Source organism: Delphinapterus leucas, chromosome 14, assembly GCF_059928025.1.
Source record: "Delphinapterus leucas isolate spDelLeu-1000000601 "Yukka" chromosome 14, BTC_Dleu_Yukka2, whole genome shotgun sequence".
Taxonomy (NCBI): Eukaryota; Metazoa; Chordata; class Mammalia; order Artiodactyla; family Monodontidae; genus Delphinapterus; species Delphinapterus leucas.
The window spans coordinates 48423968-49000683 of NC_143142.1; the positions used below are offsets into that span (position 1 = coordinate 48423968).

Sequence of the window (576716 nt, forward strand, 5' to 3'; positions counted from 1 at the left end):
CAGAGTGAAAATATTTTTCCTTCCCCAAAGTGAGAATAGCAGAAATGTCGGTGACCTGAGCACCGTAGTTATATGGACTATTTCCCTGCTAAGGTCTAGTTTGAAGAAAAAACTTGAAAACAAACCTTTGAGGTTGAGCCTGGTTGCTATAAAGACTTTGTGGTGGTATGTGTTTCTGGGATGAGCTATGGAAGGTTTAGCTGACTTCTAGAGCTTGGATATTCTTATTCATCCAAAATAAACAGATACAAACAAGCTGGTGTGTACAGTGCTTCATAAAGAAGCCAAGAGTAAGAATACATGATGCTACAGCCCCATGCCCTTTACAAACACTCGCACAGTTTCAAAAGGGGAAGTTACTGTGGCCTTGGTTTCCCAGTTCCTCCTGGGTCTGGTCCAGGTGACAGAAGCTGAAGCGCCGTTAAGGGTTGCATCCTCTCAGTGGTGTGGAAGTCAGCACCGCGCTAGCCGCCTGGAGAGAGTGAGCCCGCTGAACACGCAAAGCCCAGAGTCACTGTCCATGTTTCTAGAGAACAATGTGAAGAGTCCTAGGAAAGGAACTCATCAGACTGTCAGGGGCCTATGTAGCCAAAATATCACTGAATATAAAAATCTTGTCTTCAGTCCTCATGCTTTGTCACTGTAAAGCAAACAAAAAGCGTTTTTACTATAATTTAAAGGAGCTGCTTTTTTATAGCACATACTATTTCGCTTTGTACCCTATTTGATAGTTGCAGAATAATTTAGACTGTAGAAAAACTTTGTTGTATTTGTACTGTTCATGAATGTTTCAAAAAAAAAAAAGTGCTTTACTTGCTTGCCATAATTTTTCTTGTACTGCTGTATTTTTCCCCCTGGCTTCATGGAAACCTAATCTGATTCCTCTTTTCAGTACAGTTTTTTGTTTGTTGTTGTTGTTTTTTAATGTGTGTTTGTGAGTATTTTTTTCCTTTGGTCAGTATTCTGAATGTTTACATCTGTTTAACATTAGCCATTTAATGCCTTTTTTAAAAGGCGGTATTACTCTTACAGTGTAACAGCAAAATGTGAATCAACCCAAACATAACATGCATGACAAACACAGATGGGGGGGCAAAGGCCCTGAACGTACAAAGACATTTTATATCAGCATACAGAAAAGTCAAACCCTTCTTCAGTCCTCTACCAAAGAATATATTATTCCCACAGGAAAAACTCAGAAAAGGTGTGTAAAATCCTCAGAAGGGGAGCAGTTGAATCAGTAAGACTGCTACAATTTAATACTGTTATGCTTGCTTTGATACCTGACTAAATGTGACGGAGTGCAACAAGCATTGAAACGATTTTTAGACAGTGTTTTGTTTAGAATTCAGGGATCATGCATTCTTTAATGGTGCTGTTTGTTTTTTATTTCTTTTCTACAAAGAAAAAAAAAAAGTGTTGCCTACAAAAGTGACTGCTCACGATACCATAAGTTAAATGAAATGAAATGTTTGTCTCTTCATGTTTCTCTGTTTTTCCCTTTCTCTAAAGTAACAATTTGGGTTTCAATATTAAAATATTCTGGGAGAAAATAAAGAAATTAAACCTTCAATTATTGTCATCTTTAATTTTTTATGAAATGAGGTAGTTATATACACATAAAAGATACTACTAAATACATTCAAACTTTTACTTAACAAAAAGTTTATAAGGAGAACAAACCATATGCCCTTAAACTTTCTACCCTTCTTGGTATGGTGAATTGTCAACATACAATTATAACTATTTGTTGAGACCTCTTTGAAATTAACCATGTCTATTGTACTGTGCTTATTTAAAATTATATTTGAACCTTTTTGTTTTGTAAAGATGTTGTTAATTCTTTATACCAAAAGACAGGTAAGTCAAGCAAATTGTTACTACCATATTTAATTTTAACTTTAAAATGAATTACCTCGCAAATTTCTTTTTTAAAAGAATTGCTCTGGTTAGTTTTTCTTATCTTGCATTAAATATTACAGCTAGAGTGATTTGAATAAAATGCTGTGAACCATTAGAACAAAGTTGCCTCAGTTATATTTACATTGGTTAAGAAAATATTCATATCTTTACAGTGAGATGAATCTGAAAGCATTAAACATAACTGGCTGTTAAATCTGAGTTCAGCTATTTGTATCTACATAGAAAATGCTATCTTTAGCCACCAGATGGCAAAAGAGGGTGCTTACTTTGCAGGAAAAAAAGAACTAAAAACATGCTTCTTCCTCCTCATAAATTATTATAATGATGAAAGTACAGCTTATTCAGGTAAGACAATGGAAGATAGATACTTCTAAGTTTCATTAAGTTATTTTCACTATAATACTGGCATTCCTTTTTTTGTCCTATTTTTTCTATTAAAATATTTACAGAATGCATTCTTAATTTTATTTAGCATTGTGGAAATTTTTTATTGTTTTCATTGCATTACTCCCCAGGCATCATCTATTCCAAAATTCATTACAGAAAATTGTACAGTCAAGCATTCTTTAAGCTGACACTTCTTGAAATTTATCTGAGTACTTTATATGTTTAAATTCATTTAGTCTCATAATAGGTACAACATTAAACAATTTTTATATAAATATTTCATTATTCTTAATACATGAATGTGACATAATTTGAATAACAATTGCTCTTAGGATCTAAAGTATGTATTTGTATCTATCATAGACTTTATCTGAGAACAGGTGATTTACCCGGTGATTCAACAAACTTACGTACGTTATTTAGAAAGAGCCTAGCCGGGAGAGTAGTTGGACTTCTTTCTGCAGAAGACAGTTGAACATAAATCCTAGAAAGTGTGTCTCCTTAAAATTGCTTGAAGACTTTGGTTGTAGCTTGCCTAGACTTAATATTTCAAGTTCAGAACATACACAGTTATCCACAGTGATACGCAGAAATCAGAAGTTGGAGTCCTCCAATGTCACAGCTAATCTGGAAGTCTAAATTGGGCAATGAACCCAGTATTTTTACCTGCAGAAACTTTCCTCCAGTTGCCAGTGCAATAAATTACATACCTTCTCACTAACTGGAGGAAGGTCCCCTGATTTACAAAGCAAAGGCTGGGGTTTTTTTTGCCATTTTATTTAAAATAGTTTTATCGTTTTTCAGCTCTATTAAGTAATATCCCATTGTGATACCCGACTGCCAGTAAAGGTGCTATCGAATATAGTTAGCAATCCTGCAAAGCATAGACCAATCCATACGGATGCAGACAGATCAAAAGAGACGGCCCTATTACAACAAATCAGTGAAGAGTGGCTGAATATCTGCTTTTATCAATAGTTAGGATTTATACTCAGTGTATCCACTGCACTTAGGGGAAGCTAGTTAGGATTTATACTTAGTATATCCACTGCACTTAGGGGAAGTTTGTTTCTGAGCTTTCTTAAGCTAAAATTTCCATCTACAATCTCTCTCTCTTTTTTTAAGGAAATCATTTAGAGGTGGTTCAAAGGTGAGCTTTAACCCAAACACAACGAAATGTCCAGGCATTTCCCCCTTTTGCTGTTTCCAAACACCTTGTTCGGTGGACACGCCCCATAAATAGCAACTTGGCTAAAGGGTGGGAACATCCAGCTGCTTCAACAGAAGGTCCTGGACGCTTGAGATCAAGTAAGATTCATCTTGTTTTCTGGGTACTCATCACGTCTTTGTTTATCATAAGCTGGTAAGTGGAAAATAGGTTTCACTTTTGATCCAAACTTGTATCTATAGTTTCAAATTATGGTTTTATTTCAGGAAAACGCTGTGTTCCAAATCCTCATTCATTTAATGACGAGGGAACGTGGAGGGATTTCAGAGGAGTGCAGAACTATGGTTCTATTTTCCTTGATTCATTTGGCTTTCAGTGTCCAATTCTGGGATGCTGGAACATCTTCCAGACACAGGGATGAGAGAGTGTGGTTTGCCTCAATGACTGTATGAGCCACAAGAGTTTCTCCGGGATGTTCTTTTCCTATATATAAGTGGCAACATTTATGCATGTCCATTTGTATAGAAATTTTAAAAACATGATTTCTTACTGTAATATAAAATTCATTTGCCAATAACTTTAAATTTCATAATGTGGAATTGAAAGGCTTAAGTGGGAACAGTTCTCCTTGATGGCTTCTAAGTGGAAGCCACTGACACATCTTATACCTCTTCTTCCTTTAACATGTGAGCTCAGTGTAGACTTTTTTTGTACCATATTGGTTTGTTTGGTTTTATTTTTATTTTTTTGGTAAAATAATTTATATTTTCAGGGGAATAAGCTGTGGGAAATGAGTTGGCATCTTAAAAAATTCAATAATTCAAAAAAAACATTTTAAAAACTACATTTAGAGTAGGAATCTATGGATAATTCCTTATCTCTAATCTTTAAATATGTAATTTCCTTACTGTTAGCAGGCCAGTCCAGAGCATACCAGACATCTTTTTACCAAGAGAAGGACAACATGAGATTGGTAGCAGACAGTTTCTTTTTTTCTTATTTTTTTTTTCATATTTTGACCTTGAAATGGTTCTCTGTTTTTGCTTTTGAGGTATATAACTGGCATAAAAATTATATTAGTTTCAGGTATACAACACAATGATTTGATATTTGAATATATTTTAAAATGATCGTCACAGTAAGTGTAGTTAACATTCATCGTAATACACAGTTAACAAAAATTTTTTTTTCTTGTGAGGATTTTGAAGATCTACTCTCTTAGCAACTTGCAACTATGCAATTCAGTGTTATTAACTATGGTCACACGTTATACGTTATATCCCCAAGACTTACTCATTTTATAACTGGAAGTTTGTGCCTTTTGTCTCCCTCCCTTCACCCATTTCACCCACCTCACTCCCCCGACTTCTGACAACCACCTGACGATCTGTTCTCTGTATCTGTGAGCTTGGAAATGTTCTTCTGTGGAATCTTTTTTGTCCAAAATGCTTTCCTTGGCAAAACCTGGGAGTAATCAAAGACACCACACTCTGCAATCTCAGTTTTCTAACTGTGATTCTCTTAGTAATAAATAAATCCCTTCCAAGTCTTTAGCCTTCCTGATCTGAATATGAAGGAGATTTTATAAATTCTCTTCATATAAATAAACTTTTAAGATTTAGCTATGTACTACCCCGAATATGGCAATTTCCCAGAGTTCCCAAAATGCAGACTTTCTTTATGAAAAAATAATAATAGATAATACTTGTAAACTGCTGTGTACCAAGTGCTGCAAAGCATTTCACAGGTGTTAATGATCACATTTATCCTGAGAAAAATCCCATAAGGGAGGCACTGCTATTATATCCGTGGAACACACAAAGAACCTGAGGCTTAGAAAGTTTAAAGAAAAGAATACACAGATCTGGAGTATGAAAGAAGGTTTTTCAGAGACCAAAGCCCATCCTCTTATTTGCTATAAGACACATGGCTGCTACATATACTGCTAAGTACTGGGGATGCTGAGAAAAATCAGAGGGTCCCAAAATCTTAAAAAATTATAGGCCAATGGGAAAGATGATCAATAATTTTATTATGACAAGAGTGTAACCAAGACAGGTACAAAGTGCAGTGGGAAAAGTAACTGAGTGGATGAAGCCATTTAAGATTGCAGCTGGACGAGAATGAAACCTCCAGGGGGGCATCCGTTGCCACATCTGACATAGATTCAGGGCAGTCCCACCGGGAGGGAGGACACACTCTTCCCTGTCAGCATCCCAATCGTTTCCCTTAAACAGTGCTCATCAGTATCAGTCCTCCTGCTAATGATCTCTGCAGGCTGTACAATCCTTTACACATTTCAGAAGCCCTGTCACCAAGCCCTTCTTACGTGACTCTAGGAATTTGTTTGGATGTTGGCAATATTGACAATTGATTTTGTAAAAGTTAACAGCATATTAAAACAATGTTTGTGGTACCCAGAGTTGATGATACTCTTTAATACTTTTTAAAAATCAATGTAATACATATTCCAATATTAAAAAGTCAAATCATATTACAGAGACTATAGCAAAAAATAGCAGTGCCCTGATATACATTGCAAAGTGGGCTACTTTTTTTTTTTAAGGAGTTGACATTTCTTCTGAGTATTCATGTTATTCAATAGGGTTCTGATAAGAAAACAAAGAGCAAGTCCTGCACCTGCAAGTTGCGGGTTTTGATTGAAGTCAGGGAACTCACCGTGTGTTGTTCAGTACTTCTGAGAAATAAAAGCTCCCCGATTTGCTGGGAATCACAAGAGGGAAACATTTTGACCACTGGGGGCAATGAAAAAGCACAGAAGAGGCAGTCGACAGGTAACCCCGGGACATAGAGTACCAGAGATAAACATCACCAGTATCAATATTTTTCCAAGCAAATCTTGACTGGTTAAGTGAGTCCTACTGATCCATTTATTCCCACCCGGGGAACTGGGAACATGAGTGATAAGCTGCCACCATACAGAGAAAAATATTTGGGAGCCCCAGTAGCGTCTGCCCCCCTGTCTGTTATGCCACTGCTGTAAGAACATGACTTGGAATTATTCACACTCCTATTCAGTGTCTGACTCACCATCTTACCCCCAGGCTAATATTTTAAGGATTTAATAAGCAAATATTTGAAGACATGTCAAAGTAAAAATTTATTTGTAAGGTTAGATTGTGTGAAAAATTTCATTTAGGTATTTCCAAAAATAGATGCTTTAACTTCCCTTTCTACTTGAGAGTGTGTCGTCTCACTGACGGTAAGCAGAGCTTACTCCTTGACCCATAATGCTTGTAAAGGGATTCTAACAATTGGGGCACTTCTGGTGCCAAGATTCATCCAACACTCAATGAGCAAACATTTTACTGATCCATATTGCTATGCTGGGTGCTGAATTATATAAGACAAAAGTTCTTATTGATGACTTGATTCTTCAAGAAATATGAAAGTTACCAAACATGTTTTTAGTGTTTTGTGATTCAGCATTGTGCCACGAAGCATTATCATAAGATAGAAGGAATTTTCTTAGAAAATGTCATTCAGATGTACCTTTCCAGGAAGCATCCTATTTCCCAGAACAGGGTGGGTGTGGATGGGAGGAATAGTGAGAGAATAATTGAAGTTTCAGAGAGAGAAATCTCCTTTGAAGTCATAATTTAATTTATTGCCTACTTTAGGTTCAGAGTCAAAATATTTAGGCAATATAGTATGAGAGGCAAAATACTTTTCTGCAACTTCTACTGGAGGAATTACACTTTCTCACTTAAAATAGAAAAATGAAAAGAAAGAACTCCTTTGTGTGGAGAATGATTTGTCACCAAATTCGACTCATCTAGAGAAAACAGCACAGATGGTCTGGTTTGCTTCAGAATTGTGGTTTCATGCCCTGCATGACTCACCAGAGGAGGTAAATCAGCATCTCATTTCACTTTGGGTTCACTGCTGTACTAATAGATAGCAATGTCAATAACATTCTTTAGACTTTAGCAGGAAAATGAAATGAGATTATTTTTCCTATAGTTAACATTCAAGTGAATGAGGCAATGCTTTAAAAATACCTTTGCAAGCTTAATAAAATTCAGGATGACTTGACTTACAAAGCCCTCTGGCTGAGGTCGAGCAAATCATTCCTCTTTTTTTTAGTGAATATCATGCTAATTTATCAGAAAGGAAAACCTGGGCTGGAAATTGGCTATTCTTACACATGGTCATTTCTTAAAATATTGTCACAGGGGCTATTTCTGTGTATAATTTGCCTGTGAGAATGGATATTTAAAACATACTTCAGCATATAGATTTGATATAAATATTACCGAGAACGAATGATAACATTTAATAACGGGAAATCTGATTTCCTAACCCCTAGTTCAGCAAATAGATTTATGCAACTCTGAAGAGGTTAGCTCCTGTGTGAGAAGCAGATGTCTCCCAGGACTGTGCACAGCACAGATTTCTACTTTCCTTCTGGTCATTTCCTGCATTACAGTTTATAGTTAGGAAACTTCATTCATTTACAGCAAACCCCATATATGTCACTGGACTGAAGCTTACTGAAGAGCAGGTTGTAGCATCTCCTCTGTTTTGGTATCTCTAAAAGGTTCCATTGTGCATCTGAGAGAATAGTCCATCCGTGGGCACAGCAAGCATTGTTTACATTGTTGGCTTCCTCTGTGCCACGCTCCGTCATGGCTGCTACTAGTACCAAAATGAACAAACACCCCCAAATCCCTGAGTTTTATTTTCGTGGGGGGAAACAGGTAGCAGAGAATTGAACATATAATATACACAGTATGTTTGAAAATGGAAAGTGCTATGAAGGAAAATAAAGTCTAGTAAGGGCATAAGGAGGATTATGGTGTACAGGTCGTAAATGTAGATAGGTTTCCAGGGAAGGCCTCACTGAGAAAGTGCTATGGACTGAATTGTGTCCCCCCAAGTTCATATGTTGAAGCCCTAATCCTGATTGTGATTATATTTGGAGGAGGTCCTATAAAGAGATAATTAGGATTTAATGAGGCCCTAAAGGTAGGACCCAATACTATAGGATTAGTGTTCTTGTAAGAAAAGATTACAGAGTTTCTCTCTCTCTCTCTCTCTCTCTATCTCTCTCTCTCTCTCTCTCTCTCTCTCTCTCTCTCTGCCATGTAAGGACAAGCAAGAAGGAAGTCTCTCCAGAAACCAAGTCAGCCAACACCTTGATTTTGGACTTCCCAGCCTCCTGAACTGTAAGAAATTAATTTTTGTTGTTTAAGCCACCCAGTCCATGGTCTATTGTTGTGATTTCCTGAGCTAATATAAAGGCCATATTTGAGTAGGGAACTGAAGAAGGTATGAGGGTGCAGAGGTATGCCAAGTGGGCATCTATTTGATGGAGAGCCTTCAGGGTGTAGGCAAAAGCAAATGTAACATCCTAGGTCTCTATGCTGTGGTAGATAATTTACATATAATTATCCTAATTCTCAGAATAGCCCTTAAAGAAGAGGAAGTTCTCACACAAGGCAAAATAATGAACTTCTAGGCCTTCCGTTTACCAAGACTCTTGCGTGACTGATGGGATCAGCTATTTCCAAAGGCCCAACTTGAGAATAAAGTGTAACTTTCCCAGGAAATAATTAAAATCAATTATTTTTCCTTTGCCCATGTTATTAGCTTCTAATAAAAAGTTGGATTATTTATTTATTCACCAAGCAAGATATTAAAAGGGTATCATATATCATATCATCTACTGCCTTGCAAGTTCTAAAGCCACCTCTAAGTGCTAAGAAAGTGTATGATCCACATTTTCAGATAAGGAATGTAAGAGTCAAACACATGAAGTCAACTGAAAAGGACCCTGTGTCTCCAAAGGCCATGCCCATTGTAAAGCATGCAGTCCTGTGTACATGTCAACATGCGTGAACTACTCCAGAATTAGCTTCTCTGTCATAGCCCCCTTCTGGTTACGAATAGCTGTAAATTTTAAAGAAACTGTCAGCCGGGATATGTTTTTGTCTCATAGAGCATTTTATTACATCTTTTATTCAAAACCTCTGAACAATATATATACCACGTTTTGACCTGTTATTGATAATTGCACCATCTGAAATGCAGAAGCTTTCAAAAAATCAAAAGTACAATTTTCCCTTTCAGTCATCAGCTCTGAAGTATTCCCTTGCCGTTTGTAAACAGCATGGGGGAGGAGACAAAGCAATAACCATGCAATAACCCTTTATTGAACCAGGAAGAAACTTCATCTGCCTACCTATATGTGCACCTTTCTGCGTATAGCCTTACAGAGTCCTAGACATGAATGAATATAGGTCATAGCACCAGAAAGACTTCATTGAATTCAGATTTTGATGTTGACAAACAATGTAATCTAGGTTAATTTACTTAATCAGTCTGAACCTCTGAGCTTATCCATGTAACCTGGAAAGTTTGTTATGAGAAATAACGATACATGTAAACAGCTTAGCATAATGTTTGTTGCACTCAAGATACATGACCTCTTGTATTCAAAGAGACATATTCTTCCCCACAGTGTCTCCAATGCCTGCATTTTAGTTGGAAATGAACTCTTTATAAATATCAGTATTCCAGTGACCTTACCCTAACCTTAGGATTTATCATCATTTCCATTTTGTATAGGAAGAAATGGAAACAATTGAAATGTAAATGTTTTTCCAAGTTTGTGTGCTTCCTGTTAACAGTATTACTGAGGCCTCTGACCGTATCATTTAATTTAGAGTGTGAGTGGTTCTGAAACTTCAGTATGCATTTAAATAGCTCAGGTAGCTTGTTAAAAACTGCAGAAGTCTGGGCCTCAAACCTGGAGTTCTGATTTAGAACCAATCCAAGTAATTCTGATCGAAAGTTCTGGTCAGAAAGCTAAAAAACACATTGCACCAGGATCTCTCACTATATGAAATACTAATTTACCACCTCACGTTGGAAGGCTGAAAACCATCAGCTATCTAGCCTTCAAAATTAGCAACAGTTGTCTATAAGAGTAAATACTAGAAACATTGGTAAATAATTGACAAATGCTTAACAGGAAGGAACTGGTTATAAATTGTTCTAGCCATATGAGGGAATATTATTGAATAACAATATAATATTGCAAAAGAATATTGAATGACATGGAGAAATAATTCACATTATGTTAATAGAAAAAAAGAGCAGTTTAAAGTGTTATGTAAAAATAGACATTATTATTGTTGAAAAAGACAAGATAAATAATAACAAGTGACTATCAATGGTTAATTTAGGTTTGGAGATTTTGAGTAATTTTGTTCTTTCTCCTTTCTGAATTCTTCAACATTTTTTCTTTGAATATATAAAACTTCTGTTAGTAGATTTTTAAAGCTACTAAAAGTAATGACAACCTTTAATTATTAGGAAAACAATGTATGTCCACCTACAAAGTTATCCTGAGTAATGTTAAAATTTCATATTATGTTCATAGACTAATGGGTCATAAGGTTTAATGTTTTGAAGTTTTCTCATAGTCGAATATCCTAGTTTATGTTAGAGAGAAAAGTTAGATGAGTATAATCTATTAAAAGATATTTTGTTGAAAAAATGTTGTCTTTTAGTATGCTAAACTGTAAGAGATGAGATAAAACAATAAGAAAGTATATTCACGCAGTATATTTATCAAATTTCTGCTGCCACCCAGTGGCTGCCCAATCTGTTTTACATATTTTGTTCACCTAGCTAATTGACCAGTAAAGTTACTCTACATCTGTAGGTAAAATCAGCCTTCCTGCAAGAAGCCAGCTCTGAGAATGACCAATTAAACCTTATCAAGTAATAAAAAATATTTTCAATAGGTCAGCGCTAAGATGTTTTGGATCCACATAAGTAACATTCCAACAACCCTGCTTGTTCCACAAATTCTAGAATCTCTCTCTTGCTATAACAGAGTCCTTCTTAAGCTAATATTCCGTGAGTCCCATGCAAGGGACAATTGCCACACAGTCACAATTAACACCTGCTCGCTGAATTGGATCCAGTCACTTTTAACTCTCAGAGAAGAGAAAAGCTGAGGATGAGGCCAAATTACACTTGGACATCTCCAGAGGGCAGCCACCTGCAGTTCAGTAAGGGCATAGCTAGACAAAACGGGACTGGCAGTTCTGCTAAGAGCTGAAGCAAGGTCCCCAGAGTATGATATAAATGAAAATATGTAAAAAATCATGAAGGAAGAATAAGAAAATAATACCTGAACCAGTTCCAGTTCCAGTGCAAAGAAGTTTTAGAAAAAAAGCCACATCTAGAGAACCAAATGAAAAATGTAAAGGTCAGATATGTAAATCAGTGTTTACATAGGTTTGCAAAAGCCTTGGGAGAAGAATGGAGAGATAAACACCAAAATATTATCATTGGTTACATGATGTCGGTGGAATAAAAGGAGAAAACTACCTTTCTCCTCTCTTTCCTTGTTTTGATTGTTACAGTGAACGTACATAACAGTAAATGTAATTTTTTGAAAAACTCTATGAAATATTTATTGTGAAATGAAAGAGAATATGATAAGTATTGGTCTAGTGACTCCTTCTTGTATTTCTTTGAGTAGGAAGAGAAAAAAGCAAACTGAAATTGTCTTCAGGGCTGTAAAAGGGTCATTTTGCCCAGAAAAGACATGAATGTAAGAAAGGGGAAAGGTAGAGATGCTCCCACACGAAGCCGGGCAACTTGGCGCCCAAATAGAACCAGGTTAACAAACGTAAGACAGATATCATCTGACTGAAAGGTATCTCACGAAACTGAAGCTAATACTAAATCGAGCTTATGAACGGGCAATGTCAAAAGTAATTTAGGAGCTAAAGGAAAATGAGTAAAAAAGTGTTTGTATGGAATAATGGCACGTTTCAAATTCTAATTGAACCACAATGTCCAACAATCGTTGCTCTGAACAGGGGCAGACTGGAAAACCCTTCAGTAATTGTGAAAATCATACTCATGACTGATGCCTATGTGTCATTAATTCTAAATCAGGGATGTGGCTTTGGAGGTTTTGAAGGGTAGAACAGGGATTGGTCAGTTGTAAATATTTGCATCTCAAAGTCTTTCATTCATGAATAGATCTTTTTTGGCCCAGGCTGCCATTTTAAACTCAGAGGGATAGGCATGTTTTTACTTGATTGTGTGTGTGTGTGTGTGTGTGTGTGTGTGTGTGTGTTGTGTAGTGTGTGTGTGTCCCAGGACTCTTGTCTTTAAAGCACCCTTTTGGTTTGGCTTGTTCCTGACAGATTTTTGACTTTGGATGGCTGTGACATCAAAGACATATGGAGATCTGTTGTTTATTTCTGTCTTCTTGGAGAATTAGCTTCTTACAAACCTAAAAAAGGTAGGATTTTGATTGCCTTCTTTTGACCAATTTAAACACATAAGTGATTTTTATTATTAAATTAAGAATATGTAAAATGACCGCATTTTTGTTTAAATTATGTTTCTGAACTGTTCGAAAATCAATTATACAAAATTTATCTTCTTAGTTTCAGGACAGTAACAGTTGGTATACATTTATATTACTGATGAAACTACCAATGTTGAGTAAACAATACAGGAAATACATTAAGACCAATTAAAGTGTTAGTTTCTATGTCTTTATAAAATTGAATACTTGCTGACCACCTGTATACAGTAGCCTTCCCCAGCCACCTCTCTCTCTTCCCCTTACCTGCTCTATTCTCCTCTGTACAATTATCATTACCAAAGAAAAAGCTTGAAGAATGGGGGACAAGAATAAAAGCTCAGCAGTTATATAACATAGATATGATGCTTTTATCTTTTTCTGATCTCAAAGTTAGCTCAATGTGAGATTGGTTCACTTAAGCAAGAAAAGAAAGAAAGAAGGAAAAAAGGACTCTTTTTCAACCACAAACTGTCTTCAACCAGTACTGAAATCCATCTGGGATTTGATCGATATTACTACTACTTAATTTATATTGTGATATTCTTAGACATATTCTCATTTAACTTTGTAAACAAACAAATCCAGTTTGTTAAACCTTTATATCTTATTTGTTTCCACTTTTAGTTCCTATTTGGTAGTTATATATCTTACACTGTAATCAATTATATTAGCTTGAAGCGAAGTTCTTAAGTATTAGTGTGGCAACCATCAACTTGGATGCTTGTTGAAAAGGTAGATTCTGGGTCTCAGCCATCAGAATTGGTATATCAGCAATAGAACCCAGGAATCTGTATATGCAGTAGGCAACTCAGGTAATTACACACATAGTCTAGAGATTTAGAGTATGTGATTGTCATCTGCTTTTATTATATCCAGACATGTAGTGTAACTCTAACAATCCCTTTAGAAGTCAGTAATTCCTGGAGGAAAGTGGACAATGCAAGCCGTAATATCAATACCTCTGACAGGTAAGCTTACCATTGAGGAGGATGGTTTGTTGGATTTTTGGGAAAAAACATATGAGACTTTCCAAACATATGAAATGAGGTCATTTCACAGTTTTACACATTGGCAAATGATTTGTTTTTCCTTTCCTTTGCTTTTTCAATTTAGTTCCAGCTCCAGGGTTCTGTCTTTTCCATTTTACCTTTTTAATTTATTTGACTGTTCACCCCATAGGCTATTTGAGTACAGGGATAAAAGTAAGTTTTTGACAAGTTTTCATGTACTTAATATTATTTTCTATTAACCTTTTCATTCAAGAACATTTCACTTGAAAAGCAAATGTGTCCTGCTGGTTAAAAGTGAAGTCTCTTAGCTTTAATTTATTTTCCAACTTGTAATCAGCACTTATGTTGAATCAACTAGAGTTATGTCATTTATCTCCTTGTGTAGAAACCAGAAGTACATATTTTTTTGAAAGGAAATTTATATAATTGAATAAGTGTGTTATTCTAAGTATCTTGTATCATCTTTGTTTACATATACATGGACTCATATATTACAAAATTAATATGGAGTTAACTTTACTGCACTTAATTCATAGAATTGATATTATTATATTTATAATATCCTCCAGCTAACTTTTGAATTTGCTCACAAAATCACTAAACAAGATTTTGGCAAACACTTGCCTTTATAAATACTAATACACAATTTAACAATTTAAAGTTTTGTCTTCTGAACTTTTCTAAATCATGCTGTGGAAATAAGTACAGATAGACATTTCTCCAAAGAAGATATACAGATTGCCAACAAACACATGAAAGGATGCTCAACATCACTAATCATTAGAGAAATGCAAATCAAAACTACAATGAGGTATCACCTCACACCAGTCAGAATGGCCATCAAGAAAAAATCTACAAACAATAAATGTTGGAGAGGGTGTGGAGAAAGGGGAACCCTCTTGCACTGTTGGTGGGAATGTAAATTGATACAGCCACTATGGAGAACAGTATGGAGGTTCCTTAAAAAACTAAAAATGGAACTACCATATGACCCAGCAATCCCACTATTGGGCATATACCCTGAGAAAACCATAATTCAAAAAGAGTCATGTATCACAATGTTCATTGCAGCACTATTTACAATAGCCAGGACATGGAAGCAACCTAAGTGTCCATCGACAGATGAATGGATAAAGAAGATGTGGCACATATATACAAGGGAATATTACTCAGCTATAAAAAGAAATGAAATTGAGTTATTTGTAGTGAGGTGGATGGACCTAGAGTCCGTCATACAGAGTGAAGTAAGTCAGAAAGAGAAAAACAAATACCATATGATAACATATATATGGAATCTAAAAAAAAAAAAAAAAAGTTCTGAAGAACCTAGGTGCAGGACAGGAATAAAGATGCAGACATAGAGAATGGACTTGAGGACACAGGGAGGGGGAAGGGTAAGCTGGGACGAAGTGAGAGAGTGGCATGGACATATATACACTACCAAATGTAAAATAGATAGCTAGTGGGAAGCAGCCGCATAGCACAGGGAAATCAGCTCTGCTTTTGACCACCTAGAGGGGTGGGATAGGGAGGGTGGGAGGGAGATGCAAGTGGAAGGGGATATGGGGATATATGTATATGTATAGCTGATTCACTTTGTTATACAGCAGCAACTAACACAACAATGTAAAGCAATTATACTCCAATAAAGATATTAAAAAAACAAAAAGTAATGGTGATCAGAATTTGAAAAGAAGAGGATATTTCAGATATTGGAAAATTAACTGCTGCGATGTTAAAAAATTGAATGTTGTAAAGTGAACTAATTGCATTTTTCTCATCCTTTAGATAATAAAATAGTAACAAACCATAACAAATTAGATTACAGGTGAAGCCTTTAAGCTTTTGATCCATAGAAACCAGAAGACCCCAGAAAAAGCTCATAAAAAACACAGAAAGAAAGATTCTTTTGATGTGAATGATTGAATTCATTTTGTTCTCATTCCATTCCTAAGTATGGTTCTTTGAACCATACAGATATGAATTTGACTTATTATCTTCAATATGCATCTTACATGATCTGTGTCCACACTGTGGCTCTCTTTGTACTATCCCCCTGAAATATATTTCCTGGCTTTCTCAGACTGTCTGAATTTTACTATTTCTCACCTTCAAGTGTGTTTTTCATAAGCATGATGTAGCTTGTTTGAAATAAAAGAGTGTTTTTATTTTTGGTTAACTTCCCAGAGCGCTTTTTTACATGTAAAGTGGAAAGAACTTGGAGTCTAGAGCCTGAAATCAGGGGTTTGAGCCACAGCTCTGCCATTAGGAGCTACGTGATTTTTAATTCTCTGACTCTTAATTTCTTTGCCTAATTTACACACGTTACATTCAGGAGTGCAAAGAAAATTTATCATCTTTACATTCCAGCTGAAGACAGCATGAGGGAACTTTAGAAATTAAATTTAGTCAAATCTGGTAACCTCTGTCTGATCCAATTATTATAAATTATTTATTTAAGTAATGCCCTCTTTTAGAAAAGTACTTGATTTTATTTTTTAGAACAGATTTACGTCAAAATAGAGGAGACAGTAGAAAGAGTTCGCATATACCCTGTGTTCAGTTTTGCCTATTATTAACATCCTACATTGCTATGGTATATTTCTTGTAATTAATAAAACAATATTGATACATGATTACTAACTAAAGTCCCTAGTTTATTCATATTTCTTTAGTTTTAACTAATGTCTTTTTCTGTTCCAGGATCCCATCTAGTATATCACATTACATTTAGTCAATAGGTCTTCGTAGGCTCCTATTGGCTGTGACAGTTTCCTGGCTTTTTGCAGTTTGAGGAGTACTGGTAAGGTATTTTATAGAATCCCCCCTGTAGGAATTTCTCTTATGTATCTGTTCAGATCATTTGTCCATTTTTTAATTGAGTTGTTTGTTTATTGTTTAGGTTTAAGAGTTGTTTGTATATTTTTAATACAGGTACATTATCAAATTTGTTTTGAAGATATTTTCTCTGAAACGATGGCTGTCTTAATTTTCTTACAATGTTTTCTGTGGAGTAGAAATTTTTAATTTTGATAAATCTAACTTTTTTCCTTTCATTAATCATTGCTTTAGTGTTATACATGAAAAGTCATCTGCAAACTAAAGGTCATATAGATATTCTTCTATGTTTCTCCTAGATCTTTCGTAGTTTTGCTTTTTGCATTTAAGTATTTGATTGATTTTGAGGTGTTTTCTTTTTTCTGAAAGGTATAAGGTCTACGTCTAGTTTTCCTTTCTGAACATGAACATACAGTTCCAGCATAATTTGTTGAAAAGAGTATCCTTTCTCTACTTTCCCTTGCTCCTTTGCCAAAGATCAGTTGACTATATTTGTGTGGGTCTGTTTCTGGGCTCTTTATTCTGTTGCACTGATCAATGTGCCTATTCCTTCATGAACCCCATGTTGACTTGATTACTGTAGTTTTAGTATTGGTCTATGACTATGCTCTTCTTCCTCAGTGATGTGTTGGTGCTTCTGGATCTTTTGCCTTTCGGTATAAACCTTAGAATTAGTTTATAAATATAGACAAAATACCATTTTGGGATAATGATTGAGCTTGCTTTGAATCTATAAATCAGGTTGAGAAGAATTGGCAATAATATTAAACCTTCCAGTACATGAACATGGAACATCTCTCCATTTATTCAAATGTTGCTTTTTTTCCATTTACTCTTTTTTTTTCTTTAACATCTTTATTGGAGTATAATTGCTTTACAATGTTGTGCTAGTTGCTGCTGTATAACAAAGTGAATCAGCTATAAGCATACATATTTCCCCATATCCCCTTCTTCTTGAATCTCCCTCCCGCCCTCCCTATCCCACCAATCTAGGTGGGAACAAAGCATCGACCCATTCTCCCTGTGCTATGCAGCTGCCTCCCAGTAGCTATCTAGTTTACATTTGGTATTGTGTATATGTCAATGCTACTCTCTCACTTCATCCCAGCTTACCCTTCCCCCTCCCTAGGTCTTCAAGTCCACTCTTTATGTTTGCATCTTTATTCCTGTCCTGACCCTAGGTTCATCAAAACCATTTTTTTTATATTCCATATATATATGTTAGCATACGGTATTTGTGTTTCTCTTTCTGACTTACTTCATTCTGTATGACAGACTCTAGGTCCATCCACCTCACTACAAATAACTCAATTTCATCTCTTTTTATGGCTGAGTAATATTCCATTATATATGTGTGCCACATCTTCTTTATCCATTCATCTGCTGTTGGACACTTAGGTTGCTTCCATGTCATGGCTATTGTAAATAGTGCTGCAGTGAACATTGTAGTACATGACTCTTTTTGAATTATGGTTTTTCCAGGGTGTATTCCCAGTAGGGGGGTTGCTGGGTCATATGGTAGTTCTATTTTTCTTTTTTTAAGGGACTCCATTACTCATCTCCATAGTGGCTGTATCAATTTACATTCCCACCAACAGTGCGAGAGGCTTACCTCTTCTCCACACCCTCTCCAGCATTTGTTTATAGATATTTTGATGACGGCCATGCTGACCAGTGTGAGGTGTTATCTCATTACAGTTTTCATTTGCATTACTCTAGTGATTAGTGATGTTGAGCATCCTTTCATCTGTTTGTTGGCAATCTGTATATCTTCTTTGGAGAAATGTCTGTTTAGGTCGTCTGCCCATTTTTGGATTGGGTTGTTTGTTTTTCTGATATTGAGCTGCATGAGCTGACTGTATATTTTGGAGATTAATCCTTTGTCAGTTGCTTCATTTGCAAATATTTTCTCCTATTCTGAAGGTTGTCTTTTTGTCTTCTTTATGGTTTCCTTTGCTGTGCAAAAGCTTTTAAGTTTCATTAGGTCCCATTTCTTTATTTTTCTTTTTATTTCCATTTCTCTAGGAAGTGGGTCAAAAAGGATCTTGCTGTGATTTATGTCATAGAGTGTTCTGCCTATGTTTTCCTCTTAGAGTTTTATAGTGTCTGGTCTTAGATTTAGGTCTTTAATCCATTTTGAGTTTATTTTTGTGTATAGTGTTAGGGAGTGTTCTAATTTCATTCTTTTAAATGTAGCTGTCCAGTTTTCCCAGCACTACTTATTGAAGAGGCTGTCTTTTCTCCATTGTATACTCTTGCCTCCTTTATCAAAAATAAGGTGACCATATGTGCATGGGTTTATTCTGGGCTGTCTATCCTGTTCCATTGATCTGTATTTCTGTTTATGAGCCAGTAACATACTATCTTGATTATTGTAGCTTTGTTGTATAGTCTGAAGTCAGGGAGTCTGATTCCTCCAGCTCCATTTTTTTTCTCGACATTGCTTTTGGCAATAATACTGTATAGATTTGGAAGATGTGTAACGTCTAGAAAAAACAGGATTCTGGAACCCCCTTAACCTGTGTGTAGTGGAGAGGGAATGAATAAGTGGATGAGGGATGGGATGAGACTGAGATAACCTTTAGTTTTCAGGGTTAAGTACAAAACACACTGATATCTGTGTTATCCCACAAAGGAGGAGAGTCCATTTAGGGGAATGGTGTAAAATTCAATTTGATACATATTGACTTGGATGCGTTTGTGAGGCATCAAAATTGTAGTAGGCAATTGACTAAATGATTCTGAAGCTTTGGAAAAAGATGTGAGCCAAAGCTAAATATTAGCATGTCCTCAGCTTATAAATAATTATTCATATCATTAGAATTAAAGAGAATATTCCAGGATAGTGTGTAGAGAGAGGAAACCATTGGCCTGAGGATGTAACTCTGGGAAACCCCTGTATAAATGGGGCAGGATGCACAAGCACTCCCAAACGTGACCAAGAAGTAATGGTTTGAGTAAAAAAGAACAAGAAGAAACGTCACAGAAGGCAAGTGTCAGCAATATCACATGCCGCTGAAAATGCCAGCAAAAGTCAGGATGTAAAGATGTCCTGTGTATTTGGAATCACGGATTTAAGATTTTCCAAATCATTTTAGGATATATATATATTAAATGACTGAATGAGTACAAAATAAAATCCTCCAATTATTCAAAGTATTTTTGGAAGAGCCAGAGGTCACAACATAGCAGTTGAGGAATGAATAAAAAGTGAGAAACTAACACATATATATGGAATCTAAAAAAAAAAAAAAAGTTTCTGAAGAACCTAGGGACAGGACAGAAATAAAGACACAGACATAGAGAATGGACCTGAGGACACAGGGAGGGGGAAGGGTAAGCTGGGACGAAGTGAGAGAGTGACATGGATATATGTATACTACCAAATGTAAAATAGATAGCTAGTGGGAAGCAGCTGCATTGCACGGGGAGATCAGCTCAGTGCTTTTTGACCACCTAGAGTGGTGGGATAGGGAGGGTGGGAGGGAGACGCAAGAGGGAGGAGATATGGGGATATATGTATACGTATAGCTGATTCACTTTGTTATACAGCAGAAACTAACACATCATTGTAAAGCAATTATACTCGAATAGAGATGTTTAAATAAATAAATAAATAAAATAAAAGTGAGAAACTGAATACAGCAAATACAGACAAAAACTTGCCAGAAAACTGAGGAAAATGGGAAGACAGGACCAATAGAAAAAGCGTGATGCAAAGTTAAGAGGGTTTTGTTTTGTTTCTGTTTGCTTTATTTCTTACTTTTAAATAGAAGAGACTTTAGCATGTTTATGGGTTGAATTTCCTTCAGTCAGGGGAGAGAGACTTTGAACCTACAGGAGGGAGAAAGTGCTGGAATACAAAGAACCAGAGAAAGGGGTGTGGAAGCAAGATGAAGATATTGGACTTTGAAGGGACAGGATCAGAGAGAAAGAAGTTAGGATGGCTGCAAATATAGACAGAATTCTGGGCTGGGGAAAAGTCCGGTCCATTTACTCTTGGAGGAAATGTGATAGGCTGAGCATAATGGGGGCTGGGTATGGAATGCATATGTAAATTTTTCATGAATCTAACTAAGTAAGGATTGACTATTAAACCATTTAATTAGAAGTGCTTATTGACGCAATGCTTCAGAGCTCCGAGGCTTTGTGTTCTCAAAGATACTCAGAATTAAAACCTTTTATCTGGACTGTCAGGCAGAAATATAAAAACAAGCAGTCATAATATTGACTTTCCTTCTGATTAACCTGCCCATACCATTTTAGAGAGAGGAAGAAAAAAACCACATGATGCTTGAGAGTTCTTTATGTCCATCACCCTCTGTGTTGTGTTGGGCCGCGTTTGCTTTCCTGTCTTTCCCACTAGAGGTAGTGTGGTAGAGTGGGAAGAACCCGAGGTTTGGAGCCACAGAGACTGGGTTGCATCTTACTCTTTCTGTTTAGAAGCTGAAATGTCCTGGGGTAAATTACTTCACGTCTCTGAGCCTCATTTATTAAATACATACATCTCATAAACCTACTGTGTGTGTTTGGCACAAGACACAAACTTTGAATGTTGCCCAGTGCTTGGGACTCACTAGGGCTACCAGTCTCAGTTTCTTTCCTAGGCTGTGAACCCCTAAAGGGCAGGGAGTGTCTTAGTCCTGGATTCCCAGTTCTTAGCACAGTACTGGATACACATATGTGCACACACACACACATACACACTCTTAGAAAATATTGGTTGATTGGTTGAATGAACAAATAAATCAACTAAGGAAGTTCTACAGCTGTTAACATTTTATAATTAAAAATAAAAACTTAATGAGAACAATATACACTGATTTGTTTGAATGTCTTTAAGCAGAGGCTTGGGAGGATCCTGACCTCCCCCCCGTGCCTAGCACAATGATATATAGTAATTTTTTTCTTTTTTTTTAATGTGGTAACTTTTTGCTAAGGTTGCCTTTGACACCTAATGAAAAATAACTCTTCCCCTTTCATTCTTTTTTTAATTTTGGTATAGACAAGTGGGCAAGTGTATCCCACAATGACAAAGACTTATTGACTGTGCATGTCTCTCTTTTTTCTATGTAATTGTTCTCATTATGGGGTTTCCTCCCCAGACTACTTGTTAGACATAAAAACTTAACATATATAAAGGTAATGTGCAGTTCTCTGCTTTGTTTTAAAAGTTTCCCAGATGCTGTAAGACAGGGATCCCAAAGAAATCTCCTTAAAGTCCAGCTTGGTTAAAAGCTCCTGTTCCTGGGTTATCAAAAACTTGGGGCAAAAGGGTACAAAATAAAGAGGGAATATTAAAACTAAATCTTGCAGAAAGCAAATTTTAAAAAAAGTATTGGCCCATATTTCCATGGTCACAGCTGATTTACTTATTCTTTATGTACAGAGAAATTTGGTAATGACATCATTAGTCACTGAGCGGTGGTTACTGAGTCTTCCAGACACAGAATAAGGCCGAGTGGGAGGCATTATGACATTTGCTCGTTAGTGGATCCTTTCATTCGCTGTTCTCTGTTTCTCTCTGGACATGCAAGGGGAAATCTGAAACTCAAACTCTTGATTCTGACACCCATCTTCTGCTCCCACTAAGGGCAGCTGAGTGGAATTGCCACCCATATCTTTTTTTCTCTCCACAGCTCAGTTTGTTGGCTCAGTGTACAATTAATTAGCCTGTTCATGAAATGCAATCATAGCTGACACTTTGTGTGCAACACAGAGGATAGTGGAAGGGGCCTGTCAGTCTTTGCTCAGGACTCAATGGATTTCTGTCCCTCGAGGCTTGGCAGGGACATTTGAGGAGCACAGGCTCCAAGGGGCAGGAGTGGAGAGCTGAAAGTCTAAGGAGATGTTTTACCTGCAATGGGTTATTTAGGCCTCCTCCTGTCTGTCTGTCCTTGTCATATGGTATCCAGGGGAGTGTTACCACATGGCCTTATTTTAGGAATCTGTATGTCTCTAGTCATTATAACTCTGCTCTGTTCAGGAAAATAGTTGCAGTGCAATCAGTGAGCAGTAATGATTTTGGCAGAAAATTTCTTTGAATGGATTTAAGGATGGATTCATACTATGTCATCAAAAGGGGAAAATGCAATTCGTTTGCTTGGTTTTGTTTTCTGTGGCTTAATTGACCAGTAGAATATGAAACTGAGATCTTCCTTTTTTTTTTTTTGGCATTTAGAGAACAAAATTATCCCTGTATATAAGGACATCATCATTTATTTTAAAATGGCCTACTATTTTTCCAGTCATCAGCTTTTTCTACCTATGAGACAAAAAGCTTTTCTTTCCTCTTTTGAACATTCTCCCCTACCCTCCCCGCCCCGCAAACTTACATTTCAGGTTCTAGAAATCCTTTTTATAGGAATGTTTAAAAGATATAATTTTAAGAATAGTAAAGGTAGTGAAAATGGAAAGGACATGAACGGCTATCAATAGAGGGCTGTTAATATAAGTTGTGGTTTGTGCAATGTTGTTCCCTGTAGCAGTTAAATAAAACAAAAACCTATATATTTTGATCTGGAAGGGTGACAGAAGCAAGTTATAGGGTAATACATGTTGTATAATCAATTTTTATAAAAATATAGATGTGATTATATGTACATGTGGCAATGTCTGTATAAGGCTGGCAAAAAAAAAAAAAAAGAATTCCCAGTGGGAAAATATCTTAAACTATATTTACCAAAACGTTAATAATGATTGCCTTTGAGGTCTGAAATCAGTGAAAATTTCACTTCATTGTAGAAATACTTAAAAAGAAGTGGATGATTTTAAGGGTGACTTTTGTAGCTTTTGGTTTTAAAAATTAATTTTTATTATTGTTAGTATCTGACCTTTACCTTATAAAGGTATTTTTCTGTGCTTCGGCATGGACACGCTATATATCTATAGGCCATATATAATCTTCAGATGGAATCTTTACTCCCACTGAAACTAAAAGAAATCACCAGACAACAACAAAAATCATACATTTCTTTAAAGTTAATGAAGATCTATAGATACAAAAATATCTAAAAAACAAGCAAACAAACAAAAAAATAGTAAACTCCAGAGGGATGAGCCCTCTGAGACCAATTGCTGGAGGTGGTGGCAGGGCTTGTAGTGGTTCAAGCCTGCAGAATTTTGTTTAGACAAGGAGAAGCCAGCTACCTTTGAACAAGCCCATGCACTGGCATGCTGGATGCTGGATTTGAAACTGTAGGAGCCTCAAAAGCAGAAAACAAATGTTTTCAACCAATAAATTGTCTTACATAGGAATTTTAATAAGTAAGGAGAAACTGGGGGTGGGACTGGAGAACAGAAAGAGATCTCTGCAGGTGTCTGTTCTGCAATCCTAAGTCCTGAAGTCTTATGGTCACACAATCTCATGGTTTCACAGATGTGCATTCTTGAAGTTCTCCTGTTTTGTGATTTGGTTCCAGGGCCCTACTGTAGGGAGACAGTTAACTCAAAGTCAAAGCAGTTGAAGCCAAAGATGAATTGAGTCTAATCAAAGTCATAACTAAACTCCTAGTCAATTCAACTTGTGATGAGATCATGTATATCAGTGCTGCATCCATATAAGAAGTGGGGTTGAAGAGCAAAGAGGGATTTAGTAAACTCCTGGTGTTCTAATTCCAGTGATCTGTTAGAGGAATTAAAGCCACGACCCGACCTCGCTCCAAACCAGCTCAACCTTTGATCGAATCAAACTGAAGTCAGGTCTAGAAACTGAACTCAGCAGAATAGTAAATCAAGTCAGATTTCTGCCTGCCTTACCTAAAGTGTCTTTCTGAAGACAATTATCTATCAATCAAGGTTCAAGCAGAAGACAGAAACCACAGAGAAATTTGAACAGGGAAAGTTTAATATACAGATTTATCACCTTTAACAGGGGATTGGAGTAATGAGGGATGGACCAGGGAGAAGTAAGAAGAACTCTTTTGACTTATTTCACTGGAGTACATACCTTGGAAATGTAAACCCTAGTTCATCCACAAAAAAACAAACAGGCACACAAACCAACGAAAGTATAGCTAATGAGCTGAGAGAGAGAGAGAGAGAGAGGGAGAGAGAGAGAGAGAAAATGAAATCATAATAGTGCTTCATTAAAACAAAGAAGAAAAACAGAAAATAGGGACTATTATGAATATTATAAATAACTTTATACTAATAAACTTAGTGCCTTAAATGAAAATACGGTCCACAGATATCTGTATTTAAATATTTATAGCATGCTATTCATTGTAGCCAAAAATTGGGAGCAATCCAAATATCTGTTAACAGGTGAATAAATAAACAATTTATGGCATAGTAATACAATGGGATGCTAGGCAGCAATGACAGTGAATGAACTTGTGATACACACAATCACATGGATGAATATCACAACCATGTTGGGCAAAGCAGCCTGATAAAAGAATATACACTGTCTGCTTCCATTTACATGAACTTCTATAACAGGTGAAATTAAGTGTAGTTGCAGAATTTAGGTGTACAGTGAGGGGGAAACAGGAATTATTGACATGAGAGAACTTTTTTGGGTGATTGATAGAAATATTCTATATCTTGTTTATAAGGAGCTGCTTAGAGAAGTATATACATTTGTTAAAACTCACATAACTGTATATTTAAAACTTGTGCATTTTGTAGATAAATTATAATTCATTAAAACTGATAAAATAGTTAATGGAATAATTATTTAGTTCCTACTGTGTGTAAGGCAAAATTCTGGGTATGAAATCTTAGCATACAATTTCACATTACTTACAAAAGATGGTCTTTCTCTTCTATGTAGATGTTAGTCTCCCTTAAAACTATGTTTATTGATCCCTCCTTCCTGCCCTCCGCCGTTCTCACCCACATGCAGCATCAGGTATCTCGTTTTTTTATTCTTGAGACTGATTTGATTAAAGTAAGAATAATGATCTTAAGATGTTTTATTTGCTTGTTTTGTTAGTTTTGAGAAGACGTAGTCACATCTATGTTTTTAAAAATCGACACAATAGAGAGATGAACAGATAAGCATCCAACTTTCATTGTCATCCCTATCAGTTATTTCATACAAGAAATCATTGAATATCAGTTTGTTATTGCCTTTGTACAGATGAAGACTCTGGTGGTCAGGCCAAATAGTGTTCTCAGATTCATATGTCAAGACCTCAAAACTCTGGGATTCAGATGTCATCATGCCCCACTTTCATATCTATGAAAAATTTGTTTTCACTGTATAATTCCATTTATATATCTCAAAATACTCCTCTATAATTTGGGGGAATAAATAGTGCTCCTTCTGTCCTACTATAATCCAGATCACAAAACTTGCCCCTTTGCATCTAAATATCTGTTTTCCTTTTGATGTTGCTACAGATGTTAAAAGAAAGGATAGAATAAGAGAAAAAGCTGGAGTGATTTTTTTTTCACTATTTCTTTATACTCCACTTATATAACATATAGATCTTGGCTAAAATTCTCTACTTGAAGTTCTTTGGAACTTCAGCAAACTGGATTCAACAAACCCTAGAGATTTCTTCATAAATTTCTGATTGTATTTCTCTCCATTTGTACACTGCTACTCTTTTAGTGGTTAGTATGACCCAAGAGACAGTCCCAAAGTGAAAATTTACATTCTTATATGCTTCATTTATTAGGTATGAGGCACGTAACTTATACATTATTTTATTTAAAATATATATGAATACATGTGTTTGATATAGCACATTAACCAACTGCTTCATGTTACAGAAATTGTTATTTGCTTTAATAACAACTTTGGGGAGTTATTATATAATTCTTAGAAATATTAAAGTAGAAAAAGGAATATACCTTGATTTTGCAGAAATGTTCTCCCAAACCAATGGTAATAAATAATTAACTTACCTCATTGGAACTATTCTTTAACCTCGGGCTAGTCCACAATTACATTATTCTTTTTGATCAAAATAGTATAAACAAGTCATAGGCAAAATACTCTGTTGGCTTTAGGATCTGAAACAGAGTTTTGATCATTTGCCTTCAGGCCTATCCAATCTTTGTTCTTTTGGTTGAATTTTCAGTGTTTGTGATGAAAATGAAAGAACCTAAAACATTGCATGTTCTAGTATATTTCCACCCATGATTCACAATACTCTTTTTTTTTTCTCTCTCCTTATCAAGGCTCAGCTTATATTGTTGTGTGTTCTTCTTGTTGAAAATGTGCCAGCTCTGATAAACCAAAGCCCTTTCCTTTACCATTTTTAGAAACAGTCAAATCTCAAGGAGCCTTGTTCCGAGGATTAAACGGTGTACAAATAAATACATACTGAAGCCCAATTCATGATCATTTGCTAACTTTGAGAGTATCGACTAATTTTCTCTATGAATTAGCCTTGTGTAGTTTGACTTTTCCCACCTAGAAGTAGTGATGTGCATGTGTGTTTCAGTCAGATCCAGTGCTGAGAGATTTCTACAGCTTGTAGTAGATGTGAACAAGGAGGGGGGACATTCTCACGAACACTTTGGGGTTGTATTTCAACCTTGTCCCTTTGTGTTCCATTTCTCTGGCCTTTGCTCCCTGAAGCCTGAACTGGGTTTCTTATTGAGGCTTGGGATAGATCTTGCCACAAATCGCAGAATCATGTATGTGTGTATGGGGGGTTGGTGCTCGTTTTTCTGGTCATGGAGACTGAAAGCTTGGATCTTTGAGTGACCATTGGTAGCATGTTCATTTGCCCACCCCCATCTTCCATTGTGGATCTCTGATAGGTATTGTTGATCATGTAGAAAATGGAAAATTAGAGCTAAGTCATCTTTTCTTGTTATCATCCTCAAAAGGAGTCAGAGGAGGGAAGGAGGAAGAGCAAAAAGGAACTGTCTATAGGACAAATTTAATTATCCAGATTTTCATATGGAGGGGCTTGAATCAAATGCCCTCCAGAGGCAACCAGGGAGCAAATATTACACATCTGAGGGAAAGACTCAATCCTGATGTACAGCTACTAATCTCCTAGGCCACTCGTATTAGGATAGGCTGCCTGAGTTACCTGGGTGTCCCATGATTGGCCAATAGTAAGGGCAGAATTTTGCTCCAGCAGGTGTAAAACCTGTTGTTTACTTAACAGTGTTGGCACTGGCGGCTGCTGCTTGTGCTGTTTCAAAGCAATTAAAGAGGGTGCTGTTTATAAGGTTGCCAGGTGCTGGCCTCCCTATGTGCTGTGACAGGTGGGGCAAAATTTTATGAAAACACCTGCCAGCCTCCAAGACAGACCTGTGCTAACTGGCTATTATGTACACAACATTTAATCTTTTATGGGTTTAGCTGACAAAGCAGGAAACGGCTACGATGCCCTCCACCAAGGGCTGAAGAGATATATGTAAGCACTTTCTTGTTCACCACTGCAGACAAGCATATTTTGGATATTATGAAGATTTTATGACTTTACATTTATCAGTTGTATTTGGAGAGCATAGAAAACACCCCAAATAGGAAAAAAAAGTGTTATCTAGAGACATCATATGTTAATAATTAATTATCATGACCAAACTGATTTATGAAACCATAAATACTATAAGACTATTTTCTCCCAGTGCCGAAAAGCTTCTCATTGTCTTTGCTTTTAGTCACAGTTTGTTTCTTCTTAGAATAGTTGACATAAGAAAGGTACCTAACATTCATCCTGGAAATAAATAAATGAAAAGAATTACTACAGCTTTTGGATTTGTTTTTTGGAACACAAATGTGACTTAGGTCTTTAGTTTTCATTACACAAACAATGGAAAACTTATTGTGGAAGAAATAGAAATCTAGAGATATTCCAAAGGTTAGATCACAACTATTTTCTCTTTGGTATTAAAAACCCCCTCAGATGAACTCAGGAGACATATTTAGACTTCTTTTTAAAACATGCTTGACAAGTCTTAGCCATCTACCAATAAAAAATTCTTCCATCAGTCTTAGAGCTGTGGAAACTCAATAAACTCAATAAAGAAGTCTAATGGTGTTATCTTAGAACTATATTTCTTGTGTTTTTAATTTTCCATTAAAAGTGCCTGATATTCTGCCCCCAGACAAGGAAGCTAAACAGAGCTAACAGCTTGTGGTATTTGAAGTGTATCTTCAACCTACTCCTCATGCACCCCTTTTTTCCACTTCCTTTCTTCTATTAAAAGTTGCCTTTCTATTAGGTTATTACAACTATATTGAATATAGTTCCCTGTGCTATACAGTAAATCCTTGTTGTTTATCTAATTATATATAGTAGTGTGTATCTGTTAGTCCCAACTAATTTATCCCTTCCACCTTGGAAACAAACTGTAAGTTTGTTTCCTATGTCTATGAGTCTATTTCTGTTTTGTAAATAAGTTCACTTGTATCATTTTTTTAGATTCCACATGTAAATGATATCATATGATAGTTGTCTTTCTCTGTCTGACTTAGTACCACAATCTCTAGGTGTAACTGAATCGCTTTGCTGTACACCTGAAACATTGTAAATCAAATTTACTTCAATAAAAAGTTGTTTGCTTTAAAAAAATTAAAATAAAATAAAATAGGGCTTCCCTGGTGGCTCAGTGGTTAAGAATCCGCCTGCCAATGCAGGGGACACGGGTTCGAGCCCTGGTCCGGGAAGATCCCACATGCCGCGGAGCAACTAAACGCGTACGCCATAACTACTGAGCCTGCGCTCTAGAGCCCGCAAGCCGCAATTACTGAGCCTGTGTGCTGCAACTACTGAAGCCCACGCGCCTAGAGCTTATGCTCTGCAACAAGAGAAGCCACCGCAATGAGAAGCCCGCGCACCACAATGAAGAGTAGCCCCCACTCGCCACAACTAGAGAAAGCCCGCACGCAGCAACGAAGACCCAACACAGCCAATCAATCAATCAATAAAATAAGCCAAAAAAATTTGCCTTTCCAAAAAGAAGCTTAAGAACTTACTCATACTATTCATTCATCAATGACTGGTAATAGAATGTTCTGTTACTTGTTCCTAGAACATTTGCATTTTAGGAGCAAGTAATAAATATTAGGTCAAGGGAAACAAACAAACAAAACCCTAATTCTGAAATGTGAAGGATCAGCAAAGAGAGAGGGGTGTATTTGGGAAGCAAAGACATTTCTGGTTTGCATGCACATGCTTCATGACAGGCTCTTTCATGTCAATCCTTAATGAAGCTCACATGTGTTTCCTTAAGAGAGGCAGAAGGTTGGCTGGAGCAGTGATTTGAATCCCAGTTTGGCCATCTGCCAACTTGGTCTAGCATTTTAAGCTCTGTTCCTTCATCTGTGAAAATGGAGAGAATATCAACACCTTCAGCTAAAAACTATTGAGGGAATTTCAATTAAATGGCAATATATAAAAATACCTAGGATAATACTAAATGCAAGTGAAGCACTGGAGAAATGTGATTTTTCTCATTTTGTGATTTTTCTTCCTTTTCTTTAATTCAAATCTGTTTAAATTTCTTCAGGAGATAAAGTTCATTCTAAGAGCACCCTTGCTGGTTCATATTCGGCGAGGTGGAAACTGACCACATCTTGGCATTTATCATTGTAGAGAACCACTCAGTAATGATTTATTACTTTTCTGTGAGAAAGGCTTTTGGATGAAGTGTGAATCTTTGATACTCTCCTCCCCATCTTTGAAGGAAGTATTTCATAACCATCTGATTTAATTGTGAAATGCAAAGTTAGTTTTATTACATATATTGAGTTTCATATGACCTTCAACTTCCCATTTCATCTGGCATGAACCTTCATTAATGTTCACCACTGTGATTAAGGTAACATTTTAAAACTGTCACAGAATAATCGAGAGGCTATTATACCTGAGAAAAAATATGCCTCCGTTTCCAAGTTTCTGCTAAGCATCTATGTTGCCCCCATTACAAATTCTTTTAAACCATGTGGAGAAACTAATTTTTTAAATCAGGAAAAGCATCAGGTGGCAAATATACATTTTCTATAATATAGATGTGACATTTTGCCATTGTGAAACATAGGAAGAGAAGACTAAAAAGATGTGAAGGAGAAGCAGATAGAATTCACCTACTGGAAGGAAAATTGTCTCTTGCGTCAATCCAAAGATATGCCCTATCATGGATACTATAAGAAGTTAACTTTATCAAATAGAGATATGGAGAAGTGGGTCTTATGGGAAAGCAGGACCATGTTTTTATAGGAAACAATGTAAAAGAGTAAAAGTCATTTTCTTGGTAGGGAGACAGGAAGAACAATAATAATGAACGATGTGGGGGACAAAAAGATTGTAAAGAAAATATAGAACATATATGTCAAAAATATATAAAAATATATTTATAAAATGCCTTAAGGTTATATTTACACATACTAGAAATAAAGGGGAAATGGTTCTTTGTTCACTTTAGGCTTTAGAAAAGACTCAGTACTGTAGGTTTGACATGTGTTTTTTTGTTTTGTTTCGTTGTGTTTTTGTTTTCGTTTTTTTAAATTTTTTGGCCATGCCACGCGGCATGCGGGATCCTAGTTCCCCGATCAGGGATGGAACCTGTGGCCCCTGCAGTGGAAGTGCAGAGTCCTAACCACTGGACCACCAGGGAAGTCCCTGCACGTGTTTGTTTTTGATGTACATATTTACAATTTTAGTTTGTTTCATTGTTGTTTTACTGGCCGCAACTACAGATAAATAAGGATACTGGGTGTGGACTGGATACTATACAATAGCACGCTTGATGTGAGTAGGATGTTGGAAGCAATGATGATAAGATTGCAAGGTCAACCTTGAGCCAAACTGACTGGCTCTGATTTCTTGCAATTCCAGCTGTGTGTTTTGGGCGAGTTGGGTTCCCTGTTGATCAGTTTCATCTTTAGTAAAATGAAATGAAATTTTATATCTCATAAGGTTACTGAAAGGCTTCAATAGACAATGCAGATGTTTAAAATAGAGCCTGGCTCTCAGTAAATAATTGCTAACTCTTGTTATTAACTATTAAAATTAGATTTTAACTCATTTTCTTTTCATAGGTAATTTTTTTTGAACAAATGATTTCTACAAAACCCACAACACAGAGTCCTTTTCTTTCTTGTTTAACTTCTGACCTCCAGAAAGTAAATTTTATCTCCTTCCCAGGTAAAAAAGTGAAAACTTCATATTGCAAATATAAAATCTCATAATTGGGTTTTCCTAATGTAATAATCAATGAATATGAAATCTGAATTTATATTAGGATGTTAATGTCTTAATATTTATGGACTTTCCATGTCAGATAGTCAATAAAAAAAGGAAACGGATGCTAAGAAAAGTGATTATTATAGTTAAAAGAATGATATTAATGATTAAGGACCTGTGGGCATGGTAGAAAAGAATAGCCAATTAGAATAGACATTTCCTCATCATAAAGAAATTACCACCCTGGTTAGTTAAATAGTTTTGATTTACAGAAGAAAGAAATAATTAAAATTATGCCAATACACGCAGAGAGTGATTTTGTGTATGATGATCAGAGAAGTTTTCACTGAAATATAATTGTGATCTGCTAGAGGCACTCTTGTATTTTATTTGTAATCTATAGGAGAAAATTAGACCCAGAGATCTTAGTGTTTTTCTAACAAAGTATCTCATATAATTTATTTCTTGGTATACGAGGCTGGTCAGTTCATTTTCAATTTTGATGAAAATACTCCACTTTCTGTAACAAATGTATTCTATAGACTAAATTAAAAATACAGTGTTTCGCATGCCTCCTGAATGTTGAATGTTCTGTTTTGGGAGGTGAAACAAGAGCTATTTAGTGCCCCAGCAGAACAAACACCAAACTAACTTGCAATTCCCACTGAGTATCTCCTGAAGATATTGCTGCTTTTGTAGTATTATAACTAAGACTTAGCAAGAGACAGAGCCTTCACAAATGTAAATAGAAACTTTTCCCCCTTCTGACATGTCTCTTGCCCTGCACTTAGTTTGCTTTGAGTCTATGATCACCGAATATAAATATTCCAACCTTATCATTATAACTTTGAAATGTTATTGACCAATAATATTCTTCCACAGTTTATGAAATATTTTTGTGACCTATAGTTTATTTCAATTTTAACAACACTGGATCAAAATTTTACAGCTATGTTTTCTATCTCCAAAATGTGAATGTTAAACTGTTGTAAAACTTTAAATGTTAAGCAACCATTCAAGAACATAACCAGCTCTCCTAGACAATCTCTGCCCTTTACCTAGACAAATCCAAAATATGGAGTAAATGCCTCTTTGAGATTTATTATCCAACTACAAAGGAAGCAAACATTTTTCAGATGGCAGATCTCCTCCTTCGGGAGTCTCCTTGAATGAGTTGTTCATTGGGTCATATTCATGACTATACCCTATGAACAAACAGAAAACAAAACCACTAGGCTTTTCATAAAAGTGTTATAATACTATTCTAGGAATTTCTTTTCCAAGGAATTCAGGTCCCTGGGTTGCTGAACCATCGTTTCATCCATTACTCTATTTACTGCCCACAGATTCTTGAGTCCTCTCTACCTTGATAATTCATTACCTCTCTACTGTAATGAATTTGAAAGGAGAGGGGATTCCTCATTTCAAAACCTCAGTGTTTCAGTTTGGAACTTAAAGTCTTTTTGTTACCCTGTTGACTCTCACATTCTCTTTTTATCATTCCTCCTCATTAGTTTCTTCCTCTTGCTTATATTATTAACATATACAGAGTTTAAACATTTTAGGAGAGAGAAAGAATACCATTTTGTTCTATTATGTACGTAGTATATACATTTTATGGTAAAGTACCCAAACAATACACAAATAGGCAAAGTCTAACATGAATTTTTTTCTTTGTTTCTTTTCCTCCAAATTGAAGTTGTCCCCTCTGAGGTAACCATCACTAAAAGTTTGATATGTAAACTTTCATGTGTGTTATATCCACATATACTCACATTCAAACATGCTCATTTCATTAATATGGTTGTATGATTTGCTTTCTTAAAAAGATGTTTTGGGGATCTTTCCAATTCTGTATACATAATTCTACTTCATTCATTTTAATAGCTATATAGTATTACAAAGTATGGATGTTCATTTATTTTGTAATATCTAAGATAAAAGGTATAAGGATTACTTCTGATAAAATCTTTGTCCAGTTTAAGAAATGACATGTTACCAATATCATGGAAGCTCTCTATGTAACCCTCCATGACCCTATCCCAAACCCTCCCTGTCCCTACCCTCCTCCAGTAACTCCAAACTTGAATTTGGAATTTACTATTCCTTCACATTTCTTTGTACTCGCTACTTTTTATTACATTATTTATGTATGCTTAAACACTATATCATATTTTTCTGCATGTTTCTAAACTTTATATAAATAGTATCAAAATAAATTTGATATTTTCCCTCAGCAAAATGTTTATGATATTCATCGGTGTTGAGATAGAAATTTCTAGTTCATTAGTTGTTAATTTTTATTGATGTAAGATAATTTATTATATAACTATAACACAGTATATTTATTCACTCTCCAGGTAATGGACATTTATGTGTTTTCAATTTTTCAGAACTAAAAATAACATGTTGAGAACTTCTGGTTTCTGGTCCAGCATGTAAGAAGCTTGGAAGTCGTCACTCCCATCCTCACAGAGGCTGAACATATAGAAAGTCAGTAACTCTTCTTAGATTTATCAGAGAATTGAAGTCACGAGACAAACTGCTGACACTAAAACTGAAGAGACAGACAGGTGGATACAGAGTATCACAGGTACTAGAGCAAAAGCCCAGGAACAGAAACATCCTCAGAAATAAGTACCAGGGTAGAAAAACCTAACTTGCAATTAACAAATTGCTAGAGGTCAGGAGAGGCAAATCGAGGGGGCCCAGCCTCAGGGGGGCCTGATACTTTTGTGAGTCTTACCTCCAGAAGCCCTACCAGGTTCTCACAGTAAACATCAGAAAAAAAATTCCCTTTGTTTATGGCAGGGAGAGGGGGAAAGTATCCATACTGAAATATGTCCAGGGCCTTCTGTTCTTTGTTCTTAACAAAGCCTATCATCAAGGGAAATTATTTTACCAGAGCCTAACCAACTGGTGTCTTACCAGAGACTAATGGACCTGAGACAAGGGAAACATCTAACTCGAGACCCCTCTGGCCTTTCTGTCTCACCTAAGGGGGAAACAACTGAAATGCTGGTAAAGGTCACAGACCAGGGGTACAGCTCATTAAGAGACTGAGACCTAATTCTAAGACGGTGCTATCCTCTCCCCACATCTTACATTACGTCAACAGGACTCCTGTGTAATAACAGGAAAATACAGCAGAAAGAACCACATGAATTAGACTTATTTTAAAAGTCTCTAGGAAAAACCAAAGACAGCAGCAGAGATGAAAACAAGGACACCTGAGGAAATTTTAGCCTCTGACACTCACAGTTACAGCAAACCATAAACACAGACTAACTCCTGGCCAAATGAATGTAAGACCTTACACTAAAAACTATTTCACTCATCCTTTAACTAAGCACATCATATCTGGCTTTCAGCAAAAAGAGGCAAAAAGCACAGTCTGAAGAGGTAGAGCAAGGATCAGAACCAGACTCAGATAGTGTAGAGATGTTGGAATTATCAGACCAGAAATTTAAAACTGTCATTAACGTTATGAGGACTCTAGTAGAGGAGTGGACAAAATGCAAGAATATATGGGTGATGGAAGCAGAGAAATGAAGACTCTAAGAAAGAATCAGAAGGAAATGCTAGAAATTAAAGCAACCACACTGTAACAGAAATGAAGAATGCCTTCGATGGACTCATTAATAGACTTAATATGGCCAAGAAAAATTTCTCTGTGTTTGAAGAAATGTCAATAGAAACTTCCAAAACTGAAAGGCAGAGGAAAAAATAAAAAAACAGAACAGAATATTCAAGAATATGGAACAATTACAAAAGTTGGAAGTTACACACAGTGGAACTATCGGGAGAAGAAAGAGTAAAAGGAAGATAAATATTTAAAGCAGTAATGTCTGAACATGTTCAAAACTTAATGATATACACTAAATCACAGATCCAGGAAGCTCAAAGAACAACAAGCAGGATAAATACCAAAAACTACATGTAGGCATGAATGTCATATTCAAACTGCAGAAAATCAAAGACAAAGAAAAATCTTGAAAGAAACTGTGAAGGGGAGACACCTTACATACAGAGGAGCAGGGAAAAGAATTACATCATACTTCTCTTCAGAAACCATGCTAGCAAGAAGAGTGTGGAGTAAGATATTTAAAAGTGTTGAAAGAAAAAAAAAAAACACCAACCTAGAATTTATCTTTCGAAAGCGAAGAAGACATAAAGACTTTCTCAGACAAAAATTGAGGGAATTTGTTGCTGGTAGACCAATCTTGCAAGAAATGTTAAAAGAAATTCTTAAGAAAGAAAGAAAATGACCTACGTCAAAAATTCAGATCTACATAAAGAAAGAATTAGAAGATAAATGAAAATGAAATCTCTTATTTTTCTTAATCTTAATTTATCTAACAGACAAAAGTTTGTTCAAAATAATAATGGCAACAGTGAATAGCTTGTATAATGATTGAAAAAATGACAGCAATGCCATAAGGAATGGGAGAGGGTTATCAGGAAGGTACTCACACTACATGTGAAGTGGTCTAGTGTTATCTGAAAGAGGATTTGGATTAGTTGCAAATGTATTTGCAAATTCAATGGTAACCACTGATGAAAGGAAAAAAATAGTATAATTGATATGCTAAGAGAGGAGAAAAAATGGAATTATTTAGAAGGACAAATTTAACACCAGAGAAGAAAAATATTTAGTGTGAAAGACAACAAAAGAAAAAAAGAAACAAAGAACAAGGGCAATAAATATAAAACAGTAATAAGTATGGTAGCTATTAATCCAACTATATCAATAATCACTTTAAATGTCAATGGTTTAAATAAACCAATTAAAAGACAGAGACAGAGGGGATAAATAAACAAGAACTAACTCTACTTTATCTACAAGAAACCCACTTTAAATATAAAGACACAGATTAAAAGTAAAGAGGTAGAAAAATATATACCTTGCTAACATTAATCAAAAGAAAGCTGGAGTAACTCAATTTCAGGCAAAGCAGATTTCAGAGCAAGTGAAATTATCAGGAATAAAGAAGAGCATCACATGATGATAAAGCAGCCAGTTCTCCAAAAAGACATAGCAGTCCTTGACATCTATAAACTACTTCGTCCAACAGCAGAATACAGATTCTTCTGAAGCTCACACAGAGCATTCACCAAGACAGACCACATTCAGGGCCATAAAACACATCTTAGCAAATTTACAATAGGTAAATCATTCAAAGTGTGCTCTCATACCACCTTACAATCAAACTAGATTGGTAAAAGAAAGATAGCTGAGAAACCCTCAAATATTTGGAGATTAAACAATATACTTCTAAATAATGCATGAGTCAAAAAGAAGTCTTAAGAGAAATTTTAAAATATTTTAAACTAAATGAAGATGAAAACACAGATTATCAAAATTCATGGTATGTAGCAAAAGCACAGTACATCGAGGGAAATTTATAACTTTAAATACATATATTAGAACAGAACAAAAATCTAAAATCAAATATCTAAACTTCCATCATAGGAAACCAGAAAAAGAGCAAATTAAATCCAAAGTAAGCATAAGAAAATAAGTAATAACAATAAAAGCAGAAATCAATGATTTGAAAATAGACTATCAATAGAGAAAATCAATGAAGTCAAGAACTGGTTATTTGAAAAGATTGATAAAAGTGATAAACTTTTACTCAGGTTTACTAAGAAAGAAAAGAGAGAAGACATAAATTCTCAATATTGATAATGAAAGAGGGGCCATCATTACTGATTCCATAGACATTAAAATACCATGAACCACTCTATGCCCACAAATTTGATAACCTAGATGAAATGAACCAATTCCTTGAAAGAGATAATCTACCAAAACTCATACAAGGAGAAATAGATAATATGAGTAGATCTATGCCAGTTTAAAATTTTAACCTGTAATTAATAGCCTACAAAAACAGAAAGCACCAGGCCCATATGGTTACCCTCATGAATTTTACCACATCTAAGGAAGAAATTATAACAATTGTCTGAACTCTCTTCCAGAAGATAGAAACAAATGGAACATCCTACTCATTCTATGAGGACAGAATTACTGTAATACCCTAAACAGATAAAGAAGTTGCTAGAAAGGAAAATTACAGGCCAGTATCTCTCATGCACTTGGTTACAAAATTCCTCAGCAGAATATTAGCAAATCAACTGGCAGTGTATAAAAAGGTTTATACACCACTACCAAGTTGGATTTAGTCCAGGTATACAAGGTTGGTTTAACATCTGAAAATCAATTAGTGTAATCTACCACATCAATAGGCTAAAGAAGAAAAATCATATGATCATATCAACAGATATAGGGGAAAAAAAGACAAAATTCAACACCCATTATGTTGAGAATTCTGAGCAAACTAGGACTAGACAGGAACTTCCTCAGCTTAATAAAGAACATCTCCCCAAATCCCCCAAACCCTAGCTGCTTCTGGATGATGGGGTCCATTGTAAGACAAGTAAAATTCAGGGCGATTATACTTTTAAACCTCTTTTGCCATAAAATGTCCCAAGGTCAAGGATGATGTCGTGTGGGATACTATGGCAGTAAATAATACATTCAGCCATTCCAAGTATTATGGTTTCGCAGTAGCATATTAGGAAGGGAAGGCAAATCCATGTCTAGAATACTGGGAATGCAATCGCTGTCAGAAGTGTTGCAAAGCAGCTAGAAAGACAAGGCGAAATACTGTGACCTATCTCTTCCCACCTCTTGATTGCTTTCTGTGACCCTCATTAGTCACACCCACATGAGAGCCAGAAAGTAGGGACCTCCAGTCTGCACAAAATAAGGCAGAAAAGGGGAAACTGGTTCAAGAAGGGTGGAAAACTGAGAATAATAAAACACATTGACATTCTTATATTCTTCTACTTGCACCAAATGTATGATGTGCTCGGGATCTCTGATTCAGTCTCTAGTACTGCATTGGGACCAGAAGACACATTAGTTCAAACAGGAGAAGGGGTGGGACTGCCTAGGTACAAATTGCACACCAGGCAAACCAAGGAAGAGAAACACATCTTGACTGACTGTTCTAGTAAACTGTAGGAAAGCACGTGGCCAACGTGAACTAGCAATAATAAACATAAATAGATCCTTCATGTGAAAAAACAGCTGTCATGGACCAAATATGGTTATTGACAGTTGTTGCCTCTCTAAGAATAGCCAAGTACTAGAAGGCAAGTGATTATTGAGAAAGGAAATGTATTCTATTCACAATCAAATGAAATGAGGTGGGCCCAAAGCCAGAGAATATTCTTGATTGGACTCATTTTATTGCCCTAAATTTAGCGAGCTGAATTTTGGTAAGTATCATGCTATTCAATGTTTGAAGTGGAGGCTTTGGCACTTATAAAATCTCATTTCCATTGCAGAGATATCATGAAGCTCTATAATTAACCCACAGAAAACAGTCTTTTTTTGGACACAACATACATAGCATACAGTGAAGTCTCAGATTATATTATTGTTAACAGGTTGCCCTGGAGGAATCCAGACATGAGGATTTGGAACCTTGATGAGAAGACATGGGGAAAAACTGTCATTTTCAAGTTGCCAGCTGTTCCTCTCTTTTCTAGAAATAGTGATTTCAACACACACTTGGGGCAGATTTTCCTTTCATGTTAAGGAAACTCCAGGAATTAGCCTTCAGTTACACAAATATAAAACACATATCTACATGCTGTGAGGCAGAATGTCATTTCCTGCACAACTTTAATACATTTGTAACATGTTTATTTTGGTAATGTTATATTAGTATGTCTTTGAGCTTGAGCTGGGGGGTAAAATGTTTTTGGAGTTTATTAACTGAGCCCTTATTTTCCCTGAATACTCATGTTTCTAAAAAGATTTTAAAATTTTATATTTTGAAATGATTCTAGACTTAGAGAAAAGTTACAAAATAATACAGAGTTCCTGTTTACTCTTCAATCAGTTTCCCCAATGTTAATATCTTGTATAACCATAGTACAGTTATCAAAACTAAGAAATGAACATTGGCATAATACTGTTAACTAAAGTCTTAATTTTGGATTTACCAGTTTCTTCAGTAACATTGCTTTTCTTTCCCAGTATCCAATCCCACATTGCATATTGTTGTTATGACTACTTAGTTGTCTCCAATCAGTGACTGTTTATCAGTCTTTCCCGGATATCTTTGAAGAATATTGGTCAGTTTTTATTTTATTTTATTTTATTTTGGCCTCACCACGCGGCATGCAGGCTCTTAGTTTCCTGACCAGGGATTGAACCTGTGCCCCCTGCAGTGGAAGTGCGGAGTCGTAACAACTGGACCGCCAGGAAAGTCTCTATTGGTCAGTTTTTAATAGACTGTGTCTCAATTTGGATTTGTCTGATCATTTCTAATGATTAGGTTGAGGTTATGAATTTTTGGCAAGAATATCACACAAGTGATGTGACTTTCTTAGTGCTTCATCACATCACAGGGCATATGAGTTTGATACTTTTTTTTTTGCGGTACTCGGGCCTCTCACTGTTGTGGCCTCTCCCATTGCGGAGCACAGGCTCCGGACGCGCAGGCTCAGCGGCCATGGCTCACGGGCCCAGCCGCTCCGCGGCATGTGGGATCTTCCCGGACTGGGGCACGAACCCGTGTCCCCTGCATCGGCAGGCGGACTCTCAACCACTGCGCCACCAGGGAAGCCCTGATACATCTTATCAGTAGTGATGTTAACCTTGATCACTAGACCAAGGTTGTGTCAAGTTTCACACTTCCCAGTCTGACACTATCCAAATATTCTTTCTTTTCAAACTTTTGCCCCACTGGTGGATCTTGCCTGTAATAATTATTACTGGGGCATTCTAATGGTGATTTTCTCTTATTTCTTCAACACTTATTAATTGAAAGTTTGGAAGGAAGAATCCTCCATACATTCATAATTTATTCACTAATTTACATTTGTCAGTATGGATTTTTGAGTATTTATTTTATTCTATGTGTTATAATCCAATATTATAGTTATTTATTATTTGCTTAAATCACTCCAGCTTTGGCCACTGGGAGCTCCTTCGGGGTGGCTCCTGTGCTTGTTCATCATGTCTACATCCTGTTTGAGAAGTTATTTACTTTCAGGCACTACACAATGCCCCAGCCTCATCTCATTTTCCCTGGCCCATTCCTGGAATCCACTTCTTCTCCAGAGAGCCCTGGTTCTAATTTTTTTTTTGGAGAACAGTATTTATAAACCAAGGCCTGGGCTCCTAGGTGTGCTCATTGCTAGTAGATAGAGTGTCACTGTTTCTAAACCTGTCATCAAACAGAGGTTGGAATATATGTATGTATACAAACCTATGCATGCAAACACATGTATATTTTCATATATATATGTATGTATACTAACCTATGCTTGCAAACGCATATATATTGATACCTTTGATTCCGGTCTTAATGCCACAAAGTTCATTCCAGGCTTTCCCTTTTTCTTTTCTTTCCTTTTTCTTATTTGTAACTTCCTTCTATAAGAGTGAGAAGCCTGGCTCTCATTATCTAACAATGTATTGACTTGTTTGTCCAACTCTAGTACATACATAAAGTACCTTCAGAATTTCTAACCCATATTGCTGTGAGAAACACACTTGCTAACTGCAATAGCTGTATACAAATCTTTTTGTCTTTAGCCTTTCTGCATCTGGTCAAACTATTGTTTTCCTACATTAGTAGGTTAGTTCTTTTCTTCACCATCCCCTTCGTGCAGTCATGTTATTAATAAGTATTAGTTTAATTTCTTTAATAGATATAGAACTATTCAGATTGGTTATTTCTTCTTGTGTAACTATTGGCAGCTTGTGTATTCCAAGAAGTTGATTTGTTTCATCTGGGTTTTCAAATTTATGGTTGTAGAGTTGATCATAGTATTCCTTCATTATTCTTTGAATTTTTATGGGATCAGAAGTGATATCCCCTCTTTCTGGTATTAGTATTTCTGATATTAGTAGTTTGTGTCCTCTCTTTTTTCTTAAACTTTCTAGAGGCTCATTAATTTTACTGATCTTTACAAAGAACCAGCTTTTGATATTGCTTATTTTCTCTATTGATTTCCTATTTTCAATTTCATTAATTTTACATTAATTCTTTTTTTTTTAGTCATTGTTCCCTTTGCTTTTCTGTTTTTTTCTGTTTTTGAAAATTCTGTTATTTTGAAAATTCTCTAGCTCAGCAATTCTTTCCTCAGCTGTGTCTGGTCTACTAATAAGCTTATCAAAGGCATTCTTTATTTCTATTACAGCTTTTTTTTAATCTCTAGGCTTTCTTTTTGTTTTTGTTTTTTTCCTTAGGATTTCTATCACTCTGCTTCCGTTGCCCGTCTGTTTTTGCCTGCTATTTTATCCATTAGGGTCCTTAGGATATTAATCATAGTTTAAAAAAAGATTCCCAGTCTGATAATTCCAACATCCCTGCCATGTCTGATTCTGATGTTTCTGTCTCTCCAAATTGTGTTTTTGATATTTTGGTATGCCTTGTAATATTTCTTAGCGGCCGGACTCAATGTACTTACTATGTATAAGGAACTGTTGTAAATAGGCCTTTAATGATGTGGTTTTGAGGTGTGTAGTGGGGGAGGGGAAGCCTTCCGTAGTCCTATGATTCGTTCTCAGTCTTTTGTGAGCCTGTGCCTCTGGACGGGAAGCTTCACACGTGTTTCTCAGTTCTTTCCTCCCCCTTAGGTGGGATGGGGGACAGGTTGTCTTGAGTGGGCTGGAATTGGGTATTTTCGTTTCCCAGGTCAGTTAGGCTGTGATAAAATCCCAGCAGGTTAGGCTCTGGTTAATTAGTTTCTCCTGATAGGAGGCTATTTAAGAAGAACTGCATGCTCTGGCTTATTTCAAAATGGCTCCCTTACCTCTCCCTTCTCCGATGCCCAAGGAGATTTTTCTCTGATATTTACTGTAGGAATCTGGTTCAGCTCCAGGAGGTAAACCTCACAGATTGCAGGGGGACCCTCTGACTGGGTCCCCCTGGATTTTGTAGCTCTCAGACTTGTCCACACCGAGCCTCCAACGATTCATCAGTTTCAGTTCCAGCACTTGTTCCTGCAGCGGATCCTGCTTATTGGTCTCTGCCCTGGTAAGTTGTTATTCTCTGTATCCCACTGTCAGTCTCTCCAATCTTGAGTCCAGAAGTTTGCTCTGTATGCTCCCCTCTCTTAGGAATCCAAGAAGAGTTGTTGATTTTTCAGTCTGTTCAGATTTTCACTTGTTGTTAGAACAGAGTGGCAATTTTCTAAGCTTCTTACATGAGGAATTAAAGTCTGATTTCTAAAAAAGAAAAAAATGTATATACAGTTAAAGACACTCTTTGTGGAGCACAGTTCTATGGGTTTGACAAATGTATAATATAGAACAGTTCCATCACCCACCCCCAAATTCTATGTGCTGCCTCTTTGTAGAGTCACCATGAACCCCCATCTCTTAGAGCCAGTGATTTGTCTTCATCCTTAAAGTTCTCCAAGTCATATAAAGGGAATCATGCAGGCTTTTGGACCTGGCTTCTTTTTCTTAGCAAAATGCATTTAGAAGTCACCCTTTTTGTTGTGGGAACTAATAATTTGCTCCTTTTTATTGCTGAGTAGTATTCTGTTGATATGACATATCGCTGGTAGTTTATCCATTCTTGGATTTAAGGGCGTCTGGATTATTTCCAGATTTTGGCAATTATGAGTAAAGCTGTAATAAATATTCACATGTGGATTTGTGAGTGAACGTAAGTTTTTATTCCCTTTGGTCAAATACCCGGGAATGCAGTTGCTGAGTCATATGGTAAATGTCTGTTTAACATTGTCCAAAACCGCCAAACTGTTTCCAGAGTAGCTGTACCATTTTGTTTTCCCACCAGCAGTGTATGAGAGTTCTGAATGCTTTGCACTCTCACCGGAACTTGGTATTTTAGCTTTTTTCCCCTATATTTTTAGCCATTTTGAAGTTAGAATTGGCGTGTATCCCGCTGTGGTTTTAATTTGCATTGCCCTAATGACTAATGATACTGAGCTGTGTGAATTTTTCTTAAATCATTTTTAGCTGGTTGGTAGGTGCAGGGAAAGATTGACAGTTCTCGGCAAGAGCTGGGGCATGGAGGGGAGAAGCTGAGGGATTTTTTGCTTGTGTGTGGTGGGAAGAGGTGAAATACTAGTTGTAACCTATGATAGTTTGCTGCCCAGATTACTGGGTAGATTTTTTTCCCAATCCCCACATAGAACCTGACACAATTCTGATGTCATGCAGTAGGTGGAAATACTGAGATCATTGGAAAGCTGCACCCAAGACAAGAAATAACTCTATTGTGAGGGGTCCATTATAAGAGGTTACGGCACAAGTCCTCCACTGGTTGCTGGAGCCCTGGGAGAATAACCCTGGGTGACTGTCACTCTTTATTTTTTTCTGATAGTGAAATTGGGAAAGTTAAATTTATTTTTTTCCAGTTTTATTGATATATAATTGACATACAGGACTGTGTACGTTTATGGCGTACAGTATAATGATTTGACTTCCATCATGAAATGCTTATCACTATAAGTTTAGTGAACATCCATCATCTCACGTATAAATGAAATCACACAAGTATTTGTCTTTCTCTTATTTCACTTAGCATAATACCCTCTAGGTCCATTCATATTATCACAAATGGCAAGATTTCATTCTTTTTTATGGCTGAGCAATATTTCATTATATATATGTATATATATATATATACATATATATATATATATATATATATATATATATACAGGTATTGGTCGTGGTGGTTGATTGGTTTGTTGATTTTAATAGCCTTTCCTTCTCTAGGGCTCAGGCCTAGTCCCTGTGGGCTCAGTTAGGAGACAGAAATTGTAAATAATGTGGCAATGAGCATAGGGATGCATAAATCTTTTCAAATTTTTGTTTTCATTTTCTTTGGATAAATACTCAGGAGCAGAATTGCTGGATCATATGGTAGTTTTATTTTTAAGTTTTTGAGGAACCTCCATATTGTTTTTCATAGTGACTGCACCAATTTATATTCCCACCAACAATGAACAAGGGTTCCCTTTTCTTCACATCCTTGCCAACATCTGTTATTGGGTGTCTTTTCAATAATAGCCATGCTGTCACGTGTGAGGTGATATCTCATTGTGGTTTTGATTTGCATTTCCCTGATGATTTTAGTGATGTTGTGCATCTGTTCATGTGCCTGTTGACCATCTGTATGTCTTTTTAAAAAAATGTCTATTCAGATCCTCTGCCCATTTTTAAAATTTGGTTGTTTTTTTTTTTTTTTGATGTTGAGTTTTATAATCTACTGTGGATATTAACCCCATATTGGATATATCGTTTCCCTCATTTCAAATTATACTACAAAGCAACAGTAATCAAAACAGTATAGTACTGGCACAAAAACAGACATGTAGATCAATGGAACAGAATAGAGAGCCTAGAAATGGACCCACACTTATACAGGCAATTAAGCTACAACAAAAGAAACAACAATATACAATGAAACTACATCAAACTACAAAGATTTTGCACAGTGAAGGAAACGATCAACAAAGTGAAAAGGCCACTTACTGAATGGGAGAAGATTTGCAAATGGTAAGTTTATTTTTAACTACTGAGAAAGGCATTACATTTTTAAAATACTTCTTTTCTAAGACTATGAGTGCTTTTGGAAATACTGGATTAATTAGTTTGCGAAGTGTGATCTGCACTGACCCTAAATTGCAGCTCCTCAGCCCCTGCCAGTAAGTATGGGCACACTGGATCTAATGACAGTTATACTCAGTGCCTGGAGTCAGAAGTGGGAAAGCTGGGGGACCAGAGACCTCTATGATTTCTGACTCCTAACTGAGCCCACAGGGACTAGGCCTGAGCCCTAGAGAGGGAAAGGCTATAAAAATCAAGAAACCAATCAACCACCACCACCAATACCAAAAATCTTAGACTATTTTTTTAATTAATTAATGAATTTATTTATTTATTTTGGCTGCATTGGGTCTTCGTTGCTGCGCACAGGCTTTCTTTAGTTGCGGCGAGCGGGGGGCTACTCTTTGTTGTGGCACGCAGACTTCTCATGTGGTGGCTTCCCTTGCTGTGGAGCATGGGCTCTAGGCGCATGGGCTTCAGTAGTTGTGGCATGCGGGCTTCAGTAGTTGTGGCTCGCGGGCTCTAGAGCACAGGCTCAGTAGTTGTAGCGCACGGGCTTAGTTGCTCCGTGGCATGTGGGATATTCCCGGACCAGGGATCGAACCCGTGCCCCCTGCAGATTCTTAACCACTGCACCACCAGGGAAGTCCCTTAGACTATTTTTAACAAGGACATTTTGGTGTAAATAGTGTTGCTTCAGATTCTATTAAACATTAGTGCAACAGGAATTGGGAGAAGCCCAGACTCCTAACTGTATGTGGAACATAGCGTGGATCTAGGCCAATGAAGAGTGAAAGCAAAGCAATGCACACCCCAAGTTCTGCTTGTTTGGGCCGGCAGGACTTGCCACGGAGCATGAAAGTGCTATTGCTCCAGAAAATGAGCACCAGCCAGCATATGACTTGAGATGTACAGTGGGAACTGTCCACTCCACGAGCACATGGGAGGCGTCCTGGGGCTCCCAGAAACAAATGAGGAGCCTGGGGATTGTCAGCGAGGTCCTGTGGTGAGGCAGCTATTGGTTCAGCGTCATCCTTATATGACCTCTTACACCCACAGGCTGATGCAGCCTAGTGAAAGATGGGTTACACCTGGGTCACTCTACTGGTAGAGAATTACCTTCTCATCAGGGAGCTTGATTAGAAATGTGTATGTCTTTAAATGAATTTAAAAAGCCAGGTTCAGGGGCTTCCCTGGTGGCGCAGTGGTTGAGAGTCCTCCTGCCGATGCAGGGGACACGGATTTGTGCCCCAGTCTGGGAGGATCCCACATGCTGCGGAGCGGCTGGGCCCGTGAGCCATGGCTGCTGAGCCTGCGCATCCGGAGCCTGTGCTCCGCAACAGGAGAGGCCACAACAGTGAGAGGCCTGCGTACTGCAAAAAAAAAAAAAAATTTAAAAAGCCAGGTTCAGGACTTCATTGAAGAAAACTGAAAATTTCCACCTTATATAAATAATAAAATGAAAAAAATCCAACTTCCTCATTGATGGACCTCTTTTACATGATGCACATCTCAGTGGCCTTCCATTTTCCATGATGGATATGTCTCTGTACCTCTGTTCCTTATAAACAAAGCTTTTTACTGTTCTTTTAACAGCATCATCTTTCTCTCTAGGATAACATAGTAAGGTTATTCTGGAGGTCAGGTGACCTCACACCACTCCCATAGATCAGGGAAAAATATGGTCAAATGTCTTCATTGCAGAATGAGTCAGAAAGTAAAGCTGGCATTAGTCGTGTTTTGTGTAATTACAGGGAGTGGAAAAAATGGCAACATAAATATCAGAGGCATGAATGTTTTGTTTTCACTTTTCCAATTTGAGCTCATCCCAGTGAGAGAGTTACAACAAAAACCCTGGATCCAAACTTGCGTGCATCAGAAAGACAAGCCCCTTCTCTGCTGCTTTCCTAATAACACATGTCAGTAGTCAGTGATTGCAGTTTAACCCGAGCCCTTGCTCAGATGGCTGCTTCACAAGCTGATCTTCTAGGTTGACACGAAGCTGTTGATATTTTCTTACCCTCTGCCCCCACCCCATTCCACTCTCTCCTGCTAGCAATACCCAGAAAAAAGGGGGCATGTTCCTCCTCTGGTTGGAGAAGGTGAAGGCTCTGGGGTCTGAATGGACGTGGGAAAATCAGTGACTCTAAAAAGTTGGTTCGTCATAAGAGCACATTTCAAATTTGTTACACAGGTTCTCATTGGTGCCTGTGCATCTGAGGAATGTAATTTCAACCGGAGAGGGTGAGCCAGGGCGATGATAACTGTTCCTATTCTGTGACTTCCTTTCTGTTATAAAGTAACAATGATGATTCGTAGTGCCAGACCTGGGACATTAGCAAAGCCAAAATCTCCACTGTCTGCAAGATTTAACATCTAAAGTACTGGTTACAGGTTTCCAGATTTAATGGAAGAATTATTTTTTAAAAAGGAACAATTTTACTAGCTAAACAGGAATAAAAATAACAGCAATGGTTAAAGTTTTCAATGTTAATGCCATACATGTCTCAGTCTGTCATTCACAGTTCTCAGTATCCTAAACTCAATCTACCTTTGCATCCTTATATTTCTGTCACTTTCTATTCCCCCTGCTACAGACCCCACCTCCAGGATTCTGGCCACTCTGGACTACTCATCCCTCCCCTCACTACTCAATAATTTTTTGGATTTCACACCTTGATTTTCCCCCTCCTTACCCTTCTCTTTTTTATTTGTTTGTTTAAATCTTTATCATATATCAGAAACTATTTCTCATGATGGTGAAATCCACTCCAAGTCAGTAAGAATTGCTGTCTCTCTATGTTCACTCATTACATTTGTTTATACGTCTAGTTTATTATTGATCATACTTTTCTTTAGAGTTTCTGACTGTGTAAAGAATGCTTCCCAGTATCCATTCCCACCTTCTTCCTCAGTCTTTGAACTTGCAATTTTTTAGTGGCCCATTTCCCAACCACAACTGCAGCCAGGAGCAGCTTTGTGGCTAAGTTTTATCAAAGGAAAACAAGTGGAATTGGTGTGTCAAAGATCCATATAATGTCATAAAAGGAGGGAAGTGTGCCCTTTTCCTTCCCTTTCTTGTTGCTGTTCAGAATGTAGATGCAGTGGCTGGAACAGTAGCCACCACACTGGGCTATGAGGAGAAAGGAGCCTCTGATCTTAATAATCATGTAACTCCCATAGTTATATTGCACTATAATGCATTTCTGTCTTATTTGAGCCTCTGTTATTTTGGTTTTATGTCTTTTGAATGGGAAGCCAAGCCTAACAATTAGACCTTTGTAAAAGTAGAACTCTCCCATGAGGTTGTGATACCTGGGTGGTAGGTTTTCTGTGTTATTTTGCATCCACCTCATCACTTCCCAGCCATTAGCAAAGTGCATAACGTATATCAATTGCCAAAAGTTTTAAAATCATATGTTTGTAGAATTTAGTCAAGGTGAAAAAATGTACTTTTTGATATTTTCTCAATACAAGGCAAGAAATGGAAAAATAATTGACAGTTAAAAAGTACATGGGGCTTCCCTGGTGGCGCAGTGGTTGAGAGTCCGCCTGCCGATGCAGGGGACACGGGTTCGTGCCCCGGTCTGGGAAGATGCCGTGGAGCGGCTGGGCCCGTGAGCCATGGCCACTGAGACTGCGTGTCCAGAGCCTGTACTGCACAACGGGAGAGGCCACAACGGTGAGAGGCCCGCATACCGAAAAAGAGAAAAAAAAAGTATATGAAAGCAGTGACTATTCAGAACAGAATTCACTTAAAGAATGTGCTAAAGAAGGGGAGTCACAGTCCACACATATTATACTAGACATATACGGAAGATGGTTCAGTATGAGCACAATTCTTGTCATGGCATACCGAGTATTTAAAGCTATTTTTAAAGTGACTTAATGTGTTTACTGAAGTGTATGTGTTTGTTTATTCTATCAATATAAATTTTTGGAGTATCTACTATTGTCAGGTGCTTCAACAGTCGGTAGAGATAGAATGGTAAACAATCAGGTGTGGCCTTGCCCTCACGAGCAATCTAATGAGTAGATTTTTATTATAAAAATTCTCACAGAATTATAAATTATTCATATAATTCATAGCATATAATTTATAATAATGCATATAATTATTTTTATTGAAGTATAGTTGATTTACAATGTTATTTTAGTTTCAGGTGTACAGTATAGTGATTCAATATTTTTAGATTATACTGACTTTAAAGTTATTACAAAATAATTGCTATATTTCCCTGTGCTGAACAATATATCCTTCTTGCTTATTTACTAGATAAATGGTTGTTTGTATATATCTTGCCTCTCCCCTCCTTCCCTCTTCCCACTGGTAACTACTCGTTTGTTCTCTATACTGGTGAATCTGTTTCTGTTTTGTTATATACATTCATTTGCTTTATTTTTTAGATTCGTATGTAAGTGATAACAGTGTATTTGTCTTTCTCTGACTTATTTCACTAAGCGTACTCTCTAGGTCAATCCATGTTGTTGCAAATGGCAGAATTTCATTCTTTTTTATAGCTGAGTAGTATTCTCTTATATATATATCACAACTCTTTATACATTCATCTGTTGATGCACACTCATCTTGCTTCCTTATCTTGGCTATTATAAATAATGTTGCTATGAACATAGGGGCACATATTTCTTTTAGAATTAGTGTTTTCATTTTCTTTGGATATATACACAGGAGCGGAATTGTTGGATCATATGTTGGTCCTATTTTTAGTTTTTGGAGGAACCTCCATACTGTTCTCCATAGTGGCTGCACACATTTACATTCCCACCAACAGTGCAGGAGGGTTCCTTTTTCTCCACATCACCCACATCTGTTACTGGTGGTCTTTTTGATGATAGCCATTCTGACAGGTGTGAGGTGATTTCTCATTGTGGTTTTGATTTGCATTTCTCTGGTGATTAACAATTTGAGCATCTTTTCAGGTGCCTTTTGTTGGTTTGTTTTTGATATTGAGTTTTAGAGCTGTTTATGTATTTGGGGTATTTACACCTTATTGGTCATATCATTTCCAAATATTTTCCCCCATTTCTTAGACTGTCTTTTCATTTTGTCAGGGCTTTCTTTGCTTTGCAAAGTTTAATTAGGTCCTAGTTGTTTTAGGTTTTCATTCACTTTTATTTTCTTTTGCCTTAGGATACAGATTCAAAAAAATATTGCTACGATTTATGAAAAGAGTGTTCTGCCTATATTCTCTTCCAGGAGTTTTATGGTCTCAGGTCTTACGTTTAGATCTTTAATCCTTTTTGAGTTTATTTTTGTATATGGTGTGAGGAACTGTTCTGAACCTATTCTTTTACATGTAGCTGACTAGTTTTCCCAGCATCACTTATTAAGAAACTCTATTTGTCCATTATATATTCTCGTCTCCTTTGTTGTAGATTGATTGACCATAAGTGCATGGATTCTGGGCTCTCTATTCTGTTGCATTGATCTATGTGTCTGTTTTTATGCCAGTACCATGCTGTTTTGATTACTGTAGCTTTGTGGTATAGTCTGCAGTCAGGGAACATGATACCTCCAGCTTTGTTCTTTTTTTTCAAGATTGCTTTGGAAATTTAGGGTCTTTTGTGGCGCCATATAAATTTTAGGATTTTTTTCCTGTGAAAAATGTCATGGGTATTTTGATAGATATTGCATGAAATCTGTAGATTGCTTTGGATAATATAGACATTTTAACAATTTAAATTCTTCAATTCAAGAATGTGGGATATCTTTACATTTCCTTGTATCATTTTCAAATTCCTTCATCAGGATTTTATAGTTTTCAGAGTATAGGTGTTTCATCTCCTTGGTTAATTTATTCCTAGGTATTTATTCTTTTTGATGCATTTAAAAAAGGGATTGTTTTCTTGCTTTCTCTTTCTGATAGTTCATTATTAGTGTATAAAGAGTAACAGATTTCTGTATATTAATCTTGTATCCTGCAACTTTACTGAATTCATTTATTAGTTCTAATAGTTTTCTGGTGGAGACTATGGTTTTTATATATAGTATCATGTCATTTTCAAATAGTGACAGTATTACTTTTCCATTCTAATTTGGATGACTTTTATTTATATTTCTTATCTGATTGCTGTGGCTAGGACTTACAAACTACATTAAATAGAAATGGCAAGAGTGGGAATCCTTGTTTTGTTCCTGATTTTAGAGGAAAGGCTTTCAGCTTTTCACATTTGAGTATAATGTTAGCTGTGGGTTTGTCATAAATGGCTTCTATTATGTTGGGATATGTTTCTCTATACCAAGTTTGATGAGAGGTTTTATCATGAATGGATGTTGAATATTGTCATGTGCTTTTTCTGTGTATATTGAGATGATCATGCAATGTTTTATCCTTCCTTTTGTTAATGTGGTGTATCACATTGATTTTGTGAATATTGAATCAACTTTTCATCCCTGGAATAAATCCCACTTGATCATGGTGTATGATCCTTTTTATAAATTATTGAACTTGGTTTGCTAGTGTTTTGTGGAGGATTTTTGCATCTATATACAGCAGAGATATTGGCCTGTAATTTTCCTTTTTTTTCTGGTGTCTGTCTGGTTTTGATATCAGGGTAATGGCCTGAATTTGGGGAGTGTTCCATCCTCTTCAATATTCTGGAACTGTTTGAGAAGGATAGGTATTAGCTCTTCTTTATACATTTGGTAGAATTCCCTGTGACACCATCCAATCCTGGACTTTGTTTGGCTGGGAGATTTTAATTACAAATTCAATTTCAGTTCTGGAGATTGGTATGTTCAAATGGTCTATTTCTTCCTGATTCAATTGTGGCAGGTTGTATGTTTCTAGATATTTGAGTATTTCTTCTAGTTTGTCCAATCTGTTAGTACATAACTGTTCGTAGTATTCTCTCAGGATTTTTTTGTATCTTTGTGGTATCTGTGATAATTTCTACTCTTTCGTTTCTTATTTTGTTTATTTGCGTCCTCTCTTTTCTTCTTGATGAAACTGGCTAAAGGTTTATCATATATTTTTTTAACTTTTTAGAAAACCAGCTCTTTGTTTCATTGATCCTCCTATTGTTTTTTATCTATTTTATGTATTTCCTCTCTGTTGTTTATTATTTCTTTCCTTCTGCTGACTTGGGCATTGTTCTTCTTTTTATGATTCCTTTAGATGGTAAGTTCAGTTGTTTATATGAGATTTTTCTTGTTTCTTGTGGTAGACCTATATTGCTATAAACTTCCCTCTCAGAACTGCTTTTGCTGTGTCCTGTATTTCCATTTTCATTTATCTTTAGGTGTTTTCTGATTTCCTCTTTGATTTCATTTTTGGCCCATTGGTTTTTTAGTAGCATGTTGTTTATTCTCCAGGTATTTTGTGCTTTTCCCATTTTTCTTCCTGTAACTAACCGATTTCTAGTTTCATACTGCTGTGGTTGGAAAAAAATGCTTTGAATTGTTTTTTGGCAAATTATTTCTGTTTCATTAGTGTTTTTTTTTTTTTCAGGGGTTTTTCTTGTTCTTTCAAATGAGACAAATTCTTCAGTCTTCTCATTTTTGAATGAGAGTTGAATGAGAGGTGAAAGAGTTACCTATTGCAGTCTTGAAGGGGTGTCCTTATGTAGGAGCATGATATACAGCCTGCGTGTGCCCAGTGGCTTTGGTGAGAGAGCTGAATTTGACGTAAACACAAGTCACATCTTTCCTCAGGGTGCTGGCAGCTATCACCTTGGTAGGATGTGGGGCTGGAGACAGAGGGGTTAGGGCCAAAGCCAGGTGTGAGCTAAGGATTCCCCTCTGCTCAGTGGCTGTACTGCCCTATCTGGGGTGGGGTCAGGTCCCAAGCTGCTGGAGCAGAAGCCCTGAGAGTAGGGTCTGAGCTGGCTCTTTTCCCTTTTAGTTTGTGTTCTCTCCCCTCCTAGCACTGGCACCCTCGCACTGGTGTGGAGCTGCAGCACAGAGCAGGTGGGGCCTGTGTGGTCTCTTGGCATGGGTTGGGTTGCAGCCTATGGCAGTGTGGCCAGGGTCCAGACCTGAACTGCTTCTGATGCTCTACCTCCATAAGCACCAATAACGGTTGCCCCAGCCCTGCTCAGATGCCACTTTGGGTTTGAGCTGCCTCTGTGTCTCACAGCTGAGGTCTCTCCTTGGCCTTGGCAGCCCTAGCCCCAGTGTGGAGCTGCATCATGAAGCCAGCAGGGCTGGAGCGTTCACTGGGCTCAGGCTGGGCCACACGCCGGGACAGTGATGGGAAACCAGCAGCCACATGTGAAGTTTTCAATCTCCCTTCTCTGCCCTGCTTTGGAAGCGAGCAAGCATCCGTGCACTCCTCACAAGAAGAATCTAGGCTTCTCACAGCTCTCCTGTTAGTCTTACTGGCCCCCTAACCAGCTAAGGGTGCTTGTCTTCCCTCTGTCGAACCCCAGGGCTGGGGCACCCAAAATGTGGCTTGAACTGCTCACTCCCCAGAGGAGATCTCCAACAGTGTAATTTCCCTTTTCCTCTGAGTCCCCTCCCAGGGTACAGGTCCTGACCTAATCACTTCTCTTTTCTTCCTACCCAGTGCTGTGTGTGGATCTCTCTTACAGCCTTGGTTGTACAGGAGTCTTTCTGCTAGTCTAGAGTTTTCAGTGAGAATTGTCCCACATTTAGATGTATTTTTGGTATGTTCATGGGGGGAGTTGTGTTCCACATTCCCCTACTCTGCTATCTTGACCTCTTCTCATAATTCATATAATTTATAATAAATATTCATTTATGTTAATATAATTTATGTTTCTATAATTTATAACTATAACAAATGCAATAAAAAAGTATGTGCTTTCCATTAGAGCATTAGAGATAGAATTGAAAGACTGAAGAGCGAGAGATGGGGATAAGTATAGAGAGAATATGAGAATGAATATATAAATGTGGGGAGCTGGATTTTTTAATTATGTAAAGTCATTGTGGAGAAGAAGAGAGTGAGGTCATAATATAAATGTTCTTCTTTGTAGTTTTGAGCGCCATTTGAAGCCGGCATTCCTGAATTTGTTGTGGAGCTACTCTTCCATTAAATGTGACTTTCTCCACCAGCTCCTGGCCTCGTTGATGCAGCCACAAATAAATTATATATATATAATAATAACCTAGGGTTGGAGTTTTACCCAATGGCTATGATGAAAAAGATGATGGACCAGTGAATTAAGTTATTAAGCTAGTTGCAAAATTTATTCAAATAATCACTGAAGAGATCTCAGCTACATAATGTAAAAGGGAAAGTATGAAGGTTTGGAAAAAAGGAAAGAGGTCAAGGACCTGGAAGTCCTAATGAGTTCAAGTCATGGCTGCAGTTTGGGATAGAAATGTTGGGTGGGGTGGATAGAGTGAGTGGTGACTTGTTGGAAAGACAGAAGATTGGGTGAGGGAGTGGGATACTTGAATTTGTGATTTTAGAGGTAGTACACTGTCACATGATAAGAGCCAGCCTGTGACCACGACCTTGGAGGCTTAGGTGGAGGGGAAAGAATCACTGGGCACAAGGAGGTCAAGAACCAGAGTGACCTGAGCATCCAGGGCATTGAGTGGGTGGTCCATGTTGATGTTAATATCACCAAGGATGACAGAATGTGAGGGTGTAGAGAAAGACATAAAACCAGGCGTCTTAGGCTAAAATAAATGAAGGAGACTGACCAGAAGACTGGTAAATCATCACAACAGGGGTGAGGGAGGGACAAAAGATCAGAGTGGAAACTTGTGTGTGTTTGCCTGTTTCTTTAACTCTAACTCTAAAATTCTATCTGTTCTAAAATGAACTGTTAGAAACTTGATGTCACCAAATCCTCTTTTACTTCTAAATAAGTTTATGTAAAATAACTCATAAATAACAACAAGGAGCAAATGTATCCCTTAAAAATGATTGCCTTTAAATTACAATTATGATTGTAGTTAGAAGCACCGATTGTAATTCTCCTCAGGATCAGGAGTTGAAAATGAAATAAACAACTGAAGCTTTTTCAATTTCTGTTTTTTTCAAACAGCCCTTTTTAGTCTAAGCTGGTTTGTAAATATAAGCACTGTAGTTCTGCTAATTAAAACTTCTGTGGCAGACAAGGTAAGACTTTTGGACAGGGAAAACAATAGGCTGGCTGAGGAGAGGAAGATCTGGAGATATTAACCCCTGTTTTATCAGCTAAATCATATTACTCCTTTCTAGTAATATGAAAGAGAAACTCAGAATTTTTGCAGGTCATTTGCAGGAAATTGAGCTGATAGTTACGTTGCATATGGAGGAAGTCCACTGAAATGAACCGGGATTAGAGATACAAGGAAAGGTCTAGAAAGAGAGAAAAACAACAGATACAGGAGCGGAGCACCAGGGTAAAAACTTGTGTTACCCTTAGAAGAAGAGAAACAAGTCACAGGATCTGATATTTTGTTTCCAGTGATTTCCCCTCTGAGGACCAGCTATATCTCATTTCCTGTTCATGGATCTCTATGCAGATTTCTATAGTATACCAGACCATAAAGCTGCTTTTTTTACATAGGCTGATTGGATTCTTCATTTGTGTGAGAGTCTTAAGTAGAAAAGTACCCACCCCAGCAACAGACATGTTCTTCTAAAATTTGTTTACTTCTTTTTTAAAATACTTTCCTTAAACTCTGGAATTTGTTTTGTTGCATCATGTGAGGAAAAATCTCTACTTGATTGTTCCATGTATTTAGTCAATTCTTTCAACATCATCTGTTGAATACTGATATTTCCCCATTTATTTCTGATGATTCCTTTGTTATTTATGAAGTTGTATGAATTACTATTTCAGAGCCTCATACATTTTATCACATTAATCTACCTGTTTCCTTTTTTGTCAGTACCACGTTGTAATTAGTGAAGGATTGTGCTCTGTATTCATATTTGATAGTGGAAGGTATATTATTTTTTCCAAAAATTTAATTTCTTACTTGTTTGATCAGCTGCCGAAACTTTAAAACAATTTCATCCAGTTACCAAAAAATTCCCTGTACAATTTTATCTTAATTGCATTAAACCTATACATTAATTGGGAAAGATTTAACATTTTATCGTATTACCATTCTATGCAGTAACGTGGAGTATTTTTAATTTTGTTTCAAACACTTAAAAAATCTCTTAGCAAGACTGCACAGCCTTCTTTATAAGGGATCTTTACATTTCTCTTTGAGATATTCTAAGTTATTTTTTATATTTTTCTATCGTTGTTAAATATTTTCTCTGTAGTCTTTAATTCTTTATTGCTTGTATGTAAAAAGTTATTAATAGTTGAGCATTTTTCTTGTACCTTAGAGTTTATTTTGCTTCTTAATTCTAAGAGTCTTGTAATTTATCATCATGAATTCTCTAGCTATATGATCACATCATCTGCAGATAATTTGATCTCCTTTCCAATAATTATGCTTTTTAATTTTGGTTTCATTGGTCTTATTTCATTGATTAAAATGTAAAACTATTAAATAGTAACGGTGAGCTGTGGATGGACATTCTTCTCCTATGACTGATTTTAATAAGTTAAATTAATAAGCCACACTTCCCTATATGTTCCTCATGTAACAATAGTCCCACAAGACCATCTCTGAAAATGAAATCCAAGGATTTCATAATTGGGGAAACACTCTTCACTATATCACCCCTCCTTGAGATTAGCAATTTGTCCTCTTCTGTCTTCTCAAAAATCTTCTATAAATCATATATTTACTAGTAAATGATTTGTATTGATTTCATGCAGTTTTTAACTTTCTTGGTGGTGGAAGCAGGATAAAAAATGAGCTGGCGTTGTTCTCAAGGCAAGCTAGGATGAGCTCACCAGGGCAAATCAGGAGTCCCTGTCACTTGTAGATGACACAGTTGATGATTCCTTAAGCATACTTCCAAGTAGGGAATGAGATTTCATCCTCCCCTTCTTGCAGGCATCCTCAGTCTTCATGAAGTATTATTTCAAACAGCACCTCTCCCATGGTTTGTGGGAGGGGGTGCGTGCAAGGCATGCAGGCAACATGACACTTTGCCACAGGCCAATGATTCAGGACCAAAGATTTGTCTCTTTCTGGGCAAGCCCTATTTTTCCTCTTATAGAGCCCAGAGGAAGGTGAGGGGGACCTGGGACGATGCTACAGTGGTACCATAGCCTTCTGAGGTTGTTTCTTAATAAACCCAGGGGGCCAAGAGTAGTCTGACCTCAATTTTCATATATTTCTTTAAAATTTGAGTACTTTTTTTCTCTTTGCCTTCAACTAAGAGTTCTAATAGCCATTTCCAAGAAATAGGAAATGTTTATTAATCATGTTTTCGAGGAACACTAAAATATGTACTGTAGATAAGGAAAGTTTTTTTAATTAAAATGTTTGATATTCAGTCTGAGTTTATTGGCAGAAGAAAGTGTAAAGATCTTTCAAAAGTTCTAGGAGAACCTACAGGGTTTCTGTAACTGGGAGCTTTGCAAATAATCATCAACTCACAGCGAAGACTAGAACAAATAATCCTTTGAAATAGATTCCAGCTCTAGGATTATATGTTTCTGTGAAATGACGAGTGTAAACCACATCACAGTAATAATCCTTGTTATTTTGCTGGCAGATAATTAATGCTTTTCGAAGTGACAAGTACTATAATGACTATGTGACATAAGAAAAGTATAGCAAAAGATGACGAAGCCATTGTGACATTATTGCTCCCTCAGTATGGTTCAAAGACCGTGAGGCAACTATGAAACTAAATAACTTCATCATCTAAATAACAACATCTAAATAACTTCATCATCTAAATAACTTCGATCATCAGTGATCAAAAGGATAAACGCCATTTGGTTTACTCTGTGGCAGCTATAATTTGTTCTAGTATTCCTCAGGATTATACTTTGAACAGTACTGATTCATTTGTTTGTTTTACTTTATCTTATTTTAAAAGGTTTTAAGGTAGCTTACAAAGATTTACAGATTATAGCATGGTAAAAATAAATGGAAAAAGAAAACAAAGAAAGAATGAGGCAAAAGGAGTTTATGTAAGATGATTTCAGCATAGTGTGGTTTAGTGGCCAAAAGACATGCCATGAAGGCCTTTCCGGGGATGATGTAAACAGAGAAACACCAAAAAGTGCATGATTTAGAGGATCCAAAATTTATATCAATCAGTTCCTATGGGAAGCAAAATTATATCCGATGCTGAGAGCTGTCACCCATTGGTTGTCACAGAGAGGGCACTTCTTATTGTAAAGAACAAGGTCCTAGATGATATCATTAGAGTAAACGCAGTAAAGAATTTCATAGGACTATGCCAGACTGTGACATTTTAAATTACTCTAAGACCACATTCAAAGAACACTCTATCATTTTTTGTGCAGTGAAGGAACCGTATAATAGGTAGAACCTCCAGACCTCATAACATTGTTGTCATTCATTTCACTTATCCATATGCTGTGATGACTTGATGCATTATTATTATTTTAAACTGTTATCTTTTAAATTAAGAAAAAATTACTTTCAAGTTTTCCTTCTCTAGTACCCTTCCTTTCTTGATCTAGATCAAAATTTCTGACCTATGTAATTTTCCTTTCCTTGAAGAACTTCTTTTAACAATTCTTAACTGGTCAGCTGGTGATGATTTGCAACCGTTTCTGGTTTTGTTTTTGATTTTTTCCTGAGAAAGTCTTTATTTCTTCTTCATTGTTGAAGAAAAAAATTCCTGGATATAAAATTATAGGTTGGGTTTGTTTTCTTTCAAAACTTTGAAGATTTCACTCATTATTGTCTTGTTTGCTTAGCTTCTGACGAGAGGTCTGCTTTATTTCTTTTTGCTGCTCCTCTATAGATAAGGTACTTCTGCACCTCCCTGGCTCATTTCAAGAATTACTCTTTATCTTTGGTTTTCTTTCGTATTTAAAATGCATGCCTACCTGTAGTTTTGTTTGTTTTTATTAGAGTTTACATTTTACAGTAGTTTTAGGGCTATAGCAATTTTGAGCAGAAGATACCGAGATTTCCCATTTATCCCCAGTCCACAAACATGCATAGCCTCTCTCATATCAACATCCCCCATGTAGTGATGCATTTGTTATGACTGATGAGGCTACACTGACACATCTTATCACCCACAGTCCATAATTTACATTACAGTTCACACACGGTGTTGTACATTTTATGGGTTTGTATAAATTTATAATATGTATCCACCATTACAGTATCACACAGAGTAATTTCCCTACTAAAAATCCCTGAAAATCCTCTGTGCTCCACCTTTTAATCCCTCTCCTTCCTCTAATAATCTGGCAACCACTGATTTTTTTACTGTCTTGATAATGTTGCCTTTTCCAGAATGTCATATAGTTGGAATCATACAGTATGGAGCCTTTTCAGATTGGCTTCTTTCACTTAGTAATATGCATTTACATTTCTTCATGGCTTGAAGGCTCATTTCCTTTTCGTGCTGAATAATATGCCTTTGTCTGGATGTACCACCATTTATCCATTTGCCTACTGAAGAACATCTTGGTTGCTTCCAAGTTTTGGCAGTTATGTATAGTGCTCCTATATACATCTGTGTGCAGGTTTTGCATGGTCTTAAGTTTTCAACTCATTTGGGTAAATACCAATGAGCTCGATTGCTGAATTGTATGGTAAGATGTGTTTAGTTTTGTAACAGACTCCCGCACTGTCTTGCAAAGTGGCTGTACTATTTTGCATTCCCACCAGCAATGAATGAGAGTTCCTGTTGCTCCTCATCCTGGTCAGCATTTGGTGTTGTCAATGTTCAAGATTTTGGCCATTCTAAAAGTGTGTAGTGGTATATCATTGTTTTAATGTGCATTTTTCTAATGACATATGCCATGGAGCATCTTTTCCTGTGCTTATATGCCATCTGCATTATCTTCTTTGGTGATATGTCTCTTAAGGTCTTTGGCTCATTATTAAAATTGGGTTCCTTTTGTTCTTATTGTTGAGTTTTGAGTTCTTTGTATATTTTGACTAACAATCCTTTATCAGATTTGTCATTTGCAAATATTTTCTTCCAGTTTATGGCTTACCTTTTCAGTCTCTTGACAATGTCTTTCACATTGCAGAAGGTTTTAACTTTTAATGAAGTCCAGTTAATCAATTATTTCTTTCACGTATTATGTCTTTGTCTTGTATCTAAAGAGTCATTGCCTTGCCAAGGTCATCTAGATTTTCTCTTATGTTATCTTCTAGGAGCTGTGTTTTTTCACATTTTACATTTAGGTTTGTGATCCCTTTTAAGTTAATGTTTGTGAAAGTTATAAGATCTGTGTCTAGATTCATTTTTTTTTACACGCAGATGTCCAGTTGCTCCAGCACCACATGTTGAAAAGACAATCTTTTCACTCAATCTTTCACTGTCACTGCTTTTACTTCTTTGTCACAGATCAGTTGACTGAGTCATCTATTTCTGGGCTATTTTGTTCCATTTGTTTGCTTATTCTTTTGACAATACCACACTGTCTTGAATACTGTAGATTTATAAGTCTTAAAGTCAAGTAGTATCAGTCTAATAACATTGTTCTTCCTCAATATTGTGTTGGCTATTCTGGGTCTTTTGACTTTCCATAAACAACTTTAGAATCAGTTTGCTGATATCCATAAAAGAACTTGATGGGATTTCGATTGAGATGGTGATCAACCTGGGAAGAACTGACTTATTGACACTACTGAGTCATCTTTTCCTTGAACATGGAATGTCTCTCCATTTATTTAGTTCTTCTTTAATTTCTTCCATCAGAGATTTCCTCATATTGAACTTGAACATATTTTGTTAGATTTATGCCTAAATATTTATTTTGAAGAAAATTTTGAAAATTTTTTCATTTTGAATTTCATTTTGAAGGTATTGTTTTAATTTTCAAACTCTACTTATTCATTGATTTTGTATATTAATTAACCTTATATTCTGAAACCTTGCTGTAATTATTTAATAGTTCCAGTAGTAATTTTGTTGCTTCTTTTAGATTGTCTATAGACGATCCTGTCATCTGCAAATAGTTTTCTCTTCCTTCCCAATTTGTATACCTTTTATTTCCTTTTTTTGCCTTATTGCATTAGCAAATAATTCTAATATAATGTTGAAAAGGAGTGGTGAGAGGGGACTTGAACCTTATCTTATGGGAAGGCTTCAAGTTTTTGACCACTAAGTATGATGTTAGCTGTAGGTTTCTTATGGATACTCTTTATCAAGTTGAGAAAGTTTCCCTCTATTCTCAGTTTACTCAGAGTATTATAAATGGGCTTTGAATTTTGTCAGATGCTTTTTCTGCATCTATTTATATGATCGTGTAATTTTTAGTCTGTTGATGTGATAAATTACATTAATTGACTTTTGAATGCTGAAACTGTCTTGCATACCTGGACTAAATCACTCTTAATGGTGGTGAGTAATTCTTTATATACATTGTGGATTTAATTTGCTAATATTTTGTTGATTTTTGCATCTATACTCATGAGAGATACTGGTTCATAGTTTTTCTGGCTTTAGTATTAGGAAAATGCTGGCCTCACAGAATGAGTTGGGAAGTATTCCCTTTGCTTCTATCTTCTGTAAAAGATTGTAAAGAATTCTTATAATTCCTTCCTTAAATGTGGTAAAATTCACCAAGGTACCCATATGTGCCTTACGCTTTCTGTTATGGAAGGTTTTAAATTATCAATTCAGTTTCCTTAATAGATACAGGCCTGTTCAGATCATCTGTTTCTTCTTGTGTGAATCTTGGCAGATATTGTCTTTCAGAGAATTGGTCTATATCATTGGTTATCAAAATCTGTTGGCATAGAGTCTTTAATAGTATTTCTTTTGTATCCTTTTGATGTCTATGAGATCTGTAGTGGTGTCTCTTGTTTTATTTGTGACATTAGTAATTTGCATCTTCTCTTTATTTTTCTTAGTTACCTTGGTTAAAGTCTTGTCAGTTTTACTGATCTTTCCAAGCAGCATCTTTTTTTTGTTGATTTTTATCTATTGATTTTTTAATTTTTAATCTCACTGTTTTCTGTTCTAATTTTTAATTTCTGCTGCTTGCTTTGGATCTAATTTGGTTGTTTTCTAGTTTCCTGAGATGCAATCCTAGATTTTTGATTTGGGGTCAATCTCCTTTTCTAATATATATATTTAATGCTATAAATCTCACTATAAACACTGCTTTCACTGCATCTCACAAATTTTGATAAATTTGATAAATTTTTGAAATTTTCGTTGAGTTCAAAGTATTTTTTAATAGCTTGATTTCTTATTTGACCTATGCATTATTTAGAACTGTGTTGTTTACTCTCCAGGTATTTGGGGATTTTCTAGCAATCTTACTGTTTTTGGTTTCTAGTTTAATTCCACTGTGGTCTGACAGCATGTATATTCTGATTTCTATTTTTTAAAATTTGTTGTATGTTTTATGGCCTAGAATGTGGTCTACTGTGGTGAATGTTTCATGTGAGGTTGAGAAAATGTGTATTCTACTGTTGTTGGATGAAGTAGTCTATAGATGTCAATTATATCAATGCAGGTGATTGATGGTACTATAAGAGTTCAACTTGTCCTACTGATTTTCTGCCTGCTGAATCTGTCCATTTCTGAGACAGAGTTATTGAGATCTCCAACTATAATAGTAGATTCATCTATTTCTCCTTGTAGTTCTATCAGTTTTTGCCTCACATGGTTTGACGGTCTGTTGTTAGGCAACATACGCATTAAGAATTGTTCTGCCTTCTTGGAAAATGGACCACTTTGTCATTCTGTAACATCCCTCTGTAGGTCTGATAAATTTCCTTGCTCTGAATCGGCTCTGCCTGAAATTAACATAGCCACTCCTTCTTTCTTTTGATTAGTGTTAGCATGATATATTGTTCCCCATCCCTTTACTTTTAATTAACATATGCCTTTATATTTAGAGGAGGCTCTTGTAGACAACAAATAGTTGGGTTGTGTTTTTTGATCCACTCTGGCAATCTCTGTTTTTGAATTGGTGCATTTAGACCATTGGAGTGTGATTTTTGATAGAGTGGAATTAATATCTACCACATTTTTTTTACTGTTTTCTATTTGTTTCTCATGATCTGTTTCTGTTTTAATCTTCCACTCTGCTTCTGGCTTTTGTGGTTTTAACAGCATCTTATAATTCCATTTTCTCTCCTTTCTTAGCATACCATTTATACTACTTTGTATTAAAAATATTTTAAGTGTTTGTATTACAGTTTGCAATATATGTGTATATCTGATCCAAGTCCATTTTCATATAACACTGCACCACTTAATCTGAGAACCTCATAATAACAAAATAACCCTAATTCCTCCCTATCCTCCTTTGTATCATTGCCTTCATTCATTTCACTTATACATAAGCATACAGAATCAAATACATTGTTGTTATAATATTTAGAGCAAACTGTTGTCAGATCAAATAGGAATAAGAAAAGTGAACGATTTTAATTTTTCTTTCACTTCTTCTCCAGTGCTCTTCCTTTCTTGATGTAGATCTGAGTTTCCACCTATATCATTTTCCTTCTCTAAACAATTTCTTTTAATAATTCTTGCAAGGCATGTCTATTGGCAACAAATTCTTTCAATTTTTCTCAAGAAAGTCTTTATTTCTCTTTTGCTTTTGAAGAATAATTTTGTTGTGTACAGAATTATAGGTTGGTGAGATTTTTTTCTGTAAGTACATTAAATATTTCAATCCATTCTCTTCTTCCTTGCATGATTTCTGTGGAGTAGTTGGATGTAATTCTTATATTTGTTCCTCTGGCTTCTCTTAGGATTTTTAAAATAATCTTTGATTTTTTTCTGTAGTCCAAAGATAATATGCCTAAGGTATAGCTTTTTTAGGCATTTATTCTACTTGAGCTCTGAGCTTCCTGAATCTGTGGTTTGGTATCTGACTTCAATTGGGGGAGATTCTCAATCATTCTTGTTTCAAATATTCCTTCTGGTCCTCTTTCTCTTTCTTCTTCTCTGGTATGAGTATGTTACAACTTTGTAGTTTGTCTCACAACCCTTGGATATTCTATTCTTCAGTCTGTTCTCTTTGCTTTTTGGTTTTCAAGTATTCTATTGATATATCCTGTAGCTCAGAGAGTCTTTCCTCAGTCATGTCCAGTCTACTAATAAACCTATGAAAATTATTCTTCATTTCTGTTACAATATTTTCTTTTTATTTCTAGCATTTCTTTTTGGTGTTTTCTTAGGATTTTTTTCTCTCTGTTTACATTGCCCATCTGTTCTTATATTCTGTCTACTTTATCAGTAAAAATCCTAAGCATATTAATCAGAGTTGTTTTAAATTCCCAGTCTGATAATTCCAAAGTCTGTGCCATGTCTGGTATGATGCTTGCTCTGCCTTTTCAAACTGTGTTTTTTTGCCTTTCAGTATGTATTGTTAATTTTTTTCTTAATAGCTAGAACTGATTTACTGGGTAAAAGGAACTGTTGTTAAGTAGACCCTAGGTGATGTGGTGTGAGGTGGGGGGAGGGGAAGCCTTCCATAGTCCTATGATTAAGTCTCAGTCTTGTCTTTTTTTTTTTTTTTTGAGACACAGATGTAGAGGACAAACGTATGGACACCAAGGGGGGGAAGTGTGGTGTGGTGGTAGTGGTGGGATGATGGGAGATTGGGATTGACATATATACACTAATATGTATGAAATGGATAACTAATAAGAACCTGCTATACAATAAAAATAAAATTCAAAACATAAAACATTTATATATTAACAAAAAAATAAGTCTCAGTCTTTTAACGAGCCTGTGCCTCTGGATTGGGAACTTCACATTTGCTTCTCAGATCTCTCCCCTCTTAGATGGGACAAGATTGCTGGAGTGGGCAGGAGTTGTTTAGGCTGTGATAAAACCCCAGCAAGCTAGGATTTGGTGAAATAGTTCCTCCTGAAGGCAGATCTAATTACGAAGAAAAGAATGCTCTGGTATATCTCAAAATGGTTCCTTTTCCCTCCCCACTGCTGGAAGCACATGGCGGATTTTCTCGGAAATTCATGGTGAGGACCTGGTAAATCTCCTGGAGATATAACTCACCTAAGTGTGAGGTGTCTCCTTGGAGTTCCCAACTCTCAGACTTGTCCACAGTGAGCCTCTAGCAACTTGTTAATTGGAGGTCAGGTTTTCTTACCCTGGCACTGGTTCCTGCCAGGTTTTCTGCTTGTGAGGTTCTGCTGCAGTTGGTTGTGATTCTCTGTATTCACTGTCGGTCTGCAAATTTGGAGGCAGTGGTTTGCCCTATGACCTCACTTCTCTTAAGGATCTAACTAAGACTTGTTGATTTTTTAGTTTGTTCAGCTTTTTACTTATTGTTAGCATGAAATGGCAACTTCTAAGCTTCTTATATAATGAACCAGGAGTCCCTTGGAGGTTTTTTTCCCATGTTTTTCTGCTTGATAATCTGCAGTTTCTATATTCCTATATGTGAACTGCCTGTATTTGTAGTATTGTTTCTGTCATTAGTTTTTTAAAGTTCTGAGTCATTATTAATACAAATATTTCTTCTACTTTATCTCTTTTCTTTTCCTTCTGATATGCTAATTATGCATATGTTATACCTTTTAAAATTGTCCCACATTTCTTAGATATTTTGTGTTTCAAAAATTCTGTTTTTCTCTTTGCATTTCAGTTTGAGAAGTTACTGTTGTCCTATCTTTGAGCTCAGTGTATTTTTTTCTCATCTGTATCCAGTCTACAAATGAGCCCAGCAAAACCTGTTCCATTTCTGTTACCGTTTTTTTGATTTCTAGCATTAATTTTTATTCTATCTTAACATTACCATCTCTCTGTCGACATTACCTATCTGTTCTCTCTTGTTTTCTTTTTTATCCATTAGAGACCTTGACGTATTGATTATTATTTATTTAAAATTCCCTATCTGAGTGTTTTAACATCTGTACTGTATGAGTCTGGTTCTTATGCTTGCTTTGTCTCTTCCAATTGTGTTTTTTTCTTGATGTTTTGCATGTCTTGTAATTATTTGTTGAAAGCCAGACATATTTTATTGGGTCATGGGAACTGAAGTAAATAGGCTTTTATTGTGAGGATTTATTTTCATGCGTCTAGGCATTGGGCTGTGTTTAACATTTGCTGTAGCTGTGGGTGTCAGAGGCTTCAAATTCCTCTAGTGCTTTTGTTTTTGTTGTTTTGTTTTCCTCTTGATTTTGACTTTAAATTGTTCTTCTCAGGGAGAGTATGCATCCTGTAGTTTGCTTAGCTGTAGTCCACTGTTGTTATACTGGAACCCTGTTAGTGGTGTGGTAAGGTATGTGGGAGGGGGAGCATTCTATCATGTTATGATTAAGTCTCAGTCTTTCAGTGGGCCTTTGTCTCTGGATCTGAGCCTTCACAAGGATTTATTTCTCCGTAGTAGAGCTTCCCACCGCCCTTAGTTGAGACAGGAAGAAATGGGGGCACAGAGTAAGAGGAATGCTTGTTCCCCAGTTCAGGTATGGCTCTGGTTAAGTCTTTTCCCATGAAGAGGAAACAGTTGCTATGGAGAATTCTCCTTGCTTCACAGTGATGACTCTTTTCCTCTTCCTAAGCCACAAAGGACTCTTGCTTGGACCTTTTACCATGACATCCAGATGGGGTTCCTCGAGATAGATTCCTGATTGTGGCCACTCTCCTAAGAATGCAATCCTCTAAGTTTCCCATTGTCATGCTAGTCCATGCTCAGCCTTCAGAAATTTGTCAAAGTGATCATTTAAGTGCTTCTGCTACTTTATGACAGTGGCTGTTCCAGGAAAGCAGATCTCAGCTGTGGCTCTCGATTTTTGGCTGTCTTTCCACATTACTAGGTAGTTCTTTGCTCTTGAGTCTTCAGTTCTCTGATGGGTCCAGGAAAAGTCACTGATGTTCAATTTTTTCTTGTTATTAGTACAGGAGAGACAATTTCCAAGCTTTTTGCATGTAAGAGGTAAAACTGGAAGTCCCTGTTCTCGATTTTTTGGTTCTGTAAGATTCACTTTTTAAAGCAATTGTGTCTTCATGGCACTTTCCTGAAGGGGGCACTCTTCCGTGGGGCCTAGGTGTGGAAATAAGACTATTTGTATCTTTCCATAATAGAGACTGCTGGAACTTTGAAACGAGACTTTCAAAAGACTTGAGGCTCACACAGATAAATCATCACCTAAACATTATCTAGTTTACAGGCTACAGATTACTTCATTTAAATTTAGGGTTACCTACAGGTGACCTCTTTGCAAATTTTCCAGTCTGCTTCTCTGTGACAAAGGTCATATTATCTCTAACCTCCCAGAGCCTTCTCAAATATTTCTAAATTCGTCAAAGATCAAAGACATTGAGAGAAAGAGAGAGAGGAGAGAAATATTGCCAAGCATGTTCTAGCTGAAGATCTGATCTTTTCACATGACAGCTCCCTTCAGTGGGCAATTTGCTGTCCTACCTTGTATTATAAACTTGTCTCAAGGTCTCAACAGGTCAACACTCCACAAAAGGTAGCAATCTATCTTAAAGCAGAGGAAAATTAGGAAGGAATAGATTTATATGCCTACTGGGTAGTAGATACCCAGAAAGTGTTTATTTTTTTTTAATTTATTTTATTGAAGTATAGTTGATTCACCATGTTGGGTTAATTTCTGCTGTACAGCAAAGTGATTCAGTTATACATATGTGTGTGTATTCTTTTCCATTACTGTTTATTACAGGATATTTAATATAGTTCCCTGTGCTATACAATAGGACCTTGTTGTTTATCCATCCTATATATACTAGTTTGCACCTGCTAGTCCCAAACTCCCAATCCATCCCTCCCTTCCCCTCCCTCCCCCTTGGCAAACACAAGTCTGTTCTCTACGTCTGTGAGTCTGTGTCTGTTTCATAGATAAGTTAATTTATGACATATTTTAGATTCCACATATAAGTGATATCATATGGTATTTGTCTTTCTCTTTCTGACTTCACTTAATGTGATAATCCATGTTGCTGCAAATGACATTATTTCATTCTTTTTTATGACTATATACTATTCCATTGTGTGTGTGTATATATACATATATATACACACACACATATACACCTCATCTTCTTTATCCATTCATCTGTCGATGGACATTTATGTTGTTTCCATGTCTTGGCTGTTGTAAATAGTGCTGCTGTGAACATTAGGGTGTATGTATCTTTTCGAATTATGGTTTTCTCCAGATATATGCCCAGGAGTGGGATTGCTGGATCATATGGCAACTGTATTTTTACTTTTTTAAGGAACTTCCATACTGTTCTCCATAGTGGCTGTATCAATTTACATTCCCACCAACAGTGCAAGAGGGTTCCCTTTTCTCCACACCCTCTGCAGAATTTATTGTTTGTAGATTTTTTGATGATGGTCATTCTGAGTGGTGTGAAGTGATACCTCATTATAGTTCTGATTTGCCTTTCTCTAATAATTAGCAATGATGAGCATCTTTTCATGTGCCTATTGGCCATCTGTATGCCTTCTTTGGAGAAATGCCTATTTAGGTCTTCTGCCCATTTTTTGGTTGGGTTGTTTGGGTTTTTTTGTTATTGAGTTGTATGAGCCATTTGTATAATTTGTGAATTAAGCCCTTTTCAGTCACATCATTTGCAAATATTTTCTCCCAGTCTGTAGGTTGTCTTTTCGTTTTGCTTATGGCTTCCTTTGCTGTGCAAAAGCTTATAAGTTTGATTAGGTCCCATTTGTTTATCTTTGCTTTCACTTGTATTGCCTTGGGAGACTGACAGCAAGTTTTTATTCAATCGATGAATGAATGAAACTAAGTCTAGGAATTTGAAGCAGAAGAAAATAGATTTGAAGTAAGGTAATAAAATGGTTTTGAATGCTTTCTGATGATCTTTATCTTCCAGAACACAAGAGGGAAATGTGGATTAAAAGGAAAAAGTCTAAGGAAAGGAAGGCGATGATGATGAGATGCAGAATTGTAGCAATCACTTGCCTTTACCAAAAAAAAAAAAAAAAGAAAGAAAGAAGGGGAAAAAATGATTGGAGATATTTTGGGGCATTTGGAACTGACAATGAAACTAAGTCTGTTGCTTTAACGAGCAGAGTAGCCTAACTTGGTTCTTTTTGACTCCCTTCCAATTTGTCCTTCATTGTGCACTCAGAGTTTTCCAGAATATAGATTTGATTATATAATTCACCTGCTAAAAATCTCTGAATTCCTACCACCTAAAATTAATAACTTAATTTTGGTGTTCAAAGCCAAGTTATTATCTTGCCTTAAATCTTTTTTTTTCCCCTAGCTTCATCTCTAGTCCCTCAAATGTGTCCTCCAGTCAAAAATCTCATCAATTCCAACATCAACCACCAACATTTCCTATAGCTACAACACCATATTTTGCTTGTTGAACTTCTATGCATCTCTTAAAACTCAACTCACTTACTGTGTCAAGACATTACTGAAGAGTCCCTCCTTTTGGTAGGTTCAGTTGCTCTTTGCACCATTTTATTATTTAACATTTTGTAGTGGGAAAGTGAATTTATAGATTTTTATTGCTTCCTGTGGGCAGCTGTTTCCTGTTAAGACCCTTTGTCTGCTGAGTACTATGGAAGATGTGGCGTGAGAAGCAGTGTCCATGGCAAAGAGCACAGGCTACAGTTTTCAGTTGCCTACATCTGAAAGCCCTGCTCCATCTCAAACTATACAATCTATGTAATTTTTGTCAAGTTACCTCACCTCTATTCCTTAGTTTCCTCAACTATAAAAATGTAAATGATAAAAATAAAACCTAACCCATTGGATTCTTGTGAGGATTAAATGAGTCAATCCTTAGAAGAGTGTTGGACACAAAAGTGCATATAACGTTTGTTCTGTTCATGACCATGAGGATCATGATGGTGAAGATCATGAGATGCAGAATTGAGGGTACTGAATTGCATTATCTAGTAAGTGGTGGAGACATTTGAGTTTCGTGAGTGGAGGAGTGGGGAGAATTCAGTAGGGAAAAGACAAAGGTTAATGAGGCTGGGCAAATAAGGGACACATTGTTGGTACCATAGGAAGAATGAATTTTAGAAAACAGACCCATCTGGTTAAAATTTTAAATATTTTTTTCTGTGATGTAACCTTCTCCTGTCCCCATCTTCCATATGAGATCACGAAATGTACTTTACAAATAACACTTTTGGTGTTACAAGATTCCTTCTCAGTTCCTCTTCTCACAACCCAGATCTGTTTCAGTGTAGCATGGGGCACAACTACCATTTTGTGTGGGGAAAGCTGACTTCAGATTGCAAGTCTGTGTCTTTTAACAATGAATCCTGGAGGTCAGTACCCATGTCTTATACTGTAAATAACATTTACTCTCCAGCTTTCACTGCCTAAGAGAGAAAAATATTAGTATTTTTCTAATACTAATACAGCGAGGATATTAGTATTTGTTTATGAACTCCCAAAAGTAGAACTACTGGAATCCCTACACTTTCTCTTTCTTTCCACTCCTAAAAATATTTCTCAATCATCACCTGTGAGTACTCCTAAATGGTTCCCTTAGCCACACTCAGCTGGCTGATGGTCAACAATGAAAACACATGTTTCTTGCTGTTTTCTTCTTTTATTAGTAGTAACCCTTTGCCATTACAACTCCCAGTGTCTTTCAGTAGGATAGCCTTGTTCCATCCGTTTCTGATAATACCTCTTGTGTTTCAACTCTTTTTCAACTTTTTCATTTTCAGGCACTTTCCTTCTGAAACTTAAAATACTTCCTTAGGGCTGGTTAGAGAACAATAAAACTGATGCTTCTTGTTATGCTGCCCCAAAATTCCATCGCCAGCAATTACATACCCAGAGTACAGCCCTTGAGGAATGACCCCCATTTATCCGGAGTGACACTCTCCAGGATGTAAAGACAGCTTTGTTCCTCATTTGGTTTGAGAGCTTAAGTCCCAAGGACACCTATTCATTTTGACAAGTTTTATCCACATTTCTCTCAGGAGGACTCTAAGAGTCTCATGCAAACCATATCAGTCTGTTCTGATAAACTTGCACTCTATACTGGGTCCCCTCTCACACTCTTTACTGGACTTGGACTCTGCTGGAAGCTTGGCTTCATTTTATTCCAAGCTCAGGGCTGGTGGACTATAGCTGCTCTGCACTCCATTCCTTATCCATGTGAGTGTCAATGGGCATGGAAACCCATCAGCACATTTAACATTTTAAGAGGTATCTCTTTATATGGATTTATTAAACCATTAACAGGACTGTGAGCCATCAAATTATCCTCATATGAAAATAAGATTTTTAAATTCTGGACTTTCCTACAAATGGAAGATAATCATATTCTAAAATGTGCTCTCCGAAATTTATGTGACCTAATTTAAGAGTATTTTACAAGGCAGATTAAGTAACCTGGTCTGAAATAATTGGCCAAAGAAACCAAGTTCAATTTAGTCTACCTTATTTATAATTTGAATTTTGTTCATTTCCTTAAAATATTTAAAGTCAGTTTATGTTAATAAAACTGACACGAAATAGAGAAATTATAATAAGTCTAAGAAAAGGGAGAGACAGAAAAAGCAGGTGTCTGGGATGAGTCAGCTATACCAAAAGAGTGGATACACTTAGCTCTGAGCCTCCTGTCAACAGGGTCAGATGCAGAAACAAATATGTTGTCACTGTCATCTCTTGAATGCTTACTATGTGTCAGGCCCAGTTCTAAGGGTCTTTTTATGTGTGAGTTTCTTTTACTTCCACAGCTACCCTATGAGGCAGGTATTATCAACACCCACATTTTACAGATGAGTAAACTGAGGCAAAGGAAGATTAAAATAACTTGCCCAAGTTAACATATTGGACTGGCCAACAGGTTCATTCAGTTTTTTCCATAAGATGGCTCTAGTAGCACTTAGTTGTCTTTAATTTCATTCAAAACAATTTTGTTAGATTGTATGTGATAGCTGTCATAACAGTGTGCATTTAAAAAAAGATGTATCAAAATTGGTGAATTTTGGGGGCTTCCCTGGTGGCGCAGTGGTTGAGAATCTGCCTGCCAATGCAGTGGACACGGGTTCAAGCCCTGGTCTGGGAAGATCCCACATGCCACAGAGCAACTGGGCCTGTGAGCCACAATTACTGAGCCTGCGCATTTGGAGCCTGTGCTCCGCAAAGGGAGGCCGCGACAGTGAGAGGCCCGCTCACAGCAATGAAGAGTGGCCTGCGCTCTCCACCACTAGAGAAAGCCGTCGCACAGAAACGAAGACTCAACACAGCGAAATAAATAAATTTATTTTTAAAAAAATAATAAATAAAAAATTGGTGAATTTTTGTGTAGCCATTTTAATATTGAAGATGGAAGAAAAAAGCAACATTTTCGGCATATTATGCTTTATTATTTCAAGAAAGGTAAAAACGCAACTGAAATGCAAAAATGATTTGTGCAGTGTATGGAGAAGGTGCTGTGACTAATTGAACATGTCAGAAGTGGTTTGAGAAGTTTCGTGCTGGAGATTTCTCGGTGGACGATGCTCCATGGTTGGGTAGACCAGGTGAAGTTGATAGCGATCAAATCGAGACATTAATTGAGAACGATCAATGTTATACACAGGGGAATAGCCAACATACTCAAAAATATGCAAATCAGGTATTAAAAATCATTTGCACCAGCTTGGTTATGTGAATCGCTTTGATGCTTAGGTTCCACATAAGTTAAGCGAAAAAACCTTCTTAACCGTATTTCTGCATGAGATTCTCTACTTAAACGTAAGGAAAATGTTCTGTTTAAAACAAATTGTGACAGGCAATGAGAAACAGACACCGTACAATAATGTGGAATGGAAGAGATTGTGGGGCAAGTGAAATGAACCACCACCAATCACACCAAAGTCTGGTCTTCACAAAGGAAACTACAAACAAGATGAAAAGACAACCCTCAGAATGGGAGAAAATATTTGCAAATGAATCAACAGACAAAGGACTAATCTCCAAAATATATAAACAGATCATGCAGCTCAATATGAAAAAAACCCCAACCCAATAAAAAATGGGCAGAAGACCTAAATAGACATTTCTCCAAAGAATACATACAAATGGCCAAGAAGCACATGAAAAGCTGCTCAACATCACTAATTATCAGAGAAATACAAATCAAAACTACAATGAGGTATCACCTCACAGCAGTTAGAATGGGCTTCATCAGAAAATCTACAAACAACAAATGCTGGAGAGGGTGTGGAGAAAAGGGAACCCTCTTGAACTGTTGGTGGGAATGTAAATAGATACAGCCACTATGGAGAACAGTATGGAGGTTCCTTAAAAAACTAAAAATAGAATTACCATATGACCCAGCAATCCCACTACTGGGCATATACCCAGAGAAAACCATAATTCAAAAAGACACATGCACCCCAATATTCATTACAGCACTATTTACAATAGCCAGGTCATGGAAGGAACCTAAATGCCCATTGACAGACGAATGGATGAAGAAGATGTGGTACATATATACAATGGAATATTACTCAGCCATAAAAAGGAACGAAATTGGGTCATTTGTAGAGATGTGGATGGACCTAGAGACTGACATACAGAGCGAAGTAAGTCAGAAAGAGAAAAACAAATATCGTATATTAACCCATATATGTGGAATCTAGAAAAATGGTAGAGATTAACCAGTTTGCAGGGCAGAAATGGAGACACAGATGTAGAGAACAAACGTATGGACACCAAGGGGAGAAAGTGGCGGGGGTGGTGGTGGTGATGGGGTGAATTGGGAGATTGGGATTGACATATATACACTAATATGTATAATATAGTTAACTAATAAGAACCTGCTGTATAAAAAATAAATAAAATTCAAAAAAAAAATTCTGGTCTTCATCCAAAGAAGGTGATGTTGTGTATATGGTGGGCTTAGAAAGGAGTCCTCTATTATGAGCTCCTTCCAGAAAACCAAATGATTGATTTCAACAAGTACTGCTCTCAGTTAGACCAACTGAAAGCAGCACTCAACGAAGAGCATCCAGAATTAGTCAACAGAAAACACATAATCTTCCATCAGGATAACACAAGACCACGTGTTTCTTTGATGAGCAGGAAAAGCTGTTACAGCTTGGCTGGGAAGTTCTGATTCATCCGCCATATTCACCAGACATTGCACCTTTGGATTTCCATTTATTTAGGTCTTTACAAAATTCTTTTAATGGAAATATTTCAATTCCATGGAAGACTGTAAAAGGCACCTGGAACATTTCTTTGCTCAAAAGGATAAAACGTTTTGGCAAGATGGAATTATGAAGTTGCTTGAAAAATGGCAGAAGGTAGTGGAACCAAACGGTGAATATGTTGTTCAACAAAGTTCTTGGTGAAAATGAAAAATGTGTCTTTTATTTTTACTTAAAAACCAAAGGCACTTTTTGGCCAACCCAATAGCTAGTATATGAGAGTTGAAATCTGAACTCAGGCAATATGACTCCAGAGTTTATGCTCTTAACCACATTGGTTCTTACACTCCAATAAGAGTCCACCAAGAGGTAAAAGCTTCTTCTTCCCCAGATTTTAAGAAAAATGCATTTACTGTAGCCTTAGTCTGGGTAATGTAATCAAAAAATGAAAATTAAAAACTTGGTTCCATTTTTGCAAAAGAAAGAATATATTCTCCATGAGGCAACTTCTTGTGTCACTGTCTTAAAGTTAGGGGAACAACATCCACCTAGAACTTAGAGGCATACGCACTTAGCTTTATAACGTCGCAACCAAGCACAGATCAGGTTTTAAATGTACTCGGAGATACCTGGGTGAACTTGTCTCTTAGACTGTCTTGCTCACATAGTAGATGTTTTAAGTAAGATTTTGGAAGTATCTGCTTGAAATCAATGCAGAGTTGGCTTATTTAGCTAATGCTTAAAAATATATAATGCAGTTTATTGATAGAAGTCTTCTGTAGGGCTCGGAATGCTGTTTTGTAGGATGGTGGTGTCATCTGGATGAGCACAGGATTATGCGTTCGGGATGGTTACTTTATCTCCACATGGATGAGGGGTTTGGTAGTGTGACCTATGGAACTGGAAGGCACAAATCTGATGAAGAAAAAAAAGTCAGGTGTAATTAATCAGTCTTGTCTATAAAATAAACTTAATATTTTATAAGATACATTTTTTAAATCCAGGGCCTATATTTATATGTTATCATAACATTATATTTATAATATTATACATGAAATTTACTCCATTAAGAGTTAAAGAGAAACTGAAATAAATATGTGTTAATATAAGGAAATATGTATATGTGCTGCCTCTAATATTCAGAAAATTTTTTTAGAAGTTTAACTTAGATAGCCCTTACAATTACGTTCCTCAAGAGAATGCCAGCTGATGAGAGTTTATATAGAGATAATTATTAAACAGCTCACATTTTAAGAATAGTTCTACAGGGAAAAAAGTAATTTGTTTTTAAAGCATGTCCTATGTATAGGCTTTCTTTTTCTATTTCACTGGTAGCCACCTCATATTCCCCTTGCTTCACTGTTTATTTTGGAAGTAGAAAGTAATACTGGGGATTGGGAAAGCAATTGAGCACATCATTTATTCTAGCAAAAAGAAAATTTTTGTTTCCAAATAGAAAAGCTTTAAGTGCTTTCTCGCTGGTTACTGTTTGTTGTTACTCTCTCTTCCAGTAGGGGGCAGGATGTCGCAATTTGTGAACTCAAAAGTTTTAAGGGGTTAAATGGAGAGGAGTATCACATTCATATGGAGTTACTGTTTACCTAATAAAACAGCTCTTATTTTTTTCCTGATATATACAATCTGTTAAGTCCCCCAGAGAGAGATTGTGATCATTTGAAAAATATTGTAACAAATCAATAGCTGTCCCAGTTCTGCTCCAGAGTTACCTATATGCTTTCACAGATTTCAAGAAAGTATTTTCCATTGTTTGGTAAACAAAGCAAATAGAAATTCACTATATACTCCAGTCTGTACCCAGATGTTGTATTTTAGGACAAGAAGACAGTGTAGACATTTGTTATTAACTAAGAGGGAGCCACATATCAAATACTTTGCAGCAATACTTGTGCCTGGCCCTCTTCCAGGCATGCATTACAGAAATAAATGGAACAAAACTCCACCTGCAAGGAGCTTACCTTCTACTGAGAGGAGACAGAAGATCTAACAGAAGTTACCAGCTAAATCAAATGACTGTGGGCACTTATAATTGTTGGAAAGAAAATGAAATAGGTTAGAGAGTAGAAGGGTAGCCTGGTGGTCAGGAAGACCTCTCTGGGAACTGAGAAGTAGTCCCCAAATTCTATATGGGCTGCTTTCTAATAGTGCATTTTTAGGTCCGTGGTTTGCCACTGAGAACTGCGTTTCCCACTAAATATAAAACATAGTGATTGTATCCTTAAAACAGCTCATAAAAAACTTGGAGTCAGAAAAAAAAAACACAGCAAAGCAGTGTTTGAGTTCTGGCTGTGATACCAGCAGTCTGCTTTAGACACATCTGACCTCTTTAAGACTCTTTTCCTCAGCTGCAATGTCATGATCATAATATAACTAGCAAGGTTATTAAGAGCATTAAAGATCATTTATAAAAGGGGCCTAGTAGAGTGCCTGGCATACAGTAGGAGTAGTAGGTAGCTATAATCTATAATATAGTCTTCTAGACCAGGAGTTGACATTTTCTATAAAGGGCCAGATAGTAAATATTTTTGGCTTTGTGGGCCATAGAGTCTCCATTGCAACTACTTTGCTATTATAGTGTGAAAATAGCCACACACAACTTGGAAGTGAATGAACGTGGTTGTGGTCCAATAAAACTTTATTTACAAAAGCAATGAGTAGGCTGGATTTGGCCCACTGGCCGTGATTTTATGACCCCTGTCCTGGAAAACGTATATGGCTTCAACTGTATTTATAAAAGTATCAGTAATTGGAATATATTATAACTGAACTCAGTTGCCAGATGTAGCACTAATTCTGTGATAAAAAGCATTCAGTGATCTTTCTCAGTGTGCCAGAAACTTGTCTCCCTGCTGGAGAGACGGAAAAGACTGGGTGGTTAGCAGTGTCCCTAACTGTTATAACTCAGAAGTCCATGGCCTGAGGCCGTCCTTCTAGAGCAGAGCTGCTAATAGATAGAGTGGAGTCTCTTGAATGAGAAAGCATTTTGGCACCTTATTTGGTGGGAAAGTAGAAGCCATGGAGTTCAGAGATTCTCAATAGCGTAATTTTCTAGGAACATTTCGCAACCTTGGGCTCAGGGTGTCACTTTATTTTCCTTCAAACATGGCCACTTACTGCCCCATCTCTTCCCTTTCTCTGCTCTAGGCCAGAAGTTCTGAAATTTTCAAGTGCCATCCAAATGATCTAGGAGAGCTTACAACAATGGCAGATTGCTGTACCCCAGCTGCTCTGTAACCCCACCCTCCGGGGCCCCATTGTGCTTCAGATACAGCTATGGTGATGCTCTGGCGTCTAGATTTTTAACACATGCAAACTGGTAAAAAGATAAACTGAGGCATATTAAACATTTTAAGACTTTATTTGAGCAAAGATTGATTTCGTAGGGCAGCACCAAACCAGAAATGATTAAAATCGCACTGCCAGCAGGAGCCAGCGAAAAGACTTTTACAGAGAAACTGCGGAAGCAAAGAAAGGAAATTATTGGTTGGCTATAGCTTAAAGCCTAGTTGGCTGTTTGTGATTGGTTGTCCTTGGAGTTTGGCTTTTGCGGTAGCAAGGCATTTACAGGCTTAGATTTGGGTTTGCTTAAGAAGTAGGCAGTCATGGCTTTAGATCCTCCTCTGTCTACTGGTCTCCTTGTGTATTAATGTGACACCGCCTAGCTCATTCAGCTGACACTTTGTGAGAAAGACTGCCCTAGGGGAAGGACTTGCTTGGCGTCTGAGAGAGATGGACTGGCATAAAAATGGGCTCTTGTTCCTGAAGGAGAAAAGAAGGGCTCTTCCTTTTGTCTTCTTTCTCTCTTTTTCTCTCCTCATCTGCCACCATAGAGCACCTCTATTTGCCCTACCTAGTAAATTTGGTGTCCATGGGAGCAAGCTGGGGAGCTGAGGGCAATGAGAGGGAGTTGAGAGGAGAGAGCAAGCATGCATAAAACATATGAGGCCTGGTGGGCTGCCTTCCCTTAACTTGGCCTTGAGGCTTGGCCCAATCCGCAGAGACAGGCCAGCAGTAGGTGCTACCTATTCTTTGCGGCTGAATAAGCCGTGGCTGTCAAATACCAATTTTGAGAGAAAGCTCAAACATTTTCACAATTAGAACACATAGCTTGCACATGTTCCCTCTGTCCTCTCCCCACAAAAAGGCCATTTAAAGACTAGTCAAAATGAATTCAGCTGTCGTTTTCTGAGAACTACCTCTCTTAGGTAAAGAAGTGTTTGGGGTCAGAGATCTAGGATGGCATAAAGATGGCATTTGGGGCATAAAAAATGCCATGATTTTTGGAATTAGAAGTATCAGGGGACTAGGATTTTGGCATGTGCATGTATGTTCATAGTGAGCTCATTTTATTTTCTCATCATAAGTCAAGGCTTTATGTGAATCTTAAGATTTTTCACTGATATGAAATAAATGGCTAGAGAGGCAGGGGAATGTGGTACTTAAGATTCAGCCCCTTTTTAGCTAAATGGCATTGGAAAAGTTAATTTTACCCTTCTATGCTTTTGGTGTCTCATCTGTAAAATGAGATAATAATACCTCCCTCCTATATACGCTAAAGGGGTAAGAAGTCATACCTGCTAGAACAGCATGTCACATACTGCTGTTCAAGGCATGCTGGCTGTTATGCACCAGGGAATCATAGTCTTGACCTGGTCCTGCAGAAAATGGAATCCATCCTGCCCTGACTCTACTTTTTCGGTTAAAAAATTAGCAAGAGCAAAGTTTTTATTGTCTTTAGTGGGAGCTTCTTAGGGAAATATGGAGTGCATGGCTCAGGTATTTCAGCAGAGTGACCAAAATCGTGGGCATTAGAAATAATGCATGCATCATTCAATTCATAGTAAGACTGAGAAGTAATATATGGAAAGTTCCTGGCTCCTATTAAGAGCTCAGAAAATATTAGTCATTGGCATTATTCCAACATAAGCAGGGAGGTGGGACGTGTAGAGAATGGTATGGCACCGCAGGGAGAGGGAGGGGGCTCCTCCAGACAATTTTGGTGCCTTTTATGGATAAATGATGTGGGTTTGGGTCTGGATCATAGTTTTAAAGAATTAGAAAAAATAGTCCACATGGCGTTTCAATGTGAATTGAAACTTGATGTATGATGCTGTTTTTTTCAAGTGTCCAGTTGCCAAATAACTGTGTCCAAAACAGAGTGAGCAAACAGAAAATTCGTTGTGGCCCAAATGTACCTTATTTTCTAAGTCCGTGTGCTTTCCCTGTACATGGACGCCCAACACGGGCCTGGTGCAAGCAGCATGTCTGTGGCTATTACTTTGCTGCCTAAGTGTGCAGAGCAGGGCTGAGAAGCATGTTTCCTATCAAATACTGAGACAAGGTCTTATGTTTTTAGCTTTCATTTGGTTATGTTGGTCCGGCAAGAATTTTCTTATTTTCTAAAATTAAACAACACTGCTGAGCTTTGAATAGAAATGCAAAAGAGAGTAGTGCTCTTTAATTCTAAATTTTATTTGGTGTGTACCTTAAAACCTGTTCCATTTTCATATGTACTCCCATGCTTATATTTGTGAAAGAGCTTATTCTCATTTTATGCGTGGACAGACGGATCTAGCCCAGTGGTTGTCAGCACAGGGCCTCGTGCCAAAATCCTCGCTGGTGACCTGCACGCCCTCTGCGGACATGTATTTCTTTTCTGTCTAAATCCCTTACCTCTGATGCCAGAGCAGCACGGGGTTCTGCAGGTTAGAGGCATTTCATACATTCTGGTTGAATGACTTTCCTAATGAATTTTTATTAGGAAAAAACCAAACCTACAGGCAAGGGAGGAGAGAAAATCAAAAGATATTCTGGTTTGAACGTCTCTGAGGTTATAAATGTGTCAAAGGATGGGTAATTGAGTGGAAAAACACAGATATAAGGTATGTTTGTAACACATCAAAGAAACAACTCTTTGAAATGCAATGTGATATAATGGGGAGGGGATGGAGACAAGAAAAACACAGGATTCAGAATGAGAAGACCTGGCTTCTTGTCTTGGCGGTAACAATTAGACCGTAACTCTGAGCTTCAGTTTCAGAAAATGATTATAAAACCTTCTGTCTTCCCTGGGATATGGATCAAAGAAAGCAATGCATTATGACAGTGCTTTCTAAGCTATAAAGCTCTCAAAATGGTCCACTAATAATTATATTTTTAAAGATAAGTATCATGTGCTAGTACTTTTGTTATGTATTAAGAATACCTGCACAGTTTCTTATATTCTGCTTAATATTCAGTGAGTTATCAGAAGGAGTTTGATGAGGTGTGAAGAGGGAAGTAAAAGTTTGTGTAACGTGAGTTTGCCAAGTTCAGCTGGGCTTTCCTTTCTGAGCATCCATAACTGTCTGTATATTTAGGATTCATTTCCAGTGTCAGCAGGGGTGGCCTTTCCTGTCACAACACCAGCAGCAATGTTTCGATTAATGAGGCGATGTTGTCCCGAAGGACCGATGCCCCTGTACACAAGTTTTGCTTTATATGCGGGCAGATCCCCAATACAGATAGTTTTTTTTCATTTTCCAGCTGTTTCTCCTTACTCTCCAGCCTCACCCAGTTTGAACATGGAGTCGCTGGAGCTGAAAACTCTGCTGCCACTTCCCTGGGGCCCAAGAGCAGGGGAGGGTTGGGCTGCTGAGAGCCCTCACCCTGGGGACTCAGCAAAAGCGCACCCAACCCACCCTGCCCATAAGTGTAGAATGAGAGGGAAGATGCCCAGATGATAAGCGGCTCTGGGGAGAAGGACACACCTACTAAGTCCTGCGGGGGGGAGAATTCAGTGAGAAAGAAGTCCTCTCCAAACATGACATCGAAGTCACCAGTGAGGAGTATGGCTTCCTATTTAATTCTAAGATCTTACGTAGAAATCTGAATTTGACCTTTGGCTTCGGCAGTCTCCGAAGCCAAACTGCATAATAATGAAGAGAAGAGGAATAATTGATTTAGAGATGGAGCAGGCACGTCATCGGAGTCCTGCTGGTCTAAGATCAGCACTACTCTGCACTGCATGGCATGTGTAGAGCACAAATGACATGTCAGATGGTCACATCTTCCAAAAGAGACACACAATTCATGAGGAATTTTTGAAACAAAACAAAACAAAAACCCAAAATGTATACCATGTTATGAGGTTGTGGTTTTTGTGCCAAACAAGTCCCCATCCAGTGCCAGGCCCTCTAGGGAACCTCTGATGTTCTTGTCTCCAATCGTCAAAGGTGTTCCATGCTCTCCTTGCTCGGGCACGATGTATAAGGCATCCCTCCTATCTGTTTCAATAGTGGATAGAAAATATATGCAATAATAGATTTTTCTGTTTTTTTTTTTTTTTTGTGCTCTTGGAGAAAGATTGCTTATAATGAAAGGTTTGTCATAGGTGACATTGTTATAATTTAGGGTTGTCAAATGAAGTGAGAGATTGTTTCTCTGGTTTATAGTTTATTGTTGCAAGCCAAGCATTTATTGTAGATAAAAATGTTTTATTGGGAGATACTTTGTTTCAAATGTATTTTTTTAACTGAAAAATACTTTATTTTTATTTTTTTCAACATCTTTATTGGAGTATAATTGCTTTACAATGGTGTGTTATTTTCTGCTGTATAACAAAGTGAATCAGCTATATGTACACATATATCCCCATATCCCCTCCCTCTTGCATGTCCCTCCCATCATCCCTATCCCACCCGTCTAGGTGGTCACAAAGCACCGAGCTTCTCTCCCTGGGCTATGCGGCGGCTTCCACTAGCATTTTACATTTGAGAGTGTATATATATCTATGCCACTCTCTCACTTTGTCTCACCTTACCCTTCCCTCTCTCTGTGTCCTCAAGTCCATGCTCTACATCTGCATCTTTATTCCTGTCCTGCCCCTAGGTTCTTCAGAACCATTTTTTTTCTTTTTTTAAGATTCCATATATATGTGTTCGCATACACTATTTGTTTTTCTCTTTCTGACTTATTTCACTCTGTATGACAGACTCTAGGCCCATCCACTTCACTACAAATAACTCAATTTCATTTCTTTTTATAGCTTAGTAATATTCCATTGTATATATGTGCCACATCTTTATCCATTCACCTGTTGATGGACACTTAGGTTGCTTCCATGTTCTACTATTGTAAATAGTGCTGCAGTGAACATTGTGGTACATGACTCTTTGAATTATGGTTTTCTCAGGGTATATGGCCAGTAGTGAGATTGCTGGGTCATATGGTAGTTCCATTTTTAGTTTTTTAAGGAACCTCCATACTGTTCTCCATAGTGGCTGTATCAATTTACATTCCCACCAACAGTGCAAGAGGGTTCCTTTTTCTCAACACCCTCTCCAGCATTTACTGTTTGTAGATTTTTTGATGATGGCCATTCTGACTGGAGTGAGGTGATACCTCATTGTAGTTTTGATTTGCATTTCTCTAATGATTAGTGAAGTTGAGCATCCTTTCATGTGTTTGTTGGCAATCTTATATCTTCTTTGGAGAAATGTCTATTTAGGTCTTCTGCTCAGTTTTGGATTGGGTTGTTTTTTACATTGAGGGGCATGAGCTGCTTGTAAATTTTGAAGAGTAATCCTTTGTCAGTTACTTCATTTGCAAATATTTTCTCCCATTCTGAGGGTTGTCTTTTCATCTTGTTTATGGTTTCCTTTGCTGTGCACAAGCTTTTAAGTTTCATTAGGTCCCATGTGTTTATTTTTGTTTTTATTTCCATTTCTCTAGGAGGTGGGTCAAAAGGGATCTTGCTGTTATTTATGTCATGGAGTGTTCTGCCTATATTTTCCTGTAAGAGTTTAATAGTATCTGGCTTTACATTTAGGTCTTTAATCCTTTTTGAGGTTATTTTTGTGTATGGTGTTAGGGAGTGTTCTAATTTCATGTCCAGTTTTCCCAGCACCACTTATTGAAGATGCTGTCGTTTCCCCAGTGCATATTCTTTCCTCCTTATCAAAGACAAGGTGACCATATGTGTGTGGGTTTATCTCTGGGCTTTCTATCCTGTTCCATTGATCTATATTTCTGTTTTTCTGCCAGTACCATACTGTGTGACTACTGTAGCTTTGTAGTATAGTCTGAAGTTGGGAGCCTGATTCATCCAGCTCCGTTTTTCTCAAGATTGCTTTGGCTACTCAGGGTCTTTTGTGTTTCCATACAAATTGTGAAATTTTTTATTCTAGTTCTGTGAAAAAAGCCATTGGTAGTTTGATAGGAATTGCATTCAATCTGTAGATTGCTTTCAGTAGTATAGCCATTTTCACATTGTTGATTCTTCCAATCCAAGAACATGGTATATCTCTCCATCTGTTAGTATCATCTTTAATTCCTTTCATCAGTGTCTTATAGTTTTTTACATACAGGTCTTTTGTTTCCTTAGGCAGGTTTATTCCTAGGTATTTTATCCTTTTTGTTGCAATGGTAAATGGCAGTGTTTCCTTAATTTCTCTTTTATATTTTTCATCATTAGTGTATAGGAATGCAAGAGATTTGTGTGCATTAATTTTGTGTCCTGCTACTTTACCAAATTCATTGATTAGCTCTAGTAGTTTTCTGGTAGCATCTTTAGGATTCTCTATGTATAGTATCATGTCACCTGCGAAAAGTGATAGCTTTACTTCTTCTTTTCTGATTTGGATTCCTTTTTTTTCTTTTTCTTCCCTGATTGCTGTGGCTAAAATTTCCAAAACTATGTTGAATAATAGTGGTGAGCGTGCACAACCCTGTCTGGTTGTTCCTGGTCTTAGACAAAATGGTTTCAGTTTTTCACCATTGAGAACGATGTTGGCTCTGGGTTTGTCATATATGGCCTTTATTATGTTGAAGAAAGTTCCCTCTGTGCCTACTTTCTGCAGGGTTTTTCTCATAAATGGGTGTTGAATTTTGTCGAAAGCTTTTCCTGCATCTATTGAGATGATCATATGGTTTTTCTCCTTCAATTTGTTAATATGGTGTATCACATTGATTGATTTGCATATATTAAAGAAACCTTGCTTTCCTGGGATAAACCCCACTTGATCATGGTGTATGATCCTTTTAATGTGCTGTTGGATTCTGTTTGCTAGTATTTTGTTGAGGACATTTCATCTATGTTCATCAGTGATATTGGCATGTAGTTTTCATTCTTTGTGACACCTTTGGTTTTGGTATAAGGGTGATGGTGGCTTTGTAGAACGAGTTTTGGGGTGTTCCTTCCTCTGCTATATTTTGGAAGAGTTTGAGAAGGATAGGTGTTAGCTCTTCTCTAAATGTTTGATAGAATTTGCCTGTGAGGCCATTTGGTCCTGGGCTTTTGTTTGTTGGAAGATTTTTAAGTACAGTTTCAATTTCAGTGCTTGTGATTGGTCTGTTTATATTTTCTATTTCTTCCTGGTTCAGTTTTGGAAGGTTATGCTTTTCTAAGAATTTTTCTTCCAAGTTGTCCATTTTAGTGGCATATAGTGGCTTTTAGTAATCTCTTATGATCCTTTGTATTCCTGCTGTGTCAGTTGTTGCTTCTCCTTTTTCATTTCTAATTTCTATTGATTGAGTCTTCTCCCTTTTTTACTTAATGAGTCTGGCTAATGGTTTATCAATTTTATTTACTTCTCTAAGAATCAGCTTTTACTCTTATTGATCTTTGCTATTGTTTTCTTCATTTCTTTTTCATTTATTTCTGATCTGATCTTTATGATTTGTTTCCTTCTGCTAACTTTGAGGTTTCTTGTTCTTCTTTCTCTAATTGCTTCAGGTGTGAGGTTAGGTTGTTTATTTGAGATGTTTCTTGAGGTAGGATTGTATTGCTATAAACTTCCCTCTTAGAACTGCTTTTGCTGCAACCCATAGGTATTGAGTCATTGTGTTTTCATTGTCATTTGTTTCTAGGTATATTTTGATTTCACCTTTGATTTCTTCAGTGATCTCTTGGTTATTTAGTAGTGTATTGTTTAGCCTCCATGTGTTTGTATATTTTACAGATATTTTTCCTGAAATTGATATGTATTGTCATAGCTTTGTTGTCAGAAAACGCTTGATATGATTTCAGTTTTCTTAAATTTACCAAGGCTTGATTTGTGACCCACGATATGATCTATCCTGGAAAATGTTTCATGAGCACTTTAGAAGAAAGTGTATTCTGATGTTTTTAGAGGGAATGTCCTATAAATATCAATTAAGTCCATCTTGATTTATGTATCATTTAAAGCTTCTGTTTCCTTATTTATTTTCATTCTGGCTGACTTGTCCATTGGTGAAAGTGGGGTCTTAAATTCCCCTACTATGATTGTGTTACTGTCGATTCTCCCTTTTATGGCTGTTAGCGTTTGCCTTATGTATTGAAGTGCTCCTATGTTAGGTCCATAAATATTTACAATTGTTATATCTTCTTCTTGGATTGATCGCTTGATCAATATGTAGTGTACTTCTTTGTCTCTTCTTTTTTTTTTTTTTCAGCTTTTCTTTTCTTTTTTTTTTTCTTTTTTTAACATCTTTTTTGGGGTATAATTGCTTTACAATGGTGTGTTAGTTTCTGCTTTATAACAAGGTGAATCAGTTATACATATACATATGTTCCCATATCTCTTCCCTCTTGCATCTCCCTCCCTCCCACCCTCCCTATCCCACCCCTCCAGGCGGTCACAAAGCACCGAGCCGATATCCCTGTGCCATGCGGCTGCTTCCCACTAGCTATCTACCTTAAGTTTGGTAGTGTATATATGTCCATGCCTCTCTCTCGCCCTGTCACAGCTCACCCTTCCTCCTCCCCATATCCTCAAGTCCGTTCTCCAGTAGGTCTGTGTCTTTATTCCTGTCTTAGCCTTAGGTTCATGACATTTTTTTTTCTTAAATTCCATATATATGTGTTAGCATACGGTATTTGTCTTTTTCTTTGTGACTTGCTTCACTCTGTATGACAGACTCTAGGTCTATCCACCTCATTACAAATACCTCAATTTCGTTTCTTTTTATGGCTGAGTAATATTCCATTGTATATATGTGCCACATCTTCTTTATCCATTCATCCAATGATGGGCACTTAGGTTGTTTCCATCTCCAGGCTATTGTAAATAGAGCTGCAATGAACATTTTGGTACATGACTCTTTTTGAATTTTGGTTTTCTCAGGGTATATTCCCAGTAGTGGGAGTGCTGGGTCATATGGTAGTTCTATTTGTAATTTTTTAAGGAACATCCATACTGTTCTCCATAGTGGCTGAACCAATTCACATTCCCACCAGCAGTGCAAGAGTGTTCCCTTTTCTCCACACCCTCTCCAGCATTTGTTGTTTCTAGATTTTTTGATGATGGCCATTCTGACTGGTGTGAGATGATATCTCATTGTAGTTTTGATTTGCATTTCTCTAATGATTAATGATGTTGAGCATTCTTTCATGTGTTTGTTGGCAGTCTATATATCTTCTTTGGAGAAATGTCTATTTAGGTCTTCTGCCCATTTTTGGATTGGGTTGCTTGATTTTTTGTTATTGAGCTGCATGAGATGCTTGTAAATTTTGGAGATTAATCCTTTGTCAGTTGCTTCATTTGCAAATATTTTCTCCCATTCTGAGGGTTGTCTTTTGGTCTTGTTTATGGTTTCCTTTGCTGTGCAAAAGCTTTGAAGTTTCATTAGGTCCCATTTGTTTAGTTTTGTTTTTATTTCCATTTCTCTAGGAGGTGGGTCAAAAAGGATCTTGCTGTGATTTATGTCATAGAGTGTTCTGCCTATGTTTTCCTCTAAGAGTTTGATAGTTTCTGGCCTTAGGTTTAGGTCTTTAATCCATTTTGAGCTTATTTTTGTGTATGGTGTTAGGGAGTGATCTAATCTCATACTTTTACATGTACCTGTCCAGTTTTCCCAGCACCACTTATTGAAGAGGCTCTCCTTTCTCCACTGTATATTCCTGCAACCTTTATCAAAGATAAGGTGTCATATGTGTGTGGGTTTATCTCTGGGCTTTCTATCCTGTTCCATTGATCTATCTTTCTGTTTTTGTACCAGTACCATACTGTCTTTATTACTGTGGCTTTGTAGTATAGTGTGAAGTCAGGGAGCCTGATTCCTCCAGCTCCGTTTTTCGTTCTCAAGATTGCTTTGGCTATTCGGGGTCTTTTGTGTTTCCATACAAATTGTGAAATTTTTGGTTCTAGTTCTGTGAAAAATGCCAGTGGTAGTTTGATAGGGATTGCACTGAATGTGTAGATTGCTTTGAGTAGTATAGTCATTTTCACAGTGTTGATTCTTTGAATCCAAGAACATGGTATATCTCTCCATCTATTTGTATCATCTTTAATTTCTTTCATCAGTGTCTTATAATTTTCTTCATAAAGGTCTTTTGTCTACTTAGGTAGGTTTATTCCTAGATATTTTATTCTTTTTGTTGCAATGGTAAATGGGAGTTTTTTCTTGATTTCGCTTTCAGATTTTTCATCATTAGTATATAGGAATGCCAGAGATTTCTGTGCATTAATTTTTTATCATGATACTTTACCAAATTCATTGATTAGCTCTAGTAGTTTTCTGGTAGCATCTTTAGGATTCTCTATGTATAGTATCATGTCATCTGCAAACAGTGACAGCTTTACTTCTTCTTTTCCATTTAGATTCCTTTTATTTCATTTTCTTCCCTGATTGCTGTGGCTAAAACTTTCAAAACTATGTTGAATAAGAGTGGTGAGAGTAGGCAATCTTGACTTGTTCCTGATCTTAGTGGAAATGCTTTCAGTTTTTCACCATTGAGGATGATGTTGGCTGTGGGCTTGTCATATATGGCCTTTATTATGTTGAGGAAAGTTCCCTCTATGCCTATTTTCTGCAGGGTTTTTATCATAAATGGGTGTTGAATTTTGTCAAAAGCTTTCTCTGCATCTACTGAGGTGATCATATGGTTTTTCTTCTTCAATTTGTTAATATGGTTTATCATATTGATAGATTTGTGTATATTGAAGAATCCTTGCATTCCTGGAATAAACCCCACTTGATCATGGTGTATGATCCTTTTAATGTGCTGTTGGATTCTGTTTGCTAGTATTTTGTTGAGAGTTTTTGCATCTATGTTCATCAGTGATATTGGCCTGTAGTATTCTTTCTTTGTGGCATCCTTGTCTGCTTTTGCTATCAAAGGTGATGGTGGCCTTGTAGAAGGAATTTGGAAGTGTTCCTTCCTCTGCTATATTTTGGAAGAGTTTGAGAAGGATAGGTGTTAGCTCTTCTCTAAATGTTTGATAGAATTCGCCTGTGAAGCCATCTGGTTCTGGGCTTTTGTTTGTTGGAAGATTTTTAAGTACAGTTTCAATTTCAGTGCTTGTGATTGGTCTGTTCATATTTTCTATTTCTTCCTAATTCAGTCTTGGCAGGTTGTGCATTTCTAAGAATTTGTCCATTTCTTCCAGATTGTCCATTTTTTTTGGCATAGAGTTGCTTGTAGTAATCTCTCATGATCTGTTGTATTTCTGCAGTGTCAGTTGTTACTTCTCCTTTGTCATTTCTAATTCTATTGATTTGAGTCTTCTCCCTTTTTTTCTTGATGAGTCTGGCTAATGGTTTATCAATTTTATTTACTTCTCAAAGAACCAGCTTTTAGTTTTATTGATCTTTGCTATTGTTTCCTTCATTTCTTTTTCATTTATTTCTGATCTGATTTTTATGATTTCTTTCCTTCTGCTAACTTTGGGGTATTTTTGTTCTTCTTTCTCTAATTGCTTGATATGCAAGGGTAGGTTGTTTATTCGAGATGTTTCCTGCTTCTTAAGATGGGCTTGTATTGCCAGAAACTTCCCCCTTAGAACTGCTTTTGCTGCATCCCATAGGTTTTGGGTCGTTGTGTCTCCATTGTCATTTGTTTCTAGGTATTTTTTGATTTCCTCTCTGATTTCTTCAGTGATCACTTCGTTATTAAGTAGTGTATTGTTTAGCCTCCATGTGTTGGTATATTTTACAGATCTTTTCCTGTAATTGATATCTAGGCTCATGGCGTTGTTGTCGGAAAAGATACTTGATACAATTTCAAGTTTCTTATATTTACCAAGGCTTGATTTGTGACCCAAGATATGATCTAACCTGGAGAATGTTCCATGAGCACTTGAGAAAAATGTGTATTCTGTTGTTTTTGGATGGAGTGTCCTATAAATATCAATTAAGTCCATCTTGTTTAATGTATCATTTAAAGCTTGTGTGTTCTTATTTATTTTCATTTTGGATGATCTGTCCATTGGTGAAAGTGGGGTGTTAAAGTCCCCTACTATGACTGTGTTACTGTTGATTTCCCCTTTTATGGCTGTTAGTATTTGCCTTATGTATTGAGGTGCTCCTATGTTGGGTGCATGAATATTCACAATTGTTATATCTTCTTCTTTGATCGATCGCTTGATCATTATGTAGTGTCCTTCTTTGTCTCTTCTAATAGTCTTTATTTTAAAGTCTATTTTGCTGATATGAGAATTGCTACTCTAGCTTTCTTTTGGTTTCCATTTGCATGGAATATCTTTTTCCATCCCCTTACTTTCAGTCTGTATGTGTCTCTAGGTCTGAAGTGGGTCTCTTGTAGAAAACATATATAAGGGTCTTCTTTTTGTATCCATTCAGCCAATCTGTTTCTTTTGGTGGGAGCATTTAGTCGATTTACATTTAAGGTAATTATTGATATGTATGTTCCTATTCCCATTTTCTACATTGTTTTGGGTTTGTTATTATAGATCTTTTCCTTCTCTGTGTTTCTTGTCTAGAGAAGTTCCTTTAGCATTTGTTGTAAAGCTGGTTTGTTGGTGCTGAACTCTCTCAGCTTTTGCTTGTCTGTAAAAGTTTTAATTTCTCCATCAAATCTGAATGAGATCCTTGCTGGGTAGAGTAACCTTGGTTGCAGGTTTTTCTCCTTCATCACTTTCAGTATGTCCTGCCACTCCCTTCGGCTTGCAGGGTTTCTGCTGAGAGATCAGCTGTTAACCTTATGGGGATTCCCTTGTGTGTTATTTGTTGTTCTTCCCTTGCTGATTTTAATATGCTTTCTTTGTATTTAATTTTTGACAGTTTGATTAATATGTGTCTTGGTGTATTTCTCCTTGGATTTATCCTGTATGCGACTCTCTGTGCTTCTTGGACTTGATTAACTATTTCCTTTCCCATATTAGGGAAGTTTTCAACTATAATCTCTTCAAATATTTTCTCAGTCCTTTTTTTTTTCTCTTCTTCTTCTGGAACCCCTATAATTCGAATGTTGGTGCATTTATTGTTGTCCCAGAGGTCTCTGAGACTGTCCTCAGTTCTTTTCATACTTTTTTCTTTATTCTGCTCTGCAATAGTTATATCCACTATTTTATCTTCCAGGTCACTTATCCGTTCTTCTGCCTCAGTTATTCTGCTATGGATCCCATCTAGAGTATTTTTAATTTCATTTATTGTGTTGTTCATCGTTGCTTGTTCCATCTTTATTTCTTCTAGGTCCTTGTTAAATGTTTCTTGCATTTTGTCCATTCTATTTCCAAGATTTTGGATCATCTTTACTATCATTATTCTGAATTCTTTTTCAGGTAGACTGCCTATTTCCTCTTCATTTGTTAGGTCTGGTGGGTTTTTATCTCGCTCCTTCATCTGCTGTGTGCTTTTCTGTCTTCTCATTTTGCTTATCTTACTGTGTTTGGGGTCTCCTTTTTGCAGGCTGCAGGTTCGTAGTTCCCATTGTTTTTGATGTCTGTCTCCAGTGGCTAAGGTTGGTTCAGTGGGTTGTGTAGGCTTCCTGGTGGAGGGGACTAGTGCCTGTGTTGTGGTGGATGAGGCTGGATCTTGTCTCTCTAGTGGGCAGGTCCACGTCTGGTGGTGTGTTTTGAGGTGTCTGTGGACTTATTATGATTTTAGGCAGCCTCTCTGCTAATGGGTGGGGTTGTGTTCCTGTTTTGCTAGTTGTTTGGCATAGTTTGTCCAGCACTGTAGCTTGCTGGTCGTTGAGTGAAGCTGGGTGCTGGTGTTAAGATGGAGGTCTCTGGGAGATTTTCACTGTTTGATATTATGTGGAGCTGGGAGGTCTCTTGTTGACCAGTGTCCTGAAGTTGGCTCCCCCACCTCAGAGGCAGAGCCCTGAATCCTGGCTGGAGCACCAAGAGCCTTTCATCCACATGGCTCAGAATAAAAGTGAGAAAAAGTAGAGAGAATTAGTAGAAGTAGGAAGAAAGAAAGAAAGGAGGGAAGGAAGGAAGAAAGAAAGAAAGAGAAAGAAAGAAGAAAAGAAGGAAAGAAGGCAAGAAGGAATGAAAGGAGGGAGTGAGGAAGGAAGGAAAGAGGGAAGGAAGGAAAAAAGACAAAGAAAGAAGATACAGTAAAATAAAATAAAGTTTAATAAAGTTATTGAATTAGAAAATAATTATTTAGAAAAAAAAAGGGATGGATAGAACCTTAGGACAAATGGTGGTAGCAAAGCTATACAGACAAAATCTTACACAGAAGCATACACATACACCCTCACAAAAAGAGGTAAAGGGGAAGAAATCATAGATCTTGCTCTCAAAGTCCACCTCCTCCATTTGGGATGATTCGTTGTCTAAAGGAGGGAAGGAAGGAAAGAAAGAAGGTAAAGTATAATAAAGTTATTAAAATTAATTATTAAGAAAAAAATTTTTTAAAAGAAACAATGGACGGATAGAACCCTAGGACAAATGGTGGAAGCAAAGCTATACTGACAAGATCTCACACAGAAGCATACACATACACATTCACAAAAAGAGGAAAAGGGGAAAAAATCATAGATCTTGCTCTCAAAGTCCACCTCCTCAATTTGGGAGGATTCATTGTCTATTCATGTATTCCACAGATGCAGGGTACATCAAGTTGATTGTGGAGCTTTAATCCGCTGCTCCTGAGACTGCTGGGAGACATTTCCCTTTCTCTTCTTTGTTCTCACAGCTCCCGGGACTCAGCTTTGGATTCGGCCCTGCCTCTGTGTGTAGGTCACTGGAGGGCGTCTGTTCTTCGCTCAGACAGGACGGGGTTAAAGAAGCCGCTGATTCGAGGGCTTTGGCACACTCAGGCTGGGGGGAGGGAGGGGCATGGCATGCGGGGCGGGCCTGCGGCGGCAGAGGCCGGCGTGACGTTGCACCAGCCTGAGGCCCGCCGTGCATTCTCCCGGGGAAGTTGTCCCTGGATCCCGGGAACCTGGCAGTGGCGGGCTGCACAGGTTCCCCGGAAGAGGGGTGTCGATAGTGACCTGTGCTCGCACACAGGCCCCTTGGTGGCAGCAGCAACAGCCTTAACGTCTCCCGCCCCTCTGGGGTTCGTGCTTTTAGCCGCGGCTTGCTCCGTCTCTGGAGTTCCTTTAAGCAGCGCTCTTAAACCCCTCTCCTCACGAACCAGGAAACAAAGAGGGAAGAAAAAGTCTCTTGCCTTTTCGGCAGGTGCAGACTTTTTCCCGGACTCTCTCCCCGCTAGCCGTGGTGCACTAACCCCTTAAGGCTATGTTCAAGCCGCCAACCCCAGTTCTCTCCCTGTGCTCTGACCGAAACCCAAGCCTCAGCTCGCAGCCCCGCCTCTCGGGCTGGTGAGTGCCGGTCGGCACCAATCCTCTGTGCGGGAATCTCCTCGCTTTGCCCTCCGCACCCCTGTTGCTGTGCTCTCCTCCGCGGCTCCGAAGCTCCCCCGTCCGCCTCCCACATTCTCCGCCTGCGAAGGGGCTTTCTAGTGTGTGGAAACCTTTCCTCCTTCACAGCTCCCTCCCACTGGTGCAGGTGCCATCCCTGTTCTTTTGTCTCTGTTTTTTCTTTTTCCCTACCCATGTACATAGGGACTTTCTTGCCTTTTGGGAGGTCTGAGGTCTTCTGCCAGCATTCAGTAGGTGTTCTGTAGGAGCTGTTCCACGTGTAGATGTATTTCTGGTGTATCTGTGGGAAGGAAGGTGATTTCCGCGTCTTACTCTTCAGCCATCCACCCAGCACCCCCTCCTGTCTCTTCTAATAGTCTTTATTTTAAAGTCTATTTTGTCTGATATGAGAATTGCTACTCCAGCTTTCTTTTGATTTCCATTTGTATGGAATATCTTTTTTCCATCTCCTCCCTTTCAGTGTGTATGTGACCCTATTTCTGAAGTGGGTCTCCTGTAGACAGCATATGTACAGGTCTTGTTTTTGTATCCACTCAGCCAGTCTATGTCTTTTGGTTGGAACATTTAATCCATTTACATTTAAGGTAGTTATTGAAATATATGTTCCTACTACCATTTTCTTAATGTTTTGGGTTTGTTTTTGTAGGTCTTTTCCTTCTCTTGTATTTCGTGAGTAGAGAGGTTCCTTTAGCATTGTTGTAAAGCTGGTTTGGTGGTGCTGAACTCTCTCATCTTTTGCTTGTCTGTAAAGGTTTTAATTTCTCCATCAAATCTGAATGAGATCCTTGCTGGGTAGAGTAATCTTGGTTGCAGGTTTTTCTCCTTCACCACTTTAAATATGTCCTGCCAGTCCCTTCTGGCTTGCAGAGTTTCTGCTGAGAGATCAGCTGTTAACCTTATGGGGATTCCCTTGTGTGTTATTTGTTGTTTTTCCCTTGCTGCTTTTAATATTTTTCTCTTTGTATTTAATTTTAGATAGTTTGAATAATATGTGTCTTGCATGTTTCTCCTTGGATTTATCCTGTATCGGAATCTCTGTGCTTCCTGGACTTGATTGACTATTTCCTTTCCCATATTAGGGAAGTTTTCAACTATAATCTCTTCACATATTTTCTCTGTGCCTTTTTTTTTTTCTCTTCTTCTTTTGGGACCCCTGTAATTCGAATGTTGGTGTGTTTAATGTTGTCCCAGAGGTCTCTGAGACTGTCCTCAATTCTATTCACTGTTTTTTCGTTATTCTGCTCTGTGGTAGCTATTTCCACTATTTTATCTTCCAGGTCACTTATCCGTTCTGCCTCAGTTATTCTGCTATTGATTCCTCCTGGAGAATTTTTAATATCATTTATTGTGTTGCTCATCATTGTTTGTTGGTTCTTTAGTTCTTCTAGGTCCTTGTTAACTTTTATTTTCTCCATTCGGTTTCCAAGGTTTTGGATATTCTTTTCTTTACTTTCATTACTCTGAATTCTTTTTCAGGCAGACTGCATATTTCCTCTTCATTTGTTTGGTCTGGTGGGTTTTTATCTTGCTCCTTCATCTGCTGTGTGTTTCTCTGTCTTCTCATTTTGCTTAACTTACTGTGTTTGGGCATTATCCTTTTGTAGGCTGCAGGTTCATAGTTTCCATTGTTTTTGGTGTCTGTCCCCAGTGGCTAAGGTTGGTTCAGTGGGTTGTGTAGGCTTCGTGGTGGATGGGACTAGTGCCTGTGTTGTGGTGGATGAGGCTGGATCTTGTCTTTCTAGTGGGCAGGTCCACGTCTGGTGGTGTGTTTTGGGGTGTCTGTGACCTTATTATGGTTTTAGGCAGCCTGTCTGCTAATGGGTGGGGTTGTGTTCCTGTCTTGCTAGTTGTTTGGCATATGGTGTCCAGCACTGTAGCTTGCTGGTTTTTTGGTGGAGCTGGGTCTTAGCATTGAGATAGAGATCTCTGGGAGAGCTTTTGCCATTTGGTATTATGTGGAGCTGGGAGGTCCCTGGTGGACCATTGTCCTGAACTCAGCTCTTGCACCTCAGAGGCACAGGACTTACACTTGGCTGGAGCACAAAGACCCTGTCAGCCACACGGATTCAAAGAAAAGGGAGAAAAAACGAAAGAAAAATTAACAATAAAATAAAGTTATTAAAATAAAAATTTAAAAAGTTATTAAAAATAGAAAAATTAAAAAGTAATGAAAAAAGAAATAAAGAAAGAGGAGAGCAACCAAACCAAAAAACAAATCCACCAATGATAACAAGCACTAAAAACTATACTAAAAACAAACAAATAGAGAAACAAAAAAACCCAGACAGACAAAACCCTAGGGGATTGTAAAAGCAAAGCTATACAGACAAAATCACACAGAGAAGCATACACATTCATGCTCACCAAAAGAGAAAAAGGAAAAAAAAATGTATATATAAATAAAAGAAAAAGGAAGAGAGCAACCAAATCAATAAACAAATCTACCAATGAAAATAAACTCTAAATACTAAACTAAGATAAATATAAAATCAGAAACAAATTAGATGCAGAAAGCCAACCCCAAGTCTACAGTTGCTCCCAAAGTCCACTGCCTCAATTTTGGGATGATTCATTGTCTATTCAGGTATTCCACAGATGCAGGGTACATCAAGTTGATTGTGGAGATTTAATCTGCTGCTCCTGAGGCTGCTGGGAGAGATTTCCCTTTCTCTTCTTTGTTCACACAGCTCCTGGGGTTCAGCTTTGGATTTGGCCCTGCCTCTGCGTATAGGTTGCCTGAGGGCGTCTCTTCCCTGCCCAGACAGGATGGGGTTAAAAGAGCAGGTGATTTGGGGGCTCTGGCTCACTCAGTCCAGGGGGAGGGAGGGGTACGGATGTGGGGCAAGCCTGCGGGGCAGAGGCCGGTGTGATGTTGCACCAGCCTGAGGTGCGCCGTGTGTTCTCCCAGGGAAGTTGTCCCTGGATCATGGGACCCTGGAAGTGGTGGGCTGTACAGGTCCCTGGAAGGGGTGGTGTGGATAGTGACTTGTGCTTGCACACAGGGTTCTTGGTGGCTGCAGCAGCAGCCTTAGTGTCTCATCCCCATCACTGGGGTACATGCTGATAGCTGAGGCTTGTGCCTGTCTCTGGAGTTCTTTTAGGCAGTGCTCTGAATCCCCTCTCTTTGTGCACTGCAAAACAATGCTTTCTTGCCTCTTAGGCAGTTGCAGACTTTTTCCCGGACTCTCTCCTGGCTAGTGGTGGCACACTAGCCCCCTTCAGGCTGCGTTCACGCAGCCAACCCCAGTCCTCTCCCTGGGATCTGACCTCAGAAGCCCGAGTCTCAGCTCCCAGCATGCAAGCCTCTCAGGCTGGTGAGTGCTGGTCGGCACCGATCCTCTGTGCAGGAATCTCTCTGCTTTGCCCTCTGCACCCCTGTTGCTGTGCTCTCCTCCGTGCCTCTGAAGCTTCCCCCCACCACCTACCCCTGTCTCTGCCAGTGAAGGGGCTTCCCAGCATGTGGAAACTTTTCTTCCTTCCCAGCTCCCTCCCAGAGGTGCAGGTCCCATCCCTATTCTTTTTTCTTTTGCCCTACCCAGGTATGTTGGGAGTTTCTTGCCTTTTGGGAAGTCTGAGGTCTTCTGCCAGCGTTCAGTAGGTGTTATGTAGGAGTTATTCCACATGTTAGATGTGTTTTTGATGTTTTGTGGGGAGGAAGGTGATCTCCACGTCTTACTCCTCCGCCATCTTGAAGGTCTCTCTCAAATGCATTTTAAAAAAACTTGTAGAAACTATTCTTGCATGTCTGCCTGCCTGCCTTCCATTCTTTGATGTTGGTTGGATATACAGGTGCCATACTGTTTGTTTACATTTTATTCATATTTATGGGCTGTGTTCATTGTTATACTTACTGTTTCTCCAAATACAGTGTGATTAGATTCTCCCTGACATCACTTTCCCCCTTTTTCTTTTTCTGTCTAAACTCACACTTCTCTTTGACCTGCAGCCTGAGGGTGTGGTATTTTGAGTTCTATCTGCTTTTGTTTTGCTGAAAGTTTGGAGAGCAGGGTTCTGGGAGGTGATGCTAGCTGTTGAGATTGGGGCGACCAGTCTGTGATCATTGTCTTCTGCAATGTCATTTGTAGTCCAGTTTCATAACTTACTCCACTTAGGCAGGACTGTGTGCTACCCATATTGGGGGATAGGAAATTTAAGCTTCCTAAATTCCCCAGTTTTGCGGTGGACACTCTGGAACTTCACTTTTGACAGAGGCAATGAGACCCAATAACTCATTTCTCCTAATGCCTTCCCTTTCCTCCAGCACCTTTGCCTGTTTCCCTCTCAGAAGAGAAAATCAAATAAGACAAGTGGACCTCATAAGTTTTGGCCACTGACTTATTAGTCAGGGGTGAGGAAGAGGTAAATGAGCGGAGAAAAAGGACAGGACAGGAAGGGGGCAAGGGAAATGCCGATTGAATCTCCATTTCTTTTTGTAGAAAGCATACCCTTGTATCACTGTACTCCTCTTTACTCTTCAGCTTGTCTTTTCCACCAGAGAACACATGAAATGGCAAGTCCTGATGGTGTTTCTACTTCTGGAAACTCGTTGGGAGGGCAGCAAGGGTCTTGCGTTCCTGAAGGTTGTGTACATACTTTTCCACAAGCTGGTCCACTCACCCCTCATTCTCCTTTCTTCCAATTGGAACTTTAATAGTGGGGTTTTCAACATTCCTTTCCATTCAGTCTCTTTCCTCAGATCTGTTTCCTAAGGACGAAGTCACATTAATTTGTGACATTTACTGAATCTTCATGGCTCCCACCTTTCAGTGGCTATAGGACAAAGCCTATTCCTTTATTGCTCATATGCTACTTATGTAATACTTTTTCTTTTTCACTATTAGTTTTATTTAATTTACTTTTGGGGATGGAGGGAGGTCCTGTGATCTAGCATTATGTCATCTTCTTCCACTGAAGTTCCAGCAAATAGTCAACAGAGGTGCCAATGCACACTTACCACTGTGCGAACCTGCCAGGGTCTCTCCATCCTCGGCCGGACACAGCCAGGCTCCTTTGCGTGGCAGGTCTGGCCCTGCATGATCTGGCTCCTTGATTCCTCTCCAGGAGTCAATCTCTTTTCATCTCAAACTCTGCCTTCCGGCAACACTAAACTGCTCAAGTGACTGCCCACCACGCTATTCCATGCGTCCTCCATCCTCAACTTGTGGCGTACTCTGTAGTTGAAAAATGTCTTTAACTCACGCATCTTTCATTTGTCCATCCTCCCTAAACAGACTCAACACTTTTGCCAAGTATTCCCCACAGCTCCATCTCTGTGACCAACTAGCTCCCTGCACCTACCCTCCCCCACTCCTATAGAGGTCTGTGCCCTCCTTTGACCTGTTTGGCATGTTTCTATCATTACATGTTACACTGTTTCTCTTTATCCTTTTGTATTATAACCATCTGTACCTCTGTCTCTCTCCTCCACTAGATGTGACCCCTTGAAGCAGGAATAGTTCTTCTGTATCAGAGCCTGATGCCCTGCACATAGTAGGTCAAAGAATACGCTATTCAAGTGAATGAAAAATAAAACGAGCGAAGAGGCTTACTACACTCTATGGGTTTAGTTCAAGGTAGACCTCGGAATCCTTCCACCAGCAAAGGAACTAAGATTAAATAATCTGTTGTGGAATCTCTGGCCGCTTGTTCCGTCACTGCAATGGAGTGCTTTACATGAGTAGAGGCATTTCTCATGGGGGGCCTGGGCTAATCCATTCCCCAATAAACAAAGAAAATGAGAAGTCAACAGTTTAGAGGGAAAAAAACTGGTGCTAATTCCACACTTTGAGTAATAGTATTTGCTCTCTGTGGCCTATGCTTTACTGTTTGTTTGTTTTTTCTCTCACAGCATTAAAAATGGTCTTGAATATCTTTGATCTTCTTTCAGTGGATAGCAATTGAAAAGGAAAAAAAAAAGCACAGTAGATGAGGGGAAATAAAATTTTTAATATCAATAAAATAGTTTTCTCACAAAGAAATGGAGGTAAAGAGGTTTAATTTTTAAACTCATTTGATTATCCTAAATTCAATAGGTATGTTACTGCCAAACCCTTCCTTTTAAAAGATATGTCATCTAATAACATCTAATATTAATATATCTTTTATTTGTTCAGAGTAAATAAAACACCACCGGTAATTACCACTAGAAGTTGTATGAATGTGGTTGCATTGCTTACAGAATTTGATTAAGCTTTGGATCCTCGTGTACCTATTCTGGTCTAATGAGATGGCCTTAAACATATCTCAGAGAATTTCTTGGGCAGAAGCACTTACTAAGAAATCAAAGTAAGGAAAGAATTCAGAGGTATTTTTGTTTCATTTCCCTTGAAAGATTTAGCTGCACATTTACCATATGTATTTGTTTATTACATTTGATTTGAATGTGAGAAATTAAAGAAAAATGTCATTAAAATAATTTCCAAAAAACTATACCTTTTATAAGAAGAAAAAGTACAGATACGGCAGCTAACAATTACTTGTAAAATATTTGTGCTGCTGACTTAGGATCTTTACTACAGGTGATGGATGAAATACAGTTGGGTACAGAGGCATATAAAAGGGGAAAAAAAGGGAAATTAAGATAACTAGAGTAGGCAGACTAATGCCCCCCAGAGAGAGGTGTCCACACCTTAATCATCAGAACCTGTCAATATGTTTTGTTATGTGTCAAGTTAAGGAATTAAACTTATAGATGAAATTAAGTTTGCTAATCTGACTTTAAAAGAGGCTGTCCTGTTTTATCCATATGGGCCCAGTGTACTCACAAGGGTCCTTAAAGGTGGAAGAGGGGGCAGAAAAGGAGGTCAGAGTTACAGAGAGATTTGAAGACGCTAAGCTCTGGCTTAGATGATGGAGGAAGGGACCCCAAGTCAAGGAATGCAGGCAGCTTTCAAGCTAGAGCAGGCCAGGAAATGGATTCTCCCCTTGAGTCACAAGAGAGGAACATATTCCTGCTGACACCTAGTTTTTAGCCCAGTGAGACTACCAACTTAGCAGACTGAAATAAATTTATAGTGTTTGTGGTAATTTGTTACAGCTGCAATAGAAAATTAATACAAGTACATTCATACAATATAATACTATAGTCATCAGAAATAATACTTTAGAAGAATACCTAATGATGTGGGAAGTATTCATGGTATATTGTTAGGACAGAAAATCAGATAAGGAAACACCATATACAGTAAAATCAAACAGAAGAATGTTTATATACCTGTTTAGATAAGCTCTGAAAGATATACTATAAAATGTTATTCATGGTTCTCTATGGCTGCTGGGATTATCTTCCCTTCTTTTCCTGTATTTCTCAAGTTTCTTTTGCAATCTGAAAACAAAATTAAATGTTGAAAATGATTGACCTTAAAACTGGAGATAGGTTAATCTACTAGTCGCATTTTTATCTCCTTTCAAAATATTTTTAAGAAAGGAGATTTTAATTATATTTAAATGGCAAACTCCTGTAGGTTAGCTTGTGCTCAATCTTTACCAAATTTCTGCATCTCAAACACAATTTAAAAGATAAACAGTATGTTAATGTATTGTCTACCTGCTTTAGTTTTGGAACTTTTTCTTTACAAACTAAACTTTTGAAATCTGGGCTGTACGAAATTAGAAAATAATTTTGACATAGAAAGATAAGTCTTTGAATGGTATTTGTGTTAATGGTACCAGGATTAATCAAAAGAACCAAATAGCACCTGCAAATAGCACCTGCCTAAGACTGAAATCTCAGGTGAACAAACTTACCTTTACGGGTTCAGCTGGATAATCCCTTTTCTCTTTCCTTACAGGATTCACTACTGGCACCCATCATTGTCTTTTTTTTAAAATGAATTTATTATTTATTTATGTCTGCATTGGGTCTTCGTTGCTGCACGCAGGCTTTCTCTGGTTGCGGCGAGCGGGGGGCTACTCTTCGTTGCAGTGCGCGGGCTTCTCATTGTGGTGGCTTCTCGTTGCGGAGCACAGGCTCTAGGCACACGGGCTTCAGTAGTTGTGGCTCATGGCCTCTAGAGTGCAGGCTCAGTAGTCGTAGCGCACAGGCTTAGTTGCTCCGCGGCATGTGGGATCTTCCCGGACCAGGGCTTGAACCCGTGTCCACTGCATTGGCAGGCGGATTTTTAACCACTGCGCCACCAGGGAAGTCCCTATTTTATTTATTTATTTATTTTTTAAAAAGTCACTGCGTTTTCTTCCTGCTTTATGTATTTGATTTTCATTAGTGGTGGGTTTTATTGTAGTTCTTTATATTTGTAGAGAACATAACTTAAAGGAAATTAAACTTCTATAAGTGGGATAAAACTCTCCGTGTTTAGTCAGATTGTTTATTTGATGTCATAACTATTATTTAACTACACAAATAAAACTGCTAAACTTTAGCATAAACAGGCCTGGTTCCAAGTCAGTGCAGAATGTTAAGGATTTAGTACCTGGGAGGCAACAGATTGTAGCGACCAATAGGGGGTGCTCCAGCGCTAGGCCTACCTGGGTCAAATAATGGCTTCAAGTTCTCTCTAGCTCGGTGCTCCTGGCGGCAAGTTACTTCATTTTCTTGAGGTTTCTTGTAAAATGTAAAGTGACTATCCCGATCTCCTAGTGTTATTGTGAGAATTAAAGGAAATAAAATGCCTTTTCCATGTGTAAATAATCAGTAAACAGTGGCTATCATTCCTGGAATGCCCTTTTTACCAAGTGCTGTTACTTAACACAATTTAAGAAAATTCAGTAACTGCTTGTGTTTGCATTCTCTATGGTTACTTCAAGGAATGTTTTCTTATTAAATGTGATAAAGTAATACATATATGACAAGAAACTGCTGCTGTATGAAAAGCTGTCAGAAGCGGCAGAAAATTCTATTTGACCTCCGTGTTTATGAGAGTTTTATATCACCTCATTTGAATGAGAATATGAACCTGCACCCAATTTCTCCAGAATGCTTTATAAAGGAGATGTGATCTCTATTCTCTTGTGACAGAGGGTTAAAAAGGACCAGAGTGTTTTCAGGTACAAGTTACAAAGGAAAAGGAAAGCAACATGGTACTTCGTTTTGGCCTTTGAGCTCTCCCAGGGAAATGATGGGAATCCTGGTACCCTCATTCTTTTAGATAAATGTGCAAAAAGCAGAAGATGTGGGGGGACTTTACTCCTTGGTGGATGGATGTGGGAGTATAAGTGAAGACGAAAATGAAATGAAAACAAGAGCACCTTGCTGGAACTCCCTTTCTCTAATCCATTTGCTTTACTATCGCTATTAAGGATTTTTTATGTATAGGCTGATCTCAAACCGGGGTGTTACTTTGTTAAATAGTAACCACGCCAAAGCTTCTAATACTCTTATGACAAAACCCAAAGCATAAAAAGGCACTTAAAACAGGTATGTTTCTCCCAAAATGTTAAATTAGGAGTGACTAAAAGAGCCAGATTACTCATGAAAAATGGGGAATAAAAGATAAATTCTTAAATCAGATTTAAACAACCAGATGAAATACCCATGCTTTGCTAATCTGCTTTATCCCTTCTTGGAATAAATTATTTATTAGACTGAATGTGGAAGCTCTGGGGGACCTTGGGATGTTCTTGAAATGTTTGAACTGTCAATTTTGTGCTAAATGTAGGTATAAAATAACATTTCATATCATTCAGAAAGTTTATAAGGTTTCACAATCAGTGTTTTAACACAGAAATCTGTTTATTAAACCCAACAAAACAGAGAAAATTATACCAGCCCTCAGTTTTTGAATTTTCATTTAAATAAGCAAACTCTAAATCCACACCTTAAAAGATGTTTGTGCATCTATGTATTTCCAAAATACTCATATTTCAATAAGATTTTCACATTATATTCACCAACAGTATCACAAAAGTTCTTTTTTGTTTTTTTGTTTTTTGTTTACGTAACTGTAAGGAACAGTAATTCTAGAAACACTAGAAGAAAAGAGCATAGCAATGTCCACAGTTACAAGAAAAAGTGCACATTACTTGGTCACAATCACAGTCATTACTTGAAAAACTATATGTAACAAGTAGTTAAGAAATATCACTGATGTCTTCAACTTATTATCAAAAACCAAATGACATAAATTTTACATGAAATAAGGCAAATTCAGGACTGCACAAAGAACCTGTAATCCAACCGAAGCCAAACAACAGAAAAAAATTGTACAAGAAGCGTAAACTGATGTACTCCTCCCTAAATATTTAAAAAATAGGCTTGCCTCAGTGCACAAAGAAAACACCATTCATGTGTATTCAACACTATAAAATAAGGAAGAAGGGCAAAATATGGGGAAGAGGAGGGGGCAGTTCATTGTAGATTGCAGCTGCATCCACTGAGAGTTCTTTACATCATTTTTACCTACAACTGTAAATTATACAAATTATATCAGGAGAGGTAATGGTCTTTTTGGGAACTATTTCTGAAAGAGAGAAAAGAAAACTACACACAAGAGTGCAAATTTTCAGATTGTCACTTGCAACCTCTTTAACATTCAGTCATCGACATCCAATGGCTGCTAGAGGGATGCCCATAAGACAGCAGCGGCAATCTGGGGAGAGCAGCTGTAAGAAATCAAGGTGTCATTTTTTTTTTCAATGATATGTCTTTTTCAATATTAAAAAATTCTGTGGTGAAAACCGCTATGGTAAAGCTGCAATGGTGAGTGGGATGCTTGAGACCAGCATGAGTGCAGAAACGCAGGCTTCTCTTGGAAGTAGTTCCTGATGCGACGATTTAAAGAACGTAGGCAAGGGTATTTTTTTCCCCCAGCATCAAGTGTTATTTTTGTAGAAAGAATTTGGAAAGAGGAGAAGGCAAAGGGAGGTGGAAAAGGTACTTACAGTAGTTTCTCAAAACAGTTTTCTTTTAGGACCTATGAAAAAGTTACCAAAGTAAAAATGACAATTCTGAATGAAAAACAAGTTTTCTTTTTATAAAAATTACATATTTTTTTAAAATACAAGATCCTTTTCATTGTTATATCCTGTAGCAATGAGAAATTTTGGCTTTTTTTTTTTTTTTTTTTGCCATATACTGCAGCTTTCAGTCCAGTAAGTCAGTAGCAAATTCCACTAATATTTCAGTTGGATCTTGAACTACTTTTTATACCACAAGCTTCTTCTGTTTTATCCTTGAATTAGGAATATACAGCCTTTTTTTTTTTTGCCCCAGGTATTTATGCTGGCACACTGAAACAAAAAACAGTAGGCTGGACATATTAAAGTATCTCAAGTACTTCAGAGGCCAGAGTTCCTTTGAAGCACCTAAACACATCACTTTATGGATCAAGGACAATGTGGCATAATGGAAATATTTCTCTTAAGACTGTGCAGTAAGACCAGACGCATCTCTGCTGGGAAATCAAAACGTCATTAGTGGAAACTGCAAATTTAAACCTCAGTGAAGAGGATCGTCGCTGGACTCAGTTCTGTTGTAAAATAAGATTTTCCAGTTCATCTGCGGAACGCAATAAAAATGCAGCGGATTCCCGATATCCTGCAACCAGCTGTCTCACTGCATTGATTTCAGTTGGACTCAGCTGGGGTCTGGAGCTCGAACTGCTGGAGGATCCTGAGCTGGTTGCCAACTGCCTCTTCATGCTGAGATCAGTGGGTCCTAGAAAAAATCAGCACAAATTAGACATGGACAGTTTTTCTTCTAGTATCTTGAACATGAGCACTAAATAAATTAGTGTTGATTTAATTCACCTATTCTTTCGTGAGAAGCTACTGATACCCTTAATCAAATACATCTGCTCTCAGAAAGATGGAAGAGCAGCACGATGGGAAAAGAGTGGCTGGATTTTCTTAGACTCCTGGCCCAGACTCTGGCGGTCACTTCTGATTATAGAAAGACAGTGAAGAAATTCTCTTAACATGTGCTTCTTGGAAAATTCAATGTTAAGTCCACCTTCGACAAGTAGAAGCTTCTCTGGAGTAGTAGAAAATGATGGAATCCCATTTTTTGTTTGCTACATTCGATAACAAATAATTTGGACCCCACCAATTCAGAAATGAAAAGAGCCTACATGGTGAGGCTAATGACCCTAGATTACAAACTTTTCAATTTAGAACAGAGAAAACTGAGGACTGCGGGGGTTCGATGACACGGTTAGAGGTCAATAACTTTTAAGTGGCACAATAGGGACGTGAATTGCATATTTTTTTCATTTCAGGCCACTGCTTTTTCCACCAGGTTGATTAGTATTTAAAAATGTGAATATATTAGACTGAAGTTTGCTTTCAAAGTGTACTGTAAGTATATGATTAGTACAAACCATACCACAAAGAAACTAGACTTGGAATACTGCTTTAGGTTTTTTTTTTTTTCTTTTAAACATCTTTATTGGGGTATAATTGCTTTACAATGGTGTGTTAGTTTCTGCTTTATAACAAGGTGAATCAGTTATACGTATACATATGTTCCCATATCTCTTCCCTCTTGTGTCTCCCTCCCTCCCACCCTCCCTATCCCACCCCTCCAGGCGGTCACAAAGCACCGAGCCGATATCCCTGTGCCATGCGGCTGCTTCCCACTAGCTATCTACCTTAAGTTTGGTAGTGTATATATGTCCATGCCTCTCTCTCGCCCTGTCACAGCTCACCCTTCCCCCTCCCCATATCCTCAAGTCCATTCTCCAGTAGGTCTGTGTCTTTATTCCTGTCTTAGCCTTAGGTTCATGACATTTTTTTTTCTTAAATTCCATATATATGTGTTAGCATACGGTATTTGTCTTTTTCTTTCTGACTTACTTCACTCTGTATGACAGACTCTAGGTCTATCCACCTCATTACAAATAGCTCAATTTCGTTTCTTTTTATGGCTGAGTAATATTCCATTGTATATATGTGCCACATCTTCTTTATCCATTCATCCAATGATGGGCACTTAGGTTGTTTCCATCTCCTGGCTATTGTAAATAGAGCTGCAATGAACATTTTGGTACACGACTCTTTTTGAATTTTGGTTTTCTCAGGGTATATGTCCAGTAGTGGGATTGCTGGGTCATATGGTAGTTCTATTTGTAGTTTTTTAAGGAACCTCCATACTGTTCTCCATAGTGGTTGAACCAATTCACATTCCCACCAGCAGTGCAAGAGTGTCCCCTTTTCTCCACACGTCTCCAGCATTTATTGTTTCTAGATTTTTTGATGATGGCCATTCTGACTGGTGTGAGATGATATCTCATTGTAGTTTTGATTTGCATTTCTCTAATGATTAATGATGTTGAGCATCCCTTCATGTGCTTGTTGACAGTCTGTATATCTTCTTTGGAGAAATGTCTATTTAGGTCTTCTGCCCATTTTTGGATTGGGTTGTTTGTTTTTTTGTTATTGAGCTGCATGATCTGCTTGTAAATTTTGGAGATTAATCCTTTGTCAGTTGCTTCATTTGCAAATATTTTCTCCCATTCTGAGGGTTGTCTTTTGGTCTTGTTTATGGTTTCCTTTGCTGTGCAAAAGCTTTGAAGTTTCATTAGGTCCCATTTGTTTAGTTTTGTTTTTATTTCCATTTCTCTAGGAGGTGGGTCAAAAAGGATCTTGCTGTGATTTATGTCATAGAGTGTTCTACCTATGTTTTCCTCTAAGAGTTTGATAGTTTCTGGCCTTACATTTAGGTCTTTAATCCATTTTGAGCTTATTTTTGTGTATGGTGTTAGGGAGTGATCTAATCTCATACTTTTACATGTACCTGTCCAGTTTTCCCAGCACCACTTATTGAAGAGGCTCTCCTTTCTCCACTGTACATTCCTGCCACCTTTATCAAAGATAAGGTGTCCATATGTGCATGGGTTTATCTCTGGGCTTTCTATCCTGTTCCATTGATCTTTCTGTTTTTGTGCCAGTACCATACTGTCTTGATTACTGTAGCTTTGTAGTATAGTCTGAAGTCAGGGAGCCTGATTCCTCCAGCTCCGTTTTTCGTTCTCAAGATTGCTTTGGCTATTCGGGGTCTTTTGTGTTTCCATACAAATTGTGAAATTTTTAATTCTAGTTCTGTGAAAAATGCCAGTGGTAGTTTGATAGGGATTGCATTGAATCTATAGATTGCTTTGGGTAGTAGAGTCATTTTCACAATGTTGATTCTTCCAATCCATGAACATGGTATATCTCTCCATCTATTTGTATCACCTTTAATTTCTTTCATCAGTGTCTTATAATTTTCTGCATACAGGTCTTTTGTCTACTTAGGTAGGTTTATTCCTAGATATTTTATTCTTTTAGTTGCAATGGTAAATGGGAGTGTTTTCTTGATTTCACTTTCAGATTTTTCATCATTAGTATGTAGGAATGCCAGAGACTTCTGTGCATTAATTTTTTATCCTGCTACTTTACTAAATTCATTGATTAGCTCTAGTAGTTTTCTGGTAGCATCTTTAGGATTCTCTATGTATAGTATCATGTCATCTGCAAACAGTGACAGCTTTACTTCTTCTTTTCCAATTTCGATTCCTTTTATTTCCTTTTCTTCTCCGATTGCTGTGGTTAAAACTTCGAAAACTATATTGAATAAGAGTGGTGAGAGTGGGCAGCCTTGTCTTGTTCCTGATCTTAGTGGAAATGCTTTCAGTTTTTCACCATTGAGGATGATGTTGGCTGTGGGCTTGTCATATATGGCCTTTATTATGTTGAGGAAAGTTCCCTCTATGCCTACTTTCAGGAGGGTTTTTATCATAAATGGGTGTTGAATGTTGCCGAAAGCTTTCTCTGCATCTATTGAAATGATCATATGGTTTCTCTCCTTCAATTTGTTAATATGGTTTATCATATTGATAGATTTGTGTATAGATAGAAGAATCTATCTTTGTATAGATTTGAAGAATCCTTGCATTCCTGGAATAAACCCCACTTGATCATGGTGTATGATCCTTTTAATGTGCTGTTGGATTCTGTTTGCTAGTATTTTGTTGAGGATTTTTGCATCTATGTTCATCTGTGATATTGGCCTGTAGTTTTCTTTCTTTGTGACATCCTTGTCTGGTTTTGGTATCAAGGTGATGGTGGCCTCGTAGAAGGAATTTGGGAGGGCCCCTCCCTCTGCTATATTTTGGAAGTGTTTGAGAAGGATAGGTGTTAGCTCTTCTCTAAATGTTTGATAGAATTCGCCTGTGAAGCCATCTGGTCCTGGGCTTTTGTTTGTTGGAAGATTTTAAATCACAGTTTCAATTTCAGTGCTTGTGATTGGTCTGTTCATATTTTCCATTTCTTCCTGATTCAGTCTTGGCAGGTTGTGCATTTCTAATAATTTGTCCATTTCTTCCAGATTGTCCATTTTATTGGCATAGAGTTGCTTGTAGTAATCTCTCGTGATCTTTTTTATTTCTGTAGTGTCAGTTGTTACTTTTCCTTTTTCATTTCTAATTCTATTGATCTGAGTCTTCTCCCTTTTTTTCTTGATGAGTCTGGCTAATGGTTTATCTATTTGTTTATCTTCTCAAAGAACCAGCTTTTAGTTTTATTGATCTTTGCTATCGTTTCCTTCATTTCTTTTTCATTTATTTCTGATCTGCTTTGGGGTTTTTTTGTTCTTCTTTCTCTAATTGCTTGAGGTGCAAGGTTAGGTTGTTTATTCGAGATGTTTCCTGCTTCTTAAGGTGGGCTTGTATTGCTATAAACTTCCCCCTTAGAACTGCTTTTGCTGCATCCCATAGGTTTTGGGTGGTTGTGTCTCCACTGTCATTTGTTTCTAGGTATTTTTTTATTTCCTCTTTGATTTCTTCAGTGATCCCTTCGTTATTAAGTAGTGTATTGTTTAGCCTCCATGTGTTTGTATTTTTTACAGATCTTTTCCTGTAATTGATATCTAGTGTCATGGCGTTGTGGTCGGAAAAGATACTTGATGCAATTTCAATTTTCTTATATTTACCAAGGCTTGATTTGTGACCCAAGATATGATCTATCCTGGAGAATGTTCCATGAGTACTTGAGAAAAATGTGTATTCCGTTGTTTTTGGATGGAGTGTCCTATAGATATCAATTAAGTCCCTCTTGTTTAATGTATCATTTAAAGCTTGTGTTTCCTTATTTATTTTCATTTTGGATGATCTGTCCATTGGTGAAAGTGGGGTGTTAAAGTCCCCTAGTATGAATGTGTTACTGTTGATTTTCCCTTTTATGGCTGTTAGTATTTTCCTTATGTATTGAGGTGCTCCTATGTTGGGTGCATAAATATTCACAATTGTTATATCTTCTTCTTGGATCGATCTCTTGATCATTATGTAGTGTCCTTCTTTGTCTCTTCTAATAGTCTTTATTTTAAAGTCTATTTTGTCTGATATGAGAATTGCTACTCCAGCTTTCTTTTGGTTTCCATTTGCATGGAATATCTTTTTCCATCCCCTTACTTTCAGTCTGTATGTGTCTCTAGGTCTGAAGTGGGTCTCTTGTAGACAGCATATATAAGGGTCTTATTTTTGTATCCATTCAGCCAATCTGTGTCTTTTGGTGGGAGCATTTAGTCGATTTACATTTAAGGTAATTATCGATATGTATGTTCTTATTCCCATTTTCTAAATTGTTTTGGGTTCGTTATTATAGGTCTTTTCCTTCTCTTGTGTTTCTTGTCTAGAGATGTTCCTTTAGCATTTGTTGTAAAGCTGGTTTGGTGGTGCTGAACTCTCTCAGTTTTTGCTTGTCTGTAAAGTTTTTAATTTCTCCATCAAATCTGAATGAGATCCTTGCTGGGTTGAGTAATCTTGGTTGCAGGCTTTTCTCCTTCATCACTTTCAGTATGTCCTGCCACTCCCTTCTGGCTTGCAGGGTTTCAGCTGAGAGATCAGCTGTTAACCTTATGGGGATTCCCTTGTGTGTTATTTGTTGTTTTTCCCTTGCTGCTTTTAATATGCTTTCTTTGTATTTAATTTTTGACAGTTTGATTAATATGTGTCTTGGCGTATTTCTCCTTGGATTTATTCTGTATGGGACTCTCTGTGCCTCCTGGACTTGATTAACTATTTCCTTTCCCATATTAGGGAAGTTTTCAACTATAATCTTTTCAAATATTTTCTCAGTCCCTTTCTTTTTCTCTTCTTCTTCTGGAACCCCTATAATTCGAATGTTGGTGCGTTTAATGTTGTCCCAGAGGTCTCTGAGACTGTCCTCAGTTCTTTTCATTCTTTTTTCTTTATTCTGCTCTGCAGTAGTTATTTCCACTATTTTATCTTCAAGGTCACTTATCCATTCTTCTGCCTCAGTTATTCTGCTATTGATCCCATCTAGAGTACTTTTAATTTCATTTATTGTGTTTTTCATTGTTGCTTGTTTCATCTTTATGTCTTGTAGGTCCTTGTTAAATGTTTCTTGCATTTTGTCCATTCTATTTCCAAGATTTTGGATCATCCTTACTATCATTATTCTGAATTCTTTTTCAGGTAGACTGCCTATTTCCTCTTCATTTGTTAGGTCTGGTGGGTTTTTTTTTTTTTTTTTTTTTTTTAAACATCTTTATTGGGGTATAATTGCTTTACAATTGTGTGTTAGTTTCTGCTTTATAATAAAGTGAATCAGTTATACATATACATATGTTCCCATATGTCTTCCCTCTTGCGTCTCCCTCCCTCCCACTCTCCCTATCCCACCCCTCCAGGCTGTCACAAAGCACCGAGCTAATATCCCTGTGCCTTGCGGCTGCTTCCCCCTAGCTATCTACCTTACTACGTTTGTTAGTGTGTATATGTCCATGACTCTCTCTCGCCCTGTCAAAGCTCACCCTTCCCCCTCCCCATATCCTCAAGTCCGTTCTCCAGTAGGTCTGCGTCTTTATTCCTGTCTTACCCCTAGGTTCTTCATGACATTTTTTTTCCCCTTAAATTCCATATATATGCGTTAGCATACGGTATTTGTCTTTTTCTTTCTGACTTACTTCACTCTGTATGACAGACTCTAGGTCTATCCATCTCATTACAAATAGCTCAATTTCATTTCTTTTTAAGGCTGAGTAATATTCCATTGTATATATGTGCCACATCTTCTTTATCCATTCATCCGATGATGGGCGCTTAGGTTGTTTCCATCTCCGGGCTATTGTAAATAGAGCTGCAATGAACATTTTGGTACATGACTCTTTTTGAATTATGGTTTTCTCAGGGTATATGCCCAGTAGTGGGATTGCTGGGTCATATGGTAATTCTATTTGTAGTTTTTTAAGGAACCTCCATACTGTTCTCCATAGTGGCTGAACCAATTGGTCTGGTGGGTTTTTATCTCGCTCCTTCATCTGCTGTGTGTTTTTCTGTCTTCTCATTTTGCTTATCTTACTGTGTTTGGGGTCTCCTTTTTGCAGGCTGCAGGTTCATAGTTCCCGTTGTTTTTGATGTCTGTCTCCAGTGGCTAAGGATGGTTCAGTGGGTTGTGTAGGCTTCCTGGTGGAGGGGACTAGTGCCTGTGTTCTGGTGGATGAGGCTGGATCTTGTCTCTCTAGTGGGCAGGTCCACGTCTGGTGGTGTGTTTTGGGGTGTCTGTGGACTTACTATGATTTTAGGCAGCCTCTCTGCTAATGGGTGGGGTTGTATTCCTGTTTTGCTAGTTGTTTGGCATAGGTTGTCCAGCCCTGTAGTTTGCTGGTCATTGAGTGAAGCTGGGTGCTGGTGTTAAGATGGAGGTCTCTGGGAGATTTTCACTGTTTGATATTATGTGGAGCTGGGAGGTCTCTTGTTGACCAGTGTCCTGAAGTTGGCTCTCCCACCTCAGAGGCAGAGCCCTGACTCCTGCCTGGACACCAAGAGCCTTTCATCCACACGGCTGTTCTTATCCTCACCCACCAGCTCCAGCCTTGATGGCCTCCTCCTCAGTGAGAATAGCAGCTTCACCACTTACTAGCTGTGTGATCTTAGGCAGCTTACTTAACCTCTCTATGCCCTAGTTTCCCATTCTGGAATACCTCAGATTCTGACTATCCCTGCAGGCTGCTGCTGGCTGCGTCCCTGTCCCTGGGTCGTGGCCCTGGTGAGATCCAGTGAAAGAAGTCCCGCGACTTCACAGCCAGCTGCGTCCACTCGTCCGCTCCTGCTTTAGGTATTGTTAAATACTTATTTAACAATATTTATTTGCACAAAACACTCATGTGTCAACACGTTTTCCTCACATATATTTAACTAAATCATATAGGTCTGCTTTTTGATGACATTTTTGTAAATTTTTACTGAAAAATAATTTATTAAGTGATTTAAAACTCTTGAAGCATTTGCGTTAAGATTCTTTGTATGATTACTCTTAGATTATTATATTAGGTATTTATTATATACCTAAGCATTTATTTTTATATTTCTTACCTTTCGTTAAGCAATTGCTATAATTATTAAATTTGCAGTAATAAATTTAAAATCCTTGAAAAAATATTACTAAGTACATAACTAAAGGCATGCTCCAAAACTGTAGTGATTCTATAACTTAGAAGTATTTTAACAGATTTTTTCCTAAACATGTTATAAATTTTCAGATAGTAGTATTCATTTCATGAACTAAAATGAAGGTTGTTATTTTATCCTTCTAGTTCTTCTTGAGGCATAATGGAGACAGGTCAAGATCCATCCCCTTACACCCTCTCTCCCAAAGGGAGAGAAGGACTTCTGTCAGCTAGGAGGCAGATGTCCCATAAGAGGGAAGTAGCTTCACTTGGAATTTAATTAGGAGAGAGACAGGAGTAGCACTCAAACTCTGACATCTGAGAGAAACTTATCTCCACTTCTGCCACGGCCTTTTCAAAGCTTTGGTTTTCTAGCAGGAGTCGGCTGCCATTCGATCTCCTGTTCACAAAATCATGACACAGATATAACAAGCCAAAAGGGAGAGATGCAGGGATGTTATACTTGCAAATAGGAATACCGTACAAGCAAACCATTAACAGCAACTGTTTGGGAAATTCTGAGTGGATTAAGAAACCATCATGACATAATAGGAGTTTGGGTCTCTGAATGAACCAACTTTAAATTTTACTTCTTTCCTTTACATTCAAGAATCCTAGTACAAACCTTATTTATCTATATATTTATTTATTTGAAGTATAGGTGATCTACAATGTGTTAACTTCTGCTGTACAGAAAAGTGATTCATTTATATATATGTGTGTATATATATATATATACACATATACATATATTCTTTTTCATATTCTTTTCCATTATGGTTTATCACAGGATATTGAATACAGTTCTCTGTGCTATACAGTAGGACCTTGTCGTTTATTCTATATATAACAGTTTGCATCTGCTAATCCCAAACTTCCAACCCATCCCTCCCCCACCTCCCTCCCCCATTGGCAACTGCAAGTCTGTTCTCTACCTAGTACAAATCTTTATGAAAGAATTTTCCTCTCAGTTATGTAGATACCTAGTGTCTGGCTGATTGTCATTATTTCATTAGAAGGTGTAACATTTTGTGATGGTTTTGCTGTCCTGCCAAGTTGCTGACTAGCATCTTGAACTGGAATTGAGAAAGGGTGGGGTGAGGGCTCCGGTTCTTTTTGGGGTGAGAGAGGTTGTGCTTTTATTCTAATATTGCAGTTTATGGATTATTCTCCACCTCTGGCTCAAAGGTCTACACCTCCAAACTGAGACATGGCTTTCGCTTTCTTTCAGATTTTTATTAACATAGGCAAACTCTAGATAGCTCAGTAATTGAGAAGCCATTCACAGCTCTGCTAGTTTTTGTTCTGGAAGAAAGTTAACTTCATTATCTTGGTTTCTTTTAGACCTACAGGATCAGGGTTGAGAATATAAATCAAAAGTACAAGAAATTCTTTTTGCTGAATGTTGATTATTCAGATCATCAAAGTTATGAGGTTGGATAGTGAAGCAAAAAAAAATTAAAATATTCACAAATGAATAAATTATTTAACTAGTGACTGCTTAAACAGTCCTGCCCTGTTTGTCACTAATTTTCATTTCTGCCTCATTGAGTCAATGTCATACTTGACTGGTTTGGCCTAACTCAAACAATACAATGTAATTAAAATGCATGTCAACTATAAAGCAAAATTTCAAATTTTATGAAGTTGCTGAATTTAAAGAAGTCGAGAAAAGTATTCTTGCAGACCTGATCAAATCACAGACAAGGCCACTGAAAAGTATGGTTCTGGAAGAGCAGGACCAGTTAATAAGAAAATGAGCAAGGAAAATGACCCACTAGATGCTTCAAGAGAAAATGATTTGAATATCTAGTATTAAGGCACATATTCAGGAAAATTGACAAGGCCAATTTTATATAAGTACAGCTGACCCTTCAACAGGTGAGGGTTAGAGGCGTCCACCCTCTGCCATGGTTGAAAATCTGCCCTCTTTATCTCTGGTTCCTCCACCTGTGTGGATTCAGTCGACTGCAAATAGTGTAGGACTGTAGTATTTGCTATTGAAAAAAAAAATCTGTGTAAGAGGATCCACATAGTTGAAACCCACATTGTTCAAGGGTCAACTGTACTTACTTTTAACCCAAATGATGCAGACCTTCTTAATGTTCATTCTGAAAAGCTGAACAAGAAATAAAAGATATTTCATGCCAACATACAATGTTGTTAGAAAAATTAAGACCCACTAAAATCAACCCTTGATTTATTTTTTAAGGTTTGGGGGGACAATTAAATTATAAGCAAATTCCAATTAAATGAAAATATAGATCCATAATTCTTTATTTTTTAAATTAAATATCAATTGAATACTTTCCCCCTATTTATGGTGCATTTTTGGCCCCTGTTTTAATTAGATTTACCTTTCTGGGCCTATTTTGGTGTCAATTATCCACAGATAATAGAAAGCCCTGGACAAAGTTTTGTTGTGTTTTTTAAAAACTTTGATAACCATTTTTATTATATGTACTGAGGAAGAATGCAAGACCCATGAAGGCAGGCACCCTTTGTGTCTTACCACATTGTTCTAGGTAGCTGTGGTGGTGCATGGCATAAAATAAGGCTCAATAAATATTTGTGTAACAAATGAATGATAAATGCCAGGTACTTTCTACAGCTAACACTCAAGAAACGGAGAATGAGTGATGTCATTGATAATACCCAATTATGGTTAAATGAAAACTAGTTAGACATGGAAAATAGTAGATTTGGTGTAACTTATTCAAGTAAAGTTACCTCTAATATATGGGAATATTAGTATTGCTCTGAAAGTTATCATCTGAAATTATGGAAAAATAAGTAGAATTGCTTATAACAGTACTTTCCATGTGAATTGTTGCTGAAAAAGAGAATAATAGTTACTGTCCATTGCCTAAATAATGTTTTCCCACTAAATGTTACAATGAGTATTGAGTTGGACATAAAAACGTCCTAACTGCATGCAACCTTCTCCTACTTCCCCTCCTTTACCTACAACCTCTACTCCCAAGTCTTGCACTCTGAAATGTTTGGATAACTGGCAATTCATTTAACAATTTTAAATAAGTTTTCAGATTCATGCTTTTCAGCATGATGGGCCAGATAGTAAATATTTTAATCATTACAGGTCAAGAGGCATTTAGGTACTCATAGTTAAAAAGTTTTGTGAGAATTTACTTTCTTTATTGAGATATAATTGACATATAACATTATTTCAGGTGTACAATATAATGATTCAATTTTGTATATAATGCTAAATGATCACCACAATAAGTCTAGTTAACATCCATTATCACACATTGTTACAAACTTTTTTTTCTTCAGATGAGAACTTTTAAGATCTACTCTCTTAGCAACTTTCAAATATATCAATACAACACAGTGTTAGTAACTGTCGTCACCATGCTGTACACGACATCCTCATGACTAACTTGTAACTGGAAGTTTGTCCCTTTTGATGATCTTCACCCATTTCACTCACCCGCCCAGCCACCAATATGTTCTCTATATCTATGAGCTTGTTTTCATGTTTGTTTTTTTTTTTCCAATTCTGCATGAATTGAGATCAAACAGTATTTGTCTTTCTCTGAGTTATTTCACTTAGCATAATGCCCTCAGGGTCCATCCATGTTGTCACAAATGGCAAGACTTCCTTTTCTTTTTATGGCTAAATCAAATTCCATTGTGTGTGTGTGTGTGTGTGTATTTATAATTATATATTTATAATTTTATATATTATAAAATTATATGTATAATTATATATGTAAGTATGGTTATATAATTATATGTATTCATAAATATATATATATAATTTTATATATATATAAAATTACATTTTCTTGATCCACCCATCTATCAATGGACAATTGCTTCCATGTCTTGGCTATTGTAAATAATGCTGTGATGAACATGGCGCTGCAGCTATCTTTTCAGGTTAGTGTTTTCATTTCCTTTGGATAAATACCCAGAAGTGGAATTGTTGGATCATATGGTAGGGGGGTATTCAAATGTGTCTGATTCAGGATAAAATATAAACACACCTTATTAGAAATTTCTTTTAGATTTTACTGTTATGCCTTCAAATAAAGTCTTTTGTTAAAGACCAAAAAAAATCTGGTCTTATGCCATATGTAAATGACTTGTTTGGTTTAGGTTTGCAGTAGAGAGGCCTTACAATTTAGGGAGGTGAGAGAGAAAAGCCAAAGTCCCTTGGATCCCAATGTGGCCCTTCTCAGAGCTCCTGCTCAGTGCTCTGGGAAGATGGTGAGGGAGGCTTTATATATATATAATGTACACACATATATGTATATAGGTATATAAAAATTTTTAATTTTGTTGAAGTATAGTTGATTGACAATGTTGTGTTAATCTCTTCTGTAAAGCAAAGTGACTCAGTTTATATATATATATTCTCTTCCATATTCTTTTCCATCATAGTTCGTCACAGAATATTGAATATAGTTCCCTGTGCTATACAGTGGACCTTGTTGTTTATCCATCCTATATATAATAGTTTGCCTCTGCTAACCCCAAGCTCCCATCTCTTCCCTCCCTTATTCCCCCCTTCCCCTTGGCAAACACTAGTCTGTTTTTGTTTCATAGGTATGTTGATTTGTATCATATTTTAGATTCCACATACAAGTGATATATGGTATTTGTCTTTTTCTGACTTCACTTAGTATGATAACCTCTAGGTCCATCCATGTCGCTGCAAATGGCATTATTTTGTTATTTCTGGCTAATATTCCATTGTATACCTATATATACATCTTTATCCATTCATTTGTAGATGGACATTTAGGTTGTTTGGCCATTGTAAATAGTGCTTCTATGAACACTGGGAGGTGCATGTATCTTTTTGAGTTAGAGTTTTCTGCAGGTATATGCCCAAGAGTGGGACTGCTAGGTCGTATGGTATGGTAGCTCCATATTTAGTTTTTTTAAGGAAACTCCATACTGTTCTCCATAGTGGCTGTACCATTTACATTCCCACCAACAGTGTAGGAAGGTTCCCTTTTCTCCACACCCTCTCCAGCATTTGGTTATTTGTAGACTTTTTAATGATGGCCATTCTGACTAGTATGAGGTGGTATCTCACTGTAGTTTTGATTTGCATTTCTCTAATACTTAGCAATGTTGAGCATCTTTTCATGTGCCTATTGGCCATCTGTATGTCTTCTTTGGAGAAATGTCTACTTAGGTCTTCTGCCCATTTTTCGATTGGGTTGTTTTTTTGCTGTTGAGTTGTATGAGCTGTTTGTATATTTTGGAAATTAAGCCCTTGTCAGTCATATCATTTGCAAATATTTTCTCCCATTCCATAGTTTGTCTCTTCATTTTGTTTATGGTTTCCTTTCTGTGCAAAAGCTTGTAAGTTTGATTAGGTCCTATTTGTTTATTTTTGTTCTTATTTCTATTGCCTTGGGAGACTGACCTAAGAAAACATCGGTACAATTTATGTAAGAGAATGTTTTGCCTATGATCTCTTCTAGGAGTTTTATAGTGTCATATTTTATGTTTAAGTCTTTAAGCCATTTTGAGTTTATTTTTGTGCATGGTGTGACGGTGTGTTCTAACTTCACTGATTTACATGCAGCTGTCCAACTTTCCCAGCACCACTTGCTGAAGAGATTGTCTTTTTTCCCATTTTATATTCTTGCCTCCTTTGTCATGGATTAATTGACCACAGGTGTGAGGGTTTTTTCTGTGCTCTTTATTCTGTTCCATTGATCTGTATGTCTGTTTTTGTGCCAATACCACAGTGTTTTGATTACTGTAGCTTTGTAGTATTGTCTGAAGTCTGGGAGGGTTATGCCTCCTGCTTTGTTCTTTTTCCTCAGGATTGCTTTGGCAATTCTGGGTCTTTTATGGTTCCATATAAATTTTAGGATTATTTGTTCTAGTTCTGTGAAAAATGTCATGGGTAATTTGATTAGGATCGCATTAAATCTGTAGATTGCTTTGGGTAGTACTGCCCTTTTAACAATGTTCTTCCAATCCAGGAGCACAGAATATCTTTCCATTTCTTTGAATCATCTTTAATTTCCTTTATTGTTTTGTAGTTCTCAGCATATAAGTCTTTCACCTCCTTGATGAGGTTTATTCCTAAGTATTTTGTTTTTTTTAATGTGACTTTAAAAGGGATTGTTTGATTACATTCCCTTTCTGATATTTCATTGTTAGTGTAAAGAAATTTAAAATTTTTGTAAAACGGATAGGGGGTGGGAACCTGCTGTATAGTGCAGGGAGCTCAGCTCGGTGCTCTGTGATGACCTAGATGGGTGGGATGGTGGTGCGGTGGGAGGGAGGTCCAAGAGGGAGGGGATATATGTATACATATAGCTGATTCACTTTGTCGTACAACAGAAACTAACACAACATTGTAAAGCAACTATACCCCGATTAAATATATATTATATATATATATATATATATATATAATGTTTAATGGGGACCTTGTTTAATGACGAACAAAGTTGGTAGTACAGGTGAGAGCTGTGGGGGCTCAGAAGAAGGGGGGCAGAGAGGACTGCAGTGGTGGGAGAGTGAGCAGGACACTGCCTCCCAGCACCTGTCTCCTTGCTAGAAAGTCACACTGTCCCTTCTTGGAGTCTCTCTGCAGTCTGGTGGGACAGCAGAGCAGGATAACTTGCCCCATTTTATAATTGGAAAAACTGAGTTACAGACAGGTTCACTGGCTTTCCCAAAGCCACACAGGGTTACTGGTTTTTCTTCCTGTACCACTGTGGCCTAGCTCAGGAGAAATATTAGTAGTTGGATAGGGGAAGACAAATGTGCCCTTTAGGAACAGCAAACAAAGATGTGGAGACAAGCAGAAGTGAGCTGCATAGAGTGCTGGCTGGAGTCAAGTGGGGATACAGTTCAGGGGTACTTTTCTTTAAAGCCAGAATTTATTTCTATTTAAAACTATCCAAGAGACTTGAAAAAGGCCCAATGTCCCAAAGATGTCTGGGTTTAATACAAGATTATACTGAAGTGGCATCGCTTGGTTCCTCCTTTGCTAAAGCTTCAATTTGATCCTGGTTAATCGCATGCACTGATAATTCTTCTAGTTGGGTAGTGGTGATTTCCTCAGACTCCTGGCATTTTTCATAAGTGGCCATCAGTCTATGAACCAAACAAAAACAATACCAGAAACACTGGAGAAATGCTTGCAGTTTCTACTTGACATACTTCTTGCATTATTCTTTGAAACCAGGTCCTCTAATTATCAGCTTGGGCAGCTGAGATCATGATGAGTCCTACGTGGTATTGGGGTAAAGCTGGCCTCATAAAAATGAGTTTGGAAGTGTTCCCATCTCTTCTGTTTTTTGGAAGAGTTTGAGGAGGATTGGTATTAGTTCTTCACTGACCGTTTGATAGAATTCATCAGTGAAAATGTCTGCTCCTAGACTTTTGTTTCATTGGAAGATTTTTGATTGCCTTACCAGTAATTGGTCTACTCAGATTTTCTAGATCTTGATGATTCAGTCTTAGTAGGTTGTGTTTATAAGAAGTTTATCCATTTGTTCTCAGTTGTCCTATTTGTTGGCATGTAATTGTTCATAGTATGTTATCATCCTTTGTAGTTCTGTGATATCCTCTTTCATTTCTGACTCCATTTATTTGAGTCCACTCTTTTTTCCTAATGAGCCTAGATAAAAGTTTGCCAGTTTTATCTTTTCAAAAGAATAGCTCTTATTTTTATCTTTCTATTGTCTTTTTCACTTATTTCCACTCTGATCTTTGTTATTTCCTTCCTTCTGCTAACTTTGAGCTTAGTTTGTTCTTTTTCTAGTTCCTTGAGGTGTAAAGTAGAGTTGTTTATTTGAGATCTTTCTTGTTTCTTGATGTAGGCATATATCACTATGGACTTCCCTATTAGAATTGCTTTTGCTGTATCCCACAAGCTTTGGTATGTTGTATTTTCATTTTCACTAGTCTTGAGGGTATTTTCTGATATCCCTTTTGATTTACTCTTTGACCCATTGGTTGTTAAGTAGCATGTGGCTTAATCTCCACATATTTGCCAATTTTCTAGTGTTTTTCTTGTAATTGATTTCTAATTTCATAACATTGTGGTCAAAAAAGATCCTTAATATGATTTCAATCTTAAATTTATTAAGACTTGTTTTGTGGCCTAATATATGATCTATTCTAAAGAATGTTCCATGTGCACTTGAGCTATTCCATATATATCCATTAAGTCAATGATCTAACATGTCATGTAAGGCTGATGTTTCCTTACTGATTTTGTCTGGATGCTTTATCCACTGATGTAAGTGGGATATTAAAGTCTCCTACTATTGTACTGCTGTCTATTTCTCCCTTTAGGTATGTTAATGCTTGCTTTATATATTAAGGTGTTCTTATGTTGGGTGCATACATATTTACAAATGTTATATCATCTTGTTGTACTGACTCTTGTATCATTATGTAAAGACCTTCTTTGTCTTAAAGTCTATTTTGTCTGATGTAATTATAAATATCCCAGCTTTATTTGGTTTCCATTTGCATGGAGTATCTTTTTCACTTCCTTCACTTTCAGTCTGTGTGTGTCCTTACATCTGAAGTGAGTCTCTTGTAGGCAGTATCTAGATGGGTCTTGTTTTTTTTAATCCATTCAGCCACTCTACGTCATTTGATGAGAGAATTTAGTCCATTTGTATTTGAAGGAATTATTGATAGGTATGTACTTATGGCCATTTTGTTAATTGTTTTTTGGATGTTTTGTAATTCCTCTGTCCTTTCTTCTTCTCTTTCTCTCTTCATTTGTGATTTGATGATTTTTCTGTAATAGTATGCTTAGATACCAAAACCAGACAAAGACACCACAAGCAAAGAAAATTACAGGCCAAAATTCCTGATGAACTTAGATGAAAATATCCTCGACAAAACATTAGCAAGCTGAAGTCAATGATACATTAAGAGGATAACACATTATGATCAAGTATGAGTTACTCTAGCAATGCAAGGATGTTTCAACATCTGCAAATGAATCAATGTGATATACCATATTAACAAAGGATAAAAATCATATGGTCATACTAATGAAAAAGCATTTGACAAAATTCAACATCGATTTATGAAAAAAACTGTCATGGGTATGGAGGGAATGTGCCTCAACATAATAAAGGCCATATATAACAAACCTCAACTAACTTCAATGGTGAAAAGCTGAAAATTTTCCTCTTTTCAGGAATAAGACAAGGATGCATACTCTCACCACTTTTATTCAACGTGGTATTGGAGTTCCTAACCAGAGCAATTAGGCAATAAAAAGGATCATTCAAATTGGAAAGGAAAAATTAACTGTCACTATATGAAGATGACATATTATGTATAGAAAATTCTAAAGACTCACCAAAACCTGTTAGAACTAAAAAACAAATTCAGTAAAGTTGCAGGATAAAAAATGAATATACAATAATCTATTGTGGAAAAAAATCTGTTGTGTTTTTATATACTAATAATGAACTATGAGAAAGAGAAATCAAGAAAGCAACCACATTTACAATTGTAGCAAAGAAAATAAAATATATTTTGTAGTACAAGTCTACTATTGAGTATTAGTGTTCTTTGTCATCAAAATCAATTGTAAGTGTTCTTTGGTTAAATTGGATCTGTACAGAGATTTTTCTCTGTTTCACCTATGAAAATGGCTTAGTGGAAGATAGATTTTTCCAAATACTGATATCAGTCCACAAGAATACGATTTTAATGGAGCATATTCATCACTTGGAAATAATTTATAGTATTCTCTTAGATTCTTCTCTCGATATGTGCCTTTTAGCACGTCAATGCATGCAGATTACTTCCAATTGAAGATGAAGATGGAAGCTCTTCAATTGAACAAGGAAAAGGATTTTGAAATATGGCAAGTTACTTTGTACTTGCATCAAGGTCCATAAAAACATTGCTGAGCCTGTAGTATGTGTTCAGTAAATATATCCACTACAAAATTGTGTGGGAATGGAGTTTTAATTTCTTTTTAAAAATTCTGACAGTATGGCATGTTTATCAAGCAGCTAACCATTAATTGTGATTCAAACAATATTGGTAATCAGCAAAATGGCTTTACCACAGCTTAAGCTTCACATATAAGCACTGTTTTGCCTTGTATTTAGATTGAATTCATCAAGAAACATTGTCAATTCTGTGGCAAATGCTAATTTCTAAAGACATTTAATAATAAAGCTTGAGGACAGTTCTTCTTGCTCAGAAAAATTTCAATCTTAGCCCTGAGCTGAAAAAGAAAATGCAATAAAACTTTACCACTAACTATCAAACTGTTGTGTGGTAGAGAAATTAGGATATTCAGATTCTGTTTCTGACAAAATTTCACAGAACTGGTAATACTTGATGAGGACCAATGAAGTTTAAAGCTGATATTACTGCTTCAATAACACTTGATTCAAACATTTTCCACATTGTATCTGCCAATGAATAGTTCAAGGAATAACCATATGCCTTATGTAAAAGGAAATTTTGTAATTTTATACAAATAAGCCTCATTTTGCTTCATACATCTTAGAAGATGCCACTTCAGATTGTACTGAATTAGTTTTTTCCTTAATTTTGAAAACACACTTAGCTAAAGTTGCTCTACTCATACTATTCATAGATGCTAATTCTTCTGTCACTTCAAACTCATCATTGATTCCTCAAATAAACAACAGAACAGTAGCAGAAACATCTCAATTTATTAAAAGAAAGACAGGGGAAACAACTTAAAATCAGTTGCCTTGTTTTTAACTGACTAATGATATTGCCAATATCTCAATTTCTTCAACCCCCAAAGCACTGTTTTTGTTATACTACTAATAGTCAAAGAAGTTTATTTTCTCTGGACATATGTCTTCAGCTGCTACAGTCCAACACAACTTAATAAATTCACCATCAGTAAGTGAAGTGATTTTTCTGGCTTGCCTAATATATGAGCCACTTGGAAACTTACTTTGGTTGCAGGTTCATTTTCATTTTATATTTTGATCAGGTGTTTAAGAGGTATTTTATTGATAGTATTTTTGTACTTTTCTGCCAAACAGTGAAAAAAATAGGCATTATTCTTCAGCATCTCAGCTAAATTAGCTAATGTATATAAAGCATCAAGCATAGGGCCTGGGTTATAGCAGATATACATAACTAGACTCAATGTGCTAATGAATTACTTTTATATTCACAAGTGATTGCAATATAATTTGCTTTTCTAATACTATTCTTGATGGTAGGATTACAGTAGCATCCTGTCCTTGGGTGTTTTCCATTTCTTTTTCTTTCCTCTCTTTTAGATCTGTTTGTCTAAATGAAGATTTTCTAGTCATTGAAGTTCTGGTAAAACTATGTGAATATGATTTTTTAATAATGGGTAGATTTTTATAATACTGATTCAATTTAATCAATTGGAATATCTATTCCTTTTTGAGTCAATATTGGTCAATTATATTTTTGTAAAAGAGTCATATCTCTAAATTTTCAAATATACTTGCATAAAGTCATAAATATTTTATTATTTTTTATGCATCCTTTCTCTTAGTTCATCTTGCCCGATATTTTTAAAGTCTTTTCAAAGATTCTGCTTTTGATTTTATTGATCTTCTCTATTGTGTCTTTGTTTTCTATTTAATTTCTCCATTTATTTTCTTCTATATGCCACATTTTCTCTGATCTGTTTCTAACTTCTTGAGTTAAATGAGTGCCTCATTAATTTTATTTTTTTGTAATGTGCGTGTCAAAATACCATCTAATTCCATCATTCAAACTTAATGTGTAGCGTTTTCATTCTCATTAATTATAAATATTCCTGAACAAAATGCTACCAGTATATTAACAATTCTTTGATTGTCACTACTTGTTTAGATGGTCAATATGTCTGAGAGAATGTGTATTATCAGATACCTGGGGCAGGCTTTAGATATAGCCAGATTAAATTCTAATTACTTTTTCAAATCCAAAGGATTTTTCTTTTCTATCCATCAGTTTCTGAGAGAAGTGCGTTAAAGGTCTAAGGCTATGATTGCGCATATGTCAGTTTCCTGTTGTAATTTTGCTATTTTATTTATTAATTTTGAGGTTATGATATTGGGGTTCATAGTTTCTAGACAGTAGTGACTTTCTGATGAAACGTTCCCTTCATCATTAGGTTGTAAATTGTTTATGTTCCAAAGCCTTTGTCTTAGAGCCAGATTTTGACTTATTAGTGTATACACACACACACACACACAAACTCATATATATTATAAAAATTTCCTTTAAATACTTCTCCAAGAGAGACCCTCAAGATGGCGGAAGAGTAAGATGTGGAGATCACCTTCCTCCCCACAAATACATCAGAAATACATCTACATGTGGAACAACTCTTACAGACCACCTACTGAATGCTGGCAGAAGACCTCAGACTTCCCAAAAGGCAAGAAACTCCCCATGTACCTGGGTAGGGCAAAAGAAAAAAAAGAGACAAAAGGATAGGGATGGGACCTGCACCTCTGGGAGGGACCTGTGAAGGAGAAAAAGTTTCCACACACTAGGAAGCCCCTTCACTGATGGATACAGGGGGTGACGGCGGGGAAGCTTTGGAGCATGGAGGAGAGCACAGCAACGGGTGCAGAGGGCAAAGCAGAGAGATTCCCGCACAGAGGATCACTGCTGACCAGCACTGACCATCCCAAGAGGCTTGTCTGCTCACACGCCAGGGTGGGCAGGGGCTGGGAGCTGAGGTTTGGGCTTCTGAGGTCAGATCCCAGGGAAAGGACTGGGGTTGGCTGTGTGAAGACAGCCTGAAGGGGGCTAGTGCACCAGAGCTAGCCAGGATGAAATCCGGGAAAAATCTGGACCTGCCTAAGAGACAAGAGACCATTGTTTTGGGGTGCGCGAGGAGAGGGGGATACAGAACACCACCTAAACAATCTCGAGAGACAGGTGCAGGCCACAGCTATAAGCGCGGACACCAGAGATGGGCATGAAATGCTAAGGCGCTGCTGCAGCCACCAAGAACCCTGTGTGCAAGCACAGGTCACTATCCACACCTCCCCTCCTGGGAGTCTGTGCAGCCTGCCACTGCCACGATCCCATGATCCAGGGACAACTTCCCCGGCAGAACACACGGTGCGCCTCAGGCTGGTACAATGTCACATTGGCCTCTGCTGCCACAGGCTTGACCCGCATTCTGTACCCTCCTTCCCCCTGGCCTGAGTGAGCCAGAGTGTCCTAATCAGCTGCTCCTTTAACCCCGTCCTGTCTGAGTGAAGAATAGATGCCCTCAGGCAACCTACACGCAAGCAGGGCCAAATCCAAAGCTGAACCCCAGGAGCTGTGCAAACAAAGAGAAAGGGAAATTTCTCCCAGCAGCCTCAGGAACAGCAGATTAAATCTCCACAATCAATCAACTTGATGTACCCTGCATCTGTGGAATATCTGAACAGACAACGAATCATCCCAAAATTGAGGCAGTAGACTTTGGGAGCAATGAAGACAGAGAAACACTCAGCATATGAAGGAGCAAGGTAAAAATCCACCAAACCAAACAAATGAAGAGGAAATAGGCAGTCCACCTGAAAAAGAATTCAGAGTAATGATAGTAAAGATGATCCAAAATCTTGGAAACCAAATGAAGAAAATACAAGAAACCTTTAACAAGGACCTAGAAGAACTAAAGAGCAAACAAACAATGATGAACAACACAATAAATGAAATCGAAAATTCTCTAGAAGGAATCAATAGCAGAATAACTGAGGCAGAAGAACGGACAAGCAACCTGGAGATAAAATAGTGGAAATAACTACTGCAGAGCAGAATAAAGAAAAAAGAATGAAAAGAATTGAGGACAGTCTTAGAGACCTCTGGGACATTAAACACACCAACATTAGAATTATAGGGGTCCCAGAAGAAGTAAAGAAAAAGAAAGAGACTGAGAAAACCTTTGAAGTGATTATAGTTGAAAACCTCCCTAATATGGGAAAGAAAACTGTCAATCAAGTCCAGGAAGTGCAGAGTCCCATATAGGATAAATACAATGGAAATCAAAAGAAAGCTGGAGTAGCAATTCTCATATCAGACAAAATAGACTTTAAAATAAAGACTATTACAAGAGACAAAGACAGACACTACATAATGATCAAGGGATCAATCCAAGAAGATATATCAATTGTAACTATTTATGCACCCAACATAGGAGCACCTCAATACATAAGGCAAATGCTAACAGCCATAAAAGGGGAAATCGACAGTAACACAATCATAGTAGGGGATTTTAACACCCCACTTTCACCAATGGATAGATCACCCAAAGAGAAAATAAATAAGGAAACACAAGCTTTACTGACACAATAGACTAGATAGATTTAATTGATATTTATAGAACATTATACCCAAAAGTGGCAGAATACACTTTCTTCTCAAGAGCACACAGAACATTCTCCAGGATAGATCACATCTTGGGTCACAAATCAAGCCTCATAAAATTTAAGAAAATTGAAATTGTATCGAGCATCTTTTCTGAGCATGATGCTACGAGACTGGAAATCAACTGAAGGAAAAAAAACTGTAAAAAACACAAATACATGGAGGCTAAACAGTGCACTACGAAATAACCAAGAGATCACTGAAGAAATCAAAGAAGAAATCAAAAAAACTACATAGAAACAAATGACAATGAAAACATGATGACCCAAAACCTATGGCATGCAGCAAAAGCAGTTCTAAGAGGGAAGTTTATAGCAATTCAATCTGGCACTTCAAGAAACAAGAATAGTCTCAAATAGACAATCTAACCATACACTTAAAACAACTAAAGAAAGAAGAACAAAGAAAACCCAAAGTCAGTAGAAGGGAAGAAATCATAAAGGTCAGAGCTAAAAAAATGAAATAGAAATGAAGAAAACAATAGCAAAGATTATTAAAACTAAAAGCTGGTTCTTTGAGAAGGTAAACAAAATTGATAAATCCTCAGCCAGCCTCATCAAGAAAAAAAGGGAGATGATGAAAATCAATAAAATGAGAAATGAAAAAGAAGAAATCACAACTGACACTGAAGAAATACAAAGGATTATGAGACTACTACAAACGACTATATGACAATAAAATGGACAACCACAAAGAAATGGACAAATTCTTGGAAAGGTACAATTTTCCAAGACTGAACCAGGAAGAATTAGAAAATATAAACAGACCTATCCCAAGTAATGAAATTGAAACTGTAATTAAAAATCTTCCAACAAACAAAAGTCCAGGACCAGATGGCTTCACAGGTGAATTCTATCAAACATTTAGAGAACAGCTAACACCTATCCTTCTCAAACTCTTCCAAAATATAGCAGAGGGAGAAACACTCCCAAATTCATTCTATGAAGCCATCATCACCCTGATACCAAAACCAAAAGAAGACATCACAAAAAAAGAAAATTATAGACCAATATCACTGATGAACATAGATGCAAAAATCCTGAATAAAATACTAGCAAACAGAATCTAGCAAACAACACATGAAAAGGATCATACACCATGAAAAAGTGGGATTTACTCCAGGGATACAAGGATTCTTCAATATACACAAATCAATCAATGTGGTACACCACATGAACAAATTAAGGAATAAAAGCCATATGATAATCTCAATAGATGCAGAAAAAGCTTTTGACAAAATTAAACACCCATTTATGATAAAAACTCTCCAGAAAATGGGCATAGAGGGAAACTACCTCAACATAATAAAGGCCATGTATGACAAACCCACAGCTAGCATCATACTCAATGGTGAAAAACTGAAAGCATTTCCACTAAGATCAGGAACAAGACAAGGATGTTCACTCTCAAACCTTTTATTCAACATAGTACTGGAACTCCTAGCCACAGCAATCAGAGAAGGAAAAGAAATAAAAGGAATACAAATTGGAAAAGAAGTAAAGCTGTCACTGTTTGCAGATGACATGATACTATACATAGAAAATCTTAAAGATGCCACCAGAAAACTACTAGAACTGATCAATGAATTTGGTAAGGTTACAGGATACAAAATTAATTCACAGAAATTTCCGGCATTCCTATACACCAACAATGAAAAATCAGAAAGAGAAATTAAGGGAACACTCCCCTTTACCATTGCAACAAAAAGAATAAAATACCTAGGAATAAACCTGCCTAAGGAGGCAAAAGACTTGTACTCAGAAAACTATAAAACATTGATGACAGAAATCAAAGATGACATAATCAGATGGAGAAATATACCATGTTTTTGGATTCAAAGAAGCAATATTGTGATAATGACTATACTACTGAAAGCAATCTACAGATTCAATGCAATCCCTATCAAACTACCAATGGCATTCTTCACAGAATTAGAACAAAAACTTTTACAATTTGTATGGAAACACAAAAGACCCCGAATAGCCAAAGCAATCTTGAGAAAGAAAAACAGAGTTGGAGGAATCAGGCTCCCCTATTTCAAACTATACCACAAAGCTACAGTAATCAAGACAGTATGGTACTGGCATAAAAACAGAAATATATTCAATGATACAAGAGAGAATGCCCATTACAACAAAGGAGGCAAGAACATACAATGGAGAAAAGATATCTTCTTCAGTAAGTGGTGCTGGGAAAACTGGTCAGCTACATGTAAAAGAATGAAATTAGAATACTCCCTAACACCGTACACAAACATAAACTCAAAATGGATTAAAGACTTAAATGTAAGGCTAGATACTATAAAACTCTTGGAGGAAAACATATGAAAAACACTTTTTGACATATACCACAGCAAGATTTTTTTGACCCACCTACTAGAGTAAAGGAAATAAAAACAAAAATAAACAAATGGGACCTAACTAAACTTAAAAACTTTTGCACAACAAAGGAACCATCCACTAGACAACAAGACAACCTTTAGGATGGGAGAAAATATTTGCAAATGAAACAACAAAGGATGAATCTCCAAAATATACAAACATTTCATGGAGCTCAACATCAAAAAAACAAACAGTCCATTTAAAAAATGGGTGGAGACCTAAATAGAAATTTCACCAAAGAAGACATGCAGATGGCCAAGAGGCACATGAAAAGATGCTCAACGTCAGTAATTATTAGAGAAATGCAAATGAAAACTACAATGAGGTATTACCTCACACCAGCCAGAATGGCCATTGTGAAAGAAATCTAGAAAAAGTAAATGCTGGAAAGGGTGTGGTAAAAAGGGAACCCTCCTGCACTTTTGGTGGGAATGTAAATGGATACAACCACTATGGAAAATAGTATGGAGGTTCCATAAAAAACTAAAAATAGAACTACCATATGACCCAACAATCCCAATACTGAGCATATACCCTGAGAAAACCATAATTCAAAATGACATGTACCAGAATGTTCATTGCAGCACTATTTATAATAGGCAGGACATGGAACCAACCTAAATGTCCATAATCAGATGAATGCATAAAGAAGATGTGCCATATATATACAATGGAATATTACTCAGCCATAAAAAGAAACGAAATTGAGTTATTTGTAGTGAGGTGGATGTACCTAGGGTCTGTCATACAGAGTGAAGTAAGTCAGAAAGAGAAAAACAAATACTGTATGCTAATGCATATATATGGAATCTAAAAATAAAATAGTATTGATGAACCTAGTTGCAGGGCAGGAATAAAGATGTAGACACAGAGAATGGACTTGAGGACACGGGGTGGGAGGGGGAGGCTGTGGTGAAGTGAGAGTAGCACTGACATATATACACTACCGAATGTAAAATAGTTAGCTAGTGGGAAGCAGCCACATAGCACAGGGAGATCAGCTCAGTGCTTTGCAATGACCTAGAGGGGTGGCTAGGGAGGATGGGAGGGAGGCCCAAGAGGGAGGGGATATTGGGACATATGTATACATATGGCTGATTAACTTAGGTGTACAACAGAAACTAACAGTATTGTGAAGCAATTATTCTCTAATTAAAAAAAAATGGCTATACTACCCAAGGTAGTCTATAGATTCAATGCGATCCCTATCAAATTACCAATTGGATTTTTCACAGAAAATCTTAAAATTTGTATGGAAACATAAAAGACCCCGAATAGCCAAAGCAATCTTGAGAAAGAAAAACGGAACTGGAGGCATCAGGTTCCCTGCCTTCAGACTATACTACAAAGCTACAGTAATCAAGGCAGTATGGTACTGGCACAAAAACAGAAATACAGATCAATGGAACAGAATAGAAAGCCCAGAGGTAAACCCATGCACCTATGGTCAACTAATCTATGACAAAGCAGGCAAGGATATACAATGGAGAAAAGATAGTCTCTTCGATAAGTGGTGCTTGGAAACTGGACAGCCACATGTAAAAGAAGGAAATTAGAACACTCCCTAACACTATACACAAACATAAACTCAAAATAGATTAAAGATATAAATGTAAGACCGGACACTATAAAACTCTTAGAGGAAAACATAGGAAATGAAAGATTAGTAGTTACAAACAACACCACAGAAATACAAAGGATTGTAAGAGATTACTACAAACAACTATATGCCAACAAATGGACAACCTAGAAGAAATGAATAAATTCCTAGAAATGTACAATATTCCAAGAAATGTACAATATTCCAAGACTGAATCATGAAGAAACAGAAAATCTGAATAGACCAATTACTAGTAATGAAATTAAATAAACAATCAAAAAAATCCCAACTAATAAAAGTCCAGGACCATTCTGCCTCACAGCTGAGTTCTACCAAATATTTAAAGAACAGTTAACATCTATCCTTCTCAAACTATTATAAAAAATTAAAGAGAAAGGAAATCTCCCAATCTCATTCTATAAGGTCACCATCATCCTATTCCAAAGAAAGACAAAGACACCACAAAAAAAGAAAATTACAGGCCAATATCACTGATGAATATAGATGTAAAAATCCTCAACAAAATATTAGCAAAGCAAATGCAACAACATATAAAAAGGACCATACATCATGATCAAGTGGGATTTATTCCAGGGATACAAGGATGATTCAGTTTCCCAAATCAATCAACGTGATACATCATATTATGTAAAGAAAGAATAAAAATCACATGATCATCTCACTAAATACAGAAATTGCATTTGACAAAATTCAACATCTATTCATGAGAGACACTCTCATCAAAGCTGGTAAAGAGGGAACATATCTCAACATAATAAAAGCCATTTATGACAAACTCACAGCTAATATCATACTCAACAGTCAAGAGTTGAAAGCCTTTCCCCTAAAATCAGGAACAAGACAAGGATGCCCCCTTTTGCCACTTATATTTAGTATTGGAAGTCCAAGCCACAGCAAATAAGACAAGAAAAAGAAATAAAAGACATCTAAACTGGAAGGCAAAAGTGCAATTGTCACTATTTGAAGATGACATAATACTATATATAGAGAACTCTGTTTCCACCAAAAAACTATTAGAACTAATAAAATGAATTCAGTAAAGTTGCAGGATACAAGATTAATATACAGAAATCTGTTGCTTTTCTATACAGTATAGTGAACAATCAAAAAGAAAAAGCAAGAAAACAATCCCATTTAAAACAGCATCAAAAAAAATAAAATACCTAGGAATAAACTAAACCAAGAAGGCGAACAACCTATACTCTGAAAACTATGAGACAGTGATGAAGGAAATTAAAGATTATGCAAATAAATAGATATCCCATTTTCATGGATTGGAAGAATTAATATTGTTAAACTGTCCATACCACCCAAAGCAATCTACAGATTTCATGCAATCTCTATAGAAACACACATGACATTTTTCACAGAACTAGAACAAATAATCCTAAAATTTATATGGAACCACAAAAGACCCTGAATAGCCAAAGGAATCTTGAGACAAAAAGAACAAAGCTGGAGGCCTCACATTCACTGACTTCAGACTATACCTCAAGGCTACAGCAATCAAAACAGTATGGTAGAGACGAGGGGAAGATGGCGGAAGAGTAAGACGCAGAGATCACCTTCCTCCCCACAGATACACCAGAAGTACATCTACACATGGAACAACACCTACAGTACACCTGGTGAACGCTGGCAGAAGACCTCAGACATCCCAAAAGGCAAGAAAGTCCCCACATATCTGGGTAGGGCAAAAGAATAAACACAGACAAAAGGATAGGGACGGGGCCTGCACCAGTGGGAGGGAGCTGTGAAGGAGGAAAGGTTTTCACACACTAGGAAGCCCCTTGGTGGGTGGAGACTGTGGGTGGCAGAGGGGGAAAGGTTCAGAGCTGCGGAGGAGTGCACAGCAACAGGGGTGCGGAGGGCAAAGCAGAGAGATTCCCGCACAGAGGATCAGTGCCTACCAGCACTCACCAGCCTGAGAGGCTTGTCTGCTCACCCGCCGGGGCAGATGGGGCTGGGAGCTGAGGCTCGGGCTTCGGTCGGAGCACAGGGAGAGGGCTGGGGTTGGCGGCATGAACACAGCCTGCAGGGGGTTAGTGCACCATGGCTAGCTGGGAGTGAGTCCGGGGAAAAGTCTGGACCAGCCAAAGAGGCAAGAGACGTTTTCTTCCCTCTTTATTTCCTGGTACGTGAGGAGAGGTGGTTGGGAGCGCTCCTTAGAGGAGCTCCAGACACGGGCGCGAGCCACGGCTAAAAGCACGAACCCCAGAGACGGGCATGAGATGCTAAGGCTGCTGCTGCCACAACCAAGAAGCCTGTGTGCGAGCACAGGTCACTATCCACACCCCCCTTCCGGGGAGCCTGTGCAGCCCGCCACTGCCAGGGTCTCGGGATCCAGGGACAACTTCCCTGGGAGAACGCACAGCGCGCCTAGAGCTGGTACAATGTCACGCTGGCCTCTGCCACTGCAGGCTGGCCCCGCACTCCGTACCCCTCCCTCCCCCCAGCCTGAGTGAGCCAGAGTCCCCGAAGCAGCTGCTCCTTTAACCTCGTCCTGTCTGAGCCAAGAACAGAAGCCCTCCAGCGACCTACAAGGAGAGGTGGGGCCAAATCCAAAGCTGAGCCCTGGGAGCTGTGAGAACAAAGAAGAGAAAGGGAAATCTCTCCCAGCAGCCTCAGAAGCAGCGGATTAAAGCTCCACAATCAACTTGATGTACCCTGCATCTGTGGAATACATGAATAGACAACAAATCATCTCAAATTGAGGAGGTGGACTTTGAGAGCAAGATTTATGATTTTTTCCCCTTTTCTTCTTTTTGTGAGTGTGTATGTGTATGCTTTTGTGTGAGATTTTGTCTGTATAGCTTTGCTTCCACTATTTTTCCTAGTGTTCTATCTGCCCATTTCTTTTGTTATTTTTTTTCTTAATTTTTTTGTTCTTAATAATTATTTATTTTAATAGCTTTATTTTACTTTATCTTTATTTATTTTATCATTTCTTTCTTTCCTTCCTTCCCTCCCTCCTTCTGTCCTCCCTCCCTCCATCCCTCCCTCCTTTTTCTTTCTTTTTTCTTTCTTTCTTTCTTTCTTTCTTTCTTTCTTTCTTTCTTTCTTTCTTTCTTTGTCTTTCTTTCTGTCTTTCTTTCCCTCTTTCTACTTTTTCTCCCTTTCATTTTGAGCCTTGTGGATGAAAGGCTATTGGTGATGCAGCCAGCAGTCAGTGCTGGGCCTCTGAGGTGGGAGAGCCAAATTCAGGACATGGGTCCACAAGAGACCTCCCAGCTCCACATAATATTAAATGGCAAAAATCTCCCAGAGATCTCCATCTCAACATCAACACCCAGCTTCATTCAACGACCAGCAAGCTACAGTGCTGGACAACCTATGCCAAAGAATTAGCAAGAGAGGAACACAACCCCACCCATTAGCAGAGAGGCTGCCTAAAATCATAATAAGTCCAAAGACACCCCAAAACACACCACCAGACATGGAACTGCCCACCAGAAAGATAAGATCCAGCCTCAATCCACCAGAACACAGGCACTAGTCCCCTCCACCAGGAAGCCTACACAACCCACTGAACCAACTTTAGCCACTAGGGACAGACACCAAAAACAACGGGAAATATGAACCTGCAGCCTGCAAAAAGGAGACCCCAAACACAGTAAAATAAGCAAAACGAGAAGACAGAAAAACACACAGCAGATGAAGGAGCAAGATAAAAACCCACCAGACCTAACAAATAAAGAGGAAATAGGCAGTCTACCTGAAAAAGAATTCAGAATAATGATAGTAAAGATGATCCAAAATCTTGGAAATAGAATAGACAAAATGCAAGAAACATTTAACAAGGACCTAGAAGAACTAAAGATGAAACAAGCAATGATGAACAACACAATAAATGAAATTAAAAATACTCTAGATGGGATCAATAGCAGAATAACTGAGGCAGAAGAACGGATAAGTGAACTGGAAGATAAAATAGTGGAAATAACTACTGCAGAGCAGAATAAGGAAAAAAGAATGAAAAGAATTGAGGACAGTCTCAGAGACCTCTGGGACAACATTAAATGCACCAACATTCGAATTATAGGAATCCCAGAAGAAGAAGAAAAAAAGAAAGGGACTGAGAAAATATTTGAAGAGATTATAGTTGAAAACTTCCCTAATATGGGAAAGGAAATAGTTAATCAAGTGCAGGAAGCACAGAGAGTCCCATAAAGGATAAATCCAAGGAGAAATACACCAAGACACATATTAATCAAATGGTCAAAAATTAAATACAAAGAAAACATATTAAAAGCAGCAAGGGAAAAACAACAAATAACACACAAGGGAATCCCCATAAGGTTAACAGCTGATGTTTCAGCAGAAACTCTGCAAGCCAGAAGGGACTGGCAGGACATATTTAAAGTGGTGAAGGAGAAAAACCTGCAACCAAGATTACTCTACCCAGCAAGGATCTCATTCAGATTTGATGGAGAAATTAAAACCTTTACAGACAAGCAAAAGCTGAGAGAGTTCAGCACCACCAAACCAGCTTTACAACAAATGCTAAAGGAATTTCTCTAGGCAAGAAACACAAGAGAAGGAAAAGACCTACAATAACAAACCCAAATAATTAAGAAAATGGGAATAGGAACATACATATCAATAATTACCTTAAATGTAAATGGACTAAATGCTCCCACCAAAAGACACAGATTGGCTGAATGGATACAGAAACAAGACCCATATATATGCTGTCTACAAGAGACCCACTTCAGACCTAGAGACACATACAGACTGAAAGTAAGGGGATGGAAAAAGATATTCCATGCAAATGGAAACCAAAAGAAAGCTGGAGTAGCAATTCTCATATCAGACAAAATAGACTTTAAAATAAAGACTATTAGAAGAAACAAAGAAGGACATTATATAATGATCAAGGGATTGATCCAAGAAGAAGATATAACAATTGTAAATATTTATGCCCAATATAGGAGCACCTCAATACATAAGGCAAATACTGAGAGCCATAAAAAAGGGAAATCGACAGTAACACATTCATAGTAGGGGACTTTAACAGCCCACTTTCACCAATGGCCAGATCATCCAAACTGAAAATAAGTAAGGAAAAACAAGCTTTAAATGATACATTAAACAAGAGGGACTTAATTGATATTTATAGGACATTCCATCCAAAAACAACAGAATACACATTTTTCTCAAGTGCTCATGGAACATTCTCCAGGATAGATCATATCATGGGTCAGAAATCAAGCCTTGTTAAATTTAAGTATTTTAAAATTGTATCAATTATCTTTTCCGACCACAATGTTATGAGACTAGGTATCATGTAAAAATAGATATGTAAAAAATACAAACACATGGAGGCTAAACAATACATGACTTAATCACGAAGTGATCACTGAAGAAATCAAAGAGGAAATTAAAAAATAGCTAGAAACAAATGACAATGGAGACACGACGACCCAAAACCTATGGGATGCAGCAAAAGCACTTCTAAGAGGGAATTTTATAGCAATACAATCCTACCTTAAGAAACAGGAAACATCTCGAAGAAACATCCTAACCTTGCACATAAAGCAATTAGAGAAAGAAGAACAAAAATCCTCCAAAGTTAGCAGAAGGAAAGAAATCATAAAGATCAGATCAGAAATAAATGAAAAAGCAATGAAGGAAATGATAGCAAAGATCAATAAAACTAAAAGCTGGTTCTTGGAGAAGATAAACAAAATTGATAAACCAGTAGCCAGACTCATCAAGAAAAAAAGGGAGAAGACTCAAACCAATAGAATTAGAAATGAAAAAGGAGAAGTAACAACTGACACTGCAGAAAAAAAAAGATCATGAGAGATTACTACAAGCAACTCTATGCCAATAAAATGGACAACCTGGAAGAAATGGACAAATTCTTAGAAATGCACAACCTGCCAACACTGAATCAGGAGGAAATAGAAAATATGAACAGACCAATCACAAGCACTGAAATTGAAACTGTGATTAAAAATTTTCCAACAAACAAAAGCCCAGGACCAGATGGCTTCACAGGCGAATTCTACCAAACATTTAGAGAAGGGCTAACACCTATCCTTCTCAAACTCTTCCAAAATGTAGCAGAGGGAGGAACACTCCCAAACTCATTCTATGAGGCCACCATCACCCTGATACCAAAACCAGAACAAGGATGTCACAAAGAGCAAAAATTACAGGCCAATATCACTGACGAACATAGATGCAAAAACTCTCAACAAAATACTAGCAAACAGAATCCAACAGCACATTAAAAGGATCATACACCATGATCAAGTGGGGTTTATTCCAGGAATGCAAGTATTCTTCAATATACGCAAATCTATCAATATGATAAACCATATTAACAAACTGAAGGAGAAAAACCATATGATCATCGCAATAGATGCAGAGAAGGCTTTTGACAAAATTCAACACCCATTTATGATAAAAACCCTGTAGAAAGTAGGCATAGAGGGAACTATCCTCAACATAATAAAAGCCCTATATGACAAACCCACAGCCAACATCGTCCTCAATGGTGAAAAACTTAAAGCATTTCCACTAAGGTCAGGAGCAAGACAAGGTTGCCCACTCTCACCACTCTTATTCAACATAGTTTTCAATTTTTAGCCACAGCAATCAGAGAAGAAAAGGAAATAAAAGGAATCCAAAGAAGAAAAGAAGAAGTAAAGCTGTCACTGTTTGCAGATGACATGATACTATACATAGAGAATCCTAAAGATGCTAACAGAAAACTACTAGAGCTAATCAATGAATTTGGTTAAGTAGCAGGATACAAAATTAATGCACAGAAATCTCTGGCATTCCTGTACACTAATGATGAAAAATCTGAAAGTGAAATCAAGAAAACACTCCCATTTACCATTGCAACAAAAAGAATAAAATATCTAGGAATAAACTGACCTAAGGAGACAAAAGACCTGTATGCAGAAAATTATAAGATGCTGATTAAAGAAATTAAACATGATACAAATAGATGGAGAGATATACCATGTTCTTGGATTGGAAGAATCAACATTGTGAAAATGACTCTACTACCCAAAGCAATCTACAGATTCAATGCAATCCCTATCAAACTACCACTGGCATTTTTCATATAACTAGAACAAAAAATTTCACAATTTGTATGGAAATACGAAAGACCCCGAATAGCAAAAGCAATCTTGAGAACGAAAAACGGAGCTGGAGGATTCAGGCTCCCTGACTTCAGACTATACTACAAAGCTACAGTAATCAAGACAGTATGGTACTGGCCCAAAAACAGAAAGATCAATGGAACAGGATAGAAAGCCCAGAGATAAACACACGCACATATGGTCACCTTATCTTTGATAAAGGAGGCAGGAATGTACAATGGAGAAAGGACAGCCTCTTCAATAAGTGGTGCTGGGAAAACTGGACAGGTACATGTAGAAGTATGAGATTAGATCACTCCCTAACACCATACACAAAAATAAGCTCAAAATGGATTAAAGACCTAAATGTAAGGCCAGAAACTATCAAACTCTTAGAGGAAAACATAGGCAGGACATTCTATGACATAAATTACAGCAAGATCCTTTTTGACCCACCTCCTAGCGAAATATAATAAAAACAAAAATAAACAAATGGGATCTAATGAAACTTAAAAGCTTTTGCACAGCAAAGGAAACCATAAACAAGATGAAATACAACCCTCAGAATGGGAGAAAATATTTGCAAATGAAGCAACTGACAATGGATTAATCTCCAAAATTTACAAGCAGCTCATGCAGTTCAATAACAAAAAAACAAACAACCCAATCCAAAAATGGGCAGAAGGCCTAAATAGACATTTCTGCAAAGAACATATACAGACTGTCAACAAACACATGAAAGAATGCTCAACATCATTAATCATTAGAGAAATGCAAATCAAATCTACAATGAGATATCATCTCACACTGGTCAGAATGGCCATCATCAAAAAATCTAGAAACAATAAATGATGGAGAGGATGTGGAGAAAAGGGAACACTCTTGCACTGCTGGTGGGAATGTGAATTGGTACAGCCACTATGGAGAACAGTATGGAGGTAAAAAACTACAAATAGAACTACCACATGACCCAGTAATCCCACTACTGGGCATATACCCTGAGAAAACGATAATTCAAAAAGAGTCATGTACCACAATGTGCATTGCAGCTCTATTTACAATAGCCCAGAGATGGAAACAATGTCCATCATCGGATGAATGGATGAAGAAAATGTGGCACATATATACAATGGAATATTACTCAGCCATAAAAAGAAACAAAATTGAGCTATTTTTAATGAGGTGGATGGACCTAGAGTCTGTCATACAGAGTGAAGTAAGTCAGAAAGATATAGACAAATACCGTATGCTAACACATATATATGGAATTTAAGGAAAAATGTTATGAAGAACCTAGGGGTAAGACAGGAATAAAGACACAGACCTACTAGAGAATGGACTTGAGGATATGTGGATGGGGAAGGGTAAGCTGTGACAAAGCGAGAGAGTGGCATGGACATATATACACTACCAAATGTAAAATAAATAGCTAGTGGGAAGCAGCCGCATAGCACAGGGAGATCAGCTCGGTGCTTTATGACCACCTAGAGGGGTTGGATAGGGAGGGTGGGAGGGAGGCAGATGCAAGAGGGAAGACATATGGGAACATATGTATATGTATAACTGATTCACTTTGTTATAAAGCAGAAACTAACACACCATTGTAAAGCAATTATACTCCAATAAAGATGTAATAAAACAAAAACAAAACAGTATGGTAGACTTGATAGGTGGATTCTACCACACACTTAAAGAAAAATGAATGCCAATCCATCTTAAACCCTTCCAAAAATTTGAATAGGTGGGGACACTTCAAACTCATTTCATGGTGGAAGAACTTTCTGGATACCAAAGCCAGAGAAGGATACTACAAGAAAAGAAAACTATAGATCTATATCTCTGATGAATATAGATGCAAAAATTCACAAGAAAATATTAGTAAACTTAATTCAGCAACACATTAACAGAATTATACACCATGACCAAGTGGGACTTATCCCTGGGATGCAAGGGTGGTTCAATATATGCAAATCAATAAATGTGATACCTCATATTAATAGCATGGCAGAAAAAATATCATATGATCATCTCAATAGATGCAGAAGCATTTGACAAAATATGTCTTTCCATGGTAATTAAAAAAAAAAAACCCTCAACAAATTGTGTATAGAAAGAACATACCTCAACATAGTAAAGGCCATATAGGATAAAACCAGAGCTAACATTTTACTCAATGGCAAAAAACTGAAAGCTTTTCATCTAAGATCAGGCACATGACAAGGGTGTCCACTCTAACCAATCTTCTTAAACATGGCACTGGAAGTCCTAACTGGAGCTATTAGGCAAGAGAAAGAAATAAAAAGCATCTAATCAGAAAGTGGTAAAACTGTCATTATTTGGAGATATTATTAGTTTATATATAGAAATTTCTAAAGACTCAACCAAAAATAACTGTTGGGAATAATCAACAAATTCAGTAATGTTGCAGAATATAGAATCAACATCCAGAAATCAGTTATGTGTATTTTTTATGGTAATACATTTGCATTTTATTCTATAAGAAATGTGAAACCACTGATTTTTTCTTTTTTTTTTCTTTTTTTTTTTTTTGCGGTACGCGGGCCTCTCACTGTTGTGGCCTCTCCCATTGCGGAGCACAGGCTCCTGATGCGCAGGCTCAGCGGCCATGGCTCTCGGGCCCAGCTGCTCCGCGGCATGTGGGATCTTCCCGGACCGGGGCACGAACCCATGTCTCCTGCATCGGCAGGCGGACTCTCAACCACTGCCCCACCAGGGAAGCCATGACTTTTTCTTTTTTTTAATTCAATTTATTTAACCTAAAACCGTGTTTATGTAACTAACAATGAAACATGTGAAAAAGAAATAAAGAAAATAATCCCATTTGCAATAGAATAAAAAAATGTAATACTTATAAATTTAACCAAGTGAAAATCTATATAATGAAAACCACAAGACCTTGATGAAACAAAAATTGAAGACACAAATGGAAATATATTCCATGTTCACGGATTAGAAGAATTAATATTACTGAAATGTGCATACTACCCAAAGCCATCTATAGATCCAACACAATCCTGATCAAAATTTCAATACTTTTTTTTTACAGAAATAGAAAAATAACCCTAATAGCCAAAGCCATCATGAAAAAGAAGAATAAAGCTGGAAGCATCAAACTTCCTTATTTCAAACTACACAATAAAGTTAGAGTAAATAAAACAGTATGGAACTGGCATAAAAATAGACACATAGACAAATGGAAGAGAAACAAGAGCCTAGAAGTAAACCTCTGTATATACAGTCAACTAATATTTGACAAGGGAGCCAAGACCACTCACTGGGGAGAGTGTTGGGAAAATTGAAAAAAATGATGCTGGGAAAATTGAAATTGGAACCATATCTTACACTGCTCACAAAAATTAGCTTGAAATGTATTAAAGACATACAAGAATACTTGCTACCATAAAATTCCTACAAGAAAATAGGAAAATCTACTTAACATTGGTTTGGGCAATTATTTTTTTGGATATGACACCAAAAGCACAAGCAATAAAGGCAAAAATCAACAAGTGGGACAACATCAAATTAAAAAGCTTCTGCACAGCAAAGGAAATCGTCAACAAAATGAAAAGGTAAACTACAGAATGAGACAACATATGTGCAAACCACATATCCGATAAGAGGTTAATATCCAGAATACAAAAATTCTTACTCAATAACAACAAAAAAAATACAATCCAATTAAAAAATGGCTCCCTGACTTAAGACTATACTACAAAGATATATCCATCAAGACAGTATGGTACTGGCACAAAAATAGAAATATAGATCAATGGAACAGGATGGAAAGCCCAGAATAAACCCACACACCCATGGTCAATTAATCTGTGACAAAGGAGGCAAGACTTTACAATGGAGGAAAGACAGTCTCTTCAATAAATGGTGCTGGGAAAACTGGACAGCTACATGTAAAAGAATGAAATTAGAACATTCTCTAACACCATACACAAAAATAAACTCCAACTGGATTAAAGACCTAAATGTAAGACCAGATACTACAAAACTCTTAATGGAAAACATAGGCAGAACACTCTCTGACATAAATCGCAGCAATATCTTTTTCAATCCATCTCCCATAGTAATGAAAATAAAAACAAAAATTAAAAAATGAGACCTAATTAAATTATAAAGCTTTTGCATAGCAAAGGAAACCATAAACAAAATGAGAAGACAACCCACGGAATGGCAGAAAATAGTTACAAACGATGAGACTGACAAGGGATAAGTCTCCAAAATTTACAAACAGCTAATGTGGCTTAATACCATAAAAACAAACAACCCAATCAAAAAATGGGCAGAAGACCTAAGTAGACATTTCTCCAAAGAAGACATACAGATGACCAAGAGCCACATGAAAAGATGCTCAACATTGCCAGTTATTAGAGAAATGTAAATCAAAACTACACTGAGATATCTCACACCAGTCAAAATGGCCATTATCAAAAAGTCTACAAACAATAAATGCTGGAGAGTGTGTGGAGAAAAGGAAACCCTCCTACATTGTTGGTGGGCATGTAAATTGGTACAGCCACTATGGAGGACAGGATGGAGGTTCCTCAAGAAACTAAAAATATAGCTACCATATTATCCAGCAATCCCACTCCTGGGCATATATGCAGAGAAAAACATGGTTCGAAAGGAAACATGCACCCCAATGTTCATTGCAGTGATGTTTACAATAGCCAAGACATGGTAGCAACCTAAATGTCCATTCACAGGTGAATAGATAAAGAAGATGTGGTACCTATATACAATGGTACTAAGCCATTAAAAACAATGAAATAGTGTCATTTTCAGCAACATGGATGGACCTGGAGATTATCATATTAAGTGAAGTAAGTCAGACAGAGAAAGACAAATATTATATGATATCGCTTATATGCAGAACCCAAAAAAGTGATACCAATGAACTTATTTACAAAACAGAAACAGACTCACATATTTAGAGAATGAACTTAAGGTTACCAGGGGGTAAAGTTGGGGGGGGGAGGGATAGACTGGGAGTTTGGGATTGATATGTACACACTGCTATATTTAAAATAGATAACCAACAAGGATCTACTGTATAGCACAGGGAACACTGCTCAGTATTATGTAACCAACTAAATGGGAAAAGAATTTGAAAAAGAATAGATACATATATATGTAAAACTAAATCACTTTGCTGTACACTTGAAACCAGCACAATATTGCTAATCACCTATACTCCTATAAAATAAAATGTTAAATAAAAGGGCAGAGGAACAAAATAGACATTTTTCCAAAGAAGACATCAAAATGGCTAACAGGCACTTTCAGATGCTGAATGTCACTTATCAACAGGGAAAGGCAAATCAAAACCACCTCACATGTGTCAGAATGGCTGTCAAGAAAACAAGAGAAAACAAGCATTGGTAAGGATGTAGAGATAAGGGAAGCCTTGTACATTGCTGGTGGTAATGTAAATTGGTTCAGTCACTGTGCAAAACAGCATGGAGGTTCCTCAAAAAATTAGAACTATCATATCATCCAGCAATTCTACTTCTGGAAATCAAAACAGGATATTGAAGAGATATAACCACTTCCATGTTTATTGCAGCGATATTCACACTAGCCAGATGTGGAAACAACCTAAGTGGTGTCTGTTAATGGATGAATGGATAAACAAGTAGTGGTATATACATATAAACTACTTGTTTATATACCATTACTTGTGTATCCATATATACACACACACACACACACACACACACACACACACACACATATATATACACACACAATAGAAAATTATTCAGCCATGAGAAAGAAGGAAATCCTGCCATTTGCAACAACACTGATGGACCTTGAGGGCATTATACTAAGTGAGATGTCAGACAGAGAAAGACAAATACTGTATGATATCACTTATATGTAAAACCTAAAAAAATCCAAATTCATAAAAACATATTGCAGAATGGTGGTTACCAGGGTCTGGAGGGTGGTGGAACTGGGGATATGCTGTTTATGGTTACAAACTTGCAACAAGTAGTAAATAAGGTCTAGAGATCTAGTGCACAGCACAGGATGGTAGACAACAATACTGTATTTTAAACTTCAAAGATGCTAAGAGACTAGAGCTTAATTGTTTCCACCCCCAAAAAGAGATAATTATTTGACATGCTAGAGGTGTTAGCTAACACTATGGTGGAAATCATATTGCAATATATAAATGTATTAAATCAACAAATTGTACACCTTACACTTACCCAATGTTAAATGTCAGTTATATCTCAATAAAAATAAATGTCCACATTTAATTTACAATTATCCAAAACTATGAAGAAAACAACAACTCATGTGAAATACAAAGTATTTACACTGAAAGATTATCCTTATCTTTTAGTCAATAAAACTTGGAGGTAAAAATATAGATTCAAGGAATGTAGAATTTTAAGAAGCAGTGTTTGGAGACAGAGTGCACATGCCTGCATTCCCTCAATAATTTCTTATCAAATATTTGCTTTGTCAGCAGTCAAGAGATATAAATGTTAAACAGGACCATTCTTATGAATCTAGACAAAATATTTTTGTGTGCATGTGAAGGGAGATGGGATTGACGAAATCAATCCATGGAGGTCAATGTCCTCCTCCAATTTCTCATCTTTGTTTTTAAGTTGCAATGAAAGCAAATTAATATTTTACAGGAAACAAAAAAATCATGGGAACAGGCCATCGTTGGACAGAGTGGTGGGAGAATAGCCCATGGAAGATGAGGATATGAATGAGGTGATTATTATAAACACAGAAGAATATGTCTGCTTGGAAAGATCACACCAAAAATAAACATAGTATGACTTTTCTCCTAATTATAGACACACTGCGTTTATAAATATGTTTCCAGGAACTGTGTTAAGAAAACATGATTGCTCCTACCATACTTCTTCAAAGAACAATGAAGAGAAATTTATATTGCCAGAAATAGGAACTAGAAAAAAAATCCCTAAATATAGAGTAGTGTACAAACTACCTATAGATACATTCAGAGTACTGAAGAGGATTATATTCCCTAATGGGCTTAAATTACCAGAAATAATTTGTTTCTCCCTGTGACCATAGCGATACTGGTCAGAATGTTAATCATGACACATTTAATTTTGTAATCTTTTGTTAATTCTGGGTCTGAGTGAGTGAACCAAATAGCAGCTCAGGAGGCAAAGTTGCACTGTGTGAATGCACATTCAAGCACATCTACTTCCACAAGTTCTAGCACTTGTACCTGGATGGGAGAAAGGGTTTCAGAAAAAGCCTTTGTATATTAGTCAAGAGCCAAATGTCATTTTAAATGACTGTGTGCCTTGAAATCACAAAAGGAAATATTAGCATTCTAATTGTAATCATACTTGGAATTTGAATTTTTTAACATGCAAGAGAAAAAAATAAGGCAACTCTAGCTTTCCTACGCTCTTAGGCAGACTCAAGATCTCTAAGGAGGCTAAGGGAGCAGCTCGGTGCCTGTTTCAGAAAGATGCATCAATACCTGAACCCAGGAAGGAGGAATATAGAAAGTAGCTAATTCAATTTCCATATAGAGAGTGGTATTTCTGACTTCCTAGAAAAGTAGAACATTCTGAACTCCCCAAGAGACCTCCTTCCTGGAGCTGAGGGCTGGCAAGGCCAGGAAATTTTAACTGGTTTGTTAGAGAGATTACCAGAGGACATGTCAAAGTTCAAAGGAGGTTGTTAAGAAAAGCAACCCAAGCCAACCATAATGAACTCATGCCACCTGGAAAGCCCCTGAATGGTATACCAGCAGGCTCAAGAAGAAAGGTCTGAGAATACTAACAAAGTCTTTTCTTTCCATCTCTTCAGTGAGTAGGCACAAACACAAAATTCTCAAGAGGATCTTAAGAGTACATAAGATCCATTTTACTGTAGAGAACAGGCTTTTGGAAAGCTTCTGCCAGAAAGGCCTGATCAATATTGAGCTATAAAATCAATTACATGTGCTGGGCAGTCCATGGAAAACACAAGGTCACTCACCTCTCTTTTCAGAGCCCTTTCTCTGAGGCTCCCTGATCTACAGAAACCTGCTGGAAGATATGAGGGCTCAGTCAGATAAACTGAAAGATGCTTCATTTTATTTTGCAGATAATTCATATCATTTTCCAGCAAATGGTTAACATAATTTCCAATCATTAAAATTTACAAATAAGCATCATCTCGCTGAAACTCTATGTATCTCAATATACATGTGTGCAAAAAATTCAGTCTCAGTTGAATTCTAGGTTATTATTTTAGTATGTAGAAGAGCTGGAAAAACAGAATGAGCTCAGTGTCAAAATTGTGGTCACATTTCAAATATGTGGAGTTTAGGCTTGCTTTCTCTAAATGCATAATTACAAATTCTGTTACAATGAAATTCTCTAAAAATTTGCTTCTGGTTTTAAAGTAATCCCAGCCTATGCCAAAAGGTTTTCAACACCTATGTTACAAGTTATTATTAGCTCTTCTCAGACTGCTAAGATAACTGAAAGTTATGTAAAAGCTGAGTAGTTTGAATTAAAAGCATTATTATTTAAGAATCACCAATTAAGTTTTCATAAGGTTATTCACTGACCTCATTTATTTCATTGAGGAGTGAATGATACATAATTAAATGCAAGGAGCCAATGAAATAAATGTAGAAAAGGTTTTCTACAATAATAAAGCCAACCAAGGGTCAATACAATGGTGTAGGTGAGACAATTAGAGCCTAGAGTCAGTGCTATTCAATGGAAATTTCTGTGGTGATTGAAACGTTCTGTGCTGTTCAATACAGTAGCCAATCACCACTTTGGCAGTTGAACACTTGAACTGTGTCCCAGTGTGACTGAGGAACTGAATTTTAACTTTTATTTAATTTTAATTAATGTAAACGTCAATAGCCACATGTGGCTAGTGGCTATCGTACTGGATAGCACAGATGTTCATAAACTTGTATTTGAAAGAAATGCAGGATAATCAAAATAAGGACAATCAGTAGTAGTTAAAGTATGAAAATACTCTGATTCAAAGTCAGGTCATCAAAGGAACACACATGGGAGAAATGGACTTACTAAGAATAGTTACAATAATTTGGGCACAGGGATGGAAAAATCTCTAGATACAAATGAAGTTCCCACTATGTGCTGTAGAATATGCTTTGACAACTCAGTGAGGTTTACTGGAACTCTACTGAGATATAATAACTGCATAATCCCAATCATGTTGACTTCAATTAGATCACACAATTGCCTTTCTTCACATACTGTGTTATCATCATGTGGATCTTCCCCATTGTGTAAAGGACATATGAATTACCCAGAGGGCATTGCTTAACTTCTGGGAACTACTTTAGGCTCTACTCTATAAAATCATGATCTACACAGTTTTACATAACAGACCTTATGTATTTTTCACACCCGAAACACCCAGCTGGTCTCCTGGAGCAAGATGGTTTTCTCTCCATGCACTTGCACTCCTTGTTTCCACATGGCTAGTGAGCCAGAACAAGTTATTAAGAAGGTAAGGTCAAAGTAAAAAGTATACCTTCCCAGTTCCCTACATAACTATGTTAAACATTTCTTTCCTGAATCAGAGGACTTAAACTGAATACATTTTAAAACAGAACATACATGGGTATTTCAAAATATTTGTCGCAAATATTTGACATGAAATACTTTTCTTCCAGTATTGTGCTCTTTGGAGTATTAAGAGGAGAAGACAACAAACACTAAGAAGATATCCTCAACTTCAACTGATTTTTCCCCATGCTCAATTAGATTTAATTAAATTCTCTAAAGAGGCACAATATTTTATTGAAATCATTTCTTTCACTGAGTCATTCATTTATCCATTTACTATTCATTGAGCCATAATATAAGATGGTTACCTACTGACACTGATGATATGATGGTCAGAAAAAGTTACCTTGCTTGCCCTCAGACTGTACAATCTAGTATAAAAAAAGCACATAATAGGTTAAAAAAAAAGAGGCATGCCTACAGTATCATGGGGACATAAAGGAAGTAAAGTTAATGGATGAAGCAACCAGAAAATAATCATAGAGAAGGTAATAGCTGATACAGATCAGGTGCAGGGGAGGGCATTTCTGTGTGAGATAACCTCAGAAACAGACAATAATGTCTGTGGGGTTGAAGAATTCACTCTTAAATAATTAAATATGAGGTTTCTTGGGATACCTGGATCAAGCTATGTGGCAGACAACTGGATATAAAATCTGAAGCTCAAGGCAAAGCATGGGGGAGATTATGCAGCTTCTGGCACATTCTGAAGTTGAAACCATGAGAGCTAGTGGGCTCTCCTTTGAGCAGTGTGCAGAACAAGAGGATTAAATTGACGAGGGAAGGATGCTAGGAGAAACCCAGCAGGGAAGGGCGTAGGTCGAGGGAAAGGACTCAAGGCAGCAGGAGAAGAATTATCTGGTGATCAGGTGACATGGAAGCCAAGAGAGTGGATGCTTCAAGGCTCTAGTTATCGACAGATTCAAATATACCCAAGACATCTGGTAAGGTCAAGGGCAAAAAGCATTTTTAGTTTGGCCATAGATGGAATCACTGATAGACTTAACCTGACCAGTTTCAGCCAAATGTTGGCATAAGCAAGTTACAGTGGATTGAAGAGTAAACGGTAGATGAGGAGCGAAGACAGTAAATGAACAGAAGCACTCCTTTGAAAAGTTCAGATGAGAAGTGATGTTTCAGAATGTGGATGCTGAGGGACAGCAATAGCCACATACCAAGCCAGTCACACTATTGTGAGCCAGCTCTGGTGTGGTGGTGAATCTTACGGCCAAGCTCCTTTAGGCTCATAATTAGAGGCTGTGATCCAAAGCATCTTAACAGCTGACAATCCTCAATATTAGTGAGGAGCGAAGAAGATCACAGATATAAAGATTTGGGCAAACTAGAAATTGCTATACAAATGTTAGTTATTATGGTCATTACTACAATTTGGTCTTGTTAGATTGCGATCTGTATATCAGCCCAGTTTACATGAGGGTTGAAAAACAAATCGAAAAGTCTGCCCGATGGGGTTTGTGGAGAGGAAACATCAGTAGTTAACTTATGCATTTTGCATATAATTTAGACTCAATAGATCCAGTGGATGACTGCAGCGAACAATTGCCCTCTTTAGACGGTTCAATGTGAACTTCCTGATAGAAAGAAAGCATTCCAAAGTCCTATGTAATTGGATGTGATAATAATGGCAGGATTGGCTGCTTGCTTGCTTCTCATTTCAGTGGGATGATTTGAATAAGTTCTTTATAAAAACTGTAACTGCTGTCATTTTGATAACACTCCAACTTGAAAATTTGGATTGTTGGGTGCAGACCCTTGCCAGCTCTAAACAAATGGAGGTTGGCTAACAAAGGATTTGAAGCGCACCCTTTCCACGCTATGAAGTCTCCAACATGGGCAAGCTTTTACTATTGCTACCATATTCAAACTTAAGCAGGAGTTTATAGAACTCTTTGGAGCCTTCCTCTTTCACCCACAGAATTGTCAACTTCAACCACTGAGCCCTTTGCTTTATCTAAGATAAACCCTTCACCCTGCCATCCAATATATATCAGTAATTCTCTTTGTATTTTTTTTTGACTTTGGCACTAGGTGTTCTATTTTTAAAAATCTATTCACTCATTAAGCCAATATGATTGAGCACTTACTATATTTCTGGCCTCATTCAAGGGATGAATAAGACAGAGTTCCTGCTTCCAAGGAGTGCACATCTATTTAGGGAAAAATATTTGCAAACACATGTCATAATACAGTGAGATAAGTGCTAGAATAAAGGTACATGCAGGAGAGTGATTAATCTTCCAAAGAGTGCAAGAGTGAGAGGCAAGGTAGAGTAAGGTTTCACAGAGGAAGTACGATTTAAATCAGTCTTAAAGAGTTTTGATGTTTAGACAAGAGGAGGAGGAATGTTTTATCTTTTTGATCTGTTAGTTTCTTAATGTCAGTGATTCTGCCTTATTCAACTTGTTTCCTCTTAATGCACCAGCTATAGACGGAATGTTTGCATCCCCCTCCCCCCACCAAATTCATTTGCTGAAATCTAATCTTCAGTGTGATGGTATTAGGTGGTAGGGCCTTTGGGAGGTGATTAGGTCATGAGGGTAGAGCCCTCATGAATGAGATTAGTGCCCTTATAAGAAAGAGACCTCAGAGAGCTCCCTGATTCCTCCACTATGTGAAAGGGGCACAGTGAAAAGATGGTCCTCTATGGAACAGGAAGCAGACTCTCACCAGACAGCAAATCTGCCAGCACCTTAATCTTGGACTTCCCAGCCTCCAGAGCTGTGAAAAAATGAATGTCTGTTGTTTAAGCCACCCAGTCTATGCTATTTTTGTTATAGCAGCCCGAACAGACTAAGTAGTTATTACAGTGAATTGAACATGAGAACCCCCAAATATTTGTTAAATTAAATCCAAATGTTTTTAAGGTATCCTTTTCCATTCTTCTGCCTTCACATTCTTCTTGAACATAGTATAACCTGCAGAGTTCATGCTCTTATTACATGAGTTTCAAAGGTTCTGCAAACACTATATCTCTTTCAATCTTTGCCCTCCTGTTTACGCTACCAACTCAAATTACCTCCCAGTTTCTCCATTAATGGTCTGAATTCTGATTGTCTTCATCTGCTTTGTAAATTAAGTCAGATGTGTAACTAGTTCAACTTGGTCTCTTGAAAGTTGCTGCTCCCTTCCACACTTTTCAGAATATCTCTACAAATTCTAAAATTAAGTATTCTCAGACTTAGATTAACTGTAGTTGTCAGCCATCAGATATGATGTTGGCATCTCATATCGTGCTAATCTTCTGCTATGCCTTTTTAGCTCTCAAGATTTATGTATATGTATATAGTTTTTTTCCCCACAGCTCCAAATCTGTTATAGGGAATGACTATTCTGATGTTTTACAAATGAAAAACTAAGCTAAAGATAATACCATGTTTAAAAGTCAGAATGTCTGGGGTTCCCAGAATTTATGAAGAAAGTCCCCAAATAAAGGGATTTGCAGGTCTGATCAATCTAGGTGCCCTCCTGTGGTTAAAAAAGCAAAAACTAAACAAAATCAAAACAGCAGGAGCCAATACCAGTGTTACAGGTAGAATGTGTTTTTGAGAAGAAATGTTATTTAAAGCTCCTTCACAACATGAAATTAACCATTTGCCTTGCTACCAGTACTCTAGCTAGAGTCCTTTCTCAAACGTGAGCTAGAGAAACTCTTGGGTTTAAGCCTAAAGTTGCTATTTGCTTAGACTAGTCTTTGCCTTTCTTTTTCTTTTTTCTTTTTTCACTCAGTTACACTCAGTCCAAGGCCATTGCTCAAAGAAAGCCGCCTCATTTTAAATTTGCTGCATGCCATTCTGGTTATTCTCTTACTCCGGTTTCTTCTCAGCAATACACGATCTGAATTGCTCAGAGTTGTTCTTTGTTGTGTCTTTAAGAGATCTTTATCTCACCATACAAAAAGTCAGAAGATGCATTAACTAAACACCCAAAAAGTCAACCTGTGTGAGCAAGTCATCTAATTTTCCTGGCCTGTTTCTTTCTTAATAGCCTTTAAAAAATAAAGACATTGCTATTAAATTATTTTTCAAGTCCATTTAGATTCTATCATTCTATGGTGCTGAGGTTTTTTTTGGGGGGGAGAATTATATACAAGGCAGACCTCATCACAGCACCATAGTACCTACATTCAAACGACAAATTTATAAAAAGTGTTTTCTAATAAAACTTTCTGTAAAAACTGCTCACTTATATGGCTGCATACCTGGAACCTATGCCAGATTTCCTATGTGGCTTTTGACCATCACTGAACAATACAACTGGGGACTGAATACCAGTGTGTTGTGATTACATGTGTGTGGGTATATGTATGTGCACTGTGGTACATGCTTCAAGGGACAAATTCGGGATGCTATTAGAGTTATGGCTAGACGTGGAGTTCAAGATTTAGAAATGAGCAATAAATGAGGGATGTAGGGGTAAAAAATGATCAAAGAAAACTTCAGGAGGGAGGACCCTGAGGCATGAAGAGCTGGGTAATGCCATTTTTCTAAGAACAATGAGAGCCCATAGAAGGGCTTTAGATAATGAAGTAATATGATCAGGTTTTCCTTTTCTTAAAGATTACCTTGGTTTCTCTGTGGAGAATGGGTAGAAGGGCAAGCAAACTTTTGGAGCCCTACTCATTAATAATTCATAGCAACATTTTCTCTTTAATTTCCCTCTCAATTTTTACTCTTGATCGGAAGTTGCTCCAAAGTTCTCTCCTCTCTTCTCAAAAAAACTCTCTAAAAATATTCTCACTTCTGTGTTCAATCTTTTCCCTCATTGTATATATTTTCTTTTTCCTCACCAGTAGCTCCCTGCCTTTTTCATCAAAACACAACGCTTCCTCCAACTTGCTGAATAAATCAAAGGAGCAAAGTGGGCCATGAAATGTGCAGTCCCACAGGATTCTGCTCAGAAATGTCTCACGATTTGTTTAATGCTCTGTTGTCACCATCCTGAAATTCTTAACTCTTAAATAAGAGGCCCCACATTTTTCATTTGGCATTGGGCTCCCACAGTTACTTAGCCATTTATGGAGTAGAGATAAATTATTTTGGTTGTGTTTGAGTAAACATTTTTTCTATACTTTTTTTTTTTTTTTTTGCGGTACGCGGGCCTCTCACCGCTGTGGCCTCTCCCGTTTTGGACCACAGGCTCCGGACGCGCAGGCTCAGAGGCCATGGCTCACGGGCCCAGCCGCTCCGCGGCATGTGGGATCTTCCCAGACTGGGTCACGCACCCGCGTCCCCTGCAACGGCAGGCAGACTCTCAACCACTGCGCCACCAGGGAAGCCCCTGTTCTATACTCTTTTACATGTCATTTCCATGTCCAAAGCTTTGTCCAGTTCTCTTCACTTTTAGTATCAACATGATAACCTAAGTTTTCCTGATCCTGATATTACATAAATAATTAATATTAGGCAAAATAGACTTTAAAACAGTTTCTAGATATAAATAGGGATATTTTACAATGATAAAAGCATCAATCCTCTGTCAGGAGGATATAACAATATAAACAATATCTGTACCTAATGACAGAGTGCCAAAATAAATGAAACAGAGCTGTCAGAATTAAAGGCAAAAATAATTCAACAACAGTAGTTGGAGATCCCATTACCCTTCTTACAACAATGAATATAAAAAACTAGGCAGATGATCAACAAGAATACAGAAGACTTGAACAACACTGTAAACCAACTAGGCCTAATACCATTTACAAAATACCCTACTACCAATGGCAGAATATACATACTTCTCAGGTACACGTGGGACATTCTCCAGGATAGACCATAATCCGGGTCATTAAACCAGCTTCAATAAACATGAAAGGATTGAAATTATACAAAGTCATTGACAGAAGAAATTTGGGAAATTCACAAATACATGGCAATTAAACAACATACTACTAAATAACCAATTGGCCAAAGAAGAAATGATACAGGAAATTAGAAAATACTTTGAGGTGAATGAAAGCAAAAATATAACATACCAAAAATGTAATGCAGATAAGGCAGTGCTTAGAAGGAAATTTATAGCTGTAAATGCCTGTACACAAAGAGAAAAAAAGACTTGGAATAAATGTCTTAACTTTTCAGGTTAAGACACTGGAAAATAAGAGAAAACTAAACTTAATGTAAGCAAAATGAAGGATATAATAAATATGGGAGTAGAAATCAGTGAAATAGAGAATAAAAAAGCCATAAAGAAAATCAATGAAACCAAATGCTTGCTCTTTGAAGAGATCAAGAAAACTGAAAACCTTTACCTAGAATCACCAAAGAAAGGGGAGGACACTCAAATGACTAGAATCAGAAATGACAATAGAAGCATCACTACTGACCTTACAAAAATAAAAAAAGATTATGAAGGAGAATTATGAACACTTGTATCAATAAATTAAATAACTCAGCTGAATGGACAAATGCCTGGAAATACACAAACTACCTACCTGACTTAAGAAGAAAGAGACACTATAAGTAGACCTCTAACAAGTAAGTAGAGATTGATTTAGGAATCAAAAACCTCCCAGAAAAGCCCAGGCACAGATAATATCAGTCCTGAATTCTACCAAACACATAAAGAATATCACTAATTCACAAACTATTCCAAAAAATAGAAAAAATATAGAATAATGTTTTAAGGAAAACATTCCATCTACAATAGCATCACAAAGGGAAATATTTAGCAATAAAATTAACAAAAGAAGTGAAAAACTCATACTGTAAATACTGTAAGACTTGTTGAGAGAAATTTTAAAAGGTTGAAAGACAGCCCATGTTCAGTCTGTTATTTCCTCAAAATGTTAAACATAGAGCTACAACATATATGAACCAGCAATTCCACTCTCAGGTATATACCCCAAAGAATTGATAACACATGTACGGGAACTTTTACATAAACGTTTATAGCAGCATTATTCATAGCAACCCCAAAGTGGAAAAAACCAAGTGCCCATCAGTTGAGCTAAACAATTGATGAATTGCTAAACGAAGTATGACATATCCATAGAATGGAATATCATTTGGCAATAAAAAAAATGAAGCATTGATACATGCTATAAGATAGATGAACCTTGAAAACATCATCTAAGTGAAAGAAGCCAGACACAAAATACCACATATTGAATGATTCATTCATTTATATGAAATGTCCAGAATGGGAGAATTTCTGGAGACAGTAGATTAGTGCTTACCAGGGGCTATCACTTACTTCAGTACTCGCTTCCATTATATTCTGTTACACAGATGGTCAGCTCATTGGTTTACAATGTGACCTCTCATGTCAGAATGCTTGTGTTCAAATCCTGGCCCCTCTTATTATTAAGGTGGGATTTTTGGCAAGTCACTCAACCCTCTGAGCCTCACAAAGTAGGTTTCAATCATGTTAGAAAAAAAGAAAGTGGTAGCTAGGCATGAGTTTTTCAAGTGGGGGCAAGTTCAGTTTTATAAAAAATTTCCCCCAAATTGCAGAATATATCTCACAGGACTGTATAAGGATTGAATGGAGGCTACACTGAAACACCATAATGACACAATAAGTGGTAGTTATTGTTATTAATATTCAATAACTTAATTTCCTAAATGAACAATTTTTCAAATCTAAAAAATTTATGTCAATAAAATCTTTAGTGACGAAACTTTTTTTCCCCCAATTTTTTGATTTGGTGGTTAAGTTCTGAACTACCTACCAGTTCTTACTTATACAAAATATTTAAAAAGAAGTGTTAGCATTTCCAGCTTTACGGGCTAAAAGAAGGCTTAGCTTTTGTTTATGTTTATGTTTTTTCTGGTCTTGGACTTGCTCTTTCTTGCTGATTTGCTGTTAAAATAAAAGTAAGAGTTGAAAACAGCTGAGAAGGCTCACTAGCTGGCTCTTGAAAAACTGAATATACACTTGAAACTTAATTTTTTTTTCTGAAATAAGTTGCTTTCTTTTTCTCTTCCACTTCAGGCACCCGTCTTTTGAGCTGGAGGGCAACTGATATAGACTAAATCTCAGTAATCCTGTCCTTACAGGACCTTTAATTTTAAGGCGGACCAAAGAGCCCCAGCCTTGCAGCAGAATCACTCCTGAATACACTCGGAGCATGTTTCTAGTATTGTAAAGGTAAGTAATCTTCTAGAGTATATACTCATTTGATACTAATAATGGAATTTTCTCCCAAATATATTAGAAGCTCATTAAGCCTAATTCAAATTTTCAAATTGGTCTTTGTTTCCAAGGCATTTTCAGTGGAAAAAGATAGGAAGTATGTTTTTCTTTTAAAACAAAACTACACTGAGCTCTCAATGATACTACCTATTCAAATACAAGATTATGGAGTTTTTGCTTAAACGTATTGATTTCACACCTGTATCTACTTTGCCCTCTGCTGAAAATCCCAGCTTTCGCTCATACCAACATAACTACAAATTTGCTTTAAACTATAATACACAGACAACAGTTCCAAAAGAATAATATCATTACTGAAAATAGTTTAAGGTTTTGTCATAAGCTTTCACGCTGTGGTGTCAAATTATGACTTTCGAGATCACTTAGAAAAGTTCCTATCTATGGGGCTGTGCCAACCACTCATTAAACAGATAAAGTCCATTTGCATAATTTTTCTTTCAATATTAGGGATTCTTAAAATCAGATTGTTTAATAATTATGTAAATACTCAAATTGTTTCAAAGTTAAGTTTACAAAACAAAGTATGAAAACCAAGTATACTCAGAGAATTCTGGCTTGTATTCCTTTCTTCATACTGTTCCTCCCCCATTCCTGTCTCTATGTAAATTAAAAAAAATTATACATATCCTTCTTTAATGAATGTTAGCATACTATAAGTACTTTTCACTATCTGGAGTATATAAAGATACCTTACTTTTTATAGCTTCATGTTATTCTCTTATTTGGATGCACTATAATTTAATCAACTAGCCATCTCTTGATGGACATTTTTATTGGTAACCCTTTTTTTGTGCATTTATAAATAACACTGTAACAAATAGCCTTCTGCATATGTCTTCTTGTATTTTTGCCAGTGTATCTTTGAGATAAACTGCTAACAAGAGATTCCTAAAGAGACTGCTAGGTCAAATGGTAAATGCATATTTAATTTTCCTAGATATTGTCAAGTTTACTTTAAATTTCTGTATTTCTGCAAGCAATGCATGAGAGTACTCATTTCCTCCATAGCATTGTCAAAGGAATATTCTGTAAATATTCAGACTTTTGTTAATCTGACAGAAGCTGCATTTCTCTTATTAGGAGTGGGTTTGAGTAGCTGTATTTAGGGGACATTTGCATTGCTTTCTATGAGAATTGTGTGTTCATATTTCTAGACTTATTTTTTAAATATGCAGTTTTTAGTATTTCTTTCTTTTTAGAAGACCTTCACATATTGGCCTACTAACTCTTTGTAGTATAGGAAGCTAATAACTTTTTAGTTTATCACTTAATTTTTACTTTATTTTTTTTTTGTCATGCAAAAGTTGTGTGTGTGTGCATGTGTCTAATTAAACTTATTTTTCCCTGGATTTTAAGTATAGTTTAGGAAAGCTTTTCCTACAGCCCAGTTGTAAAAAGTTCACCCATATACTGTATTCCTAATATATGTATGGCTGTATATTACACATTTGGAATTTATTCTGGTATATAAGCTCAAGAAATTCCTAAAAGTTTACCAAGCAGGAGCCCATACAAGCTGGTTCCAGTATACCACTCACTGCTGGTGGGACATGCCATTGTCACTGACAAGCTGTTGGCTGGAGATCCATGGATTGTTTCTGTGTGTTGTTTCAGTTTGTATCTTCTTAGGTATAATGACTGTGTATATTTCATGAAGTCAATAAAGTTTCTGGTGCCTCAAATTTTCCAAATTAAAAACCTCTTCGAACATTGAGAAAAGGTGTCATTATTTTTGACGAACAGTATATTACAACTTCAAGGAAAGAATGTATAACTATTTGGTAAAAAATGTTCTACTCTCTAGTTGAGATTTTTTGAATATAAAACAGCAATCATTCAGTTGCATAATAGCTGCTACTTTTAGAAACAGCAACTGAATAGGGAGATGTCCTTGTAGGGAGATGGACATTATGTGTTAAATGGTCTTGTTTTTCACAGATTGGCACTGACTACTGCTTATAACACTTCATTCAATTTTTTTTCCTCAGGTTTAGGGAATTTAATAACCCCAAATGGACACAGAAACATAATATGTAATAAAGACTCACCACTACTAGAAGCATCGTTCAGATTTAGCAGTCCCCCTCCGAGCCCTCTGTAACTATGGTAACTGTAGGTCCCATTTCCGTTGATGTACAACACCTCCTGGGAGCCTGAAACAGCTGAGGTTGAGTAAGTGCCCTGGGCCGCCTCTGGTTTACACTGTTTGTCAGCTGGAGCAGATTCATCCTGCAATGACAATAGCATTTCATTATTTATCAAATCACTGTGCTATTTCACCTTGAACAGGACTATCTTATTGTTATCTACATGTCTGCATTGAACAAGAAGAAAAATATAGTCAACGTTAAGTCAGTACATATGCACATTTTCAATAACTTTGCTAAAAACTAAAAAAAGGAAAGCAAAGTAACAATGTGAGACAGATTGGAGATGGAGCAATTTGCAATTTCCAACTGAATTTAAAATTACGTGAAGAGAATTGTTCACAGTAGCCAAGAGAAGGAAGTAACCTAAATGTCCATTGACAAATGAATAGATAAAGAAAATATGGTATATAAATACAATGCAATATTATTCAGCCTCAAGAAAAGAAGAAAATCCTGTCATCTCCTACAACATGGATGAACCTCGAGGACAATGCTAAGTGAAATTAGCCATCACAAAAAGATAAATATTGCATAATTCCACTTATTTTCGATAAATTAGTCAAGCACATAGAATCAGGAAGTAGAATGGTGGTTGCAATGGTCTGGGGGAGGGGGAAGTGGGGAATTGTTCACTGTGTGATTCAGTCATGCAGGATTGGGGGAGTGGTTCTGGGGAAGAGGGATCCGTTGCACAAAAATGTGCATGTGGTTGACAATACTGGAAATTGTTGGGAGGGTGAACTTTATATTAAAATTTTTTTTTAAATTTTATAAAGAACTAGTTAGGTTTAAAAAAATTACATGAAGAGAAATAACAATTTGCAAAAAAAATTTGCAAAAACTGGCTCTCTTGAAATTCCTTTTTTTTTTTTTGTAGTCTGCTCTCTCATATGCTCTCTCTCTCTCTCTTTTATTTTATGGCTATAGGAAAATTTATTGTGTGCTGATTCCACACTAGGCCCATTACATGCATCACAACAGCCTGACAAAGACTTGAGTAAACCCAGGCTTTTCAGCTTGTTTTTCTTTTCTTAAGTTGCGCTGGTGTCTACAAACCATGTTTCAAAACTTCTAACCAATGAAAGTTGTATGAACACAAATTATAATTGGCAATAAACTGTATATATGTTCATAGCAAAACAGATTGAATGAATTTCCCTTCAGCTGTGAGTTTATTAAGTCTAAAATATATACAACATATATGACTTGTCTACTGCATTCTTCATCATTTCTTCTTTTTTAAATTTCTTTTCTTTTTTAAGAAGGAATTAGAAACAGATTTCTAAGAAATTCTTAAGAATGTTTTTCATAATCAGAAGTATTTTTCAGCTTATATATTTAGAGTGCATGTTTAGGGAAACAAACTTTTAAATACATTTTTTTTGTGTGTGTGGCATCAAGTACTGGAAAAAGAGGAAAAGTGGAATAAGTTTGCTCTATGGACCCAGTAGTATTGCTACAGCCAGAGATATTCTAATCTTTCATGTAGTGAAAGCATTGCCATGACTATTAGAACTATGCAGTTATGACTTTGCTCTTGCTCTTCTGATCTTTTCAACTCTAACTGATCTATTCAACTCTATTACACTCAGCTGTAGATCTTAGACATGTGATTTAGAAGCTTTTCATCTTTTCATTTCTAGGTAAGATTATGAAATATACAGCAAATTTCCTCAATGTAAATTAAACTGAAAATAAGAATTTTCCTAGCATTGCCTTTAAAAAATAACATGAGCGGACGTAAATTGGTATATGAACTAGAAAGTCTAATTGTAATTCCTTGCATTTAAACCTTAGAAATCCCTGTGAAGGTAAATTACTTTAGAATAACACTCTTTCCTGGGAGAAACTGCATTAAAGAAGGGACCCATATACAATCAGATTTTATTGGTATCACTGGCTTTACTATTTAGTCTGGGAAGACAGCAAGTTCCAGATTTTTTTTTCCTTAAAACTGAAAGTTGGTCTTTGCTAAATACCCAATGGTGGTGGGTTTTAGACTGTGGTTCTCTACCAAAGAAGATAGGGGGCCTTCACCAAATTTACTATTTGTAATATGGTCTTTTTCTAAAGACATAACAGTATATATGTTTTGGGGGTTTTTTTGTACGATGATGAAATTTTATATTACAAATGGCAAGGGAGCTTAAATACTCTAAGATATTGAAGATAACATTTCCAGGAATCTTTGGTTGCTGGAAGCATGTGCCATAATAAGTAGGTCTAAGGTAAATAATTGTAATAATTACAGTGTTACTGTGAAAAATAACTATTAATAAAGCAACATTAGTGGTACAGAAACATAGCAATGATTCGAATTTTAGAATCTGTAACCAGCTGTCTTTTAAATGGCATGTTACAATGACTGGGTGAGTGGAAAATGGTCTAACCAATGATGATTACCCCTCATGCAGTATCCAAGTCTTTCATAAAGGTACAGTGAAATGGTCTCCCATCTATGAGTGCTCATCTCCTCCCTGCCTGGGGACAGATTAATATGTGTATTATTATCTATCTATCTATCTATATATTCTTCCATACAAGAATACAGACATATTTTATATATTTATTGCTTGTGAAATTAGCAAAGCTCATCAGAAGATAGATGAATCTGTGATATTTACATGGGTGAACTTTTTTCACATGTATAACTTCTATTTCCTGTAAAGTAGTACATCTCAAACTACTCTCCATGGCTTCTAGGGAAATGCCTCAGAGTCTTCCCGAGACTATGGGACAAGGGCATAGAGATGTGCTTTCATATTATGTCTTTCCTCTTTACCCAGACGAGCAGCTCTGTCTGCTGTCTTCTACACTCATAAAATCACTGCACCTAAAGCATTATGAAAAACCACTGGGCTGTGCAGTATTCTTTCTGTAGAGGCATGTAGCCATTGCAAATCTGAAAGAAGGCAAATTATTCAATACTTCAAAGCAATTTTGAGGTTCTTGAGAAGGGGCTAGCCTCAAACCCTCAAACAATTCTACCACTAGTGTAACTTCCCAGTTTCCTGATAGAAAACAACTTGGGGAGCATGATAAAATTTGAGTCTCTTGTTTGAGAAAATTCATGGCTATTATGATACATACCCAGTTTATTTTTCTGTGTTTGGAAAATGAAAACAGAATATACCCGCAGGAGAAGAGTTTCTTAATGATGAAGAAAAAGGGAGAAGGCATTGTCTCCACAATGTTTTCTCTCTGATTCTTTGTATGATAGAATTAATTTGTATTATTAAACGTGCTATTTTTTAAATGTGCCTCAGTCTTTTCATTATTAACTGTTATTACAAACCACAGTAACTGCACTGAGGAGGCAAATCATTAATCCTATTAATAATCAAAATAGGCCTTGTAGGGAGTCATTTGTAGTCAAACACAGATTTGCACTATTAATGTTTTGGCAGTCCACTATATGTTGAGAAATACAATGTATGAAAATCCCAGTAATATCTGTGCTGTAGTGTATTTTGGGGAGAGGTTTAATATGAAGTTAATTCATGTTTTTCTTGTGAATGATTACTATTGTTGGTTTCAAAGAAAGCATAAAAAAATAAGTAAATGACATAAAAAATAGATATCCCCTGGAGTCACATTTCATCTCTGTAAGCAACATTTAATAAACATTAGTTCCTAAAGTCCTCAAATTTGACAGTTTGCTCCCGAGGTTGCTATGAAGATTATTTTCAAAAGAGAATAATATTAATATGCTACAAGACTGCATATCTAGGCAATGAAATATATTTTATTCATCAAAAACTAGAAAAAATTCTATCCCAGATTTTACTAGACATATTTCAAATTTTCTTTTAAAATTTCCATTAAAAAAGATAGCACCGATATGATGGAATGGCCATCAGCATGGCACTAGATAATACAGAGTTGTTTTGATTCAGATTTCTTTCATTAAAAATATACAACAGATGAAAGAAACAGTTATGGTGACTTTTATAATTAGGCTTTGGACTTATCAATAGATATTTCCTTTATGTATATAAGTATGCATCTCAAATTTAGGAAAAAATTGGGCTTAGAATAGGAAGGGGGATTACTTACAGATGGATGGCAAGATTGGAATGATTTAGAAGAGTAGGCATTGTCTACTCATTACCCTCTCATCCACACACTATTTGGGAAGAGTGGTTTGTACTCCTTTGTACTCCATCCGTAGAAACTGGAAAGGACAAACTTGAGTTTGCTGAACCTGATCTGGTACTTGGACCATACAGATTGAATTCCTAACTTACTTCAGCTACCTAAGGAATCCTTTACTCAGGTACCTTACATAGACATGTTTTTCAAAATTAAATCTGACTGGTTCCACTCAACTTTTTGACAATAGGCTTCCAAAAAAACACTGCTTTTATATCTCCCAAGAATTCCACTTTTTCTTAGCTTTTATATTCTCTACCATCTGTTAAATATGCTGTATATTTTCATTAACTTTTCTCTGCCTATAAAGATTATCAGAAAATTATAGTAAAATTTTCTCCTTGATTCAATAATCCAGATACCTTTCTTCTGTTTGCCTCTTACCTTATATTGTTATAGCAATTGGAGTTTGCAAGGCATTTTTGCATCAATATGGAATTACATTTTTAGTTCATCACTGAGATGGTCAGGGTACCAGTGATGCACCTTTTTAAGGTAAAAAGAAAAACTTGCATAGACCTCAAACAAGCTTATCCCTGCAAAATATTAAACACGTGGATAATTCAGGCATCAATTTGCCTGAACTTTCTATTGTTACTAGACTTCTCCTAACTTTACATATTCTTTGTAGTCTGTCTATAGAAGCATTTTTACTTTAAATTACTGCTCTAAATGTCCTCTTTGCTCTTTAAGTATGGATGAAGGGAGGGAGTGCAATTTATTTCACATATAAACTGCTGGAAAACATCTCTACCTTCTTCTTCCACTTGATAGCAAGTGTTCCAGAACTAAGCACATGTGGCTAAGAGTTTCCAGGGAAATTCATAAAAGATCTGAGAGAACCAGAGCTCTAATTTAAACTGCTTTCCTGCTAAGAAAAAAAAAAACCAGTCTGCACTAGAAGTAAATGTGATTATTACTTGGGATGAGGAGAAGTGATTTATGACGCCATCAAAACACACACACACAAACACTCACACATATAACACTCAGGGAGTAACTTCTTTCATATGGTGAAGAGCATCCATACAGTCTCCACTTGTTGGCCACACAAATGATTAAGATGCCAACACAGAAGACTGTTCTTTGCAAAGACGCTCCCAAACTCACTGAGAAAGATAATAAGGGAAGACATGTTTTGACTAAATCTAAGTAGCCTAATAATAAGATCTGAAATAACAGAGAAAACAGATTTGGTTACCGACTTAAGAAACCGAGATAACAGCAGGATAGCTTTCACCTAGAGTTTTATCAAAGTGTTCCCAGAATAGGTTATGTTAACAAACTCTCTTTGTAGCAATATTCACACACACACACACACACACTGACATGATTTTATAAACAATAAATGCTTCGGAGCTATTGACTTAAAGAAAAATACAAAATAAATACAGTCCTCAACCTGATATGTAAGGATACATGGCTGGCAAGAAGTAACCCAGTAGCTGGCAAAGCCATCTACTCTAAAATTCTTCCTGATGGCCATAAAGTTTTGTTAGTAAAAACAAAAGTAGAGACTTAGCACTCTTAAATTACAATCTTAAATGTAACACTACGCTATTTAGTTATTGACCAAAAAAAATCAAATTTAAAAAACAGATCTTTTTTTCTATAGGTTTCTAACACTTAATTTTTAGTTCCGTTGTTAATATGACCAAAATGAAAATTTAAATATAATGTTCCTTTGAGGTCCTAAAATCTGATTGCAGATATAATTTTTTTGGTCATTGGTTTCATATGTGTAGCATAATATTTTTCACCTCAGAAAAATCAGTTTTAACAAAGCAGTACCAAATCAGTATTTTTCACATTAAATTGTAATAAATTTTATGAATAAGAAAGATTTTCCTCTAATCATAGTATCTTTGTTTCTCCTGAGTTCTCATCTTTTCGTTATTTTTTTTAATCTACATTTAAAACAACTCAAAACATCTTTTACAAAAATCCCTTTATTTGCAGTTGGGCTCTTTTGATTAAAAAAAAACAACTTCCTTAAATCATTTTTTTCTTAATCCCCTTTAATACAATATTCCCTTTTGGTAAAATAGTTGCAATACTCTATCTGGTGATTCTATGGCAGACATGGTTTCTGATATTACCTATATAACTGTTACTCTCAAATTCTCATTTCCAGTTTCTGCTTTCCCTCTGAGGTTCATGCCTGCATTTCCTATTATTCAGTTATGTCCATTTAACACTTTGAAATTAAATTTCTCTTTCCTCCAGACACCCCTTGCAAAAAATTTTAATTAAAAATAAAAACAACACCTGTTCTATTACCAATGTTTCTAGTTCTAGTTACTGCATCATGCCAAGATTTTTTTCTTCTCTTATACAGGCTTCCCTCAGTCAAACAATAACAAAGCCCTCTCAGCTCCATCTTGGAAATGACACTCATTGGCATGCATCTGAGAAACACTCTTTGCTAATACATAATCCAGAGCACCATAATCCCTCATTTGGGCTATCGTGATAACCCCTTGACCAGTGTTTGCCCCTACACATCTTGTCCACATCTTCTCAAATGTATCTTTTAAAAATCACTTATGTTGATTTCTCTTTAAAAGTTCCCGAGATTTCTTGTTTCCTAGAGAACAAAACCCAAAGCTCCTGGCATCCAAACCCCTTCAGAGTTTGAGAACAGTCTTTCCAGCCACACCTTCTGTCACTTCCTCTCTTGCACTCTATACTCTGGTCATAGCTTAAACTGAAAAAATAAATCTTACCAGTGTAATACTCTGAGTCACCTAAATTGCCACATATGTGCACTGACATACAGAAAGTTTCTCACCTATAATTATTTTATGTGTCATAGCCTCTGATGATGGTTTGTCATCTAAATTTTAATCTTCTTTTTCCAAAATTTTCACATATGTATCTAACGATGAATAACAAACTCAAATTTGCTTAAAAGTTTTTTAGTACTTTTAAAAAAACTTTTGTGTGAAATCAAAAAGTGTTATGTAGGTACAGCAGACTTATGTATGCCCTTCATCAAAAGTAAGGAGGCAAAAGGATGGTATTTTCCTTATAATATAAATTCCAGATTAACAACTATTCTCCCTAAATCTCTAATCTATCCCCCAGACACCCTCAAACAAAAGAAGTAGGACCTATTTATTTGAAATTATTGTATCTCTTCTGCTGTATACAATTATCTTTATGAAATAAATGCAAGGAAAGAAAATAGAAAGTAAAAGATGTCATAGAAAGAGAACGAAGACTTCAATTGTATATATAAATTAGTTCTTTAGTTCTCAGATTGCTAGAGATCAAAGACCTTGAACCAAACATCCTACTGAAGATGAGGTCTAAAAAAACACCAACACAATTATTCTAACAATTAGAAATTTCTCCAAAGCAAGATTCTAAACACTATAGCTATGTTAGAATCTTTAGCTATAAAAATATTACAGCTGAAATCAAATCCAGAACAAATAAGTATTACAGTTGTAATAAAAATTCAGAACAAATATTTTTAGCAATTAAACTTTGAGAAGCAGAACAGAGATCAATAAGATTTTTTTTTTTAGAGCAGTTAACCGTTAGTAACTACATAAGAATCCTATTAACATGGTGATGTCAGAAGATTAAGGCTAATACCTACATAATGGCTAACTAGCGTATGATGTTGGGCAGCCTGGAGAGGTGCATTATTTTATCAACAATGTGATCAAATTTGATACATAAAGCTGAGTTTTAAAGGGATTTAATAAGTTTCTTCTAGTTAATTTTAGTCTGATAATAAGATTATATTTTTTATTTTATTTTGTCCACATATAACATGTATATATATTATTGTTTAATGCTAAAATAATCTCATAAATTTTAGCGCTGTTTTTGACTGTAACATTGTTGCTCAGATCAAATAAAAATAACACATGCCACTTCAGAAGATAAATTAAGAGAAACAAACTGACTTTCTTTTCATTTCTGTGAATATCAGTTTTTCCAAAGTACAAGATCAGGCTACAATTTATGTTAAAAATATGGTTGAATACGTTGTCACAAATGGCTACATAAACCGACAAAACTCAGGCCAAGTACTTTAAAAGTGACCTCTCAGATACGATTTATTTATCCCCAATGTCAGTTATTCAAAATCTTCTAGGTATGATTCTGGAAGTCTTTACTACCGGCTTAAGAAAATTAGGCTCAACTGGGAAAAAGAGCTTTGAAAAATACAATGAAAGTTTTTTTAAAAAAACTTGGCCATGGCAGACAATTTTCATCTTTTCCTATTTCTTTTTGAGTAAGCAGAAAAACTTGACTAATGATGCTATTTCAACAGGATGTTGGGAGGTAATCATAGGTGGTTTCAAAATTAGAAACAGGTGTGCCAGCATGGTTGCATGAGCAGAACAAAGAACAATCCCTTCCGAATGTCACTCTACATAATAGATTCCTTCACAGCTACTTTTAATGAACATTATGTGCAGTCACATAATAAACATAATTCCATCTGAATTATATATCTTGAAGGAGCCATATAATTGAGATCTTAATTCCTACACACATTGAAATAAAAGCTTACAGGTTATTATAATTAAATTTAAACTGGGTGTAAAAATTACCCATCCATTTTGATACTTCAAGTATATGCATTATGAAATAGTCAAACTAAGGTAATTAGAAAAGCCCTCAAAATGGTGATGCCTGGGGCTTCCCTGGTGGCGCAGTGGTTGAGAGTCCGCCTGCTGATGCAGCGGACACGAGTTCGTGCCCTGGTCCGGGAAGATTCCACATGCCGCGGAGCGGCTGGGCCCGTGAGCCATGGCCGCTGAGCCTGCGCGGACACAACAGTGAGAGGCCCGCGTACAGAAAAAAAAAAAAGGAAAAAAAAGGGTGATGCCTTAATCACTGAGTGATAATGCTTTTATGTTAATGTGAAAATAAATTTTAAAGGGAACGTGTATAAAACAACATGAAATGATCTAAAGATAATCTACTGATGAATTTAAAATGCATCACTTAAGTCTGACTACATGTTGGTGTTATATGTACACATAAGTAAATATGTTTTTTGTTAACTTTCCTCTCCTTAATAATACTGCTTCTGATTTACCATGGATAGTGTTACACGTATATAATGTTGATTTACCATGTTGACTGTGGGTGGAGGGTATCTAGTAAGAAGAGAAATATCATTGTTGACATATTTCTTCAAATATCATATATAAAGTTTATAATTTTATTTCCATATACAATGAAAAATGAATTATTCAAGAAGTCAGTAATTTTTAGGAGTTCTGTACTCTAACTTCGCAAACATACACACAAGTAAACCCATTAGTGTTTTTGAAAATACTTGTATTTGAAGAGTAGTGGTAATATCTTCCTTAAGATATTGGATTACTTTACCCTACTCCATAATAAATTTTGGTAGAAACAGTATAACTCAGCTTCTTTTTCCCTTCCATTTTTATTCTCCTGGAGTCTGCTAATTTCCCTGTAAGATTTCTTCCTGTTTATGACTTCATCTACTTCTTTACACAAAAGACCTCTAAATCTAAATCTGTAATTAAGACCTTTACCCAGGTCCGCATTTTCAAATACCTACCACACATAACTAACTGCATGCCCCACAAGTGCATCCCACTGAGTATGTATGTCAAAATTATACACTTTATCTTCTCCCACTCTTAATTTTCCAGCCATAATTTGCTCTGCCTTCTGAATTCTTGATTTCAATGAACGACACCTTCATCTATCTCTGTAGTCTCCTGAGACAGAGACTTGTGCCATATTCAACAGGCCCCTTTTTTATTATCTCATATGTACAATCCAGGACAAAATCTTATACAGCCATTTTATTTCTTAGTGAATTATTTAAACAGTGTTCTATTGAATCCCTTCTATTTACTGGGCTACACATTCAGCAAAGTAGCGGAGATAGATCCTCAGATCCCTGCCCTCAAGGGACCTATAGAGGTATGAGGCAGGGGAGAGACTAGACAAGAAGAAGAAATAAAAAATATAAGTTATAATACTAAGTTCAATAGTGATAACCATTAAAAATGAAATAAAATAGAGTTATGTAAAAGAATGATTGGAGATGGGTGTTCCAGAGGGTGTCTTTCTGAGAAAAATACGTATGCCAATCAGCCAAGAAATGGAATGATAAAGAAGAGGCAGTCATGTGAAGATACAGGGGAAGAGGGTGTGTGTGTGTGTGTGTGAACATTGCACTGAAATCCACTCTACACTTGATATGAAACATTCCTCATATCCAAAGATCTCTATGATCCCTGGGGTTTGGTTAAATTAGGTAATGTAAACATCATATAGCTTACACTAGAATTTGCCTTACAACAAGAAATTGTAACAACACATGCTTTTGCTGGTACACTGAATATTCTCAATTTTCCCCTCTAGATGCACTTTCTAACACTGCTTCCTGGGTGTATAACCACCGTGAACTTAAACAGCTGGGCTCACCTGCTCTCTGGCTGCTAGGGTTTCATCAACAGGAAGCCTGACAGGAATTTAGAGAGGAGAGCAGGGGGCATTTATCCCCCAGTATGCTTTCCTGCCGTGCCATGGTCTGGGAGCTTGCTGTGCTCCTGGATCCTATAAGACAGTCCCTCTTCCATGGCTTTGGTTCCCATCAGGTTCTGCTAATAGTTCCCTTCCATTGCTCCTCCAGGCTTGCTAGTCCTAGAGTACTTCACCATCTCTTCTTGATTTCCTTGGCCCATCTCACACCTATGTAAATAGTCCCTTTATTAAACAGTCTCCAGTTACTCTTTTGAACAGGTTACCTGCTGGGACTCAGAATGACACAGTTCTGTTCACTATTGAGCCAACCAGTGAACAACGAGTACACTTTCTTTATTCCCTCAGTATTAAAATTTTTTTGTGTGGTGTATGTATTCCAAAACACTATTTTTAATTGGCTAGTATTCTAAGACACTATTACTAATTTCCCCCAAATTTTCTATCACAAATATAAAACCTCTTGGAATATTTTCCATATCATCAAATCCATCAGGGGTTCCATCAGTTCCCCCTCTCCTGGAACTCTTTATCCTTATTCCAATCTAGAAAGAGGATTCTCTAGGTCTGCGACACAGAGTCATTCTCCATATCTTTTTCTCTCTCTCCCATTTTGTATTTTCCCTTCTTGGACTCATTAACTTCTTCCTTGGGTTATGTTATTGTTCCAGTGGACAATATTCTCCAGTAACCTTCTGAGAAAGGCTATACATAAGATAGACTCCAGGAAATTGTTTTAAATTATTTTTACCCTCATGTTTGATTTGGCTGGATATAAAATTTTCTTCATAATTTTGCAGGTTTTGCTCCCATATTTTTTAGTGTTGAGAATGGTTTTGCTGGTTAACATCCTCTGGCTTTATGATTCTTTATATGTGACTTTTTTTTTTTTTCCCTCCTTGGAGCTTGGAGTTCAAATTTGCCTCTCTATCTCATGTGCTCTGGAACTTACATGATGATGTGATTGATGTAGGTGTTTTGCATTTACTGTCCTGATAACTTTATGGGCTCTTTCATCCTGCTAAAGCAGGTTCTTCAGTTTTAGAAAAAAAATTATTTTTGATAATTCCTTCCTATTTTCTCTATAACTCGAATTATCCAGATGTTGGTTCTCTTAAATTGATCCTTCAAAAAAAACCCTTTGTATTTCATTTTCCATTATTTGTCTATTTTTTTAAATTTCTGGGTAATTTCCCAAATGGCCTTCCAATTCTTAAAACGCTTTTTGACTATCATGTATATTTTTTATATTCCAAGAGTTTCATTTTGTTTATTGTTCCTTTTCATGCATTAATTTCTCATTTCAAGAAAATACCTTTTATTTTTTTAAATCTTTCTGAGGATATGAACTGTTTTGCTTCACAATTTTCTTCTGTTCTTTGCTTTGCTTCTGATATTTGAGTGCCAGGATCTATAGTTCTTTCTCTCTCTGGCTCCTCAATTTTTGAGAGAAGAATTCTAGTCTCCTTAGTGGAGGGAATAACTAGGCTGTCTATTTTTGGAGCTCAAAAGTGAAAAAGACCTGTAGCAGAGATATGTAATCTTTAGGTTGAAGAATTTATTTTGCCCATTTTCAGTATATTTTTCTTGCTGCTATAACTGGTATCCCTGGGTTTTGAGCTTTTTGCCTCTATTTCTCTACAGAATAAACCTCTTATCTCCTCCTTGGGTGGGAAGAAAAAGAGGTCTCCTGGTAATACAGAATTGAGGAGGGCATCTAGGGGGTCTAATAACTTCTTGGATACACTGAATCAATTCTCTTATTTTCATATTCATGTAACTCCACTTTCTGAAATACCTGGTGCCCTCAGTTCTTAGACGTTCCAGGGTCTACAGGGATTGAATGGCTCCTTATCAGGATCTCCCTATAGTCACTTGGAGGTCAGATTTCCATTTTCCAAAAATGAGGTGAATCTCTCATCCTTTCCTGAGTCCTCCCTCATTCTCTACCTCCGTGTAGATCTAAACTTTTTATTTTCACTTTCAATCACTTTAGTAGGGTTTTAGTGGGGTAGAGATAAAGGCAAGGATTCAATTTTCCAGGTCAGAAGACATGTACACATTAAAACTTTAATGTATGTATTAGATTACTGGTAGGAAAAGTTTGTGAAGCAATGCAATATGTTTGGCATTTGGAGAGTTATGTTAAGTGTATCTTTTTATTTCAGATTCTTGCCCTTTGAAATGGTTTTAATATATGAGATGGCAAACTCTATCTGAAGTTCTCTTTGACAGAAAAAGAAAATTTAAGATACGTAAGCAGAAAAATCACAGTTTCTATTATAATGGCAGCGTAAGTCATTAAAGTTTATAAATTAAACATTTTAAAACTCTGTTAATAGTGGTAAGAGACAACACCTAGTAAACTTATCTCATTTTCTTTGTGAAAGAACTATTAATAGAAAAGCAGATCATGGTGACTTTCCATACATAAAACAAGGCATGTGGCAAAATAAGGCAGAGTTGCTAAAAGACAGCACCATGAGGATGATTCACATCTAATAGAATGACCACATCCAAAGACTAGTGAACAAATTGGTGCAACAAGAAGAAAGATCTTTAGAAGGCATGCCACAGGGTTTTGCCCTAAACCCTTTGCTATTCAATATTTAAATTGAGACACATAAGTACAATGACGAAATACTGAACATTCAGAAACAGGATGTGAAGAAGGAGGGAAAACACTAAACAATGGGCAGTCAACAGCAACAGGATATGAACAACTTCATTATAGGCTAATACTTTATAAGACAAATTTAACAGGGCTAAAAGTATAGCCTTACACTTAAATCTAAAACATGACCTATACACACAAAGTGAGGAAGAAATATAACGTTAGCACCTCTGCAAAAATGTACAGTTATAATTAACTAAAACATTTATTAAAATATTTATTGAGCACATACAATGTGCAAGACACTGCAGTTATAGTGAACGATACAGACAGGAAGTTTGCTTCCAGTGAACTTACAGGTTAGCATGGGAAACAGGTAACACTTCAGATTTAATTATAATTGATTTAAGTCAAGCAATAGAGAACGTTTAATATTAGGAATGCATAATAGGAGACTTAACATACAGATGAATTAGATAAAAATATCTAATGTCATCTTAGGCTGCATTAATAAAAGTATATAATGCCTAGAATGTGGACCTGCTGGCAATTAATTATTCCTTGAATAAAGAATGATGCTAACTCAAAAAGAGAGAGAAATATTATATTATCAGGTAATATTTATTGGGCATTTACTATATGCCAGGAACTGTGCTAATTGACTGTCATATTATCTTGATCCTCCCATCCCAATGAATTAGATATTGTTAAACTCTCATTTTATAGATTGAAAAGACAGAGGCACAAAGGTTGCCAAGGGACTTATCCAAGTTCACACAGTGCTAAGTATAGTAACTGCGATCTAAATGTGGGAACTCTGTGTAGTGTGCAGTCTTAACTGATGTGCTTGGCTGAGCAGCTCAAGGCTTCCTGGGAGCTGCACTCTAAGCCATCATAAGCCAAACACCATCCAGGTGGGAAAAACCAGGTTGCTGGAAGATCTCAACACTTTATAATGAAGTTAAAGGAACTGAAGGTATTTAACTAAAGAAGACAAAAAGTAGTATTTGTTTTTTCATCAGGGAATTATCATTATCAGGCTTACTCTGTCAAACACTGCTGGGAACTCTTTTACAGGTGTCTAGAACAGATAGAGGGAAATTGTTAGCCAAAGCAGATCTTACCCAATCGGTGTTCCACAGTATAAGTTAATTTTGTTAGGCACTTAAGACACAAAAGGCAGAAAAGAAAGATGGCTAGCTACATCGTTTTAATATCCAATGCTTATGTATTTTAATGGGAAAGAATGTGACAATAGAATTGAGAAATTTTTCACATAAAAACTATTCTATTTTCTATCTGTTTACCTAATAAATAATACTATAATGGATGCTAAACATTAAGTTTTTTGGCATGCCTAGTACTAAATATATCTATTGTTAGGTATATCTTCAGATGTTTATAGGTAAAAATTAAAGCTTGTTTTTTAATCTTTTAAAATTTGCCAATTGCCCTAAATTATAGCTTCAAATAAAAACATCATTCAATTATTAAGGAAGGATTGTTTTTATTCTAAAATAGCCTTTAAAAATAAAATTACACAAAGTGAAAAATAATGGAACTGCACAGGATGTTTCTCCATGAATTCAGCCTTATCTTCACTTCAAAACTTCTCTTTGTTGGGATTTACTCCATTTGTTTTAACACAGGCACTCTGCAGGAGGCTGGATTTGCTGATAAGCAGTTTTTTTTTTTTTAATATCAGTACGAAATCACCAAGGTAATGAATAGTTTTTAATTTCCAGGAGCCTAAGTTATGCAAATGAACTACAACTTTCTTTCCTCCTCCTTTACTTTTCATGTGCCCTTGCAAAGGGAACGATGGGATACAGTTCTGTGTATAAACCAGTGAACAGCATGTAAGAACATTCCAGTGCTCATCAGAGGCTCATCCAGAGTTTCAGTAAAATGCTGGACCCTGCCCTCCACCCTTTTGGTCCTGGTGTCTTTGGGTGAACTGTTCTATCTGCCCTGCAGAGTCCATCTAAGTAAGGTTATATTCATCTTTGTAAAGCTCTTTGAGTACTACAGAGTAAAATGCTGTATAAGTTGGGTATTTAGCAATATCCACCAGAAAAAACAAAATAATCATCTTCAATTCCACAGAAGGCTAATTTAAAAATGAGGACCTCGTTCTAAGATGTGTGCCTTTTCGGGGTTGCTCACTGAAGGCTGCCTTTTCCTAATTGGGCCCACTCATTCCTTCCACTACTTTTTTTTTTTTTTAACACGTTTATTGGAGTATAATTGCTTTACAATGGTGTGTTAGTTTCTGCTTTATAACAAAGTGAATCAGCTATATATATACACATATATCCCCATATCCCCTCCCTCTTGTGTCTCCCTCCCACTCTCCCTATCCCACCCCTCCAGGTGGTCACAAAGCACCGAGCTCCCTGTGATATGCAGCTAATACCACTAGCTATCTATTTACATTTGGTAGTGTATATATGTCCATGCCACTCTCTCACTTTGTCCCAGCTTACCCTTTCCCCTCTCCTTGTCCTCAATTCCATTCTCTATGTCTGCATCTTTATTCCCGTCCTGCCCCTAGGCTCTTCACAACCATTTTTTTTTTTTAAGATTCCATATACATGTGTTAGCATACGGTATTTGTTTTTCTCTTTCTGACTTACTTAACTCTGTATGACAGACTCTAAGTCCATCCATCTCACTACAAGTAATTCAATTTTGTTTCTTTTTATGGCTGAGTAATATTCCATTGTATATATGTGCCACATCTTCTATATCCATTCATCTATCAATGGACACTTAGGTTGCTTCCATGTCCTGGCTATTGTAAATAGAGCTGTAATGAACATTGTGGCACAAGACTCTTTCTGAATTATGGTTTTCTCAAGGTATATGCCCAGTAGTGGGACTGCTGGGTCATATGGTAGTTCTATTTTCAGTTTTTTAAGAAACCTCCATACTGTTCTCCATAGTGGCTGTATCAATTTACATTCCCACCAACAGTGCAAGAAGGTTCCCTTTTCTCCACACCCTCTCCAGCATTAATTGTTTGTAGATTTTTTTGATGATGACCATTCTGACGGGTGTGAAGTGATACCACACTGAAGTTTCGATTTGCAGTTCTCTAATGATTAGTGATGTTGAGCATCCTTTCATGTGTTTGTTGGCAATCTGTATATCTTCTTTGGAGAAATGTCTATTAAGGTCTCCTGCCCATTTTTGGATTGGGTTGTTTGTTCTCTGGAAATTGAGCTCATGAACTGCTTGTAAATTTTGGAGATTAATCTTTTGTCAGTTGCTTCATTTGCAAATATTTTCTCCCATTCTGAGGGTTATCTTTTCGTCTTGTTTATGTTTCCTTATGCTGTGCAAAAGCTTTTAAGTTTCATTAGGTCCCATTTGTTTATTTTTGTTTTTATTTCCATTTCTCTAGGAGGTGGGTCAAAAAGGATATTGCTGTGATGTATGTCATAGAGTGTTCTGCCTATGTTTTCCTCTAAGAGTTTTATAGTGTCTGGCCTTACATTTTGGTCTTGAATCCATTTTGAGTTTATTTTTGTGTATGGTGTTAGGGAGTGTTCTAATTTCATTCTTTTACATGTAGCTGTCCAGTTTTCACAGCACCACTTATTGAAGAGGCTGTCCTTTCTCCACTGTACATTCCTGCCTCCTTTATCAAAAATAAGGTGGCCATATATGTGTGGGTATATTTCTGGGTTTTCTATCATGTTCCATTGATCTATATTTCTGCTTTTGTGCCTGTACCATACTGTCTTGATTACTGTAGCTTTGTAGTATAGTCTGAAGTCAGGGAGCCTGATGCCTCCAGCTCTGTTTTTCTTTCTCAAGATTGCTTTGGCTATTCAGGGTCTTTGTCATTTCCACAGAAACTGTGAAATTTTTAGTTCTAGCTCTGTGAAAAATGCCATTGGTAGTTTGATAGGAATTGCACTGAATCTGTAGATGGCTTTGGGGAGTATAGTTATTTTCACAATGTTGATTCTTCCAATCCAAGAACATGGTATATCTCTCCATTTGATTATATCATCTTTAATTACTTTCATCAGAGTCTTATAGTTTTCTGCATCCAGATCTTTTGTCTCCTTAGGTAGGTTTATTCCTAGGTATTTTATTCTTTTTGTTGCAATGGTAAATGGGAGTGTTTTCTTAATGTCTCTTGCAGATTTTTCATCATTAGTATATAGGAATGCAAGAGATTTCTGTGCATTAATTTTGTATCCTGCTACCTTACCAAATTCATTGATTAGTTGTAGTGGTTTTCTGGTAGGGTCTTTAGGATTCTCTATGTATAGTATCATGTCATCTGCAAACAGTGACAGCTTTACTTCTTCTTTTCCGATTTGGATTCCTTTTATTTCTTTTTCTTCTCTGATTTCTGTGGCTAAAACTTCCAAAACTATGTTGAATAAGAGTGGTGAGAGTGGGCAACCTTGTCTTGTTCCTGATCTTAGAGGAATGGTTTCAGTTTTTCACCATTGAGAATGATGTTGGCTGTGGGTTTGTCATATATGGCCTTTATTATGTTGAGGTAAGTTCCCTCTATGCCTACTTTCTGGAGGGTTTTTATCGTAAATCGGTGTTGAATTTTGTTGAAAGCTTTTTCTACATCTATTGAGGTGATCAAATGGTTTTTCTCCTTCAATTTGTTAATATGGTGTATCACATTGATTGATTTGTGTATATTGAAGAATCTTTGCATTTCTGGGATAAATCTCTCTTGATCATGGTGTATGATCCTTTTAACGTGCTGTTGGATTTTGTTTGCTAGTATTATGTTGAGGATTTTTGCATCTATGTTCATCAGTGATATTGGCCTATAGTTTTCTTTCTTTGTGACAACTTTTTCTAGTTTTGGTATCAGGGTGATGATGACCTTGTAGAATGAGTTTGGGAGTGTTCTTCCCTTTGCTATATTTTGGAAGAGTTTGAGAAGGATAAGTGTTAACTCTTCTCTAAATGTTTGATAGAATTCGCCTATGAAGCTTTCTGGTCCTGGGCTTTTGTTTGTTAGAAGACTTTAAATCACAGTCTCAATTTCAGTGCTTGTGATTGGTCTGTTTATATTTTCTATTTCTTTCTGGTTCATTCTCAGAAGGTTGTGCTTTTCTAAGAATTTGTCCATTTCTTCCAGGTTGTCCATTTTATTGGATTAGTTGCTTGTAGTAATCTCTCATGATCCTTTGTATTTCTGCAGTGTCAGTTGTTATTTCTCCTTTTTCATTTTTAATTCTACTGATTTGAGTCTTCTCCCTTTTTTTATTGATGAGTCTGGCTAATGGTTTATCAATTTTGTTTATTTCTCAAAGAACCAGCTTTTAGTTTTATTGATCTTTGCTATTGTTTCCTTCATTTCTTTTTCATTTATTTCCGATCTGATCTTTATGATTTCTTTCCTTCTGCCAACTTTGGGGATATTTTGTTCTTCTTTCTCTAATTGCTTTAGGTGTAAGGTTAGGTTCTTTATTTGAGATGTTTCTTGTTTCTTGAGGTAAGATTGTATTGCTATAAACTTCCCTTTTAGAACTGCTTTTGCTGCATCCCATAGGTTTTGGGCTATCGTGTTTTCATTGTCATTTGTTTCTAGGTATTTTTTGATTTCCTCTTTGATTTCTTCAGTGATCTCTTGGTTATTTAGTAATGTATTGTTTAGCCTCCATGTGTTTGTATTTTTTACAGATTTATTCCCTGTAATTGATAACTAGTCTCATAGTGTTGTGGTCAGAAAAAAACTTGATATGATTTCAATTTTCTTGAATTTACCAATGCTTGATTTGTGACCCAAGATATGATCTGTCCTGGAGAATGTTCCATGAGCATTTGACAAGAAATTGTATTCTGCTGTTTTTGGATGGAATGTCCTATAAATATCAATTAAGTCCGTCTTGTTTAATGTATCATTTAAAGTTTGTGTTTCCTTATTTATTTTCATTTTGGATGATCTGTAGATTGGATGTCTCTGGTGGACCAATGTCCTGAACTAGGCTCTCCTACCTCAGAGGCACAGGCCTGATACTTGGCAAGAGCACCAAGACCCTGTCAGCCACACGGCTCAGAAGAAAATGGAGAAGAAAAGAAAGAAAAGAAAGAAAAGAAAGAAAGAAAGAAAGAAAGATAAAAAAGGTATTTAAATTAAAAAAAATTTAATTATTAAAAATAAAAAAAATTATATAGTTATAATAAAAGGAAAAAAAGAAAATAAAAGAAAGAAAGAAGAGAGTAACCAAATCAAAAACCAAATCCACCCATGATAACAAGCGCTAAAAACTATACCAAAAAAAAAAAAAAGGACAGACAGAACCTTGGACAAATGGTAAAAGCAAAGCTATACAGACAAAATCACACAAAGAATCATGCACATACCCACTCATAAAAAGAGAAAAAGGAAAAATATATGTATATCTATATATAAAAAAATGGGAGAGCAACCAAATCAATGAAGAAATCTACCAATGATAATAAACTCTAAATACTAAAGTAAGATAAACATAAAACTAGAAACAAATTAGATGCAGAAAGCAAACACCAAGGCTACAGTTGCTCCCAAAGTCCATTGCCTCAATTTTGGGATGATTCGTTGTCTATTCAGGTATTCCAGAGATGCAGGGTACATCAAGTTGATTGTGGAGATTTAATCCACTGCTCCTGAGGCTCCTGGGAGAGATTTCCCTTTCTCTTCTTTGTTTGCACAGCTCCTGGGGTTCAGGTTCGGGTTTGGCCCTGCCTCTGTGTGTAGGTCACCTGAGGGCATCTGTTTTTTTCTCAGACAGGAGGGGGTTAAAGGGGGCTCTGGCTCACTCAGGGTGGTGGGGAGGGAGGAGCACAGAATACAGGGCAAGCCTGTGGCAGCAGAGGCTGGCATGACGTTGCAACAGCCTAAGTTGCGCCATGTGTTCTCCAGGGGAAGCTGTCCGTGGATCACAGGACCGTGGCAGTGGTGGGCTGCACAGGCTCCCGGGAGGGGAGGTGTGGATAGTGACCTGTGCTTGCACACAGGCTTCTTGGTGGCTGCAGCAGCAGCCTTAGCGTTTCAGGCCCATCTCTGGGGTCCACCTTGATAGCCACGGCTCACTCCCATCTCTGGAACTCTTTTAGGCAGTGCTCTGAATCCCCTCTCCTCCCACACCCCGAAACAATGGTCTCTTGCCTCTTAGGCAGCTCCAGACTTTTTCCCGGACTAGCCATGGTGCATTAGCTCCCTTCAGGCTCTCTTCACGCAGCCAACCCCAGTCTGCTCCCTGGGATCTGACCTCCGGAGCCCGAGCCTCAGCTCCCAGCCCCCACGCATCCCAGCGGGTGAGCAGACAAGCCTCTCAGGCTGGTGAGTGCTGGTTGGCACGGATCCTCTGTGCGGGAATCTCTCCGCTTTTCCCTCCGCACCCCTGTTGCTGCGCTCTCCTCCGTGGCTCCTAAGCTTCCCCCTCACCACGCCCTGTCTCCACCAGTGAAGGGGCTTCCTAGTGTGTGGAAACCTTTCCTCCTTCACAGCTCCCTCCCAGAGGTGCAGGTCCCGTCCCTATTCTTTTGTCTCTGTTTTTTCTTTCTTCTTTTGCCCTACCCAAGTATGTGGGCAGTTTCTTGCCTTTTGGGAAGTCTGAGGTCTTCTGCCAGCGTTCAGTAGGTGTTCTGTAGGAGTTGTTCCATATGTAGATGTATTTTTGATGTATCTGTGGGGAGGAAGGTGATCTCCACGTCTTACTCCTCTGCCATCTTGAAGGTCTCCTCCCCTTCCGCTACTTTAAAGTATTTTATGAGCTGTGGGCTTTCAGGATGCTAAATGCCAGGCATCCTTCATTTTAAATGACTTAAAAAATTTTTTTTTGGTTTGCTTTATAAATGTGTTATAATCCTAGCTTAGAGACTGTGGTCCCCTTCTTAAAGTAAACATATCTTTGCTATGACCAAACATAAATAATACATTTACTTATTTGGGGACCCAGAGGCTTATCTTCCCTCTGAACTTGCCAGGAATAACAGACAACTCAGTTTAAAACCAAAATTGATAGATTCATGTCAAGGTGGTAAAAAATATCTGCCCAGTTGTTTCCCTTTCATATTTTGTGCCAAGCAAGGCTGCTGGTTTCAAGTAGCTAATGGAAATCAAGCAAAAAAAGTTAGGATTTTAAGAAAGTAAACCTTAACTCAGTGGTTGGTTAAGGACAAAATTTGTAAGTCAGCTTGAGTTTGATTTATATTCGTATATTCTGACTGTATATTCATATACTCATAAAACCTGACTGATATATGTATTACTTCTAAAATAGCAAGCATCCTCTCAAGGGCAAAACCATATATTCATCCATGCTAAAATATAGAGAAGAGTCAAATTTAAATAGCTTTCTTGTTCCCATTTCTTATTCTTTTTTTTTTTTTTGTGGTACGTGGGCCTCTCACTACTGTGGCCTCTCCCGTTGCAGAGCACAGGCTCCGGACGCGCAGGCCCAGCGGCCATGGCTCACGGGCCCAGCTGCTCCACGGCATGCGGGATCCTCCCGGACCGGGGCACGAACCTGTGTCCCCTGCATCGGCAGGCGGACTCTCAACCACTGTGCCACCAGGGAAGCCCCTATTTCTTATTCTTTAAACATAAGTTTCTATACTGCCATAGAAATGTGTGGAGGAGATAGTATCTTTGCATTCATATAAGCTGGAGTGGATAAGCACCTCAAGACGATCTTATTTCTCAACCTAATTATTTTTTTCAAAGGATTAGTAAAGCTTTATTTTTTAAAGCAAAAATATTGGCACATATGTTTGGATGATAAAAGACGCAGCTGATACTAGGTATTTCAAAAGTCTTGATCTATTACAAAGCGTCAAATTCAACTGTCTCTAGGGACCGGGCAAGGTATATATGTGGTGAAGAGGTCTGGCTATGGGACAATGGGAAGATGTGGGGACAGTGGAAAATTCAAGAGCACATGCCTCATTGAAAAGCCTTCAAATGCAAACATTTTACAGCGATGTTCAGGCCAAATAAAACACGTCTGCCTTCTGCCACCCCTCCTATATACTTTTGAAATGTATAGGTTTAATGTACTGAGAAATGAATGATTCAATTCAGTTTTATTTATTTATTTATCTTCAAAATACTGGAGCAGTACTTTTCTGACTTGTTGAAGCAAGTCACATGTTACAATGCAGGGGAACTGAATTATTCCTGGAAATACTCATAAGACCTAATGAGTGTGATCGATCTTCGCATTGGACCCTGTGGCCACAGCTATAGCCCAGCCCCAGGTTCCTCATCTGTGTCTCATGAACAGGGGCTCCCGAGTTACTTAATGCAAAAGCATCCATTATATTGACTTCACATCTGAGGTTCGAAGAACACAGGGCCCTGACATGTTACAAAGGCGGAAATGCAGGCCCTTTCTTCCTCCTGATTGGGTTGTTTGGGAAGGGATTAAGGGAAGGAATTTGCAGCCAAGCAGCCCTGATGTTGATCCCCTCAGCCTTGCACAGGGGTGCATCCGGGCTGTTAATGTGTTTGCCTTTGTGCTAAGATACACACAGTTTTTCAGACCTGCCTTGAGTGGCACCTCCATAATTAATAAATCACTGTCAAATTTTCCACAGTGCTTTCATATTCACAGAAAAGCAAAAGGTAAACAAAGAAACAAAAGACAGCAATATATACAGAGAGGTTCATTTTAGTTGGATTTTAGAACAGAATATACACATTTAAACCTTGGTCAGCACTGTAGAGCTAATGAATGGCCAGTATTATTCAAGAAGCAGCTCATTAATAATTGGTTTCCTCCTCATCATTAAGAAGCACTTATTATTAGTCTAATTACAAATGGCCTTGATCAGGGATATATATATATATATATATATATATACAGGGTTTGCATGCATGAATCACTGGGTTCTGTAAGAGCTTTGTCTCTAAGGCAGAAAACAAACCATTTAAAATCTATGTAATATTCCTATTTTATATGTAATATTTATTAAAAAATTTTTTTAACATCTTTATTGGAGTAAAATTGCTTTACAATGGTGTGTTAGTTTCTGCTTTATAACAAAGTGAATCAGTTATACATATACATATGTTCCCATAATCTCTTCCCTCTTGCGTCTCCCTCCCTCCCACCCCTCTAGGTGGTCACAAAGCACCGAGCTGATCTCCCTGTGCTATGCAGCTGCTTCCCACTAGCTATCTATTTTACATTTGGTAGTGTATACATGTCCATGCCACTTATATGTAATATTTATTAAGGAAACATAAAATATTAAGATGTTTTAAAAAAAGAACAGATTTTGTGGGTGTGAGGGTGTGGAGGTGTGTAAAGTACTTACTATGTTTGACAGTAACAACATAATGGAGTATATATATGTGTTACATTTGTCAATAGGCAATAGGGCTAATATTTACCTTCTTTTTTAAAAATTGTATTTCTAATATTTGTACTCTCCATACCTATCATTGATTTCAGATGACTAGCATTTCTTCACATTTTGCTGTGAAATTTCATTTTGTATAAGAGTTTATCTACACTATGCACGAGAGAAAGAGAAAGATTATATATAACTGTCTCCTCATGATAAAACTCATGTAATTTTTAAAAACAAATGAATACAGATATTAGCTCTACCTCAAATATTTAAGTAAATAAAACTCAGTTTATAAATTTTTTCCATTTAAATAGCATTGGAAGTAGTTATATATTTTGCATTTATAGACACACTTTAAATTCTATGCCTTCACTAGTTCTGTTGGTAAACTCTCATTAGGTGTAACACATGGGCATAAAGCCATACACACATCCTTTAAAAAATGGAATGCAAAAATTGGAATTAGCCTATGTTATGGGTTGAATTTACTAACACAAAGGAACCGGCACCTGATGATTCGGAATATTTTCCAGATAGCATGCTTTAGAAACAGGGTGTGGCTGGACAGCTCTGTGCCAAAGAGATTAGGTGTGTGACTTATGGGTCCAGTCAACAATCTCAGCAAAGGCTAGGGATAGAGACAAAGTTATCCAGGAAGGATGTGTCAGCTAGTGTGGATCACCTTGACATCCATGGAAGACTGATAAAGGTTTTGAGAATTTTATACCAGCAGAAAAACTGCAAGCCTGAACTGAAAGGGACAGAAGTAGGATGGAATGAAAGAAGAATGACTCCTAGGGCAAAGCCAAAGATGCAGAGATCAGAGAAGGCACAGCTGACTGAGGCCAGCCAACTAGATGTCTCAGGCTGAGAGGGCAGGGCCACCATCCAGATCGGCCAGGAGGATGGGGCTGCTGCCCAGGTGTGGTGGGAGAACAGAGCATGGAGACATAAACAATTATTCTCACGCCTTGAAATCTAATAGAATTTACTCTGTTGAGTTTTAGATTTGCTTGGGATCTGTGACCCTTTTTTCCTTCCTTGTTTTCTAGGTTTCAAGGTCCACAGATAGATAGGAATTCTGAATTGTGTCATCAAAAACATATGTTGAAGTCCTAACCACTAATACCTACAAATGTGACCTTGTTTAGAAATAGGGTCTTTGCAGATGTGATCTAGTTAAGAGGAGACCATAGTGAATTAGGGTGGGTACTAATCCAATATGACTGGTATCCTTATAAGAATAGAAGATATGTAGACACAGATGGTCATGTGAAGATGGAGGCAGTGATGGCTGCTACAAGCCAAGGGATGCCTAAGGGTACCAGAAGCTGGAAGAGGTAAGGAAGGATCGTTTCCAAGATGCTTTGGAGGCAGCATGGCCCTTCCAATGCCTTGATTTTGGACTTCTAGACTCTAGAATTTGGAAATAATAAATTTCTGTTGTTTTAAGCCACTAAGTTAGTAGTACTTTGTCATGGGATCCCTAGGAAACTAATAGAGCCCACTAGAGCAAACATTGTTTTCCTTTGATCTTTCAGCATTCATCTCCTCCCCTCCCTCTTTTAATAACTGTATCTGATTTTCCTTTCCCACTCTTATTCCATGTGTTGTGTATAGCTGACTACATACATGAATTCAAAACTTGAGCATGCAACCTATTCTGTTCTCCTGGCCCCAGCAGTTGCTTCAGGGTTGAATGTGTAACCCAATCATAGTCAGTCAATAGGGAAGATGGAAAACTGGAGCTTCTGTAGCCATATTGCTACCACGAGGGAGAACCTGTCAGAGAATAGAAACAACAAAGATGGTGTAGAGCCAAGAGACCTCTGAGAGAGATCCTATTTATCTATAAGACAATCAACCACGTGCATATAAAGCTGGACTACTGCTAGAATTTTTAGTTACCTGAGCTTATAATTTCCCTTTTGCTTAAACCATTTTTGACTAACTTTTCTAACACTTTCAAGTAAGAGATTTCCATGTGTTAGATCTCCTAATTCTTGGCACTGCTCTCCTGACGTTGCTTTCAATAGTCACTGAATGCCAGATCATGCTCTCCTGGGTCACTTCTAAGTTTAAAATAAAAATAAGGTTAAGATTTTGGTATGGTATTTCACTGATTAGTTAATGAATGAAATGATTTGAAAATTCCTAATTCAAGTTATCTCTGAGAAGAAAAGTAAGCCAGGTTTCCTCATCTCTAAATGTGTACTCATTGGATACTTTCCTATCTAGCCCTCATTCTTGCGGGCTGCAGATTGCAATATAGAGACGGTTAGTCAGCTCTATTTCAATGGCCTGAGACAGCAGACAAATGTTGCTTAACGTTTTCCCAGTGGAATAATACAGGAGAGTATCTCTTTTCATATATAATATATGGATTTAGATTAGATTGGATATACCCTCAATTTTTGTGCCATTGAGGTGAATATATTTTATGTTTTTAAATGCATTCTTAAAAGTAAGTTCATTATAATACACTACATTTTGATATTTACATATTCTCGTGTCCAAACAAATTGTGCTTCCAGGCTTTTTGGAAAACTCCCCTAATTTTTAACCTGAGTCATAACGGAGACAAAGTTCAATTTTAATTTGATATCTTAAATTTAGGTTATCATGTATTCAGATTATTCTATATGCGTCCTTTTGTAATTTCTGAAATGCTGGTTTGAAATTACTATAGCGTCAATATGTCATATTAATTTTCCTCAAGCTTTAAGCAAAAGTAAATTATTACTATTCAGATTATATTTAATATTTAGAAATTCTTTTTTTTAAAAACTTTTTATTTTATATTGGGGTATAGCCGATTAACAACATTGTGATAGTTTCAGGTGCACAGCAAAGCGACTCAGCCATACATATACATGTATCCATTAGAAATTCTTTAAGGTCATGATTTAGAATATACAGGTTCTCTGCTGATCATATAGACTATTAGGATTTTGTTTGTTTGTTTTAGGCAGAAGATTTTCATATATTTTATTTATCACTGGAATAGAAATAATATTTTAATTAAAAAGTTATGCAGTTAACAGTTTATCTGAGTGTTTAGAGATTATACATGCATTAATAATTATAACTATTTATAAAATATGACTATATATAATGATATATAATTTAACATTGCTATTAAGGCTTTAGTTTTGGGAGAACATGTCCACGTTAACACCAAATTTAGCCTAGTAAACTAAAGCAATATTTTAAAAATTCAAATGAGTACCCCAGTAATGATCCCAAAGCCTTTTTTTAACATATTGACAGATACCCTCTCCTTTTTGTGGACATACTGTGTTTACCTAGATACACATCTTTTTATAGATAACTTTAAATAGCTATCTTTTGATTATAAGACACAGATCTAGAGGTGCATGCATATATTTGGGAATAAGCAAAGAGTAAATAAGGACAAAAATTATTTATTTGATGAGAATAGACAGCATACATAGCTTTAAAAAAAAGTGCTACATCCAGTTTACAGCATCTGAAACTTTCTTTTGTTAGCAACACTGTTTAAAATAACTTTTCCCCAAGGAACTATACCCCAGATACATCACTGCAAATCCTCCAAAGGCATGTAGCTGTTGTTGCCTTTAAACATAGACTTCTTATGAAATGAGTACTTAAAATTAGATGAGTGCTGAGTAAAGGAGAGAGACGGCCACCACTAAGGAAGAATTAATATACATACTTGTATATTAACGTTCAAATGTGCTGCATTTAGGGCGCAACTTCTGTCCGGAGCCTGCCGTAGTAATTGTATCAAGCTGCGCTATTCAGCCTGCTGCTATGACAACTACCCAAGGGCAAAGGTCAGGTCAGCTCCCAGTGTCTGGGTCTCTCTATAATTGCTTTGTCAGGAACCTAAAAGCTGCCTTCTTTTTCTCACTGAACTGTGGAAAGCAATAGTGTTCAAAGAACTAAATGTTGAGACTTCCTTTCCGCAGCCTACACCCTTCCTCCTATCATATTGTATTTGTGACTTTCCCCATTTGGTGTTAAAACTGTGTTTACCAAGTTGTCAGACAACATTTTAAATTGCAGTATTAATTCCAATGATTCCTGCTCTACTTGGCCACATAACACCATTCTTGGGCTTGAACATTTCCTATTGTGTTGGCGGGCATCTCATTAAAAGGCTCGTTCCTTCCTTAAAACTGAACTTTTTGTCATGCTACATCAAGCCACAAATAGATGTTTATTTAATGCTTACCCTTTTCCCAGTACATAACTAGGTATCTTTGGGGCTCAAAGTGATGCAGGCCAAAGCTGTTTTAATCCCACAGAGTGATAAAAATTTATAGAGTCAATATTCCAAAAGACACCTGGAGGCCATTACAATGTTACCTGGGAATATAATCAAGTCCTCAAATATGCTGTGCTGATAGTCATTGCTACACAGAGAAGGAGGAAAGGGACTTAGCTTTGTGGGCTGTGAGTTGACCCAAGGGGTGCTTCTTAAAGCAGGTGCGCTTTGAGATGGGCGTACAAATAAACACAGGAGTGGAACTGGAGCTGCCAGACTGCCTGTGCAAAGGCGTACTGCTGGAAGGAGGGTGTGCTTGGAGCATTAAAGATTCTGCTCCACATTCACATATCTCTAAATCCCCCAAATGTCCTTTCTATAGAAAGAAAATAGGAGCAACAATGAGGCACTGCATTTCCTCTTTGTGTAATTTTTAGTCATGAACAAGAGCAGTAATGATGTAGACCTCTCCGAGTTTTGGGAAACAAATTAAATGAGAAAATGTATGTGCATTCAAATTAAGGTGTAAGAGGACACACAAACATTAGTATAATTATGTATGATGTGTTCCCCATACATGTCCTGATTCATTTCTCCAATACAGCTGAGATGAATGGTGAAGAACTTGGCATTTAAACCTGAATCTGGGTATTTGAAACGATTTCAACAAATTTTGTTCTTAGAATATGAAAGATCAAATACATGGTAGTTCATTTAATGTAAAAAACTGCAGAAAGGATTCTGTATTTTTAGAATGACCTCAAATGAAGGATCTTAAATAAAGAATTAAAGAAGATACATGGATAGCTGAGCAGTTCCCTGGAAAGGAAATTTTGCTCACACTTATGGAGACATTTGAAGCTTGACAGCTTCATTGGACTTCTCAAACTTGCTTCACAGGCAATAATAAATGATAGAAAAATGCAATTGAATAAAATAATGTGGCCTTCTGAGTTCTGCATCTAAAATAGTATTCAAATTCTTGCATGCTATGAATGTATTATGGCCTTAAGATTTGAAATTTATGAAGCATTCTGATTTTAATTACTCAGAACATTACTCTGAAATCTAAAGGGAGCTAAATTCTTTGTATGTATTGGTCTGTTTTCCTTCTTTTTAAAGAGAAATTCTGTTTCTAGTGAACTATGAAAAAAATCACTGAAGAAAGAAAGAAAGAAAGAGAGAGAGAGAGGGAGGGAGGGAGGAAGAAAGGAAGAAAGGAAGGAGGGAAGGAAGGAAGGATGAAGGGAAGGAGGGAAGGAAGGAAAGGAAATCTAAACTGAAATTGAAATTTTCCAGGCCTGTCTCTTTTATAAAATAAACCCATTGAACTAAGTGGTCTGTGAGGTTCTTGGAAGCTCTAATGTTTTTTGAGTCCAGTATGTCCTATAGTAAACATGATAATTTAAAAATCTGAAAAAGAGGCTTTTTTGAAAAGTTATGTATGTATTAGCAATCCCCAAGTATAGCTACTCTGTACATACGCCCGCATATGCAGTTCAAACATGCCACTGCTTCTGAGTTTCCAGACTCTATTTTCCAAACGCCCGAATTGAAGGCTATGATCTTTCTCTAAACTTCTCAGGTGCCCCCACCAGAAAGAAATCATGTAGCAAAAAAAGGATGAATAGGAGAGATTGGCATATAGTAGAAAGCTTTACTTTAATTGCCATTTATTGATGGAAATTATAATGCCTATGAGATTCAGATAAACTTTCACTTACATCTACCTATTTTATAACTTAAGTTCACAGTTGCAAGTATGACCTCTTTTTGTACTTTTGCTCTTTGCCCTCTTTCAAGAACTCAGAACCCTGACTTCTGTTAAATCTCACTTATATTTTCATAGAGGATTTGGGAATAGGAGGCTAGTCTCAAACCTCAGAGATGAAAAAAAGTGAAGGTTACTACTGGGCTCTGGGAATTCCCTGAGGGTCCTTGAATATCAGACCCAGAATGCATTATTATGTTTCCTTAAATAACAGAACTAGCACCAAAACCAAGAAAAATAAGAACACAGAATGTTACCAGAGAAGTGATTTAATGAGAAGTTTGATCTTAATGTAGGAATCTCACTGGACTTTCATCTTAATTGTTTCATTGAAAAGGCTATTTTGATCTTGCTTGTGTTCAAGGCAAAACATTAAAGGGAGCTTAAAAATAAATGTGACTTGGTTTTTGACCTATGTAAGTATCACTTTGCTCTTGATGAATGAGTGCAGGTAAGAGCTCTTAGAAAACAGCTTTGTATAAACTCCTAAAACAGTGAGAGGTAGTTTTCCTTATATTCTTTTAACAGGGTGTAAATAAGGACAAATACAGACTGTCCAGTAGACATTGAGAAGGCATTGGATTGTTGAAGCAAGAAAGAAGTAACAGTGTTGACCAGGCAAAGAACACTGATAGCACGGGAAAAATGGGGCTTCTTCCTGAGGATGAGAGATAATATGAGAGATTGATCCATTTCAGCAAAGTTAATAGGTAAAGATCAATTTTGCTGCCAAGCCTGTCAGAAAGTCAGGCTCCCCTCACCATTATGAGAAAGAGGTAAATTACCAATAAAGTGAGTTGACCTGCCTCAGGGAGTTTTCTCTAGGACAGACTTTACAAGATCACTTATTCCATCACCTGCTCTGCGGTATCTGCGTCTGTAGCTAAAGCTGATGTCAGCACCACACAATTCTTAGTAAAGATTAATATTAATAACTAAATCCATCTTTAAAGGTTATGATCCAAAGAGTTATGGCATGAAATGAAGATGCATTGAGATTTTAGGAATATTTCCACTACAAATGAAAGTAAAATCATTTGTAAGGCTAACCCACAGCTATCTAGAAAACCTAGCTCTGCAGAAACCATGCTTTCCCAAAGTGCTGAGTAACTGAAGAACAACGTGTATTACTTGAGGCCACTGGGCTTGTGGTGTTTACCACCTGAGTCATGTTAAACATCATAAATCTCTTTAGGAAGCATAGCCCCATTTGTCAAGCTATCATATTATCTAATTTCATAATAAACTAGTGACTGTGGCTAAATTTCCCCAATACACATAAAATTATTGTTTCAGAGTAACTAGTGGGTTTAAAACTGGCTAGATTAAAAAGACAGGATGAGGAATGGACAGATCATGAGAAACAAATTATAAAAATTAATATATTTGGCATAAAACAAATAAGTCAGACTCTTCGTCTGCTAAGCCTAAAATAACTGGTTTTAAAAGAAATTAACAATAATGCAGTCTTCATGGAGAACCCAGTAAACCATATGTTCCCTTGACTTTGGCACTAAAAAGTGTATTAACATATTATGATGAATTTCTCTCTCTGAATTCAAACCACCTACTCATATCCTGACGTTGATCCACTTGAAATTAATAACATCCTAAGCCAAAGATTCACCTAAAATTAAAGAAAGAATCATTTCTATACAAATGTGGGAGAATTCTCAATGAAGTGAGAAAACCAAATAGTAAAGCAAAATGAGTAACAGAAAGACAAAAAATAAAATCAGAAATTGAGGCTGTTCCCAGTTTCCCTCCCTTCAAAACCCCATAGATGTATCCAAAAGAAAGTTTCTTAGATTCAGATTCCCCATCCATAGAAAAGGGAAACCATTTGATCTACATGCTTCATAGTACTATTGAGAGACCAAGAGAATCATGCACTGTACATCACTACTCAGATATACATTGACATATCATTACATAAGGAAAATACATACACTAAGGAAAAATTTTATACAGAAGTAACCTTACTCTCAAATTAAGAAAAAAAAGTCACTTTTTGAGGAAAACCATAATGTCAGTTTTTTGAGAGATCATAAAAAGAGAAAAAGATGAAAAATATTTACAATAGAAAGAATAATAATCTATATATACAGTTATATAAGTTGAAACTATAGGAGAAAATTAAACTTTGATTCCTCATTAGCTGAGCTAACACTGCAGCATGGAAGAGTAGGTATTCCGAAATCACTCATTTGTAACTTCAAAATACCTTATAGCAGATTAATCTTCATAATTACTTTTTGGCATTAGCTCAAATTTAACTACTGTTACAATTAAATAGCAAATCTGAAATGTAGGTGGTAGAGAAAGGAATTCTTGCTGAATTGGGACCTCACCTTTGCCCCACTACATCTACGTTTTGTTGTCCCTAGGGTTCTGAAGCTTCCTAAAAATTGGAGATGTCACTCTCCTTCCCACTTATCTCTGGCATGTACTTAAAGTCCAAATAACTTAACAGAGCATATAAAATGCCCACAATCTAATTTAAACCCTCACGTCCAATCCCCTCTCCTTTTATTTCTTCTCAAGATTCTCAAGTTTCACTCACAGAGATGACTGTTTTTGATACTCAGGAAACTTTCATGTTTCAAAAGGCTCCATGTGTCTGGACTATCATCTGCTAGCTCTCATAATCTCCTTCATTTCTCATGGTCTGGCTCAAATAGTGCCTCCTCTGGGAAGCCCTCCTGGGTTTCCCAGGCAGAATTAGAAGAACTCTCCTCTGGCTTTCACAACAATCTGATCACACCCTTATAATTTCATTTACCATACTAATTTCACTTGTCTTTAACAGAATGTGAGTTTCTAGAGGAAAGATGTTATGTTTCATCCCTCTGCAAAGGAAGAATAAAAACACCTGCTCAGTAGCAAGTGATTTTAGGTAAATCTAGTATCTGGTAAATCCTCAGTAAAGATTCTCAATCCTTGTTTTGTAGCCTCTGTACCAAGCAAAATATCTTCCATATAATGATTATTTGCTAAATAAACTACTTTAGGACTACTTAGAGCTAATTTTCTCCTATTAACCATATCCCTTGCTGATACAGATACATGAAATATTTAAGGAACTCCCTGGAGCAGTTCAAACACATTGGAAAAATAAGAATTTTAAACTTTTGCCATTAAAAAGTTATCTTGTAAGACCTCAAGTTGGAAATAATACATATTTGAAGTCCAGCCACATTATTAAGTTAATGCTGAAAGAATACAGATTTGTAAAGCAATTATCTTGCTCACAAAATACCAACAGAATACAGGTCAAATATTCTTCCCTACAGAGCAAATAAATATTCCAGTAAAACTTTGGGACGCGGACCTCTCACCGTTGTGGCCTCTCCCATTGCGGAGCACAGGCTCCGGACGCGCAGGCTCAGCGGCCATGGCTCACGGGCCCAGCCGCTCCGCGGCATGTGGGATCTTCCCGGACAGGGGCACGAACCCGTGTTCCCTGCATCGGCAGGCGGACTCTCAACCACTGCGCCACCAGAGAAGCCCTCCATTAAAACTATTTAACTGTGTTTCTCAAATATTATATAATGAACTAAAAATTTTAAATTAGAATAGTAAATATTTATTGTAGTTATCCATAAGTGATATTTTATGTATCTGTAAAACATTTTAATTTGATATATATATTTACTTTTCCTTAGTTTTTATGTTTATAAAGTTTCTATGTTTACAAAAATATAATGGAAATATATAATATTTCCCTATTTTTATTATTTAAAAATGTGATTATAACCATTCTGAGAGTCTGTTCTGGTATTATATAGGTATGATGGTTGGTTTGCAGTAGTGAGAATGTATTCACGTCTCTCTGGATTGCTTTACTAATTTGTCCACCCCTCGGTGCTCATGAATTTAAGGTCATGGTTCAATATCCACTCGTTAGCTATTTCCCAGATGGAAAAAACCTCTCTTCCTGTGGAATATGATTACTTACTAACACTGCCAGGCATTTTAGAGACCAAGTGAGTGAATAGATGGTTCAGTGTACACCTGTTCACACCCTTCCAATGGTGAGTGTGCAAACAGCATATTTATGAATGATTGAAACTGATGAAAACATGCATTTTTGAAGAGTATTGAGCCTTGTCTTTTTGTGGCATTATATTTGTAGCAAACTGTTGGATGTTGTGGTGTCCCTATTGTAAATGTTAAACATGGTAATTTAATTGATGGTGACTTCCAAATTGGAAAAGGATGTAACTGTAATCTCAGGAGATATTGAAAATAGCTGAACGATGAATACAAAATGGAATTATACTTTAGAAATACAACTGGAATTAGTAATCATATGTGGCTTAGTTTTTTGACTGGGGGCAGAATTGCTATAGCCATTACACTTAATTGCTTCCTTCTTGCAAAGAAATAAAATTAAACCAAAGGGCCTGGTTAAGTTATTTTTATCTTATAGCATCCAATTTTTACTTTTAGGCTCTGGCGAATTTAAAAACAAAAAAGTAAACAGAAGGTAGAAAAAAGGATGGAGAATTCATTTGACATAATGGGTGCAAATCTATGGAAAACTGTGGGTTTCGAACCTCAAGGCCAGTCTCTTCAAAATGGGAGGAGCTGAGTTATGAATTCATTATCAAGGAATAGATCTGAGAATGTATTATTCTCATTCCTGTATTCAAATCCTAGACTAGTTGTCCATAGCAGTGCTTCTCAGAAACAGCATTACCACTTCTAGGGGACATCTGGAAAATATATAGCAGGTGAAATAGGCATGAAGTGGGAGGACCAGCTTACGGAAAGCTCAGACATTCTCCAGGCAGTACCAATCAACTAAGAACTGTCCCTGTTCCCATGTGAATTTTAAAAAGTCATGCTGGATATTTTTGTAGGTGAAAGCCTGAATAGGGTTTCCTGAGCCTAAAGTTTAATTTCATTTTAGGTATAAAAACAAAGTTTTTGTGCATGTTTTAAAATATATGTCGAACTGTCTCAGGAATACACTACCTTGTAAATCGAGGGACTGCTGTGCTGTTTTGTTTGGAACTGTACCACTAGTTTTTCACCGTTTGTAAAGTTCGTGTCACTGAATTCTGTGAGCTGCCGCAATACACCAGTATCCGAGGACAGTTGTAGCTGCGGCTTCTTCATTGATTTGAGGGACATGCAGAAGTAGCTGATGACTTTATTGTATCTTCTAGTGATGTGGAATCCCCATATTTCCACACCAAAATACATGGTATTTGATTATATATTACTTTTAAAATAAATAATGTATTATTTATATTAAAATCAAGACATTATCCATACATATTTAAATTGTGAGCATAATTTATATTAACTATAAATTGCATTTCAGGATCTAAAAGTGGGGCATTTCGAGGTGTTTACTGTAAAAAAGACATGCTATGTTTGAAAGGTTTAGGAACCACTGGTTAAGAATCAAAGATTCTTAGAAGTTAAAAAAAGCTTTTAATAGGCATATGTTTATAAAACAAGCAGAAACGCTTATTTTTATAGGAATAAGTTAGAAATTAAGAGCATGGACCTTATATATATCAAGAGCTTAAAAAGCCTTGCTGGTTTTTGACCCAGGTCTCATAATTTATCCTAAAAATATAACTGGCAAGGTATCCTTTTCACAGGCAAATTATGGTAGGAAAAACAAAATCAACATTTAATAATTTAGAAAATACTACATGATGGAGTATTAAGGGGCTTCTAAAAATAATTGATAAACTTACATAGTGATACCATAAATATTCACAACATTAAGCTAAATGGAAGGATACAATGTGATACTATTTTGCTTTTTAAAACAGGAAGTTTTGCATAGATAGAGTAGTAGAAAGAATTATATTATAAAACTGAATAGTGGAATTACTAGTCAATTATATTTCTTCTCTATACATTACTCTATTTCCTAAATTATCAAAAATAAGCCTGCATGTCTGAAAGTATTTTTTTTAAATGTTACTATAAGCATGATTTTAAAAAGCACAAGGATTGGATCCAAGTGGGGATCCATCCTGAGCAGCTCTGCACTAAGAGCTCTGAGCCTCAATGTCTCCACTTCATGAAAAGCGATGACAGTTACATAAAATAGGCTTGCAACCTACCTCAAACAGTGCTTCATCCATACACGTTCCTGCTGTTCTGTTGTTATTAATATTATTACTAATGAAGAAAATAAGGCCTATTACAGTTAGATGACTTGTGAAGTATATTCTATTTCAATTGTTTAAAATTACATGTGTTACAGAGAAAATACAATATATTCAAGGAACTACTCTAGGTGGTACTTTGTTTCTCTTATATTTTTTCTCCTTTGGATGAGAGGGCCGTGCTGAAACACATGTTGGAACACTCAAAGATAGAGTTTTCTTTCTCCAAAATATTGTATATAAGAAAGACAAATGTTAGAAGTAGAATGAAAGCCGAGGATGACTGAGAGTAGGGGTATGGGAGTGTGGGCTGGAAGGCCACAGATATAGGTTTCAAACCCTATCTCAGTTACTATCACAATGTTTACATTTAAGCATAAAATCCTACTGAAAAATATTTCTTTCAATTATGCATTTGTGAAATTTTATAAACGTTACCAAAAGTACATGAAAATACAGAAGGAAACATGAAAGGAGAGCTGCCTGACTCAAAAACAGCTTGACCATGGTGTTTTCGGTAGTCTTCAAATACATCCACGACAAAATGAAATGCCTGTATTAAAACTGCCATCGGGCTTATGTGGCTATATTTTCAACCTTGATACCTACCATTATGTTTCTTTTAACAACATGCCCACTCATTAGCACCCTAACAGAACAAAGGAAAAATCAGGAAGAGGTACACGTCACAGTGAATTCACCAGTACTACAGAAAACAGAGTAGCAGGAACTGTGGGCTTACTAAATATTTTTTGGTCTCGGGCCGATGGTTTTCTGTTGGTTTACTAATAGCGATTTTCTTCTTTAACTCAGCGATGCATCAGTTTTCAGTATTTTTTCCCCTGCTTTCTCACCTTTTATTATGTCACAAGAAACTAACATGCCAGTTCCCCTATGGTGTTCTTTACAGTAGAGTCAAAGGTGTCATATCACAGCCTACCATTGATTTTCCATCTGTCCCAGTCACCGCAAAAACTGTCACCCAGCACACTCGTGCTGCATTGTTCTTCATGAGGGCTGAATCTGCCGAGGAAGCCCTTGACCATTGGTTTTACGTGATCCCTTCTATAAAACTAAAAGCTAATTTAACGGAAAGAACTTAAATAGAGAAAAGAAGCCAAAGGAACCCTCACATTAATCAGAAATTTCAACAAGCCTTGGAATAGAATATACGTCATTCCTCAAAAAGAGCAAGTACAAAGTGATGGGGGATAAATGACCAGCAAGTTGATGTTTCTAATCTTTCTCACTTTCTGCCTCTGTCTCTCTGGTGAGATGAACTGTAGCCAAAATCATTGAGATAGATTTGTTTTTAAGTAAATAGTAGTGAAATAATATCTAAATAACAAAGATAAAGACAATTTGAGCTATGTCATAGAAATATAAATGTGAAGTCTGACTCTGCCTATCTTTTTGAATTGCCAAAGTGAAAAAGGATTTCCTGGGTAACATAAAAATTCTAGATTTTCATGTTAAAAGAAAAGAAATGCTGGGACTTCCCTGGTGGTACAGTGGTTGAGAATCCTCCAATGCAGGGGACACGGGTTCGAGCCCTGGTCCTGGAAGATCCCACATGCCATGGAGCAACTCAGCCCATGCGCCACAACTAATGAGCCTGCACTCTAGAGCCCGCGAGCCACAACTACTGAAGCCCACAAGCCACAACTACGGAAGCCCGCATATCTAGAGCCCATGCTCCCCAATAATGAGAAGCCCATGCACCCCAACAAAGAGTAGCCCCTGTTCTCCAGAACTAGAGAAAGCCCACAAGCAGCAACAAAGACCCAAAGCAGCCAAAAATAAATAAATAAATAAATGTATTTTTTTAAAAAAGAAAAGAAATGCTGAGTATATTCTATAATTCATTGGGGATTGACCTCAGCCCTGAGTCATCTGATTCCTAATGAGACAGTAGGCTCCTGCCCTTGCCTACTTGCTTCAGGGCTGAGGCTGCCTCCTCTAGACCCTGGGGCAAGGTGGACATATGAAATAAAGTATTTAATACATCCATAGTACCTTTTATGTTCATAGCTTTATAAAGCCCAATTAATTTATCAAGTTTCATAAACTCTGAAGGACACATATAATTACAGCCCTACATATGGCTAACCAGGGGCAGCAAATAGTCATGTGTGCAGCTGAACAGAATTTAGATTTTAACTGTCTCATTTCTGAACTTTCATGCACCAACAGAAAGGCAGGGACACAATGAAGAATCTTTGAGTCACTGGAAAATTCTAAGAATTGTGAGTTGGGTTAAGAAGGTGCCTAGAAAAGGATGATACCATTGCCAACACCAAAAAGAACTCTGGTTGTCTCTACTTAGGCAAAGAGTGTTTAGATCCAGTTAGGGGAGTTCCTGCTCCCACATCTCCATGCTTTGATGAAAGTGTAAAATCCACTTGGTAGAAGCCTTTGTGCTGCGTGCCAAGTGAAGTCTATATAATTCACAGTAAGAAGAAATAACTATACATTTGTATCCTCCATTTTACAGGTTAGGTCAACAGTGGTTAAGTGATTAGACCAAATATTGTGGACGACCAGCTTTGGGGAACTTGTAGAAGGAGACTGTAGGCAGTACATAACATGAATCAGTCATTTAATTTTCATGACAACTGCACATATGATTGAGTCTATGATTCAGGGATATTCTAGAGTGTAGATTGGACGAGGTATGTAGCGAACTGACAACCAGGAGATCCCTTTCAATCCCAGAATTCTACTACTCTGATTTCTAGAATAATGATATTTTCTCAAATGGACTTAGTCTGAATTCAAAACTCCTATATCTGAGATAGTACTATTAATGCTTCTTTATAGTCTTACTGATACCAATGCAATGACAGAAAAGCTAGAACATCAATTAAAATAACTTTTTCTAGGCTGAATTTTCTTGATGCTTACCACATGCCAGGCAAATTGCTAAGTACCTAACATAAATCTATCATTCAGGGTTCTCACACCCCCCTATAAGATTAGTACTGTTATTGTTATTTTACATATGAGAAAACTAGGCACAGAGAATTGGAATAATTTCCTGAAGGTCACACAGTTAGTTAGGGTAGAGCTGAGAATCAAAATCAGTTGTATTTAACTCCAGAATATGCAGTCTTAATCACTATGCTAAATATGGTATTATATATTGGCCTGTAACTTATTTTAAGCAAGATAAATTTTAGAGATATAATAATGACAAAAGTCTCGGGCTTCCCTGGTGGCACAGTGGTTAAGAACCCTCCTGCCAATGCAGGGGACACGGGTTCGATCCCTGGTCCGGGAAGATCCCACATGCTGCAGAGCAACTAAGCCCGTGCCACAACTCTGAAGCCCGGGCGCCTAGAGCCCATGCTCCACAACAAGAGAAGCCACCGCAATGAGAAGTCCGCACACCGCAAGAGTACATCTATATCACATGGATATACAGCCTTAGAAAAGAGATGTAGAAAGATGATACTTAATGGTTATACAGTAAATGATTTGTTAACGTGAAGGTAAGCCCAGGACGTAGATGTTCCTTCTTTTATACCCCCATTTTACGGCTTTCTGGTCTTCAAGATTATGTTGTGTTTTCCCCATACCTGGCATAATCTATTGATATTTGGCAATGGACCAGAGGAAATTAAAGAGAGGTTCATTTTCATTCAAAAAGACCATAATCAGTTCACTATTATAAACGATCAGGTAAACTTACAAAACTACTGTAAATGATCATTTAGAGCCTCTTATTTAAATAAGTCATTAGCCTTCATACTGGATACTAAACAGAATTTTAACTCATTAATTTTACAATTGTCCATTTTTCATCACAGGAAATTTTTGTCATTGCATCTCTACTGATCTCATGGACACGCCTTTTTCAAGTTTAAATTCATATCACAAAGACAGAAAAACGATATCTCTGTGGACTTTAAATCCATTCCAGAGATTCTGCTCTTCTCCATAAATCAGATTAACTTAACCATATTTGCTATAGCTGGTGGTCACCAGACCCCAAGACTCCTCAGTACCTGTTGTCTATCCAGACGCATCCTCTTGGCGGCATTTCTACTCTCACTCTCACAGGCTGAAGCCAAGATACTCTCTGCAACTGCTGAAGTAAGGTGGGAAGGAATAGGTCGAGACTAAAAAAAAAGAGAGAAAAAAACATGAAAAAATTATTAACAGTATCATTAACAGTCCAATGCTCTACTCAGATCTCATAGGATGTGCAGGAGTATCCATGTATTTCAACTCAACTGATTTCAATAGAAAGAGGAAATGGAAATTGCAAAGATGAATAATGAAAGCTAGTTAGAGGTTAAAGCTAGAGTTCCTACAGATCCATCATCCATTCCCACAGCTCCTTTGTCACAAGTGTTTAGTCTGGGCCATTAAGCTGGAGTTTGAACAGGCAGTGGTAAAATTGCTGACTGGGTTTTGCAAGTAAAACAAGTCCTTTAATTCTCTTATAACATATGACAATGCACAACAAAACAAAACAAAAACAAGTGACAGGGCCGAAACAGTTGGAAAAACTGACAGACACTCAGACCATGTCAAACAATCTTAATATGAAATATTATGACTATTTACAGTCTGAGTCATGACACAATTGATGTGATTAAAATTCTTATAAAAAACACCTTACTTTAGCTTAAAAACAAACTAAAACTTCAGTCCTAGAACAATTTTGCTATAACAAAAATTCAGTGTTCTAGATGTGAGATGTGCATGTGTGCCTACATGCTTTGTTTTATTTATAAAATATGTGTCAATATTATTAGTGTAAGAGGTACATGTTGGATATCCATCTTCTGTGTAGCCCATGTAGAAACTCATTAACCCCCTGACTAAGCTCCTAATTAACTACAGATTGTTTGTGATTCTCCATATCACTTGTGATAATCAGAAAAGTTTTCCATTTTTTCCCATAATTACATGAAAAATTATCTAACTGAAAGATGAAGTACTTAATGATACCAGACGGTTTTTTTAAAAAATTATGATAAGCAAATGATAGATAAGTGACGTAAAAATTAAACGAGATGAGATAGCAAAATATGAAATGACAAAATAAGCATCTTTTAGCAATCTAGCATATTATAATGGTATGCCATCTTAGGGTTTTCAAAGCCTGAGTCCAAAATATGTATGGCTGCCATACATATTTCTTAGAGGCCTCCCAACTATTAGAGATCTTTTAATTAATTTTTGTAAATGAATGTGAGCATGCCTTTATTGTACTTGATTCATTTTGCTAACTCTGGCATGTACGATGTGCATTAGCACACTGAACCATAGCATTTCTATCTCAAACAATATTCTAGAACAACTAAATTCAGACCACAGTGTTTTAATAGCTACTCTTCAGTAGAATTTGTTCAGTGCAGAAAGAGACCAAGCTTTGACTTTATTTGAACTAGGAAGCAATTTCTGCTGCTACCTCACCTGACTCCCCCATGTTTCCACCTCCAAAGTAGCCTCTGTAGGCAAAAGGTAGGAAGGGTATAGGGTGCAGTCTCCACCTGCTAACCCTGTGAGATGATGGAAATGATAGGTAGACAACTTTGACAATAAAGCATTACGATATTTGGAATGTCGTTTTCGCAAAAGGAAGAAAAGAAAGAGGCCCCCTGAGGTAGCAGGAAGAATAGTTTTGAGAAGGAAATTACAAAGTCAGGACTGTGTGTTGGGAACAGAGAGGGTCAAATGAAGTAAACATTAAAAAATATTTAAATTGTCATAAAGGTGTATATATCATTTCAAAATGCATATTGCTTCATTCCATTCTGTACTTCATTGAATATGGATAAGGTAGTCTAGCTCAGAACTGAAACTATACTAAGCTACAAAAATCAGTGTTTCATTAAAAGATGGCCATAACATGGCTCAAAATTATACGCTAAACCCCAAGGGAATTGGCTAAACGATGTTGTTCATCTCAACTGAATTATGTTTTGTGGCAACAGTGTTATAGGAAAAATGGGAATAAGAACATTCCATTATAAAAAAATCATTTATTTCATTGTAGCTAGCATTGTTCAAATAGAAGTGAGAGTTCACACCTTTATAAACTACATCTTTAGACACTTCATTTAGTTCTAGGGATTGAATTAACAGAAGCTAACTAACATATCAGCAGTCTCTATTTTCCTGATCCAATCATTGACAGGCACATGAAATTCAGAGACCTGTTTCTGTTCTTCATTCCTTTTATTTTTTTCTCTTTACCTGGTACCTCTATTCAAAATTAGGAATATGTAAGGCTATGGAGCTTCATTAAGCTGACTAAATTGTAGTAATAAACACATACATTCCTTAAACACCTAATAGTTTGTTGAACAGAGAGAATACAAGGTAAAATACCTCTTTAATTAAAATGATTTGGTAGCATTTCCTTTCAAATTCTTTTTTAATATTTAAAAACAAAGTGGGAAATGACTTTTACTAGAACAGTATAAGTTACTGTGTGTAATAATTTATATACTTTCCTTTTTGGAGAAAATGACACAGTTGGGTTTTTCCCAAATATATTTAATTGGTCTTCTCAGAAAATAATTTCCCAGCTGAGTGGAACTAGATATTTTTTAAGGTCACTGGATAACCTCATTATTTCAAGATTTTGGGAAAAAAGTCAACTTCAAGATAAAGCAATCATGTACCCTTTCCTATTAAGTGAAAAAAATCAGTAGAAGCAAAGATATGTGATTAAACATAGCCAGAAGTTAAACAATATAATTTTGAAAATAGAGTTGTTCTGAGTTTACTGTAGAATCATAATTCGATAACTGTAAATGGTCATATAAATCATTCAGTACAGTTTTTTCCTTAAAGTTTGAAGAAACTTTTTTGCCTAAGGACGAATTGAGCTAGAAATAGAAGCCAGGTTTCATGTCTCCCAATTCTCAACTCTTCCACTCTCCTAAATTCTGTTGTATACTTAGTACTTTTACAAAATTTATTATTAATAACATAAAATATTTTAGGAAAAATCCTTATATATAAAATGTTGGCTCAACCAAAAATAAGCAGACCAAAGTTATTCCTTTACATGTCTGTATTACAATTATACCTGACTCAAGCTCATTGGAGAGAAGGGCAGAATGAATGAAAATCTATATTACAGTTTAATAGGTACATATGTGTTTTTCAAGGAATTTACAATATCCTAAATACATGATAAAATACGTACCTCCAAGGAGAAAACCAGTACTATTCATTCTAAATTAATCTTAAGATAAATATTAATAATACCTAACTCATACTGAGTGCTTAGATGTGGAAGCATTAATACAAAAATCTGTGATTCATTATCTAATTTCTTCCAAACAACCCTTGAGAAAAAGTACTTATATCATCCATTTTAAAGAAACCCAAATTAAAGCCCTATAGAACCTGCAATTATGATGTGGAAACACCTGAATTCATCTTTAAGTCTGATGATAAACTGGGACTAATAATCCCTAGTAAAGTTTATTGTCATTTTACAATGAAGGCCTCAGTGAGTTTAAAGAAAGCTGGAGCTCTTAAACACTACACATTCCTCCAGAGGAGTCCATGTACAGCTAACTCCATTATGCATTGAAATGAGGAATATGTTAGGGTCTTCCTAAAATTCTTCTCTTAAAGTCATCAAAATCCTCCTAAAACAGCTTCCTATTAATTCTTTAAAACTCTTCTTCATTAATGGCATGATAAAATGGAACTTATCTAACTTCCATCACATGTTCTAAACTGATGCAATCTAAGTTCACAAGATTTTCACGTTGGAGCAACCAGAAGTGCCAAGAAATTACTGTACATGACACATAATAAAGCTTAGTTTCATGCCCAGAACGAGAATCAGGAGCCAGGCAGAGAAGTTCTTTCTCTCCTGTGAGGCAATCCCGGTAAAAATCCCCTTGGTTCTAATATTGATGAGCCAGTAATAAATGCCGATGCTCGTCAATACACACAGAGCTCAATTATGCTATGCCCGGTTATATGATACTAAATATGAAAGTCTTTTGCTTATTTTTCCTCCATGGTGTGGCTATTATCTATTTCACAACTCAAAAGTACTTAGACCAAGAGAGTGAGAAGGAAATTCATCAGTTTTTCTCCTTATAAAAGCAGTGTTATCATAGAGAAATTTAAAACTATTATTTATGAGTTCTCAGAACGATATTCACCAGGACTCCCCTTTCCTTCGTGACATTTACTAGTGGAAAGCCTATTCTAAAATCATCTCTTTAGTGTTTTCCTGTCAGGGTGTTAAGGGCTGTAGTCATGGGTTCCACCAGGGATAAATGCTGAAGATTCCTTGTTACAGCAGTAAGAGTGGCCATAAAACACAAAAGCTTCCACTGTAATAACCTGAAATAATATTTCACCAAAATGCAAAGAGTTCAATAGATAATTTATGGAAAACAACACTGCTCCTTCCAGTTGAATATAGCTCAGTAAATCTACTATTTAGTATATATCTTAGATATTTAAAAATAATTATTCAAAGATGTATACAATCACATATTCTACATGATCTATACCTAGACTGAGATTTGTTACCTATTTCTTTCCTGGATATGAGATAATGCTAACTAGCCTTCACTAATTATCTCTTCATAATTAACTGTCATACTCAACTGGGACAAGTTGATCTTTCCCCAGCACTGTTCTTATTGTAATAATTATCTATGCCCAAATCAATGGTGGTTGTTTCATTAAACAGATGGCTAAACAGTCACATGGGGTTTTGGAGTTTAAAAAGTCACATTTTAATTGGGGACTTAAGATACCATTGCTGTTGGCACAGTGTAAATGTGTCTTTCCTTATATAGGCATGTAAAACCTACTGCCACACTAACAAACTATTCCATTTTTTGGTCTTAAAACTAAACAGTGTTAGAGTCCTCTGAACTTCTGCTGTACGCTTAGGATGCTGTACGTTTTTTTTTTTTTTTTTTTGCAATTATAAAAAGTAAAAAGAAATCAAGAATATAAGCTCTGTTCATGGGTTACTGTGGCGATGCGAAATCAAGAATATAAGCTCTGTTCATGGGTTACTGTGGCGATGCTCTCGACTCCAGTGTTCAAGCACAGCTTAATCAAGTATTAGACAAGCCAGATTGGGAGCAACAGTGACATCAACCTGAGCTTTTAAGTAGAATGAGCTCTTTTAAAATAATTAAAGCAAATAATTTGGTAGTCAGAATTTAGGTAGAGTTTTAAATTAAGATGATTTCTGCTAAACTTATTACTTTATAAAATACATAATTTGAAAATTCTGCAGCTTGGATGATATCCTGTCACCCCAAAATGGTATACCCATGCCTGAACACATAACTGTTACAGTGTAAAAAGATGCAGCTCTTAAGGGATCCCTTCTTCTGACCAGGTAGCTTCATTTGCCAACATCAGTGGACTAAAGTAACAGTTTAGCAACTAAGTCAGACAGAGCTGGATATTATTATGCGATCAGTTCCTTGCAATCTGCCTGACTACTTTTGCTATATAATCTCTCTGAGCCTCACTCATTCTGCCGAGTATCATTATTTATATTTTTATACATGACAAAACTGAGGTTCAGTCAATAAGCTATGAATAGGAAAAATAATCTCTATCTCTATATCAGGGGGCAGTTGTTAGAATTCCATGAATTAAGGTACATAAAGTCACTGATATTTTTACTAGTTTATTCAACAAATATACTTAATGAGCACTTTCTATATGTCAGGAACTGTGCCAAGTCCAAAGGTACGGAGATAAACAAAATCAATACTGTCTCTGTTATCATAGAGTTTACTTTGCAAGTTAGTACAATGCCTAGTACATAGGGTATAATATACCCGGAACAAAGAGTGTTTATTATAGACTCAACCTTTTATCAGCAATTCTAAGATCCTAATATTGTATGAGCTGAAATATTTCAAAAACTTAGGGTAAACTCAGTTGGCAGAAGAAACTGATATGAGAATATTTAGAAACTTTCTTTTTTCTTCTTTCTGTGAATATTCCTAGGTTTTGTGGTAGAAAGACTAATATATTTGTGCATGGGATGTTTTTCCAGACCCCAATGTGAGTGTTATGCAGGAAACAGAATATGTACTTTATCAGGTCCCCCAAATCAGAAAAGTTCTGAATTCTGGACCATTGATGATCCAAGATCTTAGATAAGCATGGTGGATGCAGACTAAAATAGCAGCTCAACTGCCTTGACCCCATCCTAAAAGTGGATGTGATAAGCAAAGTCCCTTACTGACCTAACTGGCCACGTGACTTAGTCCTGGCCAATCACGGGAGCCCATCCCTTTGTTCCCAGTGACTGATCCAAGAAACGGACATATGATCCAAATAGGGCCAATCCAAGTCCTTTCATGGAAATGGGGACCTGGAGCTGGAAGACTGCTCTTGGATTGGGAGTTTTAAGAAAAGAAGCTTAGAGCTGCTGACGGCAACACTTCCCAACAGGAAGCCAGACTGAGAGCTAAACCTATACACAGAGAAGCATTGGGAGAGTGGCAACTCCCTGACATGTGAGCCCAGCTATGTGAGAATCCTTGGACTTTCCAGTTTTCTTGAGAAAAATATCTTGACTAATTTAAAAGGAGTTTAAAAACAAAGATGATAATTAACCCCTATCTAGGCTGTGATTATAAGTATTTCATTATGAATTAATAGTCTATGCTTTGGCCTTAATTTTAGAACATTATTGACCTTTAATAATGATCTTTCACAAACACATGGGGAATTGTTAAGTTTTATAGTTGATGCTAAAGCCCAATTTAGCTAATGTCATCTGACATATACATCTGATCAAGATGAGATAAACTAAATTTTCAACTAAAATGACATGTTTTCATTTTAACCAACAACTTATTCAAGTCTCCACTAGGAAACATCTTTTAATTCTGAAAATAAGTGATTACATTTACTTATGATTATTTTGGACCATGACATCTTTTCTTCTAATAGTTTACTTATGAAACGTAAAACTATATACAAATTCTATTCATACAATTAATATTCACACTAATTACCAAATAGATAAAAATATTTTAAAAATAGTGTTTCAAGAGAGTTAAAATTAAACGTTATATGACGCCTTCTTTAGGAAAAAAAACTCCCTAAGATTTAAAATACATTAGGCTAGATTTTCAGTTATCAGTAGCTTTGAAAATTGAAATGCCAATTGCAGGATACTGTGAAAGAGCACACAATAAACACTAGCTTACCTCCCCACTAATTTTACTACAAAGTAACACATTAGTATGAATGTCCACTCATTCACTCATCCTTCATTCAACAATTTTAATTCCATTGAATTGAACACGGACTGAGCAGATTTCACGAGCAACTAATTGTACTGTATAAGACACAGTGGATGATACAGAAATGAACAAGTTAAGAAGCAGAGTAGTCAAGGAACGCAACTTCTTATTAGGGAGCTAAGGCCCATATATAAATAACAGTAATATAAGACAGGATAAAATAAAACTACAGAAGTACCACAAAGTACAATTTGCACATGGAAGAAAGACAGATTTAAGGCTGCTGTTAGCTAGAAGTGATGATTAAATAGATAAAGGCGTATTGGATTTAGTCCTCCAAGGAGTTCAACAGATTGAGACAGCAAGGGTTTCCCAGTAAAGGGAGCAGTGGAATGCAATTTCAGATTCGACTGCATTTTATCCTGTTCCTCAGAGACCAGGTACCATGCTATGCAGAAGTTTTTATATTTGTTATTTCAAGTGTTGTTGGTTTTCATGTAGAAGTGCTATTTGTTTCCATTTTTCCCATGAGGAATCTGAACTACGAGAGATACAAGGTCCACAAGTAACAGCTGATAAAACATGGCTAAGAACCAAGATCCACTGACTAAAATCAGGGAGCTTTTCTTCGGATTTGCTCACCAATGCTGCTAATTTTCCAGTGTCTCCTTCTGGGTTGTTTCCTTTTTCTTAGAGTACATTTTAGTTCTTCCCAGAAACAGCTTGTCAGTGGTAATTTCTGTAGTTGTCTGAAGTATTTTTCTTCCTCACTCTGGAGGTAGAGTTTAGCTAGGCATTGATTTGTAGACTAAAAGTAGTTTCTCTAAAAAATTTTGAAGACTTTTTTCTCAGTATTTTGAAGATTGTCTTCCGACATCTATTTTGAGGACAAGTATTATGTTCAGTCTTTCCTGTTTTAGATAATTTCTTGTTTCTTTCTGGTGACATTTAAGAATTTCTTGGGTCTGCTGCAGTTTTGCCTTGATGTACATAGGTGTGACTTTGTTTTTATTTGTGCTGCTCAGGGATGGTCTGTTTCTCTGTTCTTAGTATTCATGGTCTAGTCAATTCTGAAAAATTCTTCCTCCTTTTTTGCTTGAATATTGTCCTCATTCTCTCTAATTCCTCCTTTGGAATGCCTATTAGATCTATATCACTCTAGTCCCCAAGTTAACTTCTTTATCAAATTCCACTTCTCTTTTTTCTGTCTGTGAGTAATTTCCACAGTTCCAGTGTATCAATTTTCTCTTTGGTTGAATCATCTTATCTGCTATTTAACCCATCTAGTAAGGTTTTAGTTTCAATGTTTATAATGCCTGTCATTTCATTTTTTGAAGTTGTAATTTGATGCTTCCAATTCCCCTTTAATGGAAGAGTAGTCCTTTCCAGGGTCCCAGCTTTTTATACAGTTCTCAGTTCATGTTCCTGCCTAGTCACAAACCCAAATCCCCATCTCCTGAACTTGAATTGGCATTCAAATCCCAGCCCTGATCTGTTTGGGCTTAAATTCACTTTTTCTATCTTCCTACTCTGTAACCCTATCAAATTAAGGGCTTACAATTCTGGCTATGAGTTTGCTATTAATTTCAAGGCCTGGGAATTTCCTTTTCTTTCTTTTGAGCTTATATAGGTATTTAAAAATTGTTATATTTTACTCAGGGTTTGTATGTATTTGTAGAGGGAAGGTGAGTGGGGTGTGTGAGGGGGTATTCCATGAGACTCAGGTCAACATTTTGCTTAAACTAAAAGATCCACTGATGAGTAACTCTGAAAGCAATGATGGTTGTATTCTTTACACTTTAGTTACTCTTCAATTTTAGTAAATAAAATAATTTAGTAAATAAAGAGAGAATAGTACCCATGAACCCTGAGTCAGGAAAAATCAGTGAACCAAGAGAGCACACACTGAGAGAAAGAGTAGCAGTTCCCTGTGATAACTGAGACATTAAAGGAAATAATTGAGCGTATTAGAAGAAAGGGTAGAAAGGGGCCAGATTATATGCTAAACATTTTATTTACATTATCACATGTAATACCTCGAGAGCCCTCTCCTTTAGAAAAATGGAGACTCAGAAACATCACATAAAATTGTACAGGAATTGAACCTAGGTGTCTCAGTTTCAAAAGGGCATACTGTAACACACTATAGTAAGAAATTTAGAATTTGTCCTGAGATGACAAAAGTTTGACAGTATCAAAGCCAGAATTGAGGAAGACTACTCCAGGAGCAAAGGCAGATTTATAATAAAGCCAATGAAGTCCAGGCACCAGGGTTCTTCAACTGGATGGGACTACTGGAGTTACTGGATGTTGTAAGTATTCTAGTATTTCTTCTTTTTCTGAAGAAAAAGATTTGAATCTTCAAGATTTCTCTTTTTTAAAAAAAATATTATGTGTGGCTTTTTTCTAACTGCAGATATTCGTCCTTCTACCTAACTTTGTGCTCATAATTTTATATTACTTTTCTTTTGAAAAAAAGGTCCCAAATTTCATAATTTTCAGGTGCAAATCCTAGTTCTTCCTCTGCTTATGAATTAGAGGGTAGTATAAGATGGACGTACGTAGTTGAGTTAGAAGGATTATGCAAGGGTATAGGTATGAGATTTGAAAGGTTAGAACTAAAATGATACCTGATAAAGTTCAAACTTATGGGACTGATTTGGGAAAGACAGCAAAGGAAAAATAAACAGAATTTAGCCAGTGGTAGAATGCAAGTCAGGAGTATAAGGAGAGTCAAATCTCTTTCCAAGTTTATGAACACTGGTGTACATGACAACAGTGGTGCGATTGCTGGAAATAGATAAGTCAAGAGGAATTTACTGTTGATTTGGTAGATGAGGTGGAAGATCAGTGGAGAGAATGGGTGATAGAGAATGCAGAGAATTCAGTGAGGATATAACAACACATTTGCCTAGCATCTGACTAGAATGTGGAATGAAATACCAAGGCTTTGTATATGACTGGGATCTAAGAGTACTGTATACAGGAGTAGACCTCTGCAGCTGTGGAGAGGGTAATATGCGGTACATGGCCAAGCAAAGAATCTTAAGAAAAGCCCCAAATCAAGAAAAAGGTACATGAATAGAAATAGAAAATAGAATCTTAAGAAAATGGGGTGATTTATAGTTGAGGATGCAATTTTTGGATTTGGTGCAAAGGTAGTCATGTGATCTTCATAAGAACTAATTCAATATAGTGGTAAGAACCAGAGTCTGAATTTAAGGGATTTGGTGGGCGTTGGTGGTAACAGGTGTAATCTGTGAGTATAAAATATTTCAGTAAACATGGCAAAGAAAGATGGATGCATTGAGTCCTCAAAGAAAGATTACAGAAGTTATGAGGTTAATTTTTTTTTTGAATTTGGACACTTTTTATAAGGCAGAAGAGAAGAAAAGGGAAAACTCAGTGAAAAGGGAAAACTGAAAATATGACCATTGGGATGGTCGAAGAAGCCATGTTCTGAAGGAGGTGAAATGACAGGGGAGCAGAAGTGAAGCGTTATCCAGAGCAGTAAGACCAGGACACTTCCTCTGTAAAGGCAGCAGGGGATACTTGAAAAATTGTAGGTGATTGTGAAAAATTTTAATATAGCTTGTGCAAGCTCTTTGAGTGAAAGTAAAGACTAAGAAATATCTATGCTAATAATGGCTAGAGTGATACAGACCACTGAAACTGAGAAAGCTAAAGAAATGTGAGTGCAGATTAGCTATCAAAATTATTAAGAAAGGTATTATAGGATGTAATTAAAAAGAAATACTATGAATAAAGAACTTAGAGGATGGTATGAACGTATCCTGGGGGATGGTAGATGACATTTATAAAAGAGAGGGCAAAAATTCGTACAAATGGCAGGTGGGGAATTCAAACTAATTAGCATCAATTAAGTTAACTGGTCACAAAGAGAGAAACCTGTACAGTTGTGCTCACGATGCATGAAGAATATTGTGAATAATAATGGTTGCGCAGGTATAAAGTTTTAAACCAAGATCTTGTATGAAGGGCTCAGTATATTTCCGCTCACATTTTTAGTTTAAAGAAGCACTTTAATTCATTTTTTATAATAGCTCTATTTGCTAAAGAATGAATAGTGTCACTGTAGCTTTTGCAATGCCTATGATATCTATGAAAGCTGTGAATTGAAGACGAATTCTGATCTCTCTACTTTAGTCTGCATCAGACAAGTAGAGGCAAAGGATGTTAAGTAGTCAAATTCCCTCAAAAATGTACCATTTCCTAAACATTAACCATTTATTTTCTAATGAAAGAACTGTGAAATAAGAAGGTCAGATATCAAAATTACTGAGGAGGGTATTATAGGATGTAATTAAAAAGAAATACTACGAATAAAGATCTTAGGGGCTTCCCTGGTGGCGCAGTGGTTGAGAGTCCGCCTGCTGATGCAGGGGACATGGGTTCGTGCCCCGGTCCGGGAAGATCCCACATGCCGCGGAGCGGCTGGGCCCGTGAGCCATGGCCGCTGAGCCTGTGCGTCTGGAGCCTGTGCTCCGCAAAGGGAGAGGCCCCAACAGTGAGAGGCCCGCGTACCGCAAAAAAAAAAAACCCAAAACTTAGAAGGTGGTATGAAAGTATGGTGTTTCCATAATTAGATTATTTACACATTTGTTTTTAAATTTATATCTCTTTTCCCCCCAAATAGATATCAGAGCTACCAAGGAAATATGTAAGCTAAAACAAATTAAAAAAACAGATAATTGGGACCTTAGAAAGTTTTTTGGCTCTAAACTTCCTGACAGCCACAAAAGTGAACGTAGTAAGTTAATGATGAGAAAACATAAAAGCACTCTATTTCTGAAGAAGAAACACATTTTTTTTCATTACATGCTAAAAGAGGGTTCCGAAATGAGATCATTTATAGTGGACATTAAGAAGCCTAGTGGACAATGTCCCTGGCAAATTTTACAAAAAATAGCATGAGGGGGCTTCCCTGGTGGCGCAGTGGTTGAGAGTTGCCTGCCAATGCAGGGGACACGGGTTCGTGCCCCGGTCCGGGAAGATCCCACATGCCGCGCGGCTGGGCCCGTGAGCCATGGCCGCTGAGCCTGCGCGTCCGGAGCCTGTGCTCCGCCACGGGAGAGGCCACAACAGCGAGAGGCCCGCATACCGCAAAAAAAAAAAAAAAAAGCATGAGATTTAATTCTTCAAACAAATATAGTCAAATAAATAATATTAAAAAGCAAATTAATAGGTAATTTTTCAAGTGGCTGAGTTTATTGAATTCAAATATCTAGGCCACTTGATCTAACTTGATATAGTGTCAAGATATGAGATACAGGAGGAAGGATGGACAGAAAGTCTCTTAGACTATCTCCCCCAAATATTTTCATTTGAGTTCTATAAAAATACATCTAAATATATGCAGCATGGTGAAAGAATCTCTAAACAATGCAAACTCAGAAAATAAAAAGAGAATCACATCACATAACACAAATAATACTTAGGTATGGGGTAACCTCACCTTGTTTATAAAGCTTTCTTTTTATGGCTTTATCTATTATAGGTGTTCTTGAATTTAAGATCAGGGCACCTTGGAGAAATACATTTCTTTTCTGAAACAATCAACAAATATTCTTCAGAAAATTAGCTGAAGTAATTTGAGAGTCAAAGCTGCATAATAGAATCAATAATGATTTGATATATTTGTCTAAGGATTAATACAAGGGCTGCTTAACTCATTGGTTCTTAAAATCTAATGAAAACTAAGACAGTACTCTGTATCAAACTTACTGGATTTATTTTTCATAAAACATATCCTTTTATGGTCAACACTGAAGAATTTATGATTTGAGATGATTGGGAACACTGAATTAGTGAAAGTGTGTAGCAAAGTATCATAATATGGTTATTTAACTTCATGCATTATAGAGACTGGAGCAATGACATAAACATTTCGGCTACTTCAGCAATTAAGACCTTTGGGGTCTTAATAATTTCAGTGAAATAAGAATGCATAAATATATACTCTAATATTTGTATGCATTCAGTGAAGTCAATGAAAAGTACTTGTGTTGTAAATTCTTAAGGGATAGTGTAGACTAATTAAACATGAATAGACTTTGTATTAGCAGCAGAAAATTAGAGTGAATGTCAACACTGTCAAGTATAATACTAATATAAGTTGTGATAAACCACTTCTATGGGAATATCCCTTTGAATTTCTTAATCAAAGTCAGTAGGGAACACATAATTCAATATTTTGCGTTTTGCTTTACTTAAAGAGTCTGCTGGATTAGAGATCCTAAGTAACTGGATGAGCTAAACTTGCTGAATGCCACTTTCATTTTATAATACGGAGTCCCCTATCAAATACTCCTACAGTTCTACTTTACAAATATATTAAAAACTTCTCTAGGTTGCTTTGTTGACTTACTAAGTGCTACAAAATAATTGGCATGTAAAGATAATCATATATTAAAAATGATACATTTTCTTCATGTCTACCTACAGCAAAAACAATATAAGAAAATATTTTTTAATGTTTCAATTTTTTAAAACCATGGATATTATCTTATTTTAAGGTTTTAAATTATAAAGGCAAAAAAATATTAATGTACAATATTTAGTTAATTACTATCTGCCCTAGTCATGCCTTTTCCTATTTGTTCAAGGTAAGGATGAGTGTTCAAAATGATGACATGCTGCATGACAATGAAGTGATACATAAAGCCAATCAAAATTCCAAGTGTTAACTAGATGGCAGATTTAATTTTTATTCCAATAGTGCATTACTGAGCAATGTATTTTTTAAAAATGGGCTAAACTACAATATCAATTTTCATCTGTGTTGTTCATTTAACATTTCTTTATATTAGGCCTTATATTATTACTTAAGCACTTCACTTCCCACAACTTGTAATCTCAAAGAATCATGATGATCAGGGAACATGTTAACTTTTCTTAATTAACAAGTCAGGCATCTTTTGTATTTCTCATTACTTTGCATGATGTTATGCACATTATACATATATTGAATAAGTGAATAAAAAATGAACAAATGAAAATTATTAAATATGAAATACAATAGCATTTCTTTACAGCATTATTTCCTTCAAGATTAGTTTGTAAACCTAACTAATCTTGATTTTATATTAACTTTTTGTCTTTCTCTATGCATAGCACAAAGTTTACATCAAATAGATGTTCATATTTGGTAAATAAATATAACTAATAAAAAACCTGTGATTATCTCAAATACATCTTTGAGAAATTAAGAATTCTACATGACAATGATTTTTTTCTTTTAAAGAATTATTAATAAATGGAAAATAAGATAAATTTTGCCAAAGAAAAGAAACTCTAAATAACATTAAAAGATTTAGAAGAAATAGTAGTGCCAGATGCTAGTAAAATAAAATCATGGTATATAACATTATTATCTTTATTGTTACTGAAAGAGGAAAGTATATATTGTGCATTGTGCACTGAATGAGACATACTTAGTTTCTACTGGAATTTTACAACAACTGCCAATTTGATGATGAACCGATGTCAAAGTCAGGATTCTGGGCTTTTATTCCTGGTTAGATATCCTTTTTGTCTGTCATCTTTCTCCTATTGGGTGACAATAACTTTTAAAGAATTCAATAATGGGGGAAGTAGCTGTATTTTCTTCAAGCAATCTCTCCTCTCTCATACCATACCACCTCAACTGTCATAATTTAATTTCATCAGGCACAGCTATGCTATTTTATTTTAAAGTAATTTAGGTACAACAAACTCCAACTTCAATATAGTTATTCTAAGAAGTAAGCAAATTCTTAAATGTAGTGCTCTGTGATTTTATAATACAAATATTTTGGGTAGCTTTTTTCAGACGATGGATTAAATAATATTTGGTTGATTATATTTTCAGAGTTCAGATTTACTGAGTGGTTACTATGTGTCAAAAATGACTTGTCGAGCTTTACATGACAATTTATATAATCCTGTCAGCACTATAAATTAGGAATTACTCTCATTTCCAGAGGAGGGACCTGAGCTCAGAAAGTTGAAGCACCTTGCCTGGGTCACATAGCTACAAACCGGTGGACCCAGAACTCCAGACCAAGCTCTCCAGGGACCGAGCCTTGTGTTAGTGACCATCTTGGCAGACTGCCTCTCTATAAGAAACAGTCGTTTTTCTTTTAAAAATATCAAAGATATTTTTAGAAGCCATTGTAGAAAAATAGATAATATAGGAGGTATTACTTGTTATTCATTTCATTTATATCTGGAAAACTATTTCTCCTATTGGCATACTCTGAAACCTCTCCTATATCTATACCAACTCCTGTTCCATCACACCTAATAAATTGGAGGCACTGATCATAAGCACGAAGAGTCTTGGTTTTTATGGAGCCTTCTCAAAAGTACAATGAAAACAGTTTCAGAAAATTTCTAATACATGTCCACTCAAATACATAAAAATATAAAGAAAGTTTTAAAATACATTGTAAAAACGACTTCTAGTATAACAATTCCATCAAGGTAAGATAGAATAAAGGTCAAATAACACTGTCTAATTTCCACCCATAAATATCTAACACTGGCATAATATCATCCATCTATAAAAAGCCCAGCTGAATCTAAACGCTCATGTTAACCATCCACAAGACAAGTACACAAATATACCGAGTACACAAAAGCCTTATTTTTCACACAAGGATTTTCATTCCCTGACCTTTATTTTCAAGGCCTGCTATTTGTTAACTGTTGGTATGAAAATAGTATTACTTAGATGGATCCATCCATTTCCTTTTGTCCCAGAGAAAGCCATTCTCACAGGCCGTCTAAAGCAACCACTGGTGCTTCAGTTCAAGACTTGAATAACCTTAGATCTGCTTTAGCAGTAACAGAAAGGAAACACACAAGAATGAGATGCTGGCTCTCACTGCTGTTCACTCACATGACCCTCATTTCCTAGGACATGGTACCTAGGCTTGTGAGCACTGGTCTCACAAGGTATGTCTTATTGAATCAACAAAGGGGATAAATACTTCAGGAAGATGAAAAGGAGAAAAAACAAACAGGCAAACAAAAACCCCTTGGACCTGACGTTATGGAAAAAATTAAAAAGACACTAAGATGAAAAAAAAAATTGTGTCATGGTTACATGTGGGATTTGGATGGAATCTAGGGCTGTGTTTTAATTCAAAACTCACCATCTCAAAACCACTTCTTTTCATCCGCCTGCAGGACTTGAGGTAAGTACGTATGCGTTTTCGGGCACGCTCTTGATACTCAGGGAATTGTCGCCTGCATGAGTCAATGATAGCCTGGATCTTTTCTTTGGGCTGCTTAGAGATTGGGACCATTCGGTCCAAGTTTTCATCTACAAACAGCCTGACAAACATCTGTTGGCAAGAGGGAGACAGAGGAGAAGGGTTTGGAGGGCTGCTCTCTGCTGTTCCTAGCTTCCTGTCTTGATTACTGATAGGAAAATAGTCTTGTCTGGTTTATGCACTGGAGAACTTTGCAATGGAAAGCCAGAAATTTTAAGCAAACACCCTTTACAGACTTTCTAAATGGTTGGGTTAAAAAACAGAGAGAGAAAGAGAGAGAGAAAGGCAGACAGACAGACAGACAGAAAAGTATAGACTATTGCGTAGAAAAAAATCAAGAAATAACAGTAGACTGTGACGATTGAGCACCCCATAAAATTCTCTATTAATAATGTGACTGTTTACATTGCTACACTGCACAGTATACTAATCTCGGAAAACAAACAATTGACTCTTTTTTCATGCATAATTAGATAAGCTGGGAAAGCAAAGAAAATAACGGATGACGGGCAGACGCTTCCGAGGGATAAGCTGAGGCTCCCTTCATCCACTAGGTAAACATGCATACTCACACAGCACAAGTGCAGTTTTCAGCTCACGTTTGGCTTTAAAATTCTAAACAAAACACAGCCATTCTGGTGTCTGGTTGGCTAAGAGTGTTTCATGTACTTTTTAAATCCTTCTGTAAATTAAACAAACATGTCTCTAAAGTAGCCACAGTTACCAACAAGCAACAACATGAAAGTGAAGTGGTAAAAATTCAGCCATAATGGTAGGGTGGCAGGACTCACATTAAAAGCTTTCAGCCGCTCGGCCTCAACGCCATCTGTCTCGTTAACTTTCTCAGAATCTTCGTGGTCATCGTGGTCATCTTCATCCTCATCTCCCCTGTTTAGGGACAGGTCCTCAGCACCTCGGTCTACACTCTCATTTTTGCCCGAGTCGTAGCTTGAATAGCTATGTGCAGGGGACTGAAAAGAAAATGGGAAATTGCTGCTTTGAAATTCCTTGCACAAGCTTATAAATTTTGTTTTATTTTTAATGTCAATCATTTCTCAAAAATCTGGTTTAAATAAGTTGATAATTCTAGAGCTGTGGCTATTTTAATTTAAATCAAAATTAGCTTAAATGAAATCAAATTAAAAATTCATTTTCTCAGTCACATCAGTCACATTTCAAGTGCTTAATAGCCACAGAGTACATTTCTATGACTGCAGATTTATTGAATTTAGCTTTTTGAGAGCAATTACTGTTTCCATTCAATATACATATTCCAAAAAAAAAACCAACCTGTACTCAGTTTTGTAAAAGAATCACTAAATCACATATTCTTTGAACTAGAAATGACCTCAGAGCTTAGTCAGTCTAACTGCATTAGTATTCTTGAAACAGATAAGGAAACTGAGGGGTAGGTATATTTAATTGATTTGCCCAACAAGGACTATAGAAAATACTGATACTAGGACTGCTAGGAAAACATGCTTTAAAATCAGTTTATAATTTGTCTATGAGTTGAAAGATGGCATCTGATTTTGGTTTAGAAAAAAGCAACTAGGTTTCCTCCTAGCCATTTGTTAAGCTTAGTGCTTTGTAATGTACAAGAGAAGATGAATGCCAACCAAGACAGTTTTCACAAACTTTGGTAATTGTGTCCAAGACCAACCATTGGTCCTGCTGTGGTAGCTTTTACTTGTTTGTTAGCCCAGCACCTGTTCCTTTCAGAATCAGCCCCTGCTTTGCCAGGTCAAAGTGCCAATCCTGTGGGCAGCAGAGCTAAGCAGAATAGAAATAGACCTGATAACATCATTTGAGCATCTAGATTCAACTGTGCCTGAAATTAAATTAACCCATGGACCTTTCAGCTGTGTGATACTATATCCTCTCCATCTCCCCACTTTATATTTTTGCTTAAATCTGAATTTAGATCATTTGCAATGGAGCCTGGACTAGTACAGAAATCAATCATTACAAGGTCAAATTAATAACCCAAATTTCACATATGATGACTTAGATACCCAGGTGGCCCCAGCTAAATAGAAAACAATTCTGTAAACAAGAGCAGCTATCTTCAAATCTATCAACATAGTCTAATGCTTTTGAAAGCATTTAAAATGGGAAATTTTAAATCATCAGCGTTCAAAAATGCCTCCATACAATGATAACATATGTGTTGCATGCTTTGAGGATTGCACTAATATATTATTACTACATAGTCAGAGGAGGGATAACAAAACTAGAATAGGTCACTGACATTAAAAGTGAAAAAAAGGCATATTTTTATAGTTCAGATCATTAACAAGGTGGAATTACCTAATCAAATATAGGGAAAATATTCCCTAAGTTTGAAAAATATACTATATATGCTTTTTAAATGGCATGTGCAATATTTTAAAGTGTTATAATACACTTATCTGGATGCAAATATGCTGGGCTAATCTATTCTTTTTAGATATGATGTGAGACACAGGAGCAAGCCATCTGCTACTAAAAGTACCACTATGGAACCACAAAGGATTTATGGTCCTAGTCACTCAAGGTAAAGAAAACCCATCACAGATCTGAGAATATTCAGGATCTAAATCTAGAGCATAATCAAAGTCTTTTTCTTCTATGATATAAACTGAAAGTTTTGTAACACTGAATTATGTTTCTCAGATGGAGTGTCATTTCTCACCTATCTCACTGTTGAAGAACTAACTAGCTTTCAAGGTCAATCAGATTAAGTTCAATTTCCACAAAGATTCCCACTTCTACCTCAGTCAACTTCAATCTTTCCCTCCACTGTGAGCCCTTAATAGCCAACGGCACTGGACACAGAATTAAACACCACAATTGCTCTCTACTTTTCTTTTCATGTTAATATGCATTTTCCTTCAAGCTAGACTGAGATAGGAATCAACATATAGCCTTCCACCTTTTCCTTCACAGCATCTAAGAAAGGTTCTCTACAGAGTTGGCACTTCAGACTGTAGTTTTCCTTTTACTACAAAGGCTTTGGTCTTAAAATACTGGGGAGTGAAGATAAGCCACAGACTGAAAGAAAATCTTTGCAAAAGACACATCTGTAAAAGGACAGTTATCCAAAACCTACAAAGAACACTGAAGCTCAACAATAAGAAAACAACCTGATTAAAATATGGGCCAGAGACCTTAAGAGACACCTCACCTAAGGAGATATACAGATGGCAAACAGGCATATGAAAAGATGCTCCACATCGTATATCATTGGGGAAATGCAAATTAAAGCAATAGTATCACTACACACCTATTAAAATGGTCAAAATCTGGAACACTGACAACACTAAATGCTGGAGAGGATGTGAAGCAACAGAAACCTTCATGCATTGCTGGTAGGATGCAAAACAGTACTGCCACTTTGGAAGGTAGTTTTGCTTTTTCTTCCGAAACTAAACATATTCATCGTATGATCCAGCAATTGTGCTCCTTGGTATTTACCCAAGGAATTAAAATTTTATCTCTACACAAAACCTGCACATTAATGTTTCTAGCAGCTTTATTCATAATTGCCAAAACCTGGAACCAAGACGTGCTTCAGTAGGTGAGTGGGTAAATAAACTGTGGTTGACCAGATAATGGAATAATATTAAATACTAAAAGAAACGAGCTGTCAAGCCATGAAAAGACACAGAAGAACCTGAAATACAAGTTGCTAAGTGAAAGAAGCCAATGGAAAAGACTATATATTGTATGTTTTCAACTATATGACATTCTAGAAAAGGCAAAACTAGGCGCAGTAAAAAGATCAGTGGTTGCCAGAGTTTAGGGGGTGGGGAGAGATGAATAGATGGAGCACAGAAGATTTTTAGGGCAATGAAAATACTATGTATGATACTATAGTGGTGCATACATGTCATTATACATTTGTACAAATCCGTAAATGTACAATACCATGAGTGAAACTTAATATAAACTATGGACTTTGGGTAATTATAATTCATCAGTTTAGGTTCATCAATTGTAACATATGTACCACTCTGGTCAGTGATGCTGATAACAGAGAAACTATGCATGTGTAAAGGGAAGTGGGAATATGGGAAATCTCTGTACCTTCCTCTCAATTTTGCTGTGAATCTATAACTGCTGTAAAAATAGTCCTTTTTAGGGCTTCCCTGGTGGACCAGTGGTTGAGAATCTGCCTGCTAATGCAGGGGACACAGGTTCGAGCCCTGGTCTGGGAGGATCCCATATGCCGTGGAGCAACTAGGCCCATGAGCCACACCTACTGAGCCTGCGTGTCTGGAGGCTGTGCTCCGCAACAAGAGAGGCCGCGACAGTGAAAGGCCCGCGCGCCGCGATGAAGAGTGGCCCCCGCTTGCCACAACTAGAGAAAGCCCTCGCACAGAAACGAAGACCCAACACAGCAAAAATAAATAAATAAATTAGTAAAACAAAAGACTAGTCTTTGCCAAAGAATGATGGAAGTTTAAAAAAAACATAGTCCTTTTTAACAAATGGGGGAATATGGGTATTGGGGTGATAATATAGAATCAGACAATAATAATTACTAGAGGCCTCCTAATAACCCACATAACACATGGCAGTCATTGCCTCATAAACCTGTGCCACCTCAATAAAACTTGGGATGATCACACCCTAAACAAGCCTCCCCTTCAGGAACAATTATTTTCATACTCCACGTGTAAATCCAAAATATCCGAATTAGATCTTAAAAAATACAAAGATAAAGAATCACAACTTATGCCCTATGGAAAATATATACCTGCTTATCCTCAAAACACAGGTGTTGGTTTATGGGGACAAGATTAGATTCTTGTCTTAGTTATATATTCCACTCATTCCTCTTGAGATAACATGCGACCGTCCTTAGCAAAGACCTTCTTGGAAATATATTGGCATTTTCCTTTTCCCACATTTCACACCTGAACAGAACTGCCGACTCCAGACCTAGAAAAATTCTCGCAGATAGGAAGCTTAACTTTACTTTTAAAGAAAGTTTGCTTACTCTGTGGTCAGAGAATTTCACCTCTTTGGTTAAATCTATTCATAATTGTTTTATTCTTTTCGATGCAATTGTAAATGGGATTGTTTTCTTAATTTCTCTTTCTGATAGTTCATTATTAATGCGTAGAAATGCAACAGATTTCTATATATTGATTTTGTATCCTGCAACTTCACTGAATTCAGCAAGTTATTTTTTAAAATATCAGTTATTCATTACTGAAGCTACTGGGCATTCTTAGCATCATTAAAAGTGTGATTACCAGACACTGTGTGCCATCTGATGTGATACAAAATGATGCAAAGTGAGGCATACAGCATAACTTAAGAAGCAAGCTCATGAAAAAAAGAAAAAAGAATTTGAATTGAATCAAACCTAAGTCTAGAAACAGTGGTTCTCAAAGTGTGCCTGTTAGATCAGAAGTAACTGCATCTCCTGGGAACTTATTAGAAATGCAAATTATTGGCCTCCATCCCAGATCACCTGAATCAGACACTTTGGAGCTGGACCCAAAATCTGTGTTTTAACACAGCAGTCCCCAACCTTTTTGGCACCAGGGACCGGTTTCGTGGAAGACAATTTTTCCACGGACACTGGGGTCGGGGAGGGGATGGTTCAGGCAGTAATTCGAATGATGGGGAGCAATGGGGAGCGGCAGATGAAGCTTCACTTGCTTGCCCGCTGCTCACCTCCTGCTGTGTGGCCAGTTCCTAACAGGCTGTGGACTGGTACTGGTATGTGGCCCGGGTGTTGGGGACCCCTGTTTTAACTTACCTTCCAGGGGGATTCTGATGCAGCTCAAGTTTGAGAACCACTATTCTGAAGCTAACTTCCATTTATAGGAAATAAGGCAGATAAAATAACAAGTTAAAAGACACAAGAGAAAGACAGACAAATCCAAAATATGAGACATTGTGCAGGACAATTGACTTTGGTTCAGCAATATGTTAATGACACAGAAAAAATACGTGATATATTAGAAGAGATTTAAAAGGTTTAATAAAATGAAATGTGTTGACTTTGTATCGTGATCCAAATAAACCCAATGCAAAAGATAATTTTGAGAAAATTGGGAAGATTTGACTATGGATGAGGTTATTAGGTAATAACATTGAATACTTTTTTAACGTATTAGATTAGATGTAATAACCTAACATTTGGTTAAGTAAATGTTTATGTAAGAAAATGTCCACATTTGTTAGAGGCAGAAATTGAGGAATGAAGGGATGAAATGATGTGGATATCTGGGATTTACTTTTAAATACTGCAGGAAAGAAAAGGAAAAAAGTGGAAAAAAATGTAGAAAATAAAAAAAATGTGGAAAGTCTTAACCACTGTTGAATTTGGGTGATGGGTATTAGTAGTTCTATGTATTATATTCTCTATTTTTAAATGATTTTAAACTCTCAAAATGAATTTTAAGATGTATAAATTTTGTAATTAGTTGGGGTTTTTTTTTTGTTTTTTTTTTTTGCAGTACGCGGGCCTCTCACTGTTGTGGCCTCTCCCGTTGTGGAGCACAGGCTCCGGACGCGCAGGCTCAGCAGCCATGGCTCACGGGCCCAGCTGCTCCGCGGCATGTGGGATCTTCCTGGACCGGGGCATGAACCCGTGTCCCCTGTATCGGCAGGCAGACTCTCAACCACTATGCCACCAGAGAAGCCCTGTAATTAGTTTTTTATCTCCTCCATTTTGAATATTTTTACATGACAGTCATTTATTCAAAAACATTTAAAGAAGCACTACTTAATACTTAGAGCATTGTTCTAGGCTCATAGGATTGAATGGATCCAAATTTTCTGAGGTCTGAAAGTTATAAAGTTTGGAGAGGCAGTGCATTTGAAAAATTAGTTAGAAAAGTGAATATTTAATTAAAATGAGAAAAACCACAATAAATTACAAGATTCTAAAAAGCTTATAAATGCTACAACCATCACAAAATGTAGAAAAATAATATTTTAAAAATTAAATAACGCCCTGGCCCATCTCTATAATACTGTTTCCTTTCCACATTTCTTGGCTGCATGCTCTTTGATTGCTTCTTCATATGACAATGATTTTGTATTATCATATTCTATAAAGAGAATAGAAAAATAATTCAGTCTTTACTTCAGCATATCTGATGGAAATGTGTCTTTTATTGTTGATAGTTCTGAAACTTTCCTTTGCTCTTCAAATTAAATATCGCTAATATCATGCAAATTGTTACATTGTTTTCAGTTGGGGAAACCTTAATCAAGTTCCTTTAATATTTAGGGCATCTGAAGTTTTCTTGGGAAGTGACTGATGGCTTCATTGAAGTGACATTTATGAGTTTTATGTTTTCTTCATTGATATCAGTATCTTTTGTCAAATCCAATGTGAAATTTAAATCTTCTTCCAACTTGTTAATATAATTCATTTCTCTTCATTAAGTGTATTTTTCTTCCTCCCAAGGAAATACTGTCTTTAGTAAGACCTGGACATTTTCATTACAAGTCACTTACTACTCAGTGTCAAAATGTAGATCAATTTCACTTCTTATTTTTGTTGATTTTTTTACACTCCATTACTATTTTTTTAAATGTCTTTATTGGAGCATAATTGCTTACAATGGTGTGTTAGTTTCTGCTTTATAGCAAAGTGAATCAATATAAAGACAACAAAGCCTTTATATATTTCAAATTAAGGGTCTGTAATTTCTCTCGTATTTTATTCAAAAGGTCCAAAAGATCTTTCCACATGGCAATTGAAATGTCATAATTCCACTGTGTGAAGTGTACACAACATATCTCTGTATTATTACTTATGCATGTGAATTTGCAATTACACATTTGTATAACCAAGGATTGGTATTTGTTATTTTGTTTACTGGTTTACCATTATGTATATGATTTCCCAAGATTGAGATTAATTCTTCGTAAGCAGTTTTGGATAAAGAAGTCACATTTGATACTTCATTTTGACATTTTCCAAGTGTTTGTCCAAAAATTAATAATTACTTTGGAGATTCTCATGAAATTTTAGTTATATAAAAGTCACTCCATTTCATAACATCTGAAAGGAAATCCCTCTAACTTAATAATTTAAAAAACCATAGCTACCTTTTTGGTGCTTCAAAATGATATTAAACCTTTTTTTCAAGCTTGTTCTTCAAAGTATTAGTTGGCTAGCAGGTGGTTCTATCATTTGGCATGTATCAGAATCACCCAAAGGATCTTTTCAAATATAGAGCACTGGACCCCATTCAGTAGGTCTGGAGTGGGGCCCAAGAATTTTGATTTCTAACAACTGCCCAGGTGATGCAGATGCGCTAGTCTTCATTCATTTGAGCTGCTATAACAAAAATACTACAGATTGGGTGGCTTAAACAAAAAACACTTATTTCTCACAGTTCTGGAGGCTGGGAAGTCCAAGATCAAGCAGCCATCAGATCTGATGACTGATGAGAACCTGATTCCTGGTTCACAGGTTACAAAATTTGTCAACAAGAAAAATAAGATTATGGTTAACTGTTTAATGTCTAATCAAAGCATAATTATTAAAAAATTTTAAATAAGATCAAAGATTATACTATTAAACTAAATAATGGATATTCATTAAATATCTAAATCATTTCCAATTAAGATAATATACTGAAACATTATATGCTAAATTTGGTTTTTAAATTTTTACAGAGAGATAAAAAATACTTGGGTTTATTAACAAAATGGCCTGTCACATTAAAAATTGTACTATAAAAACATATCTCTAAAAACTATAAGTTTTTATAATTATGTATTAATAAATTTGGTAACCCACAATGTAATGCTAATATATAATAGTTCACAATTGCCTACTACCTAGTTTTCACTGGAAAATAAAGATTACTAATAGTAAAAAGTTTATTGTGCACACACCAAAAAGACAGTTCTTGAACTGGGAACACTCAAACTAAAACATGGAATGAGGCTCAGGGGGATATTGTTACAAGGCATCTTATATAGTAGGGAGGCAGTGATTATTTATTCTTCACAGTGGTTATAATATTAGAATTTTCCTTTTAAAAAAAATTTTTTTTGGCCACGCCACACGACATGTGGGATCTTAGTTGCCCAACCAGGGATCAAACATGTGCCCCCTGTGGTGCAAGCATGGAGTTCTAACCACTGGATTGCCAGGGAAGTCCCTAGAATTTTCTTACATGATAATGGTAGGGAATCAGATAATTGTTACCTCATTTCAATTTTGGGTAACAGTTTAAGTTTTGCTTATGGTTTTTCAGAGACACAAGTAAGAAATGACCCAGGTCAAGTTAGTCTCGCAAAATAAGCTAAATTAAGTTTTGCTTGTATGACTAAACTGGTCTTGTCTGCTCAGGAAATTTTCAAGGTTGGTTCCATTTTATTTTATTTTTTTATATTAATGAGATAGTGTGCATTCTCTTTTTATAATTTATCTTTGAAATCTAGCATGTTTTACACTTACAGCCCATCTCAGACTAGTCATATTTCAAGTGTTCAATAGCCACATATTCTACATTTGTATATATTGTAAAATGATCACCAAACACTACCAACTACAGAGGAACTATTTTCATAAGACACAGAATCTTTGTTTCCTAGGCAGATTACATTAAGGGTAAAGATAAACCTTTTATAATCTTTTATTAAAAGCAGACCAATAATCTAAGAATTTTTGTGCTTTTTAACAGACAGAAAATTAAATCCTAGTTTTGAACTCTTTTTAAAAACACTTATAAATAAACCTATTCAATTTTAGCCAGCTTTGAACTCACACATAAAACTTCTTTTCTACAAATTTCTGTACCTTTCTATATCCATTCAGCTTTTGTCCTTTTTTTTTTTTTTTTTTTTGCTTTCTTATTCTGGAACAATCATTTTAGTTAGGAAAAAATTACCTTTTCTCCCTTACCAAAACAAAAAAGCAAAAAAATCCCAAAACCCAATAAACAACAACAAAAACACCAAAAACCCAAAACCAAGCAAAAGAATGGCCTTCATACCTTTCCTTATCCAAAAAACACATTCTATCTTCCTTACTTCCTTTTCATATACAGTTGTTTTCTTTTACCCTTATTATTATTATTAGTTTTATTTTACATACTGATTATAAATTTTAATTACTAGTACCACTGTTACATGGTGAGTCAGAAGTAGAAAAGGCAGTGATCTCTCTTGCTATTCTAAACATAAAACTTTTTATTCTGATGAATATAATTTATTCATGATAGGAAGTCGTCTATAAGAAGCAATTTTTCTGAGGATGGAGGGTCTTAGAAACATGCATTGAAATCATACTGAGAGATTCAACACTAAACAGATAACAAATTATCTTAGGTATTAACACACATTTCCAAGCAAAAAAAGAAGAGAAATATTGGTCAGACTACACAAAATCTGAAGGGGTGAGGGTAGGGAAGAGAGTATAAGCCATCATTCTAAAACGGGTTTGGAACAAATGATTCTCATATTTTCTTCCTGGAACATGTGCCTAGGGTGCCAATGGTTACTGAAGTTTCTCTAATTGAAAAAATAATTGCACCATCACTCTGCTTATTCCACTTAGAAAGAGAAGCTGTAAGTCAAAAGTAGCACATTTTATTTGAAGTTACTATATACTTCAATGTGAAGGAATTGCTCCTGAGAGAATCTGATATGTATTTTAACCAATTTGTCAAGGTTTTTATTTTTATTTACAAATGATGACAGAAATATGTGCTAGGAATGACATTTCAGGTTTCTTTCAACCTGAAGCTTAAATGATTATACCACTTTTAAGAGGAAGAATCCAACAAACTGTATGTTCTTGAAGCTTCTAGAGATAGATGTCAGGGATACTGCTTTTATCTTTCATTACAAGGTGAGAATATAATCACATTACAGAAGTCTTTTGACCTGATAAGTAAAGATGTGAATCCCTGGTTTAACTCTTCTTTTAAAGGTTCAAACACAACTACTTAAATTATTAACCTATCACCCTAAAGGAGAAATCCCCAAAGGGCAAAATTTATCTTCCAATATCCCACTTCAGTCCTACAATTAAAATAACAAAAGGTAAATGTAGGTATCATATCTCAGAACATCTAATGTAAATAATAATTAGATTTTGTTAGGTACTTTTAAAAAAATGAACAATGTTATATATGCTATTAATGTATTTTCCCCCAAACCCTAAATTTACTGTAATACTATCTCATATGTCTTTAGAAGAACATATTTTTCTTCTCAGAGTTCAAATTTAGGTGAAAGTGAGCCTTGGAAGTGAACTGAACTCCCAATCATTAATTCTATCACCTACAATTCAAATGATTATAATACTGTAGTGGTTTTAAGGCACCATTACTGTTTTTATTTACAAGGGAGTGGGGTTATATAAATATTTTCACAATATTTGGTAATAATTTCACCATCTTAGGCTTTAGACAATAAAAAAACAATTGATATGACAAAACTGCCAAGCCTGATATCTATTTTAAAATCCTTTTAACTTGCATATTAAATATTTAATCTTGTTTCATTTGTCTTACTTTAAAAATAAGTATTAGTAGTAAGTGACAGCAATATCATCATCAATAATAGCAATGATAATAACAACCACATGTGGTTAGTGGCTGCTATATTAGATAGCACAGACCTTTACTGATGACCTTAAGAGAAACGTGAGTCTTTGTCCAGGGGAGAAACTCTAAATAAGATATGATTCTGTCAGAGCATCCCAGAAATCTTAGCACTGAGGACAAAATTCATTAGAATTCTTGGAATTATATGTCAGCTTTAGATCTGTTCATAGCAGTAGACTTCACTGAATGTTATCCAAATCCATATATATATGTACGTATATATAACATATATAAACATATATATTTCAATTATATCTATATATTTCAATTATTTATATAATTTTCAGATCTTACAGGAATATGAGACTGTTTTCCTTTGATATTTACTTCTGAAGGGAGGTGTCTGGGAAATGGCCAACTACAGTACAACAATATGTAATGCACATGAACTTTTACATTACAAATGTAAAATCTGAAAAGTGAGACTCAAATGGACATCATAGCATGTTTGTTCTTAGGTCGCTGGGACAAAATTAAAAACAAAATCAACCCTGCATTCCCTGTTGCATGTAAAATCATTAGAAGAAGAGGGCAAGAAGACCATGATAACTAGTAAATGAGAGTATTATTTATCAGTTATCTTATCAACATCTCAGGTTTATTCATGCTTAAACAACATACCAGACACAATCTTATCCTTTAAAATTGTAAATGAAATTATCTGTACACCTATTTAACCCATCCATTAAATGCCCTAACCATATTATCTGACTCCATGTCTACTTAATTATACAATAATATACTACCTATTAAAAAAGTCTTGAATTATGAGATTAAAAATTATTATTTACGTGTTTGTAATCTTTTATTTAAAAGCCTTGGTCCTAGATATGTTTGGAACTTAGAATTTGTTTGGATTTAAATAGAGCATGCAGAGCATAAACTATATAGTTTGAAATATCTCAGAAGCACCCTATAACATATATTAATGTTTCTCCACAAAATCATATGAATATGTATACTAAATTAGATAAACAAAGACCATAAATAGCTTCATGTCAATTCACATCAGATTTTGCCAAAAATGAGTGTGCCACAAATTTATGTTAAAAAACTTTATTTCTGAGAGCCCTTTGGTTTTTGAATTGTGGAAAAGGAACTGTGGGTTCATAATATAATGAAATCTTACGTGTTTAAACTAGATACTGTTTCTAAGCTGCCTGTTCATGAAACAGCTTTAATAAATTATAATTATTTAAATACCTCAAAAACCAGACCCAAACATGGCAGGGATGTTGGCATTATAAGACTATTAATTTAAAACAACTATGAGTAATATGCAAAGGACTCTAATGGAAAAAGTAGATAACATGCAAGAAGAGATCAATAACATAAGCAAAGAGGTGATTTCCAAGAAAGAATATAAAACAGAAGTGATAGACCAGAGGACCTTCAAGACGGCGGAGGAGTAAGACGTAACGATCACCTGCCTCCCCACAAATATATCAAAACTACACCTATGTGTGGAACAGCTCCTAGAAAACACCTACTGAATGCTGGCAGAAGACCTCAGACTTCCCAAAAGGCAAGAAACTCTCCACGTACCTGGGTATAACAAAAGAAAAAAGAAAAAACAGACAAAAGAATAGGGACGGAACCTGCACCTCTGGGAGGGAGCTGTGAAGGAGGAAAAGTTTCAATACGCTAGGAAGCCCCTTCACTGGATGAGATGGGGCAGGGGGAAGCTTCAGAGCCATGGAGGACAGCACAGCAACAGGCGTGCAGAGGGCAAAGTGGAGAGATTCCCGCACAGAGGATCCCTGTTGACCATCACTCACCGGCCTGAGAGGCTTGTCTGCTCACCAGCTGGGGGGTGGGGTTGGGGGCTGGGAGCTGAGGCTGGGGGCTTCAAACGTCAGATCCCAGGGAGAGAACTGGGGTTGGCTGCGTGAACACAGCCTGAAGGGGCTAGTGCACCACAGCTAGCCGGGAGGGAATCCAGGAAAAGGTCTGGAACTGCCTAAGATCAAGAGACCATTGTTTCAGGGTGCACAAGGAGAGGAGATTCACAGCACTCCCTAAACGAGCTTCAGAGATGGGTGCGAGCCGCAGCTATCAGCACAGACACCAGAGTCTGACATGAAATGCTAACACTGCTGCTGCAGCCATCAAAAATCCTGTGCATAAGCACAGGTCACTATCCACACCTCTGCTCCTGGGAGCCTGTGCAGCACACCACTGCCAGGATCCCGTGATCCAGGGACAACTTCCCCGGGAGAACACATGGTGTGCCTCAGGCTGTTGCAACGTCACTCAAGCCTCTGCCACCGCAGGCTCACCCTGCATTCCGTACCCCTCCCTCCCCCCCCGGCCTGAGTGAGCCAGAGCCCCCTAATCAGCCACTCCATTAACCACCTCCTGTCAGAGCGATGAACAGATGTCAGAGGGAGACCTACATGCAGAGGCAGGACCAAATCCAAAGCTGAACCCCAGGAGCTGTGAGAACAAAGAAGAGAAAGGGAAACTTCTCCCAGCAGCCTCAGGAGCAGCCGATTGAATCTCCACAATCAACCTGATGTATGCTGCATCTGTGGAATACCTGAATAGACGACGTATCATCCCAAAATTGAGGCAGTGGACTTTGGGAGCAAATGTAGACTTTGGGTTTGATGTATGCAACTGACTAGTTTCTGATTTATATGTTTATCTTAGTTTAGTTTTTAATGCTTGTTATCACTGGTGGATTTGTTTATTGGTTTGGTTGCTCTCTTCTTTTTTTTTACTTTTTTTATTTTAATATTTTTTTAAAAAAATTATTTTAATAACTTTCTTTTCTTTTCTTTCTTCCTTTCCTTTTTTATCCACCCTTTTCTTCTGAGCCGTGTGGCTGACAGGGTCTTGGTACTCCGGCTGGGTGTCAGGCCGGAGCCTCTGAGGTGGGAGAGTTGAGTTCAGGACATTGGATCACCAGAGACCTCCTGGCTTCACATAATACCAATCAGTTAGAAGTCCTCCAGAGATCTCTAACTCAATGCTAAGACCCAGATCCACTCAACAACCAGCAAGCTCCAGTACTGTACACCCTACACCAATCAACTAGCAAGACAGGAACACAACACCATCCATTAGCAGAGAGGCTACCTAAAATCAAACTAAGCTCACAGATACCCCAAAACACACCACTGGACACAGTCCTGCCCAGCAGAAAGACAAGATCCAGCCTCATCCACCAGAACAGAGGCATCAGTCCCCTCCACCAGGAAGCCTACAAAACCCACTAAACCAACCTTACCCACTGGCGGCAGCCACCAAAAACAATGGGACCTATGAACCTGCAGCCTGTGAAAAGGAGACCCCAAACACAGTAAGTCAAGAAAATAAGAAGACAGAGAAATACACAGCAGATGAAGGAGCAAGGTAAAAACCACCAGGCCAAACATATGAAGAGGAAATAGGCAGTCTACCTGAAAAAGAATTCAGAATAATGATAGTAAAGATGATCCAAAATATTGGAGACAGAATGGAGAAAATAAAAGAAACATTTAACAAGGACCTAGAAGAACTAAAGAGCAAACAAACAATGATAAACAACACAATAAATGAAATTAAAATTCTCTAGAAGGAATCAATAGCAGAATAACTGAGGCAGAAAAAAGATAAGTGACCTGGAAGATAAAATAGTGGAAATAACTACCTCAGTGCAGAATAAAGAAAAAAGAATGAAAAGAATTGAGGACAGTCTCAGAGACATCTGGAACAACATTAAACACACCAATATTCGAATTATAGGGGTCTCAGAAGAAGAAGAGAAAAAGAAAGGGACTGAGAAAATATTTGAAGAGATTATAGTTGAAAACTTCCCACTATTCATCTCTTATAAAAATAAAATACAGTATGTGTGTGTGAGGAAAAAAAAAAAGAAAACTTCCCTAATATGGGGAAGGAAATAGTCAATGAAGTCCACAAAGTGCAGAGAGTTCCACACAGGATAAATCCAAGGAGAAGCAAGCCAAGACACATAAATCAAACTATCAAAAATTAAATACAAAGAAAAAGTATTAAAAGCAGCAAGGGAAAAGCAACAAGTAACATACAAGGGAATCCCCATAAGGTTAATAGCTGATCTTTCAGCAGAAACTCTGCAAGCCAGAAGGGTGTGGCAGAACATATTTAAGGTGATGAAAGGGAAAAACCTACAACCAAGATTACTCTAACCAGCCAGAATCTCATTCAGATTCGACAGAGAAATTAAAACCATTACAGACAAGCAGAGGCTAAGAGGATTCAGCAGCACCAAATCAGCTTTACAACAAATGCTAAAGGAACTTCTCTAGGCAGGAAACACAACAGAAGGAAAAGACCTACAAAAACAAATCCAAAACAATTAAGAAAATGGGAATAGGAACATACATATCGATAATTACCTTAAAGGTAAATGGATTAAATGCTCCAACCAAAAGACATAGACTGGCTGAATGGATACAAAAAAAAGACCCATCTATATGCTGTCCACAGGAGACCCACTTCAGACCTAGGGACACATACAGACTTGAAAGTGAGGGGCTGGAAAAAGATATTCCATGCAAATGGAAATCAAAAGAAAGCTGGAGTAGCAATTCTCATATCAGACAAAATAGACTTTAAAATAAAGACTATTATAAGAGACAAAGAAGGACACTACATAATGATCAAGGGATCAGTCCAAGAAGAAGATATAAGAAGTGTAAATATTTATGCACCCAACATAGGAGCACCTCAACACATAAGGCAAATGCTAACAGCCATAAAAAGGGAAATCGACAGTAACACAATCATAGTAGGGGACTTCAACACCCCACTTTCACCAATGGACAGATCATCCAAACTGAAAATAAATAAGGAAACACAAGCTTTAAATGATACATTAAACAAGATAGACTTGATATTTATAGGACATTCCATGCAAAAACAACAGAATACATTTTCTTCTCAAGCACTCATGGAACATTCTCCAGGATAGGTCATATTTTGGGTCACAAATCAAGTCTTGGTAAAGTTAAGAAAATTGAAATCATATAAAGTATCTTTTCTAACCACAATGCTATGAGACTAGATATCAAATACAGGAAAAAAAAACTGTAAAAAATACAAACACATGGAAGCTAAAAAATGCACTACTAAATAGCCAAGAGATCCCTGAAAAAATCAAAGAGGAAATAAAAAAATACCTAGTAACAAATGACAATGAAAACACAATGGCCCAAAATCTATGTGATACAGCAAAAGCAGTTCTAAGACGGAAATTTATAGCAGTACAAGCCTACCCCAAGAAACAAGAAAAATCTCAAATCAACAACCTAACCTTACACCTAAAGCAATTAGAGAAAGAAGAACAAAAAAATCCCCAAAGTTATCAGAAGGAAAGATATCATAAAGACCAGATCACAAATAAATGAAAAAGAAATGAAGGAAATGATAGCAAAGATCAATAAAACTACAAGCTGGTTCTTTGAGAAGATAAACAAAATTGATAAACCATTAGCCAAACTCATCAAGGAAAAAAAAAGGGGAGAAGATTCAAATCAACAGAATTAGAAATGAAAAAGGAGACGTAACAACTGACACTGCTGAAACACAAAGGATCATGAGAGATTACTACAAACAACTATATGCCACTAAAATGGACAACTGGAAGTAATGAATGAATTATTTGAAAAGCAAAGTGTTCTAAGACCAAACCAGGAAGAAATAGAAAATATAAACAGACCAATCACAAACACTAAAATTGAAACTGTGATTAAAAATCTTCTGAGAAACAAAAGCACAGGACCAGATGGTTTCACAGTCAAATGCTATCAATCATTTAGAGAAGAGCTAAAACCTATCCTTCTCAAACTCTTCCAATATATAACAGAGGAAGGAACACTCTCAAATTCTTTCTATGAGGCCACCATCACCCCGATACCAAAACCAGACAAAGGTGTCACAGAACAAGAAAACTACAGGTCAATATCACTGAGGAACACAGATGCAAAAATCCGCAACAAAATACTAGCAAACAGAATCCAGCAGCACATTAAAAGGATCATACACCATGATCAAGTTGGGTTTATCCCAGGAATGAGAGGATTCTTCAATATGTACAAATAAATCAATGTGATAAACCATATTAACAAATTGAGAATAAAAACCATATGATAGGGCTTCCCTGGTGGCGCAGTGGTTGAGGGTCCGCCTGCCGATGTAGGGGACACGGGTTCGTGCCCCGGTCCGGGAAGATCCCACATGCCGGAGCAGCTGGGCCCGTGAGCCATGGCCACTGAGCCTACGCGTCTGGAGCCTGTGCTCTGCAACGGGAGAGGCCACAACAGTGAGAGGCCCATGTACCGCAAAAAAAAAAAAATATATATATATATATATGATAATGTGAATAGATGAGGAAAAAGCTTTTGACAAAATTCAACACCCACTTATGATAAAAACTCTCCAGAAAGTAGGCACAGAGGGAACTTACCTCAATATAAGAAAGGCCATATATCACAAACCCACAGCAAACATCATTCTCAGTGGTGAAAAACTGAAACCTTTTCCACCAAGTTCAGCAACAAGACAAGGTTGCCCACTCTTACCACAATTTTTCAACATAGTTTTGGAAGTTTTACCCATGGCAAACAGAGAAGAAAAAGAAATAAAAGGAATCCAAATTGGAAAAGAAGAAGTAAAACTGTCACTGTTTGCAGATGACATGATACTATACACAGAGAATCCTAAAGATGCTACCAGAAAAATACTAGAACTAATCAACGAATTAGGTAAAGTAGCAGGATACAAAATTAAGGCACAGAAATATCTTGCAATCCTATATACTAATGATGAAAAATCTGAAAGAGAAACTAAGGAAACACTTCCATTTACCACTGAAACAAAAAGAATATAATGCCTAGGAATAAACCTACCTCAGGAAACAAAAGACCTATATGCAGAAACCTATAAGACACTGATGAAAGAAATTAAAGATGATACAAACAGATGGAGAGATATACCATGTTCTTGGATTCAAAGAATCAACATTGTGAAAATGACTATACTACTCAAAGCAATCTACACATTCAATGCAATCCCTATCACACTACCAATGGCATTTTTCACAGAACTAGAACAAAAAATTTCACAAGTTTTATGGAAACACAAAAGACCCCAAATAGTCAAAGCAATTTTGAGAAAGAAAAACGGAGCTGAAGGAATCAGGCTCCCTGAGTTCAGACTACACTACAAAGCTACAGTAATCAAGACAATATGGTACTGACACAAAAATAGAAATATAGATCAATGGAACAGGATGGAAAGCCCGGAGATAAACCCACACACATATGGTCACCTTATCTTTGATAAAGGTGGCAAGAATATACAATGGAGAAAAGACAGCCTCTTCCATACGTGGTGCTGGGAAAACGGGACAGCTACATGTAGAAGAATGTGATTAGAACACTCCCTAACACCATAGACAAAAATAAACTAAAAATGGATTAAAGACCTAAATGTAAGGCCGGACACTATAAAACTCTTAGAGGAAAACATAGGCAGAACACTCTATGACATAAATCACAGCAAGATCCTTTTTGACCCACCACCTAGCGAAACGCTAATAAAAACAAAAATAAACAAATGGGACCCAATGAAACTTAAGAGCTTTTGCACAGCAAGGGAAACTATAAACAAGACCAAAAGACAACCCTCAGAATGGGAGAAAATATTTGCAAATGAAACAACTGACAAAGGATTAATCTCCAAAATTTACAAGCAGCTCATGCCCCTCAATATCAAACAAACAAACAACCCAATCCAAAAATGGGCAGAAGACCTAAATAGACATTTCTCCAAAGATTTACAGACTGACAACAAACACATGAAAGGATGCTCAACATCACTAATCATTAGAGAAATGCAAATCAAAGCTACAATGAGGTACCACCTCACACTGGTTAGAATGGCCATCATCAAAAAATCTACAAGCAAGAAATGCTGGAGAGGGTGTGGCGAAAAGGGAACACTCTTGCACTGTTTGTGGGAATGTGAATTGGTACAGCCACTATGGAGAACAGTATGGAGGTTCCTTAAAGAACTAAAAATAGAACTACCATATGACCCAGGAATCCCACTACTGGGCATATACCCTGAGAAAACCATAATTCAAAAAGAGTCATGTACCACAATGTTCATTACAGCACTATTTACAATAGCCAGGGCATGGAAGCAACCTAAGTGTCCATCGACAGATGAATGGATAAAGGGGATGTGGCATATATATACAACGGAATATTACTTGGCCATAAAAAGAAACAAAATTGAGCTATCTGTTGTGAGGTGGATGGATCTATAGTCTGTCATACAGAGTGAAGTAAGTTAAAAAGAGAAAAACAAATACCTTATGCTAACACATATATATGGAATCTAGAAAAAGAATGGTTCTGAAGAACCTAGGGGCAGGACAGGAATAAAGATGCAGATGTAGAGAATGGACTTGAAGACACAGAGAGGGAGAAGGGTAAGCTGAGATGAAGTGAGAGAGTGGCATTGACATATATTCACTACCAAATGTAAAATAGATAGCTAGTGGGAAGCAGCTGCATAGGACAGGGAGATCAGCTCGGTGCTTTGTGACCACCTAGAGAGGTGTGATAGGGAGTGTGGGAGGGAGACATAAGAGGGAAGGGATATGGGAATATATGTATACGTATAGCTGATTCACTTTGTTATACAGCAGAAACTAACACAACAATATAAAGCAATTATACTCCAATAAAGATGTTAAAAAAAATAAAGTAAAATAAAATGGATAACCAAAAGAAACTGAAAACAGTGATAGACTACATTCTAGACTGTAAGATGTACCTTAGCATTCAGACCACAAAGTAATAAAACTAGAAATTGATAACAAAGATACCTGGAGAATACCAAATAATTGGAGGTTAAACAACATGCTTCTAAATAATACATGGGTCAAAGAAGAAATCTCAGAAGAAATTTAAAAATACATTGAACTTACAATGAAAATGAAAATACAACTTATAAAAATTGTGGTATGCCACTAAAGCAGTGTTTAGAGGGGAATTTTATTGCATAGAATGTATGTATTAGAAAAGAACAAAGTTCTAAAATCAATTATCTAAGTTTTCATCTGAGGAAACTTGAAATACAAGGCAAATTATATCCAAAGTAACCAGAGAAAAGAAATAATAAAAATTAGAGCAGAAATCAATGAAATTGAAAACATGTAAATAATACAGAAAAATCAATGAAAGCAAAAGCTGGTTCCTTGAAAACATCAGTAAAATGTATAAGCTTCCAGTCAGGCTAATAAAGAAAATAGGAGAAAGAAAGACAGAAATTACTAATTTCACAAATAAGACAAGGGACATCCCTATAGGTCCCTTAGATATCAAATGGATAGTAAGGAAATACTATAGTAAGGAAATACAAAATCAAGCCCATATTTTTGGTAAGCTCTATGAAATGAACTAATACCTTGAAAGACACAATCTTCAAAAACTCAAATGAGAAGAAATAGACAATCTGAATCAGCTTACATCTATAAAAAATTGAATTAACAATTAACTTTCTAAAACAGAAAGCATGATGCCAAGATGGGTTCACTGGTGAATTCTACCAAACATTTAAGGAAGAAATCATACCAATTTTCTACAATCACTTCGAGAAGATAGAAGCAGAGGGAATATTTTCTAACTCACTCAATGAGACGAGCATTTCCCTAAAACCAAGACTAGGTAAACAAATGACAAGGAAACTACAAACCAATGTCTCTTATGAACTTAGATGCAAAATCCTCAACAAAATATTAGCAAATTGAATCCAACAATGTATAAAAAGAATTATACACCTGATTAAGTTGTATTTATCTCAGATATGCAAGGTGGGTTCAACATTTGCAAACCAGTTAAGGTAATCCATCACATGAACAGATCAATTACATGAAAAGAAAAATTAAATGATCATATAAATAGACGTAGAAAAAGCACTGGAGAAGATCTAATATCAATTCATGATATAAACTTTCAGCAAGCAAGGAGTAGAGAAAAACTTCCTCAACTTGATAAAAAAAAATATCTACAAAAATCCTACAGTTAACATCATCACACTTAACGGTGAGAAACTAGAAGCTTTCCTGATAAGATCATGAATAAGGCAAAGATACTCCCTCCTACCACTCCTTTTCAAAATTAACATACAAAAGTCAATTATTTCTTACATACTAGCGTTGAACAAATGGAATTCAAAATGAAAAACACAATACCATCTACATTAGCACCCAAATAAATGAAATACTCAGTTATAAGTGTAACATTATGTATAAGACCTATATGAGGAAAACTACTGATGAAAGAAATGAAAGAAAAACTAAATAAAATTGAGAGATATTACACCTTTATTGATAAGATTCAATATGGTCAGAGTCAATTCTTTCCAACTTGATCTAGAGATTCAATGCAATCCCAATCAAAATCCTAACAAGTTATTTTTTGATTATCAACAAATTGCTTCTAAAGTTTACATTGAAGGACAAATGACTCAGTGAAGACAATTCAGTAGTTTAGAAGAAGAATAAAGTTAGAGGACTGACACTTCCTGACTTCAATATTTACTCTAAAGCTACAGTAGTCAAGACAGCGTGGTACTGGTAAAAGAATAAATAGATCAATGAACAGATAGAAGGTCCAGCAATAGACTCACATAAATATAGTCAACTGATTTTTGACAAAGAAGTAAAGACAATACAATGAAGAAAAGATAGTCTTTTCAACAAATGGTGCTGAAACAACTAGACATTCACATGTAAAAATATTTAGACACAGGTCTTACACACTTCACAAACTTTAACTCAAAGTAGATCACAGACCTAAAGATAAAATGCAAAACTATGAAACTCCTAGGATATAAAATAGGAAGAAATCTAGATGGCCTTGTGCATGGCCATGACTTTTTAGATACAAGAACAAAGATACAATCTATTAAAAATTTTTTTAAAGTAGGACTTCACTAAAATTTAAAATGTGTGCTCTGTGAAAGACATTGCCAAGGAAGTGAGAAGACAAACCACAGACTCTGAAGAAATATTTGCAAAGACACACCTGATAAAGACTGTTATCCAAAGCAGACAAAGAGCTCTTAAAACTCAACCTAGCAACGCAACTAAAAAAGTGGGCAAAAGTTCTGAACAGGCACCTCACCTAAGAAGATATGTGGAGAGCAAATAAGCATATGAAAAGATGTTCAACATCATATGTCATTAAAGAATTACAAATTAAAACAAAAATTAAACACCACTACACACCTATTAGGATGGTGAAAATCCAAAACATTAATAACACCAAATGCTGGCAAGGATATGGAGCAAGAGGAACTCTTATTCATTGTTGGTGGGAATGAAAAATGGTACAGCCAGTATAAGTTCTTCTTTGAATCTTTGGTAGAATTTGCCTGTGAAGCTGAAGCCATCTAGTCTTGGACTTCTGTTTGTAGGGAGCTTTTTTTTTTTTTTAATTTTAAATTACAGATTCTATTTCACTTCTAGTGGTTGGTCTGTTCAAATTATCTATTTCTCGAGGTCCTACTGTATAGCACAGGGAACTATATTCAATATCCTGTGATAAACCATAATGGAAAAGAATATAAAAAAGAATGTCTATATACATATAACTGAATCACTTTGCTTCACAGCAGAATTTAACACAACATTGTAAATCAACTATACTTGAATAAAATAAATTTTAAAAAATGGTACAGCCACTTTGGAAAACAGTTTGCAGTTTCTTACAAAACTAAACAAACCCTTATTATATGATTCAGCAATCACACTCCTTGGTATTTACTGAAATGAGTTAAAAACTTATGCCCACAAAAAAACTGAACACCAATTATTATAGCAGAATTATTTATAACTGTCAAAACTTGGAAGCAACCATCATGTCCTTCAGTAGGTGAACAGATAAATTGTGGTGCAATGAGACAATGGAATATTATTTACTGCTAAAACAAATGAGCTATCAAGCCACAAAAAGATATGGAGGAAACTTTAATACATATTACCAAGTGAAAGAAGACAGTATGAAAAAGTTATACTGTATGATTCCAACTGTAGAACATTCTGGAAAAAGCAAAACTACAAAGAAAGTGAAAAGAATAGTGGTTGCCAGGGGTCAAGGGGAGGGAGGGACAAATAGAGCACAGAGGAATTTTAGGAAATAAAACTATTCTCTATGATACTATAATGGCGGATACGTGTCATACATTTGTCCAAACCCATAGAATGTACAACACTAAGATTTAACCCTAATGTGAACTATGGATTTTGGGTTGATAAAGATGTGTCAATGTAGGTTCATCAATTGTCTAACAAATGCACCATTCTGCTGAGTGATACTGATAGTGGGAGAGGTTGTGAGCTTGTGGAGACAGGAAGTGGTGGGGGGTATATGGAAATTTTCTGTACTTTCCACTCAATTCTGCTGTGAACCTAAAGCTGTTATAAAGTATATTAAAAACACACACAAAATCCCCCAAAGACCTTTTTATTTTAAAAATATAAAACCATTGTTGCTTTCAAACTACTCACCAGATCCTTGGCTTTATTTTTCACTTCCTTTCTTTAAGTGCCCTTTAGCACTCAACTGATCTGTTCATTACCCACTCTATTTATATTAGAGTGAATCATATGAACTTGCCATTTCTTACAGTCAAAAAATGTCAAATATTGGCAATTTCAACTAGCTCAAGTTAATAGTTAACAATAGAAGGAAATAAAGTGCACTAAAAAGCTAGTGCCTAACTTGTAAAAAATAAGTTTTTTAAAGATTATTTCTTTATTGCCTGTACATGATTTGAGTTAGAATAAAGAAATTATCTGGCATTAACCAAGATACAGCCTATGAAAAAATATGTTCTAGGGTCATAGGAAACTGGGTCCTCATACCTTACATATGAGATGGATTAAAATTTTTTTTTCTTGCCATAGGGCCATATCTGTTCAACAACAGGAAACAAAGGATATATTATCTTTTAACCAACAAATTAAATCACAATAAATTCATAATAAACAAGAAATTATGAATAAATGTAATGTAAAGCTCAATTTTAATCCAATTTTCACTCTTACCCTACCCTAGGCTGAAATATACAGGAAAATAGACACCTTCAGATAGACACCTCAGACTTATATAGAAATATTCTTCTGGGTTGACATTATGTGAATTTGCAAGGTTCCCAATGTTACTTAATTTTGTCATTAAAAAGCAAAAACAGAATAAAACAACACAAAACCTAGTGATTTCTATTTCTTTATCAACTCTGCAGAAATGTAATGTGGCCTCAAGTTTTCACAAATAGTTGGCATTTATTCAAGGGCTATCTTGAACACAAGCAATTTAATTCTCCCTCCCAATTTTGCTATCTGTGTGACCTTAGTCTAAGTCTCAGGCTCCTCATTAAATACTGAGGATAATAATAATACCTACTTCACAGGACTGCAGTGAGGAATACATGAGATGATGTTTAAAAACAAAAATGGATTGAAAATTATTTCAATAATTTGAAACGCTATAGTACATCAAACTAGTGAACTAAAGTATAGGCTACAATATGATTAAATATTTAAAGACTAGTTTAAAATTATTTTTAAAAGAATCAACCCTAACTGGTTACACCTGTTATAAAACTTCACATGAGAATTTTTGAGAGTGATGTTTTTAACAGTTGGGGAATTCATGCATCTTAAAGTGTTTACTGTACCAATATATACCCTCTGATGGATGGGGAAAATAAAACCCTCAAGGCACTTAATTGTGAGTGCCTAAATACTGTAATATTCAATTTTTTGATTACTTGAGTTTTAGTATTTTGTGTATTTTAAAATGCTATAAAATTTATTTTATGTCTCTTATTGAGAAAAAAAGGTTTTATGGCCACCACTATAGTTTACCAATGGTTTATTACTCACAGCTATTCCTGATCCTCAAAAATATTTTAGACACTCTAATTTCTTTTTCTCTAGACCAATATTTAAAAACCTTCATGTCTCAGTATTCCTTACTATTTTTATTATAGAGAAACACACTAAGTGAAACAATATTGGAGGGAATAAAATGCAATCAACTATTTTAGCTTTGCAGTATAGACTGTATGTTCAATAAATTCTAGGTCAAATTCTAACCATTATCTGTCTTTGATGCATGTTGGAAAGGCATGAAATATACAGAAAGATATTTTAAATGAAGACAAAGTTCTGACTTCCTTAATCTCTCTAAACTGATTGCCACATCATCATGGATTTGATCAATCAGCCCATGGTTACTACCCATATTTATTTTATAGATAAAGAATTTGGAATATAAAGAAATTGGAATATAGATGTGTAGATGAATAAGTAATAACTGGAATTGGTTATAAGTCTTTGAACAAGTCAACCACATTTTACTTCTTTATTCTTAAGGCAAAATAAAATAAAATACTAAAGAAAAACAAGTGTGCTTGATATGAAATATCTTTCTACTTATGTTGGACCACAAGTACTTTATAGCACAAACTAGGCTATATTCCTTTATATTTATCAGTTTGAAAGGTATATGTGTTAAAAAATAGTAATTTTAGATATTTGACATATTGCTTTAAACTCTATCGATACTCTTTTAATAAGTTTGGGACAAGACTAAACAATATTATTTCATTTTACAACTGGCAGGAGATGTAAACCAATGTATAATATAATGGTGTCAATTTACATGAAACAGGTTAGTCCAAACAGCATTGTGCTAAATAAAGAACCAAATCACATACTTAATTTTTTATGAGAACTAAAATAGTTAAAGAAAAATTGAGTTGGAAACTCAGAATTGACCACCAAGTTTATTTCCATTGCATAGGGTCTTTATAGATTTAAATAAAGATAGAATCTTCCTGCAACAGAATTAACACTGGACCCAATTTCTCCTGGACTCTTCCTATTATAAGAAAAGTTTAAAAGGAAAGTCTTGGTATAATTGTTGTCTTGTGGCAGTTAGTGATTAAAATACACCTTACTGGTCTGAAATAGTTATTGTTTTTCCCCCAAAGTTTCAAGTCTACAGATAATATGTTTCATGATAAAGACACTGACCATTTTTGTTTAGAAAGTAAAAGCTAAGCTGTTTTTTTAGGCTGATGTGGAATATTCTGTTGTACAGCAAAAGAGTATTGATCTTTACAATGAGTTTAATAAGGATTACAGTATCTATAACTTGTTGTCTGTTACTTAACATTCTACAGAATAGTCAATCCTTAAGTCGTAAAAACCTAGTATAACTCTTCAAATCATTCCTTGGCTGTATTACACATAACTTGATGAAAAATATTCTAGCCCACTTAAAGGATTTTAGACCAGATTTCACATTCAATCTACTAAATGTCTTAAAGAAGTGAGGAATAGTCACATAATTTTATTGGGGTTGGCCAAAAAGTTCGTTTGTTTTTTTCCGTAAGATGGCTCTAGGAGCACTCAGTTGTCTTAAACTTCATTCCAAACAATTTAGTTAGATTGTATTGTGACAGCTCTCATATCAGCATGCATTTAAAAGAAAAAACTTATCAAATTAGTGAATTTTTGTGTAGCCATTTTAATATTGAAGATGGAAGAAAAATACATTTTTGGCATATTATGCTTTATTATTTCAAGAAAGGCAAAAATGCAACTGAAAAGCAAAAAAATGATTTGTGCAGTGTGTGGAGAAGCTGCTATGACTGATTGAACATGTCAAAAAGTGGTTTGAGAAGTTTCGTGCTGGAGATTTCTCGCTGGATGATGCTCCATGGTCGGGTAGACCAGTTGAAGTTGACAGCAATCAAATCGAGACATGAACTGAGAAGTCAACATTATACCACTTGGGAGATAGCCAACATACTTAAAATATCCAAATCAAGTGCTGAAAATCGTTTGTACCAGCTTGGTTATGTTAATCATTTTGATGTTTGGATGCCACATAAGTTAAGCGAAAAAAACCTTCTTGACCATATTTCCACATGTGATTCTCTACTTAGACATAACGAAAATGTTCCATTTTTAAAACAAATTGTGACGGGTGATGAAAAGTGGATACTGTACAATAATGTGGAACTGAAGAGATCATGAGGCAATGAACCACCACCAACCACACCAAAGGCCAGTCTTCATCCAAAGGAGGTGATGTTGTGTATATGGTGGGATTGGAAGGCAGTCCTCTATTATGAGCTCCTTCCGGAAAACCAAATGATTAATTCCAACAAGTACTGCTCCCAGTTAGACCAACTGAAAGTGGCACTAGACGAAAAGCATCCAGAATTAGTCAACAGAAAATGCATAATCTTCCATTAGGATAACACAAAACCTCATGTTTCTTTGATGACCAGCAAAAACTGTTAGTTTGGCTGGGAAGTTCTGATTCATCCACCGTATTCACCAGACACTGCACCTTTGGATTTCCATTTATTTTGGTCTTCACAAAATTCTCTTAATGGAAAAAATTTCAATTCCCTGGAAGACTGTAAAAGGCACCTGGAACAGTTCCTTGCTCACAAAGATAAAAAGTTTTGGGAAGACAGAATTACGAACTTGCCTGAAAAATGGCAGAAGGTAGTGGAACAAAAGGTTGAATACGTTGTTCAATAAAGTTCTTGGTGAAAATGAAAAATGTGTCTTTTATTTTCACTGAAAAATCAAAGGAACTTTTTGGCCAACCTAATACTTTTGTTTTTTGACTAGGGAAACCAAACAAAAAAGCATAATGTGGGATTAGGTGATTTTTTTTGGAGGAAGGAAATATGTTTTATATTTTAGGAAATCATGATGATGGACTCATTAGCTATAAGACCATATATTTTATTTATATATCAACAACTCTTCTTGATTCCATAAGAGAGGGTAGGACACAGAACAAATGTTGCCCCTAAGACTGGAGAGACGGACAGGTGAACACATGGACTCATAGCTTAAGAGAGCACACTCTCACAAGCAAAAACCCCTGAGGGAATCAGTGCCAGAAAAACCTGAACTGTAACTGATGAATTACTGGAATCTCAGTGTTGGTAACTCTAAAAGTTAAAAATGCTATGGGGACTCAGTTATAGCTCACTTTCCCCCATCCCCCTACCCCCCATATTATAAAAATTACCTTCAGGAGCTCAATCAAGATTCCTACACTAAATACTGGAGAAAAATCCCCTCTTGCTTCTGGCAAAGGGAGGGGGAAAGGAATAATTTTGAAATAAACCAGAGCACTCTGTTCTTCTTAAATAGCCTGCCATCAGGAGAAACTAATTAATCACAGCCTAACCTGCTAGGGTTTTATCACAGCCTAACTGACTTGGGAAAGGAAATAGCCAACTCCAGTCCACACAAGCTAGTTTGTTCCCTTGTCCCACCTAAGGGGGGGTGGAACAGAGAAACACTTATGAAGTTCCCAATCCAGAGGCACAGGCTCACTAAAAGACTGAGACCAAATCATAGGACTATGGAATGTTTCCCTTCCCTCCATACTTAAAAACCACACCACCAGGGCTTCCCTGGTGGCGCAGTGGTTGAGAGTCCGCCTGCCGATGCAGGGGACATGGGTTCGTGCCCTGGTCCAGGAAGATCCCATATGCCACGGAGCGGCTAGGCCCGTGAGCCACGGCCACTGAGCCTGAGCGTCCGGAACCTGTGCTCCACAGCGGGAGAGGCCACAGCAGTGAGAGGCCCGCGTACCACAAAAACAAAAAAAACCCAAAAAAACCCCACATCACCAAAGGCCCATTTACACCAGTTCCTTATACATAGTACACTGAGTCCAGCTATTAAGAAAAAATTATAAGGCATACTAAAGAGCCAAAAACATAGTTTGAAGAGACAGAGCAGCATCAGAATCAGACATGGCAGATATGTTGGATATAGACAGAAAATTTTAAAACATATATGATTAATACGTTAAGGGTGTATTAATCCCTCTAAGGGATAAAATAGACAGTGTTGGAATAAAAAATAAAGAGATCAGCTTTGAAAATTCTCTGAGCATACAAAACCAGTTTAGCCATACAAATAAAGTTTAATTTAGCTTATTTTGCAAGGCTAACTTGACCTGGATCATTTCTTGCTTATGCCTCTGGAAATCATAAGAAAAACTTAAACTGTTTCCCACAATTAAAATGAAGTAACCACTAACCAATTTCTTATCATTATCATTTAAGAAAATTCTAATATTATAATCAAACACTCTGAAGAATAGACAGTATCTGCCTTCTCAATGTATAAGCTGCTTTATAATGATGTGTCCCTGAATCTCATTTCGTGTTTGGTATGAATGCTCCCAGTTCATGAACTGTCTTTTTGGTGTGTGCACAATACTCCCTAATTATGTACTTTGGTGATTAATTAGTTTTGCTTCTTCTATTTCTGAACTTTTGACAACTGCATGCGAGAAGAGATGAGCAATGAAGCAGAGAGATAGAAATCCTAAAGGAAAAAAGCGCTAGAGATAAAAAATTTGTAACAGAAATAAATAATGTCCTTGATAGGCTTATTAGTAGACTGGACATAGCTGAGGAAAAAAATCTCTGACCTAGAAAATATATCAATAGAATCCTCAAAAACAGAAAAGCAAAAAAGAACAACAACTTAAAAGAAACAGAATATCCAAACACCATGAGAAAAATACTAAAATGTGTAAAATACACATAATAAGAATAACAACAAGGGAAAGGAACAGAAAAAATACTTGAAACAGCAATTACTGAGAATTTCCCCAAATAAATATCAGACACCGAACCACAGATTCAGGAAACTCATAGAACACCAAGCAGGGTAAAAGCCCTCCCCTCACCAAAAATACACCCAGGGATATTATTTTCAAATTACAGAAGATCAAAGATAAAGAAAAAAATTCTGAAAGAAGTCAAAGGAAAAAAACACCATACCTATCCAGGAAAAAAGATAAGAATTACATCCAACTTCTCAGAAACCATGCAAGCAAGAAGAGAACAGAGTGAAATATTAAAAGTGTTGAGAGAAAAACACCCACCAATCTAAATTCTGTACCTTGCAAAATTACCCCTTAAAAGTGGAGAAGAAATAAAGATTTTCTCAGACAAACAAAAATTGAGGGAATTTCTTGTCAGTAGAATTGCTTCACAACAAATGTTAAAAGAAGTTCTTTAGAGAAAAGGAAAATGATATAAGTCAGAAACTTGGCTCTGCATAAAGAAACAAAGAACGCCAAGGAAGGAATAAGTAAAGGCAAAATAAAATCTTTTCTTTTTCTTATTCTAATGATCTTAAACCAGTTTGTTCAAAATAATAATAGCAACAATGTTTTCAATTATGTATGCTTATATATATCATATATATATACACACATATGTTTATGTATGCTTATATGTAGATGAAATGAATGACAGCAATAATATAAGGGACAGGAAGAAGAAGTTAGGATATATTGTTATTATAAGGTACTCACACTACTTGTGAAGTGGTACAGTGTTATTTAAAAATGGATTTGGATTAGTTGTAAATGTATATTGCAAACTCTAGGGTAAGCACTAGAAAAAGTTTTAAAAAGTATAATTGATATACTAAGAAAGGAGAGAAAAATGAATCATAAAATGATCAATTAAAACCATTAAAGGCTGGGATTCTCTGGTGACACAGTGGTTAGGGATCCACCTGCCAATGCAGGAGACACGGGTTCAAGCCCTGGTCTGGGAAGATCCCACACGCCGCAGAGCAACTGGGCCTGTGTGCCACAACTACTGAGCCTGTGCTCTAGAGCCCATGAGCCACAACTACTGAAGCCCATGCACCTAGAGCCCATGCTCAACAAGAGAAGCCACTGCAATGAGAAGCCTGTGCACCACAACCAAGAGTAGCCCCCGCTCGCCACAACTAGAGAAAGCCCGTGGCAGCAGTGAAGACCCAACGCAGCCAAAAATAAATAAATAAAATTTTTAAAAAAACAATAAAGGCAAGGGGACTTCCCTGACAGCCCAGTGGTTAAGGCTCTGTACTTCCAATGCAGGGGGTGGGGTTCGATCCCTGGTCGGGGAACTAAGATCCCACATGTCGCTCATGCAGCCAAAAAAAGAAAAATAAGCCATAAAAGGCAAAAACGAATGGAAGGAGGACTTCCCTGGTGGCACAGTGGTTAAAAATCCACCTGTCAACACAGGGGACCCAGGCTCGATCCCTGGTCCAGGAAGATCCCACATGCCGCGGAGCAACTAAGCCCGTGCACCACAGCTACTGAGCCTGCACTCTAGAGCCTGCGAGCCACAACTACTGAGCCCACGTGTCACAACTACTGAAGCCCATGCGCCTAGAGCCCGTGCTCCACAACAAGAGAAGCCACCACAATGAGAAGTCCACGCACTGCATGGAAGAGTAGCGCACACCACTCGCCACAACTAGAGAAAGCCCACACGCAGCAACAAAGACCCAGTGAAGCCAAAAAAGAAAAAAAAAAGAACGGAAGGCAGAAACAGGGACAAAGAACAAGGGCAACAAATAGAAAACAGCAACAAATATGGCAGACGTTAATCCAACTCTATCCATAATCATGTTGAAGGTCAGTGGTCTAAATATACCAATTGAAAGATGGAGATTGTTAGACTGGATTGAAAAACATAACCCAACAATGTCTTGTTTACAAGAAATTCATTTTAAATATAAAGAAATATAGAACTTAAAAGTAAATGGATGGTGAAAAATATAACATGCTAGCAATTATCAAAAGAAAGCAGGAGTAGATATATTAATTTCAGACAAAGCAGAGTTCAAAGTAAGGAAACTAATCAGGAATAAAGAAGGGCATTACTAATGATAAGAGGTCAGTTCTCCAAGAAGATGTAACAATTCTTAATGTGTATGCACCTAACAACAGACTGTCAAACTACACGAGGCAACAACTGATAGAATTGCAGGAGAAACAGATCAATCCATTATCATAGTTTAAGATTTCAACACTGCTCCCTCAGTAAAACACAGATCCAGCAGTCAGGAAATCAGTAACTACATAATTGAACTCAACAACATTCTCAATCAATTTGATATAATTGAAATCTATAGACTACTTCATGCAACAAAAGCAAAATACACATTTTTCTCCAGCTCACATGGAATATTCACCAATATAGAGCACATTCTGAGCCACAAAACACACCTTAACACACTTAACAGAACAGAAATCATACAACATCTGCTCTCAGATGACAATGAAACTAAACTGGAAATCTAACAGAAAGATAACTAGAAAATTCCAAAATACGTGGATATTAAACCATGCACTTCCAAATAACATATGGTCAAAGAAGATACCTCAAGAAAAGTTGAAAATATTTTAAAAATGAAAACACAACTTGTCAAAATTTGTGAGATGCAGCAAAAGCAGTGCTCAGAGGGAAATTTCTCCCGTTGAATGTATATATTAGAAAGGGAGAAAAATCTAAAATCAATAATATAATTTTCCACCTCAGGAAACTAGAAAAAGAAGTGAATATTAAATCCAAGGTAATCAGAAGAAAAATAATAAAAATTTTAGAGCAGAAATCCATTAAATTGAACACAGGAAAACAAAAGAGAAAATCAACAAAGCCAGAAGATGGTTCTTTGAAAAGATCAATAAAATTGATAAATCTCTCTTTGGGATAGTGAGGAAAAAAAAGGAGAGGACACGAGTTACTAAAAATGAAAGAGAGGACATCATTACAGATCGCATGGATGTTAAAAGGATAATAAAGGAATAGTAATAACTCTATGCCTATTAATTTGATAACCTAGATGAAATGGACCAATTCCTTGAAAGACATAATTTGCCAAACTCACACAAGAATAAATAGATGATCTGAATAGGCCTGTATCTCTTAAATAAATTGAATCAATAATTAATAACTTGCCAAAACATAAAACATGATACCCAGATAGGTTCAATGGTGAATTCTGCCAAATATTTAAGGAAGAAATTATACCAATTATTTATACTAACTTTTAGAGAACAGAAGCAGAGAGAACACTTCCTAACTCATTCTATGAGATCCACATTACCCTAATATGAAAACCAGGCAAAGATGTTACAAGAAAATAAAACTATAAACCAATATCTCTCATGAAGAGAACAAAAACCCTCAATAAAATATTAACAAATAGAATCCAAAAAAAGTGTAAACAGAATTATCCACCATAACAAAGTGAAAGTTATCCCAGATTGCAAGTCAGGCTCAACATTCAGAAATCAATTAACATAATCCATCACATTAGCAGACAAAAAAGAAAGTCACATGATCGTATCAACAGATGCAGAAAAAGCATTTGAGAAAATCCAACACATATGCATAATAAAAATTATCAGTAAACTAGGAATAGAAGGAAACTCTCTCAACTTGAAAAAATAATCTACAAAAAACCTACAGGTGACGTCTTACTAAATGGTGAGAAACTTGAAACTTCCCCAGGAAGATCAGGTACAAGGCAAAGATGGCCCCTCTCACCACTCCTTTTTCAACATTATACTGGAAGTCCTTGCTAATCCAATAAGGCAAGAAAAGCAAACGAAAAGTATACACATTGGGAAGGAAGATATAAAACTGTCATTGTTTGCAAATGACATGATCATCTATGTAAAAAATCTGAAAGAATTGACCAAAAAAAAAAAAGTCCTGAAACTAATAAGCAATTATAGCAAGGTTGCAGGTTACAAGATTAATATACAAAAGTCGATTGCTTTTCTATATATCAACAACGAACATGTGGAATTTCAAATTAAAAACACAATACTGTTTATATTAGCACCTAAATAAATGAAATAGGTAAAATCCAACAAAGTATGTACAAGACCTACGTGAGTAAAACTAGAAATCTCTGAGGCACGAAATCAAAGAGGAACTAAATAAATGGAGAGATATTCCATGTTCATAGATAGGAAGACTCAATATTGTTAAGATATCAGTTCTCCAAATTTGAGCTGTAGATTTAATGCAATCCCAATTAAAATCCCAAAAAGTTATTTTATGGATAAACTACAATGAGATACAATCACATCTGTTAGAATGACAAAAACAAAATTGACAATACCGAGGATTAGAGAGGATGGAGAGCCACTGGAACTCCGATACTTTATTGGCAGGACTTTAATAATCAGTTTGCCAGTTTCTTTTAAATGCAAATGTGCTTATTATACTAGTCATTTACCCCACCACACACAATGAAAACATATTTCCGTAAACACCTGTTCAGTAATGCTTATAGTAACTTTCTTCATATTGCCAAAAACTGGAGAAAACACAAATGCCCTTCAACTGGTGAACAAAAAATTACAGCTTATCTATATAAGGCAACATTAATCAGCAATAAAAAGAAACTATTAAGACATGAAACTAAATTATAAACCTCAAAGGCATTTTGCTGAATGAGTGAGAGAAGCCAGATTCAAGGTTATCCACTATGTGACTCAGTTGATATGACATTCTGAAAATGGCAGAACCATAGAGATAAAAATCTCTATGGTTAGTGATTGCCAGTGGGGTAGGCATTTACTACAAAGAAGAAAAAGGGAACTTTGAGGGAATTTTTTTTGGTCAATGAACCTTTTGGGTACATATATACATACAGGTATATATGTCAAAACTCATAGAACTCGACACTAAGAAGGGTGAATTTTACTTTAGGTAAAATGTACTATAAAACAAGACTGAAAAATAATACTAGGGCCTCATTTTAGTTGAAATGACCATGACTGTGATTTCAGCATGGAGAGGCAAGCCATTCCATAGCTGGAAGTGACCATGAAAGTTTCAGAGAAACATATCATAGGAAAATGACAAATGATAACCAGGATGATTGGAAAATATTCCTCAGAGTTTCTAGAAACTCCCTGGAAAGGAGAACAGCAAAAGAAAAAATTGCACTCTTTGTAAATCTGGGCAAGTAGGGGCTCAGAGCTGTTATGATTTGAGCAATAAAACAGCATAACCTGATGGCTGTGGTATCTTAAGCTGGAAAGGAACATACTTATTACATATTATGAGCCTTTGCAGCTATGATCCCAAGCATAAAGTATGTTTGGGTTTAACATTGTCTTCCATGATCCTCCTACAAAAACAAAGCAAAAAAACCAAAACCAAAAATCACCAAAACCAAAAAATAACTGGAGGAAAGAATCATTATTCCCATTTTTAAAATGAGTCATATTAGGCTAAGAGACTTTTGATAATTAACCCAAAGTGACACATCTAGCAAAGGCAAGACTCATTCCCAGGTTTTCTGAATCCAAATACTGTGCTTTACCCAGTATACTAGTGATCTCCATCCAGCTAGATGGCTAGGGGCCACCTAGAGGGAAAGGTATCAATGTGAGCGGGCACCACTGGAGCAATCCCACCGTCCCAAGACGTATTAAAACCAGAAGATGTCTGCTTTTATCAGTGAAGCAGAGCGCAGTTAAAGTGCTCTCCCCAAGGAACAAGAAGAAACTCTTAATTTCTTCCCCCTTCCTTGAGTAGGTCATGCAACACAGGGTGGTGGAAATGCTCACCTAGCGTATAAAGATGGGTTTCCAGCTCAGAAAATAAGGTTCAAATGTTGTTAATACAATATAAAATTCTCATGCGGATCTTAACATGGTTTTTGAAAAAAAAAAAAAAAACTGTCATGGAGCAAGGTCTGACTGATTTTTGAGGAAAATAAAACCTTATCCAGGTAAGTAAAATGGATACTGTCAGAATTATTCTTCCAACCTTCCCTATCCCACACTGGCTACCACTCTCCTCCTTTGGAGGGCTCTCCTTCCTTCTTTGGGGTACCCAAGAAACCAGATAGAGGTGGAAAACCTCAGAGATTCAGAGGATGACAGAAGTATGAAATATTTAATGATAAGAATGTACTTGAGTCTTGATCATTTCTTTAGAGAAAGATAACTCATCCCATGAAATGGCCCAGACAGTGAAGCCCTGCTCACTTAAGAAAAGGCAAGATAGGTGGTATTGGGAACAGACAGGGGGCATCCCTCTTTCATAGACATTGTGATCATTGACATCAGAGTCGTTGTGAACTACTGAAATAGAAGAGGCATCCACCCATACATAACTACAGGCTTTGGGACCATGAGGAACCACCAGTATGGATGATGCAGATTATGACCTGGCTGAAGAGTGGGTAAGTGATTACTCAGATTTTCACACTATCTCAAACCAAGGTAGCTACACGTGTGTCCCATGGGAAAGGAAAAGAAGACACCTACACCACATGGTACATACATTTTATATACTAGAATTCTGTCAAAGGCTAAAGAAAGAAAAAAAACTACTTTGAAAACCCCCATACTACATATAACATCTTCCCTTTCTGTGGGCAACGACACCAAATATTATTTGCAAAGGTCCAACAGAATTATTTAAGATAGATGTTTAAAATCAGTGGCAAAAGTCAGCCTGAATCAAAGCCTAAAATATAGACTGATTAGTGATATTAAAGCGATTTGCATCAATTCACCATTGCATCTTAGTGAGATGAATGGTAGCATCTGGTAATATTTATGAACCAGCTGGATCAGAAAAATATTAGAAATTTATAACACGTAATATCTTTAAACAATATAGTGAAGACAGTTTGCCAGCAGCCAAATCAATAAATAACTTTTAATACAGCATCTATTAATAGGGTTTTAAATAATTATTGTATGGCATCAGACAAAAAGGATGTGTTTCCACAATGGCCCAGCAAAGAATACTATGGATATTCACTTAACCTAAATAATATTTATTTTCTGCAGAGACACAGATGGTAAATGAAATTCTTATCCTCAGCATGTTTCAATAGTTGAAGCCAGACTGTAAAATCCAAAGCAAATTCCTTGAACTACTAAGGCAGTATAACAGTTCATCATCAATAATTAATGAGTTAATATTAGTAAAGCTATTAGAACAATTGCTGGCATACAGAAGCCCTATGTAAATGTTTGATAAAATACAAATAAGTACCATAGCTATGTTAGGGGTACTTCTTTACTGACACCTCACTGTAGCTGTGGCAATGAATGTGATGTACAACATGTCATGCCCAATGTCCAACAAGTTAGGTATAAACCTTTTAGCCTCTTTTTTCTCCCACTTAGGATAACATAGAAGAATGTAATGAGTTAATTATTTTGTTTACCAAATATTTATTGAGCACTTATTATGTACCAGTCACTGTTCTGAAGACTGGAGATGTAGTAACCAAGTAAAACACAAGACCCTGCTCTCATGGGAGACTATTTTCTACTAGGGGAGGAATCTAATCAGAAGACAAATAACCAGGATAACTTCAGATAGTGATGTGGATCATGAAGAAAAATCCAATAAGGTATTGTAATAGCGATGAAAGTTGAAGTCATCAGTTCAATAATAACAAAACAACTTTAAGATAATCCCTTTTGCAAAATAGAAGTCAGCTAATTTTTCATATCTCACTTCTAATCATTCTTGGTCCCTACCCAGGAGGTAAACATCCATTCTCTCAAACATCTACTATGCTATGCGTCTTTCACATAGCTTACACTGCCCCATTTCTCCAGGGCAAGCACACCCTGTGTAACTTGGTGCTTTGCAGAAGACAACACACCTCCCCCCTCTCCTTGCCATATGTTAAATACAGCCCTCCTTGACATCTCTGCCTTCTTTGTGGAGTTTATCAATTTATATCGCACATTTGTCCAACTCCTACATTTGACCTAGTCCTAGACATTGGCCTATGCATTGTTTATATATTTTACTTTCTACACATTATGTTTTGACATCTTAAAAATCTTTCTGCCTGGGGAGACACTGTCCCTCCCAGGCCTAGGCAATTCTTAGATCTGGCTTAGCCTGGATCATGTCTTTGACATGCAGACTAACCAACCCAGAGTCATACACCCTCTATGGCTCACACTCCAGAAGGCAATTTTCATCTGCCTTAATCATCCCAGAGCCAAGTACCAGGCAACTAAGGAGTACAACTATAGTTTACCGTCTGCTGAAATGATTCATATTAGCCAATCTTAAACTGTTTACTCTTCCCTGCCTTGCCTTTCACACAGAAACTCCAATAAAGGATGTGGCTGCCTAGGTTCTCCCCTTGCTCCTGTCCTTCCTTTTTTTTTTTTTTTTTTTGTGGTACATGGGCCTCTCGCTGTTGTGGCCTCTCCCTTTGCGGAGCACAGGCTCCGGACGCACAGGCTCAGCGGCCATGGCTCACGGGCCCAGCTGCTCCGCGGCATGTGGGATCTTCCCGGACCGGGGCACGAACCCGTGTCCCCTGCATCGGCAGACGGACTCTCAACCACTGCGTCACCAGGGAAGCCCTCCTGTCCTTTCTTTGCCCTGAGTGATGCTGGTGCTTCCTCATGTAGCCCTGCCTGGTTTGCCACACCTCCGGTTTCTAGGATCTGTGCGTATAATAAACTTTATTTCCCTGAGCCTCTTCTGCATCTCCTCTGGTGGCTGCATATGACTGACCACCACCTAAAAAACACAGAACAGCCTGCCATACTCCTAGATCTGCACTGCCTCTTCCAATCATTTATTTTTCCACTCTTTTGTGGAAACAGCTCTTACTTTGAAGACTATCTTATCCATTTATACAGCCCCTGATCTCTCCTCATTTGTTATCTTTTACCTATTGTTCACCTCCCTATATTTAAAGATGTGTTTATCACCTGGTCCCCAGTCTGCCTTTCCACCCCAAATGGCACCATTCCTCTGAGTGGCTTCAATGTCCTTAAAGATGATTTATTCATCATCCCAGCCTCATAATTCCATGTACTCCTGGATTCAAATGACATTTGTTTTTATGTCATTTCAGCCACATACATATAACACCATATCCTAGATCCTTGTAATCAAAATAAATCATTACTCTTTGGAAATATAAAACCTCAATTTTCAATTCCCTGGTTACAACTTTTTCATTTTCTTACATCCACTGTGTCTGTTACCTGTCTTCATGAAGTATTGCAATCCTTTAGCCGAAATGTCTCCCAGTTTACCTGTCCTTGCCCATTTTAATTACCTTACCAACCTACAAAGCTAATCATAACTTTAGGCATTCCCTCACCAACATCCACAACTAACTTATCCCTTGATCTTCAACTGAATTCAATATAAAAAACCCTACATCACTCATGGAGCCTGCCACACAATCTGAGAAAGTTACACAATTGTAAGATAAGGTACCCCCTCAAAGTTGTGGTTGTCAACGTCAGCTAAGCCTCATGTTGCCTAGCCATGCCTGTATGTGTCCCTACTCATCTACTGATTCCAATTCCTCGTCATCAGGGTCAAAACTTTCCCAGCCTCTTCAAATCCTCAGCCCTATGACCCACTTTCATTTCCCCATCCTTCACAGTTAAAATCCCTGAACATTATGTTCCCTATCTACACAGAAAACTTATTTCCTCTGTATCCACCCTCCTCTTATTCCAGTCTAGGATTTCCTGTAGACCTTTAACTCTCTTTAGTGATTTAATCACCCTAGATTTGCCCAGTTTGAACCCAGTTTCCACACAACTGCAAGACTACGATCACATTAAGAAAAAAAAACCAAACAGAAAAACAAACCTGATACCCCTGTTTTGACCCCTTAAATTAGGGACTACCTGCAGGATCAAGTCCAATATTCTTACAACAATGAAACTGTCTCCAGTAAAGTTTCATGTTTTGCCTTCATGCTCACCTCCCCTGCCCCAGGCTAAGAAGCCTGTGGTCCTGCTGTACTGACATGTTTGCATTATTCTGTTCTTACCATGTCCTCTTGCTTTTCTCTTCCTTATCCACTCTAACAACTCCTTCAGCTTTGTCAACTGGTGAACTCCTACTCACCTTTCAAAATTCTTCACAAGAGAGTCTTTACTGATCCCCGTCTATCCTACAGGAGAGATGCCAAATGCGTTGGGCATCTCTCCTGTATATTTCTATATCACAAACATTAACGCATTTTCTCTTAATGATCTCTATTCTCTGCTCCCCTCTACACTGGAGTGCCTTATGCACAAAGTCAATTTCATCTTTTCATCCACAGGACCTACTGCAGTATGAAACACAATGCTTATATAACAACAAATGATGATAAATTTTATATGAGCAAAACCTTCATCTGTTTATTTATGTAGACTGCGTGATGACCTACTATCTTACATTGGTCCACATTTCTTGGACTTTTCATGTAAAAACCCATCTGAGTAAATAAAACCTTATCTATAAATTAATGCATATTTCCATTTCAAATTGTAGTTTGCTTCAAAAGATAGTGAAAATAACAAGTATTCACTAAATGGTTTTATCTCTATTCTTTAACAACCACTCTTTTGCCAGCTACTAAATTATCTAGTACACTTGATTTCTCTGGGATACAGCTGTTAATCCTATCTTATTTTTAAGTTGAAATAATAGCACAGCATTTTTTTGTTTGTTTTTTACATTGACAGGTGGTGGTGAGTGTTAGTCTGTGTGTTCGTGGAAGCGGGAAGGGGAGAGGGTAGAGACAGAATAAATGAAAGAATGGAGCACTATTTCCATTAACAAATTATTTTAACTCTGTGGTGTCCAATACAATAGCTGCTGAGCAGTATCTATTTTAACTTGTCAAATTAAAGATTTAGTTCTCAATAAAAAAGATTATTTAATCATACTATCCATATTTCCTATGCTCAGTAGCCACATGTGGACAGTGGTTCCCATAGTGGACAGTGCAGAACAGAACATTTCTGTCACTGCAGAAATTTCTACTGAACAGTGTTGCTCTACCTACTGAATTCTGTACTGTACATGGATGGGTATCTATAGAGATAAAAATTTAGGCAAAATTAAGTCACTGGTTTTTGCACGTTTGATACATCTGCAAGTAAAATTAATAAAATCATTTTTGTAAAATTAGTCATGTCCTCTCCAACTGTAAACAGCCAAATTTGTCAAGCAGGTATCTGTAAGCTTTAATGAAAACCACTTGACATTACAGATTCAGAGGTTAATTCTCCCATCAGTGCATGCATAAATCTTCCATAAATGTTAACAGGAGAATGTTAATGACAAATACTCCAAGACCAACATGAGAATAGGTTCTGTATTATGGAAATCTATTTTCTCTGCATTCGAATCTACTTGAAATTGTGCTTATCATTTGCATGATTATAAATTCTGATTTATAATTAAATAAAACCCCCTTTTTAATGTCTTAACCCCCAAATGAATTTATTTTGTAGTCCAAAATTTGGGGTGGGATAGGATAATTGAGATAGTCCCCTAAAAAATATATTCAACTTAAACTGTTAATTCCACTTAGACATTTATTTAGTCAGTTTTCTGGTTTTTGTTCCTCACAAATGACTATGATTAGCCAAACAAAATATTTCTAATAGAAATCAATGTTCTTTCTCTACATAACGAGATCCACGTAGGTGATGAGGAAAATGTTGCCTTTCTCTGAAGTTCACTTTTGACTTAGTTCTTTCATCCCATCTGTACTGCACCTCTGTCATACACAGACTTAACCTGAGAGACATGATGAGAGGTCACAAGAATAAAAAATAATTAATTTCAAAATGAATAGAAAAACAAAATTATAAAGAAAAATGAGAGGAATGGAAAGATAAGCTCAATAGGCATGTGCATTTCTTCAGGAAAAGGTGGAGGTGTTGAAGTTAAAAAAAAATGCAACCTCTGCTATGAAGTATTTTATTCAACAAAATAGTAACACGAAAACTAAACTCATGTCCCTTTTCCTTTAACATTTCAATCTCTTATTTCTAAATTTCAGACTCTTTTTTCATTATTTCTGTGATCAAACTTTCAAAGGTGGGGTGACTTCTATGCAGATAGAAGAGGGACAACTTATATTTCTCATATTAGGCTTGCTTCTATAACACTAGAAAATCTTTCAAAATTAACTGAATTCACTTCTCAAGAGTTGGCAGGCCAGAGGAACATCTGGCATGCCAACTTTGAGAGCTCTGTGAACCCACCCCCCTGCAAAATAGATTGGAAAATTGGTGACAATGATAAAACAAACCAAAACCAAAACAACAACAGCAACAACAAAAGCAAAACAAAAAACAAAAATTAAAATCTCTGGAAATGGTCTTAAGGGAACACAGTAAATGAGGAAACATCTATTCAAAAAAATCAATTAAAATTTTGTAAAACCAATTAGCATCTATGAATTTAAAGCAACCAGCCCCCACACTGCCCTTTTTCAGCCTAGTGAGACAGAAATCCCACTCCAGATTGATGCAACCAGAACCACAGGATTCCCTCTCCTTACTTAATGGCGAAAGACTAAATGCTTTCACCAAAGATCAGGACCCAAGGAAGGATGTACACTCTTGCCACTTCTATTCAAAATTGTACTGGAGGCTCTACCCACCGCAATTTTATTAGAAAAAGAAATAATGGCATCCAGATTAGAAAGGAAGAAGTAGAAGTATCTCTAATCACAGTTGAAATGATCCCATACATAGAAATCCCTAATGAATCCTCTGAAACTCTATTAGAACTAATGAGGTCACCAAATTTGCAGAATACAAGACCCATAAAAAAAAAACAATACTATTTGATTTTTTTGATTATACAGTTGCAATGCAAAATTCAAATATGAAATTCAGTTTTTTTCATTCATGATAGCATGAAAAAGTACTGGGGAATACATTTAACAAAAGAGTGCAAAAACTTAAACTCTGAAATCTGTAAGATATTTTTGAAGGTCTAAGTAAGTGGAAAAAGATACCCTATTCATGGATCAGAAGACTTAATATGGCAATACCCATACTGATCTCCAGATTCAGGGAAATTATTATCAGAATCCCTGCTGATTTTTCTTACTTCATTCCTTCCTTCTCTTTCTTTTCTTTTTTAGAGATTAACAAGCTAATTCTAAAATTTATACAGAATTGCAAGGAACCCAGAATAGTCAAATCAACTTTGAATAAAGAGAACAAAATAGGAGGATACACACTTCCCAGTTTCAAAACATACTACAAAGCTACGGTAACCAATACAAAGTAGTAATGGCAGAGGACGGACATAGAGACAAATGGAGTAAAATTGAGAGTCCAGAAATAAATTCATCTGTCTATTGTCAACTGATTTTCAACAAGGATGCCAAAACCATTCAGTGAGAAAGAGACAGTTTTGCAACAAATGGTTGCTGAGACAACTGGAGGTAAGTGCTAAAACTATAAACCTCAGAAGAAAACATAAGGCTAAATTTTTGTGACCTGGATTTTGCAATGGATTCATAGATGTGACATGAAAAGTATGAACAACAAAAGTAGATAAATCAGATTTCAACAAAATTATATCTTTTGTGATTCAAAGGACACTATCAAGAAAGTAGAGAGACCACCTGCAGAATGGGAGAAAATATTTGCAAGTTATATATATGGTAAATGACTTGTATCTGGAATATTCAAAGAATTTATACAACTTAATAAAAAGACAACCCAATTAAAAATAGAGCAAAGGATCTGAATAGCCATTTCTCCATAAAAGATACAAATAACTAATGAAAAGAAGCTTGACGTTATTAGTCATCAGGGAAATGCAAACCAAAACCATAATGACATACCACTTTATACCTAACAAGATGGGTAGAATAAAAAAAGTCAGATAATAAGTGTTTGTGAGAATGTGGGGAAACCAGAACCAACATACACTGATGTTGGAAATGGGTACTTTAGAAGAAAAACCTGGCAGTACCTCAAATAGTTAATCATAGAGTTACCATATGAACTGGCAGTTCCACTGCCAAGTGTATACCCAAGAGAAATGAAAGCATATGTCCACACACACAAAAAAACTTGTACACAAATATTTGTCTATTATGAATAACAGACAAAAGGAGAAAACCCAAATGTCCATCAGCTGATTAATAAGCAAATGTAGTAATGTATATGCATACAATGGAAGATTATTTGGTCATAAGAAAGAATGTACTAATACATGCTAGAACACAGATGAACCTTAAAAAATACTATAATAAGTGAAAGAAGCCAAACACAAAAGACCACATACTATATGATTCCATTTATATGAAATGTCCAGAACAGAAAATTCTAAGGAGCCAGAAAGTAGTGGTTGTTGAGGGCTGAGGAGTATGGGGTTTCTTTTCTCCCAGCTTTAAGATATCACTGAAATATAACATTGTGTAAGTTTACAGTGTCTAATGTGATGATTTGATACATATATATTGCAACATGATGCAGAAGGATTAGTTAACACCTTCATTAACTTAATTAATTACCATTTATTTTGTGGGTGAGAACATTTAAGCTTTACTCTCTTAACAGCTTTCAAGTATGTAATACAAGATTGTTAACTATAATCACCACTCTATACATAAGATCCCCAGAACTTACTCATATCTGAAAGTTTGCACCCTTTGACAAGCAACTCCCCATTTCCCTTAACCTCCAGCCTCTATTCTATATTCTATTTTCTGTTTCTGGGAGTTCAGTTTTTTAAATTCCACATATAAGTGATATCATACAGTATATGTCTTTCTCTGTCTGCCTTCAAAGTCCATCCATATTGCTGCAAGTTGCAGGATTCCCTTCTTTCTCATGGATGAGTAATATTCATATGTATGTATTATTTATATTATATATAACATACAGAATTTCATAATCTATTATAATATATAATCATAATATATTATATAACTACATATACTATTATAATTATATACCTATAAAGAAACATCTTTATCCATTCATCTATAGATGGACACTTAGGTTATTCTTAGTTTGTTTCCATATCTTTGCTATTATGAATAATGCTGCAATGAACATAAAAGTACAGATATCTCTTCAAGATCTGATTTCATTTCCTTTGCATATATACCCAGAAGTGGGATTGCTGGATCATATGGTAGTTGTATTTTGAAATTTTTGTGAAATCTACATACTGGTTTCCATAGTGGCTGCACCAATTTACATTCGCACCAATAGTGCACAAGGGTTCCCTTTTCTCCACATCCTGCCCAGCATTCATCTCTTGTCTTTTTGATTATTATCAAATAATAATAAGCATTCTAATAGGTGCAAGGTGGAATTTCACTGTGGTTTTGATTTGCATTTCCCCAATTAGTTGAACATTATTTCATGTACCCATTGACCATTGGTATGTCGTATTTGGAAAGATATCTATTCAGTTCCTTTGCCCATGTAGTAATAATATTGTTTGGGTATTTTTTGGTTATTGAATTGCCTGTTTTCCTTATATATTTTGGATCTTAATTCCCTATCAGATATATGGTTGGCAACTATTTTCTCCCATTACATTGTTTGCCTTTTCATTTTGTTGGCTGTTTCTTTTGCTGTGAAGAAACATTTTAGTTTGGTATAGTCTAATTTATTGATTTTTGCTTTTATTACTTGTACTTTTGTGTCATAGCCAAAAAATTGTTGCCAAGACCAATGTCAAGGAGATTTTTCCCTAGTTTTTCTTCTAGGAGTTTTATGGTTTTGGGGTCTTATGTTTAAGCCTTTGATTGTTTGGAGTCAATTTTTTTAAGTTGTGTAAGATAGGGGTCCAATTTCATTCTTCTGAATGTGATTATCCAGGTTTCCTAGCACCATTTATTAATGAAACTGTCCTTTCCCCCTTGAGTATTCTTGGCTCCCTTGTCAAATATTATCTGATAATGTATGTGGGGATTTATTTCTGGGCTCTTGATTCTGTTCCATTGGTCTATGTGTCCATTTTTATGTCAGTACCATACTGTTTGATTACTATAGCTTTGCAGTATAGTTTGAAATCAGGAAGTGTGATGACTCCAGCTTTGTTCTTCTTTCTCAGGATTGCTTGGCTATTCAGGGTCTTTCATAGTTCCACAAAATTTTAGAATTGTTTTTCCTAAAAAAAAAAAAGTCATTGGAATTTTGATAGGGATTACATTGAATCTAACTATAGATAGCTTTGGTTAGTACAGTCATTTTAACTATACTAATGCTTCTAATCTATGGACATGGGATATCTTTCCATTTATTTGTGTCTTCTTCAGCTTCTTTCATCAAAGTCTTCAAGTTTTCAACGTAAAGATCTTTCACCTCCATGATTAAATTTATGCCTAAGTATTTTATTGTTTTTGATGCCATTGTAAATGAGATTGTTTTATTTCTTTTTTCAATATTTTATTGTTAGTGTATAAAAACACAAGTGACTTTGGTATGTTGATTTTGTACCTGTATCTTTACTGGATTCATTGATTAGTTTTAATAGGTTTTTGTTTGTTTTATGGTGGAGTGCTTAGGATTTTCTTTATCTAATGTCATATCTTCTCACCTGCAAACTTTGCAAATCATGTATCTGATAAGGGGCTAATATGCCAAATATTTAAAGAACTCGTACAACAGCACAAAACAAACCAAAAACACAAAAAAATCCAATTAACGATTGGGCAGAGGATCTGAACAGACATTTTACCAAAGAAGAAATACAGATAGCCACCAGGTACATTATAGGTGCTCAACATCACTAATTATCAGGGAAATGCAAATCAAAACCACAATGAACCTCACACCTGTTAGAGTGGCTATTATTAAAAAGACTAATGATAAATGCTGGTGGTGATGTGGAGAAAAGAGAACACTTGTGCTATTCAGGTGAGAATGTAAACTGATGTCATCACTATGGAAAACAGTATGTAGGTTCCTCAAAAAATTAAAAAATAGAGCTACCATATGATCTATCAATCCCACTTCTGGGTATTTATCTGAAAGAAACTAAAGCACTAACTCAAAAAGATATATGTGTCCTCATGTTCACTGCAGCATTATTTACAATAGCCAAGCCAGGGAAGCAAACCAGGTGTCCATCAATGGATAAATAAAGTTTTAAAATGTGGTATATATTTTAAATGGATTATTATTCAGCTATGAAAAAGAAGGAAATATTGTTATCTGGACAATATGGGTGGACCTGAGGGCATTATGTTAAATGAAATAAGTCAGACAGACAAACAGGCAAGAAAAATACCATATGATTTCACTTACATTGGAATACTAATAATAATAAACATTGAACTCATAGATACAAAGGATAGGCTGGTGATTTCCAGAGGTGGGGGATAGGAGGTAGATGGAATGGAGGTGAAGGTGCCCAAAAAGTATGAGCTTCCAGTTATAAAATAAATACACTCTGGGGATGTAATATACAGCATGGTGACTATAGTTGATAATACTGTCTTGTATATTTGAAAGTTAAGGGCCTAGATCTAAAAAGTTCTCATCACACACAAAAATGTGTAACTATGTGTTGTGAGGGATGTTAATTAGAATTATTGTGATGATCATTTTGCAATATATACAAATATCAATCGTTATGGTATACATCTGAAACTAATATGTCAATTATATTTCAAAAATAAAAAAACTTGAATTGTACACATTAAATTGGTGAATTGTATGCTATACAAACTATTTGGCAATAAAATGGTTAGAAATGAAAGCATTGATGGGATAGGTGAGCTGATCCTCCTCACAAAATAAATAATAGGATAGGTTAGCTGAACCTTTTCCAATCTGTATGAAAGCATTTCTTTTCCCCCATGAATGCTTCTCAGCATTATATATATTTTGAGGTCAGGAGTAATAAAAGAAAGATAAAATGTGGCTTAACAGTCAGAGGAATAACAGAGTTTGGTAGGAAAAGGCAAAATTCCATGCTTTTTTATATTTATGACATCCATTTTATAATTTGTGAGGAAAAAGCTAGTTTTATATTGCAAAATCCAGAATAAATGGAATTGTAAGAGAGAAAAATACTATGTAAAACACAGACAAGCATATGGATGTTATAATTTTGTACATCACTTTTCAAATACATCAAACTTAAAGAACTCAGGTTTTACTGATGAGACTCATCTAAAATTGCATAGAGGTTCAGCATCTCCATATGAGAAGTGTTGAAGAAATGTCTCTTTGCTTGTCAGTTGAATGAATGAATGAATGGGAGATGCACTGCAGAGGGTCTGAGAGAGAAAACTTCCAAAGTTTACTAGAACGCACAGTCCTGTATCTAGCACATAGTTGGCCCCTGCCAAGTATTTGTTTTCCTCCTCACCCTTTCTTCCCCTTCTACTTGCTTCACTTACATTTTTCATCACAGTAGACTTACAGTTCCTGAGTGGAATGTAAAAGAATACGGAGAAGACAATTACAGCTTTCTTGAAATGTTCGCTAAAATTCCTTCAGAAACCATAAAGTGGATTCTGTGCAGTGGATTTTTAAGTTAAAGAGAACACATAGTGCAGCTCCACCATTTTTATTCCATTTAAATACAGAGAATTTAAATAGGGACACACTTCCTCATCACCGTTTAGAAATATATTCAGAAAATGCTAATTTTATTCTAATTTTAGTATATCCATAAAATCACAAGTTTTATACCTTAATTTGAATATGACACACTAAGAAATATATTATAAAACAACATAATATCTAAGAATTGTCTAAAGAAAATTCTGAATTTACACATTTACTAAGTAGAGTTATTAGGGACCTATTATTACAGGTAAATGATTACTGGTAATTACCTTGAGTGGGGTGGGAGGAGAGTGATGTACCTGTGTGAACTGTGACCAACTGTTTCAGAGGCTGATGATGCTGGTAATATTGAGCTGGAGACGGTTATCTCAGGTTTGGCAAAGGTATGACTATTCTCATAACCCATGCTCAGGATACGCCTTTTTTTTTTTTTTTTTTTTTTTGGTACGCGGGCCTCTTATTGCTGTAGCCTCTCCCGTTGCGGAGCACAGGCTCCGGACACACAGGCCCAGCGGCCATGGCTCACGGGCCCAGCCGCTCCGCAGCATGTGGGATCTTCCCGGACCGGGACATGAACCCGTGTCCGCTGCATCAGCAGGCGGACTCTCAACCACTGCGCCACCAGGGAAGCCCCAGGATACACCTTTTAATCATTTTTCTTACCAAGGCTGGGCAAGATATATCTGCAGACCAGGCAGCCAGTACCAAGTATTTGAAACTGAAAAGATGAAAGCTATTTGCGAGGCCTAGGATAACGATTATTCAATTGTCATATCAACGTGGAACATCTCTCAGCCAAGAAATGAGGATTAGATAGATAAGAAATAGTTTGGGGACACGACCATGCATTTAGTATTTATTCTGGCTGTCCACGAATAATGCAATTTCAAAAATATAATGTGGACCTTATAGTCAACCTGTTCAAGACCTGGTTAACTGCTGAAAGGGCAAAAAGCCAGGCAAAAGTGCCTACAGAACACAACTTGCTCTTTGGTATTACTGCAGCCTGGTTTAATTCAGAATTTGTTTAAATCATATAAAATATTTTACCATGATCTTAACACTGTTGGGAACTTAGAATTTAAATATGAACAAAATAGTGTTCTTGCTCTCTAGATATTTACATTAGAATTATCATGGACTAAAACGATTGAAGTCTATGTAGGTTTTTTACTAGTCCTTTTTTACTATAATAATTTCTTTATTTTCCACTAAACTTTGGCAAAATTCATAGGGAGAGATGTGTCACCATAATTAGTTCAAGAGCTCAAAGTCCCCAGCACACTCTTGAGATCTGATAATGGTACCAAATTAAGTCAAAGAATCCCAAGGTGGTAAAACTCAAGACAATGTGAGCACTTGAAAATGTGTGCTCCTTCTCGGGGGAAGGATAATGTCTGTATCTGTTCTCAGTGCCTGGAAACTCCTCTGCAGACATCATCAAATGCTAATTTCTATTTTTTCTACTCAGGAATAGTGACAATGTTGTCATAACAAAGACATTCTTAAAATTCAACAATGACTTTGAGAGAGATGGTGATTTGATACTGAAATTATTTCCTAAAAGTAAGGAACTATAAACCTGAATGTGGAAAGTATAGCTAAAATACTATGTAAAAAGTTTAAGTTGTAAAATGTGAGTTCCTCACAGAAAAATGATAATCTAAATCATGAGGAAAAACATATTCCTACATTTTATAAATCAGGACAATATATCTTGCATACATCAAGAATCTCAGCACAAATAAGAATTATTTTAATTCAGTTATTCCTAGTGACTATAAGCCAAATGGTTCAGAAAGCTTAATCATTTTTATATAGCAGGGTACAATTAAATACAACTTTTCTTTAATTGGATTCTTCCCGAATAAACCTGAGAAGAGTAGCATCTCCAAGTACCACATCTTTAACACTACAAATGATACTAACTAAATTCTCTAAAAACTGACTGTAGGTTCTTTCTACAAGATAATTCCAAAGTTCCTAATTGCCCTCATCCTTTTTTCTTTTCATACGCACAATATTAGCTAAGAACAACATGCCCTTCACCAACTTCCAGCTGGTCTAGCTGATTCAATAAACACTTGTTAGAAACTGTGCTAAATGCTTATGCTTCTGAGATGAATAGTGTATGTTTCTTCTCTGTTCCAATACAGGAGAAAAACATACAAAGGAATATTCAGAACCTAACACTGCAAATGAAATATAATAACATTTAGAACTATATACCAGTTCTTAGAGACAAGAGAAGGTGGTAACATTCATCGCATCAGGCAAGATTTCACAGCCCTAAACCAAGTTGTATGAAATGGGTAGAAGCACACCAGGTCAAGGGGTGTTTGTGTGTGTCCACGTGTGCATGTGCACACATGCGTGTGTGTGCGCTTGGGGCGGGGGGACTGGGTTAGGATGAAGATAGTAGACATAGCAAATATTCCAGGAAGAGGATATTCAAAGATGTTATTTCTAAGAGGATGGAACTCAGGTTTCTTCACAGAGAATGCTAAGCACTAAGGTTGAAATTAAACACAATATTTAAGTAATGGAGGAAGAGGAGCAGAGGGCTATGGGGGCATGAATTAGAAGAGGCAAATTTCCCCAAACCGGGTGTCAGAACAGTTTTGTGGGAACAGTGACATCTACACAGAGGCCTGCTTCAGTGATTTCTTCTACCATCTACCCAGGTCCCCATGCCAGAAACCAGGTCACCAAAATAACTTTCTTGGGTTATTTCACAGGTTTTTGAGATGATCTTGATCCCACCTTGGTTCATCCAGTTCCAGACCCAATAGTTTAAAATAGTCTAAAAATGAAAATCATATTATGTCGCTACTCTGATTAATGACCCTTGTAGTGACAATGTCCAAATTCATAAACAAGGACTTTTGGAATGTGGCCTGTTTACTTTCTTGGACTCATCTTTGCCAGTATGTCCCCCATAACCCAACCTCCCACCACACTGAAGTTCTTTTATTTCCTCAAAGACGCCATGCTCTGTCTCAGCTCCAAATCTTGTCTCTGCCTGGAACCAGTTCTTTAGTACAGAATGCAAGACTTCTGTCTTGTTTAGCTCCTACTTATTTTTCAGTTCCCTACTTAGATATATTTCTTCTGCAAAGAAAGTCCTGACTCATCAAATCCAAATGACTCCTCAAATTCAAATCGGTGCATCTCCTAGTTTTATTCTATGCCATACCCTCCTATTCTACCTCTAACTTCTCACTAATGAACAACCAGCCTTTGAGAAACAGGCACCACCTCTGTCCTCTTCACCCTTATATTTCTAATTGCCAAGACAACACATGGCTCACAGGAGAGGCTCGATAAATATTTGTTAAATAATGGATAAAATGTAAGACAGCACCAAAAATGTATTATTAAATATAAGCATCCAGATTGGTTCAAGATGGCAGAGTAGAAGGATGTGAGCTCACTCCCTCTTGCCAGAGGATCAGAATCACAACTAACTGCTTAACAATCATTGACAGGAAGACACTGGAACTCGCCGGAAAAGATACCCCACATCCAAAGACAAAGGAGAAGCCACAATGAGATGGTAGGAGAGGCACAATCACAATAAAATCAAATCCCATAACTGCTGGGTGGGTGACTCACAAACTGGAGAACACTTATACCACAGAAGTCCACCCACTGCAGTGAAGGTTCTAAGCCCCACATCAGGCTTCCCAACCTGGGGGTCCAGCAACGGCAGGAGGAATTCCTAGAGAATCAGACTTTGAAGGCTAGTGGGATTTGATTGCAGGACTTTGACAGGACTGGGGGAAACAGAGACTCCACTCTCGGAGGGCACACACAAAGCAGTATGCGCATCGGGACACAGGGGAAGGAGCAGTGACCTCATAGGAGACTAAAGCACACCTATCTGCTAGTGTTGGAGGGTCTCCAGCAGAGGCGGGGGTGACTGTGTCTCACTGTGAGGACAAGGACACTGGCGGCATAAGTTCTGGGAAGTAATCCTTGGTGTGAGCCCTCCCAGAGTCTGCCATTAGCCCAACCAAAGAGCCACGTAGGCTCCAGTGTTGGTCGCCTCAGGCCAAACAACCAACAGGGAGTGAACCCAGCCCCACCCATCAGCAGACAAGCAGATTAAAGTTTTACTGGGCTATGTCCACCAGAGCAACACCCAGGTCTACCCACCACCAGTCCCTCCCAAAAGGAAACTTGCACAAACCTCTTAGATAGCCTCATCCACCATAGGGCAGACAGCAGAAGCAAGAAGAACTAGAATCCTGCACCCTGTGGAAAGAAAACCACATTCACAGAAAGATAGACAAGATGAAAAGGCAGAGGGCTATGTACCAGAGGAAGGAACAAGATCAAACCCCAGGAAAACAACTAAATGAAGTGGAGATAGGCAACCTTCCAGAAAAAAATTCAGAATAATGATACTGAAGATGATCCAGGACCTCGGAAAAAGAACAGAGGCTAAGGTCGAGAAGATGCAAGAAATGCTTAACAAAGACCTAGAAGAATTAAAGAACAAACACCTAGAAGAATTAAAGAACAAATAAACAGAGATGAACAGTACAATAACTGAAATGAAAAATACACTAGAAGGAATCAATAGCAGAATAACTGAGGCAGAAGAATGGATAAGTGACCTGGAAGACAGAATGGTGGAATTCACTGCTGCGCAACAGAATAAAGAAAAGAATGAAAAGAAATGAAGACAGCCTAAGAGACCTCTGGGACAACATTAAACCCAACAATATTTGCATTATAGGGGTCCCAGAAGTAAGAGAGAGAGAAAGGACCCGAGAATATACTTGAAGAGATTATAGTCGAAAACTTCCCTAACGTGGGAAAGGAAATAGCCACCCAAGTCAAGGAAGCACAGAGAGTCCCAGACAGGATAAACCCAAGGAGAAACACGCCGAGACATAGTAATCAAACTGAAAAAAATTAAAGAAAAATTATTGAAATCAGCAAGGGAAAAATGACAAATAACATAAAAGGGAACTCCCATAAGGTTAACAGCTGATTTCTCAGCCAAAACTCTACAAGCCAGAAGGGAGTGGCATGATATATTTAAAGTGATGAAAGGGAAGAACCTACAAGGAAGGTTACTCTACCCAGCAGGGATCTCATTCTGATTCAATGGTGAAATCAAAAGCTTTACAGAGAAGCAAAAGCTAAGAGAATTCAGCACCACCAAACCAGCTCTACAACAAATGCTAAAGGAACTTCTCTAAGTGGGAAACACAAGAGAAGAAAAGGACCTAAAAAAACAAACCCAAAACAATTAAGAAAATGGTAATAGGAACATACATATTGATAATTACCTTAAACGTGAATGGATTAAATGCTCCAACCAAAAGACACAGTTTCGTTGAATGGATACAAAAACAAGACCCATATATATGCTGCCTACAAGAGACCCACTTCAGACCTAGGGACACATACAGACTGAAAGTGAGGGGATGGAAAAAGATATTCCATGCAAATGGAAATCAAAAGAAAGCTGGAGTAGCAATACTCATATCAGATAAAATAGATTTTAAAATAGACTTTAAAATAAAGAATGTTACAAGAGACAAGGAAGGACACTGCATAATGATCAAGGGATCAATCCAACAAGAAGATGTAGCAATTATAAATATATATGCACCCAACATAGGAGCACCTCAATGCATAAGGCAACTGCTAACAGCTATAAAAGAGGGAATTGACAGTAACACAATAATAGTGGGGGACTTTAACACCTCACTTACAGCAATGGACACATCATCCAAACAGAAAACTAGTAAGGAAACACAAGCTTTAAATGACAAAATAGAGCAGATAGATTTAATTGATATTTATAGGACATTCCATACAAAAACAGCAGATTACACTTTATTCTCAAGTGCACACAGAATATTCTCCAGGACAGATCACATCTGGGGTCACAAATCAATCTCAGTAAATTTAAGAAAACTGAAATCATATCAAGCATCTTTTCTGACCACAACGCTATGAGATTAGAAATGAATTACAGGGAAAAAACATAAAAAACACAAACACAGAGGGGCTAAACAATACGTTACTAAATAACCAAGAGATCACTGAAGAAATCAAAGTAGATCAAAAAATACCTAGAGACAAATTACAACAAAAACATGACGATCCAAAACCTATGGGATGGAGCAAAAGCAGTTCTAAGAGGGAAGTTTATAGCAATACAAGCCCACCTCAAGAAACAAGAAAAATCTCAAATAAACAATCTAACCTTACACCTAAAGGAACTAGAGAAAGAACAAACAAAACCCAAAGTTAGCAGAAGGAAAGAAATGTTAAAAATCAGAGCAGAAATCAATGGAATCGAAACAAAGAACACAACAGCAAAGATCAATAAAATTAAAAGCTGGTTCTTTGAGAAGATAAACAAAATTGATAAATCATTAGCCAGACTCATCAAGAAAAAGAGGGAGAGGACTCAATCAATAAATTAGAAATGAAAAAGGAGAAGTTATAACAGACACCGCTGAAATACAAAGTATCCTAAGAGAATACTACAAGCAACTCTATGCCAATAAAATGGAAAACCTGGAAGAAATGCACAAATTCTTAGAAAGGTATAACCTTCCAAGACTGAGCCAGGAAGAAATAGAAAATATGAACAGACCAATCACAAGTAATGAAATTGAAGCTGTGATTTAAAATCTTCCAACAAACAAAAGTTGGGGACCAAATGGCTTCATAGGTGAATTCTATTAAACACAGAAGAGCTAACACCCATCCTTCTCAAACTCTTCCAAAAAATAGCAGAGGAAGGAACAAACTCATTCTATGAGGCCACCATCACCCTGATACCAAAACCAGACAAAGATACTACAAAAAAAAGAAAATTACAGACCAATATCACTGATGAATATAGATGCAAAAACCCCCAAAATACTAGCAAAGAGAATCCCACAACACATTAAAAGGATCATACTCCATGATCAAGTGGGATTTATCCCAGGGATGCAAGGATTCTTCAATATACAAAAATCAATCAATGTGATACACCATATTAACAAATTGAAGAATAAAATCCATATGATCATCTCAATAGATGCAGAAAAAGCTTTTGACAAAATTCAGCACCCATTTATGATAAAAACTCTCCGGAAAGTGGACATAGAGGGAACCTACCTCAACATAATAAAGGCCATATATGACAAAATAACAGAAAACATCATTCTCAATGGTGAAAAACTGAAAGCATTTCCTCCAAGATCAGGAACAAGACAAGGATGTCCACTCTTGCCACTATTATACAACAGTTTTGGAAGTCCTAGCAATGGCAATCAGAGAAGAAAAAGAAATAAAAGGAACATAAACTGGAAAAGAAGAAGTAAAACTGTCACTGTTTGCAGATGACATGATACTATATATATAGAATCCTAAAGATGACACCAGAAAACTACTAGAGCTAATCAATGAATCTGGTAAAGTTGCATGTACAAAATTAATGCACAGAAATCTCTTGCATTCCTATACACTAATGATGAAAAATCTGAAAGAGAAATTAAGGAAACACTCCTATTACTATTGCAACAAAAAGAATAAAATACCTAGGAATAAACCTACCTAGGGAGACAAACGACCTGTATGCAGAAAACTATAAGAGACTGATGAAAGAAGTTAAAGATGATACAAACAGATGGAGAGATATACCATGTGCTTTGATTGGAAGAATCAATATTGTGAAAATGACTATACTACCCAAAGCAATCTACAGATTCAATGCAATCCCTATCAAATTACCAATGGCAGTTTTTACAGAACTAGAACAAAAAATCTTAAAATTTGTATGGTGACACAAAAGACCCCGAATAGCCAAAGCAGTCTTGAGGGAAAAAAATGGAGCTGGAGGAATCAGACTCCCTGACTTCAGACTATACTACCAAGCTACAGTAATCAAGACAATATGGTACAGGCACAAAAACAGAAATATAGATCAATGGAACAGGATCGAAAGGCCAGAGATAAACCTACACACCCATGGTCAAGTAACCTATGACAAAGGAGGCAAGGATATATAATGGAGAAAACACAGTCTCTTCAATAAGTGGTGCTGGGAAAACTGGACAGCTACATGTAAAAGAATGAAATTAGAAAACTCCCTAACACCACAGACAAAAATAAATTCAAAATGGATTAGAGACCTAAATGTAAGACCGTACACTATACTATTCTTAGAGGAAAACATAGGAAGAACACTCTTTGACATAAATCAAAGCAAGGTCTTTTTTGATCCATGTCCTAGAATAATGGAAATAAAAACAAAAATAAACAAATGGGACCTAATGAAACTTAAAAGCTTTTGCAAAGCAAACTACAAACAAGACGAAAAGACAACCCTCAGAATGGGAGAAAATATTTGCAAATGAAGCAACTGACAAAGGATTAATCTCCAAAATACATAAACAGCTCATGCAGCTCAATATTAAAGAAACAAACAACCCAATCAAAAAATGGGCAGAAGACCTAAGTAGACATTTCTCCAAAGAAGACATACAGATGGCCAAGAAGCACATGAAAAGCTGCTCAACATCACTAATTAGTAGAGAAATGCAAATCAAAACTACAGTGGGGTATCACCTCACACCAGTTAGAATGGGCATCATAAGAAAATCTACAAATAACAAATTCTGGAGAGGGTGTGTAGACAAGGGAACCATCTTGCACTGATGATGGGAATGTAAATTGATACAGCCACTATGGAGAACAGTATGGAGGTTCCTTAAAAAACTACAAATAGAATTACCATATGACCCAGCAATCCCACCTCTGGACGTATACCCAGAGAAAACCATAATCCAAAATGACACATGCACCCCAATGTTCATTGCAGCGTTATTTACAATAGCCAGGTCATGTAAAGAACCTAAATGCCCATCGACAGATGAATGAATAAAGAAGATGTGGTATATATATACCACGGAATATTACTCAGCCATAAAAAGGAACGAAATTGGGTCATCTGTAGAGACGTGGATGGATCTAGGTACTGTCATACAGAATGAAGGAAGTCAGAAAGAGAAAAGCAAATATCGTATATTAGTGCAGATATGTGGAACCTAGAAAAATGGAACAGATGAACTGGTTTGCAGGGCAGAAATAGAGACACAGTTGTAGAGAACAAATGTATGGACACCAAAGTCCATACAAAGGGGAAAGTGCTGGGGGGGTGGGCGATGTGATGAATTGGGAGATTGGGATTGACATATATACACTAATATGTATAATATGGATAAGTAATAAGAACCTGCTGTATAAAAAAATTCTAAAATTAAAAAAAATTAAAAATAAATATAAGCATCCAAAGAAGTGTTAAATAAAAACTTCTAACACATAAAAATTAAGTCCCCATTTACCTTCTCACTCATTAAAGGACGTCAAAACATGACTTTGGATCACTGTAGATTAATGAAACTTCCATGAAGAAGTGACTAAAGTTACTGTCTAAAATTTACTAAAGTTAATGTCTGAAATAATCATGCATCATACTTAAGGTAACAACCTGGCCTGGGATCATTCCTTCCTAACATAGACATGTTTAACTGTGTTTATCTTACTTGTAGGAAATATTTTGGAAGTAAATAATATCCCCAGGAAAACTCATTCATGCTCATTCTTTGTATCCTCGCATAATAATATTTTTGCAAGCGGTACAGACACAATTTCATTTTACATTTTGGTTTTGGCACTTAACAATTTAGTTCTGAATCCACCCTTCTGAGGAACTTCTTGAGGACAAGTATTAAGGTATATGATTCTCTTTTGACTTTTGTTGATGTTTTCCAGTGCTCTGAAACTCTTTCATGTGAGTATGCTGCCCAGTGAATATTTTTATTATTCCATGTGTTTTATTCTAGATAATTATCTATTGATGTAACTGTCTCATTCACGGTCTAGGCTTTTTAGAAAATAGACCACATTTTATGCATTTCTGCATCCTCAGAGTCCAGCATGGTACCTGACTCATAGTAGACCCTCAAGACATGTTTGTTTGAAGGATGAAATAAAGCTTATTTACTTCATCCCTTTTGCAAATCTAGCACTTTGACCATTTAAAATACATTAGTGAATTAGAAGAGCGTGCTATCTATTTGGTTCTCTAAAATGCAAATAGAATCACATTTTCCTCCTTGCTGGAAGATCCTTTCTTGTTACTTTAACTGCTTAACCTACTGCATGGTTTCATTCATTTACAATCATAATACAAATAAAGATAGATCCTTTTTCTTTTGTCTTAGGACAAAAGAAGCATTTCCAGTTTCTTTTTTTCATTTGGTGTTCATCACATTTTCCAGTTTCTTTCTTTTATTTGGTGTTCATCACATTTCCATATCCCTAGCATTTAACTCAAAGTTTTGTCCATGGAAAACAGTAAATATATATGTCTAAATGAAGAATTCTAAGCAATAAGGATTATTCTCTCATTTTATGGGTAAGTAAAATTGAATTAAAGCAAGATTAAGTAATCTGTCCAAGCCCTCACAGTTTAGTCAACTGCAAAAGTCTGAATCACTTTTCTTCCCTTTTCTGGATGAAAACTATTTTCCTTTTAACACTCAGGTGAAATAGGATGTTGTTAGGAAAATCTTTCCTGACCACCCCAATCTTCCACTCCTACTTCCACTTCCACTTCCCCTCAAGAAAATGAATCACCCACTTACACATGTGACTTATTTTCGATCTTAAATGACTGTACTCTTCAAACTATCATATAGTAATGTGTTTGTCTCTCCTCTTTTCTTGATGCCCCTGGAGAGAAGACCTATGTCTTTTTCATTTCAGCAATCTTAGTGCTTAGTATGTAATTGGTGCTCAAATCTGAATTTGTTGAATTCAGTTGAAAAGCCAATGTTAAGGCAGTATGTTGAAATATTAACTTAAACTTATATTTCATTTTTATAATCATACTATTACTTTAACCAAATATAATTTTAAAAATCATACAAATCCGATGAACCCTTTTTATAAGGAAACCATATATTGACTCACGCCTCAGTTCTCTGAGATCTGCCTTTGTTCTCACCACTCAGCTGAAACTGCGCTCTGGAAGGCCTCTAGGGACACCCAAGTCGATGGCTCCTTCCCTTCTCCAACTCCCCAAATGATCCACCTTGAAAATGATCCATCGTCTCCCTCTCGTACATGGGGCTGGACAGGCCAGGTTCTCTGTGTTTTCTGGCTCTCTGTCAGCTTCATCTCTACCCCTCCTCCCTGTTCTCTCTTCTTTCAGCCCATAGAGAAAGGCTCTGGTCTGTTGGCTGCCAATATCCCACCTGATCTCCTGCTGACACTGTGTGGATGACTCCTACTTCTTTCCTCTCTAGTCTTTCTCCTCAAGGTTGGCCTCACATTTCCACCTGGCAGCCACTCATGCCTCACTGACCCTTTAGAATCTGAAACGCCTTAAGCACAAAACAGGCTGGCATGGCTCCTGCCCCGGCAAAGGCCCCTGCACCTCTCCCCGGGAAAGCTTCCCTCCACCTCCTGTCTCCAGCATCCTCAAACCATTCCCTGTAGCGCTGACACATCCATCCTCCTGCCCAAGGCTCAGTCAGTGCACCACTCTGCTGCTCGGCTGCTTGTATTCTTCCATGGTTCCCCAAGCTCAGGGACACCAACGAAGGAGCACACATTAGGACTGGGAAATGTCTGCCCTGACTCGCTTTTATGCACTCCTTAGTCCATCCAAACTCAAGGTTATTTGCTCTCAGATCACTTTGGCATATTCTTGTTTTTGTGACTTTATCCTCTGCTTTCCGTTCAGCTCCTTAACCTTCTCTCATCATAACTATCCTTATTCTTTGGGTTCATACAAATGCTTTCCTCCATGAAACCTTCAATTCCTTTGTGTTTTCACAGAACAGTTTTGCACATAAGGATGGACATTCATCTATTTTCACCTTTTAATTGGTTTATGTAATAGCTCCTTCAGAAGCAATTCTATAGCTTCCACAGTCTATAGTACTCTGCCCATACAGGAACTGAGGAGTATTTGATGACTCAGACAATTCTGACCTAAAGACAATTACTTCAGCATTATAGCAGCATCTCAGATGAGAAAGCTAACACCAGGAATAATATTTTAATTAAAATGTAGAAATAAATATCACAGGTTAATTTTGGTTTTTAAAAGCCTGTCTTAAGTGGTGGAGAGATGAATAGGGAGCATTTTTAAGGGCAGTGAAAACACTCTGTATGATACCATAATGATGGATGTCTGTCATTATGCATTTGTCCAAATCCAAAGAATATACAATACCAAGAGTGAACCCTGAGGTAAACTGTGGTCTTGGGTGATTATGATGTATCAGCATAGACTCATCAATTGTAACACATGTACTACTCTGGTGGGGGATGTTAATCATGGGGGAGGTTATGCATGTGTGGAACAAGGGGTATATGGGAAATCTCTGTACTTTCCTTTTAGTTTTGCTGTTAACTGAAAACTGCTATAAAAATTGTCTCAAAAATATTTGTCTTAAGCACCAAAGTGAAACCAATTAAAAACACTTAATTTTCTTTATATTGTTTGCACATTTGAGAATCACAACACAAGACCTCACAACCCCCCAAATATCTCCTTTACCAACCTGCTATGATGCTATCCTCCTCAATCACCATATTGAAAATTTACTTCATTTGATTCACTGGTTTTTTTATTGAAATATATTTGACATATAATATTGTGTAATGTTAAGGTGCACAGCATGTTAATTTGACACATTCGTATATTTGTAATCTGATGAACATTGTAGTGATAATTAGCACCTCTATCATATCACATAATTATCTTTTTTTTAGTGGTCATAATAATCAAGATCTAGTCTCTTAAAATGTTTGATGATTATAGCACAATATTGTTGTTTATATTCAGTATACTGTGCATTATATCCCTAGGAGTTATTTACTACTTATTGCAAGTTTGTATCCTTAAACATCTGTCCTACCTCCTCAATTCCATCCCCTGGTAACCAATATTTTACTCTCTGTTTTTACAAGTTTGTCTTTTTTAGATTCCAGGTAAGTGATATCATGCAGTGTTTGCCTTTCTCCATCTGACTTATTTCGCTTAGCATAAAGTCCTCTCTATGTATGTTGTTGCAAATGGCAAGGTATCCTTTCTCATTGCTGAATAATATTTCAGTGTGTGTGTGTGTGTGTGTGTGTGTGTGTGTGTGTGTGTGTGTATAGCCCCACATCCTATTTATCCATTCATTCACTTACCATAATATCCTCTCGATTTACCCATGTTGGTGCAAATGGCAAGGTGTCCTTCTTTCTCATCGATGAATAATATTTCATTGTGTGTGTGTGTGTGTATCCCCACATCCTATTTATCCATTCATCCATTAATAGGCACTTAGGTTCTTCCATATCTTGGCTATTGTGAATAATGCTGTAATAACACAGGAGTTCATATATCTGTTTGATATTCTGTTTTCATTTCCTTCAGGTATATACCCAGAGGTAGAATTGCTAGGTTATATTGTAGATCTATTTTTTAATTTTTTGATTAAAAAAAATTTCCATATTGTTTTCCACAGTGGCTGAACCAATTTACATTCTACCAACAGTATATAAGGATTCCCTTTTCTCCACATCCCTGCCAACACTTGTTATCTTCTGTCTTCTTGATGATGGACATTATACTAGGTGTGAGAGGATACCTCATTGTTGTTTTGATTTGTATTTCCCTGATGATTAGTGATGTTGAACATCTTTTCATGTACCTGTTGGCCATTTGGATAACTTATTTGGAAAAATTTCTATCTAGTGCCTCTGCCCATTTCTTAGTCAGATTGCTCCCTCCCCCTCTTCCTTCCTTCCTTCCTTTCTTCCTTCCTTCCTTCCTTCCTCCCTCCCTCCCTCTCTCCCTCCCTCCCTCCCTCTCTCTTTCTCTTCCTTCCTTTTTTGCTACTTAATTTTACGAACGCTTCATTTATTGGTTTGGCCAAAAAGCTCATTCGGGGTTTTCTGTAACATCTGATGGAAAACCCCAAACAAACTTTTAGGCCAACCCAATATTTTGGCTATTAACCCTTTCTGATACATGGTTTGCAAAATCGGTCTCCCATTCGGCAGGATGCCTTTTCATTTTGTTGATTGTTTCTTTTGCTGTGCAGTAGCTTTTAGGTTTGATGTATCCCCATTTATTGATTTTTGATTTTGTTGTTTGTGCTTTTGGTGTCATATCCATTTGAGTCACGGTTTACTGTGAAATATTCAAATGAGAATCTCTGGCCCAGAGAGGTAAGACTGTATACATATTACCTGGAATAGGACATATTCATATTCCATTAATTCATATTAAGACCAGAGTCTGTTGCACAGTGGGGAGTTCAAGGAAGCCAAGATACAATGTGAGGAAACTGCTACTGCGAGAAAGTGGGTAGAATAAGATCAATACAAGATATTCCCACATCACTGTATCTTTTCCCTTCAACAAACATTTTGTAGGGAGCAAGCCTCACACATGTAAATCACTTTAGTGTATGACCACACAATCCATCACCCACCATTTCGTCCTCATTCTTCATGGATCAACCTTCTAAAAGTTGAAAAAAGAAGAGATTTTTTTTCCTAGTTGAGGTAATCAAGGAAGGTGTTATGAAGGAAGGTGACATTTGAATTGGACAAATTCCAACAGAGTCAGGAAAGATTTTAATAAGCAGCAGTTCCAAGATATCCTAGGATCTATTTCTATGAGTACATGTTATAAATTCCCAGAAATGGGTCCTAGAATAAATGCCTGTAAAATGCCTCTGGGAATGTATTATATATTCTAGAGTCCTGGAAAATAAGTGTTAACTAAAACAAAATAAGGAAAAGGAGACAAAAAGAGGAAGAAAAGGAAAGTAGTACACACTAGTTGAAATAAATATGCTTCTTCAAATCATCAATCTGAGTAATTAGTAGGCTATTAAAAATGGATATTCAACTCCCCAAATAAATATTTATGAATTGAGAACATTTTTGCAAGATTTAGCTAAGCCTCAAATTCTGGAGTCAAAAACATTCACCACAGCAATTCCGTTTACTGTGCATTTATGTGAAAAATGAACACAGCCTTATTTAATCTTCACAATTGCCTACAGGTTAAGTATTATTATGCGCATTTTACTGATGAAGTATCCAGGTTTAAAAAGTATAGACGCTCAAAGTCACAGAGCTGCAGTATTGCTTCCCGATCAGGGAACAACTGTGAACCATAAAATAGCAGCTAGGGGTCTCAGCATTAAGTCAGATTTGCTTTTGCTCATTTTCAGACCCTACCCCATGACCTCAACTTACACTGTAGTGGTTGAAATGTGAGCCAAATGATTTGGGGTTTAAATCCGAATTATAGAAATTCTTAGTATAGCCATATTTATAAATTCTTTGGGTCTTAGTTTTTCCATATGTGAAAAACTGGGAACGATAACTGAGCCTAACTCCAATGTGTTGTTATAAGGATTACATGAGTTAGTTCTTAGAAGAGTGCCTGGAAAATAGTAAGAACTCAATGAATGTTACCTGCCATTATTATTCTTTGGGACCAAGTTAATGACTTAATTCTCTTCTTTTTAACTCTGTTATCTGAGTTACCCTCTTGACCCCAGCTAACTCCAGGATCTCCATTTCAAAAATATTTTAAAAATACTAATAACGAGGCTACAGATATTTGCTCTTAGGGGGTATACTTTAAGACTCATCAAATATTTAATATTAATGAAAATCATAAGCTATTATATTGAGACAAATCAGAATGTACTGCTCTCTGCCTCTGGCATTAATTTTTCTTCTTTCCTTCTTTCCCCAAATTTGGGTCAACGGCAAGTGTTTCAAGGAATGCTGTTAATATCCATTATTTTGAGACACGTATAAATCACTGCAGGGTATTTCAACTACATTTCTTTCTCTTAGGGTTCCTCTGCCATTCTCTCAAGACACCTACAGACCAAATTACATTTTTAACTATTTGATATTATTCCAACTGATAGAACATAAGTAAAACAGACAAACACACATACACTGATAAAACAAAATAAGAAAATATCTTCCAGAAACCTCAAAAAACACTGAACACAAAAACATACAAAATAAAACTCTTGTTTCTTTTTGAGCTATTGATGAACCATCAAATAAACACAAAAGGTAACAAGTGGTCCATTTTCTTTTTTTTGTACTTTGGTTAAAGATACAACCTATCATTCTAACCAGATTATTTATGAATGTATGGAATTGAAGGCTGAAGGATCAGTTGAGATTGTGTATTGACCCAACTGAACTCTTAAATGTTTAGAAAGGAACTCAAAATTGATATTTTGCTGCATATGGGAAATTAAAATCAACTTCACTTTGCATACTTCAGGATATAAATTATAAAAGTCCTTTGCCTTCTCCATTCTCCTGAGATAAGTGTGAAATGATCTAACATGGACTGAAACACGCATAGCAGGCACTCAAAAACGGTAGTTCTACCATCCATTTTTCTGTAGTAACTTATAAAGAATATAAGCATATATAACAGTAAGCAAGACAGCATAAGAATTCAAAAGGACACTGATTTGGGTGGTAGGAGTCAGTTGGGTTCATCTCAATTTCTTCAAATGCAAAATGAAGTGGTTCCTGATTTTAAAGATTGAATTTTTCTATAGTGTAAATAATTTTACAGTCTATGAGCAAAGCAAGCATTTTTTCACAAAAGCATTATATACTTTTCAATTTAGATTGCAAATACGATAGATAGTATAAAACCAATTTATACTGTATCATTCTTGTATATCTTTTGATTTACAAAATGTACTAAGAACAGAAGGACAAATATGTCCAATAACTAGCAGAACTGAAGTCCAGGCAACCTGTAAGAATAAAATACACTATATGTGTGTGTTTTATACGCTCTATAACACATATGTAAATATATAGGTATATATGTATGTGCATATATACATATATATATCACATGAATACTATTTTAAATTGGTAGCTAATAAAACTTAAGCTTAAATTTTACCCTGGGGCTTTTTAAAGACCCACTCTAACTCAGCTCCTACCCATTTGTTTTTACATTCATGCACTAAAACAATAAATGGATATTTTGTAGACTTGCTTAGGTTTTCAACAGAGGCATCTGGTATATTATTTTCATTTTGTAAAATAAAGAAGAGCAAAAAATATATATTCGTATAAGAAATGTCACTGCAAGTATTTGCCATTTATCAAGTAACTAACTGCTAATTGTACTAGATCTCTGCCTCTCTGAATTGTTTGCCCGTCATAGCCTCCATATGGGTCCATAAACATAACTGGTCTTACACAGCATCAGCCAATGTGGGTGTAGTGAAAAGCACATGGGTTTCAGATGATCTGGGTTCAATACTAAGCTCTACCGCTTAAGTAACTATTGATATATAGTTAATTTCAGTTAAATAGTATAACATCCACTAGAATCTATGCCCTCATGTTTCAATGAGACTGGTGATTACACATTCTCTCCTTATCAGATACAATGAATTGGTTTAAGTTAAAAATATGAAAGCTTTACAAAAGTGTTCATCATTATTAGAGTTGATATGGCATCCCAGTGTCATCATCCCTTTATCCTGTGGCTGTTAGTTTCTTTCACACACAATTCTGTCCATTTAACGTTCTAAATATTTCTTAAATCTCTGCTTTCATCTTCATCCCTACTACCACCTCACTAAGGCAGGACCTCATGCTCTGTTTACAGCCTCCTCCCTTTTTATGCCACTTAAAGCCATCTTGTAACAAAGGTGCCACAATGATGAATCCCAAAACACAATCAGACCATGCTATATTCCTATCCAACATCCTAAAGTGATTCCCTGTAAACTACAAAGTGAAGTTCAAGCAATAAAAGGGCATACATAGTCTACCCTAATCTTACACCTGAACTACTTTTCCAGACTCATCTCTCACCACTTCCACCCTCAACATTTCTAAACACTAACTTAATGCTCTTCTCATTAAGAATTCCCTTCTCCCCTTCACCAGGTGACTATCTCCTACTTAACTGTTACGAATTAACTTGAGGACTTTCCAAGGCATGGCTAAGAGGCCTAGAAGGCATTCTCACATACAAACTAATTTCCATGTTATAATACACCTATTTATTTATGTGTCAATCTTTCTGGCTAAAATGTGAGTTCTTAATGATGAAGACCTTTTTTTTCTTTGTCCTTCTAGCACCCAGGCTAATGCCTAGCACATATTAGGCACATTTGCTGAATATATATTGTTGTTTCTATCTGAACCACATCTGAGCCAAAAATCTTTACACAACACCAAGAAGCCAGAAATTGAAAATCATCAAATTAAAACAATAATAAGCTGGAATAGCCACATGACAAAGACAAAAATAATATTATTCCAAAAGTTAATCCACCATTCCTATGTTTCAAAGGCAATCTCATTGCACCTAAATATTTCAAAGAGATATTTTGAAAAAATCAACTGCTTCCATTCATCATATCAAAATAAAATCACATAGCAATTATTAATGGTAATTGTGAGAAATATTTTATAAACTTTAATTTGAATGGTAATATCCATTTTGATAAAAATTTAAAGGAAAGATTGAAAATGATGTCACATGGGCCACATTGAGGAAAAACATATTTTTAAGTGAAGTGAAGATTGAAGGGTCCTGGGAACTAAGCCAAAAACTAAATATGTAGCAACTACAGTGACACATTAACCCTCAAACAATAATTACCTTCCTACTGCAGTTATTACTTGAAAGATTATCCTTTCAGGGATTGATTCAGAATATTTTACCATATTAAGTAAAATGCAGCTGGGTCACAGATACTAAGAGAAAAAGAGAAAACCAAAAAGAAAAGAAACATCTATGATACATGTTTTTAAGTTACGTATTTCCCTCCATTAGAGTTCTAGGTTTGTTTCTGTTCTCATCTATTAATAATTTTGAACATATCTATACCCAGATTTGGATTTTCTTGGCCTTTCTTTTTTCATATAACTAGTCCCTTAATGCTTCCTCCTGAGTCTTATTTTCCAAGCTCTTAATCAACATTTCTACTTTCTTCTGGGCTCTAATGTTACCAGTTGTCCTTTAAAAATGTGGCCATCTGCAAGTAGCAAATAAATAACTCCTAAACTCTTTTCATGCAATAGATTTCATCTTTAGATTGGTTAATATGATTCCCAGCTAGTCCAGTAAGTGACTTTGCATAATAATAAGCAATTTGTAAATGGCCTAGTCCAGTTCAGCTATTCTTTTTAAGCATTTCTATTCACTGTTAAGTTTTTAAAATGCTTTATAATCATTTTTGCTTGATATTCTTCATAATAAAATTGTGAAATAGGTCAATATGAAACTCACTGGAATCTAAGTTTCTCAGAGATACTACATAATTAGGTTTTTATATTTCTCCAAGGTAAAACAGAGGCTAGCCTCAAAAATATTGGAAGAAAGAATTGGTAATAGTGTCACTTTATAAATTGGCACAGAATTGATGAAACATTCCTAAGGACTTGAAAAGATAGCACTGAACAGATGAGTTTGCTAAACATTTACATGAAGGTCACCTGACAGCCTTGCGGCACTCTGCGTTTAGAGTTGGATTGCAAGAAGAATTCCTGAAGCAAAATTCCAGATACAGTCTCCTTCACAATAAAAATGATTCAGCTTTCCTACCCAGCCTCTACAACTAACATCAATCCAATTTCCCACTAACTCTGCTAATTCTTCCTTTGCCATGGGTTTTGAACCATACTCTAAGCCTTAACTCTCCTAAACATCCTCCAAGTTTAGACCTATGTCACTTCACCTAAGGATTACTTACTCCATTTCACCACGTAACATCAATTTTGAAATGCCCTGTATTTTGGCTTCTAAAATATCCCCTATTCTTATGTGGCTGCCTTCATTTTCTTTTGGGGTTCTTTTTCCCCTACAAACTCCTTCTATGCCACTTGTTCCTGATGGGTTTACATTCTGCAGGATGATATATTTTGAGCTCCTCTCTCCTTAGTCTATGTAATTCTGAGGTGATCTTACCAACCACAACAGCTTCTAGCAGCACTTCTCTGAAATCTTTCAAATGTCTCTCTCTCCAACCTGGATGTTTCTTCTAAGCTGAAACATATGTCCCCAATACCTATTAAACATCTCTAATGGATACTGCATAAATACCATAAACTTTATATGTCAAACCAACTTCCTTCAAATGTTTCTCATTTTGAATCTTAGTAAATGTAATCACCATCCACTCAGGAAACCAGACCCTAAATCCTGGAGTCATACCAAAATGTTCTGTGCTTCATTTTCCACATTCAGTAAAACTTTATTTCTCTAAAATATTTGAGAAACTACTATGTACCAGATATTAAGCCATGTGCTAGACATACCACAGTGAGCAAGGTAGACATCATTCTTATAGAATTTACATCCTAATGGAATGTACAGAGGTAAAGAGGCCATTCATATGGTAATCTATGTGAAAGACATTCCCAAGAGTTTGGCCATATACAACCTATGGAGCTGTATATGGTAGTCCTGCAGACACAGTGTCAAAAGAACAAAAGTATCATGTTCGTTATTACCTTTTTTACTATGCCTCTGCATTATAATTTTCCTGGACTGCCACAATAACTCTCTAACCATTTTCTGTCTTTTTTCCTAGTCCCTATTGTATTCATCCACTACAACACTGCCAGAATAATCTTTCTAAAATTCCAAGCTGACCATAACCTTATCATGCTAAACACCAGCTATAGGGTACAATCCAAAGTCCTTAAACCGGCCTACAAAGCCTTCATGATAGAGCCTCTTTATCCTCCATTCCTCCACACGTTCTCCACTGCGGCCATGCTAAGCTCCTTGCCAATCTCCATGCTCAGAGTACTCTCTCACTGTTCTAGGCCTCGAAACATGCTCTACCATAAATAATCCTCCCCATCTGAATCACTTCTTGCCCTTCACACTTATCCCTGGCATCAATCTCTATAAAGTCTTCCTTAAGATTCATCATGGTCCTATGGGTGTCCCAACTCTGCTCTCTCATGTCACCCTGCCATATGCCCAACATATTACTTATGGAATCAGATTATAATTACAAGTTTGCTTCTCTTTCCTGATAGACAATACGTTTTTGAGAGTCAGCGACCCTGCTTTGCTCATTTTCATATTTTTGCTTCCTCTAACAGTGCCTTGCATGTAGGAGTTCCTCGATAAATAGTTGGTGAATAAATTAATTGGTGGCAAATAGTCTACCTTGCATAATGATATTGGGTTTTTCCTCATATACCATGTTATGAAGTCATACCTATCTCGGAATGGACAGTAGTTTCCTAGTGTAGGAGGCCACTCACCCTTCCTGTCTCCATTCCAGGTCCTTCACAGTGTCTAATAAGAGAATCCTTCTGAAAAATGGCAGTCTTACAATTCCTTCAAAGTACAAGACTCACTTCCTGAAGGAAGCCCTCTTCACTACTTCAATAGAAATAGTATATTCTTATTCAGAACCCTCCATGTTTTAACACAGGAATAGATATTTGCCTACTTTTTTGCTAAGAAACTTTTCTATGTATATATGTAATAGGGAAGAACAAATCTGACTCCATACAGGATCTGTTTATTTTACTTTAACCTTCCTGTTCTATTGTTTTTGCTACAAGTTAAAAATGTTGCCTACAGCCTGAAATATACAGGATAGCCCATTCTCAAGGCTCTGAGAATGTTTAAAGGTATAACACTTCTCCATTCATATAGAGATAAAAAGTTGCAGAACAGAGAATAACAATTATGGCTGGACCTGCCTGGACAGCTACAAGAACAAAGGATTCCCACACCAAGAAGTCTGCGCCGACCAACCATACACCCTCCCCTTTTAGTACAAAAGAAGTCTGAATTCTAACTTGGATAACATGGTTCTTTGGGACACTAATCCACCATCTTCTTGGTCTGCGGGCTTTCTGAACAAAGTCGCTATTCCTTACCCCAATACCTCAACTTATTGGACTGTCGTGCGGTGAGCAGTACGAGATTGCACTTGGTAACGTATGTACTCTCTTTACCATGACTGTATTAAGAGCCATATGAATAAAGACTCTTCTGTCTTTGAGTTGTCTCTATTATCTACCCATTGCTGTAAGTGTGACAGGTATTTAATATATCCTTTTTGAAAAAATTCCCTCTGGATTCTGGTCCCAACATGCTGCCACAACTATTCTTACAAATTCAATTATTTTCTATTTCATCTGATTTGATTTCTTAGCAGTGTCTATCAAAGCTGACCGCTCTCTTTCTTGAAAGATGGACTTTGCTTAGCTTTCCTACACTATGCCCTTCTGATTTGTCTTTTGTCTCTCTGGCTACTTCTCAGTCAGCTATGGAAGCTGTTCTTTAACCGAACCATTAAACCTTCTTCCTCAGAGGTGCCTCCTTCTCCCCCGGGGTCCACTTCCCATCTTACTCTTCACAGCTCAATCAATCTGTGCTTTTTATAGCCTCATTTTGAAAGAGGTAGGAAAGTAACTTCATTCCATCTAATGTATGGAAGAATGTGTTTTAATGAGCATAGCTCCTATGGTAATATTGAACAGTGGGGGAAAGAAGAGAAGAGCAAACCACTGGATGATTTTAGAAAAAAATTTCTGCAGATATATAGCATTAAAAGGACATTTTGTGATTAAGTTTTATAAAGACAGGGTTATGTGGAGGGCAGGGAAACTTAAGGGTTGTTTTGTTCTGTAAAATGTTGTTAACTTAAGGTGTTGTTTTGTTCTGTAACATGGTGATTCAGATCATGTTAGTGAATATAAAATCACCTGTGTTTGTATGATCTGGCTTTAAACCACCAAAGAGAGTACTGTGCATTTACCACTGCAAAAGTTGTAACAGCCTTCCTCAGTAACTTACTTAAAAGAGGATAAAACAACACACCGTCAGGCAAGCAATCGGATTTAAATAGAGCCAATTTAGAAAGCATAGTGCTTTAGTAAATTCAGAAATTAATCCAGATTAAGACATTTTGCTTTCAGGATCTATTTCGAAAGACCAATTCTACAGCTCTAACTTAGAAGTGCGAGCAGTGGAGGGAGTCAAAATGTATACGCTATAAAAATCCTCATGCGTTCAAAAGCATACCTTCAAAAATTTTAGAGCAAAGTCATCAGCATGAATTATTTCAAAATGATAGAAATATGGCTTATGTTTTTAAAGAATAAATCCATTGGGAATGGGGAAGATTGTAATTTATTCTGATATAAAGAATCTAGAAATTTAGATAATATATCTGAAACACATTTCTGTCTTTTGTATAACACAGTTTATGTTAAATTGTTTGTTCAAGGAGTTATTTAATCTATATGTTTCATCCAGAAAACTGACACATTTCTCCTATGCACATGAAGTAAGTTACTGACTGAAGTCCACAGGTCTCTAAAGCAAACTTAAGAATTTAATTGAAATTTTATTGCCACATACGCCTATCCAATCAAGGAGAAACTAGTGATTTTTTATAGTTCAGAATTGTGTTCTGAGAGCTAAACTTTCACATCTGAGTTCAACAAACTCCCAAAGACAAGATGCATAAGATTATATAAGTGAGACACATTAAATCAAGTGATTCCATATATAAAAACCCACCACTTTGCCTAAGAGAGGATGCATTTTGTTCACTGTTATTCCTGAAATTTATTCTGTTTATATACCATGAACACACAGTATCTATGATTATAAATTTCTTGGTAACCCATTGTTGGGATTTGTTTAAAATATTTTTAGTGACGATAATCTTTATCTCTTGTATAAATAAGTATTTCTTTGTGACCTTCATGACCAACTTAAAAGTTCTTTGAAAATCGTAACATGACCTTACCTTGCTTCCATTTTCTCTCGCTTCTTGTTCCATCTTGAGGTCAGAAATTAGCAGATTCTTATATTTGTTTTTTCCATTACTGCTGTGGTCATCTATTCTGTATTCTGAAGTCAGCTGTGCTGAGAGGGGACTGTCACTCAGGTTCAGTGGCTGCTCGTCCGGCTCCAGCCCAGTTTTGCCATCACCGTTAGAGTCGCCCATCTCCCTGCAGTGTGTTCCCCCTGAAGCAATTGAACTATGCCCCAGAGTCTCATTGCCATTAAAGCTCTCGGCAGCAGAATCATCTGTTGGAAAGAAAAATTTATATTTTGATTTTATTGATATGCTAATCAGTTTCTACTTCAACTAGCATTTTTTTTTTTTGGTACAAGAGATAAAAGGAAAATTTATAATGATAACAGGATAAATGTATCAAGAGGTATAACAATATTCATAAACAATACCCCTAAAAATTTGCTATGATTTTGATTGGGATTGAGAACTTACAGCTTGACAATATTGAATCTTCCTAGTCATGAACATGGAAGATGTCTCTGTTTACTTAGTTCTTCTTTGATTTTGTTCATCAGAGTTTTGTAGTGTTCCTCATATATATCTCATACATATTTTGTTAAATTTATACCTAAATATTTCATTTTGGCATGCTAATGTAAATGATACTGTGGGTTTTGTTTTTTGTTTTAAACATCTTCATTGGAGTATAATTGCTTTACAATGGTGTTAGTTTCTGCTTTATAACAAAGTGAATCAGTTATACATACACATATGTCCCCATATCTCTTCCCTCTTGCGTCTCCCTCCCTCCCACCCTCCCTATCCCACCCCCGTAGGTGTTCACAAAGCACTGAGCTGATCTCCCTGTGCTATGTGGCTGCTTCCCACTAGCTATTTATTTTACGTTTGGTAGTGTGTATATGTCCATGCCACTCTCTCACGTTGTCCCAGCTTACCCTTCCCCCTCCCCATATCCTCAAGTCCATTCTCTAGAGAATAGACTCAACTAGCATTTATTGAGCTCCAATTGTGTGCTTGGCATTGTGCTACCTAATTTTACATATAATGTGTAGTTTATCCTTAGCAATAAACTTGTGAAGTAGCCATGATTACTTTTAATCTAGTAGGCAAATTTAGGCACAAGAAGTGAAGTAAAATAATTAGAAGGTAAAATAATAAGATGAAACAAAGAAAACAGTTCAATCTCAAATGCAATCTCAGAGAAAAGTAAATTAAAAAAAAAAAAGCGAGAACAAGATATTTGCCAATTATCTTGCAAGTAGTTTTCGTTTTTCCAGGGAGAACAACCAGATTTGGTGAAAATTCTCTGATGAAAGCATCTTCCACCTTGCTAGTGGGGTATATATTGGTACAAGCTATGGGTGTTTAACATGCATCTGAAACATTAAAAGTGCTCAGAAACTTTGCTCCAGTCATTACGAAGACTAGTAAGCCTAAGGAATTTAATCATTGCATGCATCCCTGTGCAGGTAAAAAGACAGTTAAATCAGTGTTGTTTATAATACAAGATTTAGAAATGATATAAATTATCAAAAATAAAAATTTGGCTTAACATATGTTGGAACGTTTAGATTATGGAATTAATCAATATTCTATTTTAAATACACAAGAAAATGTGAGTCATGGGGCACTGACTGGAAAAAACTAGCTACAGAAAGGTGTGGTCAATATGATCCCGATTTCGTAAAAAGAAAACACATAAACACAAGAACAAAAAGACTGAAAAGTTGTAGTCCAAAATGTTAATACTGATGTCCTCTTAACAGTGTGGCACTGGATTTTGTAATATTCTCTATTGACTACTCTAGGTATAATTTATAATGTATTATAAAATGTATCATTTATAATATACAATTAAATGTATATATAATTTTTCTATAACAAAAATGCAAAAACTGTAGAAAAAAGGGAAAAAGGAGAAGAAGCAGAATTAGGAAAACTTTTCTGGCTTTAAAATACATAATAAGCTTGTTTAGAAGAAAATATATCAATAACAGTGTACTCAGAGTGAGAAATAAAATTTACGTAAAAAATACAATTCTGTTTCTCTTAATTTCCTCTTTACATTTATGATAAGAATTTACTATTAATTTTAAAGGATTATGATGGACAAAAGTATTAAACTGTTTCCTTTAGGGCAGGGCTATTGATGAAACCATGTAAATTTCAGTGAGCAAAAGTAATAATATTCAGTGATTTTTTGTGACTTTTTTGTTTGATTTCTGCTATTCTCAAATATGCTTTCCTTTTGTAAGGTGTAATGAAATATTTGATGCCTTCTAATCAATTAAATTCACAGAAATAATGTTTACCTTCTGAAGGAGTAGTACAGCTCACTTCTTCATTCATTTATTCAACAAACATTTACTGAGTGCCTATTTTTGGCCAAAAGGGGGTTAAATATTTGGCCAATAGAGACCCCTGCAGCTTCAATGAGTCAATGAGTTCACAGATAATTTAAAGAGACAGAAAAATAAACATTCAACTAAACTACAGAGTAAAAAAGGAACAAGGAATCCAGAACAAGGGATAAAGGCATCAGAGAAGGTTTCTATAGAAGGTGGCTGAATTCCAAAGCTTTAACCAGGTGAAGAGTTGCGGAAGAGCATTCCGCACCTAGACATCGACAGGTGCAAAGTCACAGAGGCAAGAACATGCAGGGCACATGAGGAATAAGAGTAGAGAGCTGAGTGCAAAAGAGAGACAGAAGAAAGGAAGACCTAAAAAGGGAGGAAGATAAGTGTTTTGTGTATCAGAGAGCTTGGATTTTACCTTGAGTGTCAACAGAAGTAATTTTAATTTACTGTGGGAAGTGATGTGAAAAAAATATGCTTCAAAGAGATGACTCTGTCTTGGATGAGAATAGTATGAAGGTGACAAAATGGAAGTTGGGGAGACCAGTGAGGAGATGTAGAAGCCATCTAAGTCAGCATTGCTGAAAGCTCAAACTAAAACAGCAGCAGTGCAGAATAAGAGTGGATGACTAAAAAAAAATCTTAAGAATGGAAAAGAAATCAAAAACAAACTCATGGTTACCAAAGGGGAAACGTAGGGAGGAGGGATAAGTCAGGAGATCGGGATTAACATACACACTCTACTATATATAAAATAGGTAACCAACAAGGACCTACTGTACAGCACAGGGAACTCTACTTAATATTCTGTAATAACCTAAATGGGAAAAGAATCTGAAAAAAATGAATATATGTATATGTATAACTGAAACACTTTGCTGTACACCTGAAACTAACACAACCTTGTAAATCAACTATACTCCAATAAAAATGAAAAAAAAAAAAGAACAGTTAAGATTGGTAATAGATAGACAAGGGTCCAGAACAAAGCCCAGGTTCCTTGCTCCAGTAAAAAAATGAAAACAAAGGGCATTCAGTGTCCTTATCAGCAAAATAGTATTTTTAAACAATTTTCAGAACCTATTTTGTGAGAAAATTAAAACGTGTTCACAGCGCAAGATTCTACTTTTTAAATTACTCTGTTTATGTACCCGTTCAAGAAAAGACCTCATTTGGAGAGAAGACAAGAGAATTTAGGAAACTGGCCATAAGAAATACGACGTAGCAGTTTCCATGGCTATTAATTTGAGAAACTGATAACATTCTTTTAACAAGGAAGTATCAAGGTTTGAAAAACAAAATTAGGGGAATAACGTATAACTAATTTGGAATTTTATGGACGTTCTTTTATGCTAAGTCATATGGTTATGCTAAAGTATGAAAGGTCATTTCTGATTATTTCTTTCCAAGAAAATCCAAAGAAGAGTATAATGGACACATTCAAGTCCAATTATTTAATTCATGAAGAAAACTGTGATTTAACATTTGTGAACTAGAATCCTTTAAAAAATAATAAAAGTTTCATGTAAGAAAAGTTTATCAATATGTTAAAAAATATAACGCTAAAGATACATTTAAAAACTAAATCTACATTAGCATGAAACAAATCCAATGTCAATTATAGTTAAAAATTAAACAAGCTATATCTGTTTCTTTAACCTGATATCATCATACATATTAGTAAATAGTATACCGTTTATTCATTTTTCAGGTAAGAGAAACATCATTTATCAGGAGAGTCTTTAATAAAAGTCATGTATTTATAATTTTTGTATAAAGAATAAACAATAAAGGAGAAAATATTTTTAGACGGAGTGGTTCACTCCAGATGTTACCAAGGTAACTAAATTCAACAGCTTTACATATTTCATTCCTGAGTAAATCAGTACGTTTCATGAAGAACAAATTAATTATTCACTCATTTGAAACAAATACATATCCACATATTTTATCTTGTAAATGGTAAAAGAACTGATAATCTCACGTGCCACTGTTTCATAAATCAAAATTTAAAACAAAGTTTTTGACGTCTGTTTTAGAAAAATATAAAGAGGTGAGCAGGCACTGAGGATACCGTAATGATTTTTTATTGTCTAGCTTTGTAAAACCACGTTAATGGCTTTTATTCTCTCTTCCTTAAAGATACTTTTTCAGAATTATAAACCACAAATCTAAGACTCCTGTTTATCATAACAATTCACATCAGTTTACTGCTTTACATGGGAAATCTGCTTCCTTACCCAACAGAGTTTGCTCCATCCTGAGTGGCTGCTGGCATATGGGTACCGGGCTGCTACACATGTAGTGTTTAGATCTGTAGATATGACCTTTAGGTTCACAGGCCCTGATCGATGGTGTTTCTCTCAAATTTCAGCCTGGGTACCATAGAATTGGAACCAAAAACTCTGTACTTGAGTCCCAAGGAAAAACAGCACCTGGAGCTTTGGAAATTAAGGTGCCCAGTGTACCTAGCAACAGAGGAGAATGTGAAATATGATGACAGGTAGTGTGGAATCTAGTGACATCAGGAGGGCAGTTGAATATTTGGGTTGTGTTTGTGCTGAGGTTAGTTTTGATGGGATGAATTTAGTGTTGCCAAGGGGGCTGTCCAAGTGAGCTTGGCTCTTGTCTATCACACTAACCACGAGTGGCAGCCTATTTGTTTACTTCTTTCTCCTTCCCTACTCCCCATTCCCTCCACCAATTAGTACAGACCCTAGAAATACCGTTTGTTTAAATTATTCCTAACATCCCCACCAGCATTTTGTGTGAAGTCGTTTCATCAGCACCAGAGTCAATGGTCAGTCCTCCTTATATAAAAAGAATTAACCTATAACAGTGTGTGGTGTGTGTATTTAAGTGTATCTATTAATATACACAATATGTATATCCATCTTTCTCTCTCTATGTATACATACATATATCTATTTTCTCTATATATGTATGCATGTATATGTATATCTCTATTTCTGTGTATAAATATATGTGATATATATTTGAAATCTCCCAAAGCACCTGACCTACTTTTGTACTCACTTTCAGTAGCTCTTCGTTATGGCCTTTAGGCCAAGTGCCTTGGGAAAAATGAATAGGAAAAATATATATATCATCTTCGTTTTAAGATTAATACTTGGACATTTTATCCTAAAATGCAGGTCAGATGCTTATAAGGTCCAAAAAACGATTTATTGTTTGCCCCAAAATGCAACATAGTCTCCCATCTCTAGTCCTTTGACTACATTTTGAAGTCAAAACATTCAGACTAAGGAGAAGTTTACTGATGCAGATAAAGTCATACGTGTGTTGCATATGCATGCATGACTACTGCTGAAAGGTTATAGGACATTGATTTTAAAATGATCAAACCAATACTGAGAGTAAGAAAGTAACAAGGAGATTCAGTTTTCCAGTAAATTAATTATACGGAAGGGTGTTATCTTTGTTTGGGAGCTCTTAATTCAGCCCTTGCCATTGGAAGAATGGGCTCTAATTAAAGGAGCAGGATAGTGATGGCACTGAGATAAGCTACGGGTTCCAAAGCACATAACTTAAGCTCAGCACAATAATTAAATAAGGCTAATTCTGATCTACCAATGAGGAAATAATGTATATTCTTTATATTACTTTCTTTACAAATTTTAACCAAATACCTATTATGTGCTAGACACTCTTCTTGAGATTGTGAGTTCATAGAGACTCCACGTGGAAATTGTTCTTAGACTATAACAAAAGAATTACAATGCAAGGCAGAAAACAGTATCTATCCTACATGAGCTTCATATAAGGCACAATGAATAAACTAGGTTCTTAGGAGAAAGAAAAGTTGCCTATACATCGCTGGGGATGAGGAAGATATCAGAGAAGGCAGGTTACAAGAGGTGCAATTTGAAAGAGGTGAGATATATGATGGTGATGGTGGAGGTTATTCTACTTCAGAGAGTATAAAAGAAAAAGAAACACAGGCAGGAAAGAGCTGGAAGAGGACAGGGAATTGAGTATATTCTACAATTCTACATACTAAGACAGGAAACTGTATATTTCAGTAAAGTTGTGGACCTTTTACTCTATATTCCTTTTTCTGGATCACATAAAATCATTAACGGTTCGTTCTCCCAGGGTAGGTACTTGGAGAAGCCTACTGACTATGTGAGGCTAGTCTATTAAAGTCTATCTCTGTTCCCACCTCAGAGCCACTGTCAACTGACTGATAACAAAGCATTCTCCCAGTTCTAAGAGGACCTATTTTTTGAAATGGCTATTAATGTAATAACTTATGAATGGTTTCTTAATTGTCTAAATAAGTTATAAACTACTATTTTCATGCTTACCATTAGCTTGGTTAGGGTTTCAAAGAACTAGACATTTTATAGAAAATGATAGGCATTAACATTTTTAATAATTACAATGTAATTTGAAAATATCTCTTATTTTGCTGATGAAGTCGCAGTTACTGTGAATACTGTGTTTTACTGACTACATTTATAATACAATAAAATGTTAACTTTCAGTTAGAGGTAAGTGAAAATTATATAGGTATGGATGTATATGTATACATATATACATGTGTGTATATATAGAGTGCTTTATACAAAGTTGATGTCATTTATATAAATTTGATAATAAGACAAATGATGTCATAGATAGCAAAATGAACTAATGCAGCTGAATAAGACATTCATATAGTATTATCAACTCATTCAAGAAGTTATTTACTGCTATAACTTAAAACCAAAACAATTGGTACTGTGGGTCTTTTATGTTCTGTCTCATACAACAAGCAGTATATATGATGATAAAATATCATTAAATTTAAAGTAAATCTAAGACAATTATAATATAGAAGTTCAATGTTTTCCATGAAAACTGACAGCTAACCACTGGAGAGAAATGCTCAAGAAAATACATTAAATGGGCAATAGAGGGGCTTCCCTGGTGGCGCAGTGGTTGAGAGTCCGCCTGCCGATGCAGGGGACACGGGTTCGTGCCCCAGTCTGGGAAGATCCCACATGCCGCGGAGCGGCTGGGCCTGTGAGCCATGGCCGCTGAGCCTGTGCGTCCGGAGCCTGTGTGTGCTCGGTAACAGGAGAGGCCACAGCAGTGGGAGGCCCACGTACCGCAAAAATAAATAAATAAATAAATAGGCAATAGAAACAAGAAACAATGTCATGTAGTATTATAATAAAGCCATTCTATTAGAAAGTGATTTGAAAATTTATAAAAGGAGCAACTCAGGGCTTTACCATGAATTATCTTAAACTGAAAACTAAGTTAAATGAAAAAAAGGTGACAGATTTGGGCTAAGTGATTCTGAAAAGAAATATTCTAATTAAAGCTAAAATTAATGCAATCCAAAAGGAGTTTCCCCTAATTTGGCATTTAGACAAACAACAACTCAGGAGGGTTTTTTTGCCTTGCCAGTAATAAGTCAGGAAGTACTTTATCCTGAAAAGCTGAAAAGCAATGAAAAAAAAAAAAAAAGAAAAAGAAGACCAACTATAACAAGCTTACTATTTGAAGCAAGTGTCATGGAGCTGGATAGGACTTTGGCTATCTTCAAATTTATCCTTACAGCAAGCACTGTCGGGTCTTTCTACCTCACAGAAGCTCCCCTCTCTGGGAAGTGCCCCTGGCTCACAGTGATAAGACATAAGTAGCCATACTTCTATTTTGTCTGTTAAGCTTTTTGGATCCGATTCCTTCACTAGCTTGAACAAATCAGCCATTAGTCTGCCTAATGCATCCTTCTGAGTTCCTGTCCACCAGGTCACAACAAGCCATTTGCTTTCACTCACTGCCATGTCCCAGGATCATATTAATTCTCCGGTTCTGTACCACAATCTAGTTCACAGGGGACTTTAACTGCCAAACCAAATCCTACTAGAAACCACCACAGTTCTACATATGATGAAACCATACTCAAATTTCTGGGGAGCAAAAATGGTATAGCCATGTCTGCCTTGGTAAGACATGATGATAAGGGATGGATGATAACTCTAAAATACAAGGGCCTGCATTCTCGATGAGGGGGAATCTAGTGTTCTAGAGCATAACTATATGCTATACACCCACTCCAAAGTGAAGGATATGTTGTTAAAACTTGACTTCTTTACCAATAAGAAGGCGGCACATCACCTAGTAGGTTTCGTCTGAAAGGGGATTTTCCACTTGGCCTTCATGAAGACAAAATGAATCAGGTATCTGTAGCAGACCAGGATTGCGTATGGAGCCGGCGGTAATCCCTAACAGGAGAATTTTTGTCAGGACAACCAAGGTTTTAGTGTAAGGCAATGTATTTTTCCTTGAGTGACTTTGCCTTTTGATAAGAGCTCCTAACTCTTTTCCAGTTGGACATCATGAACTGAGCACACTTGGTCCACTAAACATTGTATTTAGGCATGCTCAGTAGTCCTTCCTCATCAGGTAGAAGTGCAATATATAGAAATGAGTCTGTTCAGCCCCAGCGGCGTGTGAGCAGGTTGCTGAAAACTGTCACACAATAGTTGTTTCTTACATCTCTGCCTAAGTGTCTTAAAAGAAGTTCTTTATAAAATCTGAGAACGAAAAATGTCAGCCTGGTTTCCATAACTCTGTGAAACGCTGCAAAGGTACAGTCCTTTCATGGAGAGACCCAAATATAGAAGAAAACCCACTAAATGGGCAAGACTTTGAGCAGTAAGTCTAGTTGTATATTCTCCTTAGAACAAAGATAATCTACAGTTATTTTTTACACCATTTCTTTGGCAGCAGCCAAATGGTATAGAGACGTGAAAAAGAACAGTTTGGAGTATTTTTAAAGAGAAGTTGGAGGAAGGATGATATTTGACAGATCCTTCACAATAGGCTAAGGGCTTAAAATGTTCATATCCATGTTAATTTCCAACAAAACCCCACTAGCATAGGAGTTGAACTTCATAATCAAGTGTACAGAGTGACTTTTCCTGTGGACATCAATCATCCTACCTGCCAAACCTAGGTTTGCTCAGGGGATCATGAATTGCGTGGCAATTAAAGTGGGGGTAGAGGATACACATGGGCAGGCACTGGGGGCTTCCACCACCATGTTGATCTGAGTACCCAGTTTGCCAACAAAGTACCCAATCTTAAGATCTTGATAAAGTACAAAAATCTGAGAAGCTTGCTAACTTCTCTGTGGCAGAGCACTTGTATTTGATGCCTTTAATTAGAGGGGATAGTTACTTGTCCTCAGTAGATGGACACTTACTTTTACTTGGTCCTGTATTTCTTGCCCATTCTTTCTCTAACACAACTATATATGAACCTCAGAATGTTTTATATGCTACCTTTTATCCCCCCACACATTAAATTTAATCAATGAAATCACATCACAGTAAAAGAAATGAAGCAACTGGAAGATTTCCCTTGGAGTCATTGCTCTTTTTACCTACTCCATCCCTAACAAATTACAGACCTTAAAAAATAATGGAAAAAATAGTGGAATGAACTATTAAAAACTTTAAAAAATAGCTGTGGTAGGGGACTTTCCTGGTGGTACAGCGGTTAAGACTCCATACTTCCACCACAGGGGACATGGGTTCAATCCCTGGTCAGGGAACTAAGACCCTGCATGCTGTGCATCATGGCCAAAGTAAGTAAGTAAATAAATAAATTTTTAAAAAGAAAAGAAAGAAGGCAATAAAAAAGAAAAACATTTAAAAAAAACAGCTGTGATGCCCTGAGAGATATTACCTGAGCCTGAGGGGTTGCCTTTCAGGATGTGGTCATGTTCTAAACCAGCTACTGATACTTGGGGTTACCTCTCTTAGCCACAATATCAGTCTGGAAAACAAGGATTTCCAAAGATGGAAGTGACACTTCTCACAATTCTTCTCTACAGCTGTAGGTTCTGTTGGCCTGTGGGAAGGATACTTCCAAGAAATGAGCTAGACAACTGACCATTTCACACCACGCAGGCCACTATGGGAAGAGAGAAACAGAAGAGCTATGTATTGCCTGCCATCATTGATCCTGAGTACCTGGGGAATAAGATGTCCGAAAACCAAAATGGGTTGGAAAGAGTGTCCACAAGAACACCTGAAGCATTTCTCATTATGCTCTGCAGGAAGAAAAATATTGTCAAAGCAATCTTTGCAGGCAGAGACAAATCTCATTTCCTGACATGACGCCCCACCTGGCAAATACCCTGAGTCGTTTAATTGCTAGTGAAAGAAAAGAAAATCTGGAAGGAGTAGTGGAGCTGGTTCATCATAACTACTAGCTATGGCTTTGGAATAAGGCACAGAAATATTGCAACTAATGCAATATTTACCTAGATTTCTTTGTTTGCCGTCAGCTGTCAAGTGTCTGAGGATTAAAAACAGATGCCTCATTTTCTTAAGTTTTATTTCCACTGTTGTATACAGGGGGTAGTAGCGGTACTCAAATATACTAATTAGTCCATTAACTGTATAATTTCAATTATTACGGAACTAAAAGAGGTAAGAATATTATTTGGTGATCTGGCCTCAGAAAGTGGGGCTTCTTAACATCACCTCTGTTTCTCTGTGCAATAGCTGGACAGGACTTAGATTTAGTTATATTTGGGGAAAATGAGGCTGTTTGTGGTTTAAGTGAAATAGGTGGTAAGTTTTCAGTAGAATTATCTTTGGATGTATAAGAAAGTTGCATGATGTGTGATGGTGTGATGTGTGTGTGTGTGTGTGTGTGTGTGCGTTTGTGTGTCTGTGTGTTAGCAGAAAAATGATGCTATGTATTAGGCACCCATAGGGACAGAAACCTAGTTCATACAATCCCCTCCTAATACACAAGTGTAGGCTCCAGGAAGCATGATCACTTGCCACCCTGGAAAAATTTGGAGCTTTGAGACAGAGAAAAAGGGAGTCATTGGAACTAGGTCTTTTTGTGTTAATCTTTAGAAAGAAAGTATAACAATTATGGTCGATGGAGTTCCCATCATTTAAAAAAAATTAGATCTGCCTTTAGTTCTTGTCTTTCCAGATTATTAGGCAACCAACTCCTTTATGAAATTTTGTGAGAAATTCCAGTGCCCCTTCCATAGATTCCCATTTTTTTGTACTGTTTTTGCTTAATTTAGCCAAAGACAATTTTTAACTTGAAAAAAGAAAGCTTAACTAATGCATAATATTTGTTTTACTTCTGAAAAATCTGAGGAACAGAAATGTTAAGTGACTTGACTGGGTTCAGTTAAAAATACAAAGTACATGTTAAAAGGGCTCGAAGTCATGTAATAAAAAATAGTCATAGAACTAGAGGATGCTAAATTTGAAAAGAGAACACTTTCAGGGGTTATAGCGAGAGATATAATTTAATCCAATATTTGAACATTTTAATGTGTTTTTATTACCTGTCAGAAGATTAAAGATTAGAAGTTATACAGATCAGTTTTTTGTGAAGTATATGAGAAGTCACTCTGACAAAATTATCAAAACATCAAATAAGTTTCTCTCTAGAGGTGTTTAATTATGAAATGTAAGCTATTGGAGGGCAAGTTCTAGTTCTTATTCCTTTATCAATCTGTGATTAGCACATGGTGATTATACAATAACTATTTGTTGAATTGGACAATCACAGGAGATCACAACCACATATCTATTTAGTGTCTGTTTAAATAAACTGTGAGTCTTTTTACTTCTCTTTATATGTTCGTGAACTATTTATTTATTAATAAATATTGTGTTACTGCATTAGACACTGGTAGGAAGAATCTAAAAGTGCCCCTCCCCACAAGATTCCACACCCTAATTCTTAGAACCTATAAATATGATGAGATATTACTCCTGTGATTATGGTATGTCATATGGTACAGAGGATGTTTAATAGGGAGATTACCTGACTGGGCTTGATCAATTACATGAACAGTTAAAAGCACAGAGCTCTCTCCAGTTAGTGGCAGAAAAGGAAGTTAGAGAGATCCAAAGCACAAAAGGTTTCTCACTGTGCCACTGATGGCTTGAAGATGGAGGAGGTCACATAAGAGAATGCAAGCAGTGTTAAGGGGCAGGGCTGACAGCTGACAAAGAAACAGGGACCTCAGTCCTACAACCACAAGGAAGTAACCTCTGCCTACAACTTGAATAAGCTCTGAAGTGGATTCTTTACCAGAGTCTCCTGATAAGATGTTACACGGGCTGACACCTTGATTTTAGCCTTTATGATACCCGGAGCTTAGAACCTAGTTGAACTTGCTTCGACTCTTGACCTACAGAGCTGTTAAGCTTGTGGTAATTTATTACATAGCAATATAAAATGAATACAGTGAAAAGCATCAAGGAATGTCTATGGTGTATTAAGATAGGTAATACCACTCAAAATTATTCAAGTATATTTCAATGATTGGTGTGTATCAGTGTTTCTCAAATTTTAATTGCTTCAGAATTTCCTAGGTAGATTGTTAACAATACAGGTTCCCTTGGGCACTAAAAACCTCTAACCCAATAAAAATCTGAAGACTTGGTTTCATTTATCTTGGTCGGGGGTAAGAAGAAATCCTAGAATCTAGAAGCAATTCTCTTACGGGGCTGCATGTGAGAAATTAACGTAGATCATATCCGACAACTAACTGGTTGAATATGCAATTGTGGGAGGTAAGTGTTGATACTAAGAGAACGGAATATGACTGACAGCTCTCAAATCTGAGCTCAGTAAGACAGAATCTAAGTATATTTTAATGCCATTTAACAAATCTCTAGGAAATTGTCAGAAAAAGAGGCCAGCCAAATATTCTCTCCCTTGATGAAAACTAATAAATAAGAGCCAGTTCTGGGCCCACTTTTTAAAAGACTCCTTAAAGGATATGATTTTGCCCAAAGAGCTTATTTCAATACATACTGAAGAACTAAAGATGTTATTTTTGGGAAAAAGGATCACTTTGATTACCTTGATTAAGAAACTCCTAGGCAAGAAGGTCTTTACCAAGGTCAAGCGTATGTTTACAAAATCAAGAATCTTTACCCATAGAGCAGAACTGTGTACCAACTATGGGTTCACATGTGCTGAAATCATTGTCAATTTTTGCTTGAATAGTAGGTAAAGAGTATCATTCTAGGAAAAATTGTCAACATCTTCCAAATTTGTTCTCAGTGTCCCTCATGTTCTTTTTCCCATCTTCATGGCAAATCCACAAGCTATCTGTGTGCACACTGGCTCTCTGTAAGTCACTTTACTGAGAAACAGATTGACAGATTGACTGATTGATTATCCCTTGACTGAAATTCCCCCACAGGAAAATGCTACTTCAGCTAGGCACTTGTAATTTAAACCTTTTATCTCTAATTGTGGAATGAAAGGCTTTTCTCGTGGTATTTTCAGCCATTAGCAAGCAGATGAAGAAAAGAAATCCTGCAGTCATCTAGACCTAACTCATTCCCAGGTTTTCAGAGTAACCTGGAGGTGAATGATTAGAGTACATGATCTGTGATGTTTTCTCCTAACCCTCAAAAAAGTCCCTCTCCCTCCTGCAGTGGGTGAGCCAGGACCACTCAACAAGGAAGCTGAAACTCTCATGCCAACATCCTGAAACTTCAAGAAACTTGAGCCACCAAGCACTTCTTGGACTTAATAAGCAAATCCTACATTAAGAATTCTGAAAGGTTCTCCACACCCTCCTTCCTCTTACATAAGGGTCATTTGCTGTTTTGTTCTCAGATCCATTCTTCTCCCTTTCTTTGCAAACAATTTCCCAGGTTTCCTTGACTATTGTCTTATGACTTGGTTTAAACAATGGGAGATACTGGCAGAGACAGGAGGGGAGAAAGAGAAAATGCCTGGGTATTCCCCACTCCCCATCCCACACATACACCCTCTCTAATTCAGGAGACCTCTCTGTCTCCAACTCAGGGGGCATCTTCTCCATGTCTCAGCTCCTGCCAGGAAGCGTCTTCCTGCCAGGGAGCATCTTCTGTGTGTCTGTTTCCCAGCAAGTAGCTCTGGCTCTTGGCCTCTAGTAATGCCAACTCCTCCCCAGCTTTTCCACCTCTAGCTCTAGCAGAGGCTTCCTTCTGTTATTAATTCCTGCATTGCATCACACATTGCAAAGAGTGCCTTGTATTAAATTTTTCTAATGAATGACATGGAATGAACAACATTTTCCAGATTGGATCACAACTGATATAATTCGCTTTACTTTGGCCTCAAGACTTCTGTTTTCTAGCACCTGTGATGTTCTTATAGTCAATATTTTGTGACTTTTTTCCTTCATAATGCCAATTCATTATCTGATATCCAAGAAGTTTTCCCCGAGCTTTCTTTACTATTTCTACCTCTGGGGTTGAAATCCATCATCGTCCATAACAGTGGTATTAATGAACTTATTGGCCATCTTGAAGGATTCAAGGTCACTAAGAGTTTTGGTGGCAATTATAAAGCATTATTTTTTAGATGCTTGTCAAAGTATTGGTATCTTTCTAATAAATACTAAATTACTCTGACTTAAACAAAAAGATTCATCTGAGTAATGCCAATTGTTTTGAATCATTAAACATCTTAATTACACAAATCCTTTTGGTAGTCATTTCCTTTACAATATTCAAAACAGATCTGGGCATAAAATAAGATTATCAGTTTTCCTATTTTAAAGATCTTGGTGAAGATAAAGAACTTATTTGCTCAAGTCACCTCGATGGTGACAAACATAGGATTAGAAACTGATTTCCTAATTTCAGACCAAATTTCTATCTAAATTGTACTGCTACATCTCAGGAGGAAACACAAGTCTAGGTATTGAGAAGTGCCTGAAAAAGTAGTGCTACGTGGGGAAAGAAGAGACTTAACTTTCGCTTTAGGAGGCTCTTAGAGACACTACCAAATTAAAAGGTGTCATCTAAGGTTACCCATTTTGCAGTACTTCATAAAATCAGGAATCACAGTGAATAGCCTGCTCTCACCTTCCCCTCACTTAACAAAGGCATTCTGCCTAGGCTTCTTGTAATTAGCATAAACTGAACAGCCATGATGTTTTTATAAATGCAGATGACCTTTCAATATCACCATGATTAGCAGAGTACTGGCTGACCAATGACATGATATTTATAACCAAAGACAATTCTATTTGACATTCAGAGCTGAATGATGTCAAATGATATTATTTTAGAAAACTTGCTAAAATTCTAAGTAGAAAAAATCAAAGAACTTACAATTATATGAGATCAAAGAAAACCGACATTAACACCAGTATTTAAAGGATACAGAAAATTAAAGTCCTCTTGTTGAAGGAGAACAGTAGCATGTTTGTTACTTTTCTATTTAAAAAGTGATTTTCACACAAGAAAACTGAAATTTGTAACTATGTGCGGTAACGGATATTAACTAGACTTACTGTGGTTAGCATTTCACGACCTATACATCTATCAAATCATTATGCTGTACACCTAAAACTAACATAAGGTTGTATGTCAATTATATCTCAATTTAAAAAAATAAAGGAGTTGCACTCAGACCACAGTTAAGATCTATGCAAAGCACCATGAAGCCAGGGGCCCTGCAGCCACCTCAACAGGGTAAAGCTCTGATACCACTTATATTCCCACCATCACACCCATCACCCCAGATCACCAGAGCCTGGGCAAAGGATAGATGAGGGCCAATGGTCACACTCATTGGAAAGAGTATGAAACCTGGATGACCATGAATGGCTTCATTGCTATGAATGAGTATTCAGTAAGTGTACAACATGTGCATATGCCACCAGGTGCAAGGTTGAATAGTACTGTGAGTAAATACAAAAGAAATGGGGAGAAGGGGAGAAAGACCTACCCGCCCAACTCTAAAATAAACTCTGCAAAAGTAGCAAACGCTGTGGTTGCAATGTAGAGAGTAAACTATAAGTCAGGGATATTTATAAATAATAAACTGTTCAACTTTAATAACAGCAGGATCCTAGAGTGTTCATCATCAGTCCATAAAGCCTTCAGACACTTGTCACCACCCAGGATAAAATGGTGAGACATTTTCAACAGCAGACATAGTACTTGCTTTGGTTGTATTAACTGCAGGAACTTAACAAAGAGTAAAGACAGAGGTGTTGTTTCCACATTGTACATTTCTACTTTACACTCAAAGTCCTGAGTACACTCGGTATACCTGAGTCAGTTTAAAGCTTTAATTTTGTTAATCCTGAATTAAATAACCAAAGGTTAGTCTTAGCACCGATTTTGGGAAAAAGGAGGATCATAGTTCAAGGAAACCGTGAAAGCCCTCAAAGAACTGACTTTGAAACCAAGCAAACTCTTCCAAGTTGTGGGTGGCTGAGGAGCTGACTCTAATTGAGCAGCCTGGGCAAAACCAGGGCAGTCATCCTGCCCTAAGTCCTCCTCTAGAGAAAGGCTCTCCCAGGCCCATCCCTACCAACGACCATGTAACAATGTTTGAAACAAGGTCAACTGGTTTAAAAAAATGGTTGGAGGGTAACAGAGGTCCTGCTCTCTGTCTGGGGTGGAGCCTAATAGGTTCATCTCTCAAACCAAGAGCTGGAACTGGCATTCCAGGCTAACCTCCCAGGGAACCAACAACTAGCCAGGGTCTTTTTCTCTGCTGAGGTCAATTGCTTTATTTTGGAAGATGATGTCCAGATCAGGAAAAAAAAAAAAAAAAAGGTAATTTTCATAACTGACCTAATTTATACTTTATAGGGACCCAGTGAAGGAAAATTCATAGGCATTGTTTGCCCCATTTTACCAAAGTGAAAATAGTTGAGTCTTGAAAAGATCCTGTGATTCTCTAAAGGTAGCATAGTTAATGAATGACAAAGCTGGTACTTAATGGCAGATGTCACAACCAGCCCTTGGAAACCACTATGCTCTATTAGCTCTCAAGGAAGGTAGGCTTTAGAGATGGCTTGAGTATGGGGAGAGTAGAATATAAAGAAAGCAAACTAAGGAGGAAGACAAGATAAAGGCAAATTGGAACAAGCTCTACAACAGGGAGACAGCCAGTAGGCAGGAGAAGAGGTACTTGGTGAAGGGCACTGAGGCCAGGAATCATGGGATTAGGAAGAAATACCCTGGGAGGTGTCAGGAACCTGGTGAAATAAAGTGATCAAGTGATCGTCATTAGGGTTCGTGTAGGGGGTACTGAAGTTGGAGAAATACCCTCTAAGAACATAACCTCTTCCTCTTGCTCTGATGCCCAAATCTACTAAATCACAAACAATGAAAGGCTAAACATTTTTCTTTGCTGTGTGCCCTGAAGCTAGCATCATGATTTCTGTGGAGCGTATATTCAGCAAATGCCTCAAGAATTACATTGATTCCAAACCACATTGATTCTATTTTCTCAATTCTTGCTTTTCCTAGTTCAAAAATTTTATATTATATCATACACTAATTTTTCACACATGTAAGTCATTTTCCCAAATGTTTATGGACCTTGCTTTAACATTCCTTTGCATAAAGTAGTATATATAACAAGTCACCAAGAAGAAATATGATATTTTTTAAAAGTCAATGGAAGAAGAGAAAACATTTGGGGTTTTATTTATTACAGTAAAAGGACTGTCAAAAAGTAATGTCCAAGTGAGTTTGAGAAAAAAACGACTAAGAATTAAAAGGATTCTCAGGTAATAAATATTCTTTTTATAGAAGTTATATATGTTCATTTTGATTAATACTGTTTCTATCATGATAAATCACTGAACTCTCCTCAAATCAAAAATAAAACATCTGTCTTGGTTGACCATTAAAAAATAATATCTTTAAGTCTCTGTACTGATTGTATCCACTTAAACTCTCTGAATTATACCCAAATAAGAGCTGTTTACAAAGTGATTATTTCTAATTAGCCAAGAGTTGCTCAAAATATACTCCCCTCCCCCGAACCCCATGCTACTATACCAAAATTACTTAACCATGGCCATCTATAAAATTGCCCTTTAGCTAAAGTGCAGTGGATTCTGGTTTGAAAGCCCTAGTTTCTTGATTTCAGCCAGAGAAGAAACATTTACTGAGCTTTGAATGCCCAGTTTAGTGGGGTGTTCATTGCTGATGGCACATTTTCATGATCCTTTCTCAGTGGCTCTCCATTCAAAGAAACTAAACAGGACAATTAATTACACTGAATACATCATTTTAGTGTATGGACATCCTCTCCATACTCCCTTCTGGAACAAATAAACCTGCCAACAGCCTACTGTCTTGGTAGCCACATTACCTCTAAGGTCAATACTGCCAAGGCAGGCACCTGACCAAAGAACCATCAAACCATAAAAGGTCAAAACCACAACCAGTGTGGTCAAACCAGAAAGGTGATTTAGGTCAAAAAGGTTCCATCTCAGAATTTGAGCTAACTCCACTCTCCTCAGTGTGTGGGCTAGTGATGAGTAGCATCAAAATCATCTGTGAACCTGTCAGAAACACGGAATGTCAGGTCTTACCCCAAACCTACTGGATCAGAATCTACATTTTAACAAGACTCCCAGTCTATCCATGTGCATAATAAAATCTCAGAAGCCCAAACTCCTAACTGGGTTAGCAGTCACAGCTGAAGCAAAGTCACAAGGAAACACTGGGCTGAAGAGGTAACCAGGGTCCATGTTCAAGCTGAATTGAGCAGAGGAAGCCAGAGCGTGAGGACAGAGGGACACAGAGAAAAGGTACGTAATAGAGGGACTATGTGGCAGGTTGGCCTCACATGGTGTCATCATAATTACTAATTGTGCCCCCATTCGACTTTCAAATGTGTTCCTGTTTGGGCAACAGATTATATGATAACTCTATATATAACTCAGTAAGATCAAAGTTAATTCACAGCCTGGCTGTTCCATACTTTCTGTTCTTGGATTCCTTAAATCACTGTCTCCCTTATTGTGACACATCATTCTTAAAAACACTGACATCTCCCTTCTGCCCTCATTATTTGAAGTAACTGATGCAAATATATTTACTGTTTAATTAGTGCCTTCTATGTACCATGAAAAATAATTAAAAATTATGTGCTGGGTACTTACTCTGTTATATCTATTCCTCAAAGCAGGCCCAGGTAATCTAATGTCACAGGGGCATATTCTGGGATCTTGATTAAATGACTTCCTCAAGGTCCCATAGGTGCCAAGGCCTGATTCACACTCGGGGCAGCTGACTGCACGGCCCTTGTCTTTTCCTTTCCACCCCATACCTCTCCAGGAGATGATCTCATGTCACCTAATTCTTCTGGTGATGCTGCAAACCCCAGCCATGAAAAGAAACCATGCTGGGATTTACCTTGTGGTCCAGTGGGTAAGACTCTGTGCTCTCAATGTAGGGGGCCTGGGTTCGAACCCTAGTCGGGGAACTAGATCCCACATGCATGCCACAACTAAGAAGCCCACATGCTGCAACTAAAGATCCCACATGCTGCAACTAAGACCCTTCGTAGCCTAAATAAATAAATATTAAAAAAAAAAAAAAGAAACCGTGCTAGACATGATTGTCTCTGAAGGCAGAGAAACACTTTCTGTTTAAAGGATACTATCCTCTATCTCTCAATTTTTCCGACAAAATGCTTGAGTGCTTTGTAGATATGAATTGAGCTTTACTTTTTGGACCAAATAAAACAAGACATAGATTTTTTATTTTACTCTATTTAAACATTTTTTCCCAAAAAATATACCTTTTTCTTACAGGCATCAAGGTATAATAACCAATCTGTAATAGTAAATATAGTGACATAACAACGTAAAATAAATTAATGAATTAAACCAGGACAACATTTTACATTTATTCAACATGCATATCACTTAAGCTATTATTTACAACTGTTATTAAGACAGTTCATGCCCAGGTTAAATATCTACAGAATCCTGAATTTCAATTCTCTTATTACTTTTGCTTATTTTTCCTTTTAGGGGTGGGAAGAGGGAATAGGAGGTAAGACTATAGTGGGATCCAAGGCACAATGCTTGCCGCATAGCAGTGGCTCAACAAGTTCTAAATAAATCGCCCAGTAGATGGATGAAAGGAAGGAAGGAAAGGAGGAAGAAATAAAGGGAGGTAGGCACATGCTCCTTGGTAATCAGAAAGAGGATATAATACTCTTCAAGAATCAGGATATTGAAATAGTTCTGGTTTTGCTGACTATGATTGATAATAAGACACTAATTGATTCTACTGAATAAAGTTTCTCAGATATAAGAATCAGAGAAAGTGAAAAACAAATGAAAGATGAAGGGGGACAGTAGGGAGAGCAAGTCATGGCAGGGGAGGAGAGGGAGGAGAGGAGAGATGAATGGGTGTAGAAGGGGCAGGGAGGGGAAGGCAGGAGAGGGGAGGGCGGGGAGATAAAGAGGAGGGGAGAAGAGAGGAGGAGAGTGGTTGCGTACAAATAACAATCACGTAGAGTTATCTGATTAATATGTGGTTCTCCCCCAGGACCCCAAGCTCTGAGAGAGCAGGGACTAGGTCATTTTCACTCTCTGTTGCTATCTACCACAGCTCCTGTGCCCGAGTATTATGCTTCTCTGTGATAAAGAATTGGATCCTTTTATTTCCAGTCTCTCATGAACAAATAATTTGTTAAATTAAAAAACTAGAAACGTAGAAAATACAAACCCATTTCTTTGTGATTAAATTCCACAGACATACAATTACTCTGTTCCAAATCCATTACTCACCATGGACCAGTAACAGTTTGCAGACCAACACTGGTCCACTAATGGCTCCTCGAAGAGCTTGACCTGATAGAAACTCATTAAAATTTAGTAAAATATATAAACATTATAGATATCTGAACATTAGCAGTTTAGCAATAAATTATAGGATTATCATGGTTTTTGTGGAATTTGATCTATTTATTTTCCTCATTTTATTGCCACCACAATTCTGGGAAGAAAACAGGGTGGTAACTATGACCCCTATTTTAAATGGTTACATTGATGACAAAGGACAGGCTTGTTTACTGTTGGGGACTCAGCTCTCTTGACCCCCAGGCCACTGTTTTCTCTGATAGGCCTGGGTGGCTCCTTTTTTCTGCCATCAAATTGGACATGTGGCATTAATTAGTGAGCTGTAAGCACTTTCGTTTTCACTTTTGGCTAGCAGACTCCAGTGAATCTCTAATTTACATATTTCAGCTCTGTAGACATTTGCAGACCAATATTTTAAGAGCTAGTCTTTAATTGGGCTTAGCCTGCCTTTCAGTATCTATAACGTTAAAATGAGTATTTCATTGTCATTCCTGCAGAGACTCTGCCACAACTAATCAACGGTTTCCAAAAGACGTGTGTGGTCAATCCTATCCCACTCTGCTCTGGTCTGTAAATTGTTAGGTCTTTGGTAGTAAAAGCTGGCATACAACATGGCATACAACAACTCGTATAAAAACAATATGAAAACAATGACAACTTCAGCAAATCACTGGCAAAATGTTCTTTACAATTACTAATTCAAAATAATGATAAAAATGAAAAACACCTACATTCAAAATCTTAGTTACCATTTTTTTAAAAAGGGATATATCTACAATCTATCATTCATCTATCTATCTCGCTGGAAAAGTACATAACAAACTGTTAACAAAAATTATCCATTAGGAGTACAGGGGGCTGAGAGTAGAAAATAGCAGGACTCTTCCTTTTTCTTTATAATTTTTGTATTTTTGGAAATTTCTCTCATGAATATATATTTAAATGAATACATAATTTATTAATAATACATTGGTAATACAAGTGATTCTAGAAAGTCTAAATGTTTTATTCGTGAATATGTATTTTAAAACAAATGTGTAATATTTTATTAACATCTTCTGTTACTCTATCCATTGAACTTTGAAATAAAACAACATGCAAGTCAGGTTCTCAGCCCTTCAGTAGACAGATGAAGAAACTACAGTGGAGGTACAGGGCTGAGATTCCAAGGGAAATCTATGCAATGCCAAAGTCTGTATGGCTCCCACTTCTCTATGCTGCCAGGCAATAAAAAATGAGTATATTGTTAAAAAAAATAGTATATTGTATCATTTAATGGAATCCCCTTTTCTTTCTAACTTAGGTAACATGGAGTGGATAAGCAACAAAAAATATATCTGACATGCACCAGTAACAGTGACACAACCCAGAATTCTCTACCAAAATTGTTCATGTAAGTTTGGTCAGAAGTATATTTTATATTTTAACTATCTACTGAATTTCCCCTCTCTTATTGTTAAATCAGTAAGGGATCCATTTAGTTTCTAAAAGGTTAGATGTGGGTGCAGAGACCATGTTGAGTTTGCAAGGATCATGTAATGCACTGTGGATAATTTCATTGGATAATCAGAACTATTCTAGGATGGAGAAAGCATAATGAAAATATTTGCCAGATTACAAATCTAATTTTCTATCACACGTCCAGTAATGCATAATTTGCTTCTCACTGATAATTCCCCAAAACTCAAATACTTAAAATCTATTTAAAATAAAAGTTACTAATAATATCATGTGAGTCCCATCACTGCTATTTCTCTTGAAATAGTTTCAACTATATCATAGTTGAAAACTATCATATAAATTTTAAGAGAGGATGGTTCACTAAGAAAACTAAGTCTTGGGGTCAAGAAGAAACAATGCTAAATTAACAGGTTAAAATTCTAAGCTCTAAGGAAACCTTAAGAGAAGAACTTGGGAAAGATGTCGTGGGGATTTGTAATAAAAAAATAAACAGGAAAAAAAAATTGCATTTTTGAGCCTTTTTTCCCCACTCTCCACTGTGAAGAATGACAGAGAAAAAATAAAGGCAAAGAAGATTCCTGATATTCTCTATTTTGCAGGTGGTAAGAGAAGCACATGTCTCCTTCCTGGTATGGGTAATAGTCATCCCTTGGGACCTCATTAGCTACAGTAAAAAAAAAAAAATTAGTCATCACCTTTAAATTTCCTACTTGCTTAAAGCAATTTCTAGAGAGAGGATATACAGGTGTAGCATTCTCTAATAAAGTCATGGCTTCTGGGATTTTCTAAATTTTGAAAACTTCTTTCCAGCTATTAGAAAAGCACTATATGTAATTTTTCATTCTTTTTCTTATTTTTTTAACTAATAGGAGTGACTGTTATTAGACAAGGTTGGAAGACATTGATAGCATCAATCAAAGTTAATTTCTTATTCTCCTTTCAAAATCTACCTCAGGTTTGTTCCACAAATCATTATATTAGCTATAGTAAAATGTGGATTGCTGTCCTTAATATTTATTATACAAGGCTAAACTTTACAATCCTATAGTTAGCTCTTACTAAGAGGTATGAGATATCAGTGATTCTGTCATAGATAAAGCAATAGTTTTCAAAAAGGCTTTGAAACAAAGAGGCTTTGTTGCAGTAAGTTTTGCATGCAATTTAAAAGTACAGAATCAGGCTGCAGGATAAAATTATACATAGACATGCATTCAGGACCAAACAGTGAAAACCTTTTTCTACAGGTCACAAAGTTTGAATATCTTTAGTATATTTTGATGTTTTGACTCAGATATTGACCCACAGACTCCTTTGTAGACCTGATTATAAACTCTACCCTTTCTTTTCTCTGGCTCTAATTTACTTATTCTTCTCTACAACACATTCAGGGAAACCTATGAATGAAGTCTGCGTAGAGAAAGAAGCAAGTTCCCTAGCTACAAATGGTACCCTCACTTTTAAAAATGAAAAGCTCTCAAGACCGCCCTCCCACCAAGCCCCTTTCTCTCTGTAAGTTTAAAAAAGAAAATTGTGCCAGAAAACATGATCGTGTTTTCTAAAGTTTAAAGGAATATCTCCACCATTTCCTATCCCAATTGTTATGAACCCCAGTGTATTCACATTGAAGATCAGATGTTGGAAAAACTGTCTATGGATCTTTGATTAGAAATCTCCCAAAGTTGTAGGTAAAGTGAAAGGAGAGGTAGCATGTATACTCACAGACTGTTTATGAAACAATCAAAGAAGTAAGAATAAGAAAGAAAAGGAAAGAAAATCCAGAGCAGTATTGAGACTTAAATTGGTGGATGAGGGATTGTGAGTGATTGCTATCATATATATTAAGCACCTAATACAGTGCAAGTTTCTGTGTATTAGTTAATCTCCTTTAATTCCCCAAACCATTCCTTGAAATACTTATTATAGAGAAAAATTCTATCTGCTAAAGAAAAAGTGTATCTGCTAAGGCCTTCCTAGATGGCCACCCCTACCTTGTTGCCACATACTCCTTTCTGTTAGCACTTGTATGGCACTAACCTTCATCATAGTACTTTCCACAGTTGGGCAATAGGTGGAATAATACTGTGGTTAAGAGAATGAGTTTTGCAGCCAGAAAAACATAAGTTCAAATGCAGGTGTGTCACTTACAAGTTGGGTGGTTTGGACATAATCTCTGAGCCTTAGTTTTCTCATAGGGACAACAGGGTCAGGTATAGTATTTACATTACATGAAAACTGATACGATTAAAGAAGTTAATGTTTGCAGAGCATCTAGCCCCAGTCTGATCTATATCAAGAAAGAGTTTGGTATCATATGTGAGGGGAGACACAGCCTCTGGTTATCTTCATTTTCCTGAAGTGTGCCCAAGCAGAAAGACGTCCAGAGTGATGGTTTTAAATGCTCGTTGAATGAATGAATCAATGAATGGATGGATGAATAATCTTTTGAATCTCATGACAGCATTCTTTCCATTAAAACCCCCAATTGTCAAAATATTAGACAATGTAATTTAATTAATAACTTACTTCATGTAATTGTTAATAAATGATTTTCACCCCCCTCCCCCCACAAAAAAAACCCTCTAATTGTCTTCATCATTTTCCTTTTCCTGGAATAGAATAAGTTTCCGTAATCTTAAGTGACTACTATCATTTATTAAACACCAAGTGCGGTGCAAGTGTCTTTACATTAGTTATCTCCTTTAATTCCCAAAATAATTCCATGATGTAGTTACTATACATAACAATTGGACCAGACTGTGTCCAATAGCCTGCTTACTTATAACACAAGGCTTATGTGTACATAGAAACCCAAGACAAGACAATAAAAATAATTGTTTCCTCATCATTACTTCTCCATGGAGCATCCAAAAACAAGTTTCTACAATGATTCATCTTAGAAATAAGAATGTGAGATAAAGAGTGAACTGGGGCTTCCCTGGTGGCACAGTGGTTGAGAGTCTGCCTGCCGATGCAGGGGACATGGGTTCGTGCCCCGGTCCGGGAAGATCCCACATGCCGCGGAGCGGCTGGGCCCGTGAGCCATGGACGCTGAGCCTGTGCATCCGGGGCCTGTGTTCTGCAACACGAGAGGCCACAACAGTGAGAGGCCCGAAAGAGTGAACTGGAATAATCCTATGCTATTAGTTATACAACTTTAAAAATATTTCTTGACCTCTCTAAGCTTAACATTCCTCATTCAGAAAACTGAGACATAACAGAAATTATATGTGTCTGGCAGTATTTGATAATTAAATGCCATAATGTGTGCAAAAGGTACACTCTATAAGGATAAAAGAATTAATTTTCTTTGAGGAGAGAGGTGGCTGCCTCCCCACCATCCCCTCCTCAGGGCATCTTTTGAAAATATATAGGTGTGATAAGAGGACAAACCTGTTGATTTTTCCATGTAAGACTGGGACTTCTGACCCTTCAAACTGTAAATGCATGCCTCCAGAATTAGCTCAGGGCTTTCTTTCACAAGACGAACAGGAGACATCACAGATGAATCTGTTTATCTCTCAAAGAGATAAAGAAGTTGGAATTGTTTTTTATTCTACATTACTGTATAAATATGTGTGAAATTGTCCAGACTCTGTAGTCGCTTTCATGTCACCTTACATCCTTACTCTGTAATAAACTGTTTTCTCTCTTGCTTCTATATAGGTATAGAGGGGTCTTTTAGGGGGCAGGATTGGTTTTATTTCCCCAACAATTATAAACATAAAGTACCAAAAATGTTCATTGCTGAGGCTGCTATCGTAATCATTACAATTATTATCATTTCAGGATGACAGTAATAGAAAATTCTGCCAGTTATCCAGATAAAAAAGGCAATACAAAATACTTCTGTCCCTAGCTAATCGGGTAAGCTACAAAAGTGGTTTTCTCATAAATTCAGCTAAATATATACTTTTTTCCTTTGTACTGAATTTATTTTTATCATATATTAATGCCAAGAGCAGAGTACAAAAGTTCCCTAGTTAAAAACTATTAAATTTTAGAATTATCAGACTCCAGTAATGAAAGTTAAACTTCTTTTTGATCACACTAAAAAAGTTGTACTTCAAAAGGAAAATACATGTCAAGTTCTCACATATTCTAATTGCTATATACAAATATTACAGAGGAAACAAAATACAGAGAGTAGTAAAATAAATGCTAAGATGCTAGGAAGTTTCATGTAGTAATGTGACCTTCTAAAATAAATTACATTATGAGTAAGATAACTACTATAGGGACTTCCCTGGTGGCGCAGTGGTTAAGAATCCGCCTGCCAACGTAGGGAACATAGGTTCGAGCCCTGGTCCTGGAAGATCCCACATGCCACGGAGCAACTAAGCCCGTGTGCCACAACTACTGCAGCCCGCGCACCTACAGCCCATGCTCTGCAACAAGAGAAGCCACCATAAAGAGAAGCCCACGCACCGCAACAAAGAGCAGCTCCTGCTCGCCACAACTAGAGAAAGCCCGCACGCAGCAATGAAGACCCAATGCAGCCAAAAAACTAATAAATACAATAAATAAATTTATAAAAAACCAAAAAACCAAGATAACTACTATAATTAAATGCAGTATTTGTTTTTAAGGCTTATCTATCAAACAAGATGTCCAAAATCAAACTCACAGCTCCCTCAATTACCATCGCCACTCTCCTCCCAAACCCCCTCCTCCTACTGACTTTCCCTCTGTCTAGTAATAGCACCCATGGGTTTCAGGTTTGAAGGTTCTTTAATGCTATCCAATCATTGGCCAAGTCTATCTTCTGCTTGTTTTATTACACCCCTTACCACAGATATTTTGATTTTCTATCTTACAGTCATTCTCACCAGACTGTTTTGATGAATGTCTGAACTTTAGCATTTTGCTCTGTAATTCTTACCATCTGTCTGGTCGCCTGTCACTTGGCAGAGGTCAGATAAACCTTGGTTGTATAAATTCACACATGAAGGTCCATAGACCACATGTCTACAATTTCTTTTTCATCTCTTCCCTATGTTTAATTGTCAGTGTTTCTATGCTAGCTTAGGCTCTCCATCCTATTCATTTCTCTAACTATCACTCAGACCATCTATTCATCCTACCCCACATGTGTAGGATGCATCTTCACAGAGAACGGCTCCTATTTTTCACTCTTGGTTCACAAACGCTCATTGGTCCCCAACTGCCCTCAAAAGTATGTATCATCAAAAGCACAAAGCCCAGACTGACGTTCTGGTCTTTCTACAACTGGATTTCAACAACTGCCACAGCCACCTTCCCCATACACTATACACCATGCCACCCATTTGCTTACATGCAACCCTAAGAAAACAGAAATTTAGCATCTAACATATTTGTCCTGAGACATACAAAGTAAAACTTAAAGAATTAAAGTAAAATTTGAAGAGAAGATTTTTACATCAACATAAGTCCCAAAATTTTAAAAAGAGAAGAGGCATCATTGCTAAATCACAGTTCTCGAGTGGCCTTCCAACCGACAATGTTTCATAGAATCAAATCTTACATAAATAGTCAAATTGAACCTTAGTTTGATTTTTAAAAGCAAATACAAGAAGTGTTCATATCACAGTATTACCCTTTGTGATGAAGATTTTTATTTTTATTTTTTTTTGCTGTACGCGGGCCTCTCACTGCTGTGGCCTCTCCTGTTGCGGAGCACAGGCCCCGGACGCGCAGGCTCAGCAGCCATGGCTCACGGGCCCAGCCGCTCCACGGCATGTGGGATCTTCCCGGACCGGGGCACGAACCCGCGTCCCCTGCATCGGCAGGCGGACTCCCAACCACTGCGCCACCAGGGAAGCCCAAGATTTTTATTTTTAATATTTACTATAATACACATGCCAATCATCAACCATACTGGGTAGTTTTGGAACCTATCCTCAGTTTACATAGTAACTGACCATTAGGAAATCATGTATTAATGCCTCCCATGTGGGTTTGTTTGTTGAGTTCTCCAGCATAAGTTTATGTTGTAATTTTTCCTGTGTCATTGTTTCCTCTTTCTCTTTTCTGTATTATGGTTCCCCATGCAAAAGCTCAGACCATTTCTAGATCTGCTACTAAGCCCAGAGCTTTCAGAAGACCTTTACATCCTGAGGATTTTTATCCTTAAAACTGACTTTTGGACTTTCCAAATGACATTTCAAACCTCTGACTCCTGTTCAAGAATGGAGCAACTCGCTCTTTCAAAAACTCCTGAAGCAGTGCCTTTCAAGGAATAATTAGGCTTTGGAGGATGACCTGTTCCCTCTCCAAGCAAGGCCTTGACAGACTAGGAGCCCAAAGCAAACCCTGCCTCAGGGATGTGACAAATTCCCGCTAGTCTTCAACCTACAGCATCTGGGTCCAGTTCAATCGCTACTGTATTTCTAAAATAATAATGATGATGATAATAACAACCACCACAAAACACAGGAAATGGAAAACTCTAAGTGATATAACAAGTTTTGAGGGTTTTTCTTTACACTGGTTAAGAATACCTCTCAAAAAACATTGGTTAAGGTTGTGAATGGACTTAATCCTTGACTTACTTTTCAATTATTATTCAATTATATATTTGTACATTTCATTCTGTTATCTCAGTAAATGGTGCCCATTTTCTATTAGCCATCCTTCTTCTTTCCCAGTACTATTCTATTCATTCTGAGCTTAGCATCATATAGTAGACCTGAAGTTTCTCCCTTTTTACCATAAGGTCATTCATTGGTCTGCTCACTTTTGCCCAAAGTCTATGAAGAGAGATAAGTAGCTCTAGTTTGCTTTCTGCAGGGCTGGGCGTTGAGGATGGGGGTTGGGGGGAGAAGAGCAAATTTGCTTTTCCTCTCTGTGATTTTTAAGGGCCCTACCCTGAACTAGTGATAGAAATCATAGAAAAGAGGTTGTTGGAATAATTTGCAATCTTTTAATGAAAGGGGTTCCTGACTTCCTGCTTTGTCTCCATTTTCTTGAGAGCACCAGGCTTCTGCATGGTTACAAGTTGAATGCTATTAAGCCAAGTACCACCCTTATGGTTTTGTGTGTTTTTCCTGACATATGAAGAGAATAATTTTACGTAGCCTTTTAATATAATTGTTCCTTTAAATCTAAGACATGTAGTCTATTCTAGCATTAAGTTTAAGAGAAAAGCAGTATATGTGTGATGTGCTCTGCTTTTCCAGCAACACCTAAATCTCATTCATTCTGATAAAGCAGCACATATCAAATGGAAATTAAATATTTTTTATGATAATGGCTATATTTAGCATAGATTGTGATGGTAGTTGTGTGCTAGTACATTAGTAGCCTAGGATTTGGTCCATGGGAAACAAAACTCACTTTCTAAATACACACTATACGTATATGGTCACAATCAAAACATCTGAAAAACACGATGAACACAGCATGATACAGTTTTTACCATGAATGTTTTAAATAAAAAAACATATATACTTTCAGGGTAATACACACTGATAGCCAAAACCACTCAGTTTACATATTAGTAATATCATATGTAAAATCTATATATTTTTGGAAAAGAATATTTTAATTTTTGGATGTGGATTAAAGTGTACTTTGAAGTAATTAAGTTTTTGAAAGACTGGGCATCTTCACAATAGCTATCAAAATCAAACATTTCAAATCCATAACAAGGTTTCCCAGCACTTTAGCTAGAATACATGCAATCCTTACTAACTGCATAAAAAATGTACACATTCAACCAAGGGGGAAAAAAATCTAAATAAATCCATATAGACAGCCCCCCAGAACAAAATCCATTTGAGGCAAGCAACAGAAAATCCTGAAAGATTTACACATCGCACATGCTTTATGCTGAGAAGTTGAAGTAGCAGCTCAAATAGAAGAGCTAAATAAATTAATCTTAAATAAATTAATCTTACCCAATGAATACCTTTTTATAATTTTATAACTACCTTAAAAGAACTCTACCACTTGTATGCTTCTAAAAATATTTTCAAAAAATGTATGCATAACAGAAAAAGAACATTTACAATCCTAAAATGAATTCTCATCACTTTGAGTGTTGAAGAAACACACCTGCTTAGACATATAGGTTTTTTTCATGAGTTTCTTTTTCTTTCTGTCAATGAAATTTTAAATTTAAATGCACAAAAACCTAGGGTAAATAAATTAAGTGCCCAAAGCGTATAATACATACACATATATATATATATATATATATTTTTTTTTTCCTATCTAATTTTGACTTGCTCCCAGGATTTTAGATGGACATTTCAAAAGTATTTAAAATTTTTCCTCAATTCCTGATGTGGTCAACCCTTTAAATACCATCTAAACTAAGAAAACATTGGCAGTCTCATCAGAGTCTCCTGCTGTCCTTCTACTGCTGCATGGGACAGTCTTCAACAAGACTTAGACAAACCTCATTCATCAATATTCTACTCTGGAGGAGCTGACACTTACTGTGAATTCTGCTCTTCAACTTAAATACCAGTGTCTGTGGCAGACCAATTCTATCATGGCAGAGACAGCATCCCTCAGGCGAGGTCCAACCTTTCTCTCCAAGTGCACCCAGGGATTAGTCTGACTTCCCCTAAATTCTCTCCTCTGCACAGTAAGAGCTAATCTTTCCTGTATGAAGCAGGAGATGGTGTTGCTATGACAACAGAGCACATTCTAGCAGTGGGACTACGGAGATGAGCCTTCAAAGACTCAGGGAAACATTCACTCAGTTTTCCTCCAGGGCTATGGGCTCCTTCCTTTAGGATTTAATCCCCCAACAAGTTTACTGACAGGCTAGGTTGCTGATTATCTATGCATTTTGCTATGGGGTGATCACTGGTTAAGAGCATGGCTGGAAGATCACAGCATTCTTTAATAAAAGTGCCATTCTTGGTTATATTAAATTTCCAATTTTAAATGCTCTGTATAGCTCTTTTAAAACACTGCCCTCTCTTAAATTTAAATCCTCCTCCTTACTCTTAAGTTTTTCTAAAATGATATTAGTATGTTGCGAATGGCATTATCAAGGGGAAGGCTTTATCTTTTTTTGTTGTTTGTATATCATCACCATTGTATCAACTTGAAGGGTAGATACATACACACACACACACACACACACACACACATCCATTTTCTCTCTCCAGCATAAACGTCTGGAGCCTGGAGGTTTCAGGGTGGGGGAGGGTATATGCTAACATAAGCAAATCCTTGCAGCTACATTTTGCATACATATATTAGCCACAGAATAATCACAATAAGCATTAATCATTTAGAAAAATAATCATCAGTGGAATTTAAGTGTCTTTGCAACAGCAGAAGAGATCCAGTGTCAGGTCATACTGTATGAGGGCAGATTTATATATCATTTTCAAACAGCAGTTATATTTTTGGAAAATAATAAACATATACATTATTAAATATTTTAAATAGTCATTAATGCATTTGAACTGCCCTAATTGTGTCCTATTTTGAATATCCATTTTTCTTCAGAAACATTCCTGTGCATTCAAACACATCCATTTCCTTCACTGGAAGGGAAAGGACACAGGGCCAGTTTTTCCCTCTGCAGGCAAGGTTCAGTTTACTACCACCGTGAATGAGGATTTCACCCAGGGAGTCATCCACACTGTCTTTTTTACTCCTTGATTTCCCCATTATCCTTTCCATTTCTCAGTCCTTTATGTCAGGAGCAGCTCTTACTAAGCAACACCCTTCCCCCACAGGGAGCTGTGATTACTCGCCTTTGTGGCTGAAGCAATAGAACCTGCATCATCTACATCTACTCTTTCCAGTAAAGAAGGGAAACAGGACCTACGGATGTTGCTGTCACTCAGAGGTGAGGGAATCTACAGGTTCAAAACATTCAATGTCCTACTGGTTTTCTAGGAAAATCATCAGGCTGTCTTTAGTTATTTCTTGTTTATCACCCAAATATGTATGAAATGCTTTAAGATATTAACAAGAACATCAATATCGCAAATAACAAAGATATTTACATTTAGTAATTCATATCAAATGAACAGGGCATTTGAAAACTCATTTTGATTTGTGGTTTTGATTTCTAACATAGTAAGAAATAACAGTTAAATTTGTTTAATGTGTACCTTGGGATATATCTCCAGGACACATATGTACTCACCTCATAGGTATATGCAGAACTCTTCCCCCACAGGATCCTACCCCCAGAGCTTGTTCTGAAAATACATTCTCATAATTCAAAAACTTATGGCACCTGTTTTCATTATGTTCATTATTATCTAATTAGTAAGAGGCTGTGTTTTTTTTTTCATTTTCACTCTCATCTTCAGGGAAACTGGATAAATGCCAAAGCATGTAAACAACATATGGTTTACTTTCAAAATCAACCAACCAGAATTACTTATTCCTAAAGAATCTCTTAGCTCAAAAAAATATGGTGAAGAAATAATTTCCTGCTCTAATAGCTAATGTTTACCATCTGCTATTCCTTTAAGACTAACTACCTGGAAATCAATCATGCTGTGTATTTTCCAGCTCCCCTGCCCCCAAAAGACAATATTATTTATTTTTTAAAAGTTTTTTAAAGTAGGTCATGCTGAAAGTGTCACAACTTAGATTTGAATTTTGCGAGTTATAACCAACCAAGCTTATATGAATGCCAGCAACCACGGCTGTTAGAAGTTTATCATTTTCTCCACTGTATTATTTTTTGAGCCCCTGTTTTTCAACATAATATCAGTATATCTGTTAAACTATAACAATGTTTATCTTAGGGAAAGCTGGTAGGAAGAGTAGGGGAGAGAGCATTTTTCTGAAAACTCATCTTGAAGATGGACACCAAAGCAGTTCTGAGGAAAGAAGCTAAGACACTAGAGCCCATGGAAGGGGGGCAAAGAGTGGGTCAAAATCCATTTTTTTCTAAGCAGCCCCCTTTTGTAGAAAGGCTTAGATACAGCCTCTAGACTTTGGCTGGACAGTGAGCAAAGACTCCAATGACAAACTATATGACTAATCTCTCTGTGCCTCAGTTTCCTCCTTTCAAAATGTGGAAAACAATAGCATAATAGTACTTATCTCATGGAATTCTTATAAAAATTCAAGGAGTAAGTATACATAAATTTCTCATGAGAATGCCCAGCAAGAGAAAATGCTACTTAAATGTTAGGTAATATTTAGGATTTGGAAGCGAGAGACTAAATATTACTCATCTTTGTCCCCCTGTTCCTAACGTAATATCTGTGATAGGATATGTACCCAATGTACAAAAATATTTTTCATATCATTTTTATGGTGTTAATATATAATAAAGCAAAGTGACTATATAATAACTAGGGATTCTAAAATAGATCAGATACAGGCCAATATCACTGATGAACAGAGATGCAAAATTCCTCAACAAAATACTAGGAAACAGAATCCAACAGCACGTTAAGAGGATCGTACATCATGATCAAGTGGGGTTTACCCCAGGAATGCAAGGATTCTTCAATATATGCAAATCAATCCACGTGATAAACCATATTAAAAAATTGGAGAAAAACCACATGATCATCTCAATAGATGCAGAAAAATCTTTCACTAAAATTCAACACCAATTTATGATAAACACCCTCCAGAAAGTAGGCATAGAGGGAACTTACCTCAACATAATAAAGGCCATATATGACAAACCCACAGCCAACATTGTTCTCAATGGTGAAAAACAGAAACCACTTCCTCTAAGATCAGGAACAAGACAACGTTGCCCACTCTCACCACTATTATTCAACATAGTTTTGGAAGTTTTAGCCACAGCAATCAGAGAAGAAAAATAAAAAGAATCCAAATTGGAAAAGAAGAAGTAGAGCTGTGACTGTTTGCAGATGACATGATACTATATACAGAGAATCCTAAAGATGCTACCAGAAAACTAATAGAGCTAATCAATGAATTTGGTAAAGTAGCAGGATAAACAATTAATCTCTTGCATTCCTATACACTAATGATGAAAAATCTGAAACTAGAAATTAAGGAAACACTCCCATTTACCATTGCAACAAAAAGAATAAAATACCTAGGAATAAACTTACCTAAGGAGACAAAAGACCTGTATGCAGAAAACTATAAGACACCGCTGAAAGAAATTAAAGATGATACAAACAGATGGAGAGATATACCATGTTCTTGGATTGGAAGAATCAACATGGCAAAAATGACTATACTAGCCAATGCAATCTACAGATTCAATGCAACCCCTATCAAACTAGCAGTGGCATTTTTCACAGAACTAGAACAAAAAATTTCACATTTGTATGGAGACACAAAAGACCCCACATAGCCAAAGCAATCTTGAGAAAGAAAAATAATGCTGGAGGAATCAGGCTCCCGGACCTCAGACTATACTACAAAGCTATAGTAATCAAGACAGTATGGTAGTGGCACAAAAACAGAAATATAGATCAATGGAACAGGATAGAAAGCCCAGAGATAAACCCACACACATATGGTCGCCTTATTTTTGATAAAGGAGGCAAGAATATACAATGGAGAAAAGACAGCCTCTTCAATAAGTGGTGCAGTGAAAACTGGACAGTTGCATGTAAAAGAATGAAATTAGAACACTCCCTAACACCATACACAAAAATAAACTCAAAATGGATTAAAGACTTAAATGTAAGGCCAGACCCTATAAAACTCTTAGAGGAAAATATAGGTAGAATACACTATGACATAAATCACAGCAAGATCCTTTTTGACCCACCTCCTAGAGAAATGGAAATAAAAACAAAAAGAAACAAATGAGACCTAATGAAACTTAACAGCTCTGCACAGCAAAGATAATCATAAACAAGATGAAAAGACAACCCTGACAATGGGAGAAATATTTGCAAACGAAGTAACTGACAAAGGATTAACCTTCAAAGTGTACAAGCAGCTCATGCAGTTCAATATTAAAAAAACAAACAACCCAATCCAAAAATGGGCAGAAGACCTAAATAGACATTTCTCCAAAGAAGATATACAGATTACCAACAAACACATGAAAGGATGCTCAACATCACTAATCATCAAAGAAATGCAAATCAAAACTTCAATGAGGTATCACCTCACACTAGTCCAAATGGCCATCATCAAAAAATCTAGAAACAATAAATGCTGGAGAGGGTGTGGAGAAAAGGGAACCCTCTTGCTCTGTTGGTGGGAATGTAAATTCATACAGCCACTATGGAGAATGGTATGGAGGTTCCTTAAAAAACTAAAAAGAGAACTACCATACGACCCAGCAATCCCACTACTGGGCATATACCCTGAAAAATTCATAATTCAAAAAGAGTCATGTACCAACATGTTCATTGCAGCACTATTTACATTAGCCAGGACATGGAAGCAACCTATGTGTCCATCAACAGATGAATGCATAAACAAGATGTGGCACATATATACAATGGGATACTACTCAGCCATAAAAAGAAGTGAAACTGAGTTATTTGTAATGAGGTGGATGGACCTAGAGTCTGTCATACAAAATGAAGCAAGTCAGAAAGAGAAAAACAAATACCGTATGTTAACACATATATATATGGAATAAAAAAAAAAAGTGTCTGAAGTACCTAGGGGCAGGACAGGAATAAATACACAGACGTAGAGAATGGACCTGAGGATACGGAGAGGGGGAAGTGTAAGCTGGGATGAAGTGAGAGAGTGGCATTGAGATACATACACTACCAAATATAAAATAGCTAGCTAGTGGGAAGCAGCCACATAGCACAGGGCGATCAGCTGGTGCTTTGTGACCACCTAGAGGAGTGGGATAGGGAGGGTGGGAGGGAGACACAAGAGGGAGAGGATATGGGTATATATGTATATGTATAGCTGATTCACTTTGTTATACAGCAGCAACTAACACAACAATGTAAAGCAATTATACTCTAATAAAGATGTTTTTTAAGAATCTAGAAAGATATCAAATGTATTTAAACAGATGATTGAAATCATAAGCACTATACAGTTTTGTGTTATGTTTTTTTTCTTAATATTGAATAAAAGTCATGGGGTTGTAATGTACAGCGTGGTTATTATAGTTAACACTATATCGAATATCTGAAGAAAGAAAGTAGATCTTAAAAGTTCTTATCACAACAAAAAAAATTTGTAATTATGTGTGATGATGGATGCTAACTAGACTTCCTATGGTGATCATTTCATAATATATACAAATATCAAATTATTATGTTGAACTCCTGAAACTAATATAATGTTATATGTCAATTATATCTCAGTTTTTAAAAAAGTAAATTTTAAAAAAACATACTTTTTTGGGGGAAAAATACATAGGCAGACTCTTAGGATGAATTGATTTCAACTGTATATTTTAACAACAAAAATAACATTTTTGAACTCTGCTTTGAGATAGTTACATGGAGATTGAAAGTAATGCCTGTGTAAATTTTTAAAATAATGGTTGTGAATAATTCATCTAAAAAAGAAGATAAATTTATGACAAACCTTTTTGTTTACTTCAAAATTAAAATATTTTTTTCTAGATGAGTCTGTCTCGAGAATTATCAAAATATCACTCGAGATTTTTATCTTTTCATTATATTAAAATGCGAAGTTCTTTATTGCTATTCTTAAGCATGAGCAGTTACTCTTTTTTTTTCAATTTCTGCTTTTCCCCCAATTATTTAAGAGTCTTTACACCTCATTAAAATATGGTTATAGGTATCACTATGAATTCAAATATCCTTGAATTTGCTATAAAGGGAAAAATTATTTTGGAACACTGTTATAAAAGTATTAAATTATTTACATGGAATTTGAATGTTCAAACTTACATTGTAGGCCCCACAACATTTAAAAGCAGCATGTATTTGCCAGTGAAGAGCTGATGTGTCAAATCAGTACTAAAATATTCCAAAGCTGTCTATTATGCAAAATATTTTAATTCCTTATATTTGAAAAGTGCTTTAACATTTACAAAGCAGTTTTTTTGAGGATGGAATACAAATATATGTTCCTTTTCTGAGGGTAACACTTAACCTTCATTCAAGAAAATTGTGTTTGCTTTTTCTATTCTAACTGTAACAATAATCCCCAAACTCTAGCACAATTAATATAAGATAATAATATGAAGGAGACAAGGGGGTCACTGTAAAGCAACGAAACCTCTTCATCTTTAGACTGTCACCGTACAAAGACTCAGGGTGGCAATATGAATCAACAGCCAAGTTAGAAAAAAACATCTAGTAAAACATAGACTCATTTTTAAATACCTCTATGTGTCGAGCATTATTCTATGTATACAGCAGTAACAAAACAGGGAAAAAAACCTCTTTTACCCCACTTATATTTCAATGGGGGAGGAAAAAAAATTAAACAAAATACTAAAGTAAGTTACATATAGTTGAAGAAAATAGTGTTACATGGCAAAATAGAGTGGAGGAGTTGTATAGGATTTTCAATTTAAATAAATTGGTTTTTAAGACCTCACTGGGAAGATATTTGAGCAAATCCTCAAAAGAGGCAATGGGGCAAGCAAAGCAGATAAGAGACTCTCAGATAAAGTTAACAACAATCACAGAGAACCCCGAGGCCCTTGTATACCTGGCATGTTTGAGGTACAGCACAGAGGTCATTATAGCTAGGACGTACAAAGGAACTTAAAATTTACACTGAGAGATGGGGAAGCCTCTGAAGGGTTTTGAGCAAGAGTGACATGATCTGACTCAAGTTTCAAAAAGATCACCCAGGTTGAGAATATAATGTAGGATAGGAAAGGAGACAAGAATGGAAGCAGAGAGACTAGGTCTGAGGCTACTTTAATAAGCCAGGCAAATGATGTTGATGGTTTGGACTAGGATGGTAGACTTAGAAATGGAGATAACTGTTCAGATTTTGGATATGATCTAAAGATGAAAGGAAGAACCAGCAAATTTTCTGATTGAGAGCATGCTGAGTATTATAGAAAGAAGGAAGCAATAGATGACTCTAAGTATTTTGGTCTGAGCAACTTGAAAGATGGAATTACCATTGAGGTGGAAAAGACTGCAGGTGGAGTAGGTTTTATTTATTTGTTTGTTTATTATTTTGTGGAGAAAAGTTCCATTTTGGATGTATTAAGATGTTTATTTTGAACTCAATTGGAAATGTCAAATAGGCTATTGGGAATACAAGTCTGGGGTTCAGGGTAGAAGTCTGATTTGAAGATTTAACTATGAGTCATCAGTGCATTGATGATATGGATAGACAAGTCTAGACGACATCACCATAGGAATAATTGCACACAGAAAACAAAATATTTAAAAACTGAGCTACAAGGCACTGCAAATTTATGACATAGGAGAACTAACAAAAAATTAAGGAACAAACTGAGAATAATGCCAGTGAGACAGAAGGAAAAACAGATGAGAAAAGAGTTACTACAGCTTCCATTCATGGTAGTGGACATGAATGTGGATGGACAGTAGAGGAGCAGCCCTGCTACAGATGGAGTGACTTTGCAGGGATGAAGAGAAATCAGCCAAGACAAGATGACAATTTGGTCTGGCAGAATGGTTTTATAAACTGAAAATAGCCCCTAATATAAAAAATACCTTAGTATGTCAATTCTCCTTCTTCCTCTCCCCAAATTTTACCAAGAGCAGCAGTCAAGGGGAAACAATGCAAAGAGAAATTGCTTATTCCTAAGCATTCTTGAAGTAATTGTATTCCAAAACCCTTTGCAATTGGAACCCAATAGTAAACAAACATACTTGTGACTACAATACACTCTCCTCTCAGTCCGAGTACTGACAAGATGAAAAACTCCTGGGAGGTTAGGGGTTTGACAAATCAAAGATGAACTCAGTATATTTAAAACTATGGCTCAGCCATAAGAGGAATTTGGAATGGCTAGTCCCTTACCCTAACCACCAGACAATGGAAGAGACTTTATTGCCTGGGAAATAAAACAATAAAATGGTATACTTCAACCACTCCTTTATAACTATGTCCAGAATACAATAAAACTTTAAAAGATATATGAAGGAAAATTTTACCCATAATAAAGGGAAAGCAAAGTAAATAGAAGATCCACAGATAAATCAGTTATTGAAATTAGCATGCCTGGACTTTAAAATAATCATTACTAATATGTTTAAAAATTTACAGCAAAAGATTGATATAACGGGTAAAGTGGTAGTGTATTTCAGTAGAAAATTGGACACTCTAAAAAAACATCAAATGTAAATTATGGAATTGGAGAATACAGTGTCTTTGGATGAGTGTAACATGCAATTTTACAACTGGAATATCAAAAGGAGAGAAGAGAGGAAATGGGACTAAATTTTTTTGGAAAATAAAAGCATAAAAATTGAAGAAACTGATGAAAAATCTCAACCCACAGATCTAAGAAGCTCAACAAATCCTAATGAGAACTTACACACACACACACACACACACACACACACACACACACCTGGGCATATCACAGGCAAACTGCTGAAAACCAAATATAAAAGAAAATCTTAAAAGAAGACAGAGACAAAATACACATAACTGAGAGAATGAACATTCAAATGGGCAATGGCCAGGCCAAATACAAAAATAGAACTCTGACCCACATCTGCAGCAACCATCCCATGAAACCAACCTATTTTCTATGGTAACTAGACCAGGAAGTCAGCCTACTTTCAATAAGTCAGACTTGTAGGAAGTCAGACAACTATCTCTAGCAACCAGCCTAAGATGTCAAACAATAACCCTTGTAACAATTGCTTTAAAATGGCCAGGGCTTGATTAATTACGGCTTCCCTAATTTTTGTCCCCATGCCCAACTTAGGACCAACCAGAGAAAGCCCTATGCACCTCTAACTACTTTCATAGGATGTACCACTTTTAGTTAGCCCACCTCCAGCTTCTACATGCCAATAGCTTCCGATCAGGGCATATCTGAAGTCTTTCCTTTTTTTCATTATAAAGCTTTCCATCTCTTCTCTCTGCCTCTGAGTCTCTGTCAAACATGAGTGATGGTAGCTGACTCTTATTATAATGAGTTCTGAATAAATATCCATTGCCTATTCTTATTTAGTTGGTCTTCATTTATTTCCACCTAATGTACAGAACAGGAGTGATTGCTGACAACACATAATAAACAATTCAACCCAGAACAACAATCTTTAAAGTACTGGAGGGAAAAATACTCGTAATCTAGAATTCTACCATCAGTAAAACTGTCCTTGAAAAATGAATGCAAAATACAGATATATATATATATATATATATATATATATATATAACAAATAACAGGTGAGAGAATTTGTCACTAGCAGCATCTACACAACAAAAATAATACAGTAAATACTTCAGTATGAAGGTAAATAATTCCAGATGGAAACTCAGCCTAAAAGAAAACTGAAAGAAGTTATAAATATATAGGAAATACAAATTACTATTTTCAATATTTCTTACTTTCTATAAAAGGCTATTAAAAGCAAAAATAGTATTATGAACATGGAGTTTATAAATTATGAAGTGAAACATGAAAACAATAGCACAAAGAAAGGGAACAACTGGAAATATATAATTTTAAAATTCTTACATTAAAAATAAAACAGTAAAGTATGAATTCGAGTTGAGCTATAGTAAGGTAGATACATATTGAAATTTCTAGATAACCACACACAAAAACCAGTTAAAAATAGAATTAAAAATCCTCCAATTAAAAGATATTGTCAGGCTGGAGATACATACTTAGATAGATTGATCTGTCTATCTATCTATCGAGAAAGGCAGTAGGGGACATTCAACAGTATGGTGTTATACAGAGCTATTTTAAATATAAAGAAAAAGAGAGCTAAAAAGTAAAATGACAGAAAAACAAGTAGATAAAAATCAGTGAGGATTTAGATTTGAATGACACTATTAACTAAGATGACTTAATTGACATATATAGAATATCACAAAAACAGCTACAGAATATTCTTATTTTCAGGTGCATGTGAACCTTTCATCAAGTCAAATCATATTCTGAACTGTGGAATAAGTCTCAATAAATTCAAAAGTATGAACATCATACAAAAACACTTTTAAAAATCTAAAAAAAAAACCCAAACAAACCGTCCAAAATTTGGAAACTGAATACTCGCTTCTAGTTAAAACATGAGTCAAATAAGAAATTGTGAGGAAATTTTTAAAATATTTTAACCTTAATTAATATGTAACCAAATGTACCAAAACACACATGAAGAAGCTAAAGCTGCACTTAAATATAAATATATAGTTTTCAATGTTCACATTAACAATGAAGAGTTTAAAATTAAGAAGCTAGAAAAAGAAAAACAAATGCAAACTAAGCAGAATGAAGTAAATCATTAAAACTTAAAAGGGGTAATAATTTAAATGGAAAGCATACAAAATATAGAGAATAAGCAACACAGCTGATGTTGGTTCTTTGACAATATTAATAAAATTCATAATCCTTTGGAATAACTGTTAATGAAAATAATAAAAATACATGAATTACCAATATCAAAAATGAGAAGTACAACAACATGGATGTATCTAGAGGGTGGATCCTGCTAAGTGAAATAAGTCATGCAGGGAAAGGCAAATACTGTAAGATCCTAGTTGTATGTGGAATCTAAAAAGCAAAGGAAAGAAACAAATAAAACAAAGTGTTAAAAAACTCATAGATACAGAGAACAAATGTGTGTTTATCAGCTGGGGGTGGGGGAGTAGGGTGTTGGGTGAAATAGATGAAGGGAAATAAGAGCTGCAAAACTCCAGTTATAAAATAAACAAGCCATGGGACATAATATACAGCATAAGAAATATGGTCCATAATATTGTAGTAATTGTGTTTGAAACGGATAATTATTAGACTTGTCCCCACAATCATTTTGTTACTTACACAAATGTAAGTAACACCTGAAACTAACATAATACTGTAAGTCAACTATATTTCAATTAAGAAAAAACACAGAACCCAACAGTATATTTTCTGTAAGAAATTTACTTTAAATACAAAGACACATATAGATTAAAAGTAAATGGGTGGAGAAAATTACCATGCTAATAAGAATCAAAATTAAGCAGAGTAGCTATATTAATTTCAAGAAGTACAGACTTCAAGGCAAGGAAGGTTATCAGGGATAAAGTAGGGCATTATATAATGATAAAGAGGTCACTCCTCCAAGAAGACATAACAAGTCTTAAAATGTATGTTCCTAACAAAAGTGTCCAATTATGTGAGGCAAAAAGTGGTAGAAATGCAAGGAGAAGTAGATGAATACTCTATCATAATTGAAGATTTCAACATCCCTCTCTCAGAAATGGACAGATCCAGTTGCCAGAAAATTGGTAAGGACATTGTTGAACTCAACACTGCTCAATTAATTATGTATAACTGACATCTAGAGATTATTTCATCCAACAGTAGTGGAACATACATTCTTCTCAAGCTCACATGGAATATACACTAAGATAGATCACACTCTGGACCATAAAACACACCTTGAGACTTTTCAAAGAAGGGAAATTATACAATGGATGCTCTCAGACCACAATGGAATTAAACTAGAAATCAATAGCAGAAAGATAACAGGAAGATACCTAAACATGTGGAGATTAAACAACATACTTCTAAATAACACGTGGGTCAAAGAAGATACCTCCACAGAAATTTTAAAATAATCTGAACTAAACGAAAGTGAAAACACAGCTTATCCAAATTTGGGGAATGCAACGAAAACAGTGCTTAGAGTAAAATTTATAGCATTAAATGAATATATTGGGAAAGAACAATCTAAAATCAATAATCTAAGTTTCCACCTTAGGAAACTAGAAAAAGAAGAGAAAATTAAATCCAAAGGAAGAAGAAGAAGAAGAAAAAAGAACTACAACAGAAATCAATGAATTTGGAAATAAGAAATCAGTAAAAAATGAAACCAAAAGATGATTCATCATAAAGATTAATAAAATCAATAAGCCTCTAACTAGGCTAAAGAAAAAAACCCAAAAAGGCATATTCTACTAATATCAGTAATGAAGATGGGACATTACTACAGGTCCCATGGACATTAAAAGGATAACAAAAGAATATTATGAACAACTTTGTGCCCACAAATTTAATAACATAGATGAAATGGAGTGATTCCTTGACAGACACAAGCTGCCAAACTCAAACAAGAAGACGACTAAATAGGCTTACATCGATTAATGAAATTTAACCAATAATTAATAACATTCTAAAACAGAAAGCACTAGGACCATATGGGTTTAATGGTGAATTCTACCAAACATTTAATGAAGAAATTATACCTAAATGGTGTTGGGAAAACTGGACAGCTACATGATGCAAAAGAATCAAATTGGACTACTCTTTCACACCATGGACAAAAGTAAATTCAAAATGGATTAAAGACTTAAACGTAAGACTTGAAGCCATAAAACTTCTAGAAGAAAACATAGGCAGTAAGCTTTTTGGCACTGGTCTTAACAATATTTTTTGTATACGTCGCTTCAGGCAAGGGAAACAAAACCAAAAATAAACAAATGGGCTAAATCAAACTAAAAAGCTTTTGCACGGAAAAGAAAACTGTCAACAAAACAAAAAGGCCACCTACTGAATGGGAGAAGATACTTGCTGCAAACAATACATCTGATTAGGGATTAATATCCAAAATACACAAAGAAGTCAAACAACTGAACATGAAAAAAAGAAACAACCAGATTTAAAAATGGGCAACAGATCTGAATAGGCATTTTTTCCAGAGAAGACATACAGATGGGCAACAGGCACATGAAAAGATGCTCAATATCACTAATCACCAGGGAAATGCAAATGAAAAACACAATGAGATGTCACCTTACTATCAAATCAGAATCGTTATTATAAAAAACACAACAAGTAACAAGTGTTGGTGAGGATGAGGAGAAAAGGCAACCCTTGTGCACTGTTGGTGGGAATGTAAATTGGTGCACACTATGGAAAAGAGTATGGTGATTCCTCAAAAAATTAAAAGTAGAACTACCATATGATCCAGCAATTCTACTGCTGCATATTTATCCAAAGAAAATGAAAACACTAATTCAAAAAGATGAAGTCACCCCTATATTCTTTGCAGCATTATTTCCAAGAACCAAGAAAGATATGGAAGTAACCTAAGTGCCTGCTGATAGATGAATGTATAAAGAAGATGTGGGGTGTGTGTGTGTGTGTGTGTGTGTGTGTGTGTGTGTGTGTATGAATAAAATCTTGCCATTTGTGACAACATGAATAGACCTAAAGGGTATTATGCTAAGTGAAATAAGTCAGACACAGAAAGACAAATACTGTATGATTTCACTTACATGTGAAATCTTAAAAATAAATGAACAAACAAAATAAAACAGAAACAGAATTAAAGATACAAAGAGCAAATGGGTGGTTGCCAGAGGGGAGACAGGTGGTGGAAGGAAAGACATAGGTGAAGGAGACAAAAAGACACAAATTTCCAGTTGCAAAAGAAACAAGTCACAGGTATGAAATGTATAGCGTGGGGAATATAGTCAATAACCATGTAATATCTTTGTACAGTGACATATCATAGCTAGATTTATTATGGTGATCATTCTGAAATGTAAAGATATACCAAATCACTATGTTGTATAACAGTAACTAACATGGTGCTGTATTTCAATTTTACTACAAAACAAAAAAAGATACAAACTCATAGAAAATATCAGATTTGTGGTTCCCAGAGGTAGGGCACGGGGGAAGGGGGAATTGGATGAAGGCAGTCAAAAGGTACAAACTTCCAGTTATAAGATAAATAAGTACTAGTGAAGTAATGTACAACATTATAAATATAATTAACACTGCCGTATGATATATATGAAAGTGGTAAAGAGGGTAAATCCTAAGAGCTCTAATCACAAGGAAATTATTTTTCAATTTCTCTAATTTTATTTTTTATCTTTATTGGAGTATAATTGCTTTACAATGGTGTGTTAGTTTCTGCAATTTCTTTAATTTTGTATCTATATGAGATGATGGACATTCACTAAACTTATTGTGACAATCATTTTATGATGTATGTAAGTCAAATCATTATGTTGTACACCTTAAACTTATATAGTGTTGTATGTCAATCATATCTCAATAAAACTGTAGAAAAGAAAAGAAAACATATGAGTCTTTGGAAAAAAAGAAACCAATTCTGTATAATCTTGTTCAGATTAGAGAAACAGTGATAATGCTTCTTAATTCATTCTATGAGGTCAGCATAATCCTTATACCCAAACCATAAAATGGCATTAAATGAAAAGAAAATTACTGATCAATATCTCTCATGAACACAGATGCAATAAACTATCAGCAAATCAAATCCAAAAAAAAGTATAAAAAGAATTGTACATCATGGCCAAGTAAAATTTATCCCTGTTATGCAAAGTTAGTTCTACATTCCAAAGTCAATGAATGTAGCCTATCACATTAACAGATTGAAAAAATTACATGATCATTTCAACAAAAGAAGAGAAAGTTGACAAAATCTAAAACCTCTTCATGATAAAAACTCAGTAAACTAGGAATAGAGAGTTACTTTCTCAACTTGATAATGTCTACCTACAAAAACCACACAGCTAACATCATACTTAATAGTGCAAAATTCAAACCTTTCCCAGAAGAGCAGATACAAGGCAAGGATGTCTCCTCTTACCTCTCCTTTCCAACATCATACTTAAAGTACTAGTTAATGCAATAAGGCAAGAAAAGGAGGTAAAATATATACATATTGAGAAGGAAAACATAAAACTTTTTTTGCTTACAGATGACATGTCTGTATATGTAGAAATTCTGAAGAATTCACAAAAAAACTCCTAGAACTGAGTGATTATGCAAGGTGGTAGGATAGAAGATTAATACACACAAGTCAATTGTTTTCCCATATACCAACAATGAATAAATGGAATTTGAAAATAAAAATGCAATATCCAGCCCTCAAAATGAAATACTAAGGTATATGTTTAACAATATATGTACAATTTCCTTTTAAGAAAAACTGCAAAACTCTGATGAACAAAATCAAGGAAGAACTAAATAAATGGAGAGATACTCTATGTTCATGGATAGGAAGACTCAATATTGTTGTCAGCTTTCCAAAATTAATCTATATATTCTATTTAATCCCATTCAAAACTCCAGCAAGTTATTTTATGAAAATAGACAACCTGTTATAACATTTACATAGAAAGGCAAAAGACTCAGAATAATCAATACAATCTTGAAGAAGAATAATACAGTTGAAAAACTAACACTACCCAAGTGAAAGGTTTACTATAAGCCTACAGTTGTCAAGACCATGTGGTACTGGCCAAAGATTAGATAAATAGATCAATGAAAGAGAACAGAGAGCCCAAAAATAGATCCACATAAACATAGTCAAGTGGCACTTCCTCTTGTGAGAGCACCGGAATTACAACTAACTGCTAAAGAATCACTGACAGGAAAATACTGGAACTTACCAAAAAGGATACCCCACATCCAAAGACAAAGGAGAAGCCACAATAAGATGGTAGGAGGGGCGCAATTACAGTAGAATCAAATCCCATAACCACTGGGTGGGTGACTCACAAACTGGAGAACAACTGTATCACAGAAGTCCACCCACTGGAGTGAAGATCCTGAGGTCCACATCAGGCTTCTCAAGCTGGGGTCCAGTAACAGGAGAAGGAATTCCCAGAGAATCAGACTATGAAGGCTAGTGGGATTTGATTGCAGGATTCTGACAGGACTGGGGTAAAGAGACTCCACTCTTGGAGGGCACACACAAAGTAGTGTGTGCATCAGGACCCAGGGGGAAGGGGCAGTGACCCGATAGGAGACTGAACCAGACCTACCTGCTAGTGTTGGAGGGTCTCCTGCAGAGGTGGGGGATGGCTGTGGCTCACCATGGACTTTAAAATAAAGAATGTTACAAGAGACAAGGATTCACACTACATAATGATCAAGGGATCAATCCAAAAAGAAGATATAACAATTATAAATATATATGCACCCAACACAGGAGCACCTCAATACATAAGGCAACTGCTAACAGCTATAAAAGAGGAAATCAACGGTAACACTATAATAGTGGAGGACTTTAACACCTCACCCCAACTGACTGATCATTCAGACAGAAAATTAATAAGGAAACACAACCTTTGAATGACACAACAGACCATATAGATTTAATTGACACTGGTAGGGCATTCCATCTGAAAACAGCAGATTACACTTTCTTCTCAAGTGCTCACAGAACATTCTCCAGGATAGATCATATCTTGGGTCACAAATCAAGCCTTGGTAAATTTAAGAAAACTGAAATCATATCAAGTATCTTTTCAGACCACAAAACTATGAGACTAGAAATCAATTATGGGGGGAAAACCATAAAAAGCTCAAACACATGGAAGCTAAACAATACGCTACTAAATAACCAAGAGATCACTGAAGAAATCAAAGAGGAAATAAAAAAATACCTACAGACAAATGCCAATGAAAACATGATGATCCAAAACCTATGGGATGTAGCAAAAGCAGTTCTAAGAGGGAAGTTTACTGCGATATAATCCTACCTCAAAAAACAAGAAAAATCTCAAATAAACAATCTAACCTTACACCTAAAGGAGACAGAGAAAGAAGAAAAAACCAAACCGAAAGTTAGTAGAAGGAGAGAAATGATAAACATCAGAGCAGAAATAAATGAAATAGAAACAAAGAAAACAATAGCAAAGATCAATAAAACTAAAAGTTGGTTCTTTGAGAAGATAAACAAAACTGGTAAACCTTTAGCCAGTCTCATCAAGAAAATGAGGGAGAGGACTCAAATCAATAAAATTAGAAATGAAAAAGAAGAAGTTACGAAGGACACCACAGAAATACAAAGCATCATAAGAGACTACTACAAGCAACTCTATACTAATAAAATGGACAACCTGGAAGAAATGCACAAATTCTTAGAAACATATAAGCTTCCAAGACTGAACTAGGAAGAAATAGAAAATATGAAGAGACCAATCACAAGCACTGAAATTGAAACTGTGATTAAAAATCTTCCAACAAAAGTCCAGGACCAGATGGCTTCACAGGTGAAATCTATCCAACATTTAGAGAAGAGCTAACACCCAGCCTTCTCAAACTCTTCCAAAAAATTGCAGAGGAAGGAACACTCCCAAATTCATTCTACAAGGCCACCATCACCCTGATACCAAAACCAGACAGAGATACTATAAAAAAAGAAAATTACAGACCAACATCACTGATGAATATAGATGCAAAAATCCTCAACTAAATACTAGCAAACAGAATAAAACAACACATTAAAAGGATCATACACCATGATCAAGGTGGATTTATCCCAGGGATGCAAGGATTCCTCAGTATATGCAAATCAATGAATGCGATACACCATATTAACAAGTTGAAGAATAAAAATCATATGATCATCTCAGTAGATGCAGAAAAACCTTTTAACAAAATTCAGCACCCATTTATGACAAAAACTCTCCAGAAAGTGGGCATAGAGGGAAACTACCTCAACATAATAAAGGCCATATACAACAAACCCACAGCAAGCATCATTCTCAGTGGTGAAAAACAGAAAGCATTTCCTCTAAGATTAGAAGAAGACAAGGATGTCCACTCTCACCACTACTATTCAACATATTTTGGAAGTCCTAGCCACGGCAATCAGAGAAGGAAAAGAAATAAAAGGAATACAAATTGGAAAAGAAGAAGTAAAACTGTCACTGTTTGCGTATGACATGATACTATACATAGAGAATCCTAAAAATGCCACCAGAAAACTACTAGAGCTAATCAATAAATCTGGTAAAGTTGCAGGATACAAAATTAATGCACAGAAATCTTTTGCATACCTATACACTAACAAGGAAAGATCAGAAAAAGAAGTTAAGGAAACAATCCCATTCACCATTGCAACAAAAGGAATAAAATACCTAGCAATAAACCTATGTAAGGAGGTAAAAGACCTGTACTCAGAAAACTATATGACACTGATGAAAGGAATCAAAGATGACACAAACAGATTAAGAGATATACCACGTTCTTGGATTGGAAGAATCAATATTGTGAAAATGACTATACTACCCAAAGCAATCTACAGATTCAATGCAATCCTTATTAAATTACCAATGGCATTTTTTCAAAGAACTAAAACAAAAATTCTTAAAATTTGTATGGAGACACAAAAGACCCCGAATAGCCAAAGCAATCTTGAGGGAAAAAAGCAGAGCTGGAGGAATCAGACTTCCTGACTTCAGACTATACTACAAAGATACAGTAATCAAAACAATACAGTAGTGGCACAAAAACAGAAATATAGATCAATGGAACAAGATAGAAACCCCAGAGATAAACCCATGCACCTATGGTCAACTAATCTATGACAAAGGAGGCAAGGATATACAATGGAGAAAAGACAGTCTCCTCAATAAGTGGTGCTGGGAAAACTGGACAGCTACATGTAAAAGAATGAACTTAGAACACTCCCTAACACCATACACAAAAATAAACTCAATACTGATTAAAAGCCTAAATATAAGACCGGACACTATAAAACTCTTAGAGGAAAACATAGGAAGAACACTCTTTGATATAAATCACAGCAAGATCTTTTTTGACCCACATCCTAGAGTAATGGAAATAAAAACAAAAATAACAAATGGGACCTAATGAAACTTAAAAAGCTTTTGCACAGCAATGGAAACTATAAACAAGACAAAAAGATGACACTCAGAATGGGAGAAAATATTTGCAAACGAATCAATGGGCAAAGGATTAATCTCCAAAATATATAAACAGCTCATGCAGCTCAATATTTAAAAAAAAACCCACTTAATCAGAAAATGGGCAGAAGACCTAAATAGACATTTCTCCAAAGAAGACATACAGGTGGCCAAGAGGCACGTGAAAAGCTGCTCAACATCACTAATTATTTAGAGAAATGCAAATCAAAACTACAATGACCTCACACCAGTCAGAATGTGCATCATCAGAAAATCTACAAACAACAAATGCTGGAGAGGGTGTGGAGAAAAGGGAACCCTCTTGCACTGTTGGTGGGAATGTAAATTGATACAGCCACTATGGAGAACAGTACGGAGGTTCCTTAAAAAACTAAAAATAGAATTACCATATGACCCAGCAATCCTAGAGCATATACCCAGAAAAAACCATAATTCAAAAAGACACACGCACCCCAATGTTCAGTGCAGCATTATTTACAATAGCCAGGTCATGGAAGCAACCTAAATGCCCATCAACAGATGAATGGATAAAGAAAATGTGGTACATATATACAGTGGAATATTAGTCATAAAACGGAATGAAATTGGGTCATTTGTAGAGATGTGGATGGACCTAGAGACTGTCACACAGAGTGAAGTAAGTCAGAAAGAGTAAAACAAATATCATCTATTAACGCATATATCTGGAATCTAGAAAAATGGTACAGATGAACCAGTTTTCAAGGCAGAAATAGAGACACAGATGTAGAGAACAAACGTATAGATACCAAGGGGGAAAAGCAGGGTGGGGGTGGTGGGATGAATTGGGAGATCGCATACAAAGAACTCTCAAAACTCAAAATTAAGAAAGCAACTCAATTAAAAAAATGGGCCAAAGACATTAACTGATGCCTAAGCAAAGAAGACACACAAATGAAAAATGAGCATATGAAAAGATGCAGATCTATGTCATTAGTGCAATACAAATTAAAACAACAATGAGATACCACTACATATTTAGTAGAATGGCCAAAATTCAGAACACTGACTTCATTAAATGCTAGTGATATGGAGCAACAAGAACTCTCCTTCTGTGCTGGTGGGAACGCAAAATGGTATAGACATTTTGGAGGAGAGTTTGACTGTTTCTTAAAAACTGAACATATCTTACCACACAATCCAGAAATCTTGCTACTTAGTACTTACCCAAAGAAGTTGAAAATTTTGTCCACACAGAAACCTACACATAGGTGTATATAGCAGCTTTGTTCATAATTGCCAAAACTTGGAAGTAACTAGATGCCCTTCGATAGGTGGATGGATAAATAGACTGTGGTACATTCAGACAATGGAATATTATTCAGTGCTAAAAATAAATGAGCTATCAAGCCATGACAAGACATGGAGAAACCTTAAGTGTATATTACTAAGTGAAAGAAGCCAATCTGAACAGGCTACATACAGAGTGATTCCATCTACATGGCATTCTGGAAAAGACAAAACTAGGTAGACGATAAAAAGATCAGTGGCTTCCAGGGGTGAGGAGTGAGATAGAAGAATAAGCAGAGCATAGAGAATTTTTACAGAAGTGAAAATACTCCGTATGATATTATAATGATGGATATAAATCATTATAAATTTATCCCAACCCATAAAATGTATAACATCAAGTGAACCCTAAGGTAAATTATAAACTTTGGGTAATTATGATAAGTCAATGTAGGCTCATTGGTTAAAAAAAGAAGTACCATTCTGGTGAATGATTTTGCTAATGTGGAGGCTATGTATGCGTGGAGGCAGAAGGTGTGCAGCAAATCACTGTACCTCCCTCTTAAGTTTGCTGTAAACCTAAAACCGCTCTAAAAATATTTTAAAAATAAGAAACAAAAGATAAAGTTTTACATCTGGTTTTCAGGGAAAAGAATTGGCAAAACCATTTTATCTTTCATTTTTGCAGCAGGAAAATAGGAAGCAGTCATGTTCCCATTACCTATAGGAAGTGTATGGTGTTTTTTTTTATAGTTTTGAAAAGAATGTACTCTATGAAACATAAGAAACCCAAGTTCTTATACAGTTTTACTTACCTCAACTGATAAAACTTTTAATTACAAGTTTTTACAGTAGTCATTCTTTTATGGCATATCTAATTTTATAAGCAATATTTTATAAATTATGAAAGTAACTCAAGCATGAAGAATCATTAAAGTGTATTTTATAACAGAGTATGGAGGAGTACAAGTTTCATAGCTCAGGAAAGATTGATTTTTCTCAGGTACCAAGAATTTTAAAAAGAGTGGAGCACAGTACAACAAACATATAGATACTTTTTCAGACTTTTCCTCTTAGTTATTACACAATTTTAATAAAACATTTTCCTTTCTCGAAAGAGAAACTTGTATTTCTGATTTTCTTTAAAAAAGTAGTTTTAATGGTCCATACTTCCTCTCACATACAGGACTTAGTGTTTTATTTTATATCTTATAATTAGGTTTTCTTTTGTTAGAATATAAACTCCAAGATAACAGTTATGCTGTCTGCCTTGTTCATTGCTATGTTCCTAGTAGTAAGAAGTACCTGGCTCATAGTAAGGGCTTAATAACTAAGGAATAGGTAAATTATTTTAAGGCCATTATATTAAGAACTATAAGTCCTTTCAATCATATTTATTAAATGCTTCCAGAAGTAGTAAGTGAAATAAATTTTTTCATTCATTATATCATGTTGCTCAGAACTGAACAAAAGGAGAGAAGGGACTAATCTCCATATATTTTCCACCATGATCGTGGCACGGTACAAGAGGCGTGGCCAAAGTGATGAAAAATTCTGAAAAGTCAAAAGCATGTTTTCTTTCAGTGCTCTTCTTCCCCCAATTTAAACAGTCTATAAGTGAATAACTTTTTTTTTTTTTTTTTTTTTTGGTACGCGGGCCTCTCACTGTTGTGGCCTCTCCCGTTGCGGAGCACAGGCTCCAGACGCGCAGGCTCAGCGGCCATGGCTCACAGGCCCAGCCGCTCCGCAGCATGTGGGATCTTCCCGGACCGGGGCATGAACCCGCACCCGCTGCATCGGCAGGCGGACTCTCAACCACTGCGCCACCAGGGAAGCCCCAAGTGAATAACTTTTGAAGCCAGGGGATGAGTACATTCTGCTATGAATACATACGTATGGTACTATTTTCTCCATTTGCGTATGTGTTTGAAATTTTTGTATATATTTTATGCACTTTGTGTGTGTATATATATATATATATATATATATAATATACATATAAACAAACATATATAGTTTTTCCATAAATGAAAAATAAAAAGCCTTTAAGTTACCGTAGAGCCTTCCCAGTTAGAAATTGGTAATTTAAATTTGGACAGTCATTCATATTTGCAAAGGTTTCACTTTGAGGGCTGTATATTTTAATTTTGATAAAGGAGAAAATATAAGAACCTCCAGAAACCAAAAGTACAATGGTAAAATCTTATACACCAAGATAGCTGAATGAGGATGATACTTTAGTAGGGGCAGGCAGTAGCATGCACAGGGGGTTCCTTGAGCAAACTACGGAAAGGCTGGCTACTTGCAAGAGGTGCTTCCTCTTGACAGATGAATTATAAAAAGATGCCCATTCTTCTGGGCAGATGAAGCCTTGCACCAGCACATTTGGCTTGGCAGAGCCAAACACAACCTGGAATCAGCCTTCACTCACCCCATGGCCAGCAGCCTTTGTAAAGTGCACAAAGGTCATCACTTCATACCCAAACACAGCAGCCCAGGGGAGCCATTTCTGGCATCCTCCATATCCCTAACATCAACAGTAGCATATTCTCCTTACTCAAAAGATCATCCTGGATACTGTAAAATATGATTATCCAGAAACATGTGGCAAAAAGCAATTAGTGCTGGCTAACTGGACTGAATGAAAGTCACCCTTCTGCTGCATTCATAATGTTGCCCCTGCCTCTTAGGTAGAGCGATGTCTGAAAATAAATTCAGTTCACTAAATGGCCCCCCAAAATGTAGATGTGGTATTTCCTTAAATTCAGATGGTTTTCTCTTTATTGCAGATTGCAATAAATTTTGCTAGCTGGGACTCTTCAAAGTGCTGTAGGTGCAGGGGACTCCTGGACTACAGGCTGTTTCTTAGTTCAAATGTTCACCTGTGCTCAACTACAGGAAGACAGAAAAGTCATGCCAACCAATCATTTAAAAGTTAAGTTTTCCTAAAAGTTAATAGTCATTATATAACATTTAAACACAAGAGACAAACAAAACAAAACACAATTCAAACAAAAACAAAAATACTGCCAAGTACCCTCAATTTTAAGTGGAATTAAAGCCCACAGAATAAAAGATATGTAACAAAGAAGAGGAAAATCACTTTAATTCATGACATAATTTTAAATATTTATAGAAATGAAGAATGTTGGTAGAAATTTGATATCAGTAGACCTCTAGTGGTTATTAGAGTAATTGATAATTTTACTATTTTCTACCATTACTGCCTATCTCAGCATAAAACAAAAAGTGTTCAAGTGTTCCAGGATATTACCTTCCATGGTAATAGTGCAAACAGTAGCAAATATCTCTTCATGTCTTTGGAAAAACAATATAAAAAATAAAACTAACTTCCAAAGTAGGTTGGCTACAAACTACCAAATAAAAACGTCCTAATCTTGCTACCCTTGAAAAATGCCTTTATACGTTTTAAAATCCAGATATTTATCTTTCTTGTCACAAAATAACTTCCATGAAAAGAGGAACCCAATGCATATTTGTGTTTTATTTCTTTTCATCTCAGATAGTTGAAATATGCTAGCATTGTCTTGAAGCCAAGATACTTTAGTCTAAGTTTAAATATGTGAACAATGAATACATGGTTTTACTTATAAGGGAGACAATAAATACATGTTTTCTCTTTATATTAGAATGAAATAAATGTCCATTTTGGAGGATGATGGTTATAAACCTCTCAGCATTGGTCAGATCACAGAAATTCGCATTAGGTGGACATAAATTGGATTCTCATTGAAGCTAAAATACCTCAGGTGAAGTTAATTTCCTTCCTCTAAATTTAAGTCATTGTTATTAATGATGTCTTCTGCCCTTTACTGATAAAGACAGTTGGCAAAATGCAAAAGTTATCTTGAAGCAGCAGCTCTCTTCGGGTGACACTAGATGTTGTAGAGACAGAACAACTCCCAGAAGACAATGCCACACAGCCTCAATACCACACTTTAACAAACCAATTACCTCCCACAAGAATGTGTTCCTTTGCTACATATTATCAAATAATTCAATCTAAAAATGTAAGTGGATGGGGTGGTGGTGGTGGGTGGGATAAACTGGGAGATTGGGACTGACATGTATACACTAATATGTATAAAATAGATAACTAACAAGAACCTGCTGTATAATAAAGAAATAATTTTTTTTTAAAAGGTAAGTGGAGAAGACAAAACATTTAGTAAGTCATGTTCAAGATAATTATGTGTACATAATGACAAGCCAGTATGAAAAGCAGTAATTCGGTGATTACTCTTGGGATCAAAATATATAGTTTTAAAACATCTGTTTTGATCTGGAGGAGGATTTCTAGCAATAAAATGCCTAGTGATCGCTTATAAAAGAACATGGGCATAAAATGAACCTGGTATCCAATTTCCTACAAAGTATTTCAAAAGGAGGGAAACTGATCAAGATGATAAATTTAAGGTAACTGTGAAGGTCCCTTAGAAATGTTAACTTTGGGCTTTTTGTCCCAGATTTAATGATGGTTACTACTGACATGGTCACCAACTCAAGTGTACAAAAAAGAGAACATTTTCCTTTTTAACTGATTTCAGTTTATTTGCCCCACTTCTGGTCAGGGAGGGAAATTTATGCCAAGTGAAAGTAGTTCAGTCATTTCCAGTGAAAACTCAGTCTTTTTTGTATAACTACTCAATCTCTCTTGTAAACTAATCGGGATTCTAAGCTCCACCGGCGCCCCTGCCCCTTCTCCCTAGGAGCTTCGGGGAACTTGTGTTGCACGAAGCTTGGAAAGGGTAGGTGAGAAGGAAAGAGAGACCAGTTTATTCTGCCTTGACTGCTTCCCCACGGGAGAGTAGCTATCTCATGAGATGTCTATTCTTATTGGATTTGCTGATGACCAGTGACAAATTCAGGACTTCTTCATCCCAACCACGAGATTCTTCCAGCTCACTAGACCTTTCACCTGCTTCTTCCTGTCACCCCATCTCATGCTGGCATGTGTCTGTGAGACCTTCCTTTAATCTATTATCTTAGTACCTCATGCTACCATTAATGCACTCTTCACATGTGATGTTGGACACATGGCATCTATGAGGTCTGCAGTCTTTCTGAATAAACCCTGGGTAATGAGACCCACACTCACTCTGTTCTTTGATCCTTCAAGCATATTCCAATTACACTGCCACCCTGTCCATGGCCACTAGACTTTTCCCAGAGAACCTTGCAGCTCATCCCTCTAAATTGCACTTTTCCATATATCGTCGGACCATGAACTTATTTGGGGAGGAAAACAACAGTTCTTATGTAATTATGCATTCTTATCCATTCTATAATTTATTCATTCAGACCTCTAGGCTTTTGCTCCTATCTTAAGCCAATTTCTTAGAATTGTATTCTATGTTTGGATCTTGCCAGTGAAAGCCGTGGTTTCAAAGCTATATATCTATGCTATTAATTTTAAAATATCTATTGAAGTACTCAAAAGCCAAGCAATTGATTCATTATTCTTTCTATCCCATGCGTAGCCTGAGGACAGTTCATTGGGAAAGCCCTGGATTCTGCTTGAGAGGAGATGTGGCTAGCAGAAGCAGGATTTGAAACACCAAGGACACACAGTTTAACATCAAAATATTGCCCCATCACACCTTAACATTTACAAAACACATGGCCTTTGCACATGCTCTTGCTTCTGTCTGAAGTGCTTTTGTGTCTTTTTTCACCTGTGAACTGTTTTTCATCTTCTGGATCTAGATCACTTCTGAGGGGTATTTCCAGCTCCTCCATGGTCAGGTTAAATCCGTGCCACTGCTGTATTCATGACGGAGTATACGCCTTCCCCTCATAGTGGTTGTTATAATTTGTAATCATAAATTTAGTCATATATCACCACCCCATTAGACTCTATATCAATGTTAACAGTGTAAAACCCTTGTATGCTTTGCGCACTGCTGAACTTCTAACACTTCATATAGCAGTTCTCACACATAGTAGATGTTCAATAAATTTTTGTTGTAAATGACTATATTATCTTATTGGTTCCTAACACAGGCTCTGATTTGTAAAGCAAGCATTACCCCTACTTGAAAATGGAGGGCTCTTAGGCTAACTGTATGTGAAATGGCATGTATCAGGACACACAGGTCACGTCATACAACTAGGATCTAAACTTTGGTCCTGTGAACCCTGGTCCACTTCTGTCCATAATACCACAACCTTGTCCATTGTCACTGTCATCTTCAATAATAGTTTGGAATCTGGTATATAAAGAATTCTTAGTAAATGCTTGCTGTACAAGGTAAAATATTATTTTTAGTAGCAAACAGCAGTATGGTTTAATGGAAAGAAAACAAAAGACATGGTTTAATTTTGCAATGAGAATAATATGTAACCCAAGAAACTATTTTGCCTATTAAACAGCATGATAGTATTTATAATAATATCACCCCAAAAAGGTAAGAAACGTTTTTCAAAAGAAAGTGAAAATACCTAGTGTATCTGGAGCTTATTTACAAATTGTTCATACTCAGAATAACATTTTGTAGTCTTCTTTTTAAGAAAGCAGGAATATACCCTTATCTATAAATGTAAAAGCAGAAGCTAGCCTATTTACAGATTGGCTGGCTGACAAGTCCTAGAACACATGTAGGGATATTGACAATTGTTAGACAAAAAATATGCCCAAGTGGTAAATGGTTCTATTATTAACCACTCAATTTACCAAACATAGGTTCTCAAAACCAAAAGCTCTCACAATCATCTAATAAATTTCACTGGGCTACTTTTATTCTTTTTGCAAATGCAAGTAATTTTAATTTATGATATTAAAAGGTTTCTTTTGAAGTTTGATGGTTTGTTTTATTTTGAAAGTTTGCTCACATCTGGGTAGGGCTGAATATCCCATTGTCATACAAGTCTACTTCACTTAATCTGGATAATTTCCACTTTCTGTAACCTTTAACATTCATTTTTAATGTTTTCGTTACATTAACATGACTATTATTGCTATATAAAGTATGCTATTTTAAGACATGTGACTTTTTTGAATTATATTTCAAAATAGTCTATTCACATGGATGCTTTATGCAGGAAAATGGTACTCTTTATCCAAAAATGAGTACACTTTATTGTTATTTCACACAAAGCAAAGCTGAAATGTTACCCAAAAAAGCTTATAAGATAAAATAAGTCATTATGGGCATGAGTGGATGGTCATGAGTGACAAATGGTATATTTTTTCCCCCCTTCGGCCAAACCTTGGTCGTCTTATTTAGAATAAAGCACAGTAAAATAAAATGAGAAGATTCTAAATAAGGAATGCAGTAGAGGAGGTAAATCACAAATTCTCATTGTCCTTTCCATACAAGGAAAGAACGGGGGAAATGAAAGAAATTTTCAAAAGTCAATTACATATTTAACAGATAAAAGGAAATATGAATTTTAAACACAGGGCAATTATTGGCAAGAGATATTATTGAAATAAACAGAATTTAAGTTTGCTACTTCTATTTTAGAAAGCTAAGTGAAACCAACATATTTCAATGGCTAGAAATAGTATCTTAATTTCTTTTTAACAATGCAGAAACAAAGATACCTGCATGAAAATAGGGAAGTATGGGGACACATCTACAAGTAGCTATTACAGACAGATTATAAAGCACAGCTAATAGTGAAATATTAGTCAGAATATTAATGCTCTGTCCAGGAAATAAGAACTTGATGGGATGGTTGAGCATGCATGGCATAAAATAATGCGTGTAAATAAGCATAGTTACAGAATATAATAAATAAAATGAATACAGACCTGGGCTTGGGGCAACTTGGAAACTCATCTTTAAAAATGTAGGCTCCAGATCCAGAATGCCTGTGTTCCAATCCTGATGCTACCACTTAACAGTTGGGTAATGACAGTTACTTAGCCTCAGTTTCTTCATCTATGCCATCAAAATAACAAGCCCCTACTCCATAGGATTGTTGTGGAAACCCACAAAGTTAATTCTTGGGACAGTGCCTGGCATACACTAAGCAGTGAAGACATTTTATTTCTCCTCATCATCTATCTTCACTTTCATTTGGAAATATGTCAAACAATAATCTGATTTTTACATGGTTGGATCCAGATGAGAATTTAGATCTTTTTCATCAACTCTAAAATAGAATTATGCACGTGACATTTTAGATAGATAAACCACTGATGCTGTGGACATGCATTAAGAGAGTAAGCACGTCCTCACTGACACCAATTTAGAACACTGACCTCAGGGTTCAGGGTACTAAACTCCCCCGTACCTATAATGCTAATCTGATTTTCCTGATTGCCTTATCACAGATTTGAATAAAGACAGAGCTAAGTAGTTATAAGCTGTATTTTTTATTTTTATGATGCTAGAATCTATTCTCCAAGACGCTGTTATACCGTAGCAATAATAAGATGTTAGTGGATATATTAGTGAAATAAATCTGCATACTGAAAGATAGGCTGATTGATGATATTTGATTGTCAAAACACTCAAAATATACATTCTGAAATGTATATAGACATTTGAAGTTGTCAAAGCTTGAATGATGTTGCTATTGAAGGAAATCCCAAGACCCTCCAGTACCTCAGGACCTGAGGACAAATTTTATGAAAAACACTTGAAGGAAAACAATCATTATTGCTGAAAGCACTAAAACTCTCATTCTTTCTCTCTCCCCCTCCCTCCCTCCTTTTCTCCATCTCTATATACACACATACATATATATGCACATGCTTAAGTACACACATACGTTTGGGGAGGAATAGGAAGAAGCGTTCTTATAAATGATGTTCATAAAGAAGAGGAAAAGAAGGGAATGCTAATTTCACATTTTAGCGCATAATACCCATGAGTCTTTGTGTTGAACACAGATTCTTACCAAAGGCACAGAAGACTGGCAGTAAAAGGAAGACAGAGAATGATTCTGGGTGACTCCTGCAGTCAAGGAAAGAGGAAAAAACTGGGAGAGTGGGAAGTGTGCTCCTTCAGCGATCACCCTGGTTTTCTAAGTACTCATCATATGTGTACCTTGGAATTAAAATGGCTCTTTAAAGATGGGAAAGGCTGCTGGGAGAAGGATGGGGGTGTCTCCATCATTCTTTAATCCCTTTTCTCCAGCATGACAAAACACTTAAACCAGTTTAGAGACACACAGAAAACAATGGAGCCCTGTTTATTTTTTAAAGGAAAATGTTTTGTCAGGATGAAGACAACAGAAAATGTTATAGATGAAAAAGAGAATCCTAAAAGGGTGAACACTCAGAGTGTTCTGGGGCTAGAATGAATCTTACAGAGGGTTTATCTAAGCTTCTCACGTTCAGATGTAGAAATGGTTGCCCAAATATGTTAACAGTTCTTAAATAAGGCTGCAAAATTAGTTACTGGCAGAGCTGGGCCAAGAAATCAGGTGTCAAGATTTAAAATTAAGAGTTGCTTTAAAATTAAGAGTTGCCTTGTGAATGAATTCAGTTCCAGATCTCAAAGTTACTTTATTGTTCCATTGCTCCTGACAGGATTTAGGAGGTAGACAAGGCAGACAGCACAGGCAACAGGAACTCCAAAGAAAGGGGTAAAAAAAGACAGGTGACTACTCATTCATGTGCAAGGAAATCAACTAACTTCCTGTCCAATATTTGGCAAGAAAGACTAAGAGTTGAGTACATTTTCACTACAGAAGTAAGCAAACGAAGAAAAAAATCTCAAAACACCATTTCAATTCAAAAACTACATTCTACTATATGTCAAACACCGTGCTGGCCTCCAAGGCAGTAAGCTAGGATGCACAAGATACACTCTGTTTCCTGCCCCCAAGGCGCTCCCCATCAGATAAAATGAGACTGATAAGAAAACCATTATACCATAAATTTATAACGAATAAAATGAAATATCCTTTCAACTGCTTTCTTTAATACCCTCCAACTGTTACTTCCTTCTATCAACCCACCATCTAATTATGATCTTTGTAAACCTAGTAAATAAAGATTTTTTTATGGTCAATTTAGCCATTTTATAACTCTTTATCTCTCTATACAACTCTCTTGCAACAGCAGCTTCAAAGCCCTACTCAACACTGAGATTATTTTTGCCTAAAGGCTAAAACTTTTATAAAAAAATAATAGCTAGCTGACCCACATTAGCAACAAGAAATTTGTAAAGAAACACAGCATGGTGTTGGCTTTACAGTGAGAGCTTATAAAGGCTAGCCAAGCGATAGTAAAAGGAAACAAAAAAAATTAGAAAAAAAAGTTCGTTGCTCAAGACTTTCAAATTGGGAAAATTCAAGTGGTTCTGATTCTATAATATGGTAAAGATTCGTGGATTTATAGGTTCAAATTTTATTTGAATAAATTAACAAAGGATATGTACTTTCTAACATCTTTCCACTGTCATGTGAATTCTTGACCTTATTTATGCATTATCAGACAGATAAAAATCAATATTCAAAAACAAAAATCAATATTCAAGGACTAATGGGTCTAGCATCTTCTACTTGATTCCAGTAGAATTTTGGCCTCTCCCAGGGACACTGAAACATTGACCACTGGATCCATGTGTAAAAAAATTAATAAGCAGAAACCTCAATTAAATAGAGTTGGGAGACCAGAAAGGGGAGCTCTCGTACCCTGCAATGATAGCAGCACCCAATGGGAAGAAGAAAGATACCTCTTCTTTACTGGCACGAACTCAGCCAACAAAAACCCATGACTCTTTGTTTACTATAGTCCTCCAAATTCCCTTTTCCCTTCTGTAAAAGAGTACTCCTTCCCTTGCATGTGGGGGCTTGTGTGAGGTTCCTCATGGCTAAAGATCCTAAATTATAATTGTATAATTCTCTGCTCTACCTGAATAAACCCATCTTTGCTGGAGAAATATCTGGCAGTCTATTTGTTTCACATTGATGTCTTGGTGGCCGTACAGAGACCAGAGAAGACCCCTGAAGGCCCCTGGGCTGGTGGGCAAATGAGCGTGGTATCCGTAATTGAGCCCATTGTTGCTCACTGCTTTCTTGCCAACCTTGAAGTTTGAAGGTACATCTTTCTCCTAGATCTGAGTTCACAACCTCTTTGTGTTTGAAGCTCTTCAGGCTTTATCTGGGATCTATTTTACGGTTTTTGTCTATCTGGTTAAGGCCTTGTTCTGTATGTGAGTGCTCACTCAGTGCTACGGTCTGATTTTGAGATCAGACTGTTTCAACCAAAGCTGGCTGAGAAGCCATCTGCCCATTCCTTTGGGAACAGGAGCCGCTTCACTAAAACTGTGAAAGTTCAGCCATCCTGCTGGCCCATTCTTTTGGAATAGAGGCTGTTCTCTGGCAACTGGCTGGAAAGCCTTTGGTTCCTCCAGGACAGTGCTGTTTCCTTAGACTAGCTGGTGTTAGGCCTTAAAGGCTATTCAATTTGGAAACTGTTTAAGTTGGAAGCTGTCTGAATCGAGGTGTTTAAGTTGTAGGTTACTTAAGCTGTTTGAAAAGTGTTCTTTTACTCTAGAAAAAAACCTCTAAGAAATGGGATCTCAGTTATCTAAATATTTTGAGGGTGCCTCCACCAGACTATGGCCAAATTTATGCTTAAAAACCACGGTCTTTCCACATGTACATCTATAATTAAATGGACTAACTTGACCAAAGACAATTTAGAGTATCGAAGGCCATTATGGAGAACTTAGGAAATTACCAAACTTAATATCCTGAAAATGGAATTGGACTACATAACTCAAAAATTTCCAGAACTGAGTGGAATACTTATTTTGATTGGTATTTTCAGGCTTTCTAACATTATGAGGAGTCTAAAATTGCCTCTCTGAAAATTAAGGTTTTAAGATTAACTGAGGCAAACAAATGATTAAAGAAAGAAAAATGGCTCCCAAAGCCTCAGGCTCTCCTTCCTTCAATTGTTTGTCTCAGGTTTGGCCTCTGGTGCCATCTTGCCTCTCTCCCTCAGTTGCTCATGGTCAGACTCCACCTCGAGCACCATCTTCCTCCTTCCCTCCTACTACAACTATGCCTCCTCTATGCCCTCAATTCCCCCATACCAATTCTCTCTCCTAACTTCCCCCTCTTTCTGAAGCTCTTTCCTCTCCCCTTTTCTCTACACTTACCAGGATTTGCCCCTTTAGAATTAAACCCTCTGAGGATCCAGAGGCTAAACCCTTAATTTCTTATATTCCCTGGACTAAAGCTTAACGGCGAGCCATAGCCAAAAATTTTCCTACAGTAACCAAAGATCTTCACGGACTTGCTGAGGAATTTAATATAGTCATTTAAACTTACCAACCTGGTTTCTCAGATTTGTATCAGTAGATCATAAGCCTGTTGGTAAAGGCCAGGCCCAGCACTGGATGAAAACCATTAATTGGGAAAATCCTGAAAGGTCTCTGGAATTAAAATAGGGAGACCAGCCTGCTAACTTATATATAGGATCAGGCTTGAACAATTGTTAGGCAACTTCGTCAGGCAATTCGCAGGGCTTTTCCAAAGCTTGATTGGAACAAGATTCAGGCCTGCAAACAAAAATCCGATGAACCTGTTCATGACTTCACAATTGACGTCAGATTATTTTTAAAGAAAATTCTGGTCTTCTTTCAGATGTTGGTTCCTTCCGGGTAGCTTTTAACTCTATGCTTATTAAAGGGCTGAACCAGGACCTTTCCCTGCTAGTAAAAAGGACAGGATGGAACGGGAAGCTATGTCCACTCCGGATTCAGTTAATCTAGCAAAGCAGCTCTCTCACACCCTAGATAAGTCACCTAAAAGGAACACCACCAAAATTCTTAATCTTCACATCCAGCAAATGAAGACTCCTAAGCGAAACCAAAACCCTCTTAGTTTCTGCTATCATTTCAAAGAGCCAGGACATTAGAAAAGAGACTGTTATAAACTTAGGCACTTTAGGCGCTTTCTAACCAGTTTTTCTAACGTCCTGCCGTCTCTCAATGACAAGCCTCCAAAGAACTATAGGGATCTTCCCAATCCTCCCTCTTAATTGGCTTGGAGAAAGATTTTTCCAGATTCAAGATGAATTTCTTCCAATCCTAACTGACACTGGAGCCACATTCTTCGTACTCAAACACACTGCTGTAAAGCAGCCCCTGTCTCAGAATACTGGAACAGTTCTAGTGGGGATCTCTAATGAATCTGTCTCTGAACCTACTCCCTTTTGTTTAGGCCCTTTGAGAACTATACATCCTTTTTTTCCCCTTTAGTTCCTCAGTCCCTATACATTTATTAGGCTGGGAATTCTTAGGGAAGTATCATGCTGGGATTTTTTTTCTCCCAAAAGGGGTAAATCATTCTAGAATTTCACAGTAGTCATCAAGTAACCAACCAGGTGAATTAAATAACACTTTGGCGTATTTCATTTGTTCCAGTTCTGATGGTACTAGAGCTGATTCTGGAAACACTCTTTGTTCCCATTGAATTAGCTACCATACTCCTTATGGGAAAAATCTCCAAATGATACTGGCAAAATTCACAGCACACCTCCCATCAAAATTCAAATAGATCCCTCAAAACCTCTTCCCAGAATCAATCCATACCCTATAAGTAAAGCAGCCCTTCAAGGCATAAAACCCATAATAGAAGATTTCAAGGCTTAAGGCCTCATTATCTCTTGTAGTAGCCCCTGGTGCTACTATTCTACTGGTGCGAAAACCTAAGGGCTGAGGGTGAAGGTGTATCTAGGACCTCTAAGCAATAAACGATACTGTTAACCCTCTACACTCTGTTGTTCCTAATCCTCATAGGTTACTAATACCTATTCATTCCTACAAGAAGTAAATTCTTTACTGTAATTGATTTATACAGTGCATTGTTTAGTATTCAAGTATTGATGAAGCTGGTCAATACCTTTTTGCCTTCACTTGGGAAGAAAAACAATTCACCTGGGCAGTAATGCCTCAGGGTTTTACTGAGAGTCCTTCTTATTTCTTGCAAATCCTGAAGGCTGATCTGGATGATATAAAGTTCTCTAGAGGTTCTATTTTGTTGCAAAATGTGTACGATTCGCTTCTTTGCTCTCATTCTCAAGCCTCCTCATAGGAAGACTACATCCATGTGCTAAAGCTTTTAGCCTTAAAGGGACAAAAGTTGCCAAAACAATTGCATTTTTTCCAAACCCAGGTTCAATATAGCATCTGATATCAGAACAAGGGCTACACCTAGATGCAGACAGGCTTCAAGCTGTCCTAAACTTCCCTAAACCCAAAGCTCAGTGCCAGCTGCAAGGCTTTCTCTGGCCAGTTAGTTATTGCTGAAATTGGATTCCAAATTTCTCTCTTATGGCCAAACCTCCATATGTTTTACTAAAGAACAACAACCCTGACCCAATTCTATGGGAGTAACTGAATGGCACAGCCGTTAAAGGAGAGTTTGATGAACCTATTATCAGATGACCTTTGTTCGTTTTGTACATGAAAAGGAAGGAAATGCCCTTGGAGCACTTGCCCAAAAACATAGAGACCACCATCCACCCAATAGGGTATTTCAATCAGCAACTGGGCCCTGCCACATAGGGCTACTCCCCTTGTCTTAGAGCCATTACCACCACTGTTCATTTGGTGAAGACCACTAAGAAAACTGTTGTGGGACTTCTTTTCACCATTTCTGTACTTCATGCATTTTTTGTACTATTTTTGTACCGCTCCTGAATTCTCATCACACTCATCATTTCTCATTCAGCCACCTCACCTCCCATGAAGTCCTTTTATTAACTGCTCTTCACATAACTCTTTTACATTGTAGCAACCTTAACCCTGCTACTTGCCTCCCCTCTGTCACTGATGAAGTCCCTCACAACTGCTTAGCACTGAAGAATCACCTCCTGACTCCTCGTGATGATCGACAGGAAACTCCTCTGGAGCAGCCTTTTCACAGTGTGCTATCAGGAGATGAAGACCTTATGCATTGCACCTTGCAACCTGGAGATTTCATCTACTTGAAAAAAAACACCTCCTGAAGAACTCCTCAAATTCGAGAGAGATGTCCCTATCAGGTACTTCTAACTAACTCCTGTCTCACCAAATTCCCAGAAATAGATTCTTAGATTCAAATGACACACCTACAGAAAGCACTGAACCCTGAATGGACCTACACATCATCTGGTGACATGAAAGTAAAGATTTCCTGGAATTGAAGCAGGTGACATTTGATAGAATAACTTTCCTAAGATATCAGGACCAGGTCTGTTGGAAGATATCTGGACCAAACCTTTGATGGTGACATAACACTTCAGATGATATCTGATGTCTATGATCTTGATAACATATGGACCTTAGATAAAATGTGCCTGAGAGTTCCCCCTACTACCACTCCTCATTATTCAAATGTGACCTCAATAGTTTTCTAAACTGTGCACTTTCCTTCTGACATGAAACATTACTCCTAGGAAAGGTCCTTCTTGGAAATGAGGGACAAAAAGCCGCTAAAGCTAGAAAACTTTATGCTTGATCAGTGATGCATTCAGAGAAAGAACTTGTTCAGAAGGGGGATATGAAAAAAATAAATAGAAACCTCAATTAAGTAGAGTTGGGAGAACAGAAGGGGGAACCCTCATGCCCTGCAATGACAACAGAACCCGAATGGAAGAAGAAATACCTCACTTCTTTTCTTGGAAGGACTCAGCCAATGAAAAGCCATGGACTCTTTGTTTATTATAACCCTCCCAACTTTGTTTTCCCTCTATAAAAACATTCTCCCTCCCTTGCCACTAGGGGACTTATTGCTACTTTGTATGTCTCACCATGGTTGCAGATCCCAAATTGCAATCCTCTGCTAATCAGAAATAAACCCATCTTTCCCGGAGAAATATCTGGCAATCTATTTGTCTGGCAATCTATTTGTTTTAGGTCAACACATTCATGAACCAACAATCACTACCATGAAGAAAATGACAAACCACAAGAGCAATGCTTGCAAACAAAGAACTAAAACCCAGAAGTAAAATTCCAAATTAATTTGACATCCTTTAATGATCAGATTAGACTCTTCAAGGCAAGCCTGGAACCAAGCCAGTTTCCCCTGATTTTCCAGAGATCCAGGACCTAGCTAAGATTGGATTGGTCTCTGGGGTGTGCAAACTTCAGACTGAAATCAATAAGCTAAATTTCTATCAAGCACTCACTTATATGAAAAATCACTTACGTAATACAAGAATCAAAAAGCAGAATTTTAACCTAAGAGAAAAGTAAACTTCCAAATAATATGATGCTAAATGCAAGAAGAAAATAACATTCCCCACAAAAGTATACTAAATAAATGCATAATTCAGCATCTTTTTTCCATACTTATGCTTTATATGTAAGTCAAGTTGCCATTTCTTCTTCTGCTTTTGGAAATAGAGAATTACTACTTAAAAGCAATTTCAAATGATTAAATATACAAACACCAAGACACACATACACACACACACACACACACACACACACACACGCAAACACAGGCATACATAATATTAAAAAAAATCTAGCAAACAAAATTTCCTCTAATTCATAGTAACATTCTTTATAATTAATTATCAATTTTCTTTATTTAGCTTATAATAATACTTTATATTTCTGCAAATTATAATATAATTACTTTTAGAGCAACTGCAATGAAGAGAAAGCTCTCTAAAAGCTTCATCAGCTTAACTACCTCAACCCAGAATAATTAATTCAATAAATTTACCATGAGAATTACTTTTTAATCAGGTATTAGAACAACTTGTTCTAAGAAAAAACAGCAGCACTGTAACATTTTCATGTATTTTAAGTCCATAAGTGTATTCAGCTTAAAAATTGAGAACAGTAGCAGTGTTAAGAATAAACTGAAATTTGGAAGTCAAAAACTTTATTACACTTACGTAAAAAGAAAATAAATCAACATTCTTTTGACCATTTCTGCTTTATGCAAAATTTCCTAAACAATTAGAAACAGTTAAAAGAAAATAAAGTTGTAGAACAAAGAAAATGACTTACACAAGACAACACAACCTCAGTAGGGAATTTGGTGTTCAGTCTGAACAAATTTTAATAGCTTTTCTACTTAAAACTCACCATCATTAAAAATTAACTACTAAATTTAATTTTCTATTATGTATACTGTTTTACATCATTTTTATTAAAAACATGTTTTATTAGATTTTCCAACTAAATTAAATGGCAAATAGTAGTTGCTTTATTGCTGGTTTGTATACTTTAATAATTACCAGAAACTATTCTATTCAGCTAAATTAGATGCAGTTTTAGTCACAAACATATTTTTACTAAAATTGTATTAACATGTACACAGAGAAGTAAAAAAGTATTGTGTGTGTGTGTTTTCTTAAGTCCAAGGTGTACAATATTCAGATAGATCAGACTGCAAACAGACTATAAAACATAATAGACTAGTAGAAGGATGTTTTCAAAAGTAATAAAAAATGCAGTATGCAGCAACTTTCATAATGAAGAAAACAATGTTAACTGAAACCCATAGAAACTTGCACAATCCTCACTCAGAAAGTGACTCAGAAGGTACCACTGACCAAAAACAGCATTTGAGCATCTGAACTACACCCACCTGACTCAAATCTGTTGTCATCTTCACATTCCAAAACTGCCAGGTAGAAATGTGAGGAGTATCTTCAAAAGTATAGTCTGGAACATCGGCACCACCCTTTTCCCCACACCTTAGTCATCCCATCTGAGGTGGGTCCCCTAGATCTGTATTTTTAAAATAAGTTCCCCAGGTAGGAGTCTATGCTGTCAGCTCAGCATATAATCTAAACAGGGACAGAAAAAAAAGTGCAATGGCCACTACAATATCACTTTACCCAGTTATTTACCTCCCAACTAAATTGCTATTTTTAAATTTACTCCCTTCCATGTTTACACTCAAAACAAGACTATGGTCATCTTAAAAGCGTACTAGTCAAGATACACAATATTTGCTGTACATGTGTATGCATCACTGCTCTGAAACAATATATTTTGAAATATATTCCAATTTCAGAAATATTTTGCTTTCATAATTTTCATGTTCTATTTTGTTTCAAGTTATTCTAGAGCTTAAACTATTAGGTTCAGTCAATATGGCGAGTTCATATGGTTCAACCTAATACATCATGTTCATGTTTGGACATTAGAATTCAAAATATTTACCTACTACTCGGAGATAATGCAGGTTCGGTTCTAGACCACCACAGTAAAAATGAATACTGTAATAAAGCAAGTCATATAAACTTTTTGGTTTCCCAGTGCATATAAAAGTTATGTTTACACGATACTGCAGTCAATTAAGTATGCAATAGCATTACATCTCAAAAAACAATGTACATACCTTAACTTAAAAATACTTCATTGCTAAAAAATGTTAACTGTCATCTGAGCCTATGGTTAGTCAATCTTTTTGCAATAGTAATATCATTGATCACTGAGCTTTTGCATCAAAAATCACTGACTGCATATCACTATAACAAATATAATAATAATAAAAAGGTTTGAAATATTACAAGAATTACCAAAATGTGACAGAGACACAAAGTGAGCAAATGCTATTGGAAAATTGGCACTGATAGACTTGCTCAACACATGGTTGCCACAAACCTTCAATTTGTAAAAAAAAAAAACAAAACTGCAAAGCACAATAAACTGAAGAGCAATAAAATGAGGCATGGCTGTATTTAATTACCTATAATATATTAATAGCTTATATGAATTATTACTTCATTTTCACTAAACTGGTATTTATGTAAAAAATTTACCTGCTCTTAGCAGTGAAGTAAGACCTAAAGTTCTTCTAAGTCTATTATAATTAAGCATTATTGTAAGACGTATATATATATGTATGATTATATATACACACACAGTATTCTAATATTTGTATGCACATTAGCCAATATATTCCAATTCATTTTTTCCTGTTTATCAAAAATGGCCTAACCAATTGAAGCATATCAAAACATTTCTAGAATACAAACATTATACAGAAAGAGAGAGATTTTCAAATTCTGGCAAATGAGCTATGCATTTCTAAATGATATTAGAATTATCAAATACATCTTTGAATGAAAAAGTTGCCTTAAATACATTATTTACAAGTCCATCACGGGTAGAAATTCAAGTAAATGTTGATGAATGCTTTAAGAGAATTCTTAACTCTCAAGTCTTTCTCCCTTTTTGTTGTTTCTAGACATTACAACGCTTTGCTTGGCACATGGAACATTGTTAATTTTCAATGTATAAACAAGTCATTGTTTGATACATTAGTGAAATACCAAATATTGCAAAACAAAATTATGTTAAAAAATATATCTACATAACTTCATTGAGTCGAGAGACAAGGCAAATTCAACACATTCTCCTAAGGGATATATATCCTGTAATGTCACAACCAAAACAAAACAAAATGAGGGCCAAAGAGAAATCTATACTTTTTTTTTCTATTGCAGTCCCTTACTTTTTAAAGCTGATTAAGCTGATGTGCAAAGAGTTGAAGGTTTTGACTTCCTTTTGTATTCCTATAATCTTAAAAAAATTGGCAAAAGGGAAAATACAATTTGTTGTGACTTAAAAATACAGAAATCGTTTGCTGGTAATAACCTAATAATATTTTTTGAGTTTCAGAAAGCACACATAGGGGCTTCCCTGGTGGCACAGTGGTTAAGAATCCACCTGCCAATGCAGGGGACACGGATTCAAGCCCTGGTCCAGGAAGATCCCACATGCCGCGGAGCAGCTAAACTTGTGGGCCACAACTACCGAGCCTGCACTTTAGAGCCCGCGAGCCACAACTACTGAGCCCACGTGCCAGAACTACTGAAGCCCATGTACCTAGAGCCCGTGTTCCGCAACAAGAGAAGCCACCGCAATGAGAAGCCCATGCACCGCAACGAAGAGTAGCCCTCGCTCGCTGCAACTAGAGAAAGCCCGCACACAGCAACGAAGACCCAACACAGCCAAAAATAAATAAAATAAATTTAAAATATATAGATATTTTAAAAAGCACATATATTCCCTTATGAAAAATATCAATAGTATACAGTATGCTATTAACTCAGAAAAGCAATTAAAATGGTTCTTAGAAAAGTATTTCTCTCTCAGAAGAAGTTGAATATTTATTTTGCACTGTATCTTTGTTTCTAAATCTGACACTTTTGCCAGACATCTTTTAATAAACAACCTAAGACAACAACAAAAAATAAATCAGCTGTTTTTAGACTGTACAAATTCAGAATAAATAATTGATTAAGAAAAAAGAATACTATTTTGAGCTAATCCATGTTTCCACAAATTTCTAGGATCTGAGATTGGAAGACAGAAGTCTTAAGTGACAGTATCCCTACTTATAATCCATCGAAATGGATGGCAGAACAAGAACACTTACAAACTGATGAACATTCGAGTACAGAGCACCTTTAAGCTTTCTGAACCAGGAGCGCTCTTTGGAATTCCATCGACCCCAGCCACTATAGAGCAGAGCCTCTTTCACAGTAAGCCCCTTATATTCCGCCGCAGCTTAAAGGAACTCACGCTTTCATGATTAACTCAAATGATTATACAATCTTTAAATGATTTTAAACTAAAGGCGTTATTTTAAGACTGCAAAAAAGTTTTAAATAGCATAATATATTTTACTCAAAAAATGGGTGAGGTGGTCAAAAGGTAAAAACTTTCAGTTATAAAATAAATAAGTCCTAGGGCTATATTGTACGGCATAGACAGTACTGCATATTGGAAAGTTAGAGAGTAGATCTTAAAAGTTCTCATTACGAGAAAAAACAATTGTAACTATATGTGGTGATGGATGTTAACTAGAATTACTGTGGTGATAATTTCAAATTGTTATGTTGTGTATCTGAAAATAATATGATGTTATATGTAAATTAGATTTCAATTTTTTTAAATGAGGGTAAAATGCTTCCTATGCAAAGATTCAAAGTTTCTGTGCATTTTCTATCTTCATATTTTCATTGAGTTAGGGGAGCATTATAAAGTTAAAATAAGCAAAAGAGGTTGAATATTATACATCAATTGACACATTTTTCTGTTTACCGAATTCCTCATTCTGGTTTGTGTCTTCTTCACCTTTACCTAATTATCTAGCCTGGTGGCAAGATATTTCCATTCTTTTCCTCCCTTTCCCCAATATGCATAAGATAATTATATTTCTGAAATGATCTATATTTTATATTCTTTCTTTCCCTTGGTATTGAATAGATTTCAGATCTTTTATAACCATAGTGAGATGAACACTGAAAAAGTTTTTTTCTTTTTTATAGAAATATGCATCCAATAACACATTGTTATACTTACTTGTGTTATAATTAGTGGGAAGGATTCCTAAAAAATCACAATATGCTATTTCAATTTCTTTACAATAATATCTTAACAGTAATCACTTAGTGTTAATGAAAACAGAACATTTAAATTCAACCTTCAAAAGTCTATATTGTTCATATTTTACAAACATTAAACTGGAGTTTCAGCTGTTAAAATATGAATTTCTCTTACAATTTCTCCAAAGACTTCAGACACATCTAATCCAAGGCTGCAGAGAAAGGAATTTAACTGCCAAGTCAAAATAAAATAATGCTCTAGACTACACTGTCCAATAAAGTAGCCACCCGCCACACGTGGCTATTGAAATAGAAATCAACATTAATTAAAATTAAGTCAAATAAAATCAAAATTAGTCTCTCCATGTACTAGTCAGATGTGAAGTACTCAATAGCCATAGTGACTATCGGTACTGGACAGTGCAAATACAGATCATTTCCACAATCTCAGAAAGTTGATTGAGCAGTGTTTCCTAGACTTTCCTTCTCAAGGAGAAGTGTGAAGAGAAGTCATTGAACATGTAAGGGAAGGCTTAGGCTTAGGTTGGAAAAGGAACAACTAGGTAAGTCCTTAACCTTGAGGCATACATCAATGTATGATGAGAAAGTGCTTTCTCCTAAGAGGAAGCAATATTTGACATTATTCCACTGCATTTCATTGATATAGATTTATATCACATCAGCTGTACCCTAGCCAAAGATCCACCACAGACAAATCAATCAAGAAAACAAAGAATTTCTGTCGTAAGAGATATCCTCTTATTATTTATGGTCCTCAAAATTAAGGAATAAAAAAGATGATGGTATAAACAGGCAAAATACATGGATAAATATTAATAGAGTGTGATATATATATAGTTATTAGTTATATACAGTTATATAGTTATTATTTTTATATAGTTACATAGTTATAGTGTTTTATATATATATATATATATATATATATATATATATATATATATATATATATATAGACACACACACACACATATAGAGAGAGAGAGGGAGGGAGTTATTCCATCATCCTGGTGCTACACATTTTCCATTAAAACTTAAAATCTGAAGATCTACTAATATTTTAGAAGAAAAAAAGTAATTTATACCCACACCAGAAGAACTACATTCTTAAAAATTTCCCAAATGTCGTTTCTATTGCAATAGCTATTTTATTATGTAGTGAATAATATATGATTTTAAAATCGCTGATGATCAATGTACTGCTTCTTCCTCGTAACTCATGCCAGCAAGGACACCAACATCTTTTAGACGCATCTGAAGTGGGAACAAAAGCCCCCTTGCCTTTTTAAAGACTTTTTGTATGCTTAAAATTAGGGATTTCTAATATGACAACATAAGAACACAAACAGCAGCTAGAAATGCAGCAATCTTTTGTAACCAGTTTTTAACAGCAAGTGTCAGAGAAAGCAAGGAAAGATCTTTTTTTGTTCGCAACAGATGTAGGCACAAAAATACACAGCCAGAAAGCTCATTTAAACTTGCTAATTACAGGAATAATAAACTAATTTTGAATAAAACTGGACAATTTCCTTCTATTTGTAACCCTGAATTTTCATCCACAATTACCCAAGTAAGGTACATTTACTTGCATACATAATTTTATATTTACATACATAATTTTATATTTATAAAGACAAAAATCTACAAGGATAGTTTTAAAAGATCTCTCGATATATTAGACCTAAAGTGTTAACTGCTAAGTCTACTTTCTCTACACGTCCAGTTTTCTCTACTTTAACTGTTCTATCAAGAAGAGTGGGATGACTCAGGAATCTTCAATGGACCCAGGAATAAAAGATCACCATCTGTCCTTCCTTTACAGCTGAATAAAATAGCTCAAAATCGCAGCAAAAATCTTCTTACCCAGCAAAATCCCTATGGTAAAACTGTCCTTTTATAGCAATTGTTTTTGGCAAAAACTTTGTCTTTTAGTAAAATTAAAACATCCAAATTAATCTTTTGACCATTTTTAAACTCTTAATTCAGTCAGGAGAATAATGGCGCAAGAAACCAAAGCCAGAAGACATCACAGAAACCCAAACTATATTGATAGAACTCATTTTAAGTTCAGACAGCAAAACATGGGCAAGCCTGGATTTTATAACCAGTATTTGCAGTTTTAAACCAAGTATTGATACTTGAATCTAAAAATAATGAAGCGGATAATATAACCTGAGTGCACAGAAAAAAAGTCTCCATGGAAACAGATAAAAAATTAACACAAGAATAAGAAGAAGTTGTTTTAACAAATTCTGATTCAGGTTTTTGTTAATGTTTTGTTTTGTTTATTTGTTTGTTTGCTCAATTTGAAAGCCTTACCATCCTGCTGGCCGTGAAGAGCCTGGGGACTTTGCATCCTTTCCTCAAGATTGGAGCTAAGGTCAGAGTTCACAGCTGACATCCGTGTTGAATCACTCATATCAAATTCGTCACTTTCTATTGAACTTTCATCCTGAAAATTGTTTTAAAATATCATCAAGTATCATAAAATATAATACATTCAGATAATGACCATTTTATCTATAGGGTCAATTAAAGTTTAGCCAGTTAGTAAGCTTTTACAGAACTCAGTAAAATGTTACACATGAATAGATTCTTGAAATAACAAATAAGAAATTTGAAAACATGTGAAGATTCAATGTTCTATGTAAAAGATGTAAAACATAAAAATAATGTATTTAGGAAGGACGTAGTTGAGGAATTATCTGAATAGTGAAAGAATGGATTTTTTTTAATTAGTAAAAAACTTCCTAAAAGAGTCAATCACAAAACATAGCATAAAAAGAAATACATGTTTTAATTTTTTAAATAAATGACAATAAAATATTATAAGCAAAAATCTGACACTGCAATAAAAAATCTTAACTAAAAATTTTTCGCTGGTAAAGAAAATGGAATCTAAAAACAGACAAACTTACATGACTAGATTCAAAGTCCACATTTGCTGGAAAACAAGTTAATCTTAGCACAACCTTTCTTTCTTTACAAGGGAATATAAATGGCATTGCAACCACAAAAAGTTCAAGGTAAAAGTGTGCAAGATGCATTTACCAAAAGCCAGATCAGCAAATGGCTAAATTACCAAAAGGCAAGTTTGCCAAATGGTCAATTCATCAAAATCTGTCAAATATTAACTTAAACCAAATCTATGCTATGTTGCTATAGTCATTTCCGTGAAGCAAACTCCTTTTTTGCTTTGGAGAACTGATTTTTGGACAAATGCTGTGCTTATGTAGGCAGGAAGGCCTTAGAAATCTGTGTAAAATATCATAAATGTTTAATTGAAACCACCAGGTTTAACTTCAATTTGTAAACATTTGATCTGAAAGTCTAACATTAATGTAATGATTACCAGTAGCAGTAGCAAATTTATATTTGCTGACATACTTCATCTTCATCACAGCCTGTGAGTTAGGTGCCAGCATTTACCCAATTTTACAGATTGAGAAATTGAGGCACAGAGCTGTTAAGTAATTTATTATACTATTATATACCAGAACTGGGATTCATTATGATGTCTCCCAAACTTAAGAAAAGAGCTTCTTTGAATAGGAAGAGTTCCCCTGGCTTCATAAATGACATCTTGGCATCAGCAAAGAAGTTGCTATGGTTAAGGTACAGGAGCATTCTAGCAGACTTACAACGGGCGTTCTGATCCCTAGGTCAGGCCCAGGTGATTTGGGTGTTCTTCCCACCCATATTGTCTGATTTGTGTCTGGGTCTGATTGTGTCTGGGTCTACTGAGTAGCACTAGCTCTTCATTAATTCAGTGAGGAAATGCCACCCTGGGAGGCCTCTGGGCAATCAGCCACACAGACTTCTCCCAGCCACGTGCCCTCTCGGTACATTATGTTATCTCCAATTCTAAATTCTAAGAAAATCCAAAGCATCTGAAATATTAAATATATATGTTCAAAAGAGAAGAAAAATAACAGAATTCAGTGTACACATCCATGTTATCAATGTGTACCATATACATATATGTACATATATACACACACATAGCTAGATGATATAGATATCCATTATATACACTCTATATAGTGTCTGTAATATCACAGTGCTTTAGAGCACATTCTCTGGAACCAGACTGCCTGGATTCAGATTTATACTCTGCCACCTATTAGATGTGTCTCCTTAAGCAAATTACCTAACATTTCTGTGCCTCAGTTTCCTCACCTATAAAATGGGAGAAATAATAGTATCAATCTCATAGGGCTATATAATGATTGAGGGGCTATAATATATCTAAAGTAGTTAAAACAACGTCAGATCCATAATAAGCACAAAACTGTTTGATACTGTTATATAGAATATGTAACAAATTCTACAGTATATAAGATTCATATTTATTATATGAACACATACAAAAATAAATGTAATGGTAAAGATGATCAATATGTGTTTATAAAGTAGCTGTGGATACTATATGAACATAGTCTTTATAAAAGCACTTATTATATACCCTACAAAGAGCTAACTAGATGTAATCTAGTAAAATACTGTTTCCATGGTATGTGTATGTGTGTGTACGTACACACACAACCATCTGAGATATATGAGATATATGTATATATATATATGTGTGTCTATGTGTAAAAGCTATGTGTGTGAGGCTATGTGTGTGTATGTTTAAGAAGATCTAGACACAAAGATTGAGGCTGCAGTCTCTGTTCTATAGAATGGTTAATACAAACTGCACACTATGGCTAATCAATGTAGCTAGTGTGACTAAAGAACTGACAATTTAATTTTAGTTAATTTGAATTAATTTTTATTAAATTTAAATATCCCTGTATGTCTAGTGGCTACCATGTTGGACAGTGCAGATTCAACATTCCTCACTGTTGGATATTTCCAACCATCACTATTAGCAATACAATAAACATCCTAACACTTAAATTGTTCTGTGCAACAAATTCCTTAGTATAAATTTTTAGTCAAAGCATATAAATAACTTTTTAAAGTTTTAAAATAATTATTGCCAAACTCTCCCCCAGAAAGTTTGTTATGGTTTAAACTCTCATCAACAGTTTGTAAGAAGGCCAATTGACCTTACTTTGGATACAGTATTTTGTAATTTTAAAGGGATTCCCATTCCTGGCCTTCTTTATCTCTCTGAATAGCATTTAGTATTGTCCTATGTAAATACTTTCATTATTTACTTCCTTTATTGTCTGTTCTCCCACCACCACTAGAAGATAAGCTTAATAAAGGCAAGAATTTTGTCAATTTATTCACTGTTTATCTCCATTACCTATAAGAGTGGCAGTTACAGAGAAGATACTCAATAAATATTGATTGAAGTAATTGAATAAACATTTATTAAAATTTAACCAATCACAAAGGAATATCTTACTTGATTTCCATTTTAACATGACTTATGTTACTTAACCACCTTCCTTTCTTTCAATAATCACAATTTCAAATATTTCATAAATAATCTAACTCATCATTTATATGAATAGTTTTAAGACAGTGTACACCCAAGTTAGCATTTTTGAAATGTAAAGATAAGAGTTACTTTCCTAACCCAGTTATAATTTAAAAGGATCTGTCTCTCTTATGTGAAACACTTAGGACTTTTTAGAAGCCAGAAGGATTTAGCATATGTGGACCCTACTGCTGGCACAAAGTTAATCTTACATTTTGGCCTAGAAATAAACAGATCAATATCTAAATGAGTTTCCTACAAATAATTTGACAGCTCTAACTAGTTTATGAGTTTTTTAAAAAGATTTTCAATTATGTGATGACTCATGGGAATAATATTTTTATTCTCAGGGATGGATAAACAGTAATATTTTCTTAATTGTCTTTCCTGTCTTTGAATGATTTTATTACTAGTTATTCAATCATTTATATACAGCTATCTAATAATATGGAATCTGATACTGCCACTGCACTAATACAGATATTCTTACAGAGTGTACTTTTCATAAAATCTTGAGATAAAACAATTTTATAAACATAGTTTTGAGATTAAACCTGCTCACATAAAGAGGAAAATCAAAAATTTGATTTCCGGGCTTCTCTGGTGGCGCAGTGGTTGAGAGTCCGCCTGCCAACGCAGGGGACACGGGTTTGTGCCCTGGTCCAGGAAGATCCCATATGCCGCAGAGCAGCTGAGCCCGTGAGCCATGGCCGCTGAGCCTGCGCGTCCAGAGCCTGTGCTCCGCAGCGGGAGAGGCCTCAGCGGTGGGATGCCCGCGTACCGCAAAAAAAAAAAAAAAAAAAATTGATTTGTGTTTTATGAACAAAGTTAACAAAGTAATTGTAAAAGAATTTAATCTTTGATAAAGGAGGCAGGAATGTACAGTGGAGAAAGGACAGCCTCTTCAATAAGTGGTGCTGGGAAAACTGGACAGGTACATGTAGAAGTAGGAGATTAGCTCACTCCCTAACACCATACACAAAAATAAGCTCAAAATGGATTAAAGACCTAAATGTAAGGCCAGAAACTATAAACTCTTAGAGGAAAACATAGGCAGAACACTCTATGACATAAATCACAGCAAGATCCTTTTTGACCCATCTCCTAGAGAAATGGAAATAAAAACAAAACTAAACAAATGGGACCTAATGAAACTTCAAAGCTTTTGCACAGCAAAGGAAACCATAAACAAGACCAAAAGACAACCCTCAGAATGGGAGAAAATATTTGCAAATGAAGCTACTGACAAAGGATTAATCTCCAAAATTTATAAGCAGATCATGCAGCTCAATAACAAAAAAACAAACAACCCAATCCAAAAATGGGCAGAAGACCTAAATAGACATTTCTCCAAAGAAGATATGCAGACTGCCAACAAACACATGAAAGAATGCTCAACATCATTAATCATTAGAGAAATGCAAATCAAAACTACAATGAGATATCATCTCACACCAGTCAGAATGGCCATCATCAAAAAATCTAGAAACAATAAATGCTGGAGAGGGTGTGGAGAAAAGGGAACCCTCTTGCACTGTTGGTGGGAATGTAAATTGATACAGCCACTATGGAGAACAGGATGGAGGTTCCTTAAAAAACTAAAAATAGAACTACGATATGACCCAGCAATCCCACTACTGGGCATATACCCTGAGAAAACCATAATTCAAAAAGAGTCATGTACCAAAATGTTCATTGCAGCACTATTTACAATAGCCCGGAGATGGAAACAACGTAAGTGTCCGTCATCGGATGAATGGATAAAGAAGATGTGGCACATATATACAATGGAATATTACTCAGCCATAAAAAGAAATGACATTGAGCTATTTGTAATGAGGTGGATAGACCTAGAGTCTGTCATACAGAGTGAAGTAAGTCAGAAAGAGAAAGACAAATACCATAAGCTAACATATATATGGAATTTAAGAAAAAAAATGTCATGAAGAACCTAGGGGTAAGACAGGAATAAAGACACAGACCTACTAGAGAATGGACTTGAGTATATGGGGAGGAGGAAGGGTAAGCTGTGACAAAGCGAGAGAGAGGCATGGACATATATACACTACCAAACATAAGGTAGATAGCTAGTGGGAAGCAGCCGCATAGCACAGGGAGAGCAGCTCGGTGCTTTGTGATCGCCTGGAGGGGTGAGATAGGGAGGGTGTGAGGGAGGGAGACGCCAGAGGGAAGAGATATGGGAACATATGTATATGTATAACTGATTCACTTTGTTATAAAGCAGAAACTAACACACCATTGTAAAGCAATTATACTCCAATAAAGATGTAAAAAAAAAAAGAATTTAAATATATCTCACCAAATAATGCTGTATTTAAAAATAAATATTTAACCGCATTTCGTGTTCTATAGAAATTTCAGAAAGGGGAGAATGTATTAGCCTGAGAAACTATCCCTAATATAGTTACTCTGAACGTGTATATTAATTAATGGCTACTAACTAGTTAACAAGGATTTACTAAGCCCATATTGTTATAAGTGTTTTGGGGAATATACACAGGGTATATATATATAACTTAGTCCCTGCCTTTGAGATACTTCAACCAAACTGGTGAGTTAATTAATATTTTAGAGAAGAATATTTAACAAATATGCATTTAGTATCTAGTATACGCCAACAAGCACATTGCCAGACTCTTACTATACAAATTAAATAATTTGAAACATCAAAAAAATCTCTAGTTAAGAAGAATCACCACAAGTTGTAGAAAATGCAGAGAAGTAGACAAACAAATACTTAGGATAATCATTAACTGAAAAACAACTTTAAAATATACACAAGATTTGGATGGTGGGGAAATGGTTATATTTGAAATACCTATGAAATTGAACTTTCTGATTTCCAGGTAAAAGAGCCTTAGTACTAAAACTTCCCTAGATACAGACTTATTTGGAATACTTTCCCCTGAACTTTCTAGCACTTTACCTAGGTTTAGCTCGATGGTGGGCTACTAAGGAAAATGACTCTTTCTGGGGAATGAGCAAATTCCCACACAGCACTAAGGCAGAAGTGGTAAGATAGGGTATCTCTGTTGAGCACTAGAAATTTCTGCATATTTCTCTATCTGTGCAGTCCTAGTGACACTCTTTTCGTTAAAAATAAATAAATTACCGTCTTCAAAATGCCGTCATGCTTAACAGTCATGGTTATCAAACCTCATTCTGACTCGTGATATAAGTGTAGATGTTTCCATTTTACCTCGTCTTGCTGTGAGTTTAGCAGCTGCAGTTTCATGTGCTTCATGTAGGCCATGGTAATTGGCATGTTGTAGTCAATCATGCTGGTCACCAAAGTGGGAGGTTTTCCATTATCTGTAATAAAACATTTTTAATGGGTAATGAAAGTGATACTGCATTCTAGCTGTAATTTCAGAATGATCCAATTTGTTCAAATTGAAATAAGATTCTAGATACCAAGTGTTTAGGAGATTGGTAGCATTAGAGATGGATCGTAGAAAAAATAAATAACTGGTAAGATTCAACCAAGGTGTTTGGGGACAAATTAGCGCTATGGATAAATCTGGTATTTCTAACTACAAGGGGAGATTTTTGATATCCTGGATAACAATGAGTGACACTAATAGAGTGATTAAACAAAATTATTGGTATTTTTGTATGTTTCTCCTTTGCTGCACACTTACTTTTTTTTTCTTTGGTCGTGCCGTGTGGCATGAGGGATCTTAGTTCCCTGACCAGGGATCAAACCCGTGCCCCCTGCAGTGAGTCTTAACCACTGGACTGTCAGGGAAGTCCCCAGATTTGCTTTCTACACGGACTACTTGACCACAAGAGGAAATTTACTTTTTATTTTTTGCTGTTCCACCCATTCTCCAACACAAGCGAATAGGCTAGCCTAAATGTATCTTTGAGATTAATCTCTGAGAGAAACTCATACATTAGGAAAATAATCCAAATAATTTTTAATGAAAGCCAAAGCCAAATTATAACTTTTCTGTAAAAGTTTTCAGTGAAGGAACTCCATACTATTCATTACTTTTAGAAATAAGAAATTGGTAGATTTAAAAGAACACAGACGGAACATCAATTTCCTTGCTGAAAATATCTAAAATACCATGAAATACACACAATAAATGAAAATTAAACATTATTATAGGAAAAAAGTTATTTGCTACAGTCAAAACTGCTTTTCTTCTGAGAAAGGACACTGAGTTGCTTTGTAGTGAATCTTCAACATTCACTGTCTCCTGCTTGAATACATGAGACGATCTGACTTGTTAAACTGTTTCTGTCTACCACATTCTTATAAAAATGTGGGATATAAATTGCCATTATGAATAAAATTACTTGAAATCTCACTATTTGACACTGCGGCTACCTTTATGATCTGTTCCATCTGGGTTTAAATGCATTCTTTTCTGGCACTCTGAGCAGCTCATTAGAAACCGTGTCACCGCTTCTCTTGGTAGGAAGGCATAGCTCTCTGAAATCTGAAATGATTCACAAAATAGAGGTGTTATTATATAAGCTGACTGGGCATGATTCAACAGAAGTGATCATTGTATTTCCAAATAAGACGCATTATTCCATAATGGCAGGAAGCACAATGAAAGCATGCACTGCATACCATGCATCATTTCAAGAAATATCTATCCAACTTGATTGCATGTCTCTTAATAATCGCTAATAATGCAATGTGGAGGAAAAAAATCAACCACATCTGGATAGAGATCTGTTTATATTTCTGCATTTCTTTTAGGAAAAATAATCCCAGTGTACAGATACTCTAGTGAATTTTCCTTATTAAAATTTGCCCACGATTGTTTTGGCAATTAAACTTATTGCTAGCACCATTAAAATTTTATCCAATTTTACATATATTTTTAAAAATTTAGCCCCAAGGTGAAACAGTAAACTTTGGATTTTGCAGTAATAAGCATTTCTTCATTATTGCTTTTCAAAGTACTTTAAGGAAAGATAAAAAATAATCTGAACAGAACTCATGTATCTATTTACTGCAGTGAATCATCCCTTCCACAGAAAATGACACACTTGGAATGCATTCTGGCCACCTATTTCAGTTGCTATTTTATGTCAGTTTTTCATAATTTATGTCCACAATAGTTCACATTGATTGTCAGAGCCAGCTTTTCCAGTGCCCTATACAGAGCTTCTCTTTTCAGAACCATGATCCAGAATCAAGTTAGAAATCAATACTCTTGTCAGTGATTCTTTAAATATTACCTTTTCAAAAACTAAGGTATTTCTCTCAAGAAAGCAAAGATTTCTAAAGTGAAACTGACAGATTGTTAAACATCTCTAAACAAAAGCTGACAGTGCCGCTAAGAAGTCTGATGCAGGGCATTAGTTTTCCATCATACTGTCACTGACACTGGTCCATGAAATATGAGGTAAGCAAAAGGAATAAATGAGTTGTAAATTAGACATAATTGCCATAGACGATTCCTCAGGTGCATGCAGAGCTGTTATGAACGTTGATGTATTTTAAGCTTGTAGAAGGAAGGAAAATATGCACCTTGCATATAATTGAGTGCAAATCTGCGCCAATTCCATTAATGGTGATGGGGTTAACTTTTGCTGGAGCACAGCATCGAGGAAATCTCACATATTAAAATCCAAAATTGTAAAGCATATTTTTCCCTGACTTTCATGTGAAAATCAGTTCACATCACTTAGCCTATCTCTTTGACTCTCAGGGAAAAGAAGCCGTAAGAATGTCAAAGAGAAGGAACAAGTCTACAATTAAAAATCTGCCATGGATGATCCATACACAGGTAATCCACAGTCTACTCTACTGGGATTGGAATATGAAACTGATTTTTAATATAACTATCATTTGTAAATTAAGGTGTTGTCCGGTTTAAAAAAAAAACAAACTTCCTTGTACTATACAAGGAATTGCGGGAGAAAAGAAGCAGAGCAATTTGAAAGTATTTCATCAAAATATTTTATATAAGCTATTGAATAAAGAAATACATAAATGCAATATAAATGTTCATTCATTCTCGCTCACTCTCTTTGTCTCTTCACACACGCACACACACACACACAAATTTGATTCCTATTCATCTATTTTTACAGAGGGAACTAACACTTTAATCTGATTTATTTATCTGATTAGAGATCATTTTTTCTGACTCTCTGAAAACCTTTTTTACAATTATTCAGAAGTTAAGTCTCTGATTCATGCCCAGTCTGATACTTCATAGTTTAACTCACATGGAATTATAATCCATGGGAACTAATAGAGCTGACCAGTAAATTCATTAACAAACAGGATTTGAGAAGAATGCTCCATTGATTTTCATAGAGGATTTCTATTAAGGCTTATCTCTCCTTATATAAAAGGGAAAACTTCAATTGAAAAAAAAATAGCCAACTGGTGGAGTTAAAGAGATGCTGCATTTGCTTCGATGGTCCTGATGCTCTCCACAATCTGCCCTTTTCTCAGTGCTAATAAAGCACTTATGTAGAAATCCCTTCTAGAGAGCTTTATCACTGACCTGACTCAATTGTATTATTTGTCCTAGCACTACTTAGCTCCAAATCAATTTTTTCTTGGAATCATTAATCATATTATATTTCCTTTACACTTTTACTCTGAAAAACAGGTACTTGTATTGACCACAAATATGTTATATAAGTGGATAAATATGCTATGTGTACATGTGTGAATGAAATATATACAGTCTCACCTTGTATCTTAGAAAAGATTTTTTAGTAAGTATTATATCACATTGTTCTCTGTGGTGTTATCCTGGGCACTATATGTTATATAAGTGGGTAAAATCCCTTATTTGGGGGTACTTTCTTGGTGTTCAGAACCCACTATAGGGAGACCTGCTGAGACACCCCACTCTCATCAGATTTTTTCTACCCCACCTCATGTTCACTGGGGCCCAAGGATCTCAGAGTATTCTTAGGCACAGGGAGAAGAGACCCTCAGAAAGTCTCACACTCATTTCTGAGACAATATTTCTCCTGCCATGGAGGTGAAGAGGGAAAATGATTCCTTTTTCTTTATCTAGGCTCTTTCCTCTCCAGTCTCTTTGAAATTAAGGGTCCTGGGCAACCTTCACTGCTGAAGTTCTCAGAACATTTTTAAACAATGAGATGTCCTTTAAAAGTTCTAAAATTATGGTGCATTTGAATAATTGCATTTCACAATTAAAGCCCATAATGGAATACTGTGGTGGTCCTGTCAATATCCTTCCATGACCCCATTCAGAGATTAAACAGAAAGCCTACATGAAGACTCTTGAACTTGAGGCCTGAGCTAAATGCTCCTATGGCTCTTGCTCTAATGAAAGGGTCTGTTTCTGTGAGTGTTTGAAATGCTAAATCAACTTTAAATAGATGTTCATAAACGGTGATAAAATCAGGGACGTGTTCTTCTAGGCTGTCTATTCATCAAAGTCCTAACATTCTTCATACAACATGTAAAAGCAGGTGCAAATAAAATATAGAAGGGACAGAAATTGCAAAACATTTTGATTCAGATACTTGAAACACCGTTCTACTAACACTATAATTAATGATATAAAATGCTGTAGTCATTCATAAATGTCTATTTCCTTGACCCACTTTTCAAATCTAAACACTTCTTTGTTTCTAAGACAGAAATCAGCCTTTGAATATACAGTACAGAACATTTCTAGAACACTAGTGAGGATAATATTCACTTGAAAAATGCATTCTTAGAAACATCTTTATATTTGGGAAAGATACAGAGTATTTCCTTAGAATTCGTTTATCAACACAGAAATGCTGCATCTTGTGAGTAATACGAAACAAAACATCACATGAATGGATATTAGTCTCGCTCCTTCTGAATTGCACACTAAAACAAACAAACAAAAAACAACTGCCATGGGACAAGCCACATATATTGCCTGTAACAGAAATAAACATCCAAAGGAAAGACAAGAACATAGCCATATTGAATCTTATAAACCAACAATCTCACGTTATTTATCATGTAAATAATTGTGAGGCATCCCTTTCCTAGAAATGTTATTTTCTAGGAATCCAGACTTGTTTTCTTAGATTTATATAATAGTTTTCATTGGGGCTTGCATCCATTATTTTAGACAGCGGCTAAAATAGATTTTACAGTAATTTTTTGACAATGGGATCCACTGGTATAAAGAGGTTAAATGAATTGCCATTGTTACACAATAGAGGGCAAAGCAAAGAGCTGGAAATTGAACCTGGAACTCTCAAATCCTGGTCTGTTTCTATACATTGAAGGGACCATGGTGGGTTCATACAACAGACAGATTAGACAAATGCGTAGGATCCAAGGAAAGCAGGAACATCAAAATAGATTTTTTAAAACTTTGGTATTTCAAAAAAAAAAAAACCCAAAGTATCAAAGTGTTACCAAAGTCAGGACTTGGGAACTTCTTTTTCTGCTATCACTATTATTTTTTATTACAATAAGTATTATAGTTACAAAGCTCTATATGATACACATATTAAGTTTTAAAATTAATTTATTTTTTCTATTCTTTTCCAAATTCTTTTCCCATTTAGGTTATTTCAGAATATTGAGCAGAGTTCCCTGTGTTATGCAGTAGGTCCTTGCTGGTTATCTATTTTAAATATTCCTTAAACTTGAGATGTGGCTGAAGATTTGTTGTTGTTGCTATTTTTTAACTTTGAATTAGCTATGGTTGAGGGGTGGAAATGCTGTAGCACAACACAATTTTTTCATTGCTTATCATTTCTAAAGACCTTAATTCAACTGTGTATTAGACAACATTGATACTGTTTTCAATGAAAATATTACATTCTAAGTCTGTTAAGACTGGAATTCATCAGTAATGCAGAAATAATAAATTGCATTATCATCCTAAATTAGAAGTAGAAATCACCTCTCCAATTAAATAATATGGTAACACTTCTACATAAAAATAATTGAACTGCAATTGAAATGCAATTTTGATGGACTAAGCCAAATCAGCATCTAGAGCAAAGATAGTATGATGTTAGTGATCTAATGATAAACCTATGCACCTGAAGAGGGTATCATGATTAAATCCCATAAGGAGCACTGCTATTGATCTTGCACTTGTAGGTTAAAATTTAAAAAATTAAAAACTAATGGGAATATATTTCTGAAAAGTTTACTGACAAATATTATAGTTGAAAGGAGGATGAGCGTTTTTACCTTGCCATGTCCCTGTCTTCTGAAGGAAGAAGAAACAGTACCTTTTTAAACACTACACCTATAAAACCAAATTCTGGCAGTTCTCAAGTGCCACTCACCTTCCCCTCAACAGCTTGGTTAAGGTAAAACTGTAACTTATTCAAAAGAACTGATATTTAAAAAATCAATCGCAGTCAAGTTAGTTTGCAAATCTCACCTTATAAATTTGATAATATATATAATTCCTAAAGTTTTCTTACATTTACTTTTGAATAGCACAGTTTTATCTCCAGAAATGTCTCCTTTCTTACTTGGATCTGAACATATGAAGCAATATAAAATTAGAAAAAAGTTTAAAAATTAATTAACCAAACTAATTTAATAACAAATTGTTCCTTTGCTGTACATTGCCAGACTGTACGTCACAATTACATGATGCAAGTGTATCTTACTAACTTGAGCCATTAGGTTTTATAAATTATGAGCAAAATTGATAACAGACAAAAATTTTGAAACAGGACCGTTTGTCCTGTCCCACTTCCTCAGTCCCAAGCATTCTTCCCCTCTAATTTTAACAGTGTTTAATTTCTGAACATTTTCAATAGGAAGGCCCTCAAAATTGACTCAGCTTTTCCATAAACCTGCAATTCTCTGGCTCCTGAAATGGTAGAAAATTGACAATTCTCTAAATTAGGATTCTCATTAACTGTATGACAACTATTACTTGCTTTGGCTGTTTTACACAAAAGGAAACGCTTCCTAAAAGAGTATACGTGTGTTTGTTTCCCATTGATTGAGTGCTTAATAATAATTATGCCAAGTAAGAATTTTATATGGATTTTATCATTTAATCCTCACATCAGTCCCAGAATAGATTACTATCATCACCATCATAATCTCTGTTTAACAGATGAGGAAACTAAGCTTCAGAGAGGTTGTATAATTTGTCAAACAAGGAGAAGAGACAGGACTCATGTGATAATCTGGTTTCAGAACCTATCTTTTATTCACTTTTAATCACCATATTTTATAGCCTCTCCTGGTCATCAGTATTAAAAAGGAAAGAGACTGTCTCATCCATAAAAAGTGGGAATATTAACCTTACAGCATAGGTTAATTATACTAAAATGTTTATAATGTTCCCTGGTGTGAGATTCTTTGTAAGTATAAAATGCTCTGACTGGTTTGATGTGACCCTTTTGAATACAAGGCCAGTCAAGGGCCCTGTACCTTGTCTCAGGTTACAGAGTTCCATAGGAAGCACATCAGACTGTGCAGTTACAATACAGAGCTCCACCTGGAGGAAATTAACTGACCATCTGTCTTGTTCCAGCAGAACTGACTGCTAAAGTAATGGCTTTGATGATGGCCATTCTGACTGGTGTGAAGTGATACCTCATTGTAGTTCTGATTTGCATTTCTCTAACGATTAGTGATGTTGAACATCTTTTCACGTGTTTGTTGGTCACCTGTATGTCTTCTTTGGAGAAATGTCTATTTAGGTCTTCCACCCATTTTTTGACTGGGTTGTTCGTTTTCTTGATATTGAGCTGCATGAGCTCCTTGTATATTTTGGAAATTAATCCTTTGTCAGTTGCTTCATTTGCAAATATTTTCTCCCAATCTGAGGGTTGTCTAATGCTGAAGAAGGTGTGGAGAAAAGGGAACCCTCGTGCACCGTTGGTGGGAGTGTAAATTGATACAGCCACTATGGAAAACAGTAGGGGGTTCCTAAAAAACTAAAAATAGAACTACCATATGACCCAGTAATCCCACTACTGGGGATATACCCAGAGAAAACCATAATTCAAAAAGATACATGCACCCCAATGTTCATAGCAGCTCTATTAACAATAGCCAGGACATGGAAACAACCTAAGTGTCCATCGACACAGGAATGGATAAAGATGATGTGGTACACATATACAATGGACTATTACTCAGCCATAAAAAGGAACAAAATTGAGTCATTTGTAGAGACGTGGATGGACCTAGAGACTGTCATACAGAGTAAAATAAGTCAGAAAGAGAAAAACCAATATTGTATATTAACACATATGTGTGGAATCTAGAAAAATGGTATAGATGATCCCATTTGCAAAGTAGAAGTAGAGACACAGACGTAGGGAACAAATGTATGGATACCAAGGGGGAAGGGGGGAGTGGGATGAATTAGGAGACTGGGATTGACATACATACACTACTATGTATAAAATAGATAACTAATGAGAACTACCTACTGTATAGCACAGGGAATGTTACTTAATGCACTGTAGTGACCTGAATGGGAAGAAAATCCAAAAGGGGATGTATGTATTTGTATGGCTGATTCATTTTGCTGTACAGTAGAAACTAACACAACATTGTAAAGCAACTATACTCCAATAAAAATTAATTTTAAAAAATGAATAAAGTAATGGCTTTGCAATAACACTGTAACAACCAGAAACTAAATGCAGAGGACTTCCATTTTTAATAGAATATACAAGAAGAAGTGTAAGTAAACTATTTCTAAAGGAAAAAGACTTCTAATTGTTCAAAGAAATTCACCAGTAGAGAAGTTATTGTTGCTTTAAGATTTGAACCTAACACATGAGCTGAAATAGAGACATCACATGACATGGGTGAATCATGAGCATTAGCAAAGCAGAAAAAGCTAAAATCAAAAGATTTATCAACCAAAATCACACCATTTTGTCCTAAGTTCCCTAAGGTCTTAGCAAAAGGAAAAATCATAATTAATGTTACTAAATATTAGTAATTTGGAAAAGCAGCAGGCAAGTGCTGCATTTCATTATAAGTAACATTCCTCCACAGCTTGATGCCTTTGTCTATAGTGTGCTCCATTGCAGACACCAAGCTTTAGAGCAAAATAAAGTTGGTCTAATCACACTATTTTTTAAATTACCTTCTCCACCTTTGCTCTATAAAATAAATTTAGAAAATAGAAATAACACCTTTATTTCACTGGAATAATAACATTAAAACTTCTTTTTTTTTTTTTGCCAAATATCATGCAGTACACTCATGGAAGAATTTGCTTTTAGGGCCGAATTTTTAACATTTTCTCTTGTGAAACTCTTGAAATTATGAATAAATAGTCTCCTAATGAAATTTGTTTATCATATCGCTATTGTGATATTTAACACTGTGATATACTATCACAAACCACCTGCAATGTACATAACTGGATAACGAAGCTGTAGAAAATTTATTTTAAAAAACTAATAAAATTAAAATAGGGGCTCCCCTGGTGGCGCAGTGGTTGAGAGTCCGTCTGCCGATGCAGGGGACACGGGTTCGTGCCCCGGTCCGGGAAGATCCCACATGCCGCGGAGGGGCTGGCCCCGTGAGCCATGGCCGCTGAGCCTGCGCGTCGGGAGCCTTGCTCCGCAACGGGAGAGGCCACAACAGTGAGAGCCCCAAGTACCGCAACAAACAAACAAAAACCAAACAAACAAAAAATAAAATTAAAATGTAATTGAACAGAACCTATAAATCCAAACGCTATTAAAGACCTCATATGTACTGATTCACAAAGACACCATAGTCCAGAGAGACCCCTATCTAAGGAGGGGAAGTCTTGTTTATGGGCACTATCTACAGTTCAACAAGGGCCACTATGTCTTTACGTGGTTTATACATTGTATATTTTTGAATACATCTGAAGAGAGGGAATTAGGAAAAAAAACACACACATATATATATACACACAACCATATCATATACATATAAAGCTTTACAAACACTATAACATTTGGCCCAGATATTTTTATAGATGTGTTACAAAACTGAAAAGTCCAGCCAATGGTTTTCTCTTATATTTATATGGATTATCTTTTACCCATTGCATGCGTGAGAAAAGGTAAGCAGCGAACATCATTATACTTCTACAGAGGAATTTATTAATCTGGGGAGTTGCACATGGAAACAGTCTTACACAGATGAAGACATTTTTCATCTAAACATTTATTTACTGAACAAATATCTATTAAGTGCATAGGCATTATAATTATCCCTGAATACTGTGAGATATGGTTCTACACCACTAATGTGCCCGGCTATATCAAATTATTGGAATCACCTGTTGGTAATTGTTTGGTTAATTTTGAAGAGATTCCGAAAAATGCTTTGATCAGGACTCAGCATAAATACTCTTAGGTTAAAAAGTGTATTCATAGCAATAATCAATTAAACAAAAAGCCAGACATTTGGCATGCCTAATCAAATTTGTATTTACTCTGACCCTCAACAATTTTTGCTTCCAAACCCTAACTACTATTTCAGAAACACTTCCTGTTTAATTGTATCTGTTTGACCTCTAAACACCTGATAAATAACCAAATGAATTCCTGTACCTTAACAATATCTCCAATACTGAAACTAGGATGCTGCCAGATTTGCTCTTCAGCTCCAAACGTGCCACTGCCCCCATGGTGGCAGATTCTCAAGTTTTAGTTGGGCTCCTAACAATCCCGAAGTATTGCTTGTTTTGTTGCACTCTGGTACTGTTATCACCTACTCCAACATGCTATTTTCAGTTCATATCACTGTCTACTATTTCCCTTCATTCTTCTGTGAGTACTTTCTATATATTCAATCATCACACCCATTCATCAGCTCCTCTTGTCTTTTTCATTTAGTTAAGGGGGAAGGGGGTGGCCTATCCCAGTCTGAAATATCTTGGGTTGCTTTTTGAAGAGTATTAAGGTTCCTAGATAAAATACAGCACACACAATTAAATGTGAATTCCAGATAAACATGTGATTTGAGAATAACTTATATTAAAAATTATCATTTATCTGAAATTCAAATATAGCTGGGCGTCCTGTATTTGTTAAATCTGACAACCTTATACAGTACATTTATCTAAGATGAATGAATATATGGGTTAGAGTCCAAAGATAATCTTAAATTTGGAACAAATTGTTATGTCAGGAAGATCTAAGAATACACCAAGAGCAGAAGTGAGAAGCAGGGTAGATGGAAGTGATTATTGGGCATCTGCAGGCAATCTGAAATCACAGTGCCCATTGAAAGCAATATTTTCCAACTTTTTAGACCAACAGCACCGGTAGAAATATATTTTATATCATAAGCCAGCACATATACACATTTCAACAATAAAACAGACCAATTTCTTCTATTTCATTTTTTAAAGTTATCACAACCCACTAAAGTGGCTTGAAAACTCACTAATGGGTTGTGATACATAATGTGAAAAACACTGGTCTAAAGCAGAGGAATGCAGCCTGTCAGTCCAAAGATATTTGCTGTGGTGTTGACAGAAGATGGTAGTTATGTGGTCAAGTTTAAAAAGAAGGCTGCAAATTCAAAGGAGGTCTAAAGCAGGCAGGACTATTTTTAGACAGTTCGGGTCAAATTTTAGACAGCTAAAAGCAAGTTGGAAATCTGAGGCAAATGCATCAAATGAAGAGCAAGAGGAATAAAAAGTGAACGAGGTGCAGTCTGTATCCTCCAGGGATAGGGTAATGGTACAAGTGCGAGGCAAGAGGCAAAGACAGTGAACCTGGGCCAAGGCACAGAAATCTGCTATATGATGAAAAGGAACTAGAGGAGGAAAACAGAGCAGTAACAGCATTCCAGGGCAACCGTATGAATTGGGCACCACATCACCATGCATTAGTACACCGAGGTGTAGGCAAACAAGAAATAGAACGTGATTTAAGTTAATTATAGCTAATTCCTCTTTCTTAGAAATAGTTTTTGCTCCACTGATAACACTTCAAATTTAGCTATATTGCTTTGCAGAAAATAACTTTATTTTCTATTGTTTTATCTTCATTATAATGATGAACATCTTTAACTTGGAGTTGTATTTTACAATTATTAAAATAGTCATCAACTGAGCAAATGTGACAATATCGAAAAGAGAGAGAGTCCAATAATCTGGAGGTATGTCTCCAAAGTTATGGGTAATGTTTTTGTGTCTCTTTTTATGTTAGAATATGTGGCTGTTAAGGAACAGACTGTCATAACAGGGAATTCTTACATTAGATGAAAAAATGAGCAGATGGGCACTGAAAAAGTTTTTCTTCATATGTGTGTCCTAATAGTAAAATAAAGAGAATTTTTAAATGTTGCATGTAAATAAAATGGCTCTGCAAAGCAAATATTTATACAATTACTTGCAGCATGAAGAGCTACATTAAAATATACAATTACACACATGGAAGAGTGGGGAAATGACTCCTTCTCTTGATGTTTCCTGAAGAATGTATATTCTGTGATATATTAGTGTTATTTCTGGGGCTTAGGGGTGAACAAGTTGAATCCAACCTTTCTGGTCTAGAATTCAACGGCATGTTCAAGTTTTCCCGGGCTCCTGTTGCAGCTTCCTTGGTTAAACGTTACCCTCAATAAGACCTGCTAGGCAGTGGGAAGACAGCACTTCTTTTACAACAGGTGGCCAAGAATACTGCTGCCACAGTCATTTAAAGCAGGCAAGATTTAGCCATCTTAGAGAAAACGGAAGAAAAATGGAGGTGAAAATTTTTCCTGAAGATGGCGGAAGAGTAAGACGTGGAGATCACGTTCCTCCCCACAGATACACCAGTAATACATCTACACGTGGAACAACTCCTACAGAACACCTACTGAATGCTGGCAGAAGACCTCAGACCTCCCAAAAGGCAAGAAAGTCCCCACGTACCTGGGTAGAGCAAAAGAAAAAAGAATAAACACAGACAAAAGAATAGGGACGGGACCTGCACTAATGGAAGGGAGCTGTGAAGCAGGGAAGGTTTCCATACACTAGGAAGCCCCTTCGCGGGCGGAGACTGCAGGTGGCGCAGGGGTAAGCTTCGGGGCCGCGGAGGAGAGCACAGCAATAGGATGCGAAGGACAAAGCGGAGAGATTCCTGCACAGAGGATCGGTGGCGACCGGCACTCACCAGCCTGAGAGACTTGTCTGCTCACCCGCCGGGACGGGTGGGGCTGGGAGCTGAGGCTCGGGCTTTGGTCGGAGCGCAGGGAGAGGACTCGGGTTAGTGGCGTGAACACAGCCTGCAGGGGGCTAGTGTGCCACGGCTAGCCGGGAGGGAGTCCGGGGAAAAGTCTGGACCTGCCGAAGAGGCAAGAGACTTTTTCTTCCCTCTTTGTTTCCTGGTGCGCGAGGAGAGGGGATTAAGAGCGCTGCTTAAAGGAACTCCAGAGACGGGCGTGAGACGCAGCTAACAAGCGTGCACCACAGAGACGGGCATGAGACACTAAGGCTGCTGCTGCAGCCTCCAAGAAGCCTATGTGCCAGCACAGGTCACTCTCCACAACCCCCTTTCGGGCAGCCTGTGCAGCCCGCCACTGCCAGGGTCCCGGGATCCAGGGACAACTTACTCCGGGAGAGCGCAGGGCGCGCCTCAGGCTGGTGTAACGTCATGACGGCCTCTGCCGCCGCAGGCTTGCCCCGCACTCCGTGCCCCTACCTCACCCCGGCCTGAGTGAGCCAGAGTCCCCGAAGCAGCTGCTCCTTTAACCCTGTCCTGTCTGAGCGAAGAACAGACGCCCTCCAGGGACCTACACACAGAGGCGGGGCCAAATCCAAAGCTGAGCCCCGGGAGCTGTGAGAAAAAAGAAGAGAAAGGGAAATCTCTCCCAGCAGCCTCAGAAGCAGCGGATTAAAGCTCCACAATCAATTTGATGTACCCTGCATCTGTGGAATACCTGAAGAGACAACGAATAATCCCAAATTGAGGAGGTGGACTTTGAGAGCAATATTTTTTATTTTTTCCCCTTTTCCACTTTTTGTGAGTGTCTATGTGTATGCTTCTGTGTGAGACTTTGTCTGTATAGCTTTGCTTTCACCATTTGTCCTAGGGTTCTATCCATCCATTTTTTTTTCTTTAAAAAAATTTTATTTCTTAATAATTATTTTTTATTTTAATAACTTTATTTTATTTTATCTCACTTTATTTTATTTTATCTTCTTCCTTTCTTTCCTTCCTTCCCGCCTTCCCTCCCTCCTTCCTCCTGCTCTCCTTTCTTTTCTTTCTTTCTTTCTTTCTTTCTTTCTTTCTTTCTTTCTTTCTTTCTTTCTTTCTTTCTTTCTACTTTTTCTCCCTTTTATTCTGAGCCATGTGGATGAAAGGCTCTTGGTGCTGCAGCCAGGAGGCAGTGCTGTGCCTCTGAGGTGGGAGAGCCAACTTCAGGACACTGGTCCACAAGAGACCTCCCAGCTCCACATAATATCAAACGGCGAAAATCTCCCAGAGATCTCCATCTCAACACCAGCACTCAGCTTCACTCAACGACCAGCAAGCTACAGTGCTGGACACCCTATGCTAAACAAGTAGCAAGACAGGAACACAACCCCCCCATTAGCAGAGAGGCTGCCTAAAATCATAAGCCCACAGACACCCCAAAACACACCACCAGACGAGGACCTGCCCAGCAGAAAGACAAGATCCAGCCTCATCCACCAGAACACAGGCACTAGTCCCCTCCACCAGGAAGCCTAAACAACCCACTGAACAAACATTAGCCACTGGGGACAGACACCAAAAACAACGGGAACTACGAACCTGCAGCCTGCGAAAAGGAGACCCCAAACACAGTAAGATAAGCAAAATGAGAAGACAGAAAAACACACAGCAGATGAAGGAGCAAGATAAAAACCCACCAGACCTAACAAATGAAGAGGAAATAGGCAGTCTACCTGAAAAAGAATTAGAATAATGATAGTAAAGATGATCCAAAATCTTGGAAATAGAACACACAAAATGCAAGAAACATTTAACAAGGACCTAGAAGAACTAAAGATGAAACAAGCAATGATGAACAACACAATAAATGAAATTAAAAATACTCTAGATGGGATCAATAGCAGAATAACTGAGGCAGAAGAACGGATAAGTGACCTGGAAGATAAAATAGTGGAAATAACTACTGCAGAGCAGAATAAAGAAAAAAGAATGAAAAGAACTGAGGACAGTCTCAGAAACCACTGGGACAACATTAAACACACCAACATTCGAATTATAGGGGTTCCAGAAGAAGAAGAGAAAAAGAAAGGGACTGAGAAAATATTTGAAGAGATTATAGTTGAAAACTTCCCTAATATGAGACAGGAAATAGTTAATCAAGTCCAGGAAGCACAGAGTCCCATACAGATAAATCCAAGGAGAAATACGCCAAGACACATATTAATCAAACTGTCAAAAATTAAATACAAAGAAAACATATTAAAAGCAGCAAGGGAAGAACAACAAATAACACACAAGGGAATCCCCATAAGTTTAACAGCTGATCTTTCAGCAGAAACTCTGCAAGCCAGAAGGGACTGGCAGGACATATTTAAAGTGATGAAAGAGAAAAACCTGCAACCAAGATTACTCTACCCAGCAAGGATCTCATTCAGATTTGATGGAGAAATTAAAAACTTTACAGACAAGCAAAAGCTGAGAGAGTTCAGCACCACCAAAAAAGCTTTACAACAAATGCTAAAGGAACTTCTCTAGGCAAGAAACACAAGAGAAGGAAAAGACCTACAATAACGAACCCAAAACAATTTAGAAAATGGGAATAGGAACATACATATCGATAATTACCTTAAATGAAAATCGACTAAATGCTCCCACCAAAAGACACAGATTGGCTGAATGGATACAAAAACAAGACCCATATATATGCTGTCTACAAGACACCCACTTCAGACCTAGAGACACATACAGACTGAAAGTAAGAGGATGGAAAAAGTTATTCCATGCAAATGGAAACCAAAAGAAAGCTGGAGTAGCAATTCTCATATCAGACAAAATAGACTTTAAAATAAAGACTATTAGAAGAGACAAAGAAGGACACTACATAATGATCAAGGGATCGATCCAAGAAGAAGATATAACAATTGCAAATATTTATGCACCCAACATAGGAGCACGTCAATACATAAGGCAAATACTAACAGCCATAAAAGGGAAAATCAACAGCAACACAGTCATAGTAGGGGACTTTAACACCCCACTTTCACTAATGGACAGATCACCCAAAATGAAAATAAATAAGGAAACACAAGCTTTAAATGATACATTAAACAAAATGGACTTAATTGATATTTATAGGACACTCCATCCAAAAACAACAGAATACACATTTTTCTCAAGTGCTCATGGAACATTCTCCAGGTTAGATCATATCTTGGGTCACAAATCAAGCCTTGGTAAATATAAGAAAATTGAAATTGTATCAAGTATCTTTTCCGACGACAATGCTATGAGACTAGATATCAATTACAGGAAAAGATCTGTAAAAAATACAAACACATGGAGGCTAAACAATACACTACTTAATAACGAAGGGATCACTGAAGAAATCAAAGAAGAAATCAAAAAATACCTAGAAATAAATGACAATGGTGACACAAAGACCCAAAACCTATGGGATACAGCAAAAGCAGTTCTAAGAGTGAAGTTTATAGCAATACAATCCTACCTTAAGAAACAGGAAACATCTCGAATAAAGAACCTAAACTTGCACCTAAAGCAATTAGAGAAAGAAGAACAAAAGGACCCCAAAGTTAGCAGAAGGAAAGAAATAATAAAGATCAGATCAGAAATAAATGAAAAGAAATGAAGGAAACGGTAGCAAAGATTAACAAAACTAAAAGCTAGTTCTTTGAGAAGATAAACAAAATTGATAAACCATTAGCCAGATTCATCAAGAAAAAAAGGGAGAAGACTCAAATCAATAGAATTAGAAATGAAAAAGAAGTAACAACTGACACTGCAGAAATACAAAAGATCATGAGAGATTACTACAATCAACTCTATGCCAATAAAATGGACAACCTGGAAGAAACTGACAAATTCTTAGAAATGCACAACCTGCCAAGACTGAATCAGGAAGAAATAGAAAATATGAAAAGACCAATCACAAGCACTGAAATTGAAGCTGTGGTTAAAAATATTCCAACAAACAAAAGCCCAGGACCAGATGGCTTCACAGGCAAATTCTATCAAACATTTAGAGAAGAGCTAACACCTATCCTCCTCAAACTCTTCCAAAATATAGCAGAGGGAGGAACACTCCCAAGCTCATTCTACGAGGCCACCATCACCCTGATAGCAAAACCAGACAAGGATGTCACAAAGAAAGAAAACTACAGGCCAATATCACTGATGAACATACATGCAAATATCCTCAACAAAATACTAGCAAACAGAATTCAACAGCACATTAAAAGGATCATACACCATGATCAAGTGGGGTTTTTTCCAGGAATGCAAGGATTCTTCAATATATGTAAATCAATCAACGTGATACACCATATTAACAAAATGAAGGAGAAAAACCATATGATCACCTCAATAGATGCAGAGAAAGCTTTCGACAAAATCCAACACCCATTTATGATAAAAACCCTCCTGAAAGTAGGCATAGAGGGAACGTTTCTCAACATAATAAAGGCCATATATGACAAACTCACAGCCAACATCGTCCTCAGTGGTTAAAAAGTGAAAGCATTTCCACTAAGATCAGGAACAAGACAAGGTTGCCCACTCTCACCACTATTGTTCAACATGGTTTTGGAAGTTTTAGCCACAGTAATCAGAGAAGAAAAAGAAATAAAAGGAATCCAAATTGGAAAAGAAGAAGTAAAGCTGTCACTCTTTGCAGATGACATGATACTATACGTAGAGAATCCTAAAGATGCTACCAGAAAACTACTAGAGCTAATCAATGAATTCGGTAAAGTATCAGGATACAAAATTAATGCACAGAAATCTCTTGCATTCCTATACACTAATGATGAAAAATCTGAAAGTGAAATCAAGAAAACACTACCATTTACCACTGCAACAAAAAGTATAAAATATCTAGGAGTAAACCTACCTAAGGAGACAAAAGACCTGTATGCAGAAAATTATGACACTGATGAAAGAAATCAAAGATGATACAAACAGATGGAGAGATATAGCATGTTCTTGGATTGGAAGAATCAACAGGGTGAAAATGACTCTACTACCCAAAGCAATCTATAGATTCAATGTAATCCCTATCATACTACCACTGGCATTTTTCACAGAACTAGAACAAAAAATTTCACAATTTGTATGGAAACGCAAAAGACCCTGAATAGCCATAGCAACCTTGAGAACGAAAAACGGAGCTGGAGGAATCAGGCTCCCTGACTTCAGACTATACTACAAAGCTACAGTAATCAAGACAGTATGGTACTGGCACAAAAACAGAAAGATAGATCAATGGAACAGGATAGAAATCCCAGAGATAAACCCACGCACATATGGTCACCTTATCTTTGATAAAGGAGGCAGGAATGTACAGTGGAGAAAGGACAGCCTCTTCAATAAGTGGTGCTGGGCAAACTGGACAGCTACATGTAAAAGTACGAGATTAGATCACTCCCTAATACCATATACAAAAATAAGCTCAAAATGGATTAAAGACCTAAATGTAAGGCCAGAAACTATCAAACTCTTAGAGGAAAACATAGGCAGAACACTCTATGACATAAATCACAGCAAGATCCTTTTTGATCCACCTCCTAGAGAAATGAAAATAAAAACAATAATAAACAAATGGGACCTAATGAAATTTCAAAGCTTTTGCACAGCAAAGGAAACCATAAACAAGACCAAAAGACAACCCTCAGAATGGGAGAAAATATTTGCAAATGAAGCAACTGACAAAGGATTAATCTCCAAGATTTACAAGCAGCTCATGCAGCTCAATAACAAAAAAACAAACAAACCAATCCAAAAATGGGCAGAAAACCTAAATAGACATTTCTCCAAAGAAGATATACAGACTGCCAACAAACACATGAAAGAATGCTCAACATCATTAATCATTAGAGAAATGCAAATCAAAACTACAATGAGATATCATCTCACACCAGTCAGAATGGCCATCATCAAAAAATCTAGAAACAATAAATGCTGGAGAGGGTGTGGAGAAAAGGGAACCCTCTTGTACTGCTGGTGGGAATGTGAATTGGTGCAGCCACTATGGAGAACAGTATGGAGGTTCCTTAAAAAACTACAAATAGAACTACCATATGACCCAGCAATCCCACTACTGGGCATATACCCTGAGAAAACCATAATTCAAAAAGAGTCATGTACCAAAATGTTCATTGCAGCTCTATTTACAATAGCCAGGAGATGGAAACAACCTAAGTGTCCCTCATTGGATGAATGGATAAAGAAGATGTGGCACATATATTCAATGGAATATTACTCAGCCATAAAAAGAAACGAAATTGAGCTATTTGTAATGAGGTGGATGGACATACAGTCTGTCATACAGAGTGAAGTAAGTCAGAAAGAGAAAGACAAATACCGTATGCTAACACATATATATGGAATTTAAGAAAAAAAAATGTCATGAGGAACCTAGGTGTAAGACAGGAATAAAGACACAGACCTACTAGAGAATGGACTTGAGGATATGGGGAGGGCGAAGGGTAAGCTGTGACAAAGCGAGAGAGAGGCATGGACATATATACACTACCAAGCGTAAAACAGATAGCTAGTGGGAAGCAGCCGCATAGCACAGGGAGATCTGCTCGGTGCTTTGTGACCACCTAGGGGGGTGGGATAGGGAGGGTGGGAGGGAGGGAAGGAGACGCAAGAGGGAAGAGATATGGGAACATATGTATATGTATAACTGATTCACTTTGTAATAAAGCAGAAACTAACACACCATTGTAAAGCAATTATACTCCAATAAAGATGTACAAAAAAAAGAAAACTGGAGAAGGTTAGTCTTCACTTCTCTAGGGAGTGCAGTGAGTCGCACAACCCTCATATGTGTGTGAAAACTGCAGAGTCTGTGAGATGGTAATAATGAGGTAATGGATGCAGAATTCATTGTCTGGATTGTTCAACTGCTCCACAACTCGCAAATAATGAAAACATTTTTCTGAGATGCCCAGTAAAGAACTAGCCACATGGTTTCCTTTAGAAAACAGCTCTCAACTTGTGTGTTTACTGTACTCTAGAGCTTACAATAGGGAAGAACAAATCTGGCTCCATATTAGATCTGCTCCTTTTACGTTAACCTTTGTGCTCTGTTGCCGGTGCTTGGTCATGCTGGCCTTGCGCCTTTACTAAAAGAATGTTGCCTATAGCCTGAAATATACAGGATAGCCTATCCTCAAGGATAAGCTGACCTTTAAGAGTCCATTCATATAGAGATAAAAAGTTGCAGAGCAGAGCAGAGCATTTGTCTTGTTGGAGGTTTGCAGAAACATCGTAACCTGACCTAAGTGGACCGCTACAAGAACAAAGGAATCCGACACCAAGAAGTTTGCAACAAGTAACCACACCCCTCCCCCACCTTGCCTTTAAAAGTGCTTTACTGAAACCCTTCCAGGGGTTTGGGGGTTTTGGGGCACGAGCCACCTGTCTCCTTGCATGGGCTTCCAATAAACCTTTCTGTGCTCCCAACTCCAACGTTTTGGTTTATTTGGCCTCACCACGTGTTGGGCGCATGAACTTGTGTTCAGTAACAAGGTGACTTTTGAAAACGGAATAACTGCGACTTGTGTTGCTGGAACTTCGACCCCAGGGGTTAAGGATAAAGCTCTGAGTACTTGGGGCAATGCCAACTGTCTGACCCCAAAGTCTATAGTGCCCTTTTGAGAAATATTGCTTTAGACTACACAAATAACTATGCAAACTAATGGATACATATAACAAAAGATATCACGTTCATATGTTCTCCACTGAAGAATTAAAACACACCAAGACAGAAATTTCTTGGTCCAAATTCCAAATTCTCAAAATCTGTTTCTTTCATGATTCACCTCTTTTCCGATTGCTAGGGTTAAGGAACAGAGCAATGCTCAAATACGGCTGTGATGTGGGAGAGGACATTCCCAGAAAAATGAAGGTAGAGAGGAGGATGAGGAGTAGAGCAGATAAACATAAAAAACAGGTAAAGGCTTGTCACTCGTTACTTATGATGAACTGACTAAAATTGCAGCAGATGAAGTTAGTGAATAACACTTTCAATTCTGGAAAAGTCATGAATGAAGACATGGGTGCATGTTATCCTTGGGCCACTGGGGATCACAGATGATACAAAGAAAGAAATAGACCTCTCAATATCTAGTTAATAGAGAAAAATCTGTTTATAGAATCTGTTACCCCACAAACAATGCCATATTTTTTAAATCACATTACCTCACTATCATAATATGTTTGAAGCAATTAAGTTAAAACCTTTACATACATTATTTATGAGCCTCAAAGCAACCCTAAAAATAACACATACCCAAGTCACACATATAGAACTTACCTAACCAGGATTTGAACCCACGTCTAGCTGACATCAGAGCTGGCACCATTTTCTATTACGTCACACCAAGAGCCCATGTCCTAGCCCTCTTTCCTATTATATTTTATCCCAATTAAATACATATATAGGTATTTATACAGGTGCATATACTGTAAGAAGTTCAGGAGATTTTATTTATTACATCATCACAGTACCCAGGAACCTCTGGATCTGAAGAAGAATCACCCACTAGTAGGTACTAATCTTCCGAGTAGTTTTAAAAGCTGCATTGGCACATTTTCACCACAAGGGTGCACTGAAGTAGCAATTTATCAGGCTGGACATGAAGAGTTAATGCTGTTTCTCCAGAAGGTTAATTCCCTTTCAAGGAATATACCTATTCACAATAATACGAAAATTATTAATGACAGGGTTTGTGACATTAGTTGGTGATAAACTGGTTTGGGTGAGTTATGTCTTTTGACGGTCTCTACTACCTAAAAGAAAGGTTCTGAGTATACAGGATTTGCACTGTTACTCTGCTCACCTGTGATAATTCTCACTACACCGACATAAGAAATAAATCAATTTTGACGAATGGCAGAACACTATTCTTCTGTTTTAAGATTGTTATTTAATAACTCTAATTCTCATGCCACTGATTTATTTTTTCCTTCTGAGATGATTTTACACATCTGACTTCTTAGTCTGAATAATATTTTTAGTTATCTAAAACAATGAGACTCTTCCTCCATAAATGTAGGTTTAATATTATGTGTACCGTGTTTAATAGCTGTTCAATATTTAGTAATAATCACCTTTATAAAACCTATTATGTGTGGGGGGGGATATGTGGATATGGGTGTGCATCTGATAAGAAATAAACCAAAGTGTGGAAATGTAAGTGATGTGTTTCTATCCTGCCTCTAAGATGATAGCATAATTTAATGCAGCATCAAAGTTTTCCCTGAAAAGCAAGGGGGGAGCACTTGTGTTAAATAATTTTGTTACCTTATTCATAGCCTGCAAAATTGCAGAAATCCAGGGTGCTGTTCAAGGTAAACATGAGTTGTGTAGTGCAGGGTCTTTACAGCCACCGGCTACAGCTCTGATCTTATTTCATTATCTCTATTTATAGTAACATCTACTTAGTTGGTATCAAAAAGGCGAGGACTTCACAGAGACGAGTTAATTTTTTTCCTTCAACGAGTATCTATGGAATACTCTGCCATGAGACGGTTCTTTTACTAAGCTGTGATTATACAGTAATATGAGAAACAGACATGGTCCCCCACCATTAGGGACTACAAGACTTTTTTTAACTTTGACCCTAGCTATAAATAAAGAAAAAAAATAACGAAAATTTTCCATTTGCAGCAACATGGATGGACTTGGAGGGCATTACGCTAAGGGAAATAAGTCAGACAGAGAAAGACAAATATTGTATGATATCACTTATGTGCGGAATCTAAAAACTACAACTAACTAGTGAATATAACAAAAAGAAGCAGACTCACAGATATAGAGAACAAACTAGTGGTTACCAGTTGTGGGGGGAGGAGCAATATAGGAGTGGAGGAGTGGCAGGTACATACTACTGGGTGTAAGACAGGCTCAAGGATGTACAATATGGGGAATATAGCCAATATTTTGGCTCATCTTGAGCAAAAGCTCAAGATATTGATGAGCCAATATCAATTCATGTTGATAACATGAGTTCTCAACTTCTATAAGATACATGCCAAAGGCTATTACTCATGATGCCACACTGGGGTTCACACAAAAATCAGGACGATGCTATGCTACTTGGAACATCAGTAGGTCTATGTATGGCATGTCACACATTTCTTTCCTATCTATTCTTGAGTTAAACCCAGCTAGATATGAAAGACAAACACATTTACAAAATGATCATACAAAATGTCAATGACTGCTATCAGCCTAATTTATTCTCTAGCTTCTCTTGCCCAAGGATATTTGAAGTCCATATAAAGATATATAGGTCAACACTTTAATCTAAAGAAGTTAAATTCTAATTGTAAACCTTGAGTAATTGTGATAGGGAAGGGAAATGTACTTAGAGAGCACGGCGTTCCTGGTGCTAATCACAGAAATAGATATAACCCCCTATTTCAACAGTGTCTCAGACTATAGGACTATAAGACAAGCAACACTGATGTTCACAGGATCGTTTATGTTTACAACAAAATTTTAGGTGTGGTCACATCTGTTGCACTGTCGCTTAAAATCACTTTATAACTTAAGTAGCCATCCGTTGACAACATGGTTCAGATTACTGCAAAATTTTTAACAAAAATGGAGAGCAGTGAAAATCTGCTGACACTTGAGAGTCATTTTTATGGCCTTTCTTCTTATATCACTATTTTTAAATCCTAGATATAGGAAGTCTAATGACTACAGATCCTTTTCGTGATTATTACCATCATCATTATTATTTATAGGAGAGCTCTCTAGATGATTATGAAGCCAAAATCTTCTATCTCTCTGCTTTGCTCATCAGCCAATCTACTTTTCCAAGAGCAGGAGGCATTTCCCTATGTTTGAACATTTCTTGTGCCAACCTATTTGCTCACTTTGGTTACTATTTTCCTTGTGCCCCTTCCACAGTAATGGCTCCATACACACCATGAAAACTGCTGTAATTCCTTCAGAGCTGGAAAAAAAACAGAAATATAGCCCCCTCATTTTATATGTGCAAAAACTGTGGCCTAAGTCAAAAAGAGGGTAAATTAATTGCTAGGAACTTTTGAGTTTTAATTTAGTGTTATTTTTTTCACACCACAATGGCTGCAAATTTTGGTCATTTGCCTCATTCTAAGTTGACAAGAATTCTGGGAAATTTGATATAGCAAATTAGCCCAAATGGTGCAAGTTAAAAAACCCCATTTAGCAGTAGAGACACCGAACCAATAGATATTAATAAAACAGAACAGGATAAAATGACACTAACTGAAGTTTCAAGGTTAAGAGTTGTAGGCCTGCTAGAATAAAGACTTTTCCTTTTTAACATTCAGAGTAGGGATACAGACATTCTGCCTAATATATTATTTTTCTACAGCATGTCCCTGGAAAGGAATATTCTATTCATATTGAAAGCAATTTTTTAAAGAGATCCAGTTTTAAAATTTTTCAGAAAAGCAATTTAAAATTAACGTAAGACTGAAACTTGGGTAAAAGCAAATGAAATAACTGAAATTCTCATAAACTTCATCTAGCAGGAGAGCTCCTAAACACAGGTAACCTGGCTTTTTCCATGCTTCCCTTCAGCCCGGTCAAAGCTTGGAAAACAGTTACACTGTGGACTGCCAGCGATAGTGACATTTATAAGATGTACATAAGAGAATGCCTAAGTTATTACTATTCATCTCTCTCCCAACACGGAGGCATTGGGGCAAGCAGAGGAAATTACATCCATAATTATAATTAGGGCAACGATGGAACTATGTTGATTGTCCCGTTTGTCCTTCTACCTGGAACATGACTAGTGATTGCATAAAGGAGAAAAAACATTATTCAAAAGTTGACCATAAGGAAAGCACTTCATGCATATTAACTCATTTATTTTGCCACACCATGCATATCATTATCTCCCTCTAAACAGGAGGAGAAAAAAAGTAAATAATTGGCCAAAAGTGACACAGATAGGAAGTACTAGATTTGAAATTTGAAACTGAGTTTGTCTGGCTTCTAGCCTATTTTCTTTTAGCTATAGCATATGCTCTCCACTCGGAATTAAATGAACGTAATTATTGGCAGCTATGTATGTGAGTAATACATGTAAACTTACTGTATCACACCACAAGTTGTGTGTGTGTGTGTGTACATATACACATATATATGCAGACTGTTCTCTCCACTGAAAACACTGACTTTCCCTGCTAGTTCCTGGATTTCCACCAGTTACTTTTATTTTACATGTAGCAAGAAAGAGTTTTGAAACTTTATCTTTAATCGGACCATAACTGAAGAAACCTTTATGGAAAGGCAGCTGTGCTTTAGCCTGTGATGAAATGCAAGACATAAAAGACAACTAGAGAAGAGTCATATATTCCCTGAAGGTAGAATTCAGACAATAGCTGAGAAAAGTTAAGGACTGGAAGACAACTTCCTGCATTCATGATTTTTTTTAAACAATGTTACCACATTAATTTTGAAGTCACTTTCCAAATTGCTAAGCACACTCGCATTCAATTTTCAGTAGAAAGATATACTTAAGTTCAAATATAAGTGATACCTGAATGATTCACACTTCTTCTCCACTGTTAATGTAGATAATCAACCAAAAATATTGAAGGAAACACATTCAGTGCACCAGTAAAGGTTAATATATACACAGGGACAAATGAAGGGGGGAAGAAAAGACCTGAAAGACACTAGAATTCAACAATGACTAAAAAAAATTACTTATGATAGCCTTTACATATTCCTAAAATGTGTCATTTTATGTGGATTTTTAAAAAGAGCTCATGAGTAACAGAAAATACACCCTCCAATTTTTTTCTCTAGTCACATCAGATTGCAATAAAATTTAAGTTGTATAACGACTAGATATTTCAAGGAATGATATACTGCAGATAGGTAAAAACAAATAGCATTCAAAAGTTAATCCAATATTAAAGGACCACCATTTCCTGCAGAGTGAAAACATAGAAAGATTTGCAAAAAAGGCAAAGTAAATAAAATGACCGCTAAATCTATTGGTAATATTATTAAGACAAAATGACACGTTTTAATGATTAGTTGTATAAGTATGGTTTCTTGGCCATGTAGGATAAGGGAGAAAAAGAAAGTCAATAATCATGCATGCTCTATGAGCTAATGTGTTAGAAGTAGGAAAAAAATATTAATCTTAATGGGAACCATTATAACTGCGATAGGTATCTAGCTAATTCTACCAGTGACTAGCCAATTCCAGCATTAGTATTGAGAACTAAATTCTGACCCAACAGTCTAGGGCCCTAATAGCACTACACCATTTCATTTCAAATTGCATTTAGTTTTATGCCCCATTAGTTGAACATTTATATTAACATTAGAATTAAATTCATTGTGGCGTCATGTGCACAGTTTTGCTGGCAATGCAGCAGTGTTTTTTTCTTTTTTTTCCTACAATCTATTATTACTCCATAAAATGGAAATGTTTTCTAGTTAGGATTCAGTTGAGAAATACCAGAAGGCAGAAAGTGAGGCCAGAAGAAACCTTCATGATATTAGGAAAAGGTGAGACTACTTTAGATGCGGAAACAAAAAATAAACTTGGGAAAGAAAAGAATCTTCAGATAGGACATCCTCAAGAGGGAATGGATGATGTTTCAGATACTATTTATACATTCAAAGTTGGTATCCAGCCCTACCCCAAAATGCAGAAAACGTCTTCAAAACGTTAATGCAAAATGATATATGTTGGAAATGTGTTTACCAATTTATTGGAAGTGTTTAGCATGCATTATGGCAGTGGATCAGATTCTCTACATTGCATTTAGGAAAACACCGGGTGAGAGACTTGGGATTATGTCATATTTCTCTTTTAATTAAAGGTCTCTAATAAGTGGATTTCAAAGATTAAATCACTTTAAATTGCTTTTGGCACCTAAACAGATTTGGCTGCCACACTACTCCTGACGGTGAAGCCACTTGTTTTTTGTTGGTTTGTTTTCATTGAATACAACTGAACTTATGTATTCCTACCTTACAAAGTCCTATCAAGTTTAGGTAGCTATTTTGTGAAAATGAATTATCATAAGAGTACACAGTTAGTGATATTAGTAGATCAATATACAGTTTTTTTCCCTATTAGTATCCAGAGATACAACCCTGGCTTAGGAGGCAGGCAAAATGAGTATGTTCAGTAACATTAGTCTACACAAAACTATCTTAAGAAGCTAGGTCATTATCATTAGTTATGATAAAGATGTCTCCTCAGATATGTAAGTCAAAAGAAAGTTTATGTGGCAGAGTTATGTAAGGAAACTTACAATAGTGCCTGCCCACAAACCATGCAATTTGGAAACAGCCAAGAAACAAAACCATAGAGAAGGAGAGATAAATACAACATGTATTAGGGGTTATTATGCAACTATAAAGATTCAATATGAACCTGGAGATATAGCAAAAAATAGTTATGGAAAAGAAGCTATTTCTTATGCTCAGTAGCTAATTTTCAAACATATGTACCTGTATTTGAAACTTTGAGCATTTCACACATTTTTCTGTATCTGAAAAAAAAATGGATCCAGACTGATATTGTGTATAAATATAGCTGAAAACAGTTAATATAAAGGTAGCCAAAAGCAAAGTTCAATAAGAATTTTAAAAAAGGATATTATTCTGATTGCTGATAAAGTATTTCTGATGTACACTTTGCTCATATTGGAAAAGAATAATTTACTCTTCAATTTTCCTAGAAAGGATGAATTATCTATAGTAAGATGATTTCATAAAGTGTTTAATTAAATAAAAAACTAGATTAAAGTGTCTAGATCGAACAGTAAGTATAATTAAGAACTTTAGAAATAATATATAACTCCATTTTGACAATATATATTCAATATCTAACAGTTAGTTACATCTGTTTTCTAGATAATTTACAATAAAAGCATTATATATTTTCATTTTTAAATGTTCAAGGGCACTAGGCCTATGAAAATAACACATATTTTTAGATAACTTATACTGGAAAATTAAGAAAGGCATACCCTTCAGGGCAAATGTATTTAATATAAGGTAACATAAGAAAAGCACATAAAATTTTCTTATTCATGTGACTATAAGTATTAAATAAGAAACTGAACACATTAATATGTTTTGAAGGGGAAGGACTGTTAAGACAATAGTGGTAGTACAAAAGTTCATATGTTCCAGTAGATAACTTATATATTATGATTTGAACACATATTATATATTGAATAAATAACACAACTAATCTTCCCATTTGCGGGCATTTGACTGGGACTACCACATTTTATGCACATTTAAAGAAAAGAAAATGATAATGCTAGAAACAGGTTTCTAGCAATATATGCAATAGACTTAGTGAACATACAACCAAAATAGAATTCAATAATAATAGTTTAAATGTTGAGTGTGGCCACGATATAGTCTAATTTATGTTGAAGATAGAACACTCATAGCTATTTAACCCATCTTTAATAAGCATATAATATCAAATTTCAAAATGCATGCCTTTTTCTTTTCCTTTTTTGTTTTTTTAACTTACTGCTTTGTAAGTTCTCTTTTGTCCAGCATGTTTCCGAATTTGTTCTCCATTTGGCCCTGTTTCCACATGCATTGAATAGATAATGTCAAAGAAATCTTCAACCACAGCTACCCGCCGCAAAGATAGCTTCTCATCTACCCCTACGCCATCCTGGAAACAAAGCCAAAAAAAAAAAAAAAAAAAAAGGCACAAGATTAATAAAGAAATATGGAAATATGTATTTAACATATAAGGTTGACACAGAAAGTTCATTAGACAAAAACATTTTAATAAACTGATCCAAATCATCTAGATAGTAAAGTTCAAAAAATTATGATTGAATATCTCATTTTATATATTATTTACATACAAAACTTTAAGAAACTTTAAGAAAAAAGATATTTGGCATAGTCAATCACGCTTACCCATTAATGCCACCTTTTAAATTTTAAAATGACTTAGTTGTAACCATCAGTGTAACTTTCTTAAGTTACTCTGAAATACATTATTAAGGTCCAGTAATTATTTTACTGTAATAATTTCTTCTAGATATTGATTTCTTATCTAATCAATATCTACTGTGTCCCTGGGTACTGGCATTGTGATTAGAGAAATGAAAGAAATAATATGAAACCTCTACCCTTAGTATCATACAATCTAGGAAAGAAAATTCATCTACTCTGCTATCCATATTAGACTAAGGGAGAGTATGGGTTAAAGGTTAAAAATGTGAGCTCTGGAGATGATCTAGGTGTGAACTTTGGATCATCCACTCAGAAGTTGTGTATTTTGTGCAAATCTTTTAAACCTCTCGAAATTTGTTTTCTCACCTGTAACATAGGGATAATAGAGCCTCCTTCGCAGACCTGTAATCGTTAAATGAAATAATGTATGTAAAGGATATAACCCAATATTTGGCATACAGTGAACAGTCAATAAGTGGTGGCTTTTGCCATTTTGATGATCATGATAAAAATATAAGTCAAGTAGTAGGGGAGTTCAGAGAATAAAGATGTCACCTTTTACTGAAGCAACTTCATGCAAGAAACAGAATTTGACATGGGTGGGAGCTGAAGCAGGGGATAAGTCATGGCAGTGGGAAAGACAGCAAAGAGCCAAAAGGTTCCGTACATGACTGAGAAGAATAAATAATAAGTTTGGAATAAGATAAGAGATAAATTTAATCTTACATGGCTGCCACATGAATGAATTCACTACTTCTGAGTGGAGGATCCAAAGTTAACACCTACATACTCTCTAGAGCTCCCGTTTTTAACCTTTAGCCCATCTGTCCCTTAGTCTAATGCTGACAACACAGTAGATGCATTTTCATTTCTGAAATGAAAGGGTTTCCTACTTGCAAACACACACACACACACACACACACACACACTCACACACACACTCTCACACAATGTTCTTAGACCTTGAGGCATAACCTGAAGTAACATGACAGCTCCATAAATGCTGGCATACAACACAAGAAGATGATTAACCTGAGCAAAATCATTACGCAGTCAATGAATCAAATGGCAAAAGCCTCTTTGAACAGTAGTGCCAGCAGACTGAGCTTACTGCAAAACTGAAAGCAAATCACCTGATGCTTTTTGTTAGTTTGGTTTTTATTTTATTTATTTATTTCTTCTGGTTTACAATAGGTCTCAGTAGCAGCAGTGCCTAAAGCAGGATATTCAAATAACTATATACATTAAGATTTATATATGGCCAAACAGCCAGGCATTCCACCTTTGTTAAATTTGAAGTGCTCCCTCACAAATTATCTGTGATGCATGTGGTTCCTCACTAGGTTTCAGACCTTTCTGACTTCTCTCCTTTAACATCTTGAGCCATCTCTTTTTCTACACTGGGCTCCATGGATAATCTTTCATTGCCTTATGATGCAAGACCAATCTGCATTGAGAGGACAGGGAAGCTGCATGAATCACAGCAGCGACCAGCCTGGAAATTAGCTGAAACTTAGAGGATAGTGTCAGGGAAGCACCATTTCAGATGTCCACCCACCAGCTCTCCTGGCCCACCCCCTCCTCCTCAGAGAACATCCACTCTTCCTAGGCTCGAAATCCAAATTCTAAGTCCACAGACTAGCAAAACTACCCTCAAAACTTCATCTTTTCTCTCAGAAATAAAACTTAGAGTTTCCTCTCAGTTCCTTTGCCAGATAACCAAAAATACAGTAATTTCATACAGTTAGTAAACTATGAGTGATGTAGGGATCATAGCCTATGAATTCATTCCTTCAGCACGTATCCTGAAAGTACCAACTACTGCCAAGCCCTCTTCTGCTAGGTGCTGAAGTTATCAAAGTGTATGAGACAGATAACCCAGGTTTTTGTGGTTTTCAGTCTAGTAGAGAAAACATTAAACAAATCATTGCTATGGCTATATATTAATTTCCTGTAGCTTCTGTAACAAATTACCACAAAATGGATGGCTTACAAAAAAGCAAATTACTGTAGCTTTGTAGTATAGTCTGAAATCAGGGAGCCTGATTCCTCCAGCTCCTTTTTTCGTTCTCAAGATTGCTTTGGCTATTCGGAGTCTTTTGTGTTTCCATACAAATTGCAACATTTTTTGTTCTAGTTCTGTGAAAAATGCCAGTGGATAGACCTAGAGTCTGTCATACAGAGTGAAGTAAGTCAGAAAGAAAAAGACAAATACTGTATGCTAACACATATATATGGAATTTAAGAAAAAAAAAATGTCATGAAGAACCTAGGGGTAAGACAGGAATAAAGACACAGACCTACTGGAGAACGGACTTGAGGATATGGGGAGGGGGAAGGGTGAGCTGTGACAAAGCGAGAGAGAGGCATGGACATATACACACTAACAAACGTAAGGTAGATAGCTAGTGGGAAGCAGCCGCATGGCACAGGGATATCGGCTGGGTGCTTTGTGACCGCCTGGAGGGGTGGGATAGCGAGGGTGGGAGGGAGGGAAGGAGACGCAAGAGGGAAGAGATATGGGAACATATATATATGTATAACTGATTCCCTTTGTTATAAAGCAGAAACTAACACACCATTGTAAAGCAATTATACCCCAATAAAGATGTTAAAAAAAAAAAAAAAAAGCAAATTTATTCTCCCATAGTCCTGGAAGCTAGAAGTTCAAAATCAAGATGTTGACAGAGCTGGTCTCCCTTTAAAAGCTCTAGGGAAGAATCCATTCTTTGTCTTTTCCAGGCTCTGGAGGTTGCCGGCATTCATGGCTTGAGGCCATATCACATTGACTTCTCTTTGATGTGTTTCTCCTCTGTGTCTCTCATTTACAAGGACCCATCTTATATGAGGGAATGTAGGGCCTGACCAGATAATCCAGGATAATCTCCTCCTATCAAGATCCTTAACTTAATTGCATCTTCAAAGACTCTCTTCCCCAAGTAACTTTTACAAATTCCCAGAATTGGGATTTGAAGTGTTTGGGCAGGCATTATTCAACTGACTACAGGTAATATGTATCAGAGTACAGAAGGTACAAGTTGTGCTATGGGAGCATATATTGGAAATGGCTTACAATTATTGGCCAACAGTAAACACTCCCTGATTTCAGACTACACTACAAATCTACAGTAGTCAAAACAGTATGGCACTGGCATAAAAACAGAAGCATAGATCAGTGGAATAGGACAGACAGCCCAGAAATAAACCCACGCACTTATGGTCAATTAATCTACCTCAAAGGAGGCAAGAATACACAGTGGAGAAAAGACAGTCTCTTTAATAAGTGGTGCTGGGAAAACTGGACAGCTACATGTAAAAGAATGAAACAAAAACGTTCTTTAACACCATATACAATCTCATTTACTATTGCATCAAAAAGAATAAAATACTGAGGAATAAACTTGCTTAAGGAGACAAAAGACCTGTACTCCAAAAACTATAAGACGTCAATGAAAGAATTAAAAGTGACACAAACAGATGGAAAGAGATACCGTGTTCTTGTACTAGAAGAATTAATATTGTTAAAATGACCATACTACCAAGGCAATCTACAGATTCGATGCAATCTCTATTAAAATACCAATGGCATTTTTCACAGAACTAGAACAATTAATTTTAAAATTTGTATGGAAACACAAAAGACCCCAAATAGCCAAAGCAATATTGGGAAAGAAAAATGGAGTCGGAGGTATCAGGCTCCCTGACTTCACACTATACTACAAATCTACAGAGATTAAAACAGCATGGTACTGGCAGAAAAACAGAAATATATATATAATGGAATATTACCCAGACATAAAAAAGAATTAGATGTTGCCATTTGCGACAACACGGATGACCTAGAGAGTATTATGCTAAGTGAAATCGTTCAGAGAAAGACAAATACTGTATGATTTCACTTACATGTAGAATCTAAAAAACAAAACAAGTGAACAAACATAACAAAACAGAAACAGAGTCACAGACACAGAGAACAAAGAGATGGTTGCCAGAGGGACAGGGCATAGGGGATGAGTGAAATAGGCGGGAGAAATTAACAGGTATAAACTTCCAGTTACAAAATAAATGAGTCACAGGGATGAAATGTATGGCATGGGAAATATAGTCAATAACAATGTAATATCTTTGTATATTAACTAGTCTTATTGTGGCGATCATTTTGTAATGTATAGAAACACTGAATCACTAGATATGCACTGGGAGCTAACAGAATGTTATAGATCAGTCATACTTCAAAAAGCAAACAGTCATAGAAAAAGAAATCAGATTTGTGGTTACTTGAAGAGAAGGGTAAGAGTAGGGGAAATTGGATTAAAGTGGTCAAAAGGTGCAAACTTCCAGTTATAAGTCCTAGGGATATAATATACAACATGATTAATATAATTAACACTACTGTATGTTATATATGAAAGTTGTTAAGAGTTTTCATCACAAGGAAAAAATTATTTTTCTCCTTTTACTTTGTATTTATATGAGATGACTGATGTCTACTAAACTTATTGTGGTAATCATCTCATGATGTATGTAAGTCAAATTATTCTGCTGTACACCTTAAACTTATAGTGTTGCATTTCAATTATATCTCAATAAAACTGGATGGCCAAAAAAATAAGAAAAGTCTCAAATCAGATTCCTACCTTTCCACCTTAAGTAAGCAGAAAAAGAGTGAAGTAAAATGAAGCAAAAGGGGGAAATATTTAAAAAGAGGAGAAACAAATAAAAGAGAATAGAAAACAATGAACAAGATCAGTAAATTCAAAGAGTAGTCTTTGAAAGAGTTTTTTAAATGACAAAACTTTAGCTTTACTGCTCCAAATAAAGAGGGAGAAGACTCAAATTACTAAAATCAGGAATAAAAGAAATATCCCCACTGACCTGACAAAAATAAAAAAGGGTTTAAAAATATTATAAACAACTGTATGCTGACAAATCAAATAACCACATAAAATGAACAATTCCTAGAAAGATGTAAATTACTGAAATTGACTAAAAAAATAGAAAATCTGAATAGGTTTGTGACAAGTAAAGATACAAAATGAGTAATGAAAAAACGCTTTCACAAAGAAAAGCCCAGGTTCAGAGGGTTTTACTGGACTAAACATTCAAGGAATAATGGCCAATTCATCAGAAAAACAGATGAGAAAAGACTTCTGAAATCACTCTATGAGGCCAGGATTACCTTTATATCAAAACTAAATACATCACAAGGAAAAAAACTACAGACAAATATATTTTATGAATATAGATATACAAATCTTCAACAAAACACTAACAAATTCCAATCATATATATAGTAATTATTATTATATACCACAACCAAGTAGGATAATCCCAAGTTGGTTTAACTCAAGAAAATGAATTAATGTAATAAACCATTTTAATAGAGTAAAGGGAAAAAAGCATATGATCACCTCAACAGATGCAGAAAAATATTTGACAAAAGGAACATACTTTTCTGGCAAAAACTTAGTAAACTAGGAATAGAAAGGAATCCTCAATCTGATAAAGGACATCTTTAAAAACCCCACAACAAATATCTTATTTAATGGTGAAAGACTGAATGTTTTCCCTCTAAGAACAGGGGCAAGACAAGAATGTCTTCTCAAGCCACTCTACTTAACACGTATTTTGAGCTTCTAGTCAGGGCAATTAGGCAAGAAAAGGCCCCTAGATTGGAAAAGAGGAATAAAACTATCTCTTTTTGCAGATGACATAATCTTATACATAAAAAAGCCTAAGGAATCCACTAAAACAACTTAGAATTCATAAATGAATTCTGCAAAGTTAACATTCAAAATCAATATACAAAAATCAGTTGTATTTCTGTTCATTAGCAATGAACAACCCAAAAATAAATTAGGAAAAATAATTATATTTATAATGGCATATAAAAGAACAGAATACTAGGTATTAATTTAGATTTAACTAAGTTATAGTTAACAAAAAAGTGCAAAACTTGAACATTGACAGCTGCAAAACATTATAAGAAATTTTAAATCATCTAAATAAATGTAAAGACATCCTGTGTTCATGGATCAGAAGGCTTAATATTGTCAAGATGGCAATACTCCAAAAAATAATTTACAGATTCAATGCAATTGCTGTTAAAAAGCTAACTAGCTTTTTTGCAGAAATTGACAAGTTACAATTCATATGTAACTGCAAAATATTAAGAAAAAACAAAATAGTCTTTTAAAAGAAGAAATTTGGAGGTCTTACACTTCTTAATTTCAAAACCTACTATAAATCTAAAGTAATAAACATAGCATGGTACTGGCATGAGAACAGATATATAGATCAATGGGTTAGAACTGAGCTTCCAGAGATAAATCCTTACACTTATTTTCAATTCATTTCCAACAGGAGTGTCAAGATAATGCAACTGGGAAAGAATAGTCTTTTCAACAAGTGGTGCTGAGACAACTGGATACCTAATGCAACAGAATGAAGTAGAATCCCTATGTCACACCACAAAAATTAAATCACAATGGATCATCTATCTAAACATAAGAGCTAAAACTTACAAGAAAACAGGAGTAAATATTTTTAATCTTTAGTAAGGCAAGGTCTTCTCAGTTATGATACCAAAAGCAAAAGCAACAATAGAAAAACAAATAAATTGGACTACACCAAAATGTTTTTTTAATTCATGCTGCAAATGATACAATCAAAAAAGTGAAATGAGAGCCCATAAAAATGAGAGAAAATATTTGAAAATCATATGTCTAATAAGAGACTTTCATCTGTAATACATGAAAACACTTGCAACTCAATAATAGAAAGAAAAATGACCCAATTAAAAATTGGTAAATGTCTTACAGACATTTCTCTAGAGATGTTCAAATGGCAAAAAAGCACAACAAAACATGCTCAACATCATAGGTAATTAGGGAAATATAAATCAAAACCTCAATAAGATACTACCTCACATTCACTGAGATTGTTATAATCAAAAATAATAAATATTGGTGAGGATATAGAAAAATTAGAACCCTCATGCATTGCTGATGGGAATGCAAAATAATGCCACTGCTTTGGAAAGTTTGGCAGTAACCTGGAAAATCAAACACAGACTTACCAAATGACTCAACAAGCCCACACATTTGTATATATTCAAGAGAACTGAAAACATACATTCACATAAAATATATTTTTCATAACAAAGCAGCATACTCATAATAGCCAAAAAAGTGGAAACAATTCAAATGTCCCTGAACTGATGAATATATATAAACAAAGTGTGTTTATACAAAAAAAAAACTATACAAAGAAATAAGAAGAGATGAAATATTGATTCATGCTATGCCATGGAAGAACCTGGAAAATATCAAAATAAGTAAAAGTGCCAGACACACAAAAAAACACATATTATATGACTCCAGAAGAGGCAAATTTACATAGATATATTTTACATTTGGTAGTGTGTATATGTCCATGCCACTCTCTCACTTCATCCCAGCTTACCCTTCCCCCTCCCCGTGTCCTCAAGTCCTTTCTTGGTTGCTTAGGACTTGGGAAGAGGAGAGGATGAGGATCGACTGCTAATGGGTACAAGTGTCTCTTAGAAGGGACAAAAATGTTCTAAAATTAGGTGGTGGTGATATTTTTATACCCTGTGAATATGCTAAAAACATTGAATTGTACACTTTAAATGAATGGATTGTGTGGTGTGTGAGTTATATCTCAATAAAGCTGTTAACTATGTGACCTCCAACAGTTTTGGATTTTGAGTTTAAAGATGCAAAAAAACAGGAAGAGGAGCTCATACAATACAAATTTAAACAGTCTGCAAACACATGAGCATCCAGTGCAAATAGAAGTGGTTTAATCACCAAGGCTTATAGTTGTATACTGGTAAGTGTTTAACAGCTGTCTCATAAAAAATAAATACATAAGGTTACTGTAAATTTTAATGATATAAAAGATGTGTAGCATGTAACTTATAAATAATAATAAAATATACAATATTTTTATTGTAAATTCCATATAGACAATTAGCTCCCATGAGCTAATACAACCTAGCTCCAGGATTCCACTGTTTTTATGTCATTCAAGATGAGTGAATGACATATTTAACGAATTAAATGAGTCATTTATAGTATAGTTCCTGTGGTTAACCACTGAGCAAAAAAGCCTCTGATAACAAAAAAAAAAAAAATTAACTGATCTAATGTGACAATTCAGGGTGCCATAAAAAAAATACAGCTTCTTTTGGATAAACTTTATATTAAAGCTAATATAATAGCAAAACTAATCAAGTTTGTAAATTGAGTCTGTGATGACAAATCTGTGCTTAAAAAAAAGATTTTTTTAACGCTCTTATTGTATTATATTAACATATTAAAATTATACTGAAGGAAAACAATGGTTAAGCTCAAAAATGAGTTACCCTCACTTACTTTCTGCTAGCTTACTGATTGCCAATTGTTAAGATGATACACATACACATAAAAATTTAAGGCAATCATATGAAATTGATAAATGAGAGACACCAAGTCTAGAGATGCTAACAGTATTATGATGAAATCAAAATGTCATTCATGTTAAAAGACTACCATGTAGTCTTTTAGATAGATACTACATGTATCTTCTTGGCCCTACAGGATCTGGTGTGAAGATACTATTCCTGAACCATTATGAGATAGATCTCTCTCCTGCAATCCTTCCTGACTACCATTCTCCACAGGAGACTGTATCTGCTTGGGAGGTAATATGGCAAGACATGGATACACACTGACACTAGTATGTCGCTCAAGCATACTATTCAGATCAAAACAGGAACATTTATGAGAGTTTTCCACTCAATTAAAAATTGTAATTTGGGACTTCCCTGCTGGTGCAGTGGTTAAGAATCCGCCTGCCAATGCAGGGGACACGAGTTCAATCCCTGGGCTGGAAGATCCCACATGCCACAGAGCAACTAAGCCCATGTGTCACAACTACCAAGCCTACGCTCTAGAGCCTGCAAGTCACAACTACTGAGCCTGCATGCCACAACTACTGAAGCCCACCCGCCCTGCGCTGTGCAACAAGAGAAGCCCATGCTCTGCAACGAAGAGTAGCCCCCACTCGCCGCAACTAGAGAAAGCCCATGAGCATCAACGAAGACCCAATGCAGCCAAAAATAAATAAATAAAATAAAATAAATTTATTTTAAAAAATTGTAATTAAAAGTCCAATTTTTGATACATCAAATATAACATCTACTGAAATAATTTTCTTTTAAATTATAATAGAGAATTCAAACTGAGGTCAATGAAGCACATATACTGCCTAGAAATCAATGAATGAAAATGATTATCACCTTCTCACCCTCAGTCCAACTCTTATCAAACAGATACCCTAACTGGAAAAATCATTATCATAAATTAACTGATGTGATAGATAACAACTTTAGTGAAATATCTAGAAATAAAAGCCGTATGAAGGGTTTCCAATTCATAAGCAACAAATAAAACAACATAATAAAGAAAAAAGAAGAGATAGTGAAATAAATCTAAATCCCCAAAATTCAATTTTCAAGAGTCCTAAACTCAAGAATTTGCAGAGAACATCTATAAATAATCTAACCTAATTTTTACCAATACCTTTGAGGCTCCACCTAAACTGAGAGTTAGCCTTGCTCCTATCCTGTTCTGTTGACACCTTCTGCTCACTCTCCATTGGCAGATTAGTTGTCCTAGGCTGAGATACAACGATGAAAGATGAAAGAAGAGGGTTCAGTCTGCGAAGACTGAAAGGTATGCAAAACATAGCTTACCGCAACTACGTAAGGACACCCAGATGCTGTGGAATATAGCTCTGCAGGAGGGAAGCAATCAGGAAGCCCAGCAGTGGGGCAGTATGAAATACAGCTATTGGCAAGGCTTAGGAATTTACCTCTACTATGTGCAAGATACTACGATAGATCTTTAGCTGATTTTTTAGCTGATTTTTTTTTAAACCAACTTGTATTTGTAAGATGTATTTCCCTTCCTGAAAGAGCTTGTGGTCTACCACTAGAAGTTTTGATGAAGTATGCTGAGACTATAATTAGTAGAGTATGATAAAGCCAATGTGCTCCAAGACAGGTTCCCAAACTTGGCTACACACTGGGATCTCCTGGTGAACTTTAAAGAACAGCCTGATACCTAGATTCCTCCCACAGAGAATGTGATTGAATAGGTCAGGGGTGCACCTCGGCATGGGTTTTTTAAATACCTCCCTCAGTGATTCTGACATACAGCTAAAGTCGAGAAATCAGGAGAGGGGTGAATTAGAGATGAGGATGGAAGAGAATGCTGGGCTCACGGACGTCAGACCTGGTAGTCATTTATTACTTTACATGCAGTGGGAAACCATTCAAGGATTTTTTACAATGAGAATTCCAAAATAGATCAGTGCCCTAAAACAACTCCTGTAACAGTAAAATGTAAAGTATAACCAGATTAAACAAGGGAGGTAGTGACAAGAGAGGAAAGAAAGGCAAAGTTAAGAGAAAATTTGAGAAGGTAAAATTCACCCATTGCTGGTGATGGCTTACATGTAAAGGTGAGTTGAAGAATGAATGGATTTAAAATGAGGCAGAGAAGTAAATGAGACCAAAAAAGCAGGGGGGGGGTGGTAGATGGGGTGGAGTAAAGAGTAGAATGAAAGGGAGAAATTGGTAGATGAAGTAGAAGCCAAGGGGCTGAGGTTCGAGGAAACAAGAAGCACAAGAGCTGCTTTGCCCTGGTCCCTGCTAGTGTGGTGCCCACATGGTACTTTACCCTTGTAGCTACTCTTGGGGTCTGACAATGCTGCTATTCCCAGTTTACATACAGGACACTGGGCACAGAGTAACTTTCTCAAATCACTAGACTGTGCTAGGATACAAGGCAGGACTCTGGAGCACAAGCAGTTACCCCTATGAAGGGGAAAAGTGACAGGACAATACCCACCTCCACTCTTATTCAAGCAGAATGTGCTCATTTTCAAAGAGGCCATCTGCAGCCCTAAACTCTTTCTTTTTAACCTTAGGGAAGATCCTGCCACTTGGCCCTCAGGGCTTCAGTTCACTCATATATTAAAAAAAAAAAAAAAAAATCTGATAAATAATTTACAAGAAGCCTTCAGCTAATAAAAAAATTTGATTTTATGTATTGATTGTTGAAGAAATTCACCCTACTTATGTGTGAAATATAGTATGTTTAAAAATGAAATTAAAAACTTCGAATCAGTGGCATTTTTTAGCTAACACCTTCTAAAGGGTTTGAGTTACTGACTGTGTTTTAAAAAGGAAAATAACATGTAGAATTTTAAACAAACAATATTTCAGGGGAAAAACAGTACAAAGTACAGACAGCATAAAGAGAAAAATGAAGTGTTTCAACCTAAAAAATACATGTTCATGTGAAAGGTAAACCTCTACAAAATTTATTAATTTTGTACCAGCAATTTATTTGCAAAAAAATAGAGAAAACTTAATTCTACTTCTTTCTAAAATTGATGATTTACCCAAGAAAACAGCACTGAATTCCAAGCTTATGTTTCTTCAATGAGAAGATAAATTATAATTATTTATGTGGAATATTCATCTTCTCTGTAGCACAAACAAAAGTCCAAGTTACTAGGAGGCCAATCCCTGCCAGCACAAAGAAGTCTGGAAAAACATTGCTTTGCCATATGTTCAGATACTGGCAAAGGAGCTCTCCTTGTCAGATACTGTCTTATAGGAGGAACTTTTCACCATATCCCTCACAGACATTGTCGCTGCCTTTGAAGTACAAATAACTTTCAATTTTGAGGTTCTGATTAGCCAATTAACATTTAGGCTGCATGTTTCCTGCTTTTTTCATTATTTCACTGCATTAGCATCTATTAAACAGTCTATGTAGTAACCAACAAAAAGGTAAAAACTAAATATCTCTCCTTAACTGATATGTTTAATATAAACTGAGCATTCATCTGGAGATTTAATCATTTGAGCTATCTCTTTTAGTCATCACTGTGGATCATTCAGTATTTTGCTCTGATTTGAGAAGTTCAAATGCATCTTCTTGCATTTTCCATTAATTAACAGTCACAATCATTACCTAAAAGAGTGGTAAAGTCCCTTCTATACTTTGGTACCAGGAACCTAGAGCAAGGCAGATAAAAAATGAATTTTAGAGATACTGGTACTCATAGCAAACTTAATGATAAAAAATTAATAGGTCAAAAGATGTATAGTGTTCATGGCCAATAACCTATAATGCATGAGTATATTCAGAAGAAAATGATAACAAGAAACAAATCATTTAAAGCCTTTGGAGATAAGAAGGCTATCTTTTGAGTCACAATCCCGGGGTAGAGGGTGGAGAAAGACTTTATTTTAGGAAAACTCTGAGGGCAGTAAGTGAATTGGTTACATATGGTCACAAAGCAAGAATTTTTAAACTAATTACAAGGCAAGGAATTAAAGCCTAGAAAGAAAATTTCTTCGCTTCAAATTGATCAGAAGAGCTGCAACAGAGTTTCACTGGGAAGTAAACGTGAAGATTCAGCTAGTGAGGTGTATAAGTAAGATCTCTGTCAAAACTTTATCAAAAATATAATGAGGTATCACCTCACACCTGTCAGAATGGCCACCATCAAAAAAATCTAGAAACAATAAATGCTGGAGACGGTGTGGAAAAAAGGGAACCCTCTTGCACTGTTGGTGGGAATGTAAACTGGTACAGCCACTATGGAGTACAGCATGGAGGTTCCTTAAAAAACTAAAAATAGAACTACCATATGACCCAGCAGTCCCACTACTGGGCATATACCCTGAGAAAACCATAATTCAAAAAGAGACATGTACCACAATGTTCATTGCAGCTCTATTTACAATAGTGGACATGGAACCAACCTAAGTGTCCATTGACAGATGAATGGATAAAGAAGATGTGGCACATATATACAATGGAATATTACTCAGCCATAAAAAGAAATGAAATTGAGCTATCTGTAGTGAGGTGGATGGACCTAGAGTCTGTCATACAGAGTTAAGTAAGTCAGAGAGAGAAAAACAAATACCGTATGCTAACACATATATATGGAATCTAAAAAGAAATGGTTCTGATGAACCTAGGGGCAGGACAGGAATAAAGACACAGACGTAGAGAATGGACTTGAGGACACGGGGAGGGAGAAGGGTAAGCTGGGACGAAGTGAGAGAGTGGCATGGACATATATACACTACCAAATATAAAATAGATACCTAGTCGGAAGCAGCTGCATAGCACAGGGAGATCAGCTCGGTGCTTTGTGACCACCTAGAGGGGTGGGATAGGGCGGGTGGGAGGGAGACACAAGAGGGAGGGGATATGGGGATATATGTATACGTATAAGCTGATTCACTTTGTTATACAGCAGAAACTAACACAACATTGTAAAACCATTATACTCTAATAAAGATGTTTAAAAAAAAAAAAAGACCAGTCAGGAGTGTCTCCTGATGGATCTCATAAAGGGGACATAGTGTCCTTAACAACTTCCTGACAATGGTCATGACTATGAGACATAGAAAGTTAGTAGAATTACATGTAATTTAGTTAGTAAATGGTTCCTTTCAAAAAAAAAAGAATAAAGCTATGGATAAACAACAAGGTCCTACTGTATAGTGGAGGGAACTATATTCAATATCCTGTGATAAACCATAATGGAAAAGAATATGAAAAAGAATGTATATGTGTGTGAGTGTGTGTATATATATATATATATATATATATACACATACATATATATATACACACACACATATGTATAAGAGTCACTTTGCTGTACAGCAGTATTTAACAGAACATTTGTTAACTCAACTTTACTTCAAAAAAAATAAATTTAAAAAAAACCTTTATCACACTTCCCCAACACATTCTATGCCCTGTGTTATTAATATTATGACTATTATTATCATATTTTGATTAATAGTACTGACACCTAGACTGGCAATCTAGAATTCTGAATCTTTCTCTTACCCAGTAATCAAATAATTCTACCTCTGGACTGGCTCTCCAATCCACTCCTACCCCCTTTTCTACTGGGCTCTCGATTTACTAGTCCAGGACATGATTTTTGGAGTCTAGACCAGGAATTGCAGATAGGTCTAATTGCATCGCCAAATCTATTTTTGATGGTGGCTATAAAGTATGTAAAGCCTTGATCTGGGCTGATGAGGAAGAGTATTTTTCTGAGTTAGCACTGTCTACTGTGGACTCAAAAATATGAGGTGGCACATGTACTGAGTTTCTTCCAACCCTGGCATTTTCTTTATCCCTTTTCCATTAATTTCTCTCTTTTCCACTCTGTCCTCAAATGACTAAAATAGTCTTCCTTAAAAATGATAACCATATCAACTTATGATTTATAAATTTCTATTAGGCTTTCCTGCCTATAAGATAAAATTCAAGCTCCTTAATTTATTACACATAAATCTTAATTTGATTCCAATTTACTTACCATGACCCAACTTGTCTCTCACTATCCAACACACGCTAATCACAATGAACTTCTCAACATTCCCTGAAAATTCCATAAACTTGTGACCCTTGACTTCCCCACTAGAATCTAAGCTTTCTGCAGGCCAAGACTGAGTTTGTCTTCTTTGCGGTACACGGGCCTCTCACTGTTGTGGCCTCTCCCGTTGCGGAGCACAGGCTCCGGACGCGCAGGCTTAGCGGCCACGGCTCACGGGCCCAGCTGCTCCGCGGCACACGGGATCCTCCCAGACTGGAGCACGAACCCGCATGCCCTGCATCGGCAGGCGGACTCTCAACCACTGCACCGCCCGGGAAGCCCCTGAGTTTGTCTTTTTACTGCTATATCACAAGGACCTAGAATTGTACGAAGCAGAGAATAAATGGACCGTAATTTCTGAGCAGATACATGAATAAATTAAGGAATTAATAAAGATTATTATCTGCTTTCTTCCTAGAATATCTCTCTTCAACTGGTAAATTCCTGTTCACCCTTCAAAATCCATCTCACACATCCAGCGTTCCATGAAGCTTTCCCTGATTCTTTAAAGTTAAGTTACTCACGTATCTCCCCTGTGTTTCTACCTCCCTTTGTTCATTCCTGTTTTTAGCATTTAATATGCTATTTGGGTTTTTTTAAATTTTCTTATAATTTATATACAGTGAAATGCTTAGATCTTAAGTATACTGTTCATCCAGTTAAGAAAAAGGCATCAAACAACAAACATTTCCATCCTACAGAGTTCTTTCATAATCCTTCTTAGTCAATTCCTTCAAAGCAATGGCTAATGACTTAAATTCCCAGAGGCTAATATTTGCCTATTCCAAATGTTTATATAAGTGGGATTATACAGTATGTATTTGTGTACTTGTGTCTCATTTCTTTCATTTAGCACGATGATTTACAGATCTATTCATGTTTTGTGTGCATGAATAGTTATTTATTTTTATTTCTGAATAATATTCCATTGCGTGACTAAGCCACAATTTGTCCACTTTCTAGTTGATGGGCATTTAGCTTGGTTCCAGTTTGGCACTATTATGAAAAAAAGCAGCTATGTTGTGTTTTAAATGGTCCCTTCACTATAAGGTCCTTAATCTGCACAATGAGTTCATCCAGAGAAGATGTTTGGTGACAATTATTTTGAAATTTTAATACTTAGAGTAGTCCATGGCATATAGTACTTGATCAGTAAAGGTGCAAATCAGAGTATAAATCGTATTTCTATAACCTGGATAATTTGTAGAATCTCTTTGTCAAACAGCTGGCTCATGCTGTAGGTATTGGGAAGTGATACCACATTTTGCCTCTTTGAGGCAAACTACCATATTCCACCATTTACTTCCTAAGTTTCCTTGGGAAATTCCCTTACATTTCTCAAGGCTTTGGTTTCCTTATCTGAAACATGAAGATAATTATAGCACTGACCTGTTTGACTTAATTTGAGAATTACTTTAACTTTACATATAATTTAATAAGGACTCAACAAAGGTTAGTTGTTACTTTATTATAGATAATATGTATCCTTCAACTGTCTGACTAGGTCTTTTAATAAATAGACAGTTTGGGGGATAGTTCTCTAAAAAATGTTAGAAAAAGTAAAAGGTGCCCAGAAGGGCCAACACAGTATTAAAGGAGAAGAACAAAGTCAGAAGACTGACACTACCTGACTTCAAGACTTACTATGGGGCTTCCCTGGTGGCGCAGTGGTTGGGAGTCTGCCTGCCAATGCAGGGAACATGGGTTTGTGCCCCGGTCCGGGAAGATCCCACATGACGCGGAGCGGCTAGGCCCGTGAGACATGGCCACTAGCCTGCACGTCTGGAGCCTGTGCTCTGCAATTGGGAGAGGCCACAACAGTTAGAGGCCCGCATACTGCAAAAAAAAAAAAAAAAAGACTTACTATGAAGTGATCAACAGTGATCAAGACAGTGTCATATTGGTGAAAGAACAAATAGAACAATGGAACACAATATAAAGTGCAGAAGTAAATCTACATGAATATAGTCAACTGGTCTTTGAAAAAGAGGCAAAGGAAACACAATGGAGAAAAGGTATTCTTTTCAACTAATGGTGTTGGAATAACTGCACATCTATAGGTGAAAAAAAGAAAAGAAAAGGAATCTAGACACCAGACCTTATATTCTTCACAAAAATTAACTCAAAATGAACCACAGACCTAAGTGTAAAATTCAAACCTATAAAAACTCCTAGAAGATAATATAGGAAAAAAACTAGATGACCCTAGGCATGGCAATGATTTTTTGGTACAACACTAAGGGTAAGAAATAATTGATAAGCTGGACTCCACTAAAATTAAAAACTTCTGTTCTGTGAAAGACAGTATCAAGAGATTGAGAAGACAAGTCATAGGTTAGAAGAAAATATTTGCAAAAATATCTGAGAAAAGATTGTTATCCAAAATAGACAAAGAACTCTTAAAATCCAACAATAAGAAAACCAACACACTGATTTTAAAATGGGCAAAAGACCTGGACAGATAGCTCACTGAAGAAGATATATAGATGGAAAGCAAGCACTATATGCCATCAGGAAAATGAAAATTAAAACAATAAGATACCCCTACACACTTATTAGAATGGCCAAAATCCAGAACACTGACAACACCTAGTGCTGGTCAGGTTGTGGAGCAGGAACTCTCACTTATTGCTGATCGGAATTCAAAATGGGACAGCCGATTTGGAAAACACTTTGGCAATTTCTTACAAAACTTAACATACTCTTACCATGTGATCCAGTAATTACGCTCCTTGGTATTTACTCAAAGGAGCTGAAAATTATGTCCATATAAAAGCCTGCACATGGATGTTTATAGCAGTTTTATTCATAATTGCCAAAACTTGGAAACAACCAAGATATCTTTCAGCAGGTGAATGGATAATAAATTGTGGTATACCGTGCTAAAATGAATGAGCTAGCAAACCGTGAAAAGACATGAAAGAATCTTAAATGCATACTACTAATGAAATAAGCCAATCTAATAAGGCCACACACTATACTATTCAAACTATATGAAAAGGCAAAACTATGGAGACAGTAAGAGGATCAGTGGCCACCAGGGGTTAAGAGGGAGGAAGGGACAAATAGGCAAAGCAAAGAGAATTTTTAGGGCAGAGAAACTATTCTTTACAGTATTGTAATAATGGATATATTTGTCAAAACCCATAGAATGTATACCAAGAGCAAATCCTAATGTAAACTATCAATTTTGGATAATAATGATGTGCAGTGTCGGTTCCTCAATTATAACAAATGCACCACTCTGGTGTGGAATGTTGATAATGGGGGAGGCTGTATATGTGTAAGGGCAGGGGTTATACGGGAAATCGTAGTTTTTACTCAATATTGCCATGAACCTAAAATTGATCTAAAACAATTTAAAATATAATTATTTTTAATAATTTTAAATTTTATTAAACATATAAAATTTAAATTTAGAAAAAAATTATAAGTAGTTTAAAATATATATTTTAAAAGAAAAAATGTAAAAGGCCATGGACTCCTTTGGAGAGTGAAAGCCTTGTTTTACTGTGTGACACAGTGGGAAGTTATTCAAGGGGACCAAAAATCAATTCAAGACATTTTTTGTAAAGTAACCTTGGTCAATTTTTAAAAATCAATTGAAAATTCGTAGAAAATTAAAATATAACAAAAATCTATTATACCTATTTTTAACTATATATATTTCTAAAAATATTTCTTCATATTCTTAGAACAATTCATATTGAAAAATAAAAATCTGCCAAGGATCTAAAACATCCACTTCCATTATTATTTTTTTTTTAAAGAAATTTTCCACCAAGTAAGGCAAATTTCTAGGGTCATGCGAACAATGACTTAAAACAGAAACCATCACCTAAAAACAGGGCTCTGAAGAAAAGGTTAACAAATATAGTGAAAGGATGGGGTAGAAAAAAATTCGCCCATTTGTAAATAGAGGCGACATGGTGATTTGTTTTGCTTTCATTTGTCTCTTCGTTGGGGGAAACATTGAGGGGAAATTGATAGAGCTATTAGCCCTCAGATTTAAGAAATACAAGGAATCCCAAACAGGATAATTTTGTTTTAAAAAATACACTCTTGAATACGTCATAGTAAAATTGCAGATAACTATAACAACGAACAGCCAAAAAGATACGACAAATCACTCTTAAGGACCAACTCTGACTACAAACTTCTCAATAGTCCCAAAGTCAGAAGACAGTAGAATAGTAGCTTCATGATTCTATGTGCAAATACATATTAATTTAGAACTGTACAGTCGGGTAAATGATCATTCCAGAATGAGAATTTTCAGACAAACAAAAACCAAAAGCATTAACCACCCCTATTCAGAGAATTTAAAGTACTTTAGATACAAGAAAATTGCTAGACGATTCTAGAAAATACTCAAATTGGAAGTATAATTTATTTGTAGCATGTTTTTAGCAATTTTTCCCATAGCATTGTGTAATATATAAGTCACATTCTTAAGGAGTCAACAGTCAGGAGTTATTATCCCCTATATTTAAGGGGAAAGAGAACCATGGGACAGTTAAAAGAAATATGCCAACATTAAGAGCTAGTTTTGCTCCTATAGATAGGAAACAACTGAGTCGCTTCCATTTGTCTATTAAAAAGAATTCTGCTGTGAATATTTTGTGCATAGCTTTGGAATACTCATGCACTTACTTCTTTTGGATATATAACTAAGGTAGAGTTGCTTAGTCATGAGTATATTTATGTACACATTGCACTATTTCCAATATTTATGAAATAATCACAAATTTCTAGAAGGCCTGGAGTCATAAAACAAGATGAGCTAGTCTTTTAAATCCCCTTAACTTGGATATCTCCCTCTAACATACACTGATCTTCTGTGCTGTGCCTTTGCTTAATTCTATAATGTCATGAATGTAAATGCAAACTATTATGTGAAAATAAGACTATATCTGTTGACAGCTTAATATGTACCCCAGGCTGTGCTTAACATTTACATGTATTATATCTTCTAATCTTGATAATAATCATGTTATTCCCATTTTACAGATAAGGAAGCTGAGGCTCATGGTCACATATACAGGAAATGGAAAGCACCGCAGGCGACAAAAAATGAATATGGCACAGCCTGGAGGTCATTTCAGTAGGAACCTAGGAAACCTCTGGAAAGAGTGATTTGCCTCACTTAACGGACAGAAGCACATAATGAATCACAATGTTTACAAATACTAAGTGTGCTAAATGCAGAGACTATCTTGTAATAAACAGACCTCAAAATGTTGTAGCTTAAGTGAGATAGAAACATATTCCTCTCTCATCTAAAGTCTAGTGGGTCAAAGCCAGCCTGGTAGCTTTGCCATTAGAAGCATGTGACATCTGAGGATTCTCCAGACATCGCTAGTTCCCACCCAGACATAAAAGTAAAAAAGAGAAAGTATAGTGAATAAGTTTCATTCAGCACGGCTGGTTACATAACACCAGTCCAAAATTAATCTCAGGGCCACACCTAGAGGCAAGGAAAGCTACAAAATGTAGTCAGTAGATTGGTCAAAAGCAGTCAGGTGTCCAACTGAAATTCAGAGGGTTCTGCTTCTAAAATGAAGAAAATGATATATATGAAGAACAAATGGAAGCTTCTGCCTGATTTACTAATCAATTCTGATGGAAACACGGGACTTGTGCAAAGATAGAAGAGGGATGGCCTGGAAAACTAAATTACAATCCAATTAGGGGAGGCTTGAACGCCAATCTGGAGTAAGCTAATACAACAGTTAATGAGAAGCCTTTTTTAAAAAATAAATATTTTAATTGAAATATAACACAGAGTAAAAAATGCACAAAACGTATACATCCTGATGAATTTACACAAATTAAACACACCCACGTAAAGATCACTCAGATTAAGAGATATAAGAGTGGCAGCATAGGGCTTCCCTGGTGGCACAGTGGTTGAGAGTCCGCCTGCCGATGCAGGGGACACGGTTCGTGCCCCGGTCCGGGAAGATCCCACATGCCGCAGAGAGGCTGGGCCCGTGAGCCATGGCCGCTGAGCCTGCGCGTCCGGAGCCTGTGCTCCGCAACGGGAGAGGCCACAACAGTGAGAGGCCCGCATAAAAAAAGAGTAGCAGCATAACCACAAGCTTCCTCATGCCTCTTCCCAATCACTAACTTTGCTCACCTCCCCAGAGATAACCACTACCTTAACTTAACACAGAAGGTTGCCTATCTTGTTATGCCATTATGTTTGTGGGATTCATACACGTTGTAGTGTAGAGCAGTATTTTTTTATCTATTACTGCTATATAGCATTTATTCCATTATAGAATATGCCATAATTTACTTAACCATTTCCCTCAAGATAAACATTTATGTTGTTTCCAGTTTTCAGCTATTAAAAATAATACTGCTATAACAGTTTCCTTTATTTATTTATTTTTGGTTCACCTATCACTCATTTCTTTTTAGTATATACCCAAGGAGTAGAATTTCTCCATAGAGATTCATGTATTCAACTTCTGTAGATTACGCCAAACATCAGTATTAATTTACTGTCCCACCAGAGTATCTGAGCATGCTTCTTGTGCTACAATCTCACCAACACTTGGCAATGTCATTCTTTTTCATTGCAGTCGTTCTGGTGGGTATAATTTTCATTTCTCTGATGACTTTCTTGTGGTTTTTTCATTCTCTCATGACTAATGAGACTGAAGATCCTTGCTTTCATTTATTAGTCAATTGGAGAGCCACTTTTGTTGGGTATCTCTCGTAGTCTCTTGCTCAATTTTTTATTGGGTGGTCTGTCTTTTTAATTTATAGTTCTGTATATAGTCTGAATATGAATCCTTTGCCAGTTTGTAACTTTCATCTCAGTGAACAGCTTTTGAATTTTTTGAATGAAAGAGTGACATGAATAGCTGCATACTTTGAGAAAATTAATCTGCCATGAATATGTAAAAGTCAAGCAGAGATATTTTAAAAAGATAACACATATATTCCTGGAGAAAGTGAATGAGGGTCTAATTTAGACAGAGGGCAACAATAATAGAAAAACAAGGAAAATGATGAAAATGATACTCTATAATTGATTAATTCATCCATTTATTTATTCAATACTGAGAAGCCTTGATAACTGATTTGGAAAATTATGGAATATAGGTCATTCATGAAGGACCGTGATTACTTCATAAAACAAGGCAATCAATATTGGCAGATGAGAACTTAGGAAAATGAAAGTTTGGAATTACTGAGGAGCCTTTAATATGGAATCAGCAAGACAAAAATAAAAAAGATCACCAAGTAGCAGCAAGCCCCAATTTTTCCCAACTTAAAGACATTCTGTCATCCTCGCCACAATTAAAATTCCATATTCCTTTTTCTTGCAGATCACTCAAATAAGAAAAAATAAAATAGCAAAACACAGGCTTAAAAAATCAGAATGGAAGAGAAAACTCTTTTCTCATGGTCAGTTTTTCCAAGAAGAGATATTTGAGGGGCAGCAACCCTAGGATGCCTGTCTGTCAAAACATTTCCCATTTCCTTTCACCCTAAAGTTTAGCCATAATGTCCTTCCTCTTCCGATTCTTAGACTTACTAGTAAGTTAAAAGTAAAGGCTGTAGAACTTCCCTCTAATGGCTACATTCAAATGCTCATCAGAGTGAGATCTCAAGTCATCTATCATTATCATTAGCACCAGCACCATCATCTAACACTTACTGAGCAGTTACTATGTACTGTGTATTATATGTATTAGTTAAGCCCTCTAAAGTCCTGTAAATAAGTACTATTACTATGATTCCTGTCGTATAGCTGGAAAAGATGAAACAGAAAGGTTAAGCAATTTGTCCAAAGTGACACAGCTAGTGAGTCATGGAGCTTGGATAGGAGCCAAGGCAGCTTAACTCTAGAACCTGCTTTCCTATCTATTATCTTTCTTTCTTATCTACCTAAATTCTCCCTGTCAGCTATCGTGTGACGATCACTGACAGTTAAGGTTTTCAAGGAATAAGGCCTTATTCTTTTAGGAGGTAGTAGTCAGGACCTGGGTGTGGGAAGCCCCAAATGGTACAATACACTCTAAGGACAGAAATGAGATTGAGACCCAATTGAGAGATAAAAAAGACCACTGAAAATACCTCGTATTTGTTCCCTTATCTCCCTTTCCATGCCCACACCCGCACTGTCACTAATCTGGATCACTTCCATAGTCATTAATTTCCTCTCCATCTCTAAACTGTCACCTCCTCCAATTCATTCTCCACCCCACAGCCAGAATCATCTTTTAAAATGATAAAACAGTTCATGCCACGCTTCTTAAAAACATTCAGCAGCTTCCCACTGCACATAAGATGAAATCCAAACTCCTCAGCAGGGCGCACAAAGTCCTGTAAAATCTGTCCCCAGCCTCCCTCTTCACTCTCACTGTGCCCCACTTTTTCCTTCCCAACATGAACATTGGCTTTTATGCCAATTCCTTGAACACAAGAAGCGCTTCTCCACCTCGGATCGTTGTGATGCTCTGCTCTCTGCCTAGACTGTTCTTTCTCCAGCAACTTAAATGTTCACCTTCTTCTCATCCTTCATTGCAACTTAACACACAGAACTTTGCTTTGATCATCCCATGCTCCTCCCACCTTATTCTTTGTCATACAGCACCCCAACTTACTTATGTAGTAGACTTTGTCAAAAGCTGTCATTTGATTACTCAGTTTTAAGTGTAGCCCTCTGTCTGTCCCACTAGAATTAAGCTTCATGACAGCGTTGGCCTGGCACATGCTAGATACCAATAAGAAATGTGATCAGATAAATGTAAGAATCAATAAATGCCTCTCATGGTTCTTATCTTGGGTAACTGGGGGGATAGGAGGGTCACTCATGGAGATATAAAATACAGTTGGAAAAGCAAGTTTTGGAGAGGAACGTAGTTCAGTGAGAGACAGGTTGAATTTGAGATGCCCATAGGGAAGACAAGTAGAAATGCCCATGAAGTAGCTAGAAATAGGGGTCTAGGGTTCAGAGAAAAGTCTGCACAAGATAACGCAGATTTAGAAGACGAGAATAATAGGGCAGATGCAGCTATGGATGTCAACAGCAAGGCTCGGAAAAATATGCAGGATGGATAAAGCAGAAGACCAACAAGTAATATTGAAAAAAGAAAAGGAAAAAGGAAAAGACTATGAAAGAGCCTTCAAAGAGGTCAGAGAAGTGCCAGAAGACAGGACAGATTTTCAAGGAAAATGAGAGGTTCAATCAAGAGGGTCAAATTCTTGGGAGAAGTCAAGTAGGATGACAAACGAGAGGGGGGAATCAGATTTATTGTTTAGGAAACCCTAGTGCCCTTTGGAAGAGGTTGCAACCAAACAGATTTGGACACTAAAGAGAAAAGTGTTTCCAATTCATAGCTTTAGCTAGGGCTTGGACGCTATAAAAATCTTTTTCAGTGGCTTTGAAAACCCTGGGACACAGGAAGTGTGACAAAATGAAATTATTAAGTACCTCGCCTATCAGCTTTAGGAAAAAAATAGTTACCCTGCATTGTTGGGATTTTCTAAAGAGGTACCATTAAAGTCAGTTGAAAAGGCTGGTCTATTCAAAACTGCAGAACTATGTAAGGAAACTCATGATTAACAGTGGCAAAAGCTACCAGGGTGCTTTCAGAGAATGAAAGCTGTATGATATACACATTAGACAGGAAAGAAATTTGAGAAGTAAGAGGTTGTGACCAACAGCAGTTCATAGAGTCTGCCAGGGTATGGCTGGCAATTCAAGATCACAGATGTGTCAACTTGCTCTAATCAGGGAGAGTCCTTCTTGCTAAGTGCATTCATGCTGGTAGTCAGTAGAGATGCAACCATGCACTAAATTTTGAACCTGAGCAGAGTATAAGTATTCTAGAGAATTTAATTTACCCCCCTCTCCCTACTTCAAAGACAGACACATGCTAAAATAACCCCCCTTGCAAAGCCAAAAATTGATCTCAAATGTGGATGGAATAGAGCCCAGAAAAGAGAGATTTTAGCACTGGACTGGCATAAAGAACCGGAAAAAAACAGGGAAGGGGCTTCTGAACAGTCCATTCTCTCTTTATTATGATAGATATTCCGACACATAATTATTCCACTCATTTGTCCAAAAGTGGTTAATTTCAGTAAAAAGACATTCCTATAAATATTATCCATATACTATAAATGAAAACTAGAAATTTCACATATCTGCGGTAATTAAAAATAAAAACAATTTAAAATCCCTTTCTGTTGATAATTAGATTTGGCCCAGGACAGTGTTCTGTGGAACTAAATAAGCTGTTAAGAAGAGGTGTAGGGCAGACGCAGTTAAGTATCAAGGGAGCCGCTTTTTCATCCTTCCAGACCGGCTATTGTGCAAGACACTGAGATATAAAATTCTGGGTGGAAAGCTGAATAAAGGAAGACATGGTGGAGGAACCCGAGGCGAATTTTGGACGTCTGCCCTCGTTTCCTGTTTGTGGGAGGCGAGCAGTGGCAGCTGCTGGGTTAGAGTTCCTGGTAGAGACCGCTGGGGCAAAAGAGGGCTCGGGTATCTGTTTCTTTTACTTAGGCAGCAGCAGCTGTAGCAGCGTGTACAGGTGAGGGTGCCCTGACGGTCTCCATGGCAACACTGGAGGGGTGGAGGTGAGAAAGGCGCCCTCCATCCGGCAAACCTCTGCCTTGCCAACCCCGCCCCCTGTCCGCGACCTCGAGCTGGCTCCTCGGCTAGTCCTCCAACCACGCGCACGCTCCGCAAAGGGGATCCGAGATCCAGCCTCCCTAGCGTCCACCGCCAACTGCACGGTTGCCTTGGCAACGATTGGGGGGAGGAAGGCCAAGGCCCTTTCTCCTCTGCGTTCTCCGCCCCCATGCCCAGAGTGTGAGGGCTCACAGGAGATCTGAATCCTTCCCTAGCAGGGTTGGGCCACGCAGGGCACTCAGCACTCAGAGGACAAGGCGACGCAGGCTGGAGACCCCGGCCCCGACTCAGCAGCCGCCAGGGTAGCAGCTCAACCTCCTGTCCCTGGAAAGGCATCTCTCTCCTCACTCCTTGGGGACAGAGGCGCAGTCATGCTGGGGGTGTGATGTCACCTTCCAAAGGTCCAAGGACCAGAAAAAAGCTTGCCTCAACCCAGTCCATCGCCACGTTCCCACATGGAAGCAGGAAGGAGGCCGCCTTCCCAGGGAAATAGAGGAGTCCCTGCTGGCCATCGGCTCTCTTAGCGGGATTCCCTCCAGTCCCAGCAAGCTCAGCCATACCCTCTGTCGGCCCCTTCCATCCACTTAAGGTTATCTCCAAGGACTAGGACACCGAGTCCTCTCCCTATTCTCTCCTCTTCCCTGGCCTTTGGGGAGCGAAGTGTAGAGGCCCTCGGAGCCCTGCAGAAGGCAGCAGGACGCCAGGCTTCCCTAAGGTCAGTGGCTCCGCTCTGCCTAGACCTCCCATGGGAGAGGGACGTGGGAGGGGGGTTTTCAGTAGGCAGTGTCCTACCACCCCCAGCCAGGTAAATCGTGTCCAGGAGAGGCACCCCTGAGGGATGATTCAGTATTGCATACAGAAACTGATTTTGCTCAGAGCCTAAAAGAAATAAGTTGTGTGTTTATTTACTGGAGCAAAACAAGCACAGGTGGAGAAGGGTGTCTCTTCTGGCAGCTAAGTCAACGGACATGGTTGCTTTTCTTTCAAATGCATCAGAAAGCACCATGATTTTGAAAGAAATTATTGTTTGCATGTAGACAAAGAAACTACATTGCATTCTCTAGTTGAAATTTTGACGACAGTTTTTCTATAGTTTACAATATAGACCTGTCCTCTTCTTGAGCAGTAATTAATATTTTATTGCTATAACCAGGAGTTTTCATAAAGCTTTTATTATCTTTTTAATAAGATGCACAAAATTTGAAAATTAATAAAATCATAAGCAATACCTATGCTGCTGAAAATACATTGTATCATTGATTTTTCTGAATATTTATGGAGATGCTTGATGAATCAGCTTGTTGTTAAACAATTGTTTGTTACCTAGCACTTACAGAAAAGATTATATTTAACTGGAGAAAATATGTAAGAAAACGAAAAGTATGTATCAAATAGAATTAAGTTTAACAGTTTGCTTAAGAAATTTGAAAGTGATTTGTTTTATATATATACATAATTTGTTATAAATATATATATATTTGAATACTAAATAAATTTGGCTACCAAAACATAAAGGATCTTTGAGTTAAAGTTCTGAGATTAGATATAAGCTTTAAAATGCAAATTGAAGTGTTATCTGATTGTTAACTCAGATATGTCCTGTTGTCTTTGCACTGAAATATTCAACTTTACAAGGCAGTTATTTCAAAAGATGATTCAATAATTAATAAAGTTAATAATTAATAAAGACAATCTTCCTTTAATCACCTTCCAAACTGCCAAACTATTTCAAATATTACTGGTAGAAATGTTTCTACTATCTCCCTAAGGATATTATCCATGCCCTTAATGCCAGATTTGTTCCCTTAAAAAAAAATTTTTTTTGCCCACATTGATTAAAAGCAAATGTATGTTTCAACTGGGAGACAGATCTGTCTATAAGTCATAGAATGTATACTGACTGATGTTTAATACCTCGGTTTATGTTATCAGGATCCCACAGAAGGAGGCTCATGATCAGAGCACCCCATGTTACAGTGTGAAGTTTAAGTGAATGGGAAGTGAGAAGAAAAGGTTTTAGCTTTCTGGACTGCTTCTTTTGCCATTTGGAAAGGTTAGCCTCACCTCTCACCACTATTATTTCACATGGTATTAGAAGCTCTCAGCAGGTCTGGCATGCCTTCAGTTAGGTGTCAATGTTTGCATATTCAAGTACTGTTCCACTTCCTCAGGGTACAGTATATACTGGGGCATTAAAATATAAAACTTGAAACAGAGCTGCTAACTAAAGCTTTCAAAACGAGTAATTATCTGATCATTTAATATTAGTGTATACTAGAACTGAGGAAACTGGGAAAAGCAAAGTATATTAAGAAATGATTTTAAAGAAACATATATCATATATTCAATATGTAATCTGTGCTAACAGATGTCTCTAGATAGTAGAACAGTAGTATTTTTCTTTCATTTTTCTTTACTTTTCAAGAAATCTATAATAAGCAGATAGTAATTTAATAATAATAAACATAATATATATTTATTATTAATAAATGTCTACACTTTTAAAAGCACATATGTTTATTTTAATTTATTAGTTGTGGCTAACACTGTTGTATTTTTTCAATGTTTAAAATCTTTAGGTTGTACTATGTACTAGAAAAAAAGTCAAGTGAATGAAAATTTATAAAATATATCTTTGTAAGACTTGGGAACATTTCCCAGGTTCTTAAAATCAAATACAGAAGGAGAGAAACTTGTATGCATATGTCCAGCTTACTCACTAAACAATGTTATATTAAAAGAAATTGTTATATTTTAAATGTCCATTAACCTTAGTACAAGACTGTCAAACCCCCGAAGTATCATATAATGGAAAGCTGACAGTTTTTATCCACAGCTCTATCAGAATATAATCACATCACAGTTTATTTGGGTCAGTAGATACCAACTAGTTTATAATTTGGAAATAAAATGTTTGCTAGAAAGGCATTAATAAAACAATAAAAGGACACAACATAAAAATAGCCACCTTGTAATTCTCACTTCAACAGGGTGTGCCACCTGAATTTGAAGTAAATAAACAGATTCTGTCATAGGTAAGCAGGGAGGAATAGAAAGACGTTTGTCTTTTACAGAAAATAGATTACACAAAAATTTGTCTATATCCATTTCCCCAAAGTCCCATTATCAGAGGTATATCATTTGAACTTGAGCTAATAATAAACATCTATCAATGCAATAATGTCCACTAAAGAAATAGAACAATATTAACTATAGTTTATAAATTTATAATGATCAAGCTGTTACCCCAAAAGGTATGTAATAATTGATATACAAAGTTCTGTTAAGCTTTAAAATAGTCATCTTTGACTTTTTGCACCTCCCACATAATCCATATTAAACTGTTCTCTAATCTGCTGATATCTGCCTGTATCTCTTGCTTGGATTACTTATTCAATTTACTACTTTGTTCTACTTGTTTTATTTCTGATTCTTACAATTCATTCTTCTCAGAGTAGCCAAAAGTATCTTTCTAAAATAAAAATCTGAGAGTGCTTATTTAAGTATTATATATAGATAGATGGGGAGAGAGAGAGAGAACACAAGCATCTTAAATGTATTATTGAGCTCACTCATAAGTACAGGTAATCCTCAAGGACCCAAAAATTAAAATTTAAAAGAAATGGCAAAATGAAACCAGAGGAGTAAGCTATAACAGAAAACTAAAGCTTAATTTTCTCTGGGAGCAATTGCCTATAACAGGAACGTACAGCTTCTGGGACTGGAGAGAGTGGGGGGAAGAAGAGACTAAACCTTGGATTCTGGCGAAGTGAGGAAAATGAAGCAGATTTCTAAGTGCAAGGAATTAGAGGGAAAGGAATGAATGAACAATGACTGCATTTGGGGAAATAACTGCACATCCAGATTTCACTTCATCAATTCTCTTTTCAATGTTATCTAAATTTCTATTGAAACCTTAGAGTTCCTACTTTCTAAATTTGTTTTCTTTCCTCTTTTACTATTTTCTAAATCTTCCTACTCATTTTTACATAACTTCTTTCCCTCTTTAAGTTTAAGAAGATAATAATTCTCCACACTGATAAAAGTCATGAATTCAGAAGTTTAAAAAATATATATATCAAAAAGCATAACTATTTTGAAGTCTCCTCCTAGACACATTGTAGTGAATCTGTAGAACACCATAGAATGATAAAGAAAAAAATGTGAAGACCTTCAAGAAAAAGAGACAGATCATCTACAGAGAGGACAATAGGACTGACAGCACATTTCTCAACAGGAGGTATAATGGAATATAGAAAATAAAATAACCTTTTTAAAAAGAGTTTAAGAGTTAAAATAATAGGTCTAAATAAAAATATTTTCAGCTAGAAAATTAAGAAATAACCAACCACTGACTAACTAAAGGAACTTGTAAAGCACTAATTTTAGGGGGAAAAAACACCTGCAGCGGAAAATACCAACTGACTAGAAAAATATGGAAAGAAACTAGTGAATTTGGATATAAGCCTAAAAACAACTGGATTTATGAAATAAAGATAAATAATCTTTATATGTTATATATAATATATATTTAGAAGAAATAATTATATAAAAGAACAATAATATTATCTACATTCTGGAGTTCAAAAGACTAAACAAAACAATTGTAATCCATGAAAATATGGTAAGAGTAAAATGACTAGCAGGAAGGTCAAGATGTAGAATTTAATAATTATGCGTGATCTCGAATGTAAATGGCAAGCACTAAGACAAATCTAGTGTATAAATTCCAAATTATAAATAAGAAATGTGAATTAAACGATAATTTTAAATGTCAGTGTAATGGAAAAGGGACATTAAGAAAAGCAAGGTAAATAGAAAACAAAGAATGAGATTTAAAATATACAGACATGTATAAATAATCACAATATGTTTTAAAAAAGAGGAAAAGATATATTGTCAGACATACAAAGCCAAAAGAATTTGGCTAACAGACCTATACCATAAGAAATGTTAATATCCTTCATGGAGAAATGTCTTTCAGGCAGAAAGAAATGATACCAGATGGAAATATGGGTGTATAAAAGGAATGAAGAGCACTAGAATGGTAACCACATGGGTAAATATATTTGAATATTATTCTTATTATGTAAATATCTTTAAAGATCATTGATATCAGAACAAAATAATGTATTATGGGATTTATCACATACCTATAGGAAAAACACTGTTAATATATATTAATAGCATAAATGTCAGGAGTGTACTGAAAGTGTACCATTATAGGCTTCCTGAACTATACAAGTTGTATAATTCTTGAAGGCAGACTTTCATTATTTAAAGATGTACACTGTAAACTGTACAGCAACCACTAATATTTAATTCAAAAAATGCAGAGAAGAGGGGGAAAAGAACAAAGAACAGACTGGACATATAGAAAGCAAACAGCAAGATGACAGACTTAACCCAAACCACATTAAATATAAATGTTCTTATGAACATCCAATTGAAAGGCAGGCATTGTATTAAAAAAGCAAGACCCAACTATATGCTATTTACAAGAAATGCACTTTATATCTGACCCTTGAACAAGTGTTTTAACTTCCTCTAGTTCCATCTCCTAATATGTTGCTCTGCAGTAGCTTTGATAAGTAACAGCCCACATTATTAGTGCAACCTTGTAGCCACCAGAAGAAAGAGAATGGAACTGCAACTTTTTTGAAGCCTTAGTCCCAAAGAATGTTCACATTATTTTATCTGTCTAATAGTTCCCTGGGAGACCCCACTTAACAGTCTGTCTGAAGTTGAATGACTTGGAACTTACCTAATGTGAAAAGCCCTTCCCTCAGGAGCATTTATGGAAAACAATTACAGGAAAATGTTTTACTTTCATAGCTGCCTAAGACAGTGAATAACATCTGAGTCAAGCAATAGACTAAACAAAAGCTTAAAAATAAAAACTATGGGGCTTCCCTGGTGGCGCAGTGATTGAGAGTCCGCCTGCCGATGCAGGGGACACGGGTTTGTGCCCCGGTCCAGGAAGATCCCACATGCCACAGAGTGGCTGGGCTGGGCCCGTGAGCCATGGCCGCTGAGCCTGTGTATCCGGAGCCTGTGCTCCGCAACGGAAGAGGCCACAACAGTGAGAGGCCCGCATACCGCAAAAAAAAATTAAAAAAATAAAAAATAAATAAATAAAATAAAAACTATGAAGTGAGATGTCCATACAGTTTTGAAAGACTCCAACATATTCCCTAGGAATCCAGAAGAACCCACACATGTATAGAAATGTGTGCACGCTCAAAGAAGGTCTAAGAAGGACCTAGGTTCTCACCTCTAGCTGACCTTGAGGTTCTGTACACACAGGAAGTAAAGGTTAAGAAAGAGCTGTCGGCTACCCAGCTGAGTGTCAAAGGTTTGCCCTAACACACACAGAGAGCCTCTTAGCAAATACTGGGAGGTTTACTGGTTCCAGGAATTTAGGAGCAAAATTTTGTATACTATTGAAATTATGCTGATAAAAATCCTAACTAGACTGCTATATATTAAGAAATTTTTTAAAAAGAAAGAAATTGATGGTAATCCTCACAGCAACCACTAAGAAAATAACTCAAAAGTGTATAGTAAAGGAAACAAAAAGAAAATTAAAATGGTACAAAGTAAATAAGTATTGAATGCAAATGAAAATAATAAGGAATTAAGAAACAAAAGAATGACATATAGAAAACAAGTAGCAAAGTAGAAGAAATAAGTCATTCGTTATCTCCTTATCAGTAATTACATTAAATGTAAATGGATTAAATACAACAATTAAAAGACAGATACTGGCAAAATGGATTAACAGAATCATTCAAAAAGACATCTGCAATAGACATACTTCACATTCAGGCACAAACATGTTGAAGGTGAAAGGATGGAAAAAGATATACCATGCAAACAGAAACCAAAAGAGAGGTGAAGAGGCTATATCAATGTTAGACCAAACAGACTTTAAGATAAAAATTATTACTAGAGGCAAAGAATGACACTTTATAATGATAAAATTGACAATCCTTCAAGAATACATAACAATCACTAACATATACATGCTGAACAGAGCCACAAAATACAAGAAGAAAAAACTGACAGAATTAAAGGGTGTAACAGTTCAAAAATAATAGTTGGAGACTTCAATACTCAACTTTCAATAATGCATCAAACTAGACAGAAGATCAGCCAAGAAACAGACAACTTGAACAACATTATAAACCAACTAAACCAGGAATCCCCAACCCCGGGGCCACAGACCGGTACCAGAACCAGGCCACACAGCAGAAGGTGAGCAGCGGGTGAGCAAGTGAAGCTTCATCTGTATTTACAGCTGCTCCCCATTGTTCTCATTACCACCTGAGCTCCACCTCCTGTAAGATCAGCGGTGGCCTTAGATTCTCATAGGAGTACAAACCCTACTATGAAAGGCACATGCAAGGGATCTAGGTTGCATGCTCCTTATGAGAATCTAATGCCTGATGATCTGAGATGGAGCTGAGGTGGTGATGCTAGGCTGGGGAGTGGCTGCAAATACAGATTATTATTAGCATAGAACTAATGTATGGTCTCTGCACAGAGACCATAGTAAATCAATTGCTTGCAAGCTCATATCAAAACTTTATCAGTGAGTGCCAAGTGACAAGCTGCGTCTTATGGAGTAGACTGGACATAAGCAACACACTTTGGGTGTCACTGTGTCCCATCACCCCCAGATAGGACCATCTAGCTGCAGGAAAACAAGCTCAGGGCTCCCACTGATTCTGCATTATGGTGAGCTGTATAATTATTTCATTATATATTACAGTGTAATAATAATGGAAATAAAGTACACAATAAGTATAATGCCCTTGAATCATCCCCAAATCATCCCCCCTTAGCCGGTCTGTGGAAAAATTGTCTTCCACAAAACTGGTCCCTGGTGCCAAAAAGTTTGGGGACCACTGAACTAAATCGAACAGGCATCTTTAGAGCCCTCTGCCCAACAACAGCAGAAATACATATTCTTCTCAAGTGCACATGCAACATTCTCCATTATAGGCCATATACTAGCCCCAAAAATAGGTCCTAATAAATTCAAAAGGATTGAAATCATACAAAATATGTTTCTACAACCATGATATAAAGAAATTAGAAATCAGTAACAAAGAAATTTGGAAAGCTCACAAATATGTTAGAAATAAAACAACACACTCTTCAATAACCAATGAGTAAATACTTTGAGATGAAGGAAAACAAAACCATATTAAAATTTAGGGGATACAGAAAAAGAAGTGCTTTGAGGGAGTAAATTTATACAATTTATACCATTTAAATTTATACCATTTATAGTGGTAAAGGCATTTACTACAGTTTAAAAAAGAAAGATCTCAACCTAATTTTCTGTCATAAGAAATTAGAAAAACAGGGCTTCCCTGGTGGCACAGTGGTTGAGAGCCCACCTGCCGATGCAGGGGACGCGGGTTCGTGCCCCGGTCCGGGAAGATCCCACATGCTGTGGAGCGGCTGGGCCCGTGAGCCATGGCCACTGAGCCTGTGCATCCAGAGCCTGTGCTCTACAATGGGAGAGGCCACAACAGTGGCCTGAGCCATGGCCGCTGAGCCTGTGCATCCAGAGCCTGTGCTCCACAATGGGAGAGGCCACGACAATGAGAGGCCCGCGTACCACCAAAAAAAAAAAAAAAAAAAAATTAGAAAAACAAAAGCAAGCTAAATGTAAGACATGCAGAAATAGAGTATAGAAAAACGAGAGAAAATCAATGAAAACAAAAATTCATTCATGGAAAATATCAAAAACACTAAATCTTTAGCTAGACTAACCAATTACAAAAAGAGAGAAGACTCAAATTACTAAAATAAGGAATTAAAAAGGGAACACTGCTACCAACCTACATAAAAAGGATTACAAGGGGATAAGCTGCTTACAAAAAAATAGATCATATAGATGAAAGTGGACAAATTACTAGAAAAACACAAACAACCAAAACCGACTCAAGAAAAAGTAGAAAATCTGAATAGATACAGAACAGAAAAAGAGATTGCATATCAATTTTTTTTTAAGTTACAACAAATATGGGCCCAGGACCACACAGCCTCACTAATGACTTCTACCAAATGTTTAAAGAAGAATTAATACCATCACTTTATATATATTCCTCCAAAAAAAAAAAAAGAGGAAATACTTCCCAACTGATTCTCTAAGGTCAGTATCACCCTGATACCAAAACCATGCAATGACATCACAGTAAGATAAAATTACAGATCAGTATCCCTTATGAATACAGATACAAAAATCTCCAACAAAATAATAGCAAGCTAATTTCAGCAGCATATAAAAAATTATATACACAATGACCACATGGGTTAGTCACAGGAATATAAAGCTGATTCAATCTATAAAAATTAATGTATAGAGAATATTCTTACAAACCAACTGAAAAACTGATAGGATTAGTAAATGAGTTTAGCAAGGTTGCAGGATACAAGAACAATATATAAAAGTTGTGTTTTATACACTAGCAATGACAAATCTGAAAATGAAATTACTAAAACAATTCGCTTTGCAACACCATAGAAAATACTTACTAACAAATTTTCGAGAAGAAATTACTTGAACACTGAAAATTTCAAAATACTGTTGAAATAAAGGAGACTTACACCCCTATTTTACACAATATCCAAAAATCAACTCTAAACGGATTAAACACTTGAATGTAAGACCTGAAACCATAAAACTCCTAAAAGAAACATAGGCGGTAGGCTCCTTGACAGTGGTCTTCATAATGATTTTTTGGATTCGACACCAAAAACAAAGGCAACAAAAGAAAAAGTAAACAAGTAGGACTATATCAAATTAAAAACCTTCTGCACGGTAAAGAAAACCACCAAGAAAATGAAAGGGCAACCTACTGGACTAGTTGAAAATATCTGCAAACCATATATCTGATAAGGGGTTAATAGCCAAAACAGAAAAAGAACTTACAAACTTAACAGGAAAAAAGTCCAATTAAAAAAAGAGCAGAGGGCTTCCCTGGTGGCGCAATGGTTGAGAGTCCGCCTGCCGATGCAGGGGACGTGGGTTCGTGCCCAGGTCCGGGAAGATCCCACATGCCGCGGATCGGCTGGGCCTGTGAGCCATGGCCGCTGAGCCTGCGCTCCACAATGGGAGAGGCCACAACAGTGAAAGGCCTGCATAACGCAAAAAAAAAAACCAAAAAAAAACAAATCAGAGGATCTGAATAGACAGTTTTCCAAAGAAAACATCCAAATGGCCAACAAGTACATGCAAAGGTGCTCAACATCACTAATAATCAGGGAAATGAAAGTCAAAGCCACAATGAGATAATTGCCTCACACCTGTTAGAATGGCAATCATCAAAAAGAAAAGCCATAACAAGGGTTTACAAGGACACAAAGAAAAGGAACTGTAAATGGTTGTGGGCACTATGGAAAACAATGTTATTTCTCAAAAAAAATAAAAATCGAACTACCGTATGATCCAGCAATACTTTTCCTAGGTATATATCCAAAGGAAATAAAAACAAAATATTGAAGAGATATCTGTACTCTCATGTTCACTGTATTTTTCTTTTAAACATCTTTATTGGTGTATAATTGCTTTACAATGGCATGTTAGTTTCTGCTTTATAACAAAGTGAATCAGCTATACATATACCTATGTCCCCATATCCCTATCCCACCTCTCTAGGTGGTACAAAGCACCTAGCTGATCTCCCTGTGCTATGTAGTTGCTTCCCACTAGCTATCTATTTTACATTTGGTAGTGTATATATGTCCATACCACTCTCTCACTTCGTCCCACCTTACCCTTACCCACCCCGTGTCCTCAAGTCCATTCTCTATGTCTGCATCTTTATTCCTGTCCTGCCCCTACGTTTTTCCAGAACCATTTCTTTTACACTCCATGTATATGTGTTAGCATACGGTATTTGTTTTTCTCTCTCTGACTTACTTCACACTATGACAGACTCTAGGTCCATCCACCTCACTACAGATAGCTCAATTTCATTTCTTTTTATGGCTGAGTAATATTCCATTGTATATATGTGCCACATCTTCTTTATCCATTCATCCAATGACGGACACTTACGTTGTTTCCATCTCCGGGCTATTGTAAATAGAGCTGCAATGAACATTGTGGTACATGACTTTTTTGAATTATGGTTTTCTCAGGGTATATGCACAGTAGGGGGATTGCTGGGTCATATGGTAGTTCTATTTTTAGTTTTTTAAGGAACCTCCATACTGTTCTCCATAGTGGCTGTATCAATTTATATTCCCACCAATAGTGCATGAGGGTTCCCTTTTCTCCACACCCTCTCCAGCATTTATTGTCTGTAGATTTTTTTGATGATGGCCATTCTGATAGGTGTGAGGTGATACCTCATTGTAGCTTTGATTTGCATTTCTCTAATAATTAGTGATGTTGAACATCCTTACATGTGTTTGTTGGTGATCTGTATATCTTCTTTGGAGAAATCTCTATTTAGGTCTTCTGCCCATTTTTGGATTGCATTGTTTGTTTTCTCAATATTGAGCTGCATGTGCTGCTTATATATTTTGGCGATTAATCCTTTGTCAGTTGCTTCATTTGCAGATATTTTCTCACATTCTGAGGGTTGTCTTTTCGTCTTGTTTATGGTGTCCTTTGCTGTGCAAAAGCTTTTAAGTTTCATTAGGTCCCATTTGTTTATTTTGTTTTAATTTCCATTACTCTAGGAGGTGGGTCAAAAAGGATCTCGCTGTGGTTTATGTCATAGAGTGTTCTGCCTATGTTTTCCTCTAAGAGTTTTATTGTGTCTGGCCTTACATTTAGGTCTTTAATCCATTTTGAGTTGATTTTTGTGTATGGTGTTAGAGAGTGTTCTAATTTAATTGTTTTACATGTAGCTGTCCAGTTTTCCCAGCACCACTTACTGAAGAGGCTGTCTTTTCTCCATTGTATATTCTTGCCTCCTTTATCAAAGATAAGGTGGCCATATGTGTGTGGGTTTATCTCTGGGCTTTCTATCATGTGCCATTGATCTATATTTCTGTTATAGTGTCAGTACCACACTGTCTTGATTACTGTAGCTTTGTAGTATAGTCTGAAGTCCAGGAGCCTAATTCCTCCAGCTCTGTTTTTCTTTCTCAAGATTGCTTTGGCTATTCGGGATCTTTTGTGTTTCCATAAATATTGTGAAATTTTTTATTCTAGTTCTGTGAAAAATGCCATTGGTAGTTTGATAGGGATTGCATTGAATCTGTTGATTGCATTGGGTACTATAGTCATTTTCACAATGTTGATTCTTCCTATCCAAGAACATGGTATATCTCTCAATCAGTTTATATCATCTTTAATTTCTTTCATCAGTGTCTTATTGTTTTCTGCATGCAGGTCTTTTGTCTCCTTAGGTAGGTTTATTCCTAGGTATTTTATTCTTTTTGTTTCAGTGGTAAATGGGAGTGTTTCCTTAATTTCTAGTTTCAGATTTTTCATCATTAGTGTATAGGAATGCAAGAGATTTCTGTGCATTAATTGTTTATCCTGCTACTATACCAAATTCATTGATGAGCTCTAGTAGTTTTCTGGTAGCATCTTTAGGATTCTCTATGTATAGTATCACGTGATCTGCAAACAGTGACAGCTTTACTTCTTTTCCAATTTGGATTCCTTTTAACTGTTGTTCAAATCTGATTGCTGTGGCTAAAACTTCCAATACTTTGTTGAATAATACTGGTGAGAGTGGCCAACCTTGTCTTGTTCTTAATCTTAGAGGAAATGGTTTCAGTTTTTCACCAGTTAGAATGATGTTGCCAATGGTTTTGTCATATATGGCCTTTATTATGTTGATGTAAGTTCCCTCTATGCCTACTTTCAGGAGGGTGTTTATCATAAATGGGTATTGAACTTTGTTGAAAACTTTTTCTCATCTATTGAGATGATCATATGGTTTTTCTCCTTCAGTTGGTTAATATGGTGTATCACATTGATTGATTTGCATACATTGAAGAATCCTTGCATTACTGGGATAAACCCCACTTGATCATGGTGTATGATCCTTTTAATGTGCTGTTGGATTCTGTTTGCTAGTGTTTTGTTGAGGATTTTGCAGTGATATTAGCCTGTAGTTTTCTTCCTTTGTGGCATCTTTGGTTTTGGTATCAGGGTGATAGTGGCCTTGTAGAATGAGATTGGGAGTGTTCCTTTCTTTGCTATATTTTGGAAAAGTTTGTGAAGTACAGGTGTTAGCTGTTCTCTAAATGTTTGACAAAATTCGTCAGTAAAGCCATCTGGTCCTCGGCTTATGTTTGTTGGAAGCTTTTTAATCACAGTTTAAATTTCAGTGCTTATGATAGGTCTGTTTATATTTTCTATTTCTTCCTGGTTCAGTCTCAGGAGGTTGTGCTTTTTAAGAATTTCTTAAATTTCTTAATTTCTTAATTTCCATTTCTTCCAGGTTGTCAATTTTATTGGTCTAGAGTTGCTTGTAGTAATCTCTCATAATACTATGTATTTCTGCAATAGGAGTATTTCTTCTCCTTTTCATTTCAAATTCTATTGATTTGAGTAGTCTCCCTTTTTTTCTTGATGAGTCTGGCTAATGTTTATCAATTTTGTTTATCTTCTCAAAGAACCAGCTTTTAGTTTTAGTGATCTTTGCTATTGTTTCCTTCATTTCTTTTTCATTTATTTCTGATCTGATCTTTATGATTTCTTTCCTTTTTCTAATTTTGGGGTTATTTTGTTCTTCCTTCTCTAATTGCTTTAGCTGTAAGAGTAGGCTGTTTACTTGAGATGTTTCTTATTTCTTGAGGTAGGATTGTATTGCCATAAATTTCCCTCTTAGAACTGCTTTTGCTGCATCCCATAGGTTTTGGGTCGTCGTATTTTCATTGTCATTTGTTTCTAGGTATTTTTTTTTATTTCCCCTTTGATTTTTCAGTGCTCTCTTGGTTATTTAGTAATGTATTGTTTAGCCTCCATGTGTTTGTATTTTTTACAGATTTTTTCCTGTAATTGATGTCTGGTCTCATAGCATTATTCTCAGAAAAGATACTTGAAACTATTTCAATTTTCTTAACTTTACCAAGGCTTGATTTGTGACCCAACATATGATCTATCCTGATGAATGTTCCATGAGCACTTAAGAAGAAAGTGTATTCTGTTGTTTTGGGATGGAATGTCCTACAAATATCAATTAAGTCCATCTTGTTTAATGTATCATTTAAAGCTTGTGTTTCTTATTTAGTTTCATTTTGGATGATCTGTCCATTGGTAAAAGTGGGATGTTAAAGTTCCTTATTATGACTGTGTTACTGTCGATTTCCCCTTTTATGGCTTTTAGCATTTGCCTTATGTATTGAGGTGCTCCTATGTTGGGTGCATAAATAGTTACACTTCTTATATTTTCTTCTTGGATTGAGCCCTTGATCTTACGTAGTGTCCTTCTTTGTCTCTTGTAATAGTGTTTATTTTAAAGTCTATTTTGTCTGATAAGAGAATTGCTACTCCAGCTTTTTTTGATTTCCATTTGCATGGAATATCTTTTGCCATCCCCTCAATTTTCCATCGTATGTGTCCCTAGGTCTGAAGTGGGTCTCTTGTAGACAGCATATATATGGGTCTTGTTTCTGTATGCATTCAGCCAGTCTATGTCTTTTGGTTGGAGCATTTAATCCATTTACATTTAAGGCAATTTTTGATATGTATGTTCCTATTACCATTTCTTAATTGTTTTGGGTTTGTTATTGTAGGTCTTTCCTTCTGTTGTATTTCCTGCCTAGAGAAGTTCCTTTAGCATTTGTTGTAAAGCTGGTTTGGTGGTGCTGAACTCTCTCAGCTTTTGCTTGTCTCTAAAGGTTTTAATTTCTCCATCTAATCTGAATGAGATCCTTGCTGGGTAGAGTAATCTTGGTTGTAGATTTTCACCTTTCATCACTTTAAATATATTGTGCCACTCCCTTTTGGCTTGCAGAGTTTTTACTGAAAGATCAGCTGTTAACCTTATGGGGATTCCCTTGTATGTTATTTGTTGGTTTTTCCTTGTTGCTTTTAATATTTTTTCTTTGTATTTAATTTTTGATAGTTTGATTAATATGTGTCCTGGCGTGTTTCTCCTTGGATTTATCCTGTATGGGACTCTCTGCAGTTCCTGGACTTGATTGAGTATTTCCTTTCCCATATTAGGGAAGTTTTCAACTATAATCTCTTCAAATATTTTCGCAGTCCCTTTCTTTTTGTCTTCTTCTGGGACCCCTATAATTCGAATGTTGGTGCATTTAATGTTGTCCCAGAGGTCTCTGAGACTGTCCTCAAATCATTTCATTCTTTTTTCTTTATCAATTCATTTCATTCTTTTTTCTTTATTCTGCTCTGCAGTAGTTATTTCCACTCTTTTATCTTCCAGGTCACTTATCTGTTCCTCTGCCTCAGTTATTCTCCTATTGATTCCTTCTAGAGAATTTTTAATTTCATTTATTGTATTGTTCATGATTGTTTGTTTGCTCTTTAGTTCTTTTTTGTATTTTCTCCATTCTATTTCCAAGATTTTGCATCATGTTTCCTATCATTTCTCTGAATTCTTTTTCCGGTAGACTGCCTATTTCCTCTTCATTTATTTGGTCTGGTGGGTTTTTACCTTGCTCCTTCATCTGCTGTGTGCTTCTCTGTCTTCTCATTTTGCTTAATTACTGTGTTTGGGGTCTCCTTTTCACAGGCTGTAGGTTCATAGTTCCCACTGTTTTGGTGTCTGCCCCCAGTGGGTAAGGTTGGTTCAGTGGGTTGTGTAGTCTTCCTGGTGGAGGGGACTGGTGCCTGTGTTCTGGTGGATGAGGCTGAATCTTGTCTTTATGGTGGGCAGGACCACGTCCGGTGGTGTGTTTTGGGGTGTCTGTGACCTCATTATGATTTTAGGCAGCCTCTCTGCTAATGGGTGAGGTCGTGTTCCTGCCTTGCTAGTTGTTTGGTATAGGGTGTCTAGCACTGTAGCTTGATGGTCGTTGGGTGGAGCTGGGTTTTACTCTGAGATGGAGATCACTGGGAGAGCTTTCGCTGTTTGATATTACATAGAACCAGGAGGTCTCCGGTGGACCAATGTTCTGAACTCAGCTCTCCCACCTCAGAGGCTCTGGCCTGACACTGGCCGGAGCACGAAGACCTTGTGAGCCACACGGCTCAGAAGCAAAGGTAGATAAAAAGAAAGAAAGAAAGATAATAAAATAAAGTTATTAAAATAAAAAAATTATTAAAAATAAAAAATTTAGGGCTTCCCTGGTGGTGCAGTGGTTTAGAGTCCGCCTGCCGATGCAGGGGACGCGGGTTCGTGCCCCGGTCCGGGAAGATCCCACATGCCACGAAGCGGCTGGGCCCGTGAGCCATGAGCCATGGCCACTGAGCATGCGTGTCCGGAGACTGTGCTCCACAATGGGAGAGGCCACAACAGTGAGAGGCCCGTGTACTGCAAAAAAATAAAATAAAATAAAATAATTTAAAAGTAATAAAAAGAAAAGAAAAGAAAAAAGAAAGAAAGCAACCAAAGCAAAAAACAAATCCACCAGTGATAACAAGTGCTAAAAACTATCCAAAACAAAACAAAACAAAAGTAAAAAAACCACGGACAAACAGAACCATACGACAAATGGTAAAAGCAAACCTATACAGACAAAATCACACAAAGAAGCATACACATACACACTCACAAAAAGGGAAAAAGGAAAAAAACAAATATATCTATATATTAAAAAAAAGGAAGAGAGCCACCAAATCAATAAACAAATCTACCAGTGATAATAAACTCTAAATACTAAACTAAGATAAACATAAAACCAGCAACAAATTAGATGCAGAAAGCAAACCCCAAGTCTACAGTTGCTCCCAATGTCCACTGCCTCAATTTTGGGATGATTCAATGTCTATTCAGGTATTCCACTGATATAGGGTACATCTAGTTGATTGTGGAGATTTAATCTGATGATCCTAAGTCTGCTGGGAGAAACTTCCCTTTCTCTTTGTTTGCACAGCTCCTGGGGCTCAGCTTTGGATTTGGCCCTGCTTCTGCATGTAGCTCGCTTGAGGGCATCTGTTCTTCGCTCAGACAGGATGGGGTTAAAGCAACAGCTGATTAGGGGGCTCTGGCTCACTCAGACTGGGGGTAGGGAGGGGTACGGAATGTGGGCCAAGCCTGAGGCAGCAGAGGCCAGCATGACATTGCAACAGCCTGGGGTGCACCGTGTGCACTCCAGGGGAAGTTGTCCCTGGATCATGGGACCCTGGCAGTGGCAGGCTGCACAGGCTCCCAGGAGCGGGGGTGTGGATAGTGACCTGTGCTTGCACACACAGGCTACTTGGTGACTGTAGCAGCAGTGTTAGCATTTTGTGCCTGTCTCTGGCATCCACGCTGATAACTGCGGCTCGCACCACTCTCTGGCACTCATCTAGGTGGTACTCTGAATCCCCTCTCCTCGCGCACCCTGTAACAATGGTCTCTTGCCTCTTTGGCAGTTCCAGACTTTTTCCTGGACTCCCTCCTGGCTCGCTGTGGTGCATTAGCCCCCTTCAGGCTGTGTTCATGCAGCCAACCCCAGTCATCTCCCTGGGATTTGACTTCTGAAGCCAGAGCCTCAGCTCCCAGCCCCCACCCGCCCCAGCAGGCAGGCAGACAAGCCTCTCAGGCTGGTGAGTGCTGGTCGGCACCAACCCTCTGTCCAGGAATGTCTCCGCTTTGCCCTCTGCATCCCTGTTGCTGTGCAAGCCCTCTTCCATCCTTGTTGAGGGGACTGCTAACCTTTTCTCCTCTTATACAACACCCATGTTCACTGTATTATTCACAATAGCCAAGATATGCAAACAACCTTTGTCCATCAATGGGTGAACACATAATGAACATGTGTTATATATATACACATACATATATATGTATATATATACACATACATATATATATCTGTGTGTATATATATATATATATATATATATATATATATATAATGGAATACTATTCAGCCCTGAGAAAGGAGGAAATAGTACAATTTGCAACAACACTGATGGACCTTGAGGGCATTATGCTAAGTGAAATAAGCCCTACAGAAAAAGACAAAAACCTCATGGTATCATATGTGGAATCTAAAAATATAGTCAAAAATCATAGAAACAGGGAGTAGAAAAGTGGTTGGCAGGGAGGCTGCATAAAGGGTACAAACTTTCAGCTATAATATGAATAAGATCTGAAGATCTAATGCAAAACATGGTGACTACAGTTGATGACACTGTACCATATCATTGAAATTTGCTAAGAGAATAGAACTTAAATTTTTTCACCAAAAAAAGAGAGAAAGCTGATGTATGTGTTAATTATCTAGATGGGAGGAAACTTCTCACCATGTATATCCAATCACCACAGTGTACACTCTAAGTATCTTACAATTTTATATGTCAATTTACCTCATAAAGCTGATTTTAAAAAATACAAATAAATAGACATCCCAAGTTCCAAGATTAGAAGACTTAATATTGGTATGATACCAATATTCCCCAAATTAATCTACAGATTCAACACAATTATATCAAAATTCCAACTCCTTTTTTTAAGAGGTACAAACTATTATGTATAAAATAAGCTACAAGGATATATTGTACAACATTGGGAATATAGCTAATATTTTATAATAACTATAAATGGATTATAACCTTGAAAAAGTGTTAATCACTATATTGTACACCTGTAACTTATATAATATTGTACATCAACTATACTTCAACAAAAAAATAAAAGGTTAAAAAAAAGAAATTGGCAAGTTGATCCTAAAATTCATTGGAGATGCAAGACTCAGAAAAACTAAACCCATCTTCAAAAAAGAAAGTTAGAGAAGTCACTCTTCTTGATGTCAAGACATACTACAAAAGTGCAATAATCAAGACAGCATGCTACTACCATAAAGATAGACATATAGATCAATGGAGTAGAATTGAGCACTCATAAGTAAATCATACATCCATAGTCACATGGTCTTTGACAAGGGTGCCAAGACAATTCAGTAAAGCAAAGAATAGTTTTTGACAAATGGTGCTAGGACAACTGGATATGCATGTGCAAAAGACTTAACTGGATGCCTCTCTCATACCATATCCAAAATGTAACTCAAAATGAATCAATAACCTAAATGTTAGAGCTAAAGTTATAATATTCTTAGAAGAAAACAGAGGTGCAAATCTTTATCACCCTGCTTTAGGTGACAATTTATTAATGACACCTACAGCATAATCAACCAAAGAAAAGAGAGATAATTTGGACTGTATCAAAACTAAAAATTTTACATGTTAAAGAATACTATCAAAGAAGTGAAAATCCAAATCACAGAGTGGAAGAAAATATTTGCTCATAATATATTGGATAAGGATATAGTTCCAGAATATATAAAGAAGTCGTAACAGTTCTACAATAAACAGGCAACACAATTTTAAAATGGGCAAAGAACTTGAATAGACATTTCCCTAGAGAAGATATATTGTACAAATGGTCAATAAGCACATGAAATGATGCTCAACATGATTAGTCATTTAGATAAATGCAAACCACAAGCTGATACTATTCCATATCCACTAGGATGACTATAATTTTTAAAAATGGGAAATAGCAAGTGTTAGTTAACATGTGGAGAATTTGGAAACCTCAAACGTTGCTGTGTGAATTTAAATGGTAAAGCTATTTTGAAAACAGCTTGGCAGTTCGTAAAATAGTTAGAGTTACCATATGACCCAGGAATTCCCCTCCTGGGTATAAAACAAAGAGAACTGAATACTATGTCCACACAAAATTTTGTACACAAACGTTCATAGCAGAATTATTCATGATAGCCAAAAGTGGAAACTACTCAAAGTATCAATCAACTAAAGAATGTATAAACAAAATTTGGCATATCCATACAATGGAATATTACTCATACATAAAAAGAAATGATGTACTAATTCATGCTATGTCATGGTTGAACTTTGAAAACATTACACTAAGTGGAAGAAGGCTGACATAAAGGCCACATATTGTATCATTCCATTTATATAAAATTTCCAGGATAGGCAAATCCATTGAGATAATTAAGTTGATTAGTTTTCAGGGCCTAGGAGGAGGGAGAAATGAAGAGTGAATGTTAATGGATGTGAGCAATTATTTTCAGGATGATGAATATATTCTGCAATTATGTAGTGATGATGGTTGCACAGCCTGGTGAATATACTTAAAACCACTAAATTGTTCATGTTAAAAGGGTGAATTTTATGGTACATAAATTATATCAGTAAAATAGCAATACAAAAATACATTTGTGAATGGTTTCATATCTTCCCCAATTTATTGTAAACTGAGTGCAGAAAGAATAAAGTGTGGAAAGCAACACACCAAAATGTTTAACAGTGACAATTTTGGGGTGGTGGGATTAAGGGTTATTTTTTAAATTTAACTTCCTCTTTCTCATATTTTTTAAATAATTCAATTAACCTTATAATCCTAATAAAATGAATTTGATAGAAAACAATAGACATCCATTAGCTGAAAAGCACATAAAATTTAACCCACCCCTCATACTTTATTAACTCAAAATGGATCATATAATAAAGTTAAAATGTAAAACTATAAAATGTCTTACTAGAAAACATAGGAGAATCCCATGACTAGGCAGAATTTGATCCAGGTATGCAAGGTTGGTTAATCAACTAAGGTAATCCATCATGTCAACAAACTTTTAAAAAAGACAAAAAAAATCACATGATCATATCAATAGATGCAGAAAAAGCTTTTGACAAAAACCAGTACACATTCATGGTAAAAACTTTCAGTAAACTAGGAATAGAGAGGAGCTTTCTCAACTTGACAAAGACTATTTACAAAAAAACTACAGCTAATGTCATATTTAATGGTGAGAAACTCAAAGCTTTCCCACTGACAACAAGTACAAGGTAAGGATTTTCCCCTCTCACCACTCCTTTAAACATTGTACTGGAAGTCCTTGCTAATGCTATAAAAGGCAATGAAAGATATACAGATTGGGAAGGAAGACATAAAACTGTCTTTGTTCACAGATGACATGATCATCTGTGTAGAAAATCTAAAAGAATCAACAACAACAATAACAGTAAAAACTCCTGGGATTTATAAGCAGTTATAACAAGGGTGCAGGATAAAAGGCTAAATATGCAAAAGTCAACTGATTTTCCATATACTAGCAATGAACAAGTGGATTTGAAATAAAAACAATATCATTTACATTAGCACCAAAAAATAAAATACTTAGATATAAACCTAACAAAATATGTACATGATCTATCCAAGGAAAACTACGAAACTCTGGTGAATAAAATCAAAGAAGAGGTATATAAATGGAGAGATATTCTATCTTCCTGGATAGGAAGAGTCAGTATTGTCAAGATGTCAGTTCTTCCCAACTTGATCTATGGATTCAAGGCACATCCAGTCAAAATCCCAGCAAATTATTTTATGGATAGCGACAAACTGTTTTAAAGTTTGTGGGAAGAGGCAAATGACCAAGAAGAGCCAACACAACATTGAAGGAGAAAAACAAAGTTGGAGGAATGACACTACCTGATTTCAAGACTTACTATAAAGCTGAAATAATCAAAACATTGTGCTATTGGTAAAAGAATAGACAAACAGAACAATGGAACATAATATAGAGCCCAGAAATACATCCCCATAAATATACCTAACTGATCTTTGACTAAAGGGCAAAAGTACTAAAATGGAGAACAGACAGTCTTTTTAACAAGTGGTGCTGGAACAATTGGACTTTCACATGACGAATCTGGACACAGATCATACACTCTTCACAAAAACTAATTCAAAATTGATCACAGACCTAAATGTAAAATGCAAAGCTATGAAATTCCTAGAAGAAAAACATAGGAGAAAACCTAGATGGCTTCTGGTATGATGATGCTTTTTTAGATACACCACCATTGGCACAATCCATGAAGGAAATAATTTATAAACTGGGCTACATTAAGATTTAAAATTTCTTCTCTGCAAAAGAAAATATCAAGAGAATTATAAGATAAGCCACAGATTGAGAGAAAAGATTTGCAACAGACACGTCTGATACAGGACTATTATCCAAAATATACAAAGAACTCTTAAAACTCAACAATAAGAAAACCAACAACTCGATTAAATCATGAGCCAATACCTTAACAGACACCTCACCTAAGAAGATATACTGATGGCAAACAAGCGTATGAAAAGATGCTCTGCATTGTATATCATCAGGGAAATGCAAACTGAAACAATGAGATACAACTCTACACCTATTAGAATGGCCAAGATCAGAACAATGACAACATCAAATGCTGACAAGGATATGGAACAACAGAAACCCTCACTCATCGCTTATAGGAATGCAAAATGGTACAGCCATCTTGGAAGACAGTTTGGCTTTTTCTTACAAAACTAAATGTACTCTTATCTATGATCCAGCAGTAGTACTCCTTGATGTGTACCCATAGGAGTGAAAAATTATGCCCCCACAAAAACACTGTGTGTGGATGTTAATAGTAGATTTGTCCATAATTGCCAAAACTTGGAACCAAGCAAGCTGTCCTTCAGTAGGTGAATGAATAAATAAACTGTGGTACACCAGACAATGAAATACATTCAGCACTAAAAAGGAATGAGCTATCAAGCCATGAAAAGACATCAGCAGGGGTTAGGGAGTTTAAATGCATATTACTAAGTGAAAGAAGCCAATCTGAAAAGGCTACATACTGTATGATTCCAACCATATGACTTTCTGGAAAAGGCAAAACTATGTACACAATAAAAAGATCAGTGGATGTCAGGGGTTGGGGGAGAGAGATGAATAGAGCAGTGGAAATACTCTGCATGATATTATAATGATGGATATTTGTCATTATACATTTGTCCAAACCCACAGAATGTACAACTCCTAAGTTAAATTATGGACCTTGGGCGATTATGAGGTGTCAATGTAGGTTCATCCCTGGTAAACATTTTTTAAGAACCAAACTGGGCAGTGATACTGATAATGTGGGAGGCTATGAATGTATGGAGATAGAGAGTAAGTCTTAAAAAAGAGCATATCTGTTCAACCTTAGTTTAAGCAGAGTCCTTCAGCATGATACCAAAATATGATCCATGGAAGGAAAACTGATAAATCAGATATACCAAAATAGAAATACCTGTTCTGTAAAAGATACGGTTTAAAATGTGTAAAGACAAGACACAGACTGGGAGAAAATATTTGCAAATCACATTTTTTTTTTTTTTTTTTTTTTGCGGGACGCGGGCCTCTCACTGCTGCGGCCTCCCCCGTCGCAGAGCACAGGCTCCAGATGCGCAGGCTCAGCGGCCATGGCTCACGGGCCCAGCCGCTCCGCGGCATGTGGGATCTTCCCGGACCGGGGCACGAACCCACGTCCCCTGCATCAGCAGGCTGACTCCCAACCACTGCGCCACCAGGGAAGCCCCTGCAAATCACATTTTTGACAAAATACTTGGATCTAGGATATACAGTCAATTCTCAAAAACTCAATAATAAGCAAACAAATATCCCAAATTAATAAATGAGTAATGAGCAACCTAAGTGTCCATCGACAGATGAATGGATAAAGAAGATGTGGCACATGTATACAATGAAACATTATTCAGCCATAAAAAGAAACGAAATTGAGTTATTTGTAGCGAGGTGGATGGACCTAGAGACTGTCATACAGAGTGAAATAAGTCAGAAAGAGAAAAACAAATACCATATGCTAATGCATATATATGGAAACCAAAAAAAAAAAGGTCTGAAGAAGCTAGGGGCAGGACAGGAATAAAGACGCAGATGTAGAGAATGGACTTGAGGACACAGGGAGGGGGAAGGGTAGGCTGGGACGAAGTGAGAGAGTGGCATGGACATATATACACTACCAAATATAAAATAGATAGCTAGTGGGAAGCAGCCACATAGCACAGGGAGATCAGCTCTGCTTTTGACCACCTAGAGGGGTGGGATAGGGAGGGTGGGAGGGAGACACAAGAGGGAGGGGATATGGGGATATATGTATATGTATAGCTGATTTACTTTGTTATAAAGCAGCAACTAACACACCATTGTAAAGCAATTATACTCCAATAAAGATGTTAAAAAATAAAAAAATAAAAAATAAATAAATGAGTAATGATCTAAACAAAGACTTCATCAAAGAATATATGTGGATTCAAGGAAACATAGGAAAAGATGCTCAATACCACTACTCATTAGGACAAAGGAAAGTAAAAGTACAATGAGATACTACTACATAGCTATTAGAATAACAACAACAACAAAAGTCCTGACAACATCAAGTATTAGTTAGGAGTGGAGCAACTGGCACTCTGTACTTTGCTAGCAGGAATGCAAATGGTACTGTCACTTTGGAAAACAGTTTGTCAATGTCTTATAAAAGTAAACACACATCTATCATATAACATTGCATTCGCATTCCTAGATACTTATCCAAGAGATAAAAACGTATTCACACCAAAACCTGTATGCAAATGTTTACAGCAGCTCTATTCATAATCACCCAAAGTGGAAACCACTCAGATTTCCTTCAATAAAGTAAACGGATAAATTATGGTATATTCACTCAAAGAAATAGTACTCAGAGATTTCTAGGAACAAAGTATTGATTCACACACCATGGATAAGTCTCAATTTCATTTTGCTAAATGAAAGAACCAGAGCCAAAAGTCTACATGTCGTGTGAGGCCGCTCATATGATATCATGTAAAAGGCAAAACTACAGGGACAGGGAATGGACCAGTTGTTGCCAGGTGTAGGGGGTGGGGACAGGAGTTGTTTAAAAAGGGAAAGAATGAGGGCGTTTCAGGTGTAATGGAACCATTCAATTTTATGGTCGTGGTGGCGGCTACATAACTCTATGCCTTTGTCAAAACCCAAAGAACTGCATGTCATAAAGAGAATGTTACTCTATGTGAGTAAAATATACAAATAAAAATGAATAAATATTTTTATGAATATCTTAGAAGAAAAACAAAATAAGCAATTGGTAAAAGATGAAAAGTATTAAATAATTGTAATCACGCAAAGGAACTCTATCTCAATTCACATACAAGCACATAAGCTTATATATACATACTAGGCCTGGAGAGAAAAGTAACTTTTGTCTAAACCTTGAACATATTAGCCCTGCCAAGGAATTTAAAGCTTCAACTGAGCTCTTCTAACTGCAAAGAGAAATTCAGAGCTAATTTGAGTAAGTGCTGAACTGTTATGAATGAGAAAATAATTTACATTGTTACTATTATTGTTACCATGAGAATGTTAAAATATACAAATTATATATTAAGTATATATAGTATATACATAAATATTATATATAATAGCACATTATAATTATGTTTCTAAGAAATATGTGTCAATAAAAAAGATAGAAGATGGGCAAGTAACCAAGAGAGGAATCGAAGAGCACTTATAAGAGGATAACTGACACTTAAGAGTTGCTTGAATTACTATGACACTTCCCCCAAATAATGGTAAGCTCTACAACAAAGACAGAGAACATGGAGTGGGGCAGCTGCCACTCAAGGAAGGGACTGAGTTTCACGTTTGAGCGATATCAGTCTGATGATAAAGGAAGAGCCACTAGGGACAGAATAAATAGCAAGAAATCTGAGGAGACAGGGATTCAGATCCAAAGGTGACATGGAAATAAAAATCCCCTCATTAATTCACAGAAATTTGTGGGAGAGCATTTGACTTTTCAAATTTCATAATGGAGGGAGGCTCAAACCAATCTCTTAGGAGAAGGGAACCTCTAGTTGGCATATGGGTTACATATGGGATATCTGGGAGCAATCAAACCGTTTACTGTCAAATAACTTACAAAAATAAACCACTAGAAATCAAGTGTTTGTATAAATCAAGAAATGAAGAAGACATATAAGCAATAAATTGGTGAAATTGAAATTGGAGAAACCAGAAGTTAGTTTTCAAAGGTAGTAAGTAGAAACTTCTGTGAAGCCTATAGAGTACCCCAGATTAGGGGTTCAAAATTTTCTTACTCTCCTGTCACCCACTCTCTCACTACGCTCACTCTCTATTTTGTCCCTAGTTAAGACTTTCGGTTACCTCACACTCTCCTATCCTCCCAATTATCAGTCCACTTTTCAGTTTCACTTGCCTCCTTACCCCAGGCCCCCATAGGCAACCATTAAAACACAATGTCTATCTTAAAATCTGGATAATTCTGTTAAGAGCTGTGAAGGATCTGAGGTTTTCCCCTACTTGCAAGCTAATTCAGCCTGCCACAGTTTCATGGATGGTGGCAGAAGACACAACACTCCTGCATTAGTGACAAAGGGCCACTGGCCATTATAGGAATAGTAGTAGCCAGAGTATCAACACTTGCATCAGTTCCCCAAGTTACAAGACTCACAGAGCAACAAGAAAAAGGCCAGTTGTCACCTGCACACATAGTGGGATACATACAGGAAAGAAATCCCGAGCTCAGGGAACCTGAATCTTTTATAATGGGTAGTAAGTCAGCCTAGACCTCGCCCTGGAGGAAGATACCATCTTTATCATACTGAACAGTCAGCAAACCCACCCTTTTCCCCAAGGGGAGACATTATCTTTTTTGTCCAAGCCTGTTCACTCTACAAATATCCTTTGAAGGCAGTTCCAAACAAAGGCAGTCAGTGCCTCTACTCACAAGACATGCAGAAATGCTAGCTGCCTTCCAACAGTCCCCAAATTTTCTCTCTTGGTTTGGGGGTTTTATATTTACTCTAGAAATTGATTAAATCACACCCTACAGCATCCTTTATGAAAAAGAATTTCAGGTGGTCCTCACAGACACTCACCTTTATCATTTTCATCTTTTGTCTATATTACAGATGTCTGATTGCTCACCTCCGATTCGCAGAGAACCAATGATAATCTGCAAAGGATGTCCTCTAAACCCTTACCACATAACTGTCCCTAACTGGACCAAAGTCTCTCTTCCCAAGGAATTGAACTTGAAACAAAAGACTGAGGCAGCCAACACGGTACCATGTGCAAACTGAAGACACAGAAGATAACTAGCAAAGTCTTACTTTCTAAAAAAGGTAATCTTTAGAGAGCAGAATGGAACAGTCATGCAGTGGGAAGCATTTCCAAGCCACCAGGCAATCCCACAAAGGGGAAGAGAAACAAGCTTTCTTGCTCCAATGAGGCCCAGCTCTATTATCTTCGGCTGTGCTCCACGATAATTTCTTGTTTCCCGTGAAGTTCCCTACAATACCCCCAAGCAGTTTTACATTTTCTTTAACTTTTTAGTGTAGGTTTATAGTCTGCACCTATCAATTCTTGAATAACCCTTAAATACAATTTACCTTCCTAAGATCATCAAGCCACTGAAATCGTGGCCCAATCTCCTTCTTCACTAAGGAGATAAAGGTAATTGTCATGAGCTCCTCTTACTCTACCTCAAAAGACCTATAATATCATCTATCTATCTAAAACATATACATGATAGCAATTTTTACTTTACACTGTATGCCTAATATGATGTGACAACCAGCAGTCATTTGATCAAAGAAATTATTTTCCCCTTTGTGTTAAATAGGCTTATAACTAGCTTTACAACATGATCAGAAATAAGCATGTTTGTTTTGGCAAAGATATCTTCAGCTCTGAAAAATGTCACTTTACTTTTAGAATCTTTTTAGCCTTTCATGACAAAAACTGATCCATTTTATTACAAAAAGTGTTATTTTACTCTTTCCCTGAAAGACAGTTTTGACTGCTTTACAAAGAGATCGCTATGCTTTCTTTTTTGGAAATTTAAGCAAAAACTTTCATGATGTCAAGCATTGTTTGACAGTTTCATTATTGCCAGGGTGCCAGGGAAAGAGGGTAAGTAGATACACAGTCAAAATCCAATTTTCAGATGTTCATCATCATATTTTCTATGTAACTCTTCTTTTTGGGCTGCTTGGTGGAAATAATACACTTGTAAATCCACTTATTTTCTCTTCTGTTTACTTTACTGTGAGTCTCATACTTTGACAAATCATCTTATTTCCCTGGTCCACTTTTGTGAATTCGGGATATAACTCAGTAAAATAATATGCAAATTTCACAAATATAAACAATAGCATGAAAGCACCTGACCTTCTTGCTAACCGAATGTTAGCGAAGACCAAGTGAGCAACATTTCCCTCACAGTACCTGAGCAACCAAGGATATAATAGTCATGAACCATTACGGAGAGTGTATTGAGGAAGTAATCTGATGATATCATAATTAATCCTGCATTTCATATTTATTAAAGCTATTTCAAGCAATGTTTCATCCTTTTTCCCCTCTGGACCATTTGATACTCAGCCAGATCGTAAAGTAGGTCAAAGATTTTGCTTTGAGAAACACTCATCGGTTAGCTACCTGAAGGCAAAGATTTTCACCCATCCCTTTGACTACCACACACCTAGACCAGCAGAGAACTAATAATATATGCCTAATAAAAGGTCACAGTCCTTAATGTGTATATTTCAAATTTTGTCCTTTCCCTTCCTTTGCCTTAACATCCTTTTGACTCCAAGGAGACAACTTTTGTAAGCATGACTTTTCAATCCAGTTTGGCCTCTCTGAATTTCTAACCCTTATTGCTACTTCCCTGCTGGAAAATTTCCACTTATGTGGTAAAAATTATCAAGTTTAATATTTCCAAAACAAACTCATCACTATGTACTACATAACATAAAAAGCGCCTCACATTTCCCCCTGCCACTTGTCACATTATTCCATTAGTAATCGAGGCTCACCTTCTCAGCTTATTTCCTCTTTCTCCCATATCTACTGTCAATATTAAAGCCTTATTATCCTTTTAAAACTTGTTTATTTTATTTATAGTTATGTTTAAATTACAACTGTAATATGGACTTATTTGAAGAGCTAATACAATCCAAAGCTGCATAATAAAAGAGTTGATAGTTCAACCCCAACATCCATGTCCTGCCCCTTCTACACAATCAGGGTTTCAAGGTTGTTATGGCACAATGACTATTGTTACTTAATTGATACCCAAATTCATGCCAAGCCTCTTTCCAGTTCTACTGCAACTACCGTAACTCAGGTCTGCTCTATCAAAATGACCATTTTTCATGTTTGAGTCTTTCCACTTCGTCCATAATCCATTCTGCTCACTTCCACCATATAGATCTTAAGATCATGTTCTATTTTGCCACTCTCTAACATAATAAAACAAAAACAGCAACAAAAAACACAGCCAGTTGAATAAAGTCTAAACTCCTTATTTTAACATTCAAGGATCTTCTATAGTTGCCAAGGCATAAAATAACAAAAATCTGGATTAGGAATTAAGTGAACAAACGTATCCATTACTAATTGTGTTACTCTAGGATAACACAATTAGTAATGTGTATGATTACACATTCTATTCTAAGTCTCCTTCTTTCCCTATAGAATGAAAAATGAGTATATCAAACAAACATTCTAGCTAACTTTAAAATTATACAAGTCTATCTTTCAAATCTTAGCTTTCATTATTCCACTAAGTGTTCTCTACTTTTCAGTCCAATGAAACTACAGTTGACCCTTGAACATGGGTTTGAACTGTGTGGGTCCACTTACAGGTGGAATTTTTCAATAAATATGCAAAAATGTACATGTACAACATAGTGTGCAGAACTTTTATCGAAGCAGATAGCCTATCCTTACAAAAACATACGGTGAGTGACATTTAATGTAACGTTAATAATGTGTTAGTTTTCTGTTTCATAACTTTGCTTTCAAATAATTACATTACTGTATGGTATGCTTCTCTCTCGTAATTGGAGAAACTTAATATCAGCCTATTATCACAGGTAAGGGAGTTTTTCTAATGTAATGATGTTTCCAATACTGTATTATGAATATGACTGAAACATTGCATGCTATAAAAATTGATAGTGATTCATTCATTAGTGTACAGGATAGGCTACTGTGAAGCAATCATATGTATTACACTAGGTTACCATAAAACAATCATAGTTCTGCCCCTTCATTACCAATGCATGAATCGTTATACCTGTAAATAAATATCAATTTCTTTTTCACATTATCTTTTCATTTTTGATGTCTACTGTTAGTAATATGTATGACGTCTAGTGTTTTGTATCTTGTGGATAATACTGATGTAGGTACTGATAGGTGATTCATCTTATAAACAGAGGAAATAAACCTAGGTTATGGATAACTATGATACAGTACTGTAAGTGTATTTTCTCTTCCTTATGATTTTCTCAACATTTTCTTTTCTCTAGCTCACTTTATTGTAAGAATACAGTATACAATACATATAACACACAAAATATGCCTTCACCAACTGCTTATTTTATCAGTAAGACCTCCAGTCAACAGTAGGCTACTAGTAGTTAAGTTCTGGGGGAGTCAAAGATTTTCAACTGCATGGAGTCAAGTGCCCCAAATCCCCGCATTGTTAAGGGTCAACTATATGTGCCATTTACTCGTACTACAACTGCCAGAGTTTTTGCCCTTGCCATTCCTCTCTGTGAGCAATACTGAACTCTTACCCTTAATAAAATATTATCTATACATCACGGTAACATTTTTCAGAAAAAATTTCCTTAACCAGGAAAAAATTATCTTCTATAAAATCCCCAAAGCACATGGATTTTGCTTCTAAACTGCTTACTTTTTTAATATAGATTTTTAAAAAGTAATTTATAGTTTAAAACAGTTTTAGGTTCACAGCAAAATCGCGTGGAAGATACAGAGATTTCCCATATACTCCCTGACCCCGCACGTGCACAGCTTCACTCACTATCAACATCGCCCACCAGAGTGGGACATTTGCTACAATCGATGAAACTACTTTGTCACCCAGAGTTCATAGTTTACATCAGGGTTCACTCTTGATGTTGTACACTCTATGGGTTTAGACAAATGTATAGTGACATATACTTATCATTATAGTGTAATACAAAATAGTCTCAATGCCCTAAGAATCTTCCGTTCTCCACCTATTCATCCCTCCCTCCTCTATAACCTGTAGAACCCACTCATCATTTACTGTCTCCATAATTTTGCATTTTCCAGAATGTTGCTGGAATCATACATTATGTAGCTTTTTCAGTCTGGCTTCTTTCACTTAGGATTGTGCATTTAAGGTTCCTCCAGGTCATTTCATAGCTTGACATCTCATTTCTCTATAGAGATGAATAATATTCCATTGTCAGGGCGTACAACAGTTTATTTACCATTCACCTGCTGAAGTATAGCTTGATGGCTTCCAAGTCTGGGAATTATGTATAAACTGCTATAAACATCCATGTGCAGGGTTTTGTGTGGACATAAATTTTCAACTAATTTGGGTAAATACCAAAGTTTACAATTGATGGGTTGAAGGGTAAGAGAATGTTTAGTTTTGTAAGAAACTGGCAAACTGTCTTCCAACGTGGCTGTACTGTTTTGCATTCCCACCAACAATGAAGAGAGTTTCTGTTGCTCCATATACTTGTCGGTATTTGGTGCTGTCAGTGTTTTGGATTTATTCCATATTCTAGGAGTGTGTAGTAGTATCTCATTATTGTTCTCATTTGCAATTCCTTAATAACAGATGGTGTTGAGTATTATAACTATTTTTGTACACATATCTCCATTTTAATTATGGACTTCTTAAGGGTAGCCAAATTTATTTACCTTTCTGTCATCTACTGAATGTAACATAATGCCTTAAAATAATTAATGAATAAATGCTAGGATTTTAGTGAAGAATGAAAGAAAATTAAAAAGGATTGTCTCAGTTAATTAGAAGGATGAATGCAGTCTCCCAGGTGTCTAAGTTATAAGGCCAGAGTCAGTCACTGCTAGAATGGTAGTAATTTTCTATATTTGCAAATATTTATGTGTATATTATTTGTTCACAGATGATATTCTTTCTTGTAATGAAATAGATTTGGAGGTCCAAGGTACATGACCTTAATGTACTACTCTTGGTGCTTTGTTTGTTTGCATAGCCTGAGAGAGATTAAAGGGGAAATGAGCTATACTTCCAATATGTTAACTCCTATCCAGGACCTCCCTAAACCTTCAGTAATGGCAATCTAACATTCAAAGTTAATTCATACAGCAAAGATCTATTATTTACTATATACTGGGCACTATTCTAGAACAAGTTAACACACTGTGAGCAAAACCAAACAGTTTCTATTAATGATAAAGTTGATTACAGTAAAGTTAATGATAAAGCAAATGTAAAGATATACATTTCAGCTTTTCCCCCATATCAATAAAATATTTCAAGATCATATGCCATTCAGTATATTTTAAATCAATGTTATTTTAGTTTAGAAATAAATAAATCTGAAAAGAATAAGGTTAAAACCCTTTAAACCAAGTTCAAAATATTTACTTTATTTTTATTCTTCATTTGCAAAATAAATATGTATATTTTAATTTCCTTATGGCTGTGAGACAGTTGAATCTAGAAGACTCATTTTGACATTTGGACTTGAAGATGCATTTTTAACCATCTTTTTGCTTTTTGCTATGACTTCATCAGGTTTCCCATCCAAACTATATACTGGAATTTTTTTTTAAGTTAAAAGAAATTTTATATATATATATATATACATATACCACTGCATACAGATAGCATCCAAATGAATTTCAACATCTCTGTTTTGGCAGAAATTCAGATTTATAAACAGCAGGCTTCCGTCTGGAATTATAGTCTATATAAAGAGGGAAAACAGATTGATATTCATTCACCATAGTTTACAAGAGCTGAGAATGCTTATCTCTTGATAAGGATGGCTGGAGGCCATCTGTAACAGATCACATGCAAATAAAAGTTTGGAATGTAAATTAATCTCTTAAAATACAATGCAACTGGAAAGTGATATATATGATATACATCCAATGCTCTTCTATAAATAATTGTCAAATAATTATAAATTTAGTAAAATTCTATTACGTGTATATACTTAATATCTGTATGAATGAATGTGCTGTCCTTTATATATGAAGTTAAAATTATCCAGTCACCATGAGTTAAATGTGTGCTTTGAATTGTTGGTAGGATTTATCAGTCTATAGTGAGTCACAGTCTTTTAATCCTCTTTATGGTATATACTCATAAACTGGCTGGAATGGGTCAAGGAAAGAGTTCATAGATAGCATTAATATACAAAAATATGTAATGGAATTTTAGGTCTTGATAGTTTAAAATTTAAATAATATTTTCATTTGAATACACATATAACTATGTTCTGACAATGATTTTAAAGTTATTTTGCATTTTATTACAGTTATATGTTTATTTTCTACTCTAAAGAAGTACTATGATATATTTAGATCAGGACATTATAGGAACTACTTTGTATTTTAAAACAAGTGTAAATGGTATATTATACATAGGTCTGGTACACAATGCAAAACTGTTTCACACACAATCACACAAATATGCGAACAGAGCCAAAGAAGTCCATTGGGGCCCAAGAGTCATAAATGTCCCATGTTTTTTAAAATCCTCAAATAAGCTAATATACTTTAGCTTGAAATCACAGCACAGAACCAAGAACTCAGCTTTAGCTGTGTTTTGCTAAAGATGGCTATGTAATGATGGCACACAGTTTCAGAAGGTCCTGGACATATGGGATAAAGTAGAAAAATTCCATAAATACTTGAGTGTATCTCCACTCAACTGTAATTACTTAATCATTTTAGAACATACTGTCAATTGAATAACAGTGATTAAGTTGCACTCTCTTCATTCTGATTGGTCTAAATGTTTGGAAAAGTGAGTTACATAATACTGAAGGAAAAAGCACACACACACACATATATGTATACCCACACATATATATATATATACATATACATACTAACATAAATATGTGTATGTATGTAAATATATATATATACACACATCTATGCACATTTTTATACCTATGCATATTTATACGTATGTGTATATATATAAGAATTGATCACTTGTGTAATTAATTAACAGATTAACCACCTTAAAATTACTTATACATCTAATACTTTGTACACAAAAATTTCCAGAGGCAGTGTTGTTTCAGATTTGGTTCTAAGTCAAGAAGGTATTATCATGACCCAAGTAAATTCTTTCTATTGGTCTCCTCTGTTATCCCCCCCATATCAGCTCTATCTCTCTCATGACTGCAAGAAAGCTTCAGAAATCCCAGACTTCATTTGCACTCACTGCCACAATCGCCAAAGAAGAGTGTTTTATGCTTTTCATCTCTTTTCATTTGCGGAGAATTACCTTTCCTGACACCTAACAAAAGACTTTTCCTTTCCATTTCCATTGGCACAGTCAAGTTTATATTCCAATGTCCTAGCTGCAAGGGAAGCTGGGAAAGCAAGTATATAAGCCTACAAGGGTAAGCCAGCTCTGCCAACAGAGAAGGACCAGGAGAGGGACAGGGGTTGGGAGAATTATCTGCAAGTCTACCACATATCTAGATTTGTCTAATTTACCCAACGTTGTTCAAAATTCATCTACATACCTACCTATCCCCCTTTTTTTCTCTCTCCCTCTTCCCCGCACCAGAGACATACATACACACATACGTGCACCCATGTGTGCACTTTTTCCCTGCAATTATTAGCTGTGTAAGAGAGATGTTGTTTATTATTACCTCTCTACTATACCCAGATTGTAATTAAAACTCTTCGGGGAGAGGGGGAAGACGGCTGAAGAGTAAGACGAGGAGATCAACTTCCTCCCCACAGATACATCAGAAATACATCTACACGTGGAACAACTCATACAGAACACCTACTGAATGCTGGTGGAAGACCTCAGACCTCCCAAAAGGCAAGAAACTCCCCACGTACCTGGGTAGGGCAAAAGAAAACAGAAAAAACAGAAACAAAAGAATAGGGACGGGACCTACACCAGTGGGAGGGAGCTGTGAAGGAGGAAAGGTTTCCACACACTAGGAAGCCCCTTCGCAGGCGGAGACGGTGGGTGGCAGAGGGGGGAAGCTTCAGAGCCGCGGAGGAGAGCACAGCAACAGGGGTGCGGAGGGCAAAGAGGAGAGATTTCCCCACAGAGGATTGGTGCCAACCAGCATTCACCAGCCTGAGAGGCTTGTCTGCTCACCCACTGGGGCGGAAGGGAGCTGGGAGCTGAGGCTCGGGCTTCGGTTGGAGCGCAGGGAGAGGACTGGGGTTGGCGGCGTGAACACAGCCTGCTGGGGGTTAGTGCACCACGGCCAGCCGGGAGGGAGTCCGGGAAAAAGACTGGACCTGTCGAAGAGGCAAGAAACTTTTTCTTCCCTCTTTGTTTCCTGGTGCGCGAGGAGAGCGGATTAAGAGCGCTGCTTAAAGGAACTCCAGAGACGGGCGCGAGCTGCAGCTAACAGTGCAGACCCCAGAGACGGGCGTGAGATGCTAAGGCTGCTGCTGCCACCACCAAGAACCCTGTGTGCGAGCACAGGTCACTCTCCACACCTTCCTTCCGGGGACCCTGTGCAGCCTGCCACTGCCAGGGTTCCGTGATCCAGGGACAACTTCCCCGGGAGAACGCACAGCGCGCCTCAGGCTGGGGCAACATCATGCCAGCCTCTACCGCCGCAGGCTCGCCCAAACTCCGTACCCCTCCCTCTCCCCGGCCTGAGTGAGCCAGAGCCCCCGAATCAGCGGCTTCTTTAACCCCGTCCAGTCTGAGCAAAGAACAGACGCCCTCCGGCGACCTACACGCAGAGGCAGGGCCAAATCCAAAGCTGAGCCCCTGGGAGCTGTGAGAACAAAGAAGAGAAAGGGAAATCTCTCCCAGCAGCCTCAGGAGCAGCAGATTAAATCACCACAATTAACTTAATGTACCCTGCATTTGCGGAATACCTGAATAGACAACAAATCATCCCAAATTGAGGAGGTGGACTTTGAGAGCAAGACTTATAATTTTTTCCCCTTTGCCTCTTTTTTTGAGTGTGTACATATATGCTTCTATGTGAGATTTTGTCTGTATAGCTTTGCGTTTACCATTTGTCCAAGAGTTCAATCCGTCGTTTTTTTTTTTTTACTTTCTAAAAAATTTTTTTTCTTAATAATTATTTTTTTTAATAACTGTATTTTATTTTACCTTTATTTTATTTTCCTTTATCCTCTTTCTTTCGTTCTTTCTTGCTTTCTACTTTTTCTCCCTTTTATTCTGAGCCATGTGGATGAAAGGCTCTTGGTGCTGCAGCCAGGAGGCAGTGCTGTGCCTCTGAGGTGGGAGAGCCAACTTCAGGACACTGGTCCACAAGAGACCTCCCAGCTCCACGTAAAATCGAACGGCGAAAATCTCCCAGAGATCTTCATCTCAAAACCAACACCCAGCTTCACTCAACAACCAGCACACTACAGTGCTGGACACCCTATGCCAAACAACTAGCAAGGCAGGAACACAACCCCACCCATTAGCAGAGAGGCTGCCTAAAATCATAATAAGTCCACAGACACCCTAAAACACACCACAACACATGGACCTGCCCAGCAGAAAGATAAGATCCAGCCTCATCCACCAGAACACAGGCACTAGTCCCCTCCACCAGGAAGCCTACACAACCCACTGAACCAACTTTAGTCACTGGGGACAGACACCAAAAACAATGGGAACTACGAACCTGTAGCCTGCAAAAAGGAGACCCCAAAACAGTAAGATAAGCAAAATGAGAAGACAGAAAAACACAAAGCAGATGAAGGAGCAAGATAAAAACCCACCAGACCTAACAAATGAAGAGGAAATAGGCAGTCTACCTGAAAAAGAATTCAGAATAATGATAGTAAAGATGATCCAAAATCTTGGAAATAGAATACACAAAATGCAAGAAACATTTATCAAGGACCTAGAAGAACTAAAGATGAAACAAGCAACGATGAGCAACACAATAAATGAAATTAAAAAAAAACTCTAGAAGGGATCAATAGCAGAATAACTGAGGCAGAAGAACGGATAAGTGACCTGGAAGATAAAATAGTGGAAATAACTACTGCAGAGCAGAATAAAGAAAAAAGAATGAAAAGAGTTGAGGACAGTCTCAGAGACCTCTGGGACAACATTAAACGCACCAACATTCGAATTATAGCAGTTCCAGAAGAAGAGAAAAAGAAAGGGACTGCAAAAATATTTGAAGAGATTATAGCTGAAAACTTCCCTAATATGGGAAAGGAAATAGTTAATCAAGTCCAGGAAGCACAGAGAGCCCCACACAGGATAAATCCAAGGAGAAACACGCCAAGACACACATTAATCAAACTGTCAAAAACTGAATACAAAGAAAACATATTAAAAGCAGCAAGGGAAAAACAACAAATAACACACAAGGGAATCCCCATAAGGTTAACAGCTGATCTTTCAGCAGAAACTCTGCAAGCCAGAAGGGACTGGCAAGCCATATTTAAAGTGATGAGGAGAAAAACCTACAACCAAGATTACTCTACCCAGCAAGGATCTCATTCAGATTTGATGGAGAAACTGAAACCTTTACAGACAAGAAAAAGCTGAGAGAGTTCAGTACCACCAAACGAGCTCTACAACAAATGCTAAAGGATCTTCTCTAGGCAAGAAACACAAGAGAAGGAAAAGACCTACAATAACAAACAGAAAACAATTAAGAAAATGGTAATAGGAACATACATATCGATAATTACCTTAAATGTAAATGGATTAAATGCTCCCACCAAAAGACACAGACTGGCTGAATGGATAGAAAAACAAGACCCATATATATATACACTGTGTACAAGAGACCCACTTCACACCTAAGACACATACAGACTGAAATTGAAGGTATGGAAAAAGATATTCCATGCAAATGGAAACCAAAAGAAAGCTGGAGTAGCAATTCTCATATCAGAAAAAATAGACTTTAAAACAAACACTATTACAAGAGACAAAGTAGGACACTACATAATGATCAAGGGATCGATCCAAGAAGAAGATATAACAATTGTAAATATTTATGCACCAACCATAGGAGCACCTCAATACATAAGGCAAATGCTAAAAGCCATAAAAGGAGAAATCGACAGTAGCACAGTCATAGTAGGGGACTTTAACACCCCACTTTCACCAATGGACAGATCATACAAAATGAAAATAAATGAAGAAACACAAGTTTTAAATGATACATTAAACAAAATGGACTTAACTGATATTTATAGGACATTCCATCCAAAAACAACAGAATACACATTCTTCTCAAGTGCTCATGGAACATTCATCAGGATAGATCATATCTCGGTTCACAAACCAAGCCTTGGTAAATTTAAGAAAATTGAAATTATATCAAGTATCTTTTCTGACCACAACGCTATGAGACTAGATATCAATTACAGGAAAAGATCTGTAAAAAATACAAACACATGGAGGCTAAACAATACATTACTTAAAAATGGAGTAATAACTGAAGAAACCAAAGAGGAAATCAAAAAATGCCTAGAAACAAATGACAATGGAGACAAAACGACCCAAAACCTACGGGATGCCGCAAAAGCAGTTCTCAGAGGGAAGTTTATAGCTATACAAGCCTACCTTAAGAAACAGGAAACATCTCAAATAAACATCCTAACCTTGCACCTAAAGCAATTAGAGAAAGAAGAACAAACGAACCCCAAAATTAGCGGAATGAAAGAAATCATAAAGATTAGATCAGAAATAAATATAAAAGAAATGAAGGAAATGATAGCAAAGATTAACAAAACTAAAAGCTGGTTCTTTGAGAAGGTAAACAAAATTGATAAACCATTAGCCAGACTCATCAAGGAAAAAAGGGAGAAGACTCAAATCAATAGAATTAGAAATGAAAAAGGAGAAGTAACAACTGACACTGCAGAAATACAAAAGATCATGAGACATTACTACAAGCAACTCTATGCCAATAAAATGGACAACCTGGAAGAAATGGACAAATTCTTAGAAATGCACAACCTGCCAAGACTGAATCAGGAAGAAATAGAAAATATGAAAAGACCAATCACAAGCACTGAAATTGAAGCTGTGATTTAAAATGTTCCAACAAACAAAAGCCCAGGACCAGATGGCTTCACAGGCTAATTCTAACAAACATTTACAGAAGAGCTAACACCTATCCTTCTCAAACTCTTCCGAAATATAGCACATGCAGGAACACTCCCAAACTCATTCTATGAGGCCACCATCACCCTCATACCAAAACCAGACCAAGATGTCACAAAGAAAGAAAACTACAGGCCAATATATCTGATGAACATAGATGCAAAAATCCTCAACAAAATACTAGCAAACAGAATCCAACAGCACATTAAGAGGATCATACACGATGATCAAGTGGGGTTTTTTCCAGCAATGCAAGGATTCTTCAATATACGCAAATCAATCAAAGTGATACACCATATTAACAAATTGAAGAAAAAAAAATATGCTCATTTCAATAGATGCAGAGAAAGCTTTCGACAAAATTCAACACCCATATATGATAAAAACCCTCCAGAAAGTAGGCATACAGGGAAGCTTCCTCAACATAAAAAAGGCCATATATGACAAACCCACAGCCAACATCATCCTCAATGGTGAAAAACTGAAAGCATTTCCACTAAGATCAGGAACAAGACAAGGCTGCCCATTCTCTCACCACTCTCATTCCACATAGTTTTGGAAGTTTTAGCCACAGCAATCAGAGAAGAAAAGGAAATAAAAGGAATCCAAATCAGAAAAGAAGAAGTAAAGCTGTCACTGTTTGCAGATGACATGATACTATACATAGAGAATCCTAAAGATGCTACCAGAAAACTACTAGAGCTAATCAATGAAATCGGTAAAGTATCAGGATACAGAATTAATGCACAGAAATCTCTGGCATTCCTATACACTAATGATGAAAAATCTGAAAGTGAAATCAAGAAAACACTACCATTTACCATTGCAACAAAAAGTATAAAATATCTAGTAGTAAACCTACATAAGGAGACAAAAGACCTGTATGCAGAAAATTATAAGACACTGATGAAAGAAATTAAAGATGATACAAATAGATGGAGAGATATACCATGTTCTTGGATTGGAAGAATCAACATGGTGAAAATGACTCTACTACCCATAGCAATCTACAGATTCAATGCAATCCCTATCAAACTACCATTGGTATTTTTCACAGAACTAGAACAAAAAATTTCACAATTTGTATGGAAACGCAAAAGACTCCGAATAGCCAAAGCAATCTTGAGAACGAAAAACGGAGCTGGAGGAATCAGGCTCCCTGACTTCAGACTATAGTACAGTAATCAGGACAGTATGGTACTGGCACAAAAACAGAAAGATAGATCAATGGAACAGGAAAGCCCAGAGATAAACCCATGCACATATGGTCACCTTATCTTTGATAAAGGAGGCAGGAATGTACAGTGGAGAAAGAACAGCCTCTTCAATAAGTGGTGCTGGGAAAACTGGACAGGTACATGTAAAAGTATGAGATTAGATCACTCCCTAACACCATACACAAAAATAAGCTCAAAATGGATTAAAGACCTAAATATAAGGCCAGAAACATAAAACTCTTAGAGGAAAACATAGGCAGAACCCTCTATCACATGAATCACAGCACGATCCTTTTTGACCCACCTCCTAGAGAAATGGAAATAAAAACAAAATAACAAATGGGACCTAATGAAATTGCATGGCTTTTGCACAGCAAAGGAAACCATAAACAAGACCAAAAGACAATCCTCAGAATGGAAGAAAATATTTGCAAATGAAGCAACTGACAAAGGATTAATCTCCAAAATTTACAAGCAGCTAAGCAGCTCAATAACAAAAAAACAAACAACCCAATCCAAAAAAGGGCAGAAGAACTAAATAGACATTTCTCCAAAGAAGATATACAGACTGCCAACAAACACATGAAAGAATGGTCAACATCATTAAACATTAGAGAAATGCAAATCACAACTACAATGAGATATCATCTCACACCAGTCGGAAGGGCCATCATCAACAAATCTAGAAACAGGGCTTCCCTGGTGGCACAGTGGTTGAGAGTTCACCTGCCGACGCAGGGGACACGGGTTTCTGCCCCTGTCTGGGAAGATCCCACATGCCGCAGAGTGGCTGGGCCCGTGAGCCATGGCCACTGAGCCTGCTCATCCGGAGCTTGTGCTCCACAACGGGAGAGGCCACAACAGTGAGAGGCCCGTGTACCCCCCCAAAAAATAAAAAAATCTAGAAACAATAAATGCTGGAGAGGGTGTGGAGAAAAGGGAAAACACTTGCACTGCTGGTGGGAATGTGAATTGATACAGCCCCTATGGAGAAGAGTATGGAGGTTCCTTAAAAAACTACAAATAGAACTACCATATGACCCAGCAATCCCACTACTGGGCATATACCCTGAGAAAACCATAATTCAAAAAGAGTCATGTACCAAAATGTTCATTGCAGCTCTATTTACAATAGCCAGGAGATGGAAACAACCTAAGTGTCCCTCATTGGATGAATGGATAAAGAAGATGTGGCACATATATTCAATGGAATATTACTCAGCCATAAAAAAACGAAATTGAGCTATTTGTAATGAGGTGGATGGACCTAGAGTCTGTCATACAGAGTGCAGTAAGTCAGAAAGAGAAAGACAAATACCATATGCTAACATATATATATGGAATTTAAGAAAAAAAATGTTATGAAGAACCTAGAGGTAAGACAGGAATAAAGACACAGACCTACTAGAGCATGGACTTGAGGATATGGGGAGGGGGAAGGGTAAGCTGTGACAAAGTGAGAGAGAGGCATGGACATATATACACTACCAAACGTAAAATAGATAGCTAGTGGGAAGCAGCCGCATAGCACAGGGAGATCAGCTCGGTGCTTTGTGACCACCTAGAGGGGTGGGATAGGGAGGGTGTGAGGGAGGGAGATGCAAGAGGGAAGAGATAAGGGAACATATGTATATGTATAACTGATTCACTTTGTTATAAAGCAGAAACTAACACACCATTGTAAAGCAACTATACTCCAATAAAGATGTAAAAAAAAAAACCCTTAAATCTTGGCTAGATTTTTACCTACAACGATTACAGAAGCCTTTCTTGGCATCTGTAAAAACAAAGAGCTGTCACAGGTTTGTAGCTCTTAAAAAAATAAATTAAATAAAATAAAAAGGAAGAAGAGAAGAGAAAAGCAATAAAAATGTGTGCTGGACTCATGTATTTCTCTTACAAGTTAGTTGAGGGAAAATGTACCCATTCCCAGCATTGCTAAATGCCTTTATTCAAAATCCAAATATTAAAAGATGTTACACGTTTTGTTTCCCCTTATTCATTTTTCAAGAGCTACTATGTCAGCTCTGTCAACTTCAGCAGATTTGGGATGATAGTGTTATAGTTCATTTTTGCATGTAATTAATACAGAAACAACTCACCTAAATGTAAGTATCTTTTAAAGAGCTAATACTTAACATACAGATATTTAACTGACTCCAATGCAATGATTCAAATTAATGGAAAGTGTACAGTGAAAAGGATTTTCAAATGACTTACCAGAATCTTATAATTACAGACTTGTGTTAAATCATTTATAAATAAAATTGAAAGTGACACATCAGAAGTTACTGAGATGGTTTTCATGAAACACTGAAGCATGACTGTATCATTTCTCTCAAATCTACATTTTATGATTTGTTACTGACGGTTGGTATCCTGTATATGCTCTTTCTAATTACACTCACTCAAAGTTGAAATTAATAAAAAGAAAAACCCAAGGGTGGGTCACAAATAGCAAAATTAATATCTCTCAACACAGGAACCCAAGCAGTTAAGTCAAATCATAAGTTGCAAATCTTGGTGTTTCTATTAATGCAAAATAATGAAAAGGCCAAGCTTCATTTGTATAAATTTTATGTGTGTATTGACACATGGTGACCTTTTAAAATCATAAAAGCCATGTTTTCCTTTATTTGAAGTCTCAGTGTTTGTAAAAGAAATGTTAGTTTTTTGGGGTTTTCTTTCCAAAAAGAATGCTATTTAACTTCATATGTACCTGTCTTTGCCAAAATAGCTTTTATGTTGCCATTGCATTGAGGCCAATTATGCCTGTTTTACAAGTGGTTGTATGCATTTTATTTTCCATTAGCAATGGTCAAGATATCTGAGACCTTGCGCTTCCCTGGTGGCGCAGTGGTTGAGAGTCCGCCTGCCGATGCAGGGGACACGGGTTCATGCCCCGGTCTGGGAGATCCCACATGCCGCAGAGTGGCTGGGCCTGTGAGCCGTGGCCGCTGAGCCTGCGCGTCTGGAGCTTGTGCTCCGCAATGGGAGAGGCCACAACAATGAGAGGCCCGCGTACCGCAAAAAAAAAAAAAAAGCTTTAAGAAAGATATCTGAGACCTTAATAAGAGTCACCTTGTCTGGAATTCTTTACCAGCATTGCCTCAGTAAGGTGAAGTAGCATAATATTGGTGCAAGGTACAAAAATGGATCAGTAACCTATTTTTAAAAAGTCCCTTCCAGCATGTAAAGAATTATTTTTCTACTCTGCAAGCTAATCTCTACGCAATTTTCTCACTTAAAAATAGTTAGATAACTGCAGGGAATAGATATATTCATAAATACCCCAAAAAAGTAGTAAAATCTTATTTTCTGACAAAATGAAAAGGATCAATATGTGAATGAACCTTCTCTTTTTTCTTATGTTTGAAAAAGGCATTAATTTTTAAATAACAGATTCCCTTCTGGAATGTCTATGCTGAAGACACTGTTTCCCTCAATATTCCTTGAGGACACTGAGCAATTTATTTGTACTATTGTATCCAGTTCATGAAATATTAAAGCTACATGGAAATGGCTGCTTAAATGTGTGCACACATTTTCCCTCATAGAAATCCTTAGTCAACTATATTACAAAGACTCTATCCCTTCATTTGAATCAAAGTACGAAAATCTCACACCTTATGGAAATTGCTGATCAGAACCATTTGAGACTGGAAACCACACACATTCACAGCATTTTAAACTGTATACAGCAGCAGTCCCCAAACTTTTGGGCACCAGGGACCGGTTTCATGGAAGACAATTTTTCCACAAGGAAGGGGTGGAGGGGGGGGTGATTCAGGTGGTAATGGGAGCAATGGAGACTCAAGCAAACCTTTCTGAGAAGATTTCTTCACACTCTGTTAACTGCAAAACAGACGAATCTGCTGCAAATTTCCATACAATGGAAAGATTATTTGGCATTTGCAGAATCCACCAGGAAGGGACTTACTCCTTCCAACAGTTTAACTTATTTTCCATGAACTTTTGCCTTTTTCCATGCACAAAGGTCACACTGAAAAGTTCAAGAAACTAAATAATATTCAACAATGGGTATTTCCTCTAAATTGAATAATTGTTGTTTAATTACACATAGTAAAAAATCACAATTTTATAACTTTTTAGATATTTTCAGTAGCACTTTTGAGAAGGTTTTGTTAAACAGCTAGGCAGATATTTTAGAGCTTTTGGGGATGGATTTCTGCTACCCTCACGGTCTCTCAAATGTACTTAAAGTGTAGATATAGCTAAGAATATAACTAAGTAGATGTAGCTAAGTAGATATACAACTTCCTGGGTTGCGGGGGTTTGGCGGGAGGTGGGGAGGAGGATGGAATAATGAATTTGTACAGATCCACTACTCAGATAGAGAAAACAATATAAAACAGCACTAACTCATATATAAGAATTAAGCAAGTTTCAGTAATAGTCAATATATTATTTCATTTAATTTAGTCTTTACGATTAAGAAAATGTAAAGAAACCTGAATAGTATCATCTTTATCCTTTTCTCCTAAGTTCGTCCTTTTAAACCAAGGGTAGATGACAAATGGCATTTCAGAGTTGAACAGATCCACAGGTAAAATCTAATCCAATACCTTCATTTCATAGTTCAGCAAGGTGAGGTTAAAAAAAGAGACAAATTAATATTTGACTTGTCTACATTAAACACATGCGTGAGGGCTGATAATACTCTAAAAGAACAAAGCCATATGTTTTTATTCAACATTTACTGTATGCTTGCTTTGTGCCAGGGGCTACACAATAGTGGGGAGAAAGGTAGATTCTGCCTGTTCCATGAAACTTATCTCATGGAAATGACAAGCTTTAATTAATTAATCATACTGAGTCCGGAGATGGATGGGCTCCAGATTAGACATTTACAACTGGCCTTATGTTTACATTTCATGGGGCAGGAAAAAGTGGGCTTTGAGCTGGACACTTGCAACTAGCATCCTGTTTGCATTTCCTGAGACAGGAGATAGGCGGGCTTCAGGTTAGACATTTAAAATCAGCCTCCTGTTTGCTCTCCGAAATGGAAGCAATGACAGAGACAGGGTAAATAGCCAAGCTTTGTCTCTGGTGGATGATTTAAGATAACAGTCATGGCAGGAACAAAGAGAGGCAAAACCTTGTCTGAGTAAAGGATCAAGGTATTTCCACTTCCCCTCTCCTTGGGGCAACGGAGACACGACACCTGCGCAGAAAGGCTCCTTGGGAGTCAAAAGTCAGGGAAAACTCCAGGCCATGGTGACTCTTGCTTCTCTCAGATGTCTTCGTATCGGGGTCCATTTTGGCTGAGAGGTGCATGCGCACCTAAGGGGAGGGTCCTGAGACAAATTAGCCAGAGGTTACAAAGCAAGATGATTGGCCAGAAGGGAGACAAAGACCTGGAAAACTGCCCCCTTATAAAGGATTTAAACTTCCCAAAGGTGCGACTCTCTCTCTGAGTTTGCCCATGCATCTTTCGGCATGTACTCCGCTTTTCCAATATAGTATTTACTTTTCTCTTTACCTTCTGCCTCCATGCCTGAATTCTTTCTGGACAAGGCAGGCAAGAACTGGGGGCTTAGGTCCTAGCAGCTGGCCTCTGTGGTCTAGCAGTTAGGACTCCTGGTCTGAGAACTAAAGTCTTGCTTCTAGCTACTGCTCGCTGCTGCTTGCTGCAAGTTGCCACTTACTGCAAGTTGCCGCTTACTGCTGTGTGCGTCCAAAATCAATACTAGCATATGTATTATCATAAAGTGAGATAAGTGCTAAGAAGTAATGTTAATGAGACAGAAACCTATCTTAGGTTTGAAAAAGGCATTGCCTGAGATGATACCTGAAGAATGTGTAAGAGTGAACTAGCAGAAAGAGATTATGGGAGAGTGGTTCGATTTCCTGGTACAGGAAACAACATATGCAAAGGCCTTTGTGGGGTGAGAGCATCATCAGTTTAAGAATGTGAATACATATAGATCTACAGAAATCACCTAAGCTGAAGAGAGAGAGGAAATGGATTCAAGAAATGAACACAGCTTCAAAGCTTTATGGGAAAATATCAAATGTTCTATCCTATGAGTAATTGAAGTCCCAGAAGACAGGGAGACAGAGAATGGGGCAAAGGAAACATCTGAAGAAACAGTGGGCAAAAACTTCTCAAATTTGATGAAGACATAAACTTACAAGACTCAATAAGCTCATTAGACTCCAAAGAAAATACAAAGAAAACCCCAGGTAATCATAAAGTTTACAGTAAAACTGCTGTAAACCAAAGATAAAAAGATCATCTTCAAAGCAACTAAGTAAGAAAACATTATTCCATACAGAATAATAACAACTTAGACTACTGTGGATTTCTCATTAGAAAGCGTGCAAGTTAGAAGTCAGTGGAAAAATATCTGAAAGTTCTGAAGGGATTTATTAGTTTCTACTCTTGTATTATTTACTTTCTCTGGATTACTTATTTTTTTTAACTTCTCAAATTTAACAGGATATCTCATTGATTTTCAGTCCTCCTCATTCTGTATAAATAGAAGCACTAAAAGTGACAAATACCAACGTGACTGCATCACTAACTTTCTGATATAATTTTTATCACCTAGTTTACAATATTTTCTAATTTCCATTTTGATTTTTTTTTGCAATGCATGAGTTATTCAAAAGTGTGCTTTTAAAATTGCCAATTCTATTTTTTAATAATTCACTTTTAACTTTTAATCTGAGTCAAAATGGAATGTATGAATCAGAGGTTTAGAAATTCATCAACACCTGTTCTTATAGTATAATGCATATCCAATTTTTACAAATGATTTTTATATTCTTGATAACAATGTGAAGGCTGTAACTGCTAGGTACAAGCTAAATATATATGCTTATTAGACCAAGCTTATTTACAGCTGGATCAAATCTTGTATTTCTTTAGTAAAGGATAATCAAATCAGACAAAAATTAAAAGGGAGATATGTGATATACTTCTAACTATCATGGTGGCTTTGTCTATTGTGCCATGTAATTCTGTCAAATTTTTCTTTATATATAATAAAGGTTACACTATTAGTAGCATACAAGTTAATAATTATGTTTTCTTTTTATGTTTATGTAATGACTCTCCTTATCCATAATAATATTGTTACTAATAATAAAATTGTATTTAGTTTGCCAGAAATATACATTCACCTGCTGTGTTAATATTCACTGAAATCTTTTAATTTTAATTTGTAACTTTATAATTTGATACATCACTTCTAAAGACCAGATTAGCTGGATTTATATTTTTATCTAATGTGCTCATTTTTCCTTTTTAATCAAAAAGTTTATTTATTTTAATGTATTTAATGATATATTTAGATTGAATTGTATGAGTTCATTTTGTGCTCATCTTTCTCCTTTACATACATTTCTTTTTTCCTCCATTTATACAATTTTTAGAATATACTGAAGTTATTTTTTATTTCACTTTTGTTCTCTAACAAGTTGAACATTATATTTTTCTATTCTTAGAAAATTAAATTTATGAGTTTTAAATGCATATTTAATAAAGTCTAAACCTAAACAATATTTCAGCCCTCCTTTTATTCAATAAAAGCTTAAATTGCTTTAAATTCCATAAGTCATCTTCCATTTAAATGTTATTTTTGTTCAGAACTTTGCTACCAGTTTTTTATTTCCCAGTATTACATATTAACATAATTACTTTACAATAATATTTAGTATGCCCTCATGTGTTCTAATTTTTATGTTCACAGTTTATTCTGACATCCTGATGATTCCTTTTGAGATCTCTGTATTCCTTCTTCCCAAAACATATCTTCTAAAATTTCTTTGGTGAGGGTCTATTAATGGTAGTCTCTCATAGGAAAATGTCTCATTACACCTTCTTATTTCTTCTCAGCATTTTGAAGTCATTTGGTTCCCATTACTGATCTTCAGACATAAGCTATCTGTTTACTTAATTGTTCTTAAATAGTATTTTTTTCTTTCTTTCTGCTTTTAAGGTTTTTCTCCTTTTCCATGGCTTTCTGATATTTCACTACTATGTGTCTAGTTACAAATTTCCTTTCTTTTGTCCTGCTCAATATTTGCTATATTTCCTGAATTTGTGGATTCATCTCTTTCAAAGATCCTAATGCTAAGAAAATATATACTCAAAAAGCTCATCTCCTTTATCTTCTACCTACTACCTGTGTAACACTAATTAAATTTTTGACCTTCTCATTTTATCCTCCATGTGTCCTAATCCCTCTTCCTTATTTGTTATCACCATGTCCATCTATTAAACCTAAAGAAATTATCCAAGCGCATCTTTCAGTTCACAAATTCAATATTAAATTGTGTCTACATAGAAATGCACAACCTGCCAAGACTGAATCAGGAAGAAATAGAAAATATAAACAGACCAATCACAAGCACTGAAATTGAAACTGTGATTAAAAAATCTTCCAACAAACAAAAGCCCAGGACCAGATGGCCTCACAGGCGAATTCTATCAAACATTTAGAGAAGAGCTAACACCTATCCTTCTCAAACTCTTCCAAAATAGAGCAGACGGAGGAACACTCCCAAATTCATTCTATGAGGCCACCATCACCTTGATACCAAAACCAGACAAGGATGTCACAAAGAAAGAAAACTACAGGCCAATATCACTGATGAACATAGATGCAAAAATCCTCAACAAAATACTAGCAAACAGAATCCAACAGCACATTAAAAGGATCATACACCACGATCAAGTGGGGTTTATTCCAGGAATGCAAGGATTCTTCAATATACACAAATCAATCAATGTGATAAACCATATTAACAAATTGAAGGAGAAAAACCATATGATCATCTCAATAGATGCAGAGAAAGCTTTTGACAAAATTCAACACCCATTTATGATAAAAACCCTGCAGAAAGTAGGTATAGAGGGAACTTTCCTCAAAATAATAAAGGCCATATATGACAAACCCACAGCCAACATCATCCTCAATGGTGAAAAACTGAAAGCATTTCCACTAAGATCAGGAACAAGACAAGGCTGCCCATTCTCTCACCACTCTTATTCAACATAGTTTTGGAATTTTTAGCCACAGCAATCAGAGAAGAAATGGAAATAAAAGGAATCAAAATCAGAAAAGAAGAAGTAAAGCTGTCACTGTTTGCAGATGACATGACACTATACATAGAGAATCCTAAAGATGCTACCAGAAAACTACTAGAGCTAATCAATGAATTTGGTAAAGTAGCAGGATACAAAATTAATGCACAGAAATCTCTTGCGTTCCTATACACTAATGATGAAAAATCTGAAAGTGAAATCAAGAAAACACTACCATTTACCATTGCAACAAAGATAATAAAATATCTAGGAGTAGACCTACCTAAGGAGACAAAAGACCTGTATGCAGAAAATTATAAGACACTGATGAAAGAAATTAAAGATGATACAAATAGATGGAGAGATATACCATGTTCTTGGATTGGAAGAATCAACATGGTGAAAATGACTCTACTACACAAAGCAATCTATAGATTCAATGCAATCCCTATCAAACTACCACTGGTATTTTTCACAGAACTAGAACAAAAAATTTCACAATTTTTATGGAAACACAAAAGACCCCGAATAGCCAAAGCAAGCTTGAGAACGAAAAACGGAGCTGGAGGAATCAGGCTCCCTGACTTCAGACTATACTACAAAGCTACAGTAATCAAGACAGTATGGTACCGGCACAAAAAAAGAAAGATAGATCAATGGAACAGGATACAAAGCCCAGAGATAAACCCACGCACATATGGTCACCTTATCTTTGATAAAGAAGGCAGGAATGTACAGTGGAGAAAGGACAGCCTCTTCAATAAGTGGTGCTGGGAAAACTGGACAGGTACATGTAGAAGTATGAGATTAGATCACTCCCTAACACCATACACAAAAGTAAGCTCAAAATGGATTAAAGACCTAAATGTAATGCCAGAAACCATCAAACTCTTAGAGGAAAACATAGGCAGAACACTCTATGACATAAATCATAGCAAGGTCCTTTTTGACCCACCTCCTAGAGAAATGGAAATAAAAACAAAAATAACAAATGGGACCTAATGAAACTTCAAAGCTTTTGCACAGCAAAGGAAACCATAAACAAGACCAAAAGAAAACCCTCAGAATGGGAGTAAATATTTGCAAATGAAGCAACTGACAAAGGATTAATCTCCAAGATTTACAAGCAGCTCATGCAGCTCAATAACAAAAAAACAAACAACCCAATCCAAAAATGGGCAGAAGACCTAAATAGACATTTCTGCAAAGAACATATACAGACTGCCAACAAACACATGAAAGAATGCTCAACATCATTAATCATTAGGGAAATGCAAATCAAAACTACAATGAGATATCATCTCACACCAGTCAGAATGGCCATCATCAAAATATCTAGAAACAATAAATGCTGGAGAGGGTGAGGAGAAAAGGGAACACTCCTGCACTGCTGGTGGGAATGTAAATTGGTACAGCCACTATGGAGAAGAGTATGGAGGTTCCTTAAAAAACTACAAATAGAACTACCATATGACCCAGCAATCCCACTACTGGGCATATACCCTGAGAAAACCAAAATTCAAAAAGAGTCATGTACCAAAATGTTCATTGCAGCTCTATTTACAATAGCCAGGAGATGGAAACAACCTAAGTGTCCCTCATTGGATGAATGGATAAAGAAGATGTGGCACATACATACAATGTAATATTACTTAGCCATAAAAAGAAACGAAATTGAGCTATTTGTAATGAGGTGGATAGACCTAGAGTCTGTCACACAGAGTGAAGTCAGAAAGAGAAAGACAAATACCATATGCTAACACATATATATGGAATTTAAGAAAAAAAAAAATGTCATGAAGAGCCTAGGGGTAAGACAGGAATAAAGACACAGACCTACTGGAGAACGGACTTGAGGATATGGGGAGGGGGAAGGGTGAGCTGTGACAGGGTGAGAGAGAGTCATGGACATATGGGTTTGAATATTCTGGAAGTTTCTTTATTATAGCATATGGTAGAGAAAAAAATCAGTAATATCAGTTAATTCTAGGAGACGAGAAAAAGTCTTCCTACAATCAAAAACTACCAAACTTTTATTTAATTGTGCATATTAAAATATTGTTTCACATGAAGCAGGTGCAGTTTGGAGAGGGAGGGGGTGGATTCCTGTAAATATACAGTAAAAATGGTGGCCGGTGTCCACTGACACTTTCCGGCCTACTCACATAACTGGATACCAACAATAACAGCAGCAGCCTCTGAAACTGAGAGAAAAACGGGTTTACATTTACCATTCCTTTTACAATTTCTACTTTTTTTCTTCACTTTTCATCCTAGTAACTGTTAAGGTGTTTTTCAGCCCCTGGCACCATCGACTGACTATCATCGCAGCAGTAAGCAAATAAATAAGAGTTGACGGGGTTGAAAAGAGTTGAAAAGATAAGGGTTGAAAAGTTACTGTGTTACTTTCTAAAGAGCTCTTTAGAAATTTCATTCTGAGTCATGGCTTTCACCATTTTATAAACTGGACCACCAGTCACGTTGATTTAACAGCACATCACTGGCTTTCCTTTCATAACCAACAGATCTTTAGAAACAAACCCACGAAATATGTGCCCATAAAGGGATGTGGTTGTCCCATTTCTAGCATCAATCCACGATATGGTTCTTACCACATCATGGTAAATAATAAAGTAAAAATTAAGTGAGTTTTTCCTTAGGTTAAACTTATTCCATTTAAAGAGCTGTTCTTCATTCTCAAATTGTCCTTCCTAGTTTCTGTTGTTGTGGTTTGTTGTTGTTAGGTTAAAGTGTTTTTATTTCACAAAATGTTGTTATAATAGGTGACACAGTTTTTGTTTTGTCTTGTCTTAATGTTCTTATATCCTTATATGGCAAAACAAAAATTTCGCAAATTTGTTTTGGTCTCATGTTTAAAAAATTTTTAATTTACTAATCCAGGAAATGAAAAAGTCTCCAGGAACCTCTCTACAAAAGCAATATATTGATATATTGCACACAAAGGACCCTAATCCATTCAGGTCAGACACTGAAGCCATGCCACAGTGGTACTTAAAGTCAGCTGCTAATAGGGGAGAGCTGATCAGTTGAAAGGAATAGAAAATGTTTCGGAATAAGTAAATTGGCTAATTCAATGAAAATATTCAATGTAATAGTTCTATATGGCAAGAGGAATTCCCTAAGGAAAGGAGTTGGTTGTTTTTTTGTTTTTTGTTTTTGTTTTTTTCCAGAATGGTCTTATGGTCCTAGCCAAAAGAACAGTGCCTTATGATTAGAAAACATTTCAAAACTGAAGATCAGCTTCTGATCAAAAACAAATACTCATTTTTGTCTTGAAAAAATTAACTTTCATAACATTTTTCTTTTAACTTTCAACCTATTTATATGGTTGCTGCTTTTCTGTTATAAGATAAAGATTAAGAGAAATAGAGACACAGAAGAAAAATGCAGACAGACGCATAGACACACAAACACATAACACACACACACACAAATAGAGAGAAGAAAATGATATTCTATTGTCTTTCTGAATTTTCATTTCCAAATACACAATTTTTACTTAGCAATTTTACTTCTATGACATGTACTATGCATCAGGCATTTCTCTAGTGTTTTAAAAATATTAACTCATTTAATATTCATTAAAAAAAGACCCATGAGGTAAGTACTATCTTAGTTTATATATGAACAAAGTGAGGCACAGAGATATTAGGTAATTTGCCAAAAGTCACACAGCCAATATGTGATAGAAGTGAAAATCAAACCGAGGCAGTTGTCTGTCTTTAGAGCTCATGTTCTTAACCACTACCACTGCTGCCACCATGAATTAATAGTAGGCACTGTACATGACAAAAATCGGGACACCAAAACAACCACATCTAAGGATTGTACAGAGTTAGTAATATAAAGTATAACAAATAAATCCCAATTGTTTGATACTTTTCCTCAGCAACCTTTCTCCATTAGACATAAAATATTATGTCTCTTACAGTTTCTTTCACAGCTCTGTTAGCCCACCCAAGTGAATATTGGGCCACATCCAATAAATTTCCTAGTTCAAAAAGTTTTGTCTGGGGTTCTCAGTTCAATAATAGTCTCTTGGAATTTTTCAAAATTCTTTTAATGTCTGAATTACATTTAAAAAAATACTTGTAAATTTTCTATTTAAATCTATTATATATATATAATAGAGATATTATAATCAGGCATATATATATATATATCTGTATCATAAATGCAAATTTTATATTTGGTGCCATGAAGGTACCAACATTCTACACTGATGTTCTAGTCAAGTAATAAACTACCTCTCCTCTTATCTAGATCCACGTTTAATCCATATGGAAAATTTGCTCATTACCTAGATTTGTAAATATATATTTTTCTTATCAATAAATGTATTTATTTTATTTTTTTAGAGCATTAAAAAAGTTAAAGTAAACATGTTATTGAGTTCTATTTGCCCTGACTCTAGTAACCAATCAGACTTATGACTGACAAAGTTGATTTCAACTTATATTGACCTAAAAAAAGGTCAAGGGCTTCCCTGGTGGCCCAGTGGTTGAGAGTCCGCCTGCCGATGCAGGGGACGCAGGTTCGTGCCCTAGTCTGGGAGGATCCCGTGTGCCGTGGAGCGGCTGGGCCCATGAGCCATGGCTACTGAGCCTGTGCGTCTGGAGCCTGTGCTCCGCAACGGGAGAGGCCACGGCAGTGAGAGGCCCGCATATCGCAAAAAAAAAAAAAGGTCAAAATCCCACTTTTGCTACAATCACATTCTTTTATTAAATATTTATCAAGCACTTACTGTGAGTTAGATACCACACAGAGTTCTAGGGATACTGAGATTAATGTAAGTATTGCTGCTGTTCAGAGATAAATTTTGGCATGTCCATTTAGTCCATCAGACTGAAATCATTAGTTAACAAATTACAGGTCTACAAAAATTAACTGTAAACTAGATTATTCACTTCAGTACCTTTGTCCTAGAATTAAAATCGAATCCTTCCTTTCATTGCCTATAAATATTAACATATTTCTTTCTATAGCTTCCATTTTATGAAGATAGTTACTGGCTGGGTGTTAACATTGATTTTTCTAATTTTGACTATACAGACAAGCACTACTAGGCAACTTTTCAAAGGCAGTAAAGTCCAACCTTCTAGGCAATAGATATTAACACTGGAGATGAATAAACTCAGTAAATATCCATGACTTTCACAAAATAAAAATTGAGAAAATATTACAGTCATACCTCTCTATGGTCTTATTTGCCTTTGTGATGGTTACCTTCAAACAAAAACTACAAACTGGATAACAGCTCAAAGACAAAGTAGGACTTCCTTTATGATGTTACTGGTATAAGTTATTTTTGCTATTACACTAAAAAATGGATAGGACAAGAAACTATATCATGCACACACAGCCAGCAGGAAAGTAAAATGGTACAGATGTTCTGGGAACCAAGTTTGGCAGTTTTGCAAACCAAAGATGCACTTACTCTGCAACACATCAGTTGCACTCTTGGGCATTTATCCCAGAGAAATTAAAACTTACGTTCACACAAAACCTATACACTAATATTCATAGCAGCTTTACATGTAACATCTCCAAACTGAAATCAGAGCAGATATCCTTCAACAGATTAATGATTAAAAATCCATAAGGTAGAGTAAGTACTACGCAGCAACAAAGAGATACAAACTATTGATACACACAAGAATTTGTATAAGTCTCCAGGGAATTATACTGAGTGGAAAAAAAAAAAAGCCGATCTCCAAAGGTATGCTGTATGTATGGTTTCATTTTGAAATTGTAAATTTTAGAAATTTAGTATAGATTGTTGATTGGAAAGTTACAGTTAGGGGTCATGGGGGGGTAAAGGGGACAGGAGAGAGATGAGTATGATTATAAAAGGGTAGACTGAGGTATCCTTGTTTTGTTGGAACTATTCAGTATCTTGAGCATGGTAGTGGATACAAAAAGATACAAACTATTGATACACACAAGAATTTGTATAAGTCTCCAGGGAATTATACTGAGTGGAAAAAAGAAAATCAATCTCCAGAAGTATGCTGTATGTATGGTTTCATTTCGAAATTGTAAATTTTAGAAATTTAGTATAGACTGTTGATTGGAAAGTTACAGTTAGAGGTCACGGGGGGATAAAGGGGACAGAAGAGAGATGAGTATGATTATAAAAGGGTAGGCTGAGGTATCCTTGTGTTGTTGGAACTATTCAGTATCTTGAGCATGGTAGTGGATACAAAAACACAGACACATAACGAAATTATGTGGAATTTAACACACACACACAAACACACACACACACGTGAGTACAAGTAAAAGTGGGGAAATCTAAATAAGACCGGTGGATTATATCAATATAATTATACTGGCTTGATATTACACTATAGTTTTGCAAAATGTTAACCATTAGTGAGAAGTGAGTACAGATGAATCTACAGTGATCTCAACAAAAATTTCAATTAAAAAAAGAGGGGACTTTAAACGGAGGAACCAAGATGGTGGAGTAGAAGGACGTGCTCTCACTCCCTCTTGTGAGAACATGAGAATCACCACTAGAGGCTGGACAATCACTGACAGATAGACACTGGAATTCACCAAAAAAGATACCCCACATCCAAAGACAAAGGAGAAACCACAAATAAAACAGTAGGAGGGGTGCAATCACAGTAAAATCAAATCCATTAACTGCTGGGTGGGTGACTCACAGACTGGAGAACACTTATACCACAGAAGTCCACCCACTGGAGTGAAGGTTCTGAGCCCCACATCAGGATTCCCAACCTGGGGGTTAGGAGGAAGACAGTAGAAGCAAGGAGAACTAAAATCCTGCAGCCTGTGGAACAAAAACCACATTCACAGAAAGACAGACAAGATGAAAAGGCAGAGGGCTATGTACCAGCTGAAGGAACAAGATAAAACCCCAGAAAAACAACTAAATGAAACGGAGATAGGCAACTTTCCAGAAAAATAATTCAGAATAATGATACTGAAGATGATCCAGGACCTCGGAAAAACAATGGAGGCAAAGATCAAGAAGATGCAAGAAATGTTTAACAAAGACCTAGAAGAATTAATGAACAAACAAACAGAAATGAACAATACAATAATTGAAATGAAAACTACACTAGAAGTAATCAAGAGCAGAATAACTGAGGCAGAAGAACGGATAAGTGACCTGGAAGACAGAATGGTGGAATTCACTGCTGTGGAACAGAATAAAGAAAAAAGAATGAAAAGAAATGAAGACAACCTAAGAGACCTCTGGGACAACATTAAACACAACATTTGAATTATAAGGGTCCCAGAAGGAGAAGAGAGGCAGAAAGGACCTGAGAAAATATTTCAAGAGATTATAGTCAAAAACTTCCCTAACATGGGAAAGGAGATAGCCACCCAAGTCCAGGAAGTGCAGCAAGTCCCATATAGGATAAACCCAAGGAGAAACACGCCGAGACACATAGTAATCAAATTGGCAAAAATGAAAGACAAAGAAAAATTATTGAAATCAGTAAGGGAAAACGACAAATAACATACAAGGGAACTCCCATAAGGTTAACAGGTGATTTCTCAGCAGAAAGTCTACAAGCCAGAAGGGAGTGGCATATATATTTAAAGTGATGAAAGGGAAGAACCTACAACCAAGATTACTTTACCCAGCAAGGATCTCATTCAGATACGATGGAGAAATCAAAAGCTTTACAGACAACCAAAAGCTAAGAGAATTCAGCACCACCAAACCAGCTCTACAACAAATGCTAAAGGAACTTCTCTAAGTGGGAAACAAAAGAAAAGGACCTACAAAAACAAACCCAAAACAATTAAGAAAATGGCCATAGGCACATACATATCGATAACTACCTTAAACGTAAATGGATTAAATGCTCCAACCAAAAGACACAGGTTCGCTGAATGGATGCAAAAACAAGACCCATATATATGCTGTCTACAAGAGACCGAGATCAGACCTAGGGACACATATAGACTGAAAGTGAGGGGATGGAAAAAGAAAATCCATGCAGATGGAAATCAAAAGAAAGCTGGAGTAGCAATTCTCATAGCAAATAAAATAGACTTTAAAATAAAGAATGTTACAAGAGACAAGGAAGGACACTAAATAATGATCAAGGGATCGATCCAGGAAAAAGATATAATAATTATAAATATATATGCACCCAACATAGGAGCACCTCAACACATAAGGCAACTGCTAACAGCTATAAAAGAGAAAATCGACAGTAACACAATAATAGTGGGGGACATTAACACCTCACTTACACCAATGTACAGATCATCCAAAATGAAAATTAATAAGGAAGCACAAGCTTTAAATGACACAACAGACCATATAGATTTAATCGATATTTATAGGACATTCCATCCAAAGACAGCAGATTACACTTTCTTCTCAAGTGCACAAGGAACACTCTTTCAGGACAGATCACATCTTGGGTCACAAATCAAGCCTCAGTAAATTTAAGAAAATTGAAAACATATCAAGCATCTTATCTGATCAAAAAGCTATGAGATTAGAAATGAATTCCAGGGAAGAAAACGTAAAAAATACAAACACATAGAGGGGAAACAATACGTTACTAAATAACCAAGAGATCACTGAACAAACCAAAGAGGAAATCACAAGATACCTAGAGACAAATGACAATGAAAACACGATGACCCAAAACCTATGGGATGCAGCAAAAGCAGTTCTAAGAGGGAAGTTTATAGCTCTACAAGCCTACCTCAAGAAACAAGAAAAATCTCAAATAAACAATCTAACATTACACCTAAAGGAACTAGAGAAAGAAGAACAAACAAAACCGAAAGTTAGCAGAAGGAAAGAAGTCATAAAGATCAGAGCAGAAATAAATGAAATAGAAACAAAGAAAACAATAGCAAAGATCACTAAAACTAAAAGCTGGTTCTTTGAGAAGATAAACAAAACTGATAAACCATTAGTTAGACTCATCAAGAAAAAGAGGGAGAGGACTCAAATCAATAAAATTAGAAACAAAAAAGGAGAAGTTACAACTGACACCACAGAAATACAAAGCATGCTAAGAGACAACTACAAGCAGCTCTATGCCAATAAAATGGACAACCTGGAAGAAATGAACAAATTCTTAGAAAGTTATAACCTTCCAAGACTGAACCTGGAAGAAATAGAAAATATGAACAGAACACAAGTAATGAAATTGAAACTGTGATTAAAAATCTTCCAACAAACAAAAGTCCAGGACCAGATGGCTTCACAGTTGAATTCTATCAAACATTTAGAGAAGAGCTAACACCCATCCTTCTCAAACTCTTCCAAAAAATTGCGGAGAAAGGAACACTACCAAACTCATTCTATGATGCCACCATCACCCTGATACCAAAACCAGACAAAGATACTACAAAAAAAGAAAATTACAGACCAATATCACTGATGAATACAGATGCAAAAATCCTCAACAAAATACTAGCAAACAGAAGCCAACAACACATTAAAAGGATCAGACACCATGATCAAGTGGGATTTATCCCAGGGATGCAAGGATTCTTCAATATAGGCAAATCAGTCAATGTGATACACCATATTAAAAAATTGAAGAAGAAACACCATATGATCATCTCAATAGATGCACAAAAAGCTTTTGACAAAATTCAACACCCATTTATGATAAAAACTCTCCAGAAACTGGGCATAGAGGGAGCCTACTTCAACATAATACAGGCCATATATGACAAACCCATAGCAAACATCATTCTCAATGGTGAAAAACTGAAAGCATTTCCTCTAAGATCAGGAGCAAGACAAGGATGTCGGCTCTCACCACTATTATTCAACATAGTTTTGGAATTTTTAGCCACAGCAATCAGAGAAGAAAAAATAAAAGGAATACAAATTGGAAAAGAAGAAGTAAAACTGTCACTGTTTGCAGATGACATGATACTATACATAGAGAATCCTAAAAATGCCACCAGAAAACTACTAGAGCCAATCAATGAATTTGGTAAAGTTGCAGGATACAAAATTAATGCACAGAAATCTCTTGCATTCCTATACACTAATGATGAAAAATCTGAAAGAGAAATTAAGGAAACACTCCCTTTTACCATTGCAACAAAAAGAATAAAATACATAGGAAAAAACCTACCTAGGGAGACAAAAGACCTATATGCAGAAAACTATAAGACACTGATGAAAGAAATTAAAGATGATACGAACAGATGGAGAGATATACCATGTTCTTGGATTGGAAGAATCAATATTGTGAAAATGACTATACTACCCAAAGCAATCTACAGATTCAATGCAATCCCTATTAAATTACCAATGGCATTTTGTATGGAACTAGAGCAAAAAATCTTAAAATTTGTATGGAGACACAAAAGACCCCGAATAGCCAAAGCACTCTTGAGGGGAAAAAAGGGAGCTGGAGAAATCAGACTCCCTGACTTCAGACTATATTAGAAAGCTACAGTAATCAAGACAATATGGTACTGGCACAAAAACCGAAACATAGATCAAGGGAACAAGATAGAAAGCCCAGAGATAAACCCACGCACCTGTGGTCAACTAATCTATGACAAAGGAGGCAAGGATAAACAATGGAGAAAAGACAGTCTCTTCAATAAGTGGTGCTGGGAAAACTGGACAGCTGCATGTAAAAGAATGAACTTAGAACATTCCCTAACACCATGCACAAAAATAAACTCAAAATGGATTCGAGACCTAAATTTAAGACAGGATACTATAAAACTCTTACAGGAAAACATAGGAAGAACACTCTTTGACATAAATCACAGCAAGTTCTTTTATGATCCACCTCCTAGAGTAATGGAAATAAAACTAAAAATAAACAAATGGGACCTAATGAAATTTCAAAGCTTTTGCACAGCAAAGCAAACCATAAATAAGACGAAAAGACAACCCTCAGAATGGGAGAAAATATTTGCAAATGAATCAACACACAAAGGATTAATCTCCAAAATATATAAACAGCTCCTGAAGCTCAATATTAAAAAATGAACAACCGTATCCAAAAATGGGCAGAAGACGTAAATAGACATTTCTCCAAAGAAGACATACAGATGGGCGAGAAGCACATGAACAGCTGCTCAGCATCACTAATTATTAGAGAAATGCAAATCAAAACTACAATGTGGTATCACCTCACACCAGTTAGAATGGGCATCATCAGAAAATCTACAAACAACAAATGCTAGAGAGGGTGTTGAGAAAACAGGGTGTTGCCTGTTGGTGGGGATGTAAATTGATACAGCCACTATGGAGAACAGTATGGAGGTTCCTTAAAAAAAGTAAAAACAGGGCTTCCCTGGTGGCACAGTGGTTGAGAGTCTGTCTGCCGATGCAGGGGGCATGGGTTCGTGCCCCGGTCCGGGAAGATCCCACATGCCGTGGAGCGGCTGGGCCCGTAAGCCGTGGCCGCTGAGCCTGTGCGTCCGGAGCCTGTGCTCCACAACGGGAGAGGCCACAACAGTGAGAGGCCTGCATATCGCACGCAAAAAAAAAAAAAAAAAAAAACCACCTAAAAACAGAGCTACCATACAACACAGCAATCCCACTACTGGGCATATACCCAGAGAAAACCATAATTCAAAAAGGTACATGCACCCCAATATTCATTGCAGCACTATTTACAGTAGCCAGGTCATGGTAGCAACCTAAATGCCCATCGACAGACGAATGGATAAAGAAGATGTAGTACATATATACAATGGAATATTACTCAGCCATAAAAAGGAACGAAATTGGGTCATTTGTTGAGACGTCGATGGATCTGGAGACTGTCATACAGAGTGAAGTAAGTCAGAAAGAGAAAAACAGATATCGTATATTAACACATGTATGTGGAACCTAGAATAATGGTACAGATGATCCGGTTTGCAGGGCAGAAATTGAGACACAGATGTAGAGAACAAACGTATGGACACCAAGGGGGGAAAGGTGCAGGGGAGTGGGGATGGCGGTGTGATGAATTGGGTGATTGGGATTGACATGTATACACTGATGTGTATAAAATTGATGACTAAGAACCTGCTGCATAAAAAAATAAATTCAAAAAATTCAAAAATTAAAAAAAAATACAGGACAAATAAAAAAGAGGGATTAGGGAGCTGGAGGAGTCTCAGTATCCTTTCTCTGTCTCTGTGTCTCTTTCTTTCTCACACTCACACCCACAGACACACACACACACACAGTTTTCTGCCTGGAAAGCAGCATGTCTACCAGAACTAGAGCTGCTCCAACAAATGAGAATGAAAGGTATATTACAAATAGCAAATAGGAAAATAGGAGCCTTGATTCTTATGACATCAGGACTTTGCCACGTCATCCCTTGACTATCTACCTTTAGACCTTTTTTTGAATGAGAGAAAAAAATCTTCTGCTTGTTTGAAAAATGAACACTGTGACAAGTGCTAATAAGGCAGCATAGACAATATATACCTCTCCTCATTACATCCTGCCTCATCTGACTCCACTCTGTACAGTTCTGACTCAATAAAAATGCTATTTGTTGAGAAATAAAATGGCTCTCAACAAAACCTACATCTGTGTATACATAATACACAAATATAACACCCTATTGCTCCACAATCCCATACATGATCTCGTTCTCAGGATCTCTGCAACAAGAGGAGAATCTATACCTCTTGAGAGTGAGTTCTAGACTTTATCGAAAATAATCTCAGCCAGTGATTAGTTCTTGTGGTCCGCAATAAGCGTTTTTAATCCACTGGTCCGTACAGCAATCTTTATAATAAAATTCTTTATAATACTTGTCTTATATAATTACTTTGCATTTCAGTTTTCTGTGGTTCCCTAATGCTTCGATTTTTATAATTTTGAATATATGTACTATATTTCAAAGTAATCATTTGGTTTATATGAGGAGGCTTTTAAAATGTATTGTGGTCAAACTCTCTCCTGGATAATAGGTAAGACAAAGAATGGATGAAGGAAAAAATCAGTCCCTATCCTTCCCTTGGCCATTTGTGTTCTATTCTAGAGCCATGAGCTCTCCTCAAGCATCTTATTTTCCTGAATTTTTTCACATAATTAATAAACTCTAAGACACGTTCATATTCTCCCTAGGCATAGGTGATACTTCAGCACTGTATTTATTGGGAAAAGGAGGAGATGACGATGACAAAAAGGGGAAAAATTAATATTTAAATTCTTGGTTGTCTGAAACTGACACATGAATCATATGTATTGACTCATTTAATCATCACAATAACCATGTGAAATAGCTATCATTTACTCTCCTTACTTAACATATGTTAGAACTTTTGAAGTGTTAACTGATTTCTTCCATTTGACTTTCTATGTGTATCTTGTTCCTTTCCCCAGATTGGGTTGTTAGGGCTATCCATAGTGACTCCCCTGGGGAAAGGTTGTGATGATGACACACATTGTTTAAAAACGTTCAAGTCTCGGATTTTCAGTTTCAAAAGTTTACTTGGACTTGCAAGAGCCTGAGCTTTGGAGCTTTAGAAACCTAAAGCCTGGAGACCCATCACATAATTTGTATGCCGTAAGAAACAGACCTGAATAAATGCTGAAAAAGTAATAAACAATTTCACACTTCCTATGAGATAACAATTCTCTCAGTGGGTGAAGACAGACACAGAGGAAAATGTAAGCTGCATATTCATGAGTTCCTGAGAAATTCCCTGCTGTCTATGCCTCTCTAAAGTCTAAGCCTAAGAGTTTTGAGAAGCTAAACCCAGATAACTTTGGGAATTCCTGAAATGCCAAATATAATAGGTGGGTGGCTTGTTTTTAAATCGTTTTCTGCATCTGACATAGTTTGTGAGCAACAGAACAGAGACAGCCAAATGGGATGCATATTAGTGTGAGACAGTCTCACAAGTTCCCGAGAGCAGGTGAACTCATCCCATGATATCAAGAAAGACACTCATGCAGCTCAATATTAAAAAAACAAACAACCCAATCAAAAAATGGGCAGAAGATGTAAACAGACATTTCTCCAAAGAAGACATACAGATGCCAAGAGGCACATGAAAAGCTTCTCAACATCACTAATTATTAGAGAAATGCACATCAAAACTACAATGAGGTATCACTTTACACCGTCTAGAATGGGCATCATCAGAAAATCTACAAACAACAAATGCTGGAGAGGGTGTGGAGAAAAGGGAACCCTCTTGCACTGTTGGTGGGAATGTAAACTAATACAGCCACTATGGAGAACAGTATGGAGGTTCCTTAAAAAACTAAAAATAGAACTACCATATGACCCAGCAATCCCATTACTGGGCATATAACCTGAGAAACCATAATTCAAAAAGCATCATGTACCACAGTGTTCACTGCAGCACTATTTACAATAGCCAGGACATGGAAGCAACCTAAATGCCCATTGATAGACAAATGGAAAAAGAAGATGTGGTACATATATACAATGGAATATTACTCAGCCATAAAAAGGGACGAAATTGGGTCATTGGTAGAGACATGCATGGACCTAGAGACTGTCATACAGAGTGAAGCAAGTCAGAAAGAGAAAAACAAATATAGTATACTAACGCATATATGTGGAATCTAGAAAAATGGTACAGATGAACCAGTTTGCAAGGCAGATATAGAGGCACAGGTGTAGAGAACAAACATATGGACACAAGGGGGGAAAGCAGGGTGGGGGGTGCGGGTGGGATGAATTGGGAGATTGGGATTGACATATATACACTAACATGTATAAAATAGATAACTAATAACCTGCTGTATAAAAAAATAAAATAAAATTCAAAAAATAAGACAACAAAATACCTAAGAAAGTCCCGTATTTGCATATTCCCTATATTCAGAAGCAAAGTGAACCACATTACCAATCTACATGACAGGAGTAAATTGAATGGGGAAATGTACATCTCAGCAGACACCGTTACCATCATCAGATAAACAAGGCCCAGCTACCTCTCACTCTAAGGGTGTGAAACTACATGAACCATCCTCATTCCTCAGAACCCCAGGCAAAGGGGTATTTTAGACTTACTGAGATTTTTAGGAATTAACTAAAATTAAGTTTCTGCTTCATTTGCTCTTCTTTATCTAGTTCCTTAGGTGGAAGCTTACAGTATTATTTTGAGACATTTCATCTTTTGTAATACAAGCATTTACCACCATAAATTTTCCTCAAAGCCTTGCTTTAGGTTCATCCTGTAAATTTTGATATGCTACACTACCATTTTCATTCTGTTCAAAATATTGTCTAATTTCCTTTGGGATTTCCTCTTTTGCCTATAAATTACTTAAAAATATGTTGTCTAATCTTTAAATACTTGGGGAATTACCAGATAATTTTCTCTTATTGATTTGTAATTTAAATCTTTGGGTTAGAGAATATCCTTTGTATATTATATATATTTATATGTATCACATCTACATAGATTTTAAAACCCCACAAGACAATGCTATAATTCTTGCTTTCAAGAGTCCTATACATTTTAAAGACTACAGAAGATGAAAAATAGCCTATTTATAATTTCTGTTGCTCTTCCTTTTAATCAAATAAAATAAAAATGGGCAAATTAATTAAATAAATTTTTCAAAAGATAGTTATGGTATAGATACTTGATTAGGTATTTGTAAAGCCATAAAAATAATTATCAAGACTACTGGGAAAATTTTAATAATAATTAAATGAAAAAAGCACAATTCAAAGTTATATTAAACTATTATTATAACCCTATAAAGTATGCTAAGTACCATATTTTAGAAAGCAATTTAATCAGAAGAGAGCAAACAGAACATCAAGGGAACTGGAAATAAGACAGAATGATTGCCTAGAAGGAAGATTTCTAAATGAGTCAGATAACAGACTCCATTTTGTTGCCTCCCTAGTACCCATTTTCCCCTTCCCATCTCAACAGCTCTCCAACGTTCTTTTGGAGATCTCCTCAGTGTATATAAGTTGATTAGATATAGAGGCTCTGAACTCCACCAAAACTGACAAGAGATAATAGTATAAAAACTAAAATTACTTCACTTATACTGAGAAATACAACTTAAATATTCCCAACATTGGCAACAGTTTGACCAGTGCATTCTCTCTTTAGTCATGTGGGAACCCAAATAATCAAAAGGTAGCTTGTTAAATATGGGTTTAAAGAGGGCATAATAATCTCACATGACTATGTTAGGTCATTTGGCTCATCTGGATGGAAACATTTTCTTCCATAATAGGGATATACCTTCAGGAAGCACTAAGTTCTTCGTCATCATGACAGTATATTATTTTATCAACACTGCCAGTATGTGTATCTTTAACTCATATGTCCATGGCTGACAAAACACCACTTATTATAACTTTCTATATTGGTGCATAATGGTCTTGTTATCCTTTGTGAAGTTATCCACTTAACATAGAAAAAGTTAAGTGAAGGACAGGAATAAAGACGCAGACATAGAGAATGGACTTAAGGACTTGGGGTGGGGAGGGGGAAGCTGGGGCAAAGTGATAGTAGCATTGACATATATACACTACCAAATGTAAAATAGATAGCTAGTGGGAAGCAGCAGCATAGCACAGGGAGGTCACCTCGGTGCTTTGCGATGACCTAGAGGGGTGGGAGAGAGAGGGTGGGAGGGAGACGCAAGAGGGAAAAGATATGGGGATGTATGTATGCATACGGCTGATTCACTTTGTTGTACAACAGAAACTAACACAGTATTGTGAAGCAAAATTAAAAAATAAAATAAAATAGATAACTAAAAGTTAAAGTTGGAAGGCAGAGAAGATGATATATACACACTTCAATATCAAATTTTCATTTAATACATGCTAATATATAATTATTTGTTAAACTTATAAGACAAAGATCTCTTCTTTACGTATGGGTCTACTGATTGACATTCCAAGTGTATAAGCTCCCCAATAATGCATTGTCTATGACTTCTAGTTTCAGTTACTTTAAAGTAGAATGAGAAGTTAGTTATTACTTGTAAAGTAATTGAGGCTGTGCAGAAACCTAAGTTTTCTTCTTTTTTTCTCTATTTTTCCTAATTGTTTTTTAGCAATTAACATTTATTTTGAGCCTTTCTAAAGCACTGAATTTAAGTTCATGCACTCAATTCATCAGTTTATGAAATATTTAAATCACAATTATGATAATAATTGAAATTCACTAAAAATGATGTGGGAAAAACATAACCAGTAATATGCACACAACTCAATTTTATGTGCACAGGGTATAAGTAACTACAGGGTAGACTACTGTGAATGAATCTGTCCACACCCTGGGAAGAGAGAGTTTTGGTTAATTCACTAGTTAGTGAAGTTCTATTAAGAGATCTTTTATTATATTTTTAAGCAAAATGCCATCTAGCCTTGATTTGAAAATCGCATCTAGCTAGGTCAATTAGTTAGAGCATGGTGTTATTATGACGAAGCTAGATATTAGATCCTCATATATGTCACTTAGCTTTGCCCCATGTTCCTAGATTAAACCCCTAAAGCCCTCTAGCCATCTGGCAACTGCAGTCATGTTCACCTATAAGTATCCTCTCTGTACCCCCTCACACTGGCATCCAACCAAAAGAAAAAGAATAATTTCAGAAATATTGGCCAACCTTATCTCAACGACTACTATCTTTATATATAATATAAGACCCAAATATTCAAATAATATTTTCTGAAAACATATTTTAACTTTTAAAAAGGAAGGAAAATAACTACTAATAACAAAAACACCCACTCTCTGCCTGTAAGACAAGTTATTCTTTCTTATTAGCAAAATGAAGTTTCCAACTTCCTGAACTTATATTCTGAATCTCCTTCTCAACCTTGCAGTTTTCTAACAGCTCTGTAACTGTGAGAATAACTAGCACAGATGAATACTTGATTAAAATTAGGAAGAGTGGAACATAAGAGACTATTGAATGAACCTCAAATAGAGAAAAAAGAAAAAAAATCAAAATAAAGGTTTTCTCTTCTCAACATAGAGAGGGGAAAATAATTTCCAGTTCCAGCTAATATCTTAACAGAAGAAGATATACCTATTAATATTATTTTCTATATTATATTCCCCAAATACTAGGCAGGTCTTCTTTATAAGGTATAATATTATAACAAAATAATAATTTAAAAATAAAATTATAGAATATTTATTTCTAATAAATGATAATGGATGCTATATTTTGTTATTTTTCTCTATATATTCAGGAATACTTAAACATAAATTAATATAATTATGTGAATAATAATGTCTTTTGATATGTGCACTCCTCTATCTCTATCCTCCCATGAAAAACCTAAAACTGTAAGCCACCTCATATTCTATTTAGGAGACAGAATGGAATATAATGGAATATATGATGGAAGATAATGAAATAAAAAGTTTTTAAGTAAACACGTTGAGAAAAATCAAAATAATATACGTGTATATATATATACATATGCATATATGTTATTAGGAATATATATATTCCTAATGTGATCATTAAATATTTCAAATGATCTGTTAGAAATTATATATTTCACTAAATTATGGACCATCTCATCAAAAACTATTAAAATGGCAACACATTAGGCATTAGGCAAGAACATCATTTAAATTATTCCCAGTTGTATCTTAAACCACAAATAATATTAGTCAAATATGCTTTTTAGAAAGTTGTTTTAACTGAGCAAATGCTTTTTGGAAATTTAGACCAAAAAATTATGTATTAGTTTTCTTTTGCTATATAACTGCAAATTGGTGGTTTAAAACTTCACAAACTTATTATCTCACAGTTTCTGTGTGTCCAAAATCCAGCACATTTTAACTGGGTCTTCTGCTCAGGTTCTCTTAAAGCTGAAATCAAGTGTCAGACAGCTGCATTCTTACTTGGAAGCCCAACTAGGGAAAGACCCACTTCCAAGCTTCCTTTGATTGTTGCCAGAATCCGTTCCTTGTGGTTGTAGGACTTAGGTCCCCATTGTTTTGCTAGCTGTTGGCAAAGCATGCTCTCGGCTCCTAGAGGTTGCTCTCAGCTCTTAACCACATGGCCCCCTCCATCTCAGCAACAGAGAACCTCCCTTACATTGAATCCATCTCAGACTTTGAAACTCTCTACTTCTTCTGCTATAAGCCAGGGAAAAAAGCTCTGCTTTTAAAAGGTTAATGTGATTAAGTCAGACCCACCTGAAAGAGCCCCCTTTCTTCAAGCTAACTGTGCCATACAACATAACATAATCATGGGAGTGATAGCTCATCATATCCACAGGTTCCACCCACACTCAAAGGGAAGGGAATTAAACAAGTATGAGGGTTATTTGGGAATTACCTTAGAATCCTGCCTACCACAGTACACAAAAATTGAAGAATCATAGGGAAGACGCTTAGTGGCAGAGGCTGGCATGTGGATTTAAAATCACAGAAGTCTGACCAAGAAACAACTTGGAGTAAGATTTAGAATACTGCCTTAAAGTATAAAACTCCATATTCTAAGTAATATTTGAAACAGTAACTTTACTTTGAAAAGGTCTGTGCTTAAATAAGTATTCTGTATCGATCTCCCCTGGGTTTTTAGAAGGATTTCTCTGGGAAATCTTTGTAGTTGTGGATGTAGTAACAACTAAGAGGTCAAAAATTACTTCTCCTCAACTCCAAAAACAAAACAGTTTATTATAAGATGATTTGATCCATTTGCCTTTTAAATGCCTTTAAATCTATTTTTTCTTATATTTCACAAATCCTATTTTTAACATTTTATTGGAATTAACAAATTTGAAATTTTGTACAGCATGATTCAATTACACAACAATATCAAGCTATTGTATTATATTGAGTTACGGCTTGATAATTTGATTTCAATAATAATAAAATTGCCATCCATGGAAAAAAATTTTTTTAAGAATTTTTTTTTTGAAAGAGGTCAGCTTGGAGGACCTAGGATGGGGGAATGGAGAGAAGAGAAATTCATTTTTGAACTTGTTTAATTTTAGGTGCTTTGGAATATCTTGATGGAATCATGTAGTAGAAAACCCAAAACACAGATCTGAACCCCAGAAGACGTGCAGTAAGTCCCCAGAACAGAGACACAACTGAAGCCATGGACATGAGTATCATTACTCAGGAGAAAGAAAGAGTGAGAAAAGGAATTCAAGACATACCTTAGTGAAATTATTTAATTTCAAGGATGCCTGAGTAAACAATCCATAAAATCTGGAAAACAGGTTTGCCTTAGATTTTAACAGAGCTAACACACTATCTATAATGTCTGGTGGAAAGAGTGAAATGAAGAAATGACACCTAGCTAAGGTTGCTCTTTAGGTACAAAGACAAAGGACAAATATTTTCAATAGCATATAAACCTTAAAGAATAGAACAGAGGAACTCTTCTATAGGAAAAAAAAAAAAGATGATCAGGAATCACAGTTAATCAACTGAAGAATCAAAGAATTTAGAAGTAAAGAAAAACAGGTAAAAGAATGGATGATAAGCATTTAAGTACAGCAAAGGAAAATATCAACAATTGTAAGAAGCAAATTACGTACTATAACATAAATATAAAAAACCTTGAGAGTAAAAGCAATTAGATAATATAACTGATATAATACAATCAGATATATAACAATTATAATATAATCAATGTAATCAATTATACACAGGGAGGTAGTAATAAGGAGGTGAGAAGTGAAAATATATTTGTCTCTTACCTACCATTGGAGAAAGTCAATTATATGGTATAAAACTGAAGTCTGTAGTTAAAAAATGAATGTAATTCACTCTCAATGTTTTTCTTAATCTTTTCTATTAATTTTAGGAATAAATACCTCTGTGAAGAAGCCTTTATTAGCAATTTTTTGAATTTTGTGTATTTCTTTTTCTTTTGTTGTATTTTGGTAATATTATATTTTATTCTTCTTACTTAAATTAGCATATAATTATCATACTAGTTTCAGAAAATTACTTTTCCTGGTCCATATACAGTATCACTATCAATCAATATGTCTCATCTTCTTTTGGCATATATGTTTAGAGGGACATCTATAATCATGTTCAAAATTAGCTAATGGTGGTTATATCTGGGCAGGAGATTAGCATGAATTTTTAGCATTTTTTTCCTTTTCCCTTAGATTTTTGAAATAATGAGAATGTATCACTTTTAAGAAGACAAAGTCATTTTTATTTTCTAAAAATGGAGTAGGCAGAATATGTGAAAAACACATTAATACACACATATATATATGTATCTTGTATTTTAACTCTGTTACAGTGTGATTTTTACTTCAGAACACAAATTATAATTACATCATGGTGTTCTTGCTTTGTTAATACTTAGAACATCTTCTGTTTTTATAGTATTTACTACGTGCCAGGCATATGCTATATATGCTCTATGTTTAGGAAGTATGAATTATGATTATTAATTCTTATCCCAACTAATTAGGCAAGTAATATTATGTAAATTTACAAAGAAGAAACTGTGTCTTTAGTTAAGAAACTTCCCCTAATTAACAGGTTCAATAAATGTCAAATCTAGGATTTAAATCTTGCTCTAAAATCTATACCCTGCCCACTATAACATGTTTCCTGCCATCCATGCCATCCATGTTATCTTGTTATCCCAGGACTATGAAAATAAACGTAACCTAAAACACATTAGATTCACTTTAATTTTCCCAGTTAGATATAGAAAGTCTTGGCAAGTACAACAGCTATTAGTGAAAGGTCTTTATGATCTTGACATGGAGATGGAAACTTTGGAAGTTCTGTTGCCACATCCCTGAATTTCCTTCCTCATCTTTGCTTTATCCTACGCAAAAAGTCTAGAGTTAAAATCTTGACAAGCAGAATCTCCGCTGGCTCAGGAGGTTTCTAGAGGGAATATATATGAGTGCCGAGTCTTGCCCCTCACCTCCACTATAGTTACTAGCAAGACAAGGAAGAACCAATGGAAAAGTCAAGGACTGGTATCTTCGGAAGTAAGTGTGGGATAGTCCTCATATACTAAGAGGGTCTGATTTCCTCCTAAAATTCAGGGGAGGGCTTCCCTGGTGGCGCAGTGGTTGAGAGTCCGCCTGCCGATGCAGGGCTCACGGGTTCGTGCCCCGGTCCGGGAGGATTCTGCGTGCCGTGGAGCGGCTGGGCCCGTGGGCCGTGGCCACTGAGCCTGCGCATCTGGAGCCTGTGCTCCACAACGGGAGAGGCCACAACAGTGAGAGGCCCGTGTACCGCAAAAAAAAAAAAAAAAAAAAAAAAATTCAGGGGGGTTATCTCTTAACCCTTAATGCCCCTTAATGCCCCTTAATCCTCACGGCCAACTGGCCTCTAGTAAAGGTACCCACATTCCCTGAGAGCCTTAAGGAGGCGCTGTGCTAGGGACTTGCCATGGATGACTTATCCCTCCCAACAAACCACAGGGAACCACTTAAGTCAGCTTATAAACCACAATGCTGAGAATCATACTTGGGATCTCTTTAACCCTCCCCCCACCAGAGACCTATGGTAGAGAGTGTCCCAAAACTTAAATGAAGAAAAAAAATGCATTGGTCATCAATAGCAATTCCCACTAGTATGGAAGTATTAAGAGATAAGCAAAAAATTGCTCATATCTCAGTGACTACTATTATGATTTGTCTCTGTGTCAGAGTTACAAAGTATCATCATGTATAGCTGGCATGTCCCTCAGCTTTGTTTTCTATAATTTCTATAGCAAATTCCAGATCAAGGCCCAATACATATGTTGTGTGCCTCAGGCATGGGGTTAGGCCAAGTGGAAATGTATACAGACTCCTTATGTACTATTTCCTTCACTCTGACGTGGTATAAAAATTAACAAAAAACCATAGAGAACTAAAAAAACAGTAACTGGTTATGAACCAGTCTATGAATATTCATTCTAATCACTGTACAATAATCAATTAGTAGTATACACAGCAAGAAAATATGAAATTTGAGGCTACAGATTGCAGAACTGAATAAATCATCATTTTTAAATGACATAACTAGATATAATGCATTTTCTTTTCTGGATGAATGATTCATTTATGTTTCCTAGTGGAATAAATAAAGGGGAAAAATACACATGAATGGTAAAAAAAAAATTAAGCCAAAGTGTCTGTTCCTACAAATACAGGTCAAGAAAAGCATTGCTCACATTATTTGATTTTACAGTTTGGATATTCATTACCTTGTTTTCTTAAGACTGAAAAAAAAAAGAAAAAAGAAATGTGAGTTTACTGAATTTCCTAATGTTTTATACAATGCAGTCGACTTTTTAAAAAATACACGTTAGGGGCTTCCCTGGTGGCGCAGTGGTTGGGAGTCCGCCTGCTGATGCAGGGGACGCGGGTTCATGCCCCGGTCCAGGAAGATCCCACATTCCGCGGAGCGGCTGGGCCCGTGAGCCATGGCCGCTGAGCCTGCGCTCCGGAGCCTGTGCTCCGCAACGGGAGAGGCCACAGCAGTGCGAGGCCCGTGTACCGCAAAAAACAAACAAACAAAAAAAAAACACGTTAACACATTAACAATATTACTAACGAAAAGTTGTAATGAAATTTCTGGTTCTTTTCTAAGTTTACCTTTCCTAATATCAAGTGGTAGAATGTGCTCTGGTGCTTTACATTTTAAATGTGATGTTTCAACTAATGTTGCCAGAAACAAAATGTCAATGAGGATGCAAAGCTTCTAAAAACAAACTAAACTAGAACTATCAAAGACATAAAATAGAGTAACCATAGTAATGCTAATTTTAAACGGTCACTGATTAAACATTTTTTTCCTAATCAATGTCAGGCATTTGCTATATCTTTTTCGGAACTGTTTTTAAGTTATTCATAATTTCATACTTCTAAATTTCTCACACCTTTAATGAAGGAACATAAAAATAATAGTGGTAGCGTGGAAAAGAACTTAGATGCAATGCTCTGCAAACCTTACATATGTGTGTGTGTACGCGTGCACGTGCACACACACATTCCCACTCCAGACCTAAAATGGCTGAGTTGCAGGATACTGTTGCTTGGTGACCAAACAGTATCTCCTCAGCCACACAGTAATCTAAACAGTGACAGATACGTCTCCTCAGTTTTAGGCATGTCCAGGACAAATATTAAAGGGCATGTTTATCTTCTCTAATATTCCACATTTTTAAGTCAGTTGTCACTTGCTTGATTTTATCATCAGTTATATCTAGGCTTCGGGGGGGAAAGTATTTGCAAACCTACATATGTTATTTTGGAAAAACAAGAGGTAGAACCAAGCTTCTTTCAGACTGAAAGATAGTCCTGTTTCAGTTAAGTCTGTGTGGTGTCTGCTCTCTTCTAGTCCGACCTCCCAGTTGCTATCAGTCTCCCTTTCTTTCATCAAACACAAGAAGTTAATTAGCCCCAGCCTGTCCTCTCCCCTTCTCTCTTTCCCTTTTTACAGTAGTAATGATGTCTAATTACCGGCAACAGTGGGTTACTGAAACACCAGGCGCAAATCTCTCTCAATGACAGCAAAGCCAGCCATGAACCTTCAAGCCTCAAAAAGCTAGCATGATTCTTAGTCTACTTGAAAATACCATTCAAATACAGTACTTTCTTTCAACCGATATATGCCTTTGAATGAAAAGAAAAAGATATTCTTTGTCTTTCTGGTGACTGCACTCCTGTTATCATAAAGAAAAAACATATTTTTAAGGAAAAATATTTTGAGATGTGGGGAAACACATGATAAAAGGGGATCTTTATTTTTTAACTCATTGAAATGATGATTGGCTGCCTCTCAGAGAAGGAGGAGCCTATAATTCTATGTCAGGAGCAGCATAAAAATTTCATAAACAGCAATAGGAGAGTTCATGAATTAAAAACATCTGCAACATTTCCAAACGGGTCTGAATGAAGATCGGAGCTCTTAAATACTACACGGGAAACCATTATCCAAGAACATCACCTGAAGGGTTACATTTTCTCCCCTAACTATATGGAATCCTTACTGAAAAGAGACACACGTGTTACTTTATTATTAACCCTGGAGTTGTTACTCTATATTAGATGTCTTAGCAGCAATTCTTTAACAACTCTGCATTAATTTTTCAAGGAAAATATGGTATCTGAGCATGTGAATGCTGGTTTGAATTACTGGCATCCATGTTTATCTTAGCGCCTCTACAACCATTACAGAATTTATGTTAGAATTTTGAATTAATGTTTTCAAAAGGCACACCTGTTTATACATACAGTGGATGTAACCAAATCCATGCAAGTATAAACTCACTGGTGCAATACACAAGTGAAGCTATCTGACACGTAAACAGAGGTGCCTAAGCGTAACATAAAAAATGAAAAGCAAACTCCCAAGCTAGCAATTTTAAAAGAAAAGACATAGAATTATTAAATAATATTCAGGTAAATATATCTTAAATGATTATTATATTCATCAATTAGCCCCGTATTGCCCAAAGGAAAATATATTCACATGCTGTGCATTCTAATTTACTTTGTCTAACAGTAAGTTATTTTTTAAAATCAGGTTCTTCATGTTACTCCCAATGCAAATGAATCAAAGCACTTCATTCTCTGTGACAGACTTCTGGCTCATCCAGATGTAAATAAATCTCAGTTCATCCGTGCTCATTACTTAGTAAAGCAATCTCACCATTGTCTTTAGCAATGCCACATGTTAAAAGAGAAGGCTGCATTTATAGATCGACCTTCTAGAAACCTTCCAACAATGGTACATTTTTTTAAAAAACATCAGAACTTTTATGTGTGTTTCCATTTCACCTTTATTTCCATGTCCCATTTTCCATATAAATTTCGAGAGAAATATACTCCCTTCAAACAACTACCCCTAATTAATCTCAAGAAACCATAAACTGCTTTCCAAACATAAAAGAGTCCTCCAAATAATCCTTTGAAAAACCTTTCATGCACATATTTCCAATTGAATATACCTCCATTTGATTGAGAAGAATAGCTTTCAAGGCATCTCGTTTCTAGCATCCTCCAGGAATACTGCACGAGAAACAGTGGCCAGTAAGGAAGGGAGGAAAAGGAGCAAATGCTCAAGAAACCCGAAAGCGAGGCAAAAATGTACAGGATGCCAGATACCCTCCCCCACCCCTACTCCAGACGAGTACCCACCTAGCATGATGAAGAAAGAGGTCTTACGGATCTGATCTGCAATCCTACTTGTAGCCCACAATTCCCATCTCCTTAAAAAGGAAATTAACGCTGCCGCCGCTCCCCAGCCTCACAGGCTTCTGCCTAGTAGGCTGAGGTATACTGAGCTCTCAATGCCAGCGCCTGGGCTTAGAGCTTTGTGGCCATGAGACTAGAGCCATCCCAGAATAAGGAACAAATACGTACACCACTTGATTGCGCCCAAACCCATCTCGCTTTGTTGTTCATCATGTAGCTGCGGCTTTATTTGTGAAAGGGGGAAGTGAGGAAGGGAATGGGGGAAATAGGAGGAGGAATCTCCAGGACCTTATCTACAATCTAAATAGTCGTGGTAAGATCTCCGGGAGTGATAAAGGCGATCGGACAGCCCGGTGTCTCCCAATAGCGGCTGTCTAACAATAAAACCTGATAGTGTCCGGGGGAAAACCCCACATCCACGACCAGAGCCACGTTTGGGCTTTGTGCCAATAAGGAGACACTGTAGACTATCGATCAGAATCGTCTATTATCAGAGCGTGCGTCTGGGGTTCCAGCGTGGCCTTTATGAGCGGTGGCGAAGGCGGGACACGCGCCAGGCGCCCAGCGAAGGACGTGGGACAATGGCCCAGCCCGAGGACGCGGGACGCCGCCCGACCAGGGGATGGAAGCTCCAGTAGCGGGTCCGGGAGCCCGGAGGCCAGGAGGGCTGAGCGTTCTGAAGGTGCGCTGCCGCTTTAAAATAAAGGACCACAAAGACTCCACGTTGGGGGAAACGCGCCTGGCTCACGCGACTGGGGACGACTTGGGGAGGGGGCTGAGAAGGGTAGGGGCAAACGAGCCAACGGTGGCTCACGGCTCCCCCTTTCTCCCCCCCCCGCCCCCCCCCAGCGCCGGGCTGCTCGGGCAGACGAATAACAGAGGAAGGCGAGTCACTCACCGTGGTCTTGACCGGCACGTAGAGCACTTGCTTTGCGCCGCCGCCCCCGCGGACCTCGTCCGGCTGGCCCAGCTGGAAACCCTTCGATTTGACCCAGAATTTAAATTTGGCGTTGTCCGTGGAGCTCGACTCGCAGCCGTTGAGGAGCTGGACGATCCGCTCGTATTTTTTACGGGTCACCGTCTTGGTCTTGCCTGAGTCCCCGTAAGTCCTGAGGCACCAGTCCTGGAACTGGCGGTACATGTCGCGCTCACTCTCCATGTTCCCTGCTCCCGGCCGCCGGCCGGATGCTCCCAGCGCACTTCGCACCTGTTCACCCCGGGCTCATGAAAAATGCAGCTCCCGCCACGATGTAGGGACGCGAGGTCCCGGCCGCCGCCAGAGCCTGCCTCGGGTGGAAGGGGGGGGAATGGGGAGAGGGGAGGAGGGTCGGCTGGGCACCAGCGATCAATGCCCTGTGCTACCAAGTCTCTGGTTCGTTCGTAATTGCGACGGATGTCTTGGACGCTTTTCTCGTCTTCTTAGTGATGGGTCTCTTTAATACTGTAGGAGTAGGACCATCCTAACAGCATCTGGCCCGGAGGAGCTGGGTTTTGAATAATTGAAATCCCATTCCTTGGTTTATCAAAAACCCACTATTGACTTGGGGTGGTCCCTCGACGCCTCGCCCGGGGCTGTGTCCGGGGCAGGCAGGTGGAGCGCAGCGCCGCCTCCCCGCGCGAGCCCCAGAAGCTTCCCCAGCCTCCGGCCCCACGGTCCAGGAGCGAGGGCTGCGCCTCTCTCAAAAGCAGCTGCCCGGCCGAGCGCCTGAGAGCGCGCTCCAGGGTCCTGTTCCGCTTCGGCCTTTCCCTGCGTGGGGCGTTCAGGGACTAGAAAGAAAGTTCTTACCTGTCATGTTGTTAAACCTATCAAATCCTGCTACACAGGAAATTTTTTAAGGTATTTTTAAAGCGGCATACAATGTCATTTCTTCAGATGCATTTAGGCTAAATTCCAGTCCCGGAGGTAGGTTTCAGGAGTTAAGTCCCAGAATTAGCAAAGCATTCACGAAGATTTGGCCATAGTTCTATAGGATAGCCTGTGGTACCCCAAACAGATATCCGTTCCAGGGGGATGTGGGTAAACGAAGGCAGGCCGCTGGCGGCGGGTCTCCCGGATAATGATGGGGTCCCCAGACAGGACTCTGGTCTCTGGCGAACTGGGTACAAGGCATAGAAGTAAGTTTATGATACAGATGCTTAAAACCCTTTGCATGAAATTAGAATATAGCGAGGTATCATTTTCCCATTGCTTGGTTACAGTTTGCAGTTCACACGGGAGGTTTCGGATGTCTATTTTCCCCCTGCCACGTCATGGACACCCCCTCCACAGCTCAGAGTGGCCAAATATGAGTTCCTCTGGACGATTTCTCAGGCAAATGAAATCAGCGGTTCCTCCATTCAGGATTTCCATCCGTTTGTTACAGAGCTTGGAATAGGAGAGTTCCCATCCTCCTCGCGCTGCGATTGCGGCCGCTCCTCTTTATTCTACTCTCTGCGGAGGCCCGCGCCCGTCCCGGGAGGCGGCTCTGCCAGCAAGGCGGCCCGACCAGCGCTCAGCGCCGGGTCCGCGTCCTAGCCCACCTTCGCCCCTCGTCGTGGTCTCCAAGACGAAAGCCCCGACTGGGAACGCGGAGTGTTTGTACCCAGTGCGCCGCAGCTGGTCCCGGCACTTGCAAAATGGTCAGTGGCTCCTGCTCGGCCAGGCTTAGTGTGTGCGTGTGTGTGAGCCAGGGAGCGAGGGCGTGCGGTGTGCAGGGGGTGCGCCGTGTGTGAGCGCGTCTCCAGGAAGGTCTCGCGGCGGCTGGAGCCGGGACTGACAGCCCAGGCGGAGCGCGAGCAGCTCCACACACTAAACCTCTCGCCTCTCCCCTCACCCCCACCCCTCCCACTCCCCTCTCCTCCCGCCCCCCCTTCCCCGGCCCCTTCCAAGCTCTCTGATTGGCCAATGGGACAAAAGTTTCTGTGGAGACGGCTGGGCGCTGACGTCACGGACAGAATTGTCCCATTTAGGGATCCCGGGGGCAGTGCGCATGCTGCAGGCTGCAGGTTAGAGGCAGGAGGAGGTAGCAGCGGGCCCGGCGGCAGCCAGGTGGCGGAAAGGAGCACTCAGCATCCAGGTGGGGGGACGACTCCAGCAGGGTTTCCATGGAGATTCCTCTGGGTCTAGCCTAAAAACAGCAGATCAGCTGACACCATTAGCTCAGGACCTAATTACTGCTTATTGGAGCAACAAATGAGGGAGAGGGCCAGCTGCAAAGGAAGAGTTTTTATCCACCCCCCTTCCCCATCTCCTCCTCTCTCCCCTCTCTGGGGGGTTCTAGAGTCCCGGGTGAATTCTCATTAACTTGCAAGATTGCTGCATCGACAGCTCCTCCTCTAGAGGCTACCTTGACTGCTTTTATTCTTTTTATTCCCTTCTTTTGTATCAAAAAGAAAATGCTAAAATAAATCAGTTGTCCTGAGTCCTTGAATTATTTTTGCCCAATAAATATTAGACCGGTAGAGCTCAGAGAATCCACCGGCCAATAGAAGTCACAAGTGGATCACATATAAGGGAAGGATCACTTTCAGTTTATTGAATTGGGTATTTATCTTTAGGCTTTTCACATTAAAATTTTTTTTCAATATCTTAAATAAATATTTGGAACAAGCAATTGGACAGAATAGTATTTTCCATCACCCTTCTAAATGTGTACCTCACAGGAACAACTCTCTTAAAAGTTTCCCTGGTGATATCAGAGACGGAGGATGATTCCAAGTCAAGAGATCTAGATTTTCTGGTATATTGGTCATAGGTTTCCTAGGGGATTCTGGAAGTATAGTTGGTCACAGGGTGGTCATTCATTCAAGATTAAGCTGGTTCTATAGAGTTTACTTTCTCTTACAGTTATAGCTGAATCTGCAATTTTAGAATTCGTTTTGGTAGCTCTTTCATTTGAAAAGTCACCCCACCTCCTCTAAGCCTCATTCAAGTACCTTCAGAACCAGAAAGACTTCCTTTCTTGACTTACTCAAGTTAAAGTAATCTGCCTCTCTAAACTCCTCTGGATAGAGTCTTTCAAACATTTTTTTAACCTTGTCTCATAGTAAGACATATTTTACTTTGGCATAGACTGCATACATACATCTGTCCTCCAAAAATTTTATGCAATAAGTATTTTTTTATTACATGCAATGCACACTATTTGCCATTTTCTCCTATTTATTTATTTTATTTGGTAAAGTATTGTCCTAACTCAATAAATTTATTTTATGATCCAGCAAAGGATGACTGGCAACTATAGTTTGGAAAACATGGTTTTAGATCACAAGAACTGCACTGCTCCTCGTACTATATATTTTCATGTAAGTATGTTTCCTTATTCAAATAGAATCTTGCTTGGAAGACTCCTGAGAGGTTGCATTTTCTTGTTTTCCAAGTAACTCCAGCACAATGAACAATGCACACAGTAAGTACTTAATAAATATATACTGAGTTAGTTAATTACTAAAGGAAGGAAAAATGAGGAAGGGAAGGAAGGAAGAAGCAGGCAGGCATAATTCTTGGCCATTCCTGTTGCCTTTTGCTGGGTGGTGTTTGGATGAAGTTGGGCCCCACTTAAGGAAATCATAGGGACTGACCACATACACGTGTTCATTCTATTTATGATTATACTTGACACACCAGTGTATGGAAATTAGAACCCTTGAGACATAAAGGATTCACAGAATACAAACAAATATGTCATCAACCCCTAGTCATATTAACTAGATTTTGTATATAAGCAAAAGAAAAAACACTACAGAATTGAAAGAGATCATGTAAGACATTCTTTTTTGAAGGAAGAGGTAAATTTTAACTATTGAAAGAGTATTCACATTGGACTAAAGGAAAAGAGAGTTCTAGGACTTTGAGAGCCAAGTTTCTCAGAGCCCTGTGGATTCTCTGGTCTCCAGTGTGCTCTGTCTTGTACTTGTACTCATTATTAGTTGGCGGGCTGGGTCAACATCTTTTACCATATCTTATCTACATAAAAGCATAAGCACTTGAAATATCTAAAATCTGCTTCAGCAACTCACTCTGGATTCATTTCTCTCCTTTACTTTTAACTTCTCTAGAAGTTCTTCCCAGCTCCACCTAGAGGGTCATACTGAGCCTTTCCTTCAGCTAAATTATTCATTGAACAGGCTGCCTGGAATTTAATTGGCATTTCCCCCAAGTCACTTTCTTCAGAATTGATTCTCTACAGAGCATCTCTCTCCAAAAAAGTGACTCTTCACCCCTATATCTGAACACCAATCACTAAGCCCTGGCCCAGGGCTCTGCATGCCATTTATAGGGAGAGGAAGTCAGAAATTATTATATCAGAATTGTAATATATAGTAAAATATATATTATATTTTAATGAAGGATAATCCAAATTTTGAAATACAATCAACATGATTTTATTATGAAAGTAAAATTTCTTCCAACCTCATGGTCAGTTTGCATATGACATTTAAAAACATCTGGAAAATCTTGCATTTTAATATCCATCACAAATAGTCATGCAACACTACATATTCATCAGCAAAATGTTCCAGTGCAAACAACATATAAGCCGTAATCATAAAATAAAGATTCAGAGAATAAACAAGCCTTCATTCATCCATCCATATAATTATACTTTCATTCAACAAATATTTACTGAGCACCAACTTCTCTGATAGGCCCTAGAGTTAAAGTAGTCAACAAGACTGATGTATATATATGGCCATCATCTAATGGAACTTAAATTTTTTAAGGAAAACATAATAAGCAAAGAAATAAATAATTAGCCCTTGAGGTAAGTGCCAGGAGGGAAAAGAATGGTGCTATAATAGAAAACAGTGGCAGAGTTAGAGGGACTTGGTGACTCAGGGAAGATATATCTGGGTAGGTAACACTTATTGTGAGACATGATGGATGCAAAGAAGTCAACCAGTCAAAAAGCCAGGGAGGGGAACTACAGGCACAGCACAAAGGCAAGACCTCTTGGCATGTTTGAGGACTAGAAAGAAGACCAGTGTAACTGGAGCTTATTGAGCTTCAAAGGGAGAGGTAAGCTATGAGCTCTGAGTTGTCTTTTGCTGCCATATCCTATAGGGCACTGGTCACCATGATAAGGAATTTGCATTGTATTACTGGTCCAGTGGAAAACCAATCAAGTATTTAAAGCAGGAGAAGTATGTGATATGAGATGCATTTTTAGAAGTTTCACTGGCCACTTTGAAAAGAAAGGATTAGGAGGAGGAAAGCATGGCCAATTAGGAAACTTGCTGTAGTTGTAGTAGTTTAGGTGAAATATTATACTAATGGATTAGAAAGGTAATGGTCGAGGTACAGGGAGAGAAGTGAAGGATTGAAGATACGTTTTAAAGATAGCAGAAGGCTTGCTGATGGATTGCATGTGGCAGGTGAGAGAAGAGATTGAGTCAAGGATGACCAGATGGCTTCTGGCTTTAGTAGTATGGCTAGTGAGGACACTGAGAGCGGGGGGTTTGAGAGAGGAACAGATTGGGAGTTGGAGGCTGAGGTAGAAGCAGAAGTAGGTTGGGGTGGAGAGGCAGGAAGAAAAATTTAATTTCAGAAAAGTTAAATTTGAAATATGGAAAGAGTTGTTCATGTAGGAATTTGAATATAGAAGCTTGAACGACAGAGAAAAGTCTGGGCTGGAGATATAAATACAGGAAATTTAAAGCCATGGGAATGAAAGACATCACCTCTATCCACATTCCTCCATCCTCCTAAAGGGAAAGACTCTATCTTTTGATACTGATTTTGTATAAACTGATACCCTAGGGCTAAAATGGAATGTCATGTACTGACTGAACAGCAAAAGTTAGTTTCCCATTGGTGTAACTCTGATGATGGGAAAGCCTAAGAAAAATAGCAAAGCAATTTGAATCAATCCTTGGCTGGACCTAAACTGTTAGTGAGTTCCAAAATGTACATGGCCCTAAAATCATCTAAAGTTTTTTTTTTTTTTAATTTATTTTTTATTTTTTGGCCTCACTGTATGGCTTGCAGGATCTTAGTTCCCAACCAGGGATCAAACCCAGGCCCCCTGCAGTGGAAGTGCAGAGTCCTAACCACTGGACGGCCAGGGGATTCCTAATCATTTAAATTTTAAAAAGGACAGACAAATACTGTATGATATCACTTATATGTGAAATCTAAAAAATACAACAAACTAATTAATAAAACAAAAATGAAGCAGATTCACACATACAGAGAACAAACTGGTGGGCACCAGTGGGGAGAGGGAATGGGGAGGGGCACTATGGGGGGGGAAGGGTTATTATAGGATTATATGAAATCATGTATGTGAAACTTTTGAAAATTGTAAAGCACTATAGAATTTAAAGTATCTTTCATTAAATTAAAAATTGAATTAAATCTTTAAAAAGTCAAAAAATAAAAATAAATAAAATTTGACTTCAAAATAAATAAAGAAAATTTTTAAAGCTTGAAAACTTTGGTTAGACCTGTTCTACATTAAATCAGGACACGGAGCCATGCTAAAATAGGAATCTACGCTTTGAAGATGGCCTATGAGCAAATCTGTCATTGAAGGGATCAAACAAAGCCTTTGTCTACAGAGTTAAGTCAGTAAGAGAATTCGAGTCCTTTAGCCAGACCAGAGAGTGTGATAGATGGTCCTTGCTACTTTGAAACCTGGAAGTTCTAAACATCATTATGCATCCAGATGTTTAACCATCTATAAATAACTACTCCATGGAAAAGGAATTTGTAAAGGAAGCAAATGGCCAACTCAGTCAGCAACTTGGTTACCACACAGCATGGCAACTTTTCAAAATGAAACAGAATAAACAAAGTTAAAGCAGAAAGGTACATATTGTGCCAATAGGGAAATTTGAGACTACATAAAAAGTGTCACAAGTCTGATTTTATTAGTTGACTTCCATTATGATGATTCTTCTTCCAAATAATCTTGAAAAGAGCTATCTTTAGTATGCTATAGCTATCTTTTGGTTCAGAAAAAAAATGATTTTTAGAAAGTTTAAATATTGCTCTGATCTTTAGGGCTGTCATTACTAAGACACACCAAAAAAGTGTTGTTTTATTTTTTAATTCATAAGCTACAGTATCAGTATCTTTATTCCATTTTCTAACCAAAAGAAAAAAGATTAGAAATTCAATGTTTTTTGCTTGGCCCCAAGTTGATTGACTTTTATGTTTGTTTGGTGTGATCATCATTAAATACGATACATTGGTCAGCAGTTAATTTCCATATATACTTGTGTGCAAACTAAGAACAAACTAGATTTTACAGGTCTAGTGGATTTGCTGAATTTCTCTTTAGTTCCTACCTTTAACATCTCTGTATAAACAAGTCCATGGCACAGCCAATCCCTGCATTTTAACAGCCACATATGGATTCATTCAACATTTATCCACCTGACATTTTCATCTAGCTGTCAGAACTATGATGAAGTCCAACGCTAAGTCTGGTGTTCATGTCCCTTGTAACAGAGAAGAAAATACATTTTTTTCTGGCCCCAAATATTGCTTTATTTCCAGTAGCCATATGGCTTATCTTTTCTTCCAAAATATATGGCTTAAAACAGTAATCCGCATATCATCTTCAACTCAGTGGACAGCACGATTATAGAATTTCTGCATTATTTTTAGAACAGTTATTTTGTCATGGAAAGTAACAACTCTTCAGGGAAGAGGGAACAACGCACCTCTGCCCAACTCCCATTATACTTTTGCGCGTTTCCAGTTTTCACTCCTATTTCTATTGAATGAACCAATTAATATCTTACCACCATCACCTAACCCTCATATCTTATTTACAATATATTATTAATAATTGTAGGACATTTGTTTAACTTGCAGGCTAAAAGTGACAAGAACGGACACAGATATTTCTTGGCTAAAACCACAGACTCTAGAAATAGTTTTCACGGGAAGACATCTGAGTTCTAGTATCAGAATCTGCAAAATAGCTGTAACAATGCAAACATACTGTCCTTTGCGGGGCGGGGGAAGAAGTTGAAGGGAAAACTACCCCTAGTTTTCCTGGGACTATTCTCACAGGCATTGAAAAGCAAGGCAGAAAAGAAGTTTTAGATTTCTCTTGTCTCTTTTCTTCTAAAATGAACATCTCCCAAGTCTTTAGAAAACTCTTTAATTAAACTTCTTGATCAAAAAGCAGAGTAACCATTTAGAAGCTCCAAAAATTTAAGTTCTTTTTCTAGTTTGTATTGAGTTTTGAAAATGAGAGTTAACTTTTAAAACATGAAGTGTTCATTTATATATAAAAGTACTTCTTAGGCAATTCAATTTTGAACTGTCTGCTTTGGTCATCTTGATAGCTTGGAAAAGCAGAACACCACTATGGGGGTGAGACACTTCCATTTATCTTAATAAATTGCACATTTTAGATTGAACTAATCTTCAAGGCAGAGTTTTACACATGTGTGCATGAGATACAAATTGCTTAACATATCATAAAACATAATTTATTAAGAACAACCTCACTAGGTACAATGAAGCTGTGAGCCAATCAAACCTTTGAGTCATTTTAGCCATTAATTTGTAATTGGGTGTGATGATTGAAATAAGCCCCAACATACCAGGGGAAGATGAAACAGCTCCTTGATGGTCAGTGGTAGAGAATGGTTTACAAAGACAGCTATGTTTCTGAGCATATTTATGCATACATGTCTTCTTGTAGAAAAACAATTATACCTGAATTTTGAAACAGCAATAGTCTTGAAATCTCAAGATTTCTTTGACTCAAATAAAATCATCTGAGCATATCATTTTGTTGGAGTATTAAATTTCCTAATCCCAAGTAAAATGATTTCATGACTTACACATTTTTTAACTCTTTCCAAATATTTATATGACCAGTACTTTCTAAAATAGCAAAAAACTGTAACTTTTAAGTATCAATCAGTTAATTAAGAAACATACAGTGATGATATTGGCTCACTTTTTTACTAATACCCATTAAGGTAAAGGCATAGTATTGATTTATACATTTTAAGAATGAAATTAATGTGCATTTCCGATCCCAGTGCTATAGCTGACTAGAGACACTAAGAGCCGTTTTTCAAGAAAACAACTCAAGGATGCATAATAAGTAGTTTTGATTGCATGACTGGGCTCACAGGATGTGAGGAAAGTATCTCGCTCTCCCCTCCCACAAAAAAGTCCATTGAAAACTGATCAGTGAGCAGTCAACACACCCAAGAGGCTAGATGATCTCATGAGCAACGTTAATATCAACATTATGGTAGAAAGACTGAACATTAGATCAGCAACATAGTGCTGGAGCTGTTCCTGAAAATCCTATATGAAGCCGGAGACACTTGAAGGGTATTAAAATAGTTACGAAGTTGGCCTTGCCACCTGGCTCATAGTAAAAGTAAATACAAATTCTCTGTAGAGGAAAACATCCACCATTTGAGTAATCAGGTTTGTCTAAGTTTAAGAACATCCAAATATGAGCATACAACTTGAAATGTCCAAAAATAAGAAAACCAACTATCATCTATGAAAGCCAGCAATATAACAAGAACAAAAATAAATTCCCAAAGATTTTATTCAAAAACAAACTGTTTACTTTGATTGTAGTAACTGGTGGAGGACACTAAGAGGGTTTCTAAAATGGTAGTAACATGCAGTTCCCTGAACTATGTGCTAATTATACGGGTGGTTCACTTTGAGAAAATACATTGTGTTATATACTTATCAGTACACTTTTCCCCATGTATGTTAATCTTTAAGAAGTTTACTTTTAAAATGCAATGAACATGCAAACTCTGTAAGCCAATCACTAACAATATTTTTTTAACATCTTTATTAATAGAGTATAATTGCTTTACAATGGTGTGTCAGTTTCTGCTTTATAACAAAGTGAATCACTTATACATATACATATGTCCCATATCTCTTCACTCTTGCATCTCCCATCCTCCCACCCTCCCTATCCCACCGCTCTAGGTGGTCACAAAGCACCGAGCTGATCACCGTGTGCTATGCGGCTGCTTCCCACTAGCTACCTATTTTACGTTTGGTAGTGTATATATGTCCATGCCTCTCTCTCACTTTGTACCAGCTTACCCTTCCCCCTCCCCGTATCCTAAAGTCCATTATCTAGTAGGTCTGCATCTTTATTCCCATCTTGCCCCTAGGTCCTTCTGACCATTTTCTTTCTATTTTTTTTTTTTTTTTAGATTCCATATATATGTGTTAGCATACGGTATTGTTTTTCTCTTTCTGACTTACTTCACTCTGTATGACAGTCTCTAGGTCCATCCACCTCATTACAAATAACTCAGTTTCGTTCCTTTTTATAGCTTAGTAATATTCCATTGTATATATGTGCCAAATCTTCTTTATCCATTCATCTGTTGATGGACACATAGGTTGCTTCCATGTCCTGGCTATTGTAAATAGAGCTTCAATGAACATTTTGGTACAAGACTCTTGTGAATTATGGTTTTCTCAGGATATATGCCCAGTAGTGGGATTGCTGGGTCGTATGGTAGTTCTGTTTTTAGGTTTTTAAGGAACCTCCATACTGTTCTCCATGGTGGCTCTATCAATTTATATTCCCACAAACAGTGCAAGAGGGTTCCCTTTTCTCCACAACCTCTCCAGCATTTATTGTTTGTAGATTTTTTGACGATGGCCATTCTAACCGGTGTGAGATGATATCCCATTGTAGTTTTGATTTGCATTTCTCTAATGATTAATGATGTTGAGCAGTCTTGCATGTGTTTGTTGGCAATCTGTATATCTTCTTTGGAGAAATGTCTACTTAGGTCTTCTGCCCATTTTTGGATTGGGTTGTTTGTTTTTTGATATTGAGCTGCATGAGTTGCTTGTATGTTTTGGAGATTAATGCTTTGTCAGTTGCTTCATTTGCAAATATTTTCTCCCTTTCTGAGGGTTGTCTTTTCATCTTGTATACAGTTTCCTTTGCTGTGTAAAAGCTTTTAAGTTTCATTAGGTCCCATTGGTTTATTTTTGTTTTTTTTCCCATTTCTCTAGGAGGTGGGTCAAAAAGGATCTTGCTGTGATTTATGTCATAGAGTGTTCTACCTATGTTTTCCTCTAAGAGTTTGATGGTGTCCGGCCTTACATTTAGGTTTAATCCATTTTGAGTTTATTTCTGTGTATGGTGTTAGGGACTGTTCTAATTTCATTCTTTTACCTGTAGCTGTCCAGTTTTCCCAGCAACACTTATTGAAGAGGCTGTCTTTTCTCCACTGTATATGCTTGCCTCCTTTATCAAAGAAAAGGTGACCATATGTGCATGGGTTTATCTCTGGGCTTTCTATCCTGTTCCATTGATCTGTATTTCTCTTTTTGTGCCAGTACCATACTGTCTTGATTACTGTAGCTTTGTAGTATAGTCTGAAGTCAGGGAGCCTGATTCCTCCAGCTCCGTTTTTCTTTCTCAAGACTGCTTTGGCTATTCGAGGTCTTTTGTGTTTCCATACAAATTTTGAAATTTTTTGTTCTAGTTCTCTGATAAATGCCAGTGGTAGTTTGATAGGGATTGCATTGAATCTGTAGATTGCTTTGGATAGTAGACTTATTGTCACAATGTTGATTCTTCCGATCCAAAAACATGGTATATCTCTCCATCTGTTTGTATCATCTTTAATTTCTTTCATCAGTGTCTTATAATTTTCTGCATACAGGTCTTTTGTCTCCTTAGGTAGGTTTATTCCTAGATATTTTATTCTTTTTGTTGCAGTGGTAAATGAGAGTGATTTCTTAATTTCACTTTCAGATTTTTCATCATTAGTGTATAGGAAAGTAAGAGATTTCTTTGCATTAATTTTGTATCCTGCTACTTTAACAAATTCATTGATTAGCTCTAGTAGTTTTCTGGTAGCATCTTTAGGATTTTCTATGTATAGTATCATGTCATCTGCAAACAGTGACAGCTTTACTTCTTCTTTTCCAATTTGGATTCCTTTTATTTCTTTTTCTTCTCTGATTGCTGTGGCTAAAACTTCCAAAACTATGTTGAATAATACTGGTGAGAGTGGACAACCTTGTCTTGTTCCTGATCTTAGTGGAAATGGTTTCAGTTTTTCACGATTGAGGATGATGTTGGCTGTGGGTTTGTGATATATGACGTTTATTATTTTGAGGAAAGTTCCCTCTATGCCTACTTTCTGGAGGGTTTTTATCATATATGGGTGTTGAATTTTGTCAAAAGCTTTCTCTGCATCTATTGAGATGATCATATGGTTTTTCTCTTTCAATTTGTTAATATGGTGTATCATGTTGATTGATTTGAGTATACTGAAGAATCCTTGCATTCCTGGGAAAATCCCCACTTGATCATAATGTATGATGCTTTTAATGTGCTGTTGGATTCTGTTTGGTAATATTTTGTTGAGGATTTTTGTATCTATGTTGATCACTGATATTGGCCTGTAGTTTTCTTTCTTTGCGACATCTTTTTCTGGTTTTGGTATCAGAGTTACGGTGGCTTCGTCAAATGAGTTTGGGAGTGTTCCTCCCTCTGTTATATTTTGGAAGAGTTTGAGAAGGATAGGTGTTAGTTCTTCTGTAAATGTTTGTTAGAATTAGCCTGTGAAGCCATCTGGTCCTGGGCTTTTGTTTGTTGGAAGATTTTTAATCACAGTTTCAATTTCAGTGCTTGTGATTGGTCTCTTCATATTTTCTGTTTCTTCCTGGATCAGTCTTGGGAGGTTGTGCATTTCTAAGAATTTTTCCATTTCTTCCACGTTGTCCACTTTATTGGCATAGAGTTGCTTGTATTAATCTCTCATGATCCTTTGTATTTCTGCAGTGTCAGTTGTTACTTCTCCTTTTTCATTTCTAATTTTATTGATTTGAGTCTTCTTCCTTTTTTTCTTGATAGGTTTGGCTAATGGTTTATCAATTTTATCTTCTCAAAGTACCAGCGTTTAGTTTTATTGATTTTTGCTATCGTTTCCTTCATTTCTTTATCATTTATTTCTGATCTGATCTTTATGATTTCTTTCCTTCTGCTAATTTTGGGGTTTTATTGTTTTTCTTTCTCTAATTGCTTTAGGTGTAAGGTTAGGTTGTTTATTTGAGATGTTTCTTGTTTCTTAAGGTAGGCTTGTATAGCTATAAACTTCCCTCTTAGAACTGCTTTTGCTGCATCCCATAGGTTTTTGGTCATTGTGGTTTCATTGCCATTTGTTTCTAGGTAGTATTTTATGATTTCCTCTTTGATTTCTTCAGTGATCTCTTGGTTATTAAGTAGTGTGCTGTTTAGCCTCCATGTGTTTGTATTTCTTACAGATCTTTTCCTGTAATTGATAACTAGTTTCCTAGCGTTGTGGTCAGAGAAGATACTTGATATGATTTCACTTTTCTTGAATTTACCAAGGCTTGATTTGTGACCCAAGATATGATCTATCCTGGAGAATATTCCATGAGCACTTGAGAAGAATGTGTATTCTGTTGTTTTTGGATGGAATGTCCTATAAATATCAATTAAGTCCATCTTGTTTAATGTATCATTTAAAGCTTGTGTTTCCTTATTTATGTTCATTTTGGATGATCTGTCCATTGGTAAAAGTGGGGTGTTAAAGTCCCCTACTATGATTGTGTTACTGTCAATTTCCCCTTTTATGGCTGCTAGTATTTGCCTTATGTATTGAGGTGCTCCTATGTTCGGTACATAAATATTTACAACTGTTATGTCTTCTTCTTGGATTCATCTCTTTCTTGATCATTAGGTAGTGTCCTTCTTTGTCTGTTGTAATAGTCTTTGTTTTAAAGTCTATTTTGTCTGATATGAGAATTGCTACTCCAACTTTCTTTTGATTTCCATTTGCATGGAATATTTTTTTCCATTCCTTCACTTTCAGTCTGTATATGTCCCTAGGTATGAAGTGGGTCTCTTGTAGACAGCATATATATGGTCTTGTTTTGGTATCCATTCAGCCAGTCTATGTCTTTTGGTTGGAGCATTTAGTCCATTTACATTTAAGGTAGTTATCGATATGTAGGTTCCTATTACCATTTTCTTAATTGTTTTGGGTTTGTTATTGTAGGTCTTTTCCTTCTCTTGTTTTTCCTGCCTAGAGACGTTCCTTTAGCATTTGTTGTAAACCTGGTTTGGTGATGCTGAACTCTCTTAGCTTTTGCTTGTCTGTAAAGCTTTTAATTTCTCCACCAAATCTGAATGAGATCCTTGCTGGGTAGAGTAATCTTGGTTTTAGGTTTTTCTCTTCCATCACTTTAAATACATCCTGCCACTCCCTTCTGGCTTGCAGAGTTTCTGCTGAAAGATCAGCTGTTAACCTTATGGGGATTCCATTATGTGTTACTTGTTGTTTTTCCCTTGCTGCTTTTAATTTTTGTTCTTTGTATTTAATTTTTGATAGTTTGATTAATATGTGTCTTGGTGTGTTTCTCCTTGGATTTATCCTGTATGGAACTCTCTGTGCTTGCTGGACTTGATTAACTATTTCCTTTCTCATATTAGGGAAGTTTTCAACCATAATCTCTTCAAATATTTTCTCAGTCACTTTCTTTTTCTCTTCTACTTCTGGGACCCCTATAATTCGAATGTTGGTGTGTTGAATGTTGTCCCAGAGGTCTCTGAGACTGTCCTCAATTCTTTTCATTCTTTTTTCTTTATTCTGCTCTGCAGTAGTTATTTCCACTATTTTATCTTCCAGGTCACTTATCTGTTCTTCTGCCTCAGTTATTCTGCTCTTGACCCCTTCTAGAGAATTTTTAATTTCATTTATTGTGTTGTTCATATCTGTTTGTTTGCTCTTTATTTCTTCTAGGTCCTTGTTAAACATTTCTTGTGTTTTCTCTATTCTATTTCCAAGATTTTGGATCGTGTTTACTATCATTATTCTGAACTCTTTTTCAGGTAGACTGCCTATTTCCTCTTCCTTTGTTAGGTCTGGTGCCTTTTTGCCTTGCTACTTCATATGCTGTGTGTTTCTCTGTCTTCTCATTTTGCTTAACTTACTGTGTTTGGGGTCTCCTTTTCGTAGACTGCATGTTCGTAGTTCCCATTGTTTTTGGTGTCTGTCCCCAGTGGCTAAGGTTGGTTCGGTGGGTTGTAGGCTTCCTGGTGGAGGGGACTAGTGCCTGTGTTCTGGTGGATGAGGCTTGATCTTGTCTTTCTGTTGGGCAGGTCCATGTCTGGTGGTGTGTTTTGGGGTGTCTCTGGCCTTTTTATGATTTTAGGCAGCCTCTGTGCTAATGGATAGTTTTGTGTTCCTGTCTTGCTAGTTGTTTGGCATAGGGTGTCCTGCGCTGTAGCTTGCTGGTCGTTGAGTGGAGCTGGATCTTGGCGTTGACATGGAGATCTCTGGGAGATTTTTGCTGTTTGATATTATGTGGAGCTGGGAGGTTTCTTGTGGACCAGTGTCCTGAACTTGACTCTCCCACCTCAGTGGCACAGCCCTCATGCCTGGCTGGGGCACCAATAGCCTGTCCTCTACACAGCTCAGAATAAAAGGGAGAGCACTTCCCTGGTGGCGCAGTGGTTGAGAGTCCGCCTGCCGATGCAGGGGACGCGGGTTCGTGTCCCATTCCGGGAAGATCTCACATGCCACGGAGCGGTTAGGCCCGTGAACCATGGCCGCTGAGCCTGCATGTCCGGAGCCTGTGCTCCACAATGGGAGAGGCCACAACAGTGAGAGAACTACGTACCACAAAAAAAAAAAAAAAGAAACTGAGTTTAAATATAAGAATTCATATAGATTAAAAGCAAAGGAATGGAGAAATGTATACCATGTTAACATAATGGGGAAAAAAAGCTGATCCATACTAAATTCAAAGAAACAGACTTTGGAATAATAAAAATCATCAGGCATAAATAGATGCATACAGTATGATAAGGTGATCAGTTTTCCGATTACATATAACAATTTTTTTTTTTTTTTTTGCGGTATCCAGGCCTCTCACTCTTGTGGCCTCTCCCATTGCGGATCACAGGCTCCGGACGCACAGGCTCAGCGGCCATGGCTCACGGGCCCAGCTGCTCTGCGGCATGTGGGATCTTCCTGGACCGGGGCACGAACCCATGTCCCCTGCATCGGCAGGCAGACTCTCAACCACTGCGCCACCAGGGAAGCCCTACATATAACAATTCTTAATGCACGTGCACCTAACATCAAAATATGTCAGGCAAAAACTGATAGAATTGCAAGGAGAAATAAATCCACTACAACAGGTAAGACTTCATCTCACTGCCAGTATTGATAGATAACACAGGCATAAAGTCAGTCAAGATATAGATGACCTGAACAGAATTATCAATCACCTTGACCTAAGTGACATTTATAGAACACTCCATCTAACAGCAGTGGAATGCATATTCTTCTCAAGTTTACATGGAACAGTTACCAAAGTATACCACATTCTGGGCCAAACAAAAAAAAACTTATAAATTTATAAGAATAGAAGTTATACAAAGTATGTCCTCAAACCATAGGGAGTTAAATTAGAAATCAATAACAGAAAGATAGCTGGCAAAATCCCCAATTTTGGAGATTAAACGAAGTACTTATAAATAACACATGAGTTAAAGAAAAAATGCTTGAGAGAAAAAAATGTTTATTTTAACTTAATTTGCATGAAAATACAACTTATCAAAATTTCTGGGATGCAGCAAAAGTAGTGCGTAGAGTAAAATTATAACATTAAATATATATTTTAGAAAAGAAGACAAATCTAAAGGGAGTAGCCTACCTTTCACCTTAGAAAACTAAGAAAGAAGAGCCAGTTAAGCCAAAACAACAAGAAGAAAGGACATAATAAAATAGTTAGAGTTGAAATGAAATTAAAAATAGGAGAACAGAGAAAATCAACAAAATCAAAAGCTGGTTCTTTAGAAAATGCAATTAAAGCAAAACACCTCTAGCAGACTAACCAAGAAAAACAGAGAGAAGACACAAATTACCTAATTCAGAAATGAGAGGTCCTTACTACTTATCACATGGACATTAAAAAGATAATAAGGAATTACTATGAACAACCCTATGTCCACACATTTGATAGCTTAATTAAAATGGACCAATTCCTTGAAAGACAAAAACTACCAACACTCACACAAGGAAAAATGGATAATCTAAATAGACCTATATCTATTAAAGAAATTGAATCAATAATTAATAACCTTCCAAAAGAGAAAGCATCAGGCCCAGACGGTTTCACTGGTAAATCTACCATTTAAAGAAGAAGTAATCCAAATCTACAACCTCTTCTAAAAAACTAGAAGCAGAGGGAACAGTTCCAAACTTATTCTATGAGACCATCACTACCTTAATACCAAAACTAGCTAAAGACATCTCAGGAAAGAAAAACTATAGACTAGTATCTCTCATAAACACAGATGTAAATATTCTCAACACAATGTTAGCAAATCACATACAACAATATATAATAAAAATACACCCTGACCAAGTGGGATTTATTCCAGATATAGAAGGTTGGCTCAACATTTGCAAGTCAGTCGTAATTATCCACCACATCAAGAGGTTGAAGAAGAAAAATCATATGTCCATATCAATTGACACAGATAAAACAATTGACAAAAATCCAACACACATTCACTATAAAAACTTGGAATAAATAGAACTTTCTCAGCTTGATAAAGAACATCTACAAGCCTCCTAAAGCTGACATCACACTTAATGGTGAAAAATTTCTCTAAGTTTTAAGACCAGGCAAGAGTGTCCCATCTCACCACTCCTATTCAACATTGTATTATAAGTCCTAGCTAGTGCAATTAAGATATTTTAAAAAAGGAAAAGAAAACATAAGGTACACAAATTGGGAAGGAAGAAATAAAACTACCTTTTCAATGGATGGCATGATTGTCTATGTAGAAAACTATAAATAATCTGCAAACCAAAACTCCTGGAACAAATAATAAATTATAGCAAGACTGCAAGATATAACGTCAATATGCAAAAGCCAACTGTGCCTACAAGGTAGCACTGAACACTTCTAATTTGAATTTTTTAAATGCCATTTATAAGCATCAAAAACTTATGAAATGCTTAGGTATACATCTAAAATATATATACAAGATCTATATGCAGAAAAAGATAAAATTCTGAGTCATTTTGTAGAAATCAACAAATTGATTTTTAAAGTGCATTCAGGAAGGCAAAAGACCTAAAATAGCCAGCAGTATAATGAAGAAGGAAAACAAAGATGTAGGAAACACAAGACCCAATGTCAATACTTAGTATAAAGCCACAGTAATCAAGACATTGCGGTATTGGCTAAAGAATAGAACACGTAGTTCAACTGAGCAGAATAGACCCACCCCCAGAAATGCACCCAAGCACATATACTGACAAAAGAGCAAAGACCATTTAGTTGAGAAAAGATATTCTTTTCCACACATGGTGCTGAAACAATTGGACATTCATATGTGAGGAAAAAAAATAACCTAGACACAGATTTTTACACCTCACATAAAAATTAACTCAAAAATATCACAGAATTTTATGTAATATCTAAAACTATGAAACTTCTAGGAAAAAATTCCATTTGACCTTCAGTTTGGCAATGAGTTTTTAGATAAAACACCAAAAGCACAATCCGTGAAAGAAAAATGTAATTTGGATTTTATTAAAAATAAAAACATCTGTTCTGTGAAAAACACTGTTAAGAGAATGAAGAAACAAGCCACAAACTGAGAGAAAATATTTGCAAAACATATATCTGGGTTTCCCTAGTGGCACAGTGGTTGAGAGTCCGCCTGCCGTTGCAGGGGACGCGGGTTCGTGCCCCGGTCCGGGAAGATCCCACATGCCGTCGAGCGGCGGGGCCCATGAGCCATGGCCGCTGAGCCTGTGCGTCCAGAGCCTGTGCTCCACAACGGGAGAGGCCACAGCAGTGAGAGGCCCGCGTACCGCAAAAAACAAAACAACATATATCTGATGAAGTGCTTGTATTCAAAGTATACAAAGGATTCTTAAAACTCAATAATAAGAAGACAAACAATCCAATTTTTAAAATGGACCAAAACTCTACATGTATATCTTACCCAAGAAGGTAAACATATGGCAAATACACATATGAAAAGATGCTCAACATAATTTTTCATTAAGATTTCACTACACACCTATTAGAATGGCTAAATAAAAAAAAAATCTGACAACACCAAATGCTAGCAAAGAGGAGGAGCGAGAGGAACACTCATTCATTGCTGGTAGGGTTTCAAAATGGTGCAACAATTTGAAAGACAGTTTGTCAGTTTCTTATAAAGCAAAACATAGGTTTGCCATGTAATCCAGCAGTTGCAATCTTAAGTTTCTACCCAACTGGTTTAAAAATCTATGTCCACACAAAAAACTGCTTGCGAATGTTTAATCTAGCTTTATCACCCTGAAACTGGAAGCAACCAAGAGTCCTTCAATAGGTGTTTGGGTAAACAAACCATAGTACATCTATACAATGGAAAACTGTTCAGAAATAAAATAGGTGAACTATCATTTCATTTTATAAATGAACATCCATACAATGGAATATTGTTCAGAAATAAAAACAGAAATAAATAAAAAGGCAAATAAGTCTTAAACTTAGCATACTGCTAAGCGAAAGTCAGTCTGGAAAGATTGTGCACTGTCTCTTCCTAATTATATGATATTCTAGAACAGGCAAAACTATAGAGTGTTTGGGGATTTCTTGATGTTTGGGTTGGGGACGGTTTGAATAAATGAAGAAGAGGGAAATTTTATGTTCGTGAAACTATTCACTGTGACAGTACAATAGTGGATACAAGACACTATACATTTGTCAAAACCCATAGAACTTTACCACACAAAGAACAAGCCTTAATGTATGCAAATTTTAAATCATTTTGGAGGTCACGAGGTCCCAGGATAGAATGCAGAAGATGACAAAACAATCTGTTACAAATGTATGAATACAGTCTCATTAAGGGGAAAGAGATACTGACCTAAGTAAACTTGGAAATGAGTGAACCTTATGAAAACTAAAGGCAAAAAGCAATTTGTTCAGGTGATAAATGTATTGAAAGTGCAAGTCTACAATTCTGATACTTCTGTACATGTATAGTTGAACAGTTAAGCAAATGGATGTCAGATGGTTGAAGCCAGGTCTCTCACTGTTGGAGTGGGAGTTTACAGATAAGCAAAGGGAGAAAGCTAGAATGACCTGTAGTTAAGATCAGTTGGATTAGAGTTGGAGACATCAGTATGAACTCCAGTTTGACTTAATACAGATACAGATGTTTATACATGGAAACATTTATGTAGATGTAGATACATAAATTAGTATATACAAATATATATTTCTTTGCTCCATTACCTGAGAGGGCCTAGAATAACAACACCCCAGTATCAGTGAACATACCTAAAACATCTTGGTTTTTAATACCCTTTTAAAATAGAAGCTACTAGGGCTCCTTAGGGAAATGACTGATTATTGGACTGGGGCAGGAAATTAAAAAAGATGATCCTTGAGCATCTTGTAGTGTCAGAAAGTACAAAACAAACATCAACAACAAAAGATGGGGTATGTCAAAGGGATACAGGAGCTAATTGTCAGAGCTGCCAATGGCTCAAGATGGAAAATCTGAGCAATCAGTAAACATGGAAATCAATATTATGTCTATGATCTATTCTAAAACAGCTCTCTTCTGGGTAAAGGAAGGTCATTCCAAGGCACCATGATGCAAGGTCATTGCCTGAGTCAGAATCAAACTTGCCTTTTTTAAGGCTCTCACTGGAAAATACCCATCTCCTTGCTGCTATGTGGTATTTTAAATTGAGGTCTGCTTCAAGCCTTTGCAGAATGAAAAGCAAAGCCTGTATCTCAGTCACTTAATGCAGAGATTATTGATGAAGTATAGTGAGTCCCCAAAGGAAAAGGAAAACTTCTCTAAAAGATTTTATGTTTATTAAAGCAATGACAATAAGAGGCACTTTTCAACTGTATGCCACAGTGTCTGTACCCTGAGATTGTTAATGCATAATTTTCCCATCTGAATAGGTGGGTTAAAAAAAGTTATTTTCAAACAGTCTAAGAGATACATATAACAATCACATCCAAAAGTAGTACATCAGTCAGTCCCTGTTGCTTTCATTCTTGTCCTGCACTATCACTCCATTGAACATATTCTGGATCTTGATATACAGAATCATCAGTTTGGATTTGGGGGAATCCCCTGCCTTTGAAACAGTTTGGTGGTTCACAATCCATGAGATATTTAGAGCTGTTTCTGCATAAACTGCAGAAGTATTAAATTAGAAATTAGAAAAGCAGAAAGACAGCACCAAAATAAAAGTACTTGTGTATAACTCTAACAAAATATATACAAGATCTATACATGGAAAACTACACAACTCTGATGAAAGCAATCAAAGTAGATATTAAAAAATGGAATGATATCCCGTGTTCATGGATTGGAAGACTTAATATTAAAATGTCAATTCTTTTCATATTGATCTATAGAGTCTATACAATTTCAATCAAGATCTCCACAAGCTGTTTTATAGATATGAACAAACTGATTCTAAAATTTATGTGGAAAGTCAAGCAGACTACAAAAAATAATATAATGTTGAAGAAGAACAAAGTTGGAGGACTTACATTTTCTGATTTCAAGACTTATTATAAAACTACAATAATCAAGCCAGCATGCATGTCATTGGTGAAAGAATATACACATAGATCAATGAAACAAAATAAAGAGCCCAGAAATAGATCCAAACAAAATATAATCAACTGATTTTTGCAAAGGTGCAAAGACAATTCAATGGAGAAACGTGGTCTTTTCAAGGCATTGCTGGAACAGTTGGATATCCATATACATAAACATGAACCTAGACACAGACCTTACACTTTATACAAAAATTAACTTAACATGAATCTTTCCATTCCAGCTATCTTCCTGTTATTGATTTCTAATTTAATTTCATGTGGTCCCAGGACATACTTTGTATGATTTCTATAGTTTTTAACTTTGTGAGGTGTGTTTTATGATCCATGTTGGTAAATGTTCCATATAAGCTTGTGAGGAATGTGCATTCTGCTGCTATTGGATAGAGTGTTTGAAAAATGTCACTTAGATCCAGATGACTGATGGTGCTGTGCAGGGCATCTATATCCTTAGTGATTTATGCCTGCTCTGTCCATTACTTAGAGAGGGATGTTGAAGTATGAAACGGTAATAGTACTTTTGTCTATTTTTTCTTCAGTTCTCTCAGGTTTAGTCTCATGTATTTGGAGACTCTGTTGTCAGCTGCATGCATTAGTGTTTGTTATGTGTTCCTGGGGAACTCACCCCACTATCATTATGTAACTCCCCTCTTTATCCCTGATAATCTTCCTTACATTGTTGTGTGCTTTGTCTAAAATTAATATTAGTACTCCAGCTTTCTTTTGATTAGTGTTAGAATGGTGTATCTTTCTCCATTCCTTTACTTTTAATCTATCTGAGCCTTTATATTTAAAGTGGGTTTCTTGTAGACAACATATAATTGGGTCTTGTTTTCCTATCCATTGTGACAATTTCTGTCTTTTTATTGTGAATTTAGACATTCACATTTAAAGTGATTAATGATATAGTCAGATGAATACCTACCACGTTTTTGTTTTCTACTCATTCCATTGTTTTTTGTTTCTTCCCCGATTTCTTTTTCTCCCTTCTTTAATTTTAATAGAGCATTTTATGATACCATGTTGGTTTAAACAATGGTTATCTTTTAGATCAGTTAAAAAGAAGACAAAGAAAATATTTCACTTGACTTTCATTTATTCCTTCTCCAACACTCTTTATGGAGAGCTGACTTTCTGACATTCCTTGCAAGGAATGTCTACTAGTGATGAATTCCCTCAGTTTTTGTTGATTTGAGAAAACCTTTCTCCTTTACTTTTGATTGACAATTTTGCTGGATATAGAATTCTAGGTTGGTAGATTTATTTTTTCTTTTGACACTTTAAAAGTTTTATTCCCAGGGCTTCCCTGGTGGCGCAGTGGTTGAGAGTCCGCCTGCCGATGCAGGGGACACGGGTTCGTGCCCCGGTCCAAGAAGATCCCACATGCCGCGGAGCGGCTAGGCCCGTGAGCCATGGCCACTGAGCCTGCGCGTCCAGAGCCTGTGCTCGGTAACGGGAGAGGCCACAACAGTGAGAGGCCCGCTTACAGGAAAAAAAAAAAAAGTTTTATTCCTCTATTTCTTGCTTGTTTTATTTTTGACAAGATGTTTACTATAATTCTTATGCCTGTTACTCTATAGATAAGGTGCGGCTTATCTATAGAGTAACAGGCATATATCTGGCTTCTTTCAAGATATTTTCTTTGTCTTTGGTTTTCTGCAATTTGAATATGATATGCTTAGCTGTGTATGAGTGTTTTTGTTAGCTTGGTGTATTTGTTCTCTGAGCTTCCTTCTTCCCGGACCTGTGGTTTGTTGATTCTATTGACATACCTTCAACTCAAAGATTCTTTCCTTGACACGTCTAATCTACTGATGACCCAACAAAGACTTTCTTCATTTTTGGTACAGTATTTTTGATTTCTAACATTTCCTGTGTATCTTTCTTAGAGTTTCCATCTCTCTGCAGCTGTAACAGAATACTACACACTGGGTAACTTATAAGCAACAAGTCTCCATTTCTCACAGTTCTGTAGGCTGAGAAGTCTGAGATCAAGGTGCCAGCAAGGTCACACACTCCTTTGGGTCCATAGCTAGCACCTTCTTACTGTGTCCTCACATGATGGAAGAGGCTGGGGATCTTTCTGAGGCAACTTGTATAAAACAGTAATTTCACTCATGAAGGTTTCACTCACAAGACAAACACTTCCCAAAGGTCCCAGCTACTAATCTCATTACATTGGCCATTAGGATTTCAAGGTTGCCATGAACTAGTTTGTAGTTTTGTAATATTTATATTCTAGATTAATGACTGGGTTAAAATGTAGTTAAAACAAGCCTTTTAAGTGGTCTTCATATTTATATACACTAGAAACAATGGAAACGTAGTGATACACTAATCCTACAATTTCAAATTATTTTCTAGACCAGTGTTTGTTGTGATCCCAGGGATAGCAGGGTCAGCCTCACCTGGAAACTTGTTAGAAATACAGATCCTTAAACCCCACCCCAGACCTACTGAATCAGAAACTCTAGAGGCTGGAGCCAGACTCTTCATTTTAACAAGCCCTCCAGGTGCTTCTCATGCTATCTCAGGTTTGAAAATCACTGATCAACACCAAATTATATTTGCACTTGTAAATGGAATATAGTTATAATTTTCTAATTGAATTGTCTGTTAGCTTTGTACCTGTTGTAAAAAAAAAGTTACTCAATTAGTCACTATTAATGATTCTATTACTCTGGAGATTATCTCAAGCAGTTGCAAAATGAGTTCCTAGAATCATACAAGGTTTGAATGTGTGGAAATAGACTGTCAAATTTACAAATTTTATGTCTTCTTGTGATTGGAAGGGAAGATTCCATTTTATAAGAAAAAATATTTTTGATTAAAATATTTTAATTTTAAGCTTTTCATTGCAAAATAATTTTATACTTGTAAAAATAATACAAAGAATTTCAATATACCCTTCATCCAACTACCTCAACAGTTAACACTTTACATAACCATAGTGCAAAGATTCATATCTGGGAAATTGAAAATATTATTAAATAATCTGCAAACCTTAGTCAGATTTCACCAGTTGTCCCATTAATATCCTTTTACAAATCCAAGCTCTAACTAGGATTGTACATTGCATTTAGTTGTCATGTCTCCTTAATCTCCTCTAATCTTGGACAGTTCTTTGTTTCTTTGTTTTTCAGGACCTTGAAACTTTTGAAGCATGTAGGTCAGCCAGTTATTTTGTCTATATCCTTCAATTTAAGCTTGTCTGATATTTTCTTGTGACTAAATTCAAGGTATTCGTTTCTGAGAAGAAGACCATTAAAATGGTACTATGCCCTTCTCAGTGCTTTGTAACAAGATGTTGTTACTGGTGTGTTATCTTTGATCGTTTGGTTAAGGTGACGTCTACCAGGTTTATTCATGTAGTTACTACTTTTTCCCTTTATAATTAATAAGTATTGTATGGGGAGGACTTCCCTGGTGGTGCAGTGGTTAAGAATCCGCCTGATAATGCAGGGGACATGGTTTTGAGCCCTGGTCCAGGAAGATGCCGCGGAGCAACTAAGCCCATGCACCACAACTACTGAGCCTGTGCTCTAGAGCCCGCGAGCCACAACTACTGAGCTCGCGTACCACAACTACTGAAGCCTGCGCGCCTAGAGACCGTGCTCTGCAACAAGAGAAGCCATCTCAATGAGAAGCCCACGCACCGCAACGAAGAGTAGCCCCCGCTCAATACAACTAGAGAAAGCCCATGCACAGCAATGAAGACCCAATGCAGCCAAAAATAAATAAATAAATAATAAGTGTTGTATTGGGGGAAATACTTTGAAATTATGAAAATATTCTGTTTCTCATACTTTTCCCATTAATTTTAGGACTCAATGACGATTCTTTCTTTTTTTTTTTTTTTTTTTTGCGGTACGCGGGCCTCTCACTGTTGTGGCCCCTCCCGTTGCGGAGCACAGGCTCCGGACACGCAGGCCCAGCGGCCACGGCTCACGGGCCCAGCCGTTCCGCGGCACGTGGGATCCTCCCAGACCGGGGCACGAACCCATGTCCCCTGCATCGGCAGGCAGACTCTCAACCACTGCGCCACCAGGGAAGCCCATACTGACAATTCTTGCCTACAGTAATTATTACTGTGTTATTCACCAAATGGTGAATTTTTTTAAAAACTCCATCATGTCTTCTTTATTTGTTAATTGGAGTTCTACTGTAATGAAGTGCTATCCCTTACCTCCTTTCCTTTTTGTATTCAATTATATATTTATATCAGTATAGCTCATAAAAATTTACTTTATTCTGTGGATTATTCTCCATTGCTATCTCTATTTCATTTGTTGCTCAAGTTGACCCAGATGCAGCCACTGGGAACTACAAGTTGGCTGCAGTATCCTTTCAACATGCTGTCATTATCTTTTGAGCACTTGAATACTCTCTGACATCACACATTATTTCACGCTCATTTTGTACTTCCCCCAGCCCAGCCCTGGATTCAGTATTTCTCTGAAAGCACTAGTTCATTAAAGGATTGACATTTAGAAACGAAGATCTGAATATAAGTTGTGCTCATTCCTACTAAGTTATCTTTGCTTCTAGGTACTCTCAATGGAGGGAGTATATCACTTAAATGCATCTATGTCTATTTCTCTATCTACATATCAAATCATATTTAATACTGATTCCCACACTTCCAAACCTAATACCACATGCTTCATTCTAACTATACTGCCTTCCTAATTTATAACTACTTTCCACGAAAAGAAAAAGAAATTTGGCTTTCATTATTCAAAATATACTTATTTTCTTAGTCCCAGAATACACATAAAATAATTTCAGTATTGCTAACACATACCTCTGTGGAAAATAATTTATAGTCTAGAGTATTTGTGTTCAGTACATTTTAGAAGAACATATTGTAAAGACCTTAATGTTTCACACCTAGGAAGTTTTATACTTCCAAAATTTTGTACTGCTATTTAACATAGTTGAACATCTTCAGCCCAATAAGGATCAAACCAGGTCTAAAATTTTTGACTTTTTATAAACAACAAGTTCCTACTGTATAGCAAAGGGAACTATATTCAATATCCTGGGATAAACCCTAATGGAAAAGAATATAAAAGAGAATGTATATATGTGTATAACTGAGTTACTTTGCTGTACAGCAGAAATTAACACAACATTGTAAATGAACTGTAGTTCAATAAATAAATAAAATAAAAATTTCCACTTTTAGCGCCTAATGAGTTTTAATTATATAAAATATGTATCCTACACTTCTCATATTATTAAAGATTTTTAAATTTTTCCCTCATTTTTATTTAGAAAAGAGAACAAATTTTAATAGCATATAAGCTCCACAAGGACAATGATTTTATTTTGGTTTTTTTTTAATTTTCTTTTTCTACTGTAGTTCTAATGCCTGGAAAATAATTTGACATCTACTAGCCATTCAACAAAAATTGGTTGACTAGAGTGTTCAAATAATTATACAAGCAGGTGTATAACAATGGCAGTTCTGCCAAAACTAAGCTATTGGTGAGCAAGCAATCACCACTAGGTGACAGTATAAAACATTCATACCTTAACTAATGCACCAATTTTCTAAATGGGCCCATGAAAGGAAAGTTAGGGATGTCACTATGTGATGCGTATAGCTTGTCTTAGAAAAATCTAGTGGTACCTGTATAAGGAAAGCAGTAATTCAAAGGTACAAGCCTACTAAGTGCTCATCTGTGATAATAGGATGAACATTTTAGGAATAGCAGCGCTGTTAGGAAAAAGTGAATTTGGCCTCAGAGAGCTTTGACTTTATTGGAGGACATGAAATGTGTAATAAGAAAAGCAGAGAATGAAGGGGAAGCTGCTTAAGCCACAGGGACAGTATGAAGATATGCATTAACCAAGGATAACTCAAGGACTCTGATATTCAGTGGAGTGGAAAGTCATTGCCAAGTTGAACAGTGAAGTAATATGTAGGGAATATTGGTACTATTTTGTCTGTTTTTAAGAAATGAGGATATTTAAATGAGTGCTTATCTAATGTCACACAGCTATTCTGATTCCAGAATTGCTGATTTCTCTCACTACTTAAACAACCTGTTGCTCCTAATTCTTTTTTTTTAACATCTTTATTGGAGCATAATTGCTTTACAATGTTATGTTAGTTTCTGCTGCATAACTAAGTGAATAAACTATATGTATACATATATCCCCATATCCCCTCCCTCTTGCACCTCCCTCCCACCCTCCCTATCACACCCCTCTAGGTGGTCACAAACCACCAAGCTCATCTCCCTGTGCTATGCATCTGCTTCCCACTAGCCATCTATTTTACATTTGGTAGTGTATATATGTCAATGCTACTCTCTCACTTCATCCCAACTTACCCTTCCCCCTCGAACCTAATGAAACTTAAAAGCTATGGCACAGCAAAGGAAACCATAAACAAGATGAAAGGACAACCCTTAGAATGGGAGAAAATATTTGCAAATGAAGCAACTGACAAAGGATTAATCTCCAAAATTTACAAGCAGCTCATGCAGCTCAATATCAAAAAAGCAAACAACCTAATCCAAAAATGAGTGGAAGACCTAAATAGACATTTCTCTAAAGAGACATATAGATTGCCAACAAACACATGAAAGGATACTCAACGTCACTAATCATTAGAGAAATGAAAATCAAAACCACAATGAGGTATCACCTCACACAGGTCAGAAAGGCCATCATCAAAAAAACTACATCCAAAGAGACCTTCAAGATGACAGAGGAGTAAGAAGTGGAGATCACCTTCCTCCCCACAAATACATCAGAAATACACCTACATGTGGAACACCTCCTACAGAACACCTACTGAATGCTGGCAGAAGACCTCAGACTTCCCAAAAGGCAAGAAACTCCCCACGTACCTGGGTAGGGCAAAAGGAAAAACAGAGACAAAACAATAGGGACAGGACCTACACCTCTGGGAGGGATCTGTGAAGGAGGAAAAGCTTCCACACACTAGGAAGCCCCTTCACTGGTGGAGACGGGGGTGGAGGGGGGGGAAGCTTCTGAGCCACGGAGGAGAGCACAGCAACAGGGGTGCAGAGGGCAAAGCAGAGAGATTCCCGCACAGAGGATCGGTGCCGACCAGCACTCACCAGCCCGAGAGGCTTGTCTACTCACCCGCCGGGGTGGGCGGGGCGGGGAGCTGAGGCTCGAGCCTCGGAGGTCAGATCCCAGGGAGAGGACTGGGGTTGGCTGCGCAGCCTGAAGGGGGCTAGTGCGCCACAGCTAGCTGGGTGGGAGTCCAGGAAAAAGTGTGGAACTGCCTAAGAGGCAAGAGACCATTGTTTTGGGCTGTGCAAGGAGAGGGGATTCAGAGCACCGCCTAAACAAGCTCCAGAGATGGGCGCGAGCCGCGGCTATCAGCGCAGACCCCAAAGACAGGCATGAGTTGCTAAGGCCGCTGCTGCCGCCACCAAGAAGCCTGTGTGCGAGCACAGGTCACTCACCACACCTCCCCTCCTGGGAGCCTGTGCAGCCCGCCACTGCCAGGGTCCTGTGATCCAGGGGCAACTTCCCTGGGAGAACAAGCTGCGCGCCTCAGGCTATTGCAATGTCATGCTGACCTCTGCCGCTGCAGGCTCACCCCGCATCCGTACCCCTCCCTCCCCACGGCCTGAGTGAGCCACAGCCCCCAAATCAGCTGCTACTTTTTAACCCCGTCCTGTCTGAGCGAAGAACAGATACCCTTAGGCGACCTACACATAATGGCGGGGCCAAACCGAAACCTGAACCCCGAGAGCTGTGCGAACAAAGAAGAGAAAGGGAAATCTCTCCCAGCAGCCTCAGGAGCAGTGGATTAAATCTCCACAATCAACTTGATGTACCCTGCATCTGTGGAATACCTGAATAGAAAATGAATCATCCCAAAATAAGGTGGTGGACTTTGGGAGCAACTGTAGACTTGGGGTTTGCTTTCTGCATCAAATTTGTTGCTGTTTTATGATTATCTTAGTTTAGTATTTACAGTATATTATCATTGTTAGATTCGTTTACTGATTTGGTTGCTCTCTTCCTTTTTTCTTTTATATATAGATATATATATTTATTTCCTTTTTCTCTTTTTGTGAGTGTGTATGTGCATGCTTCTTTGTGTGATTTTGTCTGTATAGCTTTTCTTTTACCATCTGTCCTAGCGTTCAGTCCATTTTTTTTGCATGTTTTTTTTGTATAGTTTTTAGCACATGCTGTCATTGGTGGATTTGTTTATTGGTTCGGTTGCTCTCTTCTTTGTTATTTCTATGACTTTTCACTTTTTTATTTTTAATAATTTTTTTATTTTAATAACTTAAAAAAGTTTTATTCTTTCTTCCTTTCTTTCTTTCTTTCTTTCTTCCTTCCTTCCTTCCGTCCTTGCTTCCTTCCTTCCTTCATTTCTCTTTCTTTCTTTCTTTTTCTTTCTTTCTTTCTTTCTTTCTCTCTTTCTTTCTTTCTTTCTTTCTCTCTCTCTCTCTTTCTCTCATGCATTCTTTTTACTCCCTTTTCTTCTGAGCCATGTGGCTGATGGGGTCTTGGTGCTCCAGGCGGGTGTTAGGTCTGTGCCTCTGCCTCTGAAGTGGGAGAACTGAGTTGAGGACATTGGTCCACCAGAGATCTCCCAGCTCCATGTAATATCAAACAGCTAAAGCTCTCCCAGAGATCTCAATCTCAACGCTTAGACCCAGCTCCACTGAAGGATGAGCAAGCTACACTACTGGACACCCTATGCCAAACAACTAGGAAGACAGGAACACAACCCCACTCATTAGCAAAGAGGCTGTCTAAAATAATAACAAGGTCACAGACACCCCAAAACACACCACCAGACGTGGTTCTGCCCACCAGAAAGAAAAGATCGAGCCTCATCTACCAGAACACAGGCACAAGTCACCAGGAAGCCTACACAACCCACTGAACCAACCTTACCCACTGGAGATATTGGCCTGTAGGCCAATATCTCTGATGAATATAGATGCAAAAATCCTCAACAAAATACTAGCAAACAGAATCCAACAGCACATTAAAAGGATCACACACCATGATCAAGTGGTGTTTATCCCAGGAATGCAAGGATTCTTCAATATACACAAATCACTCAAAGTGATACACCATATTAACAAACTGAAGGAGAAAAACCATATGATCATCTCAATAGATGCAGAAAAACTTTTCAACAAAATTCAACACCCATTTATGATAAAAAACCGTCCAGAAATTAGGCATAGAGGGAACTTACCTCAACATAACAAAGGCCATATATGACAAACCCACAGCCAACATCGTCTCAGTGGTGAAAAACTGAAAACATTTCCTCTACGATCAGGAAGAAGACAAGGTTGTCCACTCTCACCACTATTATTCAACTTAGTTTTGGAAGTTTTAGCCACAGAAAACAGAGAAGTAAAAAAATAAAAGGAATGCAAATCAGAAAAGAAGAAGGAGAGCTGTCACTGTTTGCAGATGACATGAAAATATACATAGAGAATTCTAAAGATGCTATCAGAAAACTACTAATCAATGAACTTGGTAAAGTAGCAGGATACAAAATTAATGCGCAGATATCTCTTACATTCCTATATCGTAACGATGAAAAATCTGAAAGAGAAATTAAGGAAACACTCCCATTTACCACTGCAACAAAAAGAATAGAATACCTAGGAATAAACCTACCTAATGTTTCTGTATGCAGAAAACTATAAGACACTGATGAAAGAAACTAAAGATGACACAAACAGATGGGAGATATTCCATGTTCTTGGATTGGAAGAATCAACATTGTGAAAATGACTCTACTACCCAAAGCAATCTACAGATTCATTGCAATCCCTATCAAACTGCCAGTGGCATTTTTCACAGACTACAACAAAAAATTTCTCAATTTGTATGGAAACACAAAAGATCCCAAATAACAAAAACAATCTTGAGAAAGAAAAACGGAGCTGGAGGAATCAGGCTCCTGGACTTCAGACTATACTACAAATCTACAGTAATCAAGGCAGTGTGGTACTGCCATGATAACAGATATATAGATCAATGGCACAGGATAGAAAGCCCAGAGATAAGCCCACGCACATATGGTCACTTTTTTTTTTTTTTTTGCAGTACGCAGGCCTCTCACGGTTATGGCCTCCCCCATTGTGGAGCAAAGGCTCCAGATGCACAGGCTCAGTGGCCATGGCTCACAGGCCCAGCCGCTCCATGGCATGTGGGATCTTCCCGGACCGAGGCACAAACCCATGTCCCCTTCATCGGCAGGCGGACTCTCAACCACTGTGTCACCAGGGAAGCCCTGGTCACCTTATTTTTGATAAAGGAGGCAAAAATATACAATGGAGAAGAGACAGCCTCTTCAATAAATGGTGTTGGGAAAACTTGACAGGTACATGTAGAAGAATGAAATTAGAACACTCCCTAACACCATACACAAAAATAAACTCAGAATGGCTTAAAGACCTAAAACTAAGGCCAGACACTATAAAACTCTGAGAGGAAAACAGAGGCTGAGCACTCTATGACATAAATCACAGCAAAATCCTTTTTGACCCACCTCCTATAAAACGGAAATAAAAACAAAAATAAACAAATAGGACCTAATGAAACTTAAAAGCTTTTGGGCAACAAAGGAAACTATAAACAAGAAAAAAAGAGAACCCTCCAAATGGGAGGAAGTATTTGCAAATGAAGCAACTGACAAAGGATTAATCTCCAAAATATACAAGCAGCTCATGCAGCTCAATATTGAAAAAACAAACAACCCAATCCAAAAATGGGAAGAAGACCTAAACAGACATTTCTGCAAGGAAAATATACAGATTGCCAACAAACACATGAAAGGATGCTCAACATCACTAATCATTAGACAAATGCAAATCAAAACTATAATGAGGTATCAGCTCATACCTGTCAGAATGGCCGTCATTAAAAAGTCTACAAGCGGGCTTCCCTGGTGGTGCAGTTGTTGAGAGTCCGCCTGCCGATGCAGGGGACACGGGTTCATGCCCCGGTCCGGGAAGATCCCACGTGCTGCAGAGCGGCTGGGCCCATGAGCCATGGCCGCTGAGCCTGCGTGTCCGGAGCCTGTGCTCTGCAACGGGAGAGGCCCACATACTGCAAAAAAATAAATAAATAAAAGTCTACAAGCAATAAATACTGGAGAGGTGTGGAGGAAAGGGAACCCTCTTGCATTGTTGGTGGGAATGTAAATTGATACAGCTATTATGGAGAACAGTATGGAGGTTCCTTAGAAAACTAAAAATAGAACTACCATATGACCCAGCAATCCCATTACCGGGCATATACCCTGAGAAAACCATAATTCAAAAAGAGTCATGTTCCACAATATTCATTGCAGCTCTATTTACGATAGCCAGGACATGGAATCAACCTAAATGTCCACTGACAGATGAATGAATACAGAAGATGTGGCACATATATACAATGGAATATCACTCAGCCGTTAAAAGAAACAAAATTGAGTTATTTATAGTGAGGTGGATGGACCTAGACTCTGCCATACAAAGTGAAGTAAGTCAGAAAGAGAAAAACAAATACCATATGCTAACTCATATATACGGAATCTAAAAAAAATGGTTCTGAAGAACCTAGGGGCATGACAGGAATAAAGATGCAGATGTAGAGAATGGACTTGAGGACACGGGGAAGGGACAAACTGAGAGAGTGGCATTGACATATATACACTACCAAATGTATAATAGATAGCTAGTGGGAAGCAGCTGCATAGCACAGGGAGATAAGCTCTGTGCTTTGTGACCATCTAGAGGGGTGGGATAGGGAGGGTGGGAGGGAGAAACAAGAGGGAGTGTATATGGGGATATATTTATACATATAGCTTATTCTCTTTGTTATACAGCAGAAACTAACACAGTAATGTAAAGCAATTATACTCCAATAAGGATGTTAAAAAAAAAAAGGAAATAAACCTCAGCAAAGCCACCCCTGGAATATTAGTATTAGGGAACGGTAAGGTCTAGGTATCAAAGTAAGAACTCAGAGCAAGTCAAAATTTCTAAAGCTGGAAATTTGAATTCTTATATATGAAATTATTCAATCACTTGTCACGGTTTCATTTTATTACACCAACATTTTTCCAAAAGTGCCTATTAAAAACAAAAAACTAAACAAAAGCAAAATATTACCTCATGAAAGAGTCCATAGGCTTTACCAGAGTACCAGAGGGGTTCATGGTACAAAAAAGTTATAAATTCTGGTGTAATTTAAATATTAAGTTAAAGAGTTTTAGGGCTGTTATCTTCTTCTTTACCTGGAAGGCTAAGACATTTGAGCATTTTTTATTGTTCATTTTAAGACTTGCTAGATAGATGGAAAGCAGGATAGATAAAGTAATAGAAACAACTGGACAAATGAATGAATAGACAATTGGATAATGCATATCTACAAAATGTTGGTCTATTGACTTGCAAACACATTGACTGTATATATTAGATCTATAATTACCAATACATCTTAAGTTTATCTACTTTGATAATTCTAAATTTTTCATTCCCATGTCTCTACTGTCTCAGATATTTTCACTATGGCTTTCCCTTAGCAGTATCTTTCCCTGTTTTAGGCAATAAACTTACTGAATCTGGTCATTGATATAGAATTTTCCAATATCTATATAAACTTTCCTTTTAATTAATGGAAATCTATCATATGCTCATCAGGACTTTCAGTGGAAGATGTCAGATTTAATGCAAACAACTCTGTCCACTTTTTCTTCATGTGTGTATATATATATATATTTTTTAATGAAAATCACAATGTTTAGAAATTAAAGAAATTGAGCCTTCAGTATACTAGAAAGCTTGAGGGAATCCTAGCTAATAAACAGAATCAGACTGAAGGGTAAAACAAGATGGAGAAACCTCAGCCCTAAACACTAAATGAAAGTTCTGTCCCCAAGATAACTAAGGATTATCTCCAAATTCCACCTCAACAAAGATAAAAAGCAGGAATGGATCACTTAATTAAAATGCTTTATAATGTTTTAATTAAATAAGTCAACTCAGAGCAAAATAACTTTATAAAAGAGGGAGTTGATCTGTCTAGGATAGAAGCCTACTATTCCTATAGGAGCCCAAGAGAGAGGCTAAGAGAAAGGATTTCAATAGACACTGAAGATGCTGAGGAAAGAAAGGGAAGGGGAAAAGCAGCTCTAAAGAGAGATATGCACTAAAGAGTTTTAATCTGGAATAAAGCCCTCTTTACTTTGCCTAATTATGCAAGTCCTCAGTCAGCTATACAAGTCCATGCTTAGCAACCTACAGAGCAGTAGTAACTGACACTTCTTCTCTATGTAAATGGATCATTAATCATCCTAATCCTTTATTCAATAAATACAGATTTTTATCTAAGAATCACCACATACTGGAGGAAAACCAGTGACATCCATGGTAAAAATCGCAGTGAATAAACTAAAAAATTAACCCTATAGGAAACAAAAATAAGTTAGGAACCAAAAGGAAAGTTTAAAATATTCCAATTAGTTTCCTCAGAGAAGTTTAAGAGGATATTGCGTCCAGCAAACAAGGATAGACTCTTATTTCTTTAAAAAGGGGACCACTAGAGAATAAGAGTTAGTGGAATTAAAAAATTCGTGATCATGAAACAAATTAGTCAAGGCACTGAATAAAAGAATAATCAAGTAAGACCAAGGTTAATATTGGAAAAATTATGTTTAAGAAATTTCTCACACTGTAGAATATATATATATATATACACACACACATATAATTATGTTATATATAAATAAACATTTTATTTATATATAATATAAATATATGTAAATATTTTTCTTTATAACATGGAGGTTCAATTCCAGGAGGCCAGTGTTCATCTAATAGGCATTCCAGGAGGAGTTAATGATTAATGAAGGTAGGGAAATAGTCAAACAAATAATGGAAATATTTTTAACTGAAGGACCTATCATGTATTGAGTTGGGTATACAGAGGAAACCCACATATCAATACATTTCTGTGAAATTTCAAGGCTTCAAGGATAAAGAGGAAATCAAGAAAACTTCCAGGGAAAAGATAATAATACAAAAGATATGTACAACAAATGAAATCAAGTTGATTTTACCAAAATTATAGGCTCAAAGACAGTGGAAAATGCTATCAAATTTGAGTGGGAAAATGATTTAAAATAATAATTCTACATATAGTCTATCAATAAAACTTGAGAAAAGAAATACATTTTTAAGATGAAAGGACTGAGAAGGTTTACAGATCGTCCCTACTTACTATGAGTAAATAATGTTTTCAAAATAAAGAAATGCAAGAGAAAGAAAGGCATGAGCAAAGAAGGCATCAGCCTGAGTTTGAGCCAGAAGAATTGTCCTCAACCCTATGCAGACATTAGAATTTCATCTGGAGCTTTTAAAAATACTACTTTTCAAAGAGAAGGGTATCTGAAATGCTGGTAATGTTCTATGTTTTGGATTACTGGTATACAGATGTGTTCACTTTGTAATATTTAGTCACAAAAAATTCACACTCCTAATTCCTACCCCAGACTTATTAAATCAGAAAATCTAAGGGTTGGGTACAAGTGTGGGCATTTTTTAAAAGTACCTCGGGATATTATAATTTGCATCCTAAATTGAACCACTGCCCCCCAAAGAGGCTAAAGTGCAAACAAATTAATATTTTTGAATCCTTGGTGCAGAAGGTTAAGTTAATCATGCTCCTTAATTCATAGCGCATTAAATACCCCCTTGTTTTATTCATTTATTAATTTATGTATTCCTTTATTGTCTTCCCATAATCCCATTTTCCATTCTTCCCCAGATAACCATTCTACTGTTTTAATGTATATCATTTTGTGTTTTTTATAAAATATGAATTATTGTGTATGCTTGTGTAACTTATTTAAAATATATGGTCTTTGATAACTTATTCTTTTACTTTAGATAGGTACTGTCTAATATGATAAATCAAAAACTGGAACAATCATTATGAAATCTAGCAATATAAGGTTTAGCATCAAAATGAACTACACAAACTTAGAATATTTAATTTTAGAGAATAGAACTAGGCAAGGCAATAGAGATCTTTCATCTTATTAAACAATGATTATCAAGATGACTTCTTTCTCAGAAAGATTAAATCCTTTTACTTTTGAGGGCATATAGCACCATTATGGCACACTGTATGTAATTTAGCTATTATTCTTCTTATGAAGTTTTAATTTGAGTATTATAGGACTTTTTGGTTTATTAGTGTCATGTTTTGGACTAATTCTTATGTTTGTGCTTAGCACAGCACAGCATGCTTTCAAAATCCATGGAATGGTTGTAGGCTCCTTTATTGAATGTGAAGACATTTTTCACAGGTGATAGTTTTCTCTGATTGCATTGCTTTGCTGAAAAAATTCAACTTGCAACCAAGAAATTTGTGATCTCTTGAAAATAGCATACTAAAAATGTGGATCTGTCACTGGACAAGTATCATAATTTGATTTTAAATAACAGCACATATACTTGTGTGTACATATGCCAGTATAAACACACAGGAATGCATTCAATTAAACACATCTAAATAGTAAAGCATATGTAAAACCAGGCAAAAATAATAAAAGATGTAGAAAGACACAAACTCTTCAGGTATCTATAATATTCTGATCTCCCATGAACATATGTGGAATGATAAGATAAATTCTTCCATTCTGCAGATGCCAAAATATTAAGAAGATCTTCCAGCTGCCATTAGGAGAGACAGCTGCTACTTAGCCAAGGATGCCTTAGGAGTTGGCCAAGATGGTCAGACAATGAACACCAAGAAGAACCCCCAACAAAAGGAAAAAGCAATTTTATATTGTCATTCCATTAGTGAGTTGCTTCTTGAAAAACCTATGTAACTGAAAAGTTAGAATGTCAAGACCATGCCGTGATATGATATGGAAGATTAAATGGAAGAAAAATTTTACAATATAGAACAGAAATGCACACAGGCATATACATATCTGAATACATTGAACATTACATCAATGGAAATTGGTTTCTTAATTTTACCCATTTATTACTGAATATTTTTTTAAAGTTCTCATTGGTGAAGAAATGAAGATGGTGTGCATCTTTGGAAGCTGAATTACTCTTTAACTGGAAAAGAGAATTAGCTGAATCTGTATTCATAAGACAGTTATAAGCTCACAAATGTACATACATAGACACAGAAGGCATGGTCCATTTAACTTGCGGCAAGATTGAATCTGATGACCCTATTACCAACCTATTGTGTATATATTATTACAGAGGAAAAAGAATGAAGTCTTACACTAATTTGAAAAGGTATATGCACCCGAATGTTCATAGAAGCATTATTTACAATTGCCAAGATATGGAAGCAACCTAGGCATTCATCAAGAGACGAATGGATAAAGAAGATGTGAGATATAGATATAGATATAGATATAGATATAGATATACACAAACAATGGAATAGTACTCAGCCATAAAAAACACAAATTTTGCCATTTACAGTAACATGGATAGACTTGGAGAGCATTAAGCTAAGTGAAATAAGTCAGAGAGAGAAAGACAAATACTGTATGATATCACTTATATGTAGAATCCAAAAAATACAATCAACTAGTGAATACAAAAAAAAGAAGCAGACTCACAGATATAGAGGACAACCTAGTAGTTACCAGTGGGGAGAGGGAAGGGGGAGGGGCAACATTGGGGTAGGGGAGTAACAGGTACAAACTATTAGGTTTAAAATAAGCTACAAGAATATATTAGACAATATAGCCAATATTTTATAATAACTATAAATGGAGTATAACCTTTAAAAATTGTGAATTACTACATTGAACACCTGTAATTTATATAATGTTGTATAACATCTATACTTCAATTTTAAAAAATAGCCACCAAGATGCAGAAACAACCTAAGTGTCCATCAGCTAGTTAACAAGTACAGAAAATGTAGTACAGATACACACATACACACACACACATAATGGTATATTATTCAGCCATAATAATAAAAAAGAAAATAATGAAGTTATATATATCTATCTATCTATATATCTATCTATCTCCATATATTGGGTGGGCCAAAAAGTGCCTTTGGTTTTTTAAGTAAAAATAAAAGACACATTTTTCATTTTCACCAAGAACTTTATTGAACAATGTATTCACCCTTTTGTTCCACTACCTTCTGCCATTTTTCAGGCAACTTCATAATTCCACCTTCCCAAAACTTTCTATCTTTTTGAGCAAAGAACTGTTCCAGGTGCCTTTTACAGTCTTCCTGGGAATTGAAATTTTTTCCACTAAGAGAATTTTGTAAAGACCAAAATAAATGGAAATGCGAAGGTGCAATGTCTGGTAAACATGGCGGATGAATCAGAACCTCCCAGCCAACCTGTAACAGTTTTTGCCTGGTCATCAAAGAAACATGCAGTCTTGCATTATACTGATGGAAGATTATGCGTTTTCTGTTGACCAATTCTGGACGCTTTTCATTGAGTGCTGCTTTCAGTTGGTCTAATTGGGAGCAGTACTTGCTGGAATTAATCGTTTGGTTTTCCGGAAGGAGCTCATAATAGAGGACTCCCTTCCAATCCCACCATATACACAACATCACCTTCTTTGGATGAAGACCAGCCTTCATTGTGGTTGGTGGTGGTTCATTTCGCTTGTCCCACGATCTCTTCCATTCCACATTATTGTACAATATCCACTTTACATTGCCCGTCACAATTTGTTTTAAAAATGGAATGTTTTCGTTACGTTTAAGTAGAGAATCACATGCGGAAATATGGTCAAGAAGGTTTTTTTTTTGCTTAACTTACGTGGAACCCAAACATCAAAGCAATTCACATAACCAAGCTGGTGCAAATGATTTTCAGCGCTTGACTTGGATATTTTGGGTATGTCGGCTATCTCCCACGTGGTGTAACATTTATTGTTCTCAATTAATGTCTCGATTTGATCACAATCAACTTCAACTGGTCTATCCGACTGTGGAGCATCATGCAGCGAGAACTGTCCAGCATGAAACTTCGCAAACCACTTTTGACATGTTTGATCAGTCACAGCACCTTCTTCGTATACTGCACAAATCTTTTTTTTGCATTTCAGTTGTGTTTTTACCTTTCTTGAAATAATAAAGTATAATATGCCAAAAATGTTGCTTTTTTCTTCCACCTTCAATATTAAAATGGCTACACAAAAATTCACCAATTTTGATAGGTCTTTTTTTAAATGCACGCTGATATGACAGCTGTCACATATAATCTAACAAAATTGTTTCAAATGAAGTTAAACACAACTAAGTGCTACTAGAGCCATCTTATGGAAACCGAAGGAACATTTTGGCCATATATATATATATATATATATATATATATATATATATCTCCTTACACTACATTATTTTATTTGATCCATTCAATAACCCTGAAAGGTATATGCACCAATATTATTTCCATGTTATAGGTGAAGAAACTGAGTGAAGTAAATGACTTGCCCAAGGTCCCACAGCTAGAGACAGTGTAAGACACAGAGCCAGGCCATCAGAGTCAACGTGACTCTGCTATATGTTTTATCTTATGACTTCAAACAACCACAGGAAGCCACTGTTTTATGTACATTTACAAAGTAGTTGCTAGGTCTCTGGTTTTTTAGCAACATCATCCTTGATTACAACACTCATACTGCAGGATAATTGCCTCCAAAGATGTCCATGTCTTAATCATTAGAACTTGTGAATATGTTAAGGTTACAGGACAAAGGGAATTTAAGGTTGCTATTCAGCTGACCTTAAAGTTCAGAGATCATCCTAAATCACTGAATGAGCCCAGTGAAATCACAAGAGTCCTTAAAAGTGAAAGAGGCAGGCAGAAAAAGACAATCAGAGGGAGATGTAACTGTGGGAAAATGGTCAAAGAGATGCAGTGTCATTGGTTTGAAGAGGGTGGGAGGTAACCACCAGCCAGGGAATGTGGGCAGCCTCTAGAATCTGGAAAAGGCAAGGAAACAGATTCTCCCCTAAAACCTCCAGAAATGGACACAGCTCTGCCAACACCTTAATTTTAGCCCAGTGAGACACATGTTGGACTTTACCTATAGAACTGTAAGATAAATTTGTGTTGTTTAAGCTGCTAAGTTTGTGGTAATTTGTTACAGCAGCAATAGCAATCAAATACATATACCTTATTAGTTTACAATGGCACTTACTTCTTGTTCAAATACCTGAGGTCAGCAAGTCAGCTGTGGCTCTGATTGGTTCTGTTCAGTTCTTCTCTGTTAGTTTTCTCCTTTTGGAACCAAGTTCAAAGAATTAACTACTGTCTGGGTCATGCTCTTTTCAAGTAAAGGGTGGGCATAAAAGATACAAAACCAACACTAAATAAGCATAGTTAAAGATGTGCTCAGATGTGGAATTCAGTCAGCCCTTGTATGGTGGATGCAGGAACTTGAGCATCCTTGGATTTTGATATCCACGGGCGCCCTGGAACCAAACCCTGATGGATAGCAAGGAATGACTGTATATCATATCTGCTCACATTCTACTGGCCAAGGCACATCAAGCGACCAAACCAAAAGTAATGGAATGAGAAGGATATGGTTTATTCCACAGAAATGAAAGGGAAATGTAATTGGTGAATATATAATACAATGTGTCACAGATATAAAGAACAGTGTATCTAGGGAATGAGATCTAAGCTAAATTTTCCTACTTACCTTTTCCTAAGCTAAAGAGGGTTAAAGTAATATGTGCTGGTGACTCTTTTCCATGATTCCTCAGAGACAGAGTGTGACTGTTCTTAAAGGAAAAATAGTACAGAAAGATTGCTAGCTACACATGCTTTTATAACTCTGGCTTCAGGATTAAAGTAAACCTACATGGAGATATTGTTTTACACTTAAACTTCCTTCCCCTCTACATAATTTTCACTCAACACATATTCACATGCCAGGTACTGTTGTAAACACAGGATAGAGTATTTTGCTGCAGAGAAGAATATAACAAGTTTTATATAGGGTGGGGTGGGGGGAACTTATGAGGTTGATCCAAGGCAATGTTGCAAAGTGAATTAAATGTGGTTTTGTCTTTGATACCAGCTTCATGGTTTGTATATTCATTTTCATGGCAGTGCCTCTTTCCCTACACTAATGTCAATGTCAGGAACTCATGCTACACCACGTCTGTCTGTTCAGGACCATGACACTGCCCCGCCCTGCCCCGTCCTCTCTCGAGGACATCCTGTGCTCTTTTATATCTCATTCCTCTTTTGTGCTATCAAACTAACTTGTCCTTTGTCCAGGTTAGTAGGGAATTTTGAAAAATTGTGAATAATTCTTAGTTGGTCCTTTCTCCAGTCTCCTCTTCGCCACACTACACATTCATCAGGACCCATTACTGACATCATGGACTCCTACAGGTCCAGAACTATCTAATTGAAGATGCAAATGTGTTTCCTGGAAAGGATACTACTTCATTTCCACTAACAAGTTCACCCATAGGTGTTTATTAAGCTTGCATTTTATTTGAGGTTGTGTGAAATGAGCAGGGGATGCAAAGCCGAAGAAATGCAGTTCCTGATTCTGGGCAGCTCACATTCTTAGAGGAGAGACACCTATATAAACAAGCATGAATGTGCTGTGTAGTGGTCCAGGGCTGGTTTGCCTTCTGATGCCTCAACCCTGCCCTGTTCTATTCACAAGTGGCCAAGACCTGCAGGTTGTGGCTCTCCGGATGCTCTGTCAGCTGGCTTTCTGCTAGATTCAGCCAAAGGTAGGTGCTGACTAGAGATTGGAGGGCATTAAAAAAGGATGAAAAATTAAGTAATGAAAATGGAGGCATGGAGAAATTAATAACTTGCTAAGAGAACTAATCAATAAAGAGCCCTCTTTCCTGCTATCCTATATTTAACACAGTGATCTAATACTACCAATTGCCACTTTGCAGAGCTGTGAGGAAGTGAAACAGGGACAGATTGACAAATAAGTTCTAAAGAGATGTCCAGACATAGAGAAGATCTCAGAACATGAGAGAAGGAGAGAGAAGTTACCTACATGAGATTTTCTGTGCAGTGTCTTAAAGTAGTCAAAGAATGAGATAGAGGAAGGGGATTCAGGTAGAGGCAGTGATGGAAAAGATGGGGTAAGTTAGAAGGAAGTGGAAAATAGAAGGTTCTTAGGGCTTATCCTAGGTGGAGGTGAGGAAGACTTAAGGAAGAGAAAAGAACAGAAGAGGAGCAGTGCACAAATACTCTCAAGGGTCCTCCTACGAGATGGGAGACTATCAGCTCCAGGTCCCAGGCAGAGGGCCTTCCTTTCATGCCTGCATGCTCACCACCAACTCAGTCATGGGAATTGACTGCAGGACAGGCGCTTTTCTCTGAGTTTGTATATATTAACAGCCCTCGCTGCAAACGATGAGCCTACAAAGGAAAGCAAAGGCACCATGTGGGGTTACATAGAAACCAAAAATAGACAACTAAGACTTTGTCTTTTTAGAGTTTAGGTATCAGTTGAAGAAGAAGAACAAACTAAACGTGGGTAGAATAATGAGTGCTTGTCTGTTTTAAAAATACTGACATTACTGTAGTACCCTTGTCTCTTCTCATAGCCTTGCTTCTATTTCCCTGGGCATTTACTCTCCGCTCCACCTTTCTCCCTGACCAGATGTTAGAAATGGATATGACTATAGAAAATAAGTAGTATCTGAATGAATGGGACCTAATTAAACTTAAAACCTTTTGCACAGCAAAGAAAGCCATCGACAAAATGAAGACAACCTGCTGCATGGGAGAAAATGTTTGCAAATGATATGACTTTTAAGGGGTTAATATCCAAAATACATAAATACCACATATAACTCAATAACAACATCAAAAAAATGATTAAAAAATGGGCAAAGAGCTAAGTAGATATTTCTCCAAAGAAGACATACAGAAGGCAAACGGGCACATGAAAAGATGTCGAACATCACTAAACATCAAGGAAATGCAAATCAAAACCACACTGAGATATCACCTCATACCTATCAGAATGGCTATCATCAAAAAGACCACAAATAAAAAATGTTGGCAAGGATGTGGAGAAAGGGAACCTTAGTACACTCTTAGTGGGAATGTAAGTTGGTACAGCCACTATGGAAAACAGTATGGAGATTTCTCAAAAAACTAAAAATAGAACTACCATATGATCCAGCAGTTCCACTCCTGAGTATATATCTGAAGAAAATTAAAACACTAATTCAAAAAGAAACATGTACCCCGGTGTTCATAGAAGCATTATTTACAATAGCCAAGATATGGAAGCGACCTAAGTGCCCATCAACAGATGACTGGCTTAAGAAGATGTGGTACATATACACAATGAATATTACTCAGACATAAAAAAGAATGAAATTCTGCCACTTGCAACAATGTGGATGGATCTAGCGAGTATTATGCTTAGTGAAATAAGTCAGATGGAGAAAGACTTACTTATGGATGTTATCACTTATATGTGGAATCTAAAAAATAAAACAAACAAATGTATTGGGTTGGCCAAAAAGTCCGTTCGGGTTTTTCCATAATATCTTACGAACTTTTTGGCCAACCCAATATATAACAAAACAGAAACAGACTTACAAATATTGAGAACAAACTTGTGGGTACCAGTGGAGAGAGGAAATGGGGAGGGGCAAAGCAGGGGTACAGGATTAAGAGATACAAACTACTAGGTATAAAATAGATAAGCAACAAGGATATATCGTACAGCACAAGGAAACATAGCCAATATTTTGTAATAATTTTAAATGGATTCTAATCTATGAAAATAGTGAATCACAATGCTGTACACCTGAACTAATATTGTAAATCAACTATACTTCAATTAAAAAAAAAATAGGTATCTGGATCAAGATAGTTCTGACTGATTAACGTGTAATGAAAACAGGAAAGAAAGGAGAATTGTACATACTTATGTGTCTACATCAAATACAGCCATTCGAGCTAATAGGCCCACATCTATTTGAAAACGATGTTATCAAGCTAAGAAGAAGCCATCGGAGATACTACAAAATTCTACATATATACAATTCCATAAATATATGAATAAGTGAAATGTATCAAAATATGCAGCTCTGGCCATGCACTGTACCTTCTTTGAGGGAGGAGGTTTGATGTGCACAAAACAAGCTAAAGCATTATGCTTAACCTCCTGGCTGGGCGCTCAGGCAAAGAAAACCAAACGCTAAAGAACCTGTTTCCTCCCTCTCCCAGACATCGTTCCCATAGAGACTACAGGGAAAGCACAGGGGTGACTTGATACAGAGGGCTGTGCACCACCAATGCCTTTCCTGGCTGTTAAATCAGTAGCTGTAACAAGCAGTAAGAAACAACTCCAGAAAAACCTTCAATCATCCATGGATTTTCAGCACCTACTGTGTGCTACATTATGTGCCAGGCTTCGGGGATATGATGGCAAGTTAAGTAAGGTATGCTCCTGGCTTTAGAGGCCAATGAGGAAACTGAAGTTTACAGAAATTACAGTTTGGAACTTGCCGGAAATCACACAGCTCATAAAAGTGGAGCCAAGATTCACACCAGCATCTGACCTTTGAAGCTCATTCCCTCCACCACTAGCCTAGACTATTTCTTTCCCTTTTTCACTCTGAAATTTTCTCTCCTGTAAATTTCAGGGCAACAGTCTATGTGGGGCAGGTCATCCAGTACCTAATGAACGTTTCTTTAAATGTGAATTTGAGAGCCCCTGGAATTGCATCCAGCTGCAGTTTTGTCTTAACTGATGAACAGTGCAGGGCCGAGTCTGCCAAGCCCTGGCTTGATGGAATGAATCAGCCCGAGGCTGTCCCAGGGAAGCCTGCAATTCTGCAGTAACTTTCCCCATACAGATGGCCCCTTAGCTCTCAGAATGCTGAGGGAGGTCTGGCTTGGCGTTTCAGCAGCAGCCTGAGTGGACCCAGAAGCCCAAGCAATTGTATTGAGTCTGTTTCCTGTCATTTCAACCCAGTGTCATTTATTATTCATCTCAGAGTGTATTTCGGAGATTCAATTTGTAGGGTATATGACACATATAGTAAATTGGTGCGTATTAGCTCAGTTCATTTGCTGGAGGACAGGAGTTCACATCATAAGAACCAACAGCTCCATCGACAGTAATTGGTGCCTTGGCTGCCAGTCTGAGCCTAGAGGGCAAAGATTAAAAGTGCATGAAGAATGAACTAATAATAATTTCCACACGCGATATCGTGTGTTTTACCTGAGGCTCCCAAAGAACATTCTGGGCATTCATTCACCCTCACTACCACACTGCCTGGACTTGCTATTACTCTCCTGCCAAAGCTAGGAAAACAAAAGCAAAGAAGGGCAGACTCAAGTTCACAGAGGAAAACAATGGCAGGATGGGGATTACAAACTCAGGAGGTGTGAATCCTTGTTCTCTCTCCTTGGAATCTCACCACTTCCACTCTCCTCTCATTTATTATTGAATATCTTAGCCAGTGTATTAGTAGGAACCCAGACTGGTAAATTCAACTGCTTTCAGGTTAATTAATTTCAAAACGTTTACTAGTCTTCATGGTGCACTAAATCACACTTAACACAAATGAAAACAAACAGCAACAATATATATATAGATCTCATAATAGCTACCGTATGTTTCAAATTTGTGTAGCATACAAACAATAATCACAACAAACCCACTGAATACACTTTCAGTAACAGGCAGGTTGTGTGGTTACATATTCCTGTGTGAACAGAGGGCAGTGAGTCTGGGTAAAATGTAAATATTTGTGTGAAGCAAAGAAACTCCAGAGCCCAGGTAAAATCTTAACTACATATCTCATGTCATTTCAGAGCACTTTGCATGCTAAATTCACTTAAAAATGTGAAATTAGAAAACCTTGTCCTTGTGGGTTTTGCTAATAATGAGCAGGGAGAAAAATGGAACTTTTGCCCTGGAGCTCCGGTGAAAAGACATAATTAAAAATACTGCACTGGAAAAAGTGATTTTTACTTCCCAGGTGGCATTTGGTTTCTGCATACTTACAAATAGCCATCTATAACAAAACCAACACACTCAAGCTCCTTCCACTTATAACAAATGAAGTTTTCTTTATTACCAGTTGAGAAGTTCCAAAGGATAAACTGAATAAATGGAAAAACAGATTACTGCCATCTTCTCTATTCAAGGGTAAGGTAGGCAAATAATCTGAGTTTTCTGACCTTTGGGAAATTAAATTTGACCAATAACATGATGAAGATGTACAAAGTCAGTACCCACGATCAGTAACTGGTACAACTCCAGGGCACCTCAACATACCCAAGGCTCAGATTGGAGACCCTGGGTTTGAGCACGTAGTGCATGTCTTTTATATTAAATCCAATTTATCTAGTTAACTGATCCAGCATAAGTAGAGTATAAAATTCTCTAAAACTCTTCATAGAGGACAAGCAGTTGTTAGCTTTTGTTTGACACAGTTATTGATTTATAATGAATGATCTCTACCATCACAATGCTTTCAATATGATTCTCAGTTTAATCCAAAATGAAAGTCAAAAGAAAGGAAAAGGGGGTCCTCAGAATAGCAACATAGTGTGGGGAGAAAAATGGCTCAAAAAGAGAAGATCATTAGTGCAAATTGGTCATCAGAAAAAGCTAGAAAAGTATGGCTCTAAGGATCATGATTTTCCAATTCCCTACAAGTTCTTGGATTTCATACCACTGAGAGGTGTGACCACCCTATTTAATGAGCTTCCCCCAAAGCTAGGTTCCATAGCTGAGTAGAGTGAAACTCTATTTGCCAAGTAAGCCACATCTGTAGCTCTGGGACCAAATTGTCGAGGGGAACAAAAACGGAGTCAAGCCAGGAACTCAGTGTCTCCCTAGCCTCATATTCTGCTCCAGTAACTAAGCAATCACTTTATTCTGGAGACATAGTTCCCATGTTGTATCCCATCTACAGTGACCACCTGCTGTATATTTTGATGTCTCAGTACCTCCCTTGAAATTCAGCATGCCTACTTTTCTCATTGCCTTGCCCCAGTTCCCTGCCAGGACCTGCCTGGTTCCTGGACCACTGCCTGTCTTTTGTCACCATGATCTCTGGCTCCTTCCAGCCTATCAACAGCTGCAGTTGCCATCAGGGAAGCCAACTCCCCAACCCAAGAAAGTGGAGCAATCAAGAATATCAAAGCAAATAGCAGAAAGAATCTGTTTATAGTTACCATATTATCATTGATATTAATTTCTGACTTTTCTTCCATTTGGTCTTGCCTTCGTTCCACTTTTTGGCACCTGGAACAAAGGTGATCACTGAATTCATTTCCTGGCTGCATGTGTCTTTTTGTTGGCCCCCTTCTCTTCCATCAATGAACACATTTATCTTCTACTCATTAAGTCAGCTGGCGTGAGTTTGCTAGCATATGTTCACTGGAAGAAATTTAAATGATTGTGACCTTAAACTCAAGAGAACAAAAACATTTGTCATTTAAAAAAAATTTTTTTAAATTTGAACATAGTGTACTAAATGCCTATTATGTTATCTGAAGACCAGACATGTCTTTATTCATTTTAACACTAAGACATGTCAAATGGATTTTGATGATTTCTATTTTCATTAAGAACAAAAGATTACCTCGTACGTGCCTGTCACATCTAGAACAGTGCCTAGCACATAAAAGGCCCTCAATAAATACTTGCTGAATGAATAAATTAGGTAAATAAAATGTATTTGGATGGCAGATTTCTTCTCTCAATATTTTTTTTCCTCTTGCATTCACCACAATATGAACCAGAGCTTCCCATACAAAGGTGATGACTACCAAATGAATAAACTGATGAATGAGACCCAATAACATCAGTTATAAAATATCTGTATATGATCTCAAATATATCCAAACAATCATATGTAAATAAAAAATTTGTAGCGGGAAATGCAGCCCAATATGAAGAGTAGTTATATACCTGTGTTCTGTAATTATGTATCTTTTGTTTCAATTTTTCTAAAATTAATAGGGATAACCTTAATTTATACTATGAAAGTGATTGTAGTCATAATAAAAATAATTTAACAAATATCAAATTTGTTTAAATATAAATTTTGTCTTCATCCCAAACCCTACTCTCCAAAGATGAATGTCATTCACACTTTGGTATGAAGTCACACGCACAAAAAATATATAAATATAAAATGGCTCGGTCATACTATACATACCATAGTGTAACTTGCTTTTTCATTCAATTATATGGTGTGTGTATATGTATATTTTTGAAACTTGTTGACTGTAATAAATGTACCATTTCATACTTGTTCCATTATTTTCTTATACAGCATTCCTATGAACACACTTGTAATTCAAGACCATATCTTTCTCCCCGAGCTTTACTGAGATATAATTCACATACAACACTGTATAAGTTTAAAGGGTACACTGTGTTTATTTGATACACCTATATATTGCAAAACAATTACCACTGTAGCAATAGCTAATACTTCCATCATTACAATCATGTCTTTATCATATGTCTGTGTGGAACCAGCCCAGTTTTTCTTTGGTGATAATGTTACTGCTAGTTGCTTTTCTCCCAAGAATATGCAATAATGGATGATCAAAACCATGCAAGAGGGCTTCCCTGGTGGCGCAGTGGTTGAGAGTCCGCCTGCCGATGCAGGGGACACGGGTTCGTGCCCCGGTCCGGGAAGATCCCACATGCCGCGGAGTGGCTGGGCCCGTGAGCCATGGCCGCTGAGCCTGCGCGTCCGGAGCCTGTGCTCCGCAACGGTAGAGGCCACAGCAGTGAGAGGCCCGCATACCGAAAAAAAAAAAAAAAAACATGCAAGAACCAGACCTTCACTTCCACTTATAACTTACCGACAATCAGGTAGTTTCTAGGTAGTGTTAATATGACATGGTTATGTTTGTTTTGCTTTTACTCAAATGTTTCTTGAACATTTGAGTATTCTTTTCTGGAAGGGTGGCATGATGCAAATCGGTTTTCCTTAGTTATATGTGCTTACTTTTACAGGAACATTAGCCTATTTTTATTATTTTTAGTTGGAAGCTATCAGGTGGCGATAGGAGCACACCCGAGCACTCTGAAGGCTGCAGGTAGGGAGCTGAGACCACACAGAGCCCCCGTGGGGGGAATGAGAGAGCCAGAAATTGCACCAGTGATAGGAGCAAGGTGAGTTGAGCACCAGGCAAGTCAGAGATCGCATAGTAGGCAAAGGTTCAGACAAACAGGTTGGTAAGAAGACAAAAGTCGTAGAAACCCAGACCCCAGGGATGGCAGTTCAGAGCCAGAGTTCATTCTTCAGAATTTGGAGTAACTATCTAGACAACAAAATAAGGACTTGTGTACGAGAGTATAGGATATGAACCAGAAGAATCCAAATCAGTAACCTCCTCAATCAAACACAGTGAAACTCATTACATTAAGCTGTCCTCTAAGCAGAGCTCTAAGTACCTACTTGACAGTGATGAGCTCTAAAAGATATAGGTATTTGTGATCTTACTTCAGAGTAAAAGGTCATTAGCCTCAAAAGTTATTTTACACTTGTTTTATGATTTATGCCTAGTTTTTGCCTCAGAAAATCAGAAAGTGAGAGCAAGAGCATTTGAAATCTTCACTCTTACTGATCTATTTTCCTTCAGTATTATTTAATGGCAGTTTTGCTCATGAAGTCCTTTTACTTCTACAATTACTGCTTGGTTTTCAGTGGTATTTGTAGCATCTCCTAATTTAGAATCATCTACAAGTTTAACACACTGGCAACTCCTATAATTAACACGGATGTTAAGTAAGACAGGCCATAATACCCATGTCATTAGCCATCACACCTTAACTTGACATTGCCATTTATTATTAACTTTGTTTTTTATCCTTCATCCAGATTTCAGTCCTTGAGATGGTGCTTGAATCTTATCCAATCTCAATAAATTTAGCAAATAGATTTAACAAAACATGATCCTGGATGTTACTCATATCATGGTTTAGTATATGTCTTTTATTTCCCCTTCTAATAGAATCAGAATGACAGCTGCATTTTATAACTATGGTTTGTCCTTTAAAACAGTGGTGTTTGTAATTTTTAAACATTATTGCCAAGATTAATCATTAGGATCTGGTTATGTATATTGTTTTACTGTTTTTGTTTGTTTCATGTTCGTAAGTTTCACCTACTAAACAAAAAGCTGTGTACTTATGGACTCTTTTATGAATTTATTTATTAAGATGCATTAAATATCTACCACATTGAGACCATGTCTCCTTTCCTTTTCAGTTATAAATATTTGATTTAAAAATATTACCAAACTTCAAATCATGTCAAAATCCTTTATGAACATTTGCTAAAATATATGAGGAATTACAAAAGGCATACCATTTTCTTTAAAGAGATTTCTTCCTCATTTTTATTACTTTAAATATTTTAAATTGCCATGTTGAACTAGTTTTATTTTTTAATAGCAGTAATTCTTTTTATTATCAAATAACTTTAAACATTTTATACACACACACACACACATTTCTCATGGCAATGAAATTCTGACATGAAGTACTAGTTCCAATGGAAAAAAAAAACAGTATGTTTAAGGAAACCAGAGAAGATGCATTAGGAACATTAAGATGAATTCTTATATTAAAAAGACAGGACCATAAAATGGAAAATGTCACAAAAAAGCTAAAGTAAAATCAAATATTTTTAAGAGCCTGTGAGAAGAGTTTCAAAAAGATAAAAGCTCAAGATAGCATGAAGCTTAGGGGGAAAGGGGTAAGAAAAATATACATGGCTTTAAAAAACCTTGAGATAAACTTACATATGGTAAAGTGTAGGCAGATTAAGCACATGTTGATAGTTTTAGGGTAAAGAAAAAAAGGCAGAAGTAAATTTTGGTGGTTCAAGCTATTCTCTGAAAGTGACACATGGCACTTGTGTTTGTATTTCATTGGCCAAAGCAAGTTCCATTGTCAAGCTTGATGTCTGTTGGGAGGAAGGAAATATTCCTTCCACGGAGAGGGACAATGAATGTTTTAACAAAAAGTACGATCAACTATAATAAGGTATAACTTTCTAGCAATTAGAGCTGAATAGCTGTGTACTGATCAATGAAAATATCTCAACAGAATCTGAAAAATCGTTACCATCATGATAAATACACCTACCATGTATAAAGTACGTTATAAGACCCTAGACCCCTGCCGCCATTTAATCTTCATAAAACCTAAGCAATGGTGGAAACTGTGGCTCAGAGAGGCACTTTACCCAAGATTATACAGCAGTTAGTGACAAAGCTGGAATTCCTATCCAGGTCTGCCTGAATTCAAAGTCCAGGGTTTCCCAATGCAAAACACAATGAGAGCTATAAAATGGTTTCACACAGCAAGCGAGAGAAATTGGATTGATACCCTCCTACACTGGCTTCACCAAGATTCTTTCCCTGATTGTGGACATTTTAAATTAGAGACTTTAAGGAACTCTTTATTAGGGCTAGGATTCAGTGGATGCAAATTGGAAAAATTATATCAATTGTTAAATATTTTAAAACATTTGTTCTGGTTGGTAAATAGCATTGTCTAAAGCCCCCCAAGGACCCCTTTTAGACATGGCCGAGGACCCCCAGGACTGCATTTTGATTCAGCAATGAATGTGTTAATTCTACCCCATTAGGGTTAATCTAGAGCCAGGACCATATCCTTGGCCATTGGTCAGTGCTTGTACTTTACTGGTTGTTAAATATTCTGAATATCACTCTCATTAGTAACTGTTGAGTCATAAATGGGCTAAGTAAAGATTAAAACATATTCTGAAGGGAATAATTAGTCAATTGGAAAGAAACTATTCATCAAAAAATTAAGATAAGTTAACTATTAGTTGAGAAATATGAAAGGGTCATATGTTTCAAAAGGCTTAACCATGAAAATGCACAATTTAAGTTATTCAGTTGCAATGAATCATTGATAACTTAATAGACACATGGTTTCATTTGTTGAAGATAAAATGGGAGCTCTGTACAACTATTCCGTGTTGTCTTTCTTACAGCCTATTTTGTGTGACTGTTTGTATCAAATACAGTGAAATTTAAATATTCTTCTATCAGTAATTGGTGTTATATAGAAATCAGTTTCATGAACTCAAAATATAGCCACATTGAAGGTTGAACATAGCACATGGGGAGACCATTTCAATGTCTCCCTATGTCAGTGCTTCTCAATCTTGGCTACACATTGGACTCACCTGGGGAACTTGTCCAGGCCACACCCCAGAACAATTAAATCAAAGCTCGCGGTGGTGGGACACAGGTAGTTTTTAAAGCTCCCCAGGTTATTCTAACGCACAGCCACGGTTGAGAACCACCGCCCTATATCCAATTGCTACCCATTTCTTCCTTTTGGAGATTATGCTCTTAGCTAGGATCAGCTGCATTTCCCTACTTCTCAGGTTTCTGCTGTACATCTGCAAATAGCCCCTGGAAAAGGGGGGGCAAATAAACCAGGAACTACCGCGATCAAGATCCTGGCTTGCCAGGGACTACTGGCTTCCCAGGGTGCAGGACTTCCAATATTAAAACACTACCCAGAAAAATTTCCTTTGCCCTTTCTCTGAAGGGCTAGCTTACTTAGGTCCGCTCTCTGGAGTCTGGGATCAAGAAATAAAAGTGACAAAATTGTAAAGGGAATTGTTATGTCCTTTTATGAGTTTACAGTCCATAAACAGTATAGAAAGGGTGACACCTGTGAAAACTCTAGAAGAGCAGAATTTTTCCATCATCAGGGGTTTTATTTTGTTGAAGCCTAAAATATTTGCACATATAATAGCAGTCAGACTTTCATTTTTTTTCTTAAGCCCTCAGGTGCTCGATTCACTGGCCTCTGCTAGGCTAGAATTTGGCAGGCTTTGCCAAAATAGGCCAATTTCATCAGCATTTAAAAACAACTGTTTAAGGGCCTAGGCTGGTTTGGGTGGGGAGGGGAGGAAGCGGCAAAATTGTTCTGTAACTTCATGGCTTTCTGTTTCTGTTTTTTTTGAACAAGTTACATCTGGCAGTCTAATGTTTAGTCTCACACAACTTAGTAACATTTGCATATAATATCCTTTGCTTTTCCAGTTTGCATGGAGTGCAGAGAGAGGTGTTTGCCGGCAGTTGGGGCAAGTTTGGGATCGTGGTGTAGGGCGGTTTATATGTAACACCTGATTACAGCTCTACTAACATCAGCACTTTACCCTATTAAGGTTATCTTTTCTCTGATAGTGAATGGGCCACAGACAGCTGTTGGGTTGCCTTAAGCATGACAGTGAACGTTGGTGTGCTTTGAGACAATCAAAATAAAAGGAATTTAGCTTGCCTTCTCTCTAAATGTTTTCTTTTGAGATATATGAAGCCATGTGCATACCTACAGTGTTTCCTCGATCCTACTTTTTACTGTGGCACAATGATGCCCTGTGGAATCATAGAGGTAAGCACTGGGATGCCATTTGAACTTGACTCCCACGTTTTCCTTTTTCCTTTCTTTCACTGCCACTATCTCGGTGCTATTCCTTCTACTCTATGGAAATTCGTTCCCCTCCTTTATCTTGACTTCTTTCTTCTTCCTATTTCTTCCATTCCTTGTATCTCCTGTATCTGCACACCAGCAACCTGGCTTTAAAATGAACCGTGTTTCCTTCCAGTCAGTGAACTGACCAGTTGCCTGATGTCAGACACAATCTTGGGAGCATCTTCATACTCTTCAACAGTGTTTTCCCAGGAGCTGTTCATTCCTGTCAGTGTCTGTTTTTCTGGTTTAGGCTTTCCAAATGTTTTCAAGTTCCACAAAGATTTCTTTCTAGAATCATAAGGCATTTTTATGTTTTTGTATTTTTAAGCATCATGGAATCATGTTGTTCAATGAAGTGCTTACCTGAGTCAAGGACAAAGTTCTATATTTTGGGAGAAGATTCCAAAATTAAGTAATTATCCTCAAGTAAAAAAAATGATGGATGTAGTAAGGATAATTTGTAGATTATTACACTTAGGCTTTCTTTTATTCCATATGTATTCATTAAACACTGCTCTGTCAGGTACTGGGTTGGGTGTTGGCAACATAAAGCTGAACAGGTTATGGTTCAAATTCTCTGTGAAACCTCACGTTCATCTGGGAGATAGACTTAAGAACAACTAATATTTCATTTTCTTTTAAAGTTTCTATTTATTCATTTATGAAATTCATTTTTAAAGCTTTGATTTTAATATGTTTTCTAAAATATCTTTTCTAACAGTAAAAGTATGAGACTTCAAAAATACTCTACCAAAATTGACACTACACCTTTCATATATGGACATTAATTAGAGGATTACTTTTGAGGATTGCTTGGTATTTAAATAATTTAAATATAGGTTATTTGAAATTAATATTATTCATAAAATGAAATAAATGGATATTTGAGATCACTGAGAACATTGTAATCTTTTGATAATGTTACTAAGTGGTAGGAAATGTATTACATTTGGGTAAAAAATTTGAATTTATTTTCATTGATGATTTTATACTGATTATAAAACAATCTGACTATGTCTAAAGGTACAAGGCATGGGAAATAAGTAATCTAATACCTGAGTGAATAGAAACTTTGTTATTCACAAAATATCGTGTACATATGCGCTTTTGTGTGTGTGTCTCTCTGTCTGGGAGAGAGATGAGAAAAAACAGATATTTCAAATATCTGACCTAAAGTTAAACTTAACAAACAAGTAAAAACATGGAGTATAAATCTTAGGTCTAAGCTACATTATCATTCTCTTTGGAACATAGATTAATATTTAGCAGATACCTTGAAAGGGCATAGCTTTTGATGTCTCATTATAAACATGTTAGAGGATTAAAATGTTTTAATAAATAGCTTTTGATATTTTGTTCTAAAACTGACATACTGGCATGAAGAAAGTGCTGAATCTTCCTCAAGTTTTCCATAAGATGACATATCTTTTTAAAAAAATTTTATTCAGGTATAGTTGATTTACAGTGCTGTGTTAATTTCTGCTGTACAGCAGTCACTCACTTATACACATATATATTCTTTTTCATATTCTTTTCCATTATGGTTTATCACAGGCTATTAAATTTAGTTCCCTGTGCTATAAAGCAGGACCTTGTTGTTTATCCATCCTATGCATAATAGTTCACATCTGGTTATCCCAAACTCCCAATCCTTCCCTCCCTGACCCCCTTCCCCCTTGGCAACCACAAGTCTGTTCTCTATATCTGTGAGTCTGTTTTTGTTTTGTAGATATGTTCATTTGTGTTGTATTTTATTTTATTTATTTATTTTTTAACATCTTTATTGGAGTATAATTGCTTTACAATGGTATGTTAGTTTCTGGTTTATAACAAAGTGAATCAGTTATACATATACATATGTCCCCATATCTCTTCTCTCTTGCATCTCCCTCCCTCCCACCCTCCCCATCCAACCCCTCTCGGTGGTGACAAAGCACCAAGCTGATCTCCCTATGCTATGCAGCTGCTTCCCACTAGCTATCTATTTTACGTTTGGTAGTGTATATATGTCTATTCCACTCTCTCATTTTGTCACAGCTTACCCTTCCCCCTCCCCATATCCTCAAGTCCATTCTCTAGTAGGTCTGCATCTTTATTCCCATCTTGCCCCTAGGTTCTTCACGACCATTTTTTTTTTTTAGATTCCATATATATGTGTTAGCATACGGTATTTGTTTTTCTCTTTCTGACTTACTTCACTCTGTATGACAGTCTCTAGGTCCATCCACCTCACTACAAATAACTCAGTTTTGTTCCTTTTTATGGCTGAGTAATATTCCATTGTATATATGTGCCACATCTTCTTTATCCATTCATCTGTTGATGGACACTTCAGTTGCTTCCATGTCCTGGCTATTGTAAATAGAGCTGCAGTGAACATTTTGGTACATGACTCTTTTTGAATTATGCTTTTCTCAGGATATATGCCCAGTAGTGGGTTTGCTGGTTCCACATATAAGTGATATCCTATGGTATCTGTAGATGACATATCTTGAAGTCCACTGATACTGGATTCATCTGTGATTCTGCTAGCTTAATACATATCTGAGATAGGATCTTTCCACTCACCTTCCTTTTGGAGCTGTCTCTGTGGGGCTCATTTTGTGATACATTTTTTTACAATTTTATACTTTCAATTGGATCTTGAGTTATTCCATTTGACTTAAATTCTTGTAGAAGTTTTTCATCATTCATTTTATCAACCATTTATAACACACTCTGGTATTCATCAGTTGAAAGATACTATTGAGGGGGAGCTTAATTGGATGAGATTGATTCCACCACACACATCATTACACAGGCTACAGATATGTGTACACAGCTAAAGGATAAACAGGGATATGCTTTTCTCTCTCTGACATACTATTTAAATAACACTAGTAACTGATTAATCAGTACAGGAGCTACATGGAATGTATGTCTTTGGTTTTCTGAATTCTGATTGATACTGGAAATCAAGTGGTAGCTCTTTTGAATTGTTACTGACTGGTTTAGAACAGATGCAAATCCATCTAGAATGAAATAAAATCTTCCCGAATAATCAACTCAGCACAGTTATTTGTAGAGAATCAGGCTGTGTCTCTAAAACCAAGTAATCATATTGCAGCATGGGTAAACTGGTTATTTAAATTAGGATGGCTATACCATCTATATGATTATCAAATACCATACATTAATAAATTCTAAAATAGTCTGAATAGACTAAATAATTTTTCCTTTTCAAATGGATACACAGTTTCCAGTTACTTCTAGGGATGTAAAATGAAGGGAAAGCAAAAGAATTTCATCTCACATATGCCTTCATAAAAGGTTCTACTTTATACACAGGTGTCAGAGCCCAGCATTTGGGGAAGTGATAAGGGGACACAGTAAAGCCTTCCTGGGAGGAAAAGAAATCTAGGACAGAGGAGAAAAATAGAGTACACAGGGCAAAGCAAAACCCAGAGGAGTAGAATAAAATGCATAGCCAGAGCAGGAGTGTCTGAAAACAGCTAACGATAAGCATATATATACGCGTGAAAATACACGTCCACTCCCATGATCCAGAAAGGGGACACAAACAGAAAAAAAAGTTAAATTAGAGGACCTCTATTGTCTTAGCTCAAGACACTCCACAATGCTGAGCCTGAGATAAAACTTGCATTCAGGTAGTTTATTTTGGAAACTGATCCCAAGGATCAAGACAGAAGGCAGACAAGGTTGATTTGGGGAAGGAAAAAAAGCAAGTCCAAGGGATTGTATTGAATTGGTTCCCACTGTGGGCCCCTGTTGGGGACCTTCTGGAGAACAATAGAATGAGACTCAGAATGGTCTGCTCAGGGAGAAGGGAAATGTTTATCCACTAGCTCCTGCACTGACGGCTCAAGACTGCCCATAGCACCTGCAGGTTGTGTAAACATCAAAATGGCTGAGTATATTCCAAGACATCCAGGGAGCAGAGGAAGAGAACCCCATGGCAGAAAGCAAGGGATACTCAGTCCAGCTGAATGAAGGTGCAGTCAAATTACACTTGCACCTACAATGTATTACAATACCACCCAGGAGAAAAAGATGGGTGGAAAGGATCTGAGGAGGGCCTGAGAGGTGTCTAGTAAAGGCAATCCTTGCCCTGCTGAGACCCACTTGCTCCTTACACCGAGTCCAAGATGGTGGCCGCCTGTAATGTCTACAGAAGACTTAACATGCACTGACATGGAACAAGCTACAGCCCTGACAGCTGTGACTGATCCCAATGCCATCATCAATATGTATCTTTCTCCTCCATTACCCATTTGGAGTTGTCCTTTAGACTGGATTGTTTGACTGATGTCAAAACTTGATTTTATTCCCCAAGGGTCAGAACCCTTAGTTGGTTGTGGGCCATGGTTGTTGACACTGTCCATTTACGTTTTTGTTTGTTTGAGAAAGTTTATTTTGTGACTGAAAGTTACATGCTGAAAATTAAATTTTTGAATTTCATAAGTCCTGCTGAAGTTGTATTTATATAAAATGTCACTGTATGTCACCACTGATCTTCATCCTTCATTTGCTTAATTCTTTCAGTTCTTCAGATACCTTTAAAATCCTTTTCTCCTAACCTCCATATTTATTTATTTATTTATTTATTTTTGATTTCTTTTTTCTTTTTATATACAGCAGGTTCTTATTGGTTATCTATTTTATACATATTAGTATATACACGTCAATCCCAATCTCCCAATTCATTCCACCACCACCACCTCGCCCCTCTGCTTTCCCTCCTTGGTGCCCGTACATTTGTTCTCTACATCTGTGTCTCTGTTTCTGCCCTGAAAGCCAGTTCACCTGTACCATTTTTCTAGGTTCCACATGTATGCATTAATATACGATATTTGTTTTTCTCTTTCTGACTTACTTCACTCTGTATGACAGTCTCTAGGTCCATCCAAGTCTCTAGCAATGACCCAAGTTCATTCGTTTTTATGGCTGAGTAATATTCCATTGTATATATGTACCACATCTTCTTTATCCGTTCCCTGTTGATGGGCATTTAGGTTGCTTTCCATGACCTGGCTATTGTAAATAGTGCTGCAATGAACATTGGGGCACATGTGCCTTTCTGAATTATGGTTTTCTCTGGGTATATGCCCAGTAGTGGGATTGTTGGATCATATGGTAATTCTACTTTCAGTTTTTTAAGGAACCTCCATACGGTTCTCCATAGTGGCTGTATCAATTTACATTCCCACCAACAGTGCAAGAGGGTTCCCTTTTCTCCACACCCTCTCCAGCATTTGTTGTTTGTAGACTTTCTGATAATGCCCATTCTAACTGGTGTGAGGTGATATCTCATTGTAGTTTTGATTTGCATTTCTCTAATAATTAGTGATGTTGAGCAGCTTTTCATGTGACTCTTGCCCATCTGTATGTCTTCTTTGGAGAAATATCTATTTAGGTATTCTGCTCATTTTTTGATTGGGTTGTTTGTTTTTTTTAATATTGAGTGCATGATCTTTTTATATATTTTGGAATTTAATTCTTTGTCCATTGATTCATCTGCAAATATTTTCTCCCATTCAGGGGGTTGTCTTTTCTTCTTCTTTATAGTTTCCTTTGCTGTGCAAAAGCTTTCCAGTTTCATTAGGTTCCATTTGTTTATTTTTGTTTTTATTTCCATTACTCTAGGAGGTGGGTCAAAAAATATCTTGCTGTGATTTATGTCAAAGAGTGTTCTTCCTATGTTTTCCTCTGGGGATTTTATAGTGTCTGGTCTTACATTTAGGTCATTAATCAATTTTGAGTTTATTTTTGTGTATGGTGTTAGGGAGTGTTCTAATTTCATTCTTTTACATGCAGCTGTCCAGTTCCAGTCCCCCCCACCAGCACCACTTATTGAAGAGACTGTTTTTTCTCCCTTGTATACCCTTGGCTCCTTTATCATAGATTAGTTGATCATAGGTGCACGGGTTTATCTCTGGGCTTTCTATCCTGTTCCATTGCTCTATATTTCTGTTTTTGTGCCAGTACCATACTGTCTTGATTACTGTAGCTTTGTAGTATAGTCTGAAGTCAGGGAGTCTGATTCCTCCAGCTCTGCTTTTCTTCCTCAGGATTGCTTTGGCTATTTGGGGTCTTTTGTGTCTCCATACAAATTTTAAGATTTTTGTTCTAGTTCTGTGAAAATTGCCACTGGTAATTTGATAGGGATTGCATTGAATCTGTAGATTGCTTTGGGTAGTATAGTCATTTTCACAGTATTGATTCTTCCAATCCAAGAACATGGTATATCTCTCCATCTGTTTGTGTCATCTTAGATTTCTTTCATTAGTGTGTTATAGTTTTCTGAGTACAGGTCTTTTACTTCCTTAGGTAGGTTTATTCTTAGAAATTTTATTCTTTTTGTTGCAATGGTGAATGGGGTTGTTTCCTTAATTTCTCTTTCTGATCTTTCGTTGTTAGTGTATAGGAATGCAAGAGATTTCTGTGCATTAGTTTTATATCCTGTAACTTTACCAAAATCATTGATTACCTCTAGTAGTTTTCTGGTGACATCTTTATTATCTATGCATACTATCATGTCATCTGCAAACAGGGACAGTTGTACTTCTTCTTTTCCAATTTGTATTCCTTTTATTTCATTTTCTTCTCTGATTGCCATGGCTAGAACTTCCAAAACAATGTTGAATAACAGTGGTGAGAGTGGACATCCTTGTCCTGGTTCCTGATCTTAGTGGGAATGCTTTCAGTTTTTCACCATTGAGAATGATGTTTGCTGTGGGTCTGTCATATACGGCCTTTATTATGTTGAGGTAGGTTCCCTCTATGCCCACTTTCTGGAGAGATTTTATCATAAATGGGTGTTGAATTTTGTCAAAGCTTTTTCTGCATCTATTGAGATGATCATATGGGTTTTAGTCTTCAATTTGTTAATATGGTGTATCACATTGATTGATTTGCGTATGTTGAGGAATCCTTGCATCCCTGGGATAAATCCCACTTGATCATGGTATATGATCCTTTTCATGTGTTGTTGGATTCTATTTGCTAGTGATTTGTTGAGGATTTTTGTATCTTTATTCATCATTGATATTAGTCTGTAATTTTCTTTTTTTGTAGTATCTTTGTCTGATTTAGGTATCAGGGTGATGGTGGTGTCATAGAATAAGTTTGGGAGTGTTCCTTCCCCTGCAATTTTTTGGAAGAGTTAGAGAAGGGTGGGTGTTAGCTCTTCTCTAAATGATAGAATTCACCTGTGAAACTATCTGGTCCTGGACTTTTGTTTGTTGGAAGATTTTTAATCACAGTTTCAACTTCTTCACTTGTGATTGGTCTGTTCATGTGTTTTATTTCTTTCTGGGTTTGTCTTGGAAGGTTATAACTTTCTAAGAATTTGTCCATTTCTTTCAGGTTGTCCATTTTATTGGCATAGAGTTTCTTGTAGTAGTCTCTTATGATGCTTTGTATTTCTGTGGTGTCCATTGTAACTTCTTTTTCATTTCTAATTTTTTGATTTGAGTCCTCTCCCTCTTTTTCTTGATGAGTCTGTCTAAAGGTTTATCAATTTTGTTTATTTTCTCAAAGAACCAGCTTTTTGTTTTATTGATCTTTGGTACTGTTTTCTTTGTTTCTATTTCATTTATTTCTGTTCTGATCATTATGATTTCTTTCCTTCTACTAACTTTGGGTTTTGTTTGTTCCTCATTTTCTAGTTCCTTTAGGTGTAAAGTTAGATTTATTTACTATTTTTCTTGTTTATTGAGGTAGGCTTGTATTGCTATAAACTTCCCTTTTAGAACTGCTTTTGCTGCATCCATAGGTTTTTGATCATCGTGTTTTCATTGTCATTTGTCTCTAGGTATGTTTTGATTTCCTCTTTGATTTCTTCAGTGATCTCTTGGTTATTTAGCAATGTATTGTTGGGGCTCCATGTGTTTGTGTTTTTTATGTTTTTTTCCCCATAATTGATTTCTAATCTCATAGCATTGTGCTCAGAAAAGATGCTTTATATGATTTCAATTTTCTTCAATTTACTGAGGCTTGATTTGTGACCCAAGATGTGATCTATCCTGGAGAATGTTCCATGTGCACTTGAGAAGAAAGTGTAATCTGTTGTTTTCGGATGGAATGTCCTACAAATATCAATTAAATTATCTGGTCTATTGTGTCGTTTAATGTTTGTGTTTCCTTATTAATTTTCTGCCTGGATAATATGTCCATTGGTGTAAGTGAGGTGTTAAAGTCCCCCACTATTATTGTGTTACTGTCAATTTCCTCTTTTATAGCTGTTAGCCGTTGCGTTATGTATTGAGGTGCTCCTATGTTGGGTGCATATATATTTATAATTGTTATATATTTTTCTTGGATTGATCCCTTGATCATTATGTAGTGTCCTTCATTGTCTCTTGTAACATTCTTTATTTTAAAGTCTATTTTATCTGATATGAGTATTGCTACTCCAGCTTCCTTTTGATTTCCATTTGCATGGAATATTGTTTTCCATCCGCTCACTTTCAGTCTGAAGTGGGTCTCTTGTAGACAGCATATATATGGGTCTTGTTTTTCTATCCATTCAGCAAGCCTGTGTCTTTTGTTTGGAGCATTTAATCCATTCACTTTTAAGGTAATTATCAATATGTATGTTCTATTACCATTTTCTTAATTGTTTTGGGTTTGTTTTTGTAGATCCTTTTCTTCTTTTGTGTTTCCCATGTAAAGAAGTTCCTTTACCATTTGTTGCAGAGCTGGTTTGGTGGTGCTGAATTCTCTTAGCTTCTGCTTGTCTGTAAAGCTTTTGATTTCTCCATCGAATCTGAATGAGATACTTTCTGGGTAGAGTAATCTTGGATGTTGGTTTTCCCCTTGTCATTTTAAATATATCATGCCACTCCCTTCTGGCTTGTAGAGCTTCTGGTAAGAAATGAGCTGTTAACCTTCTGGGAGTTCCCTTGTATGTTATTTGTTGTTGTTTAATAATGTTGCTTTTAATAATTTTTTTGTTGCTTTTAATAACTTTTCCCTTTTTAATAATTTTGCTTTAATAATTCCCTTGTGGCTTTTAATAATTTTTCTTTGTCTTTCATTTTTGTCAGTTTGATTACTATGTGTCTTGGCATGTTTCTCCTTGGGTTTATCCTGCCTGGGACTCTCTGCGCTTCCTGGACTTGGATGGCTATTTCCTTTCCCATGTTAGGGAAGTTTTCGACTATAATCTCTTCAAATATTTTCTCGGATCCTTTCTCTCTCTCTTCTCCTCCTGGGACCCCTATAATGCGAATGTTGGTGCGTTTAATGTTGTCCCAGAGGTCTCTTAGGCTCTCTCCATTTCTTTTCATTCTTTTTTCTTTATTCTGTTCTGTGGCAGTGAATTCCACTATTTCGTCTTCCAGGTCAGTTATCAGTTCTTCTGCTTCAGTTACTCTGCTATTGATTCCTTCTAGTGTATTTTTCCTTTCAGTTATTGTATTGTTCATCTCTATTTGTTTGTTCTTTAATTCTTCTATGTCTTTGTTAAACATTTCTTTCATCTTCTTGATCTTTGCCTCCATTCTTTTTCCGAGGTCCTGGATCATCTTCACTATCAGTATTCTGAATTATTTTTCTGGAAGGTTGCCTATCTCCATTTCATTTAGTTGTTTTTCTTGGGTTTTATCTTGTTCCTTCATCTGGTACAGAGTCCTCTGCCTTTTCATTTTGTCTATCTTTCTGTGAATGTGGTTTTCGTTCTGCAGGCTGCAGGATTGCAGTTCTTTTTGCTTCTGCTGTCTGCCCTCTGGTGGACAAGGCTATCTAAGAGGCTTGTGCAAGCTTCCTGGTGGGAGGGACTGGTGGTGGGTAGAGCTGTGGGTTGCTCTGTTGGAGTAAAACTTTAATCCTCTTGCCTGCTGATGGGTGGGGCTGGGTTCACCCCCTGTTGGTTGTTTGGCCTGAGGCCACCCAGCACTGGAGGCTACAGGCTCTTTGGTGGGGCTAATGGCAGACTCCAGGAGGGCTCATGTCATGGAGTACTTCCCAGAACTTCTGCTGCCAGTGTCCTTGTCCCTGTGGTGAGCCACAGCCACCCCCCACCTCTGCAGGAGCCCCTCCAACACTAGCAGGTAGGTTTGGTTCAGTCTCCTATGGGGTCACTGCTCCTTCCCCTGGGGTTTTGATGCTCACACTGCTTTGTGCGTGCCCTCCTAGAGTGGAGTCTCTGTTTCCCCCAGTCTTTTGAAGTCCTGCAATCAAATCCCACCAGGCTTCAAAGTCTGATTCACTGGGAATTCCTCCTCCTGTTGCTGGACCCTCAGGTTGTGAAGCCTGACATGGGGCTCAGAACCTTCACTCCAGTGCGTGGATTTCTGTGGTATAATTGTTCTGCAGTTTGTGAAACACCCACCCAGCAGTTATGGGGTTTGATTTTATTGTGATTGTGCCCCTCCTACCATCTCATTGCAGCTTCTCCTTTGTCTTTGGATGTGGGGTATTTTTTGGTGAGTTCCAGTGTCTTCCTGTCAATGACTGTTCAGCAGTTATTTGTGATTCTGGTGCTCTTGCAAGAGGGAGTTAGTGCACGTCTTTTTACTCTGCCATCTTGAACCAATCTCCTCTCCATTTACTTTTATGCCTGTGTGTAGAGTAGACGAGACAAACTCCAGGCAGTTCCTTGGGTTTCAGAAATTGTCCTAGTAGGAACTGCCTAGTAGCAATCTTAACCCTCCATAGTAATCAGGTTCAATAACCCTCACCAACATGGCAATTCCTTTCTTTGCCTTAAGACCCACTAGCACGAGGAGCCAAAATCAAAAATGACCAAATGATAGTTATAGCTTTAGGTTCAGTGGAATCTTTATTGGGTCCCCTAATGGAAGCATCTCTCTCTGCCAAAGAAACAAGTTATCTTTTCCAACATGGCCTAGTACAGAAAGCACAAATTTCATAGGTGGGTAGCTGGGGAGATGATGAGAGAGGCCAATCCTCCTGCCACCCACTGGTTCTCAGATATATGTGTTCTAGCTGTTAAGGACAGAGTGCCTTAATATTATCTGGTGTATATGCCACATCCTTGAGGTTAGTGCTCCAGCCCTGCATTGTCCCCAAACTGGTACTTTTGTTGAGTCTTTTATAAATGATTGCATCACGCTTTTACACTGTGTACTTCAGGTAATGTAGTATATGTTAGGACCAGTGGGTCTTATAGTTATGCATGCATTGTTACCCTCATTAATTGTGAAGTGTGTCCCTTTGTTTGAGATAATGTTGTGTTGCATCCATGTTGTTAAATCAGACACGCAGTAAGCTCTCAGATAATGGTGCTGGTAGAGACAAATCTGTATTTTCAACTTAGAAAAGATAATCGTTGCTCCTTGAGAGTTGAAGGAGCTGATGTAATCAACTTGCTGTCAAGGAAGGAATGGTGCCATATTGAGGGTTCAGAGTCAGTCTCTGCTTTTGGAAGCTTGGACAATCAGCATAGCTGCGACTAACTAGATCAGTCTTAGTGAGAGGGCCCAAACTTCGGGACCTGTGCATAACCTCCATTCCTGCCACTTGGGCTACTCCATCTGTCAGAGCATTAGGATAGTTAAGGGCAAAGACTGAGTGATAATCACTGGACAAGGCACCCCGTCTCCCTGGCGGGTGAGTGCCTTTGCCACCACAGATGCTCTCTGGTTGACATCATCAGGTGACGCAGAGGTCCTCATGCTTTGGACTCCCCTCCGTCCATCCCTGAGGGGCGGTATGGTGACAGCCCATTCTCCCCTATGTCCATCCCTGAGGGGCGGTAGCCCATTCTCCCCTCTGTCCATCCCTGAGGGGCAGTATGGTGACAGCCCATTCTCCCCTATGTCCATCCCTGAGGGGCGGTATGGTGACAGCCCATTCTCCCCTATGTCCATCCCTGAGGGGCGGTATGGTGACAGCCCATTCTCCCCTATGTCCATCCCTGAGGGGCGGTATGGTGACAGCCCATTCTCCCCTATGTCCATCCCTGAGGGGCGGTATGGTGACAGCCCATTCTCCCCTATGTCCATCCCTGAGGGGCGGTATGGTGACAGCCCATTTTCGGCTAGCACCAACATATATAGCCAATCCATTTCCAAATCACCTTCAGGTCTTTCTCCTCTGTTAGTTGGTAATTAAGAAACTGCACCCCACACCATGAGGCCATAGATGTAAATTTAGAGAGCAAAGGAAGTGGTACAACGGAAGTAAGTGACACAGGAATCTAACCCACTTGGTCATGTGGGTTAGATTATAGATCTACTGGGCCAACACCCAAATGCACTATTTCCATCACATGGTAAAACGTCTATTGCACCTGCTCAAACTTTTTACTTGGTGGGTGTGTTAACACTCATGCTGGGGAGCTCTGGTCACATAATAACCTAGTGTCCCATGATTAAGAACTCACCCTATACTAGGGCCCGGAAACATATCAGAAGCTGCTTTATCAAATGGCAAGTACTTCTCTGACCCATAAGTTATGGCTGCCTGATGTTGCTTAAGGATCCTAGGCATCTGTGCTATGATTCTCCTCTTTGGTCTAGACAGAGACAGTACATTGCATCACATCTGCTAGTCACATGGAACAACAGGTTACAGAGTCCTCTCCTACTCTGGGCCCCACTCCAAAGCATATGCCTTCCAGGATACCCAATTAGTAAGTTACAACAGAAATCCCCAGCACAGAATATGCACGTTCTAAGATCTAAAAAAAAAAAATCTCACCAAGAGCTGTGTCCTTTTTGGTAGGGGCACATGGGCACCAACTTGTCCCTTGCCTCAGAGGGAATGGCAATATGGTCCAGACAATCAGAGTCCAAAATCTTCACTGATTCTGTAGGTCCCTGAATCTCCATGGTGTTATTCTCTCACTTTCTAGCCCACATTTATCTTACAAGGGAATACGCGGTACTTGCACTTCCTGATCGCCAAGTCCAATTAGCATATTGTTATCAACATAGTCGATCAATGTGGTATTCTTCAGAATATCAAATTGATCAGGATTCCTGAGAATTGTACTGTGACAGAGAACAAGGGAGTTAATGAAGCTCAGACTAGGGAGGTTTTTGGTCTTCTTACATAACGGAATTGTTTTGGATCTTCTTTGCTAATGGAATTGGGAAAAAATGCCAATTCAATCGTCACATATGTAATTCCTGAGACTGTTCTAGTAAAGAGTCCATATGCAGCACAACATCTGCAGTTAGGACTACCATTTGGTTAAGTTTATGGCAATCCCGCATCATGCACCACAACCCAGAGAGGTTTTGTGGAGGCCTTACAGTTAAATGGAATGAGGACATAATAGAAACGGCCACTTCTGCATCCTTTCAAGTCTTTAATGTTGGCTCTAATTCCTTTGATTCCTCCTAGTGTGTGATTTACCATCTTAGCTGGGCTGGGAATTGGGAGGAGCAGTAGGTCAGTTTCTGGGGCTTCCACTTGGCCTTTCCTACAATAATGGCTATTTCTCCATGGATCAGGGAACCAATGTGAGAGCTCTTCCAGCTGCTAAGTAGATTCACACTAATTATGCATTCACGAAATGAGTAAATACCCCCAGAGTGGATCCATAAACCCAACAAACTCAGTATTGAAGAGCCTTGGGCCAGGACTTTATCTCCTGGTCTCTAATCGCTTTAACCACTCTAAAAACTGTTGGGTTTCTGAGTGTCAGATCAGATCTGGTACCTAAAAACTCAAAATTTCAACATATTTCCTCCGAACGTCCCGTTGGGAGATTATGGGAATGATTATTGAATATATTTGCAGTAGCATTGCAGAGTTCTTCCTTAAGGGGACTCTGCTTCTACCTCAATCATCAGTAAGTCTGGGTCTGAGAACTGGCTGAGATCTGTAAAGTGGCGGTGTCATGCGCTAACTTACCGAAATGTTCGTAGGGGGCCGAGTGTGATGGAAGAGGAAGCATTGGCTTTTGTAATAGCTGAGCTGCTTCAACAGCACGAGGACATTGATAAACGTAGGGACTGTGGAGTTGACTGGCTTGTATAAGCGCTTTGAGAGGCTTTGAAAATAGAAAATGGAAAGCTCGAGTCAAACAACTAAGTAAGTAGAGACACATAAAAAGCCGCCATAAATGAGATCTTCCTTATACTCATGCTATTGGTAGCTTGCTTATTTAGGGCTAAGCTTTCTAGCTGGCCTTCCACTAGCCCATAAGCTTGTAATATGTTGAGATTTCATGAATAAAACACTAGAGCAGAAATAATTGGTCAGCTCATAGCCCTTATTACCATGTGTTCCTGATATGCACTGGTGGTTTTACATGAATGGCTCTACCCCGGCCAGACTGCGTGTTCCATGTCATGTGTGCCATGGGAACTGCCTGTTTGCAGTTTACTCTGGCACATTGCTTAGTAATGGCTCAGGTGATCTCAATGGAATAAAGAACATATGAATCAGCTGGTGAAAAGTCATGGTTTCATGTCTCAAAGCAAGGTTTAAGTAAATAGGTTTGGCGGTTGGATGAGCCTATTAGCGGAGCACCTGTTGGATCAGGTTTGCTTTAACTGACTGCCATTTGTGTGGCATATTGTATAAAACCACAGTGTGGGTGGGATCATTCCTGGGGTGAAAATGCTGCTTCCCAGTTTTGGATGATGTGATACACGGGAGCCGTGAACAGAAAACAATAATGGAGATTTGAGTGTTTTCTGTTAGTGTTTAGAGAGGTGTCTTATCTATTAAAAAATCAATCAATCAATCAATCATGGGCTTCCCTGGTGGCGCAGCGGTTGAGAGTCCGCCTGCCGATGCAGGGGACACGGGTTCGTGCCCCGTTCCGGGAAGATCCCACATGCCGCGGAGCGGCTAGGCCCGTGAGCCGTGGCCGCTGAGCCTGCGCGTCCGGAGCCTGTGCTCCGCAACGGGAGAGGCCGCAACAGTGAGAGGCCCGCGTACCACAAAAAAAAAAAAAAAAAATCAATCAATCAATCTCACTGATCACTCAAAGAGATGTAGTCTTTGTCTCAGAGGAATAGGAAAATATTTTAACTAGAGACAGAGAAAGAACAGAACAGGCACCAGGAGACCCATTCTCACACCAGCTCTGCCACTGCTTGGCTGAATGGATTTTAGCCAAGTGTTTTCACCTTGCGAAGCCTCAGTTTGCACATCTGTGATCGAATGAGATGATATGCAAAGTTCCCTTCAGCCCAAAGGTCAGAGACACCAGGAACCCCCATCTCATGTTCATGTATCTCTATATTATACACATCCCCTGGAAATGTAGTTCTATAGCTGAACAAATGTGACTCAGGGCCCCCAACGCTTCCTTGTGATGGGAAGGCAGCAGCGACCCTGATCAGGTATTGGAAGAAAACCTGAGTCCTCTCTCCCGTTTGAAAGCCTCCTTCCCGCTTGCACGGACCCGAACCTTCTCTTATCCCCATTCTCCCTGAATGTGCATTTCCCTCCCTTGCTCCCTGTTTATAATTCACCTCTAACCAAAAATCAACACCCAGTTAGGGAACATTTAATCCAGCCTGGACTTTCATGAATTGTCCACACTTTTGCTGATGGTCAGAGATTTTCAGTGACTCATTCTGCCCCCTGCCTTTGGGCTGGCGTCCTCACTGTAGAAGCCACCCAGCATTTTTGTCCTTTGAATACATTTTTGAAGTTTAACTGGTTCTGCTCTTCATGTTTGCTTACACAAAAGTTCCCTGGCCCATCTTCTGGAAATGCAGTCTTCTGACCTCCATCAGAGGCCCCCTGACCTCCCTTCTTCCCCCTGCTTCCACCCTACCTTCCAGCAAGGCCCTCAATGGAATCCTAATGTCCTATTCATTAGAGCCCCTTGTCCTCAAGCACGGAGTGTCACTCTCCAGCTCTGTCCTGATCAGCCAGGGTATTTTCTGGCTGCACATGGAGTTAATCTTTAATACCAACGTATTTTGGGCTGTGCAGGGGACAAAGGTGTGGCTTTCAGAACCCAGAGGTGCCAAAATATTCAGCCTCTCTCTCTTTTCCCAATATATTGATTTTAACCAAAATATAGACTAAATGCTCCATGATTTAAAGCTACTGTAACAAGACCCATTGCAAAGCAAAGTGAATGTGGGAGGTGTCTGGTACTCTTTCTAATTAGCAGGTTCTCTGAGTTACTGATTAAGTAGCTAAGAGAGGCACTTCTTACCCTGAAAGCTGGATAGGGCCATGACAGCTGCCACTGCAGTCTGGGCCTGTGGTACAATTGTGCTGGGGCTTCCCGAAGGCCGGTCAAAGCTGTATAAAAAGACTGCCTTCTGAGAAGCAGAGACCCTTGTACAAATTAGCCATCGAAAGCTTGATAATGTCTGACTTCAGATTTACATTTAGCGTTTTTGTTTTTAAGCAGGTGTACATGAAGGAAGGTAGGCACTGCTTTCTTTTTACTACATCGCCTTCACACGCCCAGACGAAAATCCACTCTTGATTCTAAATAAACAAATACACTGTATTCCAAGTCTGGAATTTTGCTTTTATCAAACCAGTACCTGAAACACAATAGTTTGGTTTTGGCTGAAAGAAAAAGGACTAAACTCGGTTTCAGAAATAAATACAAAAGCTCTGTTTTCGCAGAAGCCCACTGGAATAGAAATCATATACCAGAGAGAAAGACAACAGATCCTTATGGCTCTGTGTGTACAACGAACACAAATAGTCATAATTATCCCTGCCCCAGGGACTTAACCTCTTCCGGAAAAGGCCAGGCTTCCAGCCTCCTTATCAAACTAAAATCCTTTTGAAATAGATTTATCATGTCCTCCAGCTCTGTTTAGAAATATTTGTAGATAGATACTGTTTGTTGTTGCTTTTTTCTGCCTTCATTTTGTTTCCAGTGTTCACAAGGACAATTAAAACCCAGGCTGTAATAAGGCATCTGTTGTAAACAAGTTCAGACAAAGGAAGCAATTTTTCTGGCAAGCAGGGGGCATGCGGAGATGTGGAGGCCTGCGTTATAGAAAGCATAGATGAAAACAGAATAAACCCTTTTTACCTCCACAGCACTCCTTCAACCTTGGGGATCTTGGTGGCTAAAATTCTCAGCTGTGTAAGTTGTTTTGGGGAATGTTAGTCCTCAAAAATATTGTTCATCTCCAAAATGTGCATTGCTTTTACTCTTACGGGTTTAACCGCATCCATTCATAGATTTCCTAGGATCTGTCCATTCTGCACTAAGAACAACTAGGCCTCTGTCTCCATCAACAGAAATACATCCCGTCTGCAGTACATGTGCACACACGCACACACACACAGGCGCACAGACGTGCACACACAGGCGCACAGATGTGCACAGACACAGTGCATGGATGTGTACACCTTTGCATACATACAAGAACACATGTACGACGAATCACACGTGCACAGGCACACGTGTGTATACCCACATGCGTGCACCGGCATGCAGAGGGACACACTTTTCACACATACCCATGCATATATGCACGCACACACACACACTCACTCTTCCTGGGCTGGTCCCTGAGAAGGGTCCTGTCTTCCCGCCCTGCCTGAGGCCTCTGGGCTTCTGAGCCTGTGCTCATTGTCATCTCTGCAAATTATCATTTTCAGCCCATCTCTCCTCAGTGCCTCAGGGGAGTTCATTCCTATTGCTGCTTCCACATCCCCTTCCCATATTAGGGCCCCGCAGCCAAATCTTTCCATTTCAAAGAAAAATCACTAGCTCCAAACTGCTCAGCCTCTCTCCATGGGCGGGTTTGAAGACCTGCTTTGCACATCTTTCCCTGAGATACAGGAAGGTGACCTAGAGCTCCCGAGCATTCCTCTGCAGGAGACAGCTGTGCGAGTCTCCTCCCTCGGCCTGACCCCCGGGAGCCCAGTGGAGCAGGTCCTGGAAAACTAAGCCATCTTCTCACTGCCCCCAGGCAGGGATGGTGTCTTATTCATCTTTGCATCCACAGTGCCTAGCACAGTGCCTGTCACAGAACAGAATCCAGTAAAGATCTGCTGAAAGATGAAATTCCAGGATTTGATCCTTTCCCCTCAGTTTCTCAAATCTGGGTAGACATACTCACAGGAGTATATGCCTGTGTACCAGGGAGTATAAGTCACAGGCTAAACATAGCCCATTGTCCTAGAAAGTCCACTTTCTTTCTATCAAGTCATCTTTAAAAGATTATTTTTCTATGAAAGCTAACACTGGATAAAGAGAATCTAATACATGTCTTGTTGGTAGTTATGATAAAGATCTTGAAGACAGTTTTAAGAAAAAAGGTATGGACACCAAGAAGGGAAGGGGGCGGGTGGGATGAACTGGGAGAATGGGATTGACATATATACGCTACTATGTGTAAAATAGATAACTAATGAGAACCTACTGTAGAGCACTGGGAATGCTCTACTCAATGCTCCGTAGTGACCTAAATGGGAAGGAAATCCAAAAAGGAGGGGATATGTGTGTACGTATAGCTGATTCACTTGGCTGTACAGTAGAAACTAACACACCATTGTAAAGCAACTACACTCCAAAAAAAAGTCCATACATACCACTGATTAGAAACGCAACCTCTAGTAAGTTTTAAAAATGTCTCCAAACACTTGTATTCTCAGTTGCAAAATCTAGGTAATAATAACTGTCTCACAGAGATTTTGAAATTCAAATAAGAGAATGTGTTGTAATGGAAGTTAATTTCATAGTGATATGGCAGGCAGTCACCACGGCAGTGACTACTACAGCCCCAGTGCAGTAATCCTGATAGGAGCCACAGCAATGTTTGTATTTGCAGGGGAAATTTTAACAGCCACAGAAATAAACAGCAGAAGGAGGGAGGAAGAAAGTGATTGAATAAACAAAGTAAGACCAGTTAACTTAAGTGTCGTGGCCAGCTTTTAGGTCAGAAGCCACTAGTGGGAATCCCTTTATCCCACCACTTTGTACAGACAAGGAAACCGAGGCTTAGAGAACTTAACAAAGTGACTCACCCAACTTCATCACAATGACTGACACTGTCAAGTCTACACTCCATTCCCAATTCCAGGTCTAGAGCTTCTAAACTGCACTATAATCTCTCATCTCTGAATATGATCATTATTCTCATGTGGTGGGAAAAAGATATGCACCTGCAGTGAAGTGGCTTATTGATGGTCACACAGCAAAAGGAACCTGGCCTGTGGAGTCCTGAGATCAAATTATACCTCTGCCCTTTTGTAGATTTCTGGCTGTGGACAAGTTACTTAATCTTTCTGAAAATTGTTATCCACACGTGGAGTGGAGAGGATAATATCTACCTTGATGAGTGAATTAGAGAAAATGATTCCGAGCACCTGGTGGCACATGGCAGCAGTCACTAAATGATAGCTTTTATGTATTTATCCGTTTTCATTATCCTATTACTAATTTTTAATAATCCCTATAAATACACTTACCAATCCAGTACGAAAAATAATTATCATGTTCATAATGTATTCTGAACATGTCAGAAATTAAGGTGATAGAATAGATTAAAAATCCAGGGACTTTGTGGCTTCATCCCGACAGTCACTGGAATATCAATGACCATAATGATGATATCTGGCTCTTCTGTGCCTAAATTTCTTCACCACTATTGAGTATGTAGCATGCGTTAGGGTAGGAGGTTGTAACATAATTTGAAAATTTAAAAGGCAATGAACTTTCTTAAGAACAATAGTGAATAATAACTAAAGAGCAGACTAAGCACTTGAAATAGTTGGACTAAACTATTTTCACTTTTGATGTGGTTTTATTTTTTCTTCTTTTAAAGGATCTCTCAGATGCTCTAAAGAGCATGATATGTTTTGCTTAGATCCTGACCTGGAAATCGAAAGACCTATATTGTATTCATGGTTAAAAAAATGAATTCTGGAATTACCATACAAGTCATTTTGCTACACTTCAGCTAGCTCATCTCTCACCACTAGCAAAAAGAAAAAAAAAAAGTAGGCAGTATCATCTCATAATAATGGAATCATTTAAATATGAATTTTTAGTGTTATTAAAAACTTACGAATTTTTCTTATTTTCATCATTTTCTCTCAGCCTGGTGAAAGCCCCGCCATGAAGCAGCACTGTTGATTGGAATAAGCTGGAGGCTGGGACCAGAAGAAGGCGTTGGCCAGAGCCAGATGGGCCACCCTCTGTGTGACCCTGAGTTGTTTCTGACCCCACCTCTCATGGTCTCCCATAGATTGGCCTGCATGTTTAATAACTTTTCCAGCTCTCTTACAGCCTCTGACTCAGCCCAGGAAGGTGCAGAAGGGCTAAAACCGTAACTCTCCATAACCCTCCCTAAGGCAGAGCACACTGGTGAGATCCCCCCAGCCTTGCCATGTGCTGATACCAGAACAGTGGCAAAGGAGTGGAGTTACGAGAAAGCAAATATTTTGAGACAACCCCTGGTGTATACACACCTTTTTCCCAGATATTCAGTCAAACACTAATCTAGGTGCTGCTGTGAAAATATTTTGCAGATGTAATGAAGAACCCATATCGGGACACCCCTGGTAGTCCAGTGGTTAAGACTCCACACTTCCACTGCAGGGGGCATAGGTTCGATCCCTGGTCGGGAAACTAAGATCCTGCATGCTGTGTGGCGTGGCCAAAAAATAATAATAATTTAAAAATAAAGAAAAAAGTTTTTTAAAAAGAACCCGTATCATTCAATCTCAAGAAAGGGAACTATTTGGGTGAGCGTGACCTAATCAATTGCCTAAACCCTTTAAAAGCGGGGAGGGTTTTTTTCCGTCTGGCTGGTCTTAGAGGAAGAAGCCAGAAAGTCATGTTCTGTCTGGCCTGGAAGAAACAAACACCATGTTGTGAATTGCCCATGGAAGCCACATGCAAGGAGCTGTGAGTGGCCTCTAGGAGCTATGAGTGGCCCTGTCTGACTGGTAACCAGAGAATGTGGATCTCAGTCCTACAACCACAAGGAAATGAGTTCTGCCAACAACCACTGAGCTTGGATGCAGATTTTTCCTCCAGAGCCTCCAGAAGAGAACTCAGTCCTGTCGGCATCTCGATTTCAACCTTGTAATACTCTGAGCACAGGACCCAGTCATGCCATGCCCAGACTTCTGACCTACAGAAGTGTGAACCAATAGGTGGGTGTCTTTAAGCCACTCGGCTCATGGAAATTTGTTACACAGCAATAGAAATCTAATGCACTTCCACAACTAGGGAAAATAACAAATAATTTAATAGCCTTTTCTCTTATCAACAATCACTCCTTGAGCAAACAGCCATGCTGTGAACTGCCTACGAAGAGGGCCACATGGCAGGGAACTGCAGGCAGCCTCGAGCCCACAGACAGCAAAAAAGTCAGGACCTCAGTCCTCCAACTGCAAGGAAATGAATTTTGCCAACAACCCAAATGAGCTTGGAAGCAGACTCATCCCCAGTCGAGCCTCTATGATGCAGGCTGGTGGACACCTTGATAACAGCCTTGTTGAGTTGAGGACCTGAGCACAGGCTCCAGTGAAGATGGGCCTGGACTCCTGACAGGCGGAAACTTTGAGATAATTGATAGCTGTCTTTTATACAACAAGAAAGAATCAGAAAACACCACAGGAAATGTATTGTTTTTAGCCTGTGTGTTTGTGGTAATTTGTTTTGCAGGGATAGTAAATTAAAACACTGAAACTGAATGATCTCCAAGACACTGGCATCCTGTTTCACTATGAATTAAATTTTTAAAAAAATCTCACGCTAAAAAGAAAAAAATACTTCTTGCATAGTCAACTTATAATTTCCTCTTCATATAGCTCAGCCGAAATGTTATTCAGCCGCCTATGAATTATCGATTGAAAGCAGAAATCACCGGGCCAGCCTTGCTTCAAGTGTGCTGAACTAGGTCTTCTACCTTAAGGCAACTTTCTCTCAGGAGGACACAGGCTCCGCGCAGGCAAAAGACACTGCTATTCCATAGCTTTCCCTACTTTAGGACTATGGGCTTTCTGCAGATTTGGAGTTTAAATAGGAATGACTGCATCCCAGGACTCCATCCATCAGACCTTGTTTCTCTTTATCACGTAAGTACATCTTTTTTCAGGTTGGTCAGAATGAGTGAGCAAGCTGTTGGTCAGGAAGCTGGGGTGCGCTAGAAATTCCCCAGTGACTCATTTGGGAGAGGATGACAGGGATTGTGAATGGGCAAAGAGAGCAGTCGCAAGAAAGGATGAGGATTATCTTCAAACCAGCCTCTGATTGTCCAGAATCAGGCAGTTTCCGCTAGGTCTCCACCTTTGGGTCCTGGAGGCTGCAGCTACATGAGCCGAAGTCAAGGGCACCTGCAGGCCTCTTAAACAGGAGAACGATACAATGATGAGGTAGAGAAAACACTAAAGAGAACATTTTTTGTTTTCCTAAGACCATCCAAAGCTGAGGAGTGGATGCTTTGGGTTGTTTTAAACTTCATGTTTTGTCAACCCGTTTCCTAAAAAGCACCAGCGATTTCACTAAAGGCACAACCAGAGCGCCACCATGTGGTGGAGCCTTTATGGACCGACACGGGCTTGCAGTGGGTTTGCAAGACAAGAAAACTTGTAAGAATGGGTTGACACATTGCGACAAAGGCTAGAAAACTTAATGCTAAAGATCATGCGTGTTTTCCAAAGCTTGGTAACAGGCTTGTTTTTTTAAAGATCATATTCCTACAAGGTTTTATAGTTAACACCACAAACTTATCATTGATGTGATTTGTAAAGTGAAGTTATTTCAAAGACTTGATTATTTTCAAAAAGAAAGAACACGACTAGCCCTAGCATTCATCATCGTACAGAACAGCATTTGCTCTGGTTCAGGGATCATCACATTTATGCAAATTCCTCAGGGCTGTCAGCTAACACTTTGAGTGTTTTTGATGATGGTGGTATTGGTGGATTTGGGGCTTTTTGTTTGGTTGTGGGTTATGGTTGTTGTTGGTTTTGAGCAGATTAAAAAAAAAAAGTCAACCTACTCCTCAACTGGAATGATTAGTTAGTTCCAATTATTTTGTGTTCTTACATCACTCTGCTCTGGGTTTAAATTCTGGAAAAGAATGCTTGATTAGCTTTGCTTAATCTCCTCATCAACTTTTATCCAGGGATCTTGACTTATAGTCTGATCAAGACAACACACAAAGAAGTGGTAGCCAAAAGGAAAACAAGGGGACAGGCAAAAACACAACAGATGACAAGTACACTTCATGCCATTTCAAGGACCAGTCCATCACTGTTCACTGCGCCAGACCAAAAGTGTGGCATATGTACCATAACGTCCAGTGTCTACCTACTGATCTCATGATCAATGATACAGAGATCCTTCTAATCTGTCTGAAGTCTTCTGGCTCATGGGCATTCTGCCAGCATGGGCTCGTCAAGTACAGCTTCATCATGTGGTCACCTGCCATTTGATTATAAGACTCCCAGAGAAGACATGTCTGAGGGCCACTTCAGACCTGAAGACACTCATGCTTTGTTTTCGATGCTGCGTGTTGACCTAAGTCTCAGTTTTCTCTTATTTCGATGTGAAACACCAGGGAAGTACCCCCCAGAAGGACCTGAGACCCTCTTGACACCTTTTCGCAAGGAGATTTTTCCTTTTTGCAAGGAGATGAAGGCATTGGTAATACTGTCACTACTGCTATTGTGTAAAGTGTCTAATGTCTTTGTCCCTTCCAAGAAAGAACTTGCTTGGGATGAAAGAGACTCATGTATTGATAGTATCTGAGGATCCCTTATGAAAAATTTTTCTTTGATATTTATACTGTGTTTAAATATTCTTTACCAAGAAACCTCCCTTTCTTTGAGGACTATGTGTTTTTAGATATTGTATAGTCTCTGTATAGATTAGGGAGAACTCTTGTGATCAGTGTACCAAATCAAGGAAGAGCAGGTTGTTATAAAGCGTCACTGTGGTCCCTTAATTCATTACCTAGATGTGATTACGACGGGAATCAGACCATTCCTGCCTTCCCATCTCTCTGCTTCCCCAGCAGTCGGCCGGTTGTACCTGAACAGGTGTGTTCACAGGCCTCCAGCCCTCCCTGATGCTTCAACCTCCATAGCAGTTTCTCGATATTTCATGATTCCTATTTCATTGCAATTGAGGAATCAGTACATTCTGCCCTCAGAGAGATGGCCC

At 36.8% G+C, this 576716-nt stretch overlaps 1 protein-coding gene and 1 pseudogene across 1 annotated transcript; both read right to left on the reverse strand.

Annotated features, from left to right (window-relative positions):
* Positions 1-104331: 104331 nt before the first annotated feature.
* Positions 104332-396619, reverse strand: NOL4 (nucleolar protein 4). Its single transcript, XM_089895063.1, has 10 exons — positions 396470-396619; positions 369184-369295; positions 368047-368159; positions 361712-361844; positions 286675-286958; positions 214794-214973; positions 213883-214074; positions 197504-197617; positions 157645-157825; positions 104332-104634 (listed from the first exon to the last, which is right to left on the reverse strand). Exons 1-10 carry the CDS (start codon positions 396539-396541, stop codon positions 104441-104443), a joined length of 1575 nt encoding a protein of 524 aa, XP_089751189.1. The 5' UTR covers positions 396542-396619; the 3' UTR covers positions 104332-104440.
* Positions 396620-439788: 43169 nt separating this feature from the next.
* LOC115802330 (U6atac minor spliceosomal RNA) lies at positions 439789-439846 on the reverse strand (annotated as a pseudogene).
* Between the last annotated feature and the right edge of the window lie 136870 nt (positions 439847-576716).

Excerpts from the sequence above, each read along its gene's own strand:
- NOL4 (XM_089895063.1), bottom strand. The coding sequence starts at position 396,541 with ATGCATGTGGAAACAGGGCCAAATGGAGAACAAATTCGGAAACATGCT. Across the intron at positions 368,160-369,183 it reads AGATGGAACAGATCATAAAG|ATAATGGAAAACCTCCCACT; the intron begins GTAGCCGCAGTG and ends GTTTTATTACAG. Across the intron at positions 286,959-361,711 it reads TCTTCACGGCCAGCAGGATG|ATGATTCTGCTGCCGAGAGC; the intron begins GTAAGGCTTTCA and ends TCTTTCCAACAG.